Source organism: Mobula birostris, chromosome 3 (genome assembly GCF_030028105.1).
Source record: "Mobula birostris isolate sMobBir1 chromosome 3, sMobBir1.hap1, whole genome shotgun sequence".
In the NCBI taxonomy this organism is placed as follows: Eukaryota; Metazoa; Chordata; class Chondrichthyes; order Myliobatiformes; family Myliobatidae; genus Mobula; species Mobula birostris.
Genome location: NC_092372.1, coordinates 80418948 through 80826522, shown reverse-complemented (window position 1 = coordinate 80826522; position 407575 = coordinate 80418948). Strand labels below are relative to the sequence as shown.

General features: G+C 41.5%; 4 protein-coding genes across 11 annotated transcripts; 2 read left to right on the top strand and 2 right to left on the bottom strand.

The window, feature by feature from the left end:
- Positions 1-17663: 17663 nt before the first annotated feature.
- zcchc4 (zinc finger, CCHC domain containing 4) lies at positions 17664-119802 on the top strand. Of its 5 annotated transcripts, XM_072252937.1 has the most exons (13): positions 17677-17922; positions 24700-24818; positions 27391-27473; positions 35828-36103; positions 38511-38591; positions 70099-70171; positions 85566-85716; positions 88894-88985; positions 107440-107561; positions 108628-108703; positions 111709-111760; positions 112742-112883; positions 117904-119801. In XM_072252937.1, the coding sequence occupies exons 1-13, from the start codon at positions 17850-17852 to the stop codon at positions 118067-118069; spliced, it is 1506 nt and encodes a 501-aa protein (XP_072109038.1). In that variant the 5' UTR covers positions 17677-17849; the 3' UTR covers positions 118070-119801. The 5 variants fall into 5 exon arrangements, with proteins under 5 accessions (XP_072109041.1, XP_072109042.1, XP_072109040.1 ...); XM_072252939.1 differs by lacking the exon at positions 117904-119801 and having other exon boundaries at positions 17671-17922; positions 112783-112871; XM_072252938.1 differs by lacking the exons at positions 17677-17922; positions 24700-24818; positions 27391-27473 and adding an exon at positions 31549-31736 and having other exon boundaries at positions 117904-119802.
- LOC140195131 (uncharacterized) lies at positions 118366-141824 on the bottom strand. 2 transcript variants are annotated; one of them, XM_072252942.1, is made up of 7 exons: positions 141190-141824; positions 139946-140132; positions 138908-139011; positions 134715-134868; positions 128765-128982; positions 120617-120788; positions 118366-120506 (listed from the first exon to the last, which is right to left on the bottom strand). In XM_072252942.1, exons 1-7 carry the CDS (start codon positions 141385-141387, stop codon positions 120319-120321), a joined length of 1221 nt encoding a protein of 406 aa, XP_072109043.1. In that variant the 5' UTR covers positions 141388-141824; the 3' UTR covers positions 118366-120318. The 2 variants fall into 2 exon arrangements, with proteins under 2 accessions (XP_072109043.1, XP_072109044.1); XM_072252943.1 differs by lacking the exons at positions 118366-120506; positions 120617-120788 and adding an exon at positions 125692-125768.
- A 2977-nt stretch (positions 141825-144801) lies between these two features.
- anapc4 (anaphase promoting complex subunit 4) lies at positions 144802-255807 on the bottom strand. Of its 3 annotated transcripts, none has more exons than XM_072252933.1 (29): positions 255723-255807; positions 246429-246546; positions 243504-243609; positions 242511-242643; positions 228102-228176; positions 226918-226944; positions 226784-226828; positions 221932-222016; positions 218004-218114; positions 217513-217596; positions 209559-209645; positions 204731-204795; positions 203553-203595; positions 203303-203379; positions 201222-201322; positions 198284-198335; positions 192784-192839; positions 185969-186015; positions 179807-179863; positions 176968-177024; positions 176492-176585; positions 174468-174565; positions 174310-174371; positions 174131-174166; positions 173926-174027; positions 164529-164606; positions 161287-161457; positions 154091-154214; positions 144802-145587 (listed from the first exon to the last, which is right to left on the bottom strand). In XM_072252933.1, exons 2-29 carry the CDS (start codon positions 246534-246536, stop codon positions 145348-145350), a joined length of 2421 nt encoding a protein of 806 aa, XP_072109034.1. In that variant the 5' UTR covers positions 246537-246546; positions 255723-255807; the 3' UTR covers positions 144802-145347. The 3 variants fall into 3 exon arrangements, with proteins under 3 accessions (XP_072109034.1, XP_072109035.1, XP_072109037.1); XM_072252934.1 differs by having other exon boundaries at positions 226918-226938; XM_072252936.1 differs by lacking the exon at positions 226918-226944.
- Positions 255808-255880: 73 nt separating this feature from the next.
- LOC140194624 (sodium-dependent phosphate transport protein 2B-like) lies at positions 255881-401379 on the top strand. Its single transcript, XM_072251869.1, has 15 exons — positions 255881-256016; positions 274698-274790; positions 380253-380343; positions 380452-380568; positions 380658-380786; positions 381485-381628; positions 381734-381845; positions 382687-382882; positions 393387-393482; positions 395866-395986; positions 396418-396585; positions 397598-397714; positions 397822-397946; positions 399311-400332; positions 401069-401379. The coding sequence occupies exons 2-14, from the start codon at positions 274743-274745 to the stop codon at positions 399881-399883; spliced, it is 2037 nt and encodes a 678-aa protein (XP_072107970.1). The 5' UTR covers positions 255881-256016; positions 274698-274742; the 3' UTR covers positions 399884-400332; positions 401069-401379.
- Positions 401380-407575: the final 6196 nt, after the last annotated feature.

Genomic DNA, 407575 nt, shown 5'->3' with positions numbered 1-407575 from the left:
CATGCCCCCTTCTAGCTCTCCTAAGGCCATTCTTCAGCTTCCTACCTAGCTCCCTATGTTCTTGCTTCAGGACCTCATCCTTTTCCTACCTATGTTGCTTGTATCAATAAGTACCACAACTTGTAGCTGCTCAGCCTCCTCCTTTAGAATGCTGTGGACCTGATCTAAGAGTCCCTGACCCAAGCACCTGGGAGGCCACATACCATCCAGGTGTCTCTTTCACATCCACAGAATCTTCTGTCTATTCCACTAACTATTGAATTTCCTATCACCACTTCACTCCTCTTCTCCCCCCTTCTTTTCTGAGCCACAGAGCCAGACTCAGTGCCAGAGGCCTAGTCACTGTAGCTTTCCCCGATAGGTTGTCATCCCTAAGAAAGTTGTATACTTATTATTGAGGGGAACAGCCACAGGGTTATTCTGCACTGTCTGCCGATTCCCTTTCCCTCTCCTGCTACCTGCTACCTGTTCCTTGCAATTCAGGGGTGACTATCCCTCTGTAGCTCTTATCTATCACCTCCTCATTCTCCCAAATGAACCTCAGGTCATCTAGCTACAGCTCCAGTTCCCTAACATGGTCTGTAAGGAGATGCAGTTGGTTGTATTTTCCCCACATCTGGCATGAAGAACACACCACTGACCCTGAATCCATTCTTGGTACTCTAGCTAGGCACTAATAGACAAAGAAAGAAACTTACTAGCAACTTACCTTAGCCTCCGCCTCTTAAATCCCACGTTCATTCACCTCCAAAAAAGCGACTACTCGCGATATCTCAAGCCCACCAAAAAGCCTGTCACCTCCTCTGAAACTCCACACAGGTGCCCCCAGGGTTGTGTCCTGAGTCCCCTCCTCTACTCCCTTTACACCCACGACTGTGCTGCCACACACAGCTCCAATCTGATGATCAAATGTGTGGATGAAATGACATTGATCGGCCTTAATTCTGGTGGTGATGAGACAGCCGAGAGAGGAGAGATCCTTTTTTCTCTACACAGCCACTGTGTACAGTCTAGGTGAGGTGCTCACTGATGTGTACTCCCTGACACAGTGGTGCCAGGATAACGACCTCTCCCTCAACGTCCAAAAACAAAACAGCTGATCATGGATTACAGGAGGAACGGAGACAGGCTCAGCCCGATCAACATCACATGGACAGCAGTTGAGAGGATGAGTGGTTTCAAGTTTCTCTGTATACACATCACTGAGGATCTCACCTGGACTGTACACACCGCCTGTGTGGCAAAAAAAGCACAACAGCGTCTCTTCCATCTCAGGCGACTGAAGTAGTTCGGCATGGGCCTCCAAATCCTCAAGACCTTTTACAGGGGCACCACTGAGAGCATACTGACTGGCTGTATCACTGCCTGGTCCGGGAACTGCACCAACCTTGATCGCTGAGCACTATAGAGTGTGGTACAGACAGCCCAGTGCACCTGTGGATGTGAACCAACTCTTTATATCAGGAATTAAAGCCATCCAATACTCAACTAGTGGGAAAGAAGACTGTGCTGAGACAAGGTAAAAATAAGGAAATCAATTTTGTTTATATGAAGACTCAGATATTTAAGGCCAACATACCACAGCTTGGCAAAAATATTAATAAATAACCTTTTATCACACACTCTCGAAGGCATGGTTTGATCATGGGGTATGAATGTCTCTGATTAATAAGATTAATAACATTGACATAAATGAACATTATGTTAATTTAAAAAATTGAAAACATACAAGGTTTCTCAGTGAAATAAGACACATACAAACATGTGAATTACTAAGCCTCTCAGCTATATTTTTAATTGCTCAATTTGCTCTGGAATAATTTTCACTGAAGACCAGCCTGATGCAATTCTCACAAGGTGGCACAACTGAGAACAACTACAGATCACAAACAACATGACATTAGCAATGTCAAAGATACTTGGAAACAACATATGACTGCTTTCACACTGATAGATATTTAACGACACCAAACATATCTTCATAAATAAGTCATATCTGACAAACATAATCCCATTTTCTGCAAAAGTCACCAAGGTGGTGTGTGAGGGGAACCTGCTAAATCTAGTTGACATAGATGTCTTACTTCCGTTCATAAGTGCATTTTGAGGTGGACTTTGGGAGCATCGAGGCAAAATGTAATTCCAGATAAACTGGATTTTTTTAAAAACTACAGATCTGGAAATTAAAAATGTAAACAGTAAATGCAGAAAACAATCAGCAGGTCAGGCAGAAGAGATCTCAACTAGTAACATTGGAAAACTGCTATCAAAGTGTCCCATAGGCTATGCATTGGAACTCTCCTTTCCTGTTTTGAATCTAGATAAGTACTGGAGATACAAGCTGCAAGCTTGCAGATGATACACCCCCTGGAAAGACTGGATGAGTCTCTCTGAAATAATGCTAATATTTAACAAAGCCAGAATGTGCTCAGTTTTGACATCTAACCTGAAGGTGATAACAACAACATCTGGAACCATCAAAGAAATCCAGTCTTCTATGATCCTTTGTTTTATTCACATGATGAGCAGTGTTTGTTACCCACTTCTGCTTGACATTGGAAAGTCAGCAGTTAGTCATTGCATCTTGAAGCAATACTGTGGCAGCTGTGACGCAGCTATTTGACTTGCTGGGACATTACAGATGGTAGACAGTATGTGCTGGACTGGGCAGGAACAGAAACTTTCCTTTGCAGAAGAACTTCAGTGAACCAGATGGGTTTTTAATGATAATCTAGTAGTCTCTGTTCCTAATCCATTACAAAAAGACTGACAAGATCATAGTTGGCATGGAATCCATGAAGGAAATACCACTTCTGTGCTGCAACAAATCATTGATACACATAAAGACCAGAAGGATTTTAGATTTCCATCTCTGAAGTGTACAGACCATCCGATTACATCTTAACCATTACAACTCCTGGCCGTTACCTTCTTTGTGTTGATGAATCAAGTGTTGACCTTCATACTTGTCATTCAGATTACTTCTGTCAATGGCTAGTTTACCAGAATTGGTACTGGTATTGACATTGGTTTCTTATTGTCCTACATACCAAGATAACTTCCATTTGCATGCCACGCAGGCAGATCGTGCCATTCCTAAGTACATAAAGACAGTAAAAGAAACAGACTGCAAAATATAGTGTAGCAGCTACAGAGAAATTATAGTGCAGGTAAACAAATAAAGTGAAACACCAGAACAAGTTTGAGTGGGAGATCAAGAATTCATCTCTAGCATATGAGAGGTCTATTATAGAGTCTGATAATAGTGGGATAGAAGCTCTGTCCCACTGTTAATAGAAACCAGTCCTGCCGAAGGGTCTCGGCCTGAAACATCAAATGCATTCTTTTTCATAGATGCTGCCTGGCCTACTGAGTTCCTCCAGCATTTTGTGTGTGTTGTTTGGATTTCCAGCATCTGTGGATTTTCTTGTGCTCGGAATAAAAGCTCTCCTCAATCCTGGTGGTATGTACTTTCAAGCTTTGATATCTTCTACCTTGTGTGAGAGGGAAGATGGGGCAATGGCCAGGGTGGGCTTAGTCCTTGATTATACTTCCTGATGAAGGGTCACAGCCCAAATAATCTCTAGACTTCTTTATACTCAGCCACTGTGCAAAAGTTCCCTCACCGATTCATTCCCTGGCAGCACATTTCATCAACTTTCTGTAAGTTACGTTCACTGAGACACACAAGCTCCTGCAGATGTGGAACAAAAACAAACTGGTAGGGAAACTTAGCCGGTCAGGTAGCATCTGTGAAGGGAAAGGAGTTGTCAACACTTTGGATCGATGACAACCTTGGCAGTTTGTCTTGTTTTGGATTAAGTTAATTGACTCCTTGTTTATTTCCATAACTAACCCAAATCCCACAAAACCTCCAGCTAAATACCTTTCTCAGGTCTCCCTCTTTTCACATCCTGAGTAAACTTGAAAGCAAAAATGGGCAATTTTAATGTCACCAGTGTAAGAGCAAGGGCAATAAAGTTATCTTTCTGTCTTGACAGCTCTCAGTAACCCAGTTCTTTGAGTCCTGGCAACAACTTAGCAAAAATTTTTCAGATCACTTATTTCTTACTCCTCGCATACATCTACTTGTGGGAAAGAAAACACAGTTTCCTCCTACTTCCTTGTCCTGTGTGAACTTCTTTTTTAACTTTACCATTCCTCTTTCTAATACAATACGCCAATCAAAATGGGCAACAGCAGACAACTGCACCCGAACAGATTCAAGATGAGGAAATTTACAAAATGACCTCCTACCTAGAGGAACATGATGTCAATTGCTCATCTGGATAAATTACAATGCATTCACTTGTCTTCTTCAGTGCTTTGGTTGAGGAGTAGTAGTTGATATAGGACAGCAAGCAAACAAGCTGTCAGCTTTAGTGGGTGTTGGTTAGTTCCAGTGGTCAAGATGAGCAGTGTGAATGTAGAAGTGGTAAAGATCGAGGAAGCCAATAATCTGATATCGAATGCCAAAGTTTGAAAAATAGTGACAATAATTTCAGCATTGTTGTTCATCTTAATAGTGTGGCACTGATTGCTGTGGTGTTGGGCGAGGGATGTTATTTGTATTTGTTGTAGCGTGGATGAAATCACTGGAGAGACAGAGTCACTGGTAGATACAAAGCAGCTTCTTTATTCGACACAACAAGGTACACCAGGCATCTGTGGACGGAGACGCTTTCGGTAGAAAGGTCCGCTAGCCCAATGTGGGCTCAATATTTATATGTTAAACACAAAGGCAATCGCTACTTAAAAGTTATAGACAATGCATAGACAATGCTTCCTTTTGAAGCTACATACAAAACATCACACCTCCTAACTTCATCCTTTCCTTCTGATGCCAACATGTCTGGGTTGGTATCCACGGCCTTTAGGAATGCGAGTTAAATCCACAATACATTTATTTGGCATTTTACATGCTAACATAGAGGACAATTAATATTATAAAGTATAAATAATACTGTCTTCGAAACTACCTGTAAACTTCACACTTCCAACCGCAGTGTCTGGCTTGTATCCCGATACCACAGCTTTTAGCATTGTTGTGGACTCAATCCACAGTACTTCGGCAAATAGAAGTCTGGTGGCCAATGTCATTTCAGTGTAAACGAATCATCTACCCAAAAAAACTCACTCTAACTGTCCCTCCTCTTGGCCCTCCTGGACAAAATTAAATTTGTATCAGGAAAGGCCAAACTAGGAGGATCTGCTCAAATAGTGTGGCAAAAATGCCCTGTCTCGAAATTCCCCCCCAATTTTATGTACTTCGATATCTATCCTAGCATTACCTACCAAATGTTAGGCAGAGAGGCTGTTCCAAGTCTTTAGGAATGAGGCTCCTTTGGTGTGCCTGCTCTTTCCCTGCAGGCCGACTGCAGCTTAATTACATGCCTTTGTCTTCAGCCCTTTATCCTCTGGTCGCTGAAACTCTCCTTCCAGGAGCACCCACGGTCTCTCTTATCGATGTACAGGAAGGGGTTGGGGTGGCCTCTGCGTAAATGTCTGCAAGGACCTCTCCCCGGTGACACCCCCTTCCGAACTGTCCGGTCGATCACTGGCCCAACTGCTGAAAAGGGCCCAGCTCCTCAGACTCAGGGTGACTGCTTCAAGATGCCGTGTGCAGTCTGAAATGCCATCGAAGTGGTGGAACTTGCTGTCTCTGCTTTAACTCAAAAATCCCTCCCCATCTATTTTTCAATAGATTTCTATACTATGCTATTTTTCAATAGATTTCTATACTATGCTATAAAATTAATCATCTATCTTCAGCAACCAGCCTTCTTTACAGAGTACCATCATCATCACACTTTAGCAGGCTGTTCATGGTTTTCCAACACGTTCTCAGTGTCTTCTGCCACGCTCTTGGTGTTTTCTGCCTTTGTGTTTTTGTCCAGGTATGTTTTCATCAGCTGTGGTCGGGTCTGGCATGGCCGGCTGGTGTTCCTCTCTTAGGTTCTCTGTAATTACATGGTTACTGGGTACACTTGGTTCCCCACTCTGTCTGTGGGAGCAACAAGAGGGTGAGTTGCATGCTTTAACCTGAGTCCAGTGTTTCCACTGGCTGCCCCGCCGAGTCTGTACACAGACACACGTATCATTCGTTAAGAGTACCGTCTGTGGTCCTATCCACCTGGGGGCAAACCCTGACCTTTCCGGCAGCACCCTCACCATAACTTGATCCCGGACTGTGGAAGAACTATCCCCTTTCCCTCTGGCTCTCTCTGATCAGTGATTTGCTGCTGTTGTTTCACTCGGTCCTTTAACACTTTAAGTTGGTTACAAAGGTCTTTCACGTATTGGGTCATTCTATCCCTGTAAGCCCCAGGCTCCCCGCAGCCCGTAATTACCCTATACGGGAGTCGCATTGCTTGCCCCATCAATAATTCGTAGGGGCTGAGACCCAAAGTACAGTTCGGGGTTGCGCGCAATCGCATCAAGATTCCTGGTAATACATCCACCCATGTCTTTCCTGTCTCAGCTATAGCTTTGGCTAATGCATTCTTGATTGTTCGGTTCATCCTTTCTACCATCCCTAAACTCTGGGGGTGGTAGGGTACGTGGAACTGTTGTCGAATCCCTAGTAGTTGGCACATTTCCTTCATCACTTTCCCCGTGAAATGTGCTCTCTGACCTGAATCCACCTGAACTGGGGTGCCCCACCTTGGGAGGATTTCCTGAACGAGGATCCATGCAGCGGTGCTGGCAGTGCAGTCCCTTGTTGGGAAAGCCTCTATAGAAACATAGAAAATAGGTGCAGGAGTAGGCCATTCGGCCCTTCGAGCCTGCACCGCCATTTATTATGATCGTGACTGATCATCCAACTCAGAACCCCGCCCCAGCCCTCCCTCCATACCCCCTGATCCCCGTAGCCACAAGGGCCATATCTAACTCTATCTATCCAACGACTGAAGTGATCCACAATTACTAGACGGTAACTTTTCCCCCTGCCTTTTGGCAGGGGCCCTGTGAAGTCTATCTGGATATTTTCCCAGGGTCCCCTTGGCCGAGGCTGATTTGCCAGCTGTAGCTTTCTGCCCTTACCAGGGTTATGCTGGGCACAAATGATACAATGGCGGCAGAATTTCTCAACATCCCTGACCATCCCTGGCCACCACCAGTCCTGCTGGAGGGTTGCGATCATGCTCTGCCTTCCCTGATGTATCGCCCCATGATATAACTTTAGTAGTACCGGTCTAATACAGGGTGGGGCCACCGCGACTCTTTCTTCCCCATGTGTCCAGCACCTATCTGATCCCTCCTTTGCTCCTTTCCTTCTCCACTTTTCCTTCTCTTCAGCCTCTACCTCTTCATATAATTTTACTAAGCTGGCTTCTGTCGTTTCCTCCTGCACACTTGCAATTTCAATTGCCTCTTGTTCCTCTTCTGCCTTCTTTGCAGCAACATCTGCTAACTCATTTCCCTTCTGTTCCATGCTCTCACCCTTCTGGTGCGCTTTTACCTTAATCACTGCCACCTCTTCTGGCAGGCTCACTGCTGTTGCATTAGGTGCCCATGCTGAATATTAGCACCTGTTGAATTTATGATTCCTCGTCGTGCCCAAGCCATTAAGTAATCATGCACCACCCCGAATGCATATCGACTGTCTGTATATATATTTACCCGTCTGCCTCACTGCAGTGTAGAGCTTCTGTCAGAGCTACCAGTTCTGCTACCTGAGCTGAGCAGCCCCCCCGGCAGTGCTCCTGAAGCTAACTCTTCACCTGTTTCCTTTACCACGGCCCACCCAGTTCGTGGGTTCCCATCTATGTACCTCCTAGACCCATCTGTAAAGATTTCATCTGCTCTTCCTCCCAGAGGTGTTTCCTTCACACCGATATCTTCTTCCTTGACAATTTCTATTTGGCACTCATGTGCTTCTCCCTCGGTTAGGATGGCGCTCGCGGGATCCTCCCCAGTGTCTCTAACGATAGTTACTGATTTGTCCTTTGGAATGAGAACTGCCTCCCAAGGGTCTCTTTGGCTATCGGTGACTGCCCTCAGCCTCCCCGTGTTCAGGAGCTCTACAATGGTATGGGGTGTGTGTAGGATCAGTTGCCCCATCATCACAACTGGTTCACTTACTCGCACAGCCCATGCGGCGCAGTCCAAAGCTGCAACGCAGCGGGGGAGTCCTGCTGCAACGGGGTCCTGTTTCGTAGAGCAATAGGCCACTGGCCTTCTAGTGTCCCCATGGTCCTGCACTACTACCGTGTTGTAGTACCCTCCCTCATTACTACATTATAGGTGAAAGGGGCGAGCTGCATCTGGTAACCCTAGCGCGGGTGCAGAAACCAGGGCTTTCTTGATTTCTGTGAAGGCCTTTTCCTCTTCTGAACCCCACTTTACTGCTTCCAGGGGGGGCTTCCCTCCTTTAATCAAGGCCTGTATCAGAGCCACTAGTGCTGAGAACCCCGGTATAAAATTTCGACAGTAGTTAAACAAACCCATTGTGTGAGAAAGTTTTAAATGTTATGAGAAGTATTGCTGGATGCGACTGGGGAGCAGGGTGGGAAACTATGTACTTAAGATATCTAGCTATGATTAGATCAGTTATAGATTATGGATGTATTGCTTATGGTTCCGCTGCTACGGCAGTGCTTGGAAAACTAGACACCGTGCAGTCCAAAGCACTTAGACTCTGTTGTGGAGGTTTTAGAAGTCCTGACAAAGGGTTCCGGCTCGAAACGTCGACCGATCTTTTCCACGGATGCTGCCCGACCTGCTGAGTTCTTCCAGCGTGTTGTGAGTGTTGCTAGAACAACATCAGTCCTGGCATTATGTGTGGAGATAGGAGAAGTGCCTCTACATTTAAGACGAATTCAGTTGGGCCTGCAGTTTTGGGTGAAACTAAATGGATTCAATCACAGCTGTCCATCAAAGTGTCTTTTGCCAGGGAAATCAGAGCGCCAAAGTAAAATTAAAAGGTACCCATTTTTAGATTTGGTTAATAACTGGGCTGTGAAATTGAAACTGACTGAGGAAGACATAGTTGACCAAATTTGCTTGCCACCCGTCCCTTTTTGGCTCTTTCCAGAACCAGAAGTAGACCTATTCCTCCTTTTTCAGCTTAAAGGAAGCAGTGCAATTTCATCAGCGTTGACCACAAATGAATATTTAAATAATAAATGGGGATCTTATCTGCAGATTTTTACTGATGGCTCAGTGGACCCAGAGAGCAGTAGGGCAGGATTTGGGATGTCTATGTCTCAACTTGGAGCTCAGATTGGTCACCGGGTTTCAGATGGTGTTTCTGTCTTTGCAACAGAATTATTAGCAATCCTCTGGGCCTTATGGTGGATAGAAGACTCTCAACCACGTAGGGTTATCATCTGTTCAGATTCTGCTGCTGCCTTAGAGTCTATAAAAGGGAGTAAATCAAAAACTCGTCCTGACATAGTTATTGAGATTCTCATAGTGTTGTTTAGAGTAGGGAAGATGGGCTGTGCAGTTAGATTTTCATGGATACCTGGGCATGCTGGGGTGGAGGGAAATGAAATTGTGGATGGCATTGCAAGGTCTTCCTTACAGAACAGGCAATTAGAAATTAGAGTTCGCCCAGGCAGAGCAGAATTGAGAAGTAGGATTAAAAAAGGTATAGAGAAGAAGTGGCAGGAGGATTGGAAAAATGAATTAAGGGACAGGCAATACTTTTCTAGTCATCCACTAGTTAAAAAGGTCTCAGACTGTTCCCTTCTAAGTCGTAGAAATATGGTGAAATTTACAAGACTTAGGTTGGGGCATTGTGGGTTAAACTGTTATTTAAAGATAATAGGAAAACATCCCACTGGATTATGTGACTGTGGTAGTCCAGAGACAGTCCAGCATGTTTTGCTGAGCTGTAATCTATACAAAATTGAAAGAAGCATGTTGTTCAAGAGGCTATCTGGCTTAAATTTATTTTGGTTTTCTATTAAATCTTTGTTTGGTCATCAAGAGAATCAACATCTGATTGAAGAGTATATTATTCAGTTTATACATGAGACTAGGTTGTATTGGAGAATTTAAGTTCCTTGAAGTTCTATAATTAATTATACATCCTGCAGAGGGCTATAATGCGCCTAGGTGCATCTAAACAGGAGGAGGAAGAAGAAGAAGAAGAAGAAGAAGGAGAAGAAGAAGGAGAAGGAGAAGAAGAAGAAGAAGAAGAAGAAGAAGAAGAAGAAGAAGAAGAAGAAGAAGAAGAAGAAACAACTCATCACCTTTCGAACTCCCCTTATGTTGACTGGGCAGGCCATGGAGCTGATTGCCAAACGTCTGTCATCTGACATGTCCTTCCTCCCTTGGGAAATCGTGTAGCCCAGCTACTGTATGGTTTGTTTGCCTAGCTGAGCCTTGTGCGGACTGATTCTAAACCCCTCATCCTGCAGTACCTCTAAAACTCTGGCCATCGCTCCTAAATGGCCTGCTTCATCTTCCGAAGCAATGAGTAGATCATCTACATATTGTAAGATGGTCGACCGGTAGGGCGTTAAATTGAGCTTTTCCAAAGTCTGCGCCATGACCTTATGAAAAATAGCTGGGCTATTGTGGAATCCCTGGGGGAGTCTGATCCACGTATACTGCCGCCCACTCAGGGTGAAGGCAAATCGGTCTTGGGATTCGGGTGCTAAGGAGAGTCCCCAAAACCCATTAGTGATATCCAGGACTGAAAAAAGCTTATGTTCTGGAGACAGGCCATTCAGGATTGTCACAGGGCTCGCCACGATGGGGTGCAGTCTGGGTGTGGTCTTATTAAGGTCGGTATAGTCTATTGTTAGCCAATATGACCCGTCGGGTTTCTTTACTGGCCATATAGGTGAGTTAGTAGTGGCCGCAGTCTCTCTGAGTATCCCCTGGTGTTTTAGTTCTTTCACTGTGCCCTGGACAGCTGCCAGTGCATCTGGTTTATAGGATACTGCTAATGGGGTTTATGCAGGTCCCCATCTATTTTAACTGGGTCTATCTTTACCTGCCTACAATCTTGCTTGTGCCTAGCCCACACTGCTGGGAACTGCTGACAAAGTAACCCACAGACACCATCCTGGCTCCAGTCTCTAATGATCAGGGCAGCTGCGCCTATGCTAGCCAGGCTGTGTATTCTGTTAGTTGTATGCGTTCTCTGTCCCTGACTTGTCCATATTATTTCTCCTTTTCCTGAATCTATAACAGCTCCTGCTTCCCTGAAGATGTCTATTCCAAGGATCGTGCCCTCATTATTTGGACATACCCAGAAATACACTGGAAGCTGCACTCCCCTGATTTCTAGTATTTGCGACTCGCTTCTTTCAGCTTTTACCGTTTTTCCTCCTACTCCCGTAATATAAATAGCCTGTCCGGTTGTTGGTAAGGGTAGGTCAGTTATCGATACCGATGCCCCTGTGTCCACTAACATATTGCATTGCCGGCCCCCTAACAATGCTGTTGTGTACATCCGCGGGTCATCCGCACTGGCAGTGGGGGCCGCCGCCAGCTATTTTCCTAACTTAGAAGCCCTCTTTACTAGTTCTATGATCTGATCAGCATTCAGATTGGACAGACTGGTTGCTGATGGGGTGAGTGACTGGGTGTCTGCTTTCTCCTTCGCCTGGGTTTTCCCCCTCCCTTTTGGACACTGTCTCCAGCTATGTTCCGATAGGCCACGGCTGTAGCAGATCAACTCCTTCACTGTCTTATACCTGGTCCAACAGTCCTTTGCCAGGTGCCCCAGCTGCCGGGAAGCAAAACAAACTCTCCGGGACATCACAGCAGCTGCATCCACTGTACCCACTTTACAATTTCTCTTGCTTTTTCTTTGGTCTATCTCACTAGCCCACGAAACTATCGCAGAGTAGTTGGACCCCACCGTTATGCCTAAATCTAAAACGTCCTGGTGGGCTGAGCTCAGGCCTTCCTTCAGCATTTTTAGGAAGACTTGGTCATCCCTCCCTGGATTATCCAACCCAGAATACTCCTCGTATGCTGGATATTTACGTTCTGCATAATCCATGGCTGTCTCGTCAGCTTTTTGAATCACTGCCATTATCGTTCCCCAGCTACTGCCTCACTTCTACTTCAAAAGAGCGATATCTTTCTTCATTACTGCTGCTCCCGGTAGTTGCCCATGTACCATCCCGCACCCCCTGGGCCATCCTGTCCCGCATATTCCTCGGGCACTTCGCTTTCACTAACATGTGTCTATCCTTAGGGTGCATGTGGTGAATTTCAACCATTTCCTCGAGCTTGCGCCAGAATTCTGAATTCCCACAGGCAACTTTGAGTGAGGGCAACTCGAACAAAATGCAAACACGAGGAAATCTGCAGATGCTGGAATTTCTAGCAACCCACGTAAAAGTTGCTGGTGAACGCAGCAGGCCAGGCAGCACCTGTAGGAAGAGAAGGGTCTCGGCCCAAAACGTCGACTGTACCTCTTCCTAAAGATGCCGCCTGGCCTGCTGCGTTCACCAGCAACTTTTATGTGTGTCGCTCGGACAAAATGCTGTGTTTCTCCCCGGGAGTGAAGGGCTTATGAATAGTCGTAATCAAGGTCAAGGGCTGGCTCGGATCATCAGGGTTCTCAACCTGACGTTGCCTGACCTCAATAGGTGCCATTCTGGTTGATCTCTCTGGATAACACCTCTCCCTGAGATATCCCCACACTAATTCCCACACTATGCAAAATATAAAAGATGGGTACCAGTTAAACAACACATAGTTAAAACCGCAGAGTATGTATTCCACAATCTGCCACTTTTGAGTACCCGAACTCATGATGCCTGCTGTATTCCTTCGCATCACACTTGCAAACACATACACTAAAATGCAGCTTCCCGAACGAGTATACACGCCCCTTCTCTGGCGTCTCGAACCGTACCATTGGTTACCACCTTTTGCAACTGGTGGTCCAAGTCTCACCAAGTTAACATGCAAAGATTCCTCACTTACATAAACACACACGCACACGCACACACTACTTTTATATCTACCAGTTCAGCTCTCCGCGTTCGTGTTACTTCGTGCCCCGTACACCACCGACTGAACAGATCCAAGTGTGAGTGTTATCTTAGAAAAATACTCACCAATTTAGACTGCTAGGAACGCTGGCCACATGACGGGTCACAAAGTATCCCACTCCTGACACCAAATGTTGTATCGTGGATGAAATCACCGGAGAAACAGAGTCACTGGTAGATACAAAGCAGCTTCTTTATTCGACACAACAAAGTACAACAGGCATCTACGGACGGAGATACTTTCGGTAGAAAGGTGTGCTAGCCCAATGTGGGCTCGATATTTATATGCTAAACACAAAGGCAATCATTACTTAAAAGTTATAGACAATGCTTCCTTTTGAAGCTACATACAAGATATCACACCTCCTAACTTCATCCTTTCCTTCTGACGCCAACATGTCTGGGTTGGTATCCAGAGCCTTGAGGAAACCAAGTTAAATTCACAATACATTTATTTAGCATTTTACGTGCTAACATAGAGGACAATTAATATTATAAAGTATAGATAACACCGTCTTCAAAACGACCTGTAAATTTCACACTTCCATCCACAGTGTCTGGCTAGTATCCAGATACCACAACTTTTAGGAAATGCATTTTTGTGGACTCAATCCACAGTACTTTGTCAAATAGAAGTCTGGTGGCCAAAGTCATTTAAGTGTAAACGAATCATCTACCCAGAAAAACTCACTCCCAACAGTATTCATAGACAAATTCTTAATCAGTCTTTATCATTTCTAGATATTGCTTGTTTATTAACTGATGGAAATTATCAATAAATGAAGAATATATTCAATTATTTCAGTGAGACTTGCGATGAGCTCTTAATTCAGAGGCAGATTAGACTGCATTTTTACTTCATTGAATATGCTTCATAACTGTAAGCCTGCATACCTCCACTGATGCCGACGTCTTTCTGTGCTTCCTTGTTGCTATCAAACTTCCAGTCAAATAACTCGGTTATAGTCCAGCTTTAGAGTTGTAGAAAAGTTGAGGATCTTGACTTTTATCTTTGCTTTGTTTTTGATGTGTAGGATTGCATCTGTTGCAAAACCTTATACAATCAGCTTCTTGTGTCCATGTTCAAATAATATATGACGTGCTGGTTGCATTGCGTTCACAGTTCTTGCTCAACGTGTATATGAGCTAAGCTAACAAAAAATGGTGATTGTGTAACCTACTATGGAAGTACCTATAATCTTTTAAAGTGGTTACCATAAGACCATAAGACAAAGGAGCAGAAGTCGGCCATTCGGCCCATCGAGTCTGCTCCGCCATTTTATCATGAGCTGATCATTTCTCCCATTTAGTCCCCCTCCCCCGCCTTCTCACCATAACCTTTGATGCCCTGGCTACTCAGATACCTATCAATCTCTGCCTTAAATACACCCAATGACTTGGCCTCCACTGCTGCCTGTGGCAACAAATTCCATAGATTCACCACCCTCTGACTAAAAAAATTTCTTCGCATCTCTCTTCTGATTGGGCGCCTTTCAATCCTTAAGTCATGCCCTCTTGTACCAGACTCCCCCATCATGGAAAACAACTTTGCCTCATCCACTCTGTCCATGCCTTTCAACATTCGAAATGTTTCTATGAGGTCTCCCCTCATTCTTCTAAACTCCAAGGAATACAGTCCAAGAGCGGACAAACGTTCCTCATATGTTAACCCTCTCATTCCCGGAATCATTCTAGTGAATCTTCTCTGTACCTTCTCCAACGTCAGCACATCCTTTCTTAAATAAGGAGACCAAAACTGCCCACAGTACTCCAAGTGAGGTCTCACCAGCACCTTATAGAGCCTCAACATCACATCCCTGCTCCTATACTCGATTCCTCTAGAAATGAATGCCAGCATTGCATTCGCCTTCTTCACCACCAACTCAACCTGGAGGTTAACCTTAAGGGTATCCTGTACGAGGACTCCCAAGTCCCGTTGCATCTCAGAACTTTGAATTCTTTCTCCATCCAAATAATAGTCTGCCTGTTTATTTGCCTGTTTATTTCTTCTGCTAATTATTAAACAAACATGTTTTCCATAAAGTAATAAGATTGGAAGCTTCATTCAAAGAGTTGATATAGGCTAAGTGGACTTATTGTGGTTGCATGAGCCAAGTAGGCATGAGGTAACAGTGACTTGTAATAGATTGCTTATTTGACTTACTAGACTATTGGTCAGGATTGTAAATACCTAATGTCTGTCAGTGTGGCTTTTAAAATATGCCAAATGTAATTATGCTTATAGTCAACTCTACCAGAGAAAATGATTGATATCAAGTAATTTGAAAACAGAAAAATATTGCACCTGAGTGTGGGTATGGTTTGGCAGGGGTATGGGAACTGGATTGATAATGCTGAGGGTGAGGTGGTTGGATTACAGAGGTAGGGTGCAGTGAGATCGCTAGTGAGGAGAGGCTGATTACGGCAAAATTGCAGTCAACAGGATGAGTTGCAGTGTAAAAGGTGGACAAAATCGAAAAGGGTGAATACAGGACTGAAGTTGTTATATTTGAATGTGCACAAATACAGAATAAGGCGATGAACTTGCAGCACAGTTACACATTGGCAGGTATGACGTTGTGGGCATCAGTGAATCGTGACTGAAAGAAGATTGTAGCTCGGAGCTTCATGTCCAAGGATACACATTGTATTGGAAAGACAGGCAGGTAGGCGGGGGGGGGGGGTAGCATGACTCTGCTGGCAAAAAATGAAATCAAACCATTAGAGAGAGGTAGCATAGGGTTGGAAAGTGTTGAATCATTGTGGGTAGAGCTAAGGAACTGCAAGGGTAAAAACACACTGATGGGAGTTACATATAGACCCCCAAACAGTAGTAAGGATGTGAGCTACAAATTACAATGGGAGATACAAAATGCATGCCAAAAGGGCAATGTTACATTAGCCATGGGGGATTTCAATAAGCAGATAGATTAGGAAAATCAGGTTGGAGCTGGATCCCAAGAGGGTGAATTTGTAGAATGCCTACAAGATGGCTTTTTAGAGCACCTCATGGTTGAGCCCACTAGGGGATTAGCTATTCTGGACTGGGTGTTGTGCAATGAACTGGAATTGATTAGAGAGCTTAAGGTAGGGATTCCCAACCTTTGTTATGCCATGGACTAATACTATTAAGTAAGGGGTCCATGGACCCCACATCGCCCACATTGGAAACCCCTGGCTTAAGCCAAAGGAACCCTTTGGGGAAAGTGAACATAACATGACAGAATTCACCCTGAGATTTGAGAAGGAGAAGCTAAAGTCAGATGTATCAGTATTACAGTGAAGTAAAGAGAATTACAGAGGCAAGAGAGAGGATTGGGCAAAATTGTTAGAAAAGAAACACTGGCAGGGATGGCAGCAGAGCAGCAATGGCTGGGATTTCTGGATGAAATTCAGGGGGCACAGAAATTAAAGTGGATACCAAAAGTTTTTTCAGATATATGAAGTGTAAAAGAGACGAGAGTAGATATCAGTCTGCTGGAAAATGATGCTAGGGCGGTAGTAATGGGGGACAAGGAAATGGTGGATGAACTGAATAAGTATTTTACATCAGTCTTCACTGTGGAAGACACTGCTAGTGTCTTAAGATAGATGAGTTAGCTGGACCAGATGGTGTACAACTTGGAGTTAAGAAAGAGGTGGCTAAAGAGATTGTGGAGGCATCAGTAAAGATTGTACAAGAATCAACTGATTCTGGCATGGTTCTGGAGGGATGGAAAATTGCAAATGTCACTTCACTCTTCAAGAAGGGAGGAGACAGAAGAAAGGAAATTTGTGATAGTTGCTTTTTAAATTTGATAGTATATATATATATATATCCACATATGCTTATTCCTACAAATAACAGAATTAATTTCCCTCTCCACCTTTAGTAATTCTTTCTTGTCAGCCTTATGTACTTTTGACAACATTCATTACCATACTGTGAGGGCATTGTTACCATATGGAGTGATTTTTGCATATCTTCCAAGGTGAGCAGCTTCAAGTTCCTAGTCAACAACATCTCCGAGGTTGCATACTGGGCCCTACACATCAATGCAGCCCTGAAGAAGGCCTAAGCACAGCTGTACTGTATTAGGAGCTTGAGATTTGGAATATCACCAAAAACTCTAGTAAATTTCTACAGATGGAGAACATTCTGACTGCATCACAGCTGGTATGGAGACTTCAATACAAGATTCTGCAAAGCGTTAATAGACTCGAGAAAGCAGCATCTCCATTAAGGACTCTCACTATCCAGACATGAAGACCCACATTCAACGATTTAGGAAAAACTTCTTCCTCTCTGCCATTAGGTATCTGAACAATCCATCCACCATGTTATTCCCTATTTTACGCTATATATTTATATATATATATGTTGTCACTTATAGATTTTTAATGTATTTGCATTGCATCGTTGCCGGATTTCAACTGATTTCACGTCTTCCGTCAGTGATAATAAATTTAATTTTGATGAACATGAAGATCTATGCAAACGGAACTCCTTCATTATCCGGGGACACCCCACAAGTGGAACGAGGGTGACGATTTTCAAACACATTTGGAATAGTTTCTGCGCACGCATAGAGAAACAGGTCTGTGGGCGAAGGATATATCGCTACCAGGAGGTGACTGCAGTGCAGTGCAGTGCAGCACAGCAGAAACCATCGGCAGCCATTTCGACCTCAGCAAATGCACGTTCTCCGCCGACGGCACTCACTTTCCAAGACACTTCCACCCCATACCATACCAACACCAATCCTCCCCAAACCCCCACCATTGCTCCTACCACAGTTACCTAGGGAACCGGGAGAGCGGAGGCGGTCGCGCGAGTGACGTCGACGGAAAGGGTCGCATGTTTCTGTCGTGAGGGGCGGTGGGGCCTGGTGCGTGAGAATGTCCGAGACAGCGGCAATTGAGTTAGTTATCGACCAGGAAGCGGAGTCCAAAGCTCCCCTGTGCCCACATGGTAAGGAGAGAGTGAACGGGATATGGAACAGTCGCGGTGCATAAGGCCTGCGAACTGTTGCATCGGTGTTGGATGAAGCGCTGCGGTTTGTATAGAAACTACAGAAATAAAACACAAATGCTGCATGACTTTCAGGGCCAAAGATTTTGGGAGAGGGGAAGGGGGTATGACGACGTTTTAGGTTCACAATCTTTGCCCGTCTTTTGCATGCTGCAGTGGGCACCTTAATCATTTAACCAGAGCTCCTCGCCCTATTAACCCAGTATCCGTGTGCCGCTCATCACATACTTGGTGTGGTTGTTAAACAACTTTTGGTGGCTGACAAGACAGCATTGGACGATTTGTGGTTTCTGGGGCGCGGCATGTTGAGCCCACCCTGGCATTTCCATCTCGATTATTTATGAAGAAGCGAGAATTCGAAAAATGTAGTGTTTTACCCTGCAAACATTTTATCTTGTTGGCTGGTATTTTGAGCAGTTATAAAGGATATGTTCACTAGATTGACTCGAATTTACACCCTCTCTACAATCTCCAAGCCTGGAGTCTCATACTAAAGTAGAGATCTCGTGAAAATCTAGGTGTGCACTCAGCCTCTTCCATTTAGAAGTCCAGCTGCATCAAAATCTTTGGCTGTTGTATACAGGTTATTCCCAGGTTATGACTTATTGGCAGCCAATACATATGAATGAATGTTTGGAATGGTGATGGATTTGCTGGCCGCTGGGGGCTTTAGGATCTTGTGTAATGAGGGAATAGAGCATTTCAGTGTGCCTTCTACCCGTCCCCTCCTCCCCATTCTTGCAACAGTCATAGCCAATTTTAGCAAGCAGAACTCTGAATGTTGAGTAGGTTCACTCACTCATTGAGTCACTGAGGTTGGCTGATTTTCACTTACCATCAATGATCCCTCTAAGGTGTGTACATGCACACAACATTGTTTGCTACTTGCTCACAAAAGGTTGCCACCCTCTACCTCATTGGTATGTTAAGTATATTTCACAATTGTACACAGTTACATTTCCTTTTCTGGTTTTTGATGTGGATGGTGTTGACAACATGGAGTTTGCAATGATTTGCCTGCACATTTTAGAACCGGCTTATTTATACTGTTTTCATTGAAGAAGTTATTTGGTATGTACTTGTTATTGTCACTGGGCAAAAAATTGCACAGCACAAGATTTTTGCGTACATTGGTTGTAGGATACATTGCTTACCATGTCTGATTGCTCTCCCATTTCTGTTCCATTCTGATTTACAGATTGTTTGAGTTACAGACAGTTCTCAGAAGTTGAAAGTGATTGTAATCTAGGGTTTTCCTGTAGTATGCTTGCCTGTTAACACACTGGTCCCTATCTTGCTCTGGCACTTCTTGCTCCAGGTTTACTTATGCTTAGAAGGTCTTCAGATCAGCAGCAAGTCACTATTGATCCAAGGAGCTTCTAAACATAGAGCTAATACTGCTTTAGGCAATCTACCAGATTAATTTTTGTGGTTCCTGTTACAAATTCCTAAGCAATGAACCCATTTCCTTTTCTCGGTGTATTACCAATTTAGAGCCATTTTTCCCCAAGGCAAGTTTCTATCATGTAGTATGATGGATGAGGTACAAGTGACTGACTGCCCCCCCCACTCTGTTTCCTATTCTGACCTTTTACCTTTTCTCACCTGACTATTACTCCCCCCTGAGTTCCCTCCTCCATGCCTTTCTCCCATGGTCCACTCTCCTTTCCTTTCAGATTCTTTTTTCTCCAGCCCTTCACCTTTCCCACCCACCTGGCCTCAATTATCACCTAGCTACCCTTCTTCCTCTCCCTCCACCTTATTATTCAGGCATCTTCCCCCTTCCTTTTCAGTCCTGAAGAAGAGTCTCGGCCCGAAATGTCGACTGTCTTATTAATTTCAATACATGCTGCCTGACCTGCTAGGTTCCTCCTGTATTTTGTGTGAGTCGCTTGGGATTTCCAGCATCTGCAGACTTTCTTGTGTTTACTACTTATAGTTTATATGTTTTGTTTACAACATATTTAGGGGCTTTGTGAATCTCTACAAATCTGCAGACATGTTTTTTTTGAACAGGTAGCAATAAGTGTCAGTTCAAGGGCTTAGAAGTGAGTGTATGTTTGCATAAAACTTTGATATGCTTACGAAGGTGCATCAGGGCAGAACAGTCCCCCATGCTGTCCTTCCAGGTAAATTGTAACCCAGCTGTGGAGGTCTATGCATACATATACGTATTTCATGCGAAAACAGAAATTGCCGTAGAAGTTCACCAGGTCAGGCAACATCTGTGGTAAGAATTCCCATCTGTGAAATGATTATTTCCCTTTCTACAAAAGTGTTTTAAACTGCTGAGCATTTACAATGTTTTCAGTTTTTTATTTTGGATTTACAGTTTCTGCAGGTTTTTTTGATTTACATTGTGTGTTTAATGAGATCCTCCTAAAGTAGTCCAACTTAATTTCTAAACAGGAGTTTGTGCAGATGTGAAATTTAGACCAACACACACAGTGCTGGAGGGTCTCAGCAGGTCAGGCAGTGTGGAGAGGAATGAAGACGGGACCTTTTGAGTTGACACCCTTCGTCGGGACTGGAAAGGAAGGGGGAAGAAGCCACAGTAAGAAGCTGGGATGGGGAGAAGGCAAAGGAGTACAAGCTGGCAATTGTTAGGTGAAACCAGAGGGGAGAGGGGAGGGAGGATGAACTGAGAAGCTTGGAGGTGATAAGTGGAAGAGGTAAAGGGCTGAAGAAGAAGGGATCTAATAGAAGAGGAGAGTGGACTATGGGAGAATGGGAAGGAGAAAGGGGAGTGAGGGAGGTGAAGAGAAGGGGTTAGAGTGGACCCAGAATGAAGAATGGAACAAAAGAGAAGGGGACTGAGGGAGAATTTACCAGAAGTTAAATAAATCAATATTCATGGTGTTAGGCTGGAGGCTATCCAGACAGAATATGAGGTGTTGCTCTTCCAACCTGAGAGTGGCCTCACTGTGGCAGTAGGGGAGGCTATGGACCCCTGAATTCTGTCTTGATCCATCCGGACGGCTGAGTCTGGTTTAGTAGTCTTATAATAGTGAGAGAGAAGCTGTCTTTTAGCTTAGTGGTACGTACTTCAAAGTTTTTGTATCTACTGTCCGTTGGGAGGGCTGTGAAGAGAGAATGTCTGGTTGTGTGGGGTCTTTGATTATGTTGGTTTCTTCATCAAAGAAACAAAATGTGTAGACAGTCTACAGAGGGGAGCAAGAAACAACCTGCTGGAAAAACTAAGCAGGTCTAGCAGCGTCTGTGGGTTTCAACCCAAAATGTTGATAATTCCTCCCACGGTTGCTTCTCAACCCTTTGAGTTCTTCCAGCAGATTATTTGTTTCTCCAGAATCCAGCATCTGCGGTCTCTTCTACCTCCATGGAAGGGTGGCAGGATTCATGCTCTGCCGGGCTGTGTCCACAACTCTGGTTTCTTGTGGTCATGGATAGAGAAGTTGCCTTTCATGATGCATTCTAATAGGATGCTTTCAGTGGTGTGTCTGTGAAAATTGGTGAGGGTCAAAGGGGATATGCCAAATTTTCTCAGCCTCCTGAGAAAGTTGAGACACTAGTGAGCTTTCTTGGCTGTGGCATCTACCTGGTTGGATCAGGATGGCCTATTGGTGATATTCAGTGCAAGGAACATGAAGCCCTTAGTCTCTCAACCTCAGTACCACAGGAGTGTGTGCACCATATGCCTTCCTGAAGTCAGTGACCAGCTTTTTTATGTTGCTGACAGTGAAGGAAAGATCATCATGACATCCTGCTGCTAGGATCTCTATTTCCTTCCTGCGCTCTGTCTCTTCGTTATTTGAGATTCAGCCCACTGTGGTGATTTCAGCTGCAACTTAGAGCTGAATTCAGTAGTAAGGAGTAAAGTCAGGGCTGAGGACAGAGCCATGTGGAGGAGCATCATTGAGGATAATTGTGGCAGAGGTGTTGCTGCTGTACTTACCAAGTCAATATTACTAAATTTTAACTTCATCCTGAATCTTTTTTTACTTCTGCCCCATCATTGGTATTTATAAATTTAAAGGTAAGCAGAGTGGTGACAAGCATTTTTCTATTGCAACACAGGAAATAAATGCTTAATTTTCAAGACAATATAGCTTGAACAGTGTCTAACATCATATCCATATTTAAAGTGCTGAATTCACAACCACCTGTGCGCAGCATAAGCCTGTAATTATGTCTCTGGATTCAGCTAGATATTGTTTTACATTTGCTCATGTTTTCCTGAAGGGCAAAATAATTGTGATTGTGAAATAGGAAAAAAAAATACCATTGTAATATTCAACAATTTTTGGATTCTGATTCATTACCTGTCAAAAGTTTTAAGATTTTAGTGTCTATAATTTGCTTCTGAGTTAGAAGCTGATTTTTGCAATATTTTGTTCATCAGGAACTCCTTATGTTCATTCTAATGCTGCTCCCCCAATGTCCATACAAGGTAGTTGATTCTGGTAAATGTGGAATTTCACACTGGCAGTAAATGAGAAGAAATCACTTTGTTATTGAATTGCAATAGGTGTTTTCTCCCCAATGTATTAGTGTAGGAATGTGAAATGATGTGTAGTAAATTGTTTACAATTATTATAATGAGATTATTTGTAACATTAAGAAATAAATTTGCTACGTTGGAGTCCCAGATATTTAAGCAGTGCTATAATAATGCTTCAGAGCAGTCCCTCACTTTTTGTTTTTACATTGTGCATTTTCATTCCTTGGTTATCAGAATTGTTTTTAATGCTGTTTTTTTACTGCCTTGTGTAAATTTGTCACGTGTCCAGCAATGTATGCAAATTGTACAGAGGACAGAAGGAGCCTGGAAGAGATGCATTTGTTTTAATCCACTCTGAGACACAATCTAACTGCCGTATTTCTTTATTGTGGCTATTTTTTTACTGCAACTTTCAATGTCTGTAATTCATTACTCCCCAGACCTTGCCTCTACTCCCCTTAGTGGTAATTTACAAATTAATTTTCGTACCGCTTTTCCTTCACTATCTCCCATCAGAATTATTAAGCATAATCAAAGGACAAGTTACTCAGCCTTTCTTGCCAGTCTACTATTTATTAAAATATTGCCGACCCACTGCTCATTTTCATTTACTTGCCTTTGATCCAATTGCTGTGATACTTTAAGGAGCTGTTTTGAAAACATATGACCGAGCTTCATTGGCTATTGCAAGAGAATGTACCAAATTTTCACTGCCTTGAAATCCTTCTAATTATTTTTCTTCATCAATGCATGCTGTAACATTAGTTACATTGGGATTAATTGCATTTTAAGTGGGGCAACAAATTTTTAAAAAATTGCAGCAAAGCTGCTTCAGGTTTGAAAGTGTCTTGTGGATTTACCTTGTGGATCCAGATTGGTTTACTTGAGACACTGTAGGAGACACTAATTAAGTCTCACCAAATGGGGAGGTGTTTATTCAATTTAGTGTGTTTCACAAAAGACTGGGAATTACAGTGGGTAGGTGGCGAAACAATGTATGATAGCACAGGCAACCAGGATGCTGAACTTGAAATTATGTGATGCAGCATGCTAAGCTGAGGCGCGAACAAGGTTGTTGTGGCTGAATCTGGTCCATAGTGGTGTACAACATATGGTTGGGACATGCACGCCCTGTCACTGGAATCCAGTGGGCATGTAGGTACAGCAGGCGGTGAAAAAGGCGAATGGTATGCTGGCATTTATAGCAAGAGCATTCGAGTACAGGAGCAGGGAGGTACTACTGCAGTTGTACAAGGCCTTGGTGAGACCACACCTGGAGTATTATGTGCAGTTTTGGTCCCCTAATCTGAGGAAAGACATCCTTGCCATAGAGGGAGTACAAAGAAGGTTCACCAGATTGATTCCTGGGATGGCAGGACTTTCATATGAAAGACTGGATGAACTAGGTTTATACTTGTTGGAATTTAGAATATTGAAGGGGGGATCTGATTGAAACGTATAAAATCCTAAAGGGATTGGACAGGCTAGATGCAGGAAGATTGTTCCCGATGTTGGGGAAGTCCAGAACGAGGGGTCACAGTTTGAGGATAAAGGGGAAGCCTTTTAGGACCGAGATGAGGAAAAACTTCTTCACACAGGGAGTGGTGAATCTGTAGAATTCTCTGCCACAGGAAACAGTTCATTGGCTATATTTAAGAGGGAGTTAGATATGGCCCTTGTGACTAAAGGGATCAGGGGGTATGGAGGGAAGGCTGGTACAGGGTTCTGAGTTGGTTCAGCCATGATCATACTGAATGGCGGTGCAGGCTCGAAGGGCCAAATGGCCTACTCCTGCACCTATTTTTCTATGTTCTATGTTTTCTATCCGCACCACTAATGAAGATGCTTCCCAACTTCTCCTTGTTTGTTTCAGTGTCAGGATAACACTCCATCTTGCTGGCTGCTTTCTTTCTTCTAGATAAATGTAAATCGGATTATGCCTGCTGTTGTTTCTGAATTAGATTACGCTCAAGATTTGTAGGTGATTCTGTTATCAAGATAAAAAGCGGCATTTGAGCAAGTACTGAATTATCTTCCAATTTTTGTACTACGTCTTGCTGCTGTTCCCTAAATACCTTTGAATGTCATTCAACAGATTCGTTATGTGGAACGAATTTCTTTCCCATGGTAAAATATTGAGATCCATTTTATGCACTTGATAAATACTGACCGACTTCTCATACATCTTTACTAAGGGAGAAAAATAAAGTCAAGTTTCTTGTTCAACAAGATGTATTTCTTCTTTGTCTTGGTTCCAGGTCCAACTCTGTTGTTTGCAAAAATAAACCACAAGGAACAAAAAGGCAGAAGGTTTTATGCCTGTGCAGCCTGCAGAGATCGAAAGGATTGCAATTTCTTCCAGTGGGAAAATGAGAAGGTAGGGAAGAATAATAAGCTGACCACTCTTTCAGAATACCTTTAGTTAGATTACTGGACAATTAGTTTATTTTTCAAAAGTCTGTGGAGGAATGAACTTCTATGCACCCCAAAGTCCTATGTCTCAGGAACATAGTTCTGAATGATATAACTTCTGTGTTGGCCTCTTAATGATTGCCACATTTTAGCCTGCTAAGTATGAAGGTTGAGTCTTGCGGTGGCTTTGTTCTCCCCCGTCCCCCCCATCAGCTTTCTGATCAGACAATGAACCAACCCAAGAACGTTACCTCACTATCTTTGCTCTCTTTTTGTGCTACTTAATTTATTTAAAAAAAATATCTCTTATTGTAATTTATAGTTTTTGGTGTATTGCGCTGTACTGCTGCCAGAATAACAAATTTGCAACATATGTCAGTAATCTCCAACCTGATTTTGATCTACTTCCATATTTTGCCAAAGGATGAGTGTCACATTTTATTATGTTCTTTTTGATGTACTTTGCGATGTTTGCCGTAGAATATATTAGGACATGGTTTAAAATCCATTGTGATGTGCCAATTTCCGGTGTTTGGTGCAATGACAAAAAAGTTCAGAGTATTGGAGGTAGAGGGAAAATGTGCCTCTATTATCAGTTTGTTTCCATGATAATGAAGCCTAAATGTAATTGTACACTATTTCTTTTGATTCTATGTGCATCCACTCTACACAGCTGTAAACAATTCATTGCAGGGTGTGGTAACAGAGACAATAGGGTTTTGAGCTAAATTCTATCCACAACAGCCCTGTCATCTCTATTTTTATAATGCTATGATGATCACCTTTAATGCTGTTTTATTAACACCCTCATTCCTGGAAGTGCATTATGAGAACTGAGGTACCAATGTTTATGATTATGAAGCTAATTCCTAAGTGATTGAATTTTGGTGAGAACTTATTGCAGAGAGGAATTAGATGCAAAGTATTGAAAAGCAGAAGTAAATACTGTAAGTTCATGAGTGGAAGTGTTCCCTTAGATTTAAGAGGATATTAGTATCAACTAACAGACAACTAAGGCTACGTCCACACTATGCCTGATAATTTTGAAAACGAAGCTTTTTCTCTTTGTTTTGACTTTCTGTCCACACTGAAACGGCGTTTTCATCCGCCGAAAACGGAGATTTTCAGAAACGGTCTCCAGAGTGAATAAATCTGAAAACGCCTAATATCCGTTGCAGTGTGTACGGGGTAACCAGAGCTTTTTAAAACCGCTGTCATGATGTGCCGGAACAGATGGCGGCAGCCCGGCATTTCATTGTTTTCTTCTTCTTATTATTATTATTTTATTGTCGCCAAACAATTGATACTAGAGCGTACAATCATCACAGCAATATTTGATTCTGCGCTTCGCAGAACCTAACAATTTCAGAACAAATGGCAACGAGACTGAAGCCAGAAGAGTTAGAGATGTACTCACCAAGTACTTTGACCCATAGCTTACTGAATGAATAAGTATACTTACTTTGCCCTGTTTTCTGTCCTTGCTTGTATGAAGGTGGTTTACCTATTTATGCAAGTACTCCTCTGACAGTAGATGTGTAACAGCCTAATGTAACATTGTATGGAAATACGAGATAACACTGATGCAGACTTGTTTTTTATATTTAACAAGGTGCTTTATTAATGCAAAGAGTTAGTCAGTTTTTAAATGTTCGTCATCAGCTGGGTCATACTGTCCGTGAACTCCCTGTCGGTTGCCTCCATATGCTCCAGTATTTGTTTTTTTTTAGTTTTAAGTCCTCCTGCGCGAGAGCCAAGAGCAATTCCTTATAAGTTTTTCAGCTACTCTGTAACTGGACAAACGTGCACTAAGTATACCGTTTCCTCTTCGCTTGTTTTCTGTGTGTCCTGCACGTGCCCAGTAGAGGGGATTCGCCCAAATATCCATGTTAGTGTGGGCAGAGATATTTTGAAAAACGCTCAGTGTGTACGCCTGTTGTTTTAACTCGAAACCGGCGTTTTCAAAATTATCCAGCGTAGCGTGGACGTAGCCTAACCTTTTATGTTTAGTGGCAGCTGAATCTTCTCTGCAGTTCCTAGGTTGCTTTGTTTTGAGGCAGACAATGACCAAAGGAAAACAGCAGTGAAATGAGATAAATGGAAGCTCAATTTAGTGTACATCATTTTGATGTGATCATATCATGCCAGGAAGAATAAAGAGAGACAGAATAAATGTTGCTGTTGTTTAGGCATTTGTAGAGAGAGACAGGCTAAATGGCCTTTGGATATATTGTGCAGCTGTACTAGATAAAGAATGATTTTATGCAGATAGAGAAAATCTTTTTATAGTAGGAAGAGATTTGGTAATCCGAGGACACAAATGTGAGATAATTTGAAAAAGAGCCAGAATAAAATGAGACCGAATTCTTCTAAACCAGGGCTACTTATTGCATAGAAAAATGGGAGGAATCGTGATGGAATAAAGTGTTAATGATTCAACTGGATAATTCATATAAACAGTAAGTTTTTAGCAGTATGAAGAAAGAGCATGGGGCAAATGTCGTTTAACTATGCTCGTATCTGATTGTCATTTTCAGGTGTCAGCAGCTCGTCAATTGGCAAGAGAAGAATTTAATCGAAGCCGACAGCCACTGTTTACACACAAGCAGTATGTGGAGAGGTAAAATATTTTACATGATATTATAAGGGATTCTTAGCAGATAAAGAATCTAAGGATTATATTTGTATAGCAACAACATCAAAGTTGCTGGTGAATGCAGCAGGCCAGGCAGCATCTCTAGGAAGAGGTACAATCGATGTTTCGGGCCGAGACCCTTCGGCCCGAAACATCGATTGGACTAACGGAAGGAAGAGCTAGTAAGAGATTTGAAAGTGGGAGGGGGAACGCGGAGATCCAAAATGATAGGAGAAGACAGGAGGAGGAGGAGGAGGAGGGATAGAGCTAAGAGCTGGATAGGTGATTGGCAAAAGGGATATGAAAGGATTATGGGACAGGAGGCCGAGGGAGAAGGAAAAGGGGGAGGAGGGGAAAAACCCAGAGGATGGGTAAGGGGTATAGTCAGAGGGACAGAGGGAGAAAAAAGAGAGAGAGAGAAAGAATGTGTGTATATAAATAATGGATGGGGTACGAGAGGGAGGTGGGGCATTAGCGGAAGTTAGAGAAGTCAATGTTCATGTCATCAGGTTGGAGGCTACCCAGACGGAATATAAGATGTTGTTCCTCGTGTTTATGATTATATTTGTATGTTTATTCCCTCAAAAATTATGGTGGAGCTTAGCAAGTACTACCCAAACACTTTGCTTTTCTCCTTAAAAGTATGTAGTATTTCGTCCATGAAAAACTGGGAATGAAAAATTGAAATGATGCAATCTTCTCTATTGATTTCAGGGATAGGCATAGTGACTCTGACATGAAGAGCCCTTGGAGGTTACTGCTTGATTGGCCATTCTTTCCTTGTGTAATAATTGATTTCAAACCTGATCTTGTCCAAGTTGTGAGTTTAAGGAGAAAGAAGTAGAGGTATTCTGAAGTAAGAGTTACAGATGTGGAAAGGAGATCCTTTCATTTTGCAAATGTTGAGGGACTAAAATCTCGAGTATATCTCAGTCTGGGTGGTCATTCAACTTCTGCATCAGTTCTGTTGATTCATGAAGGATGAAACAGGCTGTGTCTGTTTCCCTGCAATAAAAATGATGTTGCAGTACTTCCCTGTAGTGTACTTCACAATTATTGAAGCTCTCCACTTCCAAATAAAGTTAAGAGTAGTATGAAATTTAGAAGAAAAGGAAATACAGTTCATATACTACAGTTTATTATTATGTATTGTGGTTTGCTGCTGTCAGAAAACAACAAATTTCACAATATATGCCAGTGTTATTAAACCTGATTCTGATTCTGGATTTGCACATCTCCTGTGTTTCTATTGGTGAGTTTAGACTATGCAGAGATCATAAGGTCATACGACATAGGAGCTGAATTAGGCTGTTCAGCCCCATCAAGTCAGCTCTGCCGTTCCATCATGGCGGATCCTGGATGCCACTCAACACCTGCCTTTTCGCCATATCCTTTGATGCCCTGACTGATCAACTTAAGCCTTCAATATTCCCACATCTTGGCCTCCACCGCAGTCTGTGGCAGAACATTCCACAGATTCACTACTCTCTGGTTTAAAAAATTCCTCCTTACCTCTGTTCTAGAAGGTCACCCCTCAATTCTGAGGCTGTGCCCTCTCTTTCTGGATACTCCCACCATAGGAAATATCCCCTCTACATCCACCCTATCTAGTCCTTTCGACATTTGGTAGGTTTCAATGAGATCCTCCACATTCTCCTAAATTCCAGTGAGTACAGGCCCAAAGCTGCCATTCATTCCTCATATATTAACCCTTTCATTCCTGGAATCATCCTTGTAAATCTCCTCTGCACTCTCCAGTGACAATATATGGGGCCTAAAACTGTTGACAGTGCTCCGAGTGTGGCCTGAGTGGTGTCTTATAAAGCCTCAGCATTATCTCCTTGCTTTTATATTCTATTCCCCTTGAAATAAATGCAACATTGCATTTGCCATTTTACCACAGACTCAACCTGTAAATTAACTTCCTGGAAGTCTTGCATGAGGACTCCTAAGTCTCTCTGCACCTCTGATGTTTGAACCTTCTCCCCATCTCTCCAAAGGCACTATTGTTCCTGTTACCAAAATGCATTATGATACAATTCCTGACACTATTCCATCTGCCACATTTTTGCCCATTCTTCCAGTTTGTCTAAGTCCTGCTGTAATTGCATTGCTTCCTCAGCACTACATACCCCTTCAGCTATCTTCGTATCATCTGCAAACTTTGCACAATGCCATCTATTCCATTATCCAAATCATTGACAAACAATGTGAAAAGTAGCGACCTCAATACTGAACCCTGTGGAACACCACTTCACTGGCAGCCAACCAGAAAAGGCCCCTTTTACTTCCACTCATTGCCTCCTCCCAGTCAGCCATTCCTCCAATTATGCCAGTATCTTTCCAGTAATACCATAGGATCTTATCTTGTTAAGCATCCTCATATATGGCACCTTATTACCACTTGCAATCTTCCAGTTCTCTGGGACCATACCAGAAACAAGTGATTCTTGAAAGATCATGACCAATGCATCTGTTAACTCTTCAGCAACCTTTCTCAGGACTCTGGGATCTGGCCCAGGTGACTTATCCACCTTAAGACCTTTTAGTTTGCCTAGCACTTTTAGGAATGGCACTCACTCCTGAGCACAACAAGAATTTAAGTGAGTCGAATCAGACTGCGGAGAGAAAATACAAGTAGTTGAAAGAGGTCTGCAGAGGATAATATACAGTATATCCAATAAATTTCAAGAGGAATGAAAGGCAGGGAGAGAAATAAAGCCTATAAAGCAGGACCAAGGAATATTGGGATTTGGGGGAGGACTTGTGGACGAGGAGAAAGTAGGTAAGATCCAGATCTTAAATGAAAGGTAGTCCAGAAATCTTAAATCTTGGTTGGAGGAAGGTGTGGCTGGTGAATGCAAACACGAGGAATTCTGCAGATGCTGGAAATTCAAGCAATGCACTCTTACTAGATCTTCTTTCAGTTAGTCCTGACGAAGGGTCTCGGCCCGAAACATCGACTGTACCTCTTCCTAGAGATGCTGCCTGGCCTGCTGCATTCACCAGCAACTTTGATGTGTATTAGGTGAATGCAGTGGACTGCTCTGAGAGGGGTCTGTGTGTGTTCCATTTCCTGGAAGGGTGTGTTTGCAGGATTTTGTATCAGTCTGAAACAATGTACAGGTGTCCCCCGCTTTTCGAACGTTCGCTTTACAAAACATCACTGTTACGAAAGACCTACATTAGTACCTTGTTTTCGCTTTCAGATGGTGTTTTCACTGTTACAAAAAAAAAGCACACGATAAAAAATCAGCGCACGATAAAAGGCAACGCGCGCCCCGAGCAGCCGCTCTGTCCCGGATTCTCGCCAGCATTGCCTTAACACGAGCCTGTGAGCAGCCATTTGCAAGATGAGTTCTATGGTATCGGAAAAGCCTAAAAGAGCTCGTAAGGGTGTTACACTTAGCGTAAAACTAGACATAATTAAGCGTTTTGATCGTGGTGAACGAAGTAAGGACAAAGCGAGTTTGGCTTGTGGAAGCTGGCGAAGATGATGTTGAAGAGGTTTTGGCATCCCGTGACCAAGAACTGACAGATGAAGAGCTGATGCAATTGGAAGAAAAAAGGATAACAATTGAAACCAAATGAGTAATGATAAAGTATGACTTTAATTTTGAAAGGGTACGTCGGTTTAGGGGATATTTGCAGGATGGTTTGAGTCCATATTAAAGAACTGTGTGATAGAAAAATGCGCGAGGCTCAGCAGTCAAGCAAGCCTTCCTCATCAACCACAGCAGACGACGAACCTCGACCTTCGACATCGAGGCGGGCAGTCATAGAAGAAGATGAGCTGCCTGGTCTAATGGAAACAGACGATGAGATGACACCCCAGTGTCCCACCACCCCAAACCCCAGGCCATGGACAGATACCGATTCACGGAGAATGCAAAGGTAGCCGGGAGGCACACAGAACATCTTTAAGAAAAAAGCTGAAATAAACATGCTAATTAATTGGGTGCTGCCCACACGTAATTGTCGACCCAGATCAAAGGCGATGCATTCGGAAATTAGCACTGATCTTGGCCGACAATTACGTGCTGGGCAGCACCTAGTTAATTAGCAAGTTTGTTTGTTTTTTCTCAAAGATGTGCTGTGTGCCTCCTGGCTACTGCTGGACCCTTGCATGCTTCGTGGCAATGTATCGGTCGGCAGCCCGGAAGGTGGGGGCCACTGCACCACCCAACCTGCGACGACTCAGCCTAACACACCATCATCAGTGCGCTCTGCGCTGTCTTCCCAATTCCGGTAAGTGATACTACACTGTAATATATTATTTCTACTTTATATCGGCTGTGTATTTTTGTGTTATTTGGTATGATTTGGCAGCTTCATAGCTTAAAGGTTACTGGAGAGAGTGTTTTTGCCAACAGCGCTTGCATGAGATTTTCTGCCGACGGCGCTTGCGTGAGATTTTTGCTACGGAGAACAGTTCAGTAATGATTGTGGAAAAGTATTTCTACTTTATATAGGCTGTGTATTTATCATATCATTCCGGCTTTTACTATATGTTACTGTTATTTTAGGTTTTATGTGTTATTTGACATGATTTGGTAGGTTATTTTTGGGTCTGCGAACGCTAACAAAATTTTCCCATATAAATAAATGGTAATTGCTTCTTCGCTTGACGCCATTTCGGCTTACGAACCATTTCGTAGGAACGCTGTACCTTTGGATGGCGGGGGAAACCTGTATCATAATTTGGATGGAAGCATGTCACCTAATCTAGATGATTGTGCATTTTGAACTGGTGATAGTTCTCAGTTGGGTATGAGAAGTTGAGCAGCAAAGATATATTGGTCTGACTTTGATGTTAATAACATGACAAGATCAATATTTCACAGAAGTGGAAAATTTATCTCCATATGAATTTTTGTGATAAAATGTTTGTTTATAGCAGGTAGACTGCTGTTAAGGTCATTCTAGTGGCGGTTGAATCTGTTGATATATTTAAAATAATTCCACACTGTCCCATCAAAGGTGGCAGCAATTGTGCAATGGGAGCTTAAACTTATTGCTTCTCTGTTGCGATTGATGTGAAAACAACTGGAGTCTTGCTTTTGTGAAAAGGGATAAATATTTAAGTCTAGATGGAAAGTAAGATTAAATTAAACCTACCTCACCACCCCAAAGTGCTGACACAATCTACAAGTTTAAATCCAGTTGGAGAGGAGAGGGGTTAACTAGATTACCATTGCATCACTCATTTTTTTTAATTTCAAAATATACTTTATTCAAAAATAAATATATACAATAAACCATTCAATAACTTTTCATCCTTTACATATGTTTCCATTATACTCAGAAAATATCCGTATTTATAGCCACCCACGTGGCACTCCAGTAGTTCAGCTTAGCATATCATTGTTGAGGGGTATACTCCCTGCCCACCGACCCCTCCCACTCCCAGGGGTGGAGAAACCTATACTGTGGTCCTTCCCCACCGGGCCCTTGCGGTGGCTGCACCAAGTTTCAGTGCGTCCCTCAGCACGTACTCCTGCAGCCGAGAATGTGCCAGTCGGCAGCATTCTCCCACGGACATCTCCATGTGCGGGTAGATCATCAAGTTTCGGGCCGACCAAAGAGTGTCTTTCACCGAGTTGATGATCTGCCAGCAGCACCGGATGTTGGTCTCCGTGTGCGTCCCCGGGAACAGCCCGTAGATCAGAGAGTCCTCTGTTACGCAGCTGCTGGGGATAAAACGTAACACTAGCCCGTCCATCCTCCTCCACACCCTCTTTGCGAACTGGCAGTGTGCAAAGAGGTGGGTCACAGACTCCTCCTCACTGCAGTCCTCCCGTGGGCAGTGGGGTGCGGAGACAACATTCCGGGCGTACAGGAGGGCTCTGACTGGGAGGGCCCCTCTCACCGCCAGCCAGGCGAGGTTTTGGTGCCTGTTGGTGAGATCTGGCGATGAGGCATTTTGCCAGATGAACTGGACAATCTGCTCAGGGAACCACCCCACTGTGTCCATCACGTCCTTCTCCTGCAGTGCCTGCAGGACACTTTGTGCCGACCACTGTCTGATGGCCCTGTGGTCAAAGGCGTTCTCCTGGAAGAACTTTGCTATGTAGGGCAGGTATGCCGGCAACGACCAGCTGACTGGGGCGTTGCGCGGGAGTGGGGCCAGACCCATCCTTCGTAGCCAGGGCGACAAGTAGAACCTGGGCACATAGTGGTACTTGGTGCCCACATACCTGGGCTCTACACACAACCTGATGCAGCCACATACGAAGCTGGCCATCACTCATGCCTCACAATGGTTGGGCATCACAAGCACTATCAGCACAGGTGCACCACAAGGTTGTGTGCTTAGTTGCCTGCTCTACTCACTTCATACTTATGACAGTGAGATTAAGTACAGCTCCAATGCCATAATTAAGTTTGCTGGTGACACACTGTTGTTGGTTAGATCAAAGGGAGTCAGCATATTGGAGGGAGATTGAAAATCTGGCTGAATGGTGCCACAACAACCACCTCTCACTCAACATGAGCAAAATCGAAGAGCTAATTATTGACTATAGGGGGAGGAAACCAGACTCCTATTGATGCATGGTAGAGAGTGTACTGACTGATTGTATCATGGCCTGGTACGGAAACACCTACGCCCTTTAATGGGAAAGCCTACAAAAAGTAGTTAATACAGCCCAGTCAGTAACAGGTAAGGCCTTCCCCACCATTGAGCACATCTACAAGGAGTGTAGTTGTAGGAAAGCAGAATCAATCATCATGGACCCACACCATCCAGGCCATGCTCTCTTCTCGCTACTGCCATCAGGAACGAGGTACAAGAGCCTCAGGATGCACACCACCAGGTTCAGGAACAGTTATTACCCCTCAACCATCAGGCTCTTGAACCTGAGAGTGGATAACTTCACTCACCCCAACACTGAACTGATTCAACAACCTACAGAGTTTCAAGACTTTACAACCTGTGTTCTCAATAGTTATTTATTATTATTTTATTTTCCTTTTTTGTATTTGCACAACTTGTTGTCTTTTTGCACATCAGTTGTTTGTCCATCTTTGCTGTGTGCAGTTTTTCATTGATACTGTTGTGTTATTTTGTATTTATTGTGAATACCTGCAAGAAAACAAATCTATTGTGATGTATATGTAATTTGATAATACATTTACTTTGAAATCCCTCTCTGAGTTGTTACCTCGCTGTAATTTGTGATTCAGAAGTTAAGCAATAAATAAGGGAGAGGTTCTGCAGAGTCATTGGGCCAAGGAGAAGTGGGGAGTTGAATTGTGAGCCCATGGAATGATGTACATTTCAGCAGCTAACTCCTTTTACTGTCTTGACCTTTTTATAGATGGTAGTTGGGAGGTGCAGTGTAGCACTGCATTCTTACTAGCATTCTTTTCCTTTGCTGCATTCTACCAGGTTTGTCAAGGAGAATTTTATACATTTAAATTTTATATGACATTCCTCTGGAGCCTGGCTGCTAGACTTTCAGCCTCTCAGGCTACTATTTAAGTAGATAATGGCTAACTTGTATCTTGACTACATCCGCCCATATTGCTTTCTTAAGCCTTAACTGTGCCTTACTAAAGTATCAACAAGGTTTTCTATTGATCTACCCTCAAATGCATCTTGGGGAAGAGATTTCTTGGTTTCAATTGCCCTTTGTAAGTATAAAAGTGTCCTGACATTATCCCTGTATGGTTTAACTAATTTTAACATTGTATCAGTTTGTTTTTTCCTTCAACACCAGAGTAAGTAATTTAATACCAACTCCTTTAAACAAACAAATATATTGTAAATCTCTACAGTTGCCTCATGAATAATGCTTTTTCTCTTCTTGTTTAATGAATTCCGTTGTTAAATGGTTCTCTAAAAAAGTGGAATATTAAAGAACATACCCAGCATCATAGTGAACATATTCTTTGAGAAAAACCTATGGAAAATAAACACCAGAAATGATTACTCTTGCCTTTTCAATAGCATATCAACAATGTAATTCATGTTCTACATAGCAGTAACCATTTTGCCTTAACTATGGAGTTTCTAAATTAACAGAGTAGAAGTTAATAACTGGATTGAGGTATATTACTAGGTTTCAGAATAGTAATGTCTCCATAAGATCTTGTACTTCACTTTTCAGTTGATTTTTGGAAGTATAATTTTTAAGTGGAGGTAAAAGACATAATAGCTGTAGAATGATTCTCCATGGCAGTTTCTGATTATGTTAGTTTTTGACCTGAAAGCTGCCTTACCTAAACACAGAATTTACTGTATATCTTACTGCATCTTAGTAATATGATGGTAGGTTCTTATTGTTAAGGAATTATTAACTAGGAAATATTGTTTACCTATTTTGTTTTTCCTGCAGGTATCAACAGTTCGTATCTTTACCCTTGGCAAAAAGGGTATTCTGTTTAGATTGCCAGCTTCTTTTGCTGCCTGGGGAATGGGATGAACACTCATCCCATCACCGGCTGGGGGATGTATCTCTCGATCAGCTGAAGAGACCCAGCCATTTGCTGCTCCCGCTTGAAAACAAAAAGACCAATGCTCAATATCTATTTGCTGATCGCACTTGCCAGTTTTTATTGGATCTAATTGTTTCATTGGGATTCAAAAAAGTGCTGTGTGTCGGAGCACCACGGTATGTTCGTCTGTCAAATGTCAGTGTTAATGAAGTTTTGGTAGCTACAATTTTTTCATCTTCCTGCACTTAAACATAATGTACCTCTTCAGTGTTGATGACAGGCGTTCGTTATCTGTGTTCAAGCTTTAACCCAGTCGAAGCAAGTGATTATGAAATTCAACTTACACTTTTCTGGCATATTGTTGTACTTTAAATGTAAATTATTTTTATTTTCCCCAGATATAATTTTTGCAATGAAATGATTAATCAAGAGGTGCTTTAAGATGCATCACCAGTATTGATTATATCTTGATGACTAGGTTTATTTGTGATTTCTGAGCAGTTCTGACAAGGAAACGGGTGATTTAATTTGTCTTACTGATTCTGTGTGATTCAAAATTGGCTGTCACACTAAGTGGATTTAGTCATAGTCACAGAGTAATAGAGCTACTAAACAGGTCCCTCAGCCCAGCAGTCCATAATGACTGCAACATTCTCCCTGCTAATTCCAGTCGCCTGCATATGACCCATAACTCTCTAAACCCCTGGCTTATGTACCCATCCAAAAGGCTCTTAAATATTGTAATTGTACCTGCCTTGACCACTTCCTCTTGCAGCTCATTTTAGGTACTCACTACCTTCTGCATAAAAAAAGTTGCCTCTCAGGTCTCTTAATTCTCTTCCCTCTTATCGTGTATCTGTGCCCTCTAGTTTTGGACTCCCCATCTCTGAAGAAAAGGCTATGACTGTCCACCTTACCCATAAACCTCATGACTTTATAAACTTATTGTGATGTCACCCCTCATTCTCTGCTCTACTGAATAAAGATTTATCATGACTAACTTCTCTCTGTAACTCAAGCACTCCAATCCTGGCAGCATCCTCGTAAAACTCTTTTGCACCCTCTCCAGCTGGACAGTGTCTTTCTTATAACAGGGTGGCAAAAATTGTACAGGTGTGTTCTCACCAGTGACTTGTAGAACTGCAACAGAATGTACATATTTCTCAACTTGATTCCCTGACTGATGAAGGCCATTATGCTAAATGCTTTCTTCATCCTTTTTACTTGTGTGGCTACTTTCAGTGAATGGAAGGTCCATCTATTCCACAACACTTGTCAGTGCCCTGCCATTCATTGTGTAGGTCCTATGCTGGTTTGAATGCTACACTATCAACAAGCATGCTTAACTTTTAACAAAACCTCCTAATTTAGAATCATCAGCAAATCTGCTAAATGTGCCACATAAGTCATATTCAAATAATTTACATAAGTAATGAATAACAGAGGTCCCAACACTGAGTCATGGGCACCCAAGTAGTCATAGGCATCCAGTGGGAGAATAACCCTCTGCTTCCTATCATTGAACTAGTTCTAAATTCATCTTATGAGATCTTGTCAAAGGCCTTAAAGACAACATCCATTGCCCAACCTTCATCTGTCCCCTCAGTTACCTGTTCAAAAAAAATCCCAGAAGGTTCATCATACATGACCTCCCACACACAAAACCATGCGGACTTTTCTTGATTAGGCCTTCACTATCCAAGTCTTGTCCTTCAAAATTCCCTCCAGTAAATTCCTGATAACTGAAGTCAGGTTCAAAGGCCTGTAGTTCCCTGGCCTGTTTTGATATCCTTCTTGAACAATGGAAGAACATTAGCATGCAGTCTTCTGGATCTTCGTCAGAGGCTAAGACGAAGTAAATATCCCTACAAGGACCTCCATGATTTCTTCCCTGGCCTCCCATAAGTTTCAGGGGTGCACTAGGTCAGGCCCTGAGGATGAGCCCATCTTAAACATTTCAGGTCTGTAAGTATGCAAAATATTCCAGGACCTTACTATCCTTTCTTTGCCATCTATGCTACTCAATTTAGTAATCACCAAGGAGAAATAGACATTAAATATCTCAGCTCCACACATAGGCTGCCGTGGTAGTCTTTAAAAGGACGATCACCCTTTTACTGTTAATATAACTGAAGAACCTCTTGGGGTAATTTTATTTTTATTTTGTTTAGAAGTACAGCACAGTACAAGCCCTTCTGGCTCAATGAACCAGCACTACCCAATTACACCTATGTGACCAATTACCCTAATAACTCGAATGCCTTTGGAATGTGGGAGGAAACTGGAGTACCTGGAGGAAATCCATGTGGTCACAGGGACTAGATGCAGTGGCGGATTTGAACCTAGTTGCTGGTGCTGTGAAGTGTTGTGTTAATCACTACTATCGTGCTGTCCCAAATTATTTTTAGCACTGCCTGCCAAGTACCTATCATACCCTCTTCTGCCCTCCTGATTTCACCTTTGATCTTGCTCTTAAACTTTTTATATTTTTCAAGGAATTCATTTGTACCCATTTATTTGTTAAAGGTATTTAGTATCCCATGCTCAGTAAAGTCATTGGTGGTTCTTTGCAATTATTTTCAGGCTTCATGAGCTAATAAAGTTGCGCCAATTTGAAAAGAACCATCCAGATATAAAGAGTCAGTTGCTGGATATTGATTTCAGGTAAGCTTATTTTCTTTTCAGTTTCTGTTTGACGAAATATTTAGAGTATTGCTGTTGAGTAATTATAAAAAAGATGAATTGCACCATAGATTAATCAATTTAATAAGAGCTTTAATTGACCTTTTAAAGTGTTATAAAGCACTAACGTTTTAAGTAGTGAATTAGAAAATTATTTGCATTGCAACTTCAATAGCTTTTAAAAATGGAGGCCAGAACAGTACACAATACTTGAAACATCTGTCCAATGCTCTATGCCTAACCATTTTTATTCAAATGCCCCCAGAAAATAACAAAAAAATTCTGTTAACTTTCTTAATTAGTTGCTGTACTGGATATTAGTAGTCTTTAAATCATGCACTAGGATACCCTGATCCCTCTATATTTTAGCGATTCGGTATCCTTCATCTTTTATATTGCATACTTTTAAAAAATTTTTCCACTAAGGCAGATCTTTGCTCAATCACTTAATCTGCCTAGTTCCCTTTGCCGTCCTAGGTCTTCTTCACAGGGTACCTTCAAATGTAAACTTATGTGAATAGCAAATTTAGCAACCATACCTTTGCTCACTTATAGATAGTAAATTCTGATGCCCCACAATCGATCTCCATGATATACCACTCATTTTATCTTGCCAATGACTGAAAGACCCATTTGTGCCTACCATTTCCTGTTAGCAACCAGTCTCTCACTCTGTTTGAAGCTCTCGGTGGGCGGGGGGGGGGGGCAGAGCTTCCTCACCGTGCTGTCAGGTACCACACTCTTCTCTGGCCTACACTGTTAGAATCCAGGATGCTTCATTCCCATATGGTTGGCCCTCTGCACCTGGACTAGGTAATTACTGGCATAGGATGGGGATAGTTTTTCTCTGAGGAAGACTGGAGTTGATAAGGTCTGTGCCTTAAGAGTTTAGAGGTTAAGATAAAGAATGTATTACAACAAATATTACAGTTATTGTCTTTTGTTATGTTTGATATATAAAATCTGCAAATAATTTATACCTCTTCCCATTTCTTAAAATATATTGACGCTAAAGTCTTAATTGTTTTATCTGCACAATTTATTGGAGAGAGAGTGAAACATAATAGCTTTTAAAATGAACTGAGCAATTCTGATCAATTAGAACAATATCCATGCATGTTTTCAACACTGGTTTGCAAGGAGCATATTTGTGTATCTTCATAAGCTATATCAAGTTTTCATGACACGGATTACCTATTACAAATATATAAAAACACTTAAAATCTAAAATAGAAGGCAAACGAGGTTGAGATTCCAAAATCCTATCCAACGAACTCAATTTCTGTCTAGATTAATGATGTATTACTGTTCTATACAGTGAGAAGTAATAGTGATCAAGACTGGAGGTTTCAGAAAAACTGTGAATGTTATAAGAGCTGAATATTTTAACTGGCAACTTGGGTGCAACAGCACAAATTTTGTATATTTGCTACAAGACTGAAAAGATTTTTTTGATCTCCTTAAAATGGTGAAAAGAATTTATTCATTTAAAGTCTGACTCCAGTGTGGCTTTATGCTGACAATAGGATTTCAATACTTGTTTTCTTGATAGGTGAACCCTCGTGTCCATTGTCTTGCAAGAGTATACACTCACACAAGGACACAGGTAGACATCCCTTGGGGCCCTGCTCTTTGAAACACCTTGTCACTCATATTACATTTCCAAGCACCCATCTCCCCTTCATGCTGTTGAGACATACTCGACTTGCAACATGGAAAACTCTTCATCTAGGGCTTCTAGTATAAGATGTCTTCTTATATGCATGATATGACTAAACTATGGCTCTCTCTACAACCTCCTGTCTGAAGAATAATAATAGTATAATTTTGCTGAGAGAGGTGTTGCCTCACGGAAAACTGGTATTGGTTGCCTGCATGGTTCCATTTGAACTTGAGTTTCACTGCGTAGAAATGTTTTTACTGCCTTCTCTCTAAAGGTGGTCATTGTAATACTGATTTTTCCATTGGAATAATCACTGATTTGTATGTCTACGGTTTAAATGGTTCAAAATCACATTAATACTCTGTAGCTCTTCTCCAACCCTGAAAATTTAAGCACCCTATATTATGTATATTTTTTGGAGGATCACCTGCTTCGATATGTTGTAAGTAATGGATCTGTATATTATTTCCCATATTTACTGAACTATTTTCTTGTTCAAATAGTTTACTTCTCTAAATAATACTGTGTACCAGAAATTTAAGAATGAATGGTCTGGGGTGAGTTAGCGTGTTGCTTTTTTCTTCATTATGCTTGGGAGCTCTTGGACTCCTTTCACTGCTTGTTGTAACTCAAAATCAGAGCCTTGTGTACTACAGCACGCCTTTGAAGTTCAGATTAATGTGCTTTGTTATGGCTGCTTTCTAAAGGTCAGGTTTGCATATCTCCAGTTTATCTGAGTGTATAGGAATCATAGTTGTTGGAAAGAGACAGAAAGCAGGGTAGATAGGCTCAGTGAAATGATGATGCATTCTGTCAAAAAGACTTGATGTTACACTGGAGAATTCTTGTATTAGCTTCATGCTAACAGCATCGTAAAATGCAGCAAGTCCTTTCTCGTAGTCGATGTGCACCCCGATTTTATCCAGTTTAAAGGGCTTCATGCTGCAGTTGATGTTTCTGTCATTATGCCATGCTAGTAGCTGGTTGGCCTTTAGCTCAATACACCAAGACTGTCTGTTTCTTCCAAGTTTCGTGGATTTGTGTTTCCCTTTCCTTTCTATAGATCCGTATGCAATTCCAACAGACCACTGAGTGGAAGAATTGACTCGCACCTCCCAGTAGTGCTTCCCTCTCATTAGTCCTTTGGCTGCCAAAATATTGTAGACCTTGTCAAATCGCAAAGGGCTCTCAGGAACACTCTGTGCTTCACTAGTCACACATATGCTAGTTTGATCCTTTGAAACAAGCACATTCTTATGCGCTGATGCAATATCAAAGATAATTGGTGAGTATTCTGGAGAAAGAGGGAAAAAGTTAGAGTTGGCATTATCAGTAAATCTAGTACCAGGAAACTTAGTGACATTCATGCTTTTCAGCTTCCTAAGTACCCTGTTCTTAATAATAGCAACTACACTCATTCTGCCCCTGACACTCTCGAATTTCTGGCGTACTGTTAGTGTCTTCCACAGTGAACAGTGACACAAAATACTTTTTGTCCCCCATTACTACCTCTTCAGCTTCATATTCCAGTGGTCCGATATCCATCCTTGCCTCTCATTTGTGCTTTAAATTTCTGGAAGAACTTTTGGTATCCTCTTTTATATTATTGGTTCGCTTCCCTTCATATTTCATCTTTTAGTTCCTCATTTTTTAGGTTGCCTTTTGTTGGCTTTTAAAGCGTTCTAATTCTCTAACTTGGTACTTGTTTTTGCAATATTATATACCCTTTCTTTTGCTTTTATACTGTCTTTGACTTCCCTTGTCATCCACATTTCCATTGTACTCCCTTTAGAATACTTCATCTTTGGGATGTATCTATCCTGCACCTTCCAAATTGCCCCAGAAACTCCAGCCATTGCTGTTCTGCCTTCATCCGTGCTAGTGTTCCCTTCCAATCAACTTTAGCTCACTCCTCTCTCATGCTTCTGTAATTCCCTTTACTCCACTGTACTACTGATACATCTGACTTTATCGTCTCCCTTTCAAACTGCAGGGTGAATTCTCTTATATTATGATCATTCCCTCCAAAGAGTTCCTTAACTTTAAGTTTCCAGATAAAATCTGGTTCATTACACAACACTCAATCTGGATTAGCCTTTCCCTTCGTGGGCTCAACTACAAACTGCTCTGAAAAGCCATATTGTAGGCATTCTACATATTCCCTCTCTTGGGATCCAGCACGACCCTGATTGTTCCAATCTACCTGCATATTGAAATCCCCCATGACTACCGTAAGATTGCCTTTCACGTGCCTTTTTAAAAAATCTGTTGTAATTTATATTTCTCATCCTGGCTACTATTCGGAGGCCTGTATATAACTCTCATCAGGGTCTTTTTCCCTTTGCAGTTTCTTAACTCTACCCACAAGGATTCTACATCTTCTGATCCTATGTCACCTCTTTCTAAGAATTTGATTTCATTTTTTACCAAAAGATCCATCCCACTCCCTCTGCGTACCTACCTGACCTTTTAATACAAGATGTATCTTTGGATGTTAAGCTCCAACTATGATCTACTTTCAGCCACAACTCACTGATGCCCACAGTATCATACCTGTTTATCTCTAAACACCTTTAGTCCTGTATTGATCACCCTTTTTGATTTTGCCCCAATATACAAGTCAACTCATCCCACTGAATGCAATTTTGCCCTACCTTCTGCCTGCCTTCCTCATAGTCTCACTACACAATGCATCAATATGTATACCAACTGTCCTATCCTCAGGCAACACACATCAAAGTTGCTGGTGAATGCAGCAGGTCAGGCAGCATCTCTAGGAAGAGGTACAGTCGACGTTTCAGGCCGGGACCCTTCGTCAGGACTAACTGAAGGAAGAGCAAGTAAGAGATTTGAGAGGGGGAGGGGGAGATCCAAAATGATAGGGGAAGACAGGAGGGGGAGGGATGGAGCCAAGAGCTGGACAGGTGATTGGGAAAAGGGATATGAGAGGATCACGGGACAGGAGGCCCAGGGAGAAGGAAAAAGGGGGGGGGGGACCCAGAAGATGGGCAAAGGGTATAGTCAGAGGGACAGAGGAGAAAAAGGAGAGAGAGAAAGAAAGAAAGTGTGTATTTAAATAACAGATGGGGTACGAGGGGGAGGTGGGGCATTAGCGGAAGTTAGAGAAGTCAATGTTCATGCCATCAGGTTGGAGGCTACCCAGCTGGAATATAAGGTGTTGTTCCTCCAATCTGAATGTGGTTTTATCTTTACAGTAGGGGAGGCCGTGGATAGACATGTCAGAATGGGATATGGAATTAAAATGTGTGGCCACTGGGAGATCCTGTTTTCTCTGGCGGACAGAGCGTAGGTGTTCAGCAAAATGATCTCCCAGTCTGCATCGGGTCTCGCCAATATATAGAAGGCCACATCGGGAGCACCAGACACAGTATATCACCCCAGCCGACTCACAGGTGAAGTGTCGCCTCACCTGGAAGGACTGTCTAGGGCCCTGAATGGTGGTAAGGGAGGAGGTGTAAGGGCATGTGTAGCACTTGTTCCACTTACAAGGATAAGTGCCAGGAGGGAGATCAGTGGGGAGGGATAGGGGGGGACGAATGGACAAGGGAGTCGCGTAGGGAGCGATCCCTGCGGAAAGCAGGGGGGGGGGAGGGAAAGATGTGCTTAGTGGTGGGATCCTGTTGGAGGTGGCGGAAGTTACAGAGAATAATATTTTGGACCCGGAGGCTGGTGGGGTGGTAGGTGAGGACCAGGGGAACCCTATTCCTAGTGGGGTGGTGGGAGGATGGAGTGAGAGCAGATGTGCGTGAAATGGGAGATGAGTTTGAGAGCAGAGTTGATGGTGGAGGAAGGGAAGCCCCTTTCTTTAAAAAAGGAGGATACCTCCCTCATCCTGGGAGCAGATGCGGCGGAGACAGAGGAATTGTGAGAAGGGGATGGCATTTTTGCAAGAGACAGGGTGAGAAGAGGAATAGTCCAGATAGCTGTGAGAGTCAGTAGGCTTATAGTAGACATCAGTAGATAAGCTGTCTCCAGAGATAGAGACAGAAAGATCTAGAAAGGGGAGGGGGGTGTCGGAAATGGACCAGGTAAACTTGAGGGCAGGGTGAAAGTTGGAGGCAAAGATAATAAAGTCAACGAGCTCAGCATGCGTGCAGGAAGCAGCGCCAATGCAGTCGTCGATGTAGCAAAGGAAAAGTGGGGTACAGATACCAGAATAGGTTCGGAACATAGATTGTTCCACAAAGCCAACAAAAAGGCAGGCATAGCTTGGACCTATACGGGTGCCCATAGCTACACCTTTAGTTTGGAGGAAGTGGGAGGAGCCAAAGGAGAAATTATTAAGAGTAAGGGCCAGAGGAGAAACTATTAAGAGTAAAGCCACACATTTTAACTCTGTCCACCAGAGAAAGCAGGATCTCCCAGTGGCCACACATTTTAATTCCACATCCCATTCCCATTCTGACATGTCTATCCACGGCCTCCTCTACTGTAAAAATGAAACCACACTCAGGCTGGAGGAACAACACCTTATATTCTGTCTGGGTAGCCTCCAACCTGATGGCATGAACATTGACTTCTCTAACTTCTGCTAATGCCCCACCTCCCCCTTGTATCCCATCCGTTATTTATATACACACATTCTATCTCTCACTCTCCTTTTTCTCCCTCTGTCCCTCTGACTATACCCTTTGCCCATCCTCTGGGTTTTCCTCCCTGCCCTTTTTTCTTCTCCCTGGACCTCCTGTCCCATGATCCTCTCATATCCCCTTTGCCAATCACCTGTCCAGCTCTTGGCTCCATCCCTCCCCCTCCCGTCTTCTCCTATCATTTTGGATCTCCCCCTTCCCCTTCCACTTTCAAATCTCTTACTAGCTCTTCCTTCAGTTAGTCCTGACGAAGGGTCTCGGCCTGAAACGTCAACTGTACCTCTTCCTAGAGATGCTGCCTGACCTGCTGCGTTCACCAGCAACTTTGATGTGTGTTGCTTGAATTTCCAGCATCTGCAGAATTCCTCGTGTTTGTGTCCTATCCTCAGTCCTACCTCTCCAGTTCCCATTCCCTTGCCAAATTAGTTTAAACTCTCCACAAGAGCTCCAGCAAACCTGTGATTAAAGTGGTTCCTTGGGAGTAGGGTGGGTAGCTGCACACTCGGGGCCTCTGGAGCTGTTGAAGGTTGGGAGATTTGGCGGGGGGTGGTGGGACATGGGATAAGATTTGGGCCATTCATGAGTTGGAGTGTGATATTGAGTGATGATTTCGGTACATTTGAGAGGAGGGCCAAGTCATAGAGTGGTACAGCACAGAAAGAGGTCTTTTGGCCCCCTGCCCTTTTTCCCACTACGTCATGCCTATCTATACTGATCTCATTTGCCTTAATTTCATATTCATTTACACCTTGCTCGCATACCTATATGGATGTCTCTTAAATGTCATGACTGTTCCTGCCTCCACCATCACTTTGACAGGTCATTCCAGATACTGTCCACCTGGTGTGAAAATGTTATCCCTCCCTCTCACCTTGACCCTATGCACTCTAGTTCTAGACATCCCTACCACAGCCACTGGTTTTCTACTATCTATGACTCTCATAATTTTATATACATGTCACTTGGTTTTCTTTGTTTCAGGGAAAAAGATCTAGACTATCCAATCTCTGATAATTTAAGTCCTCCAGTCCAGGCAACATCCTTGTGACTCTTTTTCTCTACCCTTTCTAGCTTAATCACATCCTTCCTGTAGTATGGTATCTAAAACTGCTCACGTAACTCTAGTTGCAGCCCAACTAACTGTTTAATCTATGTGTCTTATCATATTATACACCTCTATCAAGTCACCTCTCATTCACCATCGCTCCAAACAGAAAAGCCCTAGCTCACTCAACCTGTTCTCATAAAACATTGTGTCTCATCCAAGCACCATCCTGGTAAATCTTCTCTGCACCCTCTCTAACTAAATGATGACCCAACTCTCAGGCAATGAAGACAAATATGCCTTCCTCGCTGCCCTGTCTACCCATGTTCCAATTTTCAGGGAGCTATGTACTTGTACCCCAAGGCCCAAGGTAGAATTCTTAATAGTCTCGAGGAACAGAACATTCTGTGGGTCCATGTCCATAGATCCTCCAAACTTGCAACACAAGTTGACAGTGTGATTAAGAAGGCATGTGGAATATTGCCTTTCATTAGTTGGGGGAATTGAGCTCCAGAGCTGTGAGGTAATGTTGCAGTTCTATACCCTGGTTAGACTACATGGAGTATTGTGTTCAGTTTTGGTTGCCGCTTTAAGGCTGATTTATACTTCTGCGTTAACTGGACGCCGTAACCTACGCAAATGACGTATGCGCATTGTGAGCATTTATACTTGTGCGTTGGTGTGTTTGCGTCGCTCGGCAATTCGCGCACATCACGCATGCGCACTCACCTGCCCGCACAAGGCTTCATGGTCATGGTAGTCATGAGGAATTCTGCAGATGCTGAAAATTCAAGCAACACAGATCAAAGTTGCTGGTGAACGCAGCAGGCCAGGCAGCATCTCTAGGAAGAGGTACAGTGGACGTTTCAGGCCGAGACCCTTCGTCAGGACTGACGAAGGGTCTCGGCCCGAATCGTCGACTGTACGTCTTCCTAGAGATGCTGCATGATCATGGTAGTCTTGGAGTAAACAAGATGCGAGCATCTTTTTTTGTGCGAAATGTGTCCTCCATAGTTTCGGAGGTCTGTAAAGCTTTATGGAGAGTATTGCAGCCAGAGTTCCTTCCCTGCCCTTCAGTCGCCCAGTAGGAAGCTATTGCAGCGTAGGATGACATGCGATGCTACCAAGCGGACCAATCACAGCTGCTGCAGTCTGCGTTGCTGCAACGCGCGGTTACATTTTGGGAGAGGTGCGCTTCGCAGCAATGCAAGCTGTCGCGTAGGGTTCCGCGTCGGCTTTGCATAGGGTTTGCGGCGACGCGTTGACGCAGAAGTATAAATCAGCCTTTACAGGAAGGATATGGAAGCTTGAGGGAGGATGCAGAGATTTACCAGGATGCTGCCTGGATTACAGAACATGGCTTAAAGATTCAAAGTGCATTTATTATTAAAGTATGTATGCAGTATACAACCCTGTGTTTCGTTTTCCCACAGACAGTCACAAAAGAAACAAACACCATGGTACCCGTTCAAAGAAAGCATCAAACACTCAACGTGCAAAATAAAAGAACAAATCGCGCAAACGGCAAAATAAATAAGCGAGTAACACACAGAATATTAAACATCAAACCAGGGTCCTTGAAACAGCATAGAAATGAATGTTCAGTTCAGTTTAGCTCTTTGTTATTTGTTGACTGCAGGCTGCAGAACCAATCTGCCCCGATCAAAATCACGCAAAATAGCAATAAAATTAGGAGTAACCAGCAGCTGATATACCATGAACGGCAGAGACTCTAAAAATGAGTCCAATCCACAGACCTAAACAATCAAACCTTGCCCAAGACCCAGGACTGCTTGCACCATCCTCCTGTAGCAGTGAGCGAGAGGGAGACTAAACTAATCTCTTCTGCCTGCACAATGTCCACATCCTTCCATTTTCCTCCCACTCATATGTCCACCTAAATGTCTCTTTAAAGTCACTTCTACCACCACCCCAGACAGTGGATTCCAGGCGCCCGGTACTCTGTGTTTCAAAAAAAAATCTGCCACTCACATCTTCTTTGTAATTACCCCCTCTCACATTAAGTGCATGCCCTCTGGTATTAGATATCTCAAACCTGGGAAAAAAGATGCTCTGATCACTATATCTATGTCTCATAATCTTATAAACCTCTGTCAGATCTCCCCTCAGCCTTTGCCACTCTAGAGAAAACAACCCAAGTATTTGCAACCTCTTGTTATAGTACATGGCCTTTAATCCAGGAAGCATCCTGGTAAACCACCTCTGCACCCGCACCAAAGCCTTGACATCCTTCCTATGGCGACCAGAGCTATATGCAGTACTCCAGATGCTAACTAACTACAGTTTTATAAAGCTGCAACATAATTTTGTCTTTTGAGTACTGTAGACTCTTGCTCCAACTCTTAATAACGGCTTTATTGTTTGTACTTGTTGACTCATTTACTGTTGTATAAAACTTTATACAGAACTGTGCAAAACTGTGCAATAGCTAGTGTGCCGAAGACTTTTACACAGAACTGTATTTGTCAACGTGGAGTGGAGAGCAAATTTGTAAATCTGGTGGGAGCAAATGATGTTGGGAATGATAAGGGTGCAACACTGGAGGAGGGGTTATGGGACAGGTGGCAGAGGAGTGCTGGGGTGGGGGGGGGGCAAAGGTGCTGATACACCCAGTCCTGACACACCAGGTTGTTTGATTCTAAGCAGCTGGTTTCTTAGTCATCATTGAACGTCTCTCTAGTGCTTCCTGCTCCCTCCTTTCTCCCCAGTATAGTGTAATACATAAAATTACTAAAGTACTATGCAAAAGTCTTAGGACCCCTCTCTATATATGTGCCTTAGACTTTTGCACAGTACTGTAATTAAAGTAATATAATTTATGATCTTCAGTCTTTATCACTGCATTGAAAATATAACCGATATCTATGCCCGTACCTACTGCTGAATGATTAGACTGTAGTACAAGTGACACGGTTCGCCACTGTAATTTCTAGAAAATTTATTTTCTCTTCTTTCCAGCTGTTTTTCCTGATCGGTTAAGTTGATAATGTATAGGCTAACTAACATCCACCTGTAGATATGACAATAGTATTTAAACTTATTGTATACTTTACCCAGTAAGAAAATCTTCCTTTGCAATTGTGAATAGAGGTTGGTTGAAATGTTCCGTATGAGTTTTGATAGCTTCTGAAACTTGGCTTCATCTATTTTAATGGCATAGATTTCGTTCTCTGTTTTCTTTGAATAACTTTGGATAAAAATGAAATAAAGATTGTAATTGAAAAATCAGTAGGTGTTATATTAAAATAATAATTGTTTATAAATACACTCAAAATAGTGGCATAGAGTAAACAGAACATAGAACAGTACAGCAGAGGAACTGGCCCTTGACCCACAAAGTTGTGCTAAATTAGTTAAATTTGTAATCATGATCAACTCAGCTAATCTCTTCTGCCTACACATTGCCCATATCCTTCCATTTTCCTCCCCTTCATGTGCCTATCTAATTGTCTCTTAAATGTCCCTAATGTATCTGCAACCAGCACCCCAGACAGCGCATTCCAGGCACCCTCACGCTGTGTTATATTTAAAAAAAACTGCCACTGACATCTCCTTTGAAATTACCCCCTCTCAGGTTAAGTGCTTTCTCTCTGGTATTAGACATTTCAAACCTGGGGTAAAAGATGCTGTCTGTCTAGTCTAAGTATGCCTCTCATAAACCTATAAACCTCTATCAGATCTCCCCTCAGCCTCCTCTGCTCCAACCACTTGTTATAGCACTTGACCTCTGAGCTAACCAGCTCCCTGGTAAAACGTCTCTGCACCCTCTCCAAAGCCTTGAAATCGTTCTTATGTACGGGGTCTTTCTTTTTTGTATGGTAAGTTTAAAATGGCTTCTTTGTTATGTTATACTTGGGAATGCTTCTTTGTTATGTTAATTGCAGAGAAAGTCTCTAGCTAGACATTTGCTTGGGTTAATACAGATAGCAGGGTGCTATTAGCCAATGGGTGTTCATTATCGTTTTTTTTGGATGATAATGCTGTCTCATATGAGTGGGAACGGGGTTTTTGGCGGGGAGTCAGAGGAGAGACAGGGAGGATGGCGGACGTGCGGTAAGGCTCCGGTCGATCATTTCGGGTGGTCCCGAGCCGTGAGTCGACAGGATCCGGGTGGTCGTCAGGAATTGATTGAGCTCCAACAGTTGTGCACGAAGAACTTGGACTTTGATAAGTCTGGCGCCTCTTTTTTTTCCATTACTTCCTTTTCTGTATCGAATTTATATTAATTTCATAGACTTAGTAATATCTATAAAGTGTACTTGGTAAAACGTACTGGGTGTGCTGGCTGATGATTGATGTTTGGGATTGATTCGGGTGGCAGCGGTGCAGCAACCGACCCCGCGGGAAGTGTTGAGGCAGGTGCTGGGTGGGATTTCCCCTAGACATATACGAGCCAATATAACTGAGCGTTACACTTATAATAGGGCAACAAGAACTATATGCAATACTGCAGATGTAGCCTAACTATACTTTTATAAAGCTGCAACATAACTTCCTGACTTTTCAACTCAATGTCTCGACTAATAAAGGAAAGCATGTTGTATGTCTTAATTGCCCAATCAACCTATGTAGTCATTTTCAGGGAGCTATGACCTTGGACCAAAAGCTCCCTCTGCTCATCAACACTGTTAAGGGTCTTGCCCTAAGCAGTGTACTGTTCTCTTAACATTTGACCTACCAAGCTGCAACACTTCACATTTGGTCAGGTTAAACTCCATATGCCATTTTTCTGCCCATATCTGCAATTGATCTAAATCCACTGTATTCTTTGCCAATCTTCTACGCTGTTGACAACACCAATCTTCATACCATGTACGAACTTAATAACTCACTCATCTGTACTTTCATCCAGGTCATTTATATACTGTACATCACAAACAGCAGAGGTTCTAGTACAGGTCCCTGTGGAACATCACTAATCATAAACCTCCAGCTAGAATATGTTCCTTTGACCGTTAGTTTCTGTCTTCCATGAGCAAGCTAATTCTGAATCCAAATGGCTAATTCATCTAATTCATCATTAATCTCTATGCATCTTAATCTTCTAGATGAACATCCCTTGAGGGACTTTGTCATATACCTTACTAAAATCCATGTAGACAACATCCAGAGCTCTACATCAATCACCCTTGTAATCTTGTCAAAATCAATCAAGTTAGTAAGACAGAACGCTGGCTCTCCCTAATTAGGTGATGGTTTTCCAAATGCTCGTAAATCGTATCCCAAAGAATTCTCTCCAGGAACTTCCCTACCACTGATGTGAAACTCACCGTCTATAGTTTCCAGGATTATCCCTGGTTCCCTTCTTGAATAATGGAACAATATTAGCTACTCACCAGTCCTCTGGTACCTCGCCTATATCTAGAGAGTACACAAAGATATTGGTCAAGGCCCCAGCAATCTCGTCTCTTGCCTCTCTTAATAACCTGGGATATGTGTCATCAGACCTTGGGGACTTACTACCTTAATGCTCTTTTAGAGACCTAACACTACCATCTCCTCTACCTTGAAATGTCCCAGCATATCAAAATGCTCAGCACTGATCTCCCTATCCTCCATCTCCTTCTCCTTGGTAAATACTGATGTAAAGTACTCATTAAGGACCTCAACCACATCCTCTTCATGTAAGCAAATGTTCCCCCCTTTATCCTTGCGTGGTCCTACCCTCTCCCTAGCTTTCCTCTTGCTCCTAATGCCTTGAGATCGTTTTTAATCTTACTGGCCCAGGACTTTTCATGTCCCCTCCTGGCTTACCTGGTTCTTTTCTGGCTTATTTACAATCCTAAAGGGCTCTGTTTGATTCTAGCTTCCTAAGCTTTACATGCTTTTCCTTTTTCTTCTTGGTTAAATTCATTATCTCTCTCAACATCCAAGGTTCTCTTAACTCGTTATCCTTGTCCTTCCTTCTGACTGGAATATACCTGTTCTGTAGTCTGTGCAGTTGGTCTTTATACACCCTCCGCATGTCGGATGTGGACTTGCTCAAAAACAGCTGATTCCAATGAACTCTTCCTTGTTCCTGTCTCATGCTCTCATAATTTGCCCCGCTCAAATTTAATGCTCTCACAAAAGGTCCATACCTATCCTTATCTATAGCTATCTTAAAACTTAAGGAATCATGGTCACTATTAATGTCAAATAGTGCTAATCCCTCAGAGCTCCATTGATCCAGGTTTGATCCTGACCTTGGGTTACCTTTTGCACATTCTCCCTGTCATTGTATGCATTTCATAGAGCATACTATAGCACAGTTTGTTCCACAGTGTTGTGCAAGCCAATATAAACCTACTGTATTATCAATCTAATCCTTCCCTCCCTCCTATACAATCTCCTTTTTTCTTATATCCATGTGTCTACCTCAGAGTCATTTAAATATCCCTATTCTGTCAGTCAGTACTGCCAATCCTGGCAGAGCATTCCAGGTAGCCAACACTGTTTTTAAAAAAAAAAATCTACCTGTGACATCTCTGCGAAACTTTCATCTACTCACCTTAAATGGATATCCATTGGTGTTGATTTCTATGAGGTGAGCAGAATTGAACACTGACTAACGAAAATTTTGTAGCGTTGCAGTATTACTTTGTGGCTCTTGAACTCAGTCCCCTGAATAATGAAGTCCAACCCACCCTATGCCTTCCTTAACAACCCTATTGACTTGCATTGTAATTTTGAGGGATCTGTGAGCTTGGACCCAAAGATCCTGCTAAGAATCCAACCATTAAATTTGTTCTCTGCCTTCAAGTTGGATCTTAAAAATGTATTATTTCACACTTTTCCAGATTGAGCTCCTTCTGCAACTTCTCAGCCCAGCTCTGCATCCTGTCAATGTCCCGCTGGAACCTTTGGCAACCTTTTACACAATTCACAGCACCTCTAACGTTTGTGTCATCTGCAAAATTACTAACCTACCCCAACACTTCCTCATCCGAGTCAATTGTGAAAATCACAAATAGCAGGGATCCTAGAACAGACCCCTGCGGGATACCACTGGTCATCAACTTCTAGGTGGTACACACTCCATCTACTACACTCTGCCTTCTGTGGGCAAGCCAGTTCGAATCAGTGCAGCCAAGTTTCCATGGATCCTATGCTTCATGATTTTTCTGTATGAGCCTATCATAGAGAACCTTGTCAAATGCCTTACTAAAATCATAGAATTATTCTGGCTTCTTCCCCTTTTCCAGTCCTGACGAAGGTCTCAGCCGGAAACATAGACTGTTAATTCCCCTTGTTGATGCTGCTTGACAGCTGAGTGTGTGAATCCCCCCTCCCTGTCTCTGTCTCCTGTTCATGTACACCATGCATCATCATGTCTTTCCATGACATCTTACTCCTGTTCTCTCAATGACATTCACGTTAAACTGCTGACTTCACCTTCATGTTCCAGACACATTGACATTGCAATGTGTTTCTACTCTTTAAGGACTGTTTCCTTATTTAAAATTGATATTATCCTCTTGCCTGCTCGTTTAAGAGCTTAAAATGTCCTTCAACTCAATTTTCATGTTTTATTTGCTGTTGAAGCATATGGGTGAGTTTTGTTGTGCCTCAAGCAAAATTGTTCTCATACCCATTCTGTTAATTGCACTCTTCAGACCTTTCACCTTTAAATTTTGGCAAAGGCCGCAGTGAGTTCAAATGCTTGTTGGAATTTTTATGTCTTCAAAGTGTTCACGTTGCTTTAAATTTTATTAGTTACAAATAGGCAACTCTCTCACCCATCTCCCACATAATTCTGTAATGAGCTGTCCCCAAGAAGATCTGTGTATTTCAACACAATGTACATTGTGAACTTTGATTTGTATGTTTCTAGTTGTTTAAGATTAAAATGTCCCTGTTTTGGAAATATTGTTCATCCTTTCACAGGTATATCTTTCATCACATAGTTGAACATAAGAAGTACAGGTTTGCCAGATGACAGGTTGAATTTACTGCACCAAGCAGTTAGATCATGGAGGATTAGGTAGTTTTCTACCTGATCTTATCACTTTTATGTCAGTGGTACAGTTTACCGAAGTACATGGGATCACATGTTGAAAGAATGACTGCCAGAATAGTCCTTTGCTTCTTTATGCTTGAGCCAGCTCTGAACGAACTACACCAGTTATCTCCCTTGGGACTCCTGTGGTATTCAGGACCAGGCTCATTGTTAGGAATCAAGCAGAGTTAATGTGTGGAGGTTACATGGTCCCAGATCTTGTGGGAAGAGTAGGAGAGGCAATAATAGACAGGTGGCTAATGAAAGAAAAGAGAGACAGAGAAGAAGAGGATGAAAGGGGATTGGAGATGATTAAGTAGGAACAATGGGGATGTTAAGGATGTGACTTGCAATCATACCTTAAGCTTGACTAAAGCGTTGGTTGCAGATGAAACCAGTGATGTTTTTATTTTTATTGCTTCTATTTGCTTATTTTATTACTGAAAATAGAAATTAATTAAAACATAATTTTGTCAGTTACATTTAAAAAGGTGGCTTCTTACCTGTATTCTGTCAGCTTGACATTCTGGAAAGAAAATAAAATGTTAGTGGAAATGATGCATCATGTTTTTATAACATCAATGGCTAGTCATTAATCAATATAGCATATTGATATAAGTAGGTGTACCCTGAAGGAGTATGCTCTGCTCTTAAATTCATTCTACTGACTTCAGTGAAGCTGAATTCCAGAATTAAGACATCCCATCAATAGTGTATTCAGTTTTGTTTGAGAGAGGGAAGATGCTGGAGCATGGGTTAACTGAAGGAAAAGCACTTCCTCTAATAGAGCAGAAAAGTGTTTGCGCTTTGGGTAGTGAGACGATTGTTCTTGTAATGTGCAATCTATTTCCTTAACTGATTGTCAAGATCTCCTAAAGTACTCCCCTTAGTTTGTCCCATTGTGAAAAGTTGCGCTACCTTTACAGTAAACTGTTGAGAGATTAAGGAAGATATTTGTATTATTCTGAATCTGAAACACAAGTGTGGACAACAATGAATCTCACCAAACACTGAGTGTTCTTGGATTAGTGTTTCTTATGGATACATTTAAATGGGCAAATTGAGAATGATAAACATTGCTGGCTAATTGGAAGAAGGTGTAACTTGGCCTTGATAACAGAATTGGTTTCCTCCTGTGTTCACATTCTCAGGATGACCGTGATTCATTGCAGACAGACTTTTTGGGAAATGACTGATCGATTTACGGAGACCACAGCCTTTCCTCTGGGCTGAGAGGATCGCTGCAAGGTGTAGCTATTGTTTATTGTTTGTCTTTTGCTCATGACAAAGGGGAGCATTTGTAAGGGAGTACTGCATCAGATTGGAAGAGTGGTCCAAAGATCTAATTAGTTTGGATTTAAAGTGCCTGGTAAATTCATCATTGTCAATATGATCATTCTTCCATCCTGAAATTTTTTTGAAATTTGTGAAGTTTTGAAACTCTAATGGTGTGTGATGCATGCCTAAGGCGACTTAATCTCTAAGCATTTAGGGGAGTCAATGATTCTGAATCAGTGGGCTGGTATCTTTGCTGAGCTTCAGTGAAACATACAGTATATACCAGGTTATCTAAAAAGAGAGCTTAACTATACTTCTGTATATCAAAATTGAAACTTTAGAACAATATTTTAGAACATCTGATGTTGGCACAGGAGAACTGCCAAATTGATACTTTGAATGATGTTGGATGCAGCTAATATTGGATTCAACTGTCTTCCATGTGTTCAATTTTTGTAATAATACTCCACAGACTCTGTATTGAAATTTTATCTTGTGCTGCTAGTTATAGTCTTTAAATTTAAGCTAGGTTGTCAGAAAAATGCTAAACTATGTTGATTCTTCTTGAATCAAGATTGATGATGTTCTGGATGGTGTCTTAAATTTAAAAGCAAAGCATTTTAACCATATGGTATTTTAATATTGCCTAGATATTTAGTAACACTGAATTGGTAGCAAATTAAATTAGAGGAAGCATCTGAGAAACATCAAGAAAGGGACTTACTGTAGCTTGGCATCGATTGCTTTGGCTTTCTTGTAGAATTATTGATTGTGCTTGGTTTTGTCCTTCAGTTTCACTTGACTGCAAGTTGCCGCCTTCTTGATCAATAATCTTTTGTGTCATTTTGATGGATTTATTTATTTCATCCAAGTTGTTGGTCCATTCCTTGATGATCTTTTGGATTTTCCCCAATGCAACCCTCTTTTCATTATCAATGAGTTCCAGAGTTGCTCTTTCATCATTTTTCAGGACTTTCCTTATTGCTTCATACTGATCCGAAATCTGCTGTTTGATGTGTTCTGCTGAGTTCTGGCCAACGATAAGGATGTGAGTTAGAAAGTCCAAATTAGAAAGAAGACACTGAATCACACAGCACAGCCAGATTCAGAAGACTTTTCCTGCAGCTGAGAATCTGAGATGGGTAGCTACAGCCTTAGTTTCAACTGGGCAGTGCACTATTATATTTTTTGATTTCTGCTGCCTAGAAAAGAGCTTTATGTACATTGACAGAGTTGCTGTCTTGGCGGTTAACTTTTGCATGCTTAAGCAGCACAGATAACAGCATTCACTTTCTTAAACATGTAAAATAATTCTGACAAACCGTTGGTACGGTCCTACAGTATATCATATCAAGATAATTTATACATCTAAATTGTCAGTGGACTCAAACTATGCTACAGTGGCATGCAAAAGTTTGGGCACCCCGGTCAAAATTTCTGTTACTGTGAATATTCAAGTGAGTAGAAGATGAACTGATCTCCAAAAGTCATAATGTTAAAGATGAAACATTCTTTTCAACATTTTAAGCAAGATTAGTGTATTATTTTTGTTTTGTACAATTTTAGAGTGGAAAAAAAAGGGAAAAGAGTACCATGCAAAGGTTTAGGCACCCCAAGGGATTTGAGCTCTCAGATAACTTTTACTAAGGTCTCTGACCTTAATTATCTTGTTAGGGCTATGGCTTGTTCAGCGTCATCGTTAGGAAAGGCCAGGTGATGCAAATTTCAAAGCTTTGTAAATACCCTGACCCCTCAAACCGTGTCCCAACAATTAGCAGCCATGGGCTCCTCTAAGCAGCTGCCTAGCACCCTGAAAATTAAAATAAATGATGCCCACAAAGCAGGAGAAGGCAATAAGAAGATAGCAAAGCGTTTTCAGGTAGCCGTTTCCTCAGTTCGTAATGTAATTAAGAAATGGCAGTTAACATGAACGGTGGAGGTCAAACTGAGGTCTGGAAGACCAAGAAAACTTTCCGAGAGAACTGCTCGCAGGATTGCTAGAAAAGCAAATCAAAACCCCCATTTGACTGCAAAAGACCTTCAGGAAGATTTAGCAGACTCTGGAGTGGTGGTGCACTGTTCTACTGTGCAGCGATACCTGCACAAATATGGCCTTCATGGAAGAGTCATCAGAAGAAAACCTTTCCTGCATCCTCACCATAAAATTCAGCGTCAGAAGTTTGCGAAGGAATATCTAAACAAGCCTGATGCATTTTGGAAACAAGTCCTGTGGACTGATGAAGTTAAAGTAGAACTTTTTTGCGGCAATGAGCAAAGGTATGTTTGGAGAAAAAAGGGCGCGGAATTTCATGAAAAGAACACCTCTCCAACTGTTAAGCACAGGGGTGGATCGATCATGCTTTGGGCTTGTGTTGCAGCCAGTGGCATGGGGAACATTTCGTTGGTAGAGGGAAGAATGAATTCAATTAAATACCAACAAATTCTGGAAGCAAACATCAGACCGTCTGTAAAAAAAAAGGTGAAGATGAAAAGAGGGTGGCTCCTACAACAGGATAATGATCCTAAACACACCTCAAAATCCACAATGGATCCAAGAGGCGCAAGCTGAAGATTTTGCCATGGCCCTCATCGAAAATCTGTGGATAGACCTCAAAAGAGCAATGCATGCAAGATGGCCCAAGAATCTCACAGAACTAGAAGCCTTTTGCAAGGGAGACTGTGCAAAAATCCCCCAAACAAGAATTGAAAGACTCTTAGCTGGCTAGAGAAAGCATTTACAAGCTGTGATACTTGCCAAAGGGGGTGTTACTAAGTGCTGACTGTGCAAGGTGCCCAAACTTTTGCTGCGGGCCCTTTTCCTTTTTCGTTATTTTGAAACTGTAAAAGATGGAAATAAAAAAAAGTAATCTTGCTTAAAATATTAAAGAAATGTGTCATCTTTAACTTTATGCCGTTTGGAAATCAGGTAATCTTTTACTCGCTTAGCTATTCAGAGTAACAGAAATTTTGACCGGGGTGCCCAAACTTTTGCATGCCACTGTATGTGTTGTGTCAGAGCAATACAAGAGTCTGACCTCCAGGTTGCACTGTTGTCTGGTTCATCTTTGCTATCACTGAGAGTTTATGCAGGTCAAGTTTTTTGGATCAGACTGATCTGAATGTGTTCAGTTTAATCTGGTTCAGATAAATGCAAATAAATCTTAACAGTAGAAAAGATATATTAGTAGTACAATGTCTGAACTGTAGATTCAGTAGTTAAAATTGGCAAATTTAAAGCTGTTTTTATATTGGTGTTATTTGGATTTATAGGAACTGGTTTCCTGCATTGAAATTAGAAAGAGCCAATGTTAAAGCTGTTTTTTGATTCTTCTGAGACATTGTTTCACTGCATAAACTGTCAAGCAAGTTAAATCAAGTTGTACTGCTTCTATATAGGCCAGATATCATCAAGGATACTGAATGCAAAACTGGTTGTTTAATCACTGAAAGATGCTATTGTTCTTGAAGATTGGAGTTAAACACTACAGATGATTCCATTTATTTGAAGTGTAACACAAATCATAGCTGGGTTCGCCCCTTTTGAATGGAGGGTATTTGTGATAAACTAATTGTATCTTTAAGAATTATAAAGGAAATAATACTAAGACAGGTAATCTGTTCACTAGACTGAAGCATTAAATGACCTAAAATTTTAAAGATTGGAGAAAGTGAACTCTTTTACTCAAAATAGTGAGGAATTGTTGAATAGTCATATTATTGAAGTGACATTATCGATAGATTTAAGAATTATTTTGATGCATCCTTAAAAAGCAAATGAATTGAAGTAAAGGGTTAATTTCTGTTTTTTTTCTGTTTAAGTACTCTGTTAAACTTGGCCTTTGTCCCACTCTTGGGCTATCTTGGTCAACCTTTGCTCCACTTATAGAACCATAGAACCACAGAAACTACAGCACAGAAACAGGCCCTTTGGCCCTTCTTGGCTGTGCCGAACCATTTTCTGCCTAGTCCCACTGACCTGCACACGGACCATATCCCTCCATACACCTCCCATCCATGTATCTGTCCAATTTATTCTTAAATGTTAAAAAAGAACCCGCATTTACCACCTCGTCTGGCAGTTCATTCCATACTCCCACCACTCTCTGTATGAAGAAGCCCCCCCTAATGTTCCCTTTAAACTTTTCCCCCCTCACCCTTAACCCATGTCCTCTGGTTTTTTTCTCCCTTTGCCTCAGTGGAAAAAGCCTGCTTGCATTCACTCTATCTATACCCATCATAATTTTATATACCTCTATCAAATCTCCCCTCATTCTTTTACGCTCCAGGGAATAAAGTCCTAACCTATTCAACCTTTCTCTGTAACTGAGTTTCTCAAGTCCCGGCAACATCCTTGTAAACCTTCTCTGCACTCTTTCAACCTTATTTATATCCTTCCTGTAATTTGGTGATCAAAACTGAACACAATACTCAAGATTCGGCCTCACCAATGCCTTATACAACCTCATCATAACATTCCAGCTCTTATACTCAATACTTCGATTAATAAAGGCCAACGTACCAAAAGCTCTCCTTACGACCCTATCTACCTGTGACGACACTTTTAGGGAATTTTGTATCTGTATTCCCAGATCCCTCTGTTCCACTGCACTCCTCAGTGCCTTACCATTAACCCTGTATGTTCTACGTTGGTTTATCCTTCCAACGTGCAATACCTCACACTTGTCTGTATTAAACTCCATCTGCCATTTTTCAGCCCATTTTTTCAGCTGGTCCAAGTCCCTCTGCAGGCTCTGAAAACCTTCCTCACTGTCTACTACACCTCCAATCTTTGTATCATCAGCAAACTTGCTGATCCAATTTACCACATTATCATCCAGATAGAAACATAGAAACATAGAAAATAGGTGCAGGAGTAGGCCATTCGGCCCTTTGAGCCTGCACCGCCATTTATTATGATCATGGCTGATCATCCAACTCAGAACCCTGCCCCAGCCTTCCCTCCATACCCCCTGATCCCCGTAGCCACAAGGGCCATATCTAACTCCCTCTTAAATATAGCCAATGAACTGGCCTCAACTGTTTCCTGTGGCAGAGAATTCCACAGATTCACCACTCTCTGTGTGAAGAAGTTTTTCCTAATCTCGGTCCTAAAAGGCTTCCCCTTTATCCTCAAACTGTGACCCCTCGTTCTGGACTTCCCCAACATCGGGAACAATCTTCCTGCATCTAGCCTGTCCAATCCTTTTAGGATTTTATACGTTTCAATCAGATCCCCCCTCAATCTTCTAAATTCCAACGAGTGCAAGCCCAGTTCATCCAGTCTTTCTTCATATGAAAGTCCTGCCATCCCAGGAATCAATCTGGTGAACCTTCTTTGTACTCCCTCTATGGCAAGGATGTCTTTCCTCAGATTAGGGGACCAAAACTGCACACAATACTCCAGGCGTGGTCTCACCAAGGCCTTGTACAACTGCAGTAGTACCTCCCTGCTCCTGTACTCAAATCCTCTCGCTATAAATGCCAGCATACCATTCGCCTTTTTCACCGCCTGCTGTACCTGCATGCCCACTTTCAATGACTGGTGTATAATGACACCCGGGTCTCGTTGCACCTCCCCTTTTCCTAATCGGCCACTATTCAGATAATAATCTGTTTTCCTATTTTTGCTACCAAAGTGGATAACTTCACATTTATCCACATTAAATTGCATCTGCCATGAATTTGCCCACTCACCCAACCTATCCAAGTCACTCTGCATCCTCTTAGCATCCTCCTCACAGCTAACACTGCCACCCAGCTTCGTGTCATCCGCAAACTTGGAGATGCTGCATTTAATTCCCTCATCCAAGTCATTAATATATATTGTAAACAACTGGGGTCCCAGCACTGAGCCTTGTGGTACCCCACTAGTCACCGCCTGCCATTCTGAAAAGGTCCCGTTTATTCCCACTCTTTGCTTCCTGTCTGCTAACCAACTCTCCACCCACACCAATACCTTACCCCCAATACCGTGTGCTTTAAGTTTGCACACTAATCTCCTGTGTGGGACCTTGTCAAAAGCCTTTTGAAAATCCAAATATACCACATCCACTGGTTCTTCCCTATCCACTCTACTAGTTACATCCTCAAAAAATTCAATGAGATTCATCAGACATGATTTTCCCTTCACAAATCCACGCTGACTTTGTCCGATGATTTCACCGCTTTCCAAATGTGCTGTTATCACATCTTTGATAACTGACTCCAGCAGTTTCCCCACCACCGACGTTACGCTAACCGGTCTATAATTCCCTGGTTTCTCTCTCCCTCCTTTTTTAAAAAGTGGGGTTACATTAGCCACCCTCCAATCCTCAGGAACTAGTCCAGAATCTAACGAGTTTTGAAAAATTATCACTAATGCATCCACTATTTCTTGGGCTACTTCCTTAAGCACTCTAGGATGCAGACCATCTGGCCCTGGGGATTTATCTGCCTTCAATCCCTTCAATTTACCTAACACCACTTCCCTACTAACAAGTATTTCACTCAGTTCCTCCATCTCACTGGACCCTCTGTCCCCTACTATTTCTGGAAGATTATTTATGTCCTCCTTAGTGAAGACAGAACCAAAGTAATTATTCAATTGGTCTGCCATGTCCTTGATCCCCATAATCAATTCACCTGTGTCTGTCTGTAGGGGACCTACATTTGTCTTTACCAGTCTTTTCCTTTTTACATACCTATAAAAGCTTTTACAGTCCGTTTTTATGTTGCCTGCCAGTTTTCTCTCATAATCTTTTTTCCCCCATAATCTTTTTTCCCCTTCCTAATTAAGCCCTTTGTCCTCCTCTGCTGAACTCTGAATTTCTCCCAGTCCTCAGGTGAGCCACTTTCTCTGGCTAATTTGTATGCTGCTTCTTTGGAATTGATACTATCCCTAATTTCTCTTGTCAGCCACGGGTGCACTACCTTTCTTGATTTATTCTTTTGCCAAACTGGGATGAACAATTGTTGTAGTTCATCCATGCAACCTTTAAATGCTTGCCATTGCATATCCACTGTCAATCCTTTAAGTGTCATTTGCCAGTCTATCTTAGCTAATTCACGTCTCATACCTTCAAAGTTACCCCTCTTTAAGTTCAGAACCTTTGTTTCTGAATTAACTATGTCACTCTCCATCTTAATGAAGAATTCCACCATATTATGGTCACTCTTACCCAAAGGGCCTCTCACGACAAGATTGCTAATTAACCCTTCCTCATTGCTCATTGATATAGATGAGAAATAACAATGGACCCAGCACTGATCCCTGTGGCACACCACTAGTCACAGGCCTCCACTCAGAGAAGCAATTCTCTACCACCACTCTCTGGCTTCTTCCATTGAGCCAATGTCTAATCCAATTTACCACCTCTCCATGTATACCTAGCGACTGAATTTTCCTAACTAACCTCCCATGCGGGACCTTGTCAAAGGCCTTACTGAAGTCCATGTAGACAATATCCACTGCCTTCCCTTCATCCACTTTCCTGGTAACCTCCTCGAAAAACTCCCAACAGATTGGTCAAACATGACCTACCACGCACAAAGCCATGTTGACTCTCCCTAATAAGCCCCTGTCTATCCAAATGCTTGTAGATTCTGTCTCTTACTACTCCCTCCAATAACTTACCTACTACTGACGTTAAACTCACCGGCCTATAATTTCCCGGATTACTTTTCGATCTTTTTTTAAACAACGGAACAACATGAGCCACTCTCCAATCCTCCAGCACTTCACCATAGACAGCGACATTTTAAATATTTCTGCCAGGGCCCCCGCAATTTCAACACTAGTCTCCTTCAAGGTCCGAGGGAACACTCTGTCAGGTCCCGGGGATTTATCCACTTTAATTTTCCTCAAGACAGCAAGCACCTCCTCCTTTTCAATCTGTACAGTTTCCATGGTCTCACTACTTGATTCCCTCAATTCCATAGATTTCATGCCAGCTTCCTTAGTAAATACAGACGCAAAAAACCTATTTAAGATCTACCCCATTTCCTTTGGTTCTGCACAAAGCCAACCACTCCGATCTTCAAGAGGACCAATTTTATCCCTTACAGTCCTTTTACTCTTAATATACTTGTAAAAGCTCTTTGGATTATCCTTCACTTTATGTTTCACAGGTAGGTCTTTGGCCTTGTCTGCTGCACTGCACGTAGGTAATAAGGCTTGAAATTTATTTTATTTAGAGATATAGCATGGAACAAGCTCTTTCAGCTCCACAACCCACCTATTTAACCTTAGCCTAATCACAGGACAATTTACAATGACCATTAACCCACTAAACGGTACATTTTTGGAATGTATGAGGAAATCAGAGAGCCCAGAGTAAACTCATGCATTCACAGGGAGGATGTACAAACTCCTATTAGAGGGTGCTGGAACTGAACTTTAAACTCCAAACTCCATTGCACCAAGCTGTAATAGTGTCGCACTAACCACTCTGCTACGATGGTAATTCCTGTTAGACGCACAAAGTTTGAATCACGGCAATGGTTTTTATTATTTAGCAATTCCAGAGGCAGTTAGTAATACTTTTCATCAGTTCAGCTTGATCATTGCCAATCAACATTTCCTTTCCATCTCATACAATTCTCCTGCGATCATTGTATAACAAATTTTTGATTCCTAGATATATTATTATTGCAAATTCTTTTGGTATTATTATGACCAGCTATAAAGTTTAGCCTCATTTTTCCCCTCAGTGGTGCTGAGTTACAACTGTGGGTTGGTTATTCATTGGTGGATTCTTATCTCTGCATTATATTGTTGCACTTACTGTAAGAACAGTGTTTCTGGACTTCAGAGACTGAAGATGTGCCTCCACTTTATCTCTTTTAGTATAAAGATCCAGAAGGCACTGCTTTGGAGGCACCTGAAAAATATATGGAAAGAAATTGGTTTTTGATCAACCCAAACTAAAAATAATACTAGATCCTGCAGCATTTGTGGAGATTGAAACACAGCTAATGTTCTAATGAAAGGTCAATACCCGAAATGTTCAATGTGCTTTTGTCTCCACAAATGTTTCCTTCACCATTTGCATACTTCCATACTTTATACTTTATTGTCACCAAACAATTGATACTAGAACATATAATCATCATAGCGATATTTGATTCTGTGCTTCCCGCTCCCTGGATTACAAATTGATAGTAAATATTAAAAATTTAAATTATAAATCATAAATAGAAAATAGAAAAATGGAAAGTAAGGTAGTGCAAAAAAACCGAGAGGCAGGTCTGGATATTTGGAGGGTACGGCCCAGATCCGGGTCAGGATCCGTTCAGCAGTCTTATCACAGTTGGAAAGAAGCTGTTCCCACATCTGGCCGTACGAGTCTTCAAGCTCCTGAGCCTTCTCCCGGAGGGAAGAGAGACGAAAAGTGTGTTGGCTGGGTGGGTCGTGTCCTTGATTATCCTGGCAGCACTGCTTCGACAGCGTGCGGTGTAAAGTGAGTCCAAGGACAGAAGATTGGTTTGTGTGATGTGCTGCGCCGTGTTCACGATCTTCTGCAGCTTCTTCCGGTCTTGGACAGGACAACTTCCATACCAGGTTGTGAACTTGCTGTTTTATTTCAGATTTTAAACATTTGCAGCACTGTACTTTTCTGTTACTATATTTGAACTTATCATTATATTGGCTTGGAAAAAGTGTTTATACTTGGATGGTTTCACATCAACTCTGGACCATTTATTGGATAAATAATATCACACAAGAAAAGCTTTCCAAAACAATTGACTCACTTTTTGTCTCTCCAAAGCCAATGTCACTTCCAAGGCATGTCAATACTGTGATGAAATATTCTTCATATCCATTGATAAGTGCAAATACAGCAACACTCAAGCTAAAAACTATCCCGGGAAACCATCCTTTTTATATGGCACTTTATTCACAAGCTGAAACATCTCTCCTCCACCAGTGCATCATGCATCATCTGCTGGATGCATTACAGCAAGCCTTGAGGGCGGGATAAAGGCGCAGTCATTACCGTAACGCTTTACAGCACCATCCTTTGCCGATCGTGATTCAGTTCCCGCCACTATCTGTCTGGATTGTGTATATTCTTCCTGTGACCATGTGGGTTTCCACCAGATGCTCTGGTTTACTCCCAAATTCCAAAAATTTGTGTGGGTTAAGATTAGTAAATTGTTGGTGCTGGAAGCATGGCTATGCTTGTGGACTACCTGCAGTGTATCTTTGACTGTGTTAATCATTGATGCAAATAATGCATTTCACTGTATGTTTCGATGTTTTAATATATGTGTGAGACATAAAGCAAATCTGTAGTTTTTAAAAAAAATATTTCTTCATTTCTTGTTCTCATACCTCTCCCCTGCAAGCATACATAGCAGGGGTATTGGAAGGCTGCCTGCTGCAAATCTCAGAGCATTCTTACTGATGCTTCAACAAAGTCAGATCAAAATCCTGTCAGCACATACCTAAATCATTAAAAGAACAACTTCAGTGCACATGCTTAAGATAATTAAGACTTTTTCAGGCAATGAGGAATAGACAATAAAATTCTGTATATTCACACCAAAGTCTTAAGAACAAAATAAAAGTCAGTTAAAATTTTTTGATAGAGAGATCATAATGATGAGAGAGCATATCTACTTTCTGCATAGCTTTAAGTGCCATGTGGAGAGTTCATTCAGTTTAATGTATACTAGTGTTGCATGACTAAATCAATCAGCAAGTATTTTTGAGAGAATTATTCTGGTTATGACCTTTCTGCGTCTCAACATGCTATTAGAAGAGTTGCACTACATTACACGTACTGGTTTTTCACCTTTGTTGTACACAAGAAATCCATATCATGAATGGTGGTGTTTGGGTGATGTGAAGTCACATTGCGATCAGATGCAATTTAACCATGTTAAAAGAAGGATAATTTAAAGTCATTACATTTTATTCTGTGGATGCACGATATAATTCAAATCAACAATGTTATTTGTTGAAAACACTTAGGGTATATCACCCTCAGTTTTCCTTGTGATTGTTTGCTCCACTGGGCGTGCCCTGCTGAGTCTGAAGAGCTGAGGATCTGGCTTTCTTTTGAGGTGTGAATGTAAACTGAGACTAAAAACTGAATTTATTGATACTTAATGAAGGGATAAACTTCGATAACTTTACACTGTTGTACAACTTGTGAACTTTGACTGTCTGAGTTTATCTGGTTAAGCAGTCTGCTTCCAGACTCCTTGGGAGATAACACTTACTTGGGTGGGCCACCAGAAAATATAATTGTGTATCAATTCCATTGCTGTGCTGCATTAAATTATATTTATTTAATGTGGAGCATGTTGATATTTATTCCAACTAAGAAAGGGAATTTGTCAGTGTATCCTACCACATATTTTTCTTTACAACTCCGTATTTTGAATACTTACAGCTGAACACTGGCAAATACATTGTGTGATTAGTTTCATACCATTCTTGTTTTGCTTGCCAACAGTTAAAGCAAATATTCCTCCCTTCAAATTTATGCAAACAATTAAGGAAAATAAATATTTACTTTTATAAAGATAGTGTTTCTACCATTTTCTTAAAATAATGAGCTGCTCTAGTCACAAAGTGAAAACTGCTTACTTGATGTACAAGCTCGAGAGCATAATAGTTCTTGCATAATTTTAAAGTGACTGTTCTCTCTCTTTTAAATTTCTTTCAAACAATGTTAACTAAGTTTCATCAGTTTCCATCACATCACTTCCATGTGATTCTGACAAAAAATAATGCATTTTAATCAAATAATTACCTGTGGTAATAGTTCCTCTGCACTCATGTCTGCGATACTGCTGAAAATGTGAACTTGCCTCAGTTTTGCCAACTGAATCTTGGTGCTTCAGTAGTTGTAAGTAGTTTGGAGATGTACAGTTTTCAATTTATTCTGTAGGATTTGAAAAAAAAGCTCTATTTTCTTATAGTAGTATCAGATTAAATGCAGGACTGAAAATAATATCCTGCAGTATTTCAGGAAAAGTAAACACCTACAGCTGCTGTGAATTTGTTTTGAACAAGAGGTGTGACAGATTTAGGAAGTAAAAGAAAGATTTGATTTTAATGTCATCTCTCTTTTGTGTTTGTTTCTTACTTATCATTAATAGTTCACAAGATAAAGTTGATCAGCAGTCACTTTGGGTAGCTTAGTTTGGCGATGTGTTGTTTATTTTTTAAAAAGGACACAAAGAGAGATACCCCATGATAGAATTGGACTGATCCAAATTAGACGTTTGCAGTGATTGGTAGAGAGCTGTAACACAATAGCCTGATATTTAAAATATTCTAGCATGCAATCCCTATTTGTATGTTTCAGAGTTATACAGCCCAACTCATCCATGCCAACCTGAGCCAGTCCTATTTGCCACTAAGCCTTTTGTATCTATGTACCTGTCCAAGTAACTTCGAAACATCGTATTTATGCTTGCCTCTATCACTTCCTTTAGAATATTGCATTCAATTGACTTTATTTCTTATATCCTTCACATGCATGAGGAGTAAAAATCTTTGTTATGCTCCTGTCTAAATGTGCAATTTATAGTAATTTGTAATAAATAATATGTACAACAGGACAGTCAATATAGCATAGCAATACAACTGTATCAGCGTGAATTAATCAGTCTGATGGCCTGGTGGAAGAAGCTGTCCCGGAGCCTGTTGGTCCTGGCTTTTATGCTGCAGTACCATTTCCTGGATGGTAGCAACTGGAACGGTTTGTTGTTGGGGACTTAAGTCCCCAGTGATCCTTTGGGCTCTTTTTATGCACCTGTCTTTGTAAATGTCCTGAACAGTGGTAAGTTCACATCTACAGATGCACTGGGCTGTCTGCACCATCTCTGCAGAGTCCTGTGATTGAGGGAAGTACTGTTCCCATACCAGGCAGCTCTGCGATTGAGGGGAGTACAGTTCTCATACCAGGCAGCTCTGCGGTTGAGGGAAGTACAGTTCCCGTACCAGGCAGCTCTGCGATTGAGGGAAGTGCAGTTCCCGTACCAGGCAGCTCTGCGATTGAGGGAAGTGCAGTTCCCGTACCAGGCAGCTCTGCAATTGAGGGAAGTACAGTTCCCATACCAGGCAACCCTGCGATTGAGGGAAGTACAGTTCCCATACCAGCTACAGTTGAGAGCAGCCAGTCAGGAAGCTCTCCATGGTGCCCCTGTAGAAAATCCTTAGGATCTGGGGACTCATGCCAAACTTCTTCAACAGTCTGAGATGAAAGAGACGCTGTTGTGCTTTTTTCACCACACAGCTGGTATGTACAGACCACGTGAGATCCTCGGTGAAGTGTATGCCAAGGAACTTAAAACTTCTCAACCCCAGATCCACTGATGTCAATTGGAGTTATCCTGTCTCTGTTCCTCCTGTAGTCCATAAACAGCTATAGCCAGCAATCGGTCAATGTAGTGACCACTCTGTGGAAAAATATGACCCTCAGGTCCCCTTTAAACCCTCCCTTCTCATTCTAAACCTGTGTTCTCCAGCTTTTGATTCCTCCAACTCTGGGAAAAGATTGTGAACATTCACTTTATTGATGCCCTTTATACCAATATAAGTTCACCTCTCATTTTTCTATGGTCCAGACTTCTGAGAATCACTATGTAAACCATATCCTGCATAATCAGGTACTGATATTTTCGGTCACTTACATGAAAATACAAATACCAGAGTTTATTAATAGCCTTATTTTTGCTCTGATTATTTAAAAGCAGCAACAATCCAATCATAGGTCTCTTTCTAGAATCCAGGAACTTTGAATGGTATTTTTGTGGTATAATTTTTCTTGAACTAATTTTGAAACCTTAGTCAATCATAGAAACTAACAGGTTTATGTTCCAATCAGCATCTCTTTATTGATTCTAAAATATTCACTGATTTACATTTTAAGCATCCTTGTGTAATGTAAGAATTTAATTGGCATTGTTTACCTCCTCCATTTTACTTCCCTCCTTTCTGCTCTGAGATGTGTAAATAGATGAGAGGTAACTTGATGAAGGTGTATAAGATGAAAAGAGGATTAGATAGAGTGGACAGCCAGCACCTTCCTACAGCAGCAGTGTCTTATAGGGGAGGGCATGATTTTTAGATGTTTTAAGAAAAGTATGGGGGGGTGTCAGAGGTAGGTCTTGTGACAGAGCGTTTTGTGTGTGGATTGCACTGCCAAGGGTAGTGATAGGGGCAGGTACATTAGGGACATTTAATAAAACTCTTAGATAGGCACACGGATGAAGGAAAATGGAGTGATATGTAGAAGGGAAGGATTGGAAGGGTTAGATTAGTCTTGGAGTAGGTTAAAAGGTTGGCACAACATCATGAGCCAAAGGGCCTGTAATGTGTGGCACCATTCGGTGTTCTAATATATAATTCCCAGCTAATAATTTCAAATTTTGAAGGAAGATTGTGGATGGACAGTAAATGCAAAATGTGGGAGAAAGTCGAAGATCACTTTATTGGTATGAAAAAATGTACAAGATTCCTCTAGTCATCATCCCAATAAAGTTTATAAATTCTATAAAATATATACAAATTCTGCTCTTATGTCTTATGATTGAATTTTATAAAAAATATAAATTATAATATTTATAAATATATAGGTCCATATTATTGCCACATATCCACATTAGTTTTACTGGTTAAAAGAATAAAACTAATAAAGACATTAAATTGAAATAATTTCAATTTAAATAAATAAATTCTGAACAGAACACCAGAAAGGCCTATGTATAACACGATGCATGTTTTACAGTCATATTGCAGAAAGATGCATTTATAAATTTATAAAAATATAAATTACTTTTTTTCAACAGCTGTTCTTTTAAATTTACAGATTTTGTATTCCACAGTTGATGTGTGTGATTTGTAAAAATCCTTGGAAGAATTAATATGTAGTGCCACTTTGCTTTTTAACTTTTAGGTATTCCCAATTTTATTCAGAGGAGGAGTTCTGCCATTATAATATGTTTAATCACTACTTCTTTGGAGGAAAGGTAAGTTGTAACACATGAGACATAGTATCTGACAATAAATGTGCATTTCTATTCCATGAAAATCTCTCAAAAGGCAGGAAAGTCAAATTAAATTTTGAGTTTAGTTGTTTCTCTCATTTTCTTTTAAAATAAGGAACATTTGAAGATTTGGTTCTTGTTCTAGATGATGTGGTTTCTTACATATATAATTTAGCCTCTTGGGCATTTTGCCTACAGGGATAAAGCAGCCTTCCTTGGGAAGTATACCAAGCTCTGCCTTTAATACCATCATTCCAAATAAACTGATTCCTAAGCTCCGGAACCTGGGCCTTAGCACTCAGATCTGCAGCTGGATCTTCAACTTCCTCACAGACAGGACCCAGGCTGTAAAAATAGGGGACGAGCTCTCCTCTACAATCACTGTGAGCACCGGTGCCCCACAAGGCTGTGTACTCAGCCCCCTGCTGTACTCACTGTACACCCATGATTGTGTAGCCAAGTTTCCATCAAACTCAAAATATAAGTTTGCTGATGACACAACAATTGTAGCCCGTATCTCGGGTAATGATGAGTTTGAGAACAGAGAGGAGATTAAGAACCTGGTGGTATGGTGCGAAGACAATAACCTATCCCTCAACGTCAACAAAACGAAGGAATTGGTTGTTGACTTGAGAAGGAGTAGCAGACCGAACGACCCAATTTACATCGGTGGTGCGCAAGTGGAACAGGTCAAAAGCTTTAAGTTCCTCGGGGTCAATATCACAAATGACCTGACTTGGTCGAACCAAGCAGAGATCATTGCCAAGAAGGCCCACCAGCGCCTTTACTTCTTGAGAAAACTAAAGAAATTTGGCCTGTCCCCTAAAACCCTCACTAATTTTTATAGATGCATCATAGAAAGCATTCTTCTAGGGTGCATGCACAACCTGGTATGGAAGTTGTCCTGTCCAAGACTGAAAGAAGCTGCAGAAGATCGTGAACATGGCGCAGCACATCACACAAACCAATTTTCCGTCCTTGGACTCACTTCACACCACACGCTGTCGGAGCAGTGCTGCCAGGATAATCAAAGACACGACCCACCCAGCCAACACACTTTTCGTCCCTCTTCCCTCTGGGAGAAGGCTCAGGAGCTTGAAGACTCGTACGGCCAGATTTGGGAACAGCTTCTTTCCAACTGTGATAAGACTGCTGAACGGATCCTGACCTGGATCTGGACCGTACCCTCCAAATATCTGGACCTTCCTCTCAGTTTGTTTGCACTACCTTACTTTCCATTTTTCTATTTTCTATTTATGATTTATAATTTAAATTTTTAATATTTAATGTAATCCAGGGAGCGGGAAGCGCAGAATCAAATATTGCTGTGGTGATTGTACGTTCTAGTATCAATTGTTTGGCGACAATAAAGTACAAAGTAAGTAACGTAAAGTGGTTCAGCAACTATTAGCACAAGAGACCCTGCAGTTGCTGGAAATCCAGAACAACACACAGCAAATGCTGGAGGAACTAGCAGGCCTGGCAACATCCATGAAAATTAACAGTCAATGTTTCAGGTCGAGATCCCTTATCAGGATTGGAAAGAAAGGGGAAAGATGCTGGAATAAGAAAGTGGGCAAGGGGAAGGAAGACAAGCTAGAAGGTAATGGGTGAAGCCAGGAGGGTAGGGAAGGGGATGAAGTAAGAAGCTGGGAAGTGATAAGTAGAAAAGACAAAGAGCTGGAGAAGAAGGAATCTGATAAGAGCGGAGAGTCGATCATGGGAGAAAGGGAAGGAGGAGAAGAACCAGGGCGAGGTGATAGGTAGCTGAGGAGAAGAAGTAAAAGGACAGAATGGGCAAATGAAGAAGAGGAGAGGGGGAGGGGGAAATATCATTGGAAGTTGGAGAAATCGATGCTCATGCCACCAGGTTGGAGACTACCTAGATGGAATATGAGCTGTTGCTCTTTCAACCTGAGAGTGGTCTCATCGTGGCAGAAGAGGAGGCCATGGACTGACATGTTGGAATGGAAATAAGGTTAGGAATTGAAACTGTTGGCCACTGGGAAATTCCACTTTTTGCAGATTGAGCTGAAGTGCTCGACAAAGCGGTACCCCAATCTACATTGGATCTTTCCAGTGTAGAGGAGTCTACAATGGGAGCAGTGGATACTGTGGACAACCCCAAAAGATTTGCAAGTGAAGTGTTGCCTCACCTGGAAGGACTGTTTGAGGCCCTGAAAGGAGGTGAAGGAGGAAGACAATGGACAGGAGTTGCATTTCTGCTGCTTGCAGGGATAAGCGCTAGGAGGAAGATTCTCTTTTAATGCAACAATCCAGCTGTGCTTTTGCACACACCTAACCTGTCTTCTTTCAAAACAATTTCATCAAATGCTGACATTTGAATTTAAATTTCTCCATCTCCGTCCTTTGTAATTCTAAACAAATTTCCTCAGAACAATAAGTCTGGTTCCAAGCTAAAATTAATGATGTGTAGGTCTATAAGTGAAAAATGTACTTCAGAGTTCTGCAGCTGACACAAGTGCTTTCTAACTTTCTCAATAAGATATAGCACCTGACGTGAATTTCTTGAAATCCTTAAATGTTTTCAGAGTTTAAATGCATCCTTCTGCAGTACATCCATCCGCGTACATTTTGCTATACATACAGCAGACCTTTCTGGTGCTCTGTTCAGAATTTGGATTAAATTATTTACTTCCAGCTGCATTTCAATTTAATTACCTTAATTAGTTTCATCCTATTTTTTAACCAGTAAAACTAACGAGGATTTCAGAGTCCCTTTTTCCCCAAGATTTGTTGCTGGAATGTCTGTAAAACTTAAAGCAAAAAATTCAGCTTTACTGGAGGCAAAATATTAGATTCTATTTTCCTGAGTTTGTTAATCATCTGGGATAAAAAGGAGGAATATTTGGCAGTGCAAAATGTCAAGCACCAGATCTTGTTTATGAAACCCTTTTACTCCATAGACACTTTGGTTATTTTCTTGAATTTATTGACATTGTTTGCTATAAAGCCTTGTCTAGCATTGTATTCCATAATATCTATGTATAAATGCTGCATTTGCATTAAGTCATTTTGCTTGAATTCTATGCGTATTCTTAACCTTTACTTTTTATCTCTGGTTGCTTATACATAGCCTTTCAGCCACATGCATCACTCATTGAAAACTAATTGCTTTTGTTTTTTATGCTTCAAACAGCATTCTCCACTTATTCTACATAATACATTTATCTCTTATTTTTGGAGCTTGCTGTATGACATAAAGCCAGGCAAACTGCCAAGTAAGCTAAGTAAGCGGTTCAGTTAGATTTCTGGCTATCCAGTTACTGACAATTAGAATCAAATCAAATTAATGTATCATAGAATTTTAAAGTCTAACATTGTATGCATCTTTCAGTTACTGTACCAGTAATAACAGGTAACTATTGTGTATTATTAGACCTGTAAATATTTACAGTAATATACTGTATGTATAATCCAGTTTAGAACATTTTACATTTTTGCTCGATTTTAAGAGATTCAGAGCTCCTTGAAGTTTTTTTTTGTTTCAAGTCTGATCCATAATGTTGTCGATTTTGTTTCTGTTGTATTGAAGTTCTTAGATCATGTTGTGTATGTGACTGTTTACACAACAATATCATTAATAAAAATGCTAGAGGCTGGAGCTAAGTTAACAGGGGCTTTTACTTACGGAACCTGAACTGAACACATATATAGAGATCAATACGTGCCTAATAGTGCACGCTCAATAACGTGTTACTATGACATAAAATAGTTCCATATTATACAGTAAGCTATATGGTGCACTCCTTCCCTTTTATTTTAAAAGTATATCAACTTTTTTTTAAGGGGCACTACGCTAAACAAATACTGTATGTGTACCCTTAATATACAAACGCCACCAACTGTTTAATTCGTAACTTAATAATATGAAATTATAACAAAGTAACATAATAATAATTATAACTGAAGTCTCTGGGGGGGACTTCTCTGCCTCTCCGGGTAACGTCTGCCCTGAAACGTTTGATTTGGGGAATTAGTCTCCACAGGTACATCAGGTGGGTCCTCAGCACTGCTGACAGGCTTATCTGTGGGTGAGGCTGATGTGGTCACATCAGGAGTGTTTGCTTCCATGTCCGGGGAGTCAGGGCAAGATGTTGTTATGTTTTCCACCTGAGCATTCAGGATTTGATCCATATGACGTGCTTCTATGACATGGGAGGCAAGGTGTTGTTGTGTTTTTCCCCTAAGTATCCAAGATTTGATCTACTTGACGTCTCCATACATTCTCTCCCACATGTACTCTATACATCAGTGGCCCGTCTATGGCAGAAATTATACCCGGCTGCCACTTTTCCATCCGGTAATCCCGTGCAAGAACTGACTGTCCCACATTGAAGCTCCATGTTGACTTAGCATTCAAGTGTTTGAACTGTCTGTTCTCTACATCACACCATACATTTGGTTTGAGAAGATCCGTGCAGGACCTCAGGTTCCTGTTTAGAAACATCATCGCTGGAGTCTGGTTAGTGGTTGCATGTACTGCATTATGATAGGCAAGGAGGGAGCTGTCTATCTTGTGTTGTAGTCATCGATTTTCACTGTCCCTTGCCTTGAGGGCTTTCTTGAATATCTGTACAATTCTTTCTGCCAAGCCATTTGTGGATGGATTGTAAGGAGCCGAAGTAAAGTGCTTGATTCCATTGTTCTTCACAAGACTTTGGAATTCCTCAGAGACAAATTGTCATCCATTGTCTGTGCAGATTTGCTCTGGTATGCCATTCCTGACGAACATGGTCCTCAGCACTGTAATGGTCTTTTCTGATGTGGTTGTCTTCATTTTGATGATCTCTGGCCATTTGGAATGTGCATCAACGGCGTTTAAAAAGATAGAGTCCATGAATGGTCCAGCAAAGTCAATGTGCGCTCGCTGCCATGGTGATGAGGGCCACTCCCACGGATGGAGAGGGGCTTGTGGTGGTGTGTTCTGGATCTTTTGACATCCAGAGCAGTTCTTGGTCAGGTCCTCAATCTGTTTATCGATTCCTGGCCACCACACATAGGCACGGGCAAGACTTTTCATCTTCATGGTACCCAGGTGCCCCTCGTGCAGGTCGTCCAGCACTCTGGTGCGTAGCTTGGGAAGAATCACAACTCATGTTCCCTGACACACTGACAACTTCTCCTTCCTCGCTGGAAACAGTGTGTTACCTCGCGCTGGCCATCCCTTTACCGTGATGTCATACACTTTTTATGACATAGGGTCATTGCGTGTTTCCCTTTCAATGAGGCTGTTTGTTACTGGTAATTGGTCCACTATTGTTGTGTGAAAGATCTCTGCTGAATCCAAGTTACCTTGGAAGTGGGCAGTGGTAAATGTGACAAACCATCTGCGTTGCCATATTGCTTGGTCCCCTTGTGTTCAATGTCGTACCTGTGACCTCCTTTTAAAAAAAAAAAGTGCTGTCATCACTGGAATACCTTTTCTTGGATTGAAGATTGCCACGAGCGGCTGATGGTCAGTCAACAGAGTAAACTTTTGGCCATACAAGTAGTGACTAAATTTCTTGACTCCCCACGAGGCTTAGGGCTTCTCTGTCAATCTGTGCATAGTTGCGTTCAGCTGAAGTTAGCGTTCTTGAGGCAAAGGCTATTGGTCTTTTGGAGCCATCAGGAAACTTGTGCGATAACACAGCTCCTATCCCATGGGGCAAGGCATCACAAGCTAGTCGGATAAGTAAGGAGGGGTCAAAGTGTGTGAGCACCCCGTCTGAAGTTATGAGTCTTTTAGTTTCTTGAAACACTTTCTCACAGCTCTCAGTCCACTTCCATTGTGTCCCTGTCTGTAATAGTCATAGTTATACTTTATTGATCCCGGGGGAAATTGATTTTTGTTACAGTTGCACCATAAATAATAAATAGTAATAAAACCATAAATAGTTAAATAGTAATATGTAAATTATGCCAGGAAATAAGTCCAGGACCAGCCTATTGGCTCAGGGTGTCTGACCCTCCAAGGGAGGAGTTGTAAAGTTTGATGGCCACAGGCAGGAATGACTTCCTATGACGCTCTGTGTTGCATCTCGGTGGAATGAGTCTCTGGCGGAATGTACTCCTGTGCCCAACCAGTACATTATGTAGTGGATGGGAGACATTGTCCAAGATGGCATGCAACTTGGACAGCATCTTCTTTTCAGACATGACTGTCAGAGAGCCCAGTTCCATCCCCACAACATCACTGGCCTTACGAATGAGTTTGTTGTTTCTGTTGGTGTCTGCTACCCTCAGCCTGCTGCCCCAGCACACAACAGCAAACATGATCACACTGGCTGCCAGAGACTCATAGAACATCCTCAGCATCGTCCGGCAGATGTTAAAGGACCTCAGTCTCCTCAGGAAATAGAGACGGCTCTGACCCTTTTTGTAGACAGCCTCAGTGTTCTTTGACCAGTCCAGTTTATTGTCAATTCATATCCCCAGGTATTTGTAATCCTCCACCATGTCCACACTGACCCCCTGGATGGAAACAGGGGGTCACCAGTATCTTAGCTCTCCTCAGGTCTACCACCAGCTCCTTAGTTTTTTTCACATTAAGCTGCAGGTAACTCTGCTCACACTATGTGACAAAGTTTCCTACCATAGCCCTGTTCTCACCCTCATCTCCCTTGCTGATGCATCCAACTATGGCAGAGTCATCAGAAAACTTCTGAAGATGACAAGACTCTGTGCAGTAGTTGAAGTCCGATGTGTAAATGGTGAAGAGAAAGGGAGACAAGACAGTCCCCTGTGGAGCCCCAGTGCTGCTGATCACTCTGTCGGACACACAGTGTTGCAAGCACACGTACTGTGGTCTGCCAGTCAGGTAATCAAGAATCCATGACACCAGGGAGGCATCCATCTGCATCGCTGTCAGTTTCTCCCCCAGCAGAGAAGGGCGGATGGTGTTGAATGCACTGGAGAAGTCAAAAAACATGACCCTCACAGTGCTCGCTGGCTTGTCCAGGTGGGTGTAGATACAATTCAGCAGGTAGACGATGGCATCCTCGACTCCTAGTCAGGGCTGGTAGGCGAACTGGAGGGGGTCTAAGTGTGGCCTGACCATAGGCCGGAGCAGCTCCAGAACGAGTCTCTCCAGGGTCTTCATGATGTGGGAGGTCAATACCACCGGTCTATAGTCATTGAGGCCGCTGGGGCGCAGCGTCTTTGGCACAGGGACGAGGCAAGACGTCTTCCACAGCACAGGAACCCTCCGGAGCCTCAGGCTCAGGTTGAATACATGGCGAAGTACTCCAGAAAGCTGAGGGGCACAGGCTTTGAGCACCCTGGTACTGACACCATCTGGTCCTGCAGCCTTACTTGGGTTGAGACGTTTTAGCTGTCTTCTCACCTGTTCAGGTGAGAAGACACATAATGCATTTAGTGGGTGTAGGACTGTTAGGCGAGAACTTGTGGTAGTAGTTCACTAGACCAAGATATGCTCTCAGCAGAGACACATTTTCAGACGATGGTGCCTTAAGCACCGCCTCTATCTTGTCTTGAGACGTGTAAGCCATCCTTGTTGATCACATACACACAGTATGAGATTCCCTTTTTGAAAAACTCACATTTCTGTCGATTAGTTCTGAGCACATATTCTCGTAACCTGGTGAGCACAGGTTCGTCATCATCTTTGCCGGAGACAATAGACAATAGGTGCAGGAGTAGGCCATTCGGCCCTATGAGCCAGCACCGCCATTCACTGTGATCATGGCTGATCATCCACAATTAGTATCCCATTTTTGCCTTCTCCCTGTATCCCTTGACTCCGCTATCATTAAGAGCTCTATCTAACTCTTTCTTGAAAACATCCAGAGAGTTGGCCTCCACTGCCTTCTGAGGCAGAGCATTCCACAGATCCACAGCTCTCTGGTTGAAAGAGTTTTTCCTCAACTCTGTTCTAAATGGCCTACCCCTTATTCTCAAATTGTGGCCTCTGGTTCTGGACTCCCCCAACATCGGGAACTAGCGTGTCCAATCCCTTAATAATCTTATATGTTTCAATCAGATCCCCTCTCATCCTTCTAAATTCCAGTGTATACAAGCCCAGTCGTTCCAATCTTTCAACATATGACAATCCCGCCATCCTGGGAATTAACCTCGTGAACCTCCGCTGAACTCCTTCAATAGCAAGAATGTCCTTCCTCAAATTTGGAGACCAAAACTGTACACAATACTCCAGGTGTGGTCTCACCAGGGCCCTGGACAACTGCAGAAGGACCTCTTTGCTCCTATACTCAACTCCCCTTGTTATGAAGGCCCTTGTTATGAACTCCCCTTGTTATGATTTTTGTTGTATCTCTGAAGCACCTTGTGCAACTGTGTCTAATGATATTGAGATGTTTAGCGCTTTCTCGAATGTAGGATCTTTTTCACACAGGAGCTTGCCACACATTAACCTGTCATTCAATGCTTCTGACCAACTCCAAATTGACAACGTTCTGATAATTTGTGCAATTCAGCACAATGTTCAGAAATGCTTTCATTTTTGCTCTGATTCCGTTTATAGAATTTAAGTACTAACCAGCGGTATGGGCTTTAAATGCTGTTGGAGAGTGTCTACTATTTGCTTGAAAGTTTTGTCAGCTGGCTTTTCAGAGGTTAACAAGCTCCGTTGTAGGCCGTATGTTTTCGTGCCCATTACACTAAGTAGTTCACACTACGCCGGATAATTTTGAAAACGCCGGTTTCGAGTGAAAACGACAGGCGTCCACACTAAGCGTTTTTCAAAATATCTCCGTCCACATTAGATGGATATTTGGGCGAATCTCCTCCTACTGGGCATGTGCAGGACACACAGAAAACAAGCGCAGAGGAGACGATATACTTCGTGCGCGTTTGGCCAGTTACAGAGTAGAAAAACTTTAAAGGAATTGCTGTTGGCTCTTGCGCAGGAGGACTTAAAACTTAAAAAAAAACAAATACTGGAGCGTATGGAGGCAACCAACAGGGAGTTCACGGACAGTATGACCAAGCTGACGACGAACATTGAAAAACTAACTCTGTTACATTAATAAAGCACCTTGTTAAATGTATAAAACGTCTGCATCAGCGTTATCTTGTATTTCCATACAATGTTACATTAGGCTGTTACACATCTATTGTCAGAGAAGTACTTGCATAAATAGGTAAACCACCTTCATACAAGCAAGGACAGAAAACAGGGCGAAGTGAGTATACTTATTTATTCAGTAAGCTATGGGTCAACTGGCTTCAGTCTCGTCCGTCTGTTCTGAAATTGTTGGGTGGTGGCGTTCAAGAAAACAACGAACATCTGTTCCAGCACGTCATGACAGCGTTTTTAAATAGTCAAAAAAACTCACTTTGCAATTTAACTCTCACGCCGTTCACACCGACTGCGCGTTATAACAGCTTGCGCAGTACCAAGCAGAAGCAGAAAAAGCATTGTTGTGGTGTTGTCATGACAGCGTTTTAAAATCTCTCCGGTTACCCCGTACACACTACGCCGGATATTAAGCGTTTTCAGATTTATTCACTCTGGAGAGTGTTTTCGAAAATCTCCGTTTTCGGGGGCTGAAAACGCCGGCTCAGTGTGGACGGGAGGGCAAAACGAAGAGAAAAAGCTTTGTTTTCAAAATTATCCGGCGTAGTGTGGACGTACCCTAAGATGCTGGCTTTCTTTGCATTAACATTGTTAGCATCACAATATAACTCTATTCTTTCAATATAAATTGCCCAGTCTTCAATGCCACTATCAAATGCTGTACTGATTCCAATTAACACCATCCTTGTTGTGTTAATTTATCCTTGTTATGTAAATTTAGCCCCGATCGCTTGTTAATTTAATCCCAATCCTTTGTTTTCTTTTTGACTCACGTGACCTTTTTTGGGGGCTAGAGTCGCTAGTGTACTCTAGCTAGATGTGTGTGTCACTCTTTTTTTATCTCACTTCTGAGGCAGGCAGACCCTCAGCCCTGGGGTTCGGCACCGGCTGTGGTCTTGCCTGGATGCGCTGCGGTCCGACTGTCTCTTTCGGTCTCCCGATGTTCCCAACTCTGGCTGAACTCCTGCTTCTTTTCAGACCCGCGGCCTCACTGCCTCTTCTGAGTGCTGTTATCAATTAAAACACGGCCTTCCGATACAGTGCAGGTTCATTAACCTCGTCGCCAGTTTGCTGTGTATGTGGCCGTTTACACAACAATATCATTAATAAAAATGCTAGAGACTGGAGCTAAGTTAACAGGGGCTTTTACTTACAGAACCTGAACTGAACACATATATAGAGATCAATACGTGCCTAATAGCGCATGCTCAATAACATGTTACTACAACATAAAATAGTTCCATATTATACAGTAAGCTATATGGTACAGATCATAAGCAATCAGTGCGAACCCTGCACCTCTTTATCTCCTTGCACATTCACATATTCGATTCTGCTGCCTGCTCCCATTTTGCCCATCTGCTGTGAAACTTTAAATTTATTATCAAAGTATGTCACCATATACATGCCTGTGATTTGTTTTCTTGTGGGCATACTCAGTAAACCAGGAAACATAACAGAATTAATGAAAGACCACACCCAACAGGATGGATGAACAATCAACGTGCAAAAGGCAAGAAACTGTGTAAATATAAAAGAAAAAAAAGAAATAAATACCGAGAACATGAGATGAAAAGTTCTTGAAATGAGTCCATGATTGTGGGAACAGTTCAGTGATGGGGCAAGTGAAGTTGAATCGAGTTATCCCCACTGCTTCAAGAGACTGATGGTTGAGGGCTGATAACTTCCTGAACCCGGTGGTGTGGGTCCTGAGGTGGTGTGAGTACCTTCTTCCTGATGGCAGCAGCAAGAATAGAGCATGGCCAGGGTGGTGGTGGTCCTTGATGATGGATGTTGCTTTCCTGTGACAGTGCTGCTTGTAGATGTGCTTAATGGTGAGGCGGACTGGGCCGTATCCACTACTTATAGGATTTTCTCTTTAAGGACATTGAGGTTTTCATACCAGACCATGATGCAACCAGTTAATATACTCTACACCACACATCTATAGAAGTTCGTCAAGGTTTTAAATGTCATGCTGAACCTTTGCAAACTTCTTCGGAAGTAGGGGTGCTGCTGTGCTTTCTTCATAATTGCACGCGTGCTGGGCCCAGTTCCGACAGTTCAGATCCTCCAAAATGATTACACTGAGGAATTTGAAGTTGCTGACCCTCTCCATCTCTGATCCCCCAGTGAGGACTGGCTCATGGATTGCTGGTTTCCTCCTGAGGTCAATAGACAGTTACTTGCTGACATTGAGAAATTGCTGCTGTGACTCCCTTCAGCCAGATTTTTCTGTCACCCTCCTATATGCTGATTTGTCACCACCTTTGATTCGACCACTGACATTGGTGTTGTCAGCAAACTTAAGTATGGCATTGGAGCTGTGCTTAGCCTCACAGTCATAAGTACAAAGTGAATAGAGCAGGGGGCTAAGCACACAACCTTGAGATGCATCTGTGCTAAAGGTGATTGGAAGGGAGATTCTTGCCAATCCAAACTGACTGGGGTCTGCAAGTGAGGAAATCAAAGATTCAATTGCACAAGGAGGTATTGAGGCTTGGGTCTTGAAGCTCAATGAATAGTTTTGAGCGGATGATAGTATTGAATGCTGAGCTGTAGTCAGTAATGACTACCTTGATGTGTTCTTATTTGCTATCTGGAAGATCCAGATTTGAGTGAAGAGCCAATGAAATGGCTTCTGCAGTGGACTTGTTTTTCTGGAAAGTAACTTGAGCGGATCTTGGTTGCCTCTTAGACAGGAGTTCATATGTTTCATCACCAACCTCTCAAAGCACTTCATCACAGTGGATGTAAATACTACTGAATGATAGTCATTGAGGCAGGTTACGACATTCTTCTTAGATAGTGGTATAATTGAAGCCTACTTGAAGCAAGTGGGTACCTTAGGCAGCCGAAGCAAGAGGTTAAAGATATTGGTAAACACTCTAGTCAGTTGATCAGCACAGGTCTTTAGTATTCGGCCAGTTATGTCACCTGGTCTGGATACTTTCCATGGGTTCACCCTCCTGAAGGATGCTCTCATGACTGCCTCTAGAGACTGAAATCACTGGATCATCGGGGGCTGTGGGAGTTTGTGAACATTCCTCCATGTTTTGACAGTCAAAGTGAGCATTGAAGGCATTGATCTCATCTGGAAGAGAAGCCTTTTGTTGTCACCTATGTCATTTGGTTTCACTTTGAAAGAGGTGATAGCATTCAAGCCTTGCCACAGCTGTAGGGCATCCTTTAGTGATTCAAGTTTAATCTGGAATTGACATTTTGCCAGTGAGATGGCTTCCTGGTGATCTTACTGGTTGTATCTTACTTGGTCGTTAGACCTGAATGCCACTGATCTGACCCTCAGCAGGTTACAGATCTCATGGTTAATCCAGGACTTCTGGTTGGGGAAGGCTGAATGATTTTGTGGGGAAATACTTCTCTATGACTGTTTTTATAAAGTCTGTGGTGTATTCATTCAGATCCTCTGAGTCCTTGAACGCAGACCCGTCTACGAACTCAAAGCAATGCTGGAGTCATTCCTCTGCCTCCCATGACTACCTCTTTGTTGTCCTTATCTTTGGAGCCTTGCTCTTTAGCCTCTGCCTGTATGTAGGTAGGAGAAGGGCAGCCAAGAGTTCAGATTTCCCGAATTGCGATCTGGACATGGAATGGTAGATATTGCTTATCATAGTATATATGCTCATGATAATTGGGCAGAGACTTCTTCTAACAAGCCTGATTGTAGTCCCCTACCATGATTTGAAATGTGTCGGGATGTTCTGGTTCTTGTTTGGTGATGACAGCATTCAGAATCTTGACTGCCTGATTACGGTCGGTTTTTGGCAGTATGTAAACTGTCAGGGTCACAGAAGAGAATTGTCTTGGTAAGTAGAACGGTCAGCACTTCATCGTTAGATGTTCCAGATCAGGGAACAAGAATATAACAAAACCATCACATCAGAGCACCCAGAGAGTTTATAATGAAAAACAGACCCCCACCTTTTACCTTATTTGAACGAGCAGTTCGGTCCATCCTGTGTATTGAGAAGCCTTTGGGTCTGATTGCTGAATCTACAGTGTTCAGATTGAGCCATGTCTCTGTGAAGCACAGAACACAGCATTTCTTCACTTCCCTCCAATACAGCAATCTTGCCCTTAGGTCCCCAGATCCCATTGGGACCTTGATGTCAGATCAAAAAAAAATATTAAGGTACTTACAAGAGTACTAATGAGTACTAACAAACTTCCAGTTTAAGATGGCGCTACTGAAGCTGTGTGACAGCTCACTTGTAGTTCAGGTGGCAAGGAATACAACTAAAAACATTACTAATAACACCTTTTCTGAAGTAAATTGTAGTTAACTATCACCACAAACAATGAACAAGCAAGCGGAGGTGAAGCTGATTCGAAGGATGGGCCATGTGGGTCATCGCAAAGTGGAGGGCAACATGTTCAAGAAGGTCACAGACGGAGTTCGTGTCAGTGTTACTGTTGGAGTGAGTGATTTGGAGAAGAGTCGATGCGGAGAGTTTCAGTGCCCCTGTCCACCTAACCTGGGTGTGAGGTTGGATTGCTCCAAGTGCCGAGCCAATTTGGTGAGATCGAGAATGGCTTTGGGCTGCCCAAGCTTGTCGCTGTACCAGGGCTTGAGTTTGAGAGCGAACCACTACCCGGTTCTTGGACAATTTAAAGACTGGAAAGCCCGAGTGTCAGGACTGGAGGTGAGGGTCGGGCTGATTTCACTGCTCTCCAGCGGCTTTTGTCACTGCAAGTTTCGTGCCATTTTTGCCCCACTAATATGATGAACTGAGGTGACTAATATGAGGAGGCTTGGGCCTACTCCAGCTGATCCGGCAAGTGAATCTAAGGATTCAGCTTGGTTCAGAATGCTGTTGTTTCCTTCTATTGTTTGCGTGATTGTGTTTTTTACCTCTTTTACGGTCTTCTTTAAAATTGGGTTCTTCGGGTTTCTTGCGTTGTGGCTGCAAACAAATCTCAAGGTGTATAATTTATACATTCTTTGATAATAAATGTACTTGAATCTTGAATCTTAAGGGTTAAGCTCTGAAGGAGAACGAGGGACACTATTTTCAATTTGTATAAGGAAGGTTAGCATGAAAAGTGCCAAAGATATAGGTTTTGTTTGATTAAAAACTTCCAGCTATTCTTTTATATTATCCTTTTCAATGAGCATTTCACTGTAAACAACATATTTTTGATATTAATCTTATAACTACATCCACGTGCTGTTGCCTGGTGATTGGTAGAAATTATTGCAGGAGTTCCTCAGGACAGTCTTACAGGTCCAACCATCTTGTTCATCCAAGTCAAAAGATGGGAAGTTTCTGTAACCTTGAGCCCTCCTCAGGTGGTGAAGCGGTTTCCTCCAAGCCACACTTATCTTCGCTTCAGATTCAGATTTATTTATTACATGTGTTGCGTGAATGAAATCACCGGAGAGAGAGTTACTGGTAGATACAAAGCAGCTTCTTTATTCGGCAAAACCAGGTACAGCAGGCATCATCATACCGAGATGCTTTCAGTGGAAAGGTCTGCTGGCCCAGTGTGGGGCTCGACATTTATTTGCTAAACACAAAGGGCAATCCATATTTACAAAGTATAGACAATACTTTCTTTTGAAGCTACATACAAAACTTCACACCTTCTGATTACATCCATCCCACCAGCGCCAGCAGCGTCTGGACTGGTATTCAGGAATCCATTGCTCCAAACTGAATCCACAGTACATTTATTTGGTATTTTACATGCTTAACCTGAAGGACAATCCATATTTGTCAAGTATAGATAATGCTGTCTTTGAAACTACATGCAAACCTCACACCTTCTGGTTTACATCCATCCCAAAGGCACCGGCAGTGTCTGGACTGGTATTCTGGGTATTCACAGCTTTTAGGAAATGCATTGTTACAAATGGACTGGGATTCTGGTAGTCACAGCTTTTAGGAAATGCATTATTACAAATGGACTGGGATTCTGGTATTCACAACTTTTAGGAACAGAAGACTGGTGGCTAAGTGTAAATGACCTAAACCCAAAAATTGCTCTTAACAACATGTACATTGAAACATACAGTGTTTTCATTAACAACAGAGACATATTCCAGCACCATCATAGCATGCTCATGATGTTCAGCAGAACAACCCGAGTAGCAGCAGAAACAACAAAACAACAGCAAGACAAGCCCCTTGAACTAAAAAGGCAAAATAATGACCTTATTATTTTATGTATTGTAGAATAGATATATTTGTGTATCTTTTTTTTTAAACATTGCTTTTGTCAGCAAAGTTTTAAAACGTGTTTAAATATTGAGTGTGGGATGTGGACACTGATGTATTTTATTTTTTATTATAGTCTGCCTTTGAAGCATTTCAGACGTTCTTGTGTCAGGACAACGAAGAGTCTGTTATTATGATGACTGACCCACCATTTGGGGGCCTGGTGGAGGCACTGGCTCACAGTTTTAAAAAGATTGTTGCCATGTGGAAGACTTCGCAGACTAAAGGTACAAAAAGGTCTCAAGTAGATAGAACAAGAATGTTTTGTATGAAATTCGGAAATTGAGTACAGTAGCTCTTTGATCTCCTGCGAGTAGTTCCTGCAAAACCTCATTGGTACATAAACGACCGCATTTGCTTCCTTTGCCTAATCCTCAACTCCACTTACTTTGATACAAGTCTCTTGATGCTTCTTGCTAACAATTAACTAACGACTTCCGTCAACAAATTTCTAATTATGGTCTTTTGAGAGAGGTACAGATTTCCATGCCAGTTCTTGTGGAAAAATACAACCGTGTTATTTTCTTAGTTCAGCTTAAATTTTCTGATTTGCAGTCCATACTGATTGACATAATTTCTTTTAATTACCCTATCAAATATTTCCAATATATTTAAACACTTCCATTGGATCACTTCTATGTCTTTGATCAAGGAAGTTCAGGGCATATTTAGTCCTTCTATCTCAGCTTCCTCAGCCCAATATCATTCAGCTGAATCTACACTCTTTACCCTTCAAGTAGAGTTATGATATGCAGTTATGACATAGAGAAAAGAAAATTATATCTGACAAAACAAATGACGATTGTGAAAGAATGTACATGTATACTTCGGTTGAATGGAGAGATATTTTCCCCCTCATAAATTGCACAAAGATTATCAAAGGCAGAATGAATAGTATACCTGCCTGACTCTACGGAAGGAATTAGCTCCCAATACTGAATATACAGATTTTGGTTAATTTAAAACTTTGTTGAAGCTGAGAATGCCAGACAATGGTCAGTAATAGATGATACTGCCTGCAGTTTACAGATTATCAAACAGAAGCACTCCAGAATTTGGGTTTATATTAGGTGCAACATTTTGTCTAATTTCAGGTTCCACTTCCACGCTTTTCTATCAAATTATTTTACTTGTGAGCGATACTACCTGCCTATAACCAAGCAGTGGTGGCCCTTCACAGTGGCATTACGGTACTCTACCAATAGTCATTTATGAATTAGTTTCATTAAAGCCAGTTTTATCACCCTTAATCACTTTCAACTATATTTGTCATGACATGATTTGAAACTGTTTTGCTTGGCTCAGTGATCGGCATGTTTATTTTAAAGTGTTCTTTGCTTGTGGAAACTTGTTGCATAAATGATTACCTTCTGAATTTACTACTGCTGCAGATGATCATGATGAAGAGAAAATAATAGCTAAGAGGATTAATAATTGAATATCAGTTTATTCACATATGAATGGACCTTGATCTGGTTGTAGATTAATTTGCTTGGCTTATTTAAGATACCAAACGTGTATTTGTTTTGAATTGATATCAAAATTATAAGCAGCTTTTAGCTACTTACCCATATTGAACCTGCTAGCCTGTTTGTGAAGGCTGTATTGATCTAGATTTTCATTCCTGCTGTTTTTCAGTGTTAGTAAAGTATTTTACACCAAGAGTGAAATGAGATAATGACTATTTTAGGGATTACTTCACGACATTCTAAAAATTTAACAGGGTTCCTCCGACCATGTGTCGCTCTTGTACCACTTAGCAGTTTGCTTTGGGAGCTTTGTGGTGGAGCTTGGAACTGTGTTGTTCAGTGTTGGACCTCTGGAACAATTTGTTCAATCCATTCAGTGTTGGCATCCTTATCAGACAACTTCCTTACTACTGATTGCATGAAAATTTCTGGATCTGCAGTTACATGATGGGAAGACAGAATATTGGAATCTTAGAGGCGTGATTGAAGCTAGATTGTGTGTCAGTCTGCAGTGGAGTCCAGTGGATAAATACACGTGACAGCTACTCATAAATTCCTGGGTGAGGTGATAAATTCAATCTCTGCCTTAAATACACCCATTGACCTGGCCTCCACAGCTGCATGTGGCAACAAATTCCACAAATTCACCACCCTTTGGCTAAAGAAATTTCTCCACATCTCTATTTTGAAAGGGTGCCCCTCTATCCTGTGGGAAGCATCCTTTACACATCTACTCTGTCTAGGCCTTTCAACATTCAAAATGTTTCAATGAGATCCCCCTCATCCTTCTGAATTCCAGCGAGTACAGACCCAGTGCCATCAAACCTTCCTCGTATGGTAACCCTTTCATTCTTGGAATCATCCTTGTGAACATCCTCTGCACTCTTTTCTAAGATGGCAACAAAGCCATCTATTACATCATCTAAATCATTTATATACTGCATAAAAAGAAGTGGTCCCAACACTGAGTCCTGCAGAACCTCACTAGTCACTGGCAGCCAACCAGAAAAGGATCCTTTTATTCCCACTTGCTGCCTCCTACCAATCAGCCAATGCTCTAACCATGTTGTAACTTTCCTGTAGTACAATGGGCTCTCAACTTGGCAAGCAGCCTCATGTGTGGCACCTTGTCAAAGGCCTTCTGAAAGTCCAGATACACAACATCCACGGCATCCCTTTAACGTATCCTACTGGCAATCTCTTCAAAGCATTCCAACAGGTTCGTCAGGCAGGATTTTTCCTGAAAGAAACCATGCTGACTTTGTACTATCTTGTGTCACCAAGTACTCCATAACCTCATCCTTAACAATCGACTCCAACATCTTGAGGTCAGGCTAACTGGTTTATAATTTCCTTTCGGCTGCCTTCCTCCTTTCTTAAAGAGAGGAGTAACACTTGCAATTTTCCATTCCTCTGGCACCATGCTTTCTGAAATTTCATTTCTAATGCCACCACAATCTCTTAACGCTACCCCTTTCAGAACCCGCGGGTGCAGTTCATTTGGTCCGGGTGATCAATCATTTCTCAGTTTTTATTACGTAGAAGAAAGTGAAACAACTATCATAGTTTAACTCTCGTAGCCCAGAGCATGCATCACTTAGATAAATGAAATGTAAAACAAACTTACCAAATAAATATTTTGCATTGTACCCTGGAGATATTTGCTGAGAGAATTTGCAGTTGCTGTGAATTCTATGTGGATTTTTATTCACTTTGAAATCTGAACCATCAATAATACTTTAAAAAACATCTGGTAAAAGGCTGGATTGATTCCTCTTGAGTTAGCATATTTCACCTTAAAGAAAGAAGAGAACTTCCATTTACTTAACATAAATTCCTAGCCAAATGGTAGTTTCTCATTCCATGTGAAGCTTTTTATTCTGAGGAATTTTGCACTTTGGTGGCTTATTATTCTGTTTTGACTTCATTCTGCAGATGATGAATTACCAATATTTTGGATTTTTCCATACTTCTTTGAACCTCGCATTCTGCAGTGTTTCCCATCATTCAGCATGCTTGATTATCAGGTGAGTAGCTTCTCGGTACATGTGGTTTTTGCACTGCTACTTGGGTACATTTCACTGAGATCTAAAATCAGATTAAATTTTAGATCAGGTTGTGACTTTGTCTAACGTCAAAAAAGTTAAGGCAGTCAGTTGTTAACTTGCAACCTCTCATTGGCTTTAAATATAATTTATTTAGGTGCCAATTGCCGTAAAAAGCTCTAAATCTGTAAGTAAGCACAGTGTGAAATTATTAAAACACTAACAGCAGGATCAGCAAATACTTAATTCTGCTTTGGCACACCAGCCAGGTTAAATATAGAGGCTCAAGTGATGTGCAATATCATCCAATGCTGCCACTCTTGTATCTGATTGATTTATAAATGGCATCGGTGGACAAGAGGGAGCTCGTCTATTGTTAAACTACCAATTGTGAACTCTACAAGGGAACAGTTGTGATTTTGGACTAATTGAATCAACAGAGGAGGCTCCCCACTGGTAGGAGCGAGCGATATAAATAGCACCATTCACGGGCTTTCAACTTTTGCTGGCAACCCAATTGAATTGTGATTCATTAGCAAGGGTAAATAAAAAATAAAGGTTGGAATGGACTATTGTTAGAGTGGGGAGGCTTTGGCTTAACAGGCTTGGGCGAGTTCTTCTTTCTTTGCCTGTTAGTGCCTATTTAGTGCGGTGAGAATGGCTCCAGGGGCTGTGATGTGTTCTTTGAGATGTGTGAATTCAGGGAGGCCTCCAGCCTCCGGGATAACCACATCTGCAGCAGGTGCACTGAGCTGCACTGCCCAAGTGAACAGATTGAACTGGAGCTGCAGTTCGATGACCTTCGGCTCATAACGGAAAAGCGAGGAGGTAATAGGTAGGAGCTACAGTGAGATAGTCACCCCGAGGGAAAGGAAACAGCCAGTGGAGAGTACCCCTGTGGCTGTTGCCCTCAATAATAAGTATACCACTGGATACTGATGAGGGGGACGGTCTACTGGGGGGCGGGGTGCCACACTGACCAGGTCTCTGGCATTGAATCTGGTTCTGTGGCTCAGAAGGGAAGGTGGGAGAAGAGGACTGCAGTGATAATAGGGGATTCTATTGTTAAAGACATAGGCAAGTGATTCTGTGGACCTGAGAGAGCCACCTAGATGATATGTTGCCTCCCAGGTGCCAGGGTCAGGGATGCCTTGGATTGGGTCCACGCCATTCTAAAGGGGAGAGTGAGCAGCCAGAAGTCTTGGTATGTTTTGGCATCAATAACATAGGAAGGAAAGAGAGGAGGTCCTGATGAGAGAATTTATGGAGTTAGGTAGAAAGCTGAAAAGCAGCACCTCTAGGGTAGCGATCTCTGGATTGCTGCCTGTACTATGCACCACTGAGGGTAAGAATAGGATGATTTGGCAGTTGAATACGTGGCTGGGGAACTGGTGCAGGAGGGCAGGGCTTCAGATTTCTGAATCATTGGGATCTCTTCTGGGGAAGATATGAGGAATGGGTTACGCCTGTATCTGAGGGGGCCGGTATCCTGACCTCAGTGGTCAGGAAGATGTTGTAGTCTATTGTTAAGGATGAGGTCTCGGGATACTTAGATAAATAGGCCAAGGTCAGCATGGTTTCCTTAACGGAAGTTCTTGCCTGACAAATCTTTTGGAATTCTTTGAGGAAATAACAAGCAGGATAGACAAAGGAGAATCAGGGGATGTTGTGTACTTGTATTTTCAGAAGACTTTTGACATGGTGCAGCACATGAGGCTGCTTAACAAGCTAAGAGCCCATGGTATTACAGGAAAGATACTAGCACGGATGGAGGGTTGACGACTGGCAGGAGGCAAAGAGTGGGAATAAAGGGAGCCTTTTCTGGTTGGCTGCTGGTGACTAGTGGTGTTTCACTGGGTTGGTGTTGGGACTGCTTTTTATGCTATATATTAATGATTTAGATGACTGAATTGATGGTTTTGTGGTCAAATTTGCAGAAGATACAAAAGTAGATAGACAGATTAGGAGAATGGGTAAAGAAGTGGCAGATGGAATACAGCATTGGGAAATGTCTGGTCATGCACTTTGGTAGAAGGAATAAATGCATAGACTTTTTCCTAAAAGAGGTGCAAGTTCTAAAATCTGAAGATGAAAGGGACTTGGGAGGCCTTGAGCAGGATTCTGTAAAGGTTGAGTTGCTGGAGAGCACGGCAAATGGAATGTTAGTGGTCATTTCGAGAGGACTGGAATATAAAAGCAGAATGTCATGCTATGACTTTATAAGGCACTGGTGAGGCCTCACTTGGAGTATTGTGAGCAGTTTGGGCCCCTTATCTTAGAAGGAATGTGCTGACATTAATGAGGTTTGTAAGAATGATTCCGGGAATGAACGGGTTATCATATGAGGAACATTTGATGGCTCTGGGCCTGTACTCCCTGGAATTTAGAAGAATGAGAAGGAATCTCCATGAAACCTATTTAATGTTGAAAGGTCTGGATAGAGTGCATGTGGAGAAGATAGTGCCTATAGTTTGGGAGCCTGAAGACCAGAGGACACAGCTTCAGTATAGAGGGGCAACCATTTAGAATGAGATGAGGAGGAATTTCTTCAGCTAGAGGGTGGTGAATCTGTGAATTCATTGCCACAGGTGGGTGTGGAGGCCAGGTCATTGGGTGTATTTAAGACAGAGGTTGATAGGTTTTTGATTAGTCAGGGCGTCAAAGGTTTTCAAAGATTCATTTATTATCAAAGCATGTATCCATATTCAACTCTCAAATTTGTCATCTTCAGATAGCCATGAACATGGAAGCTGTTTAGCGAGAAACATTAAACCCCTCCCCCACACAAAAAAGTGTGGCATCCCAATAATTAATCCCCCAAACCCCCCTCCCCCGCACAAAAAAGTGTGACATCCCAATAATCAATCCCCCAAAAGCCCTCTCCCCCTGCACAAAACAGAACAGAAACATCAACCTCCAAACACCTTCCCCTTGCACAGCAAAACAGAAAAGGAATGAGCGATTTTTTTAAAAAAAACACACACAATATGAAAACCTAAGTCTAAAAAAGTACACAGTCCCTTAATGCAGTAGTCCAATCCATAAACGCAGAAACACGATACCATCCTATGATATCACCAACATTTGTTGAAAGAGAGGGATACCACACAAGGCAGAGAGGCCAGTCTTTCTCCGGCAGTGATCAAAAGGCAGAGAGTTGGCACAGAAGCTCTCGCTCTCCTTTCACATTCGTCTTGATGTCTCAATCTTCCTCAACACTTTAATCGCCGATTAATAGATGTTTTAACCAGTGAAATGGTGTCAAACATTGGCTTGCGCCTTGCCTTGAAGTTTCTTCACATTGAGACCACATACATGCTCGCTTCCCAGAACCTTCTCGGAGACAGCAAAGTGCTGGATCACTCAAACAATCTCCAAACTGTAAATCGCTGACTCTTAACAGTCCCAGAAACACAGATGTAAAAGAAGTAAAAAATATATTTTCATGAGCTATCTGGAAGAGGTTGACTGAGGGAGCATTGTATGCTGGCATTAGCTTGACTAGAAGTCCACAACTGGTTATGGGGAGAAGGCAGGAGAATAGAGTTGGGAGGGAAAGTGGATCAGCCATGAATAAATGAGAATAGACTCGATGGGCTGATTGGCCTAATTCTGCTCCTTTGTCTTTTGGTCTTATGTTACGGATCCATTGATGGGCTATTGAGTATTAGAGCAAGAAAATCATGCTGTAGTTGCATAAAACTTCAGTCAGATCGCACTTGTATTGAGTGCAGTTCTGGTTGCCCTCATATAGGAAGGTTGTGGAGTCTGTGAAAATGGTGCAGAAGAGGTTTACCAGGATGCTGCCTGGATTAGAGAGTGTGATCTATAAGGAAAGGATGGATAAACTGGAGTTGTTCTCTCTAGAGCATCAGAGGCTGAAGGGAAGTTTTCAAAATTATGAGCAGCTACAATAGGGAGACAGAGTCTTTACCCTTTGAGGTAGAAATGTCAAATAGCAGAGCAGATGCTTTTACGGTTATAAGACCATAAGACAATAAGACAAATGAGCAGAAGTCGGCCATTCAGCCCATCGAATCTGCTCCACCATTTTATCATGAGCTGATCCATTCTCCCATTTAGTCCCGCTCCCCCGCCTTCTCACCATAGCCTTTGATGCCCTGGTTGCTCAGATACCTATCAATCTCTGCTTTAAATGCACCCAATGACTTGGCCTCCACTGCTGCCCTGGCAACAAATTCCACAGATTCACCACCCTCTGACTAAAAAAATTTCTTCGCATTTCTGTTCTGAATGGGCGCCCTTCAATCCTTAAGTCATGCTCTCTCGTACTAGACTCCCCGACTCCCCCATCATGGGAAACAACTTTGCCACATCCACTCTGTCCATGCCTTTCAACATTCGAAATGTTTCTATGAGGTCTCCCCTCATTCTTCTAAACTCCAAGGAATACAGTCCAAGAGCGGACAAACGTTCCTCATATGTTAACCCTCTCATTCCCGGAATCATTCTAGTGAATCTTCTCTGTACCCTCTCCAACGTCAGCACATCCTTTCTTAAATAAGAAGACCAAAACTGCCCACAGTACTCCAAGTGAGGTCTCACCAGCACCTTATAGAGCCTCAACATCACATCCCTGCTCCTATACTCTATTCCTCTAGAAATGAATGCCAACATTGCATTCGCCTTCTTCACTACTGACTCAACCTGGAGGTTAACTTTAAGGGTATCCTGTACAAGGACTCCCAAGTCCCATTGCATCTCCGAACTTTGAATTCTTTCTCCATTTAAATAATAGTCTGCCCGTTTATTTTTTCTGCCAAAGTGCATAACCATACACTTTCCAACATTGTATTTCATTTGCCACTTCTTTGCCCATTCTTCCAATCTATCCAAGTCTCTCTGCAGACTCTCTGTTTCCTCAGCACTACCGGCCTCTCCAGCTATCTTTGTATCATCAGCAAACTTAGCCACAAAGCCATCTATTCCAGAATCCAAATCGTTGATGTACAATGTAAAAAGAAACGGCCCCAACACCGACCCCTGTGGAATACCACTGGTAACCGACAGCCAACCAGAATAGGATCCCTTTATTCCCACTCTCTGTTTCCTGCCAATCAGCCAACGCTCTATCCACGTATGTAACTTTCCCGTAATTCTATGGGCTCTTATCTTGTTAAGTAGCCTCATGTGTGGCACCTTGTCAAAGGCCTCCTGAAAATCCAAATATACAACATCCACTGCATCTCCCTTGTCTAGCCTACTGGTAATTTCCTCAAGAAATTGTAATAGGTTTGTCAGGCAGGATTTTCCTTTAAGGAATCCATGCTGAGTTCTGCCTATCTTGTCATATGCCTCCAGGTACTCTGTAACCTCATCCTTGACAATCGACTCCAACAACTTCCCAACCACCAATGTCAAGTTAACAGGTCTATAATTTCCTTTTTGCTTCCTTGCCCCCTTCTTAAATAGCGGAGTGACACTTGCAATTTTCCAGTCCTCCGGAACCATGCCAGAATCTATCGACTTTTGAAAGATCATCGCTAATGCCTCCACAATCTCCACAGCTACTTCCTTCAGAACACAAGAGTGCATTCCATCTGGTCCGGGAGATTTATCTACCTTTAGATTATTCAGCTTCCTGAGTACTTTCTCTGTCGTAATTGTGACTGCGCACACTTCTCTTCCCTGCCACCCTTGAGTGTCCGGTATACTGCTGATGTCTTCCTCAGTGAAGACTGATGCAAAATACTCGTTCAGTTCCTCTGCCATCTCCTTATCTCCCATTACAATTTCTCCAGCATCATTTTCTATCGGTCCTATATCTACTCTCACCTGCCTTTTACTCTTTACATACTTGAAAAAGCTTTTGGTATCCTCCTTGATATTATTTGCTAGCTTCCTTTCATAGTTAATCTTTTCCCTCTTAATGACCTTCTTGGTTTCCTTTTGTAAGGTTTTAAAAACTTCCCAATCCTCTGTCTTCCCACTAATATTTGCTTCCTTGTATGCCCTCTCCTTTGCTTTAACTTTGGCTTTGACTTCTCTTGTCAACCACAGTTGCATCCTTTTTCCATTCGAAAATTTCTTCTTTTTTGGAATATAGCTGTCTTGCACCTTCCTCACTTCTCGCATAAACTCCAGCTACTGCTGCTCTGCTGTCCCTTATATCCCCCTTATTATGGGGGATGTTTAATGCAATGTGAGGAGCAAGTCTTTTTCCCCCCACGGTGAATGGTAGGTGTCTGGAATCGGTTACCAGAGTTGTAGTGGAAGCCGACAGTTGGTGGAGTTTAATTATGTTTTAGATACAGACAGGAATGCAAAGGGTATGGTGGAATATGGATGATACACAGGAAGAGGATATTTAGTATAAATTGGCATCAAGATTGGCATAACATCATGGGCGGAATGGGTTGTATTGTGCTATACTGTTCAATGTATGTATTCAACTTGCAGTGGAATTATTCTGCATAGAGGGAATGCTTCTTTTCAATCTCCCAAGGTCTTATCCTCAATTTGCATGCATCAAGCAAAATTGATTTAAGACATTCTGTTCTTATTCCAAAATACTATATTTTTATTGAAATCGTTTTGGGGGCTCATAAGGATCTGGAGTCTCATTAATGAGCTTGGGTCTTATTTTTACACAGTTTCTCTCTTAAAATTCAAAACCACTGGTGACTTTTTTAGTGTAGAATTTTCAGCTTGCTTTCTTGTCATTTGCCCACCATAATGCATAGAACTATTAGTAGCAGGATATGCTGACGTCAGTATTAGAATAGGCCAATAAATAGTAGTCTCACTATTTTTTTTAAGGATTTCCTTCTTGATCAAGCGAGCAAGAATGGCCTTCTGGACCAAACAAGAAGACGTTGTGCCAACTTATTATCAGGGCCATCGTTAGCAGCTGATATCCAGAAAACAGTCAAAATAATCTAATCCACAGCATTTTACATTGTCTTTATGTGAAGGACCTCTTACTGCAATGGGCAGAAGTTCCACTTGCTTCAAAAAGGCAACAATTATACCAGTTCCTAAGAATAATGTGACTTAATGACTATCACCTGGTAGTACACACATCTACAGTGATGAAATGCTTTAAGAGGTTGGTCAAGACTAGACTGAACTCCTGCCTCAGCAAGGACCTGGACTCATTGCAACTTGCTTATCACCACAATAGGTCAATGGCAGATGCAATTTCAATGTTTCTCCATGCGACTTTAGATCGCCTGGACAACACAAACACCTACGTCAGGATGCTGTTCATCGACTGTAGCTCAGCATTTAATACCATCATTCTCACAATCCTGATTGAGAATTTACAGAGCCTGGGCCTCTGTACCTCCTTCTGCAATTGGATAGAAACATAGAAAACCTACAGCACAATACAGGCCCTTCGGCCCACAAAGCTGTATCAAACATGTCCTTGCCTTAGAAATTACCTAGGGTTATCCACAGCCCTCTATTTTTCTGAGCTCCACGTACCTGTCTAGGAGTCTCTTAAAAGACCCTATTGTATCCGCTTCCACCACCATCGCCCGCAGCCCATTTCACGCACTCACCACTCTCTGCGTAAAAAAAACTTACCCCTGACATCTCCTCTGTACCTACTTTCAAGCACCTCAAAACTGTGCCCTCTCGTGCTAGCCATTTCAGCCCTGGGAAAAAGCCTCCGACTATCCACACAGTCAATGCTTCTCATCAACTTATATACCTCTCTAAGGTCACCTCTCATAAAGGCTGAGTTCACTCAACCTATTCTTGTGACGTGCTTCCCAATCCAGGCAACATCTCCTCTGCACCCTTTCTATGGTTTCCACATCCTTCCTATAGTGAGGTGACCAGAACTGAGCACAGTACAAGTGGGGTCTGACCAGGGTCCTATATAGCTGCAACATTACCTCTTGGCTCTTAAACTCAATCCCACAATTGATGAAGGCCAGTGCACCGTATGCTTTCTTAGCCACAGAGTCAACCTGCGCAGCAGCTTTGAGTGTCCCATGGACTCGGACCCCAAGATCCCTCTGATCATCCACACTGCAGAGTCTTACCATTAGTACTATATTCTGTCATCATATTTGACCTACCAAAATGAACTACCTCACACTTATCTGAGTTGAACTCCATTTTTTTACTCTCAGCCCAGTTTTGCATCCTATCAATGTCCCGCTGTAACCTCTGACAGCCCTCCACACTATCCACAACACCTCCAACCTTTGTGTCATCAGCAAATTTACTAACCCATCCCTCCACTTCTTCATCCAGGTCATTTATAAAAATCACGAAGAGAAGGAGTCCCAGACCAGATCCCTGAGGCACACCACTGGTCACCACCCTCCATGCAGAATATGACCCATCTGCACCACTCTTTGCCTTCTGTGGGCAAGCCAATTCTGGATCCACAAAGCAAGGTCACCTTGGATCCCATGCCTCCTCACTTTCTCAATAAGCCTTTCACGGGGTACCTTATCAAATGCTTTGCTGAAATCCATATACACTACATCTACTGCTCTACCTTTATCAATGTGTTTAGTCACATCCTCAAAAAAATTAAATTGGGCTCGTAAGGCAGGACCTGCCTTTCACAAAGCCATGCTGACTATTCCTAGCAACACACATAAAAAATGCTGGTGAACGCAGCAGGCCAGGCAGCATCTATAGGAAGAGGTACAGTGGACGTTTCAGGCCGAGACCCTTTGTCAGGACCTGAGTGAGTCCTGACAAAGGGTCTCAGCCCAAAACGTCAACTGTATCTCTTCCTATAGATGCTGCCTGGCCTGCTGCGTTCACCAGCATTTTTTATGTGTGTTGCTTGAAATTCCAGCATCTGCAGATTCCCTCGTTTCCCCTGCTTTTCGAACGTTCGCTTTAAGACACCTCGCTGTTATGAAAGACCTACATTAGTTACCTGTTTCGCTAACAGAAGGTGTTTTCACTGTTACCAAAAAAGGCAGCACGCGCCCTAACAGCCAAGCTCCTCCCCCGGAACTGCATTCTAGCCGGCATTGCTTAAACATGTGCTTTATCTGGATTTATTTTGTGCATCCGTTAGCAAGATGAGTTCTAAGGTGTTGGAAAAACCTAAAAGAGCTCGTAAGGGTGTTACACTTAGTGTAAACCTAGGCATAATTAAACGTTTTGATCGTGGTGAACGAAGTAAGGACATTGTCCGCACGTTGAACTTGCCTGTGTCCACCATTCGCACTATCTATACGCAGAGAGAGAGAATTCTGAAAGCTGCCGATGTTACTGTTGGTTCTGCTCGTAGCAAAGCGGTCTCTCTTAATCTGCATCCAATAGTGGATAAGATGGAAAGTCTGTTGCTTGAGTGGATTGATGGGTGTACAAAGCGTGGTATTCCGTTAAGTTTTCTTATACTTAAGGAGAAATCAGTCAGTCTTTTTAATAAGCTAAAACTGAAAGCACTGGACGATGGTGATGAAAGTGTTGCGAAAGTGGAATTTAAAGGTAGTCATGGGTGGTTTGATCGGTTTCTGAGGCGAGGGCAGCTTCATAGTTTAAGCAGAGGTCCCCAACCTCCGGGCCACGGACCGATACATTGCCGCGAAGAATGCAGTGGTAGTCGGAATGCACCCAGCACATCTTCAGGAAAAAAGCTGAAATAAGCAAGCTAATTAATTAGGTGCCGCCTGGCACATAAATGTTGGCCCAGATCAGAGGCGATTGCTGATTGCGTCAGGTGGTTATTTGTATAAGCAAGTGTTTAACTGTGATGAAACTGCAATTTATTGGAGTCTTCCCAATTCCGGTAAGTAAAACTACACTGTACATACATTATTTCTACTTTATATTGGCTGTATTTTTATGTGTTATTTGGTATGATTTGGCAGCTTCATAGCTTAAAGGTGACTGAAGAGAGTGTTTCTGCCGAGAGCGCTTCTGCGAGATTTTCGCTGCGCTAGACAGTGCTGCAGGAAAGTATTTCTACTTTATATAGGCTGTGTATTTATTATATCATTCCTGCTTTTACTATATGTTACTGTTATTTTAGGTTTTATGTGTTATTTGGCATGATTTTGTAGGTTATTTTTTGGGTGTGGGAATGCTCAAAATTTTTTCCCTTATTAATAAATGGTAATTCCTTATTCACTTTACGACATTCCGGCTTATGAACCGTTTCATGAGAATGCTCTACCTTCGGATAGCGGGGGAAACCTGTATGCCTCTCCATATGTTCATAAATCCTGCCTCTCAGGATCTTCTCCATCAACTTACCAACCACTGAAGTAAGATTCATTGGTCTATAATTTCTTGGACTATCTCTACTCCCTTTCTTGACTAATAGAACAACATCTGCAACCCTCCGATCCTCCAGAACCTCTCCTGTCCTCATTGATGATGCAAAGATCATCGCCAGAGGTTCAACAATCTCCTCCCTTGCCTCCCACAGTAGCCTGGGGTACATCTTGTCCGGTCCTGGTGACTTATCCAACTTGATGCTTTCCAAAAGCTCCACATCCTCTTTCTTAGTATCGACATGCTCAAGCTTTACAGTCTTCTGTAAGTCACCCCTACAATCGCCAAGATCCTTTTGCGTAGTGAATACTGAAGCAAAGTATTCATTAAGTACCTCTGTTTTCTCCTCCGGTTCCATACACACTTTTCCACTGTCACACTTGATTGGTCCTATTCTCTCATGTCTTCCCCTCTTGCTGTTCACAATCCTCTTGATCTTCAATTTCCTAACTGGAAGATCACAATCTGTGCGGATTGGTGATAACATCTCCTCCTCGCTGACGATCAACAGTGGTGCACCTCGGGTGTGTGCTTAGCCTACTGCTCTACTCTCTCTATACCCATGACTGTGTGGCTAGGCATAGCTCAAATACCATCCATAAATTTGCTGATGATACAACCATTGTTGGTAGAATCTCAGATGGTGACGACAGGGCGTACAGCAGCGAGATATGCCAGCTAGTGGAGTGGTGTCACAGCAACAACCTGGCAGTCAACGTCAGTAAGATGAAAGAGCTGACTGTGGACTTCAGGAAGGGTAAGATGAAGGAACACATACCAATCCTCATAGAGAGATCAGAAGTGGAGAGAGTGAGCAGTTTCAAGTTCCTGGGTGTCAAGATCTCTCAGGATCTAACCTGGTCCCTACATATTGAAGCAGTTAAAAGAAGGCAAGGCAGCGACTATACATCATTAGGAGTTTGATGAGATTTGGTATGTCAACAAATACACACAAAAACTTCTATAGTTGCACCGTGGAGAGCATTCTGACATGCTGCATCGCTGCCTGGTATGGTGGGGGCTACTGCACAGGACCGAAAGAAGCTGCAGAGGGTTGTAAAATTAGTCGGCTCCATCTTGGGTACTAGCCTACAAGAACCCAGGACATCTTTAAGGAATGGTGTCTCAGAAAGGCAGCTTCCATTATTAACGACCTCCAGCACCCGTGGCATGCCTTTTTCTCTGTTACCATCAGATAGGAGGTACAGAAGTCTTGAAGGCACACACTCAGCAATTCAGGAACAGCTTCTTACCCTCTGCCATCCGATCCCTAAATGGACAGTACCTCATTTTTTAATATATATTTCTGTTTTTGCATGATTTTTAATCTGTTCAATATATGTATGCTGTAATTTATTTAATATTATTATTTCTTTTTTTCTTCTATATTATATATAGCATTGAATTGCTGCTGCTAAGTTAACAAATTTTACAACACATGCCGGTGAAAATAAACCTGATTCTGATTGTGATAACCCTGTGACAGTGTCTGTCAAAGTAGTTACTCAAAATAGTTAGTCAAAATAGGTGGAAGGGCTGGAGTGTGTGTACCTCAATGCAAGAAGCATCAGGAACAAAGGTGATGAACTGAGAGCTTGGATACATACATGGAATTATGATGTAGTGGCCATTACAGAGACTTGGCTGGCACCAGGGCAGGAATGGGTTCTCAATATTCCTGGATTTCAGTGCTTTAAAAGGGATAGAGAGGGTGGAAAAAGGGGAGGAGGGGTGGCATTACTGGTCAGAGATATTATTACAGCTACAGAAAGGGTGGGTAATGTAGCAGGATCCTCTTTTGAGTCAGTATGGGTGGAAGTCAGGAACAGGAAGGGAGCAGTTACTCTATTGGGAGTATTCTATAGGCCCCCTGGTAGTAGCAGAGATACAGAGGAGCAGATTGGGAGGCAGATTTTGGAAAGGTGCAAAAATAACAGGGTTGTTGTCATGGGTGACTTTAACTTCCCTAATATTGATTGGCACCTGATTAGTTCCAAGGGTTTAGATGGGGCAGAGTTTGTTAAGTATGTCCAGGATGGATTCCTGTCACAGTATGTGGACAGGCCGACTGGGGGAATGCCATACTAGATCTAGTACTAGGTAGTAAACCGGGTCAGGTCACAGATCTCTCAGTGGGTGAGCATCTGGGGGACAGTGACCACCGCTCCCTGGCCTTTAGCATTATCATGGAAAAGGATAGAATCGGAGAGGACAGGAAAATTTTTAATTGGGGAAGGGCAAATTATGAGGCTATGAGGCTATAAGGCTAGAACTTGCGAGTGTGAATTGGGATGATGTTTTTGCAGGGAAATTTACTATGGACATGTGGTCGATGTTTAGGGATCTCTTGCAGGATGTTAGGGATAAATTTGCCCCGGTGAGGAAGATAAAGAATGGTAGAGCGAAGGAACCATGGATGACAAGCGAGGTGGAAAATCTAGTCAGGTGGAAGAAGGCAGCATACATGAGGTTTAGGAAGCAAGGATCAGATGGGTCTATTGAGGAATATAGGGAAGCAAGAAAGGAGCTTATGAAGGGGCTGAGAAGAGCAAGAAGGGGGCATGAGAAGGCCTTGGCGAGCAGGGTAAAGGAAAACCCCAAGGCACTGTTCAATTATGTGAAGAAAAAAAGGATGACAGGAGTGAAGGTAGGACCGATTAGAGATAAAGGTGGGAAGATGTGCCTGGAGGCTGTGGAAGTGAGCGAGGTCCTCAATGAATACTTCTCTTCGGTATTCACCAATAAGAGGGAAATTGATGATGGTGAGGACAATATGAGTGAGGTTGATGTTCTGGAGCATGTTGATATTAAGGGAGAGGAGGTGTTGGAGTTGTTAAAATACATTAGGATGGATAATTCCCCAGGGCCTGACGGAATATTCCCCTGGCTGCTCCACGAGGCGAGGGAAGAGATTGCTGAGCCTCTGGCTAGGATCTTTATGTCCTCGTTGTCCATGAGAATGGTACCGGAGGATTGGAGGGAGGCGAATGTTGTCCCCTTGTTTAAAAAGGGTAGTAGGGATAGTCTGGGTAATTATAGACCAGTGAGCCTTATGTCTGTGGTGGGAAAGCTGTTGGAAAAGATTCTTAGAGATAGGATCTCTGGGCGTTTAGAGAATCATGGTCTGATCAGGGACAGTCAGCATGGCTTTGTGAAGGGCAGATTGTGTCTAACAAGCCTGATAGAGTTCTTTGAGGAGGTAACCTGGCATATAGATGAGGATAGTGCAGTGGATGTGATCTATATGGATTTTAGTAAGGCATTTGACAAGGTTCCACATGGTAGGCTTATTCAGAAAGTTGGAAGGCATGGGATCCAGGGAAGTTTGGCCAGGTGGATTCAGAATTGGCTTGCCTTCAGAAGGCAGAGGGTGGTGGTGGAGGGAGTACATTCAGATTGGAGGTTTATGGTTAGTGATGTCCCACAAGGATCTGTTCTAGGACCTCTACTTTTCGTGATTTTTATTAACGACCTGGATGTGGGGGTAGAGGGGTGGGTTGGCAAGTTTGCAGACGACACAAAGGCTGGTGTTGTTGTAGATAGTGTAGAGGGTTGTCGAAGATTGCAGTGAGACATTGAAGGATGCAGAAGTGGGCTGAGAAGTGGCAGATGGAGTTCAACCCGGAGAAGTGTGAGGTGGTACACTTTGGAAGGACAAACTCCAAGGCAGAGTACAAGGTAAATGGCAGGATACTTGGTAGTGTGGAGGAGCAGAGGAATCTGGGGGTACATGTCCACAGATCCCTGAAAGTTGCCTCACAGGTGGATAGGGTAGTTAAGAAAGCTTATGAGATGTTAGCTTTGATAAGTCGAGGGATAGAGTTTAAGAGTCGCAATGTAATGATGCAGCTCTATAAAACTCTGGTTAGGCCACACTTGGAGTACTGTGTCCAGTTCTGGTTGCCTCGCAATAGGAAGGATGTGGAAGCATTGGAAAGGGTACAGAGGAGATTTACCAGGATGCTGCCTGGTTTAGAGAGAATGGATTATGATCAGAGATTAAGGGAGCTAGGGCTTTACTCTTTGGAGAGGAGGAGGATGAGAGGAGACATGATAGAGGTGTAGAAGATAATAAGAGGACTAGATAGAGTGGATAGCCAGTGCCTCTTCCCCAGGACACCACTGCTCAATACAAGAGGACATGGCTTTAAGGTAAGGGGTGGGAAGTTCAAGGGGGATATTAGAGGAAATTTTTTTAAGCAGAGAGTGATTGGTGCGTGGAATGCACTGCCTGAGTCAGTGGTGGAGGCAGATACACTCGTGAAGTTTAAGAGACTACTAGACAGGTATATGGAGGAGTTTAAAGTCGGGGGGTTATATGGGAGGTAGGGTTTGAGGGTCGGCACAATATTGTGGGCCAAAGGGCCTGTACTGTGCTGTATTGTTCTATGTTCTATGTTCCATGCATCCATGACACCTGATTCCACTGAGAACTTGCTTGGAAATAAAAATCTGAAGGGCTGAGGTACACTCTGCTCTTGACATCTCAATCACTCTTTGCTGCTCTTCAAGAGCACTGTTCCCTTAAAATTTGGTGCAGTACTAGAAAGAGCAACGGTTGTGCCTATGAAAGGTCAAATGTGTATTGTAAAAATCTGCTATTTGCTCATGAGTTTAAAAAAAGTGCCTTCAATTCCATACAGCCCTCATTGCTGGGGGAAAAGCTCCATTCATTGCAGGTTGGCACTTCTATTGCATCCTGGATTGGATTAGATTAGATTATGAGGACACTCAGACACTCAGTCCTCGTTTATTGTCATTTAGAAATGCATGCATGCATTAAGAAATGATACAATGTTCCTCCAGAGTGATATCACAAAAAAAACAAGACAAACCAAAGACTAACACTGACAAGACCACATAATTATAATATATAGTTACAGCAGTGCAAAGCAATACCATTGGTTGATAAAGAGCAGACCATGGGAACGGTAAAAAAAAAGTCTTAAAGTTCCAATTGACTCTCGATAGTCCCTGATAGCAGGCGGCAGAAGGGAGAAACTCTCTCTGCCATAAACCTCCAGGCACCGACATTTGTCGATGCATTGGAAGCACCTGACAATAGCCGACTCTGAGTCCGTCCGAAAACTTCGAGCCTCCAACCAGCCCTTCGACACCGAGCACCATCTCTGCGGAGCGCTTCGACCCCGTCCTGGCTGCCGAGCATCAAGCAAAGCTGAGGATTCGGGGCCTTCCCCACCGGAGATTCTGGATCACACAGTAACAGCGGCAGCGAAAAAGGCATTTCGGAAGTTTCTCCAGATGTTCCTCCGTTCTCTCACGTCTGTCTTCATCAAATCAGGATTGTGCACAGCATCCTACTTGACAGATTACAGATATCATTCACCGGAGTGGCCGCGCAAGCTGCGTCACGCCGCCATTTTCTCCTCCTCCTCTACCTGACTGGTAGATCACAGTCTGTGCGACTGTGTGTCAGACATGGCTATAAGCAGCACTGGGGCCCCTTTCCTGTTTACCCTCTATACCTTCGTCTTTAGATACAACACTGAGTCATGTCATCTGCAGAAATTCTGTGATGACTCCGCAATGGTTGAATATATAAAGGGAGGATGGGAGGATGAATATAGGGCCCTGGTGGAGGACTTTGTCAAATGGTGCAAGCTGAATCATCTGCAGCTCAACATCAGTAAGACAAAGGAGATGGTGAGATTGTGATGGACTTTAGGAAGACCAAGCCTGCACTGCCTCCTGTTACCATTGATGGTGAGGATGTGGATGTGGTGAGGATCTACAAGTACTTGGGGGTGCACCTGGTCAACAGTTTTGAGTGGAGCACCAGCACAGAGGCTGTGTACAAGGAGGACCAGAGTTACCTCTACTTCCTGAGGAAACTGCGGTTCTTTGGAGAATGCACGCCTCTCCTTCACATGCTCTACCAGTCTGTTGTTGCCAGTACAACCTTCTATGTGGTAGTGTGCTGAGGCAATGGCATTAACATGAATGATGACACCAAGCTCAATAAACTGATTAGAAAGGCTGGGTCTGTTATAGGAGTCAAACTAGACATACTAGAGTCTGTGGTAGAACAAAGGATCCTGCAGAAAATCCTGCAATTCTGGACGATATTTCTCATCCTCCGCATTTCACCTTGGCTGAACAGAGGAGCACTCTCAGGAATAGACCAAGACAACTGTGTTGCTCCAAAGAGCGCTATATGTGGTCATTCTTACCCTTGGCCATTAGGCTCTATAATAAGTCAACCTATAGCTGGAGAAGTGATGACCCCCTCCTGTTAGACTGTTTGAAGTAACTTATTTTTTATTTATTTTTCCTACGTCTAATATTGTATATCTGTGAACTTGAAATACTACTGTGATACTGTAATTTCCTTTGAAATTAATAAAGTATCTATAAAATATAGATATAGGAGCAAAATTAGTCTATTCAGCCCGTCGAGTCTGCTTCGCCATTCCATTATGGCTGACTTTATTCCTGTCGACCCCATTCTCTTTATCTTCTATCCGTAACCATTGACACCCTTACTAGTCAAGAACCTATCAACCCCCACTTTAAATATATCCAATAGCTTGGGTTTCACAGCGGTCTGTAGCAATGAATTTCACAGATTCACCACTCCCTGGCTAAAAAAAAATTCCTCCTCATCTCAGTTCTAAAGGAAAGTGCCTTTGTTCTGAGGCTGTGCCATCGGGTCTTAGACTCCCCCACCATAGGAGACATCCTCTCCACATCCACTCTTTTGAGGCCATTGAGATCCCTCCGCCCTCGTTCTGAACTCCAGTGAATACAGTTCCTGAGCTGTCAAACATTATTCATATGTTAACCCTTTCATTCCCTGAGTCATTCTCACTAACATCCTCTGGACCCTCTCCAATGCCGCACATTTTTTTTTAAATAAGGGGCCCAAAGCCACAACTTATTTGGCGTGAATGAACTGAGGCAAAGAGCCTGTTTCAAGTTGTATGACTTCATGACATTTGCAAACAGTACTGGGCAAATGGCAACAAATTTGGTGTGGAAGAGCTGAGACGAAGAACCTGCTTCATGCTGTATGACTTTATGACAATTGCAAACAGAACTGAGTAATGTGATTTTGTTTTCCTTTGTTTCTGTCATTTTTTCCTTATTTGTAGGAAGATACAAGCAATAACTCTGTCAGGACAAGCAGCTGCTACCTCTGTTTGTAAATGGAGGAAGACTAAAGCCCAGTGCTCTAAACTCCCATTCTGCAACAGAACTTTTAGACCCGGGAGTCATGAGCAGACAATTTTATTGTTGTACTATTGTAAGCACTTATTCAGCTTTAATGATTTCCATTGAATGTACTGCTTTTGTGAAAACAAGTTTTATTTTAAAGGCTGCTCCTGAACCTGTTTTGCAATCCCCAGGCAAAGCTTGCTGAGCGTGTTTTTCCCCATGTACCCAGTTTCATGCAAGACTGTTGGCATTTTTATTGTCCTGTGATTCAGCACAGTCCTGCTTCTAGTCAGCTTATGGAAAATGGGATGATATATTTTTGTGCATCTCATACCAACAACAGTCTCCTGATGTGAAATTCTTATTTTCCACTGAAATATGAAGAGCTCTGCACTGTGGTGTTGTGTGCAATTGAAAGTGTTAGGGATTACATTTCTTCCATGCCAGATCTTTCTTCTTCCCTTTCTCTGAAGATACTAATTTACATTTGAAACATTATACTCCATTACTTTGTCAATTCTCATGCAAGGTGCTTGAGGCTGAGCAGTAGTAGTGTAGTGTACTTAGCTTGAGTTGGGTAAAAAATAACAAATCACCTTTCTGTTTATGTGCAAGAACTGGAAGTTCTTGTAGTGCTCAGTGTAAGAAAATGCAAGGTGTGTGAAGTAAAAGAATGTTGACCTTCAACATTCATCAACGAGAGGCAGCTTGCAGGTTTTAACACATCAGTCATGTTTGTTATTTAGCATTGTAGACATTCTTTTTTAGTCTAATTGATAAAGATGAAGTTTTTGTGGGCATTACAAGTTGCAAAGCAAAATTTAACTTCTACCAAAGCTGAAACATGAATTAAATGTCTGAGGTATTACTTCAGTCAAGGATGTACAAGCATATATTTATAATCTGTAAAATATATTTATAGTCTGTAGCTCGTACAAATCTAGACTAGAATGGTAGAGAGAAATTTGCTTCAATGAGTTTCAAAGATTGGAAAAATCTCAATACAGTCGTGATGATAAAATCATGCTTTTACTCGTAGGTGGATTATGACAACCATGCCCTCTACAAGCATGGAAACAGTGGTCGGAAACAATCTCCAGTGCGCATATTTACCAACCTTCCACCTAAAGCCATCGTATTGCCTGCAGAAGAAGGATACAGGTAGCTCTCTAATTTGAAAATGTCACATAGAGAAAATAATTAATATATGTATAATGATTTGCTCCAAGCTGCTGTAATTGTTTGGCATTTCAATGTGCAGGAAGTTTTTAAAAAAATTAATAACCAATATACTTTTGTATATCTTTTCCTACATTACCAATCAAGAATATTTTGTTCAACACACACAAGATGCTGGAGGAACTCAGCAGACCAGGCAACAGCTATGGGGAGAAAAAGCACAGTTGACATTTCAAGCCGAAACCCTTCAGCAGGGCTGGAGAGGAAAAGCTGAGGAGTAGATTTGAAAGGTGGGGGGCAGGAGGGGAGAGAGAAATACCAGGTGATAGGTGAAACTTGGAGGGGGAGGGATGAAGCAAAGAGCTAGTAAGTTGATTGGTGAAAGAAACAGAAGGAAGAAAGAAAAAAAGTGGGGGGGAGCACCAGAGGGTGGCAATGGGTGGGCAAGGAGATAACATGAGAGAGGGAAAAGGGGGTTGGGAAATAGTGAAGGGGGAGAGGGGAGGCATTGCTGGAAGTTTGAGAAATCGATGTTCATGCCATCAGGTTGGAAGCTATCCAAAAGGAATATAACGTGTTGTTCCTCCATCCTAATTGTGGCCTTATCATGACAGTGGAGGCGGCCATGGATGGACATAGTGGAATGGGAATGAGTTGGAGTGCGCATGCGCCGGTCGTGCATGCAGCCTGTTACAGTTGCTCGGTCTAGTTTTCTTACTTTTAAACTTTTTTAACTTAGGTTATTTGTTGAATTTTTTTTCACGGTTTTTTGACCAATTTCCCCCGGGATCAATAAAGTATGACTATGACTATGAATGGGAAGTGGAATTAAAACAGGTGGCCACTGGGAGATTCCGCTTGTTTTTGTGGATGGAGCCATATTTTGTTTAGTCTGAATACCTCCCTCTCTTATTATAGATTGGTAGTTAACGTTAATCAAAAAGATAAACCTTCATTTGATAAAGTTGGTAAAATAGTTCCCACCTAAAAATATGTATCTTGCTGGGCTTTAAGCTGTGTTTTAACAAATTCCAGTCTTTTCCCCCAGGTACTGTTCATTTTGTCAGCGGTACATATCCTCGGCAAACAGACACTGTGAGATGTGCCAAGCCTGTACATCTAAAGTAAGTTTTTTACTCGTGCTACACTCAGTTTATGAATCAACACTTTGTAAGGTTTCGATTTTAAAAAAAAATTGTTTTGAACAAGGATCAAAATGGTCAACAGAAACACCTGGAGGGAATTTGTTGGTGATCTCAGAAATGTCATTAGGTACTTCAAATTTTAGATTTTTATAGTTTGTGAGTCTCGCAACAAAGTGTAAATTTTGGAAATTCAGCTAATTGTGTTTAATTCAATACCTTGAATTGGAGGAAGATGAGTAAATTATGAGTAAAAAAAAAAATCAGATTATATTCCTGCACTGAAAGTGCACTTGAAATAATACTTCAAATACTGCTGCGGAGAATTTTCTGCATCCTTCCTGCATAATTTGAGAATGCACTACTTGAGTAACTTAGATTCTTCATTCTTCTCGGGATTGAGGATTGTGCGCTTGTACTCCAATTTTTTGGGTACTGAGGTAGCAGATGAGGCCAAAGCAAAATGTAAAGGTGCTTCCATGAAAGCCTGATGAGGCAGGTGGGTGGAGAGTTTGTCAGGGAGCTTCTTCCACCATTTATGTAGGGCTTCTTCGTGATTTTGGTGCATGCAATCAACACCATTGCAAATACCCCTTCTCCATTTTGAACAATTGTGATGGAGATTTCCCAGGAGTTGGGCTGTATTGCATGTTCTTTTCCAAGGAAACTTTGAGCACATTCTTGAATTTTCTTCTCTGTCAGCTCGGGAAATAGCTTCACAATTTAAACATCTTAAAATAGCGTTTGTTCCAGAGGTCTGGTGTTGGACATGCATAATGATGCGGCCTATGCATTGTAGTCCTCTGAGTATAAGCAGGTTCAATGTTGGTGAACTTGGGTTGGGAGAGGACACAGACAATAGTGTGCATATCCTCCTAGTTAAATTGAAGGATTTTGTCAAAAGCAGCATTGGTTATATCTTTTCAGTGCTTTATGCTGTCTTCTGTGGGTTGTCCAAGTGTCAGGAGCTTGGCCAAGAACCCAAGGACAGGGCTATGAGTTAATGCTGGACTTGAAGTTTTGTACTTCATAAGCCACTTTACTCAATTAATTAAAGGCTGTGTTGATGCATTGAACATGATAGTGAATTTCACTATCAATGTCTGTGTTTTCTGAGCCCTGAGGTATGCAAAGTTGACATTTTCTGGGGTTTTACTGTGAAACTTCATTATTGGAGGGTGATATGTTGCCGTGGGGCAGGTTGGCAGGGACTTTTGTCCTACAGACATTGAGTGTAAGGCCTATTTGCTCGTACACCTAAGTGAACAAGTTAATGATGGTTTGCAGAAAGGCAGCCACAACATGCTTACATTCTTCCATGCTTCCAAGGCCAGGCCTCTGTGGTCCAGATACTTGAGGTCCTACCCCACTGAGAGCTAAGATTGGGGCCAGACCTATCAGAGACAAAGGGTCAGTCAATGCCTTTTAGAGAGAACACTTCTAAGATCTCCTCAACTGCAGTTCTGTCCTTGATATGAGTACCCTTAATTCTATCTATGGCAACCTGCCCATTCAGGCTCTCCTGACTGGCAAGAAGTTAAAACAGGCAATATCCCAACTATTATGTGGCAGCAGATGGTATATCTGCCTAAGTGTATGATGAAAAGCATAATTCACAAAGCTACAATCTCATTCTGCACATTTGGGTAAAGGAGGCTATACCAGGATGTGAACATCTTCAAGGAAGAGACAAAACTAATGATGGTGATTACAGTGGGGCCACCATGCTGTTTGCCACAGGGAATGTCTCAGTGGCCAACGAACTGCTCCCTGAATTGTGATACGGATTCTGTCCATCCAGAGGTGCTGTAGATGTAATCTTCATCACACGGGAACTCCAAGAAGAATGCGGGGAGCAGCATTAGCCATTGTGCTCGATCTTTCTTGAGATCACTAAGACTTTTGACTCACTTAACCAGGAGGTTCTCCAAAATATTCTCCTCAAGTTTGGCTGCCCACAGATACTCATGGAATGGTGCTGGGGCCTGGTAAGGAATATTCTGTGCAGGTTGTATTCCCCAACCCAAGGACAAATATTCTTACAAAAGATGGAGGGCAAGTATAGTTTCCCCAGGTTGACCCCAGAGATGTCATTGTCCTTCATTATCAAGGCATTGTCCTTTTAAGTGAGATTAAGCAGAAGAATGTGGGGTGCTTGTAAGGAGGAGATACAAGGTTTCTACAAGGATCTGCAGACATGATTTTCTCCAACTGGGGAGCCCAGAAGCAGAGTCATAGGTTCAAAAGTAAGGAGACAGCCATTCAGGATTGAGATGAGAAAAATTTCTCTCTCCCAGAGGCTAGTGAGTCTGCAGAATTCACCCAAGACAGAGCTACGTAGGCTCAATAGCTTAGTATTTCCAAGGCAAGAGAATGATAGATTTTAGATATTAAGGGAATCAGAGGTTATGGGATTAGTGCTGCAAAGTGGTACTAAAGCAAAGGTCATCTATAGTCTCAGATGGCTGATCATGCATGAAGGGATGTATGACTTGCTTTCTTTTCTAATATTCTTTTTCAGCATTTGGCATGCCAGGGCAAATTCTTGTTATCTTGAGTAAATAATGTTGCATTCCTAGCCTGGGAAGTTCTTTGTTTTTTAACCATCTGCAGAATCAGTTTACGACTGAGATGTTTTTCTTCCCTGTAACTGGTGCTTCTTTTGCTTTGTACTTGTCGCCTTCCATAAATTGGGTTCCCAGTTTTTGATGTACTGTCTCCAAGTTTGCACCGAAGATCTTAGAGCCACAGGCTCTCTCAAAGAAGGAGAATCTGAGCACTTACTCTAAGACATAGTTGCACACCTACTTGCCTTCAGAATGATACCGGAAATAGTTTGAAATTGCTGACGGTCACTTTGTGTGGGGATCATGGAAGAATCTTAAAAATAAAATTCCTCAAAAGTAATGTATGGTTTTAGTTGCCTGAGATTACTGCATTCAATTCTGTTTCATTCTTAGATTAATACTGATCTGTATTTTCAATAGGATGGAAGGGCATGGAAACACTGTCACATCTGCAGCAAGTGTGTAAAACCATGTGAGTGGAACTCCCTAACCAACTAATGTATATTAATGTTCAATTAGTCTTTTTCATTGGTCAATTGGGAATTAAAGCAAAAGAACATTTCGTTCACCAAGTAACTACCATGTTGCTTAGGCCGTGGGGAGGAAGAAATGGTTCGACTTGCACTCTCCGCCCTTTCATTTGGCATATTTTCTGATAAATTATGGCGTTTTTATAATCCTGGTGTTTTTTTCCCTTTATTTTTTCTTGGGACACAAGTGACACTGTTAAATCCAAATGTATTGCCTTTCCCTGGGTGCCATTTAGTGAGTTGCTATTTTGACTAATAATCCAGTAGGGAGGAGTATCTTATAATGTGGCTGTAAAGTGGTGTTTCAAGTTGATTTCCTTGTCTAGAATGACAGATACAATTCCTCTTCTATTTCTGCCAAAAAGCTAACTTTACCTACTTAACCCAGTAAAGTTAGGAGCCATTCATCCCATCAGATCTATTTTGACTCCCAGCAGAACATTCCATCAATGCCATTCTCTCCCAATTCCCCTGTTGCCTATTCTGTCTCACATCCATTTCCCTTAGATTTTACAGTGTAATTTATAGTGCTCAATTGACTATCAGCATGACTTTGGTATATGGGAGGAAATGAGGACATCTGCCAGAAAACCACATGGTCATCGGGAGAATATGCAAATTCCACACCAGCCACACCTGCGGTCAGGATCTGGTTTCTGATATCTTTCTGGTGCTAATAGTGCTAATCACTGCAGTTGCTTTGGTGCAATAACAAAGATGTTGGTATTGATAAATGAATAATCTAAATAATACAGAGGAATAGGGTTTCTGACTTATTTCCACTATAATCTTCATAAGGATTAATTGCAACCAATTATAATACAATATAGTAAAGGAGTCTTGTATTTCTTTTTAAATTTGAATTCTGAAAGATATTCCGTTGAAGTACAGATAGATACTGATCTGAGAACTGATTTTTTTAGCTTGGTTTCACTGTGAAACCTGCAGACGTTGTGTCCTTCAGGATCATTCTTGTGGCGTGGCTGGAAGTGGGTGCTTTATCTGTGGAAGTACTGAGCATAAACGCAGAGAATGCCTTGATGCAGCATTCCAGAACAAGATCACGTGAGTGTGTGATAGCATTGGATGCAAAACCTTAACTGTTTAAAGGAATATTATATGCCATTTATTTAGATTACATTCTTCCCTGTTCTCCTAGCTACAATCTGATAACTGCCTGATTGTGTTGGACAGAACCAATAAGTGAACATTAGTTTTTTCAATTTTGGGTAATTTTGCCCCCTCCCTCCTATCTCGTTTTCTATTCCCTATTCCGGTTACCCTCTTGCTCATCACCTTTCTTTGGGTCCCCTTTCTTCTATAGTCCACTCTCCTCTCCTATCAGATTTCTCCTTCTTCAGCTCTTTATCTCTTCCACCTATCACCTCCCAGCTTACTTAATCCTCCCTTCCCCTCACCTGGTCTCACCTATCAGCTGCCAGCTTGTACTCCTTCCCCTCCGCCTCCTCCTTATTCTAGCTTCTGCCACCCTTTCCTTCCAGTCCCGATGAAGGGTCTCTGCCTGAAATGTCAACTATTTGAGCCCCTACTGACTCACCGAGTTCCTCCAGCATTTTGTGTGTACCGCTCAAGATCTCCAGCACCTGCAGAATCTCTTGTGTTCCTAAGTGTTGCCTCTTGTTTTAAAGGTTTAGTAGTTTATCACAATGATCATAACAAGATGAGGTTTACTCATTCCAATATCTACACCACTTTTTCTCCATTCCCCAACTCCCTTCATGTTTCTCTCAGCTTGTCAAGCTTCATTATTCCTCTTTTGTATATTTCTACATAATTTATATAAACAGAATGGTCAAGATGATCTAACTTAGGTCCTTTGGACCTACCACTATCTACCACCTACATCGTGCCAAATGGATAGATGGCCCTTTAGCCTCACTATTGCTTTCTTAATCCTTCGCAATTTCTTGGTTGCTACACCTTATTTAACACAACCTACTTGCATTTTCACAAATTTCTTATGTGACAACCCACCTTATTAAATCTGTCCTGATCATCTTTTCTCTGCACTTTGCCTCAGAAATTCAAATAACCAGTCTACGTCTGCTCTGTTCAATTGACTTGACTTATGATCGACTACTAACCACAATGAAGGCAAAACAATTATTGTTCCAGTGCCAGCCTCCAATTTTTTTGAGTATCATTGTTAATGCCTCATGATGATTTTCCTTTTAGTCCTATCTATGGGAATGTTACTGTTTTCCCTTGACTCTGAAGAATTCCATGGAGTCCCTTTTTCCCTGTGGGTCAGATCCCATGCAGTCCAACTCCCTGGGGTATGGTTGCCTGGTGAGGGCCAATCGGTGGCATTCAAGACTGGCGACCAAGCAAGATACAAGTAGTCCAAATAAGATCTCTGGAAAGCTATCTCATGGGTGAAGTAGCAATTCTGTCCTAAACTTGAATTGCTGAGGATACTCGACAGCTGTGGCAGGGCTTAAGTGCCGTTACCTCTTACAAAGTGAAACCAAGTGACAAAGCTTTGTTTCCGGATGAGCTCACTGCTTTCTTTGCTCATTTTGACCATCAAAACGTGGAGGAACCTTCACAAACGCCACAGCCCCAGATAATTCTGTGACTTTAGTCTCTGAGACCGACGTGAGAGCACTTTTCAGAAGAGTGAACACACAAAAAGAATGTGGCTCTTATGGGGTACCTGATCAAGTATGAACGACCTGTACTGATCAACTGACTGGAGTGTTCATCGATACCTTTAACCTCTTGCTTTGGCATTCTGAAATACCCATCTGCTTCAATTAGGCTTCAATTATACTGGTGCCTAAGCAGAATGTGGTAACCTGCCTCAATGACTATCATACAGTAGTGCTTACATCCAGTGTGATAAAATGTTTTGAGTGGTTGATGATGAAGCAAATCAACTCCTGCCCACAAAGCAACTTGGATCTGCTCTAATTTTCCAACCAGCACAACGGGTCCACAGCAGATGCCGTTCCATTGGCTCTTCACTCAACCCTGGGCCATCTGCACAGCAAAGGTGCACATATCAGGATGCTCTTAGTCAATTATGATCAGTGCTATCACCTCCTCAAAGCTAATCAGTAAGCTTCAAGACCTTGGCCTGAATACCTCCTTGTCCATTGGATCCTTGATTTCGTCACTTGCAGACCTCAGTCATTTTGGTTTGGCAACAACAGCTCCACAGACTCCATTAGCACTGGTGCAGCACAAGGCTGTGCTTAGCCCCCTGCTCACTTTATACATGTGAGGCTGAGCACATCTCAAAGGTTCAAAGGTCCACTTAAATGTCAGAGAAATGTATATAATATACATCCTGAACTGCTTTTACTTCGCAAACATCTATGTAAACAGAGAAGTGTCCCAAAGAATGAACGACAGTTAAGTGTAAGAACCCCAAAGTAACCCTCCAGCTTCCCTCTCTCTCGTGCGTAAGCAACAGCGAGCAACAATCCCCCCTCCCTCCCACTGGCAAAGCAATAGCAGAGGCACAGACTTGCAGTCACCCCAAAGACTTCTCGTTTCACCCAGCATTCGACATGCCACACGTCTCTCTCTCCCTAATAAGAGAGAAGGAAATGTCTCCATTTTCCCAGCGAGCGGGGAGACATAACAAACAACTCACTGGTTTACGATGTTAAAAGTCCATTATGGCGCTTTTTTTGAGCTCTGTGCCTGAAGATCTTAACGATCCCAGGTCTTTGGGCACACACTGACTCCCCCGACAACACATGGGTCTCCTGCCGTGACACTAGCCCTTGATTCTCCCATCTCCAGAGCCCCGAGATCTTAGGCTTCTGACTTTGAGCCGGATTCTCATGCCGAACAACAGCCAGTCCTGAAACCCCAAGAATGGGTCCCATTCCCGCAAAGAACCAAAGTCACTTTGTAACTCCAGGTCAGGGTCTTCAAAAGAACCCTGAAACGGAAAAATAAAGATATTAAAGATGGAAATGGAGTTGTTTCCGAAGATGCAAGCAAAGGAGTCTCCGTTTAGCTCCATCTTAACTTTGCTCCGCCTTCTTCAATCCCATATTTAAGATTTCTGATAACACCACTGTTGTTGGTCGAATCGAAGGTGGTGGTGAATCAGCATGAAGGTTGGAGATTGAAGATCTGGCTGAGTGGTGCCACAACAGCAACTTCTCGCCTATTGTCAGCAAGACCAAGGAGCTGATGTTCTTTTACTTCAGGAGAAGGAAACTGGAGGCCCATGAGCCAGTCCTCATTGAGGGACTATCAGATATGGAGAGGGTCAGCAACTTTAAATTCTCCGATGTTATTTCAGAGCACCTCTCCTGGGCCCAGCATGTAAGTGCAGTAATGAAGAAAGCACGCCAGGTCCTCTACTTCCTTAGAAATTTGATGAAGTTCCGCATGACATCTAAAACCTTGACAAACTTCTACAGATGTGTGGTGGAGAATATATTAACTGATTATGTCATGGCCTGGTATGGAAACACCAATGCCCTTGAATGGAAAATCCTACAAAAATTTAGTGGATGTGGCTCAGTCCATCACAAGTAAAGCCCTCCCCACCATTGAGCACATCTACATGGTGGTGTTGGAGGAAAGCAACATCCATCATCAAGGATCCCCACCGCCCAAGCCATGCTCTCTTCTCGCTGCAGTCGTCAGGAAGAAGGTACAGGAGCCACTGGACCTATAGCATCAGGTTCGTAATCAGTTCTTACCCCTCAACCATCAGGCTCTTGAACCAATGGGGAAAACTTCACTCACCCCATCGCTGAACTGTTCCCATAACCTATGGACTCACTTTCGAGAACTCTTCATCTCATGTTCTTGATATTTATCCCTTATTTATTATTATTATTACTATTATTTATTTTTTTCTTCTGTATTTGCACAGTCCGTTGTCTTTTGCACATTGGTTGTTTGTCTATTAAGTGTTGCCTTTCATTAAGCCTATTATGTTTCTTGGATTTACTGAGGATGCCTGCAAGAAAATGAGTCTCAGAGTTGTATACGGTGACATGTATGTACTTTGAGAATAAATTTACTTTGAATTTTTGACTCCTCAGTGCACTAGTTCATTACTCCTCATTCCATCAAATGTTTTCCTAACTTTAAATACTAATCAAATTTCTCAGCTCTCTGCTTTATTGTCATTTTCAGAATTTGTTTCCTTTAATGTTACTAAAAGAAGGAAACTTGCAATTTGACACCATAGTGTTGTTAAAAACAATCCAATTTTTTTTCTTTTCTCCTTTTTTTGCCTGTATAATCTGACAGTCATTCTACTGTCAGATTTTTTTAGCTACTTGAGAATGGTTGGATTTTCCCATTACAGCTCCATTACTACTGCATTTCTCTTTAAATACTTATTAATAAAGCTTGATGTTTCTGACTGTATAATGATGGGTAGTATAAAATAAAATCATCAATTTTACAACTTTAGTTTAATCGGGTCCCTCCATTGCTTTTCTAGTAGAGTAATTGAGATCTTATTAGTCCACCCAACTCCTGTGCTAATTTTCCCTTGTAAAATTTTCTTAGTTCAGTCTCAGTCTCACTTTGCATTATCCTTTCTATCATTCTATTGGTATTAGATTTTTGAATTCAGTGAATTCAAAAACCAATCTGGTGGAATTCTTGTTCATTCCTTCTCATCGTCTCTAGGTTACACTGGAAGACCAAGCAGGCAGGAAAATGGCTTTTCTCTTAAGCTTTTGACAGCAGTTTACCTGACTCTGAGATCCTTTTCCTTTTGTTTGTCTGGCATCAGTAATCGAGATTCTGGGCTCTATTAATATTCAGGCAATTTGGAAGGCCCTACTCAGATTATGATGTAGAGGGATCTGCAATTTGCATAATATAAGGTCTGTATGGATCAAGTAACCTGATCTGCTTATCCTGCATTTGGAAAGATCAAATGCACCCTGCTTCTGGTGACTCCCTAGCTAGCCCATTTTGAATGATCTCAGCGGCCTGCTAAGCCACTTTATAATTAAAGTAGATGTAACTTTTCCACTCTTTTGTTTATCTTTGCATTCATTTTGAAGTTCGTTCCTAAGTTTAGGCAGGGGCTTAATAATTTCTTGTGTTATTTATTCCCTCTTGTATTCAGTAAAAAGTCACAGTTACAGAAACGGAAATCATTGGAAATGAATAAAGAAGGTGGCATAAACAAATCCGAGCAACAAGACCAAGAAAAGAGTACTGGAAAGAGGAAAACTATTAAATGGGCAATTGGGAAATCAAAACGGAAGCAGAGAAGGAAGAATAAACGATGATGTATGTAACTGGCTGTAAGCGTTGCTAAATGATGAGGCTTTCCTGAATGTACGCAGCCTAGTTTCCAGTCTTCACAAGAACAGTAAACCTCAGAAAATCTTTAATTCATTGAGAAAGTTGTACAACTCCTTCAGCACTAGTTGTAGCTGCAGTGCTTCTGAATGATCACACCTTGTTTACTAACTGACATTTGGAGTAATCAGTCTTTACCAGTCTGAAAGCGTGCATGAAAACACTTGCATCAAAGTAATTTAACTTATTTTGGAAATTCTACCAAAAATATAAAACCATCTTCATTTATTGTGCTCATCCATGAATGTAAAACCCTGAGTAAGTACATCAGAATTGTGAAATACATGAATATACATTTTCACTTTATGAACAAATGTCAAATATGAAGCTTATTTCTCTAAACATACTGCTTGTTTTAACTTAAATGGAAAGTTCTTTAAAATATGAGCCTTTCTTTGTACAAAGTTATCTATAAAACATAAATTCCAATACTTGTTCTAATTTTTCTTTCTTGTAAATAAGTGGTTTGAATAGTTTTGGATCTTGTCACATAATCCTCATTAAATAGAGAGTCTGAATATTCATGAATATTGATTGTAATACCTGCTCAATGAATTTGAGTTTTGTAAAACACTTTTTGACTTTGGAGGAGAATCACAAACTTGTTCTTGTGTTTTTTTTCATTAAATTAATGTTGAGTGTTTGACCCAGTACAGAATTGTTTCACGTTACAGCAAAGTAACTCTGTTGAAAAACATCAAAGGAATTACATCAAAGACTTTGCTTCTTAACAGTAAATGGAATGTAAATACTTCACTCAGCAAAGTAGATACTTTAAATTGCAAGTAGAAGATAGCTCTTTCTAACAAACAGTAAATCCTGTGCATATGAATACAGTACATTGCTTTGTTCTTTTGTTTTCTTCTGAGCTAGTCTTTTTTGTTACGGAAAAAAACTAAAATAAGTGGCTCTTCCAGTGGATTTTAATTAGACAGTTTTCATCATATTTTCATCTCGTAACGCTTGGCATAAAGGCTTTTGAATTTATGTTACTGGTTGAAGGTAGCTGGGCTCAATTACAAGTACCTTTGGATAAAACAACATATTTAGGTGGATATTAGATATTCACTGAGTGAATTTTAAGAGCAAAGAGTTCTTCCAGTGTGTAAAATTCACTTCAGATAAAGATCATAGAGATGTGTCATTTGTTATTTGTGATGTTCTGAGATTCAACCGAGAATATACTAAATTCCACATATAAATGCAAACTTTTGTGTTGTCATATTTGGGAAATGTGATTCACTTTGCAGATAGTGAAGTACTTTTAATTGCAGTGCTTGCTATATTGGAAAATGTGGGAACAAAATAAGTTTATAATATGCAGGAATGGGATTTATGTTGAAACTATTGCAACATTAGAAGATTATTGAAGCAGTAAGGTTACTATTATTTGGTATCATCACATTTTTGCAGCTTGATTATTTTCCACATCATCACTACACCACTCTTCATCCCAGCTGAGTTCAATGGATTGGAAGCCTGTTTAATTTGGATCAAATAAAAAAAATCCTGAACCATTACTGATGGCTCACTAAACATAATCAGAATTATCTTTGGGATGGATGTGACCTATTTTATCAAAGCCCAGGCTTAGAAGAGCAATTTAGGCAACTCAGATGCCAATAAGCCAAAAAATAAATCTGCAGATGTTGGAAATGTGAAATTTAAAAAGTGCTGGAATTTCTGAACAGGTCAGACAGCGTCAGTGCAGGAAGAACTGTTAAAAGCTCATGACCTAAAACTATAACACTGTTTATCCCTCTCCATAGATGCTAAGTATTTCCAGTTTTTAATTTCTGTTTCAACTGTCAAAACCCAGATTGCTGAAGGCATTTTAGAAGTAAAAATATTTCTGAAAACAGATAAAATTCGTGTATCAAGTTTGAAAGTTCTTCAATTTGAATAGTTTCCTTATGTTTTGAAGCAATGGAAATCGATGGGAAGAATTTTTCAGGTAATCAGTCGATCCGCTGGGTGATGAAAGGGGTAAATATTTTTTTTGCACTGGAAAAAAGCAACTGGATGTTTTTGCTAATGGGCATATATGAAGTAAGCTTTTCCATCTCCAAATCTTTATTCACTGTTGGATGAAGGTGTGTGAGCAAGAGTCAAAAAATCACTAAGCATTGTGATCATTTGCCTTATTTTTGTAATGGTAGGTGTTCAATTAATTGCATCAGGCTTGTGGACGAATGCTGTTTGTGGCAGCCTCTTCTTTACCTTGCTGAGTGGATTCTGCACTGCGACAAGCACAGTGCTTCATGAGAAATGACCACTGAATTAATTTTGCTGAAGCTAAGTATATTACGGAGATGAGGAGTAGGGAAGTTACAGCCGCAGAAACTACTACGATGCCAGTGGGTCCTGGTAAAAAGGCAAAAAAATAGTAATCAATTGAAATAAAAATTGATGATATGATAGAATAAAATTCCATACCTTAATAATTAGAATACTGAATAACTTCTGAACGTTACCTTTCCCAAGAAATGATTGTGCTATAGCAGTTTTGTTTACGTTTGAAGCTTTGGGTAGAAGTGCAAAATTAGGCTCTTTTACACAATTATATTTTGTGAGTGGTAGTTGGGTCATCCAGTGTCCTCTGAGAGACTCAGGGCTACTACACATCATGTCCAGCTGTATGTGCAACTATGAAGAACGAGAATCAAAGATTACACCCTGTTAAATCTGGAAAATACACAAGCTTACAGTAAACTCTTTATATCATCCTGGTCAGAGAATAACTTCATTATCCAATTAAAATGAAAGTTCTTTGTTTCCAGCATACTTTGTTATTCCTCTTTGTTCATTCTTTCTCAGCACTGTAATCTCTCCTCTGTGTCTCCTCAATCAGGCTTGAAAGTTAAGTCATTGAGCTGAACAAATTGCTACAGTGGGATGCTGTTCAGGAGAAAATGGAATCAACCATGCCTGAACTCTCCAATGGAGTTGACTACCTGTCTCAGGGAGGTCAGCACCAGTCCCTGTAGGGTATGAAATATACTAATTTCATTCTAGCACTGAAGTAGTATTGAAAGTTTGCTTTAAAATTCTATGTATAAATGATCATTTAGCAAATGGTCATTTCCCCTCATTCCTCAGCATTCAGTGAAATGCTCTGATTCTGTATTATGCTCGCACTTCAGAGATACTGATAAATCTTTGTTCAGCAACTTGGCTGGTTTTTGATGCTGAATCAGATGGTTGGGCTTGACGTGGGGGAGGGGAGCTGATGGGAAATAATGCTGGGTTGGTGAGGGTGAAAGTAAATTCTCATAGAGGTTAAAGGGAAGGATTCTGGGGCCTGTGCTTACTTCATTTAATCTGTTTATTTATTTACAGCGCAGGTACAGGCCATTTGGCACATAATGTTGTGCCGAACCAGCTAAAAAGCAAATTAAGAACACCCAAACATGAATCCCTCCGACCTACACAATGTCCGTATCCCTCCACCTTCCTTACATTCATGTGCCTACCCAAACATCTCCTTAAATTCTCTGTTGTATTTCCCTCTACCACCGTACCAGGCAACGCATTCCAGGCATCCACCACTCTCTGAGTAAAAAACTTACCCCTCACATCCCCTGTGAACCTATTTCCCCCTCACATTCAATGTATGCCCTCCTGTATCAGACATTTCAATCCTGGGACACAGAACTTCCCTGTTTACTCTTAATTATGCCTCTCATAATCTTCTAAACTTCTGCCAGAGCTCCCCTCAGCCTCCGCTGCTCCAGAGAAAACAGCCCAAGTTTATCCAGTTTCTTGTGATAGCACATGCCCTCTGAATCAGGCAGCATCCTGGTTAACCTCTTCTGCATCTTCTCCAAAGGTTCAACATCCTTCCTATAGTGGGGTGACTAGAACTGTAATGCAGTTCTCCAGATGTAGCCTAACTAGAGTCAGACCATAATATGTAGGAGCAGAATTTTAGGCCATTTGCCCCATCAAGTTTGCCTCACCATTTCATGATGGCTGATCCAATTTTCCTCTCAACCCCAGTCATCTGCCATCTTCCTGTCTCCCTTCGTGCCCTGACCAATCAAGAATCTATCAATCTCTGCCTTAAATATACATGAAGACTTGCCCTCCACAGCTGCCTGTGGCAAATAATTCCACAGATTCACCACCCTCTGGCTGAAAAAATTCCTCCTAATCTCAGTTCTAAAAGGACACCCTCTATTCTGAGGCTCTATCCTCTGGTCTTAGACTCTACCACCTTAGGAAACATGTTCTGCACATCCACTCTATCAGGGCCTTTCACCATTCAATGGTGAATTCAATTCAATGGGGTCATCCCTCATTCTTCTGAATTCTAGTAAATATAGGCCCAAAGCCATTTAACACTCTTCATATGACAAGCCATACAATCCTGGAATCATTTTTGTGAACCTCCTTTGAATCCAATCTAGTTTTAGCTCATCTGTTCTAAGATAAGGGGCCCAAACTGCTTCACAATTCTCCAAGTGAGGCCTCGCCAGTACTTTATGAAGTTTCAAGATTACATCCTTGCTTTTATATTCCTAATCCTCTTGAAATGAGTGCTGACATTGCATTTGCCTTCCTCACTACAGACTCAACCTGCAAATTAACCTTTAGGGAACCCTGCACAAGGACTCCCAAGTACCTTTGCGTCTCAGTTTTTTTTTGTATTTTCTCTTCATTTAGAAAATAGTCAATCCTTTCATTTCTTCTACCCAAGTGCATGACCATGCACTTCCTGACACTGTATTCCATCTGCCATTTCTTTACCCATTCTCCTAATCTGTCCAAGTCCTTCTGTAGCCTCTAGTTGACGGAGTGAGTAATTTCAATTCCACCGAGGATCTCACCTGGACTGTACATACGGCTGTGTGGTGAAAAAAGCACAACAACGCCCTTTTCACCTCAAACAGCTGAAGAAGTTTGGCATGAGTCCCCAAATCCTCAGGACTTTCTACAGGGGCACCATCAAGACCATCTTGACTGGCTGTGTCACCGCTGGGTATAGGAACTGTACCACCATCAATCGCAGGGCACCGCAGAGTGGAGCAGACAGCTCAGTGCATCTGTGGATGTGAACTTTACTTTATACAGGACATTTACAGTAGTAGGTGCATAAAATGAACTGGGGGATCATCAGCTGCCCTAACCACAAACTGTTTCAGCTGCTTCCGTCTGGTAAACGGTACCGCAGCATGAAGGCCAGGACCAGCAATCTCCAGGACAGCTTCTTTCACCAGGCCATCAGATTTATCAATACACATTGATCTGTTTGCATATTAGATTAGATTAGATTCAACTTTATTGTCATTGTGCCGAGTACAGATACAAAGCCAATGAAATGCAGTTAGCATCTAACCAGAAATGCAAAGAATAGTGTTATTTACAAAATAACTGCGAATAAAGAGTAAGTGCTACTGCACACAAATATAAAAGTACTGAGACAGTACAATATGGGTGCAATACTGCTTGGCACTGCGATGTGAGGTTCAGCAGGGTCACAGCCTCAGGGAAGAAGCTCTTCCTGTGCCTGCTGGTGTGGGAGCAGAGGGTCCTGTCGTGCCTACCAGATGGGAGGAGAGTAACAAGTCCATGGTTAGGGTGAGATGCATCCTTGATAATGCTTTTTGCTCTGTCCAGGCAGCATTTAGTCATAGACATAGTCATACTTTATGGATCCCAAGGGAAATTTGTTTTCGTTACAGTTGCACCAACCAAGAACGGAGTATAAATATAGCACTATAAAACCATAAATAATTAAACAATATGTAAATTATGCCAGGAAATAAGTACAGGACCAGTCTATTGGCTCAGGGTGTCTGACCCTCCAAGGGAGGAGTTGTAAAGTTTGATGGCCACAGGCAGGAATGACCTCCTATGACGCTCTGTGTTGCATCTTGGTGGAATGAGTATCTGGCTGAATGTACTCCTGTGCCCACCCAGTACATTATGTAGTGTATGGGAGACATTGTCCAAGATGGCATGCAACTTGGACAGCATGGTAGATGTTCTCAATGGTGGGCAATTGGGTGCCGATAATCCACTGAGGAGTTTTCACCACACTCTGGAGTGCTTTGCGGTCTGATACGGGACAATTGCCATACCACACTGAGATGCAGTTGGTGAGTATGCTCTCAATGGTACAGCGGTAAAAGTCTGTCAGTATCCTGGGACAGAGGTGAGCTTTCTTGATGCTCTGAAGGAAATAAAGGCGCTGTTGCACCTTTTTGATCAGGATGGAGGGGTTCAGGGACCAGGTGAGATCCTTGGAAATGTGGACACCAAGGAATTGAAGCTTGATACACGCTCCACTACAGTTCCATTGATGTAGATGGGAACGTGAGAGTGGCTCCTAGCATGCTGAAGTCCACAATGATCTCCTCGGTCTTCTGGGTGTTAAGGGTCAGGTCGTTGTCAGCACACCACACGGCCAGGTGCTGGGTCTCGTCCCTGTAGGCCATCTTGTCATCCCCTCTGATCAGGCCAACCACTGTGGTGTCATCTGCGAACTTGATTATGGAGTTAGAACCATGTACAGGAACACAGTCATAGGTGAAAAGGGAGTACAGAAGAGGGCTCAGAACACAGCCTTGAGGCATGCCGGTGTTCAGGGTGAGAGTGGAGGAGGAGAGGTTGTCTAACTTAACTGATTGGGGTCTGTTATCTGTACATACATGCATACAAAACAATTATGTATACAGTCTTGGTGTTCTTCCACATTTCCCTTCCCTATTGATTGTACATAGTGATGGAGACATTTTTATTTCCTAATGTTGTGGGATGGATTTTATAAAGTTGCAAATAACCTCCTGACTTTTGAACTCATTGCCTTGACTAATAAAAGCAAGAATTCCGTAAGCCTTCTTAACTACCTTATCGACCTGTGTAGTCATTTTCAAGGAGGTATGAACTTCGATTCCAAGATCTCTTTTCTCAGCAACACTGTTAAGAATCTTACCCATAACAGTGTATTGTCTCCTTGCATTTGTCTACCGATGTGCAACACATCACATTTATCTGGGTTAAACTCCATCTGCCCTTTCCTGCAACTGATCAATATCACGCTGTATTTTTTTTTGCCAGTCTTCAACTCCCAATCTTGGTATCATCCCGAAACTGCTTAACCCACCCATTTACATAGTCATCCCAGTCATTTATATACATCACAAGTAGCAGAGATCCCAGCGGAACACCACTAATTACAGACCTCCAGCTCAAATAAGTCCCTTCAAACACTACCCTTTGTTTGCTATGTGCAAGCCAGTTCTGAATCCGGACAGCCAATTTTCTCTGGACCCCATTCTTTTGGATTAGCCTCCTAAGAGGTGCTTTGTCAAACGCCTTACTAAAATCTACGTAGACAACATCCGCTGCCCTACCTTCATCAATCTGTATTGTCATCTTGTCAAAAAACTCAGTCAAGTTGGTAAGACACAACCTGCCCCTCCCAAGCCACGCTGGTTCTCCCTAATTAGACCAGGGGTTTCCAAGTGCTCATATATCCTATCCCTAAGAATTTTCTCCAACAATTTCCCTACAGCTGATGTAAGACTCACCAGTCTATAGTTCCCAGGATTTTCCCTTGTTCCCCTCTTAAATAGAGGTAAGCGTTATCCATTCACCAATCCTCTGGGATCTGGCCTGTAGCTAGAGAGGACATGAAGATACTGGTCAAGGCCCCAGCAATCTCATCTGCTGCCTCCAAAAATAAGCTGGAGCAAATCCCATTGGGCTCTGGGTATTTAACCACCTTAATACTTATTAGGAGGCCCAACACTTCCTACTCCTTGACCTCTAAATGCCCTAACATATTTATACAGTGGTATGCAAAAGTTTGGGCACCCCTGGTTAAAATTTCTGTTACTGTGAATAGTTAAGTGAGTAGAAAATGAACTGATCTCCAAAAGACATAAAGTTAAAGAGGAAAGATTATTTTCAACATTTTAAGCAAGAATGATGTATTATTTTTGTTTTATACAATTTTAGAGTGGAAAAAAGGAAAGGAGCACCATGCAAAAGTTTGGGCACCCCAAGAGATTTGAGCTCTCAGATAACTTGTACCAAGGTCTCAGACCTTAATTAGCTTGTTACGGCTATGGCTTGTTCACAGTCATTGTTAGGAAAGGCCAGGTGATGCAAATTTCAAAGTTTTATAAGTACCCTGACTCCTCAAACCTTGTCCCAACAATCAGCAGCCATAGGCTTCTCTAAGCAGCTGCCTAGCACTCTGAAAATTAAAATAAATGGTGCCCACAAAGCAGGAGAAGGCTATAAGAAGATAGCAAAGTGTTTTTAGGTAGCCGTTTCCTCAGTTCGTAATGTAATTAAGAAATGGCAGTTAATAAGAATGGTGGAGATCAAGTTGAGGTCTGGAAGACCAAGAAAACTTTCCAAGAGAACTGCTTGTAAGATTGCTAGAAAGGCAAATCAAAACCCCTGTTTGACTGCAGAAGACCTTCAGGACTCTGGAGTGGTGGTGCACTGTTCTACTGTGCAGTGACACCTGCACAAATATGACCTTCATGGAAGAGTCATCAGAAGAAATCCTTTCCTGTATCCTCACCACAAAATTCAGCGTCAGAAGTTTGCAAAGGAACATCTAAACAAGCCTGATGCATTTTGGAAACAAGTCCTGTGGACTGATGAAGTTAAAATAGAACTTTTTGGCTGCAATGAGCAAAGGTATGTTTGGAGAAAAAAGGGTGCAGAATTTCATGAAAAGAACACCTCTCCAACTGTTAAGCACGGGGGTAGATCGATCATGCTTTGGGCTTGTGTTGCAGTCAATGGCACGGGGAACATTTCACTGGTAGAGGGAAGAATGAATTCAATTAAACACCAGCAAATTTTGGAAGCACACATCACACCATTTGTAAAAAAGGCTGAAGATGAAAAGAGGATGGCTTCTACTGCAGGATAATGATCCTAAACACACCTCAAAATCCACAATGGACTACCTCAAGAGGCGCAAGTTGAAGGTTTTGCTATGGCCCTCACAGTCCCCCGACCTAAACATCATTGAAAATCTGTGGATAGACCTCAAAAGAGCAATGCATGCAAGATGGCCCAAGGATCTCACAGAACTAAAAGCCTTTTGCAAGGAAGAATGGGCAAAAATCCCCCAACCAAGAAATGAAAGACTCTTAGCTGGCTACTGAAAACGTTTACAAGCTGTGATACTTGCCAAAGGGGGAGTTACTAAGTACTGACCATGCAGGGTGCCCAAACTTTTGCTTGGGGCCCTTTTCTTTTTTTGTCATTTTGAAACTGTAAAAGATGGAAATAAAAAAGTAATCTTGCTTAAAATATTAAAGAAATGTGTCATCTTTAACTTACGTCGTTTGGAAATCAGGTCATCTTTTACTCACTTAGCTATTCACAGTAACAGAAATTTTGACCAGGGTTGCCCAAACTTTTGCATGTCACTGTACACTGAGCACTAATCTTGTGGTCCTCCATATAATTTTCCTTGGTAAATACTGAAGCAAAGTACTCATTAAGTATCTCACTCACATTCTTTGCATCCAAGTAAATGTTCCCCCCTTTATTCTTGAATGATCCCACCTTCTCCTTAGTTATCCTCTTGCTCTTTGTATATGTATAGAATGCCTTGGGATTTACCTTGATCGTACTTCACAAGGACTTTTCAGGGCCCCTCCTGGCTTTCCTAATTCCCTTCTTCAGTTCTTTTCTGGCTTCTTTATACTCCTCTTGTGCTTGGTTTGATCCCAACTTCTGAAGCTTTATATACTTTTCCATTATCTACTTGACTAAATTCATCAACTTTCTGGACATCCGAGGTTTCCTTATGTTTACATCCCCAATCTTCCTTCTAACAGGGACATTCCTTTCCTGTACTCTATGCAATTGATCTTTAAACCCTTTCCAAACATTTGATATAGACCTCCCAGAAAAAAAATAGTTCTCCCCATTAACTCTACTTAGTTCCTGCCTAATGCCCTTGTAATTTTCCCTACTCTAAAACTCTCCTACAAGAACCATACAGTTCCTTATCTATAGCTTATGTGGAGATGTGCAAATAGCTTCATAAAGAGTTGATACAATCACCTTTTATTTTTCTGAGCATGAGTTCCTCCATGAATGGAGCAAAACTGTAAGTTGTTCATTAAGTGTGCTTTCACCAGCTGCAGCACAGCTCTCAAATCGCTTGAACATTGCAAGAATGAGGATGAGTTTAGGGTAATCGTATTTAATGACTGGGTTAATTAATGTATGCTTGGAGGTGCAAGGGACTGTAGATACTGCAATCTGGAGCAAAAAGCAAACTGCTGAAGGAACTCAGCAGGTCAGACAGCATCTGTGGAGCCAGAGGGACAGTTGATGTTTTGGATTGAGGACCTGAATCAGGACAGAGAATGAAGAGGGGAGATGGCTGGTATAAAGAGTTGAAAGGGAGGGGTAAGTCATGGGCTGACGGGTGATCAGCCCACCCATTATCTGCCTCGCCCCTCCCTCTCACCTCTTTAATGTGTTCAACGTATATTTGAACAAAGGGGAGGACTGCAGTTTTAAGTTTTAACATGCATAGTTGCTGGAAAATCTTCAGCACCTTATTATGTTGGAAGAGAAAAGGTGGCTTCAAATTGAAATGTTTTTTAGAATAACAGGAACCAAGCTTGTACCTTTACAATATCCAACCACTTCTTCATCGGGCACATGCTGGCGTCACAGTGAAATGGGTTCTGGGCCAATAGTATGACAACAGCACCACCTGCTGACTGAATGATAGGACTGAGTGTTTCTTTGGATAAGGTTATGAGGCCATTCCTGGACAGGTCCAACAGCCTTAGGTTCTTCTGAGAACTGAAAGCTGATTTGCTGATATATGTGATCCTACAGCCTGCAAAAACAATTCATTGTTTTGAAGTGAATAAACTCAATATTATACATGGAAGGGTATCATGTCTTAACTTGAGGCAAACACTAACATAGAATCATAAGTATGTTTGGTTAACTACAGATATTAGTGTGTGCAAATATAAAAGTTTAAACACAAGAGATTCCGCAGATGCTGGATATCCAGAGCAACACACACAAGATGCTGGAGGATCTTAGTAGGGCAGGCAACATCTATGAAAAGGAATAAAGAGTTGATCTTTCTGATGACAGGTTTCGGCCCGAAATGTTGACTCTATTTCTTTCCATAGATGCTGCCTGACGTACTGAGTTCCTCCAGCATTTTGTGTATGTAAATGTAAAACCTTGTTTGCTAGGAGATGATAAAAGATTAAATGGTGTCATGTAACTAACCAAACAGCTTGCATGATTTTATTTATACATTAACAAACATAGGATTGGTTACAAAACTCCACTATCAGTTAAAGCACGCAAATGCACATTCCTACACGTTAAGATTATATAATGAACCCTACATTTTGCAAGTCACAAAATATTCAGTACACCCATAGCTGATCCTCTGTCCTGATGTCATAGTTCTGCTCTCTTTCCTGGTACCTTGATGCCAGTTGTGTCTGCAAATTTATGTATCTCCTTGATATATGCAGCAGTTTGACCTGCATAGTCTTACTGTAAGTGGTAGAGAATTCAACAGCATCATTTCTTGAGTGAAAACGTACATTTCACTACTATCCTAAATGTTTCATCCCATAACTTGAGACCGGACCTCTGGTTTTACACCTTCCCACTTGCAGCCAGTGGCCAAATCCTCCCAGTATCCAGCCAGACAAAATCTGCCAGAACTTTGTGGATTTCGATAAGATCTCCTCTCAAGGCAGATCTTTCAGTCTACTTGCCGTGGCCTGTGCACTTCTTCTGTCTACCCGTACTCCACTTTCTCTGTAACTGTAACATTGAATCCTACAAAAAGTAGTGGATACAGCCCAGCCACTCATGAGTAGAGCCTTTCCCACCATTAAGCACATCTATGTAGAGCGCTGTTGCAGGAAAGCAGTATCTATCATCAGGGACCCCTACCACTCAGGTCATGCTGTCCTATTTGCTGCCATCAGGAAGAAGGTACAGGATCCTCAGGATTCATACCACCAGGTTCAGGAACAATTATTACCCCTCAACCATCAGGCTGTAGAACCAGAGAGGATAACTTCACTCAACTTCACTTGCCCCATCACCAAACTGTTCCTACAACCAGTGGACTCACTTTCAAGGACTTTTAATCTCAGGTTCTCAATATTTATTTTATTCATTATTATTATTTCTTTTTTTCTTTTGTATTTGCACAGTCTGTTGTCTTCTGCACGCTGGTTGTCCGTCCTGTTGGGTGTGGTTTTCCATTGATTCTATTATGACTATTTGATTTACTGAGTATAGCCACGAGAAAGTGAGTCTCAGCGTTGTATATGGTGACATATATGTACTTTGATAATAAATTTACTTTGAATTTTGTATTCTACATAGTCTTTTTTTCCCCCTTTTGACTTACTTGTGTATGGAATGATCTGTCATGCAATATAAACTTTTCACCGTATCTCAGTACATGTTACAATAATGAATTACCATTTCTTCAAAACTATGCTTCTACTTCACAAACCTCTCAATTTACAAATATAGAGAAAAAGAAACAAGGGAAAGAATGTAATTACCTACTTAAATGGAAAGTTAGTGGGTTAGACAGGAACCTTGGGAGAAATTTTTCTTAACCCTCCCATTAATCAGAAACACAGCTTGACAACTGTACACCTGGCCTATGGTTAGGTTATAATATAAATCTCTGGTGCTGAGGCAGAATTCTTTGACAATCTCTGTCGATTTCTTCTGTCTGGGAGTGAATGAAAGAACAGAGTATGAATTAGTGAATGGAAAAGAGAATTTTGATGATGTGAAATTGGTGGTTATCTAGCTGTGTCAGTTTCCTGCCCAATAATAACAATTAAGTTTGACTCCTGTGTACAGGTGCTGAATAACTAGACAGTGTTGTAGCAAGGTGTTGAATATGGTTCCAGTAGCAGCTACGTTAGAAAGTGGAAAGGCAAGTATAACTTAAAGTATGAGTAAAGTATTCTTGAGGGAACAGTATTCTGACATGAGGTGGTGAGGAGAGGAGAGATATGGTGCGACTGAGTAGGTAGAGAAATATAATTATCTGGCTTTTTTACAGCAGTGCAGTCGAATCAGTGGAGGAGGCCAGGTACAAGTCTGGGAGCGAGAGATTTACTAAAGGAGCTTTCCCGGGACTTTTGGCTTTTTTCGGTGGCACAGTCACAATTCATTAGCAAGGGCAAATAATAAGGCAGGGACAAGCGGAGCGGCCATTATGTGAGTGGACCAATGTTAGGGTGGGGAGGCTTTGGTTCAATAGGCTTGAGCAAGGTAAGTATCTGATGAGTTTCTTCTTTCTTCATTGTTCATTCTTCATCTGTTTGTGCATAGTTAGAGCAGTGAGAATGGCTCCAAGAGCTGTTTTGTGTTTGTTCTGTGAGATGTGGGAGCCTGGGAGACCTCCAGCCTCCCAGATACCACATCTGTACCAGGTGCACCGAGCTGCAGCTCCTCAGAGTACATGTTAAGGAACTGGAGCTGCTGCTCCATGACCTTTAACCCATACGAGAAACGGAAGAAGTGATCAATAGGAGCAACAGGGAGGTAGTCACCCCCAAGCTGTAGGTGGCAGGTACCTGGGTGACTGTTAGGAGAGGAAATGGAAAGGGACAGCCAGTACAGAGTACCCCTGGTGGCCATTCCCCTTCATAGTAAGTATACCGCTATGGATACTGTTGAGGGTGACAACCTACCAGGAGGAAACTACATTTGCTGGGTCTCTGGCACTGGGTCTGGCGCTGTGGCTGAGAAGGGAGGGGGTGGGGGAGGACTGCAGTAGTGATAGGAGATTCCATAGTTAGAGGAGTAGACACGAGATTCTGTGGACATGATATATCACCCAGATGGTATGTTCCCCCCCCCAGGTGCCAGGGTCAGGGGTGTCTTGGATCGGGCCACACTATTCTAAAGGGGAGTGCGAGCACCCAGAAGTCCATGTATATATTGGCAGCAATGACATAGGTAGGAAAAGCGAGGAGGTCCTGAAGAGAGGATTTATGGAGTGTGGTAGAAAGCTAAAAAGCAGAATCTCCAGGGTAGCAATTTCTGGATTGCTGCCTGTGCCATGTACCAGTGAGGGTAGGAATAGGATGCTTTGGCAAATGAACATGTGGCTGAAAAAGTGGTGCAGGGGGAAAGGTTTCAAATTTCTGGATCATTGGGATCTCTTCTGGGGAAGATATGACCTGTACCAAAGGGACAGATTACACCTGAACCTGACAGGGACCAATATCCCAACAGGCAGGTTTGTTAGAGCTGTTTGGGAGGGTTTAAACTAATTTGGCAGGGGGATGGGAACCTGAGTGATGGGGCTGAGAAGGGGCATTGGAATACAAGTGGAAGCAGTTTGTAGTGAGACTGTCAGGAAAGAGAGGCAGATGATGGGGCAAAATTGAAGTGCAACAGGGGACAAAATCAGAAGGACTGAAGGTGCTATATTTAAATGCACACAGTATATGGAATAAGGTAGATGATCTTGTAGTGCAGTTAGTAAGTGGCAGTTATGACATTATGAGCATCACTGAGATGAGGCTGAAAGGAGATTAATACCCAAGGATACACATTGCATCAAAAGGACAGGCAGGCAGAGAGGGTAGAGTGGTTCTGTTGGTAAACGATGAAATCAAATCATTAGAAAGTGGTGACATAGGAACAGAAGATTTAGAATCTTGGTAGGCAGAATGAAGAAACTGCAAGAGTAAAAATATCCAGATGGGAGTTATATGCAGGCCTCGAACAGTAGCCAGGGTGTGGGCCACAGTTGTTTTTAATATGGAAAAGGTGCTTGGGAAGATGAAAGTATGACCACTGGACTACATCCCAGGGTTCTGAAAGAGGTAGCTGAAGAGATTATAAAGGTATTGACAATGATCTTTCAAGAATTATTAGATTCTGGCATGGTTCCAGAAGGATATGGTTTTGCAGTACTTGGAGGCACATGATAAAATAGTCCAAAGTTTCCTAAAGGGAAAATTTTGCATGACAAATCTGCTGGAATTTTTTGAGGAATTAACAAGCAAGTTAGACAAAGGTGAATCAGTGGATGTCGTGTACTTCGATTTTCAGAAGGCCTTTGTGAAGGCACTCTTTAGGCTGCTTAACACGATAAGAGCCCATGGCATTACAGGAAAGATACTAGCATGAATAGAGCACTGGCTGATTGGCAGGAGGCAAAGATTAGGAATAGAGGGAGCTTTTTCTGGTTGGCTGCCGGTAACTAGTGGTGTTCCACAGGGATCTGTGTTGGGACTGATACTTCTTATGTTGTATGTCAATGATTTGAATGATGAAATTGATGGCTTCGTTGCAAAGTTTGAGACGATATGAAGATAGGTGAAGGGGCAGGTAGTTTTGAGGAAGTAGAGAGGCTACAGAAGGACTTGACAGATTACAGAATGGGCGAATAAGTGGCAGATGGAATACAATGTCAGGAAGTGTATAGTCAAGCATTTTGGTAGTAAGAATAAAAGCATATACTATTTTCTAAATGGGGAGAAAATTCTAAAATCCGAGGTGCAAAGGGATTTGTGAGTCCTTATGGGATTCACTAAAGGTTAATTCACAGTTTGAGCCAGTGGTGAAGAAGGCAAATACAATGTTAACTTTCATTTTGAGAGGACTAGAATATAAAAGCAAGGATGTAATGCTAAGGCTTTATAAGGCAATGGTGAGGGCTCATTTGGAGTATTGTACGTAGTTTTTGGTGCCTTATTTAAAAAAGGATGTGCTGACATTGGAGAAGGGTTCAAAGGAGATTCATGAGAATAATTCTGGGAATGAAAGGCTTCTCATATGAGGAACGATTGGTGGCTCTGGGCTTTTATTTATTGGAAATTAGAAGAATGAGGGAGGATCTCATTGAAACATATTGAATGTTGGAAGACCTAGATAGAGCAGGTGTGGAGCTGATGTTGCCAGTGGCGGGGGAGTCTAGGACCAGAGGGCACAACCTCAGAATAGAGGGACGCCCATTTAGAACGGAGATGAAGAGGAATTTCTTTAGCTAGAGGGTGGTGAATCCATGGAATTTGTTGCCACAGACCATAGTGGAGACCATGGGTTTGTGTTGATTAGGTAGAAGGTTGATTAGTCAGGGCATGGAAACTTATAGGAGAGTGGAGTTGAGAGGTATATGGGTCAACCATGGTGAAATGGTGGAGCAGACACAATGGGCTGAATGTCCCCATTCTGCTCCTTTGCCTTTTGGAGTTTAACTCTGATGAGACAAAAGTGAATGGAGAAAGGAGGAGCAACAGGACAGGAGATGGAAAGAGTCATGTGTCACATTGACCGGAACCTTCAGCGGCAAAAAAAGCATCAACATTATTGTTTTGCTTGCAGATATGAGACCTCAATTTGAAAGAAAACTTAAAAATCTAGGGCCTATTACGTACCTCCAATGTGTTCCATATTTCCTTTGTATTGTTTTTTACATGTCATGCTAACGGCTGTATACCCAAACAATAGTAATCCATAGTATCAATCAATTAGTATGTTAAAAGCACCAGAATACTTGAACAAGAAGCAAACATAAGACGTAACTTTCATCTGCATTACCTGCCAATTGCAGCACCCGGAGTTTGGTGAGATTATAAAAGTACTGTGCTAATACTCTATCGATTTTATTATCAGATAAGTCCAGATCCTGAAGCAGCTGCATTTGATTAATGACAGGTACAAAGGTGAGGTTGAGGCCCTTGAGAACCAGCACCTGAAGGAAAGAGTTTAACATTAGTTGATGTCTTCTAGAATATTATGTTAATGGAGATATGCGCATTCAAGCTTCTCAGCTCAAACTGGAAAATTTCTGGTGCCTTCACCTTCCATCATCTTCATGTGTATGTTTGCCTGATAACAACTGTGTGTGGCTTGTGGTAGCTGATGAACAGAACGGAGTGATGTCAGCATGTGAGATTTATGAGATATTTACAATACTGCATGAATGTAAAGTTCCAGAGACCTTGGCTGGTGGAACTGGTTAAAACTGGACTTTTATCGGAATCTGAGTGGGAAGTTTGTGGTCAATTTGACCTGAGTAAAAAATAAATGCTGTATTTATAATGGCATTTCCAGTTTGCTGGATTATTAGTTACACTAGTGGCAGTTTGCCAGCGTTTAGTTGGAATGTGCATGTTAGAACATCTGAGAGTTCATCCAAACTAGTAAAATAGACCAGTGTCTCCACTAAAAAGAATAGCAAAATCATGAGTGATTCCTTGCTTTGTCACACATTAAAATTACAGTTCAATAACACATGATTACTGCATTATCAGTCACTTTTTATTATGTTGTTGAGCTATTACTGCCTTTGTGCCTGAGTCTCTTTCTGGGCTGAAGAACTACTACTTATAATTACATGTCAGCAATCTGCTCCCAGTTCCTTGGAGGCTGAGGGGTAACATAACAAATGTTTATAAAATTATGAGAGACAGTGAAGGCCACTGTCTATTTTCCATGTCTAAAACTAGATGACATGGGTTTAAGGAGAGAGGGAGGAGGTTTGAAGGGAATCCAAAGAATAATTTTTTCACACAGCTGGTATCTGGAACGAAGCACTGGAAGAGGTGCGGAGGCATGAACAGTAACATCACTTAAGAGACATCTTGGCAGATACCCGACTGAAGGGATATAGCAAGATTTGAAATTAAAGTAGGTAAGTAGGATTAGTACAGGTGACATGACAGTTGGCATAGACATGGTGGGCCATAGGACCTAAAGCATCTTTCAAGAGAGTGAATCCACAAAATACTTCAAATCCAGACAGCATACCTGGCCAAGTACTAAAGATCTGTGTGGACTAACTGGCTGGATTACTTATGAACAAGGTATCACTTCTATAGTCTGAGGTTCCTACCTGCTTCAAAAAGGTGTCTGTTGCACCAGTGTGGTGAGCTGCCTCAATGACTGCTGTCCAGTGGCATTTACATCAACTGTAATGAAGTACTTTGAGAGGTTGGTATGGTACAAATCCACTCTGCCTCAGAGATGACCTGGATCCGCTCCAATTTGCCGACCACCACAGCAGGTCGATAACAGATGCGAATCCTGTGGCTTTTCACTCTGCTCAGTCTGATCAGGCCAAATGGAACTCACACTTAAGGCTGTTGTTCAATGACCACAACTTGTCATTTAATATAATCATCACATCCAACTCATCATCAAACTTCAAGATCTGGTCTTCTGTGCCCTCCTCCAGAACTGCATACTCGTCTTCCTGATCAGCAGACCTCAGTTAGTAAGGTTCTGCTCAATAGCATCTCCCCCTTGCTGACCCTTTACACAGGTGCATCACCTGGCTCTACTCCGCGAAAACAATAACATCTCACTCAGTGAGAGCAAAACTAAAGAACTGATTGTTGACTGTAAGGTCTGTACTGGTCAAAGTGAAGTATTTGATACTCCAACTTTCTGTCCAGGAAAACGCTGAGGTTTTTTTTGTCTAGTCTATGGTTAAATAGCTCTGGCAGAGTTGTGGTAGGAGAAGGCAAATTGAGTGGGTGATGGAGGTGGAGAAGCAAATATCGTCCTTACATTAATCTCTTGTAATTCAGTTTGATTTCATTTTTTTAAATATGATCCATAATGTGAAGTGTCCTTCATATATTGTCTTGTGTTTGGCATTGTTGTATAAAACCTGTCTGATCATTATGAATCAGCGTGGGTAGAAACTCTTCTAATCGTTTGGCCATGATGGAGGTAAATATTCTATAATCCACATTAAGAATAGATATTGGTCTAAATGACCCACATTCCATTTTATCCTTGCCTTCTTTCGGTGTAGCTGAGATTATTGCCTCCTTCCAGCTGGGTGGCATTTGCGCCTTTCTTAGAGCCCAGTTCAGTGTGGGGAGTAAAATAGGAATTAACTCACTTCTAAACTCTTTATACCACTCTGCCGTATATCCATCTGATCCTGGTGATTTGCTTAATTTAAGCCTACTAATTGCAGTTTTTAGATCAGCTTCAGTTATGTCAGCAGTCATCTTTCTATTGTAATTCAGTTTGATAATAAACTTAGGAAAGTCTTGAAGTATTATGTGTGGTGTAAATGTTCCCTTGCCACTCCTTGGTCATGGAGCTAATCCTTTGCTAATATTGAAGTAACTCCTGTTATTGATGGGACCATAGAAATTGTCTGTTGGGCCCAGGATTGATTGATCTGGTTATATTTTATTAGGAGTTTGAGGAGATTTGGTATGTCATGAAAGATTCCAGCTAAGTTCTACGGATATATCGTGAAGAGCATTCTAATTGGTTGTATCACCATCTGGTATTGAGGGGCCACTACACAAAATCAGAAAAAGCTGCAGAAGGTTGTAAACTCAGCCAGCTCTATTATGGGCACTAGTGTCCCCATCGTTAAGGACATCTTCAAAAGGCAATGTTCCAAAAAGGCAGCATCCATCATTAAGGACCCCCTCCACCCAGGACATAAGACCATAAGATATAGGAACAGAATTAGACTATTTTGCCCACCGAGTCTGCTCTGCCACTTCATTATGGCTGGTCAAATTTTCCTCTCAGTCCCAATCTCCTGACTTCTCTCCGTATCCCTTCATGCCCTGACCAATCAAGAATCTATCAACCTCTGCCTTAAATATACATAAAGACATCCACCACAGCTGCCTGTGGCAACGAATGCCACAGATTCACCACTCTCTGGCTAAAGAAATTCTTCCTCATCTCCATTCTAAAAAGACACCCCTCTATTCCAAGGCCGTGTCCTCTGGTCTTAGACTGTCCTACTATAGGAAGCATCCTCTCCACATCCACTCTATCAAGGCCTTTCACCATTCGATAGGTTGCAATGAGGTCACCCCTTTTCATTGCTATCATCAGAGAGGAGATACAGGAGCCTGAAGACACACTCTCAATGTTTTAGCAACAACCTCTTCCCCACCGCCATCAGATTTCTAAATCAACAATCAACCCATGAACACTACCTATTTTTGCTGGGGTTTTTTGCACTAATTTAATTTGATTTTTAAATATATACAGTACTGTGCAAAAGTCTTAAGTGCATATGTGTGTATATATATATACACATACACACACACACACAGACAGACACACACACCTAGGATGCCCTTGACTTCTGCACAGTACCATAGTAATTTAATGTACCGTATTGCATTGTACTGCTGCTGCAAAAAACAAATGCCATGACATATGTGAGTAATAAACCTCTATTGTGGACTCTAGAGTGGGAAGTGGATAGGGAGTGGGGAATCATGGTTTGAAAATGGGGAAAGAAGAGAGGAGGAAGCAGGAAGCGCTAGAGAGACACTCTGTAATCAATAAATCAATTGTTTGGAATCAAATGACCATGCCTGGGATCGCAGGGTTGAATGTGTCTGCACACAAGCTTCCCCCTGGCAAGCTGGCACTCCTTCTTTGCCTCCTGACCCACTCCCCTTCCATGCTGCTCCACTCTCACCATTCCCAACATTATATGCTCCTGCCAGAGTTACAAACTCACTCTCCGCTCCACATTGACAAATATAGTACTGTGCAAGTCTTAGGCACCCTAGCTATATACTTTTACACAGCACTTTATATTTCATATTTATTATAATTTATAGTATATTTTATGCATCGCATGGTACCATTCCTGCAAAACAACAAATTTCATAATGATGATAACCTTGATTCAGAGATTATTTGTTATAGATCAATGAGCAAGGAAGAGACATCTGTTACCACCACTACTTTCTTCGACTTATTATTCCCCCACCAAGCTTTACTCTTACCTTAACTTTTTTCAGAGGGAGAAGGGCTTGATATTCAAAGCTTTGAAACTGCATCTGGGGCCCCAGGTGAAGCTGTCTGAGCTCCTTCAAGTCCTGAAAGGCATCTACTCAGAAGTAAAGGTTAATTGTGCATAACATTTCTAACTGCATTGGGGTGAATTTTCATGTTTCCACTGATCTGACAAGGTTAATATATGAAATATCAAAACACACCCTTTTAAGTTTTATTGGCTACATAGTAGGGAATATTTTACAATGTTTTTTTTAAAGAAAGAATTGATTAACAGCACCTCATCTAAGTCCAGTAAATTTCGTCACTTGGCCAACTGATTTCTCAAACCCATCAGATTTCTTCAGTGCATTGTTCATTTGTTGTTGTGAACTCCTCTTTGATATTTGTAGTTTGTCGGTACTGTATATTGAGGGAATACAGATTAATTGGCCTTTCCAGCACCAAATTTGTTGCAACATTGGCTCTAAGTAGAGGTCAGCATGTGCTAGGACTTAACCTAAAGGAGGAATTTTGACAGGAAATATTTCAATGCAAGTTGTATCTCTTCCAGAATCAGAAATTGGAGGCTGCTCACAGTCTTTTAGTTTGTCTGGGTGTAATTGGAAATATACTAGACCCATAATCAAACCATATGCTCTGGTCTTATATAATAATATGTACCATAGCTCTTTTTAAAATAGTTTACAGTACATCAATGTCTACATTTGAAGTACTTAAGGATGTGTGGAAGCCAAGAAAACTGGTAATTATGTCTTCCCTCTTTTGAAACAAATAATTTCACTCTTTATAAATATAGATAGCTATAGCTAAGTAATGCAGTAACTAGAGATTAATTTGTTGAGGTTAAAATGTGATACATTTTATTTCAGCACCATGCAATATTCCAGAACAATCTCCAACAATTTTATTTTTAACCAGTTATGGAAGTAATGTTATTTGCCTTCATCACAATATTAGTCTCTGTTAGTAACCTCCCATAAACAGGGTATAAATCCTTTTTGGTTCAGAAAGCAAAAGGGACATACCTGATTTAATCTCTTTGATGTAATTGTTATTGATATATAGGACCTGAAGCTGAGTGAGAGGAACCATTGGTTTGGATGGAAATTCTCTTAACCTGTTATCTTGTAGATAGAGCTGTTTAATACTAGATGTGTTCAAAAATATTGTATCATCCAAAGTATTTAAGTTGGAAGTGTTAAGAAGTAAGACCTGAAATGAAACAGGACTGTTTATTTGATGTTAATTATAAATCTGAAGAATATTTCAAACTTTACATTTGAACATCAGTGATCAATAACTATTTATAGTTGTGAACTTTTGATTACTTCTGTTGCAATTTTGAAAATATCATTTCTGCTCTCTACAACAAACTATAGTAACACAAAATTGTATCTCATCATTACTGTACTTGGAGAAAATGAATACTGTAATAGATTATAGAGGCTGGAGCTGTACTCAATACTGCTGCATCTGTGCAAAACTTTTCTTCCTCTCTAAGGCAAATAGGTCTTGCATGCCTGAACATCTAATCTGTTGTCCTGCTACGTAGACTATTATTCCAATGATTCCTGAATAAGATTAAAATTTCATAAGTATTTATCTTCTGATTTGTTGTTTATAAACATGTGCATCATAGGAATTATTCTGAAAGAAGGTGGATAAAAACATTTCTCTTTTGAAACCTCAAATTCATTCCTTTGAATATTTGACTACAAAAATAATCTATTCAGCAGCTCTTTTGATTCTTATTTTTCCAGGGCTATTATTTGTTAACTACTTAATGCATCTATTAAAGCAACAGATGAAATAATCCCATGTGAACATGATTTTTTTTATAAAGCAATGCTGCATTATTAAACTATAGTTTTCAGGACCTGCATTAAGGCTTTTACATATAGGATTTTATGTTGTTTTAGGTTACACTTTGTAAGTCATAATCCACAACGAAGCAGAACTCTAACAAGACTCATACTCCTGGAAGATGGAGCATTTTCCAAATACATTAATATCATTGGTGACATTTTATTGCTAGGCAATAATTCAGCAACTGGTGACTATATTAATAGGAAAAAAATAATATTTATTTCACTTGGTTGTAATAAAAATCCTCCTGCTGTCTTAACTTTGGAGAATTAATTACAATGTCACTCTGTTTCCATAACTGTGAAATTGCAGAATGAGTATATGTTAACCTAACATGCTGAAGAATAACATAAAGAAAATTAAGCCAGTTTTCTAGCTTAAGACCAAACTTCTAGCTTTTTACCTGTAGCTGGCTGTAGTACCTCAGGCAGTCTGGGTAGCTTCTTCTAAGCTTGAGGCCACTGAGGTTCAGGATAGACACATCCCTTGTAACAGATTCATTCAACTCTTGCAGACATTGTGTTGAAGATGTTACTAGGATATCCACTGATGCAACATTTGAAAAGTAGGCAACTGTATAGAGAACAAGAGTAGAACCCATGTTCCCGTCACTCTGCCTTTTCAGATTACTGATTAGAACTGTAGATCAGCTTCAAGATCTTGTAACAAGATTCACCCAATTCTTTCTTGAATTATAGCCATAGCTTTATCAGTTTTGACTGAACTTTAACCGTTTCCTTGGCTATATTTTGTTATCACAATGAAATGTAACAGCCTTCTTAATCCTGACCTAGAAAACGAGGTTTATTAATACTCTACCAGGAACACATTAAACTATGGCTGAGGCAGCACAACTTGATGGTAAGTGAATCTCTTTCACTACAATCTGCTCCTTAAGAACAAAACTATACTGTTTGAAGCTCAGCTGTTGACCTTCTGGAGGTCCAAAAGATGTGGGATGTGTTCTGGCAGTAATACCAACAATACTCATTTTCTTTAATATCAAAAGTTTTTGATAACAGCTATGCAAGTTGGTTGCCATCTGTTTTATAATTGAGTGGCTCAAAATCACTCTGATTTGTGATGTTTGTTATGCTTTTGGGTAGTGGCCAGTCTTCACTTTTATATTTTGTTTTGCCGTTATTCCAGTAACTGCTTGTGGTGGAGTTCATTCTGCGTCATGCACGCAGACAGAACCATGACACAGCAGCTGGCTTCAATCAATACATTACATTAATATAAGGACACACAATAATTTCAAAGATAATTTCGTAAAATATAAACTTGCAACATATCTAGTATCTAATAAATGTTGCTGAGCTATAGCAACCTTAGAATTTGAATGATGTGCCAAGAATATAAATTGCATTTAGTTTGTTGAATGTGAAACCCTAGCCTGTAGATCACAGCACACTTTGATGTTGTTGCACATCGGAAAGAGGTAACAACATCAGCAATAGGTAATATGTAACCTGGAACAATTGGTGGCTGATGCTGACTCTCTAAACTCCTTTAAAGCACAAGTTGGGCCAGTTCTGGCTTAGGCAAAAGCTGCTTGCCAGCACTAATTTCCTGAATTAATTTCAATTGTCTAGAAAAGTTGGAATTTTGTAGATTGTTGTCAAAATTAGCCTAGATGTTTATGTTTGTTTATTTTTTCAGTTTTCTTAGGAGTTTGGTTGGGGGAGAGAGGTCTTTAAATATTATATCCAGGCAAGTATAGGTCAGACACTGCTATTATGTTGTGTTGTGCTGAAATTAGTGCTTATTATGTTCCCTTGGCTAGTTCATTGAACACATTTAATCTACTTGTATCCTGTTGGAGTATAACTTGTCTATGTCCTCCTCACACACACCTGTTTTGTCTTGTCACCAACTGCCGCCGCTGGGCTATAAAGTGCTGGAGCACTGTGTGATTAAGTGCCTTGCTCAAGGACACAACACGCTACCTCAGCTTGTGATCTTCATATCACTAGTCCAACGCCTTAACTACTTGGCCATGCGCCAACACTTATTAGTAACCATACCTTCAGTGCCTTCACTTAGTGTATAAGTTGCTAAATATTGAAGCACAATCCTGGGGCAAGGCACTTGATATATCTTGCCAAGTCAGAGAAAAGTTATGCACAAACAGGAGAAAATCTGCAGATGCTGGAGGAACTCAGCAGGTCAGGCAGCATCTATGGAAAAGAGTTCAGTCGCCATTTCAGGCTGAGACCCTTCATCAGGACTGGAGGAAGAAGATGGAAGTGACTTCTAAATAGATATTAATTACAGTGCCTATAAAGGGTATTCATCCTCTGGAAGTTTTCATGTTTTATTGTACATTGAATGAGAGTGGATTTAATTTGGTTTTTTTGACACTGATCAACAGGAAAAAAAACTCTTGTGTCAAAGTGAAAACAGGTCTCTACAAAGTGATCTAAATTAATTACAAACAAAAAAACATAAAATAATTAATTGCATAAGTATTCACCCCCTCCAAGTCGGTATTTAATTAATGCACCTTTGATGGCAGTTACAGCCTTGATTCTATATGGATAGATCTCTGTCAGCTTTGCACATCTGGACATTGCATTCCCCCCCACCCCCCCTTCTTTAGAGAACTGTTCAAGCTTTGTTAGGTTGCATGGGGATTATGAGTGAACAACCCTGTTTCAAATCCAGCCACAACTTTTCAATTGGGTGGAAGTCTGGACTCTGACTTGGCCACTGTAAGACATTAACTTTGTTGTTTTTAAGCCATTCCTATGTAGCTTTGGCTTTGTCCTTGGGGCCATTGTCTTGCTGGAAACAAATCTTCTCCCAAGTTGCAGTTCTCTTGCAGACTGCATCAGGTTTTCCTCCAAGATTTCTCTGAATTTTGCTGCATTCATTTTACCCTCTACCTTCACAAGCCTGCTACAGTGAAGCATCCCCACTGGACGATGCAGCCACTACCACGCTTCACGGTAGATGTGCGGTGTTTGCCAAACATAGCATTTAGTCTGATGGCCAAAAAGCTCAATTTTGGTTTCATCAGATTGTAGAATCCTCTTCCAGCTGACTTCAGAGTCTCCCACATGCCTTCTGGCAAACTCTAGCTGAAATTTCATACGTTTCTTCTTTTTTCCAACAGTGGCTTTCTCTTTGCCTCTCTCCCATAAAGCTGCAACTGGTGAAGCACCCAGACAACAGTTGTATACACAGTCTCTCCCATCTCAACCACTGAAGCTTGTTACTCCTCCAGAGTTGTCATAGATCTCCTGGTGACCTCCCTCACTAGTCCCCTTCTTGCACAGTCACTCAGGTTTTGAGGACAGCCTGCTCTAGGCAGATTTACAGCTGTGCCATATTCTTGATGATTGGCTTAACTGTATTCTAAGAGGATATTCAGTGACTTGGAAATTTTCTTGTATCCATCTTCTGACTTTTCAATAATCTTTTCGCAGAGTTGCTTGGAGTGTTCTTTCGTCTTTATGGTGTAGTTTTTGCCAGGATACTGACTCATCAGCATTCGGACCTTTCAGATACAGGTGTGTTTTTGTACTAAAATCAATTGAAACATCCTGACTGCACACAGATCTCCACTTAACTAATTATGTGCCTTCTAGAACCAGTTGGTTGCACCAGTGATGATTTGGAGCGTCATATTAAAGGGCGGGGGGGGGGGGAGGTGAATACTAAAACAATCAATTATTTTGTATTTTATATTTGTAATTAATTCAGATCACTTTGTTGAGATCTGTTTTCACTTTGACGAGTCTTTTTCTGTTGATCAGTGTCAAAAAAGTCAAATTAAATCCACTGTGATTCAATGTTGTAAAACAATAACCCAAGAAAACTTGGAAGGGGTAAACACTTTCTATAGGCACTGCAGTTATTTCTTCTCGATCACTTAAGCAGCAACTTGTAGATTTGTAAAGTAGAAGTGTATCTAATGGGGAACAATGCAGAGTAGCCCGCACCATTTTTAGCATTTGATTTTCCTGGTTTGCTCATTAAGGTGATGTACATTAGAAGGAAATTTGCCTTTTTATTGGATAGTCAGTCTCATACTTCCAGCTCTAGTACAGGACACAATCCATATCCCCATTCCCCACTCTTGGACTACCAGTTTCAAATTCTTTGCATAAAGAAAATTATGCAAAGAAAATTCCAACAACAGCTTTTTATCCCAATGCTTGCTACTGATTTGACAATATTTCAATTTTACATTTTCATCATTTTGGTTGATTTATAACTGTGGCGAACTTTGGGCAGTGTGTATTTTGTGGTCATTTGCAGTAGGCACCAGACACAATCAGTGGAAACATAATTTTGCAGAGCATTTTTACTTTCACCTTGACACTTGGGGCACGGGGTGAACTCTGTGTTAATTTCAGTTTTACACAATTGCTTCAATTTCATGATACGTATAATAACCAAATATGTACAAGCACCACTTGCAGTATTTACACCAGTGGTTTGACACAGTGCATGAGTGATCTCAACAAGTTAAAATAATCAACTAGAATGCTGAGGAGGTGCAGACAATCCTTTTCACTGTTGCGCAAATTTTCAATGAGTTTCATTAAATAAACTAACTCCAGGTTCCAGGCACAGATTCAAGGCTGGATGCATCATCTTCAGGCAACACAGGGTTCTTCACCCCAGCAACTTCATTAGTCTCAGAATTATCTTGGGCATACACAGTCTCTTCCATATCTTCCTTTGCCCCACTGACATCCTGAGGCTCTGGTTCTTCTTCCTCTTCATCCACTTCTCCATCATCTTCTACATCCATTTCAAAAACACGTACATGTCGTAGGTTTGAACTCAGCTGTGGAATGATAAATATGGGTTAATAAATGCACACAGTAATGGTCTGTATCTGGTTCAGGAATTATATACCTACTTGTTTTGAAAATGTTTGTTCACACACTAAATGAAATGTGTATCATGTAATACCACACATCACTTGGCCAGGTTTTGCTACAAGAATATTGGAGAGGCTAAAGCAAACAAGGTTATTTGTGTCAATTGTACAAGTTCTTATGGGTGGACGGAGATGCAGAGTTGTTCAAGATGTTCAAAACTGGTCAAAATTAGAATATCAGTAATAATTGCAAGCCTTTTTAATTACATTACTGTTAAATTTACTATCATTAATCTCCAGGACTAGGAATTAACCATAATTTGCAGGGAATTTTTAAACACACTGAATTTAAAATTTTAGTTTCTTACTTCTTTTCTCTTACTTTTGTTTCTATTTCCTGATGTATTCTCCTTTTTTGTTTCTTTATTCTTCTGTACTTGATTTGACATTGAATGACCCTTTGTTTGTTTTTCAGTCCTTAACTCTCATTAATTAAGGAGGCATTGATCACTTATTCACTCAATGCCCATGACGCCACCTTGACTGCATTTTATCAGCTCCCACTTGCAATAGCTCCATGGGCAAAAATAAACCAGTTATTTACTTAAACAGCCAGATGGCACAGTGGGAGCTGGGGTGTTGGAGATGGAGGGATCAAAGCACTGAATTTAATTTACAAACATTTTCTGATATCATGCCATAGTAAAACCTAAAGTAATGAATTTAAGGAATTGATAGTTATAATCAAATTCTCAAACATCCATATTACTAATTGTTTTAGTTTAGTTGCAGATTTTGTTTAATATACATTTACAATAAACTTGGAAACATTAAGCTGGAAAGGAACAATTTTACATTATAATTTCAATTATACTTAGAATCTCTTGACTTTTAAAAATAATATGGACTTAATGCTTGATCTTATGTTGAGTCCCTTACTAAAAATCTTTACAGATTAAAAAAAAAATTAGTGAAAATCCTCACAATTTAATTCTGATGTAAAACTGATCTGAATACTTCTCGTCTTGGATTTCATATGACCACAACTCAGGTATTAATTGGATCTTAAAAATTACAGAGACCTCAACATTCACTGTAGCTTCATGTGCTCAAAAACAGATGGAGTATCTAATCATATAATTAAATTCTCCTCTTCGTTTCATTCCTCCCAGTTAAATGCAGCAGGATGTCTAGACTGACTGCATTCCCATCAAAGAGACTGCAAATGGAATCAGTGCTAAAAACAACCATATTTAGTGGCTGTACATTGTGGTGGCAGGGAATACCCATGGTTCTCTGCCTTTCACATGCTCTTGCAGAAATAAATTATCCAAATCTCAGTATAAAGATTGGTGCCGGTTAAGTCCAGGTGATGCAGTTGGCCCTGAGATGTGGGACTCATTCTGGCCAGCATAGCAAGTGCCGGTTGCACCTGTTTGCTGTGGCTATGATTTGGGGTTGGTTTTTTTGCACATTCTCTGGAGCATGGAAAGATGTGAGACCAAATAAAGAAAGGGGAAGCCAAAAGGAGGTGATCAATGAGATGGCAGGATCCAGGCAGCTGGTGCTTTGAGAGTACCAGCAGAGGCAAGGCTTTGACCTTCATTCCTAACATAGTGGTAGGCAGCTCTGGGCTAGAAAGCATGTTGCACTGTATTCTTCAGAGACTAAGTGGGTTTCCCCTGCAACAGGTTAAATGCTCCTGTAACTCATCACTAGTGTACATCCTGCGGTGACTGGTGAGCACAGGGGAGGGAATAGATAATGGGGCAAAAGGGAACTGCTGTGAATGCTCAAGATTATAGACAGAGCTCTATGTATGAATTTGGTTGCACAAAGTTGGGGAGACATGGTAGCGTAGTGGTTAGTACAATGCTTTACTGTAGTAGGCGACCCGGGTTCAATTCCCAGCACTGCCTGAAAGGAGTTTGTACATTCTCCCCATAACTGCACGTGTTTCCTCTGGGTGCTCCTGTTTCCTCCCACAGTCTAAGCACAAACTGATTGGTAGGCTAATTGGCCATCATAAACTGTCCCGTGATTAGGCTTGGATTAAATCTGGCGACTACTGGGCCGCATGGCTTGAAGGACTTATTCCGTGCTGTATCTCAATAAATAAATATGTGTGTAGTTATGACGATAACCAGATACATATACTACCAAGCCTTAGTTTTCCTAATGTGATATGAAATGATTTGATGAGGATTGTTAAGTGAAAATGAAATTGGACAGTAATGGAGAGGAAGAAAATAATGTTTGCAACTGACATCTAACAAGTGGGAGTTGTTTTAAGACCCACTGCTCAGAGTACAGAACTGGCATGTTCCAGAAAGAGGAAAGATAAGAACAGCAGGGTAAGGAAGCTTTGGATGATGGTAGGCTGATCCAGAAGATTAAGATGCTCAAAGAGAGGGTGGTGGTGAAAGGGTGTTATTCTGGCTGGAGGTCTGTGCAGTGGTGTTCCTTATGACCTGTACTAGGATCTTTGTTGGTTGTAATATAATATATAAATGACTTGGACAAAGATACAGATGGGATGATTAGTAAGTCTACAGATGACACAAAAATTGGTAGAGTTGCAATCAGTGAAGGTTGTCAAAGGATACCAATACGGGCAGAGAAATGACAGATGGAGGCAAGTGCGAGGTGTTGCACTTTGAGAGGTCAAATGTAAGGAGAAAGGTGCAGTAGATGACTGGATCCTAAACGAATTAGGATTGATGTACACAGTGGTCTTGGGGTCCAAGTCCTTAGTTCCCCGAAAGTAGCAACACAAGCAGATAGTGGTTTTAAAAAAAAAATGTTTATGGGTTGCTTGCCCACAATGGTTGGGGCTTTATGAGAGTCAAGAAGTCATGTTGGTTAAGGCTACACTTGGAGTATTGTGTACAGGTAAAGGGTCTCAACCCAAAACAGAGATTGTCCCTATCCCTCCAAAGATGCTGCTTGATTTGCTGAGATTTTGTGGCAGGTTTGTGTGTTCCAGCAGGACGCTGTCTGGTTTAGAGTGTATTAGATACTAGGCAAGATTGGATAAATTAAAATTGTGTCCACTAAAGTGCTGGAGACTGACAGGGAATCAAAGTACATTATTATCACAGTACATACAGTGGCATGCAAAGGTTTGGGCACCCCTGGTCAAAATTTCTGTTACAGTGAATAGTTAAGTGAGTAGAAGATGAACTGATCTCCAAAAGTCATAAATTTAAAGATGAAACATTCTTTTCAACATTTTAAGCAAGATTAGTGTATTATTTTTGTTTTGTACAATTTTAGAATGGAAAAAAAAGGAAAGGAGCACCATGCAAAAGTTTGGGCACCCCAAGAGATTTGAGCTCTCAGATAACCTTTACCAAGGTCTCAGACCTTAATTAGCTTGTTAGGGCTACGGCTTGTTCACAGTCATTGTTAGGAAAGGACAGGTGATGCAAATTTCAAAGTTTTATAAATAGGCTGACTCCTCAAACCTTGTCCCAACAATCAGCAGTCATGGGCTCCTCTAAGCAGCTGCCCAGCACTCTGAAAATTAAAATAAATGATGCCCACAAGGCAGGAGAAGACTATAAGAAGATAGCAAAGCATTTTTAGGTAGCCGTTTCCTCAGTTTGTAATGTAATTAAGAAATGGCAGTTAACAGGAATAGTGGAGGTCAAGTTGAGGTCTGGAAGACCAAGAAAACTTTCTGAGAGAACTGCTCGTAGGATTGCTAGAAAGGCAAATCAAAACCCCTGTTTAACTGCAAAAGACCTTCAGGAAGATTTAACAGACTTTGGAGTGGTGGTGCACTGTTCTACTGTGCAGCGACACCTGTACAAATATGACCTTCGTGGAAGAGTCATCAGAAAAAAACCTTTCCTGCATTCTCACCACAAAATTCAGCGTCAGAAGTTTGCAAAGGAACATCTAAACAAGCCTGGTGTATTTTGGAAACAAGTCCTGTGGACTGATGAAGTTAAAACAGAACTTTTTGGCCGCAATGAGCAAAGGTATGTTTGGAGAAAAAAGGGTACAGAAAAGAACACCTCCCCAACTGTTAAGCATGGGGGTGGATCGATCATGCTTTGGGCTTGTGTTGCAGCCAGTGGCATTGGGAACATTTCACTGGTAGAGGGAAGAATGAATTCAATTAAATATCAGCAAATTCTGGAAGCAAATATCACACCGTCTGTAAAGAAAAGCTGAAGATGAAAAGAGGATGGCTTCTACAACTGTATAATGTTCCTAAACACACCTCAAAATCCACAATGGACTTGCCATGGCCCTCACAGTCCCCCGACCTAAACGTCATCGAAAATCTGTGGATAGACCTCAAAAGAGCAGTGCATGCAAGACGGCCCAAGAATCTCACAGAACTAGAAGCCTTTTGCAAGGAAGAATGGGCGAAAATCCCCAAAGAACTGAAAGACTCTTAGCTGGCTACAAAAAATGTTTACAAGCTGTGATACTTGCCAAAAAGGGTGTTACTAAGTACTGACCATGCAGGGTGCACAAACTTTTGCTTCGGGCCCTTATCCCTTTTCGTATTTTTAAACTGTAAAAGATGGAAAAAAAAGTAATCTTGCTTAAAATAGTGAAGAAATGTGTCATCTTTAACTTTATGCCTTTTGGAAATCGGGTCATCTTTTACTCGCTTAGCTATTCACAGTAACAGAAATTTTGACCAGGGTGCCCAAACTTTTGCATGCCACTGTATATGTCACACATACAACCCTGAGATTCATTTTCTTGTGGGCGTTCACAGTGAATACAAGGAGCACAATAGAATCAATGAAAGGCTGCACCCAACGGGGCAGATAAACAACCAATGTGCAAAAGATAACAAACTGAGCAAATACAAAAAGAAAAAAATAAGTAAATATCAAGAACATGAGATGAAGAGTCCTTCAAAGTGACTCTGTAGTTGTGGGAACAGTTCAGTGATGAGTGAGTGAAGTTATTCCCCTCTGGTTCAAGAGCCTGATGGTTGAGGAGTAGTAACTGTTCCTAAACCTGGTGGTGTGATGGAAGTTTATAAAATGAAGAGAAGCATAGACGGTCAGAACTTTTTCCCAGGGCAGTAATGTCAAATATTAGAGATTATAGCTTCAAGGTGACGGGTAAAATTTAAAGGAGATGTACATATTAAGTCTTTTACAGACGCAAACACGAGGAAATCTGCAGATGCTGGAATTTCGAGCAACAAACATAAAAGTTGCCGGTGAATGCAGCAGGCCAGGCAGCATCTCTAGGAAGAGGTACAGTCAACGTTTCGGGCCGAGACCCTTCATCAGGACTAACTGAAAGAAGAGCTAGTAAGAGATTGGAAAGTGGGAGGGGGAGGGGCAGATCCAAAATGATAGGAGAAGACAGGAGGGGGAGAGATGGAGCCAAGAACTGGACAGTTGATTGGCAGAAGGAATATGAGAGGATATCCTTGTAAGCCGAACAAGTGCTACACATGCCCTTACACTTCCTCCCTTACCACCATTCAGGGCCCCAGACAGTCCTTCCAGGTGAGGCGACACTTCACCTGTGTGTCGGCTGGGGTGATATACTGAGTCCGGTGCTCCTGATGCGGCCTTCTAAATATTGGCAAGACCTGATGCAGGCTGGGAGACCGTTTCGCTGAACACCTACGCTCTGTCCAGCAGGATCTCCCAGTGGCCACACATTTTAATTCCACGTCCCACTCCCATTCTGATATGTCTATCCACGGCCTCCTCTACTGTCAAAATGAAGCCATGATCAGGTTGGAGGAACAACACCTTATATTCCGTCTGGGTAGCCTCCAACCTGATGGCATGAACATTGACTTCTCTAACTTCAGTTAATGCCCCACCTCCCCCTCGTACCCCATTCGTTATTTATTTATTATATATATGTTCTTTTTCTCTCTCTCCTTCTTCTCTCACTATACTCCTTGCCCATCCTCTGGGCTCCCCGCCTCCCCTTTTCTTTCTCCCTAGGCCTCCCGTCCCATGATCCTCTCATATCCCTTTTGCCAATCAACTGTCCAGCTCTTGGCTCCACCCTCCCCCTCCTGTCTTCTCTTATCATTTCGGATCTCCCGCTCCTCCTCCCCCTCTCAAATGTCTTACTAGCGCTTCTTTCAGTTAGTCCTGACGAAGGGTCGCGGCCCAAAATGTCGACTGTACCTCTTCCCAGAGATGCTGTCTGGCCTGCTGCATTCACCAGCAACTTTTAAGTCTTTTACGAAGATGTGATAAGTACCTGGAACTCAATATCGGGGTGGGAGTGAAAGCAGAAACGAAAATGGCATTTAAGAGCCTTTTAGATGGGCATAAAAATATGGAAGCCGTGGATCATGTACAAGCAGAAGTGATTAGTTTAATTTGGCATCATGTTAGACACAGACATTGTGAACAAAGGGCTTGTTCCTGCCTTGTACATTTTAGTAAAAAGAACTTCTACCCTGAGGTATCTCGAGTTTCCCATTGCTTTTTAATTTTAATTTTCCATCCCATTCTCACTCTGATGTTTTACTCTACTGCAACTATGCCCATCAAAAGCTCAAGGAATCTTCTGACTTAGCACATCACAACCGTTATGACTCAACACTATATAATTTTACACAACCCACTTTCTAGTATCCATCAGAAGTCACCAGTTCTCACAAACAATAGAAACCTGTAATATTTACTGTTTTTCCCCACACTGCCGAATTTCCAGAAACTGTACAGGTCCATATCTCACAATTCCAGTGCAGTATTTTTTCTCTGATTTCTATTTACAAATTTTACAGACAGATTATCTGTGACTCATTAGCTTCTCCCTCAGCCAGTACCAGCATTATTCTGTATCATTCAATTTTTCTGGACCACACCTAATCATAGACATTTCCTTGCTTTTCTCTAGCACTCCATTCCTCAGAACATACAACATGCTCCTTTTGTAATTTAGTTCTGATGAAAGATCAGAAACCTGAAATAATATTTCTTTTCTCTGCTGAATATTTGTAGCACCTTCTGTTTTCATTCCAGTTCCTGATGTTTTTCTTTTCCAACCAACTTGCTATTCTGTTGAAGATTCCTTACGAGGTATGGTTTGACTTTATTAGATTATAATGTGGTAAGTTACTGTAAATCTTTTGGAAATCTGGTTAAGTTACATCTCCTGCAATATTTCTACCCTTGCAAAGAACTAAATAAGAATAATAATTTCAGACTTCATATTATTAATGCATTTCTGCTTTTTTAGATATTTTTCTATTTAGAATTTGTTTCTCCATCCATTGTTGTAAAGGCAACTGGTCTATTGGCCCCTGGATGTGTTCTAGCTCCTATCTTAAATGAATGAACAGCTTATTAGCTACTCATCAGTCTTCTGGTGCTAATTCCCTTTTAAATGAACTATTAAATATTGCCCCTGTTACAATATCCCTAACCTATTACGGTGCATTGATGTAATTTGTCACCACTGGGGGTTTCATCCTCAAATTATTTTAAATGCTGAATCATTTCCAATGTGATCCTCAGAATGACAGGTCTGCCTGACCTAACATCTTACTTGAGACTGAAGCAAGGTGATTATTTAAACTTGCTCATCTTTGCCAATGCAATACACACAAAATGCTGGAGGAACTCAGCAGGTCAAGCAGCTCCGATGGAAAAAGAGTACAGTTGACGTCTTGGCCCGAAACGTCGACTGTACTCTTTTCGCATAGATGCTTTCTCTGTGTGTTGCCTGGATTAACAGCAGCTGCAGATTTTCTCTTGCTTGTCATCTTCACCAATGATTTTGTTCTCTCAACCACTTAATAGTCCTATCTTCCTCTCAACTATCCATTTCTGAATATGATTGACTATTTTTTCTTTTGTTCCCACAATTTCACAGTTACTCTGCCATAATAATTGTTTGAAAAGTCAAATAATCCAATAGTAACTAAAATAGCACAAATTCATTAGCTAGAATGTATCATAATTTTTTCAACCATCAACCTTTCTGAATCATCTGGTAAGATCATTGTAAGGAACCGAGTCTCTACTCTTTGGTCTTCTGATAATGTGGAATATACAAACCTTTGAGCTTCTGCAATGGAAAAAGAAAACAATAGGCAATTTATAACTTAATTCAAAAATATGCCTTGTCAAAGAACAAATTATATATTTACATAGAAAAGATCCCAAGCTCTTTAACACAAACATTAATGTGACACCATGCCACATAAGGACATGTTATTGTTTAAAGACATAGCAGCTGCTACAGCTTGGGAGGCATAAAAGGTCATTATTAGAAACATACAGATACAGAATATTAGAGGCATTCTCAGAGAAAGGAGCAATCGGTCTCCATGTTCCAGATTTTTAAAGGTGCTACTGAATTTCCTAATAAAATGAAGAGCCTAGATGCCAGAAATATGAAATAAAAACACTGAAAATATTCATCTAATCAGGCAGCATCTGTGGAGAGACAGAAACAGAATTAATATTTCAGACAAATGGCCATGCATCACTTAGGAGCTACTTACCACACAGGAAACCTTACGAATACCATTTACAGCAATATGCTGTGCCTTCATGTTCTCTAAAGTGCGGGATTGATTTTCAACAGTTACTGTCCGAACAGGAATACTGTCAGTCTGTTCATCTAGCCTACAAAAAAACAAAACTCCATACTGAACTTTGATCTAAAATTGGACCCAGCATCACAAATAAAGATCAGTACTGATTTTTTTTTTGATTAATAGAATTCATGTGACTTGTTTTAGAATAGTGAGAGTCGAGAATAGAAAAATATCAGAATAAATTTGTGAAGCAAGTAATAGTGTGCTTATAGGGAGGTTAAATTGACAAAATCTGCTATCATGCTCACTTAAAAGTGCTGAAAGTTGCTGTTGGTTTCCTGTTCTTCCATGATCTGTCATTACAAATTTCTTTGATGTAAACCAACAGATAACAGTGAATTTGGCATGCACTTCAACTGTTTACTTACTATTATCATTATAAAAACCTTGAAAATGTAACGCTTCATTGAATGTGGTTTAACTGACTTAAAATGGCATCCTATTCTATTATTATTCTTTACTGATTCTAAAGAAAATGCCACTTAAAATTGGATGTCACAATCCTTTAACAGCTCTTTTAGATGTTTAAATAAATTGGATTAAAAAAGTAATAAAAACCCCATCCATCATTTACTGCCTGAAAATTCTTCAATATGACTGGCTGCTCAGCTTGCTTGATAAGCCCTGCCCACCATTCAACACATCTGCAAACAGTGCTGCCCATAAGAAAGTAACATCCATCAGCAAGGACCCTCAGCATCCAGGCCATGCTCTCTTTTCGCTGCTGACATCGGGAAGGAGATACAGATCCCACAATACCAGGTGAGGAACATTTATTACCCTTCAACCATTAAGCTCCTGACTAAACGTTGTTAATTTCAATCACCTCAATTCTCAAATGATTCCACAACCTATTGACTCACTTTCAAGGTCTCCACAACTCAGCATGACTTATTTATTTATTATTTTTTAATTTGCATAGTTTGTCTTATTTGGCAGTTTGTTTACCAGTCTTTGTGTGTAGTTTTCCATAGTCACAGTAAAGTACAGAACAGAAACAGGCCAATCTGCCCATCTATTCCATGCCAAACCATTTAGGTTGCCTACTCCCATTGAAACTACACCCGGACCATAGCCATCCGTACCTTTCCCATCCATGTATCTATCCAAATTTCCCTTAAATGTTGAAACTGAAATTGTATCCACACTCTCACCATCCTCTGAGTGAAGAAGTTTCCCTTCATGTTCCCCTTAAACATTTCACCTTTCACTCTTAACCCATGACTGTTGTAGTCCCATGGAACTTTAGTGGAAAAAGCCTGCTTGCATTTATCCTATCTCTACCCCACATTTTTTGTATACATCTATCAATCTCACCTCACTCTTCTACATTCTAGCGAATAAAGTTCCAACAATTTAATCTTTCCTTATACTAAAACTGAAGCCCTCTAGTCCCAGCAACATCCTTGTAAACTATCTCTGTACTCTGTCAATCTTATTTACATTTCTTCTATAGGTGACCATAACTGTACACAATACTCCAAATTTGGCCTTACCGATGTCTTATACAACTTCAACGTCTCAACTCCTGTACTCAATACTTTGAGCTATGAAGGTCAATGTGCCAAAACTTTCTTTACAACCCTATCTGCCTGTGATTCCACTTTCAATGAATTGTGGACCTGTATTCCCTTGTTCTACCACACTACCACACAGCCTGACTGCTCGTTATGTAAGACCTACTCTGACTGGTCCTCCAGAAGAGCAACACATCACATTTGTCTGCACTAAATTCCATCTACCATTTTTCACCTAATATTTCCAGCTGATCCAAATCCCACTGCAAGCTTTGATAGTCTTCTGTGCTGTCTACTACACCCCCAATCTTGATGTTATCTGCAAATTTGCTGATCCAGTTAACCACATTATTATCCAGATTGTTGATTTAGATGACAAACAGAAATCGTGCCAGTACTGATCACAGGCCTCCGCTCTGTCAGAGTGGCACCCATCTACTACCACTCTCTGGCTTCTCCCACGAAGACAATATCTAATCCAATTTACTACCTCATCTTCAATGCCAAATGACTGAACCTTCTTGACCATCCTCCCATGCAGGACCTCATCAAATGCCTTGCCGAAGTGCATGTACACAACAGCCACTGCCTTGCCTTCATTAACTTTCCTGATAACTTCCTCGAAAAACTCTGTAAGATTGGTTAGACATGACCTACCATGCACAAAACCATTCTAACTATCCCTATATCAGTCTCTGTCTATTCAAATACTCATAAATCCAGTCCTTTAGAATACCTTCCAATAACTTACCCAGTACAGACGTCAGGCTCACTGGCCTATATTTTCCTGGTTTATTTTTAGAGCCTTTCTTAAAGAGCAGAACAATATTAGCTGTCCTCCAGTCCTCCATAACCTCACTTGCCACTAAGGATGGTTTAAATATCTGCTAGGGATCCTGCAATTTCTGTACTTGCCTCCCTATGCTTGTCAGGCCCTGGGAATTTATCCACCCTAATTTGCCTCAAGTCAGCAAACTCCTTCTCCTCTGTAATGTGTATACGGTCCATGACTTCGGTGCTGTTTTGCCTCACTTCTATAGAGACAGTGTCCGTCTTCTGAGTAAACACTGACTAAATCTATTTAAGAACTCCCCCATCTCTTTTGGCTCCACGCATATGTTACCATTCTGATCTTCCAGAGAATCAGTTTTGTCCCTTGCAATCCTTTTGCTCTTAACAGATCTGTAGAAGCTCTTAGGATTATCCCCCACCTTGTCTGTTAGAGCAACCTCATACCTTCTTTCAGCTCTGCTGATTTTGTTCTTAATTCTTCCCTTGCCTTTCTTCTACTCTTTGGGTACCTCATTTGATCCACCTGAGCCTGCTATCTCAATATCTCTTGAAATCTAATGTTCTCTAACCTTTGCCAGAAAACAGTCTGTCCCAGTCGACACTTGCCGGATCATTTCTGATACCATCAAAATCGGCCTTTCTCCAATTTAGAACCTCAACCTGAGGACCCAGACCTATCATTTTCCATAATTACTGTGAAACTAATAGCATTGTGATCATTAGATGCAAAGTGTTCCCCTACACAAACTTCTGTCACCTGCCTGTCTCATTTCCTAATAGGAGATCAAGTTTTGCATACTACCTTGTTGGGACATCTGTGTACTGATTAGGTAAACTTCCCTGAACACATTTGGAAAAATGCCCGATGCCACCTAGTCGTTTTACAGTATTGGAGTCCCAGTCAATAAATGAAAAGTTAAATAACCTACTACCACAACCTTATCACAAACAGAGAAAATCTACAGGTGGTGGAAATCTGAACAGCACACACAAAATGCTGGAGGAACTCAGCAGGCCAGGCAGCTTCTCAGGGGGAAAAAAAAGTACAGTTAACATTTTGGACCAAAACCCTTTGACAGGACTGGAGAAAAAAAGGCTGAGGAGTAGATTTGTAAGGTGGGGGAAAGGGAGAGGAACACAGGCAAAAGGTGAAACTTGGAGGGGGAGGGATGAAGCAGAGCTACGAAGTTGATTGGTGAAGGAGACAGAAGGCCATGGAAGAAAGAAAAAGGTGGGGGGGAGGGGAAGGAGCACCAGAGGGAGGCGATGGGCAGGCAAGGAGATAACATGAGAGAGGGACAAGGGGATGGGTAATAGTGAAGGAGGTTGGGGCGGGGGGAGGCATTACTGGAAGTCTGAGAAATAGATGTTTATGCCACCAGATTTGGAGGCTACCTAAATGGAATATAAGGTGTGGTTCCTCCAAACTAAGTGTGGCCTTATCCTGACAGTGGAGGAGGCCATGGATGGACATAATGGAATGGGAAGTGGAAATAATATGGGTGGCCACTGGGAGATCCCACTTGATTTGGCGGACGGAGCGTAAATGCTCAGCGAAGCAGTCTCCCAATCTATGGCGGGTCTCATCAATACACAAGAGGCCACACCAGGAGCACCGACCATAGTATATGACCCTAATAGACTCACAGGTGAAGTGTCGTCTCACCTGGAAGGACTACTTGGGGCCCTAAACGGTAGTCAGGGAGGAGGTGTAAGGGTAGGTGTAGCACTTGTTCTGTTTGCAAGGTTAAGTGCCAGGAGGGAGATCAGTGGGGAGGGAACACAACCTTATGTTTTTCACACCAGTCCGCATTGGGTGGTCTATAATATAGCCCCAGTAATGTGGTCATATCTTTCTTATTCCTCTGTTCCACCCATAAAGCCACACTAAATAAGTTCTCCAGTCTGTCCTGAGTGAGCACTATCATGGCATTTTCCCTGACTTGTAACACCACCCCTTCCCTTTTAATCCCTCCTGCTTTATCACATCTAAAACAATCGAACCCTGAAAAACTGAGCTGCAAGTCCTGCCTCTCCTGCAACTAAGTTTCAGTAATGTTGACAATATCATAATTCCGTGCTGAGCTTTCATACAATACTTTTTGTATTATAATATACACAACTCAGAACATTAATCCCACCATGCTCAACCTTCTGATTCCTGACTTTGTCTGAGGTCTTAACAACATGTTTCCACAATCACTCTACTATTTGTTCTGGCACTCTGGTTTCCATCTTCCTGCAACTCTAATTTAAACTGCTCCCCCCCCCCCACCCCCGTGCATTACCAGCAAACTTTCCTACTAGGATATTCATCCCTCTTTAGTTCAGCTGCAAACTGTCTCTTCTGTACAGGTCCACCTTCCCTGGAAGAGCCCAATGATCCTATTCATTGATTTTAATGTATTTATTTGTTCCACTGTGATTATCTTCAAGAAGATGTCTCAAGGTAGTATATGGTGACGTACATATTTTCTGATAATAAATTTATTTTGAACTTTGAATATCATTATTGTTGTGGGAGGAGAGAGGAAGTTCAAAAATCTCCTGTAGACAATGCTTGATACTAGCTGTTGCTGGGAAAGATATTTCATGCCACAAACACTATTAGATCATTGTGGGTACTTTCTTTTAAAATAGACATCAGTAGTGATCCCCTAACTAAATTCAAAATGGAACACTTTCAATTCAATAAAGTATGGTAGAAATAGCAAGCTTAATCATTTTCAATTTTTTTTGTGTTATTCAGTAATACAAACAACACGAAGTTATTTAAAAGGATGAGGATTGTGGGTATGGAACCTCTATGCTATTGCACCATAGCAAAGTAACTCCTTTTTTCAACATGACCACCTACAATTCTGATTACAAGTTACACATATTTTAAAATGGGGAAAATTCATAGGGACCTTAGATCCTTAACAGCTTTTCATTTGTATTTATATTACACAACCATTCATTACTGTTTTAAAATAGCTACATGTGAAAAATATTAAGATAAATTGAGTTTAACCATGTGTAAAATTTATGCAGGACGTTGCAGTTTCACTGATTCAAGGTTATTCTGAGGTAATTTAACACCAAAATGAAGAATACAAATAATCTTTTGTAAAGTCAAAAATAATAACATGCTGTTGATGTGCAAGATTTTTTGGTCATATTTCAATGTTGTATGCACAATACTGCCGGCAGAAAACTTACATGCCTGAAATTATTTTTCTAAATTAAGAAGCGACATTGATCTTTCAATGCCAAAGAATATGTTTGTACATTTTATACATGACAACTCTCATTAAGATTAATCTAATTATTCTTGAACATGAGCCATGAAGATGGTTGTTCTTACTGCTGCCACTGTCAATTACTGTATATCATGATCGAACATAATTACTTGTTTTCAACCTGTTTCTGAAGTTTATCCCACAAAGTATTAAACTCTTTCCCTCTTGTTGCCTGACATTCCTTTAGTTTATTACTGCTCTTCTTCACACCATGGCAGTGTTGGATTTAATTTGCTGTATTTTCACCTATAATATCTGTCATTTACTTCAAAAATGATTGGTCAGAAGTTCAGATAGAACAAGAGACTTATTTTATGCAATTATTGTTCTTCAATAACACCACACATTTTTTCGTGTCAATTCCAAGCTCTGTAACAACAAAATAAGCCGGTTTTCTTGATGAACACACATTGAGTGATCTAGGAGAGGGCAAGAGCAGGCATCATCACAGAGATCCTGGCACTCCTTCTGACCAGATCCTGTTTTTTTTTTTTGTGGCATCCATTAGTCTCGTGAGACCATGGATCTGCGCCTGGAAAGTCTTGCTTCAGTCTGTATTGGTAGAGCAGCATCTATTGTGGCTGTAGAGGCCCACACGGGAGTGACAGTCTCCGCTGCAGCGACTGCACTTGAAGGCGCTATCCTCCAGTGTTGTCTTGGTGCTGTTTTTCCGATGAGTGCGCTTTTCTTCAGCAGCAAGCCTCAGCTTCTCTTTTTAGACCTCTGCATAGTTCCAGCCTCCAGCGAGAGCGATCGCTTGCGATGTCCTCCCACCTTTCGACGTTCATGTTCAGTGACTTCATGTCATAACACTTCATGTCATCCTGTTATAACACTATTAACTAAGAAAATCAGAACCCTTACACCTGTTATGAGAAGGATTCATGAATTTGGATGGTTTCTATTTGTGAAGACGATGATCAACGATACGTTAGCAATAAACTATTGGGGAAGTGTTTGCAACTGGAAACTTGTGAGATTTGATGGAATCTACAAGCAAACATTACAAAGTTGTTTGGTAGATTTATTTCCTTTCCTGAATTGTTGCATTTTTACTTTTGAATTTGCAGGGGATGTGTGAGGAAGTGTGTTTTGTAGTTGCTCCCCAAAGTGAAAATGTATTATTTTGATTAAACCAATAAGAAGCTGCTGTTTGTATGTTCTTCCCGTGACCACATGGGTTTCCCCTGAGTGGTCCGGTTTCCGGCCACATTTCAAAGATATACAGGCTCAGTAGGTTAATTGGTGACATGGGTGTAATTGGGCAGCATGAGCTTGATGGGCCAGAAGGGCCTGTAACCCTGCTGCATCTCTAAATAAATAAAATGTTAAAGAAACTGATTGAACAGCTAATTTGAGTAATAGGCTTGGAATTGGTCACACACTTGGGTCAGCTAAATATTTGTATCTCAAGACTACTGTACACTAACAGAGAAACAACAGTTTAAATAATTTAGGACAATAAAAGAACTGAATACTAAGCTTGATATTAACATTGTTTCTGCATTACCTTTTACCAGAATCAAAGTTCAACTCTTTGTCAGTTTCCTCTATGTTGTAAACTGATGACAATGGTAACTGGGCCAGAATCCGACATTTTTCTTCTTTGTCTATGTGTCCTTTCAGTAGAACAGTCAGCATTTCATCATCATAAAAACCTACATCCAAAAAGCTGAACTGGCTAAAAGAAAACAAACAAAGCAAGTTTTTAATTCCAAATATATCATTCCCCAAGGCAAATCAAGTGATATAAAATGATCCAATAATAGGGTCATTGTCATGGGTGACTTCAACTTTACATCTACATTACGAACAGGTGGATGACTAGCGTGAGTGTAGGTCTGATCAGGGATAAAAGAGGAAACACATACCTGGCATCAGAGGAGGTAGAGGAGGCTCTAATGAATACTTTGCTTCAGTATTCACCAGTGAGAAGGAGCTTGACTAATGTTATATGCGTGTAAACAAGCTAATATGCTGGAACATGTCAAGATTACAAGAGGATGTGTTGGAACTTTTGAAAAACATTGATATAAATAAGTCCCCAGGGTTTGGCAGGATACTACTGGAAGCGAGGAAGGAGATTGCTGCACCATTAGCAATGATCTTTGCGCCTTCAGTGGCCACAGTAGTAGTACCAGAAGAATGGAGGATTGGCAAATGTTAATCCCTTTGTTCAAAAAACGAAATGGGGATAATCCTGATAATTACAGACCATTAAGTCTTACATCAGTGGTGGGCAAACTATCAGAGATGATTCTCAGAGACAGGATTTATGAATATTTCGAGAAGCATAGTCTGATTAGGGAAATCAGCATGGGCTTGTGAGGGGCAAGTTGTGCCTCACAAGCCTAATTGAAATTTTTATGTAAGTGACAAAACAAATTGATGAAGGTGGAGTTGTACGTGTAGTGTATATGGATTTTAGTGAGGCATTTTCGAGGTTCCCAATGGTAAGCTCATTCAGAAGGTCAGGAGTCATGGGATCCACGGCTTGGCTTTGTCGATTCAAAACTGGCTTACCCACACAAGGTAGAGGGTAGTAGAAGAATAGGTCCTGGAGGTCTGCGACTACTAGTAATGTTCTGCTGTAGGGATCTGTTCTGGGATACCCGCTCCTTGTGAATTTTATAAATTAGATGAGTAAGTGGAAGGGTATGTTATGAAGTTTGCAGATGACATGAGATTGGTGGTATTGTGGATAGTGTAGAAGGTTGTTGTACAATACAATGGGACACTGATAGGATGTAGAGCTGGGCTGAGAAGTTGCAGTTGGGCTGGGAAAACGGTGTAGTGCTACACTTGGAACATCAAACTTAATACCAGATTACAAAGTTAATGGCAGGATGCTTGGCAGTGTGGAGGATCAGAGGGATCTTAGGGTGCCTTAAAGCTGCCGAGTTGATAGGGTGGTTAAGAAGGCAAATGGTATTGGCCTTCATTAGTCAGGGGACTGAGTTCAATGTTACAGCTCCATAAAACACAGGTTAGACCACATTTGGAGTATTGTGTTTAATTCTGGTCACCTCATTATAGGAAGAATGTGGAAGCTTAAAAGAGTGTGCAGAGGAAATTTACCAGACCACTGCTTGTATTAAAGAACAGGTCTTATGAGGGAAGTTTGAGTGAGCTAGGGCTTTTCTTTTTGGAGCAAAGGAGGATGAGAGGCAGCTTGATTGAGGTGTATAAGCTGAGAAGAGGCATAAAAAGAATGGACAGCCAGTGTCTTTATCACTGCGTGGCAATAGCTAATACCAGAGTACCTATTTTTTAAAGTGATTAGAGGAAAGTAAAAAGGGGAGGGGGGGGTGTCAATCATCAGAACTATGTTTTTAACAGGAACACAATGCCTGGCTGGTGGTAGAGGCTTATCTATAAGGCACATCTGAAAGATTCTTATACATGAAAGGAAAAGAGAGGATGATGTGGGAGAGAAGGGTTAAATTGATTTTGGAATAGATTAAAAATTTAACACAACATCATGGACCAAAGGGCCCATATTGTTCTATGTTCTGAAGTAATAATTAAGACTGCAGTTTCTAAACTGACAACCTTCTCAAAAAAATTACTTAAAGCCCATGTGGTAACATCCTGAACAAGGAAACAAGTACAAAGAATCATGAAAATGAATGAAATTTTGTAAGATAAGTTTACTTTAGGTATAACAGATAATTTAATTAAAATAATAAAGTCTCAAGACTTTGACCATGAATTTAAAAATTTTTAAGTGCCTGGATACCAATAATTTCCATGTTCATTTTGCAATGGTACCTATTATAAAAATAGGTCAATAAACATGATCAACAATTAAACTCAGATTATAGATGTGCTATTTCATTTTTAATCCCACTTATATAATTTTCGTAGTCCCCAGATGCCCCAAAGTATTAGAAACAATTAAATATTTTGGTACAGAAATGCAGTCAATAAATTCCTTTGCATAATTCAAGATAAAAGAATTATGCAGACAAGTATCAGTCTAACAGAGAGTTGGAACTACTGCATGTATTTTGGAGTGTCCTGACATCTGTTATGAAGTTCAACTATTATCTTGTTGATGTGATTTTTTTTTTGTTTTTCCTTGTCTCTTTCTCCAGAGTAATATTCTTCACAAATTACATCAAGTAGTGAAATATTTAAGTTTGGCCCAGTGATATTTTTAACTATATTGGTCAAACACAATTTTTTTTATTTATTCAGTTTCATTTTGAAACCATGTTATCAAAAGGGCCAATACTCAAACCTCATTTTTTCCTCACTGAGATGTGACCTCTTGTAACTTTAACTTTCTCAAATTATTAAAGATAACTAATGAATTCTCAAGTTTTTTGTAATGTTTTTCACTAAAAATAACTGAACTTGCCTTCTTTGATCAAATCTCCATGCTCAGAATCCATAGGTCTAGGTTGGACAGGATAATAAACAGATTCCCCACTGTAACCCAGGGAAATCACAACATTGTTGGACTCTGCACAAACTCCATGTGGGTTCGGTGAAGGAACGGGGCACCGATGTGCCAGTGTCTTGTTCACTCATTCTGTGTTTTATTTTATGCTGAAGGCCATCTCAATTGCCCTAATTCTTATTGAATGGTGCAGCAGATTTAAGGGCTGACTCCTCCTCCCATTTTACTGAGCATATCCACTGAGAAACTAATGCATAAATTGAAACCTTGATACCCAAAGTTTACATGGTATACATTTGAGGTTATATTACCAAAATGGCCAAACTAAAGCAAAACTGAAATGTCACCTTTCCTTGTTGCTTTCAATTCTGTTGCTGCATAAGGCATCTGCAAACTCCACAGCAACCAGGCAGCTGGAAACAGATCTGCATGAAGAAATCAAATCGGTAAATTTAAACACTTCACCTTGATGATTATTATAACTTTATTGATTCTAATCAATATTTGATACAATGTTCAAATTCAAGTACAAACATAATTACATCTGTCACTTGCTATGACATATTCAATTAAATGCCATCTAAAATCTAAGCCAATCAGATATTTTTTTAATAATGCACTAGAAAATGTCTAATACATTAATTTAATTAAAATAAAATATGTGGCATACAGAGAGTCTGTACTAGCAATTATTATTCATTGGTCAGGTATAATACAGGTGTACGCTCACCTGCTGAAATACATCTTGTTTTGCAACAAGAGAGAGTTTACTAACTTTAAGAACAAAATTTTTAGGCCGACCAATTTGATAAACTGAACCAGATGGGCACCTGTGTAGGACACAGTGATGGTGCTCCCAGTCCAAACAATCATGCAAATTCTTCCTCAACAATGCCTGAGAATGGAAAAAGCTTTCTCATTGACCAGCCTGTGAAGGCCACAATCTAAGAAACATTCCTTTCAGTCAACATTGATCACAAAAATAAACAACAAGATGGCAACAGCCAGCAATTCTTTTGGAAGACTGAGAAGTAGCGTGGGAACAAAAATCAGCCAGAAGACCATTTTGAAGGTGTACCATGTTACACTCACTTCATGGAAAGCATTGCCAGAGGTGGTGGTGGATGAGGCAGATATGATAGAAGCATTTGTGAGGCTCTTAGGCACATGAAATTGGTTTATTATTGTCACATGTACTGAGATACAGTGAAAAGTTTGCCTTGCGTACTGTCATACAGATCAATTCATTAACATAGTGCACTGAAGTAGGACAAGGTAAAATAATAACATTTAATGAAGCGTTACAGCTATGAAGAAAGTGCAGTGCAGGTAAACAATAAAATGCAAGTTGGTAACAAGGCAGATTATGAGATCAAGAGTCCAATTTATTATACTAGGGAACAATTTACTAGTCTTATAAAAGTGGAGTAGAAGCTGTCCTTAAGCTTGGCGGTATGTGCTTTTAGGCTTTTGTATCTTCCACAGATTGAAGAGGGGAGAAGACAGTATGTCCAGGGTAAGTGGGGTCTTTGAATATGCCAGCTGCTTTACTGATACAGTGACAAACAGAGACAGAATCTAGAAAGAGGAGACTGGTTTCCATCATATGCTGAGCTATGTCCATAATTCTGCAGGTCATGTGCAGAACAGTTGTCATACCAAGCCATTATGCTTGCAGATAGGATGCTGGAATGCAACAGAGATATGGACCACATGCAGATAGAAGGATTAGTATAATTAGTTTCACACAACATTATGCCCCAAAAGGCCGATTACTGTGGCGTACAATTTTCTGTTTGAACAACGGATCTCCGTCATCATGTTCTCTGAATAGTGGAATAATATGAGTAAACATTGGGAATGCTTATCACTGATCATGGACACAAAGAAGCCTCGCGGTATCAGATTATGCACATGCAAGAAAACCATTTGCTAATTATTACATACTGACCCCCTCAATAGATGCAGTAGTCCTCCTCCACATCATCAAGAAGAGTAGCATAGTGGCAAGATTGTCTCTCTTCACTTACCACAAAACCAATGTGTGACAAAGCTCCTTGATCACTTTTCACTAATCCCAACCTGATTAGACTCCTCTTCACTCTGGGAGCAGTCTTATTGAGTTCTGTGGCACTACTATGACGGAATAGATTAAGAATATGTCCGGAATTTCTAGGAGGTGCTCACGGAGTGAGGTATACTTTGGCTTTGCTCCATTCCCTTTATTTTTTTTTACCCGTAACCACCCTTATTCATTTTGATTAAGCCTACACTAAAGGGTTTCTATACAGATATTTTTTTTGAACTTTGATTTCAAGCGGTTGGAAATGGCAACTCTCAGACGAAGAGATGTTAAAAATGGCAAAGATTCTGACGGTAAGTAAAGAAAAAATAGCGACTCTAAACCTTCTATGGACATCCCATTAACTTTAGATACAATTTCGAGCCTTCTAGATGAAAAATTCAACTGCCAAGATGAAAAATTTTCCCACAGATTCTCTGCGATTGAAGGAGTTTTAAAGATGGTTGAAGATAATTTTAGATCGTTTAGACACGAATTTGAACAACAAGCAAGAATTTCAGAACTCAATGAAGCTGCTCGGCGAAGGGATCAAAAAATTGAAACCTTGGAGCAAAATTTATCTTTGACATCTGAAATGTTGGAACATTATAAATCCAAGATTATCGATCTTGAAAATTGCTTCCGGAGACAGAATTTGCGGATAATTGGACTCCCGAAGACATTGATAAGGGTGATCCTGTTAAATTCTTTTCTCAATTTTTAATGGACATGTTTGGATCAGAGGTTTTGGATACCCCTCCGTTAATAGACCGAGCTCACCGTATTCCTTTCACCAAACCGATCGCAGGTTCTAAACCAAGAGTTATTATTCGGTTCCATTATGTTCACATCAAGGATCGTCTGATACGAGCTGCCCGAAGAATAGGAATGATCGAATTTCAAAGTTTCAAATTTCGTTTGGTTGAGGACCTTAGTCCTGAAGTTTTAAGGGAACAGATGACTTTTAAACCATTGTCTTCTGAATTTTATCAAAAAGGTTATAAACCAGCTCTCCTTTACCCAGCTCGTCTGAGAATTATCCTTTCTGATAATCCACACCGTCTCTTCAAATCTCCGATTGAAACTCAAAAATTTCTTGATGATCTGTATTTGTCTATTAAGACCTAATTAACCTATTTCTTTTTTCATGTTTGTTCTTATTGGTTTCTTTATTTTTGGTTAATAACAGATTTACAGATTTGAATCTTTGATAATTTGAGGGCTTATGTTCCTGGTTTGTAGTGTAGGTACTTTTCTTATATTTTTAGATTAAGGTTTTATCTTTTCTTAATGGTTCTGCCCGTTTTTAAAAAATTATTTTCTATCCTTATTTTTACTTTTTCTGTTTTTGAAAGTAATTAAGTAGAAGATTCGGGGTTTAATTTTGTCTTCCTTTTGAAATGTCCGGGGAAGTATTTGGTTTTGTTTTTGGTTCTTTACATCTCAAGATGGTGTTTCAACTCTTTTTCCCCACGTTGTTTTTTCACTCTCATTGTGTCTTTTTTATTGCCTCTGTCTGAAAAGGATTAACAATATGAGTTGGCGCTTGTTTTTTTAAAAAATATTAATAAGATAATATTTTGTCCTATGCTTTCAGTAACTGCGGTTTTCATTTATTTAGGGTAATTTTTTCGGGTGGCTTTTTAAATATAAAAATATATATCTTTTGGGCTGCCTTCTAGAAAGATGGCGTTAGATTTAGTGTTAGATTACCTTTTGGCCTCTCTTTGGCTTGTTTCCAGGTCTTTGTGGGTGGGGGGTGAGGGTCTTTCTATCTTTAGTTTAGTTTTTTCAATGGGGCTAACTACAAAAATGTCCAAAATGTCGTAACTTCCGGTTCCTCCTCAAACCTCTTTTTCCTCTTCCGGATCCATGAGTTTGTACTCTGGTTAACCCTTTACATACCAAATGGTTAACTCCAGTTATATGCATAATATTATTAATTTTGTTTCGTGGAATACAAACGGTTTAAACCACCCGATTAAGTGGAAATTTTTTTTTAATGTATTCCACAGAATGAATGCTCACATTATTTTTGCACAAGAAACACATGTGAGGAAAGAGGATAATCAGCGTTTTTTTAGGTTTTGGAAGGGTCAACAATATCATTCAAACTCGAATGCAAAAGTGAAAGGTGTTTCCATTTTTATAGATTCTTCAGTTTCATTTATTCATTATGAAACTATTTCAGATCCGAATGGTAGATTTTTGTTAATTACTAGTTTACTTTTCAACAAAAAAGTTGCTATGGTGAATGTTTATGCTCCAAATATTGATTATCCTGAATTCTTTAAGTATTTGTTTACATCTCTTCCTAATTTAAATGATTATATGTTGATAATGGGTGGAGATTTTAACTGTTGTTTAAGTCCCTTGATGGATAGATCTGCCTCTAATCAGACACTTCTGAATAAATCTGCTACTCTTATCAATTCTTTTATGGTTGATACAGAAATTTTGGAAATTTGTAGATTTTTACACCCCAAGGATGAAGAATTTTCATTCCTTTCTCATGTATATCATAATTATTCTAGAATTGACTACTTCTTTATTGACTCTCATTTAATTCCATCTATTATTAACTGTAATTATGATTCCATCGCAATCTCCAACTATGCGCCTTTGAAATTATCTATCAAATTAATGGATACATCTTCCAGCATTAGACAATGGCGGTTTAATTCTACTCTTCTTCAAGACTCAAAATTTATTAATTTTATTCAGGATCAGATCGATCTTTTCTTTTCAACAATTGTTACAGAAGAAATTTCTAGTAGGGTACTATGGGACTCTCTTAAAGCATATATACATGGTCAAGTCATTTCATACTCTGCTGGACTGAAAAAATGAATTAATAATGAAATACATATGCTGGTTGATAAGATTAGAGAAATTGATAAGGAATATTCTATTGCTCCTAGTAAGGAACTTTATAAAAAGAGAGTTGAGCTTCAAATGGAGCATAGTTTATTACTAACATCCTTGATCGAAAATCAGTTAATTAAAACTAGGAGTCAGTTCTATATACATGGTGATAAATCTGGTAAGTTACTGGCCAATCAAATGAAAACTGCTTTGGTCAAACGTCAGATTCTTAAGATTCGTAAAAGAGATGGTACCTTGACCATTGACCATGATGAGATAAATAAATCCTTTCAAGGATTTTACACTTCACTATACCAATCAGAATTTCCTGATGATTCTACTATAATGCACGAATTTTTAAGGAAACTGAATTTCCCGAAATTATCATTCAATGAACGTTTAGTATTAGAAGCTCCCATTACTGAAGATGAAATTAAAAATGCTATTTCTTCGATGAATTCAGGTAAAGCACCTGGTCCGGATGGTTACACAGTAGAATTTTTTAAAATCCTTTTCTAATATTCTCTCACCTTGGCTATATAGAATTTTTAAGGATGCATTATCTAAAGGTAAATTACCACAATCCTTTTATGGCGCTACTATTTCTTTAATTCTTAAAAAAGATAAAGACCCTACTGAATGTGCATCATATAGGCCCACATCCCTCTTGAATGTGGATTCCAAGATTTTTTCTAAAATATTAGCAACTAGACTGGAGAAGGTATTGCCTCAAATTATTTCTGTTGGTCAGACTGGATTAATTAAAAATTGTTATTCGTTTTTTAATATGAGGAGATTAATGAATATTGCTTATACCCCTTCATCTAGGATTCCAGATGTGTCATTTCACTAGACACTGAGAAAGCGTTTGACAGGGTTGAATGGCCATATTTATTTACTACGCTTGAGAAATTTAATTTTAGTCCGATATTTATATCTTGGATTAAATTAATATATCTTACCCCTTCGGCGTCAGTATTTACCAATAATCAAAGACCTCCCTTTTTTCAGTTGTTTTGTGGCACCAGGCAAGGTTGTCCTCTTAGTCCACTGTTATTTGATATTGCTTTGGAACCTTTGGCCATTGCTATTCGTGAATCAACTAATATATTTGGTGTCACCCGGGGGAATGAAATACATAAGTTCTCACTATATGCTGATGATTTATTACTATATATCTCTAACACCGAAAAATCTATTCTGGGAGTAATATCCTTGCTTGATCAGTTTAGTAATTTTTCTGGCTACAAATTGAACCTTAACAAGAGCGAACTCTTCCCTTTAAATACGCAGGTTCCAATTTATAGATGTTCACCATTCAGAATGGTTACTGATTATTTTACTTATCTGGGTGTTAAAATTACTAAGAAACATAAGGATTTATTTAAGCATAACTTTTTACTTTTAATTGATCAGGTTAAACAATTGTTTATTAAATGGTCCCCATTGTTTCTATCAATGCTTGGTCGAATTAATGCTATTAAGATGATTGTCCTTCCTAAATTTTTACACTTGTTCCAAGCATTACCAATTTTCATTTCTAAATCCTTTTTTGATAATGTAGATTCTAAAATTTCTTCATATATATGGCAAAATAAAAATATTTACATAAGTCTAAAAAGGATGGTGGTTTAACATTTCCGAATTTTAGATTTTACCATTGGGCAGTTAATATTTGATATTTAATATTTTGGACACAAAATTTGGATATGACTTTAACCCCACAATAGTTAAACCTGGAATGTACATCCGTACAAGGGTTTTCTCTGACTTCCATTTTAGGGACTTCTCTTCCATTTGTTCTTTCTAAATTAAATAAACAAATGGTTAATTCAATAATTAAACATACACTACGAATATGGTTTCAATTTCGTAAATTTTTTGGTTTGAACCAATTTATTTTATCAAGCCCTATTATCTCTAACTTTTTCTTTCAATCATCTGTTATAGATCAAGCTGTTTCGGTATGGAAAATGAAGGGTATATTAAGCTTTCATGATTTATTTTTGGATAGCTGTTTTATGTCTTTTGAACAGTTTTCTAACAAATATAATTTGCCTAGATCTCATTTTTTCAGATATTTACAAATTAGAAACTTCTTAAATACTAAGCTACCTACATTTCCAACTTCATATCCATTTGATATCACAGAAAAAATTTTAGGTTTAAATTCTCATCAGAAGAGTTTAATAGCAATCATTTATGATTTGATTATTAAAATAAATTCAGGTATATCTGATAAAATTAAGGCTGAATGGGAAAGGGAACTTCAACTTCATTTACCTACAGAAAAATGGGAAAAAATTTTTCAATTAGTTAACCTGTCCTCTTTATGTGCTAAACATACATTGATACAATTTAAGGTGGTACATAGGGCTCATATGTCTAAAGATAAATTAGCTCGTTTTTATTCTCATATAAGCCCGATTTGTGATAGATGTTATTCTGAAGTTGCTTCCTTGACTCATATGTTCTGGTCTTGCCCTTTTTTGGATAAATATTGGAAAGACATCTTTGATATTATTTCTACAGTTTTGTGTATTGATTTACAACCCCACCCCATTACTGCAATTTTTGGGTTACCAATGATGGAAGGTAGTTACTTATTCCCTTCAGCCTGCCGGACGATTGTATTCCTTACATTAATGGCTAGAAGATCTATCTTATTGAATTGGAAAGAGGTTAATCCTCCTACTACATTTCAACGATTTTCTCAAACTATATCTTGCTTAAATTTAGAGAAAATCAGAAGTGGCGCCTCTGATCCTTTGGTTAACTTTGAAGAAACTTTCAGACCATTTATTCAACATTTTCTTATGATGTAGTTTAAACTTCTTTGAATCCTTTTTTTTAAACTAAAAATATACGGATAGAGGAGAGGAGTTAACGACATTAATGATTGTATTCAATGTAATATGTTAGCCCGACTTTGTTTTAGTTTTGTTTTGTTTAGTTTAGTCTAGTTTTGCTTAGCTTAATTTAGTGTTTTTTTTCTAGTTTGGGTTTTTTTTTAGTTTTTTTTTCCATTTATCTTTAACCATGTTCAATTATATTTAGAATTGGGAAGATCTAACATACTTGTACTATCAGCAATTTTATATTTGCAAATGTTAGCTATTAATAATGTAATCCCATTCTCTGTTTATCAATATTACTGTTATGTTTGTAATTCTGAAAATTAATAAGACTGTAAGAGAAAAGAATATGTCCATAAGTAGTACAGGTCCTCCCTACATCACAAACACTCAACTTATAAGTAGTCCAAACCTATGAACATGCATTTGAAAGATCAACAGAATGGATCTACCACATAGGAATAGTTGGAGGCCACACTTCTGACTTGCAAACTATCCAAGTTACAATCAGTTGACAGGAACAGAACCATGCTGTGACCTGGGGAAGCCCTATAGTACTGTGTTCCACCTCTGTTACAAACCTATCCGTCAATGATAACATTGATTGAGCAGGGTTGTGAAGGAGGACACGCCAACAATGGCATAAGACTTCAAAAAAAAATATTAAGTGCCAACCTGACAAAAGTTTAATAAAAGTCTCACACATGCCTAACAGTGAAAACATAATGGACTAGAGAACTGTGATCCCATAATGACCTCATCAGGTCAAACGATAATAGGAAGTTTTAAGAGCTAACGGGTAGAGAAGCTGTAAAAACACATCCATTGTCAATGATGGCAGAAACCATGGAGTGCCAATATCAAGGTTGATGTATTTTCAGTGATCTTCAGCTAAAAAACTAATTTAATTTTCTCAGTGTTATCTAGAATTAGCCAATACTACTCAGTGCAGAAAAAGCTATGGGACATATAACATCACAGCGATAGTGCTGAAGGACACGCTTCAGAACTAGCAACTACTGGAACACTGGCATTTTTCACAGTGTACCCAATCTGCTAGAACCTTTGGTTCATAAACTACCACCAATTTGTTGAGAGTAATTGAAAATGAATAAAGAAAAAGTAAAACTGAAATCTAGCATAGAAACACTTTGAAGAAACATGATTTGGAATTCTCATGTTTATGATTCATATTTCAACAGGTTTAATTACTACCTCTATACCATAGCAGTTACAGACAGACCCAGCTATTGGGCTTGGTGCAGAATGGTAGGGTTTAGATGACTCAGTCCTCCACAGCAGCAAACATTTAATACACTATGCTAGTTTAGAAAGTAAACACAATTACTCCAACTGAATTACAGTGTAGGGTTGTTACATTCTGTGCTGGGCACGTGGCCAAGTGGTTAAGGCATTCATCTAGTGATCACTATTTCGAGCCTCAGCTGTGGCAGCATGTTTGTGTCCTTGAGCAAGGCACTTAATCACACATTGTTCGAGTGTCTGTGCGAGGAGTGGCGCCCCACACAGACTTCCAATCTGCGCCTTGTAAGGCATGAAAATGCCCGACGCAGGCCTCTCGTGGTCTGAGTCGACGTTCCCCCTCCAGTTGTTACAAGGGAATAATAATCATCTTATCGTTATTTAAGATCAGCATGCAAAATGACTGATTAGTCGTAGGAACCTCAAGCTAAGTATTTCTCTTTTTTAATATGCATGTGCCTCTGCAAATCATTGACAATTGAACACAAAATATTCTATAAAGACCTATGCTAATAGGGATTAAGTATCTCCTAAATAACAGATGATGGTGTCCATATTTATGATTTTATTCATGTAGTTACTCCAAGTTTTTGGGTTAAAATATAAAAGATTCTGATACAATTCCCACTGAATCAGAGTACTAAATGGCAATACAGAATTACAAAACTTGAAATGATCACATTCTGCAGCAATTTTCACCTTGAAAGATCTGTGGGTCTTCGCATTATGTAGATTCTGGGAGATTCAGCACCATGTATTGTGAATACTACATACTGTAAATTTGAAGACTTATCATTCCAACTACAATAAAAAAAGAAGGATTTCTGTTTAGTTTCCAGAAAACTAGACAAAAACTAAAGCCACATAAGAACATAACTCAATAACAATTAAACAGCGAACTTACAATGAAGGTGATGAAAATCTGGGCACAATACCATCACTGGAAAAAAAACAGAAGTACACCAACACACTTTATTAATTCAAGGAATGATAAATATTTAAGTAAAATGGTAGCTGGTTATGTTTAGCATCAAATACATAGTGGGACATTGCTTCAATTTAAATAATTATTTTGTTATTTACCTCGGATGTAATTTATATAGTGGCATGTAGAGAACTTGACGCACAGAATTTCCAATGACTTCCTGTGAAAGAAACAAAATGATTTAAAGAAAAAACCTTGATACCATGTTTGACATAATTTCATTATGATAGTATGGACTTTATAATAGAATACTTACAGCTGGTTTTTGTAGACAACTATCAATCTGTCCTTCCACTAGCCTTTTAACAAAATGTAGTGATTTCTTTGGAAGATAGGGAAAAAGCAAAGGGCTATCTGAAAATAAAGTTTTAAAAGAATCATCATGCAGGTATTATCTCTCACAAGTTATTAACGGCAAGCCAGATTGGCAGAAAGTTGATACCATTGCTTTTTCCAGTTGATTGCTAGACAAGTCCCTTCCAAGAAACTGAATTTTATTGTGTGGGAGAAGGACTGGCAGTGATTTTCTGTTGTGGGTCTCTCTCTTTTTGGAAGGATTTGGAATATTATGATAAACAACTCTGTCTTTTCAATTTATGTCAGGTTATTCAATGATACAGTTATAAGGAGAAAAAAGCCCTATATCAGAAGAGATCAACAACGATTATGAGTAGAAGTACAGAGAGGAAGTGGAGCGGCTGCTGGACTGGTGTGAGAAGAACAACCTAAATATCAACATGGAGAAGACCAAGGAAATCACTGTGAACCTCAGGAAGCTGCAGATGAACCATCCCCCTCTGTGAATACATGGCCCCTCTATAGGGAGAGTTAAATGCAACAAGTTCCTGGGAGTTCACATCACAGATGACCTCACCAAGTCCCCCAACAACACCTCCCTGAACAAGGCGGCACAGTAGCGCCTCCACTTCCTAAGGAGATTGAGCCAAGCGAGTCTTCCCCCATTCCCAACCCCCATCTTAACTGCACTTTGATCTCCATCTGGTACGGGAGCAGCCAAGCATCATACCAAAAGTCCCTAAAAAGGATTGTGAAAACAGCTGAAAGGATCATAGGGGTCTCCCTACCATCCATCGGGGACATTTATCAGGAGCAGGGACCGTAGTATTATTAAGGATTCCACCCATCTTCTTCGACTTTCTACCATCAGGAAGGAGAGTCCAATTCATTAAGAACTTCAACGGTTGGGATGTGAAACAGTTTCTTCCCTCAGGCCATTAGGCTTCTGAACTCCCTGCTTCCTCGCATTTGAAGTGTCACTGGTTAACCTGTTCTATATCTTACAATATGTAATTTATGCATTTTAGTTTGTTTATTTATGCGTAATTCATCTGTAGATTTTACTCCTTCTTTCATAGTTGTGTGTGTTATGTGTGCTATGTGTACAACTGTGGTTTACACCTTGGTTCAGAGAAACATTGTCTCGTTTGACTGTATACATGAATACAGTTAAATGACAATAAACTTGACTTGACTTGAATATTATCCAACATTTCTATGTCTTGGGGAACATCAGTGAGATTCAAGTTTCTTGTGCCAAAATGATATTCTGGTCTTCATTTATTTAATGTGGAACTCTTTATTAACTAAACAGCTTTTTGGTTCAGTTACTGAAAGGTACAAAAAGGTATGTGGTGATGTAAGATCACAGGATACCATGCAAGAACAGAGAGATTTTATCATTGTGCCTAGCAAATTGCATTGTCACTTAGCTGAATTGGGTGCTGAAGGTGCAGCATAGTTCAAGGTGAATCTTATAAATAATGGAGAACTAAAGTTGATTTCTAGTAGTACAATTAAACTTTAGCAGAAACTAATGAACAGCATATTAGCAATTCAAAATCATGATATTGAAAAAAGCAACACACATAAAAGTTGCTGGTGAACGCAGCAGGCCAGGCAGCATCTCTAGGTGTTAGTCCTGACGAAGGGTCTTGGCCCGAAATGTCGACTGTACCTCCTCCTAGAGATGCTGCCTGGCCTGCTGCGTTCACCAGCAACTTTTATGTGTGTTGCTTGAAATTCCAGCATCTGCAGATTTCCTCATGTTTGCATATTGAAAAAAATGTGTTTTATGTTCATCAAGGTATTCGTCATGTTGGATAGCAGATCCTACTTAACTTCAAACAACCAATAGTAAAGTTAAATAATCTTGCATCAGACAGTGTAGCATAGTCTAGTATAAATTTTACCAAAGCTCTGCAAACACAGTATCACATTTGCCACAGACTTTGAAATAGATCTGCTCAGCATTATTTGTACCTTTAAGATGAGTACTGTTCTGCAAGAAGTAGTACCAAGGATTTCCTTCAGTCTCTGGAGGAGTTACTAAGTCATCATCCTCATCTTTTAAATACTGCAAAACAAATTTGACTTATGTTAAATTATTTCAATTTAATTCTGAAATACTGCTCAGCAGAGGAGTGATATATATACAAGCATGCAAATATTATTTATTCTTTGAACATTAACCAAAAATCACAGTTCAATAGAAAGAATTTCCGTTCAATTTCAAGAATACTTTATTTTAAAACCTCTACGATGATCAACTACATTAAATGGAAATAAAAGGAAATAACAGTCCTTTATCTCAGACATAAATCAATATTTATAAAATAACATTGCTTCAAGTAGAAAATAGAATGCAAGTTACTTAATACATAATAGATAAACATTTAAAATTTTTCAATGTTTTAACAGCAGAGAAAGCCAGATAAAAAAATATGAAAATGGCATACCTGACCAACTCTTTCCACATTAAAGTATTGACCCTTTTGATCGTAAAGTTCTGGTGCCTTCAAAAATTGTGAAAGAAACAATGATTGAAAAAAAACATCACATTAAAGATGACATTTACATTTTCTTGCGACCAAGAAGAAAACAATGGTATACATTAATTGGTAAATCTGTAAATTAGACTGGTATATTGGTTTATTGTTGTCACATGTACCAAGGTAAAGTGAAAAACTTGGTTTTGCATGCAATCCATACCAATCTTCTCATTACAACAGTACATTGAGGTAGTGCAAGGAAGATATTAGCAGAAAAACGTTACCGTTCCTGAGAAAGTGCACTGCAGGCAGATAATAAGGCAGCAATAAGTACAGACAGAATCCATAGACAGGAGGCTGGTTCCTGTGACATGTTGAGCTACACCCGTAACTCTCTATAGTTTCTTCCAGTCTTAGCAGAGCAGTTGCCATTCCAAGCTGCGATGCATCCAAAGAGGATGCTTTCTATGGTGCATCAATAAAAATTAGTGAGGGTCAAAATGGGACATGCCTTATTCCTTTAGTCTCCTGAGGAATTAAGAGACCCTGATATGTTTTCCTGGTCGTGGCGTCTATGCAGTGAACCAGCGCAGGCTATTCGCGATACTCATTCATAGGGAACTGAAGCTTTCAAAACTCTCAACCTTAGCACCATTTATGCAAACAGGAGCCTGTGCACTGCCTGCCTTCCAGAAGTCAATGATCAGCTCTTTCGTTTTGCCGATATTGATGGAAAGGTCATTGTTGTGACAACATGTCATTAAGCTCTTTATCTCCTTCCTGCACTTCAACTCATCATTATTTGAAATTCAGCTCAATACAGTGGTGTAAGTACCAAGATTATAGATGGAGTTAGAGCAGGCCACACAGTCATGAGTGTATAGGGAGAAGAGTATGAGACTGAGTACACAGCCATGTGGGCCATCAGTATAAGAATAACTGATGGAAGTGTCTCTGCCCATGCTTACAGGTTGCCGTCTGGTGGTTAGGAGTCAATGATCCAGATTCATGGCTGGCATGCTTATTGGGCTACAGGATACATTCTCTACTGTATGACAGTGGAAACTGCAGCAAGGCAAGAATTAACATAATGTCCAGGAAAGGATGGATTGCAGATAGAGTGAAGACAACCAGACTAAAAACGCCTTTGAAGAGCACAGCTTCCCCTTGCACAGCAGATTCCCAGATCCATTTTGGCTTATGCAGATGAGATAAGAACATAATGAAAGGATACAAAACATACACAACAACTAAGGGACAACTGATTTACTATTTATTTTTAACACTTGCATTGTGAATGGTGATTGATCTTGCAAGTAAGGAATTCAAACATATACAGTTAACCGAATGGTTAATAGCCTTAACTGTTTGTCAATTCTGTATAAAAATAACAACAGCCAACAGGGCCATGCTGCTCTCCTTGTGCACATGTAAAATAAAGTATGATTGATGAATGAGTGAGTTTTCAGAGTCTATTGTATCCATGTTATATAAAATTTAAATAGAACACATCTGGACAGCGCTATACTACAAGCAACATTGAAATCCAGTTGGATCACGAGGCTGAACATTATTCAAGTGAAAGAGAAAACCATTCAATAGATTCACCATAACTCTCTGCTTGTTCGATATTCACAATTAGAATCCTATCAACAAAGGACGAAAATGGTCTGTGGAACTGATTGTTACAGATTGCTATAGGGTAGCATTAGCTTTAAATATCCATTAGGGCAATAATACTTAAAATGATGCCCACCCTTCACCTGAAAGGGATTATATTAACATCAAAAGCTCTTTTTTCCCTCATCTGAAAGGACAGAGCTTCTTTGTAAGATAAATGATGATGACCACTTCCTGAATAGGGCATGCAGTATTATGTTTCCATCAATAAATTGTCAGGCAACTGCCTTGAATCCAAGGCAACGCAAAGGTATTTCTTTCAAACAAGCATTATGAAATAAAACCATAAAGTGGTGAAAATGTTCAGCAGGACAGGTGACATGTACTTTGCATTAGCTAATATTGGAATGACTGAAGCTAGGCCATAAACTGCTACTTTGGCACTCATTTAGCCCCTCTTCCCGAAATTATCGGAGGCTAATTTAGACTATTCTGATATAGGTCTTGCACATTAAAAGGGCTTCATACCCCCTTCTCCATCTGTCCACATTTTTTTTATGACAATAGTCCTGTATGAGCCCAACTGATGCTGAAACTCTAAAATGTTTTTTTAACCTTCATTATATCAAAAACCTCTTCCCACTATTCACCTTCCTTAAACTCATGCTCATGCAAAACTTTGCATTCTGTATCTTAACTCTCAGCACACATATCATCTTTGTGATCACTTGCACCCAATCCAATACTTTTTCAATTCCAAATTCTTATCTACATTTTCAAATTCTTCAATAGATGTGCTTCTCCCTAACATACTTTAACTCCGTATTCTTCCAAGATCTCGAAGGTCTTTGATTTCTGGCCTCTTATGCAAACACAATTATTAATCATATCACCACATCAGCTGTGCTTTCACTGCCTTTGCCCTAAAATCTCAATTTTAGCACATTTCTTCTATTTAACATTCTCCTTACAACATGCTCCACCGATCAAGCCTAAAACACATAGTTTATCTGCCTTGTACATTTTTATTTGGACTGGTATCAATCTTTAAAATTATGCTCCTGTGAAATGTTGAAAGCATGAGATAAATGTAAGCTCTTGCTGCATTTGGAGCTTTCCTTTCCTAACGGATATTGTTAATTGCTAGGTATGTATGAAAAGTGAAAAAATAATACTGAAAACTTACCTCTTTGAAGTGTTCAGACAGGAAATCAGCAACAAATGATACATCTCTGTGTGTCATCTGTATTTTGAAATGAAGTTGAAGTTATGAACAGATTGACAGAAACCAAAGATTCCATCTGATTTAGTAAGTAATTTAATCGTTCTGACTAACAATAGCCATTTCATTTTTAACCCTGAGATAGAAGAAGCTTCCTTTACTCTGTATTACTTGATACACTTAAAAAGAGGTTCAATTTCAGTTCAATTTGTATCTATTTTGGTTACAAACTATAACCAAAACTATAAAAAATCGTAATTAATATCTGCTACCGAGTAATGGTCTCAACTATCAATGAAACATAATGCTATGAAACCCAGACATAGATTCTTATCTTGTTAAGCAGCCTTATGTGCAGCACTTTGTCAAAAGTCTTTTGAAAATCCAAATAAACAACATCCATTGACTCTCCTTTGTACATCTTGCCAGTTATTTCCTCAAAGATTTTCAATAGATCTGTCAGGCAAGACTTCCCCTTGAAAAAACCATGGTTGCTTTGGCCTATTTAAGTCAGGCTAACTGTCCTATAATTTCCTTTCTTTTTACAGCGAGGAAGACTATCAAAGCTTGCAGTGGGATCTGGAAAAATGGCAGATGAAATTCAATGCAGACAAGTGTGAAATGTTGCACTTCTGTACGGCCAGCCTGAGTAGGTCTTACACAGTGAACAGTAGGACACTGAGGAGTGTGGCAGAACAAGGGGATCTGGGAATACAGGTCCATAATTCATTGAAAGTGGTGTCACAGGTAGATAAGGTCATAAAGAAAACTTTTGGCACATTGGGTATAAGGGTTTGGATGTTATGGTGAAATTGTATAAGACATTGCTGAGGCCTAATTTGGAGTATTGTGTGCAGTTTTGGTCACCTACCTACAGGAAATATGTAAATATGATTGAAAGAGTACAGAGAAAATTTACAAGGATGTTGCAGATACTTGAGGAAGTGAGTTATGGGGGAAGGGTTGAATAGGTTGGGCCTTTATTCCCTAAAGTGTAGAAGACTAAGGGGAGATTCGATCGAGATCTACAAATAGATAAGGGTATAGATATGGTAAATGTAAACAGGCACTTTACACTGAGGTTGAGTGAGACTACAACTAGAGGTCATGAGTGAAGGGTAAAAGGAGAAATGTTGAAGGGAACATGAGGGGGAACTTCTTCACGGGGTGGTGACAGTGTGAAACGAGCTGCCAGCGCAAATGGTGGATGCGGGGTTCAATCTAAACATGTAAAAGATACTTGGATGGGAGGGCTATGGTCCCAGTGCAGGTCGATGGGACTAGGCAGAGTAGTGGTTTGGTATGGCCTGTTTCTGTGCTGCAGTTTTCTATGACTCCATGACTCCATTTCTCCTTGAAGAGTGGAGTGACATTTATAATTTTCCAGTCCTCTGGAACCATTCCAGAATTTAGTGATCCTTGAAAGATCATTACTAATGCCTCTGTAATCTCTTCAGCTACCTCTTTCAGAACCCTGGGCTGTAGTCCATCTGGCCCAGGTGACTTAATTACCTTTTTTTTAGTTTCCCAAGCACCTTCTCCTAAGTAATAGCAATGGCACTCACTTCTGTCCCCGACACTCTTGTATTTCTGTCATTCTGCTAGTGTCTTCCACATTGAAGACTGATGTAAAATACTTAAAGTCATCGCCATTTCTTTGACCCCAACTACTACCCCTATAGCGCCATTTTCATACGGTCCAACATCCACTCTCGTCTCTCTCTTCATATATCTGAAAAGTCTTTCTGTATTCTCTCTTATTGGCTAACTTACCTTCATATTTCATCTTTTCCATCTTTATGGCTTTTTTGTTGTCTTTTGTTGATTTTTAAAAGCTCCCTAATCCTCTAACTTCCAGCTTATTTTTGCAATCTTATACGTCTGTCTTTTGTTTTTATGCCATCTTTGCCTACCCTTGTCACCACGGTTGCTCATCCTCCCTTTGAATACTACTTCACCTTTGGGATGTATCTATCCTGCGCCTTCCGAAATGCTCCCAGAAACTCCAGCCATTGCTGCTCTGCTATCATCGGTGCTGTTCCCTTCCAATCAACTTTGGCCAGCTCCTTTCTCATGCCTCAGTAATTCCCTTTACTCCAGTTAATAACGATACAGCTGATTTTAGCTTCTCAAACTGCAGTGTGAATTCTATATTTTCACTGTCTCCTCAGAGTTCTTTTACCTTAAGCTCCCTAATCAAATTTGGTTCATTACACAACACCCAATCCAGAATAGTTGATCGACGAGTGGGCTCAACCACAATCTGCTCTAAAAAGCTATCTTATAGGTATTCTGTAAATTCCCCCTTTTGGGTTCCAGCACGAACCTGATTTTCCCAATCTACCTGCATTTTGAAATCTTCCATGATTACTGCAACATTGCCCCTTTTTATATGCCTTTTCTATTTCCCATTGTCAATTGCAGCCCACATCCTGCCTACTGTTTGGAGGCCTGTATACAGCTCCCATCAATGCCGTTTTACCCTTGCAGTTTCTTAATTCTACCTACAAGGATGCTGCATCTTCCGATCCTATGTCACTTCTTTCTAAGGAATTTATGCCTTTTTTTACCAATAGAGCCAGTCCACCCCACACCCTTTGTCTACCTGCCTGTCCTTTCAATACAATGTGTATCCTTGGATGTTAAGCTCCCAACTATGATCTTCTTTCAGCCATGACTCATAAATGCCCACATCATCATAACAACACTCACGACACACTGGAGGAACTCAGCAGGTCGGGCAGCACCCGTGGAAACGATCAGTCAACGTTTTGGGCCGGAACCCTTCGTCAGGACTGAAGAGGGAGGGGGCAGAGGCCCTGTAAAGAAGGTGGGGAGAGGGTGGGAAGGAGAAGGCTGGTAGGTTCCAGGTGAAAAACCAGTAAGGGGAAAGATAAAGGGGTGGGGGAAGGGAAGCAGGGAGGGGACAGGCAGGAAAGGTGAAGAAGGAATTGGGGAAAACACAATGGGTAGTAGAAGGAGGTGGAACCATGAGGGAGGTGATAGGCAGCTGGGGGAGGGGGCAGAGTGAAATAGGGACAGGGGAAGGGAGAGGGAGGGCATTACTGGAAGTTGGAGAATTCTATGTTCATATCAAGGGGATGGAGACTACCTAGACAGTATATGAGGTGTTGCTCCTCCAACATGAGTTCAGCCTCATCATGGCAGTAGAGGAGGCCATGTATGGACATATCTGAATGGGAATGGGAAGCAGAGTTGAAGTGGGTGGATACCGGGGAGATCCTGTCTGTTGTGGCGGACGGAGCGGAGGTGCTCCATGAAGCGGTCCCCCAATCTGCGTCGGGTTTCACCAATGTAGAGGAGGCCGCACTGGGAGCACCGGATGCAATAGATGACCCCAACAGACTCACAAGTGAAGTGTTGCCTCACCTGGAAGGACTGTTTGGGGCCCTGAATGGTAGCAAGAGAGGAGGTGTAGGGACAGGTGTAGCACTTACGCTTACAGGGATAAGTGCCGGGTGGGAGATCCGTGGGGAGGGACGTGTGGATCAGGGAGTCATCATGCTTGTCAATCTCTAATTGTGCTACAAGATTATCTACTTTATTCTGTATACTGCATGCATGCAAATATAACACCTTCAGTACTGTATTCTTCACCCTTTATACCTTCCTCAGAAAAGATCCCAATGATCCAGAAGTCTGAAACCCTACCGCCTGCACCAATTCTTCAGCCACTCATTCACCTGCCAAGTTATCGTTACCCTTACTGCCATGTGGAACAGGTAGCAATCCAGAGCTTACTACCCTAGATTTCAACTTTCTGCCTAACTCCCCATATTTTCTCTTCATGACCTCCTTCCTTATTGCACCCGTGTCATTGGTACCAATATGCATCATGACTTCCTGCTGTCAACCCGCCCTCCCCCCACCATCTTTAGAATGCCATGGATCCGATCCAAGACATCCCTGACCTTGGCACTTGAGGAGGCAACATACCATCCAGGTGTCTCTATCAAGTCCACGGAATCTGCTTTTAGCTCCTCTAACTATTGAATCCCCTATTACTACTGCACTCTTCTTCTCACCACCCCTCCACTTCCCTTGTGAGCCACACAGCCAGGCTCAGTGCCTGGTTGCTGCAGCTTCCCCCTGGTAGGTGTCCCCCACAATAGTATCCAAAGTGGTATACCTACAATTGAGGGAGAATGGCCTCAGGGTTACTCTGCGCTGGCTATTTCCTTTCTCTCCCCTGACAGTCATCCACGTACCTGCCTCCTGCAACTTTAAGAGTGGCATCTCCCAGTAGCTCCTATCTATCACTGCCTCATTCTCTTGTATTAGCCGTGCATCATCATTCTGCAGCTACAGTTCCTTAACATGGTCTCTAACGTTAGAGACCAATTTCCCCCGCGATTAATAAATTCAACCAATTTCCCCCGGGATTAATAAAGTATGACTATGACTATGACTAGTGAGCTACAGATCGTTGCACCTCATGAAGCTGTAGTTTGCAGGGAGGATGGAGTCACATGGTGTAAGCAGAATTATCTGCAGCTTAATGTGAAAAAGACTAAGGAGATGGTGGTAGACCTGAGGAGAGCTAAGGCACCAGTGACCCCTGTTTCCATCTAGGAGGTCAGTGTGGACATGGTGGAAGATTATAAATACCTGGGGATACGAATTGAGAATAAACTGGACTGGTCAAAGAACACTGAGGCTGTCTACAAGATGGGTCAGAGCCGTCTCTATTTCCTGAGGAGACTGCGGTCCTTTAACATCTGCCGGACGATGCTGAGGATGTTCTACGAGTCTGTGGTGGCCAGTGCGATCATGTTTGCTGTTGTGTGCTGGGGCAGCAGGCTGAGGGTAGCAGACACTAACAGAATCAACAAACTCATTAGTAAGGCCAGTGATGTTGTGGGGATGGAACTGGACTCTCTGACGGTGGTGTCTGAAAAGTGGATGCTGTCCAAGTTGCATGCCATCTTGGACAATGTCTCCCATCCACTACATAATGTACTGGTTGGGCACAGGAGTACATTCAGCCAGAGACTCATTCCACCGAGATGCAACACAGAGCGTCATAGGAAGTTATTCCTGCCTGTGGCCATCAAACTTTACAACTCCTCCCTTGGAGGATCAGACACCCTGAGCCAATAGGCTGGTCCTGGACTTATTTCCATCTGGCATAATTTACATATTATTATTTAATTATTTATGGTTTTATTACTATTTAATTATGGTGCAACTGTAACGAAAACCAATTTCCCCCGGGATCAATAAAGTATGACTATGACTATGAGTCGCCCAGAGTTCCCACATCTCACAGTAAAAACATACCATTACTTCCAAACTCAATCTCAGCGCACCAGCTATGTATTAACAGGGGGAAAAAAAAACTTATTAGAAGCTTACTTACTTAGAACCTCTGCCTGTGCTTGGCCAAACCTGTTGAGCCAAAGGCTGACCACTCTAACTCTGGCCCAGTCCAACAAAGGCCGCTGTGCTTACACCTTTTTATTGGCCCTCAGCTGACTGCAGCCTGGCTAAAAAAGTTGAAAGCACCAGAGCCCTTTTTAAAACCTCGTCCTGCGTCACCAGCAAATGGCACTGCACTGTCTACAGCACGCTGAAAGCTCCAGGACTCTTTTAAAATCTTGCACCGTGGCACAGCAAATGACCTTTCACACTGATTGCACTTGAACTTGTGTGAGTGTGAGTGTTTTACTATCTGGCCATAACATATTGATTTTGATTTTGTATTTAGTTACATTATTGTGTGACATTTATCTTCTAACAGCCCTGCCTTGCACTAAGCTTGTCTCTATTATTAATTGCTCCAAGGTTTCATGTACTCAGTTCTACAATTTATTCTGTATGCCTTACAGTGAAACTATATTGATACACTGTCAGCATTGGATAAAGACTCCTTTTGATCTCTATGTAACATATTCCTCTATTTAGCTCCTTTGGAACATATTATTTTCACATATAGTCTCTAACTCTGTTCATTCAAGTAATTTCCTCAACTGTAGAGACAAAACTAAAACCAGAAAAAAATACATTAACTGGACTTTATAACGGAAGTTGGAAGTTGGCTTATTTTTTGTAATTATTCAAAAGGCTAACAGAATTCTGAAGCTCTAATGAACCACCATAATTTACCTTATTGAGCTCTGGCAAAACATGATCATCAGACATTCTCAACATTGCTAAAAAACAAAATAAGAGATTATCATTGAAATAACTGATCTCATCTTAGGTTATTATGAAACACAATAACAATAGACATTGCTGGAAACACTCAGCAGGTCAAACAACATCTGAGGAAAAAGGTAAGATTTCAGGTCAGCAATCTTCATCAAAATGGTGCTTCCAGTACTTTTCTACTTCTATTTGAGATTTCCAGTTATTTTTTAATTATGAAAGATAATTGCAAATACTGTCCCTTGAAACAAGAAGTTTAGCCAACTGTTAATGACCAGATGTATGGTCCTGTGCAACTCAATGCATAATGTCTGCAAAAGGTGACTTCCAAAAGTTAAGTGTGAGAAATGACCTTTGACAACAAGACAGGATTTAACCAAATGTGTCACCAAGTAGTCATAATGAACAGAGGTAAGTAAACAGGGAACAATCAGAACATTCATCACTGCTTTCAATACCAGACTTGGGCATGTATTTTTTTTAAGTCAGTCATCAAACTACTTGAAAATGTGCTGAAAGATGCAGTCCTTATTTTAGACTCCTGGTGGATGCTGCTACTCATATAATGGCAATTTAACATGCACACCTATTATTGTTACTTCTATCTGCTACACATGCTTCTATTCTTCATGAGTTCCTAATGACATGCAAATAATATCCTCTTACATGGTTTTCTATTTTTTTTTGGAAAAAAATAGAAAACCATCTATCACACTGATTATTAACATTAGGAAATATTTTAGACAATCTCTCCTTTGTCAAATAATAACGATGTACTATTTTAAATTGAATTAGAGAGTGACTGGCACAAATCCGAGTAGAGTTGACCAACTTCAAAATTCGCAACCAATCCTCTGTTATCAAGGTTATGTTAAGCTCTCTTTCCCAATCTTGCTTAATCTTAAGAAAAGGATAGTTATCCTGTTGTAATAGTAAATTATAAATTTTCCCAATGAAACCTTTCACCAAAGGGTTCATTTTTAAAATAATGTCTAACAGGTCAGAATCTTGTATATATGGAAAATTACTTAAGCATTCTTGTAAGAAATGTCTGACCTGAAGATATTGCAAAAAATGTGAATATGAGAGAGAATATTTAGTTACTAATTTCTCAAAAGACATCAATCGGCCTTCTTGAAACAAATCCATAAAGGAAAAAATTCCTTTATTCCTCCAAAGAGAAAAGGTAGGATCACTAAGTGAAAGTTTAAATAAATAGTTTCTATAAATTAAACTAAAAAGGTTAAATTTTTTAAGATGAAAAAACGTATGAAACTGGTACCAGATTCGTAATGACTGCTTAATCATAGGATTTATATTTAGAATAGAAATTTTAGGTAATTGTACAGGTAAAGAAGCTCCTAATAATGAAGTTAAATAAAATTGTTTCACAATTTTCAATTCCAGATCAAACCATGGTGGTCGTTCAATTTTATCGGTCCAATATAACCAAGAACACACATAGCGTAGATTAACTTGCATGTTCAACAAATTCATCTACTTATCACCGGGGATTTTAGGTCTTATTTTTGTTTTACCAATGTTTTATTTTATTTCACATTGCATATCTGCCCAAAGGACCAAGTGATTTTCTATCAAAAAATTTAGACACATGGAATATTGCTGCACTGAAAACATAAAAACGTACATACACCATCACCACATATCTTGATAATGGTCAAGTACATCACTACTGAGGAGTAGTTTTCTAAATATTTTATGTAGAAACTCATTCATACAAAAAATAGATCTATCATCATAGAAATAACCTTTGACAACAAGACAGGATTTAACCAAATGTGTCACCAATTAGTCATAATGAACAGAGCTAAGTAAACAGGAAACAATCAGAACATTTATCACTGCTTTCAATACCAGACTTGGGCACGTATTTTTTTCAAACTACTTGAAAATGTGCTGAAAGATGCAGCTCTAATTATACACTCCTGGTGGATGCTGTTAGTCATATAATGGCAATTAATATGCACACTTATTATTGTTACTTCTATCTGCTACATATGCTTCTATTCTTCATGTTCCTAATGACATGTAAATAATATCCTCTTACATAGTTAATGATGATTCCAGATAAATTATATTAAATTGATATTTAAAATGCTGGAAGAACTCAGAGCATTCAACAGCTGTCTGGAAGAACTCAGAGCATTCAACAGCTGTGGAGAGAGATAAAGAACTAATGTTTTAATTCAATGAGGATTAATTCCGAAGAAAAATCATCACTTAAAGCATAGGCAGGCTCGCTCCCCACAGACTCAACCTGACCTGAATAAGAACATAAGAACACAAGAAATAGGAGCAGGAGTAGGCCATCCAGCCCATCGAGCCTGTCCCGCCAATAAATAAGATCATGGCTGATCTGACCGTAAACTCAGCTCCATCTACCTGCCTTTTCCCCATAACTCTTAATTCCCTTACTATGTAAAAAACCTATCTAACAGTATCTTAAATATATATAGTGAGGAAGCCACAACTGCTTCCCTGGGCAGAGAATTCCACAGATTCACCACTCTCTGGGAAAATCAGTTTCTCCTCATCTCCGCCCTAAATCTTCTCCTCTGAACCTTGAGGCAATGTCCCCTAGTTCTAGTCTCACCTACCAATGGAAACAACTTTCCTACTTCTATTTTATCTATCCCTTTCAAAATTTTGTATGCTTCTGTAAGATCCCCTCTCATTCTTCTGAACTCCAGAGAGTATAGTCCCAGGTGACTCAATCTCTCCTCATAGGTTAACCCCTTCATCCCTGGAATCAACCTGGTGAACCTCCTCTGTACTGCCTCCAAAGCCAGTATATTCTTCCTCAAGTATAGAGACCAGAACTGCACACAGTACTCCTGGTGCAGCCTCAGCAGTACCCTGTATAGTTGCAGCATGACCTCCCTGCTCTTGAATTCATTCCCCCTAGCAATGAAGGCCAATATTCTGTTTGCCTTCTTAATAACCTGTTGTATGTGCAAGCCAAATTTTTGCGATTCATGAACTCCCAAGTCCCTCTGCACAACAGCATGCTGCAATCTTCCACTATTTAAATAATAATCTGCTCTTCTAATATTCCTTCCAAACTGGATCTCGCATTTAGCAACGTTGTATTCCATCTGCCAGATCTTGGCCCACTCACTTAATCTGTCTATATTCCTCTGCAGATTCTCCACACTCTCTGTACAATTTGCTTTTCCACTCAGTTAAGTGTCATCAGCAAATCTTGCTATGCTACACTCAGTCCCCTCTTCCAAATCATCAACGTAAATGGTAAACAGCTGCGGGCCCAGCACCGACCCCTGCAGCACCCCACTCACCACTGACTGCCAACTGGAGAAGCACACATTTATACCAACTCACTGCCTTCTATTGGTTAACCAATCAGCTATCCATGCCAATACACTTCCTCTGACTCCATGCATCCGTATCTTATTTATAAGTCTCTTGTGCAGCACCTTATTGAACACCTGCTGGAAATCCAAGTATACAACATCTACCTGTTCCCCTCTATCCACTGCACTGATTATGTCCTCAAACAGGAGTTTGTCAAACAGGACCTGCCCTTTCTGAATCCATGTTGCGTCTGTCTAATGGAACCACTCCTTTCTAAATGTTTCGCTATTTCTTCCTTAGTGACAGCTTCAAGCATTTTCCCAACTACAGATGTTAAGCTAACTGGCCTATAGTTGCCCGTCTTTTGCCTACATCCTTTTTTAAGAAGTAGCGTGACATTTGCTGTCTTCCAATCCGCTGGGACCTGCCCAGAGTCTAGAGAGTTTTGATAAAGGATTACCAATGCGTCTACTATAACCTCCGCCAATTCCTTCAACACCCTGGGATGCATCCCATCAGGACCAAGCAGGCCCTGTAGTTTGCTCATCACTATCTCTTTAGTGACAGTGATTTTATCGAAGTCGTCACCTCCCATTTCGTCCATAACATCCTTCTTTGGCATATTAGACGTGTCTTCCACCGTGAAGACCGACACAAAATAGTCGTTCAATGCCTCAGCCATTTCCTTATCACCCAATACCAATTTCCCCTTCTCTCCTTCCAAGGGGCCTACGTTGACTTTAGCCACCCTCTTCCGCTTTATATATTTATAAAAACTTTTGCTGTCTGTTTTTTTATTTTGTGCTAATTTACTTTCCTACTCTATCTTCCCTTTCCTTATTTCTTGTTTAGTTGTTCTCTGTTGCTTTTTAAAGTTTTCCCAATCCTCCAGTCTCCCACTACTCTTTGCGACTTTGTACACATGAGCTTTTAATTTGATACTATCTTTTATTTCCTTTGTTATCCAAGGCTGGCTCTCCCCACACTTAATGTCCTTACTTTTGACTGGAACATACTTTTGTTGAGCACTGTGAAAAATCTCTTTGAAAGTATTTTAACGTTCCTCAACTGTCCTACCAAATAGCCTATGCTCCCAATCCACATTAGCCAACTCCTCCCTCATCCTGTTGTAGTCTCCCTTGTTCAAGCATAATACACTAGTTTTAGATCTATTTCATCCTCCATCTGTATGCAAAATTCAATCATACTATGATCACTCTTTCCAAGAGGATCCCTGACTACAAGATCATTAATCTTACCTGTCTCATTGCACAGGACTAGATCAAAGATACTATTTTCCCTTGTAGATTCACTAACATGCTGCTCAAGAAAGCCATCACGGATGCATTCTATGAAGTCCTCCTCAAGACTTCCTTGACCAACCTGATTCACCCAATCTATGTGGAAGTTAAAATCCCCCATGACAACTGCTGTTCCATTCTTACAAGCCACAGTTATTTCTTGAATAATCATCTCTGCCACTGCAATATTTTTATTAGGTGGCCTATAGACAACACCCACCAGTGAATTTTTCTCTTTACTATTCTTAATCTCTATCCGTTCTGCTCCGTAGATCTTGTATCGTCTCTCACAATCGCCCTGATCAAATCCTTAATCAAGAGCGCCAGCCCATCTCCCTTGCCCACCTTTCCATATTACCTGATACTCTTGGATATTTAATTCCCAGTCATCTCCACCTTGCAACCAGGTTTCTGTAATGGCCACTAAATCATATGCCTTGATACTGATCTGTGCCACAAGTTCACTAACCTTGTTTCTAATACTACGGGCATTTAGATAAAGTGCCCTTATTATATTCATTGTGTTTTTAGAATCTAGTGACCTATGTGATTTTTGCATTTTACTTTCATGCACTCTACTGTTACTTTTTTCTTCACTAATCCTAGCTTTGGTCTCTGATTCACTTCCCTCTTCTTTTCTGTGTGGGTTCCCATCCCCCTGCCATATTAGTTTAAAACCTCCCCAAAAGCACTAGGAAACTATCTTCCTAGGACATTGATCCTGGCCCTGCCCAGATGTAGACCGTCTGGATGGTATTGGTTCCACCTCCCCAGAAGCGGTTCCAATGCCCCAAGAATCTGAAACCCTCCTTCTTGCACCACCGCTCAAGCTGCATATTCATTCTAGCTATCCTGCTATTCCAACTCTGGCTAGCACATGGCACCAGTAATAATCCTGAGATGATTACCTTTGAGGTCCTACTCTTTAATTTATCTCTTAGCTCCCTAAATTCAGCTTGTAGAACCTCATCCAGCTTTCTTCAGGGCTGCTCACCCTCCCCTTTCAGAATGCCCTGCAGCCTCTCTGAGACATCTCTGACCTTTGCACCCAAGAGGCAACACACCATACGGGAATCCCGTTTGTGGCCACAGGATCTCCTCTCTATTCCCCTTACCATGGAATCCCCTACCACAACAGCTCCGCCACTCTTTATCTTGGCCTCTTACGCAGCAGAGCCACCCACGGTGCCATGATCCTGGCTACTGCTGCCTTCACCTGATGAGCCATCTCCCCCAACAGACTCCAAAGCGGTATATCTGTTTTGGAGGGAGATGACCGCAGGAGACTCCCGTACTATCTTTCTGCTACTACTCTTCCTGTTGGTCACCCATTTCCTATCTTTCCTTAGATCTTTAAACTGCGGGGTAACCGACCCACTGAGTGTGCTCTCCACAACATTCTCAGCATCTCGGATGCCCCGTGGTGAGTCTATGCACAGCTCCAGTTCTGCCATGCAGTCTATCAGGAACTACAGCTGGACACACTTCCTGCACATGTAGTCTTCAGAGACACTGTCAGCTTTCCTGAGTTCCCACATGTCACAGGAGGAGCATGGCACGGGTCTGAGCTCACCTGCCATGTCACAGCAACGGATGTTAGCAGAAGAGGACCATGGGAGAAAGGGTAGAGCCTGCTGGGGAAGTCGAAGACTGTTACCTGTGAATCTCTGCAAATCAGTTCTTTGCCTTGACCCTTCTTTGCCGAAGCCCCGTTTGAGCCAAAGCCCTCTCACTCTGCTACCCTCTCACTCCACTGCCCGCTGTATATGGCAGTCTTCTTTTTAAACTCTTCCTTCTCTCTACTGCAGTACCTTGCCAACATCAGCAATTCTGCACTGAGTGGATATTTGAACAGACATAATGGAATTGTATACAATCAATTTTAAAAGCAAGCCTATAATCAACTTCTGTCAATTTCTATTTTTATATTCAGCATTAAATATATCTTTATCTGGCTAAATAACCATCATAATTCAAATACCATGTTTGACTTTGTCCAAAATAGTGTTAATAATAGTGAATTTCATTCTATCTTGTTAATTGGACCTAACCTACCTTATAGAAATGAAACAACATTCAAAATTGAACACACAGTAGATAGAACTAAGAATGTATCTAATAAAATTAGATTTTCTTCACCTGCATATAGCCATCTGAAAAATGCCTTGAAGCTTTTCATACTACTGTCTATAACCCTGAAATAGAACAAATTATTTTAGTAATAAAATCATTGTTTTTCTTAATAGCTATAGTTACGGCAGAACTAATATTTTCCTTGGTGTGCCACAACCCAGCATGGATAGTTGCAATGAAGACAAAAGGGTTCAAAAGTTTTCATTATCGGTAATGGATAAAAGTGTCTTTTAGGTGGATAGATAGATATGTGAACATGTTACTGCAGAACAACAGACTCATTCATGTAAAATCTCAAATGATTTTATAAATTTTTTAAACATGTTGGTAACTGAGAATGGGTCATCTCAGTGAAGTATTACAAAACATTTACTTCCATTTAATTCAGAATTTATATTTGGTTTAATGGGCAGAGACCCCAGTTATTCATATTATATCACTGCATTGGTTGAGAGGTTTTGATAGGCAAAGCAATGAGAAAAGCTTTGCCTTGGGTCAAAGGTTTCCTCTACAATTTTTAATGCCTCTGATATTCAGAAATATTAATGATTAAGTAAGAATCACATTGATAATGAAAGAGAATAAAACTTTGCATTGGACTGCAAACGCCTACGTGACTATTTCTTACAACTTAATGTCATGGAATTTGTGGTGCAATAACTGTGAAGCTAGCAATATTAAATATGTTAAGATATTTAGGTACACATAGTCAATGGACTGCTAGAATCAGGGGATGGTTTTCCAAGTTGCTCTGCTCAACAGGAAATTTACTGTATCAATATCTTGTTTTACATACTAAAGAATAGGAAGCATTAGGGTTGTTCATTCTTGTCCTTTTTTTTCTAAAAAGAGCAATGTCTTTGGTTGCTAGATATTTAAATTAGAAAAAAAAATCTCTTCCCTTCTGATCCTTTTAATCCATTCCATCTTCTACCCTTTTTTTCTATTTGCTATCTGTTTCAATTGACCTAGTTCAGATTTTGTAAGCCTCTTAAGGTTTTCCCTTTGACTGGTTAAAGAACTGCAAAGTTGGTTGATCCAAGTACACAACAATTCTCCTTTGTCTATCCTTTTGTTATTTCCTCAAAGAATACCAACAGATTTGACAGGCAAGATTTTCTCCTAAGGCAACCATACTGACTTTGACCTATTTTATCATGTGCTTCAAAATACTCCAAAACCTCATCCTTAACAATCAACCCCAACATATTGCCAACCACTGAGGTCACGTTAATTGGCCTATAATCCAGTGATTCTTGAAAGATTATTACTAATGCCTCCACAATCTCTTCAGCTACCTCTTTCAGAACCCCAGGGTGCAGTCCATCTGGTCCAGGCAACTTATCTAACTTATCTACCTTCAGACCTTTCAGTTTCCCAAGAATCTTCTCCCCAGTAATGGCAACTTCACACACTTCCATCCCCCGACACTCCTGAACTTCTGGCATACCGCTAGTGTCTTTCACAGTGAAGACTGATGCAAAATACTTATTCAGTTTGTCCGCCGTTTCCTTCTCCCCCGTTACTACTTTACCAGCATTATTTTCTAGCAGTCCGATATCTATTCCCGCATCTCTTTATATATATATTTTTTAAAAATTGGTATCTTCTTTGAATTATTGGCTAGCTTAACATTGCATTTCATTTTTTCCCCTCCTTTTTTAAGTTGCCTTCTGTTGGTTTTTAAAACCTACCAAATCCTCTAACTTTCCACCATGCCCTCTCCTTTGCTTTTATGTTGGCTTTGACTTTCCGTCAGCCACGGTTGCGTCATCTTGCCTTTAGAATGTATCTGTCCCTGTGCCTTCCAAATTGCTCCCAGAAGCTCTAGCAATTGCTGCTCTGCCGTCATTCCTGCTAGTGTCCTCTTCCAATTAACTTTGGCCTGCTTTACTCACATGCCTCTGTAATTCCCTTTACTATAACACTGATACATCTGACTTTAGCTTCTCCTTCTCAAATTGCAGGATGAATTCTACATTGCCACTGGCTCCTAAGAGCTCCTTCACCTTCTCATTACAGAATAGCTGATCCCCTAGTGGGCTCAACCACGAGCTGCTCTAAAAAGCCATCTGTTTGGCATTCTACCTTCTCTCTTGGGATCCCGAACCGACCTGATTTCCCTAATCTATCTGCATATTGACACCCACCATGACTATTGCAATATTGTCCTTTGGACTTGACATTTCCATCTCCTGTTGTAATTTGTAGCCCACATGCTGGCTACTGCTCAGAGGCCTGTATAGAACTCCTATCAGGATCTTTTTACCCTTGCAGTTCTTTTTTTAACTCTTTCCACAAAGATTCTATATCTTCTTATCTCTTCCTTAGAATTTGATTTCTTTTTTTTTTAAACCAACAGAGCCAAGCCACCGCCTCTGTCTACTTGCTTGTCCTTTTGATACAAAGTGTATCCTTGGACGTTAAGCTCCCAACTATAACCTTCTTTCAGCTATGACTCAATAATGCCAACATTGTCATACTTGTCAATCTGTAACTGTGCTACAAGATCATCTACCTTACTCTGTATACTATGTGCATTCAAATATAACACCTTTAGTCCTGTATTAATCACGCTTTTTGATTTTGTCCCTTTGTTACATTGCAAGTTATCCCACTGACTACAATTTTGCCCTATCTTCTGCCTGTCCTTCCTGACAGCCTCACTACATACTGCCTCTGCTTGTATACTCTGCAGAGTCAGAAAGAACAGCAAATATGGTACTCAAGGTGTTGTATCAAAATGCATGTAGTATACGAAATAAGGTGGATGATCTTGTTGCAATATTACAGATTGCCAGGTATGATGTTTTGGCCATCACTGAATTGTGGCTGAAGGATGGTTGTAGTTGGGAACTGAATGTCCAAGGTTACACGTTACAATGGAGGGATAGGAAGGTAGGCAGAGGGGATGGTGTGGCTCTACTGGTAAGGAATGCCATCAAATCAGTAGAAAGATGTGACATGAGATCGGAAGATGTTGAATCCTTGTGGGTTGAGTTAAGAAACTGCAGGGGTAAAAGCATGTTGATGGCAGTTATATACAGGCCTCCCAACAGTGGCTGGGAGGTGGACCACAGGTTACAACAGGAAATAGAAAAGGTGAGTCAAAAGGACAATGTTCTGGTAGTCATGGGAGATTTTAACGTGCAGGTCGATTAGGAAAATCATGTTGGTAATGGATCTCAAGAGAGTGAGTTTGTTGAATGCCTAAGACATAGCTTCTTAGAGCAGTTTGTCGTTGAGCTTACTAGAGTATCAGCTATACTGGATTGGGTGTTATATAATGAACTGGAGGCGATTAGGGAGCCTAAGGTAAAAGAACCCTTAGGAACCAGTGATCACAGTATGACTGTGTTCAACTTGAAATTTGATAGGGAGAAAGTAAAGTTCTATGTAGCAGTATTTCAGTGGAGTAAGGAAAATTACAGTGGTATGAGAGAGGAGTTGGCCAAAGTAAATTGGAAGGAGCTGCTGGCAGGGATGTCAGCAAAGTAGCAATGGCGTGTTTTTTTGGGAAAAATGAGGAACGTGCAGGACATATTTATTCCAAAAATGAAGAAATACTCAAATGGTAAAATAGCACAGCCATGGCTGACAAGGGAAGTCAAAGCTATTCTAAAAGCAAAATAAAGGACATATAACAAAGCAAAAATTAGTGGGAAGATAGAAGATTGGGAAGTTTTTAAAAACCTACAGAGAGCAACTAAAAAATCATTAGAAGGGAAAAGATGAAATATGAAAGCAAGCTAGCAAATAATATTGAAGTAGATAGTAAAAGATTTTTCAAGTATGTTACAAAATAAAAGAGAAATGAGAGTGGAATTACGATATAGGAGAGTGACGGCAGGAGAAATAATAATGGGGGACAAGGAGATGGCTAATGAACTAAATGAAACTTTTGCATCAGTCTTCACTGTGGAAAACACTAGCAGTATGCCTGATGTTGCAGTGTGTGAAGGAAGAGAAGTGGGTGCAGTTACTGTTACAAGAGAGAAGGTGCTCAAAAAACTGAAAGACCTGGTGGAGGGGCAGGTAGTGTTGAGGAAACAGGTAGGATGCAGAAGGACTTAGACAGATTAGGAGAATGGGCAAGAAAGTGGCAAATGAAATACAATGTTGGAAAATGCATGGTCATGCACTTTGGTAGTGGAAGTAAATGTGCAGACTATTTTCTAAATGGGGAGAAAATCCAAGAATCTGAGATGCAAAGGGTCTTGGGGAGTCCTTGTGCAGAATACCCTGAAGGTTAACTTGCAGGTTGAGTTGATGGTGAGGAAGGCAAAATGCCATGTTAGCATTCATTTCAAGAGGACTAGAATATAAGAACAAGGATGTGATGCTGAGGCTTTGTAAGGCACTGGTGAGGCCTCACCTTGAGTATTGTGAACAGTTTTGGGCCCCTCATCTTAGAAAAAATGTGCTGGCATTGGAGAGGGTCACAAGGATGATTCCAGAAATGAAAGTGTTATCGTACAAGGAACATTTCATGGCTCTGGGTCTGTACTCGCTGGAGTTCAGAAGGATGGGTGGTGGTGGGGGGGTGGGGGGGAATCTCACTGAAACCTTTCGAATGTTGAAAGGCTTAGACAGAGTAGATGTGGAAAGGATGTTTCCCATCGTGGGAGAGTCTAGGACAAGGGGGCACAGCCTCAGGATAGAGGGGCGCCCTTTCAAAACAGAGATGTGGAGACATTTCTTTAGCCAAAGGGTGGTGATTTTGTGGAGTTTGTTGCCACAGGCAGCTATGGATGCCAGGTTGTTGGGCTTATTTAAGGCAGAGATTGATAGGTTCTTGATTGGACATGGAATCAAAGGTTACGGGGAGAAGGCCGGGAACTGGGGTTGAGGAGGAGATAGAAAAAAAAGGATCAGCCATGACTGAATGACAGAGCAGACTTGATGGGCCAGATAGCCTAATTCTGCTCCTATATCTTATGGTCTTATACCAACCTCCCCATCACTAACCTTATCACTCCGGTTCCCATCCCCCTGCTAAATTAATTTAAACCCTCTTCAACAATTCTCACAAACCTGCCTGCAAGGATTTTGGTTCCCTTTGGGTTCAAATGTAACTCGTCCCTTTTATACCAGTCATCCCTTCCCCAGAAGAGAATCCAATGATCCAGAAATCTGAAGTCCTGCTCTCTGCACCAGTTTATCAGCCATGCATTCATCTACCAAAACATCCTATTCTTACCCTTACTTACGCATGGCACAGGCAACAATCTAGAGCTTACTGCCCTGGAGGGCCTGCTTTCAGCTTTCTACTTAGCTCTCTAAACTTTTTCTTTTCCCACCTATGTCATTGCAGTCAGCCGTGATGCACATCCAGGCAGCTACCAAATATCAGAGGATGGACTGGCAGCAATTCATATGAAAGTGGTGCCCATATCAGAGCTCCTTGGGTTTAATGCTGTCTGCTGAAATACATTTCATTTTCTGTTAATGAATCAGCCTCTGCACATTGACAAAATCAAATACATCTTATTTAATTTGTACTTACTGTAACAACTCATTTGCTTTTAGTATGAATGTTCCCACAGCATTTATGGCATCTTTGAAAGAAAACAAGTTTTGTAAGTATTGACCAGTAGTACATCAAAATTTAACCTTATGTTGTTATGGTAGCTTTCCAACATGCCACAGCAAAAAGAGGTAAACACAGAATTCTGAACTGCAGATTCCTCAATTGCAAGTTTCTTTGGCTCACTATTAATAAGTAAGGGATTATAATTGCTCTATCATACCATTGGATCATCTTGTCTAATTTGTGATGGTCATGAAAATCAAACAAAAACTCAACAAAAATGTCTACAAGCTTACTACTGGAATTATCATCAGCAAAAATAGTGTGTCTTGTTGGGAAATGATATCAAATTTGTAAGATTGGAATAAATCAGCACGAGCTCCACTAAAGTTAGACAGTGATGTGAACCTATTGTTGGTAGTCACTTGTCTTTGAGTAAGACCTTGACATCAAGTCTATAATGTTTTGACACGTCTAACATGCCAAAAGATATAATCACTATCACCAGGGGTAGTGATGAGAAAATAATAGCCTATATGTAGACAGATCCCCTGGTTCTGATGGGATGCATCCCTGGTTACTAAAAGAAATGACAGAAGTCCTGGCAGATGCGTTTGTGATAAATGACCAAAATTCTCTGGACAGGTCCTGGTGGATTGGTACACAGTGTATGCCACACCACCCTTTAAGAAAAGATGCAGACAAACTGTGAGTAATTTAATGTCTGTACTTAGGAAAATGGTTGAAGCTATCATTAAGGACGAAATAGCAAGACAGCTGGATAGAAGTGGCTCCATCAGCAGACACAGCATGGATTCAAGTACAGCAGGTTCCGAATAGCAAACTTACTGGAGTTCTTTGAGGATATGAGCACACTAGATAGAGGGGAAGAGATGGATGTTGTATACTTGGATTTTCAGATGTCGATTGATAAGGTGCCACATAAAAGACATGTAAGGATGCATGGGGGTAATGTATTAGCATGGATATAGGATTGGTTCCTGAGAGAAGACAGAGAGTTGGGATAAATGGGTACTCCTCTGGGTAGTGGTAAGTGTTACGACAGGGGTCGCTGCTTGGCCCACAACTGTTCACAATCTACATCAATGATTCGGAAGAGGGGACTGAGTGTAATGTATCTAGATTTGCTGATGATACTAAACTGAGTGGAAAAGTAATTGTGCAGAAGATGCAAAGAGCCTACAGAGAGATAGATAGATTAAATGAGTGGGCAAGAATCTGGCTGATGGAGAACAAAGAGGTCAACCACTTTGGAAGGACAACTAGAAGATCAGATTATTATTGCAATGGTGAAATGCTGTTATACTGAGGGACATGGGAGTGCTTATGCCTGAATAGCAAAAGTTGGCTTGCAGATGCATCAGGTTATCAAGAAGGCAAACTGAATTTGAGAACAGGGAGGTTATGCTGCAATTATACAGGGGTACTGGTGAAGCCACACCTGGAGTACTGTATGCAGTCTGGTCTCCTTACTTGAGGAAAGATGTACTGGCTTTGGAGGTGGTGCAGAGGAGGTTCACCAGATTGATTCTAGAGATAAGGAGGTTAGCCTATGAGGACAGATTGAGTCACCTAGGTCTATACTTGCTGGAATTCCAAAGATTGAGAGGAGACCTTATAGAAACATAACAAATTGTGAAAAGGATAGATAAGATAGAGGCAGGAAAGTTGTTTCCACTCGTAGGTGAGACTATAACTAGAGGACACAGCCTCAAGATTTGGGGGAATAGATTTAGGATGGAGATGATGAGAAAACACTTCCTCACAGAGTAGTAAATCTGTGGAATTCTCTGCCAAGAAGCAGCAGTAGAGGCTACCACATTAAATATGTTTAAGACAGAGTTAGATAGCTTTTTGCATAGCCCGGAATTATGGGTTATGGAGAAAAGGCAGGTGGGTTAAGTCTACAGCCGGAACAGCTACGACTTTACTGAAAGGTGGAGCAGGCTCAGAAGGCCAGGATGAATTTTGAGATTCTCTATTCCTGTTTGCTTCATCCGTTCTAGATTCCTCATATGATGAGCAAGCCCTGCTTTTTAAGAAGGTACACCAAAGTAAATAATCTAATGCTCGTGGTTCCCAGTAGTATGCGTCAATAACGAAGCCTTTTAGGGATGCTCCGAGAGAGTATGGGAATCTTTTCTGTCCGCCACATGACTGTTTGCCCTCCCTCAGTCAGTTCTCTATGAAATAGCAGTGTCTGTCATTAGACATTATTCTGACATGTCCTGCACACCTGATCTGTGACCCTTTCAGCAATGTACATGTGGTGGGGAGGTTTGTTTGGGACAGAATGTGGCAGTGGAGTACTCTTCATTGAGAAGTCTGGCATGCCTGCTATACAATGTCTATGTCTCAAAAGTATAAAATGGGCGCATGACAATAGGACGATCTACCAATAGAAAAGGCGTTACAGTAAATTATAATGGACCAGATTGTTTTTTTCCCTAAATATTTATTCAAAGCGTATGAACCTCACAGGCTGAGCCAGTATTTAATTGCCAATTACTAGTTGTTCTTGACAAGGTGGTACAGAGCTGCCTTCGTGAAAGGCTGCAGTCCTCAATGTGCGGGCACACCCACAATGCTGTTAGGGAATTTTGAATCAGTGATGGTGTAGGATGGAAAACTACTTTCAAGTCAGGATGGTGTCTGACTTGACAGGGAAGTTCCAGACTGTGGTGTTCCCATGCCTTCGCTGCTATTATCCTTCTTTCTGATAGAAGTCATGTGTTTTGCAATGTGCTTCACCACGTATTTTAGAAACATACTTGAATTATCGAGGATACCTATTTTAAATAACAAAACTCTGTATACTGAGAATAGTCATATCTAGTTTCTTAATAGTCATTAATATTCTGTATTTATAAATTTCAAAATATTTAAAATATACCTTCTATTGCAGGCACATCTAATCCCAAAGGTTGGTATTTCTGCTTCCACATAGCCATTCCTTTTAGTTCATTTAAATGGTACAGAAGAGCCTCTGATCCACTGTGTGTGAAGGAAGACAGAGCAATAGAAAAACAGCCCATGATACAGTATATAAAAGTCACATCATAAAAGAGTTTTTCATCCTAAGAATATGCCATATAACGAACAATGCAATTGAAAAACTAAATTTATAATGCCAAAAGCCTTTTATTTCTATCTGTATGAAATTTTATGTATGACATATGCTTATTATTTAAGAATCACCATTCAGTTTCAGTTATATCAGCAGTTTCATATTTTATCTTCTAAATGAAATCATGAAAATTATTATGCAGCCTTTACCCTTGTGGAATTAGTGCTCACAATGGATTAATTAGGAGCTCACTTGTCTTTTATTCAAAAGTTTATGAGAACAAGTCCCAATTAAAAATAAACTTAGACTTCATGCTGATCTTCCATGCAATGCTACAATATTGGAGGTTTCAAGTTACATTTGAGATCTTAAACTATCTCTTTCACGGGTGTAATTAAAAAAAAAACACAAAACTATCTTGAAGATCGGAGATTTACCTCAGAGAAGACTATTTTGTCAAAGTCGTATCAGTATTTATGAAAGCTTGGAAGTATGTAAATTGCATTCTGTAAATTCTTCATAATAATTCTGAATCAAGGTGGACTAGCAATAGTGAATGGTAATTTTACCCTCTCAGTGACATGTTGTGAGAGAGGATTCTATAATAACACACAAAATGCTGGAAGAACTCAGTAGGTCAGGCAGTATCTACGGAGAGGAATAAACATTAGATGTTTGAGGCCGAGACCCTTCATCAGGACATGGCCCAAAATGTCAAATGCTTATTCCTCTCCATAGATACTGCCTGACCTGCTGAGTCCCTCCAGCATTCTGTGTGTGTTGTTCCGCAACAGCTACAATTTCCAGCATCTACAGAATCTCCATGTTTCAAGTTTCCATAATTCTTGTAATTACTGACAGTATTACCCATGAAAACTACCAGATTGTCGTAAAAATGCAATCTTTTAAGGAGTTGAACGGATCATTCTGATCTGGTTTGACTTTATGTGATGCCAGTCCCATACTTAACAAAAGAGATATAAACCCTTCTTGCAGTGTTACCCACCTTAATAAAAGTCCACAAAAGGGAAATAAGTTCAAAATGGCTCTCCTTTCCTAAGCATCTACAATTTCTTCTGCTGTTAAATCTTCCCTTATAAGGAAATGAACAATCCATTTGCATGGTTGCCACTTACGTAATTTCTAAGATTGACTGCAACATTTTTACTGGGCTAAATAAAGCCACACTCAATAGTGCCAGAGCAGCTATGCTTCACAGATTCATTTCAAATCTTATTTTGTTTTTTTCACTAGTTATTAACTTGATATCTCTTGAGTTGGTTGGGGTAGGGGAGGGCAGGGGTGGTTGGAGTTCAAATATACTATTTTAACAATGCCGCTTTCATTTTAAATATTATCTTGCTCCATTTGGTAGCTTTATATAAACTAAATCTATATTACCTTTCACGGTTATTAACAGGTGATATCACCATACCATGACTGAAATATCTATGTTTGTATTTGTCCATTCTAGATGAATGATTGTTGTAAGAGTCAAATATCTAGATTGCATTTATGGCTGTATTCCACTTCAGTGCTTGCAGTTAATTTAGTTTGGATAGCAAATGCCAGATATTGGAAGTAGTAGAAGAACTGCATTGATTTAAAAACTGCTATTCATTTAGCAACTACTTCCTGGTGGAGGTGAAAAAGCTCATGTTCCTCATGGGAATAATTCTGGAAATTTGTAAAATAACAATATTGTCCTAAAAGAAATAAGCCCAAAGCAAGAACAATGGAAAATCCATATTTGTTTAAGTCACAGCTATAAAAATGAAATATTGACAATATTTAAAAAAACACAACAGTTTGATTCTGATCATATCTTACAGCTGTTGTCCAGCATAAAAACTTGGAAATGCACTTCAATAATAAACTCTTCTCAATTTAAAAGAATGATATTCTACCTTTGCAGGTGACTAATAACCAATTTCTGAATACTAGAGTAAGATGATTCGATGGACTGACCAAGCTTCTTTAAACCCTGTTTTAAACAAAGAAAAATGTTCACAGGCAAAATGGAAGCCATCATTTCACAAAAAGATTGTATCAAATTGAAGAAATAACTTTACCAAAACCACTTTTATTAGTATATTCAAGATTACTACTAGTTGTCAAAATTTTTATTTAATTCTTTCTATTTTTCAGTATACTTACTTTAACTGTTAGCTGGTTCATAAGTAAAGACTGCAATTCTGGACTACAAACAAAAACACACATTTTAGTTACAGCTAGACAATGTAGATATCTTGGCAAATTTTTAACTAATCAAGACGCAAAACATTTCACAAAGAACAGTAACGGGGATGGATATGGAGGAGTTAAAGATGTTGGGTGTGCTGAACCAAGAAAAAAAAACAGGCAGAGTTAAAACAGGTGAAAATTAATACACAAGTAGAAGCAGTGGAATTAAGTAAAAGAAATTTGAAAAGAGATGAAGGTAATCACATAAGAAATGCACTTATGTACACAGCGGAAACTAATGAATGAAAGATTAAGACAGAAAAAGCAGAAAAATGGTATTTGGTTCCAAATAGTGGTTTTACCTATATAAATTTATTATATAAAAACTAAAATAACTTAAAAATATCTTATTTAAAAGTCAGCAATATCCAAATAAAATCAAGAAAACGTGTATGTAAAATTAAATAAAATAAGCCTTTGATAGATATTAAAAGTTATGGCAAGTTATGGAGAAAAAGAAGCACCATATAAATTAGTTAAATCAAACTTAACTTTAGCAGACAGCCCCCAAAATGAACTTGATCTTTAGGGGGAAATAAACATCACATACAGACAGTTAAATAAGACTGATCTTTTAATCTTAGACCAGGTTTCTTAAGAGCAAATAAAATAAAATCAGCATCAACATAAGACCCAATAAGATATAAAAGCATAAAAAAAAAATGAATTGATTTAACAGGTGCTAAGAAGAAGGCACTGAAGGAAAACAAGAATCAAAGAATAAATATTTCAAGACAGCTTATAGTTAGCGTCATCGTCCTCAGAGAGAAGGAGTTCTAGAAACACTTACATTGGAAAAAAAATTATTAAAAATACAAATAAATGGAACTATAAAGAAATAAAGTCAATCATTTGAAGCAAACTTGACAACCTACCATGATGGAAGTAAACATGTCAAAATTCAGGATTTGCAAATCAAATGTAAACAGGCATACTACATGCTAATTTTTATACATATTTAAAAGGTATTGAAATGATGGCTCATCATTAACTAACAGGAAAATGAATCTGTCAGATAAATTATTAAGAACATGCATGTGCTATTTTAATCATATCTTTGTTATAAAATTCAAGAGGCTTAACAAACTTACCTAGCTTTACCCCACATCAGGAGCTGCATGAATTCTTCCTGCACTGAAGTTTGAGTATTTTTTTCCTAAACAGAAAAATAATTACATTTGAAGATTCTGGAGCAAATAATCTCACATCTGGGATTCTCGGTGCCATATAGGCTATTACACAGCAATGGAAATAGACAAAATTAATTTCCAAGCAATGGTGATACAAGCGGAAAACGTTGCCAGTAGGCAAAGAATGGCTGCTAGACGAGGTATTTTATACTTTTAATTATTTGGGTTATTTTAAACGTATTTATTTTGTGTGTTTTTAATTTTAAAGGACACATTTCAACAATCTTTATACATTTGTAATTTTTAATCTTTACTGATTTTTGAATATCCATCAATGTTAGAAACATATACATGTAAACTCCTTCGCAGTATTTCAGCCTGAAAGTGTTGTTTTCCTGGCTGTCAAAGCAATTATGTGGGCTTTATGATTAGGGGAATACTAGGTTAATTCAAGTAATTAATACAGCAGGTAAGGGAATGGTGAGCATGGATATTTGCTGTTCCCATGAAATTCTGAACTACTGGGATGAAAGGCTTATCTTCTCTCTGACTTGGTTAAAGCATAATTATTTCGAATGCCACTGAAGGATTTCTCTGCTAAGTTTCAGCTAAAGCATTTAAGTTGCACCATAATGATAATTGCATGTGATCAACTACCCCAATGAAAATGGAATAACAATCGTAACACTCTTCAGAAGTTTCGGTCTCCAAGAGGCTTATATTTCTGAATATTGTGTGGCCACTTATAACATTTTAAGCATTAAGATCTTATCTTAATGAAATTCAATAGAACCATAATCAAATTAAATAATTAACTTTATTTTGTCTAATAATCTTGAATTAACTCTCCAATCTTTGTTCATTTATACAGAATATAACAACAATGGTTATTTGCTAATACAGGTTGAGTACCCCTTATCTGAAAATCCAAAATCCAAAAACATCCAAAATATAACCATATAACAATTACAGCATGGAAAACAAGCCATCTCGGCCCTTCTAGTCCATGCCGAACTCTTACTCACCTAGTCCCACCGACCTGCACTCAGCCCATAACCCTCCATTCCCTTCCTGTCCATATATCTATCCAATTTAACTTTAAATGACAACATCCAACCTGCCTCAACCATTTCTGCTGGAAGCTCATTCCACACAGTCACCACTCCCTGAGTAAAGAAGTTCCCCCTCATGTTACCCCTAAACTTTTGTCCTTTAACTCTCAACTCAAAATCTGAAACTTTTTTGAGTGCTGACATGATATCACAAATGGAAAATTCTACAAGGCACTGGGAAAGTTCCCAGGCGATGTGCAGGTCTCTGTGCACCAAGGACAGTTCTGAGAAGTGACCTCACATATGTAATGAATAGAAGGTAATGATAAACAAAAAGAAACACTTCATAAAGTGAAAAATGAAGATCTCAATTGTGTGTTGAAAGAGTGTATTCATCAGTGTCAGAGTCAACATATGCCGCTTAATGGTATGCTGATCATTAAACAAGCAAAGATTTACCACGACAAACTGAAAATTGAAGGTAATTGTGAATATTCAGCAAGCTAGTTACAGAAATTTAAGAAAAGGTATGACATTAATTTTTTAAAGAGTCTGTTGATCATGAAGCAGCAGAAAAATTGACGAGCTTTTCAAGACCGTCTCTGATGAAAATCTAACACCAGAGCAAGCCTACAATACTGATTGTTATTATACCTTACATAAAACCTTAAAAAAGTACATTACAAATAGAGTATTGTAACCTTTTAATCAAAGCACGACATTGTAAGTGGCAACTGAAAGTCCGCCATTGTTTGTTGTTCAATAGCTGATTCAGATATTCTCCTATTGCTGCTGTGCTGCTTTTGTTACCCTGGACAATTATATTTTCATTACATTAATGTTATGTAATAATTTTTACTGTTAAGTACACATGTGATGAGCAAGTATAAGACCAAGATTGATTACCAATAGAACATAAATTCAGAGTTGGAAATGATGGTGATCCCAAGCTATCTCATTATATATTCCAAAATCTGAAATCAGAAACACTTCCAACCCCAAGCATTTTGGATAAAGAGTACTCAATTCTACTACCAGATCGACTATTAGATTACCAAGACAGAGGTCAGATTTGGTGTAAATCTATGTTCCAATGCAGGACAGGGTATAATTATTCAAAGAGATTAGTACCAAGATTCACTTTGAATATAATACCTATTATGATTAGTTCAAGTTCAAGTTCATGGGCTGGAAGGGCCTATTCCACATTGTATTTCAATAAATAAATAAACAAACAAACAAAACAGGCATTATACCTGTATACTACCAAATGAAACAATGTTCTTCCAGACCAAGGTGCATTTACTGTACAACACAAGTTAAAAACTAAACAGTATACGCTACCAGCACTTCATATGCGATGAGACCTGGGGGGTGTGGCGAAGAGTTCAGTAGTCTCACAGCCTGGAGGAAGCAGCTTTTTCCTATCCTAACAGTTGTTATCTTATGTGCTCACCATATAAGAGCAAGTTGCACCTCCCTCTTAGAGTTCCTTAGATGTTTTAGTAAGTAGGCCTTTTATTTATTGAATTGAATTGACTTTATTACAGTGGACTTGCTTTTTTTTTGATCTATCATATTATTGCCATCACTCTGAGTTTGTCCTTCAGCTTCTCAAAAACACAAAATTAAGGACAAGTCATTAGTCATGCAGTGTTTCAAGAACTATTTTGGAATCTTGAACTTTCATGAAACACTTAAATGCTCTTAGACATGCACAAGAAAACTTTCTTTAAAAAAGATACTTAATCATTAAGGATTTTTGCTTGCTTTGATAATTAGACTTGTTTATTTTTAAAAACACCATAACTGTAATATATTGTCCAGTTTAGAGAAAGACACAAGTAAAGTTTGTATTATAAAGGATGTTAACAGATATCAAGAATCATGGAATTGATGGGGAATTTCTCTCTTCCTTGCTGTAGCTGAATCCACTCAGTTAGCATTCTGACTAGTTGCATCACCAGCTGGTATAGAGGCTCCAATGAAAGAGGCAGTAGAGTGTGGTAGACTCAGTCAGCTCCAACACAGGCATATTACTCCACATCACTGAGGACACCTTCAAAAGGAGGGGTCTCAAAAAAGCAGCATCCATCATTACTGACCCTTATTATTCAGGATATGCCCTCTACTCGTTACTATCATCAGGGAGAAGGTTGAGGAGCCTGAAGATACACATTCAATGTTCGGGGTTCAATTCCCCCTGCGATCTGTAAGGAGCTTGTACGTTCTCCCCATGACCTTGTGGGTTTCCACCAGGTGCTCTGGTTTCCTCTCACATTCCAAATACATACGTTTGTTAGTAATTTGTTGGCATGCTATGTTAGCGCCAGAAGCATGGCGAACCTTCTGGTCTGTCCACAGCATATCTCATAGTGTTGAGTGCTGACAAAAACAATGCATTCCACTTTAGGTTCCAATGTTTTGATATACATGTGACAAGTTATTCTAATCTTTGTATGCCCTTACACTTCCTCCCTTACCACCATTCAGGGCCCCAGACAGTCCTTCCAGGTGAGGCGACACTTCACCTGTGAGTCGGCTGGTGTGATATACTGCGTCCGGTGTTCCTGATGAGGCCTTCTATATATTGGTGAGACCCGACGCAGACTGGGAGATCGTTTTGCTGAACAACTACGCTTTGTCCGCCAGAGCAAGCAAGATCTCCCAATGGCCACACATTTTAATTCCACATCCCATTCCCATTCTGACATGTCTATCCACGGCCTCCTCTACTGTAAAGATGAAGCCACACTCAGGTTGGAGGAACAACACCTTATATTCCGTCTGGGTAGTCTCCAACCTGATGGCATGAACATTGACTTCTCTAACTTCTGCTAATGCCCCACCTCCCCCTCGTACCCCATCCATTATTTATTTATATACACACATTCTTTCTCTCCCTCTCTCCTTTTTCTCCCTCTGCCCTCTGACTATACCCTTTGCCCATCCTCTGGGTCCCCCCCCCCCTTTTTCTTTCTCCCTGGGCCTCCTGTCGCATGATCCTCTCATATCCCTTTTGCCAATCACCTGTCCAGCTCTTGGCTCCCTCCCTCCCCCTTCTATCTTCTCCTATCATTTTGGATCTCCCCCTCCCCCTCCCACTTTCAAATCTCTTACTAGCTCTTCCTTCAGTTAGCCTGACGAACGGTCTCGGCCCGAAACGTCGACTGTACCTCTTCTTAGAGATGCTGCCTGGCCTGCTGCGTTCACCAGCAACTTTGATGTGTGTGGCTCCTGTTCTATCCTCTTGGATTACTTTTGGGACTTGCACAGATTTGCTTAAAGAGTCAGTTAAGAACAGCATATACCAACCTACACCAACTCTATTATGGTGATGGATCACATGGTGGGATAAGGCTCTGGATATCATAGTTTGATTTACTTATACGAATCATAGCGCTCTTCACTGACTGAATGGTACCAACACACTCTTCCTGGCCGCATACTTGTTGCAAAAACAAAGATCTTTTGTGAAATAGTGACATAGATCTGATACTTGTTATTCACACAGTTGGGCCTTTTAGTTTTTGCACAATTCTCCCCGAGGACAGTCGGATCTTCCAGTGATCAATTAATTGCAATCACCTTCATGTTTTCAGTAATGTTTGGGTCACACCTTGAAAATATATTGTATTACAGATAAACAAGGCCAAGTAGTTTGTTCCAGGGGATTTTTGGGGTTGTTGTTTAACACACCACACAACTGAAATAGAATGATTTTTGCCAATACTAACCTGCACAAACTTTGTCAGCCTTAGGTCCATTTGCATTAAAATATCTTCCCAAGCTTCACACATGCAGGTCAATGACAATTTTTGGTACTAATGATTTAAAAAAAAAAGAGTAATTAGAGTAAAGTAGTAATATAACCAATATTACAGTAACAAGTGAGCAGGAGCTGGTGAAGGCCATCCATTGTGTTACAGCAGGGGCCCCCAACCTTTTTTGCACTGCGGACCGGTTTAATATTGACAATATTCTTGCGGACCGGCTAACCAGGAGGGTTGTTCCAGTAGGGACAAAAGTAGCAGTCAAATCCCGGGACACTCTACCCTGGGAAAGACTACCATGATCATGAAGCCTTGCGTGGGCACCTGTGTGCGCATGTGTGTCGTGTGCATGTGATGTGCGCATGCGCGTACGTGCCGATTTTCCCCCACAAATCGGTTTTGCCTTCATCTTCCCGACTATACTGTACATACATTATTTCTACTTTATATAGGCTGTGTATTGATCATATCATTCCTGCTTTTACTATATGTTAGTGTTATTTATTTTCGGTTTTATGTGTTATTTGGTATGAGTTATTAGGTTATTTTTTGGGTCTGGGAACGCTCAAAAATTTTTCCCATATAGATTAACGGTAATTGCTTCTTCGCTTCACGCCATTTCGACATGAAAGGTTTCATAGGAACGCTCTACCTTAGCAGGGGAAATACGGGACAAGGGCGGTCCCGTATGGGACAAACCAATTTCGCCCAATATATGGGATGTCCCGGCAAATACGGGACAGTTGGCAACCCTATGTTCAAGTTCAACAGTGCGTGACAGGGAACAAGGAAAGGTGCAGTTGACTCATATAATTTCCTCACGGCCCAGTAGCACATGCTTTGCGGCCCGGTGGTTGGGGACCGCTGTGTTACAGCATTGCTTTAAACACCGCTCTTTGATTTACTTGCCAGAAGTCCATTCAGAGATATGACTGAAATCTATTAGCATAAGCTTCAATTTTTTTTAAGGAAGTTGTCATATATTTACAGTTGCAAGAAAAAGTTTGTGAACCCTTTGCAATACCTAATACCTATTTGGTGCAATAATAATAGGGTAGTCGTGATGTGTGATTTAAACTTTCCTAATATTGACTGGCATCTCCTTAGAACAAGGGGTTTAGATCGGGTGGAGTTTGTTAGGTGTGTTCAGGAAAGTTTTCTGATACAATATGTCGATAAGCCAACTAGAGAGGCTGTACTTGATCTGGTAATGGGAAGTGAACCTGATCAGGTGGCAGATCTCTTGGTGGGAGAGCATTTTGGAGGTAGTGATCACAACTCTATCTCCTTTACCATAGCGCTGGGCAGGGAAGGAGCAGGCAATTTGGGAAAACATTTAATTGGGGTACACGGAAATATGATGCTATTAGGCAGGAACTTTGGAACATAAGTTGGGAGCAGATGTTCTCAAGAAAATGCATGGCAGAAATGTGGCAAATATTCAGGGAACATTTGCATGGCGTTCTACATAGGTATGTTCCATTGAGGCAGGGAAAGGATGGGTAGGGTTAAAGAACCATGGTGTAGAACAGGGGTCCCCAAACTTTTTTGCACTGTGGACCGGTCTAATATTGACAATATTCTTGCGGACCGGCCCACCCGGGGGGTGGGGTTGGGGTGCTCAAGTAGGGTTAAACTCACCTCAACATGTCTTTTACAGTTAGGGTCGTCAACTATGTCACTCCCAAATAAGGGACAAAAGTAGCAGTCAAATCCCGGGACACTTTACTCCAGGAAAGACTACAATGACCATGAAGCCTTGCACAGGCACCTGTGTGCGCATGTGTGTCGTGTGCATGTGATGTGCGCATGCGCGTACGTGCCGATTTTCCCCCACAAATCGGTTTTGCCTTCATCTTCCCGACTATACTGTACATACATTATTCCTACTTTATATAGGCTGTGTATTTATCATATCATTCCTGCTTTTACTATATGTTAGTGTTATTTATTTTCGGTTTTATGTGTTATTTGGTAATATTTGTTAGGTTATTTTTTGGGTCTGGGAACGCTCAAAATTTTTTCCCATATAAATTAATGGTAATTGCTTTTTTGCTTTTCCCTATTTCAGCACGAAAGGTTTCATAGGAACGCTCTACCTTAGCGGGGGGAAATATGGGACAAACCAATTTAGCCCAACATACGGGATGTCCCAGCAAATATGGGACAGTTGGCAACCCTATGTTCAAGTTCAACACTGTGTGACAGGGAATGAGGAAAGGTGCAGCTGACTCATATCGTTTCCTCACGGCCCGGTAGCACATGCTCTGCGGCACGGTACCAGGGACCGCTGGTGTAGAAAGGATGTAGCAAATCTGGTTAAGAAGAAAAGCTTACGAAAGGTTCATGAAACTCAGTACTGCTAGAGCTCTAGAAAATTTTAAGGGTGCCAGGAAGGAGCTCAAGAATGAAATTAGGAGAACTAGAAAGGACCATGGAAGGCCTTGGCAAGCAGGATTAAGGAAAACCCCAAGGCATTCTACAAGTATGTGAAGAGCAAGAGGATGAGCTGTGTGGGAATAGGACCAATCAGGAGTGAGAGTGGAAGCATGTGCATAGAGCCAGAGGAGGTAGCAGAGGTACTTAATGAATACTTTGCTTCAGTATTCACCAGTGAAAAGGACCTTGACAATTGTGGGGATGACTTACAGTGGACTGACACAGTTGAGTGTACAGACATTAAGAAAGAAGATGTACTGGAGCTTTTGAAAGGTATTAAGTTAGATAAGTTGCTGGGACCGGACGAGATAAACCCCAGGCTACTGTGGGAAGAGAGGGAGGAGATTGCTGAGCCTCTGGTGATGATCTTTGCATCAACAATACAGATGTGAGAAGTACCAGAGGATTGGAAGGTTGCAAACTTTGTTCCCTTGTTCAAGAAAGGGAGTAGAGATAACCCAGAAAATTACAGACCAATGGGTCTTACTTCAGTGGTTGGCAAGTTGTTGGAGAAGATTCTGAGGGGCAGGATTTATGAGCATTTGGAGGGACATAATCTGATTAGGGATAGTCAGCATGGCTTTGTCAAGGGCAGGTCATGCCTTACGAACCTGACTGAATTTTTTGAGGATGTAACAAAACACATTGATGAAAATATACCAGGAAATGTAGTGTATATGGATTTCAGTAAGGCATTTGATAAGGTTCCCCATGCGAGGTTCACTCAAAAGGTAATGAGGCATGGGATCCAAGGAGAACTTGCTTTGTGAATCCAAATTAGCTTGCCCACAGAAGGCAAAGTGTGGTTGTGAATGGTTCGCATTCTGCATGGAGGGCAGTGACCAGTGGTGTTCTGCAGGGATCTGTTTTGGGGTGCCTCCTCTTTGTGATTTTTATAAATGACCTGGATGGGTTAGTAAGATTGCTGATGACACAAAAGTTGGGAGTGTTGTGGATAGTCTGGAGGGTTGTCAGAGGTTATAGCGCGACATCGATAGGATGCAGAACTGGGCTGAGAAGCGGCAGATGGAGTTCAACCCAAATAAGTGTGAAGTGGTTCATTTTGGAAGGTCAAGTTTGAAGACAGAATATAATATTAATGGTAAGACTTCTGGCAGTGTAGAGGATCAGCAAGATCTTGGGGTCCATGTCCAGCCTTGACAGTGTTGTTAAGAGGCCAAATGGTGTGTTGGCATTCATCAACTGTGGGATTGAGTTCAACAGCTGTGACGTAATGTTACAGCTATACAAGACCATAGGTAGACCCCACGTGTTCAGTTCTGGTCACCTCATTAAAGGAAGGATGTAGATTCTATGGAGAGTTCATAGGAAATTTACAAGGATGTTGCCTGGATTGGAGAGCATGCCTTATAAGAATAGGTTGAGTGTACTTGGCCTTTTCTCCTTGGAGCAACGGAGGATGAGAGGTGACCAGATAGAGGTGTATCAGATGCTGAGAGGCATTGATCATGTGGATAGCCAGAGGCTTTTTCCCAGGGCTGAAATGGCCAACATGATGGGGCATAGTTTTAAGGTGCTTGGAAGTAGGTATAAGGGGGATGGCAGAAGTAAGTTTTTCACACAGAGAGTGGTGGGTGCGTGGACAGCACTGCCAGCAAAGGTGGTAGAGGCGGATACAATAGGGTCTTCTAAAAGACTCTCAGATAGGTACATGGAGCTTAGAAAAATAGAGGACTATGCAGTAGGGAAATTCTAGGCAGTTTCTCGAATAGGTTACATGGTTGGCACAACATTGTAGGCCGAAGGGCCTGTAATGTGCTGTATATTTCTATACTTCTATGTTTCTATACCTGGTTTTCTGCATTAATTACTCATAAAATGTGGTCTGATCTTCATCTAAGTTGCAATAATAGACAAACACAATCTTCCTAAACTAGTAACACACAAACCATAGTACTTCTTGTCAATACTGAGTGCTCCATTTAAACAATCAGTCTAGGTTCAAAAAAGTATGTGAACCTCTGGGGTAATGCCTTTACAAAAGCTATTTGGAGTCAGGTGTTCCAATCAATGAGATGAGATTGGAGGTGTGTATTGTAGCGGTGTCCTGCACTATAAAAAACACATACAAAGTCAGGTTACTGACAGACCCTGCCCTTCTCAAAAAAGATCTGTTTACGTGCACCATGCATCGATCAAAACAACTTCCAGAAGACGTTACAAAAACTGTAGAGATGTATGAAGCTGGAAAAGGTTACAAAATCATTTCTAAAGACCTGAGTGTTCATCAGTCCACAGTAAGAGAAATCATCTATAAGTGGAGGAAATTCAGTACTGTTGCTACTCTCCCTAGGAGTGGGCATCCTGCAAAGATCACACCAAGAGCACAATATGCAGTGCTGAAGAAGGTGGAAAAGAATCCAAAGGTAACAGCAAAAGACCTGCAGAAATCTCTGGAACTTGCTAAAGTCTCTGTTTACTTGTCCACTATAAGAACAATACTAAACAAGCAAGGTGTTCCTAGAAGGACACCATGGAGGAAACCACTGTGTGTATGTATATACCAGTGCGTGCGTGTGCGTGTATACGTGCATACACCATGAATGATTGGACCATAGCGAATACTGATGAACAGAGGAGTCTTAGGGTACAAATCCAAGGATCGCTGAAGATTGCAGGAACATGTTGATAAACAGGAATATAGAACAATAACCTTAATAACTACAACATATAAAAGTAGAATTATGGTACAGTTTAATAAAACATTTCACGGATGAGGAGATTCTGAATATGCCAGGTTTGTTTTCCTTCATGCAGAGGAGGCTAAGGGGGGGACCTGATTGAGGTATACAAAATTATGAGGGGTACAGAGGGGGCAGAAAATATTTTCCATAACTGAGGTATCAAAGCTAGGGGAAATAGATTTAAGGTGAAGAGAAGAAACATCAGAAGGAATCTGAAGAATGGTTTCACACAGGTGGTTGGAATCTGAAATGGACTTCCTGAATGTGTGGTAGAAGCTACTCTCAGCATGTGAAAGGTATCTAGATAAGTGCTTGAATTACCTGGGCACAGAAGACTACAGGGCAAGTGTTGCTAAATGGGAAATTGATGGTTGTCAAGGATATGGTGGGCCAAAGACCATAAGACTCCGGTTGTGATGTCTGTTATTTATCAAGTAGGGTGCCGTGCACAATCCTGATTTGATGGAGACGGACGTGAGAGCATGGAGGAATATCTGGTGAAACTTCTGAAATGTCTGCTTCGCTGCTGCTGCTACTGTGTGATCCAGAATCTCCAGAGGGGAAGGCCCCGAGTCCTCGGCTTTGCTTGTTGCTTGGCGGCCGGGGCGGGGTCGAAGCGCTCGGCAGAGGATGGCTGTGTCAGAGGGCTGGTCGGACGCTCAAAGTTTTTGTACGGACTCAGAGTCTGCTGCGGTCGGGTGCTTCCAATGGTGCTGCATCGGCAAGTCTGCGGCACTTGGAGGTTCATGGTAGGGAGAGTTTCTCCCTTCTACCATCTGCATGAGATGACGAGGCTATCGGGACTTTGAGACTTTTTTAATTGTGCCCATGGTCTGCTCTTTATCAAATTACCATATTGTTTTGCACTGTTGTAACTATATGTTATAATTATGTGGTTTTGTCAGTTTTAGTCTTGGTTTGTCCTGTGTTTCTTGTGATATCATTCTGGAGGAACATTGAATTATTTTTTAATGCATACATTTCTAAATGACAATAAACGAGGACTGAGTGTCCTCATAATCTAATTCTAACAATATACTTAACTGCACATTTTAGCAATTGGAAGCTATCACATGAGAGCTTAAATCTATTATAGCTTTCACAAAGCTTCAAATGATTATTCCCTGAGAGCAGTAATCCTGGTGAAATTTGATGAAGGCTCATTGACCCAAAACATTAATTAGGTTTCTACTTTCACAGATGCTGTTTGACCTGCTGAATATTTCCAGGAAATTTTTGATTGATTTCAAATTTCCAATACTGACAGAACTTTGATTTTGCATTAACCTTGGCTTGTGGCTTCCTTATCCTTTTTGGAAAGGTGCAATGAGACCAACAGTGATTTTTTTTGAATAAGAACTGAAGGTAGTTTTCTGCTTTATAAGATTCAATACAACTCAAAAAATTTATTTATCTATTGGTCTATTAAAAGTTTTCCAGTTTAATAAACTTAATATTTCTGAAATGAACTATTAAGCAATATCCTTTTTATTTTTTGTTTCTTTCCAGGTTTAGCACTATTAACTTTATAACAGTAATCATATCAATATATTTCAACTTTTCCATAATATTGTGGTGTTTGGTAATGGATTATTTTTCTCTCCTCACAACTTTAACTTGAAGCTGTGATCTACTGCTACATAAAATATCCAGACTGGCAAAAAAATTTCAACTTGGACACAGAAGATTTAATTCTTCAAATGTAGCCCCAAGTCTCCATGTTATCAATAACTATTGCTGACAACACACATGGCAGCAAGCTCTGCTTGAGCCAATTTATCAAGCAGATTGCATTTGCAGGTTACATTGCTAGCATGAGTTAAGTCATTATAATGAAACAATTCAGAATCTTCTTCACATTTCTGGTAGACTATTGTAAATAAAACACCCTCATTCATCACTATCTGTTTTGACAGATCACATGAAGGAAACTTCAAGAGCTTCAACAAACCAAAGGCTTCAGGAATGCTGATGTCAGTGATTTAGTTAACAAACTAAACTGTCAACATTTTTTCAATGAGAACCTTGCCTATGGAGGCAATACTTTCTAGTTTGCATCACTAACCTGGATTCCGTTGGGAAATTCCTACTTAGGGAAGAATTGACATATAATTTGATGGTGCTCAATGGTGACTCCTTTGTGTTCATCTATGAAAATAGTTTAATTTCTACCTTTGACGCCTCTCTTTTTTTCTTTTCAGGGTAGATGAGGTTCTGTTGAAGACCATGACCTGGAGTTACACTCAGACTTCAGTTTTTTGCAGTGGTGGGACTGCTCCTGGTGGCTCATGACCGGCCGCTTTTTGATATTCCGAGGGCATGGCCTCGAAGATGAGCATGCCTTTGGTTTTCCGGACATGTAGACAGGTTGATTCTAAGCCAGTGCCGGCAAATGAAATGTCATGGAAGAAAACTGAACCTCAGGAACACCGGATCAGCTGTCGAAGGCTCTGTACTCAGCAAAATGCGTGCTCTCTGCTCTCTCTCATTAGTGGAGAAGAGATTGTTGCTGTTCTCTGGGCGGAGAACTCAGAAAAAAAGTCTTAGTATTGAAAATTAGTAGAAGTTTTTTTGGCTCCTCATTATCTGACAGATGAGCCCAGTGAACTAGCCAATGCCAATGTCATATATCAGTGAAAGGTCACTGGCAATTAAAAAGACAAGTTCAGGCATAAAACAAGAAAAATCTGGACACAAAGACAATCAAATATAATGAAATAATTAATCTTATGTGTTGATCTGTTATAATTCAAGCTTGGAACTTTGGACTGTACCTGGAGGAGTGTTGAAATATGAGTGAACTTCCGGGCCATCCGAGTAACCTCAGGCAAACAATCTGACAGTAAGGTGGTATCTAACTGTATAAACAAAAGATGAGACCTTTTATTATAAAGCTAACATTTTGTTTCAATGTTACTACTCCTACTATGATGTTTGCAAAAAAAGTTCTAACTTATTGCAAGCTCAAACAGATTAGTGAATTTATACTCAAAACAACAGTCAAGGGGCATTTTTTAAAACGCATTTGTCAAACCATTCAGACTTATTTGCAAACAACAGAAAATCTATAGATGCTGGAAATCCAAGCAATACACACAAAATGTTGGAGGAACTCAGCAGGCCAGGCAACGTTTATGGAAAAAAACACAGTCGACATTTCGGACCGAAACCTTTCAGCAGGACTTACTTGCAACATTTGTTACATTAATCATACAATACTAAACCAAGATTATACATTTTTTGACCTAAGTTCAGGAAATCCTACCTGAAAATAGCTGATAATTGGCTCTGGTTCTTTGGATAGCTGAACCTCTGTTACTACAGACAATGATTTTAAATCACTGGATAAGCAAAGTCCCAAACATCGGCCTGCAATCTGTAGGGGAAAATCAAAATCATGTTTAAGCGTAACACTTTATTACATCTCACTATTCATCTTTTAACTAAAGATGCAAAGCCTTCTCTCAAGAATCATGAAAAATATTTTTAACTAATTCAAATCTCATTAGCTGCATGCTCACTAGACTCCATAATTTCTTTCCCATGAAAATTCTCATCTCCAACACAGGTACATGATCCTGCATGTCAACATCTCAAAGTCTCTATCCTGGGCCCAACATACTGATACAAGAAGGCACGACAGCAGCTCTTAGGAGTTTGAGGAGAATTGGTATGTCCCCAAAGACTTGCAATTTCTGCAGTGTACTGTGGAGAGCATTTTAAGTGGTTGCATCACCATCTGGTACAGAGGGGCGCTGCACAGGATTGGAAAAAGCTGCAGAAATTTGTAAAATCAGTCATGGGCACTGGCCTCTCCAGCATTGAGGACACCTTCAAAAGGCGATGCCTCAAAAAGGTAGCATCCATCATTGTGAACTCCATCACCCAGGATATGCCGTATTCTCAATGCTACTATCAAGGAGGAGATACAGGAGTATGAAACTCCTGTACTCAACATACTCAAATACTCAACATTTCAGGAAGAGCTTCTTCCCTTCCAACATCAGACTTCTGAATGGACAAAGAACCCATGAACACTTCCTCAGTGTTTTTTCCCCTCTCATTTTGCACTACTAGAGGCATTGATCGTGTGGATAGTCAGAGGCTTTTTCCCAGGGCTGAAATGGTTGCCGCAAGAGGACACAGGTTTAAGGTGTTGGAAAGCAGGTACAGAGGAGATTTCAGGGGTAAGTTTTTAACTCAGAGAGTGGTGAGTGCATGGAATGGGCTGCCGGCAATGGTGGTGGAGGCGGATACAATAAGGTCTTAGAGTGACTTTTAGATAGGTACATGTGTTACGTAACTGGCAACAATATTAATCGAGACAGGTTTTATGAAAACAACCAAACATTTATTAAACACATATAAGCGATAAGAGAAAAAAAAACAAAAAGGAAAACTTAAACCGGAGGTTAAACAGGTACGCAGCCGTTCATCAACTCCACTTGGCTCTGGTTCTTAAAGCGTTAAATGCGAAAACAGTTCTTAAAGCGATACAGTCAGATATAGTTCTTAAAGCGATAACTTCAAAAGTCCAACAGTTTTACGCATTCAATTGGGAGAGACTTCTCTGGAGAAGGATTTCTTCACCGACGCACCTTTACTGCCGGTTCTGTCCACAAGATTCCCGATGCCGAAAATAAACAGCTTAAGTCAACTGACCTTAAATTCTTTTAGAGAGAGAGAGAGAGAGAGACCCTTTTTGCATGAACTCATTGCGCTATTGCAAGAGTTATCTCAATGCAGGTTCTCCTCAACGAAGACTCAATAAGGTCGATCCTTTATTAAACTGCCAAACGATGCCGACTTCTCTCGATGCTTCACTTTGATGAATTCTTCACTCTCCCTTCAAAACTGTCGGAATTGAGTAAATTGGCACTTGCAGCCACAAATTTCCAGTCCAAATGCAATATCTTGTAAGAGAACGCACCTTCCATTTTAAAAATGAAACTGCGTCATAAAAACAAACGTGCAACAGAAACGGAGGCACAACACGTTCTACCTGGAAATCTACAAATTCAAAAACCTACTGTGTCACCTCAGTCGACCCTTATATAGTCACGGGGCACATGTCATCACGTGACCTCATATCTGGGGGAAAATCACATCAGGTGACCTCCATTACATCATTCTCACCAAAAAAAAATCTCCTTGAGCATGTAACACATGGAGTTTAGAAAAATAGAGGGCTATGGGTAAGTCTAGTAATTTCTAAGGTAGGGACATGTTTGGCACAACTTTGTGGGCCGAAGGGCCTGTATTGTGTTGTAGGTTTTCTATATTTTCTAATTACTTAATTTTTTATATTTACTTACTCTAATTTATTGTATTTATTACTATGAATTGCAATATATTGCTGCAGCAAAACAACAAATTTCATGACATATGGCAATGATATTAATCCTGATTCTAATATATTCCGCTAAGAGTGGTCTTGGTATATTCTTAGATAATATTTCAATATTCAAACAAAAAAAATCAAAAGCATTTTAGTAGGTAAATCAGTAGGTAAAATGGACCAGTTTCCTGTACATAGCATTGATTTTCTTGCTGTGGTTTGATGCCCTTTCTATCCTTCTGATCCTGACTGCTTTGGTATCACTGCATATTTATGTGGCTGTCAAACATTTTCGCAAAACTGTACTGAAGCAAGTCTGGCAAGTGCTGTTTTATACTTCAGAAAATAATCTTTGGCTGTTTACGTCTTATTCTACTGACATACAGTATTCATAGCTATTTGAATTAGAATAAAGTTATATTTTGGGTATACCCTTTGCCATCTAGAAGCCAATTGCTCTTTATATCTGAATACTGAAAGCAAAATTTGATGACAAGCTTCTCAATGATACATAAGGATGAATGACCAAAAGCTTTCTGAGTGAAGTAGATTTTAAAGAGCATCTTAAAGGAAGTAACAGACAGAGAAAATTACAGTGTAGGGTTACAGCAGCTGAAGCCTCAGCTACTTAGGATGGGATGGTTAAATTCAGTAATGAACAAAACCTAGAATTAAATGAGCACAAATACTTTGGCGAACATCATGTTAAAGGGGTTGATAGAAGGGTGGGCCATGTGAAGATTTAAAAACATGATTGAGGATTTTAACTAATACAGGTGCGTCTCAGCAGGTACAAGTGATGGCCTAACGGGACATGGCATGAGCTACGATACAGACAACAGATGGGCTGAGTTTTGCAAAGGAGAAAGACGAGTCAGCAGTGTACTCAGTCAGGGCAACTGAAGGATCAGTTACAGATACCTAGTAGATACCTCAGATGCAATATTGGGGTGCAGCAAGGTGAAATTACATGTTGTTAAAGTACAGATGAAGGGAAGAACTTAAAAGTTGCCAGTAGCAATGGTGGTTAAAAAATGAAAATCAGTTTATTCAGTAATTATTGCAAAACAGATGTTAAATTAATACTGAACCTTAAATTTCCTGAAAGTTATATTATTATTATTACCACCTAATAAAAACTAAGATTCCACATGGTTCTTTTTCGTTGTTCATGCCTAGGAACTGCTTAATCTTCTGGGCAAAAAAACAGTTGGAAGAAGCCATGATTCATTAACATGGCAGAATGTCTGTGCTTAATTATACACAGTGAGTGCCTTTATTTGCTTTCTCACCTCATTTTTTCTTCTGGTTTTGAGAAGGGGTACAGATTTTGAGAAGCAATTACAAAACTAAATTTTAAAAGATAGGCAAGATGGAAGCAGATAATACACAATTCATGCAGCATTGCAGAAACACTGTTGATATTTCAGGTTCAAGACCATTCACCAGAAATTCTGAAGAAGAATCTTCAACTTGAAATATTAACTCTGTTTCTCTTTCCTGAGCTGGCCTGTTTAGTGTTTCTGTGAATTTCCCTTTTTGTTTGTGATTTCCAGCATCTGTAGTTATTTTTTGATTTTCAATTTTCACGTCATTTCTTTCCTGTGCAAAGTATGTGGGACAGTGATTGAAGCTGGATACTTTATAGCCACTGAAAGGACTCCAACAGAAGCTCCTTAATAAAGTCTTATGCCTAATGTATTTGAAGAATTTCCACAATTCAAATGCAACATATTCTAAAATAACACTCCAATCTGTGCTGGTGCTGTGCTTTGCACCTGACCACCAGGCAGTATCTAGAATCAGAATCTAGTTCTACTTTCATATAATTATTTAAGTACAAAAACTGTCATACTTGCGTTACAGTTGCAATCTTGTACATTCCATATGCATATAATTCAATGAAACCAGAATCTCCCCCTAGAACAAGGGTACTTAACCTGAGAGAAAAAAAACCACAAATTTAAATATTTAGAAATCGTATTTAGACAAATATGAATTTCATATTTCATAATTGTGATCTTCCACATGTGAACGAATCGAACTATTTTCAATTTTTTAATAAAAAGTGAGGGTTCCTGAAGATCAATTCTGCTAATTTATGAAGGCCCTTGGCTGTTTAGATAACCAGCACTCTCTGCCATTTTCCAAGTTGCCTATTTGAAAAGATTAATTCACATTGCATGAGATGAAATCTTGCACACATTGCGCGTTTACGGCTTTGATCTGCATCCTGAAGCTCTGATTTATCACTATCAGCATGGGTACCACCAACAAGGGATCACTTGGCATCTTAGGTGAGAAACAAGATGACTACTAGGAGTATGTTATCCTTATACTCACAGTTCTGCAGCTGTACATATGAAAAGGTAGAAGCAGAGGGATGCACGTAATTGTCTTTAACTTCCACCATCTCCAACGGGATCCCACCATCAAGCACATCTCTCTTCAATCCCCTCCCCTCACAACTTTCCATTTTCCGCAGGGATCGCTCCCTAAACAACTCCCTTGTCCACTCGTCCATTCCCACTGATGTCCCTCCTGGTACTTATCCTTGCAAGAGGAACAAGTGTTATACCTGTCCCTCCACCTCCTCCCTCACTACCATTCAAAGCTTCAAACATTTCTTCCAGGTGAGGCAACACTTCACCTCTGAGTCTGTTGGAGTTATCTATTGTATCCAGTGCTCCAGGTGTGACCTCCTGTACATTAATGAGTCCCGATGTAGATTGGGAGACCACTTCAATCAGCAACTACACTCCATCTGGCAGAAAAATTGGGATCTCCAGGTAGCCACCTATTTCAATTCTACTTCAGCCCATGGCCTCCTCTACTGCCACGATGAGGCCACAGTCGGGTTGGAGGAGCATCACCTTATATTCCGTTTAGGTAGCCTCCAGCCTGATGGCACAAACATTGATTTCTCAAACTTCTGGCAATTACCCCGCCCCCCCTTCATCATTCTCATGTCCCTCCCACCTTATTTCCTTACCTGCCCATCACTTCCCATTGGTGCTCCTCCTCCTCCTCTTCCTTCCTTGGTCTTCTACCCTCTTCTATCAGATTCCCCTTCCTCTAGCCTTTTACCTCTTTCACCAACCAATTTCCTGGCTCTTTACTTCAGCCCTCCCACTCTCTCAGTTTCACAAATCACCTCCCATCTTGTACTTCTTCCTTCCCTCCCCCAACCTTCTTACTCTGATCTCATCGTTTTTATTTCCAGTCCTGATGAAAGGTCTCGGCCTGAAAAGCCAACTGTTTACTCTTGACTGCTGTCTGACTTACTGAGTTCCTCCAGCATTTTGTGTATGCTGCTTGGATTTCCAGCTTCTGCAGATTTTCTTGTACTTGTGACTTCACAATTCAAGATTGTATAATGTCATTTCCATTACACAAGTGTAAAGGAGAACAAAATAATTGCTACTCTAGATCCGACGCAGCACAAAAGCACACAATAAAGAAGGCAAAGTAAAAAAAAAACTCACCATAAATCTAAGCACATAAGATAGCTTATATATATAGATTGTGTAACGGGGTCCTGAATTACCCCTATGAACTGTGCTTTGAGTAAGTGCGTGAGAGACAGAGAGAGCACAAGCGAGAGAGAGAGGAAGAGAGAGAGAGAGAGAGAGAGAGAGAGAGAGAGAGAGAGAGAGAGAGAGAGAGAGAGAGAGAGAGAGAGAAAGAGAGATTTAACACTGACATCTTGTTTTAAGAGAGAGAGAGAGAGAGACGAAGACTGCTCACAGTGTGTTTACATTTCTACAAGGACGTTGCCTGCTTGGAAATTCTTACAGACAGAGAAGGAAGGAGCTGTTTGAGTGGCAGCTGGTATTCAGCATGGGGAGATAAACAGAAGGTCAGATGATAGACCTCAGACACATAGTTTTGGGACACTGAATGAGCTGTGTTGTGCCCACAGAAAAAGTGGGTTTTGGAGGATCGATCAGTGGCTCTCGCAGTGTGGAGAAGGTGTGACCGGTGGGGAGTTATTTGTGTGTCCAACCCTTGCCCAGGTTGATAGCTCCACCACAGAAGAACAGTCCTCTTTTGTTGTGGTCACAGTCGGTGATTTCTAAAGGATTTCGGAGGACAACGGGAAGATCGACGGCGTCAGCTCACCTGAAAACTCAAATCTCTCCCTCTCTCTCTCCTTCGCTACTCAACTCAATACCATGAACTGAACTGAACTTTACTCATCATAAGACTGTATCTATTTACCCCTAGACTTGAAGAAGCTTGGTTTTCATATTTTCCACACTTATTGATATACTTACTTATATATAATCATTGCTAATCTGTTTGATTTATCTGCAGTTATATTACTGTATTGCGTAGTTAGTAATAAGTACCAGTAGTTAATAGTGATACTGGACTCCAAGGTGTTTTCCATTTCTGGTGGTTCTTTAACCCGTCATGGGTACGTGTCAATTGATTGTACAGGAGTGTCTGTACATAAGGTGACTCAGACAGGAAATGATAGGGTAGAGGTGGTGGAGGGTGTAGAGGGGTGGGTTAGTGGGTGGAGGTGTTGATCAGCCTTACTGCTTGGGGAAAATAACTGTTTTTGAGTCTTGTGGTCCTGGCATGGATGCTATAGCCTCCACCCTGGGAGCGGGGCAAACAGTCCATGAGCAGAGTAGGCAGGATCCTTCATGATACTGCTGGCCTTATTCCAGCACCATTCTATACACATGTCCTTGATAGTGGGTTGACTGATGTCACTGATGTCTTGGGCAGTTTTGACTACCCATTGTAGAGCCTTTTTATCCGCCGCAGTGCAGATTCTGTACCATGCAGTGATGCAGCATGCTAGGATGCTCTCTACTGCTCATCTGCAGAAGGACGTGAGTATTGACGTGCATAGCCCAGCTCATAGAATCAGTTTTTATATCAACTTTGCTCCTAATGAAGCCCATAAGAAAGAGCAGATGCTTAGATATGCAATTCTAACCAAATGGCCACAGGTTTTAGGCACCATCACAAACATCACCGAGAATGAAAACACTCATCATTGCCCAGGAAGGTTCAGCAACTTCTTAGTCTTCCACTCTAGAACCATGTAGGTAGGATGCCAGAGATTCCAGATAGATACCATAATTCTTTCATCATACAATTGGCCAAGTTGTAAAATATCTTCAAATATAAAGAAGCAGTTACTGAATGGCTCCTTAGAAATAAATAATTAATTTAAGTTTAAAACACGCTTTGTGACACTTACAGAATCCCAAAGAATATGGCATGGAACTTATGACCACCTTGTTGCCACTAGATGGGTTACTGAACAAATTACTGATGTGCTGAAATGAACCTTAGACACCTGCAAAGTTCTGTGAGTGCCCATCAAAATGCATTGACCAGGACCTCCAGAATGGTTATGGTGAGCTGGCTACTTAAAAACATTGCACAACAGTGAGGATTGGTGCAGCAGGAACAACAGGATCAGAATGTCTCCAAGTGATTCTGTGATATTATTGGCCAACATGTCGGCTTTGCAACCCTTGAAGGCTATGCCAAAGGCTGCTTCATCTGTAACTTCAGCGCCTGACTTGTCGATTGGGAGATTGGAAAGCATGCAATAGTGTGATAGGGTGGATGAAGGAGAAAGGAGGCAGCAGTTAATGGGAAGTGGAATTACTTCCATTTCTCCCTTTGAGTAAAACTGCAACATTCATAACCCCATTCATAATTTACCCTCTGCTGCCTGGTGACATTCTTCTAGAGCTGGAGGATATTTTCCCAGGAGATTTATGCCCAAAAAGCAGTCTCCAAGTGAAATTAAAAAGCAAAACAATGGAAGTACATGACAGGCAGCATCTGAGGAAAGAGAAGCAATTAATATCTTGTAACATTTCAGGCTGAAGATTTTTATCATATGCTTTTTTTTTTGGGACACCTGACAAAATACCCAATGCTGTCATTTACTGCATTAGAGGTAACTGCTTCTGAATTACAGCATCTTCATCAAACCAGCAAAACCTTGAGCATGAGGCTGTTGGCAGATCTGTCAGTTTGATGTAGAGTTGTTGGCCTAAAGCAATAATTCCATACCTCTTTCCACAATTGCTGCCAGTCTCCCTGGCCATTTCCACTGCTTTGTTTTTTTGTTTGGATTTTTAATTCTTCAGTTTTTAGTTTTTAAAAAATTTTTGTAAGGCTTCATCTGCACTATTCATGGTTGCCATCAGTGTGCAAGCTTTTAATGAGTTCCCATGTTACTAGCTCTGACAAAGACATCATTACAAATGCATGCGATCTGCAGTGGCTGTACAAGCAACTTTTCCACACACCACTTGTTTCTCTGCAAATGACCCGTTTTGGCTGGGATACCAATAGCTAAGTATATTGGATGCACTGTACAGTGTTCCAGCTAAAATTATAGGTTTCCATTTCATTAACTACTTCTGAGTTCAGCACTGAGCCAAAGAAAGCACTAAGCCTCAGAGTCTTCACCTATCTTTGGACTCCATCATCTGGATGAGGAGAAAGAGGGAGGGGCAGATCAACCAGAATTAACTACTGAGAAGAGTGGTCCTAAGGAATGAAATTAAGGAAACATGCGTCTTAAGAATACATAGTTTCTGAAAACTACATTTTGTTGATATGTGCTCAACAATTAAATACTTTTGCATATGATCATATTCTTTTTACCTGTCAATTTCCACATATTAATCAATAAAATCCAATAAAAAGAATGGGGGAAATACCTCTTGTCACCCAAAAGCTTTGTTACTTCATCTGATCTTTCTTCACTAAACAGAGAGAGAAAATGTTTGTTAGTATTCAGAAAAACAATTTAAGCTAGCTTTCAAAACTATAGATGTCATATATTGGGACATACCTGAATATCTTTGCTGAGGTACTGTAACTTGTTAAGATGAAAAGTACATGGGCATTAGAAAAGTACATTAAATACAGCATTGCCAACTCTTAAAATAATTTTACAACTACAATCTTTAAGTAAGAATAAAAATGTATGCTAGTATTTTAATAAAGGCTTCATTTAAATTCTATCCAATTGTAGATTAGGAAATTATCATTTCCCAATCCAAGTTCCATATTTTAATATTGGATGTCAACTTTAAAAAAAGTTTCATGCTTCCAATCTGAAAAGAACTTTCATACCTTCGTAGTACTATCATTTAGTAACCTTTAAGAAAGACAAATCATATATGATAAACTCGATTCAACAGTGGCTGGAAGTATTGTTCACATTGTGTATCTGAGTTTTCAAAAAGCCTCTGTTGATGGCTCTGGCTTACAAGCAAAATTAATACCCCAGGACAAAAAAAAGGCAGAGGAAACACACAAGAAATTTGTTACGCAGCTGAGTGCAGACAGGTGATTTTTCTTCTCACTGGTGGGAAGTATATTTGAGAATCCCCCAATGGTGCTATTCTGACCCATTTTCTCTTTCAAAATTTACATATTATACTAAATATAAAAATGTATGAAAATAAGTAGATGGCTGGTAAAATATGTTGGGGTTGCAAAGTGAATGCCTTCAATAGAATGGACCCTCCTGGTACCTCAGCAAGTGAATATAGCTACAAGGGCAGGTGTACGATAAAGCAAAATCTGGTCTTATATTTCTTGCCAGCATTTATTATTTTGGACCTAATTTTGGTTACATATAAATGGCAAATTTAACTTTTTTTTTCTTGTATACTCAAATTAGTAAAAGCTGTTTTTCACTTGGCTGAAAATCATAACTTATAATAGGTGCATAATTGAATATTTAAGATCTAGAATTGTAGTAACTGAGTGAAACATGTTGGAACTCCACTAAGAACCTACTATAAATGTTTTCTTAATGAGATAAACATGATCTGATTGTGAATTTACTTACAAGTTTTACATGAAACCTGTTAAAGAATTTCAATTTTATCAGTTGTTACTCAACTAAATAACAATGAAATAGCAGATCTACCCCAGCATACAACTTTGCCTAACTGTTCATGCATTAGCAAGGTGATGCCATCTCATTGACTTAATTGTGGTTTAAACATTCATCATTAAATTCACCTCTTTGGTAGTGCAGGTAACTTGGGCAGGAAAAGGCTTCCCTCTTCATCTACTAAACTGATTGAAGAACTGGCACTAGAAAGGAGGTTTAAAATTAGTAAATTTTAACTGATAACCAGAAATAGTTGCATGTTCAACAAATTCATCTACTTATCACTGGGGATTATAGGTCTTATTTTTGTTTTAACCCATCTTTTATTTTACTTCACACAGCCTATCTGCCCAAAGGACCAAGTGATTTTCTATCAAAAAATTTTGACATACAGAATATTGCTGCACTAAAAACATAAAAAGATACATACACCATCACCACATATCTTGGTAATGGTCAAGCATGTCACTACTGAGGAGCAGTTTTCTAAATATTTTATGTAGGAACTCATTCATACAAAAAGATAGGTCTAAATAGTATTAAATGCACAGAAAATTGTTCCCAACACAGCCCTACTTACTTCCTTCTTCAGCATTATACAACTCTGAGATAATTTAAAGTAATAGGAATATGAAGTAAAGAAAGTCAGAGAAATGCAGGGGCAAATATCAGTAAACTAAATGGCATTTTCTTTATTCTGATATTTCTTGCTTGTTACATACACCTGTTAGGGTGCATTCTCCAGATACCTTATAAGGTAACCGTAGCCTTCAGCCAGTAGCAGATGTCATCAGGTGGTTCCCAACCTTCACAGAGTGTTTCGACCCTTAACCAAGACAGTCTCCAGTTGGTGGGCCGGCAGTGGTGGCCAAATCACTGCCCATCTCCTCCTGGCTTCCAGCTTCCCTCCTCTCGTCTACTCCAAATCCAACAAGAGGCTCGTTCTGCCTCTTCCCCCATCCTACAAGCTGCTTGTTTTTTTGCTCCTTTTGTCCTTTTTGTGAACGGTGAGGGAAGCAAAAGTATTACTTTAAAGGGATTAAAAGTATTATATATGAATGCACGGAGTATAAGAAATAAAGCGGATGAGCTTGAGGCTCAGTTGGAAATTGGCAAGTATGATGTTGTGGGAATAACAGAGACATAGCTGCAAGAGGACTAGGGCCGGGAAATGAATATTCAGGGATATACATCCTAACGAAAGGACAGACAGGTGGGCAGAGGGGGTAGAGTGGCTCTGTTGGTGAGGAATGAAATTCAGTCACTTGCGAGGGGGGACACAGAATCAGGAGGTATAGAGTCCGTATGGATAGAACTGAGAAACTGTAAGGGCAAAAAGACCCTGATGGGAGTTATCTACAGTAGCCTGGATATAAGGTGCAAGTTAAATCAAGAGTTAAAATTGGCATGTCGCAAAGGTAATTCTACGGTTGTTATGGGGGATTTTGACATGCAGGTAGACTGGGAAAATCAGGTTGGTACTGGACCCCAAGAAAGGGAGTTTGTAGAATGCCTCAGGGATGGATTCTTAGAGCAGCTTGTAATAGAGTCTACCAGGGAGAAGGCAATTCTGGATTTAGTGTTGTATAATGAGCCAGATTTGATAAGGGAACTCGAGGTAAAGGAGCCATTAGGAGGTAGTGACCATAATATGATAAGTTTTAACCTACAATTTGAGATGGAGAAGGGACGATCGGAAGTGTCAGCATTACAGTTGAACAAAGGGGACTATGGACACATGAGGGAGGAGCTGGCAAAAGATGACTGGAAAGATACCCTAGCAGGGATGACAGTGGAACAACAATGGCAGGTATTTCTGGGAATAATACAGAAGGTGCAGGATCAGTTCATTCCAAAGAGGAAGAAAGGTTCTAAGGGGAGTAAGGGGTGACCGTGGATGACAAGGGAAGTCAGGAAGAGTATAAAAATAAAAGAGAGGAAGTATAACATAGCAAGGATGAGTGGGAAGCCAGAGGATTGGGAGACTTTTAAGGAGCAACAGAAGATAACTAAAAAGGCAATATGGGGGGAAAAGATGAGGTAGGAAGGTAAGCTAGCCAAAAATATAAAGGAGGATAGCAAAAGCTTCTTTAGGTATGTGAAGAGGAAAAAATTAGTTAAGACCAAAGTTGGGCCCTTGAAAACAGAAACGGGTGAAATTATTATGGGGAACAACGAAATGGCAGACGAGCTGAACAGGGACTTTGGATCTGTCTTCACTAGGGAAAACACAAACAATCTCCCAGATGTAATAGTGGCCAGAGGACCTAGGGTAACAGAAGAACTGAAGGAAATTTGCATCAGGCACAAAATGGTGTTGGGTAAACTGATGGGACTGAAGGTTGATAAATCCCCAAGGCCTGATGGTCTGCATCCCAGGGTACTTAAGGAGGTGGCTCTAGAAATCGTGTACGTATTGGTAATCATTTTCCAATGTTCTATAGATTCAGGATCAGTTCCTGTGGATTGAAGGGTAGCTAATGTTATCCCACTTTTTAAGAAAGGAGGGAGAGAGAAAACAGGCAATTATAGACCAGTTAGTCTGACATCAGTGGTGGGGAAGATGCTGGAATCAACTATAAAAGATGTAATAGTGGCATATTTGGATAGCAGGATAGGTCCAAGTCAGCATGGATTTACGAAGGGGAAATCATGCTTGACTAATCTTCTGGAATTTTTTGAGGATGTAACTATGAAAATGGACATGGGAAAGCCAGTGGATGTAGTGTACCTGGACTTTCAGAAAGCCTCTGATAAGGCCCCACATAGGAGGTTAGTGTGCAAAATTAGAGCAAATGGCATTGGGGGTAGGGTACTGACATGGATAGAAAATTGGTTGGCAGACAGGAAACAAGGAGTAGGGATTAACGGGTCCCTTTCAGAATGGCAGGCAGTGACTAGTGGGGTACCGCAAGGCTCGGTGCTGGGACCGCAGCTATTTACAATATACGTTAATGATTTAGATGAAGGAATTAAAAGTAACATTAGCAAATTTGCAGATGACACAAAGCTGGGTGACAGTGTGAAATGTGAGGAGGATGTTATGAGAATACAGGGTGACTTGGACAGGTTGGGTGAGTGGGCAGATGCATGGGAGCAGTTTAATGTGGATAAATGTGAGGTTATCCACTTTGGTGGCAAGAACAGGAAGGCAGATTACTATCTGAATGGTGTCAAGTTAGGAAAAGGGGAAGTACAACGAGATCTAGGTGTCCTTGTTCATCAGTCACTGAAAGTAAGCATGCAGGTACAGCAGGCAGTGAAGAAAGCTAATGGCATGCTGGCCTTCATAACAAGGGAAATTGAGTATAGGAGCAAAGAGGTCCTTCTGCAGTTGTACAGGGCCCTGGTGAGACCACACCTCGAATATTGAGAACATTTTTGGTCTCCAAATTTGAGGAAGGACATTCTTGCTATTGAGGGAGTGCAGCAGAGGTTCACGAGGTTAATTCCCGGGATGGCGGGATTGTCATATGTTGAAAGATTGGAGCGACTGGGGTTGTATACACTGGAATTTAGAAGGATGAGAGGGGATCTGATTGAAACATATAAGATTATTAAAGGATCGGACACGTTAGAGGCAGGAAACATGCTCTCGATGTTGGGGGAAGTCCAGAACCAGAGGCCACAGTTTAAGAATAAGGGGTAGACAATTTAGAATGGAGTTGAGGAAAAACTTTTTCCACACAGAGGGTTGTGGTTCTGTGGAATGCTCTGCCTCAGAAGGCAGTGGAGGCCAGTTCTCTGGATTCTTTCAAAAAAGAGTTAGATAGAGCTCTTAACGATAGTAGGGTGAAGGGATATGGGGAGAAAGCAGGAAAAGGGTACTGATTGTGGATGGTCAGCCATGATCACAGTGAATGGTGGTGCTGGCTCGAAGGGCTGAATGGCTTACTCCTGCACCTATTGTCTATTGTCCAGGCCCAGATCTGACAACAACCGCCACGCTGATTTGGCTGGGAAACCTCTGCAGCCGATCTCCACAACCATGCCTGCCATCCCTTGTCTTTACACTCCTGCACTAAGGGCTGGTACTCCAAGGCCTTTCTCTCGTGGGCCTCTTCCCATCCCTCTTCCCACGGCACAGTCAGCTCAACCAGAATTATTTTCTTGTCTTCGGTTAACCACAGTACAATGTCCGGGCATAGGGTTGTGTGCACCACATCCGGGAACTGCAGCCTCCTTCCCACATCGACCCTCATCTCCCAGGAAGGGCCGTTAGCAGCAGATTGGGCTTTGGTTGTTTGGTTACGAAAGGCTTGACTCCCTCTTTGATGAAGGTGATGGCTTTCCTCAAGTCTGTGCCAGCCGTCCTCTTCTTGCATCTCTCCCACTCTAGTGTGTCAGCAAGATTCAGAAGCACCTTATCATGGCGCCACCTATAACGTCCTTGAGTTAGAGCTGTTTTACACCCGGACAGTATATGATCCAGTGTCCCCTTTTGACTAGAGCTTACAGTTCGGGTCCTCTCTCATCCCCCATGTGTACAGGTGTAATGGCGAAGGAAGGGTGTCATACACGAATCGCAAGAGGAAGGAAATATGGAAGGGCTCCAGTCTCCATAACTCTGCCCATGAGATCTTACGCTTAGGCAGATCCCATTTTGTCCAGGCATCCTGGGACCCTTGTTCCACTGCACTTGACATCTGCTTCTCTTCCTCACCGATCCGTACTTCTGCCTGTACCATGTCTTGCCTGTTCCTTATGCTTGCATTTCTCCACTGCTGGAAGTGAACTGAGCCGAGGCCTTGCCACCCGACGCAGGGGTTGCCGATGATATCTCGCAGCTTCAGAGAACACACTGCCTCCTCCACAGCTTCGTTGGCTGCCCACTTGCACCCAGATCTGGTTGTAACACCTGCCTGCTTTACCAAGACGTCATTGGAATCTCTCAAACTTAATAAGGCTCTGCATTTTGCCACCTTGAATTCCTCCACAACAGATGACAGGGGAAGCTGCAGTTGCCCAGAATGAATGTAAAGGCCCACTGAAGAGAAGCTTGGGGGAACTCCCAACCATCTCCGCAGGTGCTTGTTGGTTTTCCATGGGGAACTCATAAAGTGTGAAGAGCCAGAGAAGCCTGGGCAGAATGCCCTATTGGTACAGCCAGGTCTTGAATTTACCGGGAAGTCCGGATTTGTCGATCTTCTTCAGCCATTCGTCTGTCTGCTTCATAGCATTGGTGACATTGGCCCCATCTATCAATGACACATTAAACCACTTCCCCAAGCATTTTACCGGGTTATCTTTGATGGAAGGGATGACCTCACCCTGAACTTGGAGCCTAAACTTGCTAGGAACTTTGCGCTTTCTGATCACCATGCACCTGGACTTCTTGGCCTTGAAGGACATCCTCACCCAAGTGGCTACATTACCCAGGGTTTCCAATACCCATCTTGCTTGGACATGTGACACAGTTGTTATAGTGATGTCGTCCATGAACTCTCATAGAGCTGGCTGAACAATACTCGGCTCCAGTGTCGGGCCGTGGGTTACATCTTCTGCTACTGATAATAGGAGGTTCATTCCCATAATAAATAGGATGGGGGAGATGGTGCACCCTGTTGGAATCCCCTTCTGGAGGTCCTGCCAACTAGTTGTGAAATGGGCTGATGTAAATCTGAGTTTGAATTCTCCTAGGTAGCTGGTGATCACGTCTCGAATGGCCACTGGGATGTAGTAGTGGTCGAGTTCTTCTAGGATAAGGTCATGTGGAATAGACCCGTAGGCGTTTGCGAGGTCTAACCAGACAACTGTTAGGTCGCGTTTTTTCTGCTTGACCTCACGGATCAAATGGCAGACACCCCGAAAAGCCTGGAATACTGCCTTTCTGAATGGATGTGTCTCTTTTCCTCAATTAATTTGCTTTTCCTGATCCTAATTTGACTTCAGTTAATTCCCCCTTCTCCGTCCTTCATTCCTGTCTCCTCTCATTCCTTCATTTACTTTTAGTTAAATTGGTAATTTATTTAAAGACACACTGCAAATAGTTCACCAAAGTGAAACGACAAGCTAAAATCAAATGTATCAGTATCCCAGTGCAGTAAAGGGAATTACAGAAGCATGAGAGAGAGCCGGCCAAAGTTGATTGGAACGAGACACTAGCGGGGTTGTTGGCAGAGCAAGAAAGGCTGGAAATCCTTGGATCAATTCAAAATACGCAGGATCGATACAACTCAAAGATGAAGAAATATTCGAAAGGAGAGGATGAGGCAACTGCCTGACAAGGGAAGCCAAAGACAAAATTTAGTAAAAATTTATAGTAAGTTGGGGGATGGGCAACTTTTAGAAACCAACAGAAGGAAACTTAAAAAAAGCAATAAGGACAGAAAGATGAAAGTAAGCTAACCAATATTATAGAAGACAATATCACAAGTTTTTTCAGATATTTAAAGAGTAAAACAAAGATGAGAGTGCATATTGGATGCTGGAAAATGACACTGAAGAAATTGTAAAGGGGGACAAATAAATGGTGGACGAACTGAAGACATTTTTTGCATCAGTCTTCACTGTGGAAGACACCAGCAGTATGCCAGAAATTTGAGTGTCAGGGAGCAGAAGTGAGTGTATTTGTTATTATTAAGGAGAAGGTGCTTGGGAAGCTGAAAGATCTAAAGGTAGATAAGTCACCTGGACCAGATGGACTACATCCCAAGGTTCTTAAAGAAGTAAATAAAGAGACTGTGGAGGCATTAATTGTGATTCTTCAAAAATTACTAGATTCTGGAATGTTTTATATATGTCACTCCACTCTTTAAAAAGGAAGAGAGGCAGAAGAAAGGAAATTATCGGCCATTTAGCCTGACTTCAGAGGATGGGAAGATGCTGGAATCCATTATTAAGGATTAAGTTTCAAGGTACTTAAAGGCACATGATAAAATAGGCCAAATTCGGCCAGGTTTCCTTCAGGAGAAATCTTGCTTGACAAACCTGTTGGAACTCCTTGAGTTAGTAACAGGCAGGATGGACAAAGGAGAGTTAGTGGATTATCATTTATGTGGACTTTCAGAAAGCACATGAAGCTATGAATCAAGATAAGAGCCAACGGTATTACAGGAAGTATACAAGCATGGATAGAAGATTGGCTGACAGGCAGGAGGCAAAGAGTGGAAACAAAATCAGCCTTTTGGGTTTGCTGCTAGTGACTAGTGGTGTTCTGCAAGGATTGGTTTTAGGGCCGCTTCTTTTCACGTTATATGTCAATGATTTGGATGGCTTGGTGACCAGGTTTACAAAAGATAGAAAGATAGACAGGGAGTTTTGAGGAAGCAGGGAGTCTTCAGAAGAACAGACTGATTGGGAAAACAAGTGGCAGATAGAATATACTGCAGGGAAAGCTATAGTCATTCACCTTGGTAGAAGAAATAAAGGCATAAACTATTTTCTAAATGGGGAGAAAATTCAAAAAAATCAGAGGTGCCAAAGGACTCAGGGAATTCTGCACGAGAACTCCCAACAATAAACTTGCACACTGAGTCAGTGGTAAAGAAGCCAAATGCAATATTAACATTCATTTTGAGAGGACTGGAATATAAAAGCAAGTTTGTGATACTGAACAACACACACGAATGCTGGACGAATTCAGCAGATTAGGCAGCATCTACGGAAAAGAGTAAGCAGTCAAGTAGAAAAAAAGATGAGAAATTAGAGCAAGAAGGTGTGGGGAGAGGAGCAAGTAGTACAAGGTGGTAGATGATAGGTGAAACTGAAAGGGGGGAGGGGCGAAGTAAAGAGCTGGGAAGCTGATAGGTGAAAGGGATAAAGGGTGGGAGAAGGGGAATCTGACAGGACATGACCATGGAAGAGAGAGAAGGGGGAGGAGCACGGAGGGAGGTGATGGGCAGGTAAGGAGATGAGGTGAGCAGGGTAAATGGGAATGGAAATGGTGAAGGGGGAGGAGGCAATAACCAGAAGTTTGAGAAATTGATGATCATGCCATCAGGTTGGACCAAGTGCCATACCTGCCCCACACTACCATTCAGGGCCCCAAACAGTCCATTGAGGTGAGGCAACACTTCACCTGAAAGTCTGTTAGGATCATCTACTGTATCCAGTATTTCCAGTGTAGTCTCCTATAAATTGGTTGGACCTGACATAGGAGACCACTTTGCTAAGCACCTACGCTTTGTCCACCAGAAAAAAAAACAGGATCTCTTGCTGGCTAGCCACTTCAGTTCTACTTCCCATTCCAACATGTCAGTCCATGGCCTTCCCTACTGCAGTGATGAGGCCACACTCAGGTTGGAGGAGCAACACCTTATATTCTGTTTGGGTAATCTCCAACCTGATGGCATGAACATCGATTTCTTGTACTTCTGGTATTTTCCCCCTCCCCTTCACTATTTCTATTCCTGTTTCCTTCTCGCACCTGTCCATCACCTCCCTCTGATGCTTCTCCCCCTTCCCTTTCATGATTATCTACCGTCTCTTATCAGGTTCCCCCTTCTCCAGCCCTTTATCTCTTTCACCTATCGGCTTCCCAGCTTTTTAGTTCAACCCTCCCCCACTCTCCGTTTCATCTATCCCTTATCACCTAGTATTTCCTCCCCAACTCCCACCTTCTCATCTGTTTTTCCAGTCCTGATGAAGGGTCTCGGCCTAAAATGTCAACTGTTTACTCTTTTCCATAGATGTTGCCTGGCCTGCTGAGTTCCTCCAGAACTTTCAGTGTGTTGCTTTGATTTCCAGCACCTGCAGATTTTCTCGTTTGATGTAATACTGAGGCTTTATAAGGCATGGTTTAGACCGCACTTGGAGTATTGACAGCAGTTTGGACCCCTTATCTGAGAAAGAATGTCCTGGCATTGGAGAGGACCCAGAGAAAGTTCACGAGAATTATCCCAGGAATGAAAGGGTTACCATATGAGGAGCATTTGGTGGTCTGGGCATGTGCTCATTAGTGTTTAGAAGAATGACAGGGGAATCTCATTGAAACATATTGAATATTGAAAATGCTGAGATGGAGTGGATGTGAAGAGGATGTTTTCTATAGGGGGGAAGCCTAGAATAACTGAATGTCCCTTTAGTAAAGGGATAAGGAGGAATTTCTTTCGCCAGAATGCAGTGAATCTATGGAATTCATTGCCGCAGACAGCTGTACAGGCCAAGTCATTCAGCATATTTAAAGCAGAGGTTAACAGGTCCTTGATTGGTAAGGGTGTCAAAGGTTATGGGGTGAAGGCAAGAGAATGGGGTTGAGAGGGATAAAAAAAAAATCAGCCTTGATGGAATATTGGACTTGATGAGCCAAATGGCCTAATCCCGCTCTTATGTCTTATGGTTTTATCATTTCATTTCAAATGCCGTGGACAAAATTCTTGTCTAATAGCAGATGTCATTTCTAACAAAATGGAACCAATATTACTCCTATATTTTACTTTTGGATGGCACAAAACTAATGCAATTGGATTTAATTGTACAAAGATAAAGAACCAACACCCTAGTGAAACACCTTGTATAGTGTGACAAGAATACACATAGATTAAGATGTTAGCTGTCCTGTGTGATCAGCAGTTGGTCTGCCACCTGTCTTCAGGAGAGAGAGAGATAAGGAAAACAATGGAGCAGCATTTGGAGATGTGTAATGAAGGGACGGGGGAGAGAGAGTAACAGAAGGAGGGAGTTGTCAAGAGCGGCTCCACCTTTGAACCCTGAACTGTTTGAAGTGATACCCCAGCAGGGGGATAAAAAGGGACAGGTTCGCTAAGGCAACACACACACGACACTTGAGGTAACAAGACCCTGGAAGCGGTGCGTCTCTCACAAGTCGGTGGGAAGTACCGGGCCATAAACGCACAAGGTGGAAAGGCACGATCGGTGGGAACCTGGTATGTGTCCACCCTTGCCTGGGTGCCAGGTTCAGCGCAGGGAAACGATCGTATCTGGAAACGGAGGGGTCACGGTCGGTGACCTCAGATGACATCACAAAGGACTCGCCTGACAGCTGACTGCGAAGGTCTGTGTGGAAGCTGTTTGAATATTCATTCATTTTTGCTCTCTCTCTCCTTCCCCCACACTGTCCATCTCCCACGGCAGCAATTACTGCGAACTGAACTGAACTTTGCGTCACTTTGAAACTGGTCATTTGCCCCTAGACAACGATAGGGCTTGATTGATCCTGTTATCTGAATTCTGTGTACATGTATGTTTATCATCGCTGAACTGTTGCATTCATTATCCTTTTGATTAGAGTACTGTGTTGCTTGTTTCTTTAATAAAACTTTCTTAGTTCTAGTAATCCAGACTCCAACTGAGTGATCCATTTCAGCTGGTTTGGCAACCCAGTTACGAGGTACGTAACATAAGTGGGGGCTCATCCAGGATTTTGAACGCTAAATTTGGGACTGAGTAAATTGATTGGGTCAAAATTCCTGAAAGAAAGAAAAGACAAACAGCAGAAATGGAGGCTGAGGAAATTATAAAGGCGCCGACCTTGGAGGCATTAGAGGATGCCAGGAAATCGGAATCGGTAGCTGTGGCCAAACGGTTGAATCTTGCTAAGGGGAAGTCGACAATGAGGAGAGAGGAGATACACAGAGCTATCGTAGAGCACTATGTATCAAAAGGTGTGTTTCCCCAAGGCGAGCTGGGGGTGGTGTCTGTTGAAAAACCTGCCGGAGGCGTGGTACAAGTACAGCTTGAAAAACTGAGACTTGAGCACGAGTTCCGGGTACGGCAGTTAGAACACGAAGAGAAGCAGTTAGAAAGGCGGGAGGAAGAGAGAGAGTTAGAAAGGCGAGAGAAAGAGAGAGAGTTAGAAAGGCAGGAGAGAGAGAGAGAGACAGCTGGAGCGAGAGGAGAAACAGAGGGAAAGGGAATTCGAGCTGGAGAAGTTAAGGATAAGGGCAGAGCATGGGCTCGTGCCAAAACAAGGTGGAGGGTTCCGGGCGACCCAGGAGGTTAGGCTGGTTCCCCCATTTGACGATACCGACGTGGATCGGTACTTTCTCCATTTCGAAAAAGTGGCTATAAGTCAGGACTGGCCGAGGGATAAGTGGGCTGTTTTGCTTCAGAGTGTACTGAAAGGGAAAGCCCAAAAAGCTTACTCAGCTTTGTCCACGGAAGATGCCCAGAGGTATGAGGTGGTGAAAGAGGCCATCCTCAGGATTTATGAGTTGGTCCCGGAGGCATACCAGCAGAGGTTCCGGAATGCGAGGAAGCAGTGGGACCGCACGTATTTAGAGTTTGCCCGTGAGATGCAGACATATTGTGAGCCTCGAAGGGGGTAGAGGGGGATTATGACAGACTGCTAAAGCTGATCCTGACTGAGCAGTTTAAAGGTTGTGTCCCTGAGGGTATGAGACCCTACCTAGATGAGAAAGAGGCAGCCATGTTAGCTGCAACTGCTAAGTTAGCGGATGAGTATGCGTTGACGCATAAAATGAAGTTTGCCCCCGAGTAAAGGCTACCAGAAGGGTAGTCAGGACGGCGGGGAGAGTCCGCCGGAAAAGTCAGAAAGTAAGCCGGGGACTAGTGAGAAGGATAAGGTAGACCGGGAGCAGTCTGGTAGGAAGTCTCCTGGGGTCGTCTGTTATAATTGTGGGAAAGTCGGACACTTTGCGTCCAGGTGCTTTGTCCCAAAGAAGGAGACGGGAAAAGGAAAAACGGCGATTTTGACTGGCTGTATCGAGCTGGTAAACGAACCGCTAGGGAAGGAAAGGTCTGCCAAAGTTCAGGAAGGGCGCGAGAAGTTTATCTCGGCCGGATCGGTGTCAGTGAAGGAGGGGATAAAACCAGTTCCAGTGCGGATCTGGAGAGACACGGGAGCGTGTCAGTCACTAATACTGAAGAGTGTATTAGAGTTTAGCTCAGAGACCCAGACTGGGGAGGTCAAGGTCAAAGGTGTTGGGGAAGGGACATAGTCAGTCCCTTTGCACCAGATACACTTACAAAGTAACCTGGTCCCTGGACTAGTCACGATCGGGGTGAGGTCTGAATTACCGATGAAAGGCGTGGAAGTCTTGCTCGGTAACGACATCGCTGGGGGAATCGTGTTCCCAGCAGTGAGATTGACAGGTCAGCCTGCCAGCATTGAGGTCCCGCTCATGGACTCACAGGTTCATCATGGGGCTGCGGTAGTAAATTTAGCTGAGACGTTTCTGCCAACCTTGTACGAGAAGGGGGTAGTAAGTGAAAAGAAGGAGTGTAGTGAGGCAAGAAGTAGTGAGGGAGCTGGGACAGACGTAGCATTAGCCAGGAAAGAATTTGTGCAGACGCAGGAGCGAGACCAGGGGCTCATGGTTTTGGCAGAGACAGCTCTCTCTGACACAGACTTGACAAGGGAACTAGTAGGCTATTGTGTGGAGGAGGAAGTGCTAAGGAAGCAAGGGAGACCAAGTGCCGTGCCCGCAGATGAGGAATGGGGGGTGGTGCAAAAGAGTTATGGGGATGAGGTTTTTAACCTGGCCCACAAGGTACCCCCCGGTGGACATTTTGCGGTACTGGAGGGAACAGTTGGTGGAACCATGAAAGAGGTTTACCGGCTGCCCAGGGGGAAGGATGTTATTGATTATGACCGATGCGAACTGAGACGGTCACAGGCTTTTGATATGCTAACAAACCTAGTCGGTGTTAGCACGGAAATCAATGAAACTAGGGTCCCCCCCGATAAGAGAAAAAAACCATTTTGAAAAGATGAGTATGGTATCGACCAGATGGGAGAAGGCTATTGTTTTGGCCAGGTCTGCTGATAAGGTCTCTCCCTTAATCCCCGAACAAAGTGACTCTTTAGGAGAAGTAACTAAACGACTCGCACCCGTGTGTTTGGTTGTCCCGAGGTGATGCAAAGAACTGGGACATTGGGTGGTGTCTGTTACACTAGGTCAGCCTAGCAAGCATGAGTAATTCAGTGACTAAAGGGCTGACGAACACAGAGGTGTGTATTGGTGATGTAATACGGCTGTCTGAAGCCAGCTTGATAGTGAACCTTGAAAAAAATGAGTTCGGCCACACGAAGGTCACTTACCTGGGAATTGTGGTGACACAGGGGCAGCTGGCAGCGATGCAAGCTACAGTGCAGGCTATCGCTGACCTCCCAACCCCGACAGACAAGAGGGCCCTCAGAAGGCTCTTGGAGATGGTGGGGTACTGTAGGAAGTTTTGCAATAACTCTGCGGTCACTACCCCTCCCCCTCCTACTAAGCCCTTGCAAGAGAAAACTAAGTCGGGATGGGACGACCCTTGTTATTGTGGTCCGGGACAAAAACCAAATGAGAGGTTACTTTGATCGCAATTCATCAGTGTTTTTAGCCACTATGAAGTTTGCTAAGTTGGACCCTGGTCTAAGAGATTATTAATAACACATATAAAAGGAACAGAAAATGTGATGGCTGACTGTCTGCCAGGTGTTGACAACTTCAAATTCGCTGTACTAGCCAAATAGCTGATAAAGATGTGTATTTGTGTGTGTATCAAATAATGTATTCATGTTTGTAATTTTTACCCCCTGGTAAAAATCCTTAAAGGGGGGAAGTGTGACAAGAATACACATAGATTAAGATGTTAGCTGTCCTGTGTGATCAGCAGTTGGTCTGCCACCTGTCTTCAGGAGAGAGAGAGATAAGGAAAACAATGGAGCAGCATTTGGAGATGTGTAATGAAGGGCCGGGAGAGAGAGTAACAGAAGGAGGGAGCTGTCAAGAGCGGCTCCCCCTTTGAACCCTGAACTGTTTGAAGTGATGGACAGGCGATACCCCAGCAGGGGGATAAAAAGGGACAGGTTCGCTAAGGCAGGACACACACACGACACCCGAGGTAACAAGACCCTGGAAGCGGTGCGTCTCTCACAAGTCGGTGGGAAGTACCGGGCCATAAACGCACAGGGTGGAAAGGCACGATCGGTGGGAACCTGGTGTGTGTCCACCCTTGCCTGGGTGCCAGGTTCAGCGCAGGGAAACGATCGTATCTGGAAACGGAGGGGTCACGGTCGGTGACCTCAGATGACATCACAAAGGACTCGCCCGACAGCTGACTGCGAAGGTCTGTGTGTGGAAACCATTTGAATATTCATTCGTTTTTGCTCTCTCTCTCCTTACCCCACACTGTCCATCTCCCACGGCAGCGATTACTGTGAACTGAACTGAACTTTGCGTCACTCTGAAACTGGTCATTTGCCCCTAGACAACGATAGAGCTTGATTGATCCTGTTATCTGAATTCTGTGTACATGTATGTTTATCATTCCTGAACTGTTGCATTCATTATCCTTTTGATTAGAGTACTGTGTTGCTTGTTTCTTTAATAAAACTTGCTTAGTTCTAGTAATCCAGACTCCAACTGAGTGATCCATTTCAGCTGGTTTGGCAACCCAGTTACGGGGTACGTAACAATAGTTAGTTTCATTGCTAATGAAACATTCAGCAGACTTAGGAACCTGGATTTGCACTGAAAGTGGCATTATCCATTAGACTGCAGAACAAGTATTGGAAAATGGGAAAGTGAGATTAGAAGAGTCATTGGTGAAACAACAGGCTAAGTGGCTGCCTTCAATGATGTCATTTCTATAACTGCAATACAAGTTCAGTTTAAGTTCTTAATTACCTTTTTTGATCCATGACCTCAGCCCAGTACATGCAGGTAACCACATTTTCCAGATTGAAAAAATGTAAGATCTCTGCTTTTTCCACATCACACAGAACAACTCGTTGAGTATCTGCAAGACTAAATGCTAAAACTAGAAATAAAAAAACAAATTTATCACCAACATGCACATTTTAAAAATAAAGCATCTTGAAAGTCATGGTACAGTGGATTCCGGTTAATGAGAACACATCATGACCAGTACATTATGGGCCAATTAAGCGGCTACCCCAACTAGCCAAAGTTTATGGAAATAGTTAAAAAGGTATAAAAAAAGACAAAATGAATAACAAATTATGTATTTAAATGAAATACAGAACACATTAGAACACTGCCAAAATTATTAAGTACTGTAAAACTGATGTATTAGATCCTAACAGTGACGGAGGAATTCATCCAGTGTACGCAATGAACAAAGTCAGTGCAGACACCTAGTGTAAATAATGAACTGCCTTCATACAATGCTATCAATGATTACATCCTCCAAATCTTCATTTTCACTGTAGCATTCAAGATGACTTTAGATACCTTTAAATTCTTTGTAGTTCCTAACTTGCTTAAGTAGTGAAATTGTTTTATTTTCACTCCTAGCAGTTTCTGGCATCTGCAAGCCTGAAGGATTGAAATCGCAGTAAGCAATTGGAACTGTCTTACTGCTTATTTCTTGCCAAGTATCAGTGACAAAAATCACTGCTTTTAGAACACAACCACAGGCAATTGACACTATTCAAAAGCTATTCGCTCAAAGAACGGTCTATCAGCCATACAAGTGCACACAACTGATACTAGTTAGAAACTGTCTGGCAAGGCTTCTGCCCCAATTAAGCAGCATAGTGTCCCAAATAAATGAAGGGAATCCTGGTAATTTTCTTGATTAGTGTTTGGTCTTCAAGTGTTGTTCCATATAAGTGGCTGCCCCAAATACCTAGAATCTACTGTATTTGTTTTTGTTACCTTTTCCATCTGGCCTCCATGCTAATGCTGTTACTTCTTTTCCTGTGTTTTCATTGGGTGACAAGCTCCACACCCGTTGAAAGTGTGCTAAACGGTGAAGCAAAACCTGGAAATTAAACAAAAATTATGTGGTACTTTGTTATTTACAGATTAGGCAGCAGCTGCTTTAATAATACCTCAGAGAATAATGATATTAATGCAAAGAAAAGGAAGTTTGGCTTGTGTTAATAACTTGGTATCAGCTAAAAATGCAAGGAAAAGGATAGTTGTAATTATGGAATATCCAGGAGCTAACCTAGGAGTGCCTTTGACTCAATCTTAATGTTTCCATGCCCTTTGCTGTCTCTAGTACTTCCCTGAAGTTTTCTCCCTTCTCTCTATCCTGGGTGGTCCCTGCTGCTTTCTCTTCATTGTCTAAAGAAGCTATTCAAAGATTCAAAGTACAGTTATTATCAAAATATATATCTAGAATACAACTCCGATTCCTCCTCCCACATGCAGCCTCAAAACAAAAAAAAACAAGGAAACACCAAACAAACATGGAAATAAAAGAATGAATTGTGCAAATGGCAAAAAGCAAGCAAACAACATATAGAATATTGAACATCAAATCAGTAGGATTCAGTTTAGTTCAGTGCTGCACCACTAGCCAATGCAGGCTAGAGGGTCATTCTTGGCTGAAGCACCCCAGTACGCATTGATCAAACTGCTCAAAAACAGCAGAGTAACCAGAATCCAGGAATACATGCAACATGAACCTCAGAGTCCCCCAAAACGAGTCCACAGCCTCGCCTATCAATCCTAGCAATGTGGATCCTAAGACTCCTGCACTTTCTTCCAACAGCAGCTAGGTAGAAGGGAAGGAAGACCAATCACTTGTAGGTAGACAGCGTCAAACATCCTCCTGTCTTTCACTCTTGCCCTTGTTGACTTCAATCTTGCTCCACAGCTCAATTGGAGGGAAGCAATGGAGTCAATCATGGAACCTTGCCTCCTGCACCAATTCTTCAGCCAGGCATTCATCTACCAAATCATCCTACTCTTACCCTCACTGGCATATGGTACAGACAGCAATCCAGAGATTATTACACTGGAGGTCATGCTTTTCAGCTTTATGCTAACCCCCCTCTAATTCTGATTCTCTCTCTCTCCTTCATTTTTGCACCTATGTCATTAGAACCAAAATGTATCAGGACTACCGGCTATTCACCCTCTCCCTTTAGAATATCGTGCATCCAACCCAAGATATCCCTGACCTTCGCACTTGGGAGACAACATACCATCAGCATATCTCTTTCACACCCACAGAATCTGTTTTCTGCTCCTCTAATTATGGAATTCCCTATCACTACTACACTCCTCTTCTCCCCCCTTTCCCTTCTGAGCCCCCAGCCAGACTCAGTGCCAGGGATCTGGTTGCTGCAGCTTCTCCCTGGCAGGTCATCACCCCCAACTGTATCCAAAGTGGTACATTTGTTACTGAGGAGAATGGTTAGGGGTACTCTGCTCTGGTTGCCTGCTCCCCTTCCCTCTCCTCACAGTCACCCAGGGACCAGCCTCCTACAACTTAATGAAGATGACCTGTAACTCCTATCCATCATCTCCCCGTTCTTCTGATGAGCTGAAGGTCATTGCAGTATTTAAGGAGCTGCAGCTCAATACACTTCATGCAGATCCAGTTATCAGGGAGAGTGGAGGTCTCTCAAATTTCCCACATCTTAGACAAGAAACATACCACTACCTCCAGATCCATTACAGTGCACTAGCTATGTACTAACAGGAAAAATATTTACTAAACACTTACTTACTTAGAACCTCCGCCTGTGCTTGCCCAAGCCTGTCTCACCTAAGCCTGTTGAGCCGACGCCGGACCACTCTAACAATGCCCCGATCCAACAATCATTGCTCCAACAATGATTGCTACACTTACATCTTCCTTCTTTTAAATGGCCCCATGATGACTTCCGCTCGCTGAGGGAAAAAACTGAAAGCACCCGAGCTCTTTTTACACCTCGCGCTGCATCAGAAATGAACGACCACTCCTGCCGATTGCTTCCCACTGAGATAAAAGCCAAAAGCACCTGAGCTTTTTTTGAACATTGTGCAGCATCACCATGAACGACCTCTCATGCTGGTTGCTGCCTGCTGATAAAAGCCAGAGCATGTACCACCAGAGTCAAGAACAGCTTCTACCCTGCTGTTATCAGATTCTTGAAAGGACCTCTCACATGCTAAAATCTGAACTCTTGAGCTCTGAACCTTGTCATGGCCTTTGCACTTTATATGCCTACTTGCAATGCACTTTCTCTACCATCACAACACCATAGTCTGCATTGATTTTGTTTCTTTTTTCTACTTCTATGTACTTATATACAGCATGATCTGTCGAGATGGTTTCCAAATAAACGCTTCTCACTGCATAAGACAATGATAAACCAATATCAATAAAAATTACATTGAAGTAAATATGTGGTTTCTCATATATTAGTCTTCACAAGTACAGTATGTGTTGTTAGTCTTCACGTGTTGGCATCTTTAACGAGATCATCAAATACTACTGACAAATTGAAACAATCAGTCATTGATTTGGAGCTTCTAATTTGTTAAGTTCCTTGAACAGAGCATGTGTTTACTGAGCATCAATTGAAAGATTTTCATTTCAGTACAATGTCATTGAGTGCATTATATGCAGTACAACAGTCCCATTGTTAAAAAGCAACAAATCATGCTACTTACCTGAGAGAGTGGCATTGGCAATCTACAATTGTTGCTTCACAAAATTACAGATGGTGAACCTCAACAATAATGATTACCTCTTTTATGATTTAAGTTTCGACTTCAATTAATTTAAATTATGACAATAGTTAGGCTCATACCATAATCATGAAACACTTTTTTAGTAAAATAATACAACAGATCAGATACCTCTCCAGTTTTGTTAGCAAGTGCAATGAGGTCCCGTTTAGGGGACCACACCATGTAAAGAATTTCATTGGGAAGCTGCTTTTCTCCAACTTGTCGGAATGCCGGCATAGTGATGTTCCTGTCAATAACAAAAAAGCAAGTCAACATTCAAGCAAGGCATTAGACACTGCTCAAAATTATAAACATCAAAATATGTGTAACACGCTGTAAGGTCTCACTGTTAAGGTAATTGTTTCTCTGTAGCAGCAATGTTTGGGTTATGACTAGAGATAATGGGACTTTGGAATGTTTGTTATCCAATGGGAGAAATGTTGTTCTTTCTTGTTGAGTCTGGAAGACAGATTTTCGCGGCCTTTCGTCAGGGAGCGATGGAGAGAGAGGACACGAATGGAGAGAGTCGGAAGACAACCGGATGGAGTGGACTGAGGAGTGAGGGTCTGAGGGCCGGCTACACTTGGAGGTCGACAGGAACAAATGAACGAACAGTGAGCTCCAATGATGCGCAACAGATTTTTTCCTTAAAATGGGCCCTTTAACTTTTTATTTTCTTTACTAACCCTCTATCCAGATTAAGATTTATAAAGTTCAATCATTTAATTGCATATGGTGTACTTTCTGATATCTTGCGGTGTGGATTTGTAACCGGACAACACATTACGCAGCATCCACACAAACATGATTTCTCAGTTTGGCGGGGCCAGAAGTTGTTTTCCCCTAGACGAACACGTGCTGGCCAAGCCTGAGGGTTACAATTGTGGGGGCTCGTCCAGGATTTATTCTGTGGAATGCTGCGTGATTGCCCTGAGCATTGAACCAGTGGGTTGTGTGCTTAAATCTGTGCTGGTATGGAGCGGTGGTGCACCTCCATGGGGTTACCGGCAACTAATGTGTGCGGGTTGACTGGAGTGGATATTCGTACCCCAGATGAATTGTTAATTTGATTTTTGAGTACGACTAACGCTACTTAAAAACTTTTGCAACAGTTTAACAGCCCAAATAAGTGGCATAGTGTACCAAATAAATGAACAGAATTCCAGCAATGTTTTTGTTTGATTTTTGTTCTTTAAGGGTTGTACCAAATAAGCAGCTACCCTAATTGATCGACGGCCCAATTAACTGGAAACCACTGTATTAGTCTCCAGCATATAGTAAGTGCAACAATTAAGATTATCTAAAGGAGATTAAAAATGTTTGTGTACATCTGTTCATTGCTATACAACTCAAAGTACCAAATCAAAATCAGGCAACGATCTACCACCTACAAATGAACTGAAGGCATATAGTACCAGCAGAGAGAAAAACATGTAGAATGCATCTTACTGACACCACTGCAGATGCTGAAGGAGGCTAACACCATCATAGCTTACCATCTTGAAAGGAATAAATCGTGCTGCTGAGCTTTGTTAGGGAGCCAAATTCTCTTCAGCAGCCTGAACAAATTCTCTTAATTTGAGATTCCATTTATGGCAAAATGCTCTCAATATGTGAGAAACAAATATCAAAAAATATTGCCCAATTTGAGTCAGCGTCACGAACCCCAACTGAAATTAATCAGTGTGCCTTTCTCGATTACATGAGAGGCTTAAATGAAAAGACAGTAAGTGCCTTAAGGGCTATTCATAGTACAACAGACAGCTAGACAGTGTACCATTGACTAATGGTTACAACTCCATCAGAGCAACCAGTTGCCTTAGACATAGACATAGAAAATAGGTGCAGTAGGCCATTCGGCCCTTCGAGCCTGCACCGCCATTCAATATGATCATGGCTGATCATCCAACTCAGAACCCTGTACCTGCCTTCTCTCCATACCCCCCCGATACCTTTAGCCACAAGAGCCATATCTAACTCCCTCTTAAATATAGCCAATGAACTGGCCCCAACTGTTTCCTGTGGCAGAGAATTCCACAGATTCACCACTCTCTGTGTGAAAAAGTTTTTCTTTATCTTGGTCCTAAAAGGCTTCCCCTTTATCCTCAAACTGTGACCCCTCGTCCTGGACTTCCCCAACATCTGGAACAATCTTCCTGCACCTAGCCTGTCCAATCCCTTTAGAATTTTATATGATTCAATAAGATCCCCCCCGCCCCCAATCTTCTGAATTCCAGCGAGTATAAGCCTAGTCGATCCAGTCTTTCATCATATGAAAGTCCTGCCATCCCAGGAATCAATCTGGTGAACCTTCTTTGCACTCCCTCTATGGCAAGAATGTCTTTCTTCAGATTAGGGGACCAAAACTGCACACAATACTCCAGGTGTGGTCTCACCAAGGCCTTGTACAACTGCAGTAGTACCTCCCTGCTCCTGTACTCGAATCCTCTTGCTATGAATGCCAGCATACCATTCGCCTTTTTCACCACCTGCCGTACCTGCATGCCCACTTTCAATGACTGGTGTATAACGACACCCAGGTCTCGTTGCACCCCCCCTTTTCCTAATCGGCCACCATTCAGATAATAATCTGTTTTCCTATTTTTGCCACCAAAGTGGATAACTTCACATTTATCCACATTAAATTGCATCTGCCATGAATTTGCCCACTCACCTAACCTATCCAAGTCACCCTGCAACCTCTTAGCATCCTCCTCACAGCTAACACCGTCGCCCAGCTTCGTGTCATCTGCAAACTTGGAGATGCTGCATTTAATTCCCTCATCTAAGTCATTAATATATATCGTAAACAACTGGGGTCCCAGCACTGAGCCTTGCGGTACCCCACTAGTCACCGCCTGCCATTCTGAAAAGGTCCCGTTTACTCCCACTCTTTGCTTCCTGTCTGCCAACCAATTCTCTATCCACATCAATACCGTACCCCCAATACCGTGTGCTTTAAGTTTGCACACTAATCTCCTGTGCAGGACCTTGTCAAAAGCCTTCTGAAAATCCAAATATACCACATCTACTGGTTCTCCCCTATCCACTCTACTAGTAACATCCTCAAAAAATTCTATGAGATTCGTCAGACATGATCTTCCTTTCAGAAATCCATGCTGGCTTTGTCCGATGATTTCACCGCTTTCCAAATGTGCTGTTATCACATCTTTGATAACTGACTTTAGCATTTTTCCCACCACCGATGTCAGGCTAACCGGTCTATAATTCCCCGGTTTCTCTCTCCCTCCTTTTTTAAAAAGCGGGGTTACATTAGCCACCTTCCAATCCTCAGGAACTAATCCAGAATCTAAAGAGTTTTGAAAAATTATCACTAATGCATCCATTATTTCTGGATGCATTAGTGATAATTTTTCAAAGCTCTTTAGATTCTGGATTAGTTCCAGAAAATCTAAACACAAAGAATGCCAGATGTCCCATTGAAAAGAAGGCAGGGGAGGTTCTCATCAATCATACTAATTGGATGGAGTGATAGGTGAAAGACTACTTTAACTTGTACTCCATGGAAAATATCATTACCAAGGAGGATTAGACAAAATACAGCATGCGTCTTTCATGGGACAGCTGGATACCAAACCTGCCATGGAGGAACTGAATATAATGTACTGGCTCCGTCTGTCTAAGTAGACATTGGATGCGTCCGGTTACTTCCGGGCCACAGACCTGGGCGATGAATATGGAGATCCTGGGCTGCCCAGACATCAAGATCCCCCTCTCCGCCTTGCGGATGTGGTCCAAAGGAATGCGAAGCAGTACATTTGGCGTCAGCTTGGCTTCACTCCGGATTTGTGTAGGGTTTACTCCTTAGCCTTCTCTTCTCCCGAAGATACCCACAAGGCAGTGGGATCTGTAACCCTGGATAGGGGCCCATTCCGGGTACTGTCAGCTGGAGCCAGCTGAGCCTGGGACTCGTGTAAGGCAGGGTCGTCACATCCTTTAGTAGTGACATATGGAGCCACTACCCACTACGGAGGAACTGAATAAAACAAGCAGTTCTCATTGTTGGGCATAGCTTCCAGGTGACAATGCCATTCTGATCAAACTCCTCAAAGCAGAGGCACCCAGCAATGCTACAACACCTGTCTGTTAAAGAAGAGATCTCTACTACAGGATATATGGAATGCAAAGATCTTGACAATTAGGACAAAGGCAAGCATAATGACTCAAAGCATAATTATTATACCACATTAGTCAAAGTATTGGTTAAACTGTTTTTCCCATAATAATTAACAGGTGAATGTCTCAGTAGTTGTTACAAATAAGAACCAACAGTTCCTCAAGTCTATTCAACAATCAGTAGTGGTATTTCAAAGAGTGAGAACTGAGGTGGAATATAATTGAAGACACCATACACAGCACAGCAATCTAAGTATATGGGAACCAAGGAACAGTAGCTGCATGGTTACAAAATAGATAGAGGGCCAGTGGTGAATATTTTCTTTTCCAGATTGTCCTTGGGACCTCTGTGAAACACTTTAATGACCTGGACTTGGATATATAACATTACTTTGAAGAGTGCAAACGTCACAAAATTCGTATTTCACAGCAAAGGGATTAGCAAAACACGTCAATAATATGCCAACAATTTGGTGAAACAGCCAGGTACGTGACATGTGGAATGTGACATAATGAAAGGGGAAATAATTCATTTTAGTACCACCAGTAACCTGTATTTATGGGAAGCCTGTCCAGTAAGGTGCCTAAAGATACTTCACAGAAGCACTAGCCAATAAAATCTGGCACTGTGTCTGGGAGCAGTCAGTGTGTGGTCTCTGCTACAGGTCAGGGAACATGGTAAACATTCTCTCAAAAAGACTAGCAATGCAATAAACTGGGTAATCTGAATGATTAGCAGGGGGAAAAAAACTCTCCTGCTTTTCATCAATAGTGCATAGGATCTTTTATCTATGAAAGAACATGCTGGAACTCTACTTAACATTTCTTATCTGAGGTAGCAGCACAAGTGGAGTAATTCCTCAGCCCTGCTCTAGAATGTCAGCCCGTATTTTTACAATCCTTTCTAAGGTAGGATTTGAGCCTCCATATTTCCGATTCAAGGTGAATATCACTTGCTGAGTCACAGTTAGCAAAGTTGAGGATAGATGAATAAATGCTTCATCAAGGAAGGAAGTCTTGATTGTCTTCTATAGATAGAAGAAAAGGTTCAGGATGGATTCCAGAGAGTATCCTGCCGAAAATAATTGGCTACAGCCAAAGGCATCAAGGTGGTGTGGATAAAATGAGTGGGCAACTATTTAGCAATTATATCGTTGGAATATAAAGTGTGGAAAAACAGACTGTCCATATTTGGAAGAGAAATAAAAATATTATTAAAATGCTGAAGATTACAGAGCTCTGATATACAAAGATAATCAAGGTCTTCCTGTTCATAATGAAAGTAATCAGAATGCCATTGCTTATTGTGTGAATGTAATCATAGAGAGATATTTCAGTTATATAAGACACTGATACAAACATATTTGGAATATCATGTACAGTATAACTATCCACATTTATGGAAGTATTTTACACATTCAACTATTCCTTAAGGTTACTATAGCTGGGAGGGGAGTAGAGTGGGGATAAGCTCCCACTACCTATTAAATGTTCCCAATGGTGTGCATGTCAAATAGCCTCTGACAACCAAATCCAGCTCCTAACCTTCACTTATAACTTAACTACTAACACCAGTGGAACTATTTCTACTGATGGTATAAGGGACAAATGTGGGTTATTGATACCTTAAAACTAATTGCTCCAGGCAGATGGAGCTTGTCAGCTGTGGTTGGCAGTTCATCCAGAAAGAAAATGCTGATCTCAAACTTCTGCTATACTCACTCATGGGGAAGGGTTCAGCAGTAAACCATGAGGAAAAGAACAGAGCTGGGCTTTCTAAGACTAAACCCTTAATGTAGATTTCTACATTGAATTCAATGCTGACTGTCAACTCCTGTGATACTGGTGGTGCCAAATTGTATCGGTTTTTGCTCTTCCCTTGGATTCATAAGCTGGGTGGAGAGGGGGGAACCTGCTGCATAGGCAAGTTTGCTCTCCATATCATACTGCCCAGGCTTGTGTATCAAATGAATGCAGAACTAGGACGCAACATCCGTGGTCCAATCGTACCAATGGAGCGCCCCTCTACACATTCATTGAAGTTCAGAATTTACCAGAGTAACCCCTGAAATGGGTGACATATTAAGACCTTAAGACATAGAAGCAGAATTAGGTCATTTGGCCCATTGAGTCTGCTCCACCATTTCATCATGGCTGTTCCTTTTTTCCCCTCAGCCCCAATCTCCTGCTTTCCCCCCGTATCCTTTCATGCCCTGACAAATTAAGAATCTATCAACCTCTGCCTTAAATATACATGCAGACTTGGCCTCCACAGCTGTCCGTGGAAAGGAATTTCACAGGTTCACCACTCCCTGGCGAAAGAAATTCCTCCTCATCTCCATTCTGAAAGGACGCCCCTCTATTTTGAGGCTGCGTCCTCGTCTTGGACTCTCCCACCATAGGAAACATTTTCTCCACATCTGCTCTATCAAGGCCTTTCACCACTCAACAGGTTTCAATGAGGTTACCCCTCATTTTTCTAAGTTCCAGCAAATACAGGCCCAGAGCCATCAAATGCTCTTCTTACAACAAGTCATTCAATCCTGGAATCATTTTCACAAACCTCCCTTGAACCCTCTCCAGTTTCAGCTCATCCTTTCTAAGATAACGGGCCCAAAACTGCTCACAATACTCCAAGTGAAGCCTCAAAAGTGCTCTATAAAGTCTCAACATTACATCCTTGCTTTTATATTCTAGTCCTCCTGAAATGAAGGCTAACATTGCATTTGCCTTCCTCACCACAGACTCAACCTGCAAATTTACCTTTATGAATTCCTGCACAAGGACCCGCAATTTACTTTGCACCTGTTTTTTTAGTATTTTTTCCCCATTTAGAAAATAGTTGACCATTTCATTTCTTCTACTTCCTCCTGCCGATCAGCCACTGCTTTATCCATGCTAGAATCTTTCCTGTAATACCATGGGCTTGTAGTTTGTTAAGTATGTGTGGTATCTTGCCAAAGGATGTCTAAAAATCCAAGTACACAACATCAACTGATTCTCCTTTGTCTATCCTGCTTGCTATTTCTTCAAGCAGATTTGTCAGGCAAGATTTTCCCTTGAGGAAACCATGCTGACTTACCTGCTTTCAGACCTTTCCCTTTGTCAAGGACCTTCTCTCTAATTATGGTAACTTCACAGCCCGACATCTGGAACTTCCATCTTACTGCTAGTGTCTTCCACAGTGAAGACAGACACAAAATACTTCTTCAGTTCATCCGCTATTTCGTTGTTCCCCCATTACTACCTCTCCTGCATCATTTTCCAGCAGTCTGATATCCACTCTCACCACTTTATGTATCTGAAAATACTTTTGGTATCCTCTTTAATATTATTGGCTAGCTTACTTTCGTATTCCATCTTTACCTTCTTGGTCATAGTCATACTTTATTGATCCCAGGGGAAATTGGTTTTCATTACAGTTGCACCATAAATAATAAATAGTAATAGAACCATAAATAGTTAAATAGTAATATGTAAATTACGCCAGTAAATTATGAAATAAAACCAGGACCAGCCTATCGGCTCAGGGTGTCTGACCTTCCAAGGGAGGAGTTGTAAAGTTTGATGGCCGCAGGCAGGAATGACTTCCTATGACGCTCTGTGCTGCATCTCGGAGGAATGAGTCTCTGGCTGAATGTACTCCTGTGCCCAACCAGTACATTATGTAGTGGATGGGAGACATTGACCAAGATGGCATGCAACTTGGACAGCATCCTCTTTTCAGACACCACCGTGAGAGAGTCCAGTTCCATCCCTACAACATCACTGGCCTTACGAATGAGATTGTTGGTTCTGTTGGCGTCTGCTACCCTCAGCCTGCTGCCCCAGCACACAACAGCAAACATGATAGCACTGGCCACCATAGACTCGTAGAACATCCTCAACATCGTCCGGCAGATGTTAAAGGACCTCAGTCTCCTCAGGAAATAGAGACGGCTCTGACCCTTCTTGTAGACAGCCTCAGTGTTCTTAGACCAGTCCAGTTTATTGTCAATTCGTATCCCCAGGTATGTGTAATCCTCCACCATGTCCACACTGACCCCCTGGATGGAAACAGGGGTCACCGGTACCTTAGCTCTCCTCAGGTCTACCACCAGCTCCTTAGTCTTTTTCACATTAAGCTGCAGATAATTCTGCTCACACCATGTGACAAAGTTTCCTACCGTAGCCCTGTACTCAACCTCATCTCCCTTGCTTAATGCTTAATTACGTTTAGTTGCTGTCTGTTGGCTTTTGGAAGTTTCCAATCCTCTAACTTCCCACGATTTTTTGCTCTAGTATATGCCCTCTCTTTGGCTTTTATGTTGATTTTTATTATCTGCTAAAACTGAATCTACTAGAGTTTAGAAATTTTGGAATGATTGAAACATACAAAATCCTGAAGGACCTTGACAGGTTGGATGCAGAATGACTCTCTCCTGTTGTTGGACAATCTCAGTTAGGAGTAGCTATTTAAAAGTAAGCAGTTGCCCATTTAAGGCAGTGAGGCAATGTCTTTTTTCTCCCCGTGGGCCTTAATTTCAGTTCTTCCTCAAAGGAAGGTGAAAGCAGTCTTGAATTTTTTAAAAACAAGAGAAGATCCACAGATGCTGGAAATCCAAGCAAAACAAACAAACAAACACACTCACACTCAGTGCTGGCAGAACTCAGCAGGCCAGGCAGCATCTATGGAAAAAAGTACAGTCGATGTTTCGGGCCATTTTGTGTGTGTTGCTTGAATATTTTAGACAGAAACAGATTAGAGAAGTGGGAGCAGAAGATTACAAGGGGAATGTAGAGTTACTATCACGTTGACCATTGTTTTATTATATCGCAGAACAGTTCTGTGGGGCAAGTGGCCTATTCCTGCTCCAAATTTGTGTGATCACACAACAGAGCAATTAAATTTGAGATTAATAAACAGGTCAAGGATGAAACCATGAGTTGCAGTATCTTATCACGAAATCAGCACTGAAGTGTTGGCTGAATTTCCCAGTGCAAAACTAATGACAGAATTTGTAGCAATGATAGGATTCTTCGGTGATACTATTTATAACACGAATGTGGATTTCTAACAGGTTCAGAAACAGTCATGCGATTTCTTATTCCAGGGACGGTTATAGTTTCTCTCCTGCGTGGACCCCATGGGCTTCCAGTGCTGGATCAGATGAAATAAGCTGCGGCCTGGCGATGGACCAGGGTCACAGTGGCTGAGATCGAGTCACGACCTCTACCCGCAGGTAGCTACTGTGGAACTGTGTGGAGCCTACGGGAGTCTGCAGCTGTTGTCCCCACCCCCGTTACCTTAAAGCTCCGGCTTCCCTGCACAGCAGCAGCGGTCACCACCAGACACTTCAAAATCGGAGGCTTGCGTGCATACGCATGCGCACCAAGCACGCTGGCATCGCGAGAGTTTGAAACTTGGTGGAAATCGCGCCTGCGCACTCCCGGCGAACAAAACGGCCGTCCTTAGCGGAAGTGCAGGTGCGATGCTGCCGGTTTTCAGCGGGTCGAGCAGCGTTTGTGGAGGGAGAAGCATGGCTATCGTTTCACCTTCGAAGAACCCTCCCGCCGATTTCTCTGGAGTTTGCGCCCAAGGTGACCCGCGCGTTAATCCTTCCTCCCTCCTCACTTCTTTCCTGCAGCTCTGTTTTGACAAATTAACAAGATTTATTTTCTGGAATGAAACAACTGCGGGGCACATACTGTATTTGCTTCATCCGTTTTAACCCAATTTTATTCTCTATAGTTCAGCCCTGTTTCCACCCCGAATAGAAAATGCCTTATTGTGAGGATCATTTCACGGTTCAAATTCATACTAAAGAAAAAATGCTTATTGACTTGGGAAAAGATTAATAATCTACCGCCCTATATGTTGGAATACAAAACCGTTACACAATCTTCTGGTTTGTAACAGTAAACGTCAAGACTTGATCGTGAAGTTACAGCAACAGTTTAGATTTCTAAGTAGTGCTGTTCATAAAGACAATATGTAGCTCACTACTAAGGAATGAAAATGAGGTTAGAAAACAATGATCATGCATTGTAGAAAATTATTTGAACCAGAGCAAAGCATGGTAACACAAGTCAAAGTCGTGGTTATTGTCATGTGCACAAGTACATGAATGCATAACTAATGAAAAACTTATAGCAGCATCACGGCCACGTGGCATCATGTACGCACTTGCAAGAAAAACATAAGTTAAACATAAATTATACACATTTTCAACAAAAACACAATTAAAACAAAAATGAAGTCCATTTAATGCAAAATGATCAGAATGGCCATAGTGTTCCTATTGGTGATTGGGGTTTTGCTGGTTGGTTCAAGATGATTGAAGGGAAGTAGCTGTAACTGAACCTGGTGGCATGGGACTTTAGGCTTTTGGACCAATCTGCCAAAAGATTGCATGACCTATGTTGCCACACACAAAATGCTGGATGAACTCAGCAGGCCAGGCAGCAATTGTGGAAGAGAGTAAACAATCAACCTTTCGGGCCAAGACCCTTCATCAAGACTGGAGAAAAAAGCTGAGAAGCCAAAGTAAGAAGGTTGGGTGGAGGGGGAGGGGAGGAAGAAATACAAGGTAGCAAGAGATAGGTGAAGCCAGGAGAGAGGTGAAATAAAGAGCTGGGAAATCGATTGGTGATAGAGATAAGGGGTTGGAGAAAGGGGAATCTGATAAGAGGACAGAAGGCCATTGAAGAATGGGAAGGGTGAGTAGCACAAGAGGCAAGTAATGGGCAGGTAAGCAGACAAAGTGAGAGAGAGGAATGGGGAATGGTGAAGGGAGGGGCATTACTGGAAATTCGAGAAATTGATGTTCAGTTCCTCCAACCTGAATGTGGCCTCATTGTGACAGTAGAGAAGTGCATGGATTAACATAGCGGAATGGGAAATGAATTAAAATGGGTGGCCACTGGGAGATACTGCTTTTTCAGGCGGACGGAGCGTAGGTACTCTGCAAAGTGGTCTCTCAGTCTATGTCAGGTCTCACCGACATACAGGAGGCCACTCCGGGATACAACAGATGACCCCAACAGACTCAAGAACTGTTTTGGGCCCTGAATGGTAGTGAGGGAGGAGGGATAGGGGCAGCTGTAGCACTTGTTTCACTTGCAAGGATAAGTGCCAGGAGGGAGATCAGTAGGAAAGGACGAATGGACAAGGGAATCATGTAGGGAGCAATCCCTGTGGAAAGCAGAAAGTGGTGGTGGGGGGGGGTGGGTGGAGGGAAAGATGTGCTTGGTGGTGGGATCCCGTTGAGGATGGCGGACGTTATGGAGAATTATGTGCTGGGCATGGAGGCTGGTGGAGTGGTAGGTGAGGACAAGAGGAATCTTATCCCTGGTGGGGTGGCAGGAGGATGGGGTGAGAGAAGATGTGCATGAAATGGAACAGATGCAGTTGAGGACAGTGTTGATGGTGGAGAAAGGAAAACCCCTTTCTTTGAAGAAGGAAGACATCTCAGTTCTGGAATGAAAAACCTGATCCTGAGAGCAGATGCAGCGGAAATGGAGGAATTGAGAGAAGCAGGTGACATTTTTACAAGTAGCAGTGTGGGAAGAGGTATAGTCCAGGTACCTGTGAGAGTCAGCAGGTTCCTAAAAGCTGTCTGCAGAAAGAGACGGAGGGATCGAGAAAGGGGAGGGAGGTGTCAGAAATGGACCAGGTAAATTTGAGGGCAGGGTGGAAGTTGGAGGCAAAGTTGATGAAGTCCATGAGCTCCACCTGGGTGCAGGAAGCAGCATCAATGCAGTTGTTAATGTAGCGCAGGAAAAGTAGGGGAGTAATATCAGTGTAGGCTTGGAACGTTGACTGTTCCATGTAGCTGACAAAAAGGCAGGCATAGCTGGGACCCATGCGAGTGCCCATGGCTATACCTATTGTTTGTAGGAAGTGAGAGGAACCAAAGGAGAAATTATTGAGAGTGAGGACCAGTTCTACCAGACAGAGGAGAGTGGTGGTGGGTGGAAGGGAACTGTTTGGGTCTGGTGTCCAGAAAGGAATGGAGAGATTTGAGGCCTTCCCGGTGGGGGGATGGAGGTGTATAGGGACTGGACATCTAGAGTGAAAAGAAGATGATCAGGGTCAGGGAACTTGAAATCAGTAAAAAGATGAAGAGCATGTGAAGTGTCATGGGCATAGGTGGGAAGGGACTGAAGCGGGGGGATAAAACTGCTTTGAGGTATGCAGATACAAGTTCGGTGGGGCAGGAACAAGCAGAAACAATGGGTTTACCTGGACAGGCAGGTTTATGGATTGTGAGTAGGAGGTAGAAATTGGAGGTGCGGGATGAGGGAGCTGAGGTTGGTGCCAGTGGGTGGAAGATCCACAAAATGCTGGAGGAACTCAGCAGGCCAGGCAGTGTCTATGGAGAAGAGTCAACAGTTGATGTTTTGGGCCAAGACCCTTCATCAGGACTGGAGAAAAAAGATGAGAAGCCGCAGTAAGAATGTGGGGGGAGGGGAGGAAGAAATACAAGGTAGCAGGAGGTAGGCGAAATCACAAAATGTTCAGCAGGTAACCTATGGTGGGAATCTTTGATGATGGATATTACCTTCCTGAGGCAGCACCTTCTGTCATTGGTGGGGAGGGATGTGCCTGTGTGGTATCGGGCAGAGTCCACTACTTTCTGCAGTTTGCCTAGTATGGCAATGCAAATGAATATTTCTGGGCATTTGAATTGCCATACTAGATCATGACACAACTAGTCAGGATACCTTTAACAGTACATCTGTGGAAGTTTGGTGACAAGCCGATCCTCCTTAGCCTCCTAAGAAAGTAAGGAATTATTATTGTATCTATGTGTTGAACCCAGGGCAGGTCATCTGATATGTTAACACCCAGTAATTTAAAGCTGCTGACTCCCTCCACTGCTAATTTCCCAATGTAGTGTCACACATGTTTGCCTTCCTTCCCCTTACTGAGGTCAACAATCAGCTCTTTAGATTTGCTGACATTGAGCGAGAGGTTGTTGTTGCAGCAGCGCTCAACCAAGTATCCTATCTTGCTCCAGTAGGCTGACTCATTGCCACCTATCATTCGTCCAACAATAGTGGTGTCATCAGCAAATTTGAAGATGGCATTGAGCTAGGCTTGGCCACACAGTTCTGGAGTGTATCTTTGGTACCTGTCCAAATTCTCATTTATCGGTGGGATTTTCCTTTTTCCTAGATCTATATTTGTAGTTTAAAATCAAGGTAGAATTATATCAAAATTCAAAGTAAATTTATTATCAAAATATGTAAAAGTGACCATATACAAACCTGAGATTCGTACTCAAAACCATGATAGGGTAATAACCATAATAGAATCAATGGAAGACCATATCAACTGGGTGTCAGCCAGTCTGCCAAAGAGAACAAACTGTGCAAATACTAAAATAGATAATAATTATTGAGAACCTGAGATGATGAGTCCTTGAAAGTAAGTTCTTAAGTTGTGGGAACATTTCAGTGGTAGGTCAAGTGAAATTATCCCCTTTGGTTCAAGGGCCTGATGGCTGAAGGGTAATAACTATTTCTGAACCTGGTGGTGTGAGTCCCGAGTCTCCTGTACCTTTTTCCTGATGGCAACAGTGAGAAGAGAGCATAACCTCGGTAGTGGGAGGCCCCGATAGATGCTGCTTTCCTCAACAATGCTCTGTGTAGGTGTGCTGAATGGTGAGGAGGACCTTACTTGTGATGGGCTGGGCAGAATCCGCAATTTTTTGCAGGATTTTCCATTCAAGGACATTGGTGTTTTCATACCAGGTTGTAATGCAGCCAGTCAATATACTTTCCACCACACATGTATAGAAGTCTGTCAAGGTTTTAGATGTCATGCCAAACCTTCACAAACTCCAAAGGAAGTAGAGATGCTGCTGTGCTTTCTTCGTAATTGCACTTATGTACTGTGCCCAAGACAGGCTGTCGGAAATGATAGCACCAACGTTGCTGACCCTCTCTACCTCTGATCCTCTGATGAGGATTGGTTTATGGACCTCTAGTTCTGTCCTTCTGAAGTTAAAAAGCAGCTCCTTCGTTTTGCTGACATTGAGCAAGAGATTGTTGTTGTGGCACCATTCAACCAGAATTTCAATCTCCCTCCTGTCTACTGATTTGTCACCACCTTTGATTCGGCCTACAACAATGTTCTTGTGTGCAAACTTGAATATGGCATTGATGCCCTGCTTAGCTACACAGTCATAAGCGTAAAGCAAGTAGAGCAGGGGGCTAAGCACACTGCCTTGGCTAAGCACCTGTGCTGATGGAGATTGTGGAGGGTGATATAATTGGCTGGGATCTATAAGTGAGGAAATAGAGGATCCAATTGCACAGGGAGGTATTGAGGCTAAGGTCTTCAAGCTTAATTGATTAGTTTTGAGGGGATGGTAGTATTGAATGCTGAACTGTAGTCAACAAGGAGGATCCTGAAGTATGCAGCTTTGCTGTCCAGATGTTCCAGGGTTTAGCGAAAAACCAGTGAATTGCACCAGTAGGCAAATTGGAGCAGGTCCAAGTTGCTTCTCAGGCAGGAGTTGATATGTTTCATCACCAACCTCTCAAAACACCTCATCACGATGGATGTAAGTGCTATTGAATGATAGTCATTGAGGCAGGTTACCATGTTCTTCTTAGGCAGTGGTATAAGCAAAGCCTGCTTCTCTTATATCAGCAGTACAACATGCAGTATGCAAAATGCACTTGGTGAGATTTTCAAATTCACTTATCAAAAAAAATTGTCTCTATTTGCTAGCACCAGGTTTCCCTGAAACCATCCTATTTAAAATAGCAGTACCCTGGCTGCATTCTTTGCCCTACCCAAGATCCTGTGCTTTCACGTGTGTTAGCAGCTTTGCCATGAAGTTCAGGACCACAGCTGCTTTTAACTTTCTTGCCTCAAGATCATTCCCAGTTGATGCAACTGATTGATGCCAAATTAAGGAAGTTGCCCAAGGTCCATACTCAGAGAGAAAAAAAACTTCATCTGCTTTGCCTTTGGCTCATAAAAGCAGGCAGAATGGGCACCAGCATTTGCCAGCATTGCAGGCTTCAGACTTCTGAAATTGCTCAAGATTTTTCTCGTTCTTACAGATATATCAATGGCAAACTCCTCCCTGATGCCTGGTTCCAACCCCAGAGGGAGTTCTTGGCTCACTTATACAAAGGATGTGCCTCCTTCAGGCACTGCTTTTCACCAGAACGCTGCTGGTATTATTGTATGTCCCTGTTGATTTGGCTGAGAAGATCATTCCTGCTATGCCAATTGTTGACAACTTACAACACGTTTAATGAACTATCAACAAACTTAGTTGTACCTTCAAAGTTAAAAATTTTGATTTTAAGTGGCTTTCACGAACAGTATGAGGGTGGTCTGCAGTATTATTTTAATTCCAAAACAATTGTATTTAGTAATTTCCAAAGCATGATGTCTGTGAGAAAGTACAAATTCTTGATGAGAGGACCAAACTGAAGATACAAAATTAAATCGCAACTCTAGTTCTGCACTTTATAATTTCGTATGCAACTGTCAGATGTCATTGCTACCCATAATGTAAAACCTACGATGAAGAATCTGGTCACTGCTAGAATGAACTCCAGCTTGTGCACGGACCTGCACCACAGTAATTTGCCTACTTCCACAATAGGGCTATGGCAGATGCAGTCTCCACTGGGCTTTGGAGCACGTGGACAACTGAAGTACATACGTCAGGCTGCTGTAAAAGCTTGATGTTCAACACTGTCATCCCCTCAGTACTAATCAACAAGCTTCAAAACCTGGGCCTCTATACCTCCCACTGCAACTATATTATTGACCTACTCATTGGGAGACCAGTCAGTGTGAGTTGGTAATAACATCTTCTCCTCATTGATTATCAATACAGGTTGGCTGGTTGAGTGGTGTCTCAACGACAATGTAAACACGAGGAATTCTGCAGATGCTGGAAATTCAAGCAACACACATCAAAGTTGCTGGTGAACGCAGCAGGCCAGGCAGCATCTCTAGGAAGAGATACAGTCGACGTTTCGGGCCGAGACCCTTCGTCAGGACTAACTGAAGGAAGAGCTAGTAAGAGATTTGAGAGGGGGAGGGGGAGATCGGAAATGATAGGAGAAGACAGCAGGGGGAGGGATGGCCATTGTCTCCCACACCATCACCGACTTTATCCACTCAGGGGATCTCCCATCCACTGCTACCAACCTCATAGTTCCCACACCTCGCACTTCCCGTTTCTACCTCCTACCCAAGATCCACAAACCTGCCTGTCCTGGCAGACCTATTGTCTCAGCTTTCTGCTGCCCCACTGAACTCGTTTCTGCATACCTCGACAGGGTTTTATCCCCCCTTGTTCAATCCCTTCCTACCTATGTTCGTGACACTTCTCACGCTCTTAAACTTTTTGATGGTTTAAAGTTCCCTGGCCCCCACCGCTTTATCTTCACCATGGATGTCCAGTCCCTATATACTTGCATCCCCCATCAGGAAGGTCTCAAAGCTCTCCGCTTCTTTTTGGATTCCAGACCTAATCAGTTCCCCTCTACCACCACTCTTCTCCGTCTAGCGGAATTAGTCCTTACTCTTAATAATTTCTCCTTTAGCTCCTCCCACTTCCTCCAAACTAAAGGTGTAGCTATGGGCACCCCTGTGGTTCCTAGCTATGCCTGTCTTTTTGTTGGCTTTGTGGAACAATCTATGTTCCAAACCTATTCTGGTATCTGTCCCCCACTTTTCCTTCGCTACATTGACGACTGCATTGGCGCTGCTTCCTGCACGCATACTGAACTCGTTGACTTCATTAACTTTGCCTCCAACCTTCACCCTGCCCTCAAGTTTACCTGGTCCATTTCCGACACCTCCCTCCCCTTTCTAGATCTTTCTGTCTCTATCTCTGGAGACAGCTTATCTACTGATGTCTACTATAAGCCTGCTGACTCTCACAGCTATCTGGACTATTCCTCTTCTCACCCTGTCTCTTGCAAAAATGCCATCCCCTTCTCGCAATTCCTCCGTCTGCACCGCACCTGCTCTCAGGATGAGGCTTTTCCTTCCAGGACGAGGGAGATGTGCTCCTTTTTTAAAGAAAGGGGCTTCCCTTCCTCCACCATCAACTCTGCTCTCAAATGCATCTCCCCCATTTCACGCACATCTGCTCTCACTCCATCCTCCCATCACCCCACTAGGAATAGGGTTCCCCTGGTCCTCACCTACCACCCCACCGGCCTCCGGGTCCAACATATTATTCTCCGTAACTTCCGCCACCTCCAACGGGATTCCACCACTAAGCACATCTTTCCCTCCCCCCCTCTGTCTGCTTTCCGCAGGGATCACTCCCTACGCGACTTCCTTGTCCATTCATCCCCCCCATCCCTCCCCACTGATCTCCCTCCTGGCACTTATCCTTGTAAGTGGAACAAGTGCTACACATGTCCTTACACTTCCTCCCTTACCACCATTCAGGGCCCCAGACAGTCCTTCCAGGTGAGGCGGCAGTTCACCTGTGAGTTGGCTGGGGTGATATACTGCGTCCGGTGCTCCCGATGTAGCCTTCTATATATTGGCGAGACCTGATGCAGACTGGGAGATAGTTTTGCTGAACACCTACACTCTGTCCACCAGAGAAAGCAGGATCTCCCAGTGGCCCCACATTTTAATTTCACATCCCATTCCCATTCTGATATGTCTAACCACGGCCTCCTCCACTGTAAAGATGAACCCACACTCAGGTTGGAGGAACAACACCGTCTGGGTAGCCTCCAACTTGATGGCATGAACTTTGCCTTCTCTAACTTCCACTAGTGCCCCACCTCCCCCTCGTACCCCATCCGTTATTTATTTGTATACACACATTCTTTCTCTCTCTCTCCTTTTTCTCTCTCTGTCCCTCTAACTATACCCCTTGCCCATCCTCTGGGTTTTTCCCCCCTCCCCCCTTTCCTTCTCCTTGGGCCTCCTGTCCTGTGATCCTCTCATATCCCTTTTGCCAATTACCTGTCCAGCTCTTGGTTCCATCCCTCCCCCTCCTGTCTTCTCCTATCATTTTGGATCTCCCCCCCCCCCCCCCACTTTCAAATCTCTTACTAGCTCTTCCTTCAGTCACGGCCCGAATCGTCGACTGTGCCTCTTCCTAGAGATGCTGCCTGGCCTGCTGCGTTCACCAACAACTTTGATGTGTGTTGTCTCAACAACAATGTTGCTCTCAACATTAGCGAGACCAGGAATTGATTGTAGACTTCAGGAAGTGGAAGTCAGCAGAATAAACACCAATCCTCATTGAGGGGTCACCATTGGAAAGGTTTTGAGCAGCTTCTAGTTTATAGGATGAATGAATGAAATTTATTTTGGTCAGTACACACATAATGAAAAGCACCATTTTCAACGATGATTTCATAGGACAAAATTACAACAAAAAACATAGATATTCTTTAAAACAGACCGAAAGGGTGTAGGCTGAAACTACAGTTTATTATGCCTACCCTTCTTACTTATACAACAACATATTTGGTGTCAATCATCACATCAAAACAAAAAATTTCATAATCTTTTAACACAAAATCCAATTCCAAGTATCATTTATTTACATTACTCCCATTCATTTTAAATCATGTATTTTATATTTGTTCATTAAATTATTTTAAAATAATTTTTTACACTTGTTAAGTGAGGTGCATGTTTTTAAATTCTCACTACAACTGTTCCATAGATTCACCCCCTGACTGAAATACAATGATTTTCCCACATTTGTTCTTATCCTCTGTTTTTGAAATATACGTTGACTTTCTCTCATTTTAAATAACCTTTGGATACTTTGTGGTAGCTGTCCATATTTTTCTTTATACATAATTTGTATTATTTTAAAATCTAAATCTCTGAATTTTAAGGTGTTTAGTTGAATACATAGTGGATTGGTTGGCTCATTATAACTTGTCTTTTATTTACAATTCATATGACTTTCTTTTAGAAAAATTGAGTTTGTATTTGTTTTGTATGTATTTCCCCATACCGCTACATAGTAAGTCATGTATGGGACTATAAGCGAACAGTATAATGTGTACAAAGATTCCCGATTTAAGAAATCTTGTGCTTTGTACAGTACAGTATTGCAATAGATTTTGACATTTTTGCTTTGACATAATTTATATGTGGTTTCCAACTTAATTTATTATCTGTTACCATTTCTTTATAATTTTTAGTTCTTTCTCCACTGTATCCAAAGGTTGTTTCAGATGTTCCCCACAACAAAATATAGTTGTATCATCAGTAAATAATATACATTTTAATGTCTGAGAGACCACACATGTATTGTTTATATACAAAATGAACAGCAATGGACCAAGCACTGAACCTTGTGGAACCCCACAAGTTACCCTCAAAAGTTTTGAATTCGAGTTGTTTATATGTACATACTGATATCTGTCTTCCAAATAACTACTTAACCAGTCATGTGCCACCCCTCCAATACCATATCTTTCTAATTTTGTTAATAATAATTTATGGTCAATTATGTCAAATGCTTTTTTTAGATCAAGAAATATTCCCACTGTGTATTCATTTCTTTCTATAGCATTTGATATTTCTTCTACAAAATCTATTAATCCTATTGTAGTGGTTCTGCTTTTTCTGAAACCATATTGCTGTTCACAGAGTAAATTATGTTTTGTTATGAAATCATTTAACCTTCTTACAAATATTTTTCCAATATTTTGGGGAACTGTGAGAGCAAAGAAACTGGTCTATAATTTGAAAATATATGTTTATCTCCAGCTTTGTATATCAGAATGACCTTGGCTATTTTCATTTTATTGGGAAATTTTCCAGCAATCAAAGACTGATTACAAATATGAGTCAGTGGTTTCAGAACACAGTCAATGATGTTTTTGATTAAATACATATCATATCCATTCCAATCTGTTGATTTCTTGCTCTTTGATTTATATACTATATCAATTATTTCTTTTTCCTCAGGTGCTCTAATAAACATAGTGTAAGTGATAATATTACTACTTACTCCATCTTTATTGCTGGGTTCAGTAATTGATTTAGCTAATTTAGTTCCCACATTAACAAAGAAATCATTAAACCTATCTGCAACCAAGTTAGTACTCTTTATTACCGTATTATTGTTTGAATTAAAGTAATATGGGTAAATTGTTTTTCTTTTACCAACATCTCAGGATTTATCCTGGGCCCAACACATTGATGCATTCATGAAGAAGCTATGTCAGTAGGTACACTTTATTAGGATTTTGAGAAGCTTTGCTATGTCATGAAGATTTAGCAAATTTCTACAGATGCAGCATGGTAGGATTCTGATTAATTACATCATTGGCTGATATAATCTGAAATGTGCAACATAGTGGACTGAGCTACCATCCCCACCACCGACGGCATCTTCATAAAGTGGTGCCTCAAGAAGGTGGCAACCATCATTACGGACCCCACTATTCAGGATGTGCACTCTTCTCATGACTACCATCAGGGAGGAGATGCAGGCACATGAAGACCTGCATTCAACATTTTAGAAACGGGTTCTTCCCTTTCACCATCAGATTTCTGAAAGGTCCCTGAACCCATTAACACAAATTCATTACTCATATTTATTTATTTATAACATCATAGTTGTAATATCTTGCACTGTATTGCTGCCACTAAACAGCAGACTTCACAACATATGTCAGTCATTACAAACCTGATTCTGAGCCAGAACTCAATCCTTCCGAATACTGCTTAGACCAAGGCCACAATCAATATTCCCTTCCAAAGGCATTCCAGTTGCATACAACTTGGATGTAGCATTGTTCTATGTGGGATAGGCCACCTTTAAGAAGAAGCAATGAAGCTTGGTTTTCCACATTCTGCCAAACAGGCAGTTTGCCAGTGTGAACAACAGGAATTCTGCAGATGCTGGAAATTCAAGCAACGCACATCAAAGTTGCTGGTGAACGCAGCAGGCCAGGCAGCATCTCTAGGAAGAGGCACAGTCGACGTGTCAGGACGAAGGGTCTCGGCCTGAAACGTCGACTGTGCCTCTTCCTAGAGATGCTGCCTGGTCTGCTGCGTTCACCAGCAACTTTGATGTGTGTAGTTTGCCAGTGTGATCCAGGTGACGCTGGCTGCATGCCTAACTTATGATGACCTGGCAGCACCAACTTCATGATACGGCTCTCATACAAAAAATAGCACATGTCTTGCTGCCTGCAATTCTGGTTTTTGATGCAATGGATCTTCTAGGCTAGTCTATCCCTCCACCTGTGACTCCAAAGAAATGGAATCTTGGTCTTTTACAAATCCCAGCTGAAATACCTGTTTGTTTACAGCATTATCTGCTATCTGCAAGCACAGTGGTCAGCTGCTTTCAGAAATCCTGTAATTATTATTGAAGACAGCCTATATCTGTTTGGAGTGGCCAATATCCTGTCATATATGTTGCCAGTAACTGGTGTGGGCATATCCCTGTCTCATTCTGAACTGGCAAAGCCAAATTCTTGTGGTGGTTGCAATCACGAGAACAAACAAGCAGGTTAGCAACATCTTGTACTTAGTTGCCTGTATCTCTGAGTTTGATATGAACCGATCCTGGTAGGTATAATGAGTCAAGGCTCACAAAACACCCCAATAGTAGTGAATTAATCATAGAGTCATCAAACAATGTAGTACAGATACGGATATTTCTCACTTTCCACCTCCGATGTTTGCTCCACTCTGAACAGGGTGAATGTACGGAAGGCAGCTGGTCCAGATGGAATACCTGGCCGTGTGCTCAGAGTCTGTGCAGGGCAGTTGGCCGGGGTCTTCACAGACATTTTTAATCTGTCCCTGGCCCAGGCAGTTGTCCCCACAAGCTTCAAGATCACCACCATCGTGCCAGTGCGGAAGCATTCCACTGCCATGGGCCTGAATGACTTCCGCCCAGTTGCACTCACCCCCATCATTGCAAAGTGCTTTGAGAGACTGGTTCTATCACATCTGAAATCCTGTCTGCCCACTAGCTTGGACCCCAATCAATTTGCCTATCGCACCAACAGGTCAACAGAGGACGCCATCTCCACGGCACTTCACTCTGCCCTGACCCACCTGGACAGCCCCAACTCTTACGTCAGAATGTTGTTCATTGACTTTAGTACAGCATTCAGTACTGTGATCCCCTCCAAGCTGATCACCAAACTTCGCCAGCTTGGTATCAGCTCATCCCTCTGCAATTGGACCTTGGACTTTCTGACTAACAGACTCCAATCAGTTAAGTTAGACAACCTCACCCCCTCCACTCTCACCCTGAACACCGGCACGCCTCAAGGCTGTGTGCTGAGCCCTCTTCTGTACTCCCTTTTCACCTATGACTGTGTTCCTTTACATGGTTCTAACTCCATAATCAAGTTTGCAGACGTCGCCATGGTGGTTGGTTGGCCTGATCAGAGGGGATGACAAGACGCCCTACAGGCATGAGGTCCACCACCTGGCCGCGTGGTGTGCCAACAACAGCCTGGCCCTTAACACCCAGAAGACCAAGGAGATCGTTGTGGACTTCAGGCATGCTAGGAGCCACACTCACATCCCCATCTACATCAACGGAGCTGTAGTGGAGCATGTATCAAGCTTCAAATTCCTCGGTGTCCACATTTCCAAGGACCTCACCCAGTCCCTGAACTCCTCCATCCTGATCAAAAAGGTGCAACAGTACCTTTATTTCCTGCGGAGCATCAAGAAAGCTCACCTCTGTCCCAGGATACTGATGGACTTTTACCGCTGTACCATTGAGAGCATACTCACCAACTGCACCTCAGTGTGGTATGGCAATTGTCCTGTATCGGACCGCAAAGCACTCCAGAGTGTGGTGAAAACTGCCCCGCGGATTATCGGCACCCAATTGCCCACCATTGAGAACATCTACCATAAACGCTTCCTGGGCAGGGCGAAAAGCATTATCAAGTATGCATCTCACCCTAACCATGGACTTTTTACTCTCCACCCATCCGGTAGGCGCTACAGGAGCCTCCGCTCCCGCACCAGCAGGCACAGGAAGAGCTTCTTCCCTGAGGCTGTGACTCCGCTGAACCTCACATCACAGCGCTAAGCAGTATTGTACCGTCTCAGTACTTTTATATTTGTGTGCTGTAGCACTTACTTTTTATTTGTAGTTATTTTGTAAATAACACTATTCTTTGCATTTCTGGTCAGATGCTAACTGTATTTCATTGGCTTTGTATCTGTACTCGGCACAATGACGATAAAGTTGAATCTAATCTAATCTAATATTTACTTAAGCCCATACACCTACTGTGGCATAGGCTGCCAACAGTGGCTCACCAGAGTTCTCTATCTCGAGCCAGTCTTTTATGTTGTCTCCATGTGTAGCCCATCATCTTGGTGTATCCTTCCTCTCTCAGAGTTGTGACCTTCTGTTGACATTTCTGTGACACTAGATTTTTCTAGGATGGTGTTGCTAACCCCATGCCCAGCCCTCTTCCTTTCACAGCTGGGCTTGGGACCATCCATGACAAAGTTCTTTCCTATAACAGGATGGACAAAATGACCCATGAACTGGATGATTCCCAGTCTACATGTAGTCTGCTAATGTATGAAGCCTGCAGAATGACTGCTTCCTCTCTTTTTTTAGTACTCATCAGCATTCAACCCTCTGGTTTTGACTTGTATCAGGGCTGACGAAACACATTGTACAGTTTTGTACAGGAGTAATTGTCCTTTTTAATTTTTTAAATTCTCTTTACAGCACATTACAGGCCCTTCGGCCCACAATGTTGTGCCAACCATGTAACTTACTCTAGAAACTGCCTAGAATTTCCCTACCGCATAGCCCTCTATTTTTCTAAGCTCCATGTACCTATCTAAGAGGATCTTAAAAGACCCTATTGTATCTGCTTCCACCACTGCTGCCGGCAGTGTATTCCACACACCCACCACTCTCTGTGTGAAAAACTTACCCCTGACATCTACTCTGTACCTACTGCCAAGCACCTTAAAACTATGCCCTCTCGTGCTTGCTATTTCAGCCCTGGGAAAAAGCCTCTGACTATCCATATGATCAAGGCCTCTCATTATCTTGTACACCACTTTCAGGTCACCTCTCATCCTCCTTTGCTCCAAGGAGAAAAGGCAGAGTTCACTCAACCTATTCTCATAAGGCATGCTCCCCTATCCAGGCAACATCCTTGTAAATCTCCTCTGCACCCTTTCTATGGTTTCCATGTCCTTTCTGTAGTGAGGCAAGCAGAATTGAACACAGTACTCCAAGTGGGGTCTGACCGAGGTCTTATATAGCTGTAACATTACCTCACAGCTTTTGAACTCATTCCCATGATTGATGAATGCCAACACACCACACGTCTTCTTAACAACACTGTCAACCTGCACAGCAACTTTGAGTGTCCTATGGACTTGGACCCCAAAACCTCTCAGATCCTCCACACTGCCAAGAGTCTTACCATTAATATTATATTCTGTCTTCAAATTTGAGCTTCCAAAATGAACTACCACACATATCTGGGTTGAAGTCCATCTGCCATTTCTCAGCCAAGTTCTGTATCCAATGGATGTCCTGCTGAATCTCTGACAACCCTCCAGACCATCCACAACACCCCCAACCTTTGTGTCATCAACAAACTTACTAACGCATCCTTCTATTTCTTCATCCAGATCATTTATAAAAATCACTAAGAGGAGGGGTCCCAGAACAGATCCCTGCAGAACACCACCGGTCACTGTCCTCCATGCAGAATATGAACCATCTACAACCACCCTTTGCCTTCTGTGGGCAAGCCAATTCTGGATCCACAAAGCAAGATCCCCTTGGATCCTGTGCTTTCTTACTGTCTGAAGGAGCTTTACATAGGGAACCTTATCAAATATCTTACTGAAATCTACATCCATGACATCCACTGCTCTACCTTCATCAATGTGTTTTGTTACATCCTCAAAGAATTCCATCAGGCTTGTAAGGCATGAGCTGCCCTTGACAAAGCCATGCTGACTATCCCTAATCATTTCCTGAGTTATCGCTGCTCCCTTTCTTGAACAAGGAAACAACACTTGCAACCCTCTAATCCTCCAGTACTTCTCCTGTCCCTATTGAATACACAAAGATCATTGCAAGAGACACAGCAAACTCCTCCTTTGCTTCCCACAGTAGCCTGGGGTATATCTCATCCAGTCCCGGTGACTTATGTAACTTAATGCTTTTCGAAAGCTCCAGCACATTATCTTTCTTAATGTCTATATTCTCAAGTGTTTCAGTCCACTGTAAGTCAACCCTACAATTGCCAAAGTCTTTTTTTGATGAATACTGAAGCAAAGTATTCATTAAGTACCTCTGCCACCCTCTCCGACTCCACGCACATGTTTCCACTATCGCACCTGATTGGTCCTATTCTCACCTGGCTCATCCTCTTGCTTTTCACATACTTGTAGAATGCCTTGGGGTTTTCTTTAATCCTGCTCACCAAAGCCTTCTCATGGCCCCTTCTGGCCCTTCTAATTCTATTCTTAAGTTCCTTCCTAGCAACCTTGTAATTTTCTAGAGCTCTAACAGTACCTAGTTTCTTGAGCTCATTAACGTTTTTTCTTAACTAGATTTTCTACATCCTTTCGACACCATGGTTCTTAAACCCTACCATCCTTTCCCAACTTCAATGGAGCATACCTATGCAGAACTCCATGGAAATGTTTGCTGAACATTTGCCACATCTCTGCCATGCATTTCCCTGAGAACATCTGCTCCCAATTTATGCTCCGAAGCTCCTGCCTAATTGCATCATATTTCCCTCTGCCCCAATTAAGTGTTTTTCCAAATTTTCTGCTCCTATCCCTCTCCAGCACTATGGTGAAGGAGATAGAGTTGTGATCACTACTTCCAAAATACTCTCACACCGTGAGATCTGACACCTGACCAGGTTCATTTCCCAATACCAGATCAAATACAGCATCTCCTCTGGTTGGATTATCTACATATTATGTCAGGAAACCTTCCTGAACAGACCTAACAAACTCCACCCCATCTAAACCCCTTGTGCTAAGGAGATGCCAATCAATACTAGGAAAGTTAAAATCTCCCATCACAACAACCCTATTATTATTGCTCCGTCCTACCTCCCTATCTGCTCCTCGATATCCCTGTTACTATTGGGGGAGGGGGGGTCTATAAAGCATCCAGTAGAGTTGTTGCCCCTTTCCAATATCTGACTTCCACCCACACTGACTCAGTAGACCATCCCTCCGTGATTTCCTCCTTTTCAGCAGCCATGACACTATCCCTAATTAACAATGTCACACCCCCACCTCTTTTGCCTCCCTCTCCATTCTTTTTGAAACATCTAAAGCCTGGCACACTCAGCAGCCATTCCTGCTCCTGAGATATCCAAGTCTCTGTAACGGTCACAATGTCACTGTTCCACATATTGATCCACGCTCTAAGTTCATCCACCTTGTTTATGATACTCCTTGTATTAAAATAGACACATCTCAAACCATCAGGCTGAGTGCATTGTTGCTCTAACATCTGCCTGTCCTTCCTCACAAACTCCATACAAGCTGCCTCTACTTGTGCTCCAACCCCCCATCCTCTGTGTCTTCGGTTCGGTTCCCACCCCCTGCAAATCTAGTTTAAAGCCTCCCCAATAGTATTAGCAAGCCTTCCCACCAGGATATTGGCCTCCCTCAGATTCAAGTGCAACCCATCCTTTTTGTACAGGTCACACCTGCCCTGGAAGAGGTCCCAATGATCCAAAAATCTGAATCCCTGCCCCCTGCTCCAATCCTTCAGCCACGTATTTATCCTCCACCTCATTCTATTCCTATACTCACTGTTGCGTGGCACAGGCAGCAATCCTGAGATTACTATCTTTGAGGTCCTGCTTCTCATCTTCCTTCCTAAATCCCTGTATTCTGCTTTCAGGACTTCCACTCTTTTTTAAACTATATCATTGGTATCAATATGTACCACGACCTCTGGCTGTTTACCCTCCCATTTCAGGATATTGTGGACGTGCTCAGAAACATCACAAGCCCTAGCACCTGGGAGGCAAACTACCATCCTTGTTTCTTTTTCGCGTCCACAGAAATGCCTATCTGTCCCCTAACTATGGAGTCTCCTGTCACTGCTGCCATCCTCTTCTGTTCCCTACCCTTCTGAGCCACAGGGCCAGACCTTGTGCCAGAGGGACTCTGGCTGTTGCTTCCCTCAGGTAGGTCGTCCCCCCCAACAGCACCCAAAACAGCATTTACTGTTAAGGGGGGCAATCACAGTGATGCTGTCCACTACCTAATGTCCTCCCTTAGCTCTCCTGACAGTTACTCATTTACGTGTCTCCTGTGGCCCTGGGGTGACTACCTGCCTGTAGTTCCTGTCTATCACCTCTTCACTCTCCCTAACAAGCAGAGTGCCATTGAGCTGCAGCTCCAGTTCCCTAACTCAGACTCTAAGGAGCTGCAGTTTGATGCACCTGGCACATCAGCGAGGTTGGAAGTCTCCTGGACATCCCACATCTGACACCCAGAACACAAAACTGGCCTCGCAGTCATACCCACTATCCTTGTTGGAGGGGCAAAAAACGTAACCTATCTTGCCTAGGCCTGCCCTCGCTGAAGCCCCGATGAGCCAAAGCATTACTACTCTGACTTCCTCTACTCCAATGAGCCAAAGCCCTACTGCTCTGACTTACTCCATTCCGACGACCACTCCTCTGACAACCGCTCTGTTAGACAGTGTCTCTCTTTTATCTCGATACTTGATAGGTCTTGATTTGATCACTTTCTGCTGGTGAAATCGCAACACTCTCCCGATCTTTACTTCAGCTTCAACCAGTTTGGCCATTCTGACCTCTGTCATTAACAGTGCATTTCCACCCAAAAAATTTCTGATCACTGGATTTGTTTTGCTTTTTTTCTTGCATCATTCTCTATACTGTTGTGTTTGAAAATCCCAGGAGATCAGCAGTTTCAGAGATAATTCAAATCACCCTATCTGGCAGCAACAATTATTGCATGGTCAAAGTCACTTTGATCACATTTCTTCCCAGTTCTGATATTTGGTCTAAACAACAACTGAACCTCTTGATCATGTCTGAATGCTTTTCTCCATTGAGTTGCTGCAGTATGTTTGACTGTCTAGATATTTGCATTAACAAGCAGATGTATTGTGTACCTAATAAAGTGGCAACATACATGTAGATAATTTTTTTAAATACTTCAAATGAATGGTATTGTTCCATAGTTATATTCTTTGCAAATAATAGTTATATTATTTCCTTTTTTTATGCCTTATTTGCATGATTTTTCTGTTATAGTTCAGTTCCTATCTGTACTTCCTTATTGAAGTTCTTGTCATATTGATGGAATGGGGGAACGTGAAGAAAGAAGTGTGGAGTTGGATACTGTCGGTGAGTGTTTGGTGACTGGAGGTGGAAATCTTTTCACTATTTTGTTGTATATTGCATCCACAGGTAAACTGAACTGTAAAAGAACTTCCCTTTGAATGTGGTTAGTAAAAGAAAATGTATATTACTGGAGATAAGTTTCTGCTGCTTGCCCCTGACTATTCATTTCCGCATACCTTACTGATCAATATTATGCAATTATGTAGTCACCCATATAGTTAGCAAGTAACTGTTCATTTCCCCTTTCCAAGTTATTGTGATCCTTGCTGTCATCTTTTGGTGACCCCTGCTCTAGTGCTATGGCGACGAATCTGTTTATGTTTGGCTGTGAAGGCAAAGAGATATATGAATGGTGAAAATCCCAACATTTGGAGCGTTATTGCATGGCCTCTTAATAGATTGCTAAGATGCTGTTTGTAGATTCATGGTGTGATCATTTTAGCTTGTTATCCGAACTGAGGAGGAGTTGCAGAAATCAAACAAAGCTGCAGATGCTAGAATCTAAAACGTAAACAGAAATACTGGAAGAACTCAGCTAGTTAGGTAATGTCAATGGAAAGAGAAACCAGTTAACGTTTCAGGCTGAAGACCCTTCATCAGAGAAGGAAGTATTGTGTTGCATTTTGGTTATCTGATTGGAAGAAGAAATAAAGCCTTCAAAATGATAAATGACAGTAGTTCAGAGGTCACGCGGTAAAATTTCAGTGTTTTCTACCCATGTTGTTAAAGCAATCAAAACTCTCATGAAGTGCTGTACATTGATTTTTGGAAAGGAATAACATTTCTGAATTCCAAATGATCAAAGAATGTTGTGCTTCATAGGGTGGACTTGTTGGATGAACAAGGGTTAGTGAATTCAGTGCAGATGACAGAGAGAGAGATCATAAGATCAACCCCATTCATATTTAGCAGCCACTTGTGTTGTTTATAAGACCTCAATTTGCTAATTATAATCAGATGCCTACCCAAAGCAGTCAGCAGTTGAGCTACCCAAATTCATGACCATTTTCATTCAGGAATGGGGACTAGGTGGTTCAGGGAGTACTATGGTAAGCTGCAATCCAGAGAACAATGAAAATCAGTCTTATTTAATTATTTTATAGCAACTATGGCTGAAGTAATAACGAGTATCAACTATTTTCGTTTTAGTCATAGTCATACTTTATTGATTCCGAGGGAAATTGGTTAAAAAACTCCCAAAATGTTCTCTGACTCCTGGCTAGCGCCGTTAACTCGTCCATTTTATTACCCAGCGATCTCACATTGCCCATAATGAGAGAGGGGAGACACGGCTTATAACTTCTCTTCTCCATGAGCCTCTGTTGTCTCGACACGGTCCTCTTCCCTTGCCTTTTTGATCCCCCTCTGCATCCTCTGTGTGTTTTCCTCCAGATTTCAGCCGGGGTGTTCGCTGCTCTGTTCGCTAAACCGGCTGGCGTAAGTGCAATCAGCTGGTCCCTGGAATAAACAATGCGACCATACTGCTGCCACGCTAATGAGACGTGTCCAAATGTAACTATTTCCAGTGCTAAAGACCCAAATAAAACTCTCTCCACCAGCATGTTAGAGAGGGTGCAGCTTCAACGTGTTACCATGAAAAAAATTACAACCAATAGCCTAAGTTAAAAAAGTAAAAAAAGATGTCTTTTCACCAAGTTTTACAGACTAATAATATGCTATTTGGATCTATAGCAATAAAGATGGGAGAGTGTTGCAATTTCATCAGCAGAAAGTGATCAAATCAAGACCTGGTGATGTACAGAATCCCCAGGGCCTTATGATGACTCCTTTTATTACCTATGATATTTATGAACTTGATAAGAGTATCTAAACATATTGATATATTTAGCAACTGATGGCACGTTGAATCGGATAAGGTAAAAGAATAGGATCATAAACAGCAAATGTCATCCAAGGAGAAATTTTATGACTTTTGCGTATTCAAGATTTCTTAAGTAGAATTTGTATGTATCTACGCCTGAATGATGTTACTTGTTTTATTAAATGTTCTAAGGCTTTAGGAAAAATGTCACTAAAAACTTAATTATATCTCAAAGATCTGTTGGAATTTAACCTACTCAAATTCCCAAGGTTTGCCCAGGAAAATATGCAGATCAGATTTCAGCCATTCAAGACACGGTTGGGCATTTTGCACCACTGAGCAAGTCAGCCATCTAATATCCATTCAAACTTCATCTAGGATTGAAGTATTCAGCTTCAGGCTCAACTATTTGGGTATACTGGGATTTTATTTTTGCAACAAAATGGATAAAAAAGTTAATTGTGATGTTCAAACTATGATAGGTAAAACGCATGGGAAGGATGTATTTCTTGTAGCAGAGACATCAAAATAATCAGTCAATAATATAAAATATTAACAAGAAGAAGTAAAGGGCAGATGAATATTATTTTCATCCAGAGGGTGGTGTGTCTCTGGAACTCATTGTCTGAAAGATTGATGGAGGCAGAAATTCTTATTACCTTTTAAGAAGTACTTGGATGGGTATCTGAAGAACTGTGACTTACAGTTTTATGGACAATGCATTGGAAGATGGGATTAAGTTGGATATCTGTGACCCTATAGTTCTCTGTGTAAGGCAGATAAGCCTTAATTTTTGTATTTCATGAAATGGACTTTGAATGTTATATCTCTCATAGGAGTTCAGTTGCGAAGAAGGTCATGCAATAACAACCCTTAAGTTCAATGTTGTTGTATCCTTCAATAATGTGTTTTTTTTTCTGGGAGGGGGATGTTCTTGCCAAAAAATATTCAGTGAATAAACTTTGACATAATTTCTCACAGATTACAGTCTAGTAAACTGAGCCTCAATGAATTGAAACAGTATTTCAACAAAATAAATATAGCTTGAAACACAGCTCCGCAAATGGTCATTATAGCATTTGCAACACACATCAAAGTTGCTGGTGAACGCAGCAGGCCAGGCAGCATCTGCAGGAAGAGGTGCAGTCGACGTTTCAGGCCGAGACCCTTCGTCCTGACGTTCACCAGCAACTTTGATGTGTGTTGCTTGAATTTCCAGCATCTGCAGAATTCCTGTTGTTATTACAGCATTTGCATCATTTCTTGTAAAGTTTCCAGCTGGTTGCTCACAGGTCTATCCAGTTCCAGTTTGCTCCTTCTATTAACATATTAAACAATTTCCTGAATTTTGCTTTGGATATTTTCATCTCCAGTAAATTACGCCAGTGACAGTCCCATGATATATTTTGAAAGGTTATCACTCATGCAATGCCACATTTGCAGACAAGTTGGAAAAATCTAAAAGAAAGAGGACCATAAAAACTAAATATGGTGGGTGGCATCACTTCCAGAAGTTTCTAAAGTGTATGTTCAACTTGTTAATTCTTGGAATTTATGAGTAAATTTGATAGTATATTTTCACTAAGGGAAACAAGTTTTCCTATTGATTGTATTTAGGTCTGTCAATATTTACGTAACTTTAAGCCAACATTTTTAATAGGAGGATACAGTGTTCCAATGTACATTGAGATACAATTGTGAAACATAATTTACTAACAAAGTGGAATTCCAAGCAACAAGCACAAAATGCTGGAGGTGGAACTCAGCAGATTAGTCCCTCCAGCATTTTGTGTGTGTTGCTCTGGATTTGAGCATCTGCAGACTTTCTTGTGCCATTAATTTTTATTTTTTTTAGATTTTTTTTAAACTAGATAATTTTGAAAGTATTATTACTTTTTTGCAGCTGGGAATAAGGATTGAAAAAAAGAAACAATAAATCTGCAGATACTGGAAATACAGTATTAACAGGAATATTATAAAATGCTCAGCAGATCAGGCAGGATCCATAGATAGAGCAACAGAGTTAATGTTTCACTTCAGTGACTTTTTGTTAGTTTTGTAGAGTATCCCCTGAACTTTCTAGTTTTAATTTTGGATTTGGTTAATCGTGGAAACTTTCTAGAATTGTATCACCAGGTGTGGTAACAGTGAATAGAGAGGTAGGGAAGTGTAGAAGGTGGAAATGGAGGAGAACTGGTAAAACATGAGCTTTTCAGTTACACTCAACAGTTCATTAAATTTCACAGACATTCAGAATCAGAATCAGGTTTATTATCACCGGCATGTGATATGAAATTTGTTAACTTAGCAGCAGCAGTTCAATGCAATACATAATCTAGCAAAGAGAAAAAAAAAATAAAAAAGAATAAACAAGTAAATCAATTACGTATATTGAATAGATTTAAAAAAGCGTGCAGAAACAAAATTACTGTATATTTAAAAAAAGTGAGGTAGTGTCCAAAGATTCAATGTCCATTCAGGAATCGGATGGCAGAGGGGAAGAAGCTGTTCCTGAATTGCTGAGAGTGTGCCTTCAGGCTTTTGTACCTCCTACCTGGTGGTAACAGTGAGAAAAGGGCGTGCCCTGGGTGCTGGAGGTCCTTAATAATGGATGCGGCCTTTCTGAGACACCGCTTCCTAAAGATGTCCTGGGTACTTTGTAGGCTAGTACCCAAGATGGAGCTGACTAGATTTACAACCTTCTGCAGCTTCTTTCAGTCCTGTGCAGTAGCCCCTCCATACCAGACAGTGATGCAGCCCGTCAGAATGCTCTCCACGGTACAACTATAGACATTTTTGAGTGTATTTGTTGACATGCCAAATCTCTTCAAACTCCTAATGAAGTATAGCCGCTGTCTTGCCTGCTTTATAACTACATCGATATGTTGGGACCAGGTTAGATCCTCACAGATCTTGACACCCAGGAACTTGAAGCTGCTCACTCTCTCCACTTCTGATTCTTCTATGAGGATTGGTATGTGTTCCTTCATCTTACCCTGTTCAGCTAGACCAGCTTTCTTCAGCGTCCTGAGGGAAAACAAGTGTTGCTGTGCTTTCGTACTATTGTTCTGGTGTTAGTGGACCATGTAAGGTCTTCTGAGATGTGTATTCCCAGAAACCTGAAACCGGACACTCTCTCTACTATGTCTCCATTAACGTAGACTGGAGCATACTCATCATCCCGTCACTTTCCGAAGTTGATAATTAGCTCCTTAGTCTTTGCCATATTAAGAGACAGGTTGTTCTGTGAGCACCAGCTCACTACGTTCTGTACCTTTGCTCTGTACGCTGATTCATCTCTGTTGGAGATCAACCCGATCACTATTGTGTCGTCTGCAAATTTGACAATGGTATTGGTGTTAAATGCAGGTACACAGACGTAAGTAAAGAGGGAGTAGAGTATGGGACTCAATACACAACCTTGTGGTGTACCAGTGTTCAAGGTAGTAGTGGAGGACAGGTGAGGGCCCAGTCTTACTGCTTGTGAACGCTCTGACAAGAAATTCAGGACCCAGTTGCAGAGTGATGAGCTGAGGCCTAGCTGGTGGAGTTTGGAGATGAGCTTGCTGGGGATGACAGTATTAAAAGCAGAGCTATAATCAACAAACAACATCCTCACGTATATGCCCTTTCCCCCCAGGTGTTTTGAGACAGAGTGAAGAGCTAATGAGATGGCATCCTCTGCGAACCTGTTTGCTTTATAGGCAAACTGGTGTAAGTCCAGTGTAGCAGGGATAGTAACTTTAATGTGGGAGAGGACCAATCTCTCAAAGCACTTCATTATTATTGGTGTAAGGGCAACGGGACGATAGTCATTCAAATTGTTGCTGTTTGTTTTCTTCGGTACAGGCACTATGATGGCTGGCTTCAGGCACTTGCCATTGCCTGAGATAGAGATAGACTGAAAATTCTCGTAAGTACATCAGCCAGTTGTTCAGTACCTTTGTTCAGTACAATCTTTAAGTACCCGTCCTGGAACTCCATCTGGGCCTGTAGCTTTTTGTGGATTGACCCTCTGCAGCGTGCGCTGTACATCATGTGTGCTCAATGTAAGAACTTGTTCATCCTCTATGGCGGGATTCTTGCACTCCTCATATTGTTGTTAATTTCAAATTGGTCAGAGAAGGTGTTGAGTTCATTGGCCAGTGTGACATCACTGTTGGGGCAGACAGGGTTATTCTTGTGGTCAGTAATAACCCTGATGCCTTGCCACATGCTCCGATTGTTTGCACTGTTAAAGTGGTCCTCTACCCGTTGCCTGTGGATGTTTTTGGAATTTTTTATGCCTTTTTTCAGCTTTGACCTGTCAACACTGTATATTGAGGTATCACCAGATTTAAAAGCATTATTGTGTGCTTTTAAAAGATCTTGTACCTCAAAAGTTTTTCCTCAGGACGTTGAAGAAAGCTGGTCTGCCTGAACAGATGCTGGTGATCTTTTACCGCGGCACCATAGACAGCATCTTAACATACTGCATCTCTGTGTGGTATCTCAGTTGTACAGCAGCTGATAGGAAAGCACTTCAGCGGATCGTCTCTGGTGCACAGAAGTCCATCGGGACACAGCTCCCAGCCCTCTCGCTGCCTCAGGAAAGCTACAAGCATCTGTAAGGACAATACACAGCTATGCAATCATCTGTTTGAACTTCTTCCATCTGGCAGATGTTATAAGATTTTCTATGCCCGCACTTCCAGACTGAAAAATAGCTTTTTCCCCAGAGCTATAATTGCTCTGAACCAATCGATCAAGCATCATCCATAAATTTGTTATATTGCTACTTTTAATACTGGTTTTATGTCTGTCATGCATCTGAGTTGTGCTTTTGTACTGCTGGACATTGCTTGTACTGGCTGGTTACTTGATTTTATTTATTGTTTATTTATTTTATTTGTTGTTTTATAGCATTGAGTACCAGAGTTGCAAACTCATTTTCACTATATTGGTGCATGACGAATTGTACTATGCAATTACAATAAAGATATTTCATTTCATTTCCTGAAGTCCACAGTCAGCTCTTTCGTCTTGCTGATATTGAGTGCCAGGTTGGTGTTGCAGCACCACTCCACTAGTTGGCATATCTCACTCCTGTACACCCTCTTGTCACCACCTGAGATTCTACCCACAATGGTTGTATCATCAGCAAATTTATAGATGGTATTTGAGCTATGCCTAGCCACACAGTTATATGTATATAGAGAGTAGAGCAGTGGGCTTAGCACACACCTGAGTTGTTCCAGTATTGATCATCAGCGAGGAGGAGATGTTATCACCAATCCGCACAGATTGTGGTCTTCCCGTTACCAAGTCGAGGATCCATTTGCAGAGGGAGGTACAGAGGCCCAGGTTCTGCAACTTCTCAATAGAATTGTAGGAATGATGGTATTAAATGCTGAGCTATAGTCGATGAACAGCATCCTGACGTAGGTGCTTGTGTTGTCCAGGTGGTCTAAAGCCGTGTGGAGAGCCATTGAGATTGCGTCTGCTGTTGACCTGTTGTGGCAATAAGCAAATTGCAGTTGGTCCAGCTCCTTGCTCAGGCAGGAGTTCAGTCTAGTCATGACCAACCTCTCAAAGCATCTCATCACTATCGATCTGAGTGTTACCGGGTGATAGTTATTAAGGCATCCCACATTATTCTTCTTAGGCACTGGTATAATTGTTGCCATTTTGAAGCAAGTGGGAACTTCCACCCATAGCAGTGAGAACATTCCTTATGTTGGTACATCCCTCCCGATCTTCTGAAAAATGACTTGCATCTCTTGCAATACACACAAAGTGCTGGCAGAACTCAGCAGGTCAGGCAGCATCTATGGAAATGAATAAACAGTCAATGTTTTGGGTTGAGATTCTTCATCAGGACTGAAAAGGAAGGGGGAAGATGCCAGAATAAATTGGTTGTGGGAGGGGAAGGAGGACAAGTTGGAAGGTGATAGGTGAAGCCGGAAGGAGAAATCAATGTTCATGCTGTCCCAACTAACCTCCCTCTTGACACATATTCCTGGAAATGACAGAATTGATACACCTGCCCATTTACTTCCTCCCTTACCTCCATTCAGGACCACAAAAGAGGAACTTCCCAGTGACCAACCATTTTAATTTCTATCCCCATTCCCATTCTGACATGTCAGTCCATGGACCCCTTTTCTGCCACAATGAGGCCACTCTCAGGGTGGAGCAGCAACACCTCATATTTCATCTAGGTAGCCTCCAACCTGATGGCATGAACATAAATTTCTCCTTCCGGTATTTTTTTATTTTCCCCTCCCCCTTCCAATTCCCCACTATGGCTTCTTACCTCTTCTTCACCTGCCTATCACCTCCCACTGATGTCTCTTCTCCTTCCCTTTCTCCCATGGTCCACTCTCCTCGCCTGTTAGATTCCTTCTTCTCCAGTCCCACACACCAGGCTTCACCTATAACCTTCTACCTTGTCCTCCTTTCCCCCCCCACAACCTTTTTATTCTGGCATCTTCCCCCTTCCTCAACTAGAAATGTTGACTGTTTATTCATTTCCATAGATCCTGCCCGATCCGCTGAGTTCTGCCAGTATTTTGTGTGTGTTGCTCTAGATGTTCAGCATCTGCAGAATCTCTTGTGTTTATGATGTGCATCTCTTCTCCATTTCTCAAAAAGATTACTGCGAGTGAGTTCAAAAGTAATTTACATTGTCTTGTTTTCAGTTAAGGTTTTTGATTACCTCCGACTGTATCAACCTGACTGTATTGTGACAACCTGACTAAAGCTTCTTTTCACAATTTATCCATCTCATAATTAACTTTATTTTGAAAAAGAATGCACTGCATTCTAATATTTTAGACAAACTGACGTACTGGCCAAAAGTATAAATCAGGTATATCAGTAATTAGTGAAGTCAGAAACAATACTACCACCTAAATACATAATTAAAATATAACTTAAATAAAATTCAAATTTGTTTTGTGAGATTCAATCTGAACAACTTTATAATCACTTCACTGTGTAAAAGCAAATCGAAAGGAATATTGTTTTCTTTCATGACAGGGTTTGTCAGATCATTGAAAACCTTTGGGTTCATGAACCTTCAGTATAATGATGGAGAAAACTAGTTAACATTCTTTGTGGAAGGTGAGACTTTACTAGTAGAGTTTTATTGAGAACACTGGCATAATGCCTAAAGATTAAAAATGGGTGCGGCATTTTTGCTGATGTGAAGGGAAATAATCATTTCAGCCTACTACGCAGATCTATGAAGCTGAATGGGTGATTCTTAGAAATGTAAAGACACATTACGTACATTTACAGCGATTATTAATTGATCCAAGGCTAATGTTAATGTAAGATCTGTAATAATTATAACCAGAAATGTCTCAATCTTATCTTTACTCTTTTGACATTCTATCTGCTCTTCTGAAATAAATGCTTGCTATGGAACATCTGTACTCCAGAAGGCTTGTTACTCATACCATTAGGTAACACATCAAATCTACCTTTAAGTCACAAGCTACAGAAATCTTTTAACTGACATTTCGTAGCATCCTTCCTGAGCTTTCTGCACAATGAGGAGAAAGATAGGAAGGAAAATTTCCTTTTTGGGGATATATAAGGTACATGTTTCACTCTAGTGAAAACACATCTAGTGATGAGTTTTGATTCTTTTCCAGTCACTTAAACTTGCTGTTAATTACTAATATTAGATAATTAATAGGTGTTGTTACGTATACAACTAATGAGATCACAAGAGAGCTTAGTCTTTCACTTTCAGGGCACAGATGGATCTTTACAGCATTTCACTGATTGGCATTTTGGGTAATTTTCTTGTAAGTAAAACAATCTTACTAGTATCTCTCCTTTACATTAGCACAGAATAGGAATGAAAATATACAGTTATGTCTCAAAAAATTGATCTCTCAATGTAGCTTGGATTGCTACTAGGAAAATATTTTGTGGTAAGTATCAAATTGTCTTTCAGTTTTGTCAAATGTCAACATAAGAAAATAGTGAAGTTCATTGGGCCCATTCCAAAATCTAAAGTCTCACTCAAAAATATATCCAATTTTCCCATGTTATTCTACACTACATTTTTTTTATTAGATCCTTAGTTGATCCAACTCATGTTTACACCAGCTTCTATATAGGATGGTTGATCATTCTAAACAATCTCACACTGGACCTTGAGACGGCTCTCTTTGCTTTGGAGTACATGGCAATTTAAAATATTTTTCCTATTCATATTTCAGTTTCACTCTAATCCTTGTGAGTTTTGAATAACATGTTTCTGTAATGCTTCTTTTTTTCTAGATTAAACAGTCTCAGGCTCTTCAAACTTTTCCTAACTCAACACTATTTCTTTCTGTATTCACCTTGGAAAACTCTTCTTCATGTCACTTCAAATTCAAATTCTTAACCAACTATTTCTGAGCTTTCATTCACAATGTTCAACCATACCGACATTTCCACCTTTTCAGTCCTTGACTCCTTTAAGGCTGTTTCATTATTGACCATTCCCTTTGGGTTTAGTCCATGTCCCAATTCCCTTGTCCGAGAAACTCAGAATTGAACATCCGTTGTGTCAAATTGAGTGAGTTATTTATCGGGATACTGTATTTACTACTCTCTGCAAGAACTGTCCACTATTCCAGGATAATCTTGGAAAGCAAAGATCATCACTGGGTCATCCTCTTCATTATAAACAATTTGCTTACATTCCTGTCATATCTCCCCAACAGCCCCACCGATCCATCTAGTAAAAAAAATTTAAAAGGGTTGACTTCTTTTTACAAATGATTGAGACCAACTTTTCATCTACCTTTGCTCTTTGCGTTCTGTCCTTCCAGGGCCAAACTTTCTTTTTCTATTTTTTCCTGTCCTAGCTTCCATTTTGCATCCTACTTTAGATTTCTTCTAGACTTCCATTGCAGCTACTTTGAAATGAATGTTCATGAGACTCAAATCGTGCTCCCTCAATTCAATTAATACTAGCCAACTAACTTCCCTTATTGGTTTATTGCGAAAAGATACCCTCTCTCTGGCCTTGATCCCCCTACCCTTCACATCAGCACTTCCTTCAGAAAATAGCCACCCTTAATCTTCCTGCTGTTGTGGACCTATTTCCAACATTCCTTTTCCTTCAAGGTTCTTCTGGATGTTGTTGTCTCAAAGATACTTGCACTTATCTCCCCTAATTCCTCATGTAATTGGCTTTAATCAAGGTTTTGCCTTTATCATATGACTGAAATAACCCTTATCAAAGTACCCAACAACAGGTTATGTGACTATGACCAGAGTAAACAATTCTCTCTTGACCTGTCAGCAGCCACTACCAGAGCCACTTCTCCATTAATCCGATGAGTAGGACTACCTTTAACTGGTCTAATCTCACCAATCTGATTAGTGATCTGCTGAGTCTTCTCTTCCCACTTCCAAATTATAACCTCTAGAGTCCCCCAAGATTAGTTCTCAACCCTACACTGTGCTTTGCTTGAACACACTATATTCTGTATCGCCAGCACTTTTGTCAAACACTCCACGACCTCATTTTGGTCCCACATTTGAACAGAGATTTTCTCTGACTAAATATTAGGAAGACTGAAGTTGAGACCTTCATTCTCTGTCATAAATCTCTCTTCTTGCATAATTTCTATCTCTCTTCTGGTCAAATGAATGAAGCTGTGTTGGACTATTTGTAATCTCAGTGCTGTGCTTAACACTGAAATAAGCATTCAATCACATATCCAGCCTATCCGTAAGGTTGGTCACTTCTGTTTCCGTAACATTATTAAACTACAGTCTTGCCACAGTTCATCTCCAGCAGAAACATTCACTGTGCCGTTGTTAGCTCTTTAGGAACTATTGCATTGTTCTGTAGCCAGTCTCCCAATCTTTGTCCTGCATAAACTTATGTTTTCAATCAAAATTTTGTTGCACATATTTTAACTGGGACTAAATTCTGTTGATCCATCATCCTCTGCTTCCTCCCTACAGTATACCAGCTCTTGATCTAGCAAATCTCAAATTTCAGAACTTGGAATATCCCTTCCTTCTGTCAGGAAATGTGGAGGTGGTTTGACCCAAAAGCAGAGCAGTGGAGATGATTTAGTATTAAACAATATTTTACTAATAAACTGCAAAACAATAAGCCACAAGGGGACACAGAACAAGAGAGAACAGATACTTAACACAACAAGGTAACTGAAAGTTAAGAGAAATTTGTTGAGGCTGACTGGTTCATTGGGTGGACAAGGACTGTAGCTGAGAGTTGGATTTAAATAGGCTGCAGATAATGAGTTGGAAACAACTAGCAGCTGACTCCTCTTAACCGGTGGAGATTGGGAGGCGCTTGCCTGTGCAGGCCTGATAGGACACCCCTCCTGCAGCCAGCACCTAACAGTACAGATGGAGTCTGATGGAATTCCTCTGAGATGAAACTGGACTGCACCCAGGACCTCTCGTCTGGGCTGTACCCATCCTAGTTGACCAGGCATTGCACATCCCATCCACAATAACATGAATCAATCAACTGGCAAACCATATACACTGGGGACCTTCCACCATCCTTGGTTCCTGAGATGCAGGCTCAGGTGGGTTAAGTGGACCATGATAGTGGGCTTGAGGCAGGATACGTGGAAGGTAGGTGTGATCCCAAGAGATGGTGGCAGCCAGAGACAGTAAATGACTAGGTTGATGTGATGAGTAATCTTAAAGGGACCAGTAAACCAGGGGAGAGCTTGTGGGAGTTGGTGGACAACCAGGCACAGTCCCCAGGCTGGAGTAGTCTAGGTGGGCATGAACAACACTTATCCTGGCACCAGTAGGCACAATTAGCAACAAGGATGGTGCTCTGTGCCCTCTTCTAAGTATCCTGGCAATGGCAGGCCCTGGTGGACAGGACCTCCACCATTGGCTCCCCTGCAGGGAACTAGAGAAACACTTCATGAAATACCTCAAAGGATGACATACCTGTGGCAGAGGATGTGGGTAGATTGTAGGACAGTTCAGCCTAGAGCTGATATTTCTTCCATGTGAAAGGGTTAGAGGCAGTAACTTCACAGAAACTTTTCTACTTGTTGATTGGCACTTTCTGATTGACCATTGATCTGGGGATGACAGCCAGAAGACAAACTCACTGTGGCATGGAGGAGGGAGCAGAAGGCTTGCCAGAAGCAGAAGATGAATTATGGGTCCAGTCTGACGCAGTGTCCTCAGGGAAACCGTGGAGGCAAACTGCAAGTTGGAGAATCAAGTCCACCATTTCGGCAGCTGATGAAAGTTTGGGCCACTTTGGAAAACCGGTACGCCACTGTCATGATCACCATGGCCCCATCGGAAGATGGCAAGCCTGTGATGAAACCCATAGCGATATGAGACCACAGGCATTGGGGGACTGATAGGGGCCACAGGAGTGCAAAGGGCCACTGGTTGGAGATATTAGACTAGGCACATAGAGGGCAGGCAAAGATGAACTAACATACATCTGTGATCATGGTGGGTGGTGTAGAACTGGTGTAGCAGAAAATCCAGAGTCCGTTGGGTGGCTGGAGAGGGGTGAGGAGTGCGCCCATTGGAGTGCTTCAGAGTGCATGCCCGCCAGCACGTACATGCAGTTGTCATGTGTGTCAGCCAGAGTAGGCTTGTGCTGTAGGGCCTGCTGGATCACATTCTTAAAATCCCAAATGATCATGGCAAGAAGGGACTGCGGATCGGGGTCATTCAACAATGATACACACTTTATCTGGGCCCATGGTTATGCCCTGAGATGAAAGGACATAACCCAGGAAGGAATGTGGAAGTGGCATTTTTCTAACTTGCTGAAGGGATGAACAGATGTGACAGTGAGGTCTTGGGGGTCCTTAGAGAAGGGGAGGATGTCGTCGAGGTAGATGAGCATATACCTGTGTAGCATGCCTCAGAGGATCTTGTTGATGAAGACTTGGAAAATGGCTGGACTGTTGGAAAGTCTGAAGAGCATCACCAAGTATTCATAGTGGCCAATGGGTGTTATGAACGCCGTCTTCCACTCATCTCCCTGACTGATGCAGATCAGATTGTATGCACTCTGTAGATTCAGTTTGGTGAAGATCTAGGCCCTGTGGAGTGTTTCTGATCAAGGAGAGAGCATAGCAGTTTTAATTGTGATTTTGTTGAGTCCACAGTAGTTGATGCAGAGACAAAGGCACACATCTTTCTTGTTGACAAAGAAGAATCCTGAACTGGCTGAGGACTGGAGCGGTCAAATGAAATCCTGCTGTAGCATTTGGCAATGTAGTCATTCATGGCTTGGATGTCAAGAAGGGGGAGAGAAAACAGACAACCTCACCGAGAGGTGGTACCCAGGAGCAAGTCAATTGCACCGTCATGTAGTTTGTGATGCAGCAGGGTGCTGACAATGACTAAGTCGTGGTATTTCTGTGGGCCTTGTGTGCATTCTGACTGCTTTGATGCAGAAGGGGTGAGAGTTAAGCTGGGTAGGGAGTCCAAGCTGCACACATAAAGTCCGATCCAGAAAGTTGACTGCTGCCCCGGAATCTACCAGAGCCTCCTGTGTGTGTAGAGCTGTCAGGGTGTGGAGGACGACAGAGGGAGTGAGTCAGGCTGTGATGCTGGAGCAAGAGGCCGGGGGAGCTTACAAGATAAAAGGCCCTTCGTGTCTACCTGATGGTACTGTTTTCCTGGTCGCACAGGACATTTGATTCATGGGTGATCATTGGGTCCGCAGTAAGTGCACAAGCTGTTTCTCCATTGATGCTTACGCTTTTGGAGTGTTATGGGAGCTATCCCTACCTGCATGGGTTCTGGAGGTGTTGATGATGCAGCCAGAAATTGTTCTGGGAATGGAAGTGGGGCTTTGACTGATGAACTGTAGGGTTGTCCCATAAGACGCTTGTCAATTTGGAGGGCCAGCGTGATGATGTTTTCAAGGTGTGTGGGCATCTCCTGGGTAGACAGCTTGTCTTTCAAGCATTCCAAGAGGCCTGTGAAGGTAATGAGCTTGCAGCGCTTCCACGTTCCAGGCACACTCCACCATGAGAGTCCTGAATTCCATGGTATAATCCAGCACCGAGCATGAGCCTTGATGCAGGCACAGTATCTGATCTGCTGACACACCCCCACCCATTCCTGAATGGTTAAAAACCTGGCACATCTCAGAGGTGAATTCCTTGTATTTATTGCAAATGGTAGTTTTATTGTCCCAGTTAATGGTGGGCCAGGAAAGAGATGGTGAAGGCAATCTTGGCTTGGTCCATAGAATACCAAGATGGCTGGAGCTCGAAGTGTAAGACACATTGTGATAGGATGTTGCGGCACTGGGTTGGGGGTTCGTCGAAGTGTTCAAGCACTGGAATCCAGGGCTTTGAGGGAGAAGGTTGACTGGTGTTGCTGTATTTAGCCAGAGTTGGTTGAGAGTGGTAAGCAGATGGTCAATGGTTTCTTGCTCCCCTTAGGATCAGGTGCTCCCCTCGATGGATGACTTCCTTTAGGCAAGCAACTCTGCTTGGCAAATCATTGGTTCACCCATCCTGTCAGGAAATGTAAAGGAGGCTTAACCCAAAAGGAAAGCAGCAGAGATGATTTAGTAGTAAACAATATTTTACTAATAAACTGCAAAGTAACAAGCTATGAAGGGCCACAAACCAAGAGAGAACAGACTCCTGTTAGCTGGGTAGAGTCTGGAATGTATCTACTTGTGCAAGCCTGACACCTTCTGTACAAAGCTTCCACAATTTCAATTCGTCATATATTTTGTAATCTCTGGCAGGTTTAAAAGCCTTCAAGATCTCCGCATTCCTTTGCTTCTGACTACTGAATGGACATTGCAAATTTCTGGTAATTCATTTGGGTATCGCATTTTTGTGAACAGGAACAAGATAGCCAACATTCTGAAGAAGCCAACATTCATCTCTCAGCCAGCCTCACCGGGAAATAGATTATTTGGCCCTCATTGCATTCTTTGTGGGATCTTCCTAAGTGCAAACTGGCTGCTACATTTTCAACTGTACAATAGTTTAAAGCATGTTTCATTGAATGTTTGGGACACCATTGGGTTATGAGCCTGCTGTGGAAAGGAAGTACTCTTCTTTGACAAATTCTCTTGCACACTTCTTAGAGTATTACAAACAACTGATAATCCTTGACAAAAAATGTATAATCACTAAATTCTGCTAAATGTCTTTTATCAATAACAGAGCAGATTTTCACCTGCAGTGGTCATGATAAAATGGAGAACTGCTAACCTGTAGCCTGCTGCAAGGCTTGTCTAATTTTCAGTACTTTTGAACCCCAAAAAAGTAGCCAAAGTGTATAATAAGGGTCAATCTACTGTTCACTGCTGGTGTAAGAGTAAGGGTGACCCAATGTGTACCCTCGGCACATCAGGTCTCAAAATTCTGCTGTGTTGCTTCCAGTTTTCCTGTCATAACTTGGTCATACTGCCTGCAGAACCACAAGGAAACTGGCACAAATATTTTATTTTCAGTCATTGAACAATTTGACCAATATCCTGTCAGAATTACCTCAGGTCTCCACAGTTATCACTGTGTCACACTGTCTGTGGCCTCCTATGTTGATCACACAATGTTTAATGTAATGTTTAAGAGCACTTCATCTGTTGATTAGGCATGTTTCAACCCTCCAGATTTTAACATTTCATTTTATAATTTTAAGTAAACATCCTTGTGCTTGTACATTTAATCATCAATTCATTTGAACATGTTTTGATATCATTTTCTTCTATTTGCAGGCTCTTAAAATGACCTATTTGGCCTGCACCTATCACAGACTTTCCCTTTGTTAGTTTTACCTCCTTCTTTGTGCAACTTAAACATGCTTGTCTTCTCACTCTTCAAGTCTGACAAAAGATCCTTGACCCAAACCATCACCTATATTTCTGTCCCCAGTGCTGCTGTTTGACCTGCTGTGCACTTCTGGCATTGTTAATTATTGCTGATGATTTCCAGCATTTGTATTTTTGACTTTGGTTTGGTATTTGCTACTAACAAGGAGAAAACAATTTCCCTGCAAAAGAGGAAACTCTGCTCCCTTTTGGGTGACACAATTTCCATCATGGGTCATACAACATTTTTCAAATACTAGGGCACCCCAAGGTCATTGGCATTGTTAATTTAGCAGACAAACTTGAACTTCATAGTGTTTTGTTTTGCTATTAACATAAATTTGTGCTTGAATATTCAATTAAAATTTTGAAAGAAAATATCTAAAAGAGTGGGATGAAATTGAACTTACATAATATATCACTATTTAGGATATGCGACACGTAGAAACAACAGCAAATGTATTTTGTTTATTTCACTTTGCTCCTAATTAATTCAGGAAGTTTGTAATGAAAATGGGTCTTTAACTAAAAATGGCGTCAGTGATGCAGTTACTTAGGGACAATATTTAATTTGGTGAATAAATTTGTTAGTTTATTAACGGAGTTAATGTTAAGATTATAATGTTAATGGCACGGCTCTGAGTTATGATATGTACTATAATTGTAAACAGGCACATTGGACTTTGTGAACTCATGTAGAAGCAGAGTATTTTTACAGCACAGAATGAGACCAATCAGCTCTTGAAACCCATGTGGCTTCCAAAAGATCAATCCCATAAATCCCATTCCCTTGCTTTCTCACCATTGCTCTTCATAGCCTTCTCGGATGTGAATTCCAGATCCTAGTCAATCAACAAGTTAATATTAAACCTGAGATTGATAACTGTTAACTAATTTAACACAGAAAATATACAGGGAGTATGACAGAGGAGGGTTGGAGATCACATGAGTTGCTTGAAGGTGGGGCTTTCAATTAATCATTTATGCAAATGAAAATTAATACACTCATCAGCATTTTAAAAATTACCATCATTTTAAAGAACAAAATTGCATGAATCAAAAGACATCCAATTGGGATTCAGCAGCTCTGCATGTTTTTTTTCCCCTCAGACTGCACTGGGGCCTAAACCCACTGATTGACTATTTTAATTAAGGCCTCTGTGGTCTTTATGAAGTGTCCTTTTCTCAGAAAGTGGGGGGGGGGGGGTGAAGAAGATTCCGAGTTGTTGCAGGAAAACATCAAAAAAACTCATCTTTGGTGCTGTAAACTGACACACAGGATATCTGTAAGACTGAAAACCATTATGAAACAAGATTAATAATTGTTGCTGAAGTGTGAATTGATAAATTATGTTTATCTCTAAGTTGCTTTTTGTTTAAAAAAAAAGTAATTAGATTAGTGAATTCACTAGTTGGACACCAGTACATTTAAAAAAAGATATGATATAGAATGAGTGGTTTATTTTGCAAGGGAGGAGGTGGAGAATATTTGGAATTCTTTACCGCAGTAGGATGTGGAGCTTCAGTCACTGGGTTTATTCAAAAAAGAGACCGATAGAGTTGAGATATTAAAGGTATCAATGAGTATGAGGAAGATACAGCTGTGGTTGGAAATGAATTTTGGAACAAACTTGAAATGCCAAGTGGCCTACTCTAGTTCCTGATTCTAAGTCACCACATATTTTTGGGAAAGAATGTAATTTCAAGCAAAGTGAGTTCATTAATCCCATGGCAAGTTCACACGCAGAGTTTAGAGTGACCAAATCAGGAACTATTTGTGTAAAATTAGTGACAAAATTCAGTGTTAACGTAGATTGAATGAGCTGGAGATGTACCGACTCTAAATGGTGAAACATTCAGTTAAGAAATGTCTGGATTGAATGCAGCACAGAATTCAGTAAGACTCAATCTGAAAAGAAACAGATTTTCTGCTTCGAATTGAAGTTCAACTCCAAAACCAAATCGTCTAAGAGCTAACTCAAAACCGAAACCATGAGAAGAAAAGGAAGATTGAAAATCATTACAAGGCAAGGTTTATAATCATTATTCATGAAATGGATATATAGAAAAATATTTCTTATTGTTGTATTTTTTAACAAAATAGTGATCAGAGTATTGTGTTCATATGCAGGTACTTGACTATCTGTGTGTCCACACTGTGATTCTGATTGGACAGATGTGTCATATAGTGCGCCTGAATTTAATGAGCAGTCATTTAAAGTAATTGCCAAGTGATGATTTTCAGTCTTCTTGATCTTCTTATGACTTTGGAACAATGCAGCATTGTTACAATGGCTCTTTCATATTGCAAACTAAATTATTATCCCTTTGAATATAAAAGTAGGGTATATGCAGTAGATGCATATAAATATTTACTATGTTACGTTCCCTTCATGCAAGCTTTACAAGTGTAAAGTGGTAGTGCTCTGAGGGGAGATTAGCTTGCTTAACTTATTTAGGCACAGAGAAGAGTGAACCTGGCAGGTATTGGCAGTCAAATTACAACACGTGCATGACATACAGAGGAAGGAAGAATAAAAAATATCGCAATTCATTTGCTGAAAAGCACTATGTAACTTTAATTGGCCCAAAATTCCACAGCACCAGAAGTTGTTTAATCAAGCCGTTTAGATGTACTTTTTTACCATGTCAAGATCTCATGCAGTTTTCCTGATCTGTCATTGTGTGCCAAATAAGCCCTTATCTCAATAGTAAGGAAGTGATTTCCAAATGAATGCCATGTCAGAATGCTTTCTGCAGCTGGAAAGAAAGCCACATCACTGAAGTTTAAGTGATAAACCACTGAAATATTTCTGAACTGTTTAATACACAATCCATCACTCCCAAACATGGTAGAACCTGCACATATTCCTCTGCCATATAGCATTTAAAACTGTTTTTTGTTGCTAGAAAGAACATAAGTCCAGAATCAAAAATGTAACTTGCTGATCACAAACATGCTCTCATGACAGGCATCCTGTGGGTCTTGAGGTAGAAGATCAATCATAATCTTTCTAAATAAGAGGTGAGGCTCTTGGCACTTTATTATTTGAATTCTGAACATTGACTTTACTTTGCTATGTGGGATAACTTCATTTACAACACCGAGGAATTAAGAGGTTCAGTGGATGAATGGAGAGGTAAGTCTCGTAGCATGATTTTTGACATATCTGACAAGTTTGGAAAGAAAAATGTAATGAGTGCATGGTACATAGGAAATCGAAGCAAGACTAAACTACAGGATTCTTGAACATGCACTGTGAAAGGCCGTTTCACTTAGACATCCCAATCAAAGATAAATGCTCCGCTTCCTACCCTCAAGGATGAAATGTCATGTCTCAGTGCATATCCATCAATTCTTTCCCTTAGGCTATGGTCTGCTCCAGCATCTCTGGGCATCGTGTCTATGCGTTCCGCAATGTTTGCTCCACTATGCACTGAACTGAGGCTGTGGCTTCTTCAGCTGCTCGGGGCTTCGTATCTGAGGACTGACATTCGTTCTAAATGCTATTTGCTTACTCTCATTGTTTCCACAATTTGTTTTTTTCTCTCTCTGCACACTGAGTGTTGTCGGTCTTTGTTTATGAGTTTTTTTGGGTTTCTTTGTTTTCTGGCTGCACGTAAGGAGATGAATCTCAAAGTTGTATAGTGCACACATACTCTGATAATAAATGTATTTTGAACTTTGACCTTTGAATAGTCAATGCAGACTACAAACTTCGTTGAAACATCAATGTCTGTTGAAACAATATATTTTTCTTCCTGGATTTGTAACTAAAAGTATTCTGCAAATTACTTTTCCGTAGTGTCGTGCAGAAGACATGGAGTTTTTCAATGGGATTCATATTAATGTCACTTGACTACAAGTCCAAAGAGTTTAGGCAGAATGGGGTTGATAGGAATGGGAAATGAGAGGCACATAAAACAAAAATGCATTCAATGCACCAACTGAGAAGTAGCCCATTTTAAAACTCAAGTCTTGTCTCTTGTATGTTTTCTATCCCCATTCCACACTCATTCTTTCTTCTCCTGTCATTTCTGATGTGTGTTGGATTCTATATTTTGCATGCCTGTATGCTTAAATTAGAGCACAATGCATTGAGGAGGGTTCCTACAAGTTATGTTAAACTAAGACAGGACATCAATGAGATAATTTAAGGCTACACACTGTATATGGGCTGCCTGTAAGAGGACATCTGTTAAATTCTGATCATTGTTATTTCAGTTCCATTTATCTAGTGTATTAACTTTACCGAATGTGGAAAATTAATATGGCGTATTTCATAAACTGCATCATTCTGCTCAAGATATAGCAGAACTACCTCACTCTCCATCATCACACATAAAAGTTGCTGGTGAATGCAGCAGGCCAGGCAGCACCTCTAGGAAGAGGTGCAGTTGACGTTTCAGGCCGAGACCCTTCGTCAGGACTAACTGAAGGAAGAGTGAGTAAGGGATTTGAAAGTTGGAGGGGGAGGGGGAGATCCAAAATGATAGGAGAAGACAGGAGGGGGAGGGGTAGAGCCAAGAGCTGGACAGGTGATAGGCAAAAGGAATACGTGAGGATCATGGGACAGGAGGTCCGGGAAGAAAGACAAAGGGGGGGGACCCAGAGGATGGGCAAGGGGTATATTCAGAGGGACAGAGGGAGAAAAAGGAGAGTGAGAGAAAGAATGTGTGTATATAAATAACGGATGGGGTACGAGGGGGAGGTGGGGCATTAGCGGAAGTTAGAGAAGTCGATGTTCATGCCATCAGGTTGGAGGCTACCCAGACGGAATATAAGGTGTTGTTCCTCCAAACTGAGTGTGGCTTCATCTTTACAGTAGAGGAGGCTGTGGATAGACATGTCAGAATGGGAATGGGATGTGGAATTAAAACGTGTGGCCACTGGGAGATCCTGCTTTCTCTGGCGGACAGAGCGTAGATGTTCAGCAAAGCGGTCTCCCAGTCTGCGTTGGGTCTCACCAATATATAAAAGGCCACATCGGGAGCACCGGACGCAGTATATCACCCCAGCCGACTCACAGGTGAAGTGTCGCCTCACCTGGAAGGACTGTTTGGGGCCCTGAATGGTGGTAAGGGAGGAAGTGTAAGGGCATGTGTAGCACTTGTTCTGCTTACATGGATAAGTGCCAGGAGGGAGATCAGTGGGGAGGGATGGGGGGGACGAATGGACAAGGGAGTTGCGTAGGGAGCGATCCCTGCGGAATGCGGGGCGGGGAGGGAAAGATGTGCTTAGTGGTGGGATCCCGTTGGAGGTGGCAGAAGTTACGGAGAATAATATGTTGGACCCAGAGGCTGGTGGGGTGGTAGGTGAGGATCAGGGGAACCCTATTCCTAGTGGGGTGGCGGGAGGATGGAGTGAGAGCAGATGTACGTGAAATGGGGGAGATGCGTTTAAGAGCAGAGTTGATAGTGGAGGAAGGGAAGCCCCTTTCTTTAAAAAAGGAAGACATCTCCCTCGTCCTAGAATGAAAAGCCTCATCCTGAGAGCAGATGCGGCGGAGACGGAGGAATTGCGAGAAGGGGATGGCGTTTTTGCAAGAGACAGGGTGAGAAGAGGACTAGTCCAGATAGCTGTGAGAGTCAGTAGACTTATAGTAGACATCAGTGGATAAGCTGTCTCCAGAGACAGAGACAGAAAGATCTAGAAAGGGGAGGGAGGTGTCGGAAATGAACCAGGTAAACTTGAGGGCAGGGTGAAAGTTGGAGGCAAAGTTAATAAAGTCAACGAGCTCTGCATGCATGCAGGAAGCAGCGCCAATGCAGTCGTCGATGTAGCGAAGGAAAAGTGGGGGACAGGTACCAGAATAGGCACGGAACATAGATTGTTCCACAAAGCCAACAAAAAGGCAGGCATAGCTAGGACCCATACGGGTGCCCATAGCTACACCTTTAGTTTGGAGGAAGTGGGAGGAGCCAAAGGAGAAATTATTAAGAGTAAGGACTAATTCTTTCTCTCACTCTCCTTTGTCCCTCTGAATATACCCCTTGCCCATCCTCTGGGTCCCCCCCTCCTTGTCTTTCTTCCCGGACCTCCTATCCCATGATCCTCTCGTATCCCTTTTGCCTATCACCTGTCCAGCTCTTGGCTCCATCCCTCCCCCTCCTGTCTTCTCCTATCATTTTGGATCTCCCCCTCCCCCTCCAACTTTCAAATCTCTTACTAACTCTTCCTTCAGTTAGTCCTGATGAAGGGTCTCGGCCTGAAACGTCGACTGCACCTCTTCCTAGAGATGCTGCCTGGCCTGCTGCGTTCACCAGCAACTTTTATGTGTGTTGCTTGAATTTCCAGCATCTGCAGAATTCCTGTTGTTCACTCTCCATTATAGTGCCTTCTTGCTCAGATGAATCTATTTAAATATTCCCAGAACATTGACAAATGTGGGTAACAAATAAATATGGGCCCAACTAAAGTCTTGAAAACTTTATTTAACAGAGGGAGGTGTCAGAGGTGTCTCAACTTCAAACCTTTTCACAAAGGTAATTCAAGTTTTCAGTTATGCAGCCCTAAATGAAAAAGGATTTTCCATTTCTAAGCATGAGAAAGTATGCTTCTGAACTCTCAGGTCTAATCTGTCAGTTGTTATTGATTTCATTATTGTTTCAAAGTGGTTCAGATTTATTAACCTATTGCGTCATTCAACTGCAGTTGTGTATTGTGCTTATGGATGCATGAATCATTTCGGCATTTTTGACCTTTTGAAATCACAATGTTATCTGTTATCAATTATTATTGATTAGTGATTTGCAATAGATTACAGTCATTATCATTATCTCATTAAGTCAGGGGGGATATAATTGTGGTTATCATGCTTTGAAAAATTGTAATAAGTTTAAATCTTGAATAATTTACTGAATGGTGCTCTTAATTGAACATGCATAGGTTTAAATTATCCTTGGGCTGTGTGGAATACATCTGCCTTAGAAATATTCAAAGGATCTGCTTCCACGACCCTTGCAGGAGACATTTCTAAGTCCATAAGACCATAAGACCTTAAGACAAAGGAGCAGAAGTTGGCCATTTGGCCCATCGAGTCTGCTCTGCCATTTTATCATGAGCTGATCCATTCTCCCATTTAGTCCCACTCCCCTGCCTTCTCACCATATCCTTTGATGCACTGGCTACGCAGATACCTATCAATCTCTGCCTTAAATACACCCAATGACTTGGCCTCCACTGCTGCCTGTGGCAACAAATTCCATAGATTCACCACCCTTTGACTAAAAGTCTAGTTAAGTCTAGTTAATAATTCTGGTAGCATCACTTGAATAGTATGACCTACTGAGCTATTTGATTTAATCTGTGTATTTAAAGCCCAGCAGGCATTGTTTAACTCTTTATCATCTCCACGTAAGTGCAAGTTATTCAGTCCTGTTTCTCAGTATTTTCTCTGTAACTTTATTTTTTATCCCAGATATTTATGATCTTACTTCTTAGTCTTTTGTTTCCATTAACATTTCTGGTAGAAAATTCTTTGACCTATCAATAATATTTTCTATGATTATTCCATCAATAATATTGTCTTGTAGAAAATGTAGAAGGGGACTCCCAAGACCCTTGCAACTCTGATTTCTGATTTCACTCCCTATTTAGAAAATCGTCTATATCTTTATTTCTTCTCCCAAATTGCTTGACCATACACTTCCCTACATTGTATTCTATCTGCCACTTCTTTGCCCATCCTTCTAATCTGTCACAGTTCTTCTGCAGGCTCCCTTCTTCCTCAACATTACCTGCTTCTCTACCTATCTTTGTATCATCTGCAAACTTGGCCACAAAGTCATCAACTGTGCCATCCAGATCATTAACATATCATGTTAAATGTAGTGGACCAAACACAGACCCCTGCAGAACTGTTAACATTCAAACAACAAGGACACGTTTTTCTTTTGTTTTAACAACAATACTTTCATAATCTCAGTTCAATATCTGAGGGCCGCCACCTTTTTATCCCCGAATCCCCCTTCATCTCCCATGTGCATGCGCATAAAAGGGAGAGTGCACGTGTACTCAATATGTACATAGTCCAAATAAATATAACTCAACAATCTCCCATCCTTTTTTAAATTTGAAAAAAATTAAAGACAATTTAAATGTCCATTAGGGTATGAGAATTAGTTCTAACCTTTGATGTTAATACAATTCTTAAGGTACCAAATGTCTTCACTAAGTGCCTTTAACAGCACAAGAGCTGGAGCTCCCTTCTTTGTGAGACAGCTAGTTGTTCCTTTGTAGATGGCCATAGCACATGATGAATTTTCTATGCTTGGATATGTTCTTTGATACGGCTTATGTCAAGATGAAGCCTCTTCTCTGTAACAGACTTAGTAGATTTGATGGCATCAACCAAAGAATAATTGTCTGTGACACAAATTATTTGTGGACTGTTTTTCTTTGAGTCGCCATGAAAAAGCTCAGAATAGAGTGTGGTCAGAAAAGCAGCATCATCAATACCTTCAGGTATTGTAAGGGTTTCTCCTGCCTGTGCCCTCAATGCTCTTCAAATTCTCTCTGAACGCTTTGCTTCAGTGAAAGCCTTCCTTGATGCATGCAGTGCTTAAATATGTTTCCCAACCCATTCTCTCCTTATAGTGCCCTCTAGAGCAGCGGTTCCCAACCACCGGGCCGCGGACCGGTGGCGGGTCGCAAAGCATGCGCTACCGGGCCGCGAGGAAACAATATGATTTGGCGATATGAGTCAGCTGCACCTTTCCTCATTCCCTGTCATGCCCTCTGTTGAGCTTGAACGCACGCGAGGTCATTAGGCATGCGTCATCCATGTTAGCGCGGGAAGAAGATCAACTCCTCGAGCTTGCAAATGACGACGGGCTGAAAAGTATGTTTGACATAACATCTCTGCCGGCATTCTGGATCAAAGTCGAGGCTAAATATTCTGAGATAGCCACGAAAGCACTGAAAACTTTGCTTCCATTTCCAACATATCTCTGCAATGAATGCACGAAAACTAAATTGTGGAATAGACTGGACATAAGGAACCCCGTTCGAGTATCACTGTCTCCCCTCGATGGCACCGTCTTGTTGCAGGAAAACAAGCCCAGGGCTCCCACTGATTCAGCGATATTGGTGTGTTGCAATGATTTTATATGTTCATACGGGGAAAATATGTGCTGTGTGTTTAATATCCAAACGTTACTTAAAATGTTATGATGCTATTGACTTATAAGTGACTTATACAGTAATTGACTTATCACTATACTCATGTGAGGAAAATACGCACTGTGTTTAATATTAAATTCGTTAGATAAACCCTTTTAGAAACAAAATTGAGTGCATTAGCCACTAAAAAGTGACTTATAGTTGACTGATCTTCTATATTCCGGTTGTGATTAACACCCCGTCCCCGAACAGAATCGCCAAAAATGATATGTAGAAAAAAAATCGGCACGTATACACATGCGCACACAAGTGCCCATGCAAGGCTTCATGGTAATTGTAGCCTTCTCGGGGTAAACACAACATATTTGACGGTCACTCTTGCCCTTTGGCACCCCTAACCCCCCCCCCCCGCCACCCCGGTTGGCCGGTCCGCAAGAATATTGTCAATAATAAACCGGTTCGCGGTGCAAAAAAGGTTGGGGACCCCTGCTGTAGAGCAGGTGGTCTGTCAACGAGTACAGAGGGAAGATTTGGATTCTGGCCAAACATCAATTGATATGGGCTGTAGCCGTGTACATTGTACCTGGTATTCTTCACCATAAGAGCCCAGTCCAGTGCTGTGTTACAATCACAGCCATTGTTTTTCTTTACTTTCAGCTTTATATCAGTAAGAATTTGATTGTGTCACTCCAAAAATCCATTACGCCAAGGACTTTATGACACTGTTGTCTTTGTTTTAATGTTGAAGTTCTCTGCTTTACCTCCGAATTCATCATTATTAAATTCACCACCATTATCACTGAATACTTTCCAAGCCAGGCCATGCACACTTATCCAGCAATGGGTCGTTTTACCCTTGCAGTTTCTTAATTCCAGCCACAAGGATTCTACGTCTTCTGATCATGTCATTTCTTTCCAAGGATATTATTTCACTTTTTAATGAAGAGCCACCCCAACCCTTTTACCCAAATGACTGTCTTTTTGTTAGTACGTGTATCATTGGAGATGTTGAGCTTCCAGCTGTGATCATCTTTCCACCACAGCTCTGTGATGCCCATGATGTCATACCTAGCAATATCTAGCTGTGCTGTAAGCTCATTTACCTTATTTGTATGCTGCGTGTATTGAAATATAACACCTTCAGTCCTGTATTCATCACTCTTTTTCCCCATTTTGTCTCCATGAAGTTAAATCCTTACCCCTTTCTAAACTTCCTCCCTTATTCTCTATTATGGAGAATTCAGTAAGCTCTCCAGTACTCTCCTTCCCTTGTACTTCATCCATACTTTTCCAAGCTGTTGAACCCACCTCCTCCCCACATTACACATTTATGATTTGACCCCAATTCATAAATGTGTAATGTCATTTTCAGATAGAAGACACCAGCTTTCAGTGTGAAAGCAAACTTAATCTTTGTTCAGTTTATCTTTATGGTAACCTAAAATCTGACAGAAATAAGCAAAACTTCCCTGATGAGCTAGGCTGCTTGCTCTTTGAACTGTACACCTCAGAATATTCCACAAAGCAGGTAAGTTGAGTCATTAAACCACAAGATAAGTACACAAGGATACAGAGAAGGTGACTTTAAAATGGTCTTGCACAAGAGTTAAATGTATCTGGAATACCAAGCAGCAGAATAATTCAGGCAAGGTATTAATGATATTGTTTCATACAGAAATGCTGCAAGTTGTCAGAAAGCATCTATAGATAGAGAAAAAGTATGACCTTTCAGCAAAACTACAAAAGGTCATGAAATATGCATGTTTTAAACTGCAGAGAACTGGGAGGGACAGAGAGAACAAATGGGGTTTTTGTATTATCCTGGAGACCAAGAGAGACTGAATGACTCAGCTGGTGTCAATGCTGTCTGAGAGAATGATGAGGTTTGTTAATTGCAGTAATCATTCTGTTAGAAATCAAATGCAAGAATTAATAAGTACAGGGAAGAGATTTTTAAAAAGTATATCAAAGCTGTGGTACAAAAGAAATTTGAAATAGTGTTGGGAATATTCAAGAGGCATCATTCATGGAGAGAGAAAACTGAGCTAACATTACAGGTTGATGAGGGCAGTGCGATTGCTGTAGTCAGCATATACAGAACTTCATTAATGTCCTTGGGTTTCAGAGGTAAATTGAAAACTTGGATCCAAACTTGGTTTGTTAATAGGCAGTAGAGGGTTTTGTTTACTAAAAGTCTGAGTTCAGTGGTATGTCACAGAGTTTTTTGCTGAGCCATCTTTTCATACATTAATAATTTGGAAGTGTGAACAGCACATAAGCAGATGAAATGAAAACTGGAGGTGGTGTTGATAGTGAGAAAGATAGTTGTAGGCTATAGAGTGGTATTAATAAGAGGGGAAAATTTAAGTGAAATAAAGAGAGCAAAAATCATAAGTGAGGTAGTGTAGAAACATGGAAAATAGGTGCAGGAGTAGGCCATTCGGCCCTTCGAGCCTGCACTGCCACTCAGTACCATCATGGCTGATCAGCCAACTCAGAACCCTGTACCTGCCTTCTCTCCATACCCCCTAATCCCTTTAGCCACAAGGGCTATATCTAACTCCCTCTTAAATGTAGCCAACGAACTGGCCTCAACTGTTTCCTGTGGCAGAGAATTCCACAGATTCACCACTCTCTGTGTGAAGAGGTTTTTCCTCATCTCGGTCCTAAAAGGCTTCCCCTTTATCCTCAAACTGTGACCCCTCGTTCTGGACTTCCCCAACATCGGGAACAATCTTCCTGCACCTAGCCTGTCCAATCCCTTCAGAATTTTATACGTTTCAATCAGATTCCCCGCTCAATCTTCTAAATTCCAGACAGTATAAGCCTAACCGATCCAGTCTTTCATCATATGAAAGTCCTGCCAACCCTGGAATCAACCTGGTGAACCTTCTTTGTACTCCCTCTATGGCAAGAATGTCTTTCTTCAGATTAGGGGACCAAAACTGCACACAATACTCCAGCTGTGGTCTCACCAAGGCCTTGTACAACTGCAGTAGTACCTCCCTGCTCCTGTACTCGAATCCTCTCGCTATAAATGCCAGCATACCATTCACCTTTTTCACCGCCTGCTGTACCTGCATGCCCACTTTCAATGACTGGTGTACAATGACACCCAGGTCTCGTTGCACCTCCCCTTTTCTTAATCGGCCACCATTCAGATAATAATCTGTTTTCCTGTTTTTGCCACCAAAGTTTATCCACATTTACCCACATTAAATTGCATCTGCCATGAATTTGCCCACTCACCTAACCTATCCAAGTCACCCTGCATCCTCTTAGCATCCTCCTCACAGCTAACACTGCCGCCCAGCTTTGTGTCATTCGCAAACTTGGAGATGCTGCATTTAATTCCCTTGTCTAAGTCATTAATATATATTGTAAACAACTGGGGTCCCAGCACTGAGCCTTGCGGTACCCCACTAGTCACCGCCTGCCATTCTGAAAAGGTCCCGTTTATTCCCACTCTTTGCTTCCTGTCTGCCAACCAATTCTCTATCCACATCAATACCATACCCCCAATACCGTGTGCTTTAAGTTTGCACACTGATCTCCTGTGTGGGACCTTGTCAAAAGCCTTTTGAAAATCCAAATATACCGCATCCACTGGTTCTCCCCTATCCACTCTGCTAGTTACATCCTCAAAAAATTCTATGAGATTCGTCAGACATGATTTTCCTTTCACAAATCCATGCTGCTTCGTCCGATGATTTCACCGCTTTCCAAATGTGCTGTTATCACATCTTTGATAACTGACTTTAGCATTTTCCCCGCCACCGATGTCAGGCTAACCGGTCTATAATTCCCTGGTTTCTCTCTCCCTCCTTTTTTAAAAAGCAGGGTTACATTAGCCACCCTCCAATCCTCAGGAACTAATCCAGAATCTAAAGAGTTTTGAAAAATTATCACTAATGCATCCACTATTTCTTGGGCTACTTCCTTAAGCACTCTGGGATGCAGACCATCTGGCCCTGGGGATTTATCTGCCTTCAATCCCTTCAATTTACCTAATACCACTTCCCTACTAACATGTATTTCCCTCAGTTCTTCCATCTCACTAGACCCTCGGTCCCCTACTATTTCCAGAAGATTATTTATGTCATCCTTAGTGAAGACAGAACCAAAGTAGTTATTCAATTGGTCTGCCATGTCATTGTTCCCCATGATCAATTCACTTGTTTTTGACTGTAAGGGACCTATATTTGTCTTAACCAATCTTTTTCTTTTCACATATCTATAAAAGCTTTTACAGTCAGTTTTTATGTTCCTTGCCAGCTTTTTCTCACAATCTTTTTTTCCTTTCCTAACTAAGCCCTTTATCCTCCTTGGCTGGACTCTGAATTTCTCCCAGTCCTCAGGTGTGCTGCTTTTTCTGGCTAATTTGTATGTTTCTTCCTTGGCATTGATACTATCCCTAATTTCCCTCATCAGCCACGGGTGCACTACCTTCCCTGGTTTATTCTTTTGCCAAACTGGAATGAACAATTGTTGTAGTTCATCCACGCGATCTTTAAATGCTTGCCATTGCAACTCCACCGTCAACCTTTTAAGTATCATTTGCCAGTCTATCTTAGCTAATTCACATCTCATACCTTCAAAGTTACCCTTCTTTAAGTTCAGAACCTTTGTTACTGAATTAACTATATCACTCTCCATCTTAGTGAAGAATTGCACTATATTATGGTCACTCTTAACCAAGGGGCCTCGCATGACAAGATTGCTAACTAACCCTTCCTCATTGCTCATGGGGTTCATTGTCTATTCAGAAATCCGATGGCAGAAGGGAAGAAGCTGTTCATAAATGTTGAGAAGAGGGCATGATGATGGGCTGATGGGGCTCCTGAATGATGGTTTCCACCTTTTTGAGGTGTCATCTTTTGAAAATGTCCCCAATGGTGGGGAGGCTAATGCCCACAATGGAACTGGCTGAGTTTGAAACTTTTTGCAGCTTTTTCTGATCCTGTGCAGTAGTCCCTCCATACCAGATGATGATGCAATCTGTTAGACTGCTCACCATGGTACAGCTGTAGAAATTTGCTAGACTATTTGGTGACATACCAACTTTCATCAAACTCCTAATGAGATATAGCTGCTGTTGTGCCTTCTTTGTAATCACATCAATATGTTGGGCCCAGGATAGATCCTCAGAGATACTGACACCCAGGAACTTGAAACTGCTCACCTTTTCCATTGCTGATCCCTTGGTGAGCCTGGTGTGAGTTCCCTCAACTTCCCCTTCCTGAAGTTCACAATCAATTCCTTGGTCTTACTGACACTGAGTGCAAGGTTGTTGTTGTAACCCCAGGCCATATCAGAATAGCCATTATTAAAGTAGGCCAGGAGTGGGAAGTAAAGAGGCTTTGGCTCTTGAAACTTCAGTCCAAATAAAAGGAAGTGACAAATTGGCATATAGGAGGGAGATTAAAATTCTACTTGAATGGTAGCACAACAACAGCCTCTCACTTGATGTCAGCAAAATCAGAGAGCTAGCTATTGACTGCAGGAGGGAAAAAAAAACTGGATGAAAGCTAAGCCGGTCCTCATTAGGGAGTCAGAGGTGGAGAGGGTCAGTAACTTAAAATTCTTTGGCATTATCATTTCAGAGGATCTGCCCTGGGACCAGCAGATAAGTGTCACTATGAAGGAATAAAGGCATAGAGTATTTTTTAAACAGGAAAACATTCAAAAACCAGAAGTACAAAGGGATTTGGGAGGCCGTGTACAAGATTCACTAATGATTGCTGTAACTTGCAAGTTATATCAGTGGTAAGAAACTTAAATGCAATGTTAACACTCATTTTGAGAGGACTAGGATATAAGAGCAAGGATTTAATGCTGAGGCTTTATAAAGCACTGGTCAGATTGCACTTGGAGTATTGTGAGCAGTCTTTGGACCATTATCTAAGAAAAATGTTCTGGTATTTGAGAGGGTCCAGAGCAGGTTTATGAAAATGATTCCAGGAATGAAAGGGTTAATGTATCAGGAACTTTTGATGGCTCTGGGCCTGTACTTGCTAGAGTTTAATAAAATTAGGTGGGGTGGTGGGTGAACTCACCGAAGCCTGTCGAATATAGAATGGCCTAGGTAGAGTGGATGTGGAGAAGATGTTTCCTATACTGGGTGAGTCTAGAACTAGAGTGTACAACTCAGAACAGAGGGAAGTCCATTTCGAACAGAGATGAGAAAGAATTTCTTTGCCAGAAGGTAGTGAATCTGTGGAATTCATTGTCATAGATAGCTGTAGAGGCCAAGTCATTGAGTACATTTAAAGTGGTGGTTGATAGGTCTTGATTAGTGGGGGCATCAAAAGTTACAGGGAGAAGGCAGGAGAATGGGGTTGAAAGGAATAATAAATCAGCCATGATGGAATGGTGAAGCAGACTCAATGGGCCGAGCGCTGTCACAAGAAAACGGCATCTATCATCAAGGATCACCACCATCCAGGCCATGCTCTTTCCTTGCTGCTGCTGGTGGGAAGGAGGTACAGGAACCTTTGGTCCTATGCCACCAGGTTCAGGAACAGTTATTGCCCTTCAACCATCAGGTTCCTGAACCAGCATGGATAACTTCACTCACCTTAACAATGAACTGATTCCACAACCTGTGGACTCACCTTCAAGGACTCTATGTCTCATGTCTTCAGTGTTATTTATTGACTTATTTATTTACTGTATTTGCACAGTTTGTCTTTTGCACAGTGGTTTTCTGTTAGTTGAGTGTAGATTTTCATTGATTCAATTATATTTCTTTGTTCTACTGTGATTGCCTGCAAGAAAATGAATCTCAGGGTAGCATATCATGACATATATGTACTAAGATAATAAATTTACTTCGACTTTCGAAAAGGAAACTGAATACAGATACAAGTAAGGTTCTTTTACTTTTCCTTGTCACTCTTAGAGCAGTCAGGATGGCAGTTAGGTAGTGGCATGCTCCTTCTACAGAATATGGGAGATCAAGATGACTTCCAGTGTATCTGACAATTTCATCTGAGGGAAATGTCTCCAGCTACAGCTGCTAGCAGACCATATGAAGGAGCTGGAGTTGGAGCAAGACACTCCTAGGATTATTTGACACGCTAAGAGGATCATAAATAGGAGCTTTAACAATGTGGTCACACCTAAGGTGTGAACAGAAAGCAGCTGGGTGACCACCAGGAAAGGAAAAGACAGCAGGAAGACAGTGTAGGATTCCCTTGTCGTCACTTCCCTCAAGAAGAAGTATATCATTTTGGAATGGTTGGAGGAATGACCATTCAGAAGAAGGAAGCAGTAACTAGGTCTTTGGCACTAGGACTGGCTCTAAAGCTCAGCTGGGAAGGGTGAAAGCAGACCGGATTATATGATAGGGGAATCGGTTTATTAGGGTGGGTGCAAACAGTAGATTCTGTGGCCGCTAAAGGTTCTCCAGAATGGTGTGTTGCCTCACCAGTAGGGTGTCTCAGAGCAGCCGCAGAACATTTTCAAGAGAGAGGATGAGCAGTTAAGAATCATTATGCACATTTGCACAAATGATATAGACGGAGAAAATGATGAGGTCCTGCAGAGTGAATATAGGGAGTGAGGGACCTTGAGGGTAGTAATCTCTGGATTACTTCCAGTGCCACACGATAGTTAGAGTAAGAATAAGAGGACATGGCAAATGAATGTATGACTGAAAAGTAGGTGTGGGGGCAGAGATTCAGATTTGTGGACCATTGAGTTCTAATCTGGGGAAGAGTTGACTTTTAAAAGAGGGAAGGTTTGCATCTGAAATGGAGGGCAACCAATATTGTGGCGGACAAGTTTGTTAGTGGTACTAGTGTGGGTTTAAACTAGTTTGATGGGGTGGGGGAGTAGAGGTGGAGATGGGATTCTGTGCAGCAGGAAAGTGAATGAGAGGCTGGAGAGTGATGCATTCATCAATGACAGGCAGTTGAATAGCTTGTGAGTGAAACCTTTTGGATTAACTTAGTTTATTTCAATGCCAGAGGTCTGACAAAGACAGACAGATGAACTTAGGGCTTGGATAGCTCTGTGGAAATGGTTCGTAATTGCTATTATGGAAATGTGGCTAAGGAAAGAACAGGACTGGCAGCTTAGTGTTCCAGGGTTCAAGAGCTTTAGATTGGAAAGAGGCGAATGAAAGAGAGGAGGAGTTTAATTTTTGATTAAGGGAAATGTCACAGCTCTACTCAGAGATTATACAATGTAGGTTTTTGCAACTAAAACAAGGTGAGGTGTTTAATTTTAAGAAAAACCATAACAACTCTTTTATTGTACTGTAAACACTGAACACAAAAAGCACAGTAACAGATCTTCATGTAATTCGTCATGCCTCCGACCAGCCTCTTAAAGTGAACCCCAACTCAATGTCGGTGGTTGTGAATTATGTACTTTTCCACCAATTACATTACCCTACAGAGGCCCCCTCCACCCCCCAGAATTCACTAAAACCAGCATTGTGAGCCTGACTGGAGCTCAGACAAGCCTCCGGGCTCTCCTATGTTCCATGGGTGGAGGAACAGCAGATGCCCCAGACTCGTCCAAAGGTGCATTGACACATTCATAGTAACGGAATCCTCCACATCGTGGTGGGCTGGTCTACGGTGATCTACCAAAACACATTCAGGCTTATCCATCTTAGCTACAAAAGCAGTCCTTTCTCTCGGTTCCAAAATGCAGAACGGGGGTGTAAGAGGATATTGGTGTGCATCAAGGTGGATGAAAACATACGAGGCAGAATATAAGTCAACAAGAACCCAGGAGTGCTGTACACCGTGATGGGAGATAGGAATAGGTGTAAAGCAATTGAATTGGTGGAGGAGGGTGGAATGCTGTTGGGAGACCGACCAAGCAGTCATGGTGTCAGGAATAAAATCACCTGGTAACGGCTGCCTGTCTACCAACTCAGCTATGGGGGGCATCAGGTCCTCTTCTGGAGCTGTTCTGAGACCCAGCAGGACCCACGGGAGATGATCATGCCAACAGTTGTTTGTCAGAGCAGCCTTTAAGGAGTGGTGAAACCACTTGTATAGGCCATTGCACTGTGGGTGATATGCCATGGTGTGATGTAGTCTAATGCCGAGCTTCTGGGCCATTGCAGCTCAGAGGTCTGATAAGAATTGGGGACTGTGGTCAAAGGAAATATCAGATGGGATGACAAACTGAGCAACCTTAGTGCCGATGAACGCCCGAGCCACGTCTGCAGCCATTGTTGATGCTGGGGGAATGACTCCTGGCTACCTGGTGGTACAGTCTACCATGGTAAGGAGGTATGTGAAACCATGGAAGGGGGGTAAGGAGGGAACTGTCACTCAGGGGCCTCAAAAGGTGCAAATGGAGCCTGCACATCGCAGTTAGTTTTTGCTTGCTGGCACTCCACACAGGGTGCAGTCCAATCACCACGTCCTTTCTAAGGGTGTGCCACACAAAGCTTAGTGCAATCAGTTTCTGTGACACTTTCTGGCCTGGAAGCGAAAGGCCATGCATGGAGTTAAAAACAGTCTACCTCCAGTTTGCAGGCATAATGGGGTGAGGGCAATTGGTTGACACATTGCATGGGAGATAAACTCCAGCTTCCCTGAACTTAATGTCAGCCAACTGCAGGCCCGTGACTGTTGTTGGGTAACCTTGGACCTCTCAGTCAGTAGCTTGGTCAGCTGCCATGGAGGAATAGTCCGTCTCTATGTGTATGGCTTCAGTGGCATTGTTTTTCCCCTTGATATGTTGGATATCAGTTGTGAGCTCCGGATATGAAGGCTAGGTGGTGTTGCTCCTGTGCAGACCAAGGATCTGATATTTTGGCAATTGCATGCACAAGGGGTTTGTGGTCAATGAATGCTGTGAAATGCCAGCCCGCTAGAAGAAAACAGAAATGGCAGACAGCCAGATAGACACCGAGAAGCTCACGGTCAAACTACTGTACTTCCTTCTGGGGGGACGGAGCTGCCAGCTGAAGGAGGTGAACCGCTGCCACACCCCTCCGACCAACTGGTCACGTACAGCGTAGACTGACGGGTCAGTAGTAATGGCTTTGGCTGCCTTGGGGAGCAGGTGTGCCAGTAGGATCACATTGGAAAGAGCTCATTTGGAATTCACTGTCCTTAAAAGCTCCTGTAGTTTGTAAGTAGTGCGCGGCTGTGGGAAATCCATAATAATGGCGACTTTTGATGGGAGAGGTTTTGCACCTTCTGCAGAGCTGTGATTGTCAAGAAAGTCAACGGTTCAGAACCCAAAATGGCACTTAGCAGGGTTAATAATCAACTCATGATGGCTTAGATGATCGAAAAGTGTGCAGAGATGAAATACATGTTCTGATTTGGATGCAATGGCGACAAGTATGTCATCCAGGTCAACGAAAAGAAAATCTGGAAGTCTCTTAATACAGAATCCATCAGCGGTTGGAAAGTCTGTGCTGCCTTTTTCAGCCTAATCGGTATGTGCAGAAACTCAAAAAGGCCAAATGGGTTTATCACAGCTGCCTTGGGAGTGCCCTCTGAGCATACAGGCACCTGATGGTAGCCCCTAACTAAATCAGTTTCCAGGTTAAATGTGTCAAAAAGTTTTGGATATGTGGGACCGGGTGATAATTGGGATGATGACCTCATTAATTCATCAGTAATTGCCACATTGCCAGCAACCACCATCGGACTTGGGAACCATATAGAGGGGTGAAGCCCATGGGCTAATCAACCAATGTATTATGCCAAGTCTTTCCATGTTGGAACTCAACCTTCACAGTTGCCAATTTTTCTGGGTCCAGTCTACCCTCGTGATCATAGACTGGTGAGCCAGTTGTGGAAATGTGGTGCTCGACCCCATGTTTTGTGACTGTTGTGGAGAATGTGGGCTAGGTGAGGTTTGCGAATTTGCCCAGCAGTCGAGTAAACTCACACGTGGTGTTGTATGTACTTGATAGAGTAATTAGAAAGATAGAAAACCTACAGCACAATACAGGCCCTTTGGCCCACAAAGCTGTGCCCAACATGTCCTTACCTTAGAACTACCTAGGCTTACCCATAGCCCTCTATTTTTCTAAGCTCCATGTATGGATCCAGGTGTCTCTTAAAAGACCCTACCATTTCTGACTCCACCGCCGCTGCCGAGAGCCCATTCCATGCACTCACCACACTCAGTGTAAAAAAAAATTACCACTGACATCTACTCTGTACATACTGCCTAGCACCTTAAAACTATGCCCTCTCGTGCTTGCTGTTTCAGCCCTGGGAAAAAGCCTCTGACTATCCATACGATCAAGGCCTCTCATTATCTTTTACACCTCCTTCAGGTCACCTCTCATCCTCCGTCGCTCCAAGGAGAAAAAGCAGAGTTCACTCAACCTATTCTCATAAGGCATGCTCCCCTATACAGGCAATATCCTTGTAAATCTGCTCTGCACCCTTTCTATGGTTTCCACATCCTTCCTGTAGTGAGGCGAGCAGAATTGAACACAGTACTCCAAGTGGGGTCTGACCAGTGTCCTTTATAACTGCAACATTACCTCTCGGCTCATAAACTCAATCCCACGATTGATGAAGGCCAATGCACTGTATGCCTTCTTAACCACAGAGTCAACCTGCGCAGCAGCTTTGAGTGTCCTATGGACTCAGACCCCAAGATCCCCCTGATCCTCCACACTGCCAAGAGTCTTGCCATTAGTGCTATATTCTGCCATCATATTTGACCTACCAAAATGAGCCACCTCATACTTATCTGGGTTGAACTCCATCTGCCACTTCTCAGCCTAGTTTTGCATCCTATCAATGTCCCGCTGTAACCTCTGACAACCCTCCACACTATCCACAACACCTCCAACCTTTGTGTCATCAGCAAATTTACTAAACCATCCCTCCACGTCCTCATCCAGGTCATTTATAAAAATCACAAAGAGTAGGGGCCCCAGAACAGATCCCTGAGGCATACCACTGGTCACCGGCCTCTGTGCAGAATATGACTTGTCTACAACCACTCTTTGCCTTCTGTGGGCAAGCCAGTTCTGGATCCACAAAGCAATGTCCCCTTGCATCCCATGCCTCCTTACTTTCTCAATAAGCCTTGCATGGGGTACCTTATCAAATGCCTTGCTAAAATCCACATACACTACATCGGGTAGAAAAATCAGGAAGAAATCAGGTAGAAAAAGTCGTTTTTTTTTAAACACTGCTCGGGGAGAAGGATCTGCACTGCACAGGTGCGTGACGTAGTGCGCCAAGGTTTAAAAAGAGAAATTTTCAACGGTTCTTGTTTCAGTCGAAGCAAGCAGCTGAGAAGGGAGTGAAGGAATCGGGTAGAAAAAGTCGGTTTTTTTTGGTTTTTTTTAAACACTGCTCGGGGAGAAGGGTCTGCACTATGCAGGCGCGTGACGTAGTGTGCCAAGGTTTAAAAGCAGACCACCATATACAGCGGCCATCGTTGTAGCTGCCATTGTCGGAGTGGACTGAGTCAGAGTGGGACGGCTTTGGCTCAACAGGCTTCAGCGAGAACAGGCAGAGGCCAGGGTAGGTTCTGGTAAGTTTTTTGTTCAGATTGTTTAGAGTAGAGAGAATGCCAGGCAGGATGTTGGAATACTCCTCTTGCAGGATGTGGGAAGTCAGGGAGCCCTCCGGTGTCCCTGACAACGACACCTGCAAGAAGTGCATCCAGCTGCAGCTCCTAACAAGCTGTTTTAGGGAACTGGAGCAGGAGCTGGATGACCTCCGGATCATTCGGGAGAATGAGGAGATTATAGATAGTAGCTACAGGGAGGTAGTTACGCCAAAGGAGCAGAGGACAGGAAATTGGGTCACTGTCAGGCAAGGGAAGAGGGAAGGGCAGGCAGAGCAGGGTTCCCCTGTGGCCATTCCCCTCAACAACAAGTATACTGCATTGGATACTGTTGGGGGGGATGATTTACCTGGGACAAGCTGCAGTAGCCGAATCTCTGGCACTGAGTCTGGCTCTGCAGTGCAGAAGGGAGGGTGGAAAAAGAGGAGAGCGGTAGTGATTGGGGACTCAATAGTTAGAGGTGCAGACAGGAGGTTCTGTGGTTGTGACAGAGAATCCAGGATGGTTTGTTGCCTCCCGGGTGCCAGGGTCAAGGATGTCTCTGATCGATTACATGACATTCTGAAGTGGGAGGGTGATCAGCCAGATGTCGTGGTGCACGTCGGTACCAATGACATAGCAAGGAAGAGTGAGGAGGTCCTGGAGAGTGAGTATAGAGAGCTTGGTAGGAAGTTGAAAAGCAGGACCTCAAGGGTGGTAATCTCAGGATTGCTACCTGTGCTATGTGCCAGTGAGGGTAAGAATAGGATGCTCTGGAGGATGAACAAGTGGCTGAGGAACTGGTGTAGGGGGCAGGGTTTCAGATTTCAGGATCATTGGGATCTCTTCTGGGGCAGGTGGGACCTGTACAAGAGAGACAGGTTACACTTGAACTACAGGGGGACCAATATCCTTTCAGGGAGTGCTACTGGGGAGGCTTTAAACTAGATTTGCAGGGGGATGGGAACCAGAGTGCCAGAGCTGACAGTGTGGCTGGGGTGAAAAAAAATGATGTTAAAAGTTCAAGCAAATCCGCTAATAGAAAGGTTGTGAGTGGTGGTAAAAATCTTTTGAGGTATATATATTTCAATGCTAGGAGTATTGCGGGGAAGGCGGATGAGTTGAGGGCGTGGATTGACACGTGGAATTATGATGTTATAGCAATTAGTGAAACTTGGCTACAGGAGGGGCAGGACTGGCAGCTTAATATTCCAGGGTCCGATGTTTCAGATGTGATCGAGGCAGAGGAATGAAAGATAGGGGAGTAGCATTGCTTGTTAGGGAAAATATTACAGCAGTGCTCAGGCAGGACAGATTAGAGAGCTTGTCTACTGAGTCTTTATGGGTGGAGCTGAGAAACAGGAAAGGTATGGCCACATTAGTGGGATTGTATTACAGACCACCCAATAGTCAGCGAGAATTGGAAGAGCAAATCTGCAGAGAGATAGCAGGCAACTGCAGGAAACATAAAGTTGTGGTGGTAGGGGATTTTAATTTTCCATACATTGATTGGGACTCCCATACTGTTAGGGGTCTAGATGGTTTAGAGTTTGTAAAATGTGTTCAGGAAAGTTTTCTAAATCAATATATAGAGGGACCAACTAGAGGGGATGCAATATTGGATCTCCTGTTATGAACCGAGTTAGGACAAGTGACGGAAGTCTGTGTAAAGGAGCACTTTGGTTCCAGTGATCATAACACCATTAGTTTCAACTTGATCATGGACAAGGATAGATCTGGTCCTAGGGTTGAGGTTCTGTACTGGAAGAAGGCCAAATTTGAAGAAATGAGAAAGGATCTAAAAAGCGTGGATTGGGACAGGTCGTTCTCTGGCAAAGATGTGATCAGTAGGTGGGAAGCCTTCAAAGGAAAAATTTTGAGAGTGCAGAGTTTGTATGTTCCTGTCAGGATTAAAGGCAAAGTGAATAGGAATAAGGAACCTAGGTTCTCAAGGGATATTGCAACTCTGATAAAGAAGAAGAGGGAGTTGTATGACATGTATAGGAAACAGGGAGTAAATAAGGTGCTTGAAGAGTATAAAAAGTGCAAGAAATACTTAAGAAGGAAATCAGGAGGGCTAAAAGAAGACATGAGGTTGCCTTGGCAGTCAAAGTGAAGGATAATCCAAAGAGCTTTTACAGGTATATTAAGAGCAAAAGGATTGTAAGGGATAAAATCGGTCCTCTTGAAGATCAGAGTGGTCGGCTATGTGCGGAAGCAAAGGAAATGGGGGAGATCTTAAATAGGTTTTTTGCATCTGTATTTACTAAGGAAACTGGCATGAAGTCTATGGAGTTAAGGGAAACAAGTAGTGAGATCATGGAAACTGTACATATTGAAAAGGAGGAGGTCCTTGCTGTCTTGAAGAAAATTAATGTGGATAAATCCTTGGGACCTGACAGGGTGTTCCCTCGGACCTTTAAGGAGACTAGTGTTGAAATTGCAGGGGCCCTGGCAGAAATATTTAAAATGTCACTGTCTACAGGTGAGGTGCCGGAGGATTGGAGAATGGCTCATGTTTTTCCGTTGTTTGAAAAAGGATCGAAAAGTAATCCGGGAAATTATAGGCCGGTAAGTTTAAATTCGGTAGTAGGTAAGTTATAGGAGGGAGTACTAAGAGACAGAATCTACAAGCATTTGGATAGACAGGGACTTATTAGGGAGAGTCAACATGGTTTTGTGCGTGGTAGGTCATGTTGGACCAATCCATTGGAGTTTTTCGAGGAGGTTACCAGGAAAGTGGATGAAGGGAAGGCAGTGGATGTTGTCTACATGGACTTCAGTAAGGCCTTTGACAAGGTCCCGCATGGGAGGTTAGTTAGGAAAATTCAGTCGCTAGGTATAAATGGAGAGGTGGTAAATTGGATTAGACATTGGCTCAATGGAAGAAGCCAAAGAGTGGTAGTAGAGAATTGCTTCTCCGAGTGGAGGCCTGTGACTAGTGGTGTGCCACAGGGATCAGTGCTGGGTCCATTGTTATTTGTCATCTATATCAATGATTTGGATGATAATGTGGTAAATTGGATCAGCAAACTTGCTGATGATACAAAGATTGGAGGTGTAGTAGACAGTGAGGAAGGTTTTCGGAGCCTGCAGAGGGACTTGGACCAGCTGGAAAAATGAGCTGAAAAATGGCAGATGGAGCTTAATACAGACAAGTGTGAGGTATTGCACGTTGGAAGGACAAACCAAGGTAGAACATACAGGGTAAATGGTAAGGCACTGAGGAGTGCAGTAGAACAGAGGGATCTGGGAATACAGATACAAAATTCCCTAAAAGTGGCGTCACAGGTAGATAGGGTCGTAAAGAGAGCTTTTGATACATTGGCCTTTATTAATCAAAGTATTGTGTATAAGAGCTGGAATGTTATGATGAGGTTGTATAAGGCATTGGTGAGGCCGAATCTGGAGTATTGTGTTCAGTTTTGGTCACCAAATTACAGGAAGGATATTAATAAGTTTGAAAGAGTGCAGAGAAGGTTTACAAGGATGTTGCTGGGACTTGAGAAATTCAGTGACAGAGAAAGGTTGAATAGGTTAGGACTTTATTCCCTGGAGTGTAGAAGAATGAGGGGAGATTTGATAGAGGTATATAAAATTATGATGGGTATAGATAGAGTGAATGCAAGCAGGCTTTTTCCACTGAGGCAAGGGGAGAAAAAAAACCAGACATGGGTTAAGGGTGAGGGGGGAAACGTTTAAAGGGAGCAGTGGGGGGGCTTCTTCACACAGAGAGTGGTGGGAGTATGGAATGAGCTGCCAGCGGAGGTGGTAAATGCGGGTTCTTTTTTATCATTTAAGAATAAATTGGATAGATACATGGATGGGAGATGTATGGAGGGATATGGTCCGTGTGCAGGTCAGTGGGACTAGGCAGAAAATGGTTCGGCACAGCCAAGAAGGGCCAAAAGGCCTGTTTCTGTGCTGTAGTTTTTCTACGGTTTTTTTTTCTATCTACGGCTCTACCTTCATCAATGTGTTTGGTCACATCCTCAAAAAATTCAATCAGGCTCGTAAGGCACAACCTGCCTTTGACAAAACCATGCTGACTATTCCTAATCATATAATGCCTCTCCAAATGTTCATAAATCCTGCCTCTCAGGATCTTCTCTATCAGCTTACCAACCACTGAAGTAAGACTCACTGGTCTATAATTTCCTGGGCTATCTCCAATCCTCCAGAACCTCTCATGTCCTCATTGATGATGCAAAGATCATCGCCAGAGGCTCAGCAATCTCCTCCCTTCTTCCCACAGTAGCCTGGGGTACATCCCATCCGGTTCCATTGACATATCCATCCTGATGCTTTCCAAAAGCTCCATCACATCCTCTTTTTTTATTTCTTTCTTTTTCAATCTTTTTATTAGCTTCATAAAGATATACACATAACATGTTCGTAGTAGAAAGTTATTGGGAATACATTGTTATAATTAACATGAGTGATTATAAAGCCAGATAACACTTAAATGATAAAACTCCCAATCATATAGGATACAAATGAATAATATAAAACAAAGAAAAATATCTTAAAAAAATCATGAAAATGGAACCCCCCCCAAAGAAAACTAATCTAAATAGAATTAATCAACTAAACTTAAAAAAAAGACCTGGGCTGTTTTTAACATCATAAAAAATGAGAGAAAAGAAAACCTTAGTGTCGACGACTCCGTTCCTCTCAACCAACATTACAGAGAAGTAAAATAAGTTTGGAAATGGTCAAATTACATCAGATGAAAATTCTGAATAAATGGCCTCCAAGTCTTTCCGAATTTAATGGAGGGGTCACAATTCTATCTCCTTAACCATAACATTGGAGAGGGATAGGAACAGACAAGTTAGGGAAACGTTTAATTAGAGTAAGGGGAAATTTGAGGCTATCAAGCAGGAACTTGGAAGCATAAATTGTAAACAGATGTTCTCAGGGAAATGTACGGAAGAAATGTGGCAAATGTTCAGGGGATATTTGCGTGGGGTTCTGCGTAGGTATGTTCCAATGAGACGGCAAGGATGATAGCATACAGGAGATGTGGTGTACAAAGGCTGTTGTAAATCTAGTCAAGAAGAAGAGATTATGAAAGGTTAAAATAACTAGGTAATGATAGAGATCAAGAAGATGATAAGGCCAGCAAGAAGGAGCTTAAGAATGAAATTAGGAGAACCAGAAGGGGCCATGAGAAGGCCTTGGAGGACAGGATTAAGGAAAACCTCAAGGCATTCTACAAGTATGTGAAGAGCAAGAGGATAAGATGCAAGAGAATAGGACCAATCAAGTGTGACAGTAGAGAAGTGTGTATGGAACGGGAGGAGATAGAAGAAGTACTTAATGAATACTTTGCTTTAGTACTCACAATGGAAAAGGATCTGGTGATTGTAGGGATGACTTGCAGCGGACTAAAAAGCTTGAGCATGTAGATATTAAGGAAGAGATGTGCTGGAGGATGTTTTAGGGGACAGGCCAAATTTCTTCATCTTTCTCAGGAAGTAAAGGTGCTGGTGGGCCTTCTTGGACTTCCTCCTTTTCTGCAGCCGTGACACTATCGCTGATCAATAGTGTCGCGCCCCCACCTCCTTTGTCTCCCTCCCAGTCCTTTCTGAAACATCTAAAGCCTGGCACTTGAAGTAGCCATTCATGCCCCTGCACCATCCAAGTCTCTGTAATGGCCACAACATCATAGCTCCAAAGCTATGTGGGGAACTTACTGGGGGAGCAGGGTAATGACCCAAAGTCCTTAACATTCACAAGCCGGCAGTTTTTATGATCAACCAACAGTCTTTAGGCACACAGGAAATCTGCAACAAGCAGGGGTCTAGCCACTTTAGCCAGTACGAAATCCCACGTGCAATGTCACACACAGAAGCAGAGCATCACCTGTCGTGCCCCATAAGTCTGGATCCTGTTGCCGTTGCGGGCCTCCAGCGAGGTTCCAACACTCTTTGCCTTCTCATCAATAGGCGATACTGGCAGCACACTCACTTGAGCACCCATGTCTCACAGGAAGTGTCGCCCTAAAAGAGTGTCCATAATCAACAGTAGATGTCCTTGGCAGCTGGAGTGCACAGTGTTCACAGATCTCTGATTTTCAGATGCAATGTTGAAGCTGCAAGGTGGTCAGCACTTCCTAGCATTCATACCAAAGTGAACATGATAAAAACACAGACACAGCGTAGTCTGTTTCACAGCATTAGTTAGTAGCCTGTTTCGTGTGATTATGTTGGGCACCTTCCTGACTGGGCTGACTGAGGCAGGGCAAAGAGAAGGAATTATGCACGACTGCCTGACTCTATGTAGACTATCAGCCATTTTAGCAAGCTCTTTTCAAGGGTGCTTTAGCAAGGGCTTTGTGAACTTGATCACGCATTTGCTGCATGAAGAGTTATTTAAAAATAAAACAAGGATGGTGATTTCCTAGGTGAGACAGCATGTGGTCCATTAGCTCCACAGGCTTAGCATTGCCGAGACCAGGGAAGGAGAGCAACTATTTGGCATGCTCAGACTCCGATAGTCCAAAAGTCTGTAAAAGGTGAGTTTTCAGCAATCAATATTTATCATGTTCAGGTGGATGTTCTAGTAGACCTCCACTCCTGCAACCATTGAGTTGCTGAGCAACGCTACCACATAGAAATATATTTTGTGTTGTAGTTGGAGATTACTCGCTGTGCAAATTGGGCTTTGGCTTATACAAACCAAGCAACGATATTTTGCTTCCAAAACTCCCAACAGTTTCAAAGTGACTGTGTTGGCCGACCTGTTCAACACTGGAATCATCCTAGAGCACCCGGATCACCAATGTACATTTTTGCAAATAAAACGACATAAGGTGTTTTATGCTTAAGAAAAACCATATCAACTCATTTATTGTACTCCAAACACAAAAGTGCAGTAACAGAACTCCGTGTAATACATCATCACGTCTGACCAGCCTTTTAAAGTGAACCCTAACTCAATGTCGGTGGTTGTGAATTATGTACGTTTCCACCAATTACATTACCCTATAACATTACTGTAAGGATCATCCTATGAAATGAGGGGTTGATCGCATTGTTGGGATTGTACTATAGGCCCCACAAATACCTGACAAAAATTAGAAATACAAATATGCAGGAGATTGTGGAGAGTTGCAAGAAAAATATGGTTTCAATAGTAGAGGATTTTAACTCTCCTAACATGGACTGGGACTGCTATGCTATTTTGGGCTTAGATGAGGTTTGCTAAATGCATTCATGATGAAACTTTCCTTTATTGAGGGTGATAATAAAGAGAGTCAAAACTCAACCTCCTCTTGGGTAGGTGACAATGGGGAACCACTTTTGGACTGGTGACCATTGTTCTATTAGTTTTCAACTAGTTTTCAATTGGAAAGAGACAGAACTGTTCCACAGGTTTAATTTCTAAATTAGGGCTAGTTGAATTTGATGGTATGAGCAGGAGCTTACAAATATTGATCAAAGTAGAATGTAATAAAATTTTCATTACCTTATCATTCAATATCAATTTTCTTGTCTCATTTTGGCCGTAAATATGATTAGATAAGCCACATGAAAGTGGTAATTAGGTCAGAATCTTGGTACTCTGCAGCAAATGACTCAATTCTTCAGCCTCAGATTGAATTGAACTAACTTCATTTCTTACATCCTTCACATACATGAGGAGTAAAAATCTTTGTTATATCTCCGTCTAAATGTGCAGTTTGTAGTAATTTGTAAATAAATAGTATGTATATCAGAACAGTCAATATAGCATAGAAATGCAATTGTTGCGGCGTGAATTAATCAGTCTGATAGCCTGGTGGAAGAAGCTGTCCTGGAGCCTGTTGGTCCTGACTTTTATGCTGCGGTACTGTTTCCTGGATGGTAGCAGCTGGAGCAGTTTGTGGTTGGGGTAACTCGAATCCCCAGTGATCCTTTGGGCCCTTTTTACACACCTGTCTTTGTAAATGTCTTGAATAGAACAGAACATTTACAAAGAAAGGTGTGTAAAAAGGGCCCAAAGAGAGTTCACAGGACTAAAGTACTCAATTCATAAGCATTTAATCCACATGTTAAACAACATGTAACATTGACAAGGTCCATTGTAAAAAAATGGACAAAGTTTCCTCAAGATTATCTCTCATATTCGTAGTCTGTTGCCCCTTCTTCAATTCAAGAAAGGAGCTCATCACCACCTTCTCAAGGGCAAATACCATATGGATGGGCATTAAACCCGGGCCTTGCCCACAACCTGAGACTGAATAGAACAATTCAAGAATGCTATTCAATTTGTTTGACACCAATGCAGTAATCTATCATTTTTCCACTCTAAATGCAATAAAGAATGTAGAAATAATTCTTGTTACTGTTGATACTACTTACTAAATAAAAGTGTTGTGTAGTTTTGTACTAAAACATTCCCCACAAAATAAGGGTCATGTAATAAACCAATTGCTGAATTCCAAGAGTTTTCTTTATCTTTTCCCCATTTTTTAAAATTGGATATCAGGCTGGTGAAAGAAGCTTCTTGGGGTACAAGTACCTGTGTAAGAAGGGTATTACAAAATGTGGATGTCAGAAGTATTAAAAATTAAGCTGCAACAGCTGCTTAAATTAACTTAATGATCTTGGTAGGAAGAAGGCAGGAAATCTGCTGTAAGGCTATCATGAACTAACAATCTTGTGTAGTTCTTTCATTCTTTTATGTACATATCAATAATTTACCAGTTCTGGAACTTGTTCATGTGAAATATTAGCTAACTACTGAATCATATAGATTTGCAATGCCAAAACATTTGTATTGAGATAGTATGCCAAAAAAGGAACAGAGTCTTACGGATTTCCAGTACAAGAAAAATTTCTGTACAAGTAAAGGCTGGTTGGAAAGGTCAGGTCTCAGAGAATCCCAGAAGAGCTGGTTATGATGGATTCAGTATTAGCTTGGTGGTAGGAAGTAGAAGGTAGTGGTTGAAGGTTGTTTCTCAGAATGGAGACCAGTGACTAGTAGTGTACTGCAGAAGTTAGTATTGTTACTCATTACTTGTATAAATGAATTCGATGCAAATGCTTGAGGCTTGATCATTAAGTTTCCATATAGCGTGAAATTAGGAGGTGTTGTTGATAGTGCATAAGTTTATCATAGATTATGGGGGATCTTGATCAGTTAGGGAATTAAGCTGAGGAGTGGCAAATTGATTTCAATAGAGGTAAGTGTGAGATGATACATTTTGGAAAGTCAAACTGGCGTACGACTTACATTATGAATGCCAGGGCACTAGGGAGTGTAATGGAACATGGATCTAAGAATACAAGTGCATAATTCATTGAAAACAATGTCACAGGTAGACAGGGTGGTGATTTTTTTCTTTTAGCAGGCTGACTTTCTTCCATTAATGCATTGGGTATCAAAGTTTAGACATTATATTGCAGTTTTTTAAGTCTTTAGTGAAGCTAAAATTGGGAGTACTGTGTACAGTTTGGGTCATCTTTGGAAGGCAGGAATATGAGGAGCAACCTTTTAGAACTTTTTTAAAATTATGAGATTCAGAGAAAAGGTGGATGCTAATAGTCTTTAACCCAGTGTAGCCAAGTCCAAAACTAGGGGGCATATGTTTAGGATGAAATTGGATAGCTTTAAAAGGGACCTGAGGACAACTTTTTCACACACAGGGTGGTGGGTATACAGAATGGGATGCCAGAGGAAGTGGTTCAAACCAGTACAATAGTATCATTTAAATGAAATGAAATGAAATATCTTTATTGTCATTGCATAGTAGAGTTGTCATGCACCAATACAGCAAAAATGAGTTTGCAACTCTCATACTCAATGCTATAAAACAACAAATAAAATAAATAAACAATAAATAAAATCAGGTAACCGGCCAGTACAAGCAATGTCCAGCAGTACAAAAGCACAACTCAGATGCATGACAGCCATAAAACCAGTATTAAAAGTAGCAATATAACAAATTTATGGATGATGCTTGATCGATTGGTTCAGAGCAATTATAGCTCTGGGGAAAAAGCTATTTTTCAGTCTGGAAGTGCGGGCATAGAAAATCTTATAACGTCTGCCAGATGGAAGAAGTTCAAACAGATGATTGCATGGCTGTGTATTGTCCTTACAGATGCTTGTAGCTTTCCTTAGGCAGCGAGAGCTGTAGGTGTCCTCCAGTGCTGGGAGCTGTGTCCCGATGATCTTCTGTGTGCTAGAGACGACCCGCTGAAGTGCTTTCCTATCAGCTGCTGTACAACTGAGATACCACACAGAGATGCAGTATGTTAAGATGCTCTCAATGGTGCTGCAGTAAAAGGTCACCAGCATCTGTTCAGGTAGACCAGCTTTCTTCAGCGTCCTGAGGAAAAACAAGTGTTGCTGTCCTTTCTTAACTATTGTAGTGGTGTTAGTGGACCATGTAAGGTCTTCTGAGATATGTATTCCCAGAATCCTGATACTGGACACTCTCTCCACTATGTCTCCGTTAATGTAGACTGGAGCGTACTCATCATCCCGTGACTGAAGAAGCTCTTGAATAGGTGCATGAAGCATCAGGGCTTGCAGAGATCATCATCATCATCAGATGCCGTGCTCAGTTTGAGCTTTGACTGCCATAGCGCACACACTCCTGTTTTGGGTCAAGTGGATTAATTCATTGGCATTCATTTCCAGTTCTCTAGCTGCTGTCTCCATCATCATTTGTCTTTGTCTTTGTCTTCCTCTTGCTTTCTTTCCTTCAATCTTTCCCATAATTACCATGCATTCTAACTCCTCTTTCCTAATCACATGTCCAATGAAGTTACGTTACCTTTTCATGATCTCATACATTATTTCTCTTTTTGTGTTTGCTCTGTTCATGACATCCTCGTTAGATATTCGTTTCATCCATGATATTCTTTGCATCCTCCTCAAAAACCACATCTCTGCTGCTTCAATTTGTCTCCTCATGTTACTAGATATTGTCCAACATTCTGATCCATATAACATAATTGGATAAACATAACATTTCAGTACTCTAAGGCGGGTTGTCATGCCTAGTTTAGTATTGGTCAGTATACTCTTCATTCTCATAAAGGTGTCCTTTGCCATCCCTATTTTTTTTTGATGTCCATGTCCCACCTGCCATCTGATGTCACCCAGCTTCCTAAGTAGCAAAAGTTCTGTACTTGTTTTATGTCTTTCCCATTTATTCTCAGCCTGCAGATAGGATTCTCCTTCTTTTTGGATATCACCATACATTCTGTCTTTTTGCAATTGATAGATAGACCCATTTTTTCACTTTCTTCAACAACCATATCAATTAAGTTTTGTAGTTCTTCCTCCGTACTTGCAATTAACCCAGACATCTGCATATCTGAAATTATGGATGTTTTCACCGCCAACTTTGATTCCCAAGATGTCTCTTATTTTTTGTAATATTGTTTCACTGTACACATTAAATAAATCAGGGGAGAAAACACACCTTTGTCTAATGCTTCTCTTGATTTTCGTAAACTGTCTCACTTCTCCATCTATTCTTACAGTGGCAGTTTGTTCCTAGTACAGATTTCTGATTAGGCAGAGGTCTTTCGAATCTAGATCTAGAGTTTTCTGTAATATTTCAAATAGCTTATTGTGCTTCACCTTATCAAACACTTACAGAGATACAGGTTGAATAAAGGAAATTTGGACAGGCTGGGTGAGTAGATTACATTAGATTAGATTAGATTATGAGGACACTCAGCCCTCGTTTATTGTCATTTACAAATGCATGCATTAAAAAATGATACAACATTCCTCCACAATGATATCACAAGAAAACACAGGACAAACCAAGACTAAAACTGACAAAACCACATAATTATAACATATAGTTACAACAGTGCAAGCAATACCATAATTTGATAAGGAGCAGACCATGGGCACAGTAAAAAAAAAGAGTCTCAAAGTCCCGATAGACTCATCATCTCACGCAGCAGCACCATTGGAAGCACCCGACCGCAGCGGACTCTGAGTCCGTCCGAAAACTTTGAGCCTCCGACCAGCCCCTCCAGCACAGCCTCTCTGAGCACCATCCTCTGCTAAGCGCTTCGACCTCGCTCTGGCCGCCAAGCAACAAGCAAAGCTGAGGACTCGGGGCCTTCTCTGGAGATTCTGGACTATGCAGTAGCAGCAGCAGTGAAACAGGCATTTCAGAAGTTTCACCAGGTATTCCTCCGTGCTCTCACGTCCGTCTCCCTCAAATCAGGATTGTGCACGGCACCCTACTTGACAAATAACAGACATCACCACTAGAGTGGCCGCTGCGAGCTGCATCACACCGCCATCTTCTCCTCCCGCCAAGTAGTGTGGTTGGCATGGATTCATTAGGACAAAGAGCCTTTATCTGTATTGTATTGTCTGTGGCTCCATGACCAATGCTTGAGGCATTCCTCATGTCACATTCTTGCACTCTGGGAAAAATCTTGTTTACTCCAGCTCTTTGTCTTCTAGGCGATAACCAATCTTCAATCTGTATAATACCAACCTGTATCATACATTTACAAGAATAATACAAGTCAGTGATTCCAGGCAGAAACAACATTCAAGAGGCATGATGATTGGCATAGGTCTAGTGGAAGAAACTCTGAAGATGGTTATATTGAAGACTTTATCCATCACAAGCAGACATTCTTCTGGAGACACTTTTGATAGAGTCTCACAAATTCAAAAGTACATCAGGTTTTATGCCCTCAAAATCAATAGTAACAGTAGGTGATTCAGTACAATTTCAATAGTTGCAATGACATTGTTTACTTCAATATTTTGGGTAGACAGTGCTTCCTTTGAATTGCATATCTACAGTGGGTGGTACCTCTGAATGTTCAAATATCTTTCTGAGACAAGCTAATTGCAAACTTCCCTGAACATATTTACAATGGAGAAAATTACATAAGCCAAAAGTTGCCTGGAAAAATGCAGGCCAACTAACACAACTCCATTGTCTCAGTGTTTGGCTGATGCACTTGCCAACTTCTTACAGACACCATTTTGCAAACTATATCTCTTAGTTCGCGAGCCACCCTGTGTTTTAAGCTCCAACTTACTGCTTGCAATTTACAATTTACATCAAGAACTGAAGAATTGTTCTTGTTTGAATGCTCCCTAACATACCCCCCCCCCCCCCCGCCCTTGGCCCCTGGACAGAAGTATGTTCCAGGAATGCCAGAATTTAAGGGGGATCTAATTAAGTAGGGCAGCAAAAGAAGTTCTTCACTTTGGATCTTTTTCAATTCTAAACTGTCATGTCACTCCATGCATTTACATCTACACTATCATCCCCAACTAGCTATCTACAAGATTAAGCAGAGATGACAATAAAGCATTCCAGAAATTTGATCACATTCTCTTCTTGGATACTTTTGTTCTCTCAATGTCAACCAGTCTTTAACATGCAGCTTTGCATTCACGTGCTTGTTGCCTCCTCCCCGCTGGCCCATTGCAGTTTACATATCCATATCTTCGCCCCTTCAGTATTTGATATCTAAAAGTCAGCAGTGGTTATCAGTAGTTGCCCTGTGGACAAGATACCTCTGTTTCATGTTCACAGGCGACAGTTCACATTCCATGCCATGACAGTGAATAGTCAGAATAATCTGACATAGATTCTCCCAATCCCTCTGATCAATCTGTAGGAGGGTTTGGGGCGGTCTCTACTGGAGTAGCTGCAAGGACCTCACCCTGGAGGCACCATTCCCTGGACTGGCCCAACCACTGAATGGACCCAGCTATTTTGTGTCCACCCCCATTCTAGGCTGGGTTGGCTGCCTTCGGACACTTTGTATAATTTCCTCTCTTTCTCAGTCTGCCTTGCTATCAGAGTTGTGGAACGATGTGTATTTTGTAACTTGAATCCCTTTCCATATATTTTCCAAATATCTTTCTATCCTGATTTATATAACTTGTCATCTACCTCTTAGAACCAGCCTTCAGTACAAAATACCAATACCGTTATACTTTAACTCTTTATTCATGGCTTGCTGACGTGCTCTCTTTCTGTCTTCTGCATTCCTGTTTCCATTATCTTTCATTGTGGGTCATATGTGAGGCAGCAGGCTGGTGTTCATCACTTAAATTCTCTATAAGGACATTGTTACAGGGCAGACTTGATCACTTGTTATGCCTGTGAGGCCGACAAGAAGGTGAGTCAAGTGGTTTAACCTGAGTCCAGTGTTTATGTCGTTGCTGATAATAAAATCAAACAATTAAAATAACTGGGTCCAGAGCATATGCCCTCTTATGACTGAAGCATTCTTTTTATTTTACTTGTGCACAAGGAGAACATTGTGAGTGCCTGTCACCCACACTCTTCTGAAGTCAGGACAGAAAACTTGCTATTTTTCTACAGAATTGGCTTATCATTATAGATAACCATTTGGTAAATAGTATATATTGAATTCTTTGCTTGCAGAATCAATTGCCATTTCAGAATAGAGGTGCTAAAGTCAATAGAAACTTCAAGCGGACAGCCAGTGATATTTTGAAGTTAGTAAAGACAATAGAGTTAATCAAAACTTCAAGTGGACAGCCAATGATATTTTGAAGTAACGACAATTGTCCCTTAGTTGTTGGCTATGTCTCATATCCTTCCTTTATCCTTATCTGGTCTGTTTCCTGCACCCGTACTGTGTAAAAAGATGCTCTGTTTTCGGAAGACCTTTCTGGAAAAATCTCACTACAGAGGCCTCTTTTGTCTGCTTTGAGTACACACTGCTGCAGTCACCCCAGTGTATCTTGTCTATTGTAAGCAAAGATATCTCCAGTGGTCTCACTTGACTACAACTGCCCTGGGCTATTCGTACTTGGGCTTTGTCTTTAACCCTTGCCTTACTGCATCTTCCACACTTCCACTGGCTGCCTCATTGGATCTGCATAGAAGCACACATGTCATTTATCAATACAAGTTTCCCCCGCCATCCGAAGGTACAGTGTTCCTATGAAACGGTTCGTAAGCTGGAATGTCATAAAGTGAAGAAGCAATTACCATTTATTTATATGGGCAAATTTTGTGAGCGTTCGCAGACCCAAAAAATAACCTACCAAATCATGCCAAATAATACATAAAACCTAAAATAACAGTAACATAAAGCAGGAATGATATAATAAATACACAGCCTATATAAAGTAGAAATACTTTTCTACAATCATTGCCACACTGTTCTCTGTAGCGAAAATCTCACGCAAGCGCTCTTGACAGAAACACTCTCTCCAGTAACCTTTAAGCTATGAAGCTGCTAAATCATACCAAATAGCACATAAAAATACACAGCCTATATAAAGTAGAAATAATGTATGTACAGTGTAGTATCACTTACCAGAATCGAGAAGTCAGCACAGAGCACACTGATGATGGTGTGTTAGGCTGAGTCGTCGGAGGCCGGGGTGGTGCAGTGGTCCCCAACCTCCGAGGAGCAAACTGATACCAATCTGCGGAGAATGCAGCGGTAGCCGGGATGCACCCAGCACATCTTTAAGAAAAAAGCCAAGATAAACAAGCTAATTAATTAGGTGCCGCCCGGCACGTAAATGTTGGCCCAGATCAGAGGCGACGCTATCAGCAACCGGGCGGCACCTAATTAATTAGCTTGTTTACTTCAGCTATTTTCTTAAAGATGTGCTGGGTGCGCCCTGACTACTGCTGCATTCTCCACGGCAATGTATCGGTCCACGGCCCGGGGTTTGGGGTGGTCCAACACTGGGGTGTAATCTCATCGTCGTCTGTTTCCATCAGGGCAGGCAGGTCATCTTCTTCTATGTCTGCCTGCCTCGATGTCGAAGGTCAAGGTTTGTCGTCTGCTGTGGCTGATATGGAAGGCTTGAAAAACAACAGTATGCTTGACTACTTAGCCTCGCGCATTTTTCTATCATACAGTTCTTTGTAAGCACTCAAACCATCCTGCAAATGTGCCCTAAACCTACGTGCCCTTTCAAAATTAAAGCCGTACTTTTCTGTAATAATTGCAGCAAAAATCTCACGCAGTTGCTTCACGTTCAGTTCCTGGACGACTTCACTTTCGGTCCGATCGCTACTGCATTCGGTTTCAATTGTTATCCTTTCTTCTTCCAATTGCATCAGCTCTTCATCTATCAGTTCTTGGTCATGGGATGCTAAAACCTCTTCAACATCATCTTCGTCAACTTCCACAAGCCAAACTCACTTTGTCTTTACTTCGTTCACCACGATCGAAACGCTTAGTTATATCTAGTTTTACACTAAGTGTAACACCCTTACGAGCTCTTTTAGGCTTTTCCGATACCATAGAACTCATCTTGCTAATGGCTGCTCACAGTCACGTGTTTAAGCAATGCTGGCTAGAATGCAGTTCCAGGGGAGGAGCTTGGCTGCTTGGGGTGCGCGCTGCCTTTTATGGTAACAGTGAAAACACCTTCTGTTAGTGAAAACAGGTAACTAATGTAGGTCTTTCATAACAGCGAGGTTTCATAAAGTGAATGTTCGAAAAGCGGGGGACACCTGTAGCACTACCTGTGGTCCTATCTGTTTGAGTGAGTTTTTTGGGTAGATGATTTGTTTACACTTAAATGACTTTGGCCACCAGACTTCTATTTGACTATTTGACAAAGTACTGTGGATTGAATCCACAACAATGCACTTCCTAAAAAGGTGTGAATACCGAATGCTTCTGGTGCCATAGTTTGACCAGATGCTGTAGTTTCGAAGACAGTATTATCTTTACTTTATAAATATTAATTGTCTTCTATGTTAGCACATAAAATGCCAAATAAATGTATTGTGGATTTAATTGCATTCCCAAAGGCTGTGGATACCAACCCAGACATGTTGGCGTTGGAAGGAAAGGATGAAGTTAGGAGGTGTGATGTTTTGTATGTAGTTTCAAAAGGAAGCATTGTCTATGCATTGTCCATAACTTTTTAAGTAGTGATTGCCTTTGTGTTTAGTGTATAAATATCGAGCCCACATTGGGCTAGCAGACCTTTCTACCGAAAGTGTCTCCGTCTGTAGATGCCTGGTGCACTTTGTTGTGTCGAATAAAGAAGCTGCTTTGTATCTACCAGTGGCTCTCTCTCCAGTGATTTCATCCATGCTACAACACTATACTCCTGGAGTGAACTCTGCCTTTTCAGACAGTTCCCTTACCATGACTTAGTCACTCAGCTGTGAGAGGACAATTTTCTCTACTACAGGCTCTCTCTGATCAGTAATATGTTGCTGCTGTTTTGCTCAGTCCCTCAATGCATTAACACAGTTACAATGGTTCTTCACATCTCCATATAATTATACTTAATTGGCTCCAGTAGTTTCTTCCTTTACATTTCCAATTTCTGTTGACTTGTGTTCCTTTTCTCTCTTTGCCCTATGATCTGCATACTCATTCCCTTTCTGCACTCTGCTTTCCGGTGTGACTTTAATTACTGCTACCTTTGCAAGCAGCTACACTACTTCTAACAGTTCTGCACAGTGTTTGGCCCCTACTTTTGGGACTTCCTGACATGATTCACACACTTTGTCCTGTCTCCTGCCCCTGCTTGGGTCTGCTGTCTCTCTATGGGCCATGTTGTCTGCTCTGTGGATCATACATGCTCACTCTCTGTGTTTCGTCCATACTATTTCTCCCTTTTCTGAACCTATGATAGCACCTGCTCTATATTAGTGTGTCTGATCCCCAGGAAAGACACACCACCCTCATTGTTTGGACACTCCTAAGAACCAACAGGAAGCTGCACTCCCTTAATTCTAAGAACCTGAGGCTCTCTTCTCTCTGCCATCATTGTTTAACCATCTGCAATGGTTATGTAAATCATTTATCCAGTCATGGGCAAGGGTATCTACACAGATGACCCTGTGTCCACTAACATATCACATTGTTCGCCCCATAATAAACCTCATATGTGACCACTACTGGCAATAAATGTCGCCGTCAACAGTTGTCCGATCTCAGTGCTGTCCTCACTAACAACATAATCTGATCAGTTTTCAGATGGGACTGAGAGAGCACCTCTGTACCAGGCCACTGCCTCCCACGATGGCTGAGAGGCCACAGCTGTAATATAACATCTCCTTTACCTTTCTATGTCTATTCTGACCCTCCTTTGCAATGTGCCTTGGTTGCTGGCACACAAAGCAAGACCTCTGTAGTTTTGCAGCAGCTACATCCACTACAGCCACTTTAATGACTTCTCTTATCTCTCTCACTGGCCCATGATATTATCACAGGCTAAGTCGATCCCACTGCTGTCCCCAAATCTAAAGCCTCCTGGTGGCCTGAGCTCAGTACTTTCAGGAAGATCGGATCATCCTTCCCTGGATTGTCCAACCCTGAATACTCCTCATGTTAGAATTTTATAGTTTGCATAATCCCTCTCTGTATCACTGATACTATCAATCCCCAGATACTCACACTTCCCCCCCCCCCACCCAGTTTAAACTCCCCCTTAAAGCAGCAATATCTCTCCTTATTACTGGCATTCCTGGTAATTGCCCATGTACCAATCTGCACCAAATGGGTCATACTGTCCCATATATTCTTTCAGCATTTCACTTTTACCATCAAGGGCATATCTTTGGGGTGTGGTGCACCTCATGAATTTCAGTCATTTCTTCAAATTCTGAATTCCCACAAGTGATTTTAAATGAGGGCAGTTCAGGCACATGGTCTGTTTCTCCCTGGGGGTGAAGAGCTTATGAACGATGGAAATCAGAATCAAGGGCTAGCTAGGGTCATCGGGATTCTTGGCTCACAGTTTTCTGACTTCAATAAGTGACATCCCAATGGATATACCCGGGTATAACGTCTCCCACAAATATTTCCACACCAATTTCCATATTAAGCAAATTTTAAGGGATGGATAAAAATTTAGTATTACATACTTAAAACCACAGAGTCTGAACTCTGCAATTGACCACTTCTGTGCCCATGAACTCACAATGCCTGTTGTATTCCTTCCCAGATAAAAGTCTGTTACCCAAAGTCACAAACTTATTCTTAAAAAACACAAACCCACTCACAAACAAGTATACTACTGACCACAGTATCCTAAACAAGGATGTGCACAGCCTTCTAGCATCCCAGTCAGTAACCACCTTTCACAACTGGTGGCCCCGTCTCGTCAAGCTAGCCAAAAGTGTCCAATAGCAGGTCCCTTACACACACACACACACACACACACACACACACACACCCACCCACCCCACATTTTTATATCTACCAGTTCAGGTTTCCACTATGTTCTTTGATACTTCATGTTCCTGTGATCGTTTACCTGAACAGATCTAAGCATGGGATGCTACTCTTAAAAATCCTCACCCCTTAGATTGCTTAAGTTGTAGACCACATAGTGGGTCACAAACGTATCCTGGATGACCACAAATATTGTGACTGTGATCAAAGTCAAAGTCACTGGAGAGATACTGAAAATGGTCTCATAAATTCAAAAGTACATCACGTTTTGTACCCTTAATATCAATGGTAACAGTAGGTAATTCAACAATACTTCAATAGCTACAATGACAATAGGTTGACAATGCTTCCTTTGAATTACATATCTACAGTGGGAGACACCTCTGAATGTTCAAATACCTTTTCTGAGACAAACTAATTGCAAGCTTCCCTGAATGTATTTACAATGGAGCAAATTACGTAAGCCCACAGTTGCCACAGCCCCATTGTCTTAATGCTTGGTTGATGGACATGCGAACATCTCAGGGTCACCATTTCACAAACCATATCTCTTAAGATGTGAGCTAGCCAGTGCTTTTAACTTCAATATTATGCTTGTAGTATACAATTTACATCAACAACTGAATACTACTTCTTGTTTGGATTAATAATTGATATATTCACTTAACTCCAGAATACTCCCTAACAGTATGAATGTATTGTATCTATGCTATACAACTCTGACTCCAATACCATGATCTCTCATCTTGTGCACCAGCTGTTGTAGCAAAATAATAAATAACAATTGTAACAAAAATAATATTCCTAAAAATAAAATTTGCTTCTATTTAATAGATAACATATTAATGGATGAAAAATTTGACACCAAAGTTCCAAGTTTGCTTACGTAAATGATGAAAAAATTGCTTTTGATTACTGTCTAATCATTATTGCTTGATAAGGCCAATACTGAATGAAGATAAAATCATACTTAAGTTGGATAACTCCAAATTCCAAAGGTGTGCTGGTAATTACTATTAAGGCAAGCAGAAATACAAAAAGAAAGTGCAGGAAACCAAAGAAATGAGTACTACTTGAATCATAACTGTAGAATAATTTGAAAGCACTATTGCAAAATACCTCTCTTGCAGGGAGAAACAACAGGGAGTATGAATTGGTAAGAGCAATTGGTCTGGAATGGTCTGGAATTCTGTACGTAGGGAGCGACTGTTGCAAAACGGTTGAATCTTTTTAAGGAAAGCCGACAATGAGGAGAACGGAGATGCACAGAGCTATCGTTGAGCATTATGTATCTAAAGGTGTGTTTCCCCACAGGGAGCTGGAGGTGGTGTCTATGAGCAAACCTGGTGGAGAGGCGGTGCAGCTGCAGATGGAAAAATTAAGGCTTGAACATGAGTTCCGAATGAAGCAGTTAGAACGAGAAGAGAGAGAGAAGGAAAGGGAGTTTGGGCTGGAGAAGTTAAGGATGGCGCTAGAGAGGGGCCAAATGCCAGCCCAAGGTGGAGGGTTCAGGGCAACCCACGAGGTGAGGTTGGTTTCCCTATTTGAGGAGGCCGATTTTGATCGGTACTTTCTACATTTCGAAAAAGTTGCTGCAAGTCAGGACTGGCTGAGGGATAAGTGGGCTGTTTTGCTTCAGAGCGTGTTTAAGGGGAAGGCTCAGCAAGCTTATTCAGCATTGTCAGCAGAAGATGCCCAGAGGTATATTTGGTGAAAGAGGCTATACTCAGGATTTATGAGTTGGTCCCTGAGGCATTCCGGCAAAGGTTCCGGAATGTGAGGAAGCAGTGGGGCCGCACGTATTTAGAGTTTGCCCATGAGATGCAGATGTATTGTGAGCATTGGTGCGCCTCGAAAGGGGTCAGTGGGGATTATGACAAACTGCTACAGCTAATACTAATTGACCAATTTAAAGGTTGTGTCCCTGAAGGTATGAGGCCCTATCTAGATGAGAAAGAGGCAGAAACCTTGGCCGCAACTGCTAAGTTAGAGGATGAGTACGCGTTAACACATGAAGCAAAGTTTACCCCAAGCAAGAGCTACCAGAAGGGTAGTCGAGAGGGCGGAGAAAGTCCGCCGGCAAAGCCAGAAAGTAAGCTGGGGACTAGTGAGAAGGATAAGGAAGATGGGAAGCAGTTTGGTATGAAGTCTCCTGGGGTCGTATGCTATAATTGTGGGAAAGCCGGTCACTTTGCGTCCAGGTGTTTTGCCCCAAAGAAGGAGACGGGGAAAGGAAAAACAATGACTCTGACTGGCTGTATTGAGCTGGCAAACAAACTGCTAGGGGAGAAGAGGTCTGATAGAGTTCAGGAAGGGCTCGAGAAGTTTATTTTGGCTGGATTGGTGTTGGTGAAGGAGGGGTCAACTCCAGTTCCAGTACGGATCTGGAGAGACACTGGGGATTGTCAGTCATTGAACTTAAGGAGGGTGTTAGACTTTAGTGCAGAGACCGAGATTGGGGAGGTCAGTGTGATAAAAGGCATTGGGAAAGGGACTGAAGCAGTACGTTTGCACCAGATATACCTGAAAAGTGACTTGGTCTCCGGACCGGTCACGATAGGGGTGAGGCCCAAATTACCTGTGGAAGATGTGGAGGTCTTACTCGGTAACGACCTTGCAGGTGGAGATGTGTACCCAGCAGTAAAGCTGATGAGCAAGCCTGCAAGGACTGAGGACCCGCCCATGGACTCACAGGTTTATCCCATTTGTGCAGTAACTCAACACATGTCGAGAAAGGCTGCCGAAGCGAATGTAGATTTAGCTGAGGTGTTTTTACCAGCCTTGTACCAGGAGGGGTTAGAAAGTGAGAAGAAGGAGCATAGTGGAACGGAAGTAAGTGAGGGAGTTGAGGTAGATTTATCATTAACGAGGAAGGAATTTATACAGGCACAGGAACGAGACGAGGAGCTGATGGTTTTGACGGAGAGAGCTCTCTCCGAAGCAGAAATAAAAAGGGAACCAGTGGGCTATTATGTGAAGGAGGGAGTACTGATGAGGAAGTGGAGACCAAGTACCATGCCCACAGATGAGGAGTGGGGGGTGGAACACCAGGTGGTAGTGCCGAAAATCTATAGGGTCGAGATTTTTAACCTGGCCCACAAGATACCCCTCGGTGGACATTTTGGGGTGAGGAAAACAGTCGATAGACTTACGAAAGAGTTTTACTGGCCGAACATGAGGAAGGATATTATTGAATATTGTAGACGATGTCATTTATGTCAGGTGGTAGGAAAGCCGAACCAGGTCTTGCCTAAAGCGCCCCTTCGACCGATACCAGCTTTCAGGGAACCTTTTTCCCAAATAATTGTGGATTTTGTCGGTTCCCTGCCCAGAACTGAGTGGGCGAGAGTATGTGATGACTATGATGTGCGCCGCCACCAGGTTTCTGGAGGCGGTGCCCCTGGCAACCGTCAAGGCTCCCGCAGTGGTAAAGGCGCTTGTGAAATTTTTCACTACGGTGGGGCTGCCCAGGGAAATCCAGTCAGATCAGGGGATTGTCTTCACATCTCACACATTCCGAGGGATGTTGGATGAGATGGGAGCAAAGCAGATTTTGGCTTCCGCATACCACCCAGAGTCCCAAGGGGCATTGGAAAGATTTCACGCAACATTAAAGACCATGATTAAAACTTATTGTCAAGAGAACGCTAGAGACTGGGATGATGCCTTGCCTCTCTTGTTATTTGCCATAAGGGACACAGTTCAGGAGTCATTAGGGTTCAGCCCATTCAAGCTCGTCTTTGGTCATCGGCCCAGAGGACCTCTGACCTTACTGAAAGAGCAATGGTCCAGTCCGACAGTACAAGTCAATGTGATTGATTATGTTTTAAAATTTCGTGACAGGCTTAAAAGGATCTGTGACCTTGCCAAAGAAAATCTACGAAACTCCCAAACAAAAATGAAACAGTGGTATGATAGACATGCCCACGAACAAGTGTTTCAAGTGGGCGATTGGGTCTTAGTTCTGTTCCCAGTGGTAACCAACCCCCTCCAGGCGAGATTCCACGGTCCTTACAAAGTGATTAAAAAGGTAGACTCTTTGAATTATGTTATTGAAACACCGGACAGACGTAAACTGACCCAATTAGTGCATATTAATATGTTAAAAGCTTACCACGATAAGAAAGCAGATCTAGTCAGTGTTATCACAAAAGTAAATGAGGCTGGGGTGCCAAATGATAAGGGAAAAACCCATCTTGAAAAGATAATATGGTGCAGACCAGATTGGAGAACTCTATTGTTTTGGCCAACTTTGCTGATAAGGTCTCTCACTTAACCCCTGAACAGAGCGAGCCACTGATAAAGCTAATTAACCGGCATGCAGATGTATGTCCGGATGTCCCGAGGCGATGCAAGGGGACGGTACATGATGTTGTTACATCAGATCAGCCTATTAAGCAACACCCATATAGGATGAACTTGGAGAAGGGCAAGCTAGTGGAGAAAGAAATTGAAAACATGCTAGCCACAGGTATTATTAGGCCATCCAAATCGGAATGGGCTTCTCCCTGTGTGGTTGTCCCAAAACCCGATGGGAGCATACGATTCTGTACAGATTACAGAAAGGTGAACGCCATCACAAAAACCGATGCTTACCCCATCCCAAGGGTAGTCAATTGCATTGATAAAGTGGGGAGAGCTAAGTACATCATAAAGATCGATTTGCTGAAAGGGTACTGGTGTGTTCCTTTAACTGACCGGGCTAGAGAAATCTCAGCATTTGTCACTCCATCCAGGTTATACGAGTATAATGTTTTACCTTTTGGCATGAAGAACGCCCCAGGGACCTTCCAAAGGATGATTAAAAAAGGGTTAAAGAACGCAGAAGTGTATATTGACGATTTAGTGGTCTGGAGTGACACGTGGGAGGAGCACATTGTGGCAGTAGAGGAACTGTTTAAATGGCTGCCTGAAGCCAACCTGACAGTGAACCTCATGAAAAGTGAGTTCGGCCATGCTAAGGTCACATATCTGGGACTTGTGGTAGGACAGGGGCAGCTGGCACCGATGCAGGCTAAGGTGCAGGCTATCTCTGAAGTTCCCATCCCGACGGACAAGAGGGCCCTGAGAAGGTTCTTGGGGATGGTGGGGTACCATCGGAAGTTTTACAAAAACTTTGCGGATATTACCCTCCCTCTTACTAAGCTCTTGCCGAAGAATGCGAAGTTTGTGTGGAATGATCTTTGTCAACAAGCCTCCGAGAGTCTGAATGTGATTCTGTGTCACCACCCTGTATTGAATGCGCCTGACTTTTCAAAACCCTTCTCCCTAGCAACAGATGCTAGCGACGAAGCGGCAGGGGCGGTGCTGTTGCAGACAGACAAAGAGGAAATTGAACACCCAGTGGCTTATTTTTCTAAGAAGTTTAATGTCCATCAGAGAAATTATTCCACTGTGGAGAAGGAATTACTGGCAATCATTCTGGCATTACAACATTTTGAGGTTTATATTTGTCCGGCACGGAAACCACTGATAGTTTACACTGATCACAATCCATTAGTGTTTTTTGGCCACAATGAAGGATAAAAACAAATGCTTGTTAAGTTGGAGCCTGGTATTACAGGAATTTGATATTAAGATAAAACATATAAAAGGAACTGACAATGTGATTGCTGATTGTCTGTCCAGGTGTTAAAACTTAAAGTTCTCTGTATTAGCTGAACAGCTGATGACTACCTGTATATTAGTGTGTATCTTGTAATGTGCATTCATGCCCATAATTTTTACCCCGGTAAAAATCCTTTTAAGGGTGGGGTTGTCATCTGTGACGCCAAGCAGAGCTGCAGGACGGATGATGTTAATGAGAGAGATAATGGAAGACAATGGAGAAACATTCAAAATGCTAATAAGAGAGAAGAGAGAGATTAACGAGAAAGAAACACAATTCCGATGTAGGCGTCTGCGACAGGCCGTTTGCTTTGAACCTGAACTGTTTGAAGTTTGATGGACAGGTGACACCCCAGCAGGGGGATAAAAATAGCAGATTTGCTAAGGCACGGGACACACGCCACGAGACCCTGGAAAGAGCAGTGTGCCCCACAAGGTGGTGGGAGTTTGGAGGACCGGTTCGCAGGAATTGGTCAGAGGCTCACAGGGTGTAAAGGTACGATCGGTGGGAACCTGGTGTGTGTCTGCCCTTGCCTGGGTGCCGGGTTCACCACGGAAGAACGATTGCATCTGGAATGGAGGGGTCACAGTCGGCGACCACAGCTGGATCAGAAGGCGTCGAAAAGGTTTGCCTGAAACCAACTGCATCTCACACTCTCTCTTTCTCCTTCTCTCTCTCTCCAACAGTACGACAGCGATTACTTCGAACTGCACAAGACTGAACTGAACTCTGCTTCACTTAAGACTGATCATTTTACCCCTAGACTGCAATAGAGCTTGGTTGATTCCTATTACCCTATTTCTGTGTATATGTGTAGACTATCACTGCTAACCTGTTACATTTATATCCTTGCGATTAGTGTACTGTATTACTTATTTCTTTAATAAAGTTTTATTACTTCCTAGTAATCACAGACTCCAACACGTATTCCATTTCTGCTGGTTTGGCAACCCAGTTACGGGGTACGTAACACTTGGTATAGTTGTGGGTCATCTGCAATACTGTTTGAATGGTGCCACAACAAAAAACTCACTCAATGGCAGCAAAACCAAAAGAGGAAGAAACCGGAGGTCCACAAGCCAGTCCTCATTAGGCGATTGGAGCTGGAAATGGTCAGTAACTTTAAATTCCTTGGTGATACTATATCAGAGGACCTGTCTTGGAACCAGCACATAAGTACCATTACAACGAAGGCACAACAGCACCTTTAGTTTCTTAGAAGTTTGCACATATTTGGCATGTCATCTGAAACTATGATAAACCTCTATAGTTGCACATTGGAGAGTATCCTGACTGGTTGCACCAGTATGGAAACACAATGCCCAAGAACAGAAAAGCCTACAAAAGGTGATGGATACAGCCCGGTCCATCACAGGCAAAGCTCTCCCTGCCAATGGCACATCTACAAGGAGTGCTGCCACAAGAGAGCAGCATCCATCATCAAGGAACCCCACCATCCAAACCATTCTTGCTTGCTGCCATTGGGAAGGAGGCATAGAAGCCTTAGGTCCCACATCACCAGGTTCAGGAACAGTCATTACCCTTCAATCATCAGGCTCCTGATCCAGCATGGATTACCTCACTCACCTCAACTCTGAACTGATTCCACAACCTATGGACCCACTTTCAAGGACTCTACAACTCATGTTCTCTTTATTTACTTTTTTTTGTATTTGCACAGTTTGTCTTATTTTGCACATTGTTTGTCAGTCTTGATGTGTGGCTTTTCACTAATTCCATTGTATTTCTTTGTATCTACTGTGAATCCCTATAAGAAAATCAATCTCAAGGTGGTATACAGTGACATACTGTATACGTACTTTAATAATAAATTTTCTTTGGACTTTGAACTTTGCATCCTAATTGTTTTTTTCCCCAATATTTGAACTTAGTCTATTCAACAAATGGGACTTTTTCTGTGAAAGAAATACCAACTGTCTCCTTGCTACCCAAGTTGCCATTTCACAAACTCTGCTCTCTCGATATCAGTACAAACAAACCAGGGAGTTTTTTGATTTGCACAGTTTGACTTTTCATTGAATATACCTAGTGGGATTTACAAAGGATTATTTTAAAGATAAAAAAAACTGTAACTGAGTAATAGCCTACTGTTTTGTGATCATGAGTACGTGTAAGTTCCATTCATTTTGAATTGGTGGAACCTACATTTAGTGCAATGGTGTAATATGAGATTTATGAGCTTGAACAATTGTCAAAAAAACTTGGCAAAGAAAAGAAATCTTATAGATTGAATTACAATTACAGTGCTGTAAGACAGTTACACAATTGTTACAGAGAACTAAGTGCACTTTTCTAATAAGATTTTTTGTAACTTTTGGATGCATTATGGAAAAGTGTGTGCAAGTTTTTATGTTGAACCCCCACCCAAATAAATGGATTAATTCAGTCCCTTAATTATGAGTCCAGAAAATGATTTGCAATGTTATTCACTGGCTGCATGTACTCACAAATGCAATTTGATGAATTACTGAAGCCCTATTCATTCAATAAGTAACTCAACTTTCCATATCCCACATAAATATGGTTTTAGATTAAAACCCCCATTTCATGATCAGATCTTTGACCAATTTTCATTGGGCATCGTTGTTGCAGATCAGATTATGTGCTAATAAAATTTGAAGGCAACATGGCCAGTAGAATATCCTTGCTTTCAACTAGTATCTGCAACACACTTTGCCAAATTTTAGACCATAAGAGCATAAGATATAGGAGCAGAATTAGGCCATTTGGCCCATTGAGTCTGCTCCACCATTTCATCATGGATGATCCAATTTTCCTCTCAGCCCCATTCTCCCCATAACCCTTCATGCCCTGACCAATCAAGAATCTATCAACCTCTGCCTTCAATATACATAAAGATGGACTCCACAGCTTCCTGTGGCAAAGAATTCCACAGATTCACCACTCACTGGCTAAGGAAATTCCTCATGTTTTCCCTTCTAAAAGGACGCCCCTCTATTTTGAGGCTTTGTCCTCTGGTGACAATTTCGAACAAGGTTGGAGGTGACATCAGATACACAGCAACTCTGGCAGGGTCTGCAAGACATTACTTCCTATAAAGCGAAACCCAATAGTATGAATGGCAGCGATGCTTCACTACCAGATGAACTCAACACCTTCTATAAACACTTTGAAAGGGAGAACACAACCACAGCTGTGAAGATCCCTGCTGCACCTGATGACCCTGTGACCTCCGTCTCAGAGGCCAATGTTGGACTGTTTTTAAAGAGAGTGAACCCTCGCAAGGTAGAAGGTGCCGATGGAGTACCCGGTAAGGCTCTGAAAACTGTGACAAACAACTAGCGGGAGTATTCAAAGACATTTTCAACCTCTCACTGCTACAGGTGGAAGTTCCCACTTACATCAAAAAGGCAACAATTATACCAGTGCCAAAGAAAAATAATGTGGGCTGGCTTAACAACTGTCGCCCGGTAGCACTCACATATACAGTGATGAAATGCTTTGAGAGGTTGGTTATGACTAGACTGAACTCCTGCCTCAGCAAGGACCTGGACCCATTGCAATTTGCCTATTGCCACAACAAGTCAACGGTAGACACAATCTCAATGGCTCTCCACACGGCTTTAGACCACCTGAACAACACAAGCACCTACATCAGGATGCTGTTCATTGAATATAGCTCAGCATTTAATACAATCATTCCACAATCTTGATTGAGAAGTTGCAGAACCTGTCCCTCTGCAATTGGATACTGGACTTCCTAACTGGAAGACCAGAGTGATAACATATCCTCCTCGCTGACGATCAACACTGGCGCACCTCAGGGGTGTGTGCTTAGCCCACTGCTCTACTCTCTATATACAGTACACATGACTGTGTGGCTAGGCATAGCTCAATTACCATATATAAATTTGCTGACGATACAACCATTGTTGGTAGAATCTCAAGTGGTGACAAGAGGGCGTACAGGAGTGAGGTATGCTAACTGGTGGAATGGTGCCACAGCAACAACCTGGCACTCAACGTCAGTAAGATGAAAGAGCTGATTGTGGACTTCAGGAAGGGTAAGATGAAGGAACACATACCAATCCTCATGGAGGGATCAGAAGTGGAGAGAGTGAGCAGCTTCAAGTTCCTGGGTGTCAAATCTCTGAGGATCTACCTGGTCCCAACATAGCGATGTAGTTATAAAGAAGGCAAGACAGCAGCTATACTTTATTAGGAGTTTGAAGTGATTTGGCATGTCAACAAGTACACTCAAAATCTTCTATAGTTGTACCGTGGAGAGAATTCTGACAGGTTGCATCACTGTCTGGTATGGAGGGGCTACTGCCCAGGACCGAAAGAAGCTGCAGAAGGTTGTAAATCTAGTCAGCTCCATCTTGGGCACTAGCCTACAAAGTACCCAGACATCTTTAGGGAGCGGTGTCTCAGAAAGGCAGCGTCCATTATTAAGGATCTCCAGCACCCAGGGTATGCCCTTTTCTCACTGTTACCATCAGGTAGGAGGTACAGAAGCCTGAAGGCACACACTCAGCAATTGAGGAACAGCTTCTTCCCCTCTGCCATCCAATTTCTAAATGGACACCGAAGCTTTGGATACCACCTCACTTTTTTTCTAATATGCAGTATTTCTGTTTTTACACATTTTTTAACATCTATTCAATATACATAATTGATTTACTTGTTTATTTATTATTGTTTTATTTTTATAGTTTTTTTCTCTGCTAGATTATATTGCATTGAACTACTGCTGATAAGTTAACAAATTTCATGTCACATGCCTGTGATAATAAACTTGATTCTGATTCTGATTCTGGTCTTAGACTCTCCCACCAGAGGAAACAGCCACTCCTCATCCACTCTATTAAGGCTTTTTGCCATTTGATAGGTTTCAATTAGGTCACCCCTGATTCTTCTGAAGTTTAGTGAATACAGGCCCCAAAGTCTTCAAACACTCTTCATATGACAAACTGTTCAATCGCAGAATAATTTTCATGAACCTCTTTTGTACCCCGTCCATTTTCAGCACATCTTTGCTAAGATAAGTGGCCCAAACCTGCTCACAATCCTCCAAGTGAGACCTCACCTCAGCTTTATAAAGTCTCAACATTACATCCGTACCTTTATATACTAGTCCTCTTAAAATGAATGTTAACATCACATTTGCCTTCCCCACCACAGACTCTACCTGCAAGTTAACCTTCATAAATTCCTGCACAAAGACCCCCAAGTCACTTTGCACCTCAGTTTTTTAGTATTTTTTCTCCATTTAGAAAATAGTCAACCTGTTCATTTCTTCTACCAAAGTGCATGACCATACACTTTTGGACACTGTATTCCAACTGCCACTTCTTTTCCCATTCTCCTAATCTGTCTAAGTCCTTCTCTAGCCTTTCTACCTCCTCAAACCTACCTGCCCCTCCACCTATCTCCGTATCATCTGCAAACACTGCAACAAAGCCATCAATCATTGACATATAACATAAAAAGATTTGGTCCTAACACGAACACCACTAGTCACCGGCAGCCAATCAGGAAAGGCCCCCTTTATTCCTACTCTTTGCCTCTTGCCAATCCACCACTGCTTTATCCATGCTAGAACCTTTCCTGTAATACCATGGGCTCGAAACTTATTAAGCAGCTGCATGTGTGGCACCTTGTCAAAGGCCTTCTGAAAATCCAAGTGCACAAAATCAACTGATTTTCCTTTGTCTATCTTGCTTGTTATTTCTTCAGAGAATTTCAACAGATTTGTCAGGCAAGGTTTTACCTTGAGGATGCCATGCTGAGTACAGCCTATTTTATCATGTGCCTCTAAGTACCCTGAGACCTCATCCTTAATGATCAATTCCAACATCTTCCCAACCACTGAAGTCAGATTAACTGGTCTATAGTTCCTTTTCTTCTGCCTCTCTCCTTTCTTGAAAAGTTGAGTGACATTTGTAATTTTGCAGTCTGTCAGAACCATTCCAGAATCTAGTGATTTTTGAAAGATCATAAATAAGGCCTCCATAATCTCTTCAGCCACCTCTTTCAGAACACTGGCATGTACACCATCTGGTCCAGGTGACTTTCAGTTTCCCAAGAACCTTAACTCTAGTAATGGTAACTTCACATGCTCATGACCTCTGACATCTGGAACTTCCACTATACTGCTAGTGTCTTCCACAGTGAAGACCGATGCAAAATACTTACTCAGTTCGTCCACCATTTCATTGTCCCCCATTTCATGTGTTGGCCCCCGACCAACACATATTCCACTCTCCCCTCCTACCCCTCCTCACAGTCCCCCACCCTGCTCTCATTACTATACCCCTTCCCCACATGAAACCACCACAGTGGGCTTCACAGCTGAACAGGTGAGAAGACAGCTGAAATGTCTCAACCCAAGCAAGGCTGCAGGACCGGATGGTGTCAGTACCAGGGTGCTCAAAGCCTGTGCCCCTCAGCTATGTGGAGTACTTCGCCATGTATTCAACCTGAGCCTGAGGCTCCGGAGGGTTCCTGTACTGTGAAAGACATCCTGCCTCGTCCCTGTACCGAAGATGCCGCGCCCCAGCGGCCTCAATGACTACAGACCGGCGGCATTGACCTCCCACATCATGAAGACCCTGGACAGACTTGTTCTGGAGCTGCTCCAGCCTATGGTCAGGCCACACTTAGATCCCCTCCAGTTCGCCTACCAGCCCCGACTAGGAGTTGAGGATGCCGTCGTCTACCTGCTAAACTGTGTCTACGGTCACTTGGACAAGCCAGTGAGCACTGTGAGAGTCATGTTTTTTGACTTTTCCAGTGCGTTCAACACCATCCGCCCTGCTCTGCTGGGGGAGAAGCTGACAGCGATGCAGGTGGATGCTTCCGTGGTGTCATGGATTCTTGATTACCTGACTGGCAGACCACAGTACAATGCTTGCAACATTGTGTGTCTGACAGAGTGATCAGCAGCACTGGGGCTCCACAGGGGACTGTCTTGCCTCCCTTTCTCTTCACCATTTACACATCAGACTTCAACTACTGCACAGAGTCTTGTCATCTTCAGCAGTTTTCGGATGATTCTGCCATAGTTGGATGCATCAGCAAGGGAGATGAGGCTGAGTACAGGGCTACGGTAGGAAAATTTGTCACATGGTGTGAGCAGAATTATCTGCAGCTTAATGTGAAAAAGACTAAGGAGCTGGTGGTAGACCTGAGAAGAGCTAAGGTACCGGTGACCCCTGTTTCCATCCAGGGGGTCAGTGTGGACATGGTGGAGGATTACAAATACCTGGGGATACGAATTGACAATAAGCTGGACTGGTCAAAGAACACTGAGGCTGTCTACAGGAAGAGACAGAGCCGTCTCTATTTCCTGAGGAGACTGAGGTCCTTTAACATCTGCTGGACGATGCTGAGGATGTTCTACGAGTCTGTGGTGGCCAGTGCTATCATGTTTGTTGTTGTGTGCTGGGGCTGCAGGCTGAGGGTAGCAGACACCAACAGAATCAACGAACTCATTCGGAAGGCCAGTGATGTTGTGGGTATGGAACTGGACTCTCTGACGATGGTGCCTGAAAAGAGGATTCTGTTTAAGTTGCATGCCATCTTGGACAATGTCTCCCATCCACTACATAATGTACTGGTTGGGCACAGGAGTACATTCAGCCAGAGACTCATTCCACCGAGATGCAACACAGAGTGTCATAGGAAGTCATTTCTGCCTGTGGCCATCAAACTTTACAACTCCCCCCTTGGAGGGTCAGACACCCTGAGCCAATAGGCTGGTCCTGGACTTATTTCATAACTTACTGGTGTAATTGACATATTACTATTTAACTATTTATGGTTCTATTACTATTTATTATTTATGGTGCAACTGTAATGAAAACCAATTTCCCCCGGGATCAATAAAGTATGACTATGCACTATGACTAATGCCGCTCCAGCATCGGTTTCTTGCAGTCCAATATCCACTCTCACCTCTCTTTTACACTATATGTATCTGAAAATAAATTTTGGTATCCTCTTTAATATTATTGGCTAGCTTACAGTCATATTCCATCTTTACCTTCTTAATGAATTTTTGGTTTTTAAATCTTCCCAATCCTCTTACTTCCCACTGATTTTTGCTCTCTTATATGGCATCTCTTTGGCTTTGCCTTTTCTTGTCAGCCACAGTTATGCCATCTTGCCTTAGAATACTTTGGGATGTATATATCCTATGACAATTATGTACTTGTCATGAATAAGATTAAGGAGTTTGTTGCACAGTAAAAAATTGGGCTCCTGTTGACAGTGATTGCACATTTAAGAAGAAAAAGCATTTACGCTGATTGCTTGAAGTGCTTGAGCACTGGAAGAAAGACAAAAAAACAAGATATCATTGAGTGGGCTGTGAAGAGTTTTGTTGTGCTTAGACTTGTGAATTGTAGAAAATAATCTTTAGAGCCCCTGCTTTTAGAATGCTTTATTTCAATGCACCGTAGACCATATGATTCTAATACTTGGCCAAAATCTAGCCGCAAATACTGTATATACTGTATCATTTAAAATTTCTGATTTTTCTCTGACTGACCATTTCTTGAATGACCTCGGAGTGCTACCCTTAGTAGTAAATTTTTTCATTCATGTAATACCATCTCAAGGAATTTTACAGAAACATTATCAAAGATTTGACACTATTTTTAGGGGTATTAGGAGTTGCCCAAAAGTTTGGATAAAATTATAAATGCCAAAACATTTACAAGAGGATTGAGGTGGAATGGTGGAGGAATTTTAATTGGGAATTCTGGGCTTAAGTCCACATTTAGGTATTGAATTCCACAGTTTAGGAGCTTTGTTCAAAAATGGGGATCTGCCAATAATCTTTTGAGGGAGATTGTTTAAATTTAAGAGACTGGTGGAAGAAGACCTGAGAGCTCAAACAAGATTGTAAAACAAAAATTATTCTGTGATGTACTCCAGTCTGAGACTACTAAGAGCTTTAAAAAACTTTAAAAAATAAATTTAAAATCAATTTTAAACAATCCAGGAAGCCGATGCAGAGTAGCTTGTATGGGAGTGATATGTTTCCTCTCCTTGGTTTTGGTTAAAGTTCTGGAAGAACTCAGCAGGTCAGGTAGCATCCATTTCTGGCCTCGACCCTAAATCAAGACAGGAAAGATAAGAGGGAAGGTACCACAACAAGAAGGTATAGGGAAAGGGGAAGGAAGACAAGCTGGAAGGTGATATGTAAAGCCAGGTGGGTGGGGGGAGGGTTGAAGTAAGAAGCTAGGAGGTGATAGGTGGAAAAGGTAAAGGACTGAAGAAGAAGGAATCTGAAAGTAGAGAGGAGGAGATTGGGGGAAGTGATAGGTGAGGAGAAAAGGTAAGAGGCCAGAGTAGGGCATAAAAGAAAAGGGAAGGGAAGAGTTAAAATTACCAAAAGTTGGAGAAATGGATGTTCATGCCATCAACTTGGGGTCTACCTACACACAATATGAGGTGATGCTCCTCCGACCTGAGAGTGGCCGCATCGTGACAGAAAGGGAGACCATGGTCTAACATATTGGAATGGAAATGAGGATAGAAATTAAAATGCTTGGCCACAGACAATTCTACTTTTTGTGGTTGGAGCGGAGGTGTTTAACAAAGCGGTATCCCAATTTGCATTGGGTCTCATCAATGTGGAGGAGGCCGCATCAGGAGCACCAGGTACAGTAGCCAATCCCAACAGATTCACAGGTGAAGTGTTTCCTCACCTGAAAGGACTGTTTGGGCCCTGAATGGAGGTGATGGAGGAAGTGAATGGACAGGAGTAGCATTCTGTCAGTTGCAGAGATGTGTGTCAGGAGGGAGATTAGTGGGGAGGGATAAATGGTCAAGGAAATCACAGAAGGAGTAATCCCTGTGGAAAGCAGAGAGTGAGGGTGGGGGAGGTAAAGATATGTTCGGTTGTACAGTCCCATTGAAGATGGGGGAAGCTGCAGGGAATGATGTGTTGGATGCGGAGGCCAATGGGGTGGTAGGTAAGGAGAACAGGAACTCTATTCCAGTTAAGGCCTTGAGAAGGTGGGGTAAGTGTGGATGCCCAGGAAATGGAGGCAATATGGGTGAGGGCAGCATCAATGGAGTAGTCAGGGAAACCCCATTTTTTGAAGAAGGAAGACATCGATGATGCTCTGGAATGGAAATCCTCATCCTGGAAGCAGATGTGACAGAGACAAAGGAACTGAGAAGAGGAAATAGCAGTTTTACAGGAGACAGAGTGGGAAGAGGTATAGTCAATATAGCTGTAGGCAGCTTGTTCCCAGAGATGGAGACAGAAAGATAAAGAAGGGGGAGAGAGGTGTCAGAAATGGACCTAGTGAATTTAAGGGCAGGCTGGAAGTGAACAGAAAAGTTAATCTCAGCATGGATGCATGAAGAGCATCAATGCAGTCATCAGTGTAGTGCAGAAAAAGTTGGGGAGCTTTACCAGGGAAGGTTTGGAACATGAACTGTTCCACAGAGCCAACAAAAAGTCAAGAATATATGGGGGCCATGGCTACAATTTGCATTTGGAGAAAGTGGGAGGAACTGAAAGAGAAATTGTTGCTGGTGAGGGCCAGTTCCACCAGACGGAGGAAGGTGGTAGTGGAGGAAAACTGGTTGGGCCTGTTGTCAAGAAAGAAGCGTAAGGCTTTAAGGCCTTCTTGATGGGGGATAGAATTGTATAGGACTGGATGATGAAGCAGTCAGGGCAGGGAATTGAAAGTTGTTAATGAGGCCAAAAGCATATGAAGTTTCACAGATGTAGTTGGGAAAGGGCTGACCAAAGGCGGATAGAATAGAGTCAAGGTATGCGGATGTGACTTCAGTGAGGCAGAGCAGGCAGAAACAATGGGCGTACACGGACAGACAGGTTTGTGGGTTCTGGGTAGGAGGTAGAAACTAGCACTGTGGGCTAAGCGAACTATGGGGTTGGTTGCAGTGGATGGGTGATCCCTGGAGCTGATGACGCTGGTGATGGTGCAGGAGACAGTGCCCTAATGGTCCAGAGTGGAGTCCTTTTCAAGGGCTAAGTAAGAGAGGTGTCTAAGATTTGCCACCTGACCTCAGCAAAGTCCACCACTCTACAACAGCGTCCCTATCGTCTGTGGGTTTGATCATATGGTTGGGATTGGTGCGAAGGGCTGTGTGTTCAGAGGGAGTAAGGTGCGAAGAAAAGGGAGGAGTGCTGAAGTAAAGCCAGTTGATGTTTCGTTAGCAATTTGAGGTGAAAAGATCCGGATCAGGCAGAGAACCAGAGAGGGGTGTCCAAGAAGAGGAGGAGGGTTGGAGATGGGAGAAGGGGTCAGCGGCATGGAGTGGTGAATCCTTTCCAAAGAAGTGGGCTTGGAGATGGATGCAACAGAAGAAGAGCTTAGTACTGTGGCAGCTACGAAACTCACTGAGGTGTGGGTGAAGGGGGCAAAGGTAAGGCCCTTGAAGAGGACAAAACGTTCCACCTCAGGGAGGGTAAGGTCAGAGGTAATGGTGAAGATAAGACAGTTATTAGAATGAGATCAGAAGACAGCTGGAGTGTTCATGCAAGGTGGGATGGGAAGAAGGAGGGGCAGAGGATCTAAAATGAGATTGGGAAGCCTGAGAGACCCAGGGCTGGGGTAAGAGGAGCCGGCAGCACAGCAGCAGCGAGAAAGGTCTTGGCCTAGAGGTGGGAGTGACTGAGGTAAGGACTGGAGCTAGTGACCGCAGAGTTCATAGTCTGAAGGTGCCCAAGATCATTGAAGCAATAGGTTTATTCTAGAAATAAATCCAGACCAGGGCAGACACTGGAGGTTGAAGGCCTGATGACAACGAGTTTCCAAGTCTGGGGCCAAAGGCATGAGGTCCTGGGATGGCCTGTTCTGGAGTTGGAAATCTCTATGTATAAGTGGGGTGGAAGGGTGGAAAGGGGCTCATTGAGCTGTTGCCTTGTTCTGGTGTTGTTGCCTCTGCCTCTGTATGGTATGTAGAGATGTGCAGTTGTGGTCGTGTTGAACGTTGTGGGCATGCTATGTTGGTGCCAGAAGGTGTGGTGACACTTGTGAGTTGTCCCAGCACCTCCTTGGGTGTATTGGTTGTTAATGGAAATGATCCATTCCATTGTATGTTTCCACATAGAAATCATGAATAAATCTGAATCTGAATTTGAATTTTAAGAGAACCTAGAGTCAATTTAACCCTTGAGTAAAAGCTCATTGAATCCAGGACATGTTAGCAACTTGAATCCAAAACTGGTTTGGTAATAAAAAAGGATACATGGTGATGGTGAAGGTTTGTTTTTGTGACTGGAAACATAGGACCAATGTTTACTACAGACCAGTGTTGGGACCTTCTCTCGTTTTGTCCCGTATGTTAATTTGAATGTTATAAGAAGCATGATTAGGAAACAAATACAGTCCGGGCACAAAACAATAGTGACATTGTTGACAGTCGTTGATAGCTTAAACTATAGGACAACATTGATCAGTTAGCACGATGGGCAGAGCAGATGGAATTTAATCCTGGTAAGTGTGTGGTAATGCATCTTGTGACGGGGTCCTGAATTACCCCTATAAACTGTGCTTTTGAAAAGAGAGAGAGAGAGTTATTTAACACCGACATGTTGTTTTGAAAAGAGAGAGGGAAAGAAAGACAGAGAGAGAGACGAAGACTAACTTTTGGACTGTCACTTTAAGGCACGAGAAAGAACTGACTAACTAGGATTTCTGCTGAGTTCGGAGCTTGTAAGTTGCTATGGTGACCGAGGGCGGCGTTATTTGATGGACAATCGATGTTATGATTTTTTAGCAGCGTGTTTATACTTCTGAAGGACATTTGCCTGCTTGTACATTTCTTACACAGAGAAGGGAAGGAGGAGTTACTTGAATGACAGTTGGTACCCAGTACGGTGAGATAAATAAGAGGTCAGATGATACAGACCTCAGACACATGTTTTGGACACTGAATGAGCTTTGTTGTGCCCTCAGAAAAAGTGGGTTTTTTGGAGGGTGGATCAGGCAGATCGATCAGTCGCTCTTGCAGTGAGAAAAGGCAGTGACCGGTGGGGAGTTGTCCATGTGTCCAACCTTTGCCTGGGTTGATAGCTCCACCACAGAAGAACAGTCCCCTTTGTTATGGTCACAGTCGGTGACTTTTAAAGGATTTCGGAGGACAACGAGAAGATCGACGACGTCAGCTCATCTGAAGACTCAAATCTCTCCCTTTCTCTCTCTCCATCACTACTCAACTCAACACTACGAACTGAACTGAACTTTACTCATCATCGTAAGACTGTATCTTTTTACCCCTAGGCTTGAAGAAGGTTGGTTTTCACATATATTTCCACACTTACTGATATACTTACTTATATATAATCATTGCTAACCTGTTTAATTTATCTACATTTATATTACTGTATTGTGTAGTTACTAACAAATATTATTAGTTAATATCAATATTCAACTCCAAAGTGTTTTCCATCTCTGCTGGTTCTTTAACCTGTCACAGGGTACGTGACAATCTGAAGAGACCAGTAAATGGTAGGTACAGGGGGACCTTGAAGTCCAAGTCTAAGTACCCCTTAAGGTACTAGCATATTTGCCTTCATTAGTTAGGGATCAAACAAAAGAACATAGAAACATAGAAAATAGGTGTGGGAGTAGGCCATTCGGCCCTTCGAGCCTGCACCGCCATTTATTATGATCATGACTGATCATCCAACTCAGAACCCTGCACCAGCCTTCCCTCCATACCCCCTGATCCCCGTAGCCACAAGGGCCATATCTAACTCCCTCTTAAATATAGCCAATGAACTGGCCTCAACTGTTTCCTGTGGCAGAGAATTCCACAGATTCACTACTCTCTGTGTGAAGAAGTTTTTCCTAATCTCAGTCCTAAAAGGCTTCCCCCTTATCCTCAAACTATGACGCCTCGTTCTGGACTTCCCCAACATTGGGAACAATCTTCCTGCATCTAGCCTGTCCAATCCCTTTAGGATTTTATATGTTTCAATCAGATCCCCCCTCAATCTTCTAAATTCCAACGAGTACAAGCCTAGTTCATCCAGTCTTTCTTCATATGAAAGTCCTGCCATCCCAGGAATCAATCTGGTGAACCTTCTTTGTACTCCCTCTATGGCAAGGATGTCTTTCCTCAGATTAGGGGACCAAAACTGCACACAATACTCCAGGTGTGGTCTCACCAAGGCCTTGTACAACTGCAGTAGTACCTCCCTGCTCCTGTACTCGAATCCTCTCGCTATAAATGCCAGCATACCATTCGCCTTTTTCACTGCCTGCTGTACCTGCATGCCCACTTTCAATGACTGGTGTATAATGACACCCAGGTCTCCTTGCATCTCCCCTTTTCCTAATCGGCCACCATTCAGATAATAATCTGTTTTCCTATTTTTGACACCAAAGTGGATAACTTCACATTTATCCACATTAAATTGCATCTGCCATGAATTTGCCCACTCACCCAACCTATCCAAGTCACCCTGCATCCTCTTAGCATCCTCCTCACAGCTAACACTGCCGCCCAGCTTCGTGTCATCCGCAAACTTGGAGATGCTGCATTTAATTCCCTCATCCAAGTCATTAATATATATTGTAAACAACTGGGGTCCCAGCATTGAGCCTTGCGGTACCCCACTAGTCACTGCCTGCCATTCTGAAAAGGTCCCGTTTATTCCCACTCTTTGCTTCCTGTCTGCTAACCAATTCTCTATCCACATCAATACTTTACCCCCAATACCGTGTGCTTTAAGTTTGCACACTAATCTCCTGTGTGGGACCTTGTCAAAAGCCTTTTGAAAATCCAAATATACCACATCCACTGGTTCTCCCCTATCCACTCTACTAGTTACATCCTCAAAAAATTCTATGAGATTCGTCAGACATGATTTTCCTTTCACAAATCCATGCTGACTTTGTTCGATGATTTCACCGCTTTCCAAATGTGCTGTTATCACATCTTTGATAACTGACTCCAGCAGTTTCCCCACTACCGACGTTAGGCTAACCAGTCTATAATTCCCCGGTTTCTCTCTCCCTCCTTTTTTAAAAAGAGGGGTTACATTAGCCACTCTCCAATTCTCAGGAACTAGTCCAGAATCTAACGAGTTTTGAAAAATTATCACTAATGCATCCACTATTTCTTGGGCTACTTCCTCAAGCACTCTGGGATGCAGACCATCTGGCCCTGGGGATTTATCTGTCTTTAATCCCTTCAATTTACCTAACACCACTTCCCTACTAACATGTATTTCGCTCAGTTCCTCCATCTCACTGGACCCTCTGTCCCCTACTATTTCTGGAAGATTATTTATGTCCTCCTTAGTGAAGACAGAGCCAAAGTAATTATTCAATTGGTCTGCCATGTCCTTGCTTCCCATAATCAATGTTTCTGTCTGTAGGGGACCTACATTTGTCTTTACCAGTCTTTTCTTTTTTACATATCTATAAAAGCTTTTACAGTCAGTTTTTATGTTCCCTGCCAGTTTTCTCTCATAATCTTTTTTCCCCTTCCTAATTAAGCCCTTTGTCCCCCTCTGCTGAACTCTGAATTTCTCCCAGTCCTCAGCTGAGCTACTTTTTCTGGCTAATTTGTACGCTTCTTCTTTGGAATTGATACTATCTCTAATTTCTCTTGTCAGCCACGGGTGCACTACCTTCCTTGATTTATTCTTTTGCCAAACTGGGATGAACAATTGTAGTTCATCCATGCAATCTTTAAATGCTTGCCATTGCATATCCACCGTCAATCCTTTAAGTGTCATTTGCCAGTCTATCTCAGCTAATTCATGTCTCATACCTTCAAAGTTACCCCTCTTTAAGTTCAGAACCTTTGTTTCTGAATTAACTATGTCACTCTCCATCTTAATGAAGAATTCCACCATATTATGGTCACTCTTACCCAAGGGGCCTCTCACGACAAGATTGCTAATTAACCCTTCCTCATTGCTCAATACCCAGTATAGAATAGCCTGCTCTCTAGTTGGTTCCTCGACATGTTGGTTCAAAAAACCATCCCGCATACATTCCAAGAAATCCTCTTCCTCAGCACCTTTACCAATTTGGTTCACCCAATCTACATGTAGATTGAAGTCACCCATTATAACTGCTGTTCCTTTATTGCACATATTTCTAATTTCCTGTTTAATACCATCTCCGACCTCACTACTACTGTTAGGTGGCCTGTACACAGCTCCCACCAGCGTTTTCTGCCCCTTAGTGATATGCAGCTCTACCCATATCAATTCCACATCCTCCCGGCTAATGTCCTTCCTTTCTATTGCGTTGGAGATTAACATGGAGATTAGATACAACTTTATAAAATATTAATTAGGCCACTGCTGGTGTCTAGTGTGCAGTTCTGATTGCCACATTATGACAAGGACATGGTTATACTGGAGACAGTGCAGAAGAGATTCAACAGTGTTGAAAATCAATAAGAAAGCAGATCCTGAAAGACTGAAATGAAAACCGAGGAGGACAATTGCCTGCCGTTTGTGTACTGTGTGTTTTCTAACAATGTCTAGAAAAGGGTGCAAGGGTTCTTGCTGAGGCTTGTCCTGAGCAGCTGCGGAACAGAGGACTCAAAGTTCAAAGTACATTTATTATCAAAGTATATATACTATATACAAACTTAAGATTCCTTAAGCAGCTACAAAACAAAGAATCCTAATAGAACCCATTAGAAAAAAGAAGACCATCAAACACCCAAAGCGCAGAAGAATAAACAAATCGTGCAAACAACTGAAATTCACGAAAGTGAGTCTGCAGCCGTGAAGCCAGTCATCACTGTAGCCAATCAAGTAGCCCATTAGTTGCAGGCCACAGCCTCAGTTCAGCGCAGAGCCGAGTAAACCTTATGGAGCAGCAATCTGAACCGGTCTATCCTTTGCCTCCAGTCCCAACAACCTGACCTTACCAATCTGGCCTGGCTCTTAAATTATCCAACCTCTGTGCATCGCTCGCTCTCAGACCCAGGCCTGGCTGCTCCAATATGCTGTCGGGCCTGGGCTCCGCCACCTCAATTCAGCCTGGCTCTCTGATCTATGGCTGTTCCAGGGATGTGTGTGCAGAGACATACATCAAGTGCTGTTGGAAAATCATTAACTCAGTGCAAAATGCACTTTGTTTTGCCCAAAACATATTGGTCTGCCAGTCCAACAGGATGTCTGTGAGTGTTGCCACTTGGCATATTCCAAGCTGCAGGAGTACATGCTAAAGAGTGCACTAAGGTATGCACTGCACAAAAGTACATTGTTCAAAGAGGTCACATAGCCATTAGTCCTTCCAACTTTGTATGTCAGTCAGCATTAGATTAGGGCTTATTAACATTCTCTGATATAATGTGAAATGTGTTGTTTTACAGCAGCTGTACAACACAAAGAATTAAAATTGCTGTAAGTTACAAAAAAAGGAATAACGAGGTAATGTTCATAGGTTCAGAAATCTGATGGAGAAGGGAGAAACTGTTTAAACCATTGAGTGTGTGTCTTCAGTCTCCTGAACCTCCTTCCTGGTGGTAGTAATGAGAAGAGGAATGTCTCAGATGGTGAGTGTCCTTACTGATGGATACCACCTTTAAGAGGCATAGCTTCTTGAAGATGTTCTCAAAGCAGTGGAGAATTGGCTGATGATGAGTTGAGATTCTGTACCAAGGTGTGATGCAACTAGTCAGAATGGTCTCCACTGTATATCTATAGAAATTTGCTGAAGTCTTTGTTTACATACCAAATCTCCTCAATGTCAAATGAAGTATAGTCACTGGTGTGCCTTCTTTGTGATTGCATCAATATATTGGGCTCAGCAACTACCCAGAAACTTAAACTCCTAAATGAGAACTGGTGTAGGCCCTCCCGATTTCCCCTTCCTGAAGTCCACAATCAGTTCCTTGGTCTCGCTGACATTGAGTGCATGGTAGTTGTTGCAACACCACTCAAGCGGGAGATCTACCTCTCTCCTGTTTGCCTCCACATCACTATCTGAGATTTTGCCATCAGTAGTGGTGTCATCTATGAGTTTACAGATGATGTTTGAGCTGTGCTTGGCATTGCATTTATGAATGTAGAGACAGTAGAGCAATGGGCTAAGCATGCATCCTTGAGGTACACCCTTCTGATTGTCAGCGATACTGACTGTTGTCTCCAATGATGCATTTGAGGATCCAGTGGGCCAGGTTTAGAGGCTTGGTGGATAATAGTGAGGGGATGATGGTATTAAATGCTGAGTTGTAATCAATAATCTGGAGCCTAAATTATATTTTGCTGTTGTGTAGTTGCTCCACCACAAAGTGGAGAGCCAGTGAAATTATGCTCACTGTATACCATTGCAGTGGTGTGTGGATTGTATAGGCTGACATACTTGCTCAGGCAGGTTTTAGTTCTAGCCATAAATAACCACCTTCTCAGTGCACTTCATTATAGTTACCAGTCAACTGTCATTGAGGTAGCTCACTCTGCTCTTCTTAGGCATCAGTAGATTGCTACCCCTATGAAGCAGCTGGAAACCTTAGACCACAGTACTGAGAGGCTGGAGATGTATTTGAACACACTTGCCAGTTAGTTACTTTTCTTTCAATAACAAGCCTGGTTCCTTTGAATGCTTTCAAAAGCTGTACAAGAATAACCATCCTTACTTGTAAGACGAGATACTAGTGCAATTAAAACCAAAACCACCATTTGCTATTATTATCACTGCTAGAGAGATTACAACATAGATTCGGTGGGACTGAGAACAATTAAAATGGGGTGGTTCAAAGACAGGTACACATTAACCAATTTCTATAAACCAAGTATATGCAGGGTACAGCAGTCCAAATTATATTACTTGTATTATTGATCGCTGTTGTTCAAAGTCTGAGTATACGTTATAGATTGCTGCCCAAAAATAGCAATGTAATTATTTTGCAAATCAAAGGTAGAAGCAATAGTATTGAATGGATAGGATTGGCTTGGGTTTGAATTCAGTGGACTAATCATTCTCCATATTTCATGAACTGCACATAGCTCATGTTGCAGGAGCAACACTCGGACAGTCATGGTGAATGACCTTTTGCAATTCTAACATTACAACCTCAGCAGATACATAATGAGCAGCTATGGTGTCCAGAAGGCATCTCTGACACTCACAGACATGGGTTAGGAAGGAGATGGGGACAAATTCATCCATCATACTGAGAATTCTAGCCTTGTCAAATTGAGTCATAGAGTTATACAGACGGAAACAGGCCCTTCAGTGCAGCTGGTCCCATTTGCTTGTGTTTGGTGCAAATCCATTTAACCCTTTTCTATCCAGATAAATGTCCAAATATCTTTTAAATCTTGTTATTGTACCTGCTTCAACCACTTCCTTTGGCAGCTTATTCAAGATACTTAGCTGTTCTTCAGGATCCTATTATATCTTCCTCTGCCCAATTAAACCTATGCCCCATAATTCTTCATTTCCCTACCATGAGAAAAAGTCTGAGCACATTCAAAATGCTGGAGGAACTCAGCAGGCCAGGCAGCATCTATGGAAAAAAGTACAGTCGACGTTTCGGGCCGAAACCCTTCGACAGGACTGGAGAAAAAATGCTGTGGAGTAGATTTGCAAGGTGGGGGGAGGGGAGAGAGAAACGCCAGGCAATAGGTGAAACTTGAAGGGGAAGGGATGAAGCAAAAAGCTAGGAGGTTGATTGGTGAAGTAGACAGAAGACCATGGAAGAAAGAAGAACAGTGGAGGAGGCCATGGATGGACATATCGGAATGGGAAGTGGAACTTAAATGGGTAGCGACTGGAGATCCGCTTATTCTGGCGGTCAGAGCGTAGATGCTCGGCAAAGTAGTCTCTCAATCTACGTCGGGTCTCACAAGAGGTCACACCAGGAGCACTGAACACAGTATATGACCCCAATAGACTCACAGGTGAAGTGTCGCCTCACCTGGAAGGACTGTTTGGGGCCCTGAATGGTAGGGAGGGAAACACCAGACCCAACCAGTTCCCCTCCACCATCACTCTCCTCTGCCTAGCAGAACTTGACCTTACTCTAAATAATTTCTCCTTTGGATCCTCCCACTTGCTTCAAACAAAAGGGTTAGCCATGGATACTCACATGGGTCCTAGCTATGCCTGCCTGTTTGTCATCTATGTGGAACAGTTCATGTTGCAAGCCTACACTGGTGACCATCCCGCACTTTTCCTATGCTACATCGATGACTGCATTGGTGTTGCTTCTTGCACCTGTGCTGAACTCATCAATTTTATCCACTTTGCCTCCAACTTTCACTGTGCCCTCAAATTCACCTCGTCCATTTCCAACACTTCCCTTCCCTTTCTCAATCTCACTGTCTCTGTCTCTGGAGATAGCTTATATCCACCAATGTCTATTATAAACCAATGGACTCTCAGAGCTACCTGGATTATACCTCGCCCCACCCTGCTACTTGTAAATATGCCTTTCCCTTCTCTCAATTCCTCCGTCTCCACTGCATCTGCTCTCAGGGTGAGGCTTTTTATTCTAGAACAAAGGAGGTATCCTCCTTTTTCAAAGAAAGGGGCTTCCCTTCCTCCACCATCGATGCTGCCGTCAACCGCAACTCTTCCATTTCATGCATGCCTGCTCTTACCCCATCCACCTGCCATGCTACCAGGGATAGGATTCCTCTTGTCCTCACCTACCACCCCACTAGCCTCTGCATCCAGCATATAATTCTCCGAAATGTCCGCCACCTCCAACTGGATCCCACTACCAAACACGTTTTTCTCCACCTCACTTCTGCTTTCGGCACAGATCGCTCCCAAAGCAACTCCCTTGTCCATGCATCCCTCCCCACTGATTTCCCTCCTGGCACTTATCCTTGCAAGAGGAAAAAGTGCTACACCTGCCCCTACACCTCCTCCCTCACTACTATTCCGGGCCCCAAACAGTCCTTCCAGGTAAGGTGATGCTTCACCTGTGAGTCTGTTGGGGTCATATACTGTGTTCGATGCTCCCAGTGTGACCTCTTGTATATCAGTGAGACCCGACGTAGATTGGGAGACTGCTTCGCCAAACATCTACGCTCCATCCGCCAGAGCGGGATCTCCCAGTTGCCACCCATTTAAATTCCATTTCCCATTCTCATTCCGATATGTCCATCTATGGCCTCCTCCACCATTGGGATAATACCACACTTAGGTTGGAGAACAACACCTTATATTCCATTTGGGTAGCTTCCAACCTGATGGCATGAACATTGTTTTTTCAAACTTCCAGTAATGTCTCCACCCCTCTTTCACCATTTCCCATTCCCTTGTCCCTCTCTCATGTTATCCCCTTGCCCGCCCATCAGCTCCCTCTGGTTATCCTCCCCCCCCCCCGCCCCCGCTTTCTTCTTTCTTCCTTGGTCTTCTGTCTCTTTCATCAATCAACCTCCTAGCTCTTTGCTTCATCCCTCCCCCTCCAAGTTTCACTTATCGCCTAGCATTTCTCTCTCCCCTCCCCACACCTTTCAAATCTACTCCTCTGCATTTTTTCTCCAATCCTGCCGAAGGGTTTCAGCCCAAAATGTTGACTGTACTTTATTCGACTGTCCTGCTGAGTTCCTCCAGCATTTTGTGTGTGTTTCTTGGATTTTCAGCATCTGCAGATTTTCTCTTGTTTCTGAGCACATTCACCTTGTCGATTCCCCTCAAGATTTTATACACCTCTGTAAGATCGCCCCTCATTCTCCTACTCAAAAAGGAAAAAATTCCTAGCATGTCTAACCTCTCCCTATAACTCAGTCTCCCGGGTACTGGGAACATCCTTGTAAATATTCTCTGTGCTCTTTGTATGTTTAAGACACACTGTCTAAAACTGAACACAATATTCTGAATGTAGCCTCATCAACATCTTGTGTAACTGCAATAACCCAATTCATCCAGCCAACAAAATTGCCTATCTAAACTAGTCCCATATACCCGTGTTTGGCCCATAACCCTAAATCTTTCCTATCTGTGTCCCTGCCCAATTGTCTTTTATATGTTATTATCATACCTGCTTCAACCACTTCCTCCAGCAGCTCATTCCATATACGCACCACCCTGTGCATGAAGAAGTTGTCCCTAGGGTCCATTTTAAATCTTTCCCCCTCACCTTAAATCTATGTCCTCTACTATTTGATTTCCTTTCCCTGCAAGAAAGATGATGTGCATTCACTCTATCTATGTCCCTCATAATTCTGTATACCTCTGTGTTACATGGTGAAAGTGGATACCTGCCCAACACTATGAATTCCCTTGGAAATTCCCTCTCTCTCTCTCCCAGTAACCGCAACACCTGCTCACTCCTGACCTCTCCCTCCTCCTCCCCCACCTACACAATGATTCAAATAAGAACATTCAACATAAATGATTGCTTGTGCAGGAAAGCATAGCACGACATTAACCACACCCAATTGCTCTGAGCTGAATGAAATTCAGTACTTCCATTGTTAAGGTTTGATCAGATCTTCCCATGCACATACTTCATTGTTAGTTAGTACAATTGCTGAAATCAACCTCATTTAGTTCCATAACAGATTTCTTATGATTGATTGAACCTGCAATCATTAGGGGTTATTGGTTTGTCCACAGAAAAAAACCTAAAAGAACTGAGTGTAATATGAATTTCCATTGCCAGATATTAGATTGGAATTGTGAAAACAGCATTAAGCAGACAATCAAGAATACTGTGATATTGTCTGTTATCATTGGACCTTTTACACATTTGCTGTTCAGACAAATGACATAGGTCTGTGTTTTCAAGCACTTATTTCATACCCATCGTTTAATTTTGATTGAAGTTACCAGTTCAAACCAAAATTCAATTTTTTTTTGTGAATTCCAGTCTATTGAAAGTACTACCCTTGCCTAAGACCCGGCTGGTGGCGTGGTAGCATCAGTGCCGGACTTCGGGATGAAAGGTCCCGAGTTTGAATCCAGCCGGCTCCCCTGCGTGCTTTCCATCCGTGCTGGGTTATGCGCTGGTGGTCTCTTTGGAAACTCACCCAGCAGAAAGCAATGGTAAACCACTGCTGTAACTTGCCTTGTATGCGGTTCGCGGTTCCCCGCTACTTCAGAGAGGCATGGAGGGAAATCGTCCGCTAACTGGAGAAACTCCAGATGCGACGTACCTTTCCTTTCCCTTTCCTTTACCCTTGTCTAACGATTATTCAGAATAGCAACAATCAATTTAAATAGCTACAAGTTTTCCTATTCATTAAAGTTGAATTCTCCACTTTCTTATATTTGATCTGTTTTCTATCCTCAAAGTATGATACAATGTATGACAATTTAACAAGAAATTGTGACAAACTTTTGCCTGTAAGCATTTCAATGAAACACATAGATATGACAAGCAACAAGCAACCTGGCAAGTTTGGCACACAATTATAATGGATTAAATAAAATATTTTCAGCAAGCATATTAGTAAAAATGACTTCACTTTACAGTTTTACCAAGCATAACAGAGCAACTAATGCCTATTATTGGGTCACACAATAATAAGCACATGTCTATAATGCCTAGAGTAACAAATATGCAGAATTATTGAGTGCTACAAAATGCTAACTTTATATATAAAATGTATTGAAACAATTTTTATACACCTCCATCCTTTCATCCTCCTAGCCTGTCCAACCTCCCCCTATAACTCAGACCCTCAGGTACTGGCAACATCCTTGTAGGATATATAAATAAAAAAAGTCAATTGATGATTCATTTTTGTTTCATCTTACTTTGATGCTGTTCTTTCTCTGGCTTCTTACCCTTTCTGCATTCTCCTCCATTGTCTGACTGAATAGTTAATATTTAATCTAACTTGTATCTAAGCACAGGATAAAATGTTCGGCTGATACCATTCATGAAATTAGCAGCACAGGTACTATAAAAAGGGCAATTATATAATGACTAGAAACTGCTGGCAATGACAGAGTGTATGAAAGTCCATCAGAGGCATTATTTCAGCAGTAGCAATCTTTAAGAGTGTTGAATAGATTAATTACTTCAACTGTGAAAGACAGCTCAAAGCAAATATGTTCCACCTGTCACTCCATGTAAATCACATTTTTTGAAATACTCAGTGACTGCAGTAACAGCTGGACATTCTGCAGTGCTTGTACAATGATCATGGCTAATTTTTCATCATATTGTTTGTGACAGTCTGCTTCAAAGTAGATTGCAGTACAGTGCTGAACAAATGAATGTCAATGATTTAATGGTGTAAATGTACATCAATGGACTTATAGAATATTAAACTTATATCTCTGATAAGTTGATTAAATGGTCATTAACATTTATATTGTATTCATAATTCAATTAAATGTGTAAGTATTGATCTATTTTGTTAATATTTATGGATATTACATTTAAAACTATAAAGGTATCATTGCAATACAACAATGTTCATTTCACAATGCACTTAGTATTTAATGATCCCTATGATGCAGCCACCTGGAGAGGCATTTCTACTGATACTCAGGTAAGGCTCAGTTCTTAAAGCAACAACTGGTATTTATTTAGCAGTGTTACAGGAAATGTCAGAAGATGTTATCCAAAGATGTAAATGGAGGAAAGTGAACAACAGAGAGGACAAAATTATTATCAAGAATGAACAAAATTTCAGTATGTGGATGGAATATGATGACACTCATGATAGATGTAAGGGAGTTATAACCGTGTTTTGATCAGTGAGGGAGAAGGAATGCTCTAAAGTTGTTGCAGGGTATTTTATTAGAATGTACAATTGATAAGGAAAAAGAAACAAAGAGATAAACACTAAGTCTAAAACAATGTGTAAAATAAGTGAGAAAAGAACAACACATCATAGATCTGGGGTTGAGAGGGTGAACAACTTTAAGTTCCTCGGCATACACATCACCCAGCATCTCACATGATCTGTACATACCAGCTGTGTGGTGAAAAAGGCACAACAGCGCCTCTTTCACCTCAGACAATTGAGGAAGTTTGGTATAGCCCCCAAATCCTAAGAACTTTATACAGGGACACAATTGAGAGCGTCCTGACTGGCTGCATCACTGCCTGGTATGGGAACTGTATTTCCCTTAATCGTAGGACTCTGCAGAGAGTGGTGCAGACAGCCCAGCGCATCTGTAGATGTGAACTTCCCACTATTCAGTACATTTACAGAGATGGGTGTGTAAAAAGGGCCCAAAGGATCATTGGGAACCCAGGTCACCCCAACCATAAACTGTACCAGCTGCTTTCATCTGGGAAACGGTACCGCAGCATTAAAGCCAGGACCAATAGGCTCCGGGACAGCTTCCACCAGGCCACGAGACTGGTTAATTCACACTGATACAATTGTATTTCTATGCTAATTTGACTGTCCTGTTGTACATACTATTTATTATAAATTGCACATTGCACATTCAGACAGAGACGTAACTTGAAGATTTTTACTATTCATCAATGTGAAGAATATAAGAAATAAAGTCAATTCAGTTCATTTCAATTCAAGTCCCATACTCTTCTATGAAGTGTTGCAAAGGATTAATAGAACAACAATTCTAAAACAGAATACAGAATATTTAATACAGCAGCAAGTCTCATCCCCTTCTGCTCATCGAGGACTCCGATTTACAATGACTGGCCTGAAGAATCTAAGATGCCCTTGGCACTGATTACAATTCCAATCCGAGGACAGAAGTCTGATGAGTTTGTTCATGTTCACAGTTATATAATCAAGAAAGCCTACACTTCTTTTCCAATCTACATATACCAGTCAAATATAATTCCAAAATTAATTATTTATTAATGATAGATGTTTAGGGAGATTTTTATGTTTGCACTGAGCTAGTCTCCCTTGTTTCCAAAAATATTATCAGTCAAAACTTTACTTTGCCAACTAAGTTGGTTTTGTTCATCTTTGAAAAAGAAAACAAGTTTTCTCATTAATGACTTACATCTATATACTTCAAGGCCTCATCGACCTCATTAATCAAGACCTTATGGTTTACTTATCTTTCCAACTAACAGTCTTGTTCATTATGAGTACTGTGAATGGGCAACTCCATTCCAAATAAAAAGATTTGTTTATAACACTCTCATTACTGCAGGAACTGAAAGGGGTGGACAGATTTAAATGGGGAGTTCCAGAAGGCAAAGCCTAGGTGACCAAAATAAGGTTAGCTAATGCTTATATGGATGTTGCCAACAATATCTGCATGTGTTGCTCATTTCTAATTGCCTTGAGAAGATGAGCCACCTTCTTGAACCACTAAAGTCCTACTGGTGAAGGTACTTCCAAGTGCCATTGGGCAGGGGGCTTGAATATTTCAACGCAGCAATGCTGAAGGACCAGCAATCTACCAATCTAAGATTGTACACCACATGTAGAAAAAAATGCAGATGGTAGTGATTCTCGCACCTACTGCTCTTGTCTTCACTAGTAGAGCCACAGAGTTTGGCAGGGGAGTGTGTTTTAAGAGTAGCCCAGACAAATATTTACAGTGAATTCTGTAGATGGCACAGTATAGAAACATAGAAACATAGAAAATAGGTGCAGGAGTAGGCCATTCGGCCCTTCGAGCCTGCACCGCCATTCAGTACCATCATGGCTGATCATCCATCTCAGAACCCTGTACCTGCCTTCCCTCCATACCCCCTGATCCCCGTAGCCACAAGGGCCATATCTAACTCCCTCTTAAATATAGCCAACGAACTGGCCTCAACTGTTTCCTGTGGCAGAGAATTCCACAGATTCACCACTCTCTGTGTGAAGAAGTTTTTCCTAATCTCGGTCCTAAAAGGCTTCCCCTTTATCCTCAAACTGTGACCCCTTGTTCTGGACTTCCCCAACATCGGGAACAATCTCCCTGCATCTAGCCTGTCCAATCCCTTTAGAATTTTATACGTTTCAATCAGATTCCCCCTCAATCTTCCAAATTCCAATGAGTACAAGCCCAGTTCATCCAGTCTTTCTTCATATGAAAGTCCTGCCATCCCAGGAATCAATCTGGTGAACCTTCTTTGTACTCCCTCTATGGCAAGGATGTCTTTCCTCAGATTAGGGGACCAAAACTGCACACAATACTCCAGGTGTGGTCTCACCAAGGCCTTGTACAACTGCAGTAGTACCTCCCTGCTCCTGTACTCGAATCCTTTTGCTATGAATGCCAGCATACCATTTGCCTTTTTCACCACCTGCTGTACCTGCATGCCCACTTTCAATGACTGGTGTACAATGACACCCAGGTCTCGTTGCACCTCCCCTTTTCCTAATCGGCCACCATTCAGATAATAATCTGTTTTCCTGTTCTTGCCACCAAAGTGGATAACCTCACATTTATCCACATTAAATTGCATCTGCCATGAATTTGCCCACTCACCTAACCTATCCAAGTCACCCTGCATCCTCTTAGCATCCTCCTCACAGCTAACACTGCTGCCCAGCTTCGTGTCATCCGCAAACTTAATTCTCTCGTCTAAGTTATTAATATATATTGTAAACAACTGGGGTCCCAGCACCGAGCCTTGCGGTACCCCACTAGTCACTGCCTGCCATTCTGAAAAGGTCCCGTTTATTCCCACTCTTTGCTTCCTGTCTGCCAACTAACTCTCTATCCACATCAATACCATACCCCCAATATCATGTGCTTTAAGTTTGCACACTAATCTCCTGTGTTGGACCTTGTCAAAAGCCTTTTGAAAATCCAAATATACCACATCCACTGGTTCTCCCCTATCCACTCTACTAGTTACATCCTCAAAAAATTCTATGAGATTCGTCAGGCATGATTTTCCTTTCCCAAATCTATGCTGACTTTGTCCGATGATTTCACCGCTTTCCAAATGTGCTGTTAACACATCTTTGATAACTGACTCTAGCATTTTCCCCACCACCGATGTTAGGTTAACCGGTCTATAATTCCCCGGTTTCTCTCTCCCTCCTTTTTTAAAAAGTGGGGTTACATTAGCCACTCTCCAATCCTCAGGAACTAATCCAGAATCTAAAGAGTTTTGAAAAATTATCACTAATGCATCCACTATTTCTTGGGCCACTTCCTTAAGCACTCTGGGATGCAGACCATCTGGCCCTGGGGATTTATTTGTCTTTAATCCCTTCGATCTTCCTAACACCACTTCCCTACTAATATGTATTTCCCTCAGTTCCTCCATCTCACTAGACCCTCTGTCCCCTACTATTTCCAAAAGATTATTTATGTCCTCCTTAGTGAAGACAGAACCAAAGTAGTTATTCAGTTGGTCTGCCATGTCTTTGTTCCCCATGATCAATTCACCTGTTTCTGACTCTAAGGGACCTATATTTGTCTTAACCAATCTTTTCTCTTTTCACATATCTATAAAAGCTTTTACAGTCAGTTTTTATGTTCCCTGCCAGCTTTCTCTCATAATCTTTCTTCCCTTTCCTAATTGAGCCCTTTGTCCTCCTCTGCTGGACTCTGAATTTCTCCCAGTCCTCAGGTGTGCCACTTTTTCTGGCTTATTTGTATGTTTCTTCTTTGGAATTGATACTATCCCTAATTTCCCTCATCAGCCACGGGTGCACTACCTTCCCTGGTTTATTCTTTTGTCAGATTGGGATGAACAATTGTTGCAGTTCATCCATGCGATCTTTAGATGCTTGCCATTGCATATCCACCGTTAACCCTTTAAGTATCATTTGCCAGTCTATCTTAGCTAATTCACGTCTCATACCTTCAAAGTTACCCTTCTTTAAGTTCAGAACCTTTGTTTCTGAATTAACTATGTCACTCTCCATCTTCATGAAGAATTCCACCATATTATGGTCACTCTTACCCAAGGGGCCTCGCACAACAAGATTGCTAACTAACCCTTCCTCATTGCTCAATACCCAGTCTAGAACGGCCTGCTCTCTAGTTGGCATCTCAACATGTTGGTTCAGAAAACCATCCCGCATACATTCCAAGAAATCCTCTTCCTCAGCACCCTTACCAATTTGGTTCACCCAATCTATATGTAGATTGAAGTCACCCATTATAATTGCTGTTCCTTTATTGCACGCATTTCTAATTTCCTGTTTAATGCCATCCCCAACCTCACTACTACTGTTAGGTGGCCTGTACACAACTCCCACCAGCGTTTTCTGCCCCTTAGTGTTATGCAGCTCTACCCATATCGATTCCACATCCTCCCGGCTAATGTCCTTCCTTTCTATTGCGTTAATCTCCTCTCTAACCAGCAATGCCACCCCACCTCCTTTTCTTTCATGTCTATCCCTCCTAAATATTGAATATCCCTGAATGTTGAGCTCCCATCCTTGGTTACCCTGGAGCCATGTCTCTGTGATCCCAACTATATCATATTCATTAATAACTATCTGCACATTCAATTCATCCACCTTGTTACGAATGTTCCTTGCGTTGACACACAAAGCCTTCAGGCTTGCTTTTACAACACTGAGCCCTTATACAATTATGTTGAAAAGTGGCCCTTTTTGGACCAGGACAGGACAGGCTATTGGTGACGTTCACTCCTTGGACCTGAAACTTTCAGCCTTCTTGACCTCGACACGGTTGTGTGCATGGCATATCCTTCCTGAAATCAATAAGCAGCTCTTTTCTTTTGCTGACATTAAGTGAAAGGTTGTGGTCATGTCACTATACCACTAGATTCTCTATCTCCTTCCTGGACCCTTACTCATCATTATTTCAGATTTAGCCACTATGGTGGTGTTATCCGCAAACATGTAGCTGCAGTGAAAACAGAATCTGGCTATGCAATCACGAGACTATAGGGAATTGAGGATGCAGCCTAGTAGGGTACCAGCATTGTGGGTAGAGGTGTTGCTGCCCATCCTTATTGATTATGGTCTGTTGGTCATGAAATCAAGGATCCAGTTGTGAAGGAAGGTGTTGAGACCCAGTCTCAGAATTTGGAGATGATTTTGTTTGGAATTATAACACTGAAGGCAGAGCTGGAGTCATTAAACACTTGTCTTACTATCTTTACTGTCTTTACTATCCCAGATACTCCAAAGATGAACATAGAGCCAGAGAGATGGCATCTGCCATGGACCTGTTTCTGTTCTAGGCAAGTTGCAATGTGTTGAGATTGTTTGGGAGGCTGGAGTTCGTGCATGCCATGACCATCTCAAAGCACTTCATGATGGTGGATGTCAGAGCCACCAGGCATGTTACCTGATTTTTCTTATGTGCTGGGATGATAGAGCAACAAAAAGCAAAGTCTATTTTAGTGCAGAGTGAACAGCGTGATCTTCATATTGCTAATTTATAGTGATTATGGTTGTGGCAGTTAGTTCAAGAACCATGTGGTTGAGAGAAAGTGGTTCTTCTTGAACCTGGTGGTGTCAGATCTGTGTCTCCTGCTTGATGGTAGCAGGGAGAAGATGGACTAGCTCGGATGGTAGCAATCTTTGGTGATGGATCTTGAGATAATACCTGCTGTAGTTACACTGACTGTGGGAATGTGTCTGGGATTTATTAAGCAGAGGCCACTAATCTTTGCAAGGTTGCACAATAAATCTAAGTGTAGCGTGATGCTGGAGTGCATGTCCACAAGCCACTGAAGCTAACAAGGCAGGCAAATGAGGTGATTAAATAAAATTTATCTTCACTGATAGAGATAAAAGATGTTAAGGATCAGCTGTATTTGTCACATACATATTGACTTTGGAATGTGGGAGGAAACACACAGGGAGGTAGTTACACCCAAGGCTCAAGACACAGGTAACTGAATGACCATCAGGAAGGGGAAAAGGGATAGGCAGCCAGCGCAGAGTACCACTGTGGCCATTCCCCTCAACAACAGGTATACCGCTTTGGGTACTGTTGGGGGTGGGGGATGGGAATGACCTAGCAGAGGAAAGCCACAGTAGTCAGGTCTTTGTCACTGAGTTTGGCTCTGTGGCTCAGAAGGGAAGTCGGGGGTTGGCGGGGGGAGAAGAGGTTAGCTGTAGTGCTAGGAGATTTGTTGGTGAGGGGAACAGAAAGGACGTTCTGTGGACGAGAATGAGATTCTCAGATGCTATGTTGCTTCCTGGGTGCCAGAATCAGGGACATCTTGGAATAAGTCCAAAGCATTCTTAAGTAGGAGAGTGACGAGCCAAAGGTTGTGGTCCACGTCGGTACCACTGAGGGGTGACAAGGTCCTGCAAAGTGAATTCAGGGTGTTAGATGCCAGGTTAAAGGGCAAGACCTTCCAGGTAGTCATCTCAGGATTGCTATCTGTGCCACATGCTACTGAGGCCAGAAATAGGAAGATCATATAGTTTAACATGTGGCAAAGGAGGTGGTGCGGGAGGGAGGGCTTCAGATTTTTGCATCATTGGGCTCTCTTCTAGGGAAGATGGGACCTTTGCAGAAGGCACAGTTTGTGCTTCAACTGAGGAGGGACTAATATCCTAGCAGGAAGGTTTGCAAGTGTTGCATTGGGGAGGGTTAAACTAGAGCTGAAGGGGGATGGGAATGGGAGCACCATGACAGATAGTAGAGTGGTTATGCAGCAAGATGTGGTTAAGCCTACGGAGAAAGTCAGAAATCAAAAGGTCGAGCAGGATGGGAGTAATGTTCTGAGCTGTGTATATTTCAATGCAAGGAGTTTTGTAGGAAAGGCAGATGAATTTAGGGCATTGATCAGCATATGAAGTTATGACGTTGTAGCTGTTCGTGAGACCTGGTTACAGGAGAGATAAGGCTGGCAGCTCAGTGTTTTGGAGTTCTGTTGTTTTAAACACAACAGAAGGGAAGGGATTAAAGGAGGAGGGGTGGCATAATGTCATTAGTTTGAGGGTAATTATGGGAAAAGATAGGTCTGGTTCTCAGGTTGAGATTCTAAATTGGAGAAAGGACAATTCTGATGGTATCAGAAAGGATCTGGCAAGTGTGGACTTAGACAGATTGTTTTCTGGCCAAAGTGTACTTGGTAAGTGCGAGGTCTTCAAAAGCTTTGAGAGTACAGAGTTTGTATGTGCATGACAGAATAAAAGGCAAGGATAACAGATTTAGAGAGCCTTGGTTTATAAGAGATATTGATGCCCTGTTTAAGAAACAGAAGGAGCTTCATAGCAAGTATAGGTAGGTATAAAATTGGTCCAAGGGACAAAATTGGTCCTCTGGAAGATCAGATTGGTAATCTATGTGTGGAGCTGAAAGAGATGAAAGAAATTAAATCAATTTTTTTACTTCTGTATTCACTCAGGAGACGGACACAGAGTCTATAAGTGTGAGGCAATGCAACAGCAAGGTCATGGACCCTTCACAGATTACAAAAGAGGAAGTGTTTCCTGTCTTGGGACAAATTAGGGGGGATTCTGCAAATTAGTGTAGAAATTGCAGGGGCCCTAGAAGAGATATTTAAAACATCCTGAGCCAGAGGTGAGGTGTCAGAGAATTAGAGGATAGGTAATGCTGTTCCATTGTTTAAGAAAGGCTCTAGGAATAAGATAGGAAATTATAGGATGGTGAGCCTGACTTCAGTAGTGGATAAGTTATTGGAATGTAGTCTAAAGGACTGGATCTATAAGTATTTGGATAGACAGGGACTGATTAGAGATAGTCAACATGGCTTTATGCGTGGTAAGTCATGTCTAACCAATCTTATGGAATTTTTCAAGGATGTTACCAGGAAAGTTAATGAAGGCATGGACTGTAGAAAGGCCTTTGACATTGTCCCGCATGGGGAGGTTGATCAAGAAGGTACAATCGCTTGGCATTTAAGATGAGGTAGTAAACTGGATTAGACATTGTCTTCACAGGAGAAACCAGAGAATGGTAGTAGATGGTTGTCTCTCGGATTGGAGGCCTGTGACTAGTGGTGTGCTGCTGGGATCAGCGCTGGATCTGGGTGATAATGTAGTAAATTGGATCAGCAAGATTGTGGATGATACCAAGATTGGAGGTGTAGTGGAAGTGAAGAAAGAATATCACAGCTTGCACCATATTTTGGACCAGCTGGAAAAATGGGCTGAAAAATGGCAGATGGAGTTTAATACTGACAGGTGTGAGGTGCTGCCCTTTGGGAGGACCAACCAGGCTAGTCTTACATTGCAAAAAACAAAAATGCTGGAGGAACTTAGTAGGTCAAGTAGCATCTATGGAAAAGAGTAAACAGTCAATGCTTCGGGCTGAGACCCCTCTTCAGGTGAGCAGTGAGCAGTAGGGCACTGAGGAGTGCAGTAGAATAGAGGGATCTGGGAATACTGATCCATAATTCCTTGAAAGTGGTGTCACAGGTAGATAGGGGCGTAAAGAGCATTTGGCACAATGACCTTCACAAAACAACGTATTGAGGACAGAAGTTGGGTTGTTATGTTGAAATTGTATAAGACATTGGTGAGGAACATTTGGAGTATTCTGTCCAGTTTTGGTCACCTACAGTACTTACAGGAAAGATGTTAATAAGATTGAAAGACTGCAGAGAAAATTTACAAGGATGTTGCCGAGACTTGAGGATTTGAGTTGTAGAGAAAGGTTGGATAAATTAGGACTTCACTCCCTAGGATGTAGAAGACTGAAGGGAGATTTGATAGAGGTATACAAAATTATGAGGAGTATAGATAGGGTAAATACAAGTAGGCTTTTTCCACTGAGGTTGGGTGAGACTACAACTGGAGTTCATGGGTGAAGGGTAAAAGGTGAAATGTTTAAGGGAAACATGAGGGGGAACTTCTTTACTCAGAGGGTGGTGAGAGTGTAAGTGAAAGATGGGGGTTCGTTTTCAACAATTAAGAGAAGTTTGTATGGGTACATGGATGGGAGAACAATGAAGGGCTATGGTCCCGGTGCAGGTCGATGGGACGAGGCAGATTAATGGTTCAGCATGGACTAAATTGGCCAAATGGCCTGTTTTTGTGCTGTAATATTCTACGACTCTAAACCAGAGCACCTAGTGGAAATCACAGCGAGAATGTACAGACAGCGATGGGAATTGGACCCTATTGTAAAGCCTTGCACTGACTACTACACTACCATGCTGCCCATCACAGGGTCATAGGATGTGAGAGCAGAAAGGCCATGTTGGAAATGTATAAAACATAAGTTGGACCCAACTGGAGGATTGTGTGAAGAGCTGATAACCATGACACAGGAAGATGCATTAACAACAGAGAGGTGTAGAGGAGATTTAAAAGGATCTAGTGAACAATAACGAAGCTAATCTTTAAAAATTCTGAGGAGAGACTGCCTAGGCTGAGGTGGTTTTCTTGGATCAAGAGAAAAAGGGGACATTTAATTGATATTTATAAAAATTAGGAGAGGATAGAGATATAAATGTGCAACTTTCTTCTATTAATAGAGAGGTCAGTAACTGGCGGGGGTGCAACAAAATTAATCAGTAGAGGGATTAGAGGAGGATCGAGAATAAATGTTTTTACTCAGAGAGGATTGTTGAGTCTGAACCTTACTGTCTGAAAGGGTGTTGAAAGCTTACACATTAACCAGTTTTCAAAAAAAATACTTGGATGAGCCATTAAAGTGCCATAACCTGCAAGGCTGTAAACAACAGCTGGGAAATGGGATTGGTCAGTGTCGACACAATGTACCAAATGGTCTCCTTCAGTGCTGCATCCTTCTGTGTTTCTGGATGCCGTCAGCTGAGGAGCTCAGCACTTTGGAGTTTAAACAGCAGCTGGCATCACTGTGCCACATTGATAAGGCTGAGAACGACGTGGATAGACTAGTTTAGAAGGTGGTTACATCATAACTCAGTGATATGTAGACAGGGAGGCATTAGATTGGCTGGAGGAACAGACAGGGAAAGCAGGAGAATCCTAACAGCGTCTTTCTCTGAAAGTGGTGTTATCTCTAAATACTGTTAAGTGTATCTAATGAATGGTGTCAGTGCCAAGTCCATGACACTGTTGATGTTTCTAGATATGAGAAACGATAAAGCTTTATTTGTCACGTATACATCGAAGCATCAAAACATATTGTGAAATGTGTTGTTTATGTCAAATCAAGTTAGCGAGACGTGTTGGGCAGCCCGCAAATGTTGCTACACTTCCAGTGCCAACATGAAGGAAGGGCAGGCAAGTCATGACAGAATAAAAATCGATGTTAATAAAGGTAATCAGATATTTCTGCAACTGTAGGAGTCATGTGTTTACCTCCTTCATAGCTAGCACAAGGATTGCAGTAATGATGGAATATTTTGAAGTGGTGTTGAGAAAGAAGAAGAGTGGACAACTTGGGGTCATGGTTTAATCTTAAAAATTATGTGGAGTGAAGTTGTTAGGTTCACTGAGTCCATGCAGGTGCCCAAGAGAACAATCCTGCTGTCTTTGTTTCCTTGTGCTCCTTCACTTAAGCGTGCCCACCAACTTCCCCCTTTTATTTTGTTTCATTTTTGTTAACCTACACTAAACAGTCACTTGCTCTATAGTAGCCCAACAACTTTTGGTATTGGGAAGATGCCAGAGCACTGAGGGAAAACAATTGACTTAGGTTAAGAAATGTACTGTGGTCCCAATAGATTAAACAGTTTCCCATTTGTTCTAAGGACTAGCTCAACTCACAAGAGAATCAGTGGAAGATGTTTACTCGTACTTCCAAAAGGCCTTTGACAAGGTGGTGCACCTGAGCTACTAAACAAGATAAGAGCCCATAGTATTACAGGAAAGAAATTAGCATGGATAGAAAATTGGATAACTGGCAGGAGGCAGAGATTGAGAATAAAGTGGGTACTTTCTGTTTGGCTGCTGGTGCCTAGTGGTGTTCCACAGGGGGCAGTTTTGGAACCACTTCTTAATATGTTATATGTCAATGATCTGCACGATGAAATTGATGGCTTTGTGGCCATTTTGCGGAGGGATGATACAAAGATATATGGAGGGAGACAGGGTGTTGAGGAAGCAGAGAGTCCGGAGAAGGACTTAAACAGATTAGGAGACTGGATAAAGAAGTAGCAGATGGAATACAGTGTCGGAAAGTGTACGGTCATGCACTTTGTTAGAAGAGATAAGGCATAGACTATTTAATAAACAAGGAGAAAACAGAAATCAGAGGTGCAAAGGGACTTGGAAGTCCTTGTGTAGGATTCCTCAAAGGTTCACCTGCAGGTTGAGTTGGTGGTAAGGAAGGTAAATGCACTGTCAGCATTCATTTCAAGAAGACTAAAATATAAATGGGTGTCAAAAGTTACAGGGAGAAGGCAGAAGAATGGGGGTAGAGAGGGTTAGTAAATCAATCATGATGCAATGCCACAGCAGACTCAATGGGTGAAATGTGCTAATTCTGCTCCTATGTCTTAAGGTCTTATGGAATTTTGTTGAAAGTAAGGTCTGACACTGCAGTAAGAAAGATTAAGAAAAGAGTTAGGTAATGACCTAGCTTTGTTTGATACTTACCTTCAGTGAAATATGTTTCATGGATTAGCACCGGGTTGCATGCCAATGTGAAGCAGACATAAAATAGAGGCAAATTTCTGTGGACATTTGAATTTGTGGAGAGTGTTCCATAGTGCCTCCCAACTGAGTATAGGGTTGTGTCACAGCAACAACCTTCCACTCAGTATCACTAGGACCAAAGAACTGATTGTGGACTTCAGAAAGGATAAGACAAGGGAACACACACCAGTCCTCATAGAGGGATCAGAAGTGGAAAGACTGAGCAATTTCGGGTTCCTGGGTGTCAATATCTCTGAGGATCTAACCTGGACCCAACATATTACAGCTGAAAGAAAGCATGACAGTGGCTATATTTTGTTAGGAGATTGAGGAGATTTGGTATATCACCAGAACGCTCGCAAATTTCTACTGATGTACCATGGAGATCATTCTAACTGGCTGCATCACCATCTGGTCTGAGGGCTGGGGGACTACTGCACAGGATCGAAGTAAGCTGCAGAGATTTTGTAAATTTAGTCAGATCCATCATGGGCATTGCCCTTTGTAGTATCCAGGACTTCTTCAAGGAGCAATGCCTCAAAAAGGCGGCATCCATCATTAAGGTCCCCCATCACCCAGATTATGACTTGTTCTCAGAAGCGTATAGGCACACACACACTCAGTGATTCAGGAACAGCTTCTTCCCCTCCGCCATCTGATTTCTGAATGGACATTGAACCTATGAACACCAGCTCTACTTTTCTTATTTCTATGTTTGCACTTCTTATTTAGCTTAGCTATTTTATATATATTTCAAAAACTGTGAATTACAAAATTACAGTACAAATATATATATATATATATATATATATACACACACACTGTATTTTATATATATATTTGTTTTACTGTAATTTTGTAATTCACATTTTTATAAAATAGCTAATTATATATATATATAGCATTAATTGCTGACCTGCTATATGCAGAAGTTACAGGGCATCAGAACAATACCACCATTGCTGATACTGCAAAATCCTCCAGTGGAAGGACAAGTAAACTAATGTCAGCATTCTCTCCTAGGGTGACATCCTTAGCAATGAGGCACTAACTACTCCCAGGCAGCAACTTTGAGCTGGGCATGTCATTCGCATGCCTTGCACTGGACTCCTAAACCAGAAATGCTAGTATGAGCTCTGTCATAGGAGGTAATTACCAGGTAAATAGAAAAAAATATTCTATAATGTGCTCAAAGTTTCTTTGAAGAAGTACAACATCCACACGGACTCTGAAAACCTTTGGCCCATGATGGCTTATAGTCAACAAGGAGCATTCAAGATGGCATTTACCTCAAGATCATGCATTGGGAGTACACAGAAGTCCTGTATTAGCAGTAAAGGGAGTATACCTCCTCATCAATTACCCATCTGTCTGCTAAACAGCATGGAACCAAATCTTCAAAGGGTTGCCGAGAAGGAAAATTGGAGCTAGTACCAAGATAAGCCAGAAGTATCCAAGCTGAAAGGACAGAACAAATATCATTATAGGAATTGTTGCTCCTCAATACTTCAGAAAGCTTTGAGGAGCAAAGAGAATGGTTTAATAATGAAATAATTACAACTGTGAGAGGAATGATTTGCAAGAGATAGTGAACAAAAACATCAAACCAATTCAGTTGAACTGAAGAACAGAAAGGGGCCATTTATGTGGTTAGATATGTATTGCAGACAACCAATGGAGGGAGAGGGAAGAACAAATAGGTTGGCAAGTTCCTGTTAAGTGCAGGAGCAATAAACAACTTATACTAAGGGATTTCCACTGTGCTAATACTGGGTGAGAAATGGTGCAATGGAAAAATGTGCAGATGTTTTACATGCATTCCGAATAACCTTTACTGTCAATATATAGCAAGGCCAACAAGTGAGGGGCAGTTTTAAACCGATTAAAGAAGTGAAACTGGTCAGGCAGAAAGAATATCAATAAGGGGGCAGTTGGTGATAGTAATAACAATTCAGGAATATTTAGAAAAGTTATAGAAATGCAGAAAGCTGAGAGGTTTACAAAGAACACAAAGGGCATAGCTAGGAAGGCAAAAAGAGCATTTTTAAAAATTTGGCAAGGAAGGTAGAGAAAAGCCTAAAGCTATGCTGTGAAGGGAAAGGGCAATTTCAAAGGAAGGAGCAGAATTTATTTGGTGGAAATTAGGAAAGAATGACATGGGTTTAGTTCTCGATGAATACTTTGCTTCTGTTTTTACAAGAGAATGGGATACCAGTGCTGAGAAGGAGGATTGTGAGTTATTGAATATGATTAACAAGCAGAAATGAAAGAATAAGGAGGTTAAAGTTTTAAAAGTGGATAAATCAACAGGTCAGAATAAAAATTACAAATAGTGAGAAAGAAAAGAGAGGTTCTGACCAATATTTTCTGATCTTTGGTACTGGATGGAGGTGTGGCCTGCTAATGTGGGGCCAACACTTAACAAAAAGAAAGGAGGCTAAATTAGAAATTACAGGTTGGTCAACCTAATATCAGTTATTGGCAAATTATTGAAAAATATTCCAAGGGATAATGAAGTCATTATTTTTAAATGGTATAGATTTTCAAACAGATGGGACTCATCAGCCATGGTTGGAAGCTCATCTAGGAGAAGGAAGACTCTGATCTCAAACCTCCACTGTCTTGCAGCTAAACCTACTCATGGGGAAAGTTTCAGGATTAAACCTCAATAAAAGTCTGGAGCTGGAGTCTCTAAGGCAGCCCTACGCTGAGTTCAAAGTTGACTGGCAACTCCTGTGATGTTGCTGGTGCCAAATTGTATCAGTCTGCCATTCCTTTGGATTCATAGATACATGGAGACAAGGAGCCCGCTACATGGGCAACAGCGTGCTCCCCATATCATACTGCCATGGCTTCCATACTAGCTTTCATATTGACTATGAAGATAGCTAGTTTGCAACATTCATGGTCAACCCCGACCACCGGAGGCCTCAGATTAATCAAGGGAAGTTTACGTCTGACTAACTGGATTAACTGGGTCATGCCTAAAGTCTACATGGGCTTCAGCAAGGCCGTTGTAAAACTCGCACAGTGCAAATTGATCAGAAAAGCTCATGCCCATATGATTCAAGGAAAAAGTCTCAATTTAGATCACAATTAGCTTAGAGGCTGGGACAAGGAGTAATGGTCAAAAGGTGTTTTTGTGACTGGAATGCTCCTTGCATTTTGTATATGTTAATGATTTGGATATAATTGGTAGGAGCCATGTTTAAGAATGTTGCAGTTCAGACAAAAATAAATTACTGTACAGTTTACTGTGGACAAAAATGCTGTAGACTGCAGAATAGTGTCATTGGAGAAGCCTAGCAGCAAGTGCAATTCATTCCAACAAACCTGAAGTAATGCACTTGAGAAAATACTTAACAAATCATAGGGAACAGAAGCGAAGAAGACCAGAGCAAGCTTGAACTCCATGTACTTGAAGGTGGCAGGGCAAGTAGGTGATTAAGAAAGCACAAAGGATATTTATTTTATTGGCAAGGCTAGCAAAACCATTAAGGAAGTCATACTGGAACTGTACAAATTATCAGTGGAGCTACCACTACAGTACTGCTTAAAATTGGGGCTATTGGATTACAGGAAGGATATAATAACATGAGAGAGTCTGCTGATGAGATTTACAATCATATTATTAGGGCTGGAGTGAGATTAGTTAGGATGGGATTGGTACTTTGGAACAAAGCATTCTAAAGAGTGACTTAATCAATGTTTTAACATTGCAAGAAGCCAAGTTAGGATGAGTGTGGAGTACATAGAGTGATACAGCATGGAGAGAGGTCCTTCTGCCCAACTGGGCTGTGTGGTCCTCGATATCTCATCCTGTCCCATTTGTCATCATTTGGCCTTCTAAACCTTTCCAATCCACATACCTGTCTAACTGTCTTTTAAAGTTATAATTGTACCTTCCTCAAACGCTTCTTCTGGCGGCTCGTTTACAGAGTTACCTTCAAAGCTGTCCTTGAGCCTGATGATACATTTGTGCTTTTATCTTCTGCAAAATGGGAAGGGGAAGAAGAGAGGACATCCAAGATGGGTAGAGTTTTTAATTATATTATCAGCTTTACCGAGGCTGCAAGAAATGTAAAGTCCACGGAGAAAGGGCTGGTTTCCATGATGTGCTGAGCTGTGTCCACAATTCTCTACAGTTTATTGTGGTCATAGGTAGACCATTTGCCTTACAAAGCTGAGATGTATCCTGACAAGTTGCTTTCTATGATGCATAAATAAAAACTGGAGAGGGCCAAAGGGGACTAGGAACTTGTAACTTTAATCACTCTTGTCCTCTACGCCTTTGATAATAAATAGGAATGTGTGCACCACCCCACTGAAGTCAATGACCAGTTTTTTTGTTTTGTTGAAATTGAGGGCAACATTGTCATGGCACCATGCCACTAGGCTCTCTATGTCCTTCCTGTACTCCAACTTAACATTATTTGAGATTTAAGCCAATACATTGGTGTCACAAGCAAACTTATAGATGGAGTTAGAGCAGAATCCAGCCACACATTCAAGAGTGTACAGGAAGTAGAGTAGGGGGCTGAGGACGCAACTTTGTGGGGCACCGGTGTGGAGGATAATTGTGGTGAAGGTTTTGCTGCCTGTTTTTACTGGTTGCAGGTTGTTAGTCTGGAAGTCAAGGATCCAGTTATATCATTCAGTCCCAGGTCTAGGGGTTTGGAGATGAGTTTGCTTGAAATTATATTATTGAGGGTGGAGCTGTAGTAAATAATCAATAGTCTAACCAAGGTGACTTTACTGTCCAAATGCTCCAGAGATGAGGGTAGGGCCAGGGAGATGACGTACTCTGTGGACCTCTTTCAGAGGTAGGCAAATGGCAGTGTTTGAGTTGGACAGCGAAGCTGGAGCTAATGTGTGCTATAACCAGCCTCTTGATGATGTCAGAGTCACTGGACAGTAGTTATTAAGGCACATTACTTTGTTTTTCTTAGGTACAGAGATGATAGTGGTCTTCTTAAAGCCAGTGGGAACCTTAGATTCAATCTGGCAGAGGCTAAAAAGATATACAAATACCTCCGGCAACTAAACTGTGCAGGATCTAAGAACACAGTCAAGGCCACCACCTGTGGCAGATTCCTTCTTTGAATTCACTTCTGGAAGACTGGTCTGATCCGATACCTGCAGCATATATTAGTAGACCTTAGTAGACAGCTCAATATGCAAGGGAGATAGATTAATTGAAACAAGGATCAGAGAGCAGGTTGTTTAAGAATTTTTCACCTGGAGAATGTTGTGGGTCTGGAACTCACCGCAAGAAAGGTTGCTGGAGGCAGGAAACTAGAGCATTTGAAAAGAACGTGGATGAGAACTTGCTGTATGATAATTTACAGGGATCAGAAGGGATGGAAAGTGAGATTATCTTTTTTAGGCAATCGTGGACAGAACGTGAACAAATCACCTTTGTGCCCTAACTCTGTTGTTCTAGCTCTAAAATACTGATAACCTATGCAAGTTTTAACTTTGGATTGACATCCAACAGGCGGGCAAATCATTTATCTGGTTGTGAAACTGAGAATAAATCAATATTTTTGTTAATAAGTTATACTTATCATGAAGAGCTTGAGGAATTTAAGCGTTAGCTGATCTAGCGCTATCTCTAAAGCAATATAGTTGCTATATTTCGGGTTTGCTGGTTGGGTTAAATATTACAAAGGGTCGGTAAGGTAACTTCCAGGGAGTACGTCACATGACTCCCTGTCATTCAGTTAGCTCCCTCGTATTTTGTATATAAACAGTGCTGGAAATGCGAAGTGAATCTCTCGTAGTCAACACTGACGGATTTTCTTTAATTTGCCACCTGCTGGAATAGGTGAGCAGACGATTTAAACAGCACACGGCAGTGAATCATCTATTATTTATTGATTGCAAATAGCTTTTATTGTTTGTTTAGGGGTTAATTTTAAATGTTTGTTTTGTTATTAACCTATTAAAGCGTGTTTAATTTCCTTCTGTTTTTGTCGTTCACTCTTCTTGTTTTTTTAAATAAATGTAGTCTTTCCAAATAATGTATTCAGTGTTCACGAAAACTATGGACCTCCACGTCAACTCTGGTCGAGGGATTAGCTGATAGAAAATGCAGGAACGGAAGGGAAAATCTGGCTCATGCCAACTTCCAGTTGATCTGTCCCGAAACAAACTGAACATTTAAATGCTGCTCCTTGCAGATGACCATGGCCCCACGGACTGAAGCGGAGGGCTCGCAGTGCAGTTCAGGAACCTCTGACCACGGCGATGACTCCAAGTCGAGAATGAACGGTGAGTCGTGTCTCCGTCAGCAGTGTTCGCGCTTCAGCTCTTCTGGTTGTCACCGCTCCTGGTTGAATACGGCCCCGATTTCACTCTCTTCAATAATTGTTCTTTCAGGGGCCTCCAACGGACCGGTGTTGCTTCCCACTTATTCCACCATCGCCCTGGTGGAGGATGAGCCCGAGGATCCCTGGGCACTCCCTAGCCTCGAAGATACCGGCGCCAAGTGGTCAGGTACTTTACTCCAATGCGCAGGCATCTCCAGCTTCGCGCCCTTGTTCCCTGAATGGTCAACCCCTTTAAATAATACTTCTTGTTGGCAGAACTCAGCCCCAAGAAGAAGGTGTTTCGAGTACTGATCGCGGTGTTGAAAATCCTCTCACTTATTGGATTTCTCTACCTCTTCGTCTGTTCGCTGGACATTCTCAGCTCGGCTTTCCAGCTGGTTGGAGGTGAGCGTTACGGGGTCACAGAGGTCGGCAGGTGCTGGAATTTGGGACAGTGGAATCGCGGAGTTCCTCCAGTAGGAGACAGAAAAGGTTGCAGTTGTTGGAAGCTGGGGCAACGTTCAAGGTGCTGGACGCAGGGGTTCCCAATCTGGGGTCCCCGGACCCTTGCTTAATGGTATTGGTCCTTGGCATAAAGAAAGGTTGGGAATCCCTGTGAGAAATTCGGCGGGTCAGGCAGCATCTGTGGGGCTAAATGGTCAGTTGAAATTTCGGGTCCACCGTCCTGATGAAGAGGCTGGAGCCGAAACGTTGACTGGCCATTTCCCTCCGTGGATACTCTCTAATCCGCCCGATTCCTCCAGCAGCACGCGTGAGCGCCTCTAGCAGGTTATTTGAGATTCTTGGGGGCTCTGTACATTTTTGGCCATCTATGGAGCCTTGACGAAGGGTGAAGATGGCTAGTAAAAGGCGGGGAGGGGGTGTGGACAACGTCGTTTGCTTTGCAGGGTAGGAAGGAAACGGTCCGCCACCCCTGATTTTGCGATCTCCGTGCAAACGGGGCATTGGTCACTTGTACAAACGGCGCTGAAAGGTTCATTTTCTCTAACGCATTTGGGAAGGTGTGTGAAGGGAGGCCACTGCTTGGAGAACATGCTGCATTCTTTTTCGCTTAAAGCCCCTTAATGTACTCTGTTCCTCAGGTAAAGCCGCTGGAGATATTTTCAAAGATAACGTGGTCCTGGCAAACCCTGTTGCTGGCCTGGTGATTGGTATCTTGGTCACGGTCCTAGTTCAAAGCTCAAGCACCTCGTCTTCTATAGTAGTCAGCATGGTGTCCTCAGGCTGTAAGTACCCAATGTTCTAAATCCACCACACCAGTCTGGAGTTTTAGGAGGTGCTACAGTGACTCCTTTCTTTTACTTACCCTATTTATCTCTTTTTCATTTCAGTGTTAGGAGTGCGATCAGCCATCCCAGTGATAATGGGAACCAACATCGGTACCTCAGTGACCAACACCATTGTGGCCTTAATGCAGTCTGGTGACCGAAATGAATTCAGAAGGTAGCTGATCCTCGTTTGAACTCCTTCTTTTAAATCCCAGGCCAACATTGACTGAGCAAAGGTTATTAGGGGAAATTTTAAGTTCTGTTTTCTCAAGCAGTTGACTATGGGTGTTATGTTTATTTTGTTTTATACTGGGGCAGAAAGGAAAGTTTCAGTGATTTTTTAAGTGTATAGGATCTGAACAAACCAGTAAAAATGGGGAAGTGAAATTTACATAGAGAAATATGAAGTGATTATTTTGAAAAAAGGAAAAGAAAAAGTGGAAACTAAATGGCTTATTTGTAAAGGAGGCCTGAGATATACCTGAGCTTTGGACTGTGGCTGGACAAGCTGAGAAGGTTGCTAAATACTGAGCCAGACTGCAGTGGAGAATTACCAGGATGAAGCCAAGGATGGAATAACTTCTGCAAAGAAGTTGGAGTTCTCCTTTCAGCAAAGACATGATGGTGGTTGTTCAAACTATAAATGGTTTCAATGAATAAAATAGCAGGAACTGTTTCCCTTGGTAGGATTGGTAACTGGGGGACAGGGTTTAAGATACTTGACAAGAAAACTAGAAGTAACTTGTGGGAAAAATGCATGATGCTATGATCCAGAGAATACTCCCTGAAAACCTAATGGAAACAGATTCATGTTTATTTTCATATAGGTTGTTGGGAAGAGGACATTGAGGTGATGGAGTAGAGCTGACATGGGAATTTTAATTGCATCTCTTGTAAATTTATCTAAATTTGTGGGCTGCTTTTGTCAGGGCTTACCAAAAGGATGTGGCTGATCATGAAACTCATGTGCATGATTAAGATTATGGATATGCTAACTATGTCAGCTTTCTTCCCAGGGCCTTTGCAGGTGCAACTGTACATGATTTCTTTAATTGGCTCTCAGTGCTAATCCTGCTGCCAATCGAAGCAGCTTCTGGCTATCTATACCATCTCACTGGTGCTATTGTCAAGTCATTTGATATCAAGAGTGGTGAAGACGCTCCAGATCTGTTAAAAGTTATTACTGATCCTCTCACAAAGCTTATTGTACAGGTAAGCTATTAGTATTGAACCACTAATCAATAGGACAGGCTGTACATGCAGCATGCCTAGCTGGTACAATGGGGACAAAGTGTTGACTATCTGTTAAGGCCAATTTATACTTCTGTGTCAAATCTACGCCGTAGGTACGGCGTAGCCGTGTACCCTACACCATAGCCTCACGCGCGCCTCCCCAAAAATGTAACTACGCGTCGCGGCAACGCAGAGCGCAACAACTGTGATTGGTCCACTTGGTAGCATCACATTTCCTCCTACGCATTTCCGGTTGCTTCTTCTCATAAAACCATCAAATTTACCTGCCGACATCCAAGAATATTTGAAATGCATTTCCTCGTCCATGTCTCTCAGTGGCCGAACAAGCACAGAAAATTCACTCTCTTTCTGTCTCGATCCATTCAATGGTCATACACACCATCTCCTCTGACGTCTTCTCTCTTTTCTGCATTGCAGTAATTTCAATAAAAGTAACTCTTGTTCAACATTTATTAGCTCCAACTCCAACATGATGCGCTCAGTTTCAGTCACCATTGTTTGCAGTACACAAAGAAACGCAACACAGTGGCATAGAAACCCCACCGCCAACTAGCATTTTGGTGGTGAATTGCAGAGCGATGCAGACACACCAACATACAAGTATAAATACTCACAATGGCGTAGGCCACTTGCGTAGGCTACGGCGTAGAGGCTAGCAGAAGTATAAGTCAGCCCTTAGTCTGATTGAGCTTTTCGGCACCTTGTCATGTTAGAGTACTATTGTTGTTGCTGGGTGGATACCTCATCAATATCCACTCATCTAAAACCTCATTATTGCTACCTCTACATATATTTGTGCTCCAACCAAAGTTCACTCAACAGCTGTAAGATAGTTATTGCCCAAGTGAATTTAATCAAACATATTAATGAGAGCCAACAATAACTTGTAGTAAGACATCGGGCTTGAATTATAATTCCTTCTACCGTTAAGGTAATTAAGATCACTCCAAGGGTCAGTGGTAGCATGCAACTTTAAAGTCCATAGTTTCCAGCTCTGTTTTAGGGCCTTGGGCATTTTATTGTTCAGACTTTGCAGTGTGTTACTGAGAGGAGCTTGTGCAGATGTTAATACCATTTTTGGATAAGACTTTAAACTGACCTTTTATTAATACGTTTATATGGTCAATTTACAGAGCTGGATTGGTGACATACTTCCCATTTGAGGTTTTAAAGAAAGATGTGTAATCAGTGAAAACAAAAGGGACACTTTTTGATCTGCCTCATAGCACTGTGCTCATTAAATTGTTGGCCCAAAGGAACAGTGTGAACATGTTAAAAGTACACATATCAAAAGGTAGCTCTATGAGAAGTGCCTTGTTTATTGAAGGAGGAATAGAGGTTGCTGTGTATTTAACCCAGTGAAAGAAAATGTGTACTATATATTTTGGAGGTAAATGAAGAATATTTCTACATTGGTGAACATACTAAACATATTCCAGCGTCCTTTCTGAGCTACTAACTCTGAATTCTATTTCAAGTAGTCAGGATAGTTACACATCTTACATACTATGGAGGGAAGCTAAGAGTTATTACTTTTACACAGAAAGGAGCCATTTAAGTGAATGATCCATGTCAACTCTGAGAAGAAAAATCACCTCAGTCCCAATACCCCACCTCCTTCACCCCCTGTAGCCCGACAACTTTTTCCCTCTTGCATCTTCATTGATTCCTCTTTGTTCCCTGTTGCCACCTATTTACACCAAGGAATAATTCACGGAAGCCAATTATCGGCACATCTTTGGGATGTAGGAAATAAACTAAAGCCCCCAGCAGAAATCCACATAGGAACACGCAATGCAACAGACACAGGCAAAGGCAGGATCGATGCCAGCTCCCTGGAGTTGTGAACCAGCAGTCTGAATGCAAGCAGTTAGTGCTGTCTCACAGCGCCACTGAGCTGGGTGCGATCCTGACCTTGGGTACTATCGACAGAGTGTTTGCACATTCTCTCAGTTACTAGATGTCCCAAAACCCATGTCCCAAAAACATACTGTGTTTTACCCCTTACTGTAGAAAAATGGCAAAAAGAATCAAAGGGAAATGGGTGGGCATATGAGAAGGGGTAAGTTGCTGGTCTGAGGGAAAGAAGGAGGGGTCTGGATAATGGGACCAATGGAATCATTCTTTTGGCATGGACATGATAGGGCAAATAGTTTCTTTCTATGTTGCTCCCTGGAAGAAATACAAAGACCATTTGTTGCACAGTTGGGCTTTGTTCTTCCAGGATTTAATTATATCTTTTAAGCAGCACACATTTTTCAGCATTGTTGGTGTGTTTCCAACCACAATCAATTCACTGCTGCTATTACAGTTGTCCATACTGTAACAAGCAGAAAGCAAGTCCTGTTAACCTTCACTGTGAAATATGGAGTGCGGTCTTGTTTTTAAAAAAGTAGTTTTTCTTCTTTATCACTTGTCTACATTTTGAAAGAAATCTGTGGAGTTTATGGTGAAGAGTTCGATATAGTAGTTGTAATAGTTATTTTTTAAACAGTCCCAAAGCTTCTCTTTTCATAATGTACACTTCTCCCATTAGGCACACCTCAAAACCAATGCTAAACCTTGGGCCATCTCACCTTGTATTTTTTTTGTAGCTCCATGTTGAATCTTGCTTGCCAAAGGTCCTGACGAAGGATCTCGGCCTGAAACGTCGACTGTACCTCTTTCTAAAGATGCTGCCTGGCCTGCTGTGTTCACCAGCAACTTTTATGTGTGTTGCTTGAAATTCCAGCATCTGCAGATTTCCTCGTGTTTGCCAAAGGTCCTGTTGTTTATAGTAATGGGTATAGTAATGTGGTATAAATGCCATGGAAATTAGCTTTCCACAGCAGCAGCACAGTTCTTTATAAACACAAGTACTTTATAATATCAACTTAAACTAATATAAATTATACATACTTTACACAATGAAATAAACAAAATAAACATAACAACATTGATGTAAGTTGAGAGAAAGTAAAGAAATATAAAAAATGTTATAGTGTTCCAAATAGAAGGGTTGTGTGTGGTGGTAATAACATTCTGATGTGTGTCTGTTTCAATGCTAGGAGTATTGTGGGGAAGGCTGATGAGCTGAGGGCGTGAATTGACACATGGAATTACGACATTATAGCCATTAGTGATACTTGGCTACAGGAGGGGCAGGACTGGCAGCTTAATGTTCCAGGGTTTCAGACGTGATAGAGGCAGAGGAATGAAGGGTGGGGAGGGGGTTGGCATTGCTAGTCAGGGAAAATGTTACAGCAGAGTTCAGGCAGGACAGATTAGAGGGCTTGTCTACAGATGCCACATGGTTGGAGCTGAGAAACAGGAAAGGTATGACCACATTAATGGGGTTGTATTATAGACCACCCAATAGTCAGCGAGAATTGGAGGAGCAAATCTGCAGAGATATTGCATACAACTGCAGGAAACAGAGTTGTGATAGTGGGGGATTTTAATTTTCCCCATACTGTTTGAGATTCCCATACTGTTAGGGGTCTAGATGGGTTAGAGTTTGTAAAATGTGTTCAGGAAAGTTTTCAAAATCAATATATAGAGGTACCAACTAGAGAGGATGCAATATTAGATCTATTAGGAAATGACTTAGGACAGGTGACAAAAGTGTGTGTAGGGGAACACTTTGGTTCCAGTGATCATAACACCATTAGTTTCATCTTGATCATGGATAAAGATAGATCTGCTCCTAGGGTTGAGGTTCTGAACTGGAAGAAGGCCAAATTTGAAGAAATGAGAAAGGATCTAAAAAGCGTGGATGGGACAGGTTGTTCTCTAGCAAAGATGTGATTGGTAAGTGGAAGGCCTTCAAAGGAGAAATTTTGAGAGTGCAGAGTTTGTAAGTTCCTGTCAAGATTAAAGGCAAAGTGAATAAGAATAAGGAACCTTTGTTCTCAAGAGATATTGGAACTCTGATAAAGAAGAAGAGAGAGATGTATGACATGTATAGGAAACAGGGAGCAAATAAGGTGCTTGAGTATAAAAAGTGCAAAAAATACTTAAGAGAGAGATCAGGAGGGCTAAAAGAAGACATGAGTTTGCTTTGGAAGTCAAGGTGAAGGATAATCCAAAGAGATTCTACAGATATATTAAGAGCAAAAGGGTAGTAAGGGATAAAATTGGTCCTCTTGAAGCTCAGAGTGGTTGGCTATGTATAGAACCAAAAGAAATGGGGGAGATCTTAAATGGTTTTTTTGCATCTGTATTTACCAAGGAAACTGGCATGGAGTCAATGGAAATAAGGGAAACAAGTAGTGAGGTCATGGAACCTATACCGATTGAGGAGGAGGAGGAGCTTGCTATCTTGAGGTAAATCAGAGTAGATAAATCCCCAGGACCTGACAGGGTATTCCCTCGGACCTTGAAGGAGACTAGTGTTGAAATTGCAGGGGCCCTGGCAGATATATTTAAAATGTTGGTATCTACGGGTGAGGTGCTGGAGGATTGGAGGAAAGCTCATGTTGTTCTGTTGTTTAAAAAAGGCTCTAAAAGTAATCCGGGAAATTATAAGCTAGTAAATTTGACGTCGGTAGTAGGTAAATTATTGGAAGGAATACTGAGAGATAGGATCTACAAGTATTTGGATAGACAGGGACTTATTAGGGAGAGCCAACATGGGTTTGTGCATGGCAGGTCATGTTTAACCAATCTATTAGAGTTTTTTGAGGAGGTTACCGGGAAAGTGGATGAAGGGAAGGCAGTGGATGTTGTCCACATGGACTTCAGTAAGGCCTTTGACAAGGTCCAGCATGGGAGGTTAGTTTGGAAGATTCAGTCGCTAGGTATACATGGAAAGGTAGTAAATTGGATTAGACATTGACTCAATGGAAGAAGCCAGAGAGTGGTAGTGGAGGATTGCTTCTCTGAGTGGAGGCCTGTGACTAGTGGTGTGCCACAGGGATCACTGCTGGGTCCATTGTTATTTGTCATCTATATCCATGACCTGGATGATAATGTGGTAAATTGGATCAGCAAATTTGCTGATGATGCAAAGATTGGAGGTATAATGGATAGTGGCAGATGGAGTTTAATACAGACAAGTGTGAGGTATTGCACTTTGGAAGGACAAACCAAGGTAGAACACACAAGGTAAATGGTAGGGCACTGAGGAGTGCAGTAGAATAGAGGGATCTGGGAATACAGATACAAAATTCCCTAAAAGTGGTGTCACAGGTAGATAGGGTCATAAAGAGAGTTTTTGGTACATTGGCCTTTATAAATCAAAGTACTGAGTTTAAGAGTTGGAATGTTATGATGAGGTTGTATAAGGCACTGGTGAGGCCGAATTTGGAGTATTGTGCGCAGTTTTGGTCACCAAATTACAGGAAGGATATTAGTAAGGTTGAAAGAGTGCTGAGGAGGTTTACAAGGATGTTGCCGGGACTTGAGAAACTGAGTTACAGAGAAAGGTTGAATAGGTTAGGACTTTATTCCCTGGAGCGTAGAAGAATGAGGGGAGATTTGATAGAGGTATATAAAATTATGATGGGTATAGATAGAGTGAATGCAAGCAAGCTTTTTCCACTGAGGCTAGGGGAGAAAAAAAACAGAGGACATGGGTTAAGGTTAAAGGGGGAAAAGTTTAAAGGGAACAGTAGGGGGGGGCTTCTTCAGACAGAGAGTGGTGGGAGTGTGGAATGAGCTGCCAAGTGAAGTGGTAGGTGCGGGCTCACTTTTAACATTTAAGAAAAACTTGGACAGGTACATGGATGAGAGATGTATGGAGGGACATGGTCCAGGTGCAGGTCAGTGGGACTAGGCAGGAAAATGGTTTGGCACAGCCAGGAAGGGCCAAAAGGCCTTTTCTGTGCTGTAATGTTCTACGGGTCTATGGTCAGTAAAAGACCCTGACAGCAATGAGGAAGAAGCTGTTGTTGAATCTTATGTTTGGGTCTTCAGGCTCCTGCACCTCCTGCCCTTTGGCAACATTGAGAAAAGGGCATGGTCCAGATGATAGTGGCACTTAATGATGGATGTTGTCTTCCTGAGACATCACCTCTTCATCTTGGTGGGAGGAGGTGTAACCATGATGGAATTGGCAGAGTCCACTACTTTGTACTCATTTCTCCCTGTGCATCGGTGTTTCCATGCCAGGCTTTGATTTATACCTGTCAAAATGGTTTCCATTGTATACCTGTCGAAGTTTGTTAGAGTTTTTGATGATATAACAAATTGCTAAGAAAGTAGAGACTAATTCATGCCTTATTCTTGGTTACATCTTTGTGCTGGGTCCGGGATAGGTCCTCCAAGATGTTGACAGCCAGGAATTTGAAGTTGCTCATTCTTTCTATCAAAGACCTCTCAAGGAGGGGTATTCACCTGACTTCCCCTTCCTAATATCCACAAACAGTTCCTTGGTTTAGTCGACGTTGAATGTAAGGTTGTTGTAACAACACCGCTCAATCAGCTGACCTGTCTCACTCTTGCAAGCCTCCTTGTCACCATTTATGATTCTGTCATCAACAGTGGTGTCATCAGTGAATTTGTAGATGGCATTGGAGCTATACTTAGATTCACTGTCATGGATATAGAGAGAGGAGAGCAGGGTCTAAGCAAGCAGCCCTGAGGTACACCTGTGTTAATGATCAGTGAGGAAATTGGTGTTTCTTTTTTCACTACTCCAGAATCAGAATCAGGTTTAATATCACTGGCATCTGTCGTGAAATTTATTGTTTTGCGGGAGCAGAACATTGCAAAGTGTAATAATAGAAACCATAAATTACAATAAAAGGTATATATAAAAAAGAAAATTAAATAAGTAGTGTAAAAAGAGAGGAAAAAATACTGAACACGAGGAATTCTGCAGATGCTGGAAATTCAAGCAACACACATCAAAGTTGCTGGTGAACGCAGCAGGCCAGGCAGCATCTCTAGGAAGAGGTACAGTTGATGTTTCAGGCCGAGACCCTTCGTCAGGACTAACTGAAGGAAGAGTTAGTAAGAGATTTGAAAGTGGGGGGGGGGGTAAGGAGAGATCCAAAATGGTAGGAGAAGACAGGAGGGGGAGGGATGGAGCCAAGAGCTGGACAGGTGATTGGCAAAGAGGATATAAGAGGATCAGGGGACAGGAGGCCCGGGGAGAAGGAAAAGAGGGAGGGGGGAAAGACCCAGAGGTTGGGCAAGGGGTATAGTCTGAGGGACAGAGGGAGAAAAAGGACAGTGAGAGAAAGAATGTGTGTATATAAATAAATAACGGATGGGGTACGAGGGGGAGGTGGAGGCATTAGCAGAAGTTAGAGAAGTCAATGTTCATGCCATCAGGTTGGAGGCTACCCAGAGGGAATATAAGGTGTTGTTCCTCCAACCTGAGTGTGGCTTTATCTTTACAGTAGAGGAGGCCGTGGATAGACATGTCAGAATGGGAATGGGATGTGGAATTGAAATGTGTGACTGGGAGATCCTGCTTTCTCTGGCGGACAGAGCGTAGGTGTTCAGCAAAACAATCTCCCAGTCTGCGTCGGGTCTCGCCAATATATAGAAGGCCACATCGGGAGCACCGGACGCAGTATATCACCCCAGCCGACTCAAAGGTGAAGTGTCACCTCACCTGGAAGGACTGTCTGGGGCCCTGAATGGTGGTAAGGGAGGAAGTGTAAGGGTATGTGTAGCACTTGTTCCGCTTACAAGGATAAGTGCCAGGAGGGAGATCAGTGGGGAGGGATGGGGGGGACGAATGGACAAGGGAGTCGCGTAGGGAGCAATCCCTGCAGAAAGCAGAGGGGGGGGAAGGGAAGGATGTGCTTAGTGGTGGGATCCCGTTGGTGATGGCAGAAGTTACTGAGAATAATATGTTGGACCTGGAGGCTAGTGGGGTGGTAAGGTGAGGACCAGGGGAACCCTATTCCTAGTGGGGTGACAGGAGGATGGAGTGAGAGCAGATGCCACACATTTTAATTCCACATCCCATTCCCATTCTGATATGTCTATCCACGGCCTCCTCTACTGTAAAGATGAAGCCACACTCAGGTTGGAGGAACAACACCTTATATTCCGTCTGGGTAGCCTCCAACCTGATGGCATGAACATCGACTTCTCTAACTTCTGCTAATGCCCCACCTCCCGCTCGTACCCCATCCGTTATTTATTTTTATACACACATTCTTTCTCTTTCTCTCCTTTTTCTCCCTCTGTCCCTCAGACTATACCCCTTGCCCATCCTCTGGGTTTTTTCCTCCCTCCCCCTTTTCCTTCTCCCTGGGCCTCCTGTCCCACGATCCTCTCATATCCCTTTTGCCAATCACCTGTCCAGCTCTTGGCTCCATCCCTCCCCCTCCTGTCTTCTCCTATCATTTCGGATCTCCCCCTCCCCCTCCCACTTTCAAATCTCTTACTAGCTCTTCCTTCAGTTAGTCCTGACGAAGGGTCTCGGTCCGAAACGTCGACTGAACCTCTTCCTAGAGATGCTGCCTGGCCTGCTGCGTTCACCAGAAAAAATACTGAGGTAGTGTCCATGAGCTCATTGTTCATTCAGAAATCTGATGGCAGAGGGGAAGAAGTTGTTCCTGAAATATTGACTGCATGTCTTCAGGCTCCTGTATCTCTTGCCTGATGGTAGTAATGAGAGGAGGGCATGTTCTAGGTGATGGGAATCCTTAATGATGGATACTGGTGTTTTTGAGGCATCATCTGTACTGGATGCTGTGGAGGATGGAGCTGGCAGAGATCTCTCCTGCTCCTGTGCAGTGGCTCCTCCGTACCGGATAGTGATGCAACCAGTTCGAATATTTTCCACGGTGCATCTGTAGAAATTGGCCAGTTCCTTGGTGACATCCCAATTCTCCTCAGGCTCCTAATGAAATATAGCTCCTGTCATGCCTTCTTTGTAATTGCAAAAGTTGTTTGGCCCAGGATAGATCCTCAGAGATGCTGACACCCAGGAACTTGAAACTGCTCACCCTTTCCACTTCGGATTCCCCATTGAGGACTGATGTTTGTTCCCTTCCTGAAGTCCACAATCAATTCCTTGGTCTTACTGATGTTGAGTGCAAGGTTATTGCTGTGACACCACTCAACCAGTTGCTCTAAATCACACCTGTATGCCTCCTCTTCACCATCTGAAATTCTGCTAACTATAATTGTGTTGTCGCCCAATTTATAGATGGCATTTGAGTTGTGCTTAGCCACACAATTGTAGGTGTAGAGAGAGTAGAGCAATGGGCTAAGCACGTATCCTGGAGCTACGCCAGAGTTGATTGTCAGCAAGGAGGTGTTATTTCTGATCTGCAGAGAATGTGGTCTCCCAGTGATGACATCAAGGATCCTGTCGCAGAGAGAGGTACAGAAGCCCAGGTTTTGGAGCTTGTTGATGAGAACTGAGGGTACAATTGTGTGGAATGTTGAACCATAATCAGTAAACAGCTCCCTGACGTAGGTATTGCTGTCGTTTTGGTGATCCAAGTCAAGTGGAGAACCAGTGAGTTTGCATCCACTGTAAACCTATTGTGGCAATATGCAGATAGCAGCAGATTCAGATCTTTATTCAGGCAATGAGTTGATTCTAGCCATGACCAACCTCTCAAAGCATTACGTCACAGTAGATATGAGTGCAACTGGGACAGCTCACCCTGCTCTTCTTGGGCACTGGTATGATTGTCGCCCTTTTGACATAGGTGGGAACCTTCGACTATGGCAGTGAGCGATTTAAGGTGTCCTCCAACGCTCCTGCTAGTTGATTAGCGCGCGATTTCAGAGCTCTACTAAGTACACCATCAGGGCCTCATGCCTTACAAGGGTCCACCCTCTTGAAAAATGCTCTGACATCAGCCTCCAAGACTGTGATCACAGGGTCACGAGATGCCACAGGGATTTGCACAGGAGTAATTTTATTCTCCCTCTTCAGTGTGTGCATAAAGGGCATTGAGCCCATCTGGGAGTGAAGCATTACAGTAATTCATGATGTTACAGTAGGTGTCACTTTGTAAGAAGTAATGGCCTGCATACCCTTCCAGAGCTGATGTGCATCCAATTCCATCTCTAACCTCAGTCTGAATAATCTTTACGTCCAAAAGAAACCGGTGGTGATTTTGGGAACAGAAGGTCAAATTGCTCATGGTATTTTAAATTCATAGGAACTGGAAACAAATGCTGATAAAAAATAGGAACTGGAGACAAATGCTGATATTGGTAAAAGTCAGCACAAACCTGTTGGATCTCAGTCAAAGCTCAAACACTTTAATAGTGATTAATGGGACTAAACCTTATATCCCTAACCTATCTGACTCCTGTCCTAGACCAATAAAAATAACTCTTAACTACCTTCACAAGCATTCCACCTATATTAAAAAACTGCGAAAATACGCAAGGAAATCTGCAGATGAGCAATAAGTAATATCCTTGCCCATAAGCCCTGTTCCTCAAGTATATTTTTTTCTTTAAAGTCATTAATTCCATATTCAGTAGCAAACAAAAATCAATGTTTGGGTATTTTTTGATTCCTCAAAGTTATAAAGTCATTATGTCATTTCAGCTGGACAAATCTGTAATAAGTGATATTGCAACGGGAGATCCAGCAGCAGCAAACAAAAGTCTCATCAAAGAATGGTGCAAGACCACAACTAAGCTGGCAAGTGAACATGAAATATAGTTAATCTTGTGCATAATACAATGAGAAACCAACTGTGATTATGAGTATTATCAGGCTGGTACAATGACAGCTTGTATAAGCAATTTCACAAAAATTAGTACAATATTATTGAGTAATAGCAAAGTGGTACAAGCAAATTATAAAAGTAGTTTAAAAGTTTTCATTTTTGTTAACTTGGTCCAGAATTAGTGGAATCTCTGTGTAAAACATAGAAACATAGAAAACCTACAGCACAATACAGTCCCTTCGGCCCACAATGCTGTGCCAGACATACTTACTTTAGAAATTACCCATAGCCCTCTATTTTTCTAAGCTCCATGTACCTATCCAGGAATCTCTTGAAAGACCCTATTGCATCAGTCTCCACCACCATCGCTGGCAGCCCATTCCACGCACTCACCACTCTCTGCATAAAAAAACTTAACCCTGACATCTCCTCTGTACTTACTTACAAGCACCTTAAAACTGTGCCCTCTCATGATAGCCATTTCAGCCCTGGGAAAAAGCCTTTGACCATCCACATGATCTCTCATCATCTTATACACCTCTATCAGGTCACTTCTCATCCTCCACCGCTCCAAGGAGAAAAGGCCAAGTTCACTCAACCTATTCTCATAAGGCGCGCTCCCCAATCCAGGCAACTTCCTTGTAAGTCTCCTCTGCACCCTTTCTATGGTTTCCACATCCTTCCTGTAGTGAGGTGACCAGAACTGAGCACAGTACTCCAAATGGGGTCTGTCCAGGGTGCTATATAGCTGCAACATTACCTCTCGGCTCTTAACCTCAATCTCGTGATTGATGAAGGCCAATGCACCGTATGCCTTTTTAACCACAGAGTTAACCTGCGCAGCAACTTTGACTGTCCTATGGACTCAGACCCCAAGATCCCTCTGATCCTCCAAGCTGCCAAGAGTCTCACCATTAATACTATATTAATGGTGTCATATCATAATCATGATCATATTATGACCATATTAATCATATTATGCCTCTCCAAATGTTCATAAATAGTGCCTCTCAGGATCTTCTCCATCACCTTCCCAACCACTGAAGTAAGACTCACTGGTCTATAATTTCCTGGGCTATCTCTACTCCCTTTCTTGAATAAGCAAACAATATCAGCAACCCTCCAATCCTCCAGAACCTCTCCCGTCCCCATTGATGATGCAAAGATCATTGCCAGAGGCACAGCAATCTCCACCCTCGCCTCCCACAGTACCCTGGGGTACATCTCGTCCAGTCCCAGAGACTTATCTAACTTGATGCTTTCCAAAAGTTCTAGCACATCCTCTTTCTTAATGTCTATATGCTCAAGCTTTTCAATCCACTGTAAGTCATCCCTACAATCACCAAGATCCTTTACCGTAGTGAATACTGAAGCAAAGTATTCATTAAGTACCTCTTCTATCTCCTCTGGTTCCATACACACTTTTCCACTGTCACACTTGCTTAGTCCAGAAAAGGAATTTTGAGTCAAGCTCCTTTCTCTGATTTTTTTTTTTGGGTAAAATATTCTGCCAGGAGAATGGTCTTATGCAATAGGATAGAGATAGCTCTTTTTGATTTTTTTTATATAAGTTCAAGCTAATGTTTGGAACACAATAAAAGCAGCTAAAGATATAAGTTAGTGTATACTGTTAAGGTTACAAGAACAGGACCAGGACTATATTGATAAGCTCCTTGAGTCTGCTCCAACATTTAGTATGATCATGACTGATCCAACTTATCTCAGGTTCACTTTCTTGCCTTTGACTCTAAAAGTGTTGATTCCCAATCTATCCCAGTTTTGAATAAATTTAATTATTTATCCTCCACAGTGTGCTTACTCAAAAGCTCATTAACCTTCAACAGAAGAAATTCATCCTTATTTCAGTGGTAAATGAGCCCTGAGGCAATGACCTCAGGCTCTAGACTCTCCCACAAGGAGAAGCATCCTTCCAGTATTAAATATGTGATGTAACTAACAAAAGTTCTGCAGTAGTGATGATTAAGAATGGTCAAAATGTCGAAAGAAAGCAGCTGATGGAAAAAAATACAGGTTATAAGCTGTGAGCAGGAAGGTACGGAAGGAAATAATATACCCGCAGTGAAATCCTGAGCAAAACGCTTGAGAAAGAAATAAAAACTATTGCTGTCTATAAAGGAATGATAAAGCACAAAGAAAATAAAAGATTGTTCTTGTGGAAAACTGGCAATAAGTATCAGGTTCATGATAGGATACAGAACAAAATATCTTGCAAGACTTAATAGTTAAGTAGAATTAGGCACTGCTGATGTAGTTGAGTTGAGCTGCTGACAACATTAGCTTGTAAAAAGAGGTTACTGATTACTGAAATGATTACTGAATGTTTCTTGCTCACAGGTTGAAAAAAATGTGACTGTCCCCAGTACATTCAATTGCACGTCATTTGAATTGTGCTGGAGTGATGGCAATAAAATCTGGACTCTGAAAAATATATCAGAAACAATAAATATTGAAAAATGTAAGTATAATTTAATAAACCTAATGCACATTGGCAGTTTCAAAATGAAGAGGCTTCAATAAAGTTTGTGTAAATAAACATCTGGTATAGTATAGGATACTGGATTAGATATGATTAGGTTGAACTACTTCAAGACACTCTTTAAAAACTGTTTAGCTTATATCTCCTCCTTCAGCTGTGGGTAAATTTTCAGCGTGTCAATTCTTAAGCAATTAATCACCTTGTAACGTTTTTTTATTTCATTCACTACAAATGAAAAACTCAATCCATCCACATGCCTTATTTAGAAAATACAACGTGGTTTCAAATTATGGATGCCATACTCTGTTATAAAGTATTAATCCTTAACATAGAGACATTTAGAAGCGTTTCAGAATATTAATGTGACAATTAATTGATACGTTGTTTCTGGTTTACTTTTTAAATTTTAGGCCAGCATCTATTTGTGAATACAACCATTTCGAATTTAGGAGTTGGTCTGATCCTTCTTGCAGGCTCTTTGTTAATCCTGTGCAGCTGCTTAATACTTATTGTCAAGCTTCTCAATTCCATGTTAAAAGGACAGGTTGCTACAGTTATCAAAAAAATTATTAATACAGGTAAATAGAACAAGAAGATATGGGATAAATCTATATTTTTCTACCTTTCTTCACTTCCATGCCATGTAGTTTAAGATTACATTTTGCTTCTTTCACTTAGTGGTTTTCTAGGTCTAGCATGGCTGAAATTATTAATAATTTGTTATATTTTACTAATAATTGTTTTATTTTAGTGATTTTTAGACAATGTTCAACTTGAAGCATTGCTGGGCATTCTGGGTATTTGTAAACAATGGCATTGTTTTTTTTGAACATCAAAATATATCTCAAAATAGAAATTTATATAAAATTCCATTTGATTTTATGGCAATTTTTAACCTTTTGGTTTGGGAACAACATGATGGAGTGAGTTCCTGCAAGTTAAAAATTATGGGTGGCTTTAGTCAGTGAAATCAATCAAATTAAGAGAGTGAAATCTTTGCATATTCTATACAAGACAAAAAATAACTTTAAATTACTGTTAAAGCAAATTGTTTGAAGCTATCTTAATTGTTCTGGTGATTTTATTTTGATGCATACACATGTTGTAACATTCTAATTAAAAGCCAAGTTAACCAGAGATGCTTGGGTATTATAATATTTCCATGCAAATTTTGGATATATTGATTCATTTTTATAAAATACAAATTCTTTTTAAAAACCTGTTCTAAGAAATTATGCAATAAATAGGAAAGTTAAGGCCAATGCATGACTTCCATAGTAAAATATAATTTTAATATTAATAAATGATTTTTTACAAAACTGTACAGATTAAGAGCAAGGACAATTTCAGTGCAGTGGAAGGTTACCCCTATTTACACTGATGTAATTTAATTGTTATCTTTCAAATCTCACATTTAGTTATTTGAATATACTTAGTACGTTTATAAAATTCAATCTACATGTCAATGTCCAAAATGCATGCAATATTCTCAAAGGATGATATTCTAGTTACTTTTCAGTAATTTACATGTGGGTTTATATGATAGGCAAAAAGAACACTTGTTCATTTAAATTCTAATTTTTTTTGCAGATTTCAGATATCCATTTGGCTGGGTAACAGGATATATAGCCATTGCTGTTGGTGCAGGAATGACTTTCGTTGTTCAAAGCAGTTCTATTTTTACCTCTGCTCTTACTCCATTAGTTGGTAAGTTTAGGAGGAAAATGTTATTTTTGGTAAAATAGAGAAGTAGTAATCAAATATTTTAACTTTTTGTGTTTTAACTATCATTTTTGTTTTTATCCTCCTGACAGGAATTGGTGTGATTAGTATTGAGCGAGTCTATCCTCTTACACTGGGTTCCAATATTGGTACTACCACAACTGCTATTATAGCAGCTCTTGCCAGTCCGGGAGAAACATTAGCTAACTCTTTACAGGTGAGCTACAGACAGACCAGTCAATTTTGGTACTTGTTATTTTACATACTATGCAGTCTCTCAGTTTTTAGGATGGCATTCCAGGGGACTGAATTAATAATCAAAGAACACAAACTTCACTTAAACATCTTTTCCAAATATGGCACCTAACAGCAATCAACAATTCTAGATTAAATCCAATCTTTTGTTCAAGTGTCTATTTTTTCATAGGTGAATACGGTTTATTAATGTTGCAAAAGTACTTGGGGGGAAAAGTTTGTTTTTGTTTCATGTAGCCAGTTGTTATGATTCTGAGATGTGTGTGTGATTTATCAGGGATTATCAATCCTTTGCTTGTCCAGAATTTAACATACAACATAGAACACAACAGTACAACACAGGAACAGGCACTTCAGCCCATGAAGTAGAACCAAACTGATTAAGTTAATGATGCCTAATTAAACTAATCCCTTTTGCCCACATCGTCTGCATCCTTCCATTTTCTACATATCCATGTGCTGATATATGAGCCTCTTAATTGCCCTTATCATACCTATGTCCACCACCAACCCCAGCAGCATATTCCAGGTACCCACCAATCTCTCTCATAATATATTTTTAAAACTTGCTCTGCACATCTCCTTTGAACTTTGGAACTCCCTCCTCGCCACAAGTGCATGCTGTCTAGTATTGGACATTTTGACCATTGGATATCGCCTCTCTTAATTTTATAAATTTTATGTTAACTTCTTATTTTACTCAGATTGATTGGCTGCAGAGTGACCTATCACAACAGTTGTGGCTAATTACCCTATCCCTGAGTTGCCAAAGTCAACTGCAGCAGACCCAGATGCCACTTACCCCAAATTAGCTAAATTATGAATGACTTTGATTGAAATTTAAAGGATAACTGTTTGTCAGGAGAGTTAATAACCACATTTGAGATTTGTTGCCAAAGTACTTGGGGAAAATTATTATTTTTGTTTCATGTAGCTGGTTGTTGTGATCGGAACTTTTTGAAATGGTGGTGGAAGCAGATTAAAGACTGCCAAATTACTTTAGCAGGAGAAATTTAAATTTGCAACTTTGTGGTAAGACCAAGAAAATAGAAGTGGGATTGATAAAATAGCTTCTTCAAGGAAGCCATCCTTGTTGCTTTTAAATTAAATTTCAATAGATGCAGTCTGACCTGCTGAGTTCCTCCAGCATTTTGTGTGTGCTGCTGTGGATTTCCAGCATCTACATAATCTCTTGTGTTTATTCAAATGCATCTAATCATTAACAGCTCTAACATCAATAAAAGTATATACTAAATATTCAATTACAGATTTTTAATGTTGAAAAATCGATTTTAACTATATTTTAAATATTTTTTATTTTTATAGATTGCTTTGTGTCATTTCTTTTATAATATCTCTGGAATCATCATTTGGTATCCCATACCATTCATGCGCCTGCCCATTCGTCTATCCAAAGCACTGGGAACATATACCTCCAGATTCAGGTGGTTTGCAGTTATCTATTTGATTCTGTGCTTCCTGCTGCTCCCTCTGATTGTATTTGGACTGTCAGTTGCTGGTTGGCAGGTTCTGACTGGAGTAGGTGTTCCTGTTTTAGTGTTTATAATCATTATAGTTATTATCAATATTATGCAAAGGAAATGCCCAAGATACCTGCCAAAGGTGTTACAAACATGGGACTTTCTACCAATCTGGATGCATTCCTTGACACCATGGGACAGAATTGTACAGCGTGCTTGGAGATGTTGTTCTACTCGGTGTTGTGATCAGTGTGGATGCTGTAAGAAGAATGATGAGGAAAGCCTTGACCGAATAGAAAAGCAAACCAAATCTTTTGAGGTTTATGAAAATTCAGTAAATTTAGAGAACGAGAAACAAGATATTAAGACATCCCTACCTGTAGAAAATGAAACAAAAGTTAATTCAACAGCTATGTAGCAACTGAACCACTGAATCACTTAAATGCGCCTTTGCAAAGTGGTGCATTTTTTAGAAGATTTATCCAATATGAGTTCCTGTCACTTCTGGTATTCTGAATGGTTAGTGCTATTAACAATATTTCTGGTAGAAGTGATTCTTTCACCAATTCACATTGTCTTGTATTCAATCATTGCCGTAAGTGCAAACCTTCATTATAGCATATATGAACAAATGTGTAAATTGGTGTTCGAATTTCAATGTGTAGCTTTAAAAAGGTACAACTTCTTTACCCCAGGTGCTACTTGAAAAGCGTTGACAGAAATGTTCACAGTTTTTTTTTTCTGTGCTTCCTTGTTGATTTGTATTTAGTGGAAGATTTGTAATTTCATGGTGCCAAAGAATTCTCCCCCATTTGTGGAAAATAATTTCAAAATACACTTATCCGGATTAAATACAAGTTCCAAAAGGTAAGGGATGGTGGGGGGGGGGGGGGAGGGAGGCAGAACCTTCAATATTTTTCGACTGATTGAAAGAAATAGTTGTTAAGGAACAGTGAGCACTCATGTTGGTCTTCAAATGCTACTGAGGTAAAATTGTGCTTTTATCTCTCATTGTAAATGTCACTGGTTCTGCCCAATTTTGGCACATTTGGTTTTCTTCGCTTCAGTGGAAGTGAATGTGTAGTTGTTGAGTAGAATGAGAGGCAGACACACTAGCAACCAGAGGTGGATTTCTGCCCCACAGAGTCATTCAGTCTCAAGATTGGGGTTCCAGATATAAATTACTGAAGGTCAAGTTCAAATTATTTATGGTACATCAATTCTGTTGGATGGCGTTATAATTATCATTCTTGCTTGTGGAGTTCTCAATGAATTGTTTTATTCACTTCCAAGTTTTGACAAGTTGAATTAGATCAAGGCAATGAAAAAATATGTTATCAGTTTGAAACTCTTCCATCACATGTCCAACTAGTGATTTCACTTTTGGGGATTCAATATGGTACTGGAAGCTACAAAGTTGAATCAGAATATCACTAATATGCCACTTCCTAGATATTTTGAAGTGGTGATGAATAAGGGGCATTCAAACAAGGCAGCATGAAGTTTTTGGCAGAATGCGAAATTCCCAGCTGGATTTCAGTTGTATTTCCAACCTTGGCTAGGAAATATTGCTACCAACTGAACTTCTGGATTTTTTCAACAGAGATAAATGCAGGTCTGTGGAATAATTCATCTCTGAGCCAAGCAATGATTGGCAGGATCATTCCTAAGAGATGGAAGCTCAGCCCATGACAGCCAAGGGAAGTGTGGTATTTATTAATGGTAGCAGAACTGGCAGTGAGAAGTCTAAGGAAAGTGAAATAATGCATAAAAAATGGACTCCCCTAAATTGTAAATTTGTCAGGAGACATTAAAGAGGCTTATAAATACTCTTTTATTATTTTTTATAAAAAATATATAAGTTATGTATTGAATGAGTAGTTTCCTAAACGTGCACTAACGTGTTAGTTTGAATAATGGATGTTTGTGTATATATTGTTACTTATTTTTCTATTGTATTGTAGATTTTAAACAGCATCTAATGTGTGATTTAAAATATACATTAAGTACATTACCAAAATAAATTGTTCTTGTGATTTTTTTTTAACTACCTTGCTTTCACTTGTGGAAATGCCACCATTTCTCTGTGTCAGCACCAGTACGTTTTCAGTCCTTCACATGGATTTACTGACTGAGCTATGCTGGCTGGACTTTGTTGCCGGATGTCCTCAGGTTCCCCAGCATTTACACTTAGCAATCTGTCTTTGGGCCCTTCATTACCGAGGATTTCAATGAGGAGTGTAGGGCTATGGGGAAAAAAGTGAAGAACAAGGCCTGTTCCCTTTATAAATTATTTGTGTTTTTTTTAAAGTTGATCTTTTTTATAAATGATTTAATTACTCGTAGTATTTTAAAAGTATTATTTAATTTCTATTTTTTCATGTTTCTGACTAGCACAAAGTTATGTAGTTCTTTGTAATAATTACTACATGTAAATGTTCATGAATTCAAAACTTACCATATCCTTGCACCCAAAGATGCAGATTGAAGCTTAGAGCCTTCTTTGCTGAGGAGATTTGTGGGCAGGGATATTTTTGTTTAAGCTCAGCCGTTTTATCCAGTTGCACCACTTTTAAGTATTCTATATGACCAAATAAAATGCATTGGTTGAGCTAAGTACAGGTAAGTGGTGGCTACAAGTCCATCATAGTAACAAACTACTTAGTTGCAGGAATTATTTATTATTTACTTAGAGATACAGCATGGTAATAGGCTCTTGTGACACAATGAGAAGGCACCACCCAATTACAACCATGTGACCAAACAACCAACCAACTCATACATCTTTGGAACGTGGGAGGAAACTGGAGCACCCGGAGGAAACCCACACAGTCACAGGGTGAACGTACAAACTCCTTACAGATAGTGATGGGATTGAACCCAGGTCATTAGTGTAAATCTAATCACTACGCTATTGTGCTGATCCAAACCAATACTCAGAGGTTTGAAACTTTAACCAGGTTCTCATAGGTCCAGGATGCAAAAATGTGCATTTTAAAAAGTTTTTAGAATTCCAATGAATTTTTTTTCTCAATTTATTTATTAGTCTACACAAATGCCTCAGTGACCAATTATGACTGATTGATTTCGTTAAAGTCTGCATGAGCTTTGGATTTGCAACAGAAGCTTTGAACCCATTGATGACTAAATAAGCTTATTCATTCATAAATTAAGTCATTAACCTGTATGATGCTAAGCATGACGGGAATAGATGAGTGAGGAGCTTTGAGGAAGTGGGTGGGCGAACATTGGGGTGATGGTATAGTCAGTTTTCTCCAACATATGGTGGAAACCTTTCTTCTCATGATCAGAAATGCTGTAGTGAGATCCAAAAAAAGCAAGATGAGTGGTATTTTGTTTTCTCTAAACTCTTCTCAGATTTGATGAAGGGAGAAGATTCTGCCTACTTTGAATCTCTGCATTCTAAAGTCTTCTTTTGATTCTATATGTACTTGGTTAGTTCTTCAGAGCATTCTTTAAAGTGACTCTGACTTGGATCTTTCCAGTGTCTCTAAGGAGTGAGATGCCTTGGTAGCTGTAGCAGTCTTTATACTCACACGTGTTTTTATACAACAGGATATTTGTGAGAGAGACGGGCTATGGAGTTAAGAATACAGATGAGAATTTCTAAGCTCTTTCCAGGTTCTTTCTTACCTGCAAGGAATCGATAGTCTTTCCGAGCTCAGTTACTGGAGGTATCACACTCATTCATGGCGGATTGTCACAGAAGACCAGTACGCACAGGAGACACAGCTCAGAATTAGGTTCCTCCCTACAAACCATTTGTTGTTGGATCTGTAAATTCAGGTGGAGGGGCAAGTCCTTTCTTAAAACAAGATGTAGCGAGCTCTTTCACTAGGAATCTGATACTGCTTTTCATGATATGTCTCTGCCTTTTCACAACTGGATGGCCTGTCATAAGGGATTGATCTGTATGACAAGTTACTGCATTTTTTGTTTTAATGACATTTGCCATTTGTTACGTGAGTTTCAAACCAAACTTTATCCCTATTTTTCTATCCCTAAATGTGGTCGCAGTATCATAATGACCAACTGCACGGATTCCCAAGCTTTGTCAGTGTTACTTGGTAGACCATCAATTGAAAAGCATAATCTGAATGTTGTGAAAAGCTACTTACATTTGTCATCATCTTTGGTACATAGAACACTGATGTATGGTGGCCATTCAGTTTAAATTTAAGTAATGGCACAGACAGCAGACGATGTATGGGAATTACTGCTGCATTTAGTATTATTCTGTTGTAATTCAACCAGAAATACTAAACATTTAAAAGCAATTTTTAGACATTTAGAATTGGGTAAGATCACAAATGATAAATTGACACTGACATTAAATTGATATTTATTGCAATAAAACTATTTTTGGATGTATTAATCACCAAGTTCCTACTGCCTCCCTAGACACAGAGTTCCACAGATTTGCTACTGTCTCATCTCTATTTTAAATCTACCCCCCCAAAATCTTGAAGCTATGTTCCCTAGTTCTGGTCTAAACTACCAGTGGGAACAAATTTCCTGCCTCTATCTTATTTATGCCTTTTATAATTTCATATGTTTCTATAAGATCCCCTCTCATTCTTCTGAATCCCAGCGAGTACAATGCAAATCAATCTCTCCTCATAGGCTAATGATCTCAACCCAGTGAAACTTCTCTGCACCACTTCAAAAGTCTATATATATTTTCTCAAGTAAGGAGAACAAAACTGCATGCAGTACCCTTTGTGTGGCCTCACCAGTACCTATACAGTTGCAGCGTAACTTCCCTGCTCTTAAATTCAATCTCCCTAGCAATAAAGGGCAACATTCCTTTTGCCTTCTCGATATCCTGTTGTACTGGCAAACCAACTTCAGTGATTCATGCACAAGCACTCCCACAGGCATGTGTTGGCCCTCTGTACAACACCATGGTGCAATGCTTCACCATTTCATTAATAATTTGATCTATTTTTCCTTCCAAAGCAGATGACTTCTCATTAAGCAACATTGTATTCTATCTGCCAGATTCTTGCATACTTAATCAACCTATAGAACACTAGAATACCACAACACAATACAGACCCTTCAGCCCTCGATGTTGTGCTGACCCATATATTCCTAAAAAAAGTACTATACCCACACTACACCATAACCCCCTATTATTTCTTTCATCCATGTGCCTGCCCAAGAGGCTCTTAAATACTCCTAATGTTTTAGCCTCCACCACCATCCCTGGCAAGTCATTCCAGGCACCCACAACCCTCTGTGTAAAAATCTTACCCCTGATGTCTCCCCTAAACTTCCCTCCCTTGACTTTGTACATATGCCCTCTGGTGTTTGCTATTTGTGCCCTGGGAAACAGGTACTGGCTATCCACCCTATTTATGCCTCTCATAATCTTGTAGACCTCTATCAAGTCCCCTCTCATCCTTCTATGCTCCAAAGAGAAAAGTCCCAGCTCTTCTAACCTTGCTTCATAAGACTTGTTTTCCAATCCAGGCAACATCCTGGTAAATCTCCTCTGTACCCTCTCCATAGCTTCCACATCCTTCCTGTAATGAGGTGACCAGAACTGAACACAATACTCTAAGTGTGGTCTCACCAGAGATTTGTAGAGTTGCAACATGACCTGTCTACTCTTGAACTCAATCCCCCTATTAATGAAGCCAAGCATCCCATAGGCCTTCTTAATTATCCTATCAACCTGTGCAGCAACCTTGAGGTTTGTATGGATTTGAACCCCAAGGTCCCTCTGTTTGTCCACACTCTTAAGTAACCGACCATTAACCCTGTGCTCAGCCTTCTGGTTTGTCCTTCCAAAATGCATCTCCTCACACTTATCCAGATTGAACTCCATCTGCCACTTTTCTGCCCAACTCTGCATCCTGTCTATATCCTCTTGTAACCTTCGACAACCTACAGCTCCATCCACAACTCCTCCAATCTTCATGTCATCTGCAAAATTACTCACCTGTCCTTCCGCCTCTTCATCCAGGTCATTTATAAAAATCACAAAGAGCAGGGGTCCCAGGACAGATCCTTGCGGCACTCCACTCCGACCTCCAGGCAGAATACTTTCCTTCCACTACTACCCTCTGCTTTCTTCCTTTAAGCCAATTTTTTTATCCAAACAGCCAAGGTTCCACTGATCCCATGCCTCATGACTTACTGGATGAGTCTCTGCTAAAATCCATGTAGACCACATCTACCACCCAATTCTCATCAATTTCCTTTGTTACCTCTTCAAAAAACTCAATTAGGTTCGTGAGGCATGACCTTCCCTTCATAAAGCCAGGTTGACTATCCTTGAGTAGACTGTACATCTCCAAATGCTCATAAATCCTACCTTTAAGAATCCTTTCCAATAGTTTGCAGACACCAACATAAAACTCACTGGTCTATAGTTCCCAGGATTCTCCCTATTACCTTTTTTAAACAAGGGAACTACATTTGCCATTCTCCAATCCTCCGGCACCTCCCCTGCAACCAAAGAGGATTCAAAGATCATAGTTACTGCTCCAGCAATCTCTTCTCTCACTTGCCACAGCAACCTGGGGTATATCATGTCCGGCCTTGGGGACTTATCAATCTAGGTATTTTTAAGAAGATCCAACACTACTTCTTCCTTAATCTCCACATTGTCCAGCACACAGGCCCGTTCTATTTCGACCTCACCCTGATCAAGGTCCTTTTCTCTTCTGAATACTGAAGCAAAATATTCATTTAGGACCTCCCCAACCTCCTCCGCCTCCAGGCACATGTTGCCTTCTTTATCCTTTAGCGGTCCCACCTTCATTCTCGTCATCCTTCACATATGCATAGAACACCTTGGGGTTCTCCTTAATCCTACATGCCAAGGCCTTCTCATGCCCCCTTCAAGTTCTCCTAAGTCCTTTCTTAAGCTCCTTCCTGGCTACCCTATAATTCTCATGAGCCCCTCCTGCTTCCTGCTTCTTATATCTAACATATGCTTCCTTCTTCCTCTTGACGGGTTGCCTCACATGTTTCGTCAGCCACGGTTCCCTTTTCCTACCATTTTTTCCTTGTCTCAGTGGGACAAACCTATCCTGAACCCAGCACAAGTGGTCCTTAAACCTCCTCCACATTACTTATGTGCTTTCACCCTTGAACATCTGTTTCCAATTTACTCTCGCTAGTTCCTGCCTCATCCCTTCATAGTTAGCCCTTCCCCAGTTAAGCACTTCCCAATTTTGTTTTCACTCTTACTATATCACTCTGCAGACTTTCTGCATCCTCTGCACAATTTGCTTTTCCACTTTATTTAGCACCATCAGTAAACTTAGATATGCCATACTTGGTTTCCTCTTCCATATCATTAATGCAATAGTGCAGGCTCATCAACAACCCCCGTGGCACTCCATTCACCACTGATTTCCTACCAGAGAGCACTTATTTATCCCAACTCTCTGCCATCTACTAGCTACACAATCCTCTTTCCATGCTGATTTATTACTCCCAACTCCATGCACTGTTATCTTATGGAAAAGTCTTTTATGTGGCACTTTATTGAATACCTTCTGAAAATCCAAGTATACAACATTATTCTGTTCCACTCCATCCACTGTACTCATTATATTCTTAAAGAACTCCCATAAGACTGTCAAACAGGACTTGCCCTTTCTGAATCCATTCTGTGCCTGCCTGATGGAACCACTTCTATACAGGTGTCTCACTACTTCTTCCTTAATTAAGTTTCAAGCACTTTTCCAACTATAGACATTAAGCCAACTGTTTTATAGTAATCTTCCTTTTGTATTTATTATTTTGTAAACAGTGGCATGACATTCACCATCTCCCAATTTTTGGGACCTCCCCAGAATCCAAAGAATTTTGGTAAATTATCAGAAACATTTTGACTATAATTTCCACCATTTCTTTCCTTACCTTGGGATGCACTTCATCAGGACCAGGAGATGCAAATTAGTTACAGCAGAAACTTAGGAAGAAAATAACTTTCCAAATTAGGGGCAATTTTGACAGATTGAATTGAATGATCTTTATTGTCATTACACATAGGTACAATGAAACTCTGATTGGCTTCCTCTGAGGCAATTAAATAAAGCGGTAGATAAAAACAAGACAGTAATAGGAA

Coding starts and splice junctions, on each gene's coding strand:
- zcchc4 (XM_072252937.1), top strand. CDS start 17,850: ATGTCCGAGACAGCGGCAATTGAGTTAGTTATCGACCAGGAAGCGGAG. Junction 36,104..38,510: donor CTGTGTGTCGGAGCACCACG/GTATGTTCGTCT, acceptor AATTATTTTCAG/GCTTCATGAGCTAATAAAGT. Junction 70,172..85,565: donor ACTACTTCTTTGGAGGAAAG/GTAAGTTGTAAC, acceptor TTTTTATTATAG/TCTGCCTTTGAAGCATTTCA.
- LOC140195131 (XM_072252942.1), bottom strand. CDS start 141,387: ATGGGTTCTACTCTTGTTCTCTATACAGTTGCCTACTTTTCAAATGTT. Junction 134,869..138,907: donor TCCCTCTGAAAAAAGTTAAG/GTAAGAGTAAAG, acceptor TCTTTCCTTCAG/GTGCTGGTTCTCAAGGGCCT. Junction 120,507..120,616: donor ACAATCATTTCTTGGGAAAG/GTAACGTTCAGA, acceptor CCTTTTTACCAG/GACCCACTGGCATCGTAGTA.
- anapc4 (XM_072252933.1), bottom strand. CDS start 246,536: ATGCCGGCATTCCGACAAGTTGGAGAAAAGCAGCTTCCCAATGAAATT. Junction 198,336..201,221: donor AGATGTGCCTGCAATAGAAG/GTATATTTTAAA, acceptor TTTCTTTCAAAG/ATGCCATAAATGCTGTGGGA. Junction 174,566..176,491: donor GAACAGTACTCATCTTAAAG/GTACAAATAATG, acceptor CTTTATTTTCAG/ATAGCCCTTTGCTTTTTCCC.
- LOC140194624 (XM_072251869.1), top strand. CDS start 274,743: ATGGAATGGGGGAACGTGAAGAAAGAAGTGTGGAGTTGGATACTGTCG. Junction 380,344..380,451: donor CTCCAAGTCGAGAATGAACG/GTGAGTCGTGTC, acceptor TTGTTCTTTCAG/GGGCCTCCAACGGACCGGTG. Junction 381,629..381,733: donor CAGCATGGTGTCCTCAGGCT/GTAAGTACCCAA, acceptor TTTTCATTTCAG/TGTTAGGAGTGCGATCAGCC.